Source organism: Ambystoma mexicanum, chromosome 5p (assembly GCF_040938575.1).
Source record: "Ambystoma mexicanum isolate Mex_15411 chromosome 5p, UKY_AmexF1_1, whole genome shotgun sequence".
Lineage (NCBI taxonomy): Eukaryota > Metazoa > Chordata > Amphibia > Caudata > Ambystomatidae > Ambystoma > Ambystoma mexicanum.
In genome coordinates, this window is record NC_090930.1 from 378,955,787 (window position 1) to 379,532,502 (window position 576,716).

The 576,716-nt window shown below is 47.9% G+C and overlaps 1 protein-coding gene across 1 annotated transcript; it reads left to right on the forward strand.

Annotated features, from left to right (window-relative positions):
* The first annotated feature begins 207,158 nt into the window (after nucleotides 1–207,158).
* On the forward strand, nucleotides 207,159–209,140 carry LOC138480954 (transcription factor Sox-3-B-like). The gene has a single exon (XM_069612774.1). The coding sequence runs from the start codon at nucleotides 207,256–207,258 to the stop codon at nucleotides 208,171–208,173; it is 918 nt and encodes a 305-aa protein (XP_069468875.1). The 5' UTR covers nucleotides 207,159–207,255; the 3' UTR covers nucleotides 208,174–209,140.
* The last annotated feature ends 367,576 nt before the right edge of the window (nucleotides 209,141–576,716 follow it).

Consider the following 576,716-nt stretch of genomic DNA (forward strand, 5'->3'; position numbering starts at 1 on the left):
AAAACTAGTGCTCCAACCTGTCACACAAAACTACCGAAACAATACAACCTAGAAAAGGTACCCAAAAAGCCCAGAAACATTAACCCCTAAGAAGAAAATTAAAAGCGGGCACTCCATCCCCCCAGAAGATTAAACCAGATACCTGAACCAACTAAACAAAAAAGGGGGTGGGCAGGCGGGTCAATCTAAAGTCCACAACCGTCACCTGCTTCCCGAACTTTCCCTGACCCTTAAATACCCCCTTTGAGACGCTCTGCACGCCAGCCACCTCGCTGGCCTGTGCAGCGTCAAAATAGCCCCGGGGGGGAAACACTTCGCGTTCCCCCAGGGCCTCCCTTTTGACTTATTGCACAAAAACCGAGACTCGTTTAGAGTGGAAAAGGTCGCTTTAATGTGACAGGTCAAAGCTTACAAATAACCGCTTACCTGGCTCCCTGGCCTTACAAACTAACAAACTATTTTAAACAAACCAATTAACAAATAAAACTTTCATTTCCCCAACAATTAAATAAATAAATAACTCAACTTCCTCCCTAAACATCCCTTGGTCCCTACCATCTCCTTACCACTTCTCAAGGCGTCCCGTTTTTTCCCTGGGGCCCTGGCCCTTCAGGTTCAATACTTGCTCCCCCGGGGTAGCCCGTTTGTGCAAACAGCACCACCCCCATCCTTTCCCGCGCCATTCCCCCATTGTGCTTCCCTCCCCCCACATCTAAAGGGGCTATGCCCCCGCCAACAGAAAAACCCTCCCCCAAGGTGTTCTTTCTGCCCCACGCCCCCATTCCTTCCTACTCCCAACTCTTTGACAAATCTCTAATCATCCAGATCAATTCCAACATATAATAAGTATTTCCAATCGCTGACAAATGGACACCATCCTCTCTAAATATCATGAATCCTTCATAAACTATGTCTTTATGGTCCAAAACCTGTACCGCCGCAGAGACACAACATTTTACATCTCTCTGTTTATTCCCTTCCGAGCCCGCTCTATCGCTCCTTCACTTCTGGCCCCCCTCCAAACTCTCCGAGGCAAAAACGTAGTCCAAACTACCGATGCTTGAGGCCACATTTCTCAGACCCATAACAAATCCCTTTTCATCTTACTAAGAAGAGCCACACCAGTATCTCTTACAAGGTCATTCTCCCCAGCATGAATAATCACCCCATCTGGAGACCCATAGTGTCCCTCAACCCGGCCAACATAGGGAGTAACTGATCCCAGCGAAGCCCCCCTAAACCTGACCATCTCACCAAGACAACTTTATAGCTGCAACCCAATTGCCTGCCAAAAACCCTTTTCTCAGCTTCTTTCCCTGCCCACTTAACAATCGAGTGTCCCACGATCCAAATTTGTGACATCTGCCCCGGCCTCCGAGCAGCACCTGAAAAAGAAATTACAAAATCACTCACAAATCAACAACATCTTACTAAATGCAACTCTCCTGCTAACTTCTTAAAAGTTCTTTCAAACATCCCGTTTGCCCAGGTCCCTGACATACCCTTTGTATTTCCCTGACTTCCAGCGCCCCAAACTTTTTACCTTCTCCTCTGAATAGCCCAGCCTGCTACCTTCAGATGCTGCACCCACCCTAAATGAATGAGTTCCAAACTCCTTCGCTTTTTCCCCTACTGCTACCAGGACCTTACGAATTACCCCCAAAACTTGTGGCGCTTATACTGGCTCCCCATTCTCATGCCGAAAAACCAAACCCGTCTTCCCCCCACAACGCTCCTTCCACAACAAACCCGTCTGAACCGGGCATAACTCCTTGCTCCCAAGACCCAGCAAAACCCAAGAGCCCTTTCCTTTTTGATCCGTCTTAGACCTCCTGATCTTGATGACCAAACCTAACTCGGTAAACTAGACATCCTCCCATTGCAGCTCACCTACCCCACTCCCCCCCCCACCAGCTCAGATACCCTAAAGGCCCCAAAGAAAAGCCAAGTAAAACAAGTTGCGAACAATTCTCTTTCCCAGGCCGACCAACAAATCCCCCCACCGCTTGACACAACCTAGTTAGCAATTCTGCCGATACAAGTCTCCTCTTATCTTTTTCCCTCTTAAATTCCCTTGCCCATCCTTCCAACATCCTATTTGCCATTTCTCCACCGCTCGGCTGAAAACCCCAAAACCATTTCCCATAGAGAGCAATCCCTGCCAATTTCCCCGTTATAGTTGCCTTAGACCAGCCCCTATCCATGCACCTCAAGAGGAAATTAGTGACATCGTCCCTTCTCCGTTCTTCCCCGTCCCCCCAGCCTTTCCAACTACAAGCTCCCCCCCCTGTAAAATCCTCCCAAGCTCTCCTGTAGGCTTCTCTAGATGCCAGAGCAAGAGAACCCTCCACCAATGCAAGCGCTCTCATCTTCCTATTTTCCACAGCCCCTCGGAATCTGCTGCCCCTCCTGATCCGCATCTGGAGCCAATCCACGGAATCTCTGCCATTGAAAATGAGATAATGCATCAGCGATGCCATTATCCTTCCCTGGCACATGTGTTGCTTTGAACACCACATTCCATTCCATGCAACGCAGAACAAACTCTCACCAACCTCGCCACCCTCTGATCCTTTGCTGACTGCCGATGTACTACATGAACCACACATTCATTATCAATGTTGAAATTCACTTTCTTGTTTTTCAACTCCTTCCCCCACAACTCCAGTGCAACCAACAACAGAAAAAATTCCAGGAATGCTATGCTCCTTCCCTCCCTCAACCACAGCGATGGCCACTTCTCAGCACACCATTTTCCTCCCTAAAACACTCCAAAACCACCTGCACCTGCTGCATCTGAAAAAATCTGAACTTCCCAAGACACCAGATCTCCCTGCAACCACATGGACACTCCGTTAAAGCTCTCCAAAAAACGCAGCCAGATTTTACAATCTTCCCTCACTGCACCTGATACTCTTATTGATGATTTGGGTACTTTGCTCCCGCCATAGACCTCGCCATTTTTCTGCAAAAAGTCCGCCCTGGGGCCACCACCTTGTACACAAAATTCAAATGCCCCACCAAACTCTGCATTTCCACTAGCATCAATTTCTTGGCCCCCACCGCTTTCTCCAGCAATCCTACCAATTTGCTCACCTTGTCGTGCGGCAAGCGTGAGGTCATCGCTACTGAATCCAGTTCAATCCCGAGAAATGTCAACACCACTGCAGGCCCTTCTGTTTAGTCTTCCGCTAGAGGCCCACCCAAATCCCCCATTAAATCTTGGAACAACTTTAGCATCTCTGCGCACTTTCTTTCTCCTTCCGCCCTGCTAATAAACAGAAAATCATCTAAGTAATGCAAAACACTTTGACAACCGGAATTGTATGAAAAAACCCACTGTAAGAAGGAACTGAAATGCTCAAACAAGGCACAGGAAATTGCGCACCCCTTTGGCAAAGCTTTGATGATATATATCCTGTCCTCAAATTGCAAACCCAACAGCCAAAAATCATCCGGGTGCACCAGCAACATCCTGAAAGCTGCCTTAATGTCACATCTGGCCATAAAGGCACCACACCCTGCTTTCCTCACCAGATCCACTGCCTGGTCTACACTTGCATATACAACCCGACATTCCTCAGGAGCAATGAAATCATTAACAGACATGCCCTTGGGCCATGACAAATGGAGTATCAATCTGAATTCCCCCGGGACTTTCTTAGGCACAACACCCAGCGGAGATACCACTAAGTCTCCCGGCAGATCATCAAATGGCCCTATTATCCTCCCTGCCGCTATTTCTTTGCACAATTTCTGTTTTACCACCTCCACATTTTCTTTGGCTGACTTCAAATTTTCCGCCCACCGGCGCACCCTTGGTCCCTGATAACCGAGCCTGAAACCATGACAAAAACCCTCACTCAAAATCTCAGCTCCTTCCCTGTCCGGATAAAACTCCAACCACTTCTCAAGCACATCCAACTTAACTGGCATAAAGCCTTTCCCCACAACCCCTCTGCCAGCTCCCCTCTCCTTCCCCCTGTCTCCTTGCTGGAAACACTGAGTGAGAGAGTGTTTCCCTGCACATTTGCTACATTCATGTCTGAACCTACAGAAATTCCTTGTGCAGCCGTCCTTGTTAAATGCCCAACACGCTGCTGAGGACTGCCCTCTGCCTCCTCCCTCTGCCCCCTCCTGGGCGGGGTGACCAGGAAAGAGCCTGAAAGGCACAGGCAACCCGCTTGCTGTGTACAACGTCGGGGCAGGCCATTGCAGCCATAAATCCATGTCTATTTCCCCCCAAACAGCCTGACTGTCCTCAGCCATTCTTGCTCTGAATTTCTCATCATAACGTACCCACGCAAAGCCACCGAAACTTGTAAACGCCTTCCTGATCACATCCATATATTTTAGCAAAGCCACACACTGTTCTGGAAATTTCTCACATTATATGCTGACTTCCAGTTCTCAATTGTCACCGGTACTCTTGGGCGCGAGGCCAACTCTCTCTCCTCTTCCTTAGAACCCTCCTTTGCTCTCACTTCCCATTGGAGCAGTTTAAACACGTCCACAAAATCACCTGCCTGAATCTTATCCTTAGTCGCTGCCATCAAGTGTGCCCCCATAGGTTTCGTGATGCCCATGTAAGGTAGCTTTTTCTCCCTTCCCTTCACTTCAGCTTCTTTCTCTTTTGAAACCTGTACCTCGAGCGCCAATGGCTAAACCACTTTGTCCGTTTGTACCTCCACGGAGCAATTTCCCTTGTCACTCAGCATGACTCCAAAAGCCTGTACCCCAATCTCTCTCCTTGTCCTTTGCAGACCAGACCCTTTATTTCCTGCCCCATTTCTTATATCCCCCCTCTGCCATGCAGTTGACCAGTCCCTTTCCCGCTCACCTCTTTCCGGCCTTCCATCGCCTGTCTGCGGTCTGACCTCCACTCCAATGCTCCTCATCTCCTTTCTTATTGGGCTCCTACTGCAGGGACAAAACATGTCAGCAGTCTCACCCAGCCAATTGTTCCCCCGACCTCTTGCCCCCCAAAACCCTTGCTCCTGTCTTTTCCAATCCAACCTAAAACCCCCCCTTCATTCCTCCCCTTCCTAAATACCCTAGAACCTTCATCCCCCCACTGCCCTACATATTCCTCAATCCCCTCTTCATCATCCCTGAAATACCGTTGCTGATGCGAGCCCATGCTCGGGTTGAGTAGCTCCTCCTCTTGAGAGGCCGGGGCGTCTGCCCCACCACTCCTTTGTCATCTTCTCGGCGGGGCTGCAGAAACTCCTTCCTGGTCCTCTTCTCTCGGGCGAGGTGTCCTCTCCTCCACCCTATGGTCCTCGTCGCTAGGGGCCGTGCTGCCCCCTCTAGACTGTCCTTGCGGCGACCGAGGAGGGGCCGTTCCTAAACTCTCTCCAACTTCTTCTTCAATAAAAGCGGGAGCTGCGCAGCGCCCTCCGCCTGACCTCCTTTTGGCTGGGGGGGGCGCTCCGCGCCCCTCCCTAACCTCACTAATTGATGGGGACCTCTCTCTCCTCCCACCTGCACTCTTCTGCAGGTATTTTCCCCCTTTTCCCCTCTGTCTAGATGCCCCATCTTGTACCCCGTCATCCCCACCATCCCTGCCCTCTTGTCCTAACCCTTTTTGGACACTCCTGCCATCCCCCACTTCCTCCCTTTCTGCAAACCATCCCTGTCTCCTTCCCCACCCAGAAACACTTCACCCCTAGATTCTCTCCTATCAATCTCCCTCCTCATCTTCCTGCCCCTGGATTCCCAAACCTCTCCTATGCCCGCCGCAGGGGTGCAAGCCACCACTGCCGAGAGCGCCCCATCCACCGCTGTTCTACGCTGAGGACTACCCCTAGGTACGTCCCCCTCCCCAATGACCTCCACCACTGCCCCTTCCAATTGGGCCTTAGATGCCCTGCTGATGATCTCAAGGGCCTCCCTCAAAGCCTTTGCATCTACCACAGTCTTATTACTGGCTCCCTGACCCAACATAGTGCGCTCAATGGTATGGCCGCGCAATAAAATTATATGCCCCTATCTAAACTAATGCTCCCGAGCCAGGACCTACCCGGGGGCGCTAACCCCGATAAATGTGCTGAAAGATTTAGCAGCAGCACCCACTATATAGTACTAGTCGAAGTACTATTTTACAATTAAAGTTAATAAGGCTTATAAGCACTATTGAAAAATTGATATATATATATATATATATATATATATATATATATATATATATATATATATATATATATATATATATATATATATTATATGCTACCCTACCTAAACACCACTACAGTGTGGCTTTACTAGCCCAAAATTATTATTAGCCCCAAAAAACTGCCCTAACTAAAAAGGGAGGAAATCACTGAAAACCTTGACCACAGCGCACACCGAGCGCAGAGAAAATCTGCCGTAGCTGTTGTAAGCTTACACAGGCAAAACGTGCATGTCCCTTTAATGGATCTGCATTGACTACTCTGACAGGTACCGGCTACCGCGCTGAAGCACAGCGTCGGCAGTCTGTTTATGAAAGAAACTGCCACTAATATAGCAGCTCCTGACAGGAGAGACTTAAAAGGACGCTTGGCACCCCTAACCCCAGCGAATGGGCCCGAGGCCACCCAACGGGGAGAACGAACAGGGAACATGCTGAAACCGTGGCTCTTATAACGCCCTCAAAAAATCCCCACATGGCCATAATACAATTAGAAGGAATTAAACCTTCTGAAAGATGACCCGGAGACCCACACAAAGAAACTACCGCGTCCTGACAATGCAGAGCCCACCCTGCACAAGCGTAAGTGGAGGTACCTTATTTATGGTACCTCCGAATAATGTTCTTTTTTATTATTATTTTTTTAACAAAATGACTAAACTACCCAATACTGCACTGCCCCCTCCTTACCTCAAAACCATAAACCCCCAAACAGGCCTAAGTCAGGGAGGGCTCGGGAGCAGGCGACAAGGACTGGTCAATCTAAAGTCCCCAACCGTCGCCTGCTTCCCGAAACTTCCCTGACCCTTAAATACCCCTCCTGAGACGCTCTGCACGCCGGCCACCTCGCTGGCCTGTGCAGCGTCAAAATAACTCCGGGGGAAACGCTTTGCATTCCTCCGGAACCTCCCTTATAACCACTGTCAACACTGCAAAACCACTAGCCCATGGGGCCTGATTCTCAAATAGTTGCCCTGTAAAATATCAGAGATACACATGTTCACCACAGATTTGCACCTACTACCTCGTACCTGATTCTGGAAGCCTAACACGTGAGCAGGTCAGAGATGCCTGGAGCACCTCTGAGGTGTCCTTGAGCAAATCTGTATGAATCACATTTGCATCAAGCGTCTCAAACATGCTCCAGGAATACCCAGCTTTGTTAATATCGTAGGCTTTGAGAATCAGGTATAAGGCTGCAGTTGTGAACCTGTGATGCTCGCAGCCACATCCTGTTTGCTCCAGTGCACATTTGTGAGAAACAGGGCCATAGTCACCCCCACTAACACTTGCACAAATACCGACATTGAACTCTTCATCCCTAATGAAAACACACACTGACAGTCCACAGAGTAAACCATTCCACCCATATAAGTCATAACACATTTCTGACTGTTAGTCACAAAATCAAGAAGTAAAAAATTATAATCGATCATCAGCCACTAATGCTTTGTGCAATAGCATCCAAAATGATTCCCTCAAGACACTCACATTCGAATTTTCTTTCAGGCGGATTTTGTCAGCAGTGAAATTCTCCTCAGGCACGCATACATGCTCACACTATGACGTTCACCCTGCAGCGAAGCCTTTCACATATGTGCAAGCCCACACACACACATTTAAACAGACTCCTCCTAAACAAATATAAAAGAATGGTTGGTGCAAGAGGTGGTCTGTCTATGCAGTCTTCATTGCTCTTTCAGCAGCGTTCGACAGAGTGAATAGGAGGAGACTGGTGAAAATTGGCAAGCTTGCGATGACCAGGACTTCTGCGGGGCTTCTTGATTCAGTTGCATTTGGATGCAAGAATTAAAGTGTGACTTAATGGTCTGGGTACAATGTCGGGTTCATTAAAAACCTTTAGAGGATTGCTGCAAGGCTGTGTGCTGGCGTTCACACTTTTTAACCTGTACTTAGCAGACCTTAACACCTACCTCAGTGAGACTGAAGCTTCACCCCCTGGATTGTGGACCTTACCCCAACATTATCTGGCATATGCAGCGGATTTAGCCATCCTGGACCAAACACATATTGGCCTTCAACACAGCCTGAATGTACGCAAGAGTTATACAAAGGAGAAGGACTGAAACATAAATAGTGAAAAGTCGAAGGTTATAGTTTTCACTAGGAGAAAAAGGAAACCAGATTTTAGTTGGAGTTTAGCGGGGAAGAAATTAGACATTACAGATCAATTTATGTATCTTGTTTTTGTTTTATATAACAAGTGTCGGGAGAAATAGCCCCTGGATGCCAGAAATCAAGAGGCCAGAGTCATTGGTGGGCATGCCGCTAAATAAAAGGCCTGCACTGAAATAATGTGGGACATAAGGCATATGAAACCCAATCTAAATGGAGAGAAATTGGGCCTAAAAACTTCAAGATGCTAAAAGATGCAAACTGCCTTTTATGAAGGAAGCAAAACACACATGGCAAGGATGTGTTGTTAAATCCATGAAGGGCTGTATTGATATTTCCATGAAACAGCCGTCCCCAGAACCCTAAATGAAATTGTGTGTTCAAGCAGCTGCAGTGAAACGGAGCATTCTTTTTATATACATTAAACAACATAACGGGCCTCATTACAAGTGTGCCCGTCCGATAACAACGGTGCCGGTAAGCTACCAGCACCGTTGTTACCGGACTGGCACACTCCAAGGTCTGCGAGTGGGTGCCTTTCCACCCGCCAGCCCAGCACCATTCACGACTGGTGCCGGTGCATCCGTCCTCCCCATTCCCATTGAGTACAATGGGACTCATATCGGAATGAGGAGTCATTTTTTCCTGTGCCTGGCAATAAGGAATTGGCGGGGCCGCCAGGGCTGTAATGCCCCGGTAAGCCCCCATTGCCGGGCACCAGAAAAAAATGACCCAGGCGACAGCCATGCTGGTATTTACCGGCATGGCTACTGCCGGACTCATAATGAGGCCCAAAGTCCTTCTGTTTTTCCCTTTAACTTAATAATATGCTCAGCAAAATGCCCACCTCGCTTGCAAGCTTGGGAATTGTGTTTGCATGTACAAGTACCGTTCAGAAATAATGTGCATACATTATAAATGGTGTGCCTTATATGTAATTTAAAATACTTTATGTACCAATTGACAGGCTGTTTGCTGAAGGGCCATATGCTGCGTGCTGGTGATTTCTTCATATGTGATAACTAGACTTCAGAGCTCCTCTGTTGCCCTGGTGATGTAGGCCTGGTTGTCTTCAGTGTCAGTGCCTCCTTAAATATAAATAATTCCCTGAAGCTCTGTCTGTTCTTTTGGTGTAAATAAACACATTTCCCATTTCTTTCTATGTTTTCCCATTTTGCAACTGTGTTAGGTAACTGAAAACCGATTTTCCTATTGTAAGGAACAAAACAAATTTTGCCCTTCCCTTTCTTACTGTCATATTGTTTCTGTGAGCACTATCCAAAAAAGAATGTCCCCTTGTGTTCCCACTCCCTGCCACTGTCTTCCATTCAAAAGAGTCAATCCTGGTAGATGTATTGGGGTGGTGAGGGATGCTGGGAGAAAAGTATAACTCTGTTAATTTTCCCTGTGTTCTCTGAGCTGTTATTTGTGTGTATTGGGGGTGATGTAAAAGGAAGCTATTGTCACTTCATATTCTAGTGTCATCTCTGTGTTGGTACTTGACCAAAAAGGATATTTTGTTTTTGTGTTGTCACAGCATTGGTGGCTGATGTAATCTGTTGATTCTAATTTGACTTAAATATATTAATTAATAAATATCTTATTAATACACACTGGCCTGGTTCCTAGTCCATTGGGGCACTGGGTATTCGTTGGGATTGTGTGCGAGACGGGTAGAGGCCTTACCAAAAAGGACCCGAAAGACACAAACCAAAGCATTTTTATTGTGCGCCACACTAATTGTAGGGGAAGGAGATCCCTGACTTGCGTGTGACCGGATAATATACCGTGACAAAACTCGGCCACAATGCGGGAACGATTAAAGCTAAGTGCATTACCTTTATTGCCCAGCTGAAAAAAATGCATAAGAAAAATGGTTCTTATTACTTCCAATTCTCACTTATTACAAATCTAAGGTTATGCCCTGCCTAATCTATATATCCGAGATTATAATCACAGTCGATGAAAAACTTTGGTTGAAGTTGGAGGGCATACTTTGGAGGACAGCCCTTTGTCTACCCAACTGTATCCCTGCTGGTCTGTTCAGGTATTAACTAGGATTGATTTCATTATCCACTTTAACTAAATGGAAATTGTTACCTATATATTGAAACATTTTGTATTCTTCTGGGAAATGTCTCTTTTAAGATCTAAACATTCTTAGAACTGGAGAATCATGTGAAATACTAAACCATTGGGTAAAGTACTGTGAAGAGATGTTGTCTGATATTGATACGTGCAGTAAAACCTTGGTAGCAATCCCAACATCAGTGAAGAAGGCCCTTTGAGATGTGGATTGGCGCGCTACCAGATATTCACTAAGTAATTACAATCTCTTTAACTATCTGACTTTGGTCGAGAAACCATATGACAGGGTCCCTAGTTGCAGTGTGTAAAGAAGAGTAATCTATTTTTAAGACTTTGTTTCAATCTTCTTCCTTCACAGGAAATGTTGGGAGCAAGATTGAAGATTCCTAGCTGTGACCGGGTCCGTCACTTTTGTCTAACTTCTGAGGCCATAGAGACCCATAAACATTTGATTATTGAATGTCCAATGCTGCATGAGAGGAGAATGGGGCATTTTGCAGCTTATGTAGAGGGCCTACATTTTAACTTTAATTACCATGATTTTTTTTATGTGTATCTTCGAAGGTAGACATGTATCCTTAATCCTGGCTGTTTTAAGATATTTAAATGAAAAATGTAGCTTTGTGTTTTTTTTTAATTTCTTAGTGTGGCCCTCCTTTTAATTACATTGCACTACAGAAAAGTTGAAAGTGTGCCTTATGTGTGATGACATTATTGTATTTTTATATTGATTTCCCATATATTTGTTTTAAATGTACTCATATAAAAAATGTGTTTGTGTAAGGTTTGTTACAAACTAGAATCACAATAAAGAAACACAAAAAAATCAAGCACACAAACCTAGTCACACTCTATTATGTGAGGAACCAGGAATGAGACGCAGTCACAGAGACATGTGGTGTGCATTTAAAGGCCCCAAACAGCAGTCCCTTTCACATGAATGGCAGGCATTTTAAACACTGAAACAAAAATGGCCTGGACATTGTTTTTTGTTTTTTCAGTAGAAAAAACTAAAGAGCTATCTGGAAAGGGGCATATCTGTCATTACCAATGGGCCAGCAGCATTTTCATTTACAAAAGAAGGAGGAATCCAAGATCCCTGTCACATGGAAAAGAGGATTTACACATTGAAAACAAAAATGGCCTGCACATGTGTGTACAAATAAAAACGGTTTAAAAAAAGTAAAAGTGAAAAAAATATCACTGCTCACAGAAAAATGTCAGGAAAAGCGAAATTTGAAGAGCCACTTTGTCTTCATGGAAAATGTCAGCCCAAGGCAGTCCCTTTTGCTGGCTGTGGGCAAAATTTCACAAAGACATCTCTCACTTCCAGCCTGGATGTCACATCGCCCATCTAATGATCAACCACAATAAAAATATCCTGCAAAAGGTGTCGAAATTCAGTGTTCTCCAGACCTGCTGGCTCTGAAAGCATGGACTTAAAGAAAAGTCACCCTTGGCTGGAGCACGGCTAATATGTGTGAAAATGGGGGCACCCACTTCAAAGAGCAATCTTCAAGCACAAAGGAGATTGATAAAAAAAACAGTGTGGGCCCAGGCTGACCCAGTGAAAACAAATGGCCGGAAGCAATAGCAGGACCATTTGTCCCACATGACTATTCACAATTGATTTAAACAGACTATTATAATTTAGGCCTTTTTCTCAGCCATCATAAGGCCAATGGATTTCATCTATGTACTAATTTCTATGAAATTTCCAGGCGATTTGGGGGATATACAATTCAACTTCCTGTGACTCGGGGATCTATAGTGGCCAGTTAAAATAGGTTTCTGGCTGATCTGAACATGTTCCAAATGTGAGAGTTGGTGAGCGGGTGGAAAATGAAATTAGGGATATGCTTAAAAAAAACTTAACATATTCATAGCTGTTGTGGTTTTTATGGAAATGGCAGAAACGTTACATATGGCCATGCTACCGATTTGGTTGTCAGCTTACCTAATTCCCATGATTAGCTGAAACAGAAAATATGTTTAGCCTGGCAGTTGCTAGTCAAATTATGAAGTTGTGACATATAACTAGTTTTTGGCAAAATATTGAATGTAGAACAAAGGATGATGACAAATGGGAATTGGCATATGTTGCTCCAGGCCCCTAAACCAATCTTGACTTGGAGGTTGTGCTTGGGAGGAGAAAAAAGGTTAATTGTACAATCCTAGTGGCAGGGATTATTTTAGTGTAGTTCCCCAAGATTGTAAAATTGGTGGTGCCATCTCTGCTATACAAGTGGGACTTCACTAGCACAGGGGGACAATGAAAAAGGAGAAAGACCAAAGGAGATTGCTGAAAGTGCATCTGGGTGGAGTTGTCTATTTCTAGGAAGGCCTCAAACGTCACTGGGTCCTATGATGGAGAGTGGAGGCCACCTTTGAGAGTAGAGTGACCAGACCCCTGCCCTATCTTTCCAGAGTGTCCTGATATACAGCTGGCTTTCCTGAACCTTAAACAGAGGCTTGCTGTGTAAGTAGAACTGAGCCCTGCGAAATCACAGGTGGGGAGTCTGCTTGCCTTGAATCATTACCCTTTATAGTGGGTGGGGGGCAAAACTGTGTAGATCCTTAGCTTATGTAACCAAAAATATTAATTTAATTAATTCCCCATTTGGTAGAATACTACGGGATTAATTTTGTTAAAATTTGAAATAAATGAACAAAGCTCACTTCCGAGTGTTTGCTGAAAACTATAGCCTACAATTTAATCAGGTAATTCTTGTTGTCCAGCTGACCCTGACTTCTTTAAGGAAGAGCAGTGTCAGATTCCCCAACACAGGCCTTTCAGTAAGAGGGGTCAGAAATCCAAAATCCAAAATTCCCCAAAGCATTCCAATTTTTCTGTTTGGCTTCCCAACCTATATCAAAGCAAGGGGTGGGGGGTCTGAAATCCAAAAATCCCAAAGCATTCCAATTGTTCTCTCTGACTTCCCAACCTAGACCAAAGCAAGGGGGCTGGGGTCTGAAAAACAAAACGATAAATCACCCTGTGTTTGCTTTAAACCAAAATTGTGGGCGAAATTATAATTGCCATATGCATTTTTTTATTATTCTTGAAATCCTACTGCTACCCTTTTAAGCCTGCAGGAAAATCAAAATCGCACAACATTACATAAGTGCCCTTGTTATTGATCAGTGTAATTATTTCATGAAGTTACATTTTCAGAAAGTAAGAATTGTGTTTGTGTTCTTTACTCACTTTTGTGACTGATTTATGCTGAAACAAGTTGATTGTGTTGTGCTACGGATAAAGTGGTGTTTTTACATTTTCGTGCTAATTTCGATTACTGTTAATTTAAATCAATACCCATATATTTCCCCTACACCGGACTGGTTCTTGGCTCATTATTATCTTAAGGCAGAACGATCCAAGGGGCATGATATGTGTCTAAAAAAGAATCATCTGTCAAACAGTTTGTTGCATAACCATGTGAGTGTGGAGGGAAGGAAATCCTGGTATTGAGGGTGGCTTATCAATAAACCATTACAAATTGGGGCTCAGGCCGGGATTTAGATTCCTATTTCCTTTTCCTGACCCATGACAAGTACATTATGACAGTCTATTCATTTTCATGCAATTGCATTAAGGTGAAGGGAAAGTCATCTTTGTTTTGTCAAAATGCTGCTAGGACTTGATTGAATGAGTTCCAGGGAGGTGTATAGGTAAAACATTAAGAGTGTGTAAGAATTTATTTGAGTGAGGAAATCAAGCAGGAACAGGGTGATTTTGCCCCTGAATAAAGAAAGTTTTTATTAAAGTGCAAAAAGCCAATTGTGAAAATGACTACCGTACAAATTGGGGAAGCCACGGAGCAACTCCTAATAAAATTATTTCTCAAAGGAGAATGAGTTGAGGATGATGCAGGAAATTGGCAAACCAGGATTGTGTGGGACGTTATCTCAGTAAGCAATGATGTTTGGCTTGAATCCAGAATTTTGCACAAAGCACTTGAAGAATTTTATATGACCACAACTGCTTGTGATGAACAGAAACAAATGGCTCTGCTAACTGATCAGTTATATTTTAATTAATTGGCAAAATAGTGAGGCTAGTAGGATGATTCAGCCTGGAGACCTATCACAGGCCCAGTATCTTGTTCAACAACTCAGAGCTGTGTTAAAAACACTGCAGCAAGAGAATGCAGAGCGTAAAATCCGGTTTGTTGCATGGAAAAATTCACAAAAAGAGTGTGTAAAAAATCTGAGCGCACTGCAACTCAAGCTAAATGACCAGTCTGCTCTTCAACAAGTCTTTATGGAGGACATTATCACATTCCAATCAGAAATAAAACAAATGAAAACTAAAAATAGTCAATTAATTATCAAAGGGTTTGATTCCCAAAATTACTTTGATCAGATACATCAGCAGGTAAGTACTCTGAAACAACAGAGGACACGACTGACTCAGGAAAAATACCTCTTGAATCATGATAACAGCGTCCTATTACAGAGGATAAATCAGTTGGAAACACAGGTAGAAAAGGAACAGTCAGGTTCTCAGGAATTGACCAGAATTAGAGAAGAAAGGAATGAGCTTGTAGAGCGAGTGAGGCTAATAGAAGCAAAACTATTAGAGGCAGAAAAATGTAGGGATGAACAAGAGAAAGAGATTAGTCTCCTGAAGGAAAAGTGTCTTGAATATGCACTCAGTATACAAGGCTCACATAGGGAAAATGAATAACTTCAGCAGGAGTTGCAGCAAACAAACGATCAGTTGGTAGCTCAGAGCAGGGTGCATGAGATTAATCAGGCCTTAGTGTCAGAGTTAAAAAGCCAGCTCTCTGACTACAACAACAAATAAATAAAGGGAGGCACAGGTGTGAGAGCCTCACCAAGGAAATTATAAATATGACCTGAGGCACCCTGACCAATCAGGATATGACACAAGGCCCATTGATCAAGGTGAGGCACCCTTCCGAACAGGGGCCGCATGCCAGTCATTTACAACCTCCCGTGCACAAATGGGAACCAACCTCATGCACGCCCTATCAAGAACAGGGTTACATGAGGCAGTTAGATTTACCCAGGCCTAGCCCAACTGCTCAAGAAGGCCAGTCCATGTCTGATATTGATGAGTATTCATCTCTACCACATTAAGGGAAAGTGGCCGGACCAGTGTGTTTTGGAAAATAAGGAATAATATGGTAAGTATTTCAGAAAATAAATGAAAACTCTTATGAAGAGAGAGTCAGGGAGTTAGATAGGCTGAAGATGCGACTACAAAGAGATCACCTTGCCCACTTCGCTGAAGGATAAAAGCCAGAACCTTAACCTAGGATGGGCATTCTAAAAACCTCTGTATATTCAGGGGTAGGGGGGAAATTCCCCAGGCTCCCTGGTTGGAGTGATGAGGAAACTGGGTTCTATCCGGGCCTGAACGGAACTCCAGGGATTGTGACCCTGAGAGTTCACTTTGGTCCAGGTGAGAGGAGTCCAGATCATGTGGTTCTGGGAGATATTCCCAGTCTCAAGGAGATAGGGAGTGCCTAGAAGACAGGCAAGGGATTAACAGTAGCAGTTCTGAGTCAGAAGGTGAATGGATTCAGGTGCATAGGAAGAAAAAGACAGCAAACCAGAGCAAGGGTTTGGTGAAAGAACCAATAAGTCAAATCAAAGCCATGAAGAGCTTCCTGCCCCCATACCACAAGAATGCTAAGTAGCTAAGTATTCGGTATGGGAGCACCTGTAACTTTATGAGCAGATGATGGCAGTATTACAGATCAGGAACAATGTGAATTGTGTAGCATTTGCTAAATGGACTTTCTCACCTGAGTACTCCAGTTTCTTTGTGGGACCGGAGGACCAGAATCATTATAAATGGTCCACCTATAAAGGTGGCGATACTGAAACATTTTTCCACCCCTAGGAAACCACAAGAGGCCTGTAAGGCTGCATATAACTTGCAGTGTGGGGAAGATCAGGCACCTAGGGTGTTTGTGCAGGAGTTAAAGCGGGCATTTGCTCAGACCTAGCAGCAGGTGACCACCAATAGTAGGGAGTTCATAACAACATATTTCCATGCTCTCCCCAAATACATAATGGCTCAGTTGGTGCGTGACTTTCATGAGCAAAGGACCCTGGATTGGGTGATTGAACAGGCCACCAGGATTTATGAGGTCCAAAAGTCTGCTGAGAGTAAAAATACTGTCAAAACCCCCGAACCATTTACACCCCTGCTGCTGCAAAGGCGGTGGTGGTAAAAAATACCCTTCCATTGGATCTGGAGGCGGGGGGTGGTCTAAAAGTAACCCTCCTACCAACAAGCAAAATAGAAAGCAGAAGGGACCTTGCCTCAACCTGGCCCAATCGAATGGTAGTCAGGCACGGGCCCAGAACAATGATCCCTCTTCCTCCACTTATACTAGTCCTACGTACAATGATACTAAACCAATCCTGGGGTATGTATACACTGCTCTGGCCCAAGGGGGGAACTAATCTGGTAAGTACTGATCCAGGAAACCTCCTGCCAAACTTCCCTCAGGAGAGAAGTACCACTCCACCTCCGAATCTGAACTTTTTCCCCAGACATCCCCCAATCCAGAACTTCCAAAACAATCCTTCTCGCTCTCCCATTTTCCAGGACACTAGATCCGGGAGAAGAGAGATTCAGGATGGAAAATTATGGGGGAATTTTCCAGTACCCGAGCTACTCCGGGAGAAGGGACAGTTACCCCTTTCAGGAGCAGCAGAGGTATGACTTGAGACATCCCAACCACCCAGACAATGTCTCGCAACTGGAGGGACAGGTCAAGCAACAAACCAATGATCTAGGGCGCATGCTGAGGGCATATATGCTGCCATGCCCTCTTCACCTACATGTTGTTAAACAAGTGCTAGATCATGTATGTTTACACATACTTGACAACTATTTGAAAACAACCACAGCAGACTGGAACAAAGCATCTTCTAATAGCGCATTCACTTCACACCCCAGGCTGTGCAGCTTTTACCTGTTAAATGATGCTGCACAGTTGAGCAGGAAAACGTTAATATTGTTCACTGTGCGAGGCACTCCGAAGGCCTGCTTTTGTGTGAAGAGTAGATGCAGTCTACTGCTGGTAGGTCTTGTGAAATGTGATGGTTCTGTAATTCTTCTGGCCTGCCCAAGCCACACAGTGCGCCATTAAGACTAATTATCATTGTCAATCGTAATGTATGTGTTGTCCTTTGTGTAAGGGGCTGGCACACTGTCACATCAGGCCCCTCACCCAAATTTAACAAACAATGCGTACTTCCATTTTCGATTGGTATTTTTGAAAAAATGTTTATATTGGAACCACAAAGAATAATCGTTTTAGGTTTTATAATATATTGAGTGGGTTAGTAAATGTGTTGGAACCGTAATGATTAAATTACAGTATTTGATGTGTCAATTCCAATTTGTAGAGGCGTGTGAACTGGCTATGGTGAGCCTAATAACTGTAAATAGTACACAGGTTGATGTATCCAACCCAAGTGTTATGCATGATACGGACAATGAGTGATCCTAGTTTACCTAAATCAAGCTTGTTTGTCCAACTGTTTCGACCATCCACACATTTTCAGGGCTGTGCTGCAGTGTTGACTGCTTTCCAAAACTATAGGAGATTAATGCATCTAGTGCACTGATCTGGGTGATGATGCCTTGTTAGTCATCCTGGGAACAAACCGCTACCTGAGTAGCCTGCTCATGGTGGCCATGGGGACTGGCCAGTGAGCTGCTCACATTCAATACAAAGTGATCAATCCAGGAAGCACCAGAAGTGAGGCGTAAGTTTCACTGCAGTCCGCTTTTCTGAAGATACAGAGTGGCGTGCTCAAGAGTTCAATGGGGAAGTGGTCTGATAGCCACATGTGTTGTTCTTTGTTTATGGATTAAAGCAATAATGTTGTGTGTTATTGTTTAAAAAAAGAAAATAATTATACATGCACTTTAAGTATTACTCTAGGAGGACACTGTTGAAAAATCTGTTGCACTTTCATTTAACGCACTAAAAATGGACAATATGTAGACGAGATCGTATTTTCAGGCTAATATTTATATCTGTTACATGTGTGTATTTAATAAATTGACAATTTATTAGTTATGAAAGGATGGAGTAGTAATTCATAATGTAGAGTGCACCAAATGGGTTTTGGTGTTTTTGTGCGTAGGTAAAAGCAAGGTTGACCCATTTGTCGTTTTTTCTCCCTGTAGTCTCCCCTATAAATTGGAGTAGGCCTTCTGTCATAACCCATCCCAGCACTTGCCCAGCACCAGTTGGATCGATTCTGATTTCCAAGTGCCGTAACATATATTTCTTCTGTTCAAATGATATATTTTCTGTTCAAATGATATATGGTAGATTGGATTTGTTGTGTTGTATCAATCATTTTTCGCCCTGAAGACAACCCTAGAGGGTCGAAACACGTGTTGGCGTGGCTAAATTCCAATGATCAACTGAATGACAATATCAATAGGCGTGGCCTAATTCGAACTATCAATTGAGGCGTGGCTAAATTCCAATTATCAACTGAATGACAATATCAAAAGGTGTGTCCTAACAATGCTTGGATGTACTTTATAATAACTCATAGGTGTTTGAATTTTCTATTTTATGTGTCTTATTGACATGGTGATTTTTCATTATTAATTTCACTTACAATACCAATTCACAGGTTATCACCTAACTTTGAACACACGGATTTTGAACATACTTTTTGAAGATGCTATAATCTTTTTTATTTTGACTTGGTTGTTCTTTACACTAATAAAACCAGCTCTTCAATGGTGCCTATATTTTTAAACTATTTCTTGGTCTATCGTATTCTCATGGTAGTGAGCGTGGCCATTGAGGATACCCCGCCAGAGTTCCTACTTGTGACTTAGGTGACAGTGAAAAGTCACCTAACTTTCCCCACTGCTACAGCACACTATAATATATGGTGTTTGCACACTAAATCCAGGAAGGATTGTGCACATCCAGCATAGAGCTTATTTTTACATAACCCATTACTAATATAATAGGTAGGCTGGATTCAACTTCAATTTTATATTTGCTTTGTCCAAAATAATTTTTGGGATAAAAGTAATGCATCGACCAATTATGGAGCTAAAAATATGAGAACAAAACACAATGCTATAATGGCTAGTTGTAGCCTATCAAAAGATGGAGGAATTAAACACATTTGAAAGAATGAAACATTATAGATTCAAGAACAATTGTTAAATTCAAAGACATGGAATAATTTTAATTAACTTCGCAAAAATGACTGATTAAAATGTGTTACAAGAGAAAGTTTGGCAAGCAATTTATCAGGGTCACTAATTAAATGTGTGTATTATATTTTGTCATAGATGTTTGAGATGACTGAAGAAAGGATATTTTTTATATTAATGACACAGATCCATTTTTGCTGAGAATTATAATTGTTCTTGCCCTGGTGGCCAATGTACACAGCTCAAAGATGCCTAAACACACTGTATCAACAACGTTCTTGTAAATGATACCATTTTAAATCAATAGATCAAAAGAAATGTGTTGGATGAAGTATTGGACCATGCAATAAAATGGGGTTCACTGATGAATTCCGTCATAATGTTCACTTTCGAAAATTGACATTTTCTCTGATTCTCATGCTTTGAGAGTTGTAATATATTAATTACTAAATCAAATGTTTTAACAGGCATTGCCCTCTCATGATATATTACATGGTTTATCTGTATTAATATTGTACACTGAATAAGACAGAGAATTGATTTATGTTTTCCTCTTACGACACTGACAATATTTTGCTTATATACACTGCAATAAGAAACATTGTGCCAATATTTGACAATATTTCCATGTAAGAAGACACATGTTGGCTTTACCCATAATGCGCAAATGTCACTGTGAAAAGCATGTCCATGTAGGATTCACCAGTATATGTGAGTAACCCCGGGTAATTGCACACTCATGTTGGCTTTGCCCATAATCAACTAATGCTACTGTAAGAAGAAAACGTCTTTGCTGACTGTGGCAACAGATGCAATTATTTCAATGGTAATTCAAACTATGTTGGCTTTGACTAAAATACATGTAGTGCACTGTGAAAAGACATGTCCATGTTGGCTGTGCCAATATGTGCCAGTATTCTCACCTCAGAACATGTAGAGTGGTTTTAATCATGAAGCACTAATGCCACTGTAAAAGGCAAGGTCCATGCTGTCCACGTTACACCTCCTGGTCCCCCCATAGCAATCCCCAGCTCTCCGCAAACACCCAGATGCACATTTGCACTGCAATAATGTGACATGTTGCTAGGAGGAAATATGGAATAAAATGTGTGTGAATTCAAAAGTGTAAAGAGCATACAACCATCACTTTTTTCCTTTAATATGTATAGAATTATGATTGCCCTATTAAAATGTAGGGGTGTTCTCTTGGTGTGCCTGAATATTAAGTAAACCAATGGAAACATTTGACCAATACAACTGTGTAATATCATTAATGACAAAGTGTGGACATATCACATATAGGGCCTCATTACACGGTAGGCGGTAAGGGTTAACGGTCACCGGTAATGGTACCGGTGACCGTTAACGCTTACCGCCTTACTACGAGGTCCCTTAGCGGGTTGGTACTTTAACGCCTGCTTTTAGCAGACGTTAAAAACCAACCCGCTAAGGGACCTTGGTGCTAATTACAGCACTGCATATTTGCGGTACTGTAATTAGCACCTTCCCCATTCCCATTATGCCCTATGGGGCAGAAATGGGAATGGGGAAGGGCAATGGTGGAAGGAGGAATTACCGCCCTGCCAACCTTGGAATAGGGCGGTAAATCCCCTTTCCACCAAGGCGGTGCCAGTATTTTACAGGCATGGACCAAGGTGCTGTTAGCACCTTGGTCCACCGCCTACCGTGTAATGAGGCCCATAGTCTCGGGAGGATAGCTCAATGGCAACGTGCTCGCCTTGGATGCAGGACGACACAGAGTACCACAGGTCCGATCCCCGGTCCGCGCTTAGAAACCTCTGGGTATTAAGCACGTTTTAATTAACCTATCACATCACATAATAAAAAAAGGGAAACACACAGGGACTAGGGCTTACTCTCTGGAATGAAAGCTGCATATAAGGGATAACGAATGTTCCAAATGGATGAGAGGTGGGCCTGGATGTTACCCAGAGGATTGGGCCCCACCCTGGAGGAGACTATTGCCTTTAGAAGACTTGTGTTCTGCGACGAAGGACCGGCTGATTGGGAGTTTCTTGATAACCCATGAAGATCCATTCTGGCTCATCACCTTAAAGAATTCTTTCAAAGTCAGTATGCACATTACTCCAAGTTTAATTAGAGAGATACCCTAGGATCATGCCCCTGTTAGGAGTGGGAGTTAACTGGGGAGGTGATACCAATAGGCAGTGCCCATTTCCAATAAAATACTTTATTATTATAATGGATGAATGCACTGGGTGTCTCACTGTACTTAAAGCCAAGCGAGATATAATTTCAATGAAAATCAAAAGCTTTTTCCATGTTGTATGTACTCTGTAAAACAGCTGGCACTTCCTAGCGCTGACAGTGCAGCATTTTGTAAATGATAGCTAATTGAATTCGGTAGTTTTCGCAGGTAAAGTCAAATACCTTGGCTGTGGATGGGTGGCCATACTTCATAATTCATAACCTAATTAGAGAATTGCTTGATCATTCGTGACATGGGAAAGCCATAGATATTTTAAAAAGTATATCGGGAGGTAAAAGGGAGTTTTCCCATCGTATGTAATTCCCATGGAAAATGATACCAATATAAAGACATCCTCTCTTCTCTCTTGACATTGCACAATAGTGGAATGACTCTGTACCTGTGGTACCCAATTTAGGAGGTGAAGTAGAAGGGGTATACTTCCTTGTATTAGAAAATCATAAAACCATTTTCCTATATTGCATAGGTAAATCAATATCCTTTCCATCCTAAATTGATTATGCTGTTTTCCTAATCCAAACTTGCTCAATTGGATGAAACTCATTGTAGCCTGCAATCAAATTGCATGAACAAACAGGTAAATCGCAGCACCATATTTACATGGGGAAATTGATTCCTATTGAATGAGAATAGCATTCATAGGCATATAACCTTTGTTTCTGATACAAATATTTGTTCATACTTGAGGTAATAAAATGTTCCAAACTTGATTATAAATACATTAATGTTGTTTCACTGTTAATTGAACAGCGTTTCAACAAACTGTCTGGTAAGCATTGATGTAATTATGGATTAGGATTGTGTTTTGAAGTTATATTCTCTTACTAGCATCATCAACACCATTAATAGTTGTTGTTTGACACACATATGTGTGTTACATTTAGCTACTCTGTCAATGGCAGGCCAACTTTAATCATGCAAGCAATGTGTCATCATTTGTTTATCTCATTGTAGTGATCTCCCCTGCATAAAGCAAGGGGACCACCATTGAATTCCTTTTGTTGAAATAAATTCAGGTATTAACTTGGTGAAAAAGACTAACATATCAACACATATTGCAATAAGATGTGGGTCAGTGTGCGACACTAAGTAGATGACATCACTTATGGTGATGCACCCATGCAGTTAGTAACACGAAATGTGTACACAATCACAGATGAGTCTGATGTTGAATTACTGGGTAGAATTAGAAGGTCACTGTTATATAGTCTCATTAGAGTACACAGGTTTTTACTTCGACTTCAGTTTAGAATATGTAGAATTGAAGTTTATGAGATAGTGGATTTGAGAAATATGATCCAGGAAGATAGTTTACTTGGTTACAGGAATTTTGATCTTTTTATAGATCCATAGATACTTGTGATCAGATATACAATATAGCTATGTTTCTGCTTAGGTGATTGGGTGACGGGATAAGAAATCAGCTCGGTTCTCCTCCTTGCTGGGTCTATGTACAATGCGAAATTGGTAGTCCTGTAATCGGAGACCCCATCTAGCAATTTGAGGAGGCATTTTGGCCTGTGGGTTTCCAAAGCTAAACAGGAACACGTGGTGGTCGATCACAACGGTGAATGTTTTACCATATAAGAATAAATGAAAATGGTCACAAGCCCATATTACAGCCAACCCTTCTTTTTCTGCTTGTGAGAATGCCTGTTCTGTTGGAGATAAGGTTCTTCTAGCGTATGATACAATGTTCCTTCTGTCTGGTGACTCTGGATCCACTTGAGCCAGGATGGCCCCCATTCCCACAATGCTGGCGTCAACCATGAGCTCAGTTTCCAGAGCCATGTTCAAGTAGGCCATGTTGTCTGCAGATGAAATGTGCAGCCAGATGGGAACAAATGCTTCCTGGCAGACTTTGGACCATACAAAGGGCACCTGTTTCTTGGTGAGTGTGTAGAGGGGTTCACTCACAGATATTAAGTTTTGTATATATCTAGTGCAGTTGCTAGTGAGCCCCAATAATGAGCATAAATGGGATACATTTGTGGGCAACTTTGCGTTGGTGAGTGCAGCCTCCTTTTTTGGGACTGCCATTATTCCTTGTGCAGAGAGCACATGTCCTAAGAATTGCAGACTTCCTTTTCAAAATTCACACCTCCTTATTTAATGTGATATTGGCTGCCTCTAGGGCCATACATACACTGGCCAATGTATTATTGTGCTGGTCTTGATCCTTTCCAAATACTAGTATATCATTGCTATAGTTCAAGCAGCTGGGGATGTGTTTGATGACATTGTACATTTCAGCCTGAAAGATCTCAGCAGCCGAGGACATCCCAAAGCTCAGTCGCTTGCATCTGAACAACCCTAGGAGTGTGATGAAAGTTGTTATGTCTGGACTCCTCACTCAGCTCTAGCTGTGGTCTCCCTTGTTAAGGTCTAGCTTGGAGAAGATTTGTGCTCCATTTAACAGATGGATCACATCCATGATTCTTGGGGCTTTATGTCTCTCCCTCAATATTGCTTCATTGGGCCTGCGCATGTCAACACAGATCCTGATGTCATCAGATCCTTTCTTGGGAACCAGGACTCTGGGTGAGACCCAGGGGGTGGGTCCTGTCGCCAGCTCAATAATGTCTTGCTCAAGCAGCTTGTGCAATTCTTCCCCCACCTACTCCGGGGATGCACCTGTAGTGGTGAGCTACTGGGCGCACCTCGGAGTCTATTTGGAGACTTATTTGTCTATTCCTCAGTTTTCCTAGTTCTTTAAACAGTTTGGGAAACAACAGTTACATTTCTTCTGCTTCATCAATTTAATTATGGGCCATGAGACGATCCAGGATGTGGATCAGACCCATGTCTAGAGCAGACCTGAAGCTTAGGATGCATCCACTATCTGCTGCAGCTTAGAGCACATGGATATGCAGCATCTTGGACTGCCCCTTTTATTTGCATTCAGCCATGAAATACCTGTTGCATGGTGGGTGTTCTGAATATGTAGGGAGATATGTTTACCTCAGTAGGCTTGAGTCTGCAGGGCTTTTGGAATCTTGCCATATACTTCTTTGCTAATGATGTTTACAGTAGCCCCTGTATCGACTAGGAACTCTGCCAACAGTCTTTGTATGTCTAGCAACAAAATGGGGCTATGCTTTCTGGCTGCAGGGTTTCCCAGGGCATCTAAGAATCCTTTCCTCTTTGGTTCTTCTGGGTCTGGTTGCCTAGCTCTGTGTTCTCTCCTGGCTTCTATGGCTGAGGATCAGTTGGTGCCGCTGTCAGAGGCAGATTGTTCCATTAGGCGTCTAACATAGCGTTTGTGCATTTGCTGGGGCATTGAGCTGGAAACACAAAGAGTGTGCCATTCTGGTACTTTTTGTAGACAGCCTTCCTCTGCTTGGTCTCTGTGGCATCCATTCAGAGGTTCATATGGTGCTAGTGCTCCCATCTGGAGAGTGGTCAATCTGTCTGTGGTTCAGGATGTCTCCAAAGTTGTGCCTTCGCCTCTTGCCTGGCTGCGGGACATGCGGCATACCGCTCTGAATTGGCCCTTTTGTCTGCATGCCACACATTGTTGACCCAGGGCAGGCCACACACCTTGATGCGGAAATTCATAACTGCACCTGTAGCAGAAAGGGTCACTGTCTGTTGATGTGTCAAAGCTATGGTCACCTTTTGAATTGCTTCTGATGGCAGGGAACATACTTTGATATTGCCCATGGCTTCCACCTGTAGCTCCAGGGCGGTGTCAGACTTGGCCAGCTTCAAGATCTCATTGAGCAACTGTTTTGGGAACACAGGGAATTCACATCCTGCGATGATTCGCGATCTCAGGGCTTCTTTGTTAGAATAATTGTTGAAGATGCAGTGCTTCATCCGTATCGGCAGTCACATTATAAATGCGTCCATAGACTCGCCCGTGTTTCGTTTAGTTGTGTGGAACAAGTGGCGCTCATAGTTCACGTTGGTGTGATGGGTAAAGTATTTGGTAAGTGCCACCCTGAGGCATGCCACCCATGGTGTCAGCCGGGACCTCCTCCACGATGTCCCTCACATTTGGTCCTATCACTTGTGACAGCAGGCTATGTTTCTTTTCATCATCCAACAGGCCTATGGCCATTATGTATATGTCAAAGTCTCTGACCCACCTTTTCCATTTGGGGCCCACGGTGCTGTTATCCATGATGACGAAATGGCTTGGTAAGTGCATGACCAAATTGTCCTGCAATCTAGACGGTAGGTCTTCCTGCGGTATGGGTGGAGGTGTGGCGGGTATGGCAATGTGGTTTTGATCCAGCATGGTGCATCTGCTACTTGCCCCCAATTGGCCACTCATTTCTTGATTTGCTGACCTGCCAAAAATTTCCAGGCTGTGATATTGCTGTGCCTTATTAGTTCGATGTGCTAGTGTTTTTTTTGGGGGACCACTTGCAAATAATGGTTTTGTTGGGGCTCAAACACTTCTCACTCCACCCACTCTTCCATTTCTTTTTTCTTTTGTTTGTACAGCCTATATGTCCCACCATGATGGACAAGGCAGGATTGAGCTCTCACACGCAACACTAGCGTGTGTATTTTTTTTTTCTTTTCAGCCAACGGTGCTGTTATAGTCTGTGACTTAAGGAGTCCCTCCTTGTTCAATAGGCATTCAAGGCCACCATACCTCAACACACAGTCCATACAGACTGCTCTCCTGCTACTAGGTTCATCGATTATGGTCCTTATTTTATGCTAGAGAAAGGTATTTGGGACAGAAAATTGTTTCTGTCCTTTTATAATTTTCTACAGTATACAATTGCCCATTAGCACCCTGGGCAGGGGAGCCAGCCAATCAGGTGGCTAGGAATGCGGGATTCAACCGCCAGTACAAGCCTGCGTGCCATCACGCCTGATGACTGTCTCTCCCCGCCGCCACCCCCCCACACTCTGTCCCATTTCTTTTCAGCCCCACATCTAGTAACCTTATTTTGGTGGTGGCGGGTGCCGCAGCCGCATTCTCTCCTTCTCTTTGCCTCCTGCAGGCCGCAATGGAAAGGTAAGAGGGGCTCCATATGAAGCCCTGCCTTCACCTTTCCATGTTGGCCATCTTGGAAATGGATTTTCCTTCCTATAATGGGACGCCACGCGGCTCGTGTTGTTCGAAGTAAAATCCTTTTTATAGCATGCCGGGCTACCTTTCTGGCTACTCGGGGGGCTAATGGCATTCATCCCCATTTGCAAGGGCTGGAACGGGGGTTAACAGCCCAGAACCCTTGTTATCTACCCTCACTTTGCTTGGGCCAATAACTTGAGCTGCTAGGTTGTTATCCCCCTTTCTAGCCCCTGGATTGGGGGATGAACGCCACATTATTCCCATAGGCAAACAACAAAATGCTAATGGTAAATGAGAGATGTAAAGTAGAGGAAGTCTAGAAGATTATTTTTTTTTTCAATTTTTTAACTGTGAAAGGTGGCCTCACAGACATGATGATGTGTACGCGAACGCGTCTGTGCTTTGCAGACATTTCAGAACTGCATTTCCTGGTGATCTAGGAACTTTCAAGCTCAAAATGTACCCTTGCACAGCTCCTACACCTATTCTTACTCATCCATTAACGAGCTAGCACAGAACACATACAAAGCTGCTATGTATCTTAAAAATGGCATCAGCTATTACCATCCCTCCTCCCCAAGAGACACCACCAGCACCGGCTAGAGGACTTATACAACAAAAAAAGTGCAGTACTTCCAAAGACAATGAAGAGGACCAAGAAGATGAGGTACACAAAGTGCCTACCTCAAGCCCCGAGAGAGAATCATGGGTGTGGCAGTTTTACCACTGTTGGGCATGTACCAAAGGCTAAAGCTATCAAAGTAAAATGCACTGAGTGCAACATTGAACTCAGTCGCGGACTACCTGGACAGTACTCCTATGGTACAACCTCCATTTGCCGCCACAACAAATCCAACCACCACAATTCTATCAGAAAGGTTATTCCTTTCTTAGCAAGTAGTAGGCTGTCTTCCTCCACCTCATCTTCCTCATCCAATAATGTAACCACATTGGCTACTTCTGTGGGACACAACATCCCACCAGCTACCCTGCAAGCGATAAACGAGGCTGTTGATCCATATGTTTCAAGGACAACAGTAGTGTATATACTGCAACAGACCACTCTGCAGGAGGGGGCCATTTCAAAGTGCTGTTGAAGCTGTAATCAAGGAACATGAGAAACACTGCCCATACCTTAGATGTAATACACGCACACCATCTTCCCCGGTCCACCTGCCCCTCCATATTAGTAGTTGGTGCCTCTTCCCTCATTTCTCTCCCCACCTTACTTTCGGACCTCTCCTACACAAATAAGGTTTAAGGTGAACCTTTGTAAAAACCTTAGGCGTCTATCTGTACTCAAGTCTGTCCATGACCAGACAAGAGAACGCCATTGCCTCCTCGGCTGCCTACCAGGCCAAACTCCTCAATGCAGTCAGACCCTACCTCTCCAACGACACCTGCACAAACATAGCAAGGGCTATCACTGGATCACGGTTGGACTACTGCAATGTTGTCTTCCTAGGGACCTCCACAAAAAACCTTTAGAAACTGAAAGTCATTCAAAACAATGCCTTACGCACAGCACAAGGCATTTCCAAAAGAGAGCACATCTCTACTGCCAGAAGAGCCTCCCACTTGCACCCTATAAAAGAGAGGATCATCTTCAAAACCCTGACCCTCACCCACAAATGCATTCACCTCACAGCACCAGCATACCTATCACAAAGGATCCACCCTGCCGTGTCCTCAAGACCAACTAGAACCCCCTATGCCAACCTACTCACCGTACCCATGGTAAAAAGAGCAAGAGCAGGCGGTGCCAGCTTCATCTACCTAGCTGCCCTGCACTGGAATGCTCTCCCCACTGCCCTGCGAGCTGAACCTTCACTCACCGCCTTCCGTAAAACCATGAAAACCACCTTATTCACCTGATCTCCTTTACCCCGTTCATTACGTTCATCCCCTATATGAATATTTGAACTGTTTACGTTTTTATGCATAACATGTATTACATCTCTGCGCTCAATGTTGTAACTTATGCATAATGTAACTAAGCCTGCAGCAAGTAACAGCACCACAATGCCCCTGGGCTGTCTGTGTGTTATATAAATGTAAAAAATAAAATAAAACAAAAATAAATTGGACAAAAATGTTGCTATATCTGGGTAAGTATGATTATGATACTAGTAAGTTGTAGGAAATTAAGGGTGCGCTGGTAAAAACCTATGATATTCACGTAAACAACTTTGTTAAAGGGACATTATGGTTAAGTTACACTAATAAAAACCTATAAAAAATGCTTCTGTCTTATAACACATCTTGTAATGAAAGCTAATAAAATAAAAATAAATGCAATGCACTTACTATTTAGTGAGAATGTCTTGTACGGTATGCAACTGCTGTTTCTTAATCTGTTGTACTGGGTAGATTATATGAAGTGTACAGTTATGGTTTGTGATTGGTGCATTCCATTACAATGTATGTAACCTAAAAGTGAATTAGTATTTTAAACGTATTTGTACAAAAAGCTATACTTACATGTTGTCAACATTACTTGTGATTTTAGGTACATCTGTTTGTTCGTTGATGGTTACATATTTTTTGGGTCTCCCCTATGATTTTAAGGCCTGCAAATGCTGTCCGCTGTCCGGGGACTACTGCACTGTTTGCGAACTTCATGACTGCCACATTGTGGGGTAGTAAAATATGAGGTGCACTAGCAAAAACCTATGAAATTCACTGAAAAAACTTTCTTAAAGGGACGTTATGGTTAAGTTGCACTAACAAAAACCCATGAAATTCAGTGAAAAAACGTTGTTAAACGGATGTTATGGTTAGGTTGCACTAACAAAAACCCATTAAATTCAGTGAAAAAATGTTGTTAAAGGAACGTTTTGGTTACAAGTAGACCAAAAAACCTCAGAAATGTGCCAGTTAGGGTATGCTAAGCAACCATAACTAGCACCACCACCGTGCTCTGCTAACACCCAGTAAAGATGACATCACAAATGTCATTGATGACATCACTGATGACATAACATATCTGGACCACTTGTTTTTGATTACTGGCATGATTAGGCAATTCCCTAAATATTAAAAGTGAGTCGAAAAATCAAGCTGTAAACTATTTACGCCTCACTTTTATTCCCTGGCTAATACTGCTCAATGCAGTGCGATAGACTACACTTTTTATGCAAGAAAAGAAACTGTAGTAAACATTTAATGATATAATTCAGGCAAAGTTGTTGAATAGAATAAAATACCTCAAGCAAATACACCCTGTCTTGAATGCCATTCTGCCATTTGCTGCAGCAGGTATTCGATGGGTTTATTGAGTTCACTAGGGCCAACTGTTTGTTGGGGGAGAGGTGGTCTTTTTTCTTTTTCCCTTTCTTTGATCCTCCTGCAGTTGTGTACTATGATGCTTCATATTTCTGGCCACCCCTTAAATTCTATCCTAGCTATTTTATCAAGGGCCATCAGTACCTCCTTTGGGAGGCCTAGCTTATTGATAAAATAGAATAAGGAGGTGGACTGGTCCCAGGCCGTGCCCATCTCTGCCCACCACAGCTCCTGCACCCAAAGAATGAATTGCACAGCATCTTCCTCATCTCTCATGGTACATTGCATTACAGAGTGTACATATGGGGTGTAAGTGAAGGTCCTCCACAGTGCTTCCCATACTAGCACCCTTATATTGTTGAAGGATGCACCGTCATGCATTCCATTTACCATGGTCCCTCCCGGAAACTCTGCCTTCACGCATACTGCATCTGCTTGGTCTGCCACTGCAGATGTTAAAAGGCTTTTAATGTCTCCAATTGCTAATGGAACTCCTGCTGTATTCTTCTCAAATGCATATATCCATTTTCCTGCACCCCTTGAAAGCGGTGCTAGTGCTTTGAGGGGATTGTTCTTAAACATTGGTGCCCAAGGCACATAATGGGGTCGTCCTGGTCCCTTGTGGATGAGGGGCATCTGTAATTTTGATCTCACCTTCCCCTTACTTACTTTTACTCCTTTCTTCTTTGCCAGGGCTATTCTTCCTAACCTCTTCTGAAGCCTTCTCGCCCAACCTTCTTCTCCTGCTGTTACTTGTGGAGTGGTCCACTGAATCTGCTGCACCCCTCCTACTGCCCCTTCATCAACCTTGTTGAGGGTCGGATTGGCCTCTCGGCCTTTCGGCCCATGGCTGGGCCAAATTCATCCCCGGAGAGTGGCGGCCGGTTTCTAGCCAAGCCTGGGCCGGTTTGGAAGAAAAAGAAATTCAAAAAAATATATGTTTTTCTTCAGTTTTCTTTTCAAAAAGCCTTCATCCTTCTTAGGTTGATAAATGAGTACCAACAGAGGTTGGGTGATATTGTATGCATATTTGTTCTATAAAAAGGAGCTTAAACTTAAGTGCTGTACAATAACATATTATCATTTGGCCTTGGATGTCTGCTTGGATTCACAGTTTAGTGTACTTAGGAACAATGCTATTTGATGCCACTTCCTGTTTTGTCAAGGGGTGAACGGTCGTGTTTCATCGCTTACCGGCGTGTCACTTTGGGGTGGGGTCAAATGACATCACTTCCGGTGATGTTATCAGAGGTCAAGAGTCGTGAGACGATGGGTGGGCCACTTTTTTGAGGCAAGGGGTGGGCCACTATTTTTTGGGTGACCGGGCCTATTTCTTGTCCCAGTCCGACCCTGGCCTCATCAAAGTTGTTCCAACATGTTTCCTCTCTTTCGGAAGCTGCTGTATCCCATCCCACGCTTTCCACCTCACCTTCTCATTCTACCTGCACTACTTTTATTGGGCTGCTGTCTATTCTAAAAAGAAAATCCCCAGATTTCCATTTGTCTCCTGGTAATGCAGAGGTACTCGTTAGTGGGGGTTGTAATGGTGGTTGCGCACCCCTGGACAAGGGCAGCGTTGTTTCGCACAGTGTTTGTAATTGGGACATTTCTGCCTGGCTGGATGTTAACACTATTTCTAGATCTCGAGTGGTGGGCCCTGCTGGGGCAGGAGTCCTGTTTGATGGAACATATGGAGGAGGTGTTGCAGTGACCGGTGTTACTGGTGTACTTGTCACTGGCACATACACTGGGTCCCTGCATACCCTTCTGCGGGTCTTGTAAGCAATGGGTATATTTTCTTTAGTTCCTCCCTTTCCTTTCCCTTACCTCCTCCTTCATCGTTTGGCATGGCTGTGGGCTCTATTTCCTTTTCCTGTTTATGTGTAGGGGGTGTCTCCTCAAACATCCTCCATAAGTCCAGTACTTCTCTTCTATTGTGGAGTTGTTTCCCTTTGTATTTTGCCATTATGTAAGTTGCTACATGGTCCAATATCCCTTTGTCAAATGACCCTTCTTCTGTCTCGATATGAGGTGACCCATCTCCCTTAATTTCAGTTACCCTCTGCCCATGGTATCTTTTTATTTGGTCACTGTACAAAGGGAGGTGCTTACAAATGTGTGAAAGAGGTGTGTCTAGACCCATATTTGTCCAAGGACCTTTTCTTTCTGTCCTATTTCCTCTCTACCGTGACAATTCAACCTCTAACGTATCAATCACAGTTTCAATTGTTTACTTTAAAACACTACTTATGCATTGTCAGATCAGGTACATGAAACATAAATCATTGAACATTTTCACAGGACAAACCAACAAATATATCAACATCAAACAAAGAACATCAAACACTCTAGAGGAAACCCATATGCCCCTAATCACCTTTTTACTCAACCTTGAATTACCTTCTCCCACACTCAACACTCACATCACCACCTCCCCTCCTGGGCCTACCTCCACAAGAGTTATAAAATAGTAAACCCAATACAAACTACTATTTCCCGAGCCTACTAAATATACTAGGCTCCTACTTTATTCCTTTTCCTCACTTATTTTCAGCACTGGTCGGGACGGTGCTTCACGACACTGCCTTCCACCCCATTTCGGAGCTAGGTTCCTGTATCTCCTCTTATTTTCTCACCATACTCTTTTATTCAAACTTAATGGCCATAAAATAAAAGGGAAGTGCTTTGTTTTTCAACAATCACTCCATTCAATCTCTCTCAACCCAACCCTTTTGTGTTCCCCTTAAATAATCTGCTCCATACCTTCCCCTCCTTTATTTCCCCTTGCAATCAATACTCACGTGCCTGTGGTATTCCCAAAGCCTCCACTCATGGTCTATCCACAAGTGGGGGCATCCCCGTCGTGGCCTTGCCCGACTCCTGCGAGCAGTTGGGTATTCACAAAGCCTTAACCCACAAACCCTTCTTCGATACATACCCATTTTTGTTTGAGACTGGTCAGCCATAGGTGGGGTCGGCCCTTCCGGGGAAGCCCTGGATCTCGCCGCAGTACAGGGGACGTCAAGGAATATCACGTCAGGGTCACCAAATGAGGTGCCCATTCCCCGACACAATATCCAAAACCTTGAATAATGGACACAAAAAAGGGAATCAGACCAGGGGATAGATTGCAAGTAGAACAAAGTTTGTTATAAGATAAATTGTGCACACAGAGAACTCTGCTGCCCAGAGAGCGCTCTGCCAAACATTACAGGGGCAGCACATTATAAGATATAAATGCGTCACTGATGACACCAACTATAAGTACACAATTCTACAATATAATTGGTGAAACACATTAGTACAGTATACATCCTTAGGTGCTGGCCACGTTGGATTGGCGGTTGCTTGGGTGTCACTCCCTCAGCACGTGGATCAGCTGGGCTAATCTCTGCGGGGCGAAGGCCATGTTGGCAAAGTGATACATTCCCTGACTGCTCAAGCTAAAATAACAGGATATGAGGGCATGAGACAAATGACCATCATAAACGTTTGGCCCGAATAGGGGTACTTTCAAGGCTTGAGTTCCCAGAGACATGTTTTCATTTCCTCTAACCATTTTATCAGACGCTTCTCCTTCTGTGCTTCCCTAAGTACATGAAATAGGGACCTCGTGTGACTAGAGTAGTAAAAAATCCACGACTTACAATAGTTACAGAGCCCCAGAAACTGTTGCACCTGTTTTACCGTAACTGGCTGAGGCATATTCTGGACAGCAGTGACTCTCTCAGGCATCACCTTTCTCCCTGCAGACAATATTATCTATCCCAAATATACTACCTGTCGGACAATACTGCAATTTATCTTGGTCCACTTTGTACCTCTTCTCCATGAACAGGGTGATGAGCATAATTGAGTCTCCTCGGCACTGCTCCTACAAAGCACTACAGACTAATCGGTCATCCACATACTGAATTACGGTAGTGGACACATGTAAGTTTCCCAAATCCATTTTAATGACCCTGTTAAACACATTGTGTGCTCAAATAGCTGTACACAATACATGAACGCTTCGAAGTACTTGGAATTGGGTTGGAAAGGGACAAGGGCATTTTTTACATCAATTACTGTAAAATGGGGCAACCCAGTAGGGAAGTTACAGAGAATGGTGGCAGGAATCGGTACCACCTTAAATTCTGCTTCAACAATGTTGTTCAGAGGCTGAAAATCTTGGACCATCCTCCAACTGGACCGCTTTCCTTCTTTCATGGATTAGATGGCTGTATTGCATGGGGTTGCAGATGGTTGTATAATGCTATGATTTAATAACGTCATAATGGTCTAAAATATCTGTTTGTCAGCTTCCCTAGACATGGGATATTGCCTAACTCGTAGTGCTATTGCTCTTGGTTTTAGTTTAATCTGTACTGCTGCTGCACTTTTCAACAACCCCACGTCATGAGGCTTGCTGGTTCACAAGTGGTCCAGCACTTTCTCCACATCCTCTATATGGCAATGTTTTCCTAACGACGAGCATGGTTTGTGGTACCTCCCTTTGCTGTTTCGTTACCTGGCAAGGCACCGCAATCTCAAAGACCATATCTCCTGTGTCTTCCGCATCCTCGAACAATTGCTCATTGGACATGTCTCTTAAGGACTAAGTTGGATCAATACACAACACTGTGTACCATTCGCCTCCTTCCTCATTGGTGCCTGAAAGAACCACCCTGTCCTTCTTAACAACCACTGCTTCTAACAGAATGTTAACAATAGTTCCTGGCTCTATTTCCTGCAGACCGAAATAAAAATTCATGAGGTATATGCCATGTTTATTGTTTTATTCCCGGGACCCAACTCAGCACTGTCATCACCCAATACAGAAACAATGCTGAATGCGCTGGTAGCCCCATGGTCATGCTGTCACTGTAATATGCAGGGGAAAACGCTGCTTCTCTCACTGGGTACAATCCCAGAGTCGAGCATACTATGCCGTCTTTTGGAAAAGTAATCAACATATTAAGCTTACTCAGGAAGTCCCTTCCCAAATGATATGCCAGGGTATTCTTACAGTATAACAAGGGAGTAGATGAAATGTGCTTATCTTCCTTGATACACAGATCCTCTGTGTAAGGAACCAAAAGGACAGCCCCAGAAAATCCATGCTTATCTTCCTTGATACACAGATCCTCTGTGTAAGGAACCAAAAAGACAGCCCCAGAAAATCCATGTGTGTCCATCATTTTACATGACAGGAGAAACTCTGCTTCTTTGATCATGATTTTGTGGCCCCTGTACCGCCCGTAAATGAAAACGTCTGCTCACCTACCTTTACTCCTATCTGAGGTTGCTCTTTCAGATTGGTAGTAACTTATAGAACTGGACACATCAGAGATCCCTGTGGGCAGGCCTATTCTGGGTACATATGAGCACCAGGAGGCAAAAAAGGGTTTCCGCCAAACACACTTGCTCTGGTGTAGTGGGTGATTGTCCTGTGGTGTACAGGTTTTTTTTCCAAAGCCTGTACCGGTGCCTGGGCTTGCATGGTCTGTGTGTAGGTCTGTGCCATTCCAGTTCCTGGGTTCTGATCAACCTGGACGTGCTGCGATGGCACAGAGCTTGGGGCATATGGAAAATATGTGGGATTCATTAGTGGGGGACCTGAATTGAATTATTGCAGCTGGCTTCGACAGTCCCGTGCCACATGTCCCATTCTCCCACATGCCCAACAATGCACTCCATATATTCCTCCATAGACTCCCCCCATCCGCCCATTAATCCGGGTCCCCATCCCTCCAAACCTACCAAATGACTGAGCACCATGTGAAAATCCTCCCTTCCCCATGGAAATCCTCTTATCGGGTTCGGTCGAGGTGTGTACCCATCCTTCCATTCTTGTCCCATTCGGGTTTCCATTTGTCCCTGCTGTCCTGATTGTCCCTGCGCTCCCTCCATGTAGCTGGTTCCCATTGCTCCTTCTTAGCATATATTTGCCAGCTTTTTTCAAGCACCCCCACCAAAAGATCCAACCCCATGTTGCCTATATTTTGGGAGCCAGAAATTGAGACACATGCAGTACCAGTGAGGATGTATGTACCGCAAAGAATCCTGGAAACAAGGTATCCATTGAGAAAACCCTATATGCATTCATAGAGAAATAATGGTTGTTTTTGACAAAGTCCCAAAAGAAGTGTGGAAATGAGTGAGAAAGAAGATTGGTGACGTAATTCGGAATGGACTTTACGCACCCAGAATAGATACACAAGACAAAAGAACACAGACACTCCATACAATCTGAAGAGGAGGTGTTGAAGATGAGCAACATTTCAGGCTCGAGATGGAGATGCTCATGTTACAGAAACGCTGAAGAAAATGCTAAATCACTTTACACTTGTACAGATGCAGTAACGCAAGTAGACAAACTGATCTTGAAGCTGGCCACGTAGTGAATAGATTGCGGCGATGAGCCAATGTATATACATAGGAATGTAGAAAACCTGGATATTCCACAATGGACTTTAGCAAGGCTTGAATCCCGTGACTGGAAAGCATTTTAGTGTGACACAGTTGGAAAATAACTAATGGCGAAGGAGAATTCAAGAAAGGCTTATCTGGCCCAGCCCCAAGAAGTCCATGTCACCATGAGCCTGGTTGTCCATCCATTAGTTACATGAACGTGAGAAAGAAACAAACTTCTGTTTGATGTGGAATGGAAAAACACTGAAGGCATCAAGAGTTCATCATTTAATAGTATTAAATACAGCAAACACCTCTAAAACGCAGGCTCCAGTCACATGGTCAGATCAAAATAGACATTGGGTCGAGCTACACCGAGACCATGAAGATACTCCCTTTTATTCTCAGGCACAGAAAGCTTCTGCAAGGGCAACTTCAAAGCCTTCATTGACTGGCAGACTGCAAGAGTGATGATAGATGGTGGGCTAATTGGGTGGGGAGGCATGACCACGCCGAACCTCCCTGCACCTGAAGTGGTAGCCTGCGTACTGTTAGCATGTGGAATATTTCAGAAGGGTACAAGTGTGCCAACCAATTATAGAGGGTCACGTATCAAAGAGCCCTCTAGTTTGTGTAACCAATGGATCATTGTATATTTTGTGATGATGAAGATGACTTGCACTAGAGGAGGGCTTAGTTGTCCACCTGATGTTAGAGACCTAATCACTTGCCTGGTCAGTATGGAATGTATACTTAAATGATCCCTGTAAGCCTATCAAATCCCCAAGTAGGTTTTTGTAGTTTGCCACATAGTGTGACATCACTGATGACAAGTTTGTACTATAAAAGTTGTGTCATTTATAATATGCATTGAGAGAGAAATCGAGCAAACGTCCGTTGATGTCCGTTGTAACTCCCTGTTTTATATAATTGCAAATAAAACAGTACTAAGTTTTGCCAACTTCCTGAGTCAATTTGATTATTGATGTATGAGTAAAATGTGCATTCCCATCTATCTCTAAGTACTGCTACCTTGTCTTAAAGAGCCCTAGGTCTATGGGTTCAGAAGAAGCATCTTCATTATATTATTCCAGTCTATGTGTGACCCCATGACATAAAACACCTTCCCCTGACCCTTGAGTTGCCCTTACCTTTACTGCGGATTTCCACATCTGTCCTTGGCCTCTCTCTACAGTCATGTGAGCTCCAGGGTACGTCGGAAGGCCTCATGATGTGCTTTCCCTGGTTACTACAGGAGCGAGAGGTGGAACTACTACCTCTTGTCCTCCCTGCTTGTCATCTCTTTCCTATTTATCCTCTTCCTCCTCTGTTCCTGTTACCACATTTCCTAATCTTTCTATGGGGACAGACGCGTATTTGGCACTGCCGTAGCCTGCCACTTCTCTTTCTCCTCATTCTGATTCTGTACCTGTGATGGCACGTCCTTCCTCTAGATCCATATTTATTCTGTTTAGAACTTATATGTCTAAACTAATGATGAGGATCTAACCATGCTTCCATCTTCCTTCCTCAACCTCCTTCACAAGCCTTCTCCCTTCTTCCTGTTCTTCACTACTACTATGTTGATAACGTGCTAGTTCATTCTCTGTTAACTTTACTGCTTCCTCCTGTTTCCATTGCTCTTGCCTCTATACTGCCATCTGCAGCCTATCTTCTCTTCTGGTGACAGGCACCTCCACCCTTCTTAGCTCTTCATCGCTCCTTCCTCTTATGATTCTCCCCCGCTCTTGTTCCTCCAGCTTCAATTTCGGTGCTGGCCTACCGCTGAATTAACTTTTCTCATTCCAACTTTTAATCGAGACCCGTCAATAACTTTAATAAAAAAGGCAATATCCTCCTGCTGTTTCGGTCATCCTATATTTTGAGAATCGGAGTCGAATCTGTCTTGTAACCACTGTAGTCTTTACCGGAGAATATGGAGACTCAAACTCAAGGTTGGTATATCCTTCTGAGGTTGATAAAGGATAGCACCCATGTGAGTGTGGTGCGCAAGAAATTCCTACATCCTCCTTTATCGTCCCTTCCTCAATGGTCATTATTTTATTGGCCTTCCCGCCCTTCTCATACAACCGCCATAACTCCAAGATGTTCAATCTAATCTCCCATTTTGACCCTTTATACTTGGTTACTAAGAAAGTGTGCAAGTACTCCAACATACCCCTATCGTAAGACCCTTTGCTAGACCAAGAATTAAGCATTTTGCCTTTTGCTTCCCTCAAACATTGTCAATGACATTGTAAAATATGTACCTTATATCCAAGGAGCACCTGACATAAATGATTCAATGGAGTCTCCATACTCAAAACCAATCCAACTAAAACACATTTACATAAAATCACGATAAATCCCAAGAACCAAACCCGCAGCTCAAAAAATCACTACCCAAAGAATCCCCTTTCCTTTCGCGTTTCTATAAAAAAAAATCCCGCACTCGCTCTCCTTACTCATTTTCACCTCAACCGTCAAAGTAAATATACACTCCTCAGGCATACACAAAAGACAGCATATTAACAAAACACATGCCTGCCAAATTTGCCTTCACTCGAGCATAACAAGAATGCAATGTTTTCCACGACAACAGTGCTGTATCTCTCTCTCTTCTTTACTAGTACAACCCTCTTTACTACAGTGCTGTCTTTTCCTGACTACAGGAAATTACCCTTCACTAATTCGACTAACCAAGAAAAAGCAAGGCACTGGATACATATGTACAACCAATACAAAGTAGAGGGTTCCAAGGGTATACTCCAGAAATGTATCTATGGATGGACTTACCAACCAATCAGACAAGCAAACTCTTTACAAACAAGGTGCTGGTGCAGGAAACCACATCTCTAAAGTAACAAATTAGGTCAAAAAGAATTTATGACGTAGAACAATCCATCCACTCCACCAAAACACTCACTCTTCCAACCTACATAACCTACATCTAACTCCACACACACCTATCTAACCTTATCCAAGAACTCCACCAAAAACAGTTTCTTCTCGTCTGTTACCCTATTGCTTTACCTGGCAAAGATGCACTCAAATGAAAATGAACCTGAAGTGCTCTGAAGTGGTGATACTTTAATCGGTCCTGTGCAGCTAGACCACAGTACCACACCTCTGGGCGCCAGACAGGCCTAAACCAATATGCACCAGTAGATCTCTTCTTTGTCATGCAGAAAAGACTGGTCCCCACAGAGAAGCACCGCAGATGAACTGGGCGGACCAGAGACCCCCAATGTCTCGGAGAGCCTGAGGTCCACGCAGCAACGCCAAATGTAGGAGTGTGCCTCTGATCACCTTAACCCAAAGTAGGCCCACCACTTAAAGAGCAAGTGTGTCTTTGTCCATGAAGCAAGTTTATTGTACAAATGGCTCGGGAGCGGCTAGATAACATCAAAGAGTCAAACTAACCAGAGTCTCCTCAAAACACACAAAATGCACACATTTTATACACTTTGCAACAGTTAAAATACTCCCATATGTTTTGTTATAAAGTCGACCCCCACACATGATTGGTCAATCCTATACAATGTTATCATATCCCATTAAGTTGCCACACTTTTCATTGGATACATTATTTTAAGCACTTAACCCGTAGGCCCTTTAAGCGAGGTAGCACTCTATGAGATGGATGGGGATGCAGATTTTACTCTTACACCAATAATAAGACTGCCTCAGGAAGTTGACAAAAATATAACTGTTTTAATTGCAATGTCTTAAAACAGGGAGTACAATGGACCTCAACGGATGTTCGCTCAAATCTCTCTAAAGAGTTCTCTCAAAGCATTTCATAAAGAATTACATTAATATAGCAGAAATTCGTCATTACTGATGTCATACTATGTGGCAAAATAAGGTAACCTACTTGGCGTTGTGATAGGCTTAAGGGGAACATCTAAGTGTACTTTCTATGGGGACAGGATTGTGATTGGGCCTCTAAGGTCAGGTGGACAGCTCTGCCCATCCCTAGTGCAAGTCATCTTCGCCATCATAAAATACACAACGTTTCATTGGCTTTCAAACTATAGGGCTCTTCACTATGTGTCCCTCTTTGATCGGTTGTCATGCTTGTACACTTCTGGAATATTCCACTTGCCAGCAGCATGCAATCTGGTACCCCAGGTGCTGGAGGGTTGGACTTGACCATACCTCCTCACCCAATTAGCCCATCATCCATAATCACTCCTGCTGTCTGCCATTCGAATTGTCTTTGAACTCGGCTCGCAGTCTATTCACTACGTATAGCCAGCCCTATGATTACTCAGTCTACTTGCGCATTGCAGCATCTGTACAATTATAAAACGGCTTGCATTTGTTTCAGTGCTCTCCGCACGTGCAATCTTCATTCCGTGCATGAAATGTTACTCAATTCTTCACTTTGCCATCAGATTCTATAAGGTCCATATACTCTCTTTATTGGCATCTCTTCTGGGTGTGACATTTCTGCTTCATGTGACGTTACCAGTCTTCTCTTTTATTAATCTTCACACTTCTTCCGGAACTTGTTTTAGAAGACTGTCAATTCTCCATGGGTACATCATATAGAGTTTTCTCAATGGATACCTTGTTTCGAGGATTCTTCGAGGCATAGGGACCATTACTGGTGTTGTGCATGTCGCAATTTCCGGGTTGCAACATGTAGGCAAAATGGGGGTGGAACATCAGGTAGAGACACTTGGCTCCTGCTCTACACTCCCCCCTCTTGTTGATTCATCAGCCACTCTCCCATCAGTCTTCACATCTAGACATCCTCTTCTGAAAAAGTGCTTCTTTCGAGTCCATATCTTCCTTACTCCTTTCAGAGATCCTTCTGATTTCACATGGTCATCAACACTCCAGTTCATGTGACTACCTTGTCCATTCGTGTTGCAGTAGATCCATCTTCCCACATACGTCTTGTGGTTTCTCGGATACAGGAACTTTGTTCCCTCAGGTGCTAGAATACTTGCTTCTATATACGTTCTGATTTCTTCATCTGTCAGCTCCTTGGGTCCAAACCATGACTCGACATCGATCATGATCTTCATTCCTACTGCTTTGTTTGCTGTCTTTTTACACTGTGTGATTATTATACGGATCATACAGAAACCAAACATGATCATCACCAATAATGCTCCAAGGAACTTGAAGAATTTCGCCATCCATTGTGGAACCTATGAGAAGATTGACGCAAACCAGCTGTCATCTGCAATATCTTCTAGTTCGTCTTCCATCTTGATGTGCAAGTTCAACAGCATTGTTATGGCCTCTGTCAAGGTCCCATTCTCTTCATCGTGAGAAGGTATGAATGTACAACGTGATTCTCTCTTTTGGCACAAACACCTCCATCCATGGCTGTAATCATATCTGTTATGCAGGGTCATCAGTCTTATGGCTCTCAATTTTTCTTTGATAGCATTGAATCCCTTCATGGTAGTGTTGATCGTCTGCAGGAGCTCCCATCTGGTAATCTGTAACCATTTGGCATTTGCCATCGTATCGATGCCTGGCAAGAAGATTGTCACGAATACTGTCGAAGTCTGACTGAATAACCTGTGTTCATAGAGAATAGAAAAGGGGAAGATGTTCCCAGACAAATGGATGCACATAAAACACAAGGTTAGCATACATAGCGGTAAAGATTTCTTGATTCAGCCCTTAGTTTAACCATTTATATTAAGGTAAAAACCTTAAGTCAGTATATATTGTTCACGGACTGTCAATACATTATGCCTATTCTTTATTTTTTATGTGTATATCCTTAAGACTAAATTGTCTCCTATTATGAAATAATGTGGTAAGAACGATCATGCAGTTTTGAATTATGTGCAAATTATGAAAAAACTGTGGTACACTTTGTCACTAAGTTTGTCTCAACTTCTTTTTTACTGTTGTAGAACTCGTGAAATATTTATTTTGCCCCTGATGAAGAGTGAATTCTCGAAACGCGTTGGGCCATCAATTACAATAAATCTCAAGCTCTTGTGATAAACTTGAAGATTGTCATTTATAAATATTTTGTTTTGACTAAAACCTCCTCACATATTGTATAAATAATTGACATAAATCATACTAAGTAGCAATAATTGGTGATACTGGGTAATATCTGTATTGTCTGGTAATTATACACCACTTGTCTGAACCATTGATCTGTCTATACAGATACTAGATATTGTGCAGGGGATGGGAGTTCCCCATCTTGGGAACATCCTCATCTTTTTGCATTACTTCCAACCCAGATGCCAAGGTTGATCTCCTGCGCACATCAACATCTTTAAAAATATTATTCAAAAAGTGAAATTACAATATCTCTAAATCATTACCTACACTCGTCTAACGTTAGGTGTGCTTAGTGTTTTACATTGGTTCATACAGAATAGAATCAATGGCTTCTATCAATTTAGCTGAAAAGTAGTTCTCCCTCTTTGTTTGATTTAGAAATTCAACTGATCTCCTCTTTCTCAGGTGAACATCTGCTTTTGAAAACTCTCCAATGTTCAGGTCACTCTTTAGAATCACCAATGCTGCAAAATGAATGATCATTATAGAACACAGCCCTCCCTAGTCCTTGGGCAACTTCATATATGCTCTGGATCCACAGGCCCAGTAGTGGTCCATTATCACTACTGTTCCATCCTTCATTCCTGGTAAATCGAAAATCTGATTGCACTGCTGATTCATTTCAACCTTTCTTGTGCCATTGTTTCTGAAACATAGTTCTGCACTGCTAGAGGCGGTATCTGCAGCGGGCCTCCTTTATCATCAACCCATGACAGCAACTTTGCAATTTTTGGCCAATGCTGCTTGCATTCTTTCTCTATAGTTTTTATAACTGGCTCATAGTATCCAATAAGTGCTGGCGCTTTACACACAACCATGCCCTCCTCCCATCCATCTGAATAAAGTACTGTTCCCTTGATTTGCAGCTGACCTCTTTCCTTGCATCTTTGCATTTCTTCAAAGTTCTTTCCTTGATAATTGAGTTTCTTGTTTATTTCCCATCTGATTCCTATTCCCTTCATTCCAGACTGATCATATCGTATCACATGATCTCTGGCGTGTGCTCTCGTTCTTTTCTTCAAATCTTGCACATAATCATCTTCTTCTGGAGCTGTCCATTCAGTCATCCATACCAAGGATGCTGTTCGGCCCTGGAACTGACATCTTGTATGGCAGAGTGCATGGTGTGTCACGCAGTGAGCTTTCTGAGCTTCTACTTCTGTAGCTATGAATATCTTGGAATACCCCATAGCATAAAGTAACAGAGCACAAACATAGCAATTCTCCTTGTATGTCCTTTTTCCCACCTCTTTCATGTGTTGATACCACATGTTATTCCCCAAATGTGCTGTACTGTCTAGATAATTATTTAACTCATAGGGCCTCATTACACGGATGGCGGTGAACCATGGCGCTATTAGCGCCATGGTTCATGCCGGTAAAATACCGGCACCGCCTTGTTGGAAAGGGGAATTACTGCCCTATTCCAAGGTTGGCGGGGTGGTAATTCCCCCTTCCACCATTGCCCTTGCCCATTCCCATTTTTACCCCATAGGTCTCTATGGGAATGGGGAAGGCGCTAATTACGGTACCGCAAATTGCGGTACCGTAATTAGCTCCCTGGTCCCTTTGCGGGTTGGTTTTTAACGCCTGCAAAAAGCAGGCGTTAAATTCCCCAACCCGCAAAGGGACCTCGTAGTAAGGCGGTAAGGATTTACCGGTACCGGTAAAATACCGGTACCGGTAAACCCTTACCGCCATCCGTGTAATGAGGCCCATAATCATCTTCCCTTGTGCTTCTCTTGTGTCTCCCTCTTGCAAGGAGGGTACGTGCATAATGCTCATGAAGTACATCAATAATGGTTTTTCCTAAAGGGCGAATCATAGGGACACTTGTCAGAGAAATGGGAGACCTTACGTGTGTCACTGGTGGAGCAATAATCACAAATGGCCTTGGTCTTTCTACAACAGATAATTTTGCATGATTCAGTGGAGTGGGAAGAATCAAGGGGACTTCTACCTTACTTGGGCCAATGAAGTAGACAGTATGGATTAGCAAAATCAGAAAAACAATATAAAATGTTGAGAACGCATATATTATACACCAATACATGAGACCCCACCATTTTCGATTCTCCAGACGTCATTGAGTTTGTTCATTTTCCGGAACTGTACCATTCTCAACAGTCCACATAATGCCTGTTTACTGCTTTAAGGAAGGAAAAAACCTTTTTAATCAGGCAGTCTTGTTAAGTGATCAGGTAACTGCAGGATCTGGTCAACTATCGCCACAAGTAACCTCCTAATTGCAGGGCCATTTTTAGGATCCTGCAGAAAAACACGTATATCAGTACTACACCCAACAAGAGCAGGATACACTAGAAATATGTATACACAGACAGCGGTAAGTATTCTATGGGCATCTGCATCTGATAGGACCATGGCCTTAACCAAAGAGAAACTCAGTGAGGAAATAATCTGGAAACTGCTCACGTTTCCAGTTTTCGAACTCGAATCCCAGATTTGGCATATTTATGACATCAACAATTTCTAAAATCCAATTCGAAGATTCCTGTGGCTCCAGAACTTTGCTTTTCACTCCTGCTATAATGTCTATAAAGAGTGTCTGGGGTGAGCCACAGTCCAAACGCACACTTACATTTATTTAATCAGCAATATTAGCTTCCTTATTGTCTTGCTTCCGAATCAACAGTTGGGGTGGTCGGTCTCACCAGCATAAGGTTTTACATAACTGGATCCATGTGTTTCTCACTTGGACTTTTACTGCTGAGGGAGTAATGTTCTACACAATATAGGGTTCACTAAAACGGGGCATGTGCCACTTCCTTGCAAAGTTACGCGCTAGGACTGAATCTCCCACAAATAATCTAGGTACAGGAAATAGTTCTTGAAGTCTGGTTGCTGAATGGTCTTCATCTGTGTCCTGGGACTGACACCCCTTGCGCTTCATTTGATCTAAAATGACAGAGATTCTAGCGATTATATGTGTCAAATAAGCATGTGACTCATTTCCTAACATTTCTGCAGTCTTCTGGGTATCACTTCTGCTCCTTGATGGAGGAGACATAGGCATTCTCATTCGCCTCCCTGTCACTAGCCTGTGGGGTGTAAGGTAGTGGTGCATTCCAGGCTGATTTCTTATTGCATATAATGCGAGGGCAGGCATTACAGCCATCCCCTTTTCAATGTCAATTTCAATTTGGCAATTCCCTCTTTAAGGAGGCAGTTGAGTCGCTCACATATCCCGTTCGCAAGCAGAAGAAAATGTGTGTTTTATACTAAGCAATAGGCTAATCTGTTCAAATACTTCATTAACAAAATGGGGCCCATTGTCAGATCTCAGCACCTCACATACTCCCCATCTGGGAAAGACTTCTGGGACTAAAAACTTTGCTGTGCAAGTGGCATCAGGGTGTATCCAGAACCTGCTTTGACACACCACCACTATCATATACCTGTATCCACTACATAATTGCAGCACATCAACATAGTCAATATGTAAATGCTGAAATGGACCGTTCGGTCAAGGAATCACTCCTCTGATCGTTCGCAGTGTATGCCAAGCGGTAAAACTTTGCCATACTATCCAATTTACTACATAAAATGCAACGTGTTCTAACAGGTTCGGTATGAACCAGTCCTGCGCAATAACTGTTGCGAGGCTTTCCCTAGTTACATGCGCTGGTAGTGCAGCTGTTCAAGTGCTACCTATAACAAGGCTACAGGCATCACTGACTTTCCATTGCTGTCCTGTCACCACAATGCTTCAGAGGGGGATAACAAACACCCCTTTTGCTTCCACAATTCTTGCTCTTCCTGCGGTGCACAACATTGAACCTCCATCAACTGTATTATAGATAAATGGTTAAACCCTTTATTTACAATCATAATTGTTACAACGTTTTACTTTACATCTGGAGTATCGAAACTTGAAATATCTGGTGAATATGCAACCCTTTTTGCCTCTTCACCTGCTGCTTTGTTCCTGCGAGAGATAAAGCTAGTTTGCTTAGTATGTGCTGCACATTTACATATTGCAATGGCTACTGGGAGTTGTAGTGCCTTAATAAGCCTGTCCAATAATGCTGCGTGTTGCACTGGAGTGCCGTCCGGTCAGAGGTAGCCCCTCCTTTTCCAACATGCTAGCCCTGCGTGCACGGTTAACGTCACATAGGCGGAGTCTCTGTACACTGTCACTTCCTGCCCTGCATGTTTCTCGAGCACGACAATAAGTGCCACTAATTCTGCTGCTTGTTCTGAAAAGTGAGACAGTAGTCTAGCACTTGCTACAACCTCAAATTCACCATTTGCTCTGTGCCTTACCACAGCTGAAACGGAATGCCTTTCCCCATCAGTTTGATACATATTTGAAGATCCATCAATAAAGAGAAACCCCCCTGCTAGCGCAAATTTCCTTTACACATGGGATGTCGTCCTAGAATTCCTCATAATTAGCGCAATCATGCACATGCTCACCCTATGCCACAGGCTCAGCTACAAACGTGGCAGGGTTCACTATTTTACACCTGAATATTTTGATTGCTGGATTCGATATGACTACCTGTTATGGGGATTTCTAAATATGTGCTAATTTCCCTTAACTTTTGAAACACCCAGCAACTTTGCTGGATTTCTAGGATTTGATTTTTTTTTTACCTGGGGAGAGTGTGAACCTTCTTTCCCACTCCTCCATGTATTTTGTTTGTTTTACTTTTGTGTCTTTGGTTATGGAGATTTAAAATAACTCCATTGGCATCATCGTTTTCTGTGCATCACACAGCACCTTCAGTGCAGTGACACAGGGGTGTCTTTCAGACTCTCCAAGGTTTAAATACCTTCTCTGGGACTGTCTACCATCTCCCAGAGCATGTAAAGTTAAATTGGCTTTATTAGTCTTTTTAAATGTACTGTCCCAGCACACACTATCTTCCTATAGAGCGCTGGAGGGGTGCGCTAGCTTCCCCTGAGTCAAAACCCTCATGTTACAGTAAAATGTTACACTTTCTGACTTTAAATGGCTGGTGGTAGTGGTTTAGATGAAACTACCATGATTTTTCCCGACCGCTAACAATGGTAGCTAAAAATCGGGTCAGCCATGTTTTTCAATATGGCTCCCAAGACCTATCTGTAAAAACAGACTCTGATCATCTTTTTCTGCCATTTCTTTTAGGAAAGGTCCTTCTTGTGTTTGTCTCTGCGCGACAAACCAGGTTTGGTCCCTTTCTTTGTTGGCCTTTGGGAGGCTTCAGTGCTGAAGCCCTCCTCTGGTGCCAGGGTGTCTGGGGTGATTGATTGATTAATATTTGATTGATTGATATTTTATTTCTATCGTGCTCATACGCAAGTGTTTCAGAGTGCCATTGAGGATGTACAGGATGTGAGAGAGGTGCCCAAAACTCCCGGTGCTTAGTCTCCTAGGAGACCTGAATGAACTCTGGCATGATTGGCCAGCTGGCTGTCCGGTAAGGACAGCCACCCTGCTATGTGAGTGACAGCCAGCTGGAATGAATGGAGGAAAACTGTTTAAAAGCAGTTCTCTGGGACTTGGAAAGCAGAGTCGATCACTGGAATGAAAGAACCGAAGAGGAGAAGAAGAAAGAGGACTGCTGCAAATCCTGGACGACCGGTGAAGCCATGCTGCAGGTCCTAATTGCCTGAAACTGCGACGACAGAGTAGCCCTTCAAGGATAACTTCTTCCCTGAGTTTGGTGGGAACAACCAACTTGTAAGCCACCTGGACACTGTCCCCATCTGGTCGAATTTTCATCAGAGTGCTGTTGAAAACCGGATAGCCAGAGGGAAGGAAACCAGCTTGTGGACTTTAAGGCACTCACACCTTAAACCAATGTCTTGCTACAGCTTTTGGCCTCTTCCCTGGGCATTGCAGGAACCTCCCGACGTCCTTCTTCTTGTCCCCACGACTGAAGCTCAGGAACAGCGAGATCTGCTCGAACTGCCAGGAAGAACTGCCTCAGCCACAGCTTTCTTCATTGACAAGGTACTCTGCAAACGCGGTCCGGAAATCTTTTCAGCCATCGAGAAAGTGCATGAAACTTTCCTCAACTATGAAGGCTTGTCCTTCCCTTAACATTGTCAAACCTTTCGTCTAGCCAAATCCTTTAAAAATCTGTGGCAAAGACGTAACTGTTATATACATGAACTGTGCTATCATATACAAGAGACTCTGAACCATTGACTTTGGCCCAGGCCTATTGAGAAGAATTGCTGGTTCTATTTAACTGAAACCCTTTGCCCTGCCTATGAATGTATTTGGGATGTCTTTTCTTATAACCTTGTCTTTTCCCTCCTGTATTAAGTATCTGAAGTGCCATTTTGCTCCCACTTCATTTTGGAGCTAAACTTGTTCATTTACTTACCGGTTGGATTTTTGTTGTTTATTAGTGTGTGATATTGAGCTACTTATGCTAGAGTAATGTTTTCTAACTGGCTGATTAAATAAATGTATATTTTTTTACCAAGAAACCTTGAGTAAGTGTTTACTTGGATCACTGTATTAGTTGGTCCTTTGTGTAACTTGTTCCACTCTCACTTTAAAACTCTTGAGATAAGTCTGGATGCTCAGCTATCACTACCACTTTACTGTGTAGTACAAGCTTGTACAAAAGGTGAAATTGTGCTTACACTTGTAGTCCTAATTGCCTTTAGTGGTTCCCAAGGGTACTGCAGGTGATTCTGACTAACCCTGGTGCACAGCAGTGAGGATAAAGTATACTTGTTACATTTAGAGTGCTACTTTTACTTTTGTTCAAATAATCCTCCCAAGGCAAAACAATACTAGTAAAGCAATTGTTTTATCATGACTGATACGGAAAGCTACAGACAGGAGATCCTAATGACTTTAACTGGTGATCAATTGAGAAATATGTGTAAAGCTAGGAATCTCACTGTAAAAGGCAAAAAGGTTGAATTGATAGAAAAGTGGTTAGAATACCAAAGTCCGAGGAGTGGGTTTGAAACCCCCAGACCTGCAGAAAATTTAGAAAATGTTGATGAGGATGATAATATGTCAGAGCCCAGCTCTAATATTGTGGCTGAGTTAGATGAGGCAGAAGAGTCTCAGAATGTAGACCCTGTCTTATCTCTAGTTGCTCATAGGCCTCAACCTTTGACCACAGGGACCCCATCAGATCCAAACCTGCTTCCTGAATTTGTCTTACTTGAAAATATGAGACTGGAGGTAGAATTTAAAAGAATCCAATCTCAAACTGAAACATAGCATCAAGAGCTTACACTCAGAGAAATGGAATTGAATCATGCCCTTGAAATGAAAAACTTGTCTCTTGAAACGGTATTGTAAAAAATGTCGTTCTCATTTGTGCGCCCCCGCAGTCACTGCGACTTTGGAGGCACACAAAATGAGGGTGACATCTGTCTATACAGATACTAGATAGTGTGCAGGGGATGGGAGTTCCCAATCTTGGGAACATCCTCATCTTTTTGCATTACTTCCAACCCAGATGCCAAGGTTGATCTCCTGCGCACATCAACATCTTTAAAAATATTATTCAAAAAGTGAAATTACAATATCTCTAAATCATTACCTACACTCGTCTAACGTTAGGCGTGCTTAGTGTTTTACATTGGTTCATACAGAATAGAATCAATGGCTTCTATCAATTTAGCTGAAAAGGAGTTGTCCCTCTTTGTTTGATTTAGAAATTCAACTGATCTCCTCTTTCTCAGGTGAACATCTGCTTTTGAAAACTCTCCAATGTTCAGGTCACTCTTTAGAATCACCAATGCTGCAAAATGAATGATCATTGTAGAACACAGCCCTCCCTAGTCCTTGGGCAACTTCATATATGCTCTGGATCCACAGGCCCAGTAGTGGTCCATTATCACTACTGTTCCATCCTTCATTCCTGGTAAATCGAAAATCTGATTGCACTGCTGATTCATTTCAACCTTTCTTGTGCCATTGTTTCTGAAACATAGTTCTGCACTGCTAGAAGCGGTATCTGCCGCGGGCCTCCTTTATCATCAACCCATGACAGCAACTTTGCAATTTTTGGCCAATGCTGCTTGCATTCTTTCTCTACAGTTTTTGTAACTGGCTCATAGTATCCAATAAGTGCTGGCGCTTTACACACAACCATGCCCTCCTCCCATCCATCTGAATAAAGTACTGTTCCCTTGATTTGCAGCTGACCTCTTTCCTTACATCTTTGCATTTCTTCAAAGTTCTTTCCTTGATAATTGAGTTTTTTGTTTATTTCCCATCTGATTCCTATTCCCTTCATTCCAGACTGATCATATCGTATCACATGATCTCTGGCGTGTGCTCTCTCTCTTTTCTTCAAATCTTGCACATAATCATCTTCTTCTGGAGCTGTCCATTCAGTCATCCATACCAAGGATTCTGTTCGGCCCTGGAACTGACCTCTCGTATGGCAGAGTGCATGGTGTGTCACGCAGTGAGCTTTCTGAGCTTCTACTTCTGTAGCTATGAATATCTTGGAATACCCCATAGCATAAAGTAACAGAGCACAAGCATAGCAATTCTCCTTGTATGTCCTTTTTCCCACCTCTTTCATGTGTTGATACCACATGTTATTCCCCAAATGTGCTGTACTGTCTAGATAATTATTTAACTCATAGGGCCTAATTACACGGATGGCAGTGAACCATGGCGCTATTAGCGCCATGGTTCATGCCGGTAAAATACCGGCACCGCCTTGGTGGAAAGGGGAATTACCGCCCTATTCCAAGGTTGGCGGGGTGGTAATTCCCCCTTCCACCATTGCCCTTCCCCATTCCCATTTTTGTCCCATAGGGCTCTATGGGAATGGGGAAGGCGCTAATTACGGTACCGCAAATTGTGGTACCGTAATTAGCTCCCTGGTCCCTTTGCGGGTTGGTTTTTAACGCCTGCAAAAAGCAGGCGTTAAATTCCCCAACCCGCAACTTTGCTGGATTTCTAGGATTTGATTTTTTTTTACCTGGGGAGAGTGTGAACCTTCTTTCCCACTCCTCCATGTATTTTGTGTGTTTTACTTTTGTGTCTTTGGTTATGGAGTTTTAAAACAACTCCATTGGCATCATGATTTTCTATGCATCACACAGCACCTTCAGTGCAGTGACACAGGGGTGTCTTTCAGACTCTCCAAGGTTTAAATACCTTCTCTGGGACTGACTACCATCTCCCAGAGCATGTCAAGTTAAATTGGCTTTATTAGTCTTTTTAAATGTACTGTCCCAGCACACACTATCTTCCTATAGAGTGCTGGAGGGGTTGCCTAGCTTCCCCTGAGTCAAAACCCTCATTTTACAGTAAAATGTTACACTTTCCGAATTTAAATGGCTGGTGGTAGTGGTTTAGATGAAACTACCATGATTTTTCCCGACTGCTAACAACGGTAGCTAAAAATCGGGTCAGCCATGTTTTTCAATATGGCTCCCAAGACCTATCTGTAAAAACAGACTCCGGTCATCTTTTTCTGCCATTTCTTTTAGGAAAGGTCCTTCTTGTGTTTGTCTCTACGCGACAAACCAGGTTTGGTCCCTTTCTTCGTTGGCCTTTGGGAGGCTTCAGTGCTGAAGCCCTCCTCTGGCGCCAGGGTGTGTGGGGTGATTGATTGATTGATATTTGATTGATTGATATTTTATTTCTATCGTGCTCGTACGCAAGTGTTTCAGAGTGCGATTGAGGATGTACAGGATGTGAGAGAGGTGCCCAAAACTCCCGGTGCTTAGTCTCCTAGGAGACCTGAATGAACTCTGGCGTGATTGGCCAGCTGGCTGTCCGGTAAGGACAGCCACCCTGCTAGGTGAGTGACAGCCAGCTGGAATGAATGGAGGAAAACTGTTTAAAAGCAGGTCTCTGGGACTTGGAAAGCAGAGTCGATCACTGGAATGAAAGAACCAAAGAGGAGAAGAAGAAAGAGGACTGCTGCAAATCCTGGACGACCGGTGAAGCCATGCTGCAGGTCCTAATTGTCTGAAACTGCGAAGACAGAGTAGCCCTTCAAGGATAACTTCTTCCCTGAGTTTGGTGGGAACAACCAACTTGCAAGCAACCTGGACACCGTCCCCATCTGGTCGAATTTTCATCAGAGTGCTGTTGAAAACCAGATAGCCAGAGGGAAGGAAACCAGCTTGTGGACTTTAAGGCACTCACACCTTAAACCAATGTCTTGCTACAGCTTTTGGCCTCTTCCCTGGGCATTGCAGGAACCTCCCGACGTCCTCCTTCTTGTCCCCACGACTGAAGCTCAGGAACAGCGAGATCTGCTCAAACTGCCAGGAAGAACTGCCTCAGCCACAGCTTGCTTCATTGACAAGGTACTGTGCAAACACGGTCCGGAAATCTTTTCGGCCATCGAGAAAGTGCATGAAACTTTCCTCAACTATGAAGGCTTGTCCTTCCCTTAACATTGTCAAACCTTTCGCCTAGCCAAATCCTTTAAAAATCTGTGGCAAAGACGTAACTGTTATATACAAGAACTGTGCTATCATATACAAGAGACTCTGAACCATTGACTTTGGCCCTGGCCTATTGAGAAGAATTGCTGGTTCTTTTTAACTGAAACCCTTTGCCCTGCCTATGAATGTATTTGGGATGTCTATTCTTATAACCTTGTCTTTTCCCTCCTTTATTAAGTATCTGAAGTGCCATTTTGCTCCCACATCATTTTGGAGCTAAACTTGTTCATTTACTTACCGGTTGGATTTTTGTTGTTTATTAGTGTGTGATATTGAGCTACTTATGCTAGAGTAATGTTTTCTAACTGGCTGAGTAAATAAATGTATATTCTTTTACCAAGAAACCTTGAGTAAGTGTTTACTTGGATCACTGTATTAGTTGGTCCTTTGTGTAACTTGTTCCACTCTCACTTTAAAACTCTTGAGATAAGTCTGGATGCTCAGCTATCACTACCACTTTACTGTGTAGTACAAGCTTGTACAAAAGGTGAAATTGTGCTTACACTTGTAGTCCTAATTGCCTTTAGTGGTTCCCAAGGGTACTGCAGGTGATTCTGCCTAACACTGGTGTACAGCAGTGAGGATAAAGTATACTTGTTACATTTAGAGTGCTACTTTTACTTTTGTTCAAATAATCCTCCCAAGGCAAAACAATACTAGTAAAGCAATGGTTTTATCATGACTGATACGGAAAGCTACAGACAGGAGATCCTAATGACTTTAACTGGTGTTCAATTGAGAAATATGTGTAAAGCTAGGAATCTCACTGTAAAAAGCAAAAAGGTTGAATTGATAGAAAAGTGGTTAGAATACCAAAGTCTGAGGAGTGGGTTTGAAACCCCCAGACCTGCAGCAAATTTAGAAAATGTTGATAAGGATGATAATATGTCGAGCCCAGCTCTAATATTGTGGCTGAGTTAGATGAGGCAGAAGAGTCTCAGAACGTAGACCCTGTCTTATCTCTAGTTGCTCATAGGCCTCAACCTTTGACCACAGGGACCCCATCAGATCCAAACCTACGTCCTGAATTTGTCTCACTTGAAAATATGAGACTGGAGGTAGAATTTAAAAGAATCCAAGCTCAAACTGAAACATAGCATCAAGAGCTTACACTCAGTGAAATGGAATTGAATCATGCCCTTGAAATGAAAAAGTTGTCTCTTGAAACAGTATTGTAAAAAATGTCGCCCTCATTTGTGCGCCCCCGCAGTCACTGCGACTTTGGAGGCACACAAAATGAGGGTGACATTTACTGCACCCAAGCAGAGCGGGGGTTGCTGGGGTGTCCCCCGCTCTTTCTGGGCACAGTAATGGGGGTCAAGGGTTGCGGGGGACACATAAGAAAAAAAGAAAAGAAAAAAAGGAAAACCACCTTGCAGCCTCAGCTCCAACCCACGTTAGTGGGAGGAGCTCACACCACAGGGATCGCAGAGTGCGGGCGGCACACTTCTGCATGTGCCGCCCTAAAGGTAAGTGGGGTTGGGCGGTTGGGAGGGGTAATGCAGGCCAGGGGAAGCAGGCACAGTGATCCATATGATCACTGCGCCGCGCGTAAATGCCGTATGCATTTTCGGCGTCGCAGTTGCGGCCGGAGCAGTGATCACATAGATCCCTTGAAACTGATTCTCTCCCAGAGTCCTCTAGGTCTTCCAGTCCTAAGAGGCCTTGCATGCCCAAAGATGCAATAAGTATGTATGAGGTTAAACTTGATACTTTGGATTGGTTGACTGCTTTTGAATATAACCATGGGATTCAACACATTACAGGGAATCAGATGATTCCTTGAATTTTTTCTAGGCTACCCCCTGGTGCAACTGATGTTGTAATGGGGGATATAGACAGAAAAGAGTATGAAACCGTGAAGTTAGCTTTGATAGCTAAATTTGGGGAGACCCCTTCTTAGCATCTTAAGAGGTTTAGAACCCTCAAAAGCATGATGGTACCCCTTGGGCTACCTGGGTGACAGAATGTTTGAAAAACATAGATGGATGGGATAAGGGTTACAGAGTGAACACTTATGAAGGTATGCAAAATCATTTTATGTTGGAATCTATGTATGATGCCTGTTCTCCTGAGCTGAGACAGCACTTGGCTGACTCTAACAAAATTGATACAAAGAAGTTAGCAAGGGCTGCTGACCTGTGGGTTGCCAACAGGGCTACTCACAAGGATTCTGGGGTAACTCAGAAGGATGAGGGGAAGCAGCACAAGAAAGATACCAAAGAGAATTCAAATTCTTCCACTCCAAAAGAGGGCCACAGTCATAACAAGGGTAAGCCCCAGGGGTAACCAAATCAGGCTAGTGTACCTTCTGGGGTCAAACCAGAAGGAGGTCAGTACAAACTCCCATCCATAAAAACATTTGGTAAATGTTATGCTTGTGGGTCAACTGACCATGTGAAAAGGGATCCCAGATATAAGGGTAAACCTTCAGGGGTACACACTGTCTCCTTAGCCTTCTCCCCAGTGGAGGAAATACCAATGGCAAGTGAAACTACCACTTACTGGCTGAGGAACCCATGAAAGTCTCAGCCAGTGTTTCTTTAGTATACCAGGCTGTGTGGGAACAACAGAACTTAGATGTGTATAACTCTATTCCAGACATTACTAAAGAGTATTACATAGACAGTGTTCTTGTGAATGGTCAGGAGACCCCTGCCACCAGAGACATTGGGGCCAGCATAACAGTAGTTGATTAATAATTTCTCAAGGAAGAGGATGTTGCTAAGGCACCCAACTTCTTAACTAAGCTTGCTGGAGGCACTGTCCAAATGCTTCCACAGTTATCAGCTTTCATCCACTGTAATGACAAGACTCTCAAGATACCTGTAAGTGTGCAGAGTGAAGTACCTGGGAGAGTCCTGTTGGGGAATGTCTTAAAAACTCTTGGAGTTGTATCAAGCACCCCTAGGCCTCCCAGCAAAAGGAAACATGAACAGACTAGGAAGGCCAGAGAGAGTACCTTAATAGGCTCTGCTGAGTAGATTATAGAGGAAACTATAGGGACTTACTGACTGCAATTTCTAAGAAGAAAGAGGAAAGGGGGCAACCTAAAACCTCCAGGAAGACACCAGCCAGCACTCCTGTTCTACCAACCAGGACAGCCCCGAGACAACTGGCCAAGATCACACCTGTGATCCCTCCACCAGCTGAGGCTGAGTGTGTGGAACAACCTTGCGTGGTTGAATCAGCTGCTGAGGATTCAGAGGTGGAAGAGGACCTTGCTCCTGTTGGAGATCTGGATCCTGCAGAGCATCCTGAGCTGCAGTCTTTACTGGAAGAAGGTGGACCCTGTACGGCAGACTTCAGCAAAGGTCAAAGAGAGTGTCCTACTCTTGAAGGTCTTCACCAACAGGCAGCTTCCCAGCTGGATGGTCAAGAGCGAGGGAAGCATAGGTTATACAGGGAAGATGGCCTCTTCTACAGTGAACCAACTGATTTTATCCCAGGGGACTACAGAAGACATGTAGTGCCTCTTGAAATCAGACTCCAGTTCCTACAGTTTTCCCATGAGATACCGTTGGCTGGTCACCTAAGTTTTAAGAAGACCAAGGAAAGGCTCTCTCTCTATATTTCTACTGGCCTAAATTGGGGTCTGAGGTAGATAAGTTATGTAAGAGCTGTCACACTTGCCAAACCTCTGGCAAGAGTGGAGCCAAGAATGTGGCAACCTTGGTGCCTCTCCCAGTGGTGGGAGTTCCTTTTGAGGGGGTAGGAATCGACATTGTTGTTCCCTTACACCCTCCCACCTCTTCAGGAAACAGGTTTATCCTGGTTGTAGTAGACCATGCTACTAGGTATCCCGAAGCAATACCTATGAGAACTGTTACAGCTTAGGCTGTTGCTAAGGCCCTGCTTGGTATTTGTACCAGAGTAGGTTTTCCTAATGAAGTTTTCTCTGACAGGGGATCCAATTCTATGTCCCACTACATGCAGGCCATGTGGAAAAACTGTGGAGTAACTTACAAGTTCTCAACTGCCTGCCATCCACAGACAAATGTATTGGTAGAGCGGTTCAACCGTTCAATGAAGAGCATGATAGGTGCTTTAGAGGAACCCCCTAGAAGAAAGTGGGACCTTTTACTGCCATGCCTTCTCTTTGCTTATAGAGAAGTCCCTCGGGAGGGAGTAGGATTTAGTCCCTTTGAACTTCTTTATGACCATCCAGTTAGAGGCCCCTTTGCCCTAATTAAGGAGGGGTTGCAGAGTGCTCCTTCCCCCAAACCAGTGATAGTCACTGACTATGTGATAGGTCTCTGGAGGAGGAGAATGTCGCACGTGATGGCAGAAGCATCAGACAACTTGAAAGCAGGTCAGGCTCTGGTTAAACATTGGCATGAACAGAAGGCCAACATGGTTGAGTTTCCACAAGACCAGCTAGTTCTGGTACCTGCAAGGCAGAGGGCCTTACAGGACAAATGGATAGGACCCTTCAAGGTTGTGGGTAAACCTGGAGAGGTCAACTATCTGGTGGACTTAGGCAATCCTAAGGAGGCTCCGAGAGTCTTTCACACCAACCGTTTAAAAGTGTATGGGCCTCATTACACGTTAGGCGGTAGGGATTTACCGTTACCGGTAAGGGATTACCGGTATCGGTAAATCCCCTCCCCAATTACGACCCGAACATACCGCTATTAGCGGCACCGCTAAGTACGGTGGCACTATTAGCAGCAAGTCCGTGAGCGCGCGCCCCCTCAGTCCGGAAATAGCGGCATAGCGCTAATATCACGCCATCACGAGCCATGCGGACATGGCAATACCGGCATGTAGTAGACCCAAAAACCCCTTACCGGCAAGGCGCTAATACCGGCATCGCGAACCACACGTTAAAAGAGCGCAGCAGTGTTCCTACCTGCCACAGGTTGACAAAATCAGCACAGGTGGAGGCAATGGAGACTGGCAGCACAAAAGAGCACACCACACCCCTTCCCACACCCATTCCCACACCAAGATGGATGCAATACTAGCAGCATTACATGGGCTAGAGGACATGATTGCAGTGCAGCAGCTACAACAACAGGCAGCACAGAGGAGACGCAGGAGGAGGAGGAGGAGGAGGGCAAAACTGGCGCAGCAAGCACCACCAGTGCACCTAGTGATACCACAGAGGCAGCCACCAATTCCCAGGATCAGAGCCAGTCCAGTCAACCTAACCCCTGAGCAGATACACACCCTGTACCGTCTGGACCGGGATACATCACCACCATTGTAGACATGATATACAACGACATTGTGAGTCTCATTGACATCCGTACTGCCATCCCCCCTCTACTGAAGGTGGTAACTGTGCTCCACTTCTTGGCCACAGGCACCTACCAGCATACGGTAGGTCAGATGCATGGCATATCACAACCAGTATTCTCACGCACACTGAACCAGGTGCTCGATGCCCTCCTGAAACACACAAGTCAACACATATACATGCCACGGACTGCCCAGGAGATCTCCAACACCAAAGTTGGCTTCCATTCACTGGCAGGCATCCCAAGTTGCATCGGGGCCATCGACTGTACCCATGTTGAACTGGTGGTCCCACATGCCAATGAGGTAGTGTACCGTAACAGAAAGCAATACCACTCCATCAACATCCAAATGGTATGTGACTCCAACAAGATCATCACACATTGCTGTGCCCGATATCCCGGTTCAACCCATGATGCAATGGTCCTGCGGAACTCGACAATACCACGATACATGGAGCGACATGCTGGACAACGTTTGTGGCTACTTGGTGAGTAGCAGGCCAACCACATGGCAGTGTGATGTGGATTGTGAGTGGGGGAGTAGATGCATACTCCAACTGGGCGTGATTGGGGGGGGGAGATGCATACTCCAACTGGACGTGATTGGGGGGGAGATGCATACTCCAACTGGGCATGATTGGGGGGGGGGGGAGATGCATACTCCAACTGGGTGTGATTGGGGGGGGAGATGCATACTCCAACTGGGCGTGATTGGGGGGGGAGGAGATGCATACTCCAACTGGGCGTGATTGGGGGGAGATGCATACTCCAACTGGGCGTGATTGGGGGGGAGATGCATACTCCAACTGGGTGTGATTGGGGGGGGAGATGCATACTCCAACTGGGCGTGAATGGGGGGGAGATGCATACTCCAACTGGGCGTGATTGGGGGGGAGATGCCTACTCCAACTGGGCGTGATGGGGGGGGGATGCATACTCCAACTGGGCGTGAACTGGTGTCAGGAGAAGAATGGACATACATATTTGCATCACTGTACAGTGAGGCAGCCCACAATGGACCAGACACAAAACCACATGCTAGAAGTGAGTGCCACGACAAACATATCAACCCATTACGCCAAACAAGCCATTCCAAACAACATGCACACCGCACAACACACCATTCCTCCCATTACACAAATCAGCAACATGCATATAAAAATCACATCTGAAATGTACGCTGAACAACATCAGAAATGATCCGCGCACATGAGTGCATACAAATGGATCTCCTGTAGCCATTGTAGTGAGCCACACCCGTACCCCACCACTGAATTGCCATTGAACAGCATGGGGACATCAACTAAGAAATGGCAGTGTACTAGCAGTGTGGCACTAACGTTGCCAGGGCCAAGAAACACAAATTACTTAAACTCAGGCGGGACATGGCAATCCCTGCCGTATGCATGCATGGTGCATGTCCACTTGCAAGGACCACCTCACCTTCCCACATTGCAGTTACCCTGATTGCCATGCATGCTTGGATCAGTGGATGTCGTTGAAAATGCTATGTTTGTTTGTGTGATATGTGCAGGCTCCACTTTATGTAGACACTTACACATACCCATTGTTGCACCCATGCAGGTGATGTAGGTTATCCCCTGAAGAGGTGGCTCCTTACCCCTGTGCGGAACCCACAGAACAGGCACGAAGAGGACTACAATCATGCACACACCCGTACCCGCGTGGTGATCGAGCAGACATTCGGCCTATTGAAGGAACGCTTCCGGTGCCTCAGCAGGTCGGGCGGGGCACTCCTGTAAGGGCATGAGAAGGTGGCCAAGATCACCATGGCATGTGTCATGCTGCACAATATGTGTATCAGACAGAATGTGTCAATGCCCCCTGACTGCAACCACCGTCTGAGGATGATGACGGGGATGAGGATGGAGGAGAGGGGGCTGCAGGTCATGCAGGTGGCGATGCCCATGAGGGACGTGCTCTGCGGCAGCACCTGAAAGACCATTGTTTCTGATGCACATGGATTAGGAGGGTGCAATTGATGTTGAGCTCAGGGCACGGGGTGTATGGAGGACATTAACACAGTGCACCCTTCAACAATAAAGCACACATACACAATAATCAATGTCCAGTCATGTGGATTATCCATGCCATTACGTGTGTATTGAGCAGTATGTCATTCAAACGTGCATGTACCCTCCACCCCAAACACCCTCACCCCCCTACCCCCACAACTCCACCAAACACCCTCACCCCCCTCCCCCCACAACTCCACCAAACATGGTGTGCACATCAGTGCTGCATTAGTCTCCAAGTGTCAACAGTGACAGGCTGGCCCTACTTCCCTCCTCCACTACCACCATTGGGGGGTTGTGAGTCTGACCGCCGCAAGGACCGGCTGGACCTGCGCAGGATGGTTGTTTGGTCGGAGCTAGTAGACGAGGGGGTGGCTGATTGATCTGCTCCCTGTGTGTGACGCATGCTCTCCATCGCCTCAGCAATGCACGTTAGGACCTGCCTCACAGCGGCCATCTCGTCACATAGGCGCGTCGTGTTGCTGTCCAAGGCAGCTTTCATGTCCCTTGATAACCCCCGGATCTCCTCCCTGGTCGAGGCAGCCTCGCTCACTTGCCGGGCAACCAGGGCATTGAGCTCCTCCTGGCGCTGTCGTATCAGGCTCATGCTGTCGTCTGCGTCCCTGCCCCTGTTACTCCTCAGCGCAGCTTGCTGCATGTGGCCGACATCAGGTGAGCTCGTCACAGGACTGAATGACCCATCCATTGAATCTCCGGCATGCACCTCATGGATGCTGCCATTGGATGTGTTGCATGGGCTGTGGTGTGGGGACAGCTGGGTGCTGGGTGTACGCTGCCCTTCTGGTGTCGGACATGGGTCGTCCACATCACTCATGGGTGCCGTGGCCGCTGCTTCCCCGACAGAGCTATTGGCTGCTGACGGCGTGCCTTCTGGCACTGGCTCCTGAGTGGTGGGGGTGGGTGGTGTGGGTCCTACCACAGTGTCGGATGGCATTTCGACCCTTGGTGTGGTCGGTGCGTGTGTGGCTTGTGAACGCTGGGCCACTCCAGATTTCCCAGTGCCCCTCGATGTACTGAGCCTGGTGCCTGCATCCTTTCCCTTGGCCTGCTTTTTGGGTGGTGGGGCCTGCGTTGCAGAGTCCAGCTCCTCACTGTCAGAATGTGACCCTGTGTGGGAGCAAGACAGGGATAGCATCAGTGATGGGTCAACGTGCATCATGCATATGTTGTTGTTGCTGCAGTTCTTTGGATTTGGACATCTAGTTTGGACATGCAGGTTGTTGGCCAGATCGGTGGGTCATCCGGACATGAGTCAGGGTGACACATGTGTGAGGTGCTGCATGCATGTGGTTGTGTGGGGATGTGCACGGCATATATGCAGGGTTGTGTACATGTGTGTGTGATGACCCCATCCATTAGCTAATTCCCATTTCACATTTGGGGGAGGAACTCATGCTTTGCATTGCAGTGTTTTGTGTGGACACTCACCTCCGTCTGACATTGTTGCCACACCGCACTCCATTCGGCCCACTCACTCGATGGATTCAATGCCAATGGTGCTGGCACATGTCTCCTCCCACTCCTGCATCTTCATCGGGGATCCTCCTCCGCCTCCTGTGCCCATGGCCGGATTCCTGTTGGCCGATAATATGCTGCGTACACGGAGGCGCAGATCATCCCACCGCTTGCGCACGTCCTTTACGGTGCGGGGGGTGGAGCCCACCGCACTGACTTTCTGCGCCACCTCAGCCCAGATCTCCTTTTTTCTAAGGAGTACAGGGCGCCGCATGTCGCTAGCAAACACTACGTCTGCATTTGCAACCAGGGTGTCTGCCAGCATTTTCAATTCCTCGTTTGAAAAGCGTTCTTTGCGCTGGCGCACATCGGCTTTCTTTAGGGCCTTGGGCATTGTTTGTTATTGTGGGAAGTGGTTTTGCCAGTTGTGGTGTTGCTGCAGGTCCTGAGTGCAGGGGATGGCAATGGATTGTGTTTTTAAAGATGGCCGCCGGGCTCTTTCCCGTTCCTGTGCGATGACGCTATTTCCGGTTCCGGTGTTTTACGGTGACCGCTAATAGCAGTGACCGCTAATAGCGGTGACCGCTAATAGCATGCAGCATGAGGGCGGAGGTGCTATCAGCACTTTGGTCAGAGCCAGAAAGGTGCTTTTGCGCCATGGCGGTAGGGTCATTTACCGGCATGGCCCTATGCACGTGTCCGCTTACTCGTAATGGAACGCTATTAGAGGTCTCCTGCGAGGGCGGACACGCTAATAGCGCCATGCCGGTAAATTGCATTTTTTACCGCCTACCGTGTAATGAGGCCCTATGTCTCAAGACCAGAAGTGGGAGCTTTTCTTCTAGCTTCAGCTCAAGAGGAAGAGGAGAGTGAACCTCTGCCTGACCTACTCAGAGGCCAGCCTTTAGATGAGAAGATAGAAGGAGTTAATCTCTCTTCTAATTTGACACCTGAACAACAGGAAGAATGCACGTTTCTGTTAAATCAGTTTGCCTCCCTGTTTTCACTATCACCAGGCTTGACCCCTGTTTACCAGTCAAAAACAGAGGTTACAGGATGTCAGATCATGTAAGATCCCACATAAAGGAGGAGGTCAACAAGAAGCTTGATCCCGGGTAATAAAGCCCTCTACCAGTCCATGGTCTAGTCCAGTTGTTCAAGAAGCAAAGGCAGGATCCAAGGAGTTGAGATTTTGTGTGGACTATAGAGCTCTTAATGCAGTCACCAAGACTGATGCCCACCCTTTACCAAGGACAGATGAACTGGTAGATAAACCTGATTCAGCCAAGTACCTCAGTGCATTTGATATCACTTCAGGCTTTTGGCAAATAACACTGACAGACCATGCCAAGGATAAAACTGCATTCTCAACCTCAGCAGGCCTCTACCAGTCTAAGGTAATGCCTTTTGGGAAAGCACCTGCTACATTCCAAAGGATGGTCAAGCAAGTTCTGAATGGGATGGAGGACTTCTGCATGGCATACATGGATGGCATTGTGGTGTTGAACCCTACTTGGAAAGAACATATTGACCACTTAGGATATGTTTTGCAGGCTCTTGAGCAGGTCCATCTGACCATAAAGGTTAGTAAATGTCAAAATGGTCAGAGTAAAGTGGTCTACCTTAGACATAAGATAGGAGGAGGTGAAATCCGGCCATTGCCTAGCAAAGTACAAGCTGTACAAATCTGGGCCACCCCTACTACTCAGACCCAAGTGAGAGCCTTCCTAGGTCTCACTGGGTACTATAGGAACTTCATAGTGAACTATGGGACAATAGCTTCTCCCTTGATTGTGATCTCCTCTCCCAAATTCCCTAAAAGGGTCAGGTGGAATGAGGAGTGCACTCAAGCATTTGAAGGCCTAAAGAAAGCCCTTTGTCAAGCTCCAGTCCGATGAGCTCCTGACCATAAACAAACTTTCATTGTGCAAACTGATGCTTTGAATACAGGTATAGGTGCAGTCCTTAGTCAACTGGATGAGAAAGGTAGGGAGCACCCCATTTGATTCATCAGCAGGAAGCTGAAGAAACCAGAAACAAGGTAGACAAACATTGAGCATGAATGCTTTGCTATTGTGTGGTCACTGAAGAAGTTTAGGACATACTTGTATGGATCTACATTTTTGATTCAGACTGACCACCAACCCTTGAGAAGGTTGATGCAAATGAAAGGGGAAAACCCAAAACTACTGAGATGGTCAATCAGCCTGCAAGGGTTTGATGTTACCATTGAACACAGTTCAGGGCGTTTGACCGACTGGAGTAAGGAGATTCATCCAGGAGTGGATTAAATCCTCCTGTCCCTTAGTCTGGGGGGGACGAGTGTTAGGGAGAATTTTCAATATGTGCTAATTTCCCTTACCCTTTGAGACCCCCAGCAAATTTGCTGGATTTCTAGGATTTGATTTTTTTACTTGGGAAGAGTGTGAGCCTTTTTTCCCACTCTTCCATGTATTTTGTGTGTGTTTTACTTTTGTGTTCTTTGGTTATGGAGTTTTACAACAGCATCATTGGCATCATATTTTTCTGTGTCACACAGCACCTTCAGTGCAGTGACACAGGGGTGTCTTTCACACTCCCAAAGGTTTAAATACATTCTCTGGGACTGACTATCGTCTCCCAGAGCATGTAAAGTTACATTGGCTTTTCTAGTCTTTTTAAATTTACTGACCCAGCACACACTATCTTCCGATAGAGTGCTGGAGGGGTGCCTAGGTTCCCCTGAGTCAAAACCCTCATGTAACAGTAAAATGTTACCTGTTCCTACTTTAAATGGCTGGTGGCAGTTGTTTAGATGAAACTACCATAATTTTTCCCGACCGCTAACAACGGTAGCTAAAAATCGGATCTGCCATGTTTTTCAATATGGCGCCCAAGACCTATCTGTAAAAACAGACTCCGGTCATCTTTTTTCGCCATTTCTTTTAGGAAAGGTCCTTCTTGTGTTTGTCTCTGCGTGCCAAACCAGGATTGGTCCCTTTGTTTGTTGGCCTTTGGCGGGCTTCAGTGCTGAAGCCCTCCTCTAATGCCAGGGTGTCTGGGGTGGACAGGATGTGAGGGAGGTGCCTGAAACTTCCTGTGCTTAATCTCCTAGGAGACCTGAATGCACTTTGGCATGATTGGCCGGCTGGCTGTCCGGCAAGGACAGCCACCCTGCTTTGTGAGTCACAGCCAGCCTGGAATGAATGGGGGAAAACTGTTTAAAAGCAGGTCTCTCGGACTTGGAAAGCAGAGTCGACCACTGGAACGAAAGAAGCAAAGAGGAGAGGAAGGAAGAGGACTGCTGCAACTCCTTGACAACCGGTGAAGCCCTGCTGCAGGTCCGAATTGCCTGAAACTCCGAAGACAGAGAAGCCCTTCAAGGTTAACTTCTTCCCTTGAGTTTGGTGGGAACAACCAACTCGCAAGCCACCTGGACACCGTCCCCATCTGGTCAAATTTTCATCAGAGTGCTGTTGAAAACCGGATAGCCAGAGGGAAGTAAACCAGCTTGTTGATTTTAAGGCACTCACACCTTAAACCGACATCTTGCTACAGCTTTTGGCCTCTGCCCTGGGCAGTGCAGGAACCTCACGACGTCCTCTTTCTTGTCCCCACGACTGAAGCTCAGGAACAGCGAGATCTGCTCAAACTACCAGGAACAACTGCCTCCACTACAGCTTTCTTCATTGACAAGGTACTGTGCAAATGCGGTCCAGAAATCTTTTCGGCCATCGAGAAGGTGTGTTAAAATTTCCTCCACTAAGAAGGCTTGTCCTTCTCTTAACATTCATCAAACATTTCGCCTAGCCAAATCCTTTACAAATCTGTGGCAAAGACTTAACCGTTATATACCAGAACTTTGATATCCTATATAAGAGACTCTGAACCATTGACTTTGGCCCAGGCCTATTGAGAAGAATTGCTTGTTGTATTTAACTGAAACCTTTTGCCCTGCCTATGAATGTATTTGGGTTGTCTATTCTTATAACCTTGTCTTTTCCTTCCTTTATTAAGTATCTGAAGTGCCATTTTGCTCCCATTTCATTTTGGAGCTAAACTTGTTCATTTACTTACCGGTTAGATTTTTGTGGTGTATAAGTGTGTGACATTGAGCTGCTTATGCTAGAGTAATGTTTTCAAACTGGCTGAGTAAATAAATCTATATTCTTTTACCAAGAAACCTTGAGTAAGTGTTTACTTGAATTACTGTATTAGTTGGTCCTTTGTGTAACATGTTCTACTGCTCACTTTAAAACTCTTGAGATAAGTCTGGCTGCTCAGGCATTGCTAACACTTTACTGTGTAGTACAGGCTTGTACCAAAAGTGAAATTACACTTGTAGTCCTAATTGCCTGTAGTGGTCCCCAAGGGTACTGCAGGTGATTCTGCCTAACACTACCTCATATGCATAATCCCTCTGAGATGTCAATTTACCCTTAGGTTTCTCCAAAATGGCAAACAAAGCATGCTCAACAAACAATGTCATAGAACACCCAATCACAATACTAGTAGACCACTCTATTGCGAACACGGCTGCTGCCAGCGATTGTTCGCAAGGAAAGTGCCCTCTCATAACTGAATCTACAATCCTACTGTATTATGCCAGGGGTTTTGTACCCCGATGTAGTCCTCTTTGTAAGCACTGCTGTCATAACTGTCCCATTCGCATGTGAAAACAAAAATAATTCCTCATCATAGTTGGGAATTCCTAAAACTGGAGCTGTACAAATTGCTTTCATCAATTCTTCAAACCCTCCCTCCATTTCCTCAGTCCATTCTATTTTTACCTTGCTCACTTGTGCTTTCTTCAGAACCTGCAAAAATGGTCTTGTATATGAACTATAATAAAATACCCACGCTCTAACATAGTTGCATAATCCCCAAAACTGCTGCATTTGGTTTATCATGTGCGGTTTTACTGTTTTCAAAATCGCCTCAGCTCTTTCAGATATGACTCTCTTCCCTTCATGTGAGATTAACTGAACTATGTACAACACCTCCTTTTGACAATATTGTAACTTCTCCTTGTCCACTTTATGTCCTTTGTCTGCTAGAATTGTCATTAACTGAATCGAAACGTGCCTGCATTCATCTTCTGCCGTGCTACAAACCAAAATATCATCTACGCACTGCAGCACAACACTTTGCAAATCAATGTTGCTTAGGGCCATCTGAAGGACCCTATTAAAAATCAATGGAGAGTCACAGTACCCTTGTGGCAAATGAGTGCACTTCAGCTTAGTTTGACAAAACTTAAATAATGTAAGGTATTGGGAGTCTTTATGCAACGGGATTGCAAAAATGCATTTTTCATGTCCATCACCGTGAAATATGGTGCCTCTGCTGGGATGCTACATAGTATCATCTCTGGATTCGGAACTAAAGGAAACTCTGCCTCTATAATCTGGTTAATCGGTCTCATATCTTGACTACATCTCCAACACCCTCCCTTTGATTTTTTAATAGGATACACCACGGTATTACATGGTCCCCACTATGGACAGGCAGACAATGGGACTGACGTCACTAAAATACCTTGTTCCATCAAGGCTCGTATAGTCTTAAAAATACCCTCATCTGCCACTTGAGACATTGGGTACTGTCTTGCTTGAGGTAAAATTGCTCCTGACTTCAGCTTGATCTTAGCCTCCCCTATCCCCTTCACTAGGCCTGCGTCATAGGGGCCTGTAGTCCATAAAGAGTTTGGCACTTTTTCCAAATCTTCATAAAAAAATGCTGGGCGCTGGCACACTATCACAATTCGCTGTGCGATTTCTCTTTTCTCTATTCTGATCCAATATATATCTTGAATATTACTTCATCTTCTGGATTATCGCTAAACATATCCTCGTCAGTGACGTCAGTCAATCTATACCCTTCCCCAATGGCGATCATTGTTCTCCATGGCCTGCCCTCATCATCTGTTCCTTCGAGCATGGCCAATTCTCCTCTCACTATGGCTGCATTCAACTCTAGGGGAATAGTCTGTCCCCCCTCTTCATCCATAGGTATCTGTGGCCTGAACAAAAACTCATCAGGTATTCTCAAAATCTTTCCCACTAAGCTGGATAACCATGTCAACAGAATACGTACCCCATAAACAAAGACTTCTGTCTCTAATGGCAGTACTCGCAGAGCCATTTGCCCTGTAAATGACAATATAAATTTGCCTACATTCATATAATGTTTCCCTGGAGTTGAACACAATATGCCTTCCTCGGTAAAGGAAATCATCATATTAAGCTTTGCCATAAATCTCATCCTAGAATATTAACCGGTGTCTGCCTTGAATACAATAATGTAATAGACATGTCACACTCTCCAATGGAGACTGGTAATACATCAGTAGAAATAACTCTACTTGTAGTTCCAGAGAAACCTTGTGAATTCATGGCATTTCCCGACATTGGCTATTTTCCGTCTCGTATATGTGAACGATTAGACCCAGTGTCTACTAAAAAAGAAAAAGATTTGCCTCCTATCGTCACATCAACCCTTGGTTCATCTTGAGGGTCTGGTGTCACCGATAGTACTGAACACATCAAGCTGCCCTGTGAGCTTTCCTATTGTGGGTACATGCTTATCTCTGTACCTGTAAAAGGACTTCCACCTACCACAGTAACACCCCCTAATCTAGGTGTCAACAACTGTCCCATGTTTGCATTCTGCTGTATCTGCATGTGTGCGTGCTGTGACTGCCCTTGCGGCAGATTCAATGGTGCTTACTGTGGTTTCAATGCCTGTTGCATTTGCGGCACTTGTGCTTAATACACTGTTTGATCATGGGCAAACCCATCCCTAGCTTGTGAGCTATATGCTGGAGGATGAGCTGCCCCCCCTCTTGAGAAATATGCATTCTGTACGTACCCTTGGCTTCCACATGTGCGCGCGATGTGCCCTGTCCTTCCACATGTCCAGCATACAGGAGGAGGTCTTCTGACTAGCCTCCCCTTGGTTGAATTCCCCTTGCACATTCTGATTATCATTCTGCATATTCTGAAAACTTCCTTGATTATTCTGAAAACCACCCCTTCATCTATAACCCATTCCTCAGCCTCGTGGCATAAACCTGTTCCCTCCTTGATCCATCTGGTATTGATTATTCGCCTGCAATGTACCCACTTTTTGCTGAATTCCCAATCCTTCTCCGCTTGTAAGTACCGCCCCTTCTATGGAATACTTTGACAATTTCTTCTGAACTAACTTAGCTTCCTCAAGATTTCTAGCATCTTCCTTCTTCTTATTTTTCTCTTGTAACAGCCGGCAGTGATGCACTATAGTCAACGTATCTCTGCCCATGGCTTTCCTTCCATTCCCACTAATTTCTTGAGCTGTCTATGTACCTGCTCTGGTAATCCCTGACACAGAATGTGGTAAAATACTGCCACTGATTTCCCCCATAGCTCCCTTGTCTCAAGAGTCCACAGTTCCTGAATACTTTTATTATAAGCAAGAGGATCTTCGTCATCTTTCATTTTACATGCCATAATTGCACCCATATCTGATGTATCAGGATATTGTACCCTGAGTGCTCTCCAGACATATGCTCTATAATTGTTAAATGATGCTCCATCGTACGCTGTGTTCTGTGCCGTGACACTTGAGTAACCTGCTCTCATCCAAATGTCATCAGCCCTTTCCACAAGAATGGCTTCTAGGAGGCCCTTAATGTCCCCTATTGCCAGAGTATTTCCTCCTGTCATCTTTTCTAGCTCATAAATTCATTTCCCTGCACCCGCTGTTAAACTGGGAAGTTTGCATCTTAAATGATCCTTATCAATTTGTTGCCAGGGAATATACTGTGGTCTGGCCCCTCCTTTTTCCAATAAAGGGAACTGCGTGAAACCAAATCCGCAATCTGCTCCCATTGTCTGCCTGGAGACAATGGTACCTGATCACCTTCTGCTTGGCAATGACCTCAGCCTGCTCACATATGGTGGCGACTCTCCCTTCTCATTATCCGATCGTCCTTTGGGTCGCTCTGGATATGCTATAGGATCTGGCGTCCTATCCTTAGGCTGCTCGAGATCAGACCATATCACTTCCTTGTCTGTCTGCAGACATCCCTCGGTACCACATGCACTTCCTCCTTCCTCTCCACAGAAGGTTTCTATTTCTTTGTCTGACATATCTAGTCCTCAACTAGTATGGCTTTTGTGCCCATCACCCTTATTAAAAGACAGCATCTAAGGACCAGGCTCTATGCTTGAGACTGAACAGGTCTCTTTCCTTGCTTCGTGATTGGAGGACCAGGGATTGTTCTCCCTTCCCTCGGCTTCCCAATTTGCTACTTTCCCTTGATAGGCTTTCTCGATCCTCTCCCTGATGCTCCCTATGTGAACATTCTCCTCTAGGTTTATGATGGGAGAAACTCCTCTATATTGTCCCATGGTATTACTGGACTTGGATCCATTAACTCTTTCTGAATGCGATCAATATTGTTTTCCCTTTATCTTCTTTTTCACTCCATTTCTTCGTCTAATTCCCTTCACTTTCTCACTTCCCGTCCCACCCATTCCACTTCTTGTCTTTTCTCTTCCCTACTTTCATTTGCTCTACGCTCTTCTTCTTCCCTTCATCTCTGTATCCTTTCATCTCGTAATTTCTGTGCTTCTTCCTCTTCTCTCTTCTTTTCTTGCCTATCTCATTCTTTGATGGCTCTCAACCTGTTGTCACACTACCTTTCCTCCTCTGCCCTTTCTTCCTTTCTTTGCTGTTCGTTGTGATACATCTGTTCTCATTCCTACCTATTCTTTATCTTATATACATCTTCTTTCAATCTTTTCTCTTGTTGCCTGACTTTTCTATCCTGTTCGTCTTGATCTTCCCTTTGCCTAACGTCCTCAATACTGTTCCCATTGAGCTTTAGCAATATCTGTATGAGCGTTTCTTTGTCAGCTTTATCCTTTTCTCCTTTCCATCTCTAAATCTCTCGTTCTATGTCTTCTGATATATTCAGTCATTCACTTTTCTCCGCCTTGTCCGGTAAGACCTTAAAGATCTCCTCTTCTGGACTATCGCCACTGCTGTAGGCTGGCGGTTGATATATCGGATTGCTATATCCTGTCACCGCTTTTAGTTCCTTTAACAGATACAATCCTACATCTTCTGTACTATTGCTGTTTACTTCGGGCGAGGTAAGGGGAGCAGAAGGTTCAACACCTTGCTCCCTAAACTGAGTAAGCATCCATTCCTCAAGGGCGACTCCTCATGCTCCTCCTGGAACATTTTCCAGAGCTCTAAAATCACTAGTCTCGTCTCCAATTTCTTCACCATGTATGCAGCCTGCAAGTATGTGGTCATGTGCTGCAAAACCACTTTTGACAGTGACCCCCCCTCGTGGCCAAGGCATGAACATCTTGCCTGCTGTTCCCTTTACCCACTCTGCACTACACTGTTTGAGCTAGGTGTGTGTTTTGGCAGCATCTTGCACAGATGCATCAGTGGAGTAACATCCCCCATTGCAACAAGTCTCAATTGACTGTCAATACTTACCATTAGTTACACAAATATGTTTCAGACAAACATCAAATATGAGCATGACCCACCTTGCCGCTCAAAGCCTATACTTCTCAATTATCTCAATCTATCTGTTCAGTCGGTGCTCTCTCAGTCTTCAATCTTGCAAAACCATATCCCTGGCCATTCAGAGTTTTACCTCACAGATCCAAGATTCAGTGATTCACACAAACTCCCCACAATGAGGCACACAGAATCATCTATTCACAATATACTCGATATCTCCCAACTATCCCAAAAGGCTTCTTATGTATGTATGGTCACGCATGTGTGTGTTACATACTGCTGTGTCCCCTCATCACAATCACCATTCACAACCTTCTATCTCGCATGCGCATGTTCAACTCCTCGCTTCTCACTGAGGCTGAGTGGCACTCCATGCATTTACATTGCATCTATAACAAAGTTGTCACTACATTACTATGCGCATGCAAATCTAAAAATGTATTATCTTTCACGAATAACACTAAAAGTAACATGTATCACATTAACTACATTATATTTGTGCCAATTTGCAACATTGCTTCAACATTGCCACCACCCCAGTCCCCAATATGGCATGCGCAATTCAAACTTCTCTACCCGTGGGACCTCTATCAACTACCACAATACACTTTAGGTCATGTAGAATGATGGCAACAATAAGTAACATGTAGGCAAATATTAGGCTTAACCAGACATGCACATAAAAGTAAGCAAGACCAAAGACACAAGGAGTGCTTCAAGTAGTCATATAATCATTCAGTAGAAACCCTGAAAGGTAGAAAATGTAGGGCACTATTTACACATATGTAACATCTCTTAGGTTTGTGACACATAGGCCCTCATTACGACCCTGGCGTTGGACCATGGTGCTAACAGCACCATGGTCCATGCCGGTAACTTACCGACTCCGCCATGGCGGAATGGGGAATTACCGCCCCATTCCGAGGTTGGCGGGGAGGTAATTCCCCATGCCACCATGGCCCTTCCCCATTCCCATTTTTGCCCCATAGGACTCAATGGGAATGGGGAAGGCGCTAAGTACGGTGCCGCAAATTGCGGCACCGTACTTAGCACCAAGGTCCCTTTGCGGGTTGGTTTTTAACACCTGAAAAAGCAGGCGTTAAAATCTCCAACCCGCAAAGGGGCCTCGTAATCAGGCGTTAAGGGGTTAACAGCGCCGCCACCTTTTATGGCGCTGTTAACCCCTTAACGCCAGGGTTGTAATGAGGCCCATAGAGTAGGCCTCAGAATAATTACAGTTTTATGAGCCATGTTGATGCACTAGGCCTGAGAAATCCATTGTTAATTCCACACAGTAAAATGCATTTCGTTTCAGCCCATATAAAAGAGACACACAGACAAGGTCAGTGGCCTTGATGCAGGGCGTAACCATGTGCTGAGATTTGTCAGAATTATGAGGTGAAGTTTTTCCCCAGGCACAGCATGAGAAAGCATGATTTAATCAGATGGTGCAACCATTAGCAGTCCCTGTGAGCGTAAAAGCTGCATGGGGATTGGTTATGAATAGGAAGCTGCAGCAAGGTCTAACACATCTAACAATTGAAACATAAAACCAATGAAGTTCCTGCCCATGTTCTTAGAAACTAACAAAAGCAAGGCAACAGTTTGGTGGGAATGATACAATATGCAGAAAAATGTATACGGCACAGTCACTCAGACAGAAGACACACACTGCCCCCTCTAGGAAAATATTCACTTAGGAGTCAAGCAAAAACATTAGATGATAAGAGCACTTTTTTGCCAAGAACATATAGAGATAGTTATTTATGATCGATGAAATCGAGGGATATCTGTTACGCTCAACTGGTATCCACGGGGGCGCCACACGATACTGGATGGAGGTCTAAGCGCTATCCCGGACCCCTCTCTGCTTGGTTGTGTGGCAGACGTTGGGTAGCGCCTTAGGTTTTTGTGCGTTGAACTCTCCGTCCTGCGTCTTTGTGCAGGGGCGCGTGGTTGGTGCGGGCGTTCCGTGGACCTAGTTGCTTCACTGGTCCGTGTGCTCTTATGTCGGGTCCAGACCGGCTGTGACTCTGACTCTGCTTGCTGTCTTCCAGGTGAGTTATAATGTCTTCTACGTCTTTATTCTGTCTCTTTCTTTCCCTCCATTTTCTCTGGGCCTCATTACACGGAAGGCGGTGAGCCATGGTGCTATTAGCGCCATGGCTCATGCCGGTAAAATACTGGCACCACCTTGGCGGAAAGGGGATTTACCGCCCCATTCCAAGGTTGGTGGGGCGGTAAATCATTTTCCCCCATTGCCCTTCCCCATTCCCATTTCTGCCCCATAGGGCATAATGGGAATGGGGAAGGCGCTAATTACGGCACCGCAATTTTGCGGTGCCGTAATTAGCTCCGAGGTCCCTTAGCGGGTTGGTTTTTAACGCCTGCAAAAAGCAGGCGTTAAAGCACCAACCCGCTAAGGGACCTCGTAGTAAGGCGGTAAGGGTTAACGGTCACCGTTGCCATTAACGGTGACCGTTAACCCTTACCGCCGTCCGTGTAATGAGGCCCTCTGTCTTCTCAGCGTCTTGCTCCACTAGACTGTTCCCTAACAATGTCTCTTTTTGTTTTCACAGGGAAGGTTGTGATCTCGGAATTGCCGCGCCGATGGCGAAGACTACGGTGAGTTATTGATGCGGGGAGCGCTGCATTTTTATTGGTCTTAATTGCTAACCTGTGTTCTCTTCTCTTCTTTGTACAGGTTGCAGTGATGTTCCGGAGTGATGAGCGATCGAAGCGCTGCGTGCCCAGGTAAGTGCTTTGTTAATGCTGACCTTGTTCCTTCTCCCTTGCAGGTTGCGGTAAAACCCGGAGATGGGTGAGGTAAGAGAAGTGCAGGGTGCTGCCAGGACTCGCTGCTTGCCCAGGTAAGACTTGTTATTAATGCTGTCCTTGTTTCTTTACCTTTGCAGGTTGCGGCGAACTCCAGAGATGGACGAATTAAGTGAAGCCCTGGATGGATTTAAGGCTGGTTACTTCACATGTAAGTGTTCTTGCTTGCTAATGCTGTTCTTGTTCTTCCAGGTTATTAATGGAATCCGGATCTAGGGCTTCAGGATCGGGCCGCCGGAGAAGCAGATGAGCAGGAGCTGGACACGGTGAGCGTTACGCTGCAGGAGTGCAGAATAACTCGAAGCGTGATCTGCTGTTTGGGAGGAGTTTAAATAGCCCAGGTAAAGTAGTTCCAGGCCAAGTAGTTCCAGGCCCAGCCACACCCAAAACACTAGACCGCATGACTTGGTTCTAAAGAACTGAGCTGTGTAGTAGGCCTCCATGTTGAATTAAGGTCCAAAACTGGTATTGCTTTATTCCTGATAATGAGCCTGGCGCCAAAGGCACCAGGACTGACACATGTATGCTTTTGATGGAGTTTTAAGGCCCTTGGGGCCAGTGTGAAGGGCTAATCCCCACTTCTGCCACGGGGCTGTTATACCTGAGGTGGTCAGGGGCATGGATCTTGACAGCACTCCCCCCTAAGGCCCCTCTCAAGGTATTTCCTCCGTCTGGCCCTGGTTTGGTCGGATGGTTCAGATGAAACCATCTTACCAGGCGTGGCACATGGACGTGCTCGCTAGGCTCCCATGTCCCCATGTCCTGTCCTGAGGGCTGTATCCCTTCCAGTCCACTAAGTAATATAACTTGGACCTGGTGGGTTTAGAATCTAGGATGTCCTTGACTTCAAATTTGGGTTCTCCGTTAACCAGTACCGGATTTGGTGGTATTTTGAACCGAGTTCCAGGCTGAACAGGTTTTAAGAGTGGCACATGGAATACGGGATGGATCTGCATATTTGGTGGTAAAGCTAGTTTTACTGCCACGGGATTTATAATAGCCTTGATGGTATAGGGCCCTAGATATCTGGGACGAAATGTTCGAGTTCCTCTTATGGGCACGTGCCGAGACACCAACCAGACTTCATCTCCATCTTGGTAGTCTGGGGATTTTCTTTGGTGTTGATCAGAGAATCTTTTCTGTCTTTCTTCGGCTTGGATCAAGTGTTCTGCTGCCCTTTTGAAGGCTTGAGTGATGGTCGTATGTAAAGTCTTCACCGTGGGCATTTCCAAGGCCATGGGGGTATCTAATTCAGAAGTACATGGGTGCCTTCCATATACGGCATAGAATGGACTCTGTCCGGTACTGGTGTGTAGCAAGTTGTTGTAGGCATATTCGGCTATTCACAGCACATCCTTCCAGCTTTCTTCCACTTGATGTAACATGCACCGTAGGTATTGCTCTAGTGTTTGATTCGTCCGCTCCGTTTGGCCATCAGTTTGGGGATGGTGACTAGTGGGCAGACAAATATCAATTTGGGCAATTGCACAACTCTTCCTCCAGAGGTTAGACACGATCGGACTCCCTCGGTCAGAAATCAAGACAAAGGGGAAGCCATGTAATCATACGATTTGCTCTAAAAACACCTTTTGCCAGACTGGATGCATTTGGTAGACCCTTAAGCAGAGTGAAATTGGCCATTTTAGAGAATAGGTCAACAACCACTAGGATAGTGTGGAGCCAGAGAGGCAGATCTTTGATGAAATCGAGGGAGGGTGTGTGCCAAAGTGCAGGTGGAATTTCCAGGGATGAAGAAGGCCAGCAGGTCTTTGTTTCTGGGATTTATTCTGTGCACAAATGCCACATGACAGAATAAACTGCGTAATGTCCTTTCACCAGGTCGGCCAACAATAATTTCTTTTCACCTTGGCTAGGGTATTGGCAATTCCTGGAAGTCCTTCTATCCGGGGGGTCGTGATAACCAGAAATTAATTGTTCTTGTAGTGCCTTATTCGGTAGATATAAAAGCCCCTTGAAATACGGGAGTTGGTTCTTTGTTGTGTAATGTTCACCTTGAGTGGTCCAGTCTTGTAGAGCCTCGGTGTTCATTAGGAGTCGAATTTCCTTTTGGAGTTCATCCAGTGACAACGTTGTTGTAAGTCCTCGTAGTTTGTCACCTGGAATAATGGCCACCGGGTCTGGGGTTGAATATGCATTCTCATCAATACCCATGTGGGATATGGCGTCAGCTTTTCCGTTCTGGACTCCAAGTCGGTACGTGATTATGTAATCATAATCACGCGAAGAATAAAGCCCATCAGAGTTGACGGGATGATTGCACCTTTGCTGTCTTGAGGTATTGTAGGTTGCGATGGTTGGTGATTACTGTGATGGTATGTCTGGTGCCTAGGAGGTAATGCTGCCAAGCCTTAAAGGCTGCCTTGATCGCTAGGAGTTCCTTGTCTGTTATTGCATAGTTAAGTTCAGGTGTAGTACATTTTCATGACCAAAAGGCCACGGGATGTAACTGGCCTGTTTCGGGATCCCTTTGGGAAATAACAGCCCCCATTGCATGCTGTAGGCAAATGTTTCCACTACATATGGGAGATCTGGACAGGGGTGTCGTAGCACCGGGGCTGAGGTAAATCTTTTCTTGAGTTCCTGGAAGGCCTTCTCTGCCTCTTCTGTCCATTGGAACAGTTTGTTGTTTTTTCATAATAAAGAAGTGCTCGGGTGCACAATCTGGGAGAAACCCGGGATGAATCGGCGATAAAAGTTCGCAAAGCCAAGCATACTTTGGACACCTTTGACTGAAGACTGTGATGGCCAGCTAAGTATGGCGTCTACTTTGTGCATATCCATCCGGACGCCTCTGAGAGTGAGGACAAAACCAAGGAACTCAACTTTGGTGACATGGAAGGAGCATTTTTCAAGTTTGGCATATAGCTGGTGATGTTGGAGTTTTGCAAGGATGGAGCAAACGCGGCTGACATGGTCCTGTTTAGAAGAGGAGTACACCAAGATTTTGTTGATGTAAACTAGGGCACATACGTCGATCAATTCCCGTAGTACATTGTTCATGAAGTTCTGGAATGTGGTGGGAGCATTGCAAAGCCCAAAGGGCATCACCTGATATTCGTACAGCCCATACTTAGTACGGAAGGCGGTCTTCCATTCGTCTCCTTTCTTTACACGCATGAGATGGTATGCCCCCATGAGGTCCAATTTGGTGTAAATTTGGACATCCTTGACTTGGTACAGCAGTTCTGGGATAAGGGGTAGGGGATAACAGTTTTTAACTGTTACCTGGTTTAGTGCACGGTAGTCGATGCACGTTCTCAAGTCCCCCTCCTTCTTGGGCACGAAGAATAGGGGCAAGGCTGCTGGGGATTTGGACGGTGTATAAAACCGTTTGCCAAGTATTGGTCCAAATATGATTTCAAGTGGAGATTTTGAGGTTCGGTAAGTGCATAAATTTGACTACATGCGATTTGTACACCAGGTACGAGGTCGATCTGACAGTCATATGGCCTGTGCGGGGGTAAGGTATTAGCCTGTTCATTTTGGAAAACGTCTTGGAAATTGTGGTATTCACTTGGTGGTGTACTTGTTACACCTAGTGCCAACATTTCTTTATCTTGGACAGGTGTCTCTGGGTCAGACGATGACATTTCCACTTGGTAGCATGCATGAGCACACTCATTGGAAAAGGCTCAATTCTTGGCTCGCCAGTCGATGTTAGGATTGTGAGCCACCAACCACGGCATCCCTAGAATCACCTGGAACAGAGGGGCCTTGATAAGGTCAAAGACAATGGCTTCCCGATGTCTGTCTTGGCACAGAAGGGTCAGTTCTGCTGTGCGTTGAGTTACAGGACCAGAATCTATCTCCGTGCCGTTGACAGTGATGACCTTCTCAGTTGTCGTTTTTTGACAGAGGGGAAGCCCCATCCTTGTTGCTAGGCCTTGGTCTATGTAGTTACCAATGGCTCCGCTGTCTATGTATGCCTCCACAGCATACATCCAAGACGGTTGTTGGTGACTGATCAAAATCACAGGCAGGGCAAAGTGTGAGGTCTTTGGCTCTTTTCCTTCGTTTGACAAACGGACCTCTACGCTTGCCGGGCCTGGAAGTTTTCTGACTCTTGTTCTCTCCTTCTTTCTCTGTAGCTCCAACTGTTCTCCTAGGGGGTTTTATGGGACATTCTCTGAGTAAGTGACCTGATTTCCCGCAGTACAGGCATAATTGCTGTTGTCTCCATTTTTCTCTTTCAGCCTTGGTTAACCCCCCCAATTTGCATGGGTTGCACAGGGTTTTCTGATGAACGCGGACTGTTCTCGTTTGAGCGTACATACATAGTCCGATTCTCCGTTCTGGCTCAATCTGTCCTTCGATCTTGCAGCCTGTGGTCTAGCTGCACCACTAGGTTGATGAACTCTGCAAAGTCTTTTGGCGGGTTTACCACCTGAGCTAGAACGTCTTTCAATTCCCCCATAATCCTCGATGGAATAATGTTGTTCGTTTCTCCTCAGGCCACCCAGTTTCAACGACAAGTCTGTTAAAAGTGGCGATATATGTTTACAAATCTTGGCTGCCTTGGTGGAGGCACAGAAGTTCGTTATCCAGAGCTTGGCCCTGGGTATATCGGGTGAACAGCTTCTCCATCTCCTGTTGAAACCCCCTGAAATTCCACAGGAGTGGGTCATCCTGGCTTACTAACGGTATGGACCAATCCGCGGCACTGCCACTCAGAAATGACAGAATGAAGGGAACCCGTGACTGATTATTAGGAAAGGCTCCGGGTCTACAAAGAAAATGGAGGCAGCACTGGTTCATGAAAACTGCATATTTTCTTGGGTTCCCGCAAAACGTTGCGGTGGGGCCAAAGGAACTGCCCCAGGGAGGACCACCTGCACTGGATTGACAGAAGTGGCTGGAACCGACAGAATACTTCCTGGCAACGGAGCCTGCCCAGCCTGTGTTTGGAGCAATTGTCTGGCTAATTCATCTGTGCGGTCCTTGGTGACAATGAACTCCTTCGTAAGGGCATCGGTTTCTTGCCAGGTGGAGTGCACCTCAGCCCGTCATTCTCCCAGTAACTGGGCTAGTTGGTCAGTCTCTGATATTTCCATGACACCCAGGTAGATGTTTTAATTTTGGCTTTGAGTTCTGTTACGCTCACCTGGTATCCACGGGGGCGCCACAGGATGCTAAATGGAGGTCTAAGCACTATCCCGGACCCCTCTCTGCTTGGTTATGTGCCAGACGTTGGGTAGCGCCTTAGGTTTTGTGCGTTGAACTCTCCGTCCTGCATCTCTGTGCAGGGGCGCGTGGAGTGTGCGGGCGTTCCATGGACCTAGTTGCTTCACTGGTCCGTGTGCCCTTATGTCGGGTCCAGACCAGCTGTGACTCAGACTTTGCTTGCTGTCTTCAAGGTCACTTATAATGTCTTTTCTGTCTTTATTCTGTCTCTTTCTTTCCCTCCGTTTTCTCTGTGTTCTCAGCGTCTTGCTCCACTAGGCTGTTCCCTAACAATGTCTCTTTTTGTTTTCACAGGGATGGTTGCGATCTCGGAGTTGCCACGCCGATGGAGAAGACCACAGTGAGTTGTTGATGCGCAGAGCGCTGTGCTGTTTATTGGTGTTAATTGCTAACCTGTGTTCTCTTCTCTTCTTTCTACAGGTTGCGGTGATGTTCCGGAGTGATGAGCGATCGAAGCACTGCTTGCCCAGGTAAGTGCTTTGTTAATGCTGACCTTGTTCCTTCTCCCTTGTAGGTTGCGCTGAAACCCGGAGATGGGAGAGGAAAGAGAAGCGCAGGGTGCTGCCAGGACTCACTGCTTGCCCAGGTAAGAATTGTTATTAATGCTGTCCTTGTTTCTTTACCTTTGCAGATTGCGGCTAACTCCAGAGATGGGCGAGGTAAGCAAAGTGCAGGATAGATTCAAGGCAGATTACTTCACAGGTAAGTGTTCTTGCTTGCTAATATGCTGTTCTTGTTCTTCCAGGTTTTTAATGGAATCTGGATCTAGGGCTTCAGGATTGGGCGGCCGGATGAGCAGGAGCTGGACACAGTGGGTATTACGCTGCAGGAGTGCGGAATAACTCAAAGCGTGTTCGGCTGTTTGGGTGTGGTTTAAATAGCCCAGGTAAATTAGTTCCAGGCCAAGTAGTTCCAGGCCCAGCCACACCCAAAACAATAGACCGCATGGCTTGGTTCTAAAGAACTGAGCTGTGTAATAGGCCTCCATGTTGGATTAAGGTCTAAAACTGGTATTGCTTTATTCCTGATAAAGACCCTGGTGCAAAAGGCACCAGGACTGATTCCATGTATGTTTTTGATGGAGTTTTAAGGCCCTTGGGGCCAGTGTGAAAGGCTTTAGCCCCACTGCTGCCAGAGGGCTGTTATACCTGAGGGGGTTAGGGGCATGGATTGTGACAATATATTAAGTAATAACACATAGAGTGTCCTGGCAGGTATTAAATTACACCTGTATTGAGATATACAGACTCACACACCCATTAATTGAATACACAATTTAGTTGTGCACATGTTCTCATAGCAAGAGGTCAAGAAGCATGCCCTACGAAGTCACGTAGGCACATCATAAGAAAGGAAATAGAAGGGAAACATATTTTCAATGAGAAGTCACACCATTAACTGCCGGTTGAGCAGTCACAAGGGTGAGAAAGGTAAGTTGGTGCCAACCTTTTTGATCTCATGAGATATAATGTGAAGTATTCTTTTTTATGCCTTTCTCCACCTCTGTCCGTAACTTAGGTGTGACTTTTGACTCCTCTCTCTATCTCTCGCTCTCTCTCTGTCTCTCTCTCTCTCTCTCTCTCTCTCTCTCTCTCTCTCTGCACGTATCAAATATAGCCCACCCTTGCCTTTTCTTCCTCTTTAATATGTTCTTTGCCTGCTCTTTCTTATCTTTCCATCCCACTGAGATTCTCCTCACTTCTTTAATGTGTTCTCTGATAGACTATTGTTCTGCCCTTCTCCTTGGCCTTTCTGCTTCCCAATTTACCTCTCTTTGTTCTGTTCATAATTCAGATGTATGTATATTATTCTTACTTTCCCATATACCTCTATCCCTCCTTCTTTACGCTCCACTTCTCTTCTAGCATTTGATGTTTGTATTCTTTTCCATTTTCTTACTATTATCTACAGGGGCAAATATCGTCTCATTACACTCTATCTATTCTCTCTTATTTCCCTATATTCTCCCACTTGTTCCCTTTATTCTCAAAATAAGTTCCTACTTTCTGTTCTCCAACCTCCCTGTGCCTCATGCCGTTTCCGCACTTTTTCTCTTCTCTCTCCAAATCATTGAAATGCTCTTCCTTTCCCTATTCGCTCCTCATCTTCCAAACCCTATAATCTTCTTTCCTCTATTTCTAATAACTTATGTATTTCTGTTCCTCCAATTTGATATTTTTTTTCATTCACATCTTAACATTGTACCATTCTTTTATAATGTTTACCACTTTGGAGAAAGCACTAACTAAATACAAATACACATATTTTGCTTGCATAGAAAACCTCATGGAACAATCCCATTGCTGTCTTTTTTAAGCAATCAAGTGCATTTGCAAAGTCAAAGACACATTTTGTTGAAACATATTTAGCAAATGTAATTATTCTTTTTTTTTCATTTCACAAGTTTAGCACAATGTGTAAACTGTTTTGCACATTTTCACAAATTAGGCAAACAAGAAATTGTAACATTTTGCACATACCTAAATTCAGCACACAATCCCACATTGCCTTTACACAATACACTCTGGGACTCATTTTGGAAGTGATGTACTTTACCTGGGGGAGCCTGTCACATTTATAGTTCTGCATAAACAGGTCCCCACCAGGTAAGGTTCATCTTTTGCACCACAGAGTGCAAATAGGGAGTGTAAAATGGTGGTGCACTTGCTTTTACACCTGCCTATTGCACCACACTATGCAAAATGAGCAAGCACTGCCTACCAGTAATGCATGAAAGACAGCATTACCAATTGATTCCAATAGAATCTGCCTGAATACAGGTGGTGTAAAATCTTGGTGAATTCCATAGAGATCCACAGCATTTAAGACCATTATGAAAATGTCATGCTGGCGTAAATGCTCGAGTAGGAAGGGAGGAGCAGAATCATAATTTATGATCTGTGCTTCCACTCTGCCATACAGATGTATGAACATTAGTTGTAATGTAGATTAAGTGTGTACAACACTTATATATGTGTATTACCCAATCAGGCCCATATTTGTGTCTCCCCTAAAAAGATGGCATAGGGCCCGAGAGTCTGTTGTGACATCGCGTCATCACCCGGGCCCTTCCCCAAAAACCCATCCCCAGTGCTGATTGGGTACTTAGAGTGGTATCCCTTATAAATGTACCCTATAGAGGTTATTCTACTGGTCCTTGCATGTCAGGTGGCTGGCCTGTCCCGTCCCCAAGAAACTATCTATTATATTGTTGCAGAGTAGTGGGCTTACCATTGGTCCTTGCACCTTGCCCTCCACCCCTGATTTTCTATTTTATGATTGCTAGAGCTGATCCCCCCAGGCCTGGGACTCGCTCTTGGTTATCAGCTCTCTGTGTACCTCTTCAAGGTAATGTGAAACGATTATGTTTCTGTATTGTATCTGGTTGTGTACCACCTTTGCCTTTGAGAAAGCGTCTTCACATTGCAACACTTGTTTCACTCTTTGTCTGGGTTGCTGGGATTGGCTCTCCTTTGCCACCACAGTGAATTGCCATTGTCTGGCTCTGCTGAATCACATGCTTGCAGACCACAAAATCAAGCTCTTGTGCCTGCATTATGGGGATTTATTCCATTTTGCAGCAGCTGGTCCCTTGTTGTCTAGAGTTTAGAATGTGCCCAGTTATCTCTAACCTTGAATGTGAGCTTGCTTCTTGCTCTGTGCAGCCTGAATCAGATCCTCCTGTCTCGTGCTCTGTGGCTTGAGGCCTTCTGTAATTTTCCTCTGATTTATAATGTGATTTCTATATGCTCGTGTTATACTAGGTAACCTATAGGTTTGTCACACATGGTGCTAGCTGGCTCCATATATACTCCTATAGTTCCATAGGGTTATTATTCATAAGCATCTGCAAGCTTGCTCAGGATCTCTTGTTGCCTTGTGTTTCTGTGTTACTCCATTTGGCTAGTGAAAAAATGATCAAGCTTTGACAGTATGTATGTGTATCCCTCCTCTAACTATAGAACTATGTAAGCATGTTCTTCATGTATGCAAATGTGTGTTCATGTGGTGCAGGGCTTTGAGTGTGCTTTATGACTAAAGTTGCTATGTCGTGGTGTCTCTAATGACGTCAGCAAAATGGCTTCTTGGTGCTTAATGGAGACTTTCCATTAGGGTATTCCCATCCACAATCTCCGTTGAGTCCCCTCTACCTGTAAAGATATTACTGGATTAGGTCTTTAGGGTTGTCTGAGGAGATACCTTTCTGTGTACGTGTCAGCTAGTGGTGCACTTGGGATTCGTCTGAAATAACATGGGTGACCGACCGTGAGCGTTCCTGGCTCCTCATACTGTCATGTTCATGGGGTCGAGGAGGGGCATTCCTGGACCCTCTCTTCAGTCCCCCCTCTGGTCGACCTGTTGACCACTCCATTATATGGTACTACCTTTATCCTTGGTAGCCATATTTTGGTCAGTCCTCTGAGGTGCCTGTAGAAGTTGCCATGATCATCAAAATTCCAGGTCATGGACACGCATTCTCCTTCTGGGTTGCACCATACCCATATACCTCCATAATGCTTGAGAGCATGTGGATTGTCCCACTTCATTGTCTCCTGTGGAAATAGCGGACATTCCCTTATCCTTGCTCTCAGCTTGTCTCTTTCTTCTAATATCTTGTCCTTTGCACCTCCTACATTCACATCCATCATCACCTTCATCCCTATCGATTTATATGTCGTCTTGCGACATTGAGTGATGCAGATTTGTATCATACATAGCCCCACTACTACCAATATTAGTGCCCCTAGTAATATTTAAATCCGTCTGCCAGCCATGAAGGCATCCATGACCACAGGTACGCTATCCAGCTTTGATCTTTTCCTGTCCCCTTTGCTTCTTCCTCCATTTTAGCATGCTTTTTTGACCATTGGGTCACTGCTTCTGTCAGTGTGCCATAATCTCAGTCATTGGCATCTACAATGCGCAACAGGAACTCCCAATTTTTGTACAAACCCCATCTTCCATTGCTGTGAGAAGGTCTAGAACATATCTGTTCTGGAGCACCATCAACCTTACTGCTCGTAGCTCTTTCTTTATTGCGTTGACTCCATTCACTGTAGATTTTATTGTCATTATCAACTTCCACCTGGTAATCCGCAGTCATTCCACATTTGCATATGTCTGTACGGCTGATACCACTGACGTGAAAAACATTTCCGTTCTGTTGAATAACCTATGTTCAAGTGGTACATCGTCTAGGGATGTTTCTGACTCTGATGAGAAATAGTTGTCTCTTTTCACTGTACTCACTTCCACGGACTGCTTCTTTCTTCCTTTTACTTCTACTCCCACAGACCTTTTATGTCTCGTGTTAGTGTCCATCTTTGGGAAGTCATCAAGCCTTATGTCCTTTTGGGGCACTATGAGTCTGTGAGATATAGGTCCACTCCCCTCATGTCCGTATTCAGCACTGCGCTTACCTCTCCTTACTGTGCTGTCAGTGCTTTCCTGTCCACCTGACATGGATGTTCCACCTGCTAGGGTTGGGGTAATGTTAGTAGAGGATACAGCAGTTTCACTAGACACAATCGATATTCGCCAAAAGGAAGATGCAAAGACCCGACTTGGGAATAAAAGGCACAACAAAATAGGCACATTTTTTATTATTTTACCCATTACCTGTGCTTCTGGACTCTTGTGCAGCTTGAAGATATCAGTCGCCCCCCTGAAATGCGCAAAGATTGTGCGTTATTTTGTTAGTGTTACATTAGTCTTAAGCCCTGTGGATCATGTAATCATTCATGGCAAAGCAGAATAGCTGTTCCCACACAGTTCTAATTGTAGGGTCTCGAAATACAGCAAGAACTGATGGGTTCCCTTTTTCAAGTTGTGGGTAAGCTTGTGTTAGGAGGGAACTCCCAGGCAGGCAGTGTGACGTGGTATGAGTCCACGGATGCCGAACTCATGTAAGGCCTTACTCCTTCCCAACCCAAAAGAACGTAATGGTCCAGACAAGTAGCAATTTCAACTAGGGTTTATTACAGTCAACAAACCACAGGGATAAAAAGCACAGAGGCGAGTCCAGGCACATTTCAAAGAATTCTGGCTCGTAGGCCAGTTTTGATGATGGATGGTGTCACAACATCGTCACACTTCAGGCCCATTTCCAGAAACCTAACTCCATTCTGAATAAGCTATTGAGTGGTTGTTCCCTTATAGGAGCCCATATAGAGGTTAGTTAATTGGACATAGGCGATGTCAGGTGTCAGGCCCGGACTATACCCATAAATTGCTACCTACTAATTATTACAATGTACGAACCCCGTGATTGGTCAGTGATCCCAGCTACCCACCCCTAGGGTCATTATTTGTGATTGGCTGAGCTGAGAGCCCCCAGGCCTGGGATGAAATCAATTCCTAGCTCGGGATGCAGCTGTTCATGGGGCTATGTGTCTGTGATGTGCAACTATGTGTCAGCGGCTTGACCGTGTGTGGAGTATCATTGCCATGAGAGTGCTCTGTTCCCAGTGCAGAACTGTAGCTTGAGTGCAACAAATTTGTTGCGACCATTGTCTGGTGTGTGAGATGGTTTGCTCTTCCCAGCCACCAAATCTTGGCTCCTCATCAGCTCGGCCGGATCACGTGGTTGGAGACTGCGTTTGTGAGCTTTGCAGCTCCGAATTATTATGTTTTTATGAGGGATTAGGCTCTTTTACCGCTGGTGTTACTTTAGTTCAGGGTGAAGAATGTTCCTTGCAACAATGTGACCTTGGCAGCGGCTTCGCTCTAGACACAGTAGTTGTGCTGTCACAGGACTATGTGTGGCTTCAAAATTTCTAAAACTGTAGCGCTCTACTATGAGATCCTAAGCCATGGTGTGGCGTCTACTATATGTGACTTCCACACTGTCCATAGGTTAGTGCGTTATGGTCCTGTCAGCTCCCTTGAGTACCCCTGTAAGTCCATAGGGTTATTTGCATGTAAGCATCTGCAAGTATTCACACGTGGCCTTTTTGCTTCTTGCGTTTCTGTGCTGCTGTGACAAGCTAATGGCAAAATAATAAATGTGCACACAGTATGTATATGTTACTGTCCTCTAGCTCATAGAACTGTACGCTTGGGTGTGTGAGTGTCCCTGATATGCGGATAGGTGTGCTTCATGTCTGATGCTGATAGGTCGTCATGGTGTCTCTAAAGACTTGAGGCATGGCTTCTCAGTGCTTTAGTTGATTCTGTCCATGTAGCTGTGACCGGTTCCTACTTGGGCATCTTTATTCACTTTGGGTAGAGTCTGTACTACTCCTGGGTGGTAGGGTTGGCTAAGAGGGTATTTCTCCTGGTAGTTATCCATCGTGGGAGAGTTGGGGAGCTGTGTGAGCTCATACAATCAGCTGTCATATTGTCTTTGGTGCTTCGTCCGGTTGGAGTGTCTTATTGGACGGGGGGTGTATTCCGACCTTCCCTCTTCAGTTCCCCCCTCTGGTCGACTTGTCAACCACACCACCACAATCTCTTCTATCCTCTACCAAACACCACACCTTCATTATCCCTGCCAGGTTCCATAGTATTTGACGTGATCTTCAAATGACCAGTACATGTAAACGCATCCACCTTTGGGTTTTCACCATACCCACTTTCCTACTTACTTCTTTGGGTTGCGTGGGTTTTCTACCTTCATTCCAGGTGTGAATATGTCAGATTCTGCTATCTTCTGTCTTAGTCTATCTCTTTCTTTCACAATGTCATCCATTGTTTTTCCGTTTTCCAACTCCATTAGTACTTCCATTTCCACTGCCTCTGTTGCAGTTTTCTAGCACCTGCCAGTACATGTTTTGATCCCACACAGAGATGCTGCTCGACTGCTAGTCCAGGAACAATGGACTTCGATTCATCACCCAGCCAGGAAGGCATCCATGACCAGAGATAGGAGAACCAGCTCTTGTCTTACCCTGTTACCTTCTCTCTTCTTCCATTTTTACATACATCTGAGCCAATTGGGTGACTGCGTCTGAGAGTGTTTCATTATCTTCATTGTGGCAGGTGTGAATGTGTAACAGGAACTCACTATTTTTGCGTAAACTCCTCATTCCATAGCTGTGAGGAGATCCATAACATATCTATTCTGGAGAGTCACCAGCCTTATCGTTCTGACCTCTTCTTTTATTGCATTTAACCCGTTCACCGTTGAGTTTATGGTTGCCATCAACTCCCAGAAAGTGATCTGCAGCCATTTGGCATTTGCATATGTCTGTACTCTGGGTAGTAGTGATGCAAAGAACCTTTGTGTCCTGTTGAACAATCTGTGAGATGGCGGTACTTCATCCAGTGCTGCTTCTGATCTTCCCCATAAGAAATTCCCTTCTCTCCTCACTTTGATGAGTGTTTTGTGCTGGTCGGCATTGTTGGGTTGGTCGGTTGTTGCAGCATTCAGCAATCTTTTCTTCCTGTTGTTGGGCTGCATTTTTGGGAACTCATCGAGCTTAACATCCTTTCTCAGTACCACTAAAGAGGGCATGTTGATGTGTGCTATGGAGCATACTCTCCCCAGTTTGATGGCAGCTTGTCATATGCCATGGATCCACAAACCCAATAGTGGTCCATCAGTACTGCTGTTCCTGCTCCCATTTCCGGTATTTTTGCTATTTTCTTGCATCCAATGTTTTCTCCTACTTCTTCCTTGTCATTGTGCTGATAACACAATGTTGGTGTAGTAAGGAGAATTATTGGCATAGGTCAAGCTTCGTTGTCCACCCATTTTACTAATTTTGCGCTTCTCACCCACTCTTGGAGGCACTTGTCATTTTCTTCATGCACTTTATTCACTGCTGCCTTTGCTAAGGTTAGTGCCTTACCTCCCACCACTCTGTCCTCCCAGCCATCGTTTGTGTATACTTGTCCATAGATCATTATCTGTGGCGTCTCCCAGCACCCTGGTTCACCTCCTATTTCCTTTGCTCTCCACTCACATGGCAGGTATTGCAGTGTGATCTTCTTTGTTACTCCTTTCTCTGGTCCCTCTGCTATGTACTGCAACCCCCCACTGAGTTGGCAATAATTGTTCAGCATAGGCAATGTCTTAATATAATTATATTCGTATGGAAAGGTCGCCTTGGTCATCCACCTTAATGTTGCTGTTTTCCCTTGAAATCTTCCTCGCGTTTGGAACATTGCAAGGTGCATCAAACATTGCACTGTTGCTGCAGATATTGCTTTTGCTACGAAGGTTCTGGAGGCACTCATGGCATAGGGGATTAACAAGCAGATATAGCAGCTCTCCCCGGTTGTATCCCTACCAATTTTGGACATGAGCTTGTAACACATGTTGTCTATGTGCTGTGTCTGTGAGATATGTGTCAACTCCCTTCATGTCTGTTGCAACAATGCACTTACCTGTTCTTAACTTATCAGCAATGCCTTCACTTTGACCTGACATGGTAGTCTTTGCTGCTTGGATCAGGGAAGTGTTAGTGAGGGAAACACTGATGACATGCAAAGCAAAGTACAGCTGCCAAAGGCAGTACCTTCTACCTCCGCTCAGGTCCCTATTACAGCACATGTGTTTCTGCTATTCACCTAACGCTATTCACTACTATATGTTTTACAATCAATAGTCCCCTCTTCCCACACATGTGACACCCCCCTCACACTTAGTTACTGATTTGATTGGTTTGCTCCTCGTCAACTGCTCATCTCGCCCTTCTGGTCTGATTGAACACCTCGCCGATCGCAGGCAGGATCGTTTTTCAAGATGGCTCCCTACGACCTATATCCGGTTGCGCTTGCCGGTTGTCTCACAATTCCCGCAAGGGTCCTGTAGCCTTCAGGTCCAACGGCCTTGGAGGCAGCTTCTGTCCAGGCTGATGCCTTGAACCATGGTAATAGGGACCTGAGCAGAGGTAGAAGTGCCTTTTCTATGTCTAGGGAATGTTTGGTCTTCGACGTAAAAGGTTCCGGTGAAGAACCAAGACTATAGCCTTGATGCTAGAAAAACATGGTGATATATATGAGGAGGACATGCTCGAAATCTGTTGGACCATCTAATAAAGTGGACAAATTGGCCCAAAAAGGTATCAAGTTGTAAATCATTGGGCAATATGAACAGTCACAAAATATCACAGTCGTCCTTCCTCAACTAATGTATGTAGAGAATAAAATAACAATCCGATGTGTAGGAAGTCCTTGCCCTAACTCTGCAGCCCTTGAGTGAGTAACCATTGTGTATCCTTCACTCGGCAGTGTAAGTTCCAAATTATTTTGTTGTTCCTGTTGCTGATGATCGTTGGCCATCGATCTTGTTGCCAGGTGAGGCTACAGCTTTGTAGGGCTTGATGTCTGTGAGGTGATTCCAGACTGATCTCCCCTCCAATCTCACTGCTCGTTCAGTCACAGCTTTAACAGTACAAGGGCTGGTGAATCTGGGTGTGTTCCACCGATGGATGAAATTCCGGAAGAGGACTTGGTCCCCAGGAAAAACAAGTGATTCCTTTAACAGGTTCTCTGGGCCATTGACGCTGCTATTTTTACCATTGACTTCAATGCCTCCCTGGTGTCGTTGTATCTGATGAGAGATACAAGAGGCACTAGCAATCATGGAAGTAACATAATCATACATTTCCTGGCCTAAACAACTCACACTACTCTACTAAGTTGCATGCACACCCTGCCATCACCTCGTGTGGGGTTAAATGGGGTTCAGACCCAGCTTATTGTGCAATGCAAATAATGCTAAGGGTAAGCAGTGGTGGCCAATTTTTGTTTGTACTCTTATTCGTTTTTGCAATGCTTTCCTCCAAAAGAACACAGGAAAATGTGTGTTGAATGTCCGGCAACGTTGTAATGTACTTGAGCATCTAATTGGCAAAGTGAGGGCCATTGTCAGACTGCAGACCTCGCACATGCCCCATGGTGGGAACACTTTCCAGACCAGAAATTTCACTGACCTGAGGGCATCAGGATGGGAAAAGGGGCCTGCCTCAATTCACAGAGAGAATGGGCATACAACAACTATCATGTAGCAGTATCCTTGGCAGACTTGGATCATGTTGACGTAGTTGACCTGGAAGTTTGAAATTGACCAACCTGCAGTAAACTGTTTGCAAACTAGGCAGTTGGTCTTAAATTCAGCCATTTGTTCAGCCAAATTTGGACAGAACCATGTTTCTCCAATCTGGGCAGCAAGCTCCACCTTCCATGTATGTTTTGGATAATGCAACTGTGTCAGTGCTGTGTGCAACAATGCCATTGGCATGACCACTTTCTCTATATTATTCTGCTGACATAGTGCATCTGTTGGACATACTGTACATCCCCTCCTAGTCCACAGGTGGTTCACCTCCCTGGGTGCAGCTCCCTGCAGCTCCATTATTTTTGTTGCATCCCTCTCTTAGTATCATTGTTCTTGCATAGTCACGGGCATGTGACAAAACCTCCATTTCTAGGAGCTCCCCAAAATATGTGCTGCACTTTGCTTCTGCTTCTGCTGTTTTATTTCCCCTTGAGATAGGGTCCTGCCCACACACTTCACATGTCACTATGGTTATCTGCTCAGGGTAGTGAATAACTTCTACCAGTCTGCCCAATAGAAGAGCATGCTGTACTGGTGACCTGTCAGCCCTCCTGAAGCCCCTCCTCATCCATCGTGAGAGGTCCTGAGTGTACTGTGGATGTCACATACACTAAGTCTGAGCAGATTGTCACCTCCTTTTTTCTGCTGTGCTCCAATGGCAATATTAAGGCCAGTAATTCTGCTGCCTGTGCTGAACAATGTGATTGGAATCTCGCACTGACGACTACCTCACTAGTTCCATCCTCTCTTAGCCTCACCACTGCCGCCCTTGTATGCCTGACCCGATTTGTCTGGTCAGTCATTGAAAACCCTTCAATGTAAAGCACGTCTCCCTCCTCAAGTCCGTCCTACTGTACTTTGCGGGTGTCACTGGATTCCTGTATGTTTTCTGTGCAGTCATGTGCATAGTCACCTTCCTGTAAAACGTTGGCGAGAAAAAGTCACTGGGTTAACAAGTCTGCACCTCACTACCTTAAGTGATGAGTTTGATAGTAACACCTCGTACCTTGATGCTCTCTGTGTTGTCGTGTGTTCTTTGATTTCTCCAGTATGGCGACAAGGGCATGCTCCACATAAAGAGAGGTGCTGCACCCCATGGTAATACTTGCTGATTTGTCCACATCAAATGACCCAGCAGCCAAAGCTTGTTCGCAAAGACAGTGTCCTCTCGTTACTGGGTCGAGCTTCCCACTACAGTATTCTAGTGTCTTCTGCATCAGTACTGCTGTCATCAGCACCCATTCAGAGTGTGAGAACAAAAATAATTCCTTTTTGTAGTATGGGATCCCTAACACTGGAGCTGTGCATATCCAGCGGTCGAAGTGAATGAAAAGAGGTAGTGGAGCTATGTTCCCTGCTGGTCTGCCCCACTCCCCACAAACCCCATCTCTGCGCCCCCTCCCACACACAATCCAAACACCCAAAGAAACACGCCTGCTATTTATGGGAATGTGCATGGCAGTGCACTAAAGTGCAAGCTCTAACTTCTTCCTACACTTTTATTTTACAACTAAACCATTTCAGAACAGTTTATTTTTAGAATAAAAGTATAGGAACTGTGACACTTAAAAATAAAAGGTATGGGAGCACCGCTCCTGACCACTCCCGCCCTCTTCGACCTCTGTGCATATCGCTTCCTTCAGCTCATCAAATGCCTCAGTCATTTTAGTTGACCATCGTATTATCCTGGGTCCCTTCAGTACTTCCTTCAGAGCACTCAATAGAGGTCTGGTATATGTGTTGTAGTCAAGGACCCATGCCCTGCAGTAATAGCATAACTCCAAGAATTGCTGCATTACTCACACTGTTGTGGGTTTTGCTGTCCTGCATATTGCCTCTGCCGTCTCTGGAGTCACCTGTCAGCCATTTTGGGAGACCATCTGCCCAATGTATAGCACTTCTTTCAGACAGTACTGTAATTTGGCTTTGTCCAACTTGTAACATTTGTTAGCTAACACTGTCAGCATGTGTAGTGATTCACTTATACATTGTCCTTCTGTTATGCTGCAAATCAAAATGTGATCTATGCACTGTATGACTGTGCTCTCCATCTGTACATTACCTAGGTCCATCAGGAGGACCCTATTGAATATGGAGGGTGACTCACAATACTCCCGAGGAAGTCTTGTATGTTTCCACTTATGGAAGTCAAGTCTTCTGAGTCTGGGTGTAATGGTATAGAGAAGAAGGCATTCTTCAAGTCTTTGACCGTGAAATAGGCAGCTTCCACTGGAATGCTGCACAAGATTGTCACTGGATTCAGAACTAAAGCATACTCAGCTTCTACAATATGATTAAGAGGTCGCAAGTCTTGGATAAAATGCCACAACCCCCCTTTTGCTTTCTTGACTGGGTATACTGCAGTGTTGCATGGTGATTGTGATGGTATTAGCTTGCCTTGTTTCATTAGTGCTGCAATAGTCTCATAAATGCCCGTGTCTGCCTCCCTGGAGAGTGGGTATTGTTTGTCTCTGGGTAAAATTGATCCTTGAATCAGCTTAATCTTCACCCAACCCACTCCCTTCAAATGCCCCAAATCATGGATTAGTGGTCGATAGGATGCTAGGCACCTTGGCCAGATCCTCCTCGCAGAAGGATGATATTGCTTTCAGTGCCATCGTGATCCTCTGTCGTACCTCTCTGTAATGTATCTTTATCCAATAAGTCACACTCATTTCGAACACCACCTCATGGTCTGACCTGTTGTCTCTGAATAGTTCTTTGTCTGTCACTGTGGTCAATCTATACCCTTCCGCTGCGGCAATCACTGCTCTCAATGATCATCCTGTGTTGTCCATCCCATGCACTGCTATCCACTCATCCCCCACAATCACTGCCTCGATCTCCGGTAGTATTATTGTCCCTTCTGCCTCATCCAATGGTATCTCTGGTCTGAACAAATACTCATTTGGAATTCGTCACATTTTTCCTTGAATCCCTGAGATCCATGAAATTGCAATCTCAGTTCCATATTGGAACAGCTCCTCATTCACTGGCAACCCCCTCTGTAATTTCCGTCCACAATATGCTTGAATGATTTCCCTTAAATTGAAGTTGTGTATCCCTGGTGTAGCACACACTATTCCCTTGTCCATGAATGAGACCGTCATGTTACGTCTGCTCATAATGTCTCTCCCGTGTATGTTCACAGGTGTCTGTTGAGAGTAAAGTAAAGGCAAAGATAAATCATGTTCACCTATAGAAAGGGAGATATTGTCTATGAAAGGAGCCACTTCCATAGCCCCAGAGAATCCTTGATTCACAGGGTTGTGATCGACAGGATGGAACACATCAAGTCCATCTGTGGGCTCTCCTATTGAGGGTATAAGGACATCCCATTCCCATAAAATGGATTTTCCCCACCATGGTGACCCCTGCCAGGCTTCTAATGGGGGTTGTTGATATGGATTATGTGTGCGCCCCTGTCCTGTCATTTGGTTGCATACTGTTCTGTATCTGTAGTGTCTGTTGTCCCATATACACGTGCTGTGTGTTACCCTGGGTCTGAGGCATCTTTGGTGCCTGCAAATATTGGACTATAGGAGCTTGCATCTGTGGCATCTGTGTCATTGGCTGGTGTCGCTGAGGATATGCATTCAGTGTCTGTCCTAGTTGTTGTTCTTGATTGTGTGTGTAATACTCATCTTGTTGCCCTTGATATGCTGGCTAGTACGGTGCTCCCCCATTCTGTTGTACCCCTCTGCTCATGCACACTCTAGAAATGTGCCTGTCTGCCTGCAAAATCAGCACTGTGGTGGCACCCTCCCTTTCCCTTTAAAACCCCCCACATAATTCCCTGGGCCTTGTTGCACCTGTTGCCCATATCCTCGAAACACTCCTGGAAATCCCTCTTGGTTGTGATGTATCTGTGGCCCATCCCCGCATCCCCTGGGTGGCCCCCTTCTTCTTCAAAGCCAAGGCTGCACATTTCCCCGCCCCATGAATACACCCCCCGTGGGCTGCAGTGCATAGTGTTGCTGTGGTGTCCCCTGTGCTCCTGCACTTGTCAGTACTGCCCCTTCCAAGGCATACTTCAATAATTTCTTTTGCACTAGCTTTGCTTCCTCTTGCTTCCTTTCCTCGTTCTTCTTCCTTATTTTCTCTTGTAAGAGCCTACAATAGTGTACTATCGTGAGCTGTATTTCTGGCCAAGGTTTTGCTTCCAGCCTACTATCCTCTTGAGCTGCTTCTGTGCCGGCTCTGGTAGCCTCTGGCACAATATGTGGTAAAATAAAGCTACTGTTTTGTCCCGCGGTTCTCATGTTTCAAGGCACCAAAGCTCTTGGATCTCCTGAATATAGTGTAAGGGGTCTTCGTCCTTCCCATCTTGCGGGCCATAATCGAACTGTCTGACGTGTCTGGGTATTGTTTTCTTAAAGCTTGCCATACGTAGCTCAGCGGTTTGTAAACGGCAAACCATCTTGTGCCGTGTTGCAGATAGTCACTCCTGGGAACCATGCCCTTTTCCATACATCATCACCAGTCTCTCCGAGAATCACCTCTAGTAGTCCCTTTACATCCCCCACTGCTAATCTCTGTCCCGCTGTCATTCTTTTCATTTTGGATATCCATTTCCTAGCTCTTGTGGTTAACAAAGTTAACCTACATCTCATGGTTTCGTTGTCGATGTGTTTCCATGGTATATATTGAGGCGCCCCCCCCTCCATTTTTCAGTAGGAGCAGTTGTGTGAACCCTACCTTTCCACTCGCTCCTCGAGTCAGCCTAATGTGCTTGTCTGCATCTCTGGGGTCGGTGTGTGCTCTTGCTTGCAGTTGACAGACCCCCATGTGTCCCTGTTACCAAAACATGCCAGGGCCGTCTCCCCCTTCCTTCATCCTGGGAGTTCCCTAAGTCTCTCAATGTATGGGTCCAGGTCATCAATATTAAATCGTTCAATGACCGCAGTGTTCGGTCGTTCTTGTCTCCCTTAGCTCCCCCTGTACCTGTCCCCATATCCCAGGTCACACATGTATCTACACTTTTCCCCATGGACTCGTGCTTGGGGTGCCCGCTTCCCTCGTTCCCATTGTCCATTGCTTTGTTTTCTGAGTCCAAGACCATATTACTAGAAAAGTCATCCACGAAACTCAGTCTCCTGGAAGTTGTGTCTGTGTTGGTCTTCATGGTGAAGTCGATGTCACACAGTTCGTTAAAGCCCCCTCCTCTGCAGGACCCCAGGCCTGCTCTATCTGATACCATGGTAGTCCTATCATGTGTGGTCATGCTGTCCGGCTCCACTCATCTACCCCCTCCTTCTCTGTCGGTTCCCATGCCCATTGTGCATCATGTTTTTACATCTTTGATCGAGCGCTCCTCCTCCTCCTTGCACTTGCGCTCCCTCATAATCCTCTCTATCAGCCACTTCTTCCATTCCCTATCCACTAACATTAATTTGTCCTTCTCGTCTGCTTCTCTTTGCTTGTCAACCTCTTCTTGCTCCTTCCGTCTCCTCTCCCACTACTCCTGCTATTTCTCTCCCTCCCTTTTCCTTTCTCTGCGCTCCCTCTTAAATATATCTTCTCCTTCCTTCTCCTTTCTGTCTACTTCTCTATGATTTCTGTCCAGTCGCTTGCTTTGCTACTTCTCTTAAGGCCTTCTATTCCTTTGGTTGCTCCCTCTGCCTTTCCGCTCATCTTCCCTTCCAGTTTTAGAAGAATCTGTCCCCCTACCCACTTGTTTGTGGCTATGCCCTCCTTCATGCCCTTCTGCGCCTCACTGCTCGCTCCCCCTTTGCTGATCGGCTGTCCCATTCCTTTCTGTCCCTCTTCCTTGTAATTTGGTGGTGGTTTATATAATGGGTTTGAATGTCCCTCTGCTGCTTTTAGTTCCTGTAATGTGTACATCCCTGGCTCATCGTCTATGTCCTCTGAGCTCTCGCTTGCAGGAGAGGGCTGGGGAGCAGATGGTGGGGGTGCAGGCCACAGCACCTCCTGCTGGCTCAGCATCCACTGATGCCTCGCTATGTCCCCCTCATGAAACATCCACCACAACTCGAATATTGCCATGCGGCTCGCAAGCTTCTTCCCCTTATAGGTACCCTGTAAGTGTGTCAGTAGTGATTCCTGCAAATCCTTGGAGAAACCTCTGCAAGGTGGTCATGGTTTGGTCAGTTTACCTTTGTTGCATTTAGTCCATTCTACACTATATTTGCAAACCACATCCTTTTAAGGTGGGAGGGTTTTACACAGATGCTGTAGGGGTTTGTCACTCCCACACTTCCATTGATGCATTGCTTTTGCTCTGACCTGACCTCAAATTGAGGATTTTCATATTCCGCTGTTAGGGGAAAAAACACAGTGCAATGACAATTCTTTCAATTCACTCCAAGACTCTCTGGCTTCACAACCACGTGTCAGGTGTGCTCCGGGAACTGCCCTTCTACAAATCTCTGACTCCTTAGGCACACCCACAAATCTTGCGCATGCGCCTTCTGTGCACTGCCACTGGACAACCTTGTATGTCAATCTCAAATTTTACAATGCTGATTCCTCACCACCTCGTGTTCTCCAGGTCCTGTGCACAAACCTACATGTGACATCACCAATTTACTAAACAAGGTGCAGCTAACAAAATTAAATACAGTGCGCACAATGCTAAAACCCTTTTGCCCAAAAATACACACTACCCCAACAAAAACCCCACGGCTGTCTTCCTGACTCCTAGAAGAGTATACCAATATATTCTTGTGTTCGATCTGTGCCTGTAGCATCGACTTAAACGTAACTGCCTTCTCAAGACTTAACCAGACTAAACACCTTCTGCAATCTAGGTCAGTTCCCTTTGCTAAACCTTACGGGGAGACCATCATCTACGACCCAAGCTAAAACCGAATGTGCCCTAACCACTGAAAATGTCATCTACCTATGCTCCTGTCCCTACTAAACTTTACAATACGAGACAAAACTTTCTAATACTCAACAATGCTTGATACCTGTAATGCTGGAAATGCATTTGGGGGACAGGGCCTCTTTGTCCTGTAGTCCTTTTATCATGTGTGTTCTGTGTTATTTTCTGCACAGGAGTCCATGTGGGACTCCTGGAAGTGCAGCTCTTCCTCTTTTTGGCATGGTGAACAGACCATTGGGATACCCTTATGGCACCCATGTGTGGGTGTACGACCCTTTAACCAAAGTGTATGTTTTTGGGCACCTGTGTGTGGCCCACAGAGCAGGGTGTGGGCTGGTGGCAGCTCCATGCTGAATTTGAGTATCCTCCATTTTGGGATACCCAGGCCCTGCCATTGGAATCAGTTGATTCCTGATGGGAGACAAGATGGACCCTGTGGCCTCTTGCTTTCTATCGCCTGTTAGCTTGTTTTCCCCAACTCCGGGAAAGCCCTGACTTTGTCCCTTCCCCTGACTGGCTGTTGGGTGGAAGTTCCATATATAGTATTGTGGGAGGTCCAGGCCAGACTGGCTGGAGCCTTCCCAATGATAGTATGTTGTGGGTACGCCCGTGGGGTAATAACTGGGTGAACGGAGTGTGTGACGAATACGCATTTCATGTTATTGGTGCCTCATATCTGGTGTGTGACACAATGACTGAGACAGCCTGCCCAAAGCTGGTGTGAATGCAGTGTGGAGTGCTGAATGGCTGGGTGCTTGTCCGAATCTACATTCCGTGTTGTGAGTGTCTGGATGGGGAAGAATGGCCTGAATGCACTGTGAGCCTGATTGGCTGAATGACTGTATGAATGCCCTTCTGAATGATTGGTTGCCTGAGTGTGACCCTGCAGAGTGAATGAGAGACCAAACAGTATATCTGGGGACCTCTCACTGATGGAAATCGTTCAGAAGCTGAAGTCGAAACTGATGCTTACTCTCGAAGCCGAGCCTGGAAGAACAAGGTTAGCTGCTGTTTCCCCTTCGACATAATCTGAAAGCTGCTGTGCCTTCAAGAAATGGACCCAAGACAGGACCTGGCTAGGTGACCTCTTCCCAAGCTATGAGGGACCATCGTGCACCAGCCGATCTTTGTCAAAGCTCCTTGGAAGTCAGACCCCCGAAAGACTGCCGACCGGAGAAGGGAACTGCTGCGGAATCCGAAGTGAAGCATCCAGACATCCAAGTCCATCGTCGTTGACCAGGGTTAACAGGTTTACTGTAACTGCTGGAAGTCCGTTGAAGTGTGTTTCCCAGATGTGTGGACAACTTGACGTCATGCTGCTCAATGACTGGAGCTGCTACGCTCTACCTTTGCCTTTTGATACAAGGACTCCCTTGCTCATCATCGTCGACTGCTTTGTCCGGCTGTAGAAAGTCAAGTGGCCTCATTACGACCCGTGCGGAATGGGTTAACGTGTTCCGCTAATGGTTGTGGACCCGTTAACACCATTCTGCACGATTACAAGGTCACCTTGCGGGACTCGATAAGGACGCCTAGCAAAACCAAGCATTGTTATCGGGTCCCGCGAGGGGACCAGGGAGCTAACAACGGGCCAGTCGTAATCGACCCGTTGTTAGCTCCCTCTCCCATTCCCATTGAGCCCTATGGGGGCTCAAATGGGAATGGGGAAGGTCTGGGCCCGGGTTCCCTGAGGGAGGAATTAGCGGGCCCTCACAACTCGGAATGGCCCTGTAATTCCCCATTCAGGGAACCCGGTAAGGAAGCCCGGTTTGGCAGCAGCCATGGAGCTAGTAGCTCCATGGCTGCCGCCAAACTCGTAATGAGGCCCAAGGTCATTGACGACTGAGGAGAATCCGCTGGTGGGTTTCCTGCCACCCCGAATACCTCAAAGATGCCACTGAAGATCCAACAACCAGCCGTGGTCACATCCCGATCGCCGACGCCAGACGCCAATGACCCGACGCCCTTGCTGGGCCAAAATTCTTCATTGACTCTTTGCAGCAATGAACTATCGTCGTCGAGGTATACCACACGCCTCATCTTCAAAGGACGTTAAAGAGGTTTTGTCAACGAGCATCGCCAGGATTGAATCTGCTTCCTCGACAACAGCGTTCACCTTTTGTTCATTTGTAATCTCGATGAACCGTGGCTCCTGCCTTAAAGGGAGTTCACATAAGAAGGGCCCGCTGACGACTCATCGAATAACTCTATGAAACCAGGTACATTGGGGTCATAGAACTTTTAGAAGGAATCAAAACTGTGTTAAGCATATCTGGACTGGGCTTGTCAATACACTTTATTTATTGGTTGCCCAGGTGGGGGGGGGGGATCCTCACACAGAACCGTCTCATGGTAGTGCGATAGACTGTTCAGCCATTGCTTGAATTAACTTGCTTTCGTTCTGTGGTCTATCATTGATTCATCTTGCAATCTGATTTGTATTCCATTTTTGAACAGTTAGCAGTTGATGCATTTCAAAGGAATCGATAGTTAATAGTGGTACCACGTAGACCTGTGTATATTTGACATTATAATATTGGCAGAGTACAAAGTGTATTATTGTTATTGTCTATATAACTTTTAACCTAATGTATATATAGGCTGTGTTACACTAACAAAGTGTGTGGTCTTTCCTTTGTGGGTGCTTGGGGACTACACTGTACTTAAGAACCAGCCTGCATCACCTCCTGAGAGCTTAAGCCTTGTCTGCTCATCTGTGTTTTACCAAATAGAGAATCTTGGCTGGGGTGCTCTGTGCTTTGACTCTGCCATATAGAGAGCAGGAGTACAGATGCCCCCCAGTCTTTACAATACCACCCTTGTACCCCTGTTACTCAACCACTGCGCTCAATTGCCATGTGGCTGGGTCAATACTTGCACTCTACGGTCTGTTGACGCTGCTCAGCTGCCGCGTCCCTCAAAGCTGCCACTTCACCCTTCTGGTCTGCTGGACTCCTCACAGACCACGGGCAGGATATTCCCCAGGCTGGCTCCTGTCAGCCTTTACACCGGGTGCGCTTCCCCATTCTCTCAAAACCCGCGAGGCGCCCTGCATCCTCCAGACTCTGCCGCGGAAGAGTGTCAGCTTTGTGACAGGCTAACGTAGCCCCACCATCAAATCTGCTACCAACTGTTGGAATGGTTCCCAGTATGCCAGAGATCGTCTGGGGCTTCATCCAAATCTTAAGGGCCCAACACCTTTCCCCAGAGTAAACAGAGGACTCAGCCAACGGCTAGTTAAGACTGTGGTTTATTACAAAAAACACACAGAGTTCATACAAGACAATCAATATTCTCCAGTACATCTCAACTTTACAATGTGTGCTCCCCAGTTCTGTTGTGACATTGCGTCATCACCTGGGCCTTTCCCCAAAAACCTATCACCGGTGCTGATTGGGTACTGAGAGTGGTATCCCTTATAGACGTACCCTATAGAGGTTGTCAGGTGGCTGGCCTGTCCCGTCCCCAAGAAACAATGGGCCTCATTACACGGACGGCGGTAAGGGTTAACGGTCACCGTTAATGGCAACGGTGACCGTTAACCCTTACCGCCGTACTATGAGGTCCCTTTGCGGGTTGGAGGATTTAACGCCTGCTTCTTGCAGGCGTTAATATCCAACCCGCTAAGGGACCTCAGAGCTAATTACAGCACCGCAAAATTGCGGTGCCGTAATTAGCGCCTTCCCCATTTCCATAGAGCCCTATGGGGCAGAAATGGGAATGGGGAAGGGCAATGGCGGAAAGGGGATTTACCGCCCCTCCAACCTTGGAATGGGGCGGTAAATCCCCTTTCCGCCAAGGCGGTGCCAGTATTTTACCGGCATGGACCAAGGTGCTAATAGCACCTTGGTTCACCGCCTACCGTGTAATGAGGCCCAATGTATTACATTGTTGCAGAGTAGTGGGTTTACAATTGCTTCTTTCCCTTTGCCCTCCACCCCTGATTTTCTATTTTATGATTGGCTAGAGCTGATCTCCCCAGGCCTGGGACTCTATTTGGTTCTCAGCTCTCTGTGCACCTCTTCAAGGTAATGTGAAAAGATTATGTGTCTATTTTGTATCTGGTTGTATACCACCTTTGCCTATGAGAATGTGTCCTCACGTTGCTACACTTGTTTCACTCTTAGTCTGGGTTGCTGAGATCGCTTCTCCTTTTGCATCACGGGTCAATGCCCATTGTTTGGCTCGGCTGCATCACATGCTTGCAGACCACATCATCGAGCTCTTGAACATGCATTTATAAGGATTTATTCAATTTTTCTGCAGCTGATCCTTTGTCGTCTAGAGTTTGGAATGTGACAGTTATCTCTAACCTTGACTGTGAGCTTGCTTCGTGCTCCGTGCAGCCTGAATCAACTCCTCTTGTCTCGTGCTCTCAGGCTTGAGGCCTCCTGTAATTTTCCTTAGACTTATTATGTGATTTCTACATGCTCGTGTTATACTAGGTACCCTATAAGTTAGTCACACATGGTCCTACCAGTCTACATATTTACTCCTGTAGTTCCATAGGGTTATTTGTCGTAAGTATCTGCAAGCTTGCTCAGGATCTCTTGTTCATTAAGTTTCTGTGTTACTGCATTTGGCTAGTGAAAAAATAATAAAGGTTTGACAGAATGTATATGTATCCATCCTGTAACTAGCGAACTGTGTAAGCATGTTCTTCATGCAATGCGGTGCAGGGCTGAAAGTGTGCTTCATGACTAACGCTGCTATGTAGTGGTGTCTGTTATGAAGTCCGCATAATGGCTTCTTGGTGCTTAATTGAGACAGTCCATTAGGGTATTTCCATCCACAATCTCCGTTGAGTCCCCTGTACCTGTAAAGATATGTACTGGATTAGGTCTGTAGGGCTGGCTGAGGGGATACCTTTCCATGTACGTGTCAGCCATTGACACACTTGGGATTCGTCCGAAATAGGATGGGTGACTTTGCACATTCCTGGCTCGTCGCCCTGTCATGTTCCTGGGGGTGAGGAGGGGCATTCCTGTGACTCTTTTTTCTTTCTTCAATATTATGTTTCCGCTTCGATGCACACAAGTCCCACAAACTTATTCTCATCGTTTGCATGGCTGAGTGCAAAAGGGGAGGGCAAAAAGTATGTGTACGCGCTTGTATGTCACCTTTTTGTGCTGTGCCATGCAAATAAAGTAAACGCTGCCTGCAATGTCATTGCAGCCAGTGTTTAAAGTGGATTCCTATGGAGCCTGCCTGCTTTTTGATGTTGCAAAAAGCTGTTGGACTACGTAAGAATCTCTAGCATTTGCGCTGGGACAAAAATGCATGCCATTGCAAATGTTGGAGTATTTGTATGGCAGAGAGGAAGGGATTTGCCGAAACTTAAGTTCTGGACCTTCTCTCCACCAAACAAATGAATGACAAAGAAGTGCTCCATTAATTGAATGCGTAAAAGTCCTATGCAAGGTTTTTTTACGCTTTCAATTAGAGTTGCTTCAGTAGCAAAATGAGCTCCATTGAATTTGGTTACACCTCAAGCAATATGAACTCTGCACTTTCAACTAACCCCATCAAGCATTCCATCCAGACATTGCGCCTCATTACGAGTATGGCAGTCCGGAATAAAGGGTGCCGGTAGCAAACGTACCAGCACCCTTTCCAGACCGCCATACTCCAGAATGTCGGTTTAGACCCCAGATGCCCCAGCAGGCCTGACCTGCCGGGAAATCAGGCCACTACCGGCATGTCTCCCGCTGAAGCACCAGCATGCTAGCTACAATAGTACTCCATGGGAATGAGGATTTATCGTTTCGCTGCCACTTGTGATATCAGGCAGGGGGATCTGTGTTATGGGTTTGGCGGCAACCTGCCGATAGTACTGCTAACCTCGTAATGAGGGCCATTGTGAGCAGGCAGTTCCCCTCTTAACCGACAAACATATTCCAACTGCGCCTTACACTAACCTTGACTAACAGCACTGCTGTGATTCTGTGGCCATAAGAATACTCGTACTCCTCCATACTACTTTCACTGTCAGAATTGTAAGTGATGAATGCCCTACCGCAGGGCAATCTAATTCAAAGAAAATGTGCAGCGCAATGTTCTAGGTTCGAAACAAACATGTAAACTGGGGCCTGCGCACAGCATTTGTAAAAACTAATGTGCAATATTTGTATATCCACCGCAACAAAATATAGCGACAAGGCCTAAAATTAAGATTTCAAATACCAGAAATCATTGTACAACTTTTATTAAAATGGGGACTGCTTTACCTGAGGAGACGAGGAACATACATGGTAAAAAGACAGACAAAAACAGATTTCGGCTTGCATTTTATGCTGCTGTGTGTATTTATTTCCTTTAAAGAAATCAGGTATCATAGTTTAGAAACCTACAGATTTTCAAGATGTGGCCATTAGATCGGATTTTTGATAGACCAGTGCAAAGGATACATGTCTGTGTTTTTGTTGCAAATGTAAAATCTATGGGCACTGAAAAAATTTAACTTTAAGAAGTGGCAATTGGGAGAAACCAACCTGAATCCAGTTTTAGCTATAGGTTTGAAATCTGACAGCTGGTTTTCTTTTCAATTCAGTATCCCCAGTAAAGAAACAACAGAATTGATCTGCCGTGAACTGTCAAGGAGTTAAATATCATTTGAAGTTCAGCAATGGGAGAAAGGACTGGCCTGCAACTAGGTCACTAAGAGGATTAATTTGCAATTAATACTAAGGCTGCGTTTTTATGGGCTGCATGTGTGTGTGGTGGGCTAAAGATAATTAACAACTGATTGGGGTTCAGCTTGACAAGTGGATCTGTGATGCTTAATTTGAGAGTCTTTGAAAGAATGCATCTTGATACCTGGAAAGATAAAGGGCCTCATTACACGGTAGGCGGTGAGCCATGGCGCTATTAGCGCCATGGCTCATGCCGGTAAAATACCGGCACCGCCTTGGCAGAAAGGGGATTTACCGCCCCATTCCAAGGTTGGAGGGGGGGTAAATCCCCCTTCCGCCATTGCCCTTCCCCATTCCCATTTCTGCCCCATATGGCTCTATGGGAATGGGGACGGCGCTAATTACGGCACCGCAATTTTGCGGTTCCGTAATTAGCTCCGAGGTCCCTTAGCGGGTTGGATTTTAACGCATGCAAAAAGCAGGCGTTAGATCCCCTAACCCGCAAAGGGACCTCTTAGTAAGGCGGTAGGGATTTACCGGTACCAGTATTTTACCGGTACCGGTAAATCCCTAACGCCATCCGTGTAATGAGGCGTGTTATCTGAAATTCTACTAGACCGGTGAACTGCCCAAGAGAGGCAGGACAAAAAAGTCATAAACCTCTGAGAACTTCAAACTTCAAAAGACTTTATCACTGCCAGGCCTCTGGGTCATGAATACTATACTTCCAACCCTGAACTAACAGCTAAAGAACTGAACACACCAGATGCTCTGTTATTGACTGGGTTATGTATAAAACAAAAAAAAAATGCATTTTAAATGTTACATAGGGAGTTAATATTTTTCCAATATTTCTGGAACAAATTGTTGCAGACAAATAATTATTTTTGTAAAGCACTCAGCTTGAGATGCTCTATTTGTGGATGTAAACATGATTTTTATAATGTCCCTTTTAATTATGCAAATTACACAAATGAGTATTTTTAGGTGGATATATGGTGCACCCCAGAGAATTATTTATCATAGCATTCACAATGAAGAGCAAATCACTTTGAGATGGTAAAATGATTTAAATATAAATATAGATGGAGGTTAAATGGAAAAAGCTATAATTCAATATACAGTCATGCCATTATAATGAGAATGTTGTTGTTTAATTCACGCCAGAGAGAGAAATCTGGCAAGTCTATCAGTAAAGTGGTCATATGTGTGGAAATTGCTATTTCAGAATTTTCCAATGCTTATTGCAAGAAACTGCTAAGATTACATCACATTAAATGGGAGGGGAAAAAAAGGTTTAGAAGTTACTCCCATCAGAGTGCCCTCTTCATTATTATGCCCAATGACTGTGTGTGATTGAGGATAGTATATACACCTCAAAAAGGTGGGGTTACTGTTCCATATAAGATTTAACACACACTCACTGAGAGAGACATGAAAAGACAGGAGAATTGATAACAACAAGAAGGAGAAGGAATACATTTCTCTCCTATTGGAACCACTGATGGATTATGAGCAGAGACTGTAAGTGAGGCTATGGAGGAAAGCTGATCTTATCTTGCTGATTGATGCCCACCTGTTCCTAGAGGGGGATAAATGAACCAGTCATTAAGCGGGTGCTCACCTGTCTGTTATGAAGTAAACATAAATGCATATGTTAGTATGATCTAAAGGGAAAATAATACTTAGTGGAGTGATACTATGAAGGGAATTAGATTAAATCATGGCCCCTGTTATTGGTCAGTACTGTGGGATGGTTATATATAAATTAATTGTGCATCCCGAGAAATTAGGGAACATTTCAGAAGTGTAAGCGCACCTGAAAAAATATATAGTTTATAGACTAGGGGCCTCATTACAACCTTGGTGCTAAGTGCACCAACTTTACCACCATGGTGTAAACTCTGTTTACACCATGGTGGATTGCGGAGTTACCGCCCCATTCCAAGGTGAGTGGGGCGGTAAATCCCCATTTCCCATTTTCCCTTCCCCATTTCCATTTTTGCCCCATAGGGCATAATGGGAGTGGGGAAGGCGCTAATTACGCCGCCGTAAATTACGGCGGCGTAATTAGCACCATGGCAGGTTAGCGCCATGGATTTTAACGCCTGCTAAAAGCAGGCGTTAAAATCAGAATCAGGCGTTAAGGGTTAACGGTGGCGTTAACCCTTAACGCCTGAGTTGTAATGAGGCCCTAGGTCCCATTTTGGGTTTACAGTGAGACCCCCCCACTCTGTCTCTGTCTCTGTGTGAAGACATCTAGCACTGAGGAATTCTTAGACAGTTAAATGGCAAGATGGGGAGCAGGTGCAAGTGGATCTAGGCCGCCTGGTCTAAGCACCACCCGCTTTCTTAGCCCTGCCTATTCCTTCCTGCTTGTAACTCTTAGATCAAGGGTGTCTCTCGCCCATGCGTCCGAAGCAAAGGGCAGATGAAGAAACAGGCAATTACTGTTAGGACCTGTTCGGACCAGGAGGACCCAGGACCCAAACCCCTGCCCAGACAGCAGGTAAGCATGCACCAAAATGTGTTTACTCCTTCTGTCCCCACAGGCCATCCCCACCATCATCATTCAACACCAACATCAACTTCTCCAGTGATGGGGTGTGGGCAGGGACTCCGTGACACAGTAAGTTGTGCATTTGTAAAAGTTTTATTCCTGCACTGCAGTGTGTGTGTGCCCGCTTCCCCCTCCCTCCATCCCACTAGACTCCCATTGGTTGGCAGACCCTTTAAATCGGCCAACTAAGTCACCCCCTGCCGTGACAGCACCCTCGGCCAAGGACCAGAGGCTTGCCCTTCCCTGCGTTACCCATTGCATTCCTTGATTGCATACCTATCCACGCCCAAATATCCCTGCTTGCTATGTGCGGGCCCTTGCCACCTCCATCCTCATATCGCTCATGCTTTGCCTCCCTTGCCTGCATGGCCCCTCATAATCTTGCATTGTGTTGCCTCTGCAGCCTCTCCTTCCCTGCCTCCCATGTGCCCACGACCTGCATGGTCCTTTGTAATCCCGCAATCGTATGTGCTCTAGCGCCCTCTGCATCCTCATCCAAGCACACGCCTGCATGCCTTTAGCCTGCGTGGTCCCTCACAATCCCTGATCGCGTGGTTCCTCGCACTTCCACCCCGGGTTCCCTTGCAGCAGCATCTCCCTGACTGTGTGGTCCCTCGCAACTCCCTGACCGCGTGTTCCTCGCACTATCCATCTATGGTTCTTCGCATTGTGCGTCCATGACCTCATGGTCCCTCGCAACTCCCTATCATTTGTGCCTCGCGCCTCCCCTTCTCCAGCCTCCTGAACCAATGCGCCCCCTTTGCTCTTCCTCATTGACTGCCCTATTTTGCATTGTATTGCTCTGTGTTCTGTTGTATTCTTCCCTCCTATAGGTTATCATTTGTCGACTGCTCTGCTCTATATTGTTTTGTGTTTTCTCCTCACTAACTGCCCTTTTTTGCATTGTATTGCATTGTGTTCTGCTGCATTCTTCCTTCTTCTAGGATTACACTGTTTTGTTCTTTTGTATATTGTTCTGTATTCTGCTGTGCTCCACCCTCCTCTAGGTTCTCTTTTTAATAACTGCTCTGTTCTTGATGCACTGGTAACCTTATTTGCTTACCGGACTGCCTTGTTTTCTGCCTACTCTTCCATCTGAGCTCTTGTCTACTGAGTCAATCTTCCACTATTGTCTTGTCCCTTTCTGTCTCAGCTGCTTGCACCCCTCTTTGTGTCCTCCCCTAGTGTCTACCCCCCACCTTTCTACTCTGCCATTCTTCCTCTCTCCTCTTCCCCCACCGCCTCTATGGTGCTCTCTGTTTCTCCTAGCTTTTCAAACTGCTTCTCTATCGACTATCCTGCTCTCCTCACTAAGTCTGGTAGGAAGAGGTTCAAAATGGATATCGTGGTCTCCAACCCAGGCATCCCTATCACTGACACCTACATCAGTGCTTCCTCCAGACAGAGCCTCACCAACATCCTCTTTGTCGTTCCCTTGCCAGACCAATGGACTCTCTTCATATGGTCTCTGCGCTCTCTCCTTTCTCTTCTTCTCCCATTAATGGTGGCCCCTGGTGGAAGGCCCTCCTGCCCCCTTCCACTCCTCATTAATGTTTACCTGAATGGCACCGTCTTGGTCCAAGGCCCTCAGCCAACCTTCTCCTCCTTGATAGACACTTCCCACGCCTCATCAATCTCTTTTCTTCTCCTGCTGTCCCTTTTCTCCCTTCTTCAGCTTCCTTCCCTCTCCTCCTTCCTCTTCTGCCCCCCTCGGGGTCCTTCTACACCTCTGCAAGGTGTACCTCTGATTTGTATCCCTTCCGGAAGTCTTTCAATGTTGGCAAACTTCTCCATATTGCTGTTCTCAAATCTCGTTCAGCTGTCAAACACTACTCTGACATCTGCCGCCTCCTGGAAGAACTTGATCTCAATGTCCTCGGTCTCACCGAAACATGGTTCATGGCCAGCTCTTTCACAAGCTTTGACATTCTCCTCCCTGATGGCTACAAGGTCCTCTCCGTGCCCAGATCCAACTGTTCTGGAGGAGGTGTAGCCTTAATCTTCCCGTAGTGGATTCCTGCCTCTGTCATTCCTATGCAGGCCTACTCCTCTTTCGAATGCCTTGTTTGCAGGCTCAAGCTCTCTCCTCACCACTCTCTTACCATGGCAACTATCTATCGGCCACCTCGTCAGATCACCTCCTTCCTCTCTGAGTGGGCGGACCTTTACTCCTCCCCCCTGGCCTCGACCACTCAACTCCTCCTTCTTGGAGACTTTAACATCCACTTGGATGGTTCCTGTCCCTCCTCTGGACTCTTGTGTGACCTCTGTGACTATCACTCTCTCTTTCTATTCTCCCCTCTGGCTCGACACACTCTGCTGGGCTCATTCTGGATGTTCTGATCTCCTCTGACCTTCCTCTCTCTATCCCCCTCACCACTCCTCTCTCCTGGAGTGATCACTTTCTCCTTTCCTCACATCTCTCCTTCTCTACCCCTCAGGTTAAGCCAACTCCAGCACTGCCACCTACATTCTCGGTCATCAGACCCATAAAGCGTGTGTGAGTTCAGGCTTCTGCTGCCACTTTCTCTCCTCCTCCACCTCCTCCTATGGCTGACTCACATCCTGACACAGCCCTTTCCATGCTCCACTCTTCTATCTCTAATACTCTTGATGTTCTTGCCCCTGTCATGAGGATCTGCTTGAAGTCCAAAGCCAAGGGCAACTCCTGGTATGATTCTGACCTCTTCACCCATAAGTGCAAGTGCAGGGTGGCTGAGAGGAAATGGCTAGCTTCTTGTGCATCCTCTGACAAACTGGCCTGCCACCTGCTCCAAAGGCAATACTGGCTCTCTGTCTGCATAAAGGAGAAAGCCCACATCCAAGCCCACATCTCTGCAGCATCTAACAACTCGGCCAAACTCTTTAAAATCTGCACGGAGCAGGCCAATCCTGCTGCAGTTTCTACCTCTCCTGTCCCCTCCCAGGCCCTCTGCATAGCCCTGGCTTCTCGTTTCATCTCTAAAACCCAGTACATCCTGTCCACTCTCTCGTTCTCTCCTCCTCCTCCCTCTACTCTCTCCTCTATCTTTGGCTCCCCTGTGGCCACCTCTCCTTTCTCTTTCTCGCCGACTCCTCCTGTCTGGCTAACTATAGCCTGATCTCCATCACTCCTTTCATGGGCAAACTCCTGGAATAGCTGGTCATCTCCCAGCTTCATCTTCACAATTAATCTGTTGGTTGTCTCCATGACCATCAGTCTGGCTTCAGAATAGCCAGAAGCGCAGGAACTGCTCTCCTGAACATCTGTGAAGACCTGCTCTCTAACCTTGATTCTAATCTTCCCTCTGTCCTCATCTTATTCGATCTCTCTTCTGCCTTTGACACAGTAAACAATGCCATCCTGCTAAATCCTATCCGTGGTAACCTGGGTATCACCGATCAGGCCCTGGCCTGGCTGACTTCATTCCTCTATGATCGACCCTCCAAGGTCCAACTTGGGTCGTTCCTTTCCTCCATCTCACTCTCTACATGTGGTGTTCCCCAGGGGTCTAACCTCTCTCCCTGGCTGTTCAACCAATACCTGGCAGCTCTTGCTCACTGCATTGTACTCTCTCTGCTCCAACTGTCAGTGCTATGCGGATGACACTCATCTCGTTTTCAGGCTCCCCTCTGCTACCTCTTAACATTCTCTCATCTCTGACTGTCTGTCTGCTACCCTGGAGTGGTGTGCCGCCAACGATCAATTCCTTAATGCCAGTAAGACAGAGATTCTTCTCATCGGCACACCTGCAACCTCCTTTCCTGTCACTCTCTGGCCAGCCTCCCTTGGCCCTCTTCCTGCTCCCACCACTGAGGCTAAGAACCTCAGGGTCATCTTCGACTCTACACTCTGCTTTTCTCCTCACATCTCTGACGTATCTAAGAAGTCAAATTACCAACTGTATCTCCGCAGAGGTATTCTTCCATTCCTCTCCTTCCCCCAGAAGCTCACTCTCTCTAGAGCTATGGTTCTCTCTAGGCTGTACTACTGCAACACCCTCTTTCTAAATCTGCCAGCTTCTACTCTCCGCCCTCTGCAACTCATCCAGAACAGGACTGCAAGAATTGTCCTTGGCCTCAAGCCCGGGGATCGTATTTCTCCAGCACTGAAATGTCTACATTGGATCCCAATGGCTACAAGGATTAAGTTCAAGATCTGCTGCATTGTCCACAAGGCCTTCTGGGGGCTGTGCCCACAATATCTCCAACTCTCTCTTTGTAAATACCTTCCTACTCGAGCTCTTCGCTCCTCCGCCTCCAAATCCCTCAGGGTCAGTCGCTTCTCCAAGCAACGAGTTGGTGGTAGATCTCTTTCTTCGGCTGAGGCCTCGCTCTGGAACAGCTTCCCTGCCTCTCTGAAACTTGAGGAGAACCATCTCCGGTTCTGGAAGCACCTTAAGACTTTCATCTTTGCTTCTGCCTTCTCTCGTCCTCTCCCCTGCTGATTACCTGTCTGATACTGTACTGGTCACCTGGCTACCCTCTGATTTCAGGCCCAGGTTCCTACCCACCCAGTTGCACACACGCACTGCCTCCCGGCAACCCTTGCACTTAGGTCTGTATCTGTAGCCCTACACCTGCTGTCTAAACTTACCCTTGCACCTTTCAACTGCTGGCCAAACTTCTTGTTATTGTGTTGATCCCATGTACAGCACTGCCACCCTCCCCTTTCCCCTGGCACTTTTCCCCTCGCTCCTCCCCTGCACTTGCACAATCTTAATGTCACTTGGCCTAGTAAGATCACTGTCTCTGTTCTCCCTCAGTTCCCACTTCCTTGCCTCACCGCGCCTTCAAACACTTGTGTATAGGCGTGTTACAAATGCCATATCATATCATGAACATCTCACTGCGTGCATTCCGAGAAAATGAATATAGCTGAAGTAATTCCGTCAAGCAGACTATTATTGTTAATGCTAACTTGTTGCAGACAAAAAGGAGTGGGTAATTATTCGCTGTGGGGTTAAATGACAGCCTCAAATGACATGAACTAAAAGGCCAAGTAGGCATCTGCTGCGAGAGGCATTACATCTACTGGCAAGGCACCCTAAAGTAAATGACAGACCTAAACTGTAGTACAGTGGAAGGCACTGGTGAATGAAAACATGTGTCTTGCTGAAGATGACCCAAGGAACAGAGGATTAAGGACAGTGCATGTCTTTCTGCAGTTGAAATCAAGAGAATGCTGAAAAGTATAATCAGAGTGCCGATTGGAAAGGCACATCACATTGCTGGCTGAGAGATAGAGGTAGCATTTTCACTGAAACTGCCACACATTGAAATTATGTGTACACTGAAAAACACTGAAAAAAGTAAGAGCAACTGGGCCCCGCATGTGAGAGTTAAAGCCAAATAACATTTTCATTTACAGCAAATAAGGGCCACTTTCCAATACAGAAGCACTTCACTTTCAGTTATGCCACAGTAAAATAAAATACTGGAAGTGCAATACACAGAACATACTTTAATTCAGAAATAAATTTCAGCACAACAGAAAGTTGCAAACTGCTTAAATAAGTAAGATACAGCATTGAGAAAAGAAGGCCTCAAAAAATATTTTGTTTCAGATACAATATGTGAATCTCCTAAAACACAGACACATGGCATGTACTTCTTGTTGTTGTGCAGATCCGTACATGCCTGCCTGGCTTCTTATCTGGAAGGGAAATCTCTGTGAAGATGATGTACACCATGTTTACGACAGGGCCAGATCAACACAGACTCAGCCTTGGGTGGGTGAAAATGCTTTACAATATACAGAATTAGATTAACAATTGTGGTTGACTCAAGATTATAAGGGCAGAATGCCAGATGTCAGCATGGCCTCATGGCATCACAGGGCCGGCCTGGCTCCTTATCTGGTTCGAATGAGGAAGAGGAGCTTGGATGTAGTAGGCTGTCGGCTGTGAGGGCTGCATACCACTATCTGCCTTGCCCTTGGTGAAATCCTGCATCCCCTCCCCACCATCACCTGCTTTCACCATATAGCCAAGGTAAGCCCTTCCTGGCTTAAACTTACAACAAGGGCTGCGTGGCTTTTAAAAAATGACCATCACCATTTCCATTACTTTACTGCTGGATTATGTTGCCCTGCTTCCTGCCTGCAACACAGTGATTGGTCACTTCTTCCATCTTATGGCCAACCCTGGGGAGCCGGCAGGCAAAGCTGCCGCCACAAATACCCACTTTAAGGCCTGATGCATGTCTGGCCTGTCCCTAATTAGGAAGAGGGCTGGGAGGTGGCAGACATTTGGCTGTGAGGCCTCCACACCACCATCTGCCACGCCCTTGCTGGCAGCCTGCATCCCCTCCCACCATCACTTGCTTTCACCATCTCCCCAACGTAAGCACTGCCAGGCTTAAACTTACAACAAGGGCTGCCTGGCTTTTAAAAAATATCTGCCACCATTTCCATTACTTTGCTGCTAGTTTCTGTTGCCCTTCTTCTTGCCTGCAATGTGGTGGCAATTGGCCGCTTCCTTCATATTATGGCCAATGAGGAGCTGGCAGGTGAAGCCAGACCCCATAAGGCCCACTTTAAGGCCTGATGCCTGTCTGGCCTGTCTCAAACAAAGAAGAAGAGCTGGGAGGCCCGATGCATGTCTGGCCTATATAGCCATGGCCGGTGTCCTGCCACAGCCCTTTCTTCCTGCAAATGAATCCTATGTATTCTTCGGGATTGCCTCTTACAGTACCATCCATAAGTCCCTTACTCTGGTAACCATTGCTCCATGTGTTCTGCTGAATGCATTGCCCCCTCCTCTCTCCCCACTGCAGCACCTGCACCTTATGGTTTGTCTGTCCAAACTTTGGGTCTTTGCCGCAGTGACTGCTGTTATGTGCTGGGATTCCATTCTCTTATGGCACTGTGTCCTGATGTGCATTCCACACGCCGTCGATCCCACATTCCAGTACCTTGGCCTCACTCTGTGCTTGTGCTGATGTTGACCCCTCTCTTCCACATTTGCCTCCGGCTTTGCTGCATTCCCCTCTTTTCAACCGCTATTGTGCCCGCTGCCACACAGATCACTTGACACTTATTGTACTCCTGATGGCACATGACTCTGACTGCTTCTAATGGACTATCTGGGCCATGTACCCTCCCTCATGGGCGGATCTCTGTTTCAAGACATTTCCTGCTCGTGCATTCTTGACGCAGCCCCTCTCCTTTCTTTTCCCGAATTTCCCTACTGTCTGCATCCTACCCATTGTACCTGTAAAGGTGTAGCTGTCCCCTGCACCTTAGGGAGAGGCTTTGTCGAAGCTTTGCACCCACCTCAAAGTCATTTTCTACTATTATCTGCCTATCTAATGGAGCCCCTCCCTCCTTGATGTTTGGCTTTCTGAGTTCATAGTCACTCATACCTGCCTGATACAAATACGTGTCTGACTGTGTGATGTAGCTCCTCATTCCTTGAGGCGTGGCTTTTCCATTGATAGTCACGCATACATGCCTGTGATAACTGCATGCCTGTTTTTGTTTTTCCTTAATGCAGTTTTAACTATTTGTCCTTGCACTTAACCTGTTTGTATGGTTTCCTCTATCCCTCTTCCCCCTGCACTCCCCTTCCTCCTCCTAACCTCCCTTTTTCATGTCTCAGCACTTGCACGTTCTAAATCATCTCACAACCTAGTCAGAGCATTTCTTGTTTGTTTTCTTCACTCTACCCCCTCCTCACATCCCCTCCTCCCCCTCTCCCCTGTTTTCAGGCTTTTGTATGTGCCTGTTCCGAATATTTCATGACACTTTTAAGAAAGTTTTCTGTTTTTGTTTTACTTGTTCTTCCTCTTCCCATTACCTCCCCTCTTTGTCTTAATGCACCTCTAAACACTTTTTGCTGTATATTGCGCATACCAAATGACCAATAAATAATAAATAATGGGCGATCTTTGTATGGCCGATGCATTCCAACTATTTACGACCAGCAACCCATTACATTTCTAAGACCAAAAGGTTAGAGGATGTATTGCGGAGTGTCAACATTGCTGCCCAACAGACTCTGTATCACATGCGTTCCAAGAAATGAATTCCTCAGAGCTAAAGTGAAACTAGCCCTGAAACACTTGTATATAGGCGCGTTATAAATACCATATCATATCATATTATTAATGAGAGAGAATATATATTATGTATTTTACCATTGAATAGGACCACATTTTCATGATTTTCTCATTCATCTTAAGGGCTAGAAAAGCCACTGAGGCGTCATTTGAAAGCTAATTTTGAGACATTACTGTGGGTGTAATTTGTATAAAAGTCAGAATTTCAAAATGCTGGTACCTAGCCAAAATGTGATCACAGCTAACCAGAAAGTGGGAAGAAGCTGAAACGTGTGGCAATAGTGGCTAAATGTATCACATAACTGGTGGTAAAGTTTGATAGTAATCACTGCTATTATTTACATGTAATTGAGTAATAACACCAATTGCTCAGGCGACATGGTACGAACAGGAGAGACGTCTAGCTACATTTGTCACGATGAGAGGAGCACTACAATATAAAGATTATGATGATTACTTGTAAAATAAAAATGGTTACCATGTAGGGACGTTTTTTAGATGCAATTTGTCAAAGAAGCATATAAAGAAAGTCACTCTAGGCAGTGGATTCCTCTCCTCTGTTCCTTTTTCCATCATTTAAATTTCACCACCCCCGGGACCTATCGATAGTCAGGGGGTGGAGAGAGAAGGGTAACTGTCCAAACCTGGTTTCAAAATAATGCATTGGCACCTCCTTACATTATTACATTTGTGGTTGTGATGAGTGGTATATAAATTGGATGTACTATGAGAGAGAGGGAGAGCTGCTAAAAATCGCCAACATGGAGCTGCTAAAAAATAACCAATAGACAGCTGCCAAAAATCATCAAAGGAGATCTGCTGAAATTGCGCCTGGGGATAATATTGGAAGACTGGGAAGCGATCCACTCTACACGAGGCACTCCACACAGACAGTGTGCACGCGCGCACCAATAGCAGCTTGTCTCCCCATTTTTTTACTTCACGTGAGTTCCCTTTGGTGTTTTTTTTTAGACACTGAGTCTCCCTCATCTCTGATTTTAAGCTGTTGACAACCGAAGTCTCTACTCACTAACCATACACTGTATGTGTATTCATTGGGCCAGTTCATTTGCTACCGTTACTACCCATTATTAAAATATACGTTTTCTTTCTTTCTTCAGTGTTCCTGGGCATATACGATTCCTTTCTGTAGGATTGATTTTCCTGTCTTTAACAGACTCTAGCAGCATACTGCAGTATTCATACACCATCCACTCTATAGGTAAGGCCCTTCTCCCTTAAACGTTTTGTCTCTACAGTCCAATAGTGGCTATATACAGTCCTTGTTCCCCCTTTGGAGTGGGGTTTACCACCCTCCGAGCTTCATATAATGCCTATGACCTCCCCATGGATATTCTGACTGTTTAGTAACATATTTCACGTTTTTTGATTTCTAGCTATTATGTACATTGGTCTATGGATTCTTAGTGTTTGTATTGGTTGTATTTAAACAGATTGCCATTGGCACAATGGATATATGTCTCTAGTACTCATGTGACTTAGAGTATGTAGTTGACTAGTTGGATGTGACTAGATCTAATGGAATGTTTTTTTTGTAATTTTTCTAATTCTCTTTTGTTACACTATTCTCTACATCAGTTCCACAAAGGCTTTTGAAGAAAAGGATTGACCTCGAAACGCGTCAGCCTACAACAGTGGATTTTCTGTTATTTGTGATGTTGTAAACAATGTGCTGCTTTTTGTATTGCTTTTCCTTCAATCATTTTTTACGAATATATGGGAGTTCACCTGTCGGAATTGAAACAATATTATGCCTCCTATCGCAACAATTGTATGTGTATTGGCCTACGCCAAGTTTTTAAACATCATATGCGAACAAACTCCACGGCAAGGTCTTGTCCTTAGAGAAAGTAATGTAAGTCGCCATCTTGGATTAAGCCACCATTTTAGGTTCTCTTGTTAGATGGAAGTCACCCTGAACATCAAAATGGAGGCCGAATGACATTCTGAGTAAGATTTTGGCCGTTGTAACCTCCGTACACATGAATAATTAATATGCCTGCAGGCCACTTGTCGGGGTCGCGAACTGAGACCTTGTCCTACTGTTGACCTACGTGTAAATGTACAACTATATCAGTGAAACTAATCAAAATGCATATATTATAGGATTGACCTGGCAAGGAACCCATAGGCCCGGCTCGTAGAATGGTTAACCCGCGAGAGGGTTGCCCAAGGGCTGGACAAACAGTATAAAAGAACCAAGTATTCCAACGTGCGGTCTCTCTCACTAACGCATTGAACTCTCATTGAAGTTCGTTATGTTACTCTGACAGCCGGATAGCTATCCGTTTGTCAATTGACTTTGGTAACTGTTGTAGCTTTTAAATAAAGCAATTGTATGTACTTTGTAACCTGTGTTGGTGTGTTTCTTTTTGGGCTTCCCGGCCTCATATTATTTTTATGTTTTCACAGTTGGCGCCCGAATAGGGACCCTCAAGATTGATGCCGGATCATTGAAGGTTGACGCAGACTATTGAACCGGGATCGGACGGTGTGATACTGCGGGCACGACCGAACGAGACGCGATATCTCGGCAACGCTGCACGGTCCGTGTGGTCTGACACGGCATCTTGACGAGGGTCGATTTTTGAGGCGGGCAGATTTGTGGAAACCACCAAACACAAGGTAAAATTCGTTAGGTAAGTTCTTTGGTAAACCGTACGGTCCTCCTTAGGTTTGGTCAGGTGCAGTCGTGACCCGACTCTTAATTTAACCGTGACAATTTGAATTTGGCGTATTGTATCTGCAGACACAATTATTGACCAGGTAACACCAATTTTTTGTGAAATGCCTGGGAAATTGTCTAGCTGCTTTAGGGCTCTGTTCCGCAGCGATCGACAATCTTTGGAATTTAGCCACCCGGCACCACAGGAGGGGTCGCCGGCATGTACTATGTACTGTAAGTATGGCACTGGAAGTATAGTATTTAATGATATTTGCACAGACAAACCAGACATGCCTCCGAATTTCAGTGGCCAATCAATGGTAGTTTCGAGATCCCCCGTATTGAATACCTAGAGTCGGTCTTACTAAAAAAGAAGGCCAGACATGCAGCATTTGATGTTTTGCAGAATTGGAAAAAAGAAGCGTTGCAGCAGCTTAAAGGTAGGGATAAACATGCACGCCGTCATAAAACAAATGCTGAAAAGGCGTTGTTATATGATAAGGAAAAACATTCGCAGTCAGTTAAAAATATGGATAGGGCTTTCTCACTCGGTATCCAGAAAATGTATCCCTCTAAAGATTTCCATGTTTCTGAAGAATTTATTGAAAAATTGTTAAACGAACGCAGGCCTGGTGCCTCTGCGCCACCTCCGTATGATCCTCTCCCGGGTGCTCTGCCCATTCCTGCTGTTATTCCTATTCCCCTTGTACAACCTACTGTACCTATTCCTCTAGTTGTTGTTCCTCCACCTATCGTACCACTCCTTCCTCTTACGCCGATAGTTGCACCCTCATTGAATTTGCCCACACCTCCGCTGCCGAGTGGTTCTGTATTGACTGAAGTTGATTGGGGTGCGGGGTCAAAGATTGTCACTCGAAATACTGTTTCTGCAGATAAGAAACGGGAATTATTTGCATGGGTTAAGCACTGTATGGAGTAAGGTGATCAAGTTAACGTTTTTTCCACATTATCAAATATGGACAATTTTCCCGAGAAAAATGTTTTTATCGAAGGTTTGGGGACTCATTTATGTGTAATTTGGGGTAGATTACATAATTCGGATCTCCCACAAGCGGTGAGGGATCTAAATACTTTAGCGCTTTCGAGGGACACAGAGGAGAAAGTACATGGTGATGTTGAGAGATTGTTTGAGTATAGGAGGGACTTTGAGAAATCACGAGATGAGGATGATGAAGACGACAGTATGTATGTGCAGAAACGGTTCGTTCCGTGTCGTAGATCGGCACCTGAGGAAGTACGAATTTGTACCAAAGATGCGATTCGATGACGTATAGTCAGTATACAATAGAAATGCAGAGGAAGGTGATTCAGGTAATGGTACAGTACCTGCAGGAAGAATGTGTAAGGAAGAAGGTTAGTTGTCCTATAGAGTTATTGGGTATTTGTAAAAGGGCTTTTTCGCCCGACACTTCTTCGACTGCCTTAGCACTCGACCTGGCTCTGTTGCTTAGTAAGCGGCCGGAGTTACCTATATCTCAGTTGCCTATGAGAGAGGTTCCTCCGACATTCGTCCCAAAGGTTGAGATTCCCGCTAACGCTGGGACTGGTGCACCCGCTGTGGATATCCCTGCACATTATGTATCGCAATTTGTTCACGTCCCGTTTTCACGACAGGAAGTGAACACTATTAGACAATCAATTCCTGATATGAGGAAAAACCCGACAGGATTCTACAAAGAGATAGAGTCCGTTCTGCAGTCCTCTGTGTTCACCTTAAGTGATATTGACTTGCTATTCCCTGTACTCCTGCCCGTAGATTTATGGAAGCAGGTTCGAACAATAGACGATGTGCCAGGGTTAGGAGATACGTGGGCTAACATGACTAGGATTGATGGGGCAATACCAGCTGGCGAGAAACCACCTCAGGTAATACTTACTTTGCCTGATAGAATTGTCGCAAAATTGAAAACCATAATTCCAGAGAAAATAATTATTTGGGACAAGCTTACGGCCTGTGTTCAAGGTAAAACTGAAGGTGCCACCGAATTCTTTAATAGATTTGAACAGGTATTCTCTGACTTCAGTGGACAGGACTTGGGCACAGAGTCTGGGAAAAGGTTGTTTGTGGACAAATTTGTACGTGGATTGTTGCCCGGCATCCAGTCACAGATTATGTCCTCTGAGAGCGCTTGGCAGGCGAAATCCCAATCTGAGGTTTTGCACATGGCTCAGTATTATGAGGAGCGTGTTAATAATGAAAAAGAGAAAATAGAGAAGAGGAAAGGAGATTTGAAGACTAAAGTATTGTTACAACAAATTGTTAGAAATCCCAGAGGGGGTACTTCACAGACCAGAGGTCAGTATGTCCCAAAAGGAAACGCTCCTTTGGGTCCTGTGACTGTTAATCAATGTGCCTATTGCCGCCAGGAAGGTCATTGGCGAGCACAGTGCCCTGTCCTTCGCCAAAGATCAAACAATGCATTTGGGAGTATGGGTAGACGACCTAGAGGTCGCCCCGGAGCGGGGGGCCCTGATAGAGGTCAGTTCTCGCAAGATCCTCAGCAACCTTTTTCACGGGAAGATCAGACTTCGAGTGTGGACACGAGAAACATATTTGATCACCCTTCTGCTGCCTACCTTTCTGATGAGCTTCCTTCCGATGACATTTTATTTCGTTAGGACTGCCCGAAGCAGGGTTTGGAACCTTCACCTATTCCCGTTAATCAGAAAGGTCCCTACGTTGAATTGTTAATGGGGAATAGGAAAAATCAGTTTTTGATAGACACTGGAGCACAGAAGTGCTCCATTGATCATTCCCGGGTTCCAAACATTCCACTGTCAGGGCAAACAAATGTTTCTGTAGGGTTTTCTGGTATACCAATTGCTTGCCCGGTTTCTTCGCCGGTGTCTGTTTCTCTGGGTCCCTTCACAGACCATTGTCCCTTCCTCCTGACTTCGAACTGTGGAGAGAATTTGCTGGGGTTAAATTTGTTGAAGAAACTGAATGCAGTAATTCATTGTTCCTCTGACGGAGTGCGACTGACAGTTTCACCACAGCAACTTCCCAATTCTCAGTTTTTGACTCGAGCATTGGCTCCTGAGTTTAGTGTTGTTCCGGAATGTTTGTGGGCGGTTGACGACAATGATGTCGGGGTGCTACAGATCGAACCCGTTAAAATAGTTTTGAAACACGGAGTTAAACTGCCACGAATTCCGCAATATAAAATATCAGTTGAGGGCGAGCGTGCTTTGAAGTGCATTGTCTCCGATTTTGTGCATCGAGGGGTGATTGAAGAGATTGCAGGTAGTTTATGTAACAGCCCGATTTTGCCTGTATATAAGAAAGGTGACAATGCAATCCCATACCGTTTCATAATTGATCTTCGTGCTATTAACAAAGTTGTCGCCCCACAATGATCCCTGCTACAGCTACGCACTTTAGTGTTGTGGATCTAAAGAATGCTTTCTTTAGTATTCCTATACACAAGGAGAGTAGATATTTGTTCGCGTTCACCTTGGGGGGACGTTCGTTCACATTTACTCGTGCACCTCAAGGGTATACTGAAAGTCCAAGCATTTATAGTAGAGCTTTGAAAGAGCAGCTTGATACCCTTGAATTGCCACCTACTTGTACACTGCTTCAGTATGTCGATGACTTGCTTTTAGCTGCAGATTCTGAAAGTGCTTGTAAAGAAGGCACTGTATCATTGCGTGTTCATCTGGCTAAAAACGGTCATAAAGCTTCGCTCAAAAAATTTCAATATTGTTGTCAGGAGGTCGCCTATTTAGGCTACCTCCTGTCAAAGGAGGGGAGATGATTGACACCTGAAAGACTAAAACACATTTCTGGCATGTCTGTTCCAAATACACAGAAGGAAGTCAGAGCCTTAATAGGTATGGCTTCTTACTGTAGGTTGTGGATCCCGAACTTTCCACTAGTGATAAAACCGATGTTGGCTTTGACGAAGAAGGGCATTTCTTTGTCGCTGCCATGGAAATCGGAACAACAACGATCATTTGAACTTCTCAAAACCGCGTTATGCTCTGCACCGGTTCTGGGTACTCCAAATTATGAAAAGGCCTTTGCGTTGTTTGTGCATGAATGTGATGGATGTGCTATGGCTGTGTTAACACAGAAACACGGAGGGAAGAATAGGCCGTGCGGCTACTACTCTTCCGCCCTTGATCCTGTCGCATGCGCTTTGCCAAGATGTTTGCGAGCCGTCGCTGCTGCTGCCGCGTCTGTAAAACAGAGTGAGGGAATGGTCCTAGGCCATGATTTAATTTTGATGGTACCTCACTCTGTAGATGTCCTATTGAATAAGACTCAAACGCAACACCTCACCTCTGCACGGCTGACAAGGTATGAATTAACTCTGTTTGCCCCTCACGTTCAAATTAAGAGGTGTTGTGTTCTTAATCCGGCTGAACTCCTACCTTTCCCGCAAAATACTGTTTGCGGTGACGAAGAATTACATGACTGCCTGTATACTACTGAACAGGAAACGAAGGGCAGAATAGACCTTATAGATACTCCGTTGGATAATGCGGAAGGGGAGCTGTTTTGTGACGGCTCCTGCTTCAAACTCCCAGATGGTACATCTACAGCTGCCTACGCAGTTACTACTTTGAGTACGGTTGTTGAAACTGAGAGAATTCCGCATAACTCCGCGCAGGCCGCAGAGATTATGGTGTTGACCCGAGCTTGTGAACTCTCCGAAGGGCATATAGTAAACATATATACTGATAGCCAGTATGACTTTGGGGTGGCTCACAACTTCGGGAGGCTCTGGTCGGAAAGAGGGTTCCTAACCTCACACGGGACCAAGATTCAGCATGGTACCCTGATAGTGCAATTGCTCTCGGCACTCTCACTCCCTAGGCAGTTAGCGATCATGAAATGTGCAGCACATCGTAAAGTCATAGATGAAGTGGGAAAAGGGAATGCTTTTGCTGACCAGATAGCCAGGCAAACGGTCACAGACCTTAGCGCAGACATGTATGCTCTAAGGGAAACAAAAGATGCCTATGTAATGGATGAGGGTATTGGGTCTGTGCGAGATATCCAAACTGATGCCACAATAGAAGAATCCAAAAGGTGGGCTGAGGGGATGGGGAAACTGGATGACGATGGGTGTTGGGTGGATACATCTGAAGGAAAATGGTTGCTCCCTGATTCATATGTGCTGGCAATGGTTACGATGGCACACGGTTCTACGCATGTGTGTGCTCAGCAGATCACGAAAATGTTAGAACAAGTCTGGGTGAATGATAAAATTTTGAAGATTGTACAGTGACATGTTCAGAATTGTATGATTTGCTTACAGCACAATGTGGGGAAGGGGACAGTAACTCCAAGGGGTAGTTTTGGGCCCCCTTCTTTCCCCTTCGAGGTCATCCAATTTGATTTTATTGAGATGGAACGGTGTAACAATCTAAAATATGTTCTTGTGATTATTTGTGCTTTTAGTAAATGGGTCGAGGCTTTCCCCGTTAAGGGTGCCACTGCCATGACCACTGCAAAGACTATGGTAAAATAATTCTTTCCACGATTTGGGCTTCCAAGGGTAATTTGGTCGGACAACGGTCCCCACTTTGTTGCAGCAGTAATTTTGCAGATATGCACAGCGTTACACATTGAAAAACAATTTCACTCAGCTAGGCATCCTCAAAGTGCTGGGTTGGTAGAAAGACATAACGGTATCCTAAAGAATGTTCCGGCACCAAATTGAAATGGCCAGATGCCTTACCTATCGTATTGTTAGCCATGTGTACCACAGCTCAAACTAAGACTGGGCTCTCTCCATTTGAGGTAGTGATGGGGAGACCTGCTAACATTTGGGGCCTTCCGAAGCCCAAAACCTTGAGGGAGATCGAAAATGCATTGCTTGTAGACTACTGTAACCAGTTGACTAAAGATCTGTATCTCATTTATCATCAGGTCCAATCAGCTTTACCTGTAAGGTTTAAGGGCCCAGGACACAACATACAGCCTGGAAGTTGGGTCCTAGTGAAGGCCTACGAAAGGTCTTCTTGTCTCACATCCCGCTGGCGGGGACCCTACCAGGTGCTGTTGGTCACCCAAACAACAGTGCGGGTAGCTGGAAAGAAGCATTGGATCCACGCAACGCATGTCAAGAAACTTCCTCACCCGACGCCACACGTTACAGAAGAAGCAGAACCCCTCGCTGATGCTACAATATCTGATCCTGGAGTAGCAAACAGCGCTGTGAGTGCGTCGGAGAATTCCTCTGAGCCCGTGGAGCTTGGGGAACAGTCCATTTCGTCTCCACACTCTTTTAAAAAGTCACTTCCGGAAAACACTGTTTCAAGTTCTGTGACTTCCGTCGCCTCCGATACGTTGCTTCCCTCAGGAAGTGACGTTACCTTATTTCCAGATCAAACAGTACTGGGTACCACCAGGACCTTCGACAAAGAAAATACAACTACGGCATGGGTTTTGCCTGTGCATCTGGAAAGAAAAAGTTATTGAGAGTCTCTTTTCTCTTGCAAAAGGAGGGTTTTTTTTTTAGAAAAAAGGGATTCTGCTGGCTAGGGTTGGGGAAGGACTAAGAAGTCACGCGACTGTAGTGTCGCCAGCAATGAACATTGGGGTCGTCGATTGAGAAACTACGATGCCTGCCACCTCCACTGCTGCTGCTCGCATTGGACTTGTAAATAAGGGGGTGACCAACTCGGACAACAAACAATGTACCTGGGCCCCGAAAACGTATTGCTGTGTTGTGTTAATAATAATTGGAATTGGTATAGTTACTGCTGTGGGACTTTGGTACTTCGAAGAAATGTACTCTCTAAAACCTTTACTGCCAATTGAAACTGTACCTACTGCTTTGACTCCCTCTGTGCACCTTCACACTTTGTCACCTAGAGACTCCCAGCATAGACGAAAGTACCATAATAACACTTTAATGATAATAATGAATTAAACGCATGCCATTTTTAATAAGAGTAATTGCTGGATCTGCACCCATTTACTGCAACATGGGAACAAGGGGCTAGGATGGTATATTCACCCTTTACCTTTAACAACTACTTGCTATGCCTCTCTTAGAGCACTATTCTTTGGCCGGTGGAATGATAGCATCTCAGGGAACTTTGATGGAACTAATTTGAATGATTTTGAGAAACGTGAATTGACTCCCCAGGGATGCTCGCTTTTTGCAAATAGAAGCAAACCTAATGTTGCTTCTATTAGGCCATCTGATAAACTATCTCTTCCTTTTCAAACTTTAATTTCCTTTAAAATGGCTCCGATAGGCAATAAGGACGCCGTGCCTCCTTCCTACTCTATTAATCATAGCCGTGATTCAGTCCCCTTCTGTGTACAAAGAAATGGCACTCGGTCAATGGGAGATTTTGAAGGTTGTGTGAACATTGTAAATTTGACCGGGGAGAACAGGCCTCTGTATGTAGGGGGGACTGTCTATTTCGTTTGTGGTAGTTCAGCATTTCCCTGGTTGCCCAAGGATTGGCAGGGAACCTGTTATTTAGGAATCCTGTTACCTGGGGTATTTATAGCTAGTACATTGGAAGTTTCTAAGGCTCGCCATGGCGGGACGAGAATGGAGATACCCCTGGGCAAGTATTGGGAGATATAGCAAAATCAGTTGTGCCATTTTGGGGACAGATAGCAAATTCTGAAAATATTAGGGGACTAGCAAGGGCACTGGAGAGAACCATCAATCGGACCACGGATATACTCTACAATATGACACTAGAACAAAAAGCAATAAGATTGGTAGCGCTCCAAAATCGGATGGCATTAGATGTCATCCTGGCAGAACGTGGTGGAGTATGCAAATTAGTGGGGCCCGCTTGCTGTGTTTTTGTACCTGATTCCTCACCGACAATTTTCAAAGCAATACAGAACTTGCACATCCTTAGTTCTGAAGTGCATGTTCCTGTGGAGAGATTGGAATATTAGCGCCTGGTTCTGGGATTCTTTACGATCCTGGGGTTGGAAGGTGCTTTCTGTTATACTGGTTATTTTGGGAATTCTGCTACTCCTTTGTTGCTGTTTCCAATGTCTACCTAGTATATGCGTAATGCTAGGGCAGTGGTATTCAAACTGTGGGTCGCGACCCCCTAGGGGTCCGCGGGTGCATCCCAGGGGGGCCCTGAGAGCTCAGCATGAAAAAAGATTTTTTTTTTTTTTTTTTTTTAGATTGGAAGAAATGGGCAGGGGTGGCCCACATGGGCGGGCTGAAGCATGAAACTGTCTCAGGCAACAATGAAAAAGTGGCCCACAGTTGTAAATGGATATTCATTCCTTTAGTCACAGACTGGGCCTCATTACTACTATGGCGGACCAGTAACAACGGTGCTGGTAAGCTACCGGCACCGTTGCTACCGTTCCGCCATAGTAAGAGTTGTGCTCGTGGGTGCTTGACAGCCCCCGCCAGGTCTGACCTCAGCTCGTCGGATGCACCAGCACCGTTATTAACGGTGCCGGTGCATCCGAGCTCCCCATTCCCATTTGAGCCATATGGGGCTCAAATGGGAATGGGGATCTACCGGCACCTTCGAAAGGGCAATTATGTCCGCCTAACTCGGCATGACCTAGTAATTTCCCATTCGCGGGTGCCAGACCCGGATGCAACTCCAGTGGCAGCCGTGCCGGTTTTACTGGCACAGCTACCGCCAGAGTAGTTATGAAGCCCACTGTTTCAATAGTACCCAAAGGGGTGCTTTGTGTTAAAATGTAAGTAAATTGTGATATATTCAGCAACAATGGTCAACATTACTAACTGCATAGTTAAGTAACTCATCAAAATGGTCCACATTGGCCAAAATGGTGGCCCATTTTGATTGGCCCAAACTAGCATTTTACATTTTTGGTACAGGCATTGCCCTATAGGCCTGTCCGAGCCTGGCGGCTCATCCATAATGGCAAGAGGCGCCCACCCAGTGGCCCCTCACCCATTATGGAGGAGCTAAGGAGCCAGCCCAGTGAAACAGTGAGCACTCCCTCAGCTGCTTTATCCAGCTAATGGAGTGCTCCTGGGCTGGCTGAACTGTCAAAGGGAAACACTGTTTCCCTTTGACAGTTCAGTTTAGTTCCCCAGCCGCACATGCTCACTGAGCCATGCAAGTGCTGGGGTGTTTTGCTTCGCCAGCATTGCATAGCTCATTGGAAATGCTGGCTGGGGCACTGCATGTCTGTATGTCCGAGGGGGAGCTCCTGCGCCTCCTCGCACATACGGACAGAGCAGCTGGAGCAGGCCGTTTCAGCACCCACACACAGGCCAATGCAGAAGGTACGTTTATGTTCATTGTTTTTATTTAAACATGTGTATGGATGCGTTATGAGTGAGTGTATGGTGATGGATGCTCATGTGAATGATAGAGTGATTGCTGTATGAATGTGCAGCGCCTTGCATATACACATAATCATGTTCATTGTGTTAGGACCAGTGGGGCCCAGGGGACAGGGATGGTATCTTTTTACCGGACATCTATCATTCAAAACCCTCTGCCTTGTCCACAAGGCTTTCTGGGGCCTGGGTCCAAAATACCTTCAGCTATTCCTCCGCAAATACCTCCCCTCTCGAGCTCTTCACTCCTCTACCTCCAACTCCCTCAGGGTCAGTCGTTTATCAAAGAAACGAGCTGGGGGTAGATCTCCGTCTTCGGCTGGGGCCTCCCTCTGGAACAGCGCCCTGCCACTCTAAAACTTGAGGAGAACCATCTTTCTTCCTGCACTTATCAGACCTACCCTGTCTGCTGCCTTAAACGTAGCACTTGCAAATTGCTGGCTGCACTACCACTGTTTGTTGCCTTTATTATTTATTTATTGTTATTTATCTGTTTCTCCTCTGCTTCGCACTTTCCACTTCTCCCCCCTTCCATGCACTTTTCCCCTCACACTTGCGCGTTCTCAATGTCACTGGGCCTAGTAAGATCGCTGTTTTATTCTCCTCTGTTCCCCTCCCTTGCCTTGTCACGCTCTGAAACACTTGTGTACGAGCGCGATAGAAATAAAATATCAATGCCTGCCCCCTGGACTCCCAGCAACAATTGCAAACTGTTTGGCTATTTACCTATTTTTTGTTAAAAGTATGCTCTACAATGCAACATTTTAACCTATTATTTAAAAAAAAATTCACAGGGGGAAACCCCCCCGAACCTCCCCTTAATGCCCCTCCACTTAAAAAAGATTCACCAGCCGCCACTGGCCCTCAGACTGTGTTGGGAACGGGATGGGGGAACCGAGGGACTATGGTGGGAGCACAATGGGCGGGAACCATGGGATAGTGATGGGAGCAGAGTGGGGAGAGCCCTGGGTGTGTGATGGGGTGGGGAGAGACCAGCGACTGGGTAGGAGTGGGATGAGGGAGCCCAGCGACTTTGATGGGAGCAGGTGACGGCGCGCAATATATACTGTCCATTTGGCATTTCTGGGGGGTCCCGACCTGCCCAAATTTTGCTCAGGGGGGCCCTGGCCAAAAAAGTTTGAAGACCACTGTGCTAGGGGGATGTTGGGCTCAAGTAGTGAGCACAGTAGGGCTCAAAATGTATGCCCCAGATACAGCATCTAAAGAGTTTGTGTTACAAGAGGTTTTGATGAACGACCTAATGGCTATAGATATTACGGACAATGATTCAGGATGAATGAACGACAATGCATGGAGTTATTTACAGAGATATTAGAAATGATATTAGCACTTGGCATAGGCCAAAAGGAGGGTTTGTCGGAATTGAAACAATATCATGCCTCCTATCGCAACAATTGTATGTGTATTGGCCTACGCCAAGTTGTCTAAACATCATATGCGAACAAACTCCACGGCAAGGTCTTGACCTTAGAGAAAGTAATGTAAGTCGCCATCTTGGATTAAGCCGCCATTTTAGGTTCTCTTGTTAGATGGAAGTCACCCTGAACATCAACATGGAGGCCGAATAACATTCTGAGTAAGATTTTGGCCGTTGTGACCTCCGTACACATGAATAATTAATATGCCTGCAGGCCACTTGTCGGGGTCGCGAACTGAGACCTTGTCCTACTGTTGACCTATGTGTAAATGTACAACTATATCAGTGAAACTAATCAAAATGCATATATTATAGGATTGACCTGGCAAGGAATCCATAGGCCCGGCTCGTAGAATGGTTAACCCGCGGGAGGGTTGGCCAAGGGCTGGACAAACAGTATAAAAGACCCAAGTATTCCAATGTGCGGTCTCTCTCACTAACGCATTGAACTCTCTTTGAAGTTTGTTATGTTACTCTGAGAGCCGAATAGCTATCCGTTTGTCAATTGACTTTGGTAACTGTTGTAGCTTTTAAATAAAGCACTTGTATGTACTTTGTAACATGTGTTGGTGTGTTTCTTTTTGGGCTTCCAAGCCTCATATTATTTTTATGTTTTTCACACACCCTCCATCTACTTTTTACACTGTAATTAGTTAAGTGTTTCTGGCCTAACTAGATAGAATATAGCTCTAACATACCACTCTACACACATTATGGTGAACTATTATACTTAAGAATTGTACGTCTTTGTTACGTATACCCAGAGTGTGCAGGGGACGGGAGGACTCCAATCTTGGGTCCTCTTCATTGTTCCTTTCTACTATAGGGTTTGTGTGCCAAAACCTTCCTTTCCTCCCCGCACCTCATAAAATATGAATAACAACACCCTCCTGGTGTTATCCTTAAACATGTTACCCTGAAAACGGTCCTCACTTGGGTGTGCTCCGACTTTTTCCCTTGATATTGGAAGAGACCTGGAGCTGCCTTTTGTTGGGATACTTGTTGTGATAGAGACTTTGAGACTTCTCTGGGAACCATAGAAGGAGGATTGCTGTGGAATTCAATTTGACTGAAGTGTTGGTTAGAATCCTGTTTTTTCCTAAGAGCAAAGCCCTGCTCAGTTTCCATGAGTGCAGAGCCCCAAGATTTCCAAAAGTAAGTCCAAAAAAATGTCAGCGTGGGGATATATTTAAATCACCCATTCCCTTTCATAGTGGGTTCTCTATAATTAGATGGTGGGGGTAAATTGTATAGAATCTTAGCATATTTGACTGTATATTAATTTAATTTACTCCCAAATAGATTGATGCAGTGGGGAGCTTGGAAGAATTCAAAACGTTCACCCTCTCTTCTAGCAGGGAAATACAAGAAAGTCAATTAAAGTAATTGTGGAGCCTTGCTTTTCCTGTTCACCCCTGACTTGTCTAATGAGAAGGGATGAACCTTGCTAAAACAAAACAAATTCCCAACTGAACCCCTACAAACTTGCATTTCAACAAAAGATATACTTGCCATCAAAATGAAATTGACAACTGTTACCACCTCCAAAGCGTGCCTTTCAACCCAAAAGATCCTTGTCCCTAAAATCAAAATTCCCCACTGAAACCCATTCCAAAAACTTGCTTTTAAATATAAGGCATTCTTATCTTAAAAATGAAATTCCCAATTGTCACTACTCTTTCAACATTGTATTTAACCCAGGGGGTGCCCTTGTCCCCACAAAAAGAAAATGTTAAACTGCCCAACTTCCCCAACACAGTCCATTAAGTTAAGGAGGGTCTGAAAACCAAAATTCATAATCATCCTCATTTCACTGTCCAACTTCCCCAACACATCCTTTAAGTGAACGGGGGGTCTGCAAAGAAAGTGAAATTCCAAAACTGTCCCCACTCCCTAGACCTGGCCTTTGAACAGAAGGGTGTTGATTGTCATTGATGCTTGAGTTTTTCGGGCTGGGGGAGAAGTGTTTTGCTAAAGTGAGACCTCATGTATCCAACACTGAACGTGTGATGTGTCTTGTTTTTTAAACTAGCCCTGCATCTCTTCCTAAGCTAAATTCTGTTGAAGTTCTATTTGCCATATGCATTTTACAAATCTTTGATTTAAATTGCTAGCAATTTGAGTTCACAGAGAATTCCATATAGCAAGCCTTGAAGGTGAACTAATTTCTAAAAATGAAATGTGCCCCATATTTGACCCTAACAGTAGTTTTGAAGATCATGTTCTAGCATTGTACCATATTACCATTATTGAAATTTGACATTCAACAGGATGCATCAGAAAAGAGTTTTGACTGTTTATTTAGCTTTAGTTCCTTATTTGTGAGACAGAGGTATATGTAGAAAATTGTTTTGTAATTGAAGATATGTTTTCTGCCTCAAAGAAGGTGGTGGCTGTGATTGAACAAATTATTATTCATGGATAGCAGTGCCCCTTATAGTATCACCTTGGGCGCAGACACCTTTATTGGAAAGGCTGTTGATGCCCAACATTATTCTATTGATTTAGGTAATGAAATCATGGGACCAATCACAAACCACTGTTTCAACATCTGCAACGGTATTCCTCCAGAAAAGGTTTTTACTAGGCATGTGAGAAATTTCTTGGTGTACTCTTCCTTCCCTGTGGGTAGAAGAGGTGACCTGCCACATTAGGAGGGAGGTGGTAGTGTTCAGAGTCAAGGAACACTACCTCGAAACACTGGAACCTCCTTTGCAGGTCAACACCATCAAAAGAGATCTATCCACCAGACTGGAGGATACCACTGAAATTGCCAAGCCCAAGGTCATTCCAGGTTTCAAGCAAATGGTTGAGGAAAGGAAAGGATCAGTCTTGCTGCTGTTTGTGAGACTGAGGAGCAAAGAGAAAAGCTAAAACAGGTCTTCCTGGAATTCCAAGATATCTTTTCAGTGGACTCATACAACTGCAGATGCAAATCTATACACTCACCCATCATACCCACAGCCCCCCATATGGCTCCAGTTTTTGTGAAACAATACCAGTTATCTCTAGCGTCCATGGTGTCACTAAGAGAGATGATTAAGAACTTAGAATCCCGTCAGATAATTTGTCCGATCCAAAGCACCTTCAACAACCCAGTTCTGGCGATACTCAAACCAAATGGCCAATGGAGACTTGTGCAGACCTGAGGGAGTTGAACAAACGGGTCCACATCATAGTCAAGATGTCCACTTCCCTACATCAATCAGGGGCTTGCAAAGTTCCAAGGGTCAAATGTTTACACTGCCATTTACCTGACCAACAGATACTGGACAGTACTGTGAGTATGGAAGACCAGTACAAGCTTGCCTTTACCATTGGGGGCAGCAGTAGACGTGGACCCAGACCCCCTTTGGATACATAAACTCTGGCAATGAGTTCAACATCTTTCTACATAAGGCAATGCCCAACTTGAGCAAAAAGGGAAACCTGGCCTATGTAGATGATGTTCTGATCAAAGGCTCAACTGTGGAGGAACATATAGCAGAAATCTGCTAGGTTCTAACACAGTTGTAGAAAGGCAGAGCAAAACTGTCTATTCAAGGCACAGTGGTGTAAGACCAGAGTGAAATTCTTAGGGCACAACATCACCCCTGAGGGTCTTAATCCCCATGCGAAGAAGGTGGAAGCCTTAATGAAATTTGAAGACCCTACTACTCTGAGAGAATTAAGAAGCTTTCTTTCACTCACTAGTCAATAGTTCATTGAAGACTATGCAGAGGTCCCTCAACCGTTGGTCCATTTATTAAAGTCCAGAGTCAAGTGGGAGTGGGGTCTAGAACAAGCTGAGGCAGTTAAACAACTGAAAAGAAGCCTTTCCCAGGCTCCTTGTTTGGCTTACCCCATAAAGAATAAGGGGTTATTCTTGGAGACAGGGTTCTCGGATACTTGCCTAATAGCGGTGTCGTGTCAAAATCATGAAAAGATCAACAAAGTCATCATGTACGCAAGCAAGACTTTGTCCTCTGTGGAGGAAAAATGCAATGGCTGTGAGAAGGCCCTCCTGGAAATGGTGTGGGCATTGAAAGATTACTGCCTATTCATCCATTGGAAGCAGATCATTGTCGAGACTCTTCACCAACCCTTGAAATATTTGTAAACTGACAGAATTCCAGCAGGACGTTAATAATTCCAGAATTTCTTCCTGGATTCTGTCCATGCAAGGTTTTCCTGTGGAGGTCAGATATTTCCAAAACAAGAAGAGTCCCCTAGCGCAAGGGTTGGCTGACTTGCATGATTGTGCTCAAGAAAACTGTCTCAAGGATGAACGTCTAATGACCAACATCAATATGGAGGCATACTTAATTTCCCACACAAGGTCTATGAATAAAACACATGTCAGGGGATACCCACAGTTTATGTGGATGTGTGCTCCTACCATATTGATCACAATGGAGAAAAAGAACTAAGGCTGGTATTGGGAATGCCTGGATGAACGATACCCCTGAACCCTCTGCTGGTTACAAAATAGGACCCCAAAGTAGTCAAGTTGCAGAGTTGATGGAGGATCATCAAGCCATCCTCACTGCAGTGCATCACCAACTCAATTAACTGGTCATAATCCCTGACTCTGATTATGCCAGGAATGGGTTTGTGGAGTTCCTGATTAACTGGAAGAATTGAGGCATGCTTTGTGCCAACAATAAACCCTTGAAAGATGTTAAACTGATCCAGTCAATTAACAATCTGGTGATCTCCAATAGATGACCATCCATTGGAAGAAAATGAGATGGGCCAGATAAAACGGTGAATGCCCTGGCTGACCATTTGGCTAAAACCAGAGCACTGTCAGGGGATTTCATAGAAGCGGTTTATTGGAAAATTCTATTGACACATTGAAGACCTTGTGAGTTTTACTCTAACAGAATCATATTATGCCCTTAAAGAGGATCTCGGGGTGTTGATGAAGATTTCAAAGATGTTCTGGGTCCAAAACGGTTTATTGGTATGGAGAGCCCTATCTGTATGTGACCAGTGGGTGGTACCTACCTAATTCCAAAGCATGATGTTGAACCACGCCCATGATGCAGCCACTGACGGTCATAGGGGGTTTCATAGGACTTTAGAAATCTTGTGCAAGGTTGCTTGCTGGCCACACATGGGCCACAACCTTGACACTTATCTAAAGTGGTGTATTGTGTGTGCTCAATTTCAAACTAGTTAACTCACACATAGAACTCCCCTCCAAAAAACGGGAATGAAACTGCCTCGGTCAGATTTGCTAGTTGATTTCATCGTGCCAGTGATTCGCTCCTCTAGAGGAAACAAGTACATGTTGACTGTGAAATGCTTGTTCACAATGTGGGTAGAGTGTCTTCCAGCCCTGAAATGTAAGGTGGAGACAGCAGCTGTACTAATGATCAACCACATCTTCTCTCATTTCGGCCTCCTGCAAAGGACTGAGTTGGATCGAGGAAGTAATTTTACCAGTGAGGTGATGACAAAGATGTGGGAGATTCTAAGAGTAAAAGGAAACTCCACATTGCCTACCGCCGAGCCATGAGGGGGGGAATAGAGGGATACAACAAGACAAGTGTGAGAATATTAAAGAGGTTTGTGGCAGTTTCTGAATACAGTTGGGATATTTGATTACCACTTGTCCTGATGGCCATTTGGTTTACACCATATCGGCAAAAGAAATGTCTCCATTTGAGCTCATGACTGGACAGAAAATTGTGTTACATCAGCATCTGCTCTATAGAACTCAGGAGCAGACCTGATAAATGCATCCATCACTCATGAGTACATTTATAACTTAAGGAAGCAACTCCAGCACACTTTTGCATATGCTCAGCACAATCTAGAAAAGTCAGCTGAAGGGATAAAAACATATTATGATCTCAAGACCCCAAAGAAAGAGTTTGAGGTAGGTGAGCAGGTTTTCCTGTACAATTTTCAAAGGAATCAGACCAAGGAGCAGAAATGTCTTCTGTCTTGGCATGGTGCCTTTGAAATTGTAGATAAAATATCATCTTTTGCCTATCTATTATGGATTTTGTATAGCGCAAAATCGCCCATAGGCCTCATAGCGCTCACAGAGACAAACAACAGAGAACATATTGGCTGGTCCTACAGCAGGTGTTTGGAACGCAGAGAATGTTTGCATGATTTTAGTTTTCTCCCTCATCAAACAGGTGTGTCTTGAGTTGTTTCTTGAAAACAGTAAGGGACACACTATTCTTGCGCAGAGGGGGCATAGAGTTCCTGACCATCGGTGCCCAAAAGGCAAAGTTTGTGCCACCTACTCTTTTAAGACTTTCCCATGGTTGATATAAGTCATGATTGTCGTTTGAGCAGAGGTCTCTTTTAAAAGGTGCCTTCTTTATTTTTTTAACAAGATAGCTGTGCGTGGTACCTGCTAGGCATTTACAGACCATAATGGTACACTTGAATTTGATCCTTTGTTGGACAGGAAGCCAATGAAGCTATCTCCTGGCTGATGAGATTTTTTTCACGTCGGCTCAGTCCATAAACTGCCCTAATCTCTCCATTTTGTATAGTTAGCATTTTTATAATATTGCTCTTAGCCATGCCCATCAAAAGCCTATAAGATCTGCATCCCAAAAGGAGAACAGACAGAAGAAAAATTGGTCCACATAAATCAGTTGAAAAGCTGTCATCCCAGACAAGCTTTATGACTGATGGAGGAGCCCCAGGAATGTGAACTGAGGAACCATCTGATGAATGAAAAGGAATAATGAAATAATCACATGTAAACTAAGATATATATACGGGGAGTAATTTAATTAATGCCCATTGTAAAGTGAAAGAAAATAAATAAATAAATAAGGTTTTGTTGAATGGTGTAAATATCTTGTGTTATAATCAAGGCTTCCAGTTTTATGGTATTTATTTTTCTGCCATTTCTGTCTGTATTTGTCCATATTTATTTTTTTGCCTTTTTTCTGTATTTTTCCACAAATTGTTGCTCCTGTGATTTCTGCTGCCATAAGGTATATGCTGTCAACAATTTAAAGTACTTTAATGCTATTTGTTGACAACTTTTACACTCTCAATGCTGCAAACCTGCAATGCGATTGGCCTGCAATGTATGTGACATCATAGAGAACCATACAGAAAGACCTGTTTTTCTGTTTTTGTACCATTTTTATAAATAAATACAGAGTGAAAGCAGATTGATTTCCATCTGTATTTATGTGTATGTATGTGTAAAAATCAGTAAATAGGGAAATCTGGTAGCCTTAGTTATAATTGGATGATGTTGTTTTTGTAATTTCCGTGTAGATATTCTGGGGAAATATGTTGTGTATAAAAACATAAACTCTTGTTCTTCCTATTTCCAGAATGACTAACTTCCTTCACTTCCGGCTTGGGGGCAAGAGTGGGGTCCAGGGAGGACCCAGAGAAAGAAAAGAGAGGGGGTTGGTTCCATGGCTAAACCCCAAAACCCAAAGATCCGGAAGTGAAGGTCGGAGCACCCACTCCCTATGAAAATAAAATAAGCCTGATGGGCTCCAATAAAAAAAAAAGACGTTCGAGGAAAACCCACTCTTCCATGTTCTTTCCCATGACTCAATAGGGAAAAGAGCTGGGGGAATATGTGGGGTTAGATGACAGCCTCGAATGACATGAACTGAAAGGCAAAGTAGGTCTCTGCTGCGAGAGGCATTGCATCTACTGGCAAGGCACTGTAAAGTAAATGGCAGGCCTAAAAACTGTAATACAGTGAAACGGCCTCATGAAAGAACATGAAGATGACACAAGCAAAAGGGGATAAAGTAAAGTGTGTGTCTTCCTGCAGTTGAAACCAAGAGAATGCCGAAAAGTAAAATCAGAGTGCAGATTGGAAAGGCACATCACATATCTGGCTGAGAGATAAAGGCAGCATTTTCACTGAAACTGACACACATTGAAATGCTGTGTAGGCTGGAAAGTGAGGGTAACTGGGCCTCTCATGTGAGCGTTAAAGTCACAGAACAATTTCATTTAAAGCAGATAAGGCCCACCTTTCAGTACAGAAGCCCCTCACTTTCAGTTTTGCCACAGTAAGAAAAATACTGGAAGTGCAACATACTGTGAATCAAAAACACATTTAACCATAACTGAAAGATGCAAACTCCTTAAATAAGGGAGATGCAGCATTGAAAAAAGAAGGCCTCAAGGGCTATTTTCTTTCAGATACAACATGTGAATCTCCGTAAACGCAGACAAATGCACTTCTTATTGTTGGGCAGATTCGTAGGTGCCTGCATGGCTCCTTATCTAGACCGGAAATCTCTGTGAAGCTGATGTACACCATGTTTACGACAGGGCAAGATCAACATACACTGAGCCCTGGATGGGTGACCATTCTTGGAAATATACAGATCAGAATTATGGTCGACTCAAGATTGCCGGGCAGAATGCCAGATGTCAGCGTGGCCTTATGAGATCACAGAGCAGCGTGGCTCCTTATCTGCTATGGGAGATCTCTGTCTGGCCGATGCATACCAACTATTTACAACCAGCAGCCCATTAGCTTTCAAAGTACAAAAAGCTAGAGGATTTATTGCAGACAGTGTCAACATTGCTGCCCAACAGACTCTGTATCATGTGGGTTCCAAAAAATGAACTCATCAGAGCTAAAGTGAAACTGGCTGTGTGTCATCCGCAACCGCTACCGCGGATGGCGGCTCCTTCCACGTTGGAGGCTCTCCGGCAGGTAGAGCCATTTAGTCCTTTCTTTGTATCTAGTACCTACCACCACCAATCACAGCACTGCCGGCAGTTTATCTGTCATCCAAGCCCGACAGTCGCTGCGTTTCAACCGTTGCTGGCGCTCTCTCCAGCGGCTCGTGTTTTTGCGCTCTCCAGCGTTGCCCTCTGCTAGCCTCGACTTGCAGCGGGTCTCCTTTGCTTGCTCACTCCTCATTTTTGGTATAGGAGTTCTTTTCCTCTTACCTATTTCGCTGTTTGATTACAGCGGCAGTTTTTTGCTTTTTGCAGCATTTTGTACTTGCCGATCCTTCGGCTCTTCTTCGTTTTTTCTCTTTCTAGACTCGCCGCTCCGGCGGCGGGCGTGCTATTTTTATCCTTTCGCTTTGCCGCTCTTTTTCTCTCGCGGCTCTCCAGTTTTCCTTTTTTCTCTGTCCATCAGTTTTCTTTTCTCTTTCTCTCACCGCTCCCAACTTATCCGTGGCCTGGTTCCTTCCACCATTCTTTGGAGCATTGGATATCCCTCCTGAGTTCTAACCAGTGGATCACGCATCAGCTTCCAGTTCGATTCTTCCACTCCTCTTTACCAGAACTTCCTAAGGGTTTTTTCCCACTTGTGGGTTTTTCCCTTTCTTGTCCGGTCTGTTCCCGGTCAAGGGGTCCCAGGACGGCTGTCCAGTCAGCGGTCACTGTGGCTTCTCACCGAGACAGGCAAGTGCTACCTAAAAAACAACGGGATTACCTGAGCCGGCGAAACCTACAGAACACCGGTGACTCTGAGGACTCAGGTGAGGAGAGTGTGGAGGGAAGAAAAGAGAAAGGGGAGACACAGCTTTCACAGCCACGTAAATCACAGATTGAAACGCCATCTAGGACCAAGATGTCTGCCGAAGAACAAGTCCAAGAATTATGGAAGGCTTTTCAGGCCATGTCACTGGAATTACAGGGGGTAAAGTCGGAGAATGCCCTTCTAAAGCAAATGGTAGCGGTCCGGGAACCCTCACATCCTCCGGAATTGCCTCCTATGACTCTTTCGTCAGGAAGATTTGATGGCTCACCTAAAAGGGTGAAGGAATTCCTGGAAGCCTGCAATGTATATTTTACCTTCAGACCACACACCTTCTCTACAGATCAAGCCAGAGTAGGTTTCATGATCTCCAATATGACAGGGAATGCTTTAGCCTGGGCTACTCCGCTAGTTACGAGCAGCAATGCTATTCTACAGGATTGCTCAGGTTTCCAGAACCTATTGAAACAGACTTTCGAGCGACCTGAACTATCTTTTACTGCAGGTGAGGACCTGCTGGATGCACGACAGGGTGCACTGGATGTGCTGTCATATATTTCCTCTTTTAAGACACTGGCGGCAGGAGCAGGATGGTCCGAACAAGCACAATACGCTGTATTCCGAAGAGGGTTGAGAGAGGAGATCAAAGATGAGTTAGCCAGATCTCCACGCTCTCCCACATTTCCAGACTTACTTGCTGCCGCGCTCCACATTGAATACCGTCTCCAAGAGAGAAGGACAGAACGCAGGAAACAAAGAGGACCAGGAAATCTCATGAACCCTCCTTCACACTCTCCTTCTGGACGATTCACCTCTACTCCAAGCGAAGAACCGATGCAGATCGGAGCTACCAGAGCACCTCTATCGTCAGCGGAGAGAAGGCGAAGAAGAGAAAATGGGTTGTGCGCCTATTGTGGTTCCGATCAACATGTACTGAAGGACTGCTCTGAAGTACCGGAGAAGAAGGTGGGAAACGATTACCCTCGGCGCCAATAGGGACGGGCAGCCGGGGGTATTCAGATCTTTTTCAGCGTCCCTATGTCACACTTTCGGTATCAGCGTCAGAATCCCAAGAGGATTCCAGACTGATGGTACTATCTGTTACCTTGAATTTGAATGGAAGACTGGTAGAAACATTAGCCTTATTGGATTGTGGAGCGGCCGGAAACTTCGTGGACACTCTGTGGGCAGACAAGATGGGGCTCACACGGATAGTACGGAAGGTGGGTCAGAAGGTAGAAGGAGTGGACGGTACACCTTTGTCATCCGGATTAATCACTCATACCACTGAACAACTCTCCATGGTCATCAACCAACACACAGAAAACCTGCAGTTCGACATCATTAGAGCCGCACATTTCCCCATAATCTTAGGCATTCCCTGGCTGCGCAGGCATAATCCGTATATCGACTGGACGGAAAATCGACTAAGCTTTTGCTCTACTTACTGTTCGGTACACTGTTTTCCTCCCGATACCAGGGCGGATCAACAGTCTATCAGAGTTCTCTCCAAGGATCATATAGGTATTCACGCGCTTCCTAGTTTCTGTGCAAGATATTTCGGGGTATTTCAAGAGAACCTTCACGCTCAGCTACCTCCCCATAGACCAGAAGACTGTGCAATCGATCTCGAACCTAATGCACTGGTACCATTTGGGCGCATGTTCTCTCTCTCTCAGGCCGAGAAGAAGGCATTAAGAGTCTATCTAGATACCAACTTGGAGAACGGTCTTATTAGACCTTCGAAGTCGCCTGCTGGCGCCTCCCTGTTCTTCATTAAGAAAAAAGACTCGACTGATCTTCGACCCTGTATCGATTACCGGGGCCTCAATAAGGTTACAATCCGTGACCGGTATCCCATGCCACTCATAACCGACATTATTGAGGCAGTACAAGGGGCTCGAATATTTACAAAATTGGATCTCCGAAATGCGTATCATTTGCTTCGCATCACCGAGGGGGACGAATGGAAGACGGCTTTTCGAACTCCATTCGGTTTGTTTGAGTACAGAGTAATGCCGTTCGGCCTAGTGAATGCACCGGCTATATTCCAAAGGTTCATGGACAGGCTATTCTCTGATCTGCTGTCAGTCTCAGTCATCATCTACCTCGATGACATTCTGGTTTTCTCCCCTACCCAGGAGGAACACGTTCAACATGTCACACAAGTACTGTCTCGCCTTCAGAAAAATCAGTTGCTAGTCAAGAGCGGGAAGTGTAAATTTGCAGTATCCTCAGTTCACTATCTCGGATTCATTCTTTCAGAGGAAGGGGTGGCCATGGACCAAACCAAGGTGGATGCGATTCTGGATTGGCCAGCTCCTACTTCAGTCCGAGAAGTCCAGAGATTCCTAGGACTAGCCAACTACTACCGCAGATTCATTTCAGACTTTTCAGAGGTAGTATACCCGATTACGCGCTTACTCAAGAAGGAGGCTATTCCTTTTTTTTGGTCTGAGGAAGCAGAGAAAAGCTTCAACTTTCTCAAAAGATTGTTCTGTACTGCTCCCATTCTCCAGCATCCGGATCAATCAAAACCTTTTGTTCTGGAAACGGACGCGTCTGCGGTAGCTGTAGGAGCGGTACTTCTCCAGTTTATCCAAGGAGCGGAACACCCCGTAGCCTACATGTCAAAGACCCTTTCTCCCAGCCAGCTCAACTATTCGGTACTGGAGAAAGAACTTCTGGCCATGAAACTAGCCTGCGAAGAGTGGCGCCATCTCCTGCTAGGAGCCAGACATCCTTTTCTGATTAGGACCGATCACAAGAACCTCAAGGTATTACAAGAATTGGAATGTTCAAATTCCAGACAGGCCAGGTGGGCACATCACTTCGCACAGTTTGAATTCCAAGTCTCGTATATCCCGGGATCCCAGAACAGTCTGGCGGATGCCTTATCCCGCAAAGACTCTACCAAGGAACACTTGGAAGTAAAGAGGGAATCCATGTTCAAACGCAACCAAATTCTGGCCTCGGTTGGTTCTTTCCTCAAAGAAGTGAAGACTGCCCTCACTCAGGAAAGACTTCAAATACCCCTACGTAACACCTCTCCTTTTCAACAAAGAGGTGACTGGTTATTCTACAAACAGAAATTTTACATCCCCACGGGTCCTCTTCGTTCGAGAATTCTAAAGTGGAGTCACGACTCTCGCTCGGCCGGCCATAGAGGACCTGAGAGTACTTTGGAACTTCTCTCTAGAACATTTCTTTGGCCAAATGCTAGAAAGGAGACATACGAGTATGTCAACACTTGTCCAATTTGTGCCAGAGCCAAGTACCGCCTAGGAAAACCATTGGGTCTGCTCACTCAGGTCAAACTTCCAACGCGCCCTTGGGGTCTTATATCGACCGATTTCATAGTTGATTTGCCTGTTTCGGAATCCTGTACCTGCATCATGGTCACAGTAGACGCTTTTTCAAAGTTGGCTCATTTTTCTCCCCTTCCTGGTCTGCCCACTGCTGCTAAGATGGCGGAGGTTTTCTCTCGAGATATATTCAAGCTACATGGTCTTCCCGATAAGATAATCTCGGATCGGGGAAGTCAGTATATCTCAAAGTTTTGGACCGCCTTCTGCCACCGTTTGGGCATTGAAAGAGCTCTGTCTTCAGGTTTTCACCCAGAGACCAATGGTCAGACGGAACGCCTTAATGCAACACTGGAACAATACTTAAGGTGTTATATTTCTCAACATCAGGACAACTGGGTATCGCTGCTTCCCACAGCGGAATTCTCATACAACAATACTAGACATTCCTCGACAGAACTCTCTCCTTTCTACTGCACTTACGGGGTTCACCCTCGTGCAGTATTTCCGGAGGTTCCCAGTTATACTAACTCCCCTACAGTGGAAGAGGTATTAGGAAATATCAAGGAGGCCCAAACCTCTGCTATGCGGAGTTTAGAGATTAGCAGAAGACGGACTAAATCCAGTGCCGATCAACATCGGAAAGAATGTCCTGTTTGGAAGCCAGGGGATCAGGTGTGGTTATCCACCAAGTTTCTACCTAGATGGACAAGGCCTTCTAAACTGTCTCCTCGTTTTCTGGGACCTTTCACTATTCTCTCTAAAGTGAATCCTGTAGCCTTCCGCCTTCGGCTTCCTTCCTCTCTTCACCGCATTCACCCGGTCTTTCATTCCTCTCTTCTCAAACCTTACCATCCCGATCTTCACCAGAGAACTATCCCCAGATCTATACTAGCAAAGTCCTCGGAGCCTGAGGAATATGAGGTATCTAAGATCCGTGATTCCAGGTATTATCGTGGACGTCTTGAGTACCTTCTGTCCTGGAAGGGATACCCGGAGTCGGAGGACTCATGGGAACCGGCTTCTCAGGTTCATGCACCAAGGTTATTGGCTACTTTTCACCGCCGCTATCCGGGGAAGCCTGGGGCGGTTAGGTGGGGAGGGGGTCATACTGTCATCCGCAACCGCTACCGCGGATGGCGGCTCCTTCCACGTTGGAGGCTCTCCGGCAGGTAGAGCCATTTAGTCCTTTCTTTGTATCTAGTACCTACCACCACCAATCACAGCACTGCCGGCAGTTTATCTGTCATCCAAGCCCGACAGTCGCTGCGTTTCAACCGTTGCTGGCGCTCTCTCCAGCGGCTCGTGTTTTTGCGCTCTCCAGCGTTGCCCTCTGCTAGCCTCGACTTGCAGCGGGTCTCCTTTGCTTGCTCACTCCTCATTTTTGGTATAGGAGTTCTTTTCCTCTTACCTATTTCGCTGTTTGATTACAGCGGCAGTTTTTTGCTTTTTGCAGCATTTTGTACTTGCCGATCCTTCGGCTCTTCTTCGTTTTTTCTCTTTCTAGACTCGCCGCTCCGGCGGCGGGCGTGCTATTTTTATCCTTTCGCTTTGCCGCTCTTTTTCTCTCGCGGCTCTCCAGTTTTCCTTTTTTCTCTGTCCATCAGTTTTCTTTTCTCTTTCTCTCACCGCTCCCAACTTATCCGTGGCCTGGTTCCTTCCACCATTCTTTGGAGCATTGGATATCCCTCCTGAGTTCTAACCAGTGGATCACGCATCAGCTTCCAGTTCGATTCTTCCACTCCTCTTTACCAGAACTTCCTAAGGGTTTTTTCCCACTTGTGGGTTTTTCCCTTTCTTGTCCGGTCTGTTCCCGGTCAAGGGGTCCCAGGACGGCTGTCCAGTCAGCGGTCACTGTGGCTTCTCACCGAGACAGGCAAGTGCTACCTAAAAAACAACGGGATTACCTGAGCCGGCGAAACCTACAGAACACCGGTGACTCTGAGGACTCAGGTGAGGAGAGTGTGGAGGGAAGAAAAGAGAAAGGGGAGACACAGCTTTCACAGCCACGTAAATCACACTGTGGAATTAATGAGAGAGAATATGTATCATGTATTTTGCCATTGAAAAGCTCATTGGACTACATTTTTGTGATTTTCTCCATCCTATTAAGGGAAAGAAAAGCATTGAGTCGTCATTTCAAAGCTAATTTGATGGTGGTTCTGAGGGGGTAATTCACATAAAAGTCAGAATTTGAGAACTCTGGTACCTAGCCAAAAAGTGATCATAGCTCACCAGAAAGTGGGAATAAACTGAATCTTGGGACAATAGTGGCTAATTGTATCACATAATGGATAATAAAGTTTGATCATAAGCACCAGTAATGTTTACATGTATTTCAGAAAAAACACCAATTGTGCAGGCAACAGAGTGCAACGAGGAGAGACATTTAGATAGATTTGTCATGATGAGAGGAACATACAAATATATACATTTTGATGATTATTTGCAAAATAAAAAATAGTTACCATGTAGGGACCTTTTAGGTGCAATTTTGCAAAGTTACATATCAAAAGAATGTCACTCGAGGCCTTCGATTTATATGCTCTCTTCCTTTTTTCCATAATTTAAATGTCACCACCCCCACAACCTCTCGGTAGTCAGGGGATGGAGGCAACTGTTCAATCCTGTTTGCAAGATAATAAGTCAACACCTCCTTAGATTATTAGGTTTGCGGGTGTGATGGTTGGTATACAAAATTGATGCACTAGGAGAGGCAGGGCTGCCAAAAATCACCAAAGGAGATCTGCTGAAATTGCATCTGGGGGCAATATTGCAAAAGGCTGGATCTGTCTTTTGTTGGGGATACTAGAAATTAGAGGCTGTGAGACTTCCCTGGAACCATAGAGGGAGGATTGCTTTGGAATTCCATTTGACTGAAGTGCTGGCCAATATCCTGTTTTACACTAAGAGTGAAGCCCTTCTCAGTTTCCATGAGTGCAGAGCTCTGAGATTTCCGAAAGTAAGTAAATTGTCCAACAAAATGTCAGCGTGGGCATTTATTTAATTTACCTATTCCCTTTCATAGTGGGTTCCCTTCCATTAATGGGTGGAGGGAAAGTGTGCAGGCCCTTAGCATATTTGACTGTATATCAATTTAATTAACTCCAAATAGATTGACGCAGGGGGGAGCTTGGAAGAATTTGAAACGTTCACCCTCTCTTCTAATGAGAAGATACAAGATAGTCAATTAAAGTAATTGGGGTGCCTTGATTCTCTGGTTCACCCCTGACTTCTCTAATGAGAAGGGGTAATCCTTCCTAAAATTAAAATTCACAACTGAACTCCCACCAAAACAATACACAGATACACTTGCCACCAAAACAAAATTGATAACTGTCCCCATCCCTAAACCTTGCCCTTCAAACCAAAAGATGCTTTTCCCTAAAACAAAAAATCCCTACTGAAACCTATTCCCAAAACTTGCTTTTAAATAAAAAGTATTCTTATATTAAAAACGAAATTCCCAATTGTCACCACTCTTTCAACATTGTATTTAAACAATGGGTGCCCTTGCCCTACAAAAAAAATGTTAAACTGCCCAACTTCCCCAACACAGTCTATTAAGTGAAGGGGGTCTGAAAAACCAAAATTCATAATCATCCCCATTTTACTGTCCAACTTCCATAACTCTGGCCTTTAAGTGAAGGGGAATGTGCTCTAGCACCTTGAAGCAACTTCTTTGTGCTAGATGGGATTACCAATAATAATCACAGACCAAATATTCGAACAGACCAAAGGAAGATGGTAAATATTGCTTTAATCTCAATGAAAGAAAGCAGGAAGAACTACAGCTATCAGAATAGATGCTCGATATTCACACCAAGGTTCGCTTGCACAGAGTTTATATACTTTTACAAACATCATTTGTTTCGTCATCCTTCGTGGCATTTTATAAAAACCTAAGGCTGGGCAGGATTGGATTAGGGGAACATATCTAGTTATAGTTTAATATAAGTGTTAATATCTCATTGGCTGCCCCTTATCTGTAGGAAACACCGTAAGCTAGGCAAATCACATACTAATTATAGCAGAGAATATATCAGCGGGCTAATAACTGCAACATTTTATATGAAAGTGCATGGCAGTCCTGTTGATTGGTTGGCAACCCTATCCAACCATGGACTTTCAACTCGTTTTAGCAGCACGTGAACAAAGTCAAACCTAGGTGTTCAAGCTGTGTCAACTTGTTCTTTGTTTTCCCAATTAGACCATCATATGTCATCGACCTGATCCTTAGCCAATGTCTATCATTTGTGGTTGACCTTGTAGCCTGCTCACTGTTCTGGGGCTCACTGTTCTGGAACATTTGAGGGAGTATGAGCACACCACTATCTTAACTTGAAGCTCTAATGAATAGCCTTGGTTTTGAGTACTTCATCACGTGTCAGGAGACCACAATTCTGTACATTTCTGCCTCTCAATTTCTGCTATTTGATTTAATTAACTAGGGTGCCATTACTCTCTCTGGCCTTTAGAGACTTACTCACTCCACCTCATATAGGCTTTTGCCTTCAAGATTGTTCAATACTTGGCATCAGCAAATCTCAGTGTCCTCCTAATCTAAGCAGAAATAAGTCTCATGCATGTGGTATATTCATTCACCCCTCTCTGTGCCTTGTGCCCATCTCTCGAATTAGCCTCCTTGACTTCAGGCCAATGTACTCCCATATTCTGCACATGAAAACAGCTTCTTCATCAATTCTTCAATTTTCGATCTTAAGCTTGTTTTTGAGGTGTCATCTCTGATGTCATGGGTGTTAGTCTTAGCAGTGCACAGTGGTGGCATGAGTTATGGTTGCTTAGCTTACCATAACTGGTGAATTTCTGGGGGTTTTCGGTTTTACTTGTAACCACAGTATGGATAGGTTGTTGTGAGTGCAAAGTAACTGTAACGTCCCTTTAACAAAAGTTTGTGCACTGAATTTGCGAGGTTGTTCTTAGGGCAACTGAAGCATAATGTCCCTTTACCAACGTTTTTTCACTGAATTTGATAGGTTTTTAATAATAATAATAATAATAATAATAATAATTTAGCATTTATATAGCGCTATGAACCCTCAGGTATCCGAGCGCTGCTTATTATTACCCACGGTGTGTGGTGCTCATTTATCGACCTCGAAAGGATGAGTTTGGCCCTGCCGGGATTCAAACCTGCATCAGCAGGCTCTGCACGGATGTCAAAGCGAACACTCCTACTCGCTGTGCTATCGGACCGGTTTTTTAGTAGGGCACTGTAACCAGACCTTTCCTTTAGCATATTTTTTCAGTAAAGGGGATAGGTTTTTAGTAGCACAACTTAGCCATAACGCCCCTTTAACAATGTTTTTTGTTGGTGAATTTCATAGGGTTTTTAGTAGGGCACTGTAACTGGAACGTTGCTTTAGCATAGTGTTTTCTGTAAAGGTCATAGGTTTTTGGTACCACAACTTAACCATAACGTTCCATTAACAACGTTTTGTCACTGATTCTTTGGCTTCCCTCATGAAGTACTTGTGGAAAGCCCAAATTCTCATGTGTATGTATCCATTTATGCTACCCCTTCCCTTTCCTAATAGTGTCGGTGTATCTTAGAAATTAAAGGTGTACATGTTAAGTGTTGGTGAGTGTGTGAGTGGTGTTTCTTTTTGTGTTACCATTGCATGGTGAATCTGTGCCGCACAGTAGTGTCCGAGATTACTCCAGATAAGCAATATGGAGGTTTCCTAGGGAGACTACACCTGGCCGGCGTATGTGCAATCACAATGTAGGCATCCATAGGACTCCAGTACTGTCTGCATGGCTGCATCTTCTAATGGACTTTATATTAGTTGTGGGAGAGCATGTCTATCCATTGTACAGCTATGCGCATGCTTAGGGCATCCTCTGTGTGCTGGTAACACTGCCCCTGTCGTCAGCCCTACGGATTCATATGGTAGGCTACCGCATTTCAAGTAATCCTGGTGACTACGTGGGTTGCTGTGCAAACCTACCAATTTATGGCTGCAGCGCACCTGGCTGTATGAGGCCCACTAGAAAACAAGGAACAGCAACCTCCAGTTTGTGGGGGGGGGTTAAAAGTCACAATAATTTGATTGATGTGCTGCTTGCCTTTCCATGACCCGTGAAACAGACACACCGTCTCTGCACTGAGCATTGTGCCGGAAAGTGTCAAGGGTTCGCCTGTGGGTCGTACAGTTGGAGAAAGCATTTAACTGCAGGTGTGACAGTTTGTAGTAAGTCTGCAAAATGGCAAAGCTAGTGCGGCTTGGTCACTCACATACTGGTGGATGCAAAGAGAAGTAAGTAAACAGCGCAAAGAATGTCAGTGGTGGTTAGAAAAGTACTGTAGCCGCATGGGTCTCACTGAATAATTATCTTCCTGCTCCACGTAATGAAACTGCAATTCTTGTTGCTGTAAGCATTCTTGTATTTCAGAATGTATTCATCTCCGTGAATGCTAGTCCTACGGCTAATGCCATACCATGAAGTGTTCGTACTGCATGTGATGAGAACTGAAATCAAAGCACAAGGGACTAGTGGGTAGGGTACTGTCCTTCCAACAATGCACATTGGCTGCAGACAACAACAGGGACACTCCTGTAGGTCGGCAGAGCTTTAAAACATCCTTGCAGACCATATGCTATGCTAGAGACCCTTACCTGGCAAAGGGCTTTGTATTGTGCATGTACTGCGACGTGCTACTCTACAGACGGAAGCTACTTGGACGTGCTTGGGAATGATCCGTCCGGGAGCATGGCAATGACTGGTGCCTATTTAAGTGAGGGCCACCCAACATTTCCCTCTCTCTGCATGTCCGCCTATGTTATCCCTGAAGGTGCTGCCCTTCCATGCCGGCCATTGCCTTCCGTTCCCTCTGTGGCGTGTGTTACAAGACCAAAATAAAAAGAAATCAACTGGAAAAGGAAAAAAGTTAAATAAAGAAAGCTCCTTTCAGAGTAGAACAATAGACTTGCTAATAAACGGATGCAGCGCGCCGTGCATCGTATATGCTCTACAGAATGTGCGCTAAATAAAGCTTCAAGAAGGGCAGCAAGGCAATTTGGATAGAGCGTGCAGAAATCATAATGGCAGGACTAGTTAGATGAACGATATTTGTGGGAAAAACTCTTTGTGCTGTGAAACGTCATATTTCCATTTTTGAAGTACGACATTGACAAAGGCCTAAACAGGCAGAAATAGACTTCTTCACAATGTGCCGCGCTTTCTACATTTCCGGACCAAATGAAAAATAATGTAGCCACATCTGTTTCTGTGTAATGTGATATAAAATTATGCAGGAGATCGGAAACAGACGCATGACCTGGTCAAGTGCCTCCTTCATCGCAAACAGCACTGAAACTCCTGTAACATATTGTGCAAATTTCCCTTTGCAACGTAGAACTATAACGTCAGCATGATCATACATCACCAACGTCTCACAAAGACAAGCCAAAATCAGTTATTTCATTGTAGGTACTCTATAGCAGTACAAATCCACATGATAGAATCCAAAATGAGCAGCCACTGGACAGTGTTTTCCATTCACTTTCAATCAATGTATTTAGAACTCCCCCAAAAACCGTACGCTGTGCTCATGAAACACACAGCCATAAGCGCACCCACTGCATTTCTGCCAACAAATACACTGTGTACCACAGTCTGTGCGTACAAACCACACCCAGATACCTTATTAACCAATCCTGTAGCCTCTGCAGGCCCATTTCTATGAGCGCCATCTGCAAAAGGGATGTATGAGATACGTGCAACCCTGCAACTATTGCGATGTCCGCTGACTTTTCGTACTGTGCGCAGTGGGAGTGGGGGAATAAATTACATGCCATTTGCTTTGAAAAGGTGTATATCGCAAGAACCTATGTTGTCATTCTCACAGGAGAACATCCCATCAGCACTCAAGATCGTCACACATGCTTCTGTTGATGAGACCTCTTCCGACCTCTGGCTAGCGACAACAGTCATTGGAATAGTCCCATACTATTCTCTGTGGTACACATGAGAAAAGAACCTTTGGCAGTGGGAAAAATACACTTCACTGCTTTCATCAACTTCTTCAGTTCACGGTACACACGGGAAACTTCTTCAGTTCATGGTACACATGGGAACAAGCCATGGAACCCAAATGCAACACTCCATAGTGCACGACCACACCATGTACAGTTGCGTAGGTGGCCACTCGTCGACATCCTGCAAGCACACCATCGAAACTGCACATGTCACAGCACCACAACGCATCCACTCCCTCCAAATCGAAATTGTTATGAAAGCCATTTTTGATGGCATACTGGAACAGATCTTCCACAAAGGTATCACCGGCTATCAAAATAGTGCATCTCTCCATCTCTGCTTTCCACCCTCACTACGCAGATTAATGAAAAAAAATGCTGCCGCCCTTTCCTGTGATGCACACCCTGAACACCTGATTGGATAATCCCCACAGTCCCATTTCCATTGGCCAGCATGTTGAGAAGCGCAGAATATGGAATATGCGCTTCCCCAAGTACTGCGACAGCCACGCCCCAGTAAAGCAGGAGCAGTCCTTCTTCCCTTTCCACTCTTTTGTATCAATCACTTCCTCATTGGGTACTGTTAAACAGTCACACATGCTTCCACCAATGGCATTCACGACATTAGCATCTAACACTGTCACTTCTGTACAACACTTAATTTGTACTGTTGCACATTAAGCCTCCAAGTGTCATGTCATTGGAAAGCACGTTCAGTGGAAAATTCAGTAAAAGAATGCAAGAAGTGTGCATCAACATTCATCCACATGAGCACCCATAACCACAAAGTGGAGGTATGAAAACTTTTTCTGCAGTATCTTTACAACTCCGTTATAAGTGCCTGTATGCATGGTATCTGCCAGTGAGCTTCCATTACGTTCTTAAAAAGGTTACTGTTTTTTTCTCCCATCCACTACAATCAAGTGGCACTTTAATTGTATATGGTTCCAACGTTTCCAATGGCCCATATCACCCATTGTAATATTGAAACAGGAAGTCTCTTCTTTCCTTCCTACAATACTACGAATGTGTTTCCCCACTAACGCATCTCCTACATAAATCGTAAAAATATGGCACCAAAATCAGCACTGACTGTATGTTATCATCCTAAAGGAACATCCAAAAAGCTCAGTGTCTCCGCAGCTGTGGATCTCTCTAGGCTAGACTATGGCAACAGCCTTGTTGTAAATCTGCCTGCTCTGCAACTCATCCAGAAGAAGACTGCGCGCCTTGTGCTTGGCCTGAGGTCCAGGGATCATATCTCTCCAAGACTGAAATGTCTGCATTGACTCCCAGGAGCTGCGAAGAATAAGGTCAAAACCTTCTGCATTATGCACAAAGTCTTCTGGGCCCTGGGGCCTCAATACCTGAAACTCTCACTTCCTAAATATCTCTGCGCTCGAGCTCTCCCCTCATCCGCCTCCAACTCCCTCGGGGTCACATGCTTCAGCGAGCAACCAGTCGGTATTAGATCTTTTTCTTCGGCTGGGGCCTCCCTCTGCAACAGCCTCCCTGCCTCCCTGAAACTTGAGGAGAACCACTGCCGGTTCTGGAAGCACGTCAAAACCTTTGTCTTTGCATCTGCTTTCTCTCCTCCTACTTCTTGGCTGAAACTGATTGTGCACTGATCTCGGGCCCAGGCATCCAACCCTGCCAGACGCACCCCTGCACTGCCTTTCTGGCAACCCCAGTACTCTGGGACTGTTTTCTGTATCCCTAACAGTTCCATCACCACCTGATGTCTGCACGTATCCTTGCACTTGCCATCATCGGGCAGTATTTTACTTATTGTCATTGTTTCTTCTTCCCATGTACTGCACTTTCTCCTCCCCCTCCCCATGCACTTGGGCGATCTGAGTGACACTTGGCCTAGTAGGTTAGTTGTCTGTGTCTCCCCACTATTCACGCATCCCATGCCACAGTGCACCTACAAACAATTGTGTATGTACACAGTATACATGGCATATCATACAATGTCACATCATATGATATTGTATACACATAGCATGCATAACAACAGGATGCCTGCCACTTACCTTGTACCCTTTACAAAAATACATTCTGCAACACCCCAATTACTGCAAACTTATGAAAATGTATTGCAGAGAAGCAAACTTCAAACAAGTACATAAAGTGCATGCATACATACTGGATGCCTTCCCCTTAGTGTGGACACTTCCACCATAGTCTTCTGCATTTCTCTGTACAAAGAGACCTTCTGCCATAGGTGTGCTGTACACACCACAACCACAAACCTTATTGAGCAATCCCTTTGCCTGCACAGTCCCATTTCCATGGCTACCATCCTGAAAAGGGCTGCATGTGGCACTTTTAATCCTCAAAGTACAGTGGAATCCGTGGAGTTATTGTACTAGGAAGGGGGTGTGGGAGAAGAAGTGTGAAACGGGTTATGGGATTGGGTCTGTATTGGTCCCTCGGAAAAGACGTCTTTTTTTCATTTTTTACGTGTGTACAAACAACTTTTTTTGGTTTTGCTCTTTATCTGAGTTCTGTTTTATTTGCCTCATTATATTGTTACAGGATTGCCTTCAGCACTTTCTGCACAGTGTAAAACAAGAGAAAATCCCAGAAGTGGACATAAATGTACACATCCTTCTGTTAATGAAACACCTTCTGACCTCTGGCTGGGGACAAATTACACCGGCATGGTCCCATGCTCCTCTTAGTGGTATGCTTGAGAAAACCACCTTGGCAGTGGGAAAAATCTGCAGCACTTCTTCCTTCAACTTCTTTAGGCGACAGAGCAAACATCCACATGACATGTACCCCAAATGTAGAGCTCCATAATGCAGTACGACAACATCAAAACTACCGACAAAGGCAACAAATCTGCAACGGTCAACCATTCTGCCGAAACTGCCCTCATAGACAGTGCCCCAGAAAGCCTCCACTCCTTCCAATGCAAAATTAGCAGCCATGTCTATTTGCGCAGCAAACCTGTACAGATCTTGCACAAAGGTATAACCTGCAATTAGGACTCTGCATCTCTCCATCACTGCCTTTCATCCTCACTGCACAGACTGATGGGAAAAATAGTACTGGCCCTTCCAGTGAGGCACACCCTTGACACCCGATTGGCTAATTCCCACAGTTCCATTTCCATGCCCACCATGCTTAAAAGGGCACGATGTGGCACGTGCGCTTTCCCAGTTACAGTGAGGGCCATGCCCCAGTAAAGCAGGGACAGTCCTTCTTCCCTTTCCACTCCAGCCATGCATCCAAGGCACTATGCCCTCACCACAGAGAACATACCATAGTACACCCTATGTTTAAATGCTCATATCATGTGCAATGTACTCATCTGCAATTGAGGCTGGCAGCTTTCATCCTGGCTGCATAACGTTGCATTGGTTGTGCTGAACGGTATGTAGGTGCCTATGTACATTGGCCATATTTTACATGTGTGCTGTTGAGTACTTCCTTTCATGCTGCAATATCGTGAAGCACTTCCAAAAGCAAGGGTCTTACAATGGCCTAACCATAGCAAACGCAAATGGTCACACGTGGCTCCCTATTGTGCAATAGGCGCAATGATCTACACCATATGCTAATCTAGGCATAGCAGCTCACTTCTGCTGTTCTACCAAGGCTACAATGTCCTCCACAACCATTGTGTAAAAATCACCAACTTCAAATACATGCAGAGTTACAACTGCATGCCTGCATTGTGCTGTCGTGGCTGTGGAGATGGGCTAGGCTGTTGGGTGCATGGCCTACGTTCTATGGCCTTTGCCCATGCACCCAACAGTCTAGGCCTTCCCCGCACCCACCACAACATAACAGAGCCATGCAGGCAAACATGTAGCCAGGTTTTTGAAATCACAAATGCAACATAGGCACCGGCACTTCTACCCTACCGCCGCCCCATAATACAGCGATGCATGCAACCATGTTCCAGTTATCATAATGCACAAACATACCACGCTGGTTGGCACCCCTACCCACTTCCATTCACAAAGCATTCCATTACTGCTAACCAAACAACAAAATCTTGACAACATTGGTCCTGCTCCCAACACTCTAGTAAGTGTATACAACCAATACTGCATAGTGCACAACAACACTTACTAACACACATAAGAACCAGTCAACTGGACCCTCTTCTATATTGACACTATTCCAACACTGCACTCAGTGGAGACACTGCAGCACTGCTTACTGCAGTATCTCCACCCATGCAGCGACAACTGTAAAAGGTAACTGCATATAAGCATTAGTGCACAGTGCAGTACAACGCTTACTAATCTGCTCAATGCAAACTACCCAAGCACATATTGCATCCACTTCAACCGTACCCTCTTCTATACGGACAGTATTGCAACACTGCACCCATTGGGCACGCTGCAGCACTGCTCACCGCAGCATCTCCAGCCATGCACCGACAACTGTTAGATGTTCTAACAATCACCACACCCATGGAATCAACAATGTATGCAATGCAGCCAAACCACACACACAAAGCAACAATGGCAAACCTACTTGGAGCCAGTGGACATACTTGTCGGTGCAAGGGCTCCAGCCATGCATGCAATGCTACATTTGAAGGTACTTATAAAGGGCAAACCCCAGCAAACGCAAATGGTCACACGTGACTCGATAATGTGCAACACATGCAATGACCTACACCATATGCTAATGTATGCATAGCATCTCACTTCTGCTGTTTCACCAAGTCTACAATGTGCTCCACCACCATTGTGTAAAGTTCCCCACCTTTGAAGACATGCAGTTACAACTGCACTGCTGCATTATGTTGTGGTGGCTGTGGTGAAGACCTAGGCCTAGACTGTTGGGTGCATGGCCTATGGACTAACTGTCTAGGCCTTGCCCACACCCACCACAACATAAAGGAGCCATGCAGGCGAACATGTAGCCAAGTACCAGAAATCACAAAGGCAGCATAAGGACCAGCACTTCTACCTACCACATCCTATCACGACCACCTCAGACACCACAGCTCAAGTCGATTTATACAATCACACTATTCTCAAGGCAAACAGCACACTGGCGCCCATGAAATTACATAAATCCAAATGGCACACCCACCTTCATACCTGGTACACTTCACATCTCAAGTCTCTTAGGAAAATCAAAAGATCCTCCGAGTCATTATGGAAGAACACCCCTTCATCTGCAAATACGACTAACTTTGCTGGAGCCTCCTTCAACTAAAAAATAGCCATAATCCAAGCTAAAAAAGACAACTACAATAACGGCATTTCCAAAGCTGAGTCCAATACTAAGGAACTCTTCAACATCCTGAAAGAGTAAGACTCTCCTTCCCCACCCCCGATACATGCATCAAAGACACCCAATGGTCCAACAATATCCAGAATGCACTCCAAGATAAAATGACCATGCTCCAAAACTAAACAATAATGAAGAAATCTCTTATCTCTAATGCTGACCCCATTTTAAACTCACATTGCTCGACCAGGAACACACAGCCTAAATTCAATTTCTCACCACTCTCCATCAAAGAGGTTGAAACCATCATCCTAAAACTTAAACCGTCTAATTGTCACGGAGATGCATGTCCTGCCCATCTTATCAAGGAAGCCGCAAAGGAACTTGCCCCTTTCAGTACGTCAGTTATTAACGCTTCCTTCAAATCCAGCATAGTATCCAACAAGCTGAAAGACACCAGGGTACTCCGCTTATAAAAAAAACCTCCCTAGACCCAAATAACCAAGCCAACTACAGACCTATGACGACAGTTCCATTTCTGTTAAAAATACTTGGCAGAGCTGCATATCTGCATATACAACCATACCTGGAATCCAACAACTTATTAGGTCTAGGATTTAGACCTAGATCATGGAACTGAAATCACTCCCGTCCACCTTAAGACTCAAATACAGTCTTTGAAAGACAAGGGCAAGTTGGCTCTACTTCTCTTACTCGACCTATCAGCAGAAGTTGATTTAGTGTACCATCAAATCTTATGTAAACACCTTTAATCTGCCGGGCATTTCTCAGACCAAGCCAATGCCTGAATTGAGTCTTTCCTCAACAACAGATCCATGAGGGTCTTTGTGCCCTCTGCTTCTGCTACAGCTACGCCCGTTACCTTTGGGGTGCCCCAAGGTTCTTGCGTGTCTCTTACTCTCTACAATGTACCAAGATACTTTTTGATGAGCTTGACTATCTGGGTGTTACCGACACCAACTACGCGGACGACACCCAGATACTCATCCCCATCACTGGTGATTACACTGTGGACAGTAAGACTCTCAGCAACATTTATCTCATCATACAAGCCTGGATGGCGAAGCATGGGCTCTGTCTTAATGATGACAAGACAGATCTGTTCCTCCTGGGCTCACCCGCCAACCTGAATAAATTGGACGTATTATTCACCTCTTTCAACACTGACAGCAACACAATGAAAGTCGCTAATGTGTTGAAAATACTAGGAATTTAAATTGATTCAGCACTAACACTAACCCCATGGCATCCCCATCCGCCTGTACCTGTCAACTTATTACAGCCTGCCGAACCTACCTGACCACGGCTAATTGCATCACAATAGCTAGAGCCTTGGTACTCTCTAAGCTTCATTATTTCAATGCACTCTACCTTGGCACATATCTACAAAACCTGAATAAAATGCAAGTTATGCAAAATAACGCCATTCGAGCAGCTCTAAACATCCCAAGGAATCATCATATCTCGGAAAGTAGACTAGCATACAAAACCCTGTCCATCACTCATAGGTGCCTTTCCAACCAAGCGCCCATTTACTTGTCCAATACTATCTCTCACCACACATCTGCATGGCCTACCAGAACGGCTAAGAGGCACTGTGTCAATATACCTCAATTTAGGCAACAACAAGCAGACGGGGTTAGCTTGCCGGTCCTCGCGGCCAGGAAATGGAATGCCCTCCCTCTCCCCTTAAGAGAGGAACCTTCCTACCACCTATTCCGGAAAAAGACCAAAGCATTGCTTCATGAGCTACAATCTATACCGATTGTTTAACCATGTCCTGACATACACTTCCCTGCAAACACCTTGTACTCCGTAAATCTGATGTATTACTTAAATATGTACCATTGTACGTTCACGTTATGTATATTTGTAAATGCTGTTTTTTATTGCTGTTTATATTTATAAATTGTCTGTATTTTCTGTAACATGTAAGATTAGCACCTAGTTGCCTAAGGGCTCGGTGCGCTCTATAAATAGGCAACCCAAACCAAACCAAACCAAACCCAAACGCTGCACCATAAAGCACGGATGCAAGCACACATGTTCCACTTACCGTAATTCACACACAAACCACAATGTTTTGGCACCGCTACTCACTTTCATTCACAAACCATTATATTAATGTCAACCAAACAACAAATTCTTCACAACATTGGTGCTGCTCCCAAGACTGTAGTACGTGCATACAATCAATACTGCATAGTGCACTACAGCACTTACTAATCTGCGCAATGCAGACTACCCAAGCACATATAAGAACCAGTTTAACCGTACCCTCTTCTATACGGACACTATTCCAACACTGCACCCAGTGGACAAACTGCAGGACTACTCCCTGCAGCATCTGCACCCATACACCGACAACTGTAGGATGTTCTAACAATCACCACACCCATGTAACCAACAATGTGTGCAATGCTGCCAGACCACACACACAAAGCAACAATGTGACACCTACGTGCAACCAGTGCACATACCTTTTCAACCAGTAGGCATACTTGTTAAGGAGAATTTTCCAGAATGGCTTATTTCCCTTACCTTCTGAGTCCCTCAGCAGCTTTGCTGGATTTCTAGGATTTATTTTTTTCACCTGGTAAGAGTGTGAGCCTTTTTCCCCAACTCTTACATGTGTTTAACATGTGCTTGTGTTCATAGACTGTGGAGCCTCACCTACTCCATAGGCATCATCTTTTTACTATGTGTTAAACAGCACCTTCAGTGCAGTGACACAGGGTTGTCTTTTTCAGACTTCCCAACTCCGACTCCATTTTCTGAGACTGACTACTGTCTCTCAGAACATGTAAAGTTGCCATTGACTTTATTAGTCTCTTTTAAAACTCACAGACCCAGTACAAACTATCCTAAATAGAGTTCTGGAAACGGTTAATACGTATCCCTTTTTTCTCTGTTTCTCTTGGAGCCTTGTTTCGCTCCCTTTTAATTAAGACTTGGATGGTGGCAGTGGTAACTACCCTATTTTTTCTACCGCGGTTATCTTAAATAACCTTGGTATTGTTTTAGGCTATCTTGGTAGCCTCAAACTTAAACCCACTGGTCCATCTTTTTGTAAAAGTCTTTCTCGTGTCTTTCTCTGCACGCCAATCCAGGTTTGATTAATTTGTTCGCCGTCCTTTCATGGGCTTCTGCACAGAAGCCCTCCTAAGGCGCCTGTATGTCTGGGGGGACAGGATGTAAGGGAGGGGTTTAAAACTCCCTGCACAGGGTCTCCTTGGAGACCCATGTCGCACTCTAGCATGATTGGCTGAGGTGACTGTCCTGGCGGGACAGCAACCCTGCTGTGTGATTGACAGCCAGGGTGTGTGAATGGCGGAAAACTGCATTAAAAGCAGGTCTCTGGTGCTGGAAAGGCAGAATCGCCACTGGAATGAGAGAACCGAAGAGGAGCTGACAGAAGAGGACCCCTACCTCGACTGAACCTCCCGGTGAAGCCTTGGTGCAGGTCAGAATCTTCACATTCCAACAGCAGGGAAGATCTGCAAGGAAACTTCTCCCCTTGAGCTGGTGGGAACAACCAGTTTACCAAACTGCAAGCCAGGCCTCCCTTCTCTGGTCGAATTCACTGTACAGAGCTACAGTGAACAGGATAGCCAGGAGGAACTGACCCTGCTTGGGTTTTAAGGAGCGCACCTTTTATTTGTTGCTTTGCTTTGCTGCTGGTTTCTTCCCTGGGCAGTGCCGGATCCTCCAGTCTTCCTACTTCGTGTCAGTCCAACAGTCGCTTCAGGAACCGTGAGCCTGCAGGATCTGCCAGGAACATCTGCCTCAGCTACGGCATTCTTCTTCTTTTAAGGAACTGTGCTAACCCAGTTGTTCGTTTCATTCAGCTGCGGTGAAAGTGTGTGAAACCTTTTGCCAATCTGAGGGCTTGTCCTCCACTCTTTAAAGTAACTTTTCATCTGACCAACTTCTTTCTGAACTGTTGGCAAATACTTAACTGTGAACTACCCTGAACTGTGTGATCTTGAATAAAGACATTCGTCCAGTGACTTTGGGCCAGGCCCCTTGAATTTTGATTTCCTCACTGTAGTTCCTCTTTCTAGGTTGCCCTGCTTACTTACTTGTTGGTGCTGCTCAATTCTTGTCTAAACTTTGTCTTTCCCTCCCTTTTAAATTGCTGGAGTGCCATTTTGCTCATACTTCATTTTGAGCCTAACTTGTCCAGAATCTTTTGGGTGTCTTATAGTGTATTAGTAACATGATTTTTCAACTGCTTGATAATAGTGAAATGTTTCACAACTGATGTGTAAATAAATGTATATTATTTTACTCAGAAACCTTGAGTCAGTGTTTATTTGAATCATAGTAATTGCTGTCCTTTGTGTAACTATTGATACTACTCACTTACTCTTGAGATAAGTCTGGCTTCTCAGCCATCGCTACCACTTTACTATGTAGTACAGGCTTGTACCAAAGGTAAATGTGTACTGTCACTTGTAGTCTTAATTGTGTGTGGTGTTCCCAGAGGGTACTGCATATAATTCTGCCTAACAATACTTTCCCGTGCAAGTGCTCTAGCCATGCATCGGAGGGGCTACAGACTTACCACACACAACACACCATAGTACATGCTATGTTTAAATGTTCATGTAATGTGGAATGCACTCCCCTTCTGCAATTCATCCTGCCACCACTCATCAGAGAAAGAAATTGCAGCTGGAGCTGTCATGCCATAGCAAAGGCTGCCTGCAATCACCACACAGGGTTGTTGCCTGTTGAGGTAACCGCAAATTGGCGTACTATGGACGGATACCGCTGACACACCACCGTCTTCTCTAATGAGATATGACAGAGGAAGCACTTCTCACTCCCCCACCCTTTCCATCCCTTCTTCTCACCACCAGATGCCGTAAAGTATGTTTTCCAGGCCCTTTCACCGCAGCATTGTCCACAGAAACAAAATGCCAGAGTTATCGAAAACTTATGAGACACATCACGTTACCGCACACTGCAGTGCAATGACATTTAAGACCGTTTTTTCACTGAATTTCATAGGTTTTTAGTAGCGCAACTTAACCATAACGTCCCTTTAACAAAGTTTTTTCACTGAATTTCATAGTTTTTTAGTAGCAAAACTTAACAATAATGACTTTGACTTTATATACATGTCATATGGAACTGACTAGATCTCTTCTTATGAACGTGATGTCCGCAAACATATTTAATGTTCGCGGACATGTTCGGAGAACAGTACCACTACCTAAAAACTGTGGGGGGGGGGGGTGGTGGGGTATGTTTGATTGTTATATCATAATATAGGAACATTTAACAAATTCAAAAAGCAGCACACAAACACATTATATATAGTAATATATATAGTAATACATAAGAAATGTAACCCATATATGTAACACACTAACCATTCATTTCAATACAATATGTTCTGAAATGGAATATACCACAAGAACATAAATTGGCTTCCAACATAATCACCTCACAGACACAACAGAACTGAGAACAAGACCAGACCCACTGAATACATAGGACTTATCTTACCAGAAATAGTAAGCGTACTTCATTTTACTCATATATTTATAAACTTTCTGTATTAGATTAAAAAATATATTATCTTTTTTTCTTTTTCTCACAGAAATGTCTAGTACTCTGGAATGGCTAGAGGACAATTTCCCACATGAAGAAATGTCACAAGATAGTGAAACTAATGGTAAACACTTTATAATATAAACCATTTAAATATTATAATTTTGTATACATTTAACATATATATATATTTTTTGTACAGAGCATAACAAAATAGAAACTACCTCTGAAGAAGCTGTTATGGAAAACACGCTTGACAACATAAAAGAAAAAATTGATTTACTGTTGGCCAATTTTAATAATTTGAAAACTTTTGTTGAAGATCATTTTAAAACAAAAACGTCATACCATTGCCCCCACGTGTACTTGTCCCCCTCACCATATCCCAGTCAATTATCCCCAAACCCTCTCCATAATCCAAAACGTTTTGATGAGATTTCCATCCCTTCTTCACCTAATACCAATCATGTTGAAACCCCAAATTCTCCTGTTTTTGTTTCTGTTTCTGCCTCACCTTCTCTGTCATAAATTATTAATATATGTTAAATAAAGTTTAATTTTTATATTGTATTGTGAATAGTTTCGTTTTTTTTTTTTTAAACAATAAAAGTGTCCGCAGAAAGTGCGAGTGTTCTGAAATGTTCGTACATTAACGAAAATGGAGGTGTCCTGAAGAACACCACACCTGTTCGTACTGTTCGCTAGCAAGTTGAAACTGTACTAAGAACACAATTGGTGTCCTGAAATGTTCGTAAAGAAACAAAAATTAAAGTGTTCTAAAGAACACTATATCTGTCCGTAATGTTCGCTATCAACTTAAAACTGTCCTAAGAACACAATTGGTGTCCTGAAATGTTCGTAAATAAACGAAAATGATGTGTCCTGAACAACAGTACAACTGTTCGTAGTGTTCGCTAGCAACATGAAACTGTACTAAGAACACACGCGGTGTCCTGAATTGTTCGTAAACAAATAAAAATTAAAGTGTCCTAAAGAACACTATACCTGTCCGGTACTGTTCGCTAGCAAGTTCAAACTGTTCTAAGAACGCTACTGGTGTCCTGAAATGTTCGTACATAAACTAAATTACACGTGTCCTGAAGAACACTATATCTGTCCTTACTGTTCGCTACCAAGTTTAAACTGTTCTAAGAACACACGCGGTGTCCTGAAATGTTCATTTCACATGTGACGCACTTTTAATTACTTCAGAACCCGAACAGTGTCTGTAGGACATCAATGCGCATGCGCTAACCAATCTCCGTGCACTTGGTGTCCTGCGGACAGGCGCTTCCTTCGCAGAATAGTTCGCAAACAGATCATATGACCGCGCCCACGCTCATCGTGTGTCCTGAAATGCGGACACTGTTCGTGTCCCCGAACAATTTAAAAGTACATTTTCAGTTAATCCATAATATTTTTCAATAAAATCTCACCATGCCACAAGTCCCACATAACAATCTTGAGTTTCTATATACCTTTTGAAACTTTCCGATCCTTTTTTTGTGTTCGATCTGTCCGCGCACAGTGCGCATGTCCGCGGACCGCGCACAAGCACCCCCATAAAAGACCACGCCGAAGAGCTTATTCCCATTGTGTTTCTGGATATTCTTCAGAACACAGTGATTTTTGCTGCCACCTGCAGATTACACCATCATCGACATGGCATCCTTGGCTGCTGAACTGCCACTTGGTGCTGCACCTGCTTCAGCACCACCACCACCCCCTCCACCACCACCACCTCCCCAAGGGCATGAAGAGGGGAACAGGACTGAGGATGCGGAGGAGGAAGAAGAGGATGGTGAGAATGAGGTAGAGGAAATCCCTACTACCCGCACTAGGCGTGAGTCTTGGGTGTGGCGGTTATTTACCATTCATGGGAATGGTCCTAAGGCTTGTGCGAACCATGTTGCCTGCAATGAGTGCAAAATGATACTCAGTCGCGGGAAGCACGGTAACTACAGCTTTGGGACCACTACTATGAAGCGACACCTGAGGTCATTTCACTCTGGGGCTATTCGCAGGGTTGTACCTTGCGAAGAACGTAGCAGGTTGATTTCCTCTACTTCATCCTCTGTTTCTGATCCTGTCACCACAAGGACCACCTCTGTGGGACAGCGTCTTTCTCAAGCTGCCTCACAGGCCATACAGAATGCTGATGACCCTTACCTTTCGAGGATCACAGTTGTATGTATGTACTTTGACACATTACTCTGCAGGGGGGAGCGACTTCGAAGTGCTTTTGAGACTATCGTCTCAGAGCATGAGAAGACCTGCTCACTACCCAAATAAAACCCACTCTACATCTTCCTCTCTCAGCTCGCCCTTTCTTATCCCTGTGGTTGGTGCCCCCCCCTTACCCTCCTTTACCCTTCTCTCCTAGTGTGTCGTGTCTGAAAAACCAAAAAAAAATACAAAATTACAAAAATCAAAAAAAAATAAGGCTCTTTTCAGAGCCGCCTTTCCCAGTTAAAAAATAGAAGTGAAAATAAATGAAGCAGGGCTCTTTGTATTTTTTAGAAGTCAGCAGACAGTTCGCGAACATTAAAAAAAGTGGGTTACTACTCCATCACAAACATTGTAATTTTTTCTGGAAAGAAGTGGTGGCTCTGAAAAGAGCCTTTGGGTGGTGTTTGTAAGTCAAAAATTGTAAATGCTTAACATCTACTTCAAAATCGTTGTTGTAATTCCAAAAAAGGTTGCAATGCATTTTGTACATTTCTCAGAAAAATCTGATTGCCAGCATAAGTAAGATGGACTCCATCTCTGCGAAAAATGTATGTACTACAAAACATAATATTTTCATTGTGAAAAGAAGACATGCCAAAATCTCTTAGAAAGCCACAAACAGCCTTATTAACATTGCGCCTTGCTTTTTCCATTTGTGGACCAAATGAAGAAGAACAAAGCCACATTTGTCTCTGCGCAATCTGTGAAAATATCACTTGAGAATTAGGAAACATGTCCATAACCTTCCTCAGTCCTTCTTTCATAGCAAATTGCAAAGAAATTCCAGTCACATGCCCTAAACTGTTCCATCTACAATGAATTACAATTATGTCTGGATGTTGCTCTGTCTCCAAAGTAGCACAGAGAGGTAGCAAATCCAACCACTTCATTCCACAGACTCCATACCAGTGTACTTCTACATGTGGGAATCCAAGATCTACAGCTACTCCACAGCTTTCTGCATGCACCTTCAACCAATGTATCCACGAATCTCCTAAAATCCAAACAATCTGTTTTCTGAAACACACAGCCATAGCTATCTTTTGTTCTCTCAGCAAAAAGAGTATCTCAGAAAATCTCTCCTGGCACAACACACCCACCAATCTTTCCTGACCAATCCCTTTCAGTGCTTATTCTCATTTGCATGACTTCTGAACCCAAAAATCCCCGGATGTAACTCCTGATGTCCGGGAACTACCGCCATGTCCGCGGACATATCGTAACATGAACAGCCCTTCTACCATTTCCACTACACTCTCTCTGCCATTCCCTCATTGGATGTACCTCAAAAATCACATGAACATGCACCAATCACATTCAAGACCTCTACATCTAACTGCATCATCATAGATCCGCACTGCAAATGTACTCTGAATCTCTCTGAGTACAAGTGTCATATCATTGGCAAGCAGCATCTACCAAAAATACTGTACAAGTCTTCAAGATTTCTACTTGCAGCTCCATGCATATCCATATGCATGAACACAAACTTCAGGTATGCATATTTTCTGTATAGTAGATGACATAGCTCTCAACCATTTTTGTTTTACAGGCGGGTGAAATCACCCGATTTTGTTTTTGGCGGGTGAGACGCCCATTGGAATGAATGGGCGTGCAGGAGGCTTGGCGGGTGAATCTGCCCTTTACAAGGCGTGTGACACCCGCCAAAAGCGTGTGAGTTGAGAGCTATGGTAGATGAACACATTTTCAAACAGACTTTTACCTTGTAAAATCTGCAAATTAATTTACTGTACTTTTTTCAATTTCCTAAAATCAACTATCACTTATACACCTTTATACTTTTTACTTTCTTTATACACACACACTCAAATCATGTTAAACTAACATTTTTTAAATGAAATATATAGACTACATATATTCAAACAAAATTGCATGCAAACACAATCTATGTTTAAACCTTTATAAAAATACTTATACAATTTCATATTTTTTGTTTTTATTTATTTACTTAATTACTTTAAATTAGACATGACATTGAGACGCTATTACCTAGAACAGTTTACTTACAGAAATAGTGGTATTCACTAATATATTATAAATTTCACAAGACATAGTAAAGATATTTTATTTTTGCTACAGTTAGTCATTCAATTCAATTTGTTCATTAAGAACATATCATATGTACTGAACTGATGCAATGTATCTTATGTAAATAAATTAGTTTAATGGTTTTACAGAAGGCACTGAGCATTTCAATTAAAAAATCAATATCTAAATTAAAAACAGTGCTATATACAAACAAAGTTACTAATTTGAAGCTTTTACAGTTGCAGTGAAGACCAGTCCTGAAAAGAAGCAGCCGAATTCGAAGAAGAAAGAAAAACTAAGAAGTTACCTGTTAATTTAAAAAAAAAGTAAGTAAAATATCACCATAATATTTATATTATTAATCAAATATACTATAACATTAATACCAGCTATTTTGGTTTCTTAAAATAGAGATTTTGCACCATTTTGTCCAAAGATTTCCATGTCGTAAAAAGCGATTTACAACCAGAATGGCCCACAAATTTCTATTTTTGGACACACAAATTAGCCAACTGAACCACTACAATTTTCATATTATAGAACAAACAACTGTTTTAATTGTATACATTAGATTTACTATTTGTACTTTTCCACACCACTAGCTTACTTTTATTTTGTCATCTGAACCCCAGTTTAGTGACACATAAATTCAAGAATACCTATCCCTACTAGTTTTAGTTCCCAATGCACAATCACACACAATTACATACATCTTTATCATCTTACTCAAACACTCATGCACACATCACACATACATTCCAGAACACCCCAACCCATATCTTCTTTATTTTTTTCAACAGACCCTAAAGAATGCCTACCAAAAGACAACTCCGTAGAAAGCAACGCAAAATTAGAGCAAATGAAAATAAAGGTGTCCAACATAAGCATCCATCTCTAGCAGAATTTGTAAAAAAAGTTGAAACAAAACAGCTAATACAATCATTTAGTGAAACACAAGAAGTTTCAAGTACAACAACTTCGCTTCCTCTATCAAAATGTAAAACAAACCAAAAAACAATTAACAGAAAATCAGCTATCAGTACAGATAAAAATACTTCTTCAAGTTTTAATATAGTGCAAAGTAAGCATACCAAGAAAAGTATTTTAGCCAAAATATACCGTCACAAAGTCCTTCAAAATCTTATAAAAACAGGAGAGAAATCAGGTTCAAAGCTTAAAACCTATCGTAGGAAATTAATCTTAGAAGCATTGATGGATAGTGCAATTCTTCTCAAAAGAAATGTATTTATTTTACTGTTAAACAAAATGAAACCACTAACAAAACTAATAACTAAATTACAAAAAAGACTTCTCAATAAGCGAAATGTCAACAGAAAGAACTTCTTAAGTATCTGCGGAGGTGAATGGAATCACACTACGAGCACAGAACCATACTTTAATGAAGAAGCGTACAAACAAAAGCAAACGAATACAATTGCCATAAATAGCAGTGGTTGAGGTTATGAAAAAGTGAATAATACCATAATGGAACAAGAAGTACTCCTTACAAAAATATGCCCTGAAAACTTAGAATTACCCCTCCATTCAACTGAATCAGAACGTCTAGTGTACAAATGGCCATGTACGTCAATGTGTAACATTCCCAAACAATGTTTCAAATCTTTACACCAATTCCTCAATAAATATGTAAAAAGAAAAGACAAAATCAAAATTAAATTACTGCAAAATATAGATACCTGTCCAGTGCGCAAGTACACAGGACTACAAGGACATTCATTGACCTGCATTACAGGACCTACTTGTAAAACCACTTTCCATGATATCAAAAGGATATCAACACATCATTCAACTATAAGAAATCTAGTCTATAAACTGTACTATGCTAAAAGTCCTGCTTTAGCACTAGCAAAGTTAAATAACATCCTTCTACATGGTACAGCAAAAGACCTACTTGAAGAAATTCACTATATCCAGAAAAAATAATTTGGAAGTGAAAGCCATTTACAGAATGAAATAGCTTTAAACCAATTAAGCAACAATTCTACACATGGCAACCTTTTGCTAAACACATACAAAAAAGAAATACTAAAAAAAAAGTATATCAGCTGAAGTACCAAACCATGTATGTGTATGTTGCCGTAGAATATTTTATAAAAGTAACACAAAAACTGTGGACCTATCATACAAAATAGAAGACAATGAAGATTCTAAATGGTTTGAATTAGCTCTCTACCTTCTAGCAGAAAACAAATATGAAATAACTGAGCCCTTAATACTTTGCAGTTATTGCACTACAAAACTTGACAACAACCAAACTCGTTCACGTTCTATCACAAATAATTTGGAATTATACCCTGTACCAAAACCTCTACAACAACTTAATTTATATGAGAGCATCATAATTCAAACAGTACACCCATTTCAAGCAATAATACGCCTTCAACCAAAAACAGCAAAATTACCTCCCTCTGAATTGGTAAAAGGCATTCATGGAAAAGTAGTTTATTTACCATTAAATCTAAAAGAAAATGTGCATACTCTAGGAGTGCAACGTCCAATGCAGCAATCTTTAATTATATTAGTAAATGGAGTACCTACAAAAGACAAAAAAATATGGCAACAGCTGGTAGATTTATATAAAGTTAGACAAGGCTTCCAATATCTTAAAGAGAATAATGAATATTACAAAGAAATTAATATTGAAGAAAACTTGAAAGATACAACTGAAATAATTCAAGAAACATAAGAAGCTGGTCAATTTGAGCTACTAGATCCTGCTACAATATCAAATACTTTAGACCATTATACAATTCATCCTTTGCACTGTAATGACACCGTACAAGAGGTACTAGAAACTTACCAAATGCGTCAAACAAAAGGATCGCCAATCAGTATATGGGAAAAAGGTATAGAAGCACGTGCTTTTCCTCTACTCTTTCCTACTGGCATAGGAGGAAGGTATGATGAAAGACCTATTCAAATATCAGCTTCAGAATACCGCTCATTGCGGATGTATTCTGAAGATCCCAGATTTAGACAAAATGTGGAATACATATTCCACCTACTCTTTGAAAGTGAACTAGCAACTTTATGTTACGGAGTTGCACACATATTAAAATCAGGATCACACTTTCAAAATATGACAGCTACACAATTATTAGAGAAAGTGCAACAAAAGGATGAGGTTTTACAATCAAATATTACAAATCTATTAGCAAATATGCGTGGTACTAAAGAGTACTGGTTCGACGTCATGGAGATGTACGTTGTATGATCAGAAACCTTGGCCCACCCACTTGGTTTGTTACATTAAGTTGTGCAGAATATGCATGGGAAGATTTACATGATTTCCTACGCATATCAAATAAAAACAAAACAAACATAGATATTCTAACACCTGGAGAACTTTGTTCTTTGGATCCTGTTAATGTTTCAAGATATTTTCACCATCGCTTCATTGCTATGCTACATTTTATTTGTAATAAAACTGTTCCTCCCCTTGGAGAAGTGCAACACTTCTTTTGGAGAAAAGAATACCAAGCCAGAGGAGCACCACATATCCACATGCTTTTATGGATTAAAGATGCTCCTAAATTTGGTCAAGACAGTGATGCCACTGTTTTACAGTTTATTGAAAAATATGTCACTTGTGAAATTCCATCAGAAGCCACAAATAGTGATCTTCGTGCACAAATTTTACAATTTCAAAGACACAAATGTGGAAAATATTGTTGTCGCAAATACAAAAACAAAGGCAAATACTACACCAAATGCCGATTTGGTTTCCCTAGACCAGTTACAAATACAGGTCAAGTAAACAACCTCATGTCTTCATTTAGACATACTGTTAAAGGAAAGTCACCTAAAAATACATATTACATAAAAAGAAAAGAAGAAGAAAAATATATAAATGATTATAATGCAATCATTGCCCACTTATGGAATGCAAACATAGATGTGCAGTACATTGCAGACAATTCTACTGCAGTTGCACGATATGTCACAGCATACTTAACTAAAGCAGAAACGACAGAGCTCCAAGACCTCTGGAATGACCTGTCATCAGATAAAACAGTATCTCAGAAATTATACAGCTTGGGCATAAAAATGCTCACCCATAGAGAATGTGGATCTTATGAAGCAGCTGATCATTTAACTGGTACTTCATTGTATGGTAAATCTAGTATGGCTAAGTCTTGGTCCAGCTAAATCTAGAAAAAGAGTTCTAAAATCATATGAAGATATAGAAACAATAGCCAAACATGATCCCAACAGCCAAGACATTTTAAAAAACAATTTATTGGACACATACTACCCAAACAGAAGTAATACTTTGGAAAACATGTGTCTATACCAAATAGCCCAAAACTACACATACAAAAATAATATGAAACCCGATGAAAAAAAAGGTAAATATAGAGTGACAGACTGTGAAGGCAGCTTAGTTAAACTCACTAAACCAAATTTAATTAATCATATCAAATTGTCATTGAAGACTCCTCAACATAAAGAAGTATATTGCATGTCCCTGCTACAACTCTTCAAACCATGGAGAAAAGAAAAACAATTACTAGATAACTATGACTCATATGAGGATGCTTTCAAAGCAAATGAAAGCACTATAACTGATGTAAACTTTACACAGTACAAAACAATGTTGCACAATGAACAGCAACATGAAGAAGAACTCCAAGCCCAACTAGATAAGGATACTCCTGACAGTAGTCAACCTTCTGTAATAGGAAGCCAAGAACCACTGGGAGAACCACTAATAACAAATGAGGCAGAATTAGCTATGATAGAAGTAGAAAACACCATGTGTCAGTATGAAGATAAGGAAGACTTAACTATACTACAATCAAAACTAAACAATGAGCAAAGTAGCATTTTTCAAGAAGTAACAAAACAAATTGCACATGGTGTAAAACATGAAAATAAAGAATGTTCCTGCCATAATTATAAACCTATACTACTGTACGTCAGTGGTAAAGCTGGTTCTGGCAAAACATTCCTAATCAAAATCATTAGTAAGTTCCTTCAACAATTGACAAACAACAAACCGTCAGCTGTTGTCACTGCCCCCACAGGTTTAGCTGCCTACAACATAGGTGGTGTTACATTACACCGATTACTACTATTACCAGTAGAAAACCAGAACAAATTAGACTATTACAAACTTTCTGCAGAAGCTGCAATGGAATTACGCAGAGTATTGAAACAAATGAAAATGCTACTAATAGATGAAGTGAGCATGGTCTCCAACCTGATGTTAGCTTTGATTCACCTCAGATTACAAGAAGTACTCAAAACAGACTATGAAGAGCTCTTTGCAGGAAAACACATTATTGTTTTTGGAGATCTGCTTCAATTAGCACCAGTAAAAGGTGAACCTATTTTTAAAACATTAGGGCACAAACTCTGCCGTAAAACTGTTGGCAGCATTGGAAATGTCAACCTTTGGCAACATTTCCAATACAGAGAATTAACAGAAAACATGCACCAATCTGCAGATCTAACTTATGCCAACGTTTTAAAGTTGGTATACTTTCTAAAGAAGCAGAAGCAACATTGAAAACCTGGCACATTAATGCACTTTATGGCGATAATGCATGTGCTACAGATGTTATGGAACAATTAGCCCACAAAAATGTCAATTGTATGGCCTTAATGCCAACTCTTGCAAGCTGTTTCAAATTCAATGAAATTATGCTAAGTAAAGAAATGCAACCAATAATGGAAATTAGCGCCACAGACAAACTAGATGTACATGGTATGACACTACCCATGTGTGACCAAGCCACAACAAGACTAAATAATTTAGAAAAATCAATCTCAAACACAGCAGGCTTAGAAAAGATGTTAAAATTATCCTTAAATTGCAGAGTAATGCTTAAACGTAACCTTGACGTGGACCAAGGACTAGTTAATGGAGCACTGGTTACAGTTGTTGGCTTTCAAACATACCCACGTGACAACAAAATTCAGTTTGTCAATATACTCTTTGACAAACTTTCAGAAGCAAAACAGATAGGACGCTCAACAGCTAGATTCCTTCTCTTCAAAGATATGTATGTACGCAGAGAACAATTTTCTCTAACTCTTGCATACGCAGTCACAATTCGTAAATCACAAGGTCGTACCCTATACAAAGCAATGATAGATATTGGTAACACAGTCTTTAAAGAAGGCAGGAGCTACGTAGCACTATCACACTTACGTACACTTGACGGTCTATTTCTAATCAACTTTGATGCAAGTAAAGTAAACGCTGATATTCCTTGCATTTTAGAATATAATAGACTTCGCTCACTATACACTCCCCATCTAAACACATATTCTGTTCCACAAAAACTAAAACATTGCAAAAGAAAACTAAATCAAACAGAAATGCAACAGGACGTCACTGCAAATCCTCCAAAGAGAGTAAAAGAAACTAATACTTCATCAAGTACCACAAACAAAAAAGAATCAATTAGAGAAAGTAAACCAGGTACTTCTTTAAAGAAGGAAGACAAACTCCAAAAAAAGCAGTTAGATACAGAACTACCTGGACCATTTAAATTCTCAAATATAGTTGGTGTAAGTTGCTATGCAAATGTAGCAATGAATATTCTATTTCAATTACCACCAATTGTTGACAACATTTACTCACACAGTACAGACCCATTGTGTTTGCAAATGTTAGTACTTCACAGAAATGCAGCAAACAATCCTGACAACACATAGTGTTTTTGGAATAAGACGACAATTGGACTACTGTGCTGGAATGGTGAAATTCACTATAAACTCACAGGAAGATCCACAAGAATTTCTAATGTACTTACTACAAGTACTGGAAAACAAAAACATACCTATAAATGAAATATTTCAGATTTCATACATGTGGAAACATAAATGCACTCTCTGCAACAATGTGACACAAGAGGAAATCCCCAATGAACGCTTCATATATATATCAATACCAAATTGTGAATCCATTCCATTTCAGCAACTTGTACAAAATGCAAACCATGGTAGATTATGCTCAACCTGCAATTCAGATAATCGCTCCACGTTAGTAATACAAACACATAGTAAATACGTAATACTAATGCTTCTACGTTACAATGCAGATGGTACCAAAAACAACTGCAAGCTGACTGGATTCACACATGGTCAAATATCACTTGGTAAGAAAACCTTCACAACAATAGGTATAATCTACCACGCAGGAGCCACAACCAATTCAGGGCACTACACTGCATACATAAAAAAGAAATGTGGATGGTTTGAATGTAATGATAGTACCATTACTCTAAAGCAGAGATTACCAGCAAATCTTACAAACGCTTATTTGATGTTCTTAAAACCAAAATTTGATAAATAAACTGTATTTAAACCTTTAAGTAAATTTGTGTAACAAAAATATAAACTGTTAGAATACTCCAAAAGCTATCTAACTGCTCAAAGATTCTACAACAACTAATCAGATAAATGAATACCACTAAATTAGACCAAAGCATACACAGTTAGAATACGCCAATTGGTATCTAACTGTCCCAAAATTATAAATTTGTGTTAAAATAATATAAACTGTTAGAATACTCCAAATGCTATCTAACAGCTCAAAGATTCTACAACAACTAATCAGATAAATGAATACCACTAAATTAGGCCAAAAAATACACAGTTAGAATACGCCAATTGGTATCTAACTGTCCCAAAATTTAACAATATCCAAATAGATAAATCAAAACCACTAAAATATATTAAAAAAATAGACAGTTGGAATATGCCAATTGGTATCTAACTGCTCCAAAATTTTATAATATCAAAACAAATCTGTTACTCCTCCAAAAAAAATACAACAAAGCAAAGTATAAAGCATTAGCCAGAAACAACAAGTGAACAATGAAAACAAACAAACAAATAAACTGTAGCATAACAGAACAAGTTTTTTTTTTTAATCCAGCATGGATTTTTTTTTCTCCCACAGACCCAATGATTTAGCAACAAATACAGAAACTGAGCAAATTGCACAGTACTCTGATTTGTACTCTACTAAATATGAGGGTCGAAAAAAAAATAAAAGTATATTGCTTATACAATGTAATAAGTCATTACAAAATACTAATACTAATATGCTATTTTCTTCTATCACAGAAATGAAGAAGAAAAACATGGACTCCCATTACTAGACCAAACAGTAAGTATACAATAATAAGGACAACCATAGCAGCATATCACATCCATAGTATCTAATACCTTTGTTCCTTATATATTTGTTTTTCACCCAAAGTTATAAGCAAATATGAATGTGATATGCTGGGGTGGTTGATGCCAGGGCATACAATCTTGGGTGCATGGCCAAATGGCCATGCACCCAAGACTCTATGCCCTGGCAACAACCACCGCAGCATATCACATCCATAGAGTCAAACATTTCAACTATGATCTATGGGAAACTTTTAATGTCCGCGAACAATGTGAGTGTTCTTAGAACACTTTGAACTTGCCAGCGAACAATACGGACACCGTTTTCAGGACACCCCCTACGAACATTTCAGAACAACGCGATAGTTCTTAGAACACTTTCAACTTAACAACGAACAATACGGACAGTGTCCTAAGGACACCCCCTACGAACATACCAGGACACCGGGAGTGTTCTTAGAAGCGTCTTCAGAACACCACCATCTTGTTTATTTGCGAACATTTCAGGACACCGCAAGTGTTCTTAGGACACATTCAACTTGACAAAGAATAATACGGACAGCGTCCTCAGGACACCCCCTACGAACACTCCCCGGACACCGGGAGTGTTCTTAGAAGCATCTTCAGAGCACCACCATCTTGTTTATTTGCGAACATTTCAGGACACCGCGAGTGTTCTTAGGACACATTCAACTTGACAAAGAACAATACGGACAGCGTCCTCAGGACACCCCCTACAAACACTCCCCGGACACCACGAGTGTTCTTAGAAGCGTCTTCAGAACACCCCCATTTTGTTTATTTGCGAACATTTCAGGACATCGCGAGTGTTCTTAGGACACATTCAACTTGACAGAGAACAATACGAACAGCGTCCTCAGGACACCCCCTACGACCACTCCCCGGACACCACGAGTGTTCTTAGAAGCCTCTTCAGAACACCACCATCTTGTTTATTTGCGAACATTTCAGTACACCGCCAGTGTTCTTAGGACACATTCAACTTGACAGAGAACAATACGGACAGCGTCCTCAAGACACCCCCTACGAACACTCCCCGGACACCGCGAGTGTTCTTAGAAGCGTCTTCAGAACACCCCCGTTTTGTTTATTTGCAAACATTTCAGGACACCGCAAGTGTTCTTAGGACTCATTCAACTTGACAGAGAACAATACGGACAGCGTCCTCAGGACACCCCCTACGAACACTCCCCGGACACCGCGAGTGTTCTTAGAAGCGTCTTCAGAACACCCCCATTTTGTTTATTTGCGAACATTTCAGGACACCGCAAGTGTTCTTAGAACACATTCAACTTGACAGAGAACAATATGGACAGCGTCCTCAGAACAACCCCTACAAACATTTCAGGACACCGGGAGTGTTCTCAAAAACGTCTTCAGAACACCCCCATTTTGTTTATTTGCGAACATTTCAGGACACCGCACGTGTTCTTAGAACACATTCAACTTGACAGAGAACAATACGGACAGCGTCCTCAGGACACCACCTACGAACACTCCCCGGACACCGCAAGTGTTCTTAGAACAGTTTCACTTTGCTTGCGAACAAAACGGACACATATTGACTCCTTAGAACACCCCCTAGTCAGTTTATTTAGAACATTTCAGAACACCCGTGATGGCCGCAAACAAATCGAACACAATAAGAACGTCTAACACATAAAAAACACAACTTTCATCCTATCTCATACACTCCCACCCTCCCCAAACACTCCTACACACCAACACACTCTACAAAATACACATTTTGAACAAAGTTTCACCGCACTGTCCGGGGACGTCCACGAATCAAATATGGCAGGCGCTACCGAAAAATCTGACACGCTTCACGCTCCACGCCGTCCAACCAGCGAACACATTGCATGTCCGCGAACATCAAGCAAGACGATTGGCCAATCAGGACACTTTCCACGGAGCGAACAGGGAAGTGTATTCCCAAACCGAACACAGATATCACTAATTTTTTTTTACCTACATTTTGGTCATTTTAAAAAAAACTACTGGATGGATTTTCACCAAATTTGCAAAAGCACGCTTTCGGGAACAAGCCGCTGCTCCTGGTCCAAAGTTGGTGGAAATCCGTCCAGCGGTTTGGGCTGTATACGCGAGCAAAACTTTTTTCCCATTCACTCTATGGAGAGTGAGTATAATGTATACAAATATGAGCATATAGAGGGAAGGTAGAGTAATAAAAATAAAACTATGAGAAAGTGCTGATAACCATAATGATTATCTTCATGCACAGAAAGGTTTGCTCTCTTTCAAGCCTGTATCTTCTGCTATGTACATGTTTCATATGATGTGACAGGACCCTAAGTCTACAAATATAGTACCTTTTCAATTTTTACTTCCTGACTGTTACTGAAGAAAACTACGTGGCTTCGATATGTCAGTAAAGGATAAAAAGGGGGAGCCAGCCATGTGATGTCATCAGTTATGTCATCAATGACATTTGTGATGTCATCTTTGATGTCCTGGGTGTGAGTGTTAGCAGTGCACGGTGGCGCGAGTTATGGTTGCTTATGTTACCATAACTGGCGAATTTCAGGAGTTTTTCGGTTTTACTTTGAGCTATAACGTCCCTTTAACAAAGTTTTTTCACTGAATTTCATAGGTTTTTAATAGCGCAACTTAACCATAACGTCCCTTTAACAAAGTTTTTTTAATATCATGCAAACAATATACAAACATGGGGTGCAAAAACCAACTTCTACAGATGGCTTTACACAGAATGTTGCAAAGTAAGAATTTATGCTCGTTCACAGTGAAGGTCAGCTGCTTCCACAACTTCTACAGATGGCTTTACACAGAATGTTGCAAAGTAAGAATTTATGCTTGTTCACAGTGAAGGTCAGCTGCTTCCATTTTTTTCTCGGGCCCCGGAGAGGCTCACGAAGCGAACTATAAGGTTGTATTGTGTTTTGACCTTGACAGACAGAGATTGTGATGAAAGAATTCTCTTGAAGGAGTGTTGCTAAAACGTAAGAGAAGATAAAGATGACATTTCTGAAACGAAACCACTTTTATATATTATATCACTATACGAAAGATTGTTGGCACACGCGGAGTCGTATTTTGGGACTGCACCACTCGTAGACAATGGAAATTACAATTGTACTGTAAGTAACCCTTTAGATTACTTTATACCAAATATAATTACAATAGCGTAGCATTAAAGACCGCTCAAGTTGAACTTGTTCGTTGAAAGTGGCATAATGTTTTCTACCGCGCACTATCACCGCCGAATTGATCCCCTGTCGTTTAGAGGGCTCTGAAAAAGGCAGACGACACAGGGTGGGTTAATAGAAATAATTTAACCAGTCTATAGGCGGTCAAGCGCTCTACTCGCTGTGCCACTTCACTGTAGCCTGTCAAGTGGCACAGCGAGTACAGCGCTCGCTTTGACATCCGTGCACAGCTTGCTAACGCAAGTTTGAATCCCGGCAAGGCGAAACTCAGCCTTTCATCCTTCCGTGGTCGATAAATGAGCACCACACACCGTGGTTAATAATAAGCACCGCTTACATACCTCACGGTTCTTAGCGCTATATGAATGGGAAAATAGTGATGTCATCAATGACATTTGTGATGTCATCTTTGATGTCCTGGGTGTTAGTCTTAGCAGTGCACAGTGGTGGCGCGAGTTATGGTTGCTTAGCCTCCCATAACTGGCGAATTTCAAGGGTTTTTCGGTTTTACTTGGAACCATAACGTCCCTTTAACAAAGTTTTTTCACTGAATTTCATAGGTTTTTAGTAGCGCACCTTAACCATAACGTCCCTTTAACAAAGTTTTTTTCACTGAATTTCATAGGTTTTTAGTAGCGCAACTTAACCATAACATCCATTTAACAAAGTTTTTTCACTGAATTTCATAGTTTTTTAGTAGCACAACTTAACAATAATGACTTTGACTTTATATACATGTCATATGGAACTGACTAGATCTCTTCTTAAGAGCTTGATGTCCGCGAACTTATTTAATGTTCGCGGACATGTTCGGAGAACAGTACCACCACCTAAAAACTCTGGGGAGGTATGTGTAATAGTTATATCATAACATAGGAACATTTAACAAATTCACAAAGCAGCACACATACAAAGTATATGTAGCAATACTTAAAAAATGTTACCCATATATGTAACACATTAACCATTCATGTAAATACAATATGTTTTAAAAAGGAATATACCAAAAGAAGATAAAGTGGCTTCCACCATAATTACCTCACAGACGCTCCACAACCAACAGCAAGACCAGACGTATACACTACTGATTACATATCTCACCAGACATAGTAAGTGCACTTCTGTTTACTCATATATTTATAAACTTTCTATATTAGAAAAAAAAAACATATTACTTTTTTGTTTTCTCACAGAAATGTGTACTACTCTCGACTGGCTAGAGGAGCATTTCCCACGAGAGGAAATGTTAGAAAATAGTCCACCTAATGGTACACACTTTACTATATAAACCAATTAATAAATATTATTTTGTATACATTTAACAAATACATTTTTTTTTATTACAGACCATACAAAAAATCCAAGCATCTCACAACAACAATCAGAGGATATCACTCTACAGCAGATTCATCAAAAAATGGACGACCTTATGCAAACTTTTATGGATTTGAAAACCTTTGCGGAAAATTATGTGAAACCCCCAACAGCACACCATTGTCCAACCTGCACTTGTCCCCCCTCACCCTATCCCACGCAGTTAACCCCAAACCCTGTCTATGGACCAAAGCGTTTCGATGACATTTCCTTCCCTTCTTCACATGATCCTAGTTATCTAGAAATCCCTAATTCTCCTGTTTTTGTTTCCGTTTCTGCCCCACCTTCCCAGTCATAATTGTATATATAATTGAAATAAAGTTACTTTTCTTATATTGTGTTGTAATTACTTTCAGTTCCTTGTAATAAAACCAATTTAGGTGTCCACGGGCACCGCGGTTGTTCGGAAATGTTCGTAAAGAAACGAAAATGTAACTGTCCTGAGGACACTACATCTGTCCGTAATGTTCTCATGCAAGTTCAAAATGTTCTAAGAACACTTGTAGTGTCCTGAAATGTTTGTAAAGAAACAAAAATTAAAGTGTTCTAAAGAACACTATATCTGTCCGTAATGTTGGCTATCAACTTAAAACTGTCCTAAGAACACAATTGCTGTCCTGAAATGTTCGTAAATAAACGGAAATGATGTGTCCTGAACAACAGTACAACTGTTCGTAGTGTTCGCTACCCAATTGAAAGTGTTCTAAGAACACAATTGGTGTCCTGAAATGTTCGTACATAAACTAAATTACACGTGTCCTGAAGAACAATATATTTGTCCTTACTGTTCGCTACCAAGTTTAAACTGTTCTAAGAACACACGCGGTGTCCTGAAATGTTCGTTTGACGTGTGACGCACTTTTAATTACTTCAGAACCCGAACAGTGTCCGTAGGACATCAATGCGCATGCGCTAACCAATCTCCGTGCACTTGGTGTCCTGCGGACAGGCGCTTCCTTCGCAGACTAGTTCGCAAACAGATCGTATGACCGCGCCCACGCTCATCGTGTGTCCTGAAATGCGGACACTGTTCGTGTCCCTGAACAATTTAAAAGTACATTTTCAGTTAATCCATAATATTTTTCAATAAAATCTCACCATGCCACAAGTCCCACATAGCAATCTTGAGTTTCTATATACCTTTTGATACTTTCCAATCCTTTTTTTGTGTTCGATCTGTCTGCGCATAGTGCGCACGTCCGCGGACCGCGCACAAGCACCCCTATAAAAGAGCACGCCCAAGAGCTTATTCCCATTGTGTTTCTGGCTATTCTTCAGAACACAGTGATTTTTGCTGCCACCTGCAGACTACACCATCATCGACATGGCATCCTTGGCTGCTGAACTGCCACTTGGTGCTGCACCTGCTTCAGCACCACCACCACCCCCTCCACCACCAACACCTCCCCAAGGGCCTGAAGAGGGGAACAGGACTGAGGATGCGGAGGAGGAAGAAGAGGATGATGAGAATGAGGTAGAGGAAATCCCTACTACCCGCACTAGGCGTGAGTCTTGGGTGTGGTGGTTATTTACCATTCATGGGAATGGTCCTAAGGCTCGTGCGAACCATGTTACCTGCAATGAGTGCAAAATGATACTCAGTCGCGGGAAGCACGGTAACTACAGCTTTGGGACCACTACTATGAAGCGACACCTGAGATCATTTCACTCTGGGGCTATTCGCAGGGTTGTACCTTGCGAAGAACGTAGCAGGTTGATTTCCTCTACTTCATCCTCTGTTTCTGATCCTGTCACCACAAGGACCACCTTTGTGGGACAGCGTCTTTCTCAAGCTGCCTCACAGACCATACAAAAATTCCAAGCATCTCACAACAACAATCAGAGGATATTACTCTACAGCAGATTCATCAAAAAATGGACGACCTTATGCAAAATTTTATGGATTTGAAAACCTTTGTGGAAAATTATGTGAAACCCCCAACAGCACACCATTGTCCAACCTGCACTTGTCCCCCCTCACCCTATCCCACGCAGTTAACCCCAAACCCTGTCTATGGACAAATGGGTTTCGATGACATTTCCTTCCCTTCTTCACCTGATCCTAGTTATCTAGAAATCCCTAATTCTCCTGTTTTTGTTTCCGTTTCTGCCCCACCTTCCCAGTCATAATTGTATATATATATGAAATAAAGTTACTTTTCTTATATTGTGTTGTAATTACTTTCAGTTCCTTGTAATAAAACCAATTTAGGTGTCCACGGGCACCGCGGTTGTTCGGAAATGTTCGTAAAGAAACGAAAATGTAACTGTCCTGAGGACACTACATCTGTCCGTAATGTTCTCATGCAAGTTCAAAATGTTCTAAGAACACTTGTAGTGTCCTGAAATGTTCGTAAAGAAACAAAAATTAAAGTGTTCTAAAGAACACTATATCTGTCCGTAATGTTCGCTATCAACTTAAAACTGTCCTAAGAACACAATTGCTGTCCTGAAATGTTCGTAAATAAACGAAAATGATGTGTCCTGAACAACAGTACAACTGTTCGTAGTGTTCGCTACCCAATTGAAAGTGTTCTAAGAACACAATTGGTGTCCTGAAATGTTCGTACATAAACTAAATTACACGTGTCCTGAAGAACAATATATCTGTCCTTACTGTTCACTACCAAGTTTAAACTGTTCTAAGAACACACGCGGTGTCCTGAAATGTTCGTTTCACGTGTGACGCACTTTTAATTCCTTCAGAACCCGAACAGTGTCCGTAGGACATCAATGCGCATGCGCTAACCAATCTCCGTGCACTTGGTGTCCTGCGGACAGGCGCTTCCTTCGCAGACTAGTTCGCAAACAGATCGTATGACCGCGCCCACGCTCATCGTGTGTCCTGAAATGCGGACACTGTTCGTGTCCCTGAACAATTTAAAAGTACATTTTCAGTTAATCCATAATATTTTTCAATAAAATCTCACCATGCCACAAGTCCCACATAGCAATCTTGAGTTTCTATATACCTTTTGATACTTTCCGATCCTTTTTTTGTGTTCGATCTGTCTGCGCACAGTGCGCATGTCCGCGGACCGCGCACAAGCACCCCTATAAAAGACCACGCCCAAGAGCTTATTCCCATTGTGTTTCTGGCTATTCTTCAGAACACAGTGATTTTTGCTGCCACCTGCAGACTACACCATCATCGACATGGCATCCTTGGCTGCTGAACTGCCACTTGGTGCTGCACCTGCTTCAGCACCACCACCACCCCCTCCACCACCACCACCTCCCCAAGGGCCTGAAGAGGGGAACAGGACTGAGGATGCGGAGGAGGAAGAAGAGGATGATGGGAATGAGGTAGAGGAAATCCCTACTACCCGCACTAGGCGTGAGTCTTGGGTGTGGTGGTTATTTACCATTCATGGGAATGGTCCTAAGGCTCGTGCGAACCATGTTACCTGCAATGAGTGCAAAATGATACTCAGTCGTGGGAAGCACGGTAACTACAGCTTTGGGACCACTACTATGAAGCGACACCTGAGGTCATTTCACTCTGGGGCTATTCGCAGGGTTGTACCTTGCGAAGAACGTAGCAGGTTGATTTCCTCTACTTCATCCTCTGTTTCTGATCCTGTCACCACAAGGACCACCTCTGTGGGACAGCGTCTTTCTCAAGCTGCCTCACAGGCCATACAGAATGCTGATGACCCTTACCTTTCGAGGGTCACAGTTGTATGTATGTACAGTGACACAGTACTCTGCAGGGGGGAGCGACTTCGGAGTGCTTTTGAGACTATCGTCCCAGAGCACGAGAAGACCTGCTCACTACCCAAATAAAACCCACTCTACATCTTCCTCTCTCAGCTCGCCCTTTCTTATCCCTGTGGTTGGTGTCCCCCCCTTTACCCTCCTTTACCCTCCTCTCCTACTGTGTCGTGTCTGAAAAACCAAAAAAAATACAAAATTACAAAAATCAAAAAAAATAAGACTCTTTTCAGAGCCGCCTTTCCCAGTTAAAAAATAGAAGTGTAAAGAAATGAAGCAGGGCTCTTTGTATTTTTTAGAAGTCCGCAAACAGTTCGCGAACATTAAAAAAATTGGGTTACTACTCCATCACAAACATTGTAATTTTCTCTGGAAAGAAGTGGTGGCTCTGAAAAGTGCCTTTGGGTGGTGTTTGTAAGTCAAAAATTGTAAATGCTTAACATCTACTTCAAAATCATTGTTGTAATTCCAAAAAAGGTCGCAATGCATTTTGTACATTTCTCAGAAAAATCTGATTGCCAGCATAAGTAAGATGGACTCCATCTCTGCGAAAAATGTATGTACTACAAAACATAATATTTTCATTGTGAAAAGAAGACATGCCAAAATCTCTTAGAAAGCCACAAACAGCCTTATTAACATTGCGCCTTGCTTTTTCCATTTGTGGACCAAATGAAGAAGAACGAAGCCACATTTGTCTCTGCGCAATCCGTGAAAATATCACGTGCGAATTAGGAAACATGTCCATAACCTTCCTCAGTCCTTCTTTCATAGCAAATTGCAAAGAAATTCCAGTCACATGCCCTAAACTGTTCCCTCCACAATGAATTACAATTATGTCTGGATGTTGCTCTGTCTCCAAAGTAGCACAGAGAGGTAGCAAATCCAACCACTTCATTCCACGTACTCCATGCCAGTGTACTTCCACATGTGGGAATCAAAGATCTACAGCTACTCCACAGCTTTCTGCATGCACCTTCAACCAATGTATCCACGAATCTCCTAAAATCCAAACAATCTGTTTTCTGAAACACACAGCCATAGCTATCTTTTGTTCTCTCAGCAAAAAGAGTATCTCAAAAAATCTCTCCTGGCACAATACACCCACCAAACGTTCCTGACCAATCCCTTTCAGTGCTTATACTCATTTGCATGACTTCTGAACCCAAAAATCCCCGGATGTAACTCCCGATGTCCTGGAACTAGCGCCATGTACGCGGACATATCGTAACATGAACAGCCCTTCTACCATTTCCACTACACTCTCTCTGCCATTCCCTCATTGGATGTACCTCAAAAATCACATGACCATGCACCAATCACATTCAAGACCTCTACATCTAACTGCATCATCATAGATCCACACTGCAAATGTACTCTGAATCTCTCTGAGTACAAGTGTCATATCATTGGCAAGCAGCATCTACCACAAATACTGTACAAGTCTTCAAGATTTCTACTTGCAGCTCCACGCATATCCATATGCATGAACACAAACTTCAGGTATGCATATTTTCTGTATAGTACATGACATAGCTCTCAACCATTTTTGTTTTACAGGCGGGTGAAATCACCCGATTTTGTTTTTAGCGGGTGAGACGCCCATTGGAATGAATGGGCTTGCAGGATGCTTGGCGGGTGAGTCTGCCCTTTACAAGGCATGTGACACCCGCCAAAAGCGTGTGACTTGAGAGCTATGGTAGATGAACACATTTTCAAACAGACTTTTACCTTGTAAAATCTGTTAAATGAATTTACTGTACTTTTTTCAATTTCCTAAAATCAACTACCACTTATACACCTTTATACTTTTTACTTTCTTTAAACACACACACTCAAATCATGTTAAACTAACATTTTTTAAATGAAATATATAGACTACATATATTCAAACAAAATTGCATGCAAACACAATCTATGTTTAAACCTTTATAAAAATACTTACAAAATTTCATATTTTTTGTTTTTATTTATTTATTTACTTAATTACTTGACATTGAGGCGCTATTACCTAGAACAGTTTACTTACAGAAATAGTGGTATTCACTAATATATTATAAATTTCACAAGACATAGTAAAGATATTTCATTTTTGCTACAGTTAGTCATTCAATACAATTTGTTCATTAAGAACATATCATATACACTGAACTGATGCAATGTATCTTATGTAAATAAATTAGTTTAATAGTTTTACAGAAGGCACTGAGGATTACAATTAAAAAAATCAATATCTAAATTAAAAACAGTGCTATATACAAAAAAAGTTACTAATTTGAAGCTTTCACAGTTGCAGTGAAGACCGGTTTCCTGAAAAGAAGCAGCCAAATTCGAAGAAGAAAGAAAAACTAAGAAGTTACCTGTTAATTTAAAAAAAAAGTAAGTAAAATATCACCACATTATTTATATTATTAATCAAATATACTATAACATTAATACCAGCTATTTTGGTTTCTTAAAATAGAGATTTTGTACCATTTTGTACAAAAATGTCCATGTCGTAAACAGCGATTTACAACCAGAATGGCCCACAAATTTCTATTTTTGGACACACAAATTAGCCAACTGAACCACTACAATTTTCATATTACAGAACAAACAACTGTTTTAATTGTATACATTACATTTACTATTTGTACTTTTCCACACCACTAGCTTACTTTTTTTTGTCATCTGACCCCAGTTTAGTGACACATAAATTCAAGAATACCTACCCCTACTAGTTTTAGTTCCCAATGCACAATCACACACCATTACATACATCTTTATCATCTTACTCAAACACTCATGCACACAGCACACATACATTCCAGAACACCCCAACCCATATCTTCTTTATTTTTTTCAACAGACCCTAAAGAATGCCTACCAAAAGACAACTCCGTAGAAAGCAACGCAAAATTAGAGCAAATGAAAATAAAGGTGTCCAACATAAGCATCCATCTCTAGCAGAATTTGTAAAAAAAGTTGAAACAAAACAGCTAATACAATCATTTAGTGAAACACAAGAAGTTTCAAGTACAACAACTTCGCTTCCTCTATCAAAATGTAAAACAAACCAAAAAACAATTAACAGAAAATCAGCTATCAGTACAGATAAAACTATTTCTTCAAATTTTAATATAATGCAAAGTAAGCATACCAAGAAAAGTATTTTAGCCAAAATATACCGTCACGAAGTCCTTCAAAATCTTATAAAAACAGGAGAGAAATCAGGTTCAAAGCTTAAAACCTATCGTAGGAAATTAATCTTAGAAGCATTGATGGACAGTGCAATTCTTCTCAAAAGAAATTTATTTATTTTACTGTTAAACAAAATGAAACCACTAACAAAACTAATAACTAAATTACAAAAAAGACTTCTCAATAAGCGAAATGTCAACAGAAAGAACTTCTTAAGTATCTGCGGAGGTGAATGGAATCACACTACGAGCACAGAACCATATTTTAATGAAGAAGCGTACAAACAAAAGCAAACAAATACAATTGCCATAAATAGCAGTGGTCGAGGTTATGAAAAAGTGAATAATACCATAATGGAACAAGAAGTACTCCTTACAAAAATATGCCCTGAAAACTTAGAATTACCCCTCCATTCAACTGAATCAGAACGTCTAGTGTACAAATGGCCATGCACGTCAATTTGTAACATTCCCAAATAATGTTTCAAATCTTTACACCAATTCCTCAATAAATATGTAAAAAGCAAAGACAAAATCAAAATTAAATTACTGCAAAATATAGATACCTGTCCAGTGCGCAAGTACACAGGACTACAAGGACATTCATTGGCCTGCATCACAGGACCTACTTGTAAAACCACTTTCCATTATATCAAAAGGATATCAACACATCATTCACCTATAAGAAATCTAGTCTATAAACTGTAATATGCTAAAAGTCCTGCTTTAGCACTAGCAAAGTTAAATAACATCCTTCTACATGGTACAGCAAAAGACCTACTTGAAGAAATTCACTATATCCAGAAAAAATATTTTGGAAGTGAAAGCCATTTACAGAATGAAATAGCTTTAAACCAATTAAGCAACAATTCTACACATGGCAACCTTTTGCTAAACACATACACAAAAGAAATACTAAAATTTAAAAGTACATCAGCTGAAGTACCAAACCATGTATGTGTATGTTACCGTAGAATTTTTTATAAAAGTAACACAAACACTGTGGACCTATCATACAAAATAGAAGACAATGAAGATTCTAAATGGTTTGAATTAGCTCTCTGCCTTCTAGCAGAAAACAAATATGAAATAACTGAGCCCTTAATACTTTGCAGTTATTGCACCACAAAACTTGACAACAACCAAACTCCTTCACGTTCTATCACAAATAATTTGGAATTATACCCAGTACCAAAACCTCTACAACAACTTAATTTATATGAGAGCATCATAATTCAAACAGTACACCCATTTCAAGCAATAATACGCCTTCAACCAAAAACAGCAAAATTACCTCCCTCTGAATTGGTAAAAGGCATTCGTGGAAAAGTAGTTTATTTACCATTAAATCTAAAAGAAAATGTGCATACTCTAGGAGTGCAACATCCAATGCACCAATCTTTAATTATATTAGTAAATGGAGTACCTACAAAAGACAAAAAAATATGGCAACAGCTGGTAGATTTATATAAAGTTAGACAAGGCTTCCAATATCTTAAAGAGAATAATGAATATTACAAAGAAATTAATATTGAAGACAACTTGAAAGATACAACTGAAATAATTCAAGAAACACAAGAAGCTGGTTAATTTGAGCAACTAGATCCTGCTACAATATCAAATACTTTAGACCAGTATACAATTCATCCTTTGCACTGTAATGACACCGTACAAGATGTACTGGAAACTTACCAAATGCGTCAAACAAAAGGATCGCCAATCAGTATATGGGAAAAAAGTATAGAAGCACGTGCTTTTCCTCTACTCTTTCCAACTGGCAAAGGAGGAAGATATGATGATAGACCTATTCAAATATCAGCTTCAGAATACCGCTCATTACGGATGTATTCTGAAGATCCCAGATTTAGACAAAATGTGGAATACATATTCCACCTACTCTTTGAAAGTGAACTAGCAACTTTATGTTACTGAGTGGCACACATATTAAAATCAGGATCACACTTTCAAAATATGACAGCTACACAGTTATTAGAGAAAGTGCAACAAAAGGATGAGATTTTACAATCAAATATTACAAATCTATTAGCAAATATGTGTGGTACTAAAGAGTACTGGTTTCGACGTCATGGAGATGTACGTTGTATGATCAGAAACCTTGGCCCACCCACTTGGTTTGTTACATTAAGTTGTGCAGAATATGCATGGGAAGATTTACATGATTTCCTACGCATATCAAATAAAAACAAAACAAACATAGAAATTCTAACACCTGGTGAACTTTGTTCTTTGGATCCTGTTAATGTTTCAAGATATTTTCACCATTGCTTCATTGCTATGCTACATTTTATTTGTAATAAAAATGTTCCTCCCCTTGGAGAAGTGCAACACTTCTTTTGGAGAAAGGAATACCAAGCCAGAGGAGCACCACATATCCACAAGCTTTTATGGATTAAAGATGCTCCTAAATTTGGTCAAGACAGTGATGCCACTGTTTTACAGTTTATTGAAAAATATGTCACTTGTCAAATTCCATCAGAAGCCACAAATAGTGATCTTTGTGCACAAATTTTACAATTTCAAAGACACAAATGTGGAAAATATTGTCGTCGCAAATACAAAAACAAAGGCAAATACTACACCAAATGCCGATTTGGTTTCCCTAGACCAGTTACAAATACAGGTCAAGTAAACAACCTCATGTCTTCATTTAGACATACTGTTAAAGGAAAGTCACCTAAAAATACATATTACATAAAAAGAAAAGAAGAAGAAAAATATATAAATGATTATAATGCAATCATTGCCCACTTATGGAATGCAAACATAGATGTGCAGTACATTGCAGACAATTCTACTGCAGTTGCACGATATGTCACAGCATACTTAACTAAAGCAGAAAAGACAGAGCTCGAAGAACTCTGGAATGACCTGTCATCAGATAAAACAGTATCTCAGAAATTATACAGCTTGGGCATAAAAATGCTCACCCATAGAGAATGTGGATCTTATGAAGCAGCTGATTGTTTAACTGGTACTTCATTGTATGATAAATCTGAAAATATAGTATGGCTAAGTCTTGGTCCAGCTAAATCTAGAAAAAGAGTTCTAAAATCATATGAAGATATAGAAACAATAGCCAAACAGGATCCCAACAGCCAAGACATTTTAAAAAAACAATTTATTGGACACATACTACCCAAACAGAAGTAATACTTTGGAAAACATGTGTCTATACCAACTAGCCCAAAACTACACATACAAAAATGATATGAAACCCGATGAAAAAAAAGGTAAATATAGAGTGACAAACTGTGAAGGCAGCTTAGTTAAACTCACTAAACCAAATTTAATTAATCATATCAAATTGTCATTGAAGACTCCTCAACATAAAGAAGTATATTACATGTCCCTGCTACAACTCTTCAAACCATGGAGAAAAGAAGAACAATTACTAGATAACTATGACTCATATGAGTATCCTTTCAAAGCAAATGAAAGCACTATAACTGATGTAAACTTTACACAGTACAAAACAATGTTGCACAATGAACAGCAACATGAAGACGAACTCCAAGCTCAACTAGATAAGGATACTCCTGACAGTAGTCAACCTTCTGTAACAGGATGCCAAGAACCACTGGGAGAACCACTAATAACAAATGAGGCAGAATTAGCTATGATAGAAGTAGAAAACACCATGTGTTAGTATGAAGATAAGGAAGACTTAACTATACTACAATCAAAACTAAACAATGAGCAAAGTAGCATTTTTCAAGAAGTAACAAAACAAATTGCACATGGTGTAAAACATGAAAATAAAGAATGTTCCTGCCATAATTATAAACATATACTACTGTACGTCAGTGGTGAAGCTGGTTCTGGCAAAACATTCCTAATCAAAATCATTAGTAAGTTCATTCAACAATTGACAAACAACAAACTGTCAGCTGTTGTCACTGCCCCCACAGGTTTAGCTGCCTACAACATAGGTGGTGTTACATTACACCGATTACTACTATTACCAGTAGAACACCAGAACAAATTAGACTATTACAAACTTTCTGCAGAAGCTGCAATGGAATTACGCAGAGTATTGAAACAAATGAAAATGCTACTAATAGATGATGTGAGCATGGTCTCCAACCTGATGTTAGCTTTGATTCACCTCAGATTACAAGAAGTACTCAAAACAGACTATGAAGAGCTCTTTGCAGGAAAACACATTATTGTTTTTGGAGATCTGCTTCAATTAACACCAGTAAAAGGTGAACCTATTTTTAAAACATTAGGGCACAAACTCTGCCGTAAAACTGTTGGCAGCAATGGAAATGTCAACCTTTGGCAACATTTCCAATACAGAGAATTAACAGAAAACATGCGCCAATCTGCAGATCTAACTTATGCCAACATTTTTAAAAGTTTGAGAGTTGGTATACTTTCTAAAGAAGCAGAAGCAACATTGAAAACCAGGCACATTAATGCACTTTATGGCGATAATGCATGTGCTACAGATGTTATGGAACAATTAGCCCACAAAAATGTCAATTGTATGGCCTTAATACCAACTCTTGCAAGCTGTTTCAATTTCAAGGAAATCATGCTAAGTAAAGAAATGCAACCAATAATGGAAATTAGCGCCACAGACAAACTAGATGTACATGGTATGACACTACCCATGTGTGACCAAGCCACAACAAGACTAAATAATTTAGAAAAATCAATCTCAAACACAGCAGGCTTAGAAAAGATGTTAAAATTATCCTTAAATTGCAGAGTAATGCTTAAACGTAACCTTGACGTGGACCAAGGACTAGTTAATGGAGCACTGGGTACAGATGTTGGCTTTCAAACATACCCACGTGACAACAAAATTCAGTTTGTCAATATACTCTTTGACAAACTTTCAGAAGTAAAACGGATAGGACGCTCAACAGCTAGAGTCCTTCTCTTCAAAGATATGTATGTACGCAGAGAACAATTTTCTCTAACTCTTGCATACGCAGTCACAATTCATAAATCACAAGGTCTTACCCTAGACAAAGCAATGATAGATATTGGTAACACAGTCTTTAAAGAAGGCATGAGCTACGTAGCACTATCACGCTTACGTACACTTGACGGTCTATTTCTAATCAACTTTGATGCAAGTAAAGTAAACGCTGATATTCCTTGCATTTTAGAATATAACAGACTTCGTTCACTATACACTCCCCATCTAAACACATATTCTGTTCCACAAAAACAAAAACGTTGTAAAAGTAAACTAAATCAAACCGAAATGCAACAGGACGTCACTGGAAATCCACCAAAGAGAGTAAAAGAAGCTAATACTCCATCAAGTACCACAAACAAAAAAGAATCAATTAGAGAAAGTAAACCAGGTACTTCTTTAAAGAAGGAAGACAAACTCCAAAAAAACAGTTAGATACAGAACTACCTGAACCATTTAAATTCTCAAATATAGTTGGTGTAAGTTGCTATGCAAATGTAGCAATGAATATTCTATTTCAATTACCACCAATTGTTGACAACATTTACCCCCACAGTACAAACCCATTGTGTTTGCAAATGTTAGTACTTCACAGAAATGCAGCAAACAATCCTGACAACACATATAGTGTTTTTGGAATAAGACGACAATTGGACTACTCTGCTGGAATGGTGAAATTCACTATAAACTCACAGGAAGATCCACAAGAATTTGTAATGTACTTACTACAAGTACTGGAAAACAAAAACATACCTATAAATGAAATCTTTCAGATTTCATACATGTGGAAACATACATGCACTCTCTGCAACAATGTGACACAAGAAGAAATCCCCAATGAACGCTTCATATATATCAATACCAAATTGTGAATCCATTCCATTTCAGCAACTTGTACAAAATGCAAACCATGGTAGATTATGCTCTACCTGCAATTCAGATAATCCCTCCACGTTAGTAATACAAACACATAGTAAATACGTAATACTAATGCTTCTATGTTACAATGCAGATGGTACCAAAAACAACTGCAAGCTGACTGGATTCACACATGGTCAAATATCACTTGGTAAGAAAACCTTCACAACAATAGGTATAATCTACCACGCAGGAGCCACAACCAATTCAGGGCACTACACTGCATACATAAAAAAGAAATGTGGATGGTTTGAATGTAATGATAGTACCATTACTCTAAAGCAGAGATTACCAGCAAATCTTACAAACGCTTATTTGATGTTCTTAAAACCAAAATTTGATAAATAAACTGTATTTAAACCTTTAAGTAAATTTGTGTTGCAAAAATATAAACTGTTAGAAAACTCCAAAAGCCATCTAACTGCTCAAAGATTCTACAACAACTAATCAGATAAATGAATACCACTAAATTAGACCAATAAATACACAGTTAGAATACACCAATTGGTATCTAACTGTCCCAAAATTATAAATGTGTGTTAAAATAATATAAACTGTTAGAATACTCCAAAAGCTATCTAACAGCTCAAAGATTCTACAACAACTAATCAGATAAATAAATACCACTAAATTAGGACAAAAAATACACAGTTAGAATATGCCAATTGGTATCTAACTGTCCCAAAATTTAACAATATCCAAATAGGTAAATGAAAACCACTACAATATATTACAAGAATTGACAGTTAGAATACGCCAATTGGTATCTAACTGCTCCAAAATGTTATAATATCAAAACAAATGAAGAATCTGTTACTGTTCCAAAAGAAATACAAGAAAGCAAAGTATAAAGCATTAGCCAGAAACAACAAGTGAACACTGAAAACAAACAAACAAATAAACTGTAGCATAACAGAAAAAGGGTTTTTTTTAAATCCAACATGGATTTTTTTTCTCCCACAGACCCAATGATTTTAGCAACAAATACAGAAACTGAGCAAATTGCACAGTACTCTGATTTGTACTCTACTAAATATGAGGGACGAAAAAAAATAAAAGTATATTGCTTATACAATGTAATAAGTCATTACAAAATACTAATACTAACATGCTATTTTCTTTTATCACAGAAATGAAGAAAAAAAACATGGACTCCCATTATTAGACCAAACAGTAAGTATACAATAATAAGGACAACCATAGCAGCGCATCACATCCATAGTATCTAATACCTTTGTTCCTTATACATTTGTTTTTCACCCAAAGTTATAAACAAATATGAATGTGATATGCTGCGGTGGTTGTTGTCAGGGCATAGAGTCTTGGGTGCATGGCCAAATGGCCATGCACCCAAGACTCTATGCCCTGGCAACAACCACCGCAACATATCACATCCATAGAGTCAAACATTTCAACTGTGATCTATGGGAAACTTTTAATGTCCGCGAACAATGTGAGTGTTCTTAGAACACTTTGAGCTTGCCAGCGAACAATACGGACACCGTTTTCAGGACACCCCCTACGAACATTTCAGAACAACGCGATAGTTCTTAGAACACTTTCAACTTAACAACAAACAATACGGACACCGTCCTAAGGACACCCCCTACGAACATTCCAGGACACCGGGAGTGTTCTCAAAAACGTCTTCAGAACACCCCCATCTTGTTTATTTGCGAACAATTCAGGACACCGCGAGTGTTCTTAGGACACATTCAACTTTACATAGAACAATACGGACAGCGTCCTCAGGACACCCCCTACGAACACTCCCCGGACACCGGGAGTGTTCTTAGAAGCGTCTTCAGAACACCAACATCTTGTTTATTTGCGAACATTTCAGGACACCGCGAGTGTTCTTAGGACACATTCAACTTGACAAAGAACAATACGGACAGCGTCCTCAGGACACCCCCTACGAACACTCCCCGGACACCGCGAGTGTTCTTAGAAGCGTCTTCAGAACACCCCCATTTTGTTTATTTGCGAACATTTCAGGACACCGCGAGTGTTCTTAGGACAGACTCAACTTGACAGAGAACAATACGGACAGCCTCCTCAGGACACCCCCTATGAACACTCCCCGGACACCGCGAGTGTTCTTAGAAGCGTCTTCATAACACCCCCATTTTGTTTATTTGCAAACATTTCAGGACACCGCGCGTGTTCTTAGAACACATTCAACTTGACAGAGAACAATACGGACAGCGTCCTCAGGACACCACCTATGAACACTCCCCGGACACCGCGAGTGTTCTTAGAACAGTTTCACTTTGCTTGCAAACAAAACGGACACATTTTGACTCCTTAGAACACCCCCTAGTCAGTTTATTTAGGAAATTTCAGAACACCCGTGATGTCCGCAAACAAATCGAACACAAAAAGAACGTCTAACACATAAAAAACACAACTTTCATCCCATCTCACACACTCCCACCCTCCCCAAACACTCCTACACACCAACAAACTCTACAAAATACACATTTTGAACAAAGTTTCACCGCGCTGTCTGGGACGTCCGCGAATCCAATATGGCGGGCGCTACCGAAAAATCTGACGCGCTTCACGCTCCACTCCGTCCAATCAGCGAACACTTTGCATGTCCGCGAACATCACGCAAGACGATTGGCCAATCAGGCCACTTTCCGTGGAGCGAACAGGGAAGTGTATCCGCAAACCGAACACAGATATCACTAATTTTTTTTTACCTACTTTTTGGTCATTTTAAAAAAAAACTACTGGACGAATTATCACCAAATTTGCAAAAGCACGCTTTCGGGACCAAGCCGCTGCTCCTGGTCCAAATTTGGTGGAAATCCGTCCAGCGGTTTGGGCTGTAGACGCGAGCAAAATTTTTTCCCATTCACTCTATGGAGAGTGACTATAATGTATACAAATATGAGCATATAGAGGGAAGGTAGAGTAATAAAAATAAAACTATGACAAAGTGCTGATACCATAATGATTATCTTCATACACAGAAAGGATTCCTCTCTTTCAAGTCTGTATCCTCCGCTATGTACATGTTTTATATATGATGTGACAGGAACCCAAGTCTACAAATATAGTACCTTTTCAATTTTTACTTCCTGACTGTTACTGTAGAAAACTATGTGGCTTCGATATGTCACTAAAGGATAAAAAGGGAGAGCCAGCCATGTGATGTCATCAGTTATGTCACCAATGACATTTGTGATGTCATCTTTGATGTCCTGGGTGTTAGTGTTAGCAGTGCACGGTGGCGCGAGTTATGGTTGCTTATGTTACCATAACTGGCGAATTTCAAGGGTTTTTCGGTTTTACTTGGAACCATAACGTCCCTTTAACAAAGTTTTTTCACTGAATTTCATAGGTTTTTAGTAACACAACTTAACCATAATATCCCTGACATGTAACATAGAACATACTAACCCCCTCGTAGTGATTTTCATGTCCGCGGACTACCGCCATGTCCGCGGACATATCGAAAATCTGAGCGTGGTGAATGTAAATTTAAATAGTGTTCCCCATTTCCCCTTTGAAGTTGGCTCTAAAAAGAGACGTTTTTTTTTTTTTTTTACAGATGCTTGACAGACACCTGTTATTTCATATTTTTTTCTTGTTTTTTTTTCTTACTTTACTCCTAAAATCTTCACATAACCTTCTCCAAAGCAACCCTTACATTCCAAAATAAAAAGGCATTTCCGGTAAAAGATAAAGAAATGCCATCTTCTTTAAAATTAACAGCATTACTGGCATCAATATTCTCATTGTTACAGAAGAACATACCAGCTCTAAGCATGAAGGCACACATGCCTCGGTTGATGACACACCTAGCAATGTTTTGCTGAGGACAAAAAACTGAACTATTGTCCCATATTGCCCTAGGTAGTAATCCAGAAAAAATTACTTTCGCATTTGGAAGGATCTTCACTACGGCTTGAACCAAGCGTTCCAAATCAGCCAACAAAGTAGGGGCACTGACGTTGCCCAAATGGAAAGCACCATAGTGCAAAACTACCACATGCGGACTGTTCATCGTGGCCATATCCGCACAAACTTGTACAATTCCCTGTACATTGCAATCAGGCACAGTGCTCCACACCACCTCCACTCCTTTGACATCAAAGTTCTTTGCAACATGCCTGCATTCAGCGTACTGCTGTAAACCATGCACACACATATCTCCGAGCACCAACACCCTGACTTTCTCCACTTCTGCCATCTTCACCACGCACAGTCTCTTTCAACACAAATCCACAACCTCGACATCTGATTGGCTGATCCGTACAGTCTTCTTTCCATGTTGTATTTCCTAGAAAAACCCGGATTTACCACGCCATGTCCACGAACAGCCGCGGTGTCCGCGGACGGCGTCCACTTTACTCTCTGTACCATTCCCTCATTGCATACAGCTAAGCAATCACACAATACGAATAACGTCCTCAGAACACCCCCATTTTGTGAATTTTCCAACATTTCAGGACAATTATCATTTCATTATTCTACATATTAACATTACAAATATTATACTTTTATCTTGTACTCTGCACACAATGCTATCTTTCTCCATTAGCAGCTCAGTATACTACATAGAATCCCATAATACAATGCTATTTATTGATATAAATGCATCCTTCAAAGCACTAATAACGGTATGATATTTATTGCAATATCCTTGACACTTTTTTCGGAACATTAGCATGAAAATCCCTAGTACACAAATTCCATGAAAAGTACATACACATGTGATGTCATCAGTGATTTCATCAATGACATTTGCAATGTCATCTTTGATGTCCTGGGTGTTAGTCTTAGCAGTGCATGGTGTTGGCGCGAGTTATTTTTCATAGCTTACCATAACTTGCTATTTTCAGGGGTCTTTCGGCTGTACTTAGAACCTTTAACGTCCTTTAAACAAACTTTTTTTAATATCACGCAAACAATATACAAACATGGCGTGCAAAAACCAACTTCTACAGATGGCTTTACACAGAATGTTGCAAAGTAGGAATTCATGCTCGTTCACAGTGAAGGTCAGCTGCTTCGGAGAGGCTCACGAAGCAGACTATAAGGTTGTATTGTGTTTTGACCTTGACAGACAGAGATTGTGATGAAAGACTTCTCTTGAAGGAGTGTTGCTAAAACGTAAGAGAAGATAAAGATGAAATTTCTGAAACAAAACCACTTTTACATATTATATCACTATGCGAAAGATCGTTGGCACACGCGGAGTCGTATTTTCAGACTGCACCACTCGTAGACAATGGAAATTGCAATTGTACTGTAAGTAACCCTTTACATTACTTTATACCAAATATAATTACAATAGAGTAGCATTAAAGACCGCTCAAGTTGAACTTGTTCGTTGAAAGTGGCATAATGTTTTCTACTGTGTACTATAACCGCCTAATTGATCCCCTGTCGTTTAGAGGGCTCTGAAAAAGGCAGACAACACAGAGTGGGTTAATAGAAATAATTTAACCGGTCTATAGGCGGTCAAGCGCTCTACTCGCTGTGCCACTTTACTGTAGCCTGTCAAGTGGCACAGCGAGTACAGCGCTCGCTTTGACGTCCGTGCACAGCTTGCTAACGCAAGTTCGAATCCCGGCAAGCCCAAACTCAGCCTTTCATCCTTCTGTGGTCGATAAATGAGCACCACACACCGTGGTTAATAATAAGCACCGCTTAGATACCTCACAGTTCTTAGCGCTATATGAATGGGAAAATATTATTATTTTATTATTAACATACTCTGTTGCACTATCTTCGATAGCAAATAGTTTCACGCCCTAATAAATAAAATGATGATTTTTAATGAAGATCGGCTGGTGAGACTAATTTATGTTTTTTAAAACAGGTACGTGGCCCCGTTTTGTCTATGTCACGATTTACAGACTCCAGCGGATGGGGTCTTCAACTGCCAGGTGCAAGTCCAAATATGCAACTTCATGACCCTCACCATTTTATGGGACAATCGCCAAGGACCCATATGCCCTTACGCAGTACTAGCGGCTACAAACAACATACCAACCAATACGGTGGTCTAATGGCTCGTTGTTGGAGCAACCTTCCGATTATCAGAGAGACCATTTACTGCTTTTATCATAAACCAACAGCCTATCTACCGCAAAGGAACAACGCGCGGCTCCAAATAAACTTTTGCTGATCGACAGCAGAGACAATAGCAAATCGCTGAATATTCACTAAACATTTCATGTGAAATAAATGTACTTTACCAAATGTACAATCCTGCTGTTTACTTTTAAACCACAGTTTCATATTCCGAATTGTGGCGCACTGAGTTGTAACCTGATCTAACACTCTCTGTACCGCAAAGGAACATCGCGTGTCTCAACATGAACTTTTGCGGATCGACAACAAAGACAAATGCAAATCGCTGAATATTCTCTAAACATTTGATGTCAAATAAATGTACTTTACAACATTTACAATCGTGCTCTTTGCTTTTAAATCACAGTTTCATATTCCGAATGGTGGCGCGCTGTGTTGTGACATAATGTGTGTTGTCTTCCGGGTTCTGTGTAAAGTCGCGTAGTACTGGAGACGACTGGGCGCTTTTCATTACGCACCCTGTAACGTCACGGAGAGAGGCGGGGAATATGAATGCTTTGATAATATCAGGCTTAGTGGCGGGAGACATGATTTAGTGTCGCAAAAGCAAGTCAGCCAGGTCAATAGCGCCAGTCATAGGATTATCACATAATGTCGACGCGCACAAGCCGGATTTATCGTTTCTTTAGTGGACAAAAAGTCGGTTGACGCCCCTAGGAAATTGTACTATTAGCGGACAAAAGGAGTGCTCTTAAAACACTTTCACCCTGACAACGAACAATACAAACAACGTTCTCAGAACACCCCCATTTTGTGTAATTGCAACCATTTCGGGACACTGCGAGTGTTCTTAGAACACATTCAACTAGACAGATTACAATACGGACAGCGTCCTGAGGACACCCCCAGTTTGTGTATTTACGAACAATTAAGTACACCGCGAGTGTTCATAGCTCATTTTTACCTGCCTTGCGAACAAAAATGACACATACTCCGTCCTCTAAACACCCCATCATTTAGTTTATTTACAAAATGTCAGAACAGCCGTGTTCTCCGCGGACAAATCGAACGCAACAAAAATGTCTAGCACATAAAAAAACAAAGCATTGAACCTATCTCATACTCCCCCACCCTCCCCAAACACTCTTACACACCAACACACGGCACTAAATACAATTTTTTATCCACGTTTCACTGCGCTGTACGCGGTCGACTGCGAATACAAGATGGCGGGCGCTACAGAAAATCTGACGCGCTCCACGCCCCTCGCCGTCCAATCAGCGAACACGTCGCATGTCCGCGGACATGATGCAAGCCCATGGGCCAATCGGGGTGCTGTCCACGGAGCGAACAGCGAAGTCCGTCCGCGAAGCAAACACAGATATCACTAATTTTTTTGCCTTACATTTTAGTCATTTTTAAAAAAACTACTGGACAGATTTACACCAAATTTACAAAAGCACACTTTTGGGACCAGGCCGCCGCTCCTGCCGCAAATTTGGTGTAAATCAGTCCAGCGGTTCGGGCTGTAGCCGTGCGCAAAATTTTTTCCCATTCAGTCTATGGGGAAAAAAAAAGTTTTGGGACCCCCCTATAACTTTGCCCCCCCTGGACGAATCCTCACCACACTTTGCAAAAAAATTCAGAGTGACCCAACTACTTTTTTTGCAAAGTTTGGTGAGGATCCGTCCAGGGAGAGCGAAGTTATAAGCCGCCCAAAAAGTGCTCTTCCTATGGAAACAGCAACTTAACCATAACTACATGGCCACTACCATGGCCATGTAATATATATATATATATATATATATATATATATATATATATATATTCAATTAAAAAACTTTGTTGAAGGGATGTTATGGTTAAGTTGCACTAATAAAAACCTATTAAATTTAATGGAAAAACTTTGTTAAGGGGCCATTATGGTTAAGTTGCACTAACAAAAACCTTTGAAATTCACTGAAAAAACTTTGTTAAAGGGACGTTATGGTTGTTTTGGACTAATAAAACCCTATGAAATTCAAAGAAAAAACTTTGTTAAAGGGACGTTATGGTTTCAAGCAAAATCCAAAAAAAAAGATATTCGCCAGTTATGGTAAGCTAAACAACCATAACTCGCGCCACCACCGTGCTCTGCAAAGACTAACACCGAGGACATCAAAGATGACATCACAAATGTCATTGATGACATCACATGTGAAATACACTTTGATGAAAAGTCCCTACAAGGAGATGTGTTTATATTGTTGGTAACAGGATGTCAGGGGTGATCGGGATACCTATCACGAACTACTTAATCTATTAAATAATGTACTCATCTAATATCATTGTATTGGAGTGTTGTCGTTAATACAGAAACCTAATCATATATAAACATATGCAATGACTGCAGCATGTACCATAGAAGTACACTATTTATAATCTTGTAATTTTGGATAATACAATAATGAATGCTACCGTATCAGAGTTTTGAGTAATATTAAACATGTAATAACTAGCTAACAATTCAAGACTTACAGCACTTGTGCTGGTATAAACAATACATATGAAGAACCACAATGCATACAAGTCAGAGGCACATACAGGGAAACTAATGTAAAGAAAAAAGAAAATGCATCATCAGAAAATGTTAATGACATTAAAGTTTATCTTCATGTATACAAATGAATTGTGTGTTTGAGGCCTGCTCATTTCCCCATGTATGTGCACCATGAGCTGAGACCAAACCCTAAGGAAAGTGCTGAAAAAACATATGACAAGGTTAACGTCTAGATATGTAGCACCTTTTGCAATGTTATTATTCAGACTGCCAGTAAACAAAACCACCTGGCCTATATATGTCAATAAACAAAAACAAGTGGCCCGGATATGTGATGTCATCAGTGATGTCATCAATGACATTTGTGATGTCATCTTTGATGTCCTGGGTGTTAGTCTTAGCAGTGCACTGTGGTGGCGCGAGTTATGGTTGTTTAGCTTACCATAAGTGAAGAATTTCTGGGGGTTTTCGATTTTACTTGAAACCATAACGTCCCTTAAACAAAGTTTTTTATTTGATTTTCATAGGTTTTTATTAGTCCAACATAACCATAATGTCCATTTAACAAAGTTTTTTCAGTGAATTTCAAAGGTTTTTATTAGTGCAACTTAACCATAACATCCCCTTAACAAAGTTCTTTCATTGAATTTCATAGGTTTTATTAGTGCAACTTAACCATAACATCCCCTTAACAAAGTTTTTTCATTGAATTTCATAGGTTTTTATTAGTGCAACTTAACCATAATGTCCCTTTAACAAAGTTTTTTAATAGAAGTTCATAGGTTTTTATTGGTGCAACTTAACCATAACGTCCCTTTAACAAAGTTTTTCATTTAATTTCATAGGTTTTTATTAGTCCAACTTAACCATAACTCGCCTTTAACAAAGTTTTTTCAGAGAATTTCATAGGTTTTTACCAGTTCATGCTATTTTCCTACAACTTACTAATATCATACTTACCCAATATAGCAATTTGTATGTCCATTTTACAAAGTGTCACCTTAAGACTCTGCCATTTCCCGCCTTCTGGAATCATTTTTAACACTTTCATACACTTTTTGCAACTATTTCAACTATTTTTGCATCCATAGACATCTACGAACATCTGACTTCATAGTGGACCTTCCGGACAGTGCCACATGACCATAAGCTGGCGTGTGGCATGATGACGTGCCTGAGAACCCGCCCACACTTCACGATCAGATCTCTGCTTTGCGGACAGTTCAAAACTGCATTTTCTACTGATCTAAGAACTTTCAACTTCAAAATTTCCCTTGCACAGCTCCAACACCTATTCCTACTCATTATCCATTAGAAATCTAGTACACAGTACATACTTGTAGCAAAACTGATATTTATCTTAAAATGGCATCAGCTAATGCCATCCCTCCTCCCCAAGAGCCACCATCACTGCTGTAATCAAGAAGCATGAGAAACACTGCCCCTACCTTAGAAATAACACACGCACAACATTTTCCCTTGTCCACCTACCCCTCTGTATTAGTGTTTGGTTCCTCTTCCCTTTTTTCCCTCCCCACCTTTCTTTCGTTCACAACAACAACAAAAGACATATTCCTTTAAGAACCACCATTCACAGTTAAAAAATAGAACAAAAAAAACATGTATAGACTCCATCTACTTTATATTTCTCAGTAAAGTACATAGACTCAATAAGATTTTCCATCATTTCCATTTGCATTTTGTGTTATGCTAATGGGAATATTGTGGCGTTCATCATCCGTTCCAGGGACTGGAACTGTGGATACTGGCCCATCAGCCCAAGTTATCAGCCCAAGCGAAGCGAGGGTGGATAACGAGGTCTCTGGACCATTATCCCCCCATTCCAGCCCCTGAAATGGGGGATCAAGGCCATTAGCACCCTAGATTCCCAAAGCGGGAAACCGGGGAGCTAAAAAAGAGGATTTTTCTTCCTACACCGGGACGCCTACGGCGTCCCGGTGTAGGAAGGAAAATTCTTTTCCAAGATGGCCACTATGGAAAAGGAAGGCAAGGGTTCCATACAGGGCCCCTCTTGGCTTTCCATGGCAGCCTGTAGAAGGCAAAAAGAGAACACTATGACCATATTACCACAAGCATATTTTTCTTCCCTTTCAGATCTATGCTAATTTTGAATAACTTTACCACAAAGCCAGTCCCAGGTGCACATGGCCACTTTAATCCTATGTTTTGTCCGTTGTGGTCATGGCCAGTAGCCATATTTTCCGGATCATGACCTTATTCCATGACCCGGACAATCTGGCCACTGCCCATGGCCACAGGCAACCCCTCAGTCACTAAAGGTATACCGCTATTTTTTATAGCTACATTATGACACTTGTCAAATAATAAAACACTGGCACATTTGCAAAACCATGCTTGTAGGTCCTTGCTAATGCTCCTTATGCAAGTTTGCTGGAAATACACCCATGTTTTATTTTTTCAAAAGTGTCAAATGTATGCACATACAATCGTCATATAACCTAGCCCCCACTTGACAAAATCCATTCAGACTTTACGAAAACATCTATATCTAGATCTATAATCTTTTTGCAAACCTTTGTGTAGATTTGTCAAATGGCACCACTTTATAAGCCTTTCCAATATTTTGGGACCCCCCTCTAATTTTGCTACCTCTTGACAGAATCCCACCAAACTTCGCAAAAACATGTATACCTAGATCTATTATCAGATTGCCAAATGAAGTGTAGATTCATCAAATGGCACCTCATTTATAAGCCTTGACTTTATTTTGAGACCCCCCTAATTATGCCCCCGCATGACAGAATCCCACCAACCTTTGCACACTCACTCAGAATCAGCTCAGAAATATACATGCACAATTTCATGCAGTTCCATTAAGTGGTGCAAAAGTTATAAGCCATCCAAGAACTGCATTTCACCAACCCTGTAATGCTGAGGTGTCCGCAAACTTTCACAGGACTGTTTGCGAACATTCGAACTGTTTGCGGACTTTCGTGGCAAAAAACAGCAGTTTTTTTGCTTCTTGCAGCCATATCCCATCCTCATCACCCCTCACCTCCCCAGAGAATATTTGATAAGTTTGACAAGTGCAATGTTGTGTTTTTTAATATGTTTTTACTGTGATGCCTGCAGACACCAGCCGCTGGCCGCAAATCCAAGATAGCGGCCGTTTCCAAAAATCTGACACACTTCACGCTCTTCACCATCCAGTCAGCGAACATGTTGCATGTCCGCAGACATGATGCAAGCCGATTAACCAATCAGTGTCCTGTCCGCGGAGCGAACATGGAAGTGTGTCTGTGGACCGGACATAGATATCACTAATTTTTAGTTACCTACTTTTTGGTCATTTTAAAAAAAAGTATTGGACGGATTTTCACGCTTTCGGGACCAAGCCACTGCTCCTGCCGCAAATTTGATGAAAATCCATCCAGCGGTTTGAGCTGTAGGCGTGAGCAAAGTTTTTTCCCCATTCAGTCTATGGGAAAAAAGAAATTTTGGGACCCCCACTATAACTTTGCTCCGCCTGGACCAAACCTCACCAAAACTTCAGAGTGGGCCATATACTTTTTTGCAAAGTTTGGTGTGGATTCGTCCAGGGGGAGCAAAGTTATAAGCCGCCCAAAAAAGTGCTCTTCCTATGGAAACACCAACTTAACCATAACTACATGGCCACTACCGTGGCTTTGTAATATATATCTTTTTTAGTAACTTCTATATCTATCTTGCGTTGCAGCATATTTACATTTATTGGTCAGCAGACACTATTTTATTTTCATGATAAGGTACGTGTTTCTTTTAGTGCTGTTACATTGTCAGTCTTAAATATTTTCACATTGTTTTGACTTAGGCTTATATGTCTTCTTTATGACACCATATTGCTGCCATCAGACTTTTGTTTAGCATTCATCCATGATTCTCAGAGCCGCTTCCTGGCCTTTAGCCAACTGACATCCTTCTTGGTAACTTCTCTCCATTGTCTATATGTGAGGATATTTTCTGAATGGCTGTCTGAGTGCATATTGTCTTTCGTACAATCAACGCGGTATTGACATGTCACGTAAACTTCTGCATGAATTCCCAATGGTAGCCCCTCATCTGCTACTCCAATAGGACAGTGGTGAAGAGGCGGGGACTAGAGAAGAGTCCTCCAACTGCACAGGGTCCAACAAAGCGAAACTCCTAAACTGTCCCCACTCCCTAGACCTGGCCTTTGAACAGAAGGGTGCTGCATGTAATTGATGTTTGGGTTTTGGGGGCTGGGGGAGAAGTGTTTTGCTAAAGTGAGACCTCATGTATCCAACACTGAATGTGTGATGTGTCTTGTTTTTAAATTAGCCCTGCATCTCTTCCTAAGCTAAATTCTGGTGAAGTTCTATTTGCCATATGCATTTTACAAATATTTGATTTAAACTGCTAGCATTTTGAGTTCACAGAGAATTCCATATAGCAAGCCTTGAAGGTGAACTAGTTTCCAAAAATGAAATGTGCCCCATATTTGACCTTAACAGTAGTTTTGAAGATCATGTTCTAGCATTGTACCATATTACCATTATTGAAATTTGACATCCAACAGGATGCATCAGAAAAGAGTTTTGACCGTTTATTTAGCCTATGTTCCATTTTTGTGAGACAAAAGTATATGTAGAAAAGTGTTTTGTAATTGCCACAAAGAAGGTGCTGGCTGTGATTGAACAAATGATTATTCATTGAGCTTATAATCAAAATAAATATATATATTCTTTCTATACCCCGGCCTGGATCTTGGGTCACTGTGGGCACAGGGGGGAGATGTATGCACCTCTATATGAGTCGTCAGTAAGGCCAGCACTAAAAAACAGAAGCAAGTGTTGTAGGGTGCCTGGATTTGGGGGTGGGAAGTAACTCCCCAGGTTAAGGGTGGTCTCTCAATATAACGTGACATTGCGACCCATTCTCGGGATGCTTAAGGCATCCATTGAAATTTAGAGAGGTACCGTTTTACACAATTATTAAAAAATAAACATCGCTGAAGGGAATCTGGCCTATGTACAGGTTCAATATACATTTTCTTTTCTACACGCCACCTACACCTATGAAAGTCTAATAGTTTGCTGGCATGGAGTATTTGGAATGCTGCTTCTGACATGTCTGTTGAGTAAGGGGGTGGTATCTATTTTGAATAAAGGGGAACTAGAGAGAATTGGATAGGCAGGGTTGCTTTGAGTTAATTTCCTTTTTAACACATGAAAGATTCATCTCAAACTCTCATACATTTTTTCCATGGTGCATGCACGCTCATGGTGAATTGAATGTATAGAAGCCTATGGTGTTGTTTGTGTTACTAAAGTCTATTTTTCAATAACTGTAGCACTGAAAACAGAGGTAATGAGTGTGGGTTATGTTTCATCATACATTAGCACCCGTGGATGTATGAATTGTTTATCCTTAAATTGATTTAATTACTTCTATTTTGTTAATGCATACACCTTTTGTGAAACCCTGTGTGTTTCTTGTCCCAAAAGAGGAGTGAAGCTGTACGGATGTTATTAAATTGTGGCGCCAGATGCATAAAAATAACTTCACTGAATAAAGGAAAATTGTGCGTGCCAGGTTTGGAGTGGGTGCAAAGGTCCCCTGAATTAGATACTGCCCGATTAAAACATCCTACATCACACACCTATAGAGTTCCAATTAGGCAATGTAGCCCCCACAGAACACAGTGAACCCCTTTGCCCCTCACGCAGTTCGCCAGAGCAGAAATACTAGTTGACCCAATTAAATGGTTTCTACTGCCTCATGCTTCTGACATATGGGATTTGGGCATCCGCTGAACTATTGTGTTGGAAACTCAATTGCATCTCGCCAATCAATGTTGCCTGTTATGTTTTTATGTGTCTGTACTTCTTAGTACAAAGTTCAGCATTATAGATGCAGTTGCATACGGATCCAGTAGCAGCTAGGAGTAAACGGCACCCTAGGGATTCAGCAATGCCACACCCTCACGGAACCCCCCTCCCACTGGCCCCAGCGTACTCATTCCCCTTGGGCCTACTCCACTGGGAACCTCAAATAAGCCTATCCGCGATCGCTTGCCAAAGAGCCTTCGCACAACACTGCCGCCCCGTGGGCAGCACCCCTGTCGTGTTGGCAGCCTCTCAGATGGCTTCTGATCGCCTTTTACAACGAAACACGCAGTCACACATTACTGCGAGGAGCCCCCTCCTGGAGTCCTCTCGAGTGACAATGACTGAATATTACACTGATCATTACCGATGCAAATGGCGAAGACTACTCCCTCCATTAGGAGTCCTAATGGCGGAAAATCACCTTCGTCATTATGGGCGTAAATGCTTGAATGTGAACTTCACCCCCTGCGACGTGGCCCTCGCCGTTATTCAATAACCACGAAGCTTCCAAACTGGAATGTTCGACTTACACGCCCCTAAGAGTTTAGCGCAGCTGACTTTCCGAAGGCTCCGTGAACGAAACAGGCGCACATTCCGGGTAATATTACTCCGTGGAAAAAAATGCACGTCATTTAATCCGCCCCGTCCCTCGGGCAGATGTTTGGGTGACCATCACCGGCGCTATATGGCCCGTAGGGCAAGAACGGGTTACACTGCCCGTCTGTGTGACACAACTAATGCTGAACTAGTACTTACATCCGACTGAAAACGGCGGTGTTTAGTTATCTTTCCGCCCTATCACCTATTTGTCGAGTGCTGCGATTGTTCTACGCTTTAATTGTTCGGGTGTGTTTGTGTCTCACATTCGTCTATTAGCGGCACACTTTATTTTTCAGCTGCGGCATGAGATTGTGTCTGCAATTACACGCACGGCCGATGTGAACACGATTAAACACGTGTTTAGTCCACTTCGATACTGCGACGTAACTTCTTTTATACCTCAGAGTGGCGATGCGAATATGAAAGTTTGGTGAGTTATATGTCTCCAACGTCACGCGTGGCACGGGGCCGCCTTTGTCCTCGTGTGTTCTGTGGGGGCAGTGACCCCGCCTGTGCTCTAGGGCCCCGGGCAGCCGCAGGCCTGTCTCAAGTACCCACAACATCACGTGTTGAGCTTCGTGAGGCACCGCCAGGAGCCTCCGTGAAATGTAAACATCCTCAACCCCCTGCTTATGGGGCAGCCCTGACCCTCTGTGCGCATTGTTTGCACTTTTCCTGCATAAATAGATCTGTAAAAAGGTGATATACGTGTGCCATGTGGGGAGCAGCCTTGAGGACCTGGTTGCGTCACGTCTGCCCTTATGGAAGTGGCATTGTACACAGCTCTGCCAGGCATGTGGGTACACGGCACATATGGAAATGAGGGGCAGCGGGAGAGGCGCCTCCGGTGCCTCGTCCTCCAAAGGCCGCATGTGCGGCTAGGCTGCTCCGTCCAGAGGCGGCGAGAGCGCCCGCCCGCCCGCAGAGAGGCCCGAAGCGGCAGGTGCATCTGCCGAGAGGCTGGGGAGCGTGGGGGGAGGGGAGTGACTGATGAAGCCGAGCTCACTGACGCCCCCCCACCCCCACCCATCCTAAACTTTTCTTTTCACTTGGCAAAGAGGGCTTCCCGTTGTCAGGGGAACCGGCTCTCCAGCCCTGCCTCAGGGGGCACCGGCCTGGAGCCCAGAAAAATCGGAAGGAGGGGGAGGGCGGCAGTAAAGTCGAGCTGCGACACAACAGGCCGGTTCAAGGGGACCCTCACCAACCCCGAAAAATATTATGACATGTTTGCACCACAAAATGTGTGCTGCGTTAGCACACATGGTAACATGCGTGAAATGTACAGTGATAGAGTACGTGTTTGGCGTGGCTGTTTGTTGCATAGCATCGCCACGCCGGACGTCGCAGGGGCCACGCAGTCCCCGTTTCTCAATGGATCTGTGCCATCACACGGAGAGTTACCACCTTTCCCCCCTAATTACATTTTTAGCGATTTCCTTAATTACTACGGCAGTAGGTGTTAACGAGTGCATGTGGCAATTGCGGCTGCTAAGTTAAAGCGTTTAAGCGCCTTGAAGGCCACAGACTGTCGACTCCGAAGCAACCCGGTGAAAACGTTATGTAAAAGAGGACTGAACCGCACAGATGTGTGCCGCTGGCAACTCAACGGCGAATGATAGATAGATAACATGTTACCCGTTATGAGTGCACGGATGTACCTCGGTGTTACTTCTTTCCAATCGCATGCAGAATGATAGGGGAAACGTGCTACGTGGGTTTCGGCACTTGTCGCCGGCTTCTGCGGCCGGGCCCTCTCTGGGATGCTTTTCCCTCCAAAGTTGTGTGTCGCTCCTGCAGTCGCAGAGGGTCGTGCGGGCCCCTCCCCTCCACCTGCCGCTCCGGCGGGCCCATGCTGCCCGAGTTTCTCTCGCCAGCAGCCGCTTTGTCCTCCCGCATTTGCATTCTCAGTGCCCCTCTCCCGGGAAGTTTGTTTACAAGCCTTTCCCCACGCCAGCCACAGTGCAAAGAATTGGCAGAGGTTCTATTCGACCCCCCCCCAAACCCCCGAAACTATGAAACTATTCAGGCAGTTAGCGCTTCAATCCGGCCAGCGTAGGTCAAATTTAAGGGAGCGGGTTTGGAAAATGAATATTAATTTCTGTGAGACAAGTGCCCGCCAAAAAAAGGACGGTGTCTCACGAGTCAAAACTGCAACAGGATGACTTGATCTTGAGAGCTACCGTGTAAAGATAATCAGGCAATTTATCAGTGCATAACACAACTGGTGCGTGTTATACAGAGTCCTCAAAGGGCATATTGGCGCTGATAGGTCGTTTCCTCGCCTGCCGGTTATCTTTCCGTTTCCATTTTAAGAGACATGTTGGTTATGGGGTGTAGTCATCAGCAAACAAACGCCAGCTTTTGCAGGGTCCGTTTGGGCGAGGTAAAGATCGGTGCAAAAGTACATCCACTCTCCGCCAAACGTGTTTAACACAAGACGACGAAACATAGCGTGAAAATAGTTCGTTTCATGGAAGCCAGTCCTCCCCGCGAAATGCCGGGCACGGGAGAGAGCTTGCCTTCAGCACCATCTTAAGACCTCACACGTCATCTGCATAAATGCACTAACGCGCGCTCTCCAACTGAGTCCAACGCCTCATTGAAAGTAGAAAACAAACGAGGCTTGAAAAGTAAAACCATAGAGGGAACGAAAAAAAAAAGTTTTACCTACAGAATATTTATTCCTAAAGAACACCCTCTGATGTCTCGCATAGAGGTGCATCTATGAGACTGCTTTTAAAAGCTGACCATGCTGTGTGCATGTGTTCTATTTTCTGGGGGTGGGGGCAGCCCAGACGCCCCCCCCCCCCGCTCCCCGCCGCGCGCTTGGGGGCATCCCAGAGCAGCCGAGAACCAACTTTGCCCACACGTTCTAGCCCCCTGCAGCAGCTGGGCCGGAGCAGCACGCGGATTGGCTGCGGGGCCCGCTCATTAGCAAGCTGTCAATCAGCGGCCGCCAGAGGCGCCTCTTAACCCGGCAGCCCGGGCCGAAGTTCAGCAGATCCCGAAGAGCGTCCCCCGCGCATCACCTGCACCTGCAGCTCGCACTCCGCTCGCTCGCCCGCCATGTACAGCATGCTGGAGACCGACATCAAGAGCTCCCTGTCGCAGCCCAGCCCCGGGGCCAACGGAGGCCAGGGCCCCAACAGCAAGGGCGGCGGCAACTCCGACCAGGACCGGGTCAAGCGGCCCATGAACGCCTTCATGGTCTGGTCCCGGGGCCAGAGGCGCAAGATGGCGCAGGAGAACCCCAAGATGCACAACTCGGAGATCAGCAAGCGCCTGGGGGCCGACTGGAAGCTCCTGAGCGACGCCGAGAAGCGGCCCTTCATTGACGAGGCCAAGCGGCTGCGCGCAGTGCACATGAAGGACTACCCCGACTACAAGTACCGGCCGCGGCGCAAGACCAAGACCCTGCTCAAGAAGGACAAGTACTCGCTGCCCGGCGGGCTTCTGGCCGCTGCGGGCGGCGGCAGCCCGGGCCCCGCGCAGCAGCGCCTCGACGCCGCCTACGCGCACATGAACGGCTGGAGCAGCGGCGCCTACTCGCTGATGCAGGAGCAGCTGGGCTACGGGCAGCACCCGGGCATGGGCGGCGCGCAGCTGCAGCCCCTGCACCACCGCTACGACATGGGCGGCCTGCAGTACAGCCCCATGATGAGCCAGGCGCAGAGCTACATGAGCGCGGCCGCCTCCACCTACAGCATGGCGCCCATGTACGGCCAGCAGGGCGGCTCCCCCGGCGGCCCGGCCGGCCTCAGCCTGGGCTCCATCGTCAAGAGCGAGCCCAGCTCCCCGCCACCGCCCGGCATGACCGCTCACGGCCAGCGCGCCTGCCTCGGGGACCTGCGGGACATGATCAGCATGTACCTGCCGCCAGGGGGCGACGGCGGCGAGCAGCAGGGCGGGCGGCTGCACAGCGTCCACCACCAGCACTACCAGAGCGCCGGGGTCAACGGCACGGTGCCACTGACTCATATGTGACTCCCAGCCCCCTCAGACTGTGACCCTTCCTTTCGGGGTGCCCCAGCCCCGGGTAATCCCTTTTGCTGCTGAGGTACCCTGCCACGTCAAGTACTCAGGCAGCGGACATAGAAGGGTATCTACCTGCCGGCGGAAACGAAGTCGCCGGGCGAGATGCCCTAACACGAACATGCCTTGCCCGGCTTCCCTCGCCCCGAACTTTATCCGGCATGTCAGACAGTACGAACACGCAGGGGCGCCGAGGAGGGGGCGCCTTGGCGTCTCTTTCGAAAACTTTCCAAGAGAACACAAACTTTCCCCCCCCTCCCCGAGCTCCATCCATGTCCTCTGCCACTGTGGTTATCACATGACCCGAACACTTTCTGCTAGATTAGCAGCCCCCCTCATTCCCTCATGCAATCGCAAACAGAGGACACGCTTTGTTTATAGATGTAATTTTTTTGTACAGAAAAAAAGTTTCAACAAAGTCTAGAGCACAATGTTTTATGCGATCCTGTGAAGTTTTACACACAGGGAAGCTCCTGGCTGGAGCCCTTATTGTTTTTAAATAAGGGCCGGTAACTTCAATTTTTAGAAGTGGGAAAGGAGCCATGCCATTTTACCCATTCCAATGTTTACATTGCGAGCCCCTTTCACCCCAAGCGGGTGCTTTATCCAAAACCCTAGCGTTTTATGTCTTTTTTCCTTTTTAATGTCCTGTTGTTAGACTGTTTTTGACTTGAGAACAGAAACACGAGCTGTGCGGGTCGCAAACCTTTTTCTCTTTTAATTTATAGTAAATGTATTTGTTTCCTTTTCTCGCTGTAAAAAGTTGTACATTTTTTTTCGTTTTCTTTGTGGATGTTTGTTTAACTGAAATGTTGACATATCAAGACAATGGTTTTAGTTTTTTATCTGGTCTCTAAATGGTTTTACGTTAAAACTTGAAACATGTGAGAGAAATAAATAAATTTTTTAACGCAACATATTCTACTTTCCTTGCATTTTTAAGCGTTGCCAGACCGTTGAATGTAAGGGTCGCCTTATCAATGTTGGGGGCTGGAAAGGAACATTAACTGTTTGCGCGTTTTGACATTTTCAGAGAAGGCGCAATTTGCTCAGTGACGTGTTTGTTGCGAGTAAACACGGGAAGCGGAAAGACTGGCGGTGCACTTCTCTGTTTGGTAAGAGCCAACGGGAGAGGTTTCGCCCAGGGGAAGGGCCGGGCGTACCCGGAGGGGGACCTTGTCCGCCTGCACGAGATGCGCGTGGATTTCAAACTAGATGATCTTGGAAATATTTAGAAAGTCGTGGTTAAATGTGGTACCAAATTACGAACTCAAAACTGTCCTGACAGTCTTAATTAAACTCCATTAATTATGAATGCTGTTTAGCGCACCGGAGGAAAATCAATAATTCAAGTGACTTGTAATTGGGTGCATAGTTTCCAAGTCAATTAGAGGGATGACTGATGTCCCAGCTGCAAAAAAGGGTGTTTTAACAGCCATCGACTAAGTCCAGTATTGCGCTCTACAGCGTCCTAAAAACGTGTTTGGCACTGAACGATGCGTAAATCAGGCCCGCCGTTTATATACCTCAGTTGCTCCACTTTGTATGCACGTTTTTTGCATTGGCACGGCCCGCCATTTGTTGAACTATTGAAGTGTCGATTCCTGTGTATTGCGTTTGCCCTATTTCTAAAAACACTTGCAAATAGTAGAAAAGGATTGCACCACGACAAGCGTATTTTGGCATGTTGTAAGCAGTAGGGTATTAGCACGAGGGCAAACTTTGCACCGATGGAAAAATGCATCAATAATGTATATTGTGTGCACTAGGGCAATTGTTTTCTTACTGCTTATAACATGCTAAAATGCACTTGTCATGGTGCAATGGTTTTCTAATATTTGCAAGTGTTTTTAGAAATGGGGCAAACTTTGCCCTAGTGCTAATACCGTGCAAACTTGCGCTTGCACCAGTGCAAGGTTTCTGTAATCTGGCAGCTGGTTGGGTTGATGAAGGAGCGCGTCCTAGGCGCTTGTGCGTTAATAAACGTGGCCGTGAATGCAGCACGCCACACGCTGGGGGTGACTGCCGCCTTTCTAGCAGCTGCAGGGGACCTGCCTGCATTCCCACAGGTGATTCAGGGGTAAGCCACCCACGGGCGTCTGATCGTGCCAGCCCCTCTGGAATCTGAATGCTCTCCCGGGACTGGCCCACGCGGAACTTTTGCGTGTACTACACCCTCGCCTGGATGCTTGCTCTGTTGCACCTTCAGGCGCGCTTTTACCAAAGTGATGGGCATGGTGGGCGCGAGTCACAGAGCGGTTTTCATTGTTTTCAATGGGATTGCGCCATTATAAAAGACTTCTGTGAATCAGGCCCATATAGTTCGCGGCAGCTACCTGAGGTTACAATCGCAGTGGAGGGGAGTGCAGCGGGAAAGATGGTAAGCGCGGCGCTAGATGCCATTTGAGGAGGGGGGGGGCTGGGTTCTAGGTCTGGGGCCTACCTAAAAGAGTGGACCCGACATTTCACCGAGGTGGGTAGATAGGTGGGTGCTGAGGGTACACGGAGAAATGGTCCCTCGCAATTGGCCAATTACAGCTCATCCGCCCCGCCTCACACTGCTCCCCATAATTAGCAAAATAGTTTCTTGCGACCGACCGACCTATATGGGACTGGTCGAGGGGCAAACAGTTTTGTTATTGCCCGCTCTAGGTGGCACGACATCGCACGTGCATGGTTTGCCTACAGAAGTTGTAGTAGCGGAGGCGTGTTTTGGGATTCACGCGCGATCGACATTACTAGAGTGAAGGGTTGAAGGGCCGAAACACGACTTTTGCATCCTTTAGGGACGGCTCCGCAATCTACTCTCCAGCTCTGTCTTTATTTCGGCATTTTCCACAGCCCCGTTAGGTCCAGCATTAAGAGTTATTTCCGTTCATGTGTGCTGCTGCTGCTTCTGAAGGGCGGTTCCATACACTTACCACACCTTTGTAAGAAGCTTACTTGTAATACTTACAATTTCAGTACAATGCGTTAGCGATGTACACAGCCAACCCACTAACTAACGTTTATCGGTACTTTCACCAGACCTTTTAAAAAACATTAATTTGAAACGACGTTGTTTTCTTTTTCCAATCTCGAACTACCTATTTTCAAATCCTTGTGTCTTCAAAGCGTGTATATGAAACGTGCATCTCGTGTGCTGCGGGTATGTACACCACCTTCCCAGAAGAAATGCTAATACAGGTAGTTGGTGGTCTGACATAAAGCGCGCCACACTGCTTTCTACTTGATATGCTCTTCCAGTGTTGCAACAAACACCATTCGCACTCTTTCGTTCCTTTCCTGTTTGACAACGACCAGCCATTGCTATGCTTGCGTCTGACGGAGCTACGCAGGGGTGGACTGGCCTATAGGGAACTCGGGAGGCCGCTGCACACTGTTCCTCTTGTGGGCGAACCTATGTTACTTCCCAATTTTCTCATTGGAAAAAAAATGGTCTTGCTGAAAATGTGCAATATTGGACCTCTTTTGAACATTATTTCTATGGCCTCGTTTGGTGCCCACTCCATCCCCGAAGTTACGCCCCTACTGGTATCATCCACCTTAGAGTACGTATGTGGTTACACCGCCAGCTGCACCCTGTTCACATGTGCAGAGAAAGTTCCCGAAAGATACTTCCCAATTTACCGTGTTTGTCTGGACGCAATAAAGGTCTATTTATTTATGTATTTGGTCGTTTATAACGCGCCTAATGCCGTGCCATGCCCGAGGTCGGATACGGGATTACCAACCTATGTTGCTCTGCGCGGCCGTGCTTCCAAGACCAGCGCGTTGCCCCTGTGCTTGACTATGAGGATAAAAACCACAGAAGTACTGCAGCCCACCCCAAGAGGCAGGCGCGATTGCAGTGTCCCCAAGAGGCGGGTTTGCGATTGCAGTGTCCCCTAGAGGCAGGCGCGATTGCAGTGTCCCCAAGAGGCGGGTTTGCGATTGCAGTGTCCCCTGGAGGCAGGCGCGATTGCAGTGTCCCCAAGAGGCGGGTTTGCGATTGCAGTGTCCCCTAGAGGCAGGCGCGATTGCAGTGTCCCCAAGAGGCGGGCTTGCGATTGCAGTGTCCCCTAGAGGCGGGATCATTTTTGAACCTATGTTTCTGGGCAGTTCTTCCGTGCATTCATTACTCCCCCTGCACCTCAGCCCCCCTAATTCAACCTCTAAGAATCGTGACCTCAGCATCTCTCACTAGTGGACCAACAGGTGTTTGGAAAACACCTCGTCCCCTCGCGCTCGCGTCCTCTCTCCAGGGACCACGCCTCACAAATGACCTTCAAGGGATAGTCACCGGGATTCTTTATGTCATCCGACGAGAGCCTGCACCAAAAAACTCACCTTGCCGAATGCACATTGTACTTACGGATAACACGGTTTACACAACAACCCCGTCTCTCTTAGGGTGTATTGTTATTTTTAACGTAAAACGTTTGCACAAACCACTATACTTTATAATGTAAAGAAATGCACGTCCTATTACGCGATATATGACTCGGGGTCATGCCACAAGCATAGAACACACACATACACACACACAATATGAAATACATCCCGATCACATTCCTCCATTAGCTGTTATTCATGTGCGCAAAAGGCGAGTAGCGTCTCTCCGGACAGTGGGCGCAACTTTCCCTCTGATCTAATGATTTTTCTCCAAGACGTTCAACACATCTTACTTCTCATGAGACTGTAATCCAACCCTGCCCCTCTATTCCAACCCTCCATAGGTCACACTTCTCACAGTTATTGTAACCGGGGATGCGCTCTGTGCTGAGCGGGCCACGATTAAGTGAGGCAGGGTTCCCATCGCACCCTGTGCGTGCCCAAGATCACACGTCCCCAAACAGCAATGTATTCCACACCACCACACAGAGATCGTTCCCAGCACGGGTGTCTGTCCTGATCCAAATGTCATAAAATAACTTCTGATGGGCTTGGGGTGACGTCTAGGCACGTCCGCTTCACAACACGGTTCACACATTCCTCCACGCTGCTTTACAGACTCGGCCGATTCGTGGAATATTTGCCTGGTTCAACGTGAATTTGCACGGCTGAAAAGTGACTGCACTGCCAACACAAACCATGTGCAAAGTGTATGTTTGCCGCACGTAGATATTTTTTCAGTACAAAATGACTTTGCACGGCAAAAATACACTTTGCACAGTTCTATGAATCAGGGTTTGTGTCGGCAACGGCGGAAGGGTGCACATATTGCAGGAATCGGACAGTGCGCGACGACGCCAAAACTGAAACCTGCCTTCGCGCGTTATTCCGGTGTCTCGTTGCATCCGCTCTTCTATTCCTCCGGTGTTGAATACACTGCACCGTCCTTTCCCGGAGAGTGCGCGCGTCTGCTGACGGCCTCGGACCATTCAGTGAGAATCAGTTCCAGGCGTAAGTTATGTTTTTCAACCTACGGCTCCCAAAATGTTTCGGGAAACAACTCCCATGATCCCTCGCGATCAGCTCTTCTTCCTACGGCTGATGGGAGTTGTAGTCCAACACATCTAGGGTACCAGCGGCTGCAGACCCTTACAGAATTGTAAATAGTGTTAATGGAGAAATCATGGCTAACTTGCTATTGTCAGACCGTCTGTTTAAATCACACCACATTCACAGAAGGGACCAATGTATGTACACTCTTGGTATTCTGACACAGCCTAACATGAAATCAGCGTAGACATGGGTCATGTCTGGCAGCCAAACAAAGCCACAGGTTTTTAAACCTATGGCAGGCATCCAATACCTACTGTTTCCTTCCGTTTCATAAAGCAAAGGTGCGCCTTAAGCAACAATTTACAGATGCTGTGAGTCCAGAAGAACTTGTACTTATGCCTCATACCTCCCAGACATTTCCCTCGGAGCTCCCTCTTTTGCTGTTCTCTGTTGCCCCATGCAGCATTTCCAGAAAATGCCCCGAGGGGCCTCTATAATACATCACCCCTAGTGCTGGAAATAATACCCCATATTTACATTAGGGGCGCACCGCCAGTGGCTGATGGGACGTAGCTAGTGGGGAGGGGGATTTCTTCTAGTTAATAGCCTGATTTCGTGCAGGGTGCATTACAAAAAAACACAAACTACCCACAATGTTACTGGCAACAACATGTATAAGGCAAGCTGTCGACAATGAGAGAATAGTTGTTTGCCCTTGTTAATTGTGAGTCTACAATTTAGGGACTTACGCACATTGTTTCCCACATCTGATCGTATAGCTCTGTATAATTGCGAATGTTTGGTTTTCAAGAAATTGATTAAGAAAAAATGTATAGTGCTCATTTGCAAGTACACAAACATAACAATAAATCAGCTAATGTATGGTAAAACAGTAAACACAAAGAATATGACTGAAGATGCATTTTACCCATTATAAAGGGAATGACACAAATTGATCTGTCATGGCGTTTACGGTTGTATTCACATTTCATAAAGACAACAAACCATTCTCTTTGTGATAATGTCACCTGCTAATATAACACCTTTGCATAGATCAGAAACGTTACACGTGGTGCTTCCTCTTTGTAAGAGTAAAACCCACGACACACTGATGGGACACAGACCCCAGAAGTTATCAAATAACTCCGTCTGCAACTATAGGCCTAATATACAATAGTACATAGAGTGAGAAAGAACATTGCATGGATGAAAAGAATAGCGTTTTGAGCTGATTTGTGGAGCTGCATGCGTGCAGAAACCTGCAGTGCAAAGCATATCGAGTAGCGCCTGAAACATCCCCAACATGCCCCTACTACAATCAAAACATAGCAGTGTCGAACAAACTTTGTGCCGGGCTATGGAAAAAAGTAATCAGGGATTACTTACCAGCAATCACCACTACTCCTGCTCCACTATTGCGACCGACAAGTCCTCGTCCCAAAACCGCCACTAAATGGTGCCCCGGCCCCCTAACTTAAACCAGCACCCACATACCTCCATTAAACTGCGCCGCAGCCCCACCCCCATCATTTAAGACAGCACCCATGTACCTACCTTAAACTGTCCCCGGCCCAGCAACTTAAGCCAGCACCTATATACCTCCACTAAACTGTGCCCCAACACCCTAACCTGAGGCAGCACCGCCCAATCTCGCCCCTCTCCCAGTACCCCCACTGATCTGTGCCCCAACCCGCTAACCTAAGGCTGTGCCCACAAGTCTGCCCATGTCCCAGTACCCCCATTAGTATGTGTTCCACACCCGTAACCTAAGGCAGCACCTACACGTCCACCCTAGTCCCAGTACCCACACTAATCAGTGCCCCAACTACCTAACATAAGGCAGCACTCACAAGTCCACCCTAGTCCCAGTACCCCCATTAGTCTGTGCCCCAATCCGCTTCACTCTACACCCACTCCTCACCCAGAAAGTACTTGCTCCAACAAGGTGCCACTTCACAATCACAACCCCTAACACACACCAACCCAACACTCACTCATACAGTGCAAAACACTGACACCAAGAGTTGGATGAAATTTGACATGCCTGACAGAACATCCCTTGAACCATCCTTCTTATGAATCCCCAGACCACCTAAGCAGACCACACACACGCTCATGTAATTTGGCTAAAACATTAGCTTGACAACAGCTCAACTCACTGAATGCCACCCTCACACACCGCCCGCCATGCCCCATGCATTTAAGGACACAACAATCATGCTCCCACAGATGCTCCATATATGTTCCCCACATATGTACATTGGCCATGAAGGCATCATAGTGACCCTCACACTAGTAAGAAGCATGCCCACATGTCCCCCAACAAATAGGCTAATACCAACATGACCCACATTGTGTGGCCTAAACCCACATAGCTGGCGATCATGTACAAACAAAATGTGCATACGGACAACGAGGCGGCAAACAGTCTGTGAATTACAAAAGTAAACTGCATTGATGAAACATTATGTACAAGATTGCCAACAAATAAACAGTTCTGGAAAAAATCAACATAAGAAAGGAAACATACAACTACTGAAATATATTCAGGAGTCACTGAGCTAATCCATGCTGATCTCTGACAATGTCTCAGCCAAGACTGATTCTCCCTCCACTTTCTCCTCCTGCAGGTGGGGCTCTGTTGTTTCCTGGAGGGCTTGCAGGGTCTCCATCATCGCACACCCAGTCCCCTCCGCTACCATGCAATTTTCCTGCAGGATTGCAGCCCGCACCTGCGCCATCCTCCTCACCTTCAGCCCTTGCTATTGCTGCATCATGTGCCCACTGCCTCTCTTCCTCCTGCTGCCTCACAAAGTGCGGCTGCAGGCAGCACCGTGCCTCCTGCCTCACTTGTACCATGTGTGTGCCTCCTTGCCTCCTCTTCCTGGCAATGCAATCCAGGATTTGCCTCCTCATTGTTAACATCTCCTACTGCCTGGCAATGTGTCTGCAGCGCTGGTACTCCCTGTGACTGGATAGGAGTTTGCGTCGGGTGAGTACAGCACCTGCACTACCCTGAAGTGCCTTGTGTTCCTCAACAGCCTGTTCCCCTGTATGCTCCTGGGCAGGCTCGGTGACCTCCTCATCTGCCATTGAATGGACCTCCAGCTCCACCAGAGACACAGGCACATCGAGACTAGCCAATGGCAGGAGAGGGGCACATTAGGCCATGGTGGCAGCTGGCATGAAGGTTTCAGTTGAGGGTAACTGGGGCACAGATGAGTAGGAGGAGCGGAAGTGGCCTGTCCAGACAGATCACCGGAAAGAATGGCTTAAGACAGTCGTGATAAGAGGTGGCACATCGTCATGTGATGCTCTACAAGCAGCACACAAAATGCTGGCACAACATCACACATAGAAGCCTGCCACCTCCACTGCCCACCAGCAGGGTCAGCACCCCATCCTGGTTGGCCACATTGGCTGCAAGTGCAGCTTTTATCTGGGGGGAGGCATTAGAGACGGTGGGTAGTGCTGCAGCAGATGACCCTGGGACAGGAGGTTGTGCTGACCCCACCACAGTCGATTACACGTTCTCCTGTCTCAGCGCAAGGAGTGCAGCCTGTGCACCTCCCCGGTATCCCCACCTGACACATAGGGCGGGCCTGCAATGGCCTCCCCTTCTCCTCGTCCATCAATACAGATGCCTCCAATGAAGTTTGTGGTCCCTGTGTGGCAGCCAGGGGGAAACAGGGAAGTGAGTGGGCACCACTGGTTAGAAATCTTTTACATATCCAAGTCGATGTAGAAGTAAAAAAATGTACTAATTGTTGTTCAAATGGAGCTGGCTGCGACAAGTCTGGAGACACCCGGACTTCAAAGTACAACAACAGCTAGAGACCAAGTATGAATACCAGGTCACACAGCCGCTCTCAAAAGGGCCTAGATCCGGGCATCAAGTTAAGAAGTTCAAAAAATGTAATTTTCATTAAGGTATCAAGAAGTGCTTCCAGGTTGATAAATAATAAAAAGTAGTCAGTTGATTTTCAGATTGTATTTTATCCAAAAGAGAAAGCTGTCACTAATGTTTCCTTAGTGAGGGAGCATTTGCCGCAACCCATATTTATTACAGACTAAAGCCAATGCACTCCAGAACATTTGTCCTTCTTCAGGGCCAGTCTCAATGGTGTTGCATGAGTGCTAGCAAGCGTTGTCACTGCCCACAGTGTGAATGGGGTGCAACGATGCAGAGTGCATCCGTAATGTTAACACAAGCGTGTTTAAAAGAGAAATCTTTCTGCATCTGGAGCGGAGAAAAGCTCCAGCGTATGGTCGCCGGACTGAGGTACACTGAGCTGTCTCAGTGGGCAGTGATATTAGTGACAGCTTTATCTTTTGATTAAAATACAATCTGAAAATCAACTGACTACTTGATTATTATTTATCAACCTGGAAGCACTTCTTGATACCTTAATGAAAATTACATTTTTGAACTTCATAACTTGATGCCCGGATCTGGGCCCTTTTGAGAGTGGCTGTGTGACCTGGTATTCATACTTGGTCTCTAGCTGTTGTTGTCCCTGTGTGGCAGCGTCACAACCAAGCTGTCCCACTGCTGCTGGGGTGTCCCCCACAATTTTGGAATCCTGGCACTCCCACTCAGCAACCTTCCCTGATTGATGGGATGCCCCCCCAGCCTCATTCCTCTCATAAAAGGTGGAAACAACTGGCCATGTCCGGGGTCTGCGCCACATCTGGAGGCTTGGTCCCTGGATTGCAGCTCCACAGCAGAGCTTGTAACATCTTCTTCAGCAGCAGCAACTGTGGAAAAGGGAACAAAAGAAGATATGTATCAATCATATGTGCCATTGCGTGTGTAGTGTCCTCAATAGGAACATTAGCATGCAGTCAGAACAATCAACTGCCTCACACACACAGGCCCGAAGGATACAGTCTCAGACGTGAAAGCAACATTACAAGTCACAATGACCAGATAACCACATGTGACACCAGCACATTCATGTGTAGCCACGCACACGGCAACAGCTAATTTCACATCTCAATACCAATGATGCAGGGACCCAAGTGTATCCTGCAGGCAGGGCCATGGAAAGGGCACCTGGCTACATGTGCCTGTAGCCCCACAGGCACATCTCAATCCAACCACATCTAGCAATAGACACCCCTGACAGCCCAACATGAAAGAATGCAACATGTACATGCACTGTGAGAAACCTGACGCTGTCTACCTGGCTAGTCCCCGGGGATCTGTCATCCAGGTGGCCAGGACACAGCCATCGCTATTGGACCCATTTCCTGGGGGGGGACCAGTGAGGGAGGATCACCTGGATGGGGGGGGGGTCTGTGGGGAGTGGGAGTCAGACACCAATGGGCTAGAGGTGGTATCCCCCTTCTTTTGACACATTTCCCCATCCTACCACATAGGATATTCCAAAAAACTGTCCCCCCCTTTTCCACACAAACTCTTTCTCACAACACACAAGTCAACAGGCTAACACCTGCGCCATTTACCCGGTGTGTCCCAATAATAGGTTCAGGCAATTAACCAGAAACACACACACCTGACGCCCTTTCCCTTTCCCACAGGGATGAAAGGTGGAGTACAGAATGAGCAAGGCAGAGAGTACAATGTAAGAGCTAACTCCACATGGCAGTTCAAGAGGAGGAGATAGATGGCACAGACCGAGAGAGTGACAAGGTGAGAGTCGACCATGCCCTATCTGACCAAGGCACGTGAAGCCTCCACCACAGGAACGATAAATCTGTGAACAATAGCCAACGTGTATTGTGCCAGATGCCAACGATACACAATGACATCCTCCGCTGATTGTCAAGCCGGGGAGAGGCGCTTGTCTCTGTGGTACCAACCTTGTCTCCAAGGCAAAAGAAAGTCAATCAGTTCATCACAGCCGGTGAGTCGAGGACAGTGTCGATAAGAAACCGAACTGTGTTGAATGAAAAGTAGCTGACGGTTAAGTTGAACTTTGAAAAGCAAAAGAATACTACTAACAGATGAGGGTGAAAAGCAGATACAGAGGAGACCAGCACTAGGTGGGCACTCAAGCATGAAACTTTGGGCGATTACCCAAAGGTAAAGACTACTGTAACCAGAAGGCCCTGGGAAGAGGCGAAGAATGGTGGTCACACAGGGGTCTCGCAAAATCCTCTGTACCGTTGAACGTTTTTGACCGGCAGAGATCTGTGAAATCTAAGGGATGTGAATCCTGCATGTTGAAAAAATAGCACATGGACTGCGTTTTGTGGAAATAAGCAAGAGTGAACCCGGACAAGGGATGCTAATGAAAGGGCTGGAGTCTAAAAGTCCCATAAGGAATTGTTGGTAAAGGCTGGCAAGAGTGAGGCTGGCAGAGGGAAGCCGACAATTCAAAATAATGTGTAGAACAAAGTGAACCAGACAAAGGGGTGTACATGAACAGTGTGTTACAAAAGTCAATGAGAGTGAACCCGTTAGAGGGAAGTTGACAACCAAAAGTAAGTGAGAATGAACCCGGCGGAGGCTAGCTGACAACCAGGAGCAAAAGCCGAACAGCTGTTTAAAAATAAATGTAATTAGATTTCTTCTGAGATCTGAGTCTGGAAAAGGGAGATCCGGGGGTGGACGGTTACCACTAAAAGGTTGCCGAAAAAGCAACTGTCTTGTTAAATTGTTGAATACATCTGAGGGGTCAGCACCCAGAAGAGGGGGACCCAGAGGTGAAGCCATAACCAAATAGTGTTCTGAGGGGTCAGCTCCAAGAAGAGGGGGGCCCAGGGGTGAAGCCATCACCCAAGGTGTTCTTATCGTATCCAGGACAGCAGCTTCAGTCACTTCCACTAATTCAAAAGGCCTAGAAGGGCCCGGCCGATGCCCAAATAGAGCATAGGGTGGCAAATCTTTCAATTGATCTAGTTTGGTTTCAATGTCCCCTTTGATCTTAGTGATCTTGTCAGACATGGTATTCTCAATTTGGGTGCACCAGTTGGAATCTTTTAAACAGCAATGATATTCAAACAGGGATCTTCAGCCTCTTTTAAGATCTTAAAGGTTCCTTTGTGTCCAAGGAGGCTCCCTTAATCTATTCTCATATGAATGTTTTATTGCAGCACAAATAGTGTTTTATGCTCCTTTGCTGCAGAGGAATATAGTACATATTTTCTTGTCTAAACTGAGTTTCCTTTCTGTTTTCACCACCTTATTTTTCTAAGAACGCCTCTCATTCTACATTGCATATATCCCTAGGTTAAATAGTTGGAGACCTCATTTCAACTGTGGATTATACCTAAGACCTCTAGCTACATCCCCACTCAAAATCAGTGAATTTCACCAATTTCTATTGGAACCCGTTTGGTTAATTTTAGGCGGGAAGCAACATTTTTGCAAAGTTTTACATGTGTGATTTTTATTCTGAATTATTTTCAACCTTCCATTCAAATTTGAATTGTTTACTTTTGCTTAAACTATTGCCTATGACTGCTAGTATATTTCCAATGTTGCTCCCATAGGAATGTGTTCTTATTTAAGGATTTTTGAACACTTTCAGTGTTTTATTCAGCCATTTCCGAATGTTATTTTAAACTGTGTAAATGTTTCAAATCTGTTTTTCTCTCTTGTCTGGGGAGGGAAGGTTGAAATCAAACCATGTTCCTTATTCCTGATTACCTGCTGCCTCCTTATATCTATTTAGAATTGCTTATTTGTGGGTTGAGGAATATTGCAGGGGGAAATCCTAACTTAAGTGCTATCTTTCCAAACATGCAAAAAGTGTTCTTTTCTCTGGTGTTTTCTATTTGCGCTGCTAAAGAGTGAATTTAAGTGCATTACATACCTTCTTATCTGTTATTGTCACCACATTGGTGATTGCTGCTCCCTATTAAAAAGTATATGTTTGATTTGAATTTTAAATAAATAAATACATATTACCTTTACCAACCAGCCTGATTCCTGGTCCATCGTGATCTGGGGTATTTGAAAAGGGGTGTGATATGAGTGGTGGATCACTCAAATATTGAACCTATATATATATAATAAAATAAACATTTCGGTTCTGTGATGCATACTAGGCTGAGACCAGGGTATTGTGAAAACAGAAAAAGAATATCGAGGCTGAGTACCCCAAAAGGAAATACATCTAACATGGGTTACAAAGGAACATACAAAGTACTTTATTTTATACTGAATCCAGTTACAAAAACAGAGCAAAATCAGATAGCTATCGGCCCTCAGTACAACACAACAAACTCCAGCGTGGTTCAGTGTGTTCAGTGAGAGACGCTGTACATTAGAATGCATTTGCTTTTTATACATTTAGTGGGCGCGATATCCAGCCCCACTTCGGGTTAATATTCCTTTTAATACATCACCGATGTTTGGTTCATGCTAAGTCTCAAATAGCCGCAAATACCTGGTTTGCCTTTAATACATGTATCAACAAGCATATGCAATAACTGTGTATTCTAAAGACTAATTGATGTTAATGTAATGATTGTGGATTGCACTGCGTGTTTGGTTTGTATTGTTGGTGGTATTGAAAACTAATAAAAAAAAGTTTTAAAAAAAAACTGTGTATTCTAGAGGTTTTCTATGCAGGCCTTCTTAAACATTAATACAATGTAGTTCAAACAGATGTTCTTCATTCAGTATTTGAATACACTGTCTCAACATATGCTTGTGGATTAGTTTCATTGCATGAGTAATCCTTCTACACATAGCTCAATGAAGGACAAGGTCTCAGTTCATGACCTCAACAAGTGGCCTGCAGGCAAATTACACATTAGCTATGTACAGAGGTCAAGATGGCCATGTTGTATTCTGGAATGACATCGTCCACCATTTTAGCTCACAGGGCGACTTTTACACAACGAGTCCTAAAATGGCGGTTTGACCTAAAATGGCAGCTTACATGGATTTAAGGTCAGGACCTTGCAACACAGATTTCTTTCGCAAGCGACTTTCGAGCAGTTTGGCGTAGGCCAATATTAATATATTTATTACCATAGGAGGCACGATATACTTTCTATTTCGACAAACCCTCCTTTTGGCCTATGCCAAGTGCTAAAAACTACTTCGGATCTCCTTGCAAATAACTCCATGCATCATTGTCCATGCACCCTGAATCACTATCAGAAATATCTATTGCCATTAGGTCTTTTGCTAAACTATCCTTCACTACGTATTCTTTGGAAGTCTTATCTGGGGCATACACTTTATGTCGTATCGAACCTATTGCTTGTGCGCAACATCCCCCTAGCATCGAACACAAACCAGGCAGACACTGAATACAGAAACAAAGAAACAACAGTATTCCCAAAATAATCAATAAGACCGAAAGCACCTTCCAACCCCAAGATCGCAAGAAGTCCCAGAACCAAGCGCTCAGATCCCAGTTTCCCTCAGGAACATGCTCTTCGGAACTAAGGATGTGCAGATTCTGTATTGCCTTGAAGATAGTTGGGAGGAATCTGGTACGAAAACACAGCAAGCGGACCCCACTAATTTGCATACTCCACCACGCTCAGCTAGAATGACATCTAATGCCATTTGATTTTGAAGTGCTACTAATCTTATCACCTTTTGTTCTAACATCATATTATAGAGTATGTCTGTGGTCCGGTTGATGGTTCTCTCCAGTACTCTTGCTAGTTTTCTGATATCTTCTTAATTCGCTATCTGCCCCCAAAATGGAGCAACTGTTTAGCTATATCTCCCAAGACTTGTGCTGGGGTGTCACCATTCCCATCCCGCCGTGGACGAGCCTTCGAAACTTCTTTTGTACTAGCTATAAACACCCCAGGTAACAGGATACCTAAATAACAGGTTCCCTGCCAATCCCTGGGCAACCACGGGAATGCTACATTACCGCAGACAAAGTAGACAGGTTCGCCTACATACAAATTTCTGTTCTCCCCAGTCAAATTTGCAACGTTGGCACAACCTAAAAAATTTCCCATTGACTGAGTTCCATTCCTCTGTATGAAAAAGAAACTGAATCGGAGCTATGTTTAACAGTGTAAGGAGGAGGCATGGCATCCTTATTGCCTATCAGAGCCATTTTAAAGGAAATCAAATATTGGAAAGGACGAGACAGTTTGTCAGAAGGCCTAATAGAAGCAACATTCGGTTTACTCCTATTTGCAAAAAGCGAGCATCCCAGGGGAGTCAAAACACGTTTCTCAAAACTATTCAAATTGGTGCCATCAAAGTTCCCTGAGATGCTATCATTCCATCGGCCAAAGAACAGTGCTCTAAGAGAAGCATAGCAGGCAGTTGTCAACGGTAAAGGATGAATATACCAACCTAGCCCCTTATCCCCGTGTTGCGGTAAATGTGAGCAGACCCAGCAGTTGGATTTATTAAAAATGGCATGTGTAGCATTCATGATAAGTAGTAGATTGTTATTGTGCTACCTTTGTCTGTGCTGGGAATCCCGAGGGGATAAAGTATGCAAATGTACAAAGGGAGTAGGAACAATGGATGCACTTTCAGTGGGCAACAAAAGTTCTAAAGAGTGAGTTTCCTCGAGGTACCATAATCCTAAGGCAGCGACTATTAAAAAAACAAATATCATTATAAGAATACAGCAATACGTTTTCGGGGCCCAGGCATTTTGTCCATTGTCCCGGTTGGTCACCCCCTTATTTACAAGTCCCATACGAGCGGTAACAGTGGCGGGCATCGTAGTCTTCAAACGAAAAAAAACTCTAAAGTTTGTTGCTGGCGACCTCCCGGTCGAGCAACCTCTTAGTCCTTCCACCACCCCAGCCAACAGAATCCCAGAAACAGAAAGCAAGCCCTCGATGACTCTTTTCCTTCTCCGAATGCACAGCCGAACCGTGCCGTAAGTCTATCAGATGCACAGCAAAACTGTGCCGTAAGTCTATCTTTGTGGTCGCAGGTTATATCGTACTTTTCCTGGTACTGATTGATCCAGAAACAATATGCCAACACTTCCTGCGGGAAGCAACGTGTCGGAGGCAAATGAAGGGGCTGAATTTAAAACAGCCGCTTCCGGGTGCAACATTTGTGGAGAGTGTGGAGACAAAATGGCAGCTTCCCCAAGCCTCCCGGGCTCAGAGATATTCTCCGACACACTCTCAGTGCTGCTTACTGCTTTGGGATCATTGGTTGCAGTATCAGCGAGGGGTTCTGTTTCTTCTGTAGCGTGTTGCACGGGGTGAGGAAGTTTCTTGATGTGCGACGCGTGGATCCAGTTGTTTCGTCCAGCTACCCGCACCGCTGTCTGGGTGACCAACAAGACTTGGAATGGCCCACGCCAGCGAGGCGCGAGGCAGGAGGTGCGCTCAAATGATTTGACGAGCACCCAACTCCCAGGCCGTATGCCGTATGCCATGGCCCGGGCCCTCATATCGCACAGGTAAAGCTTCTCGTACCTGGTGATGAATCAAATACAGGTTTTTAGTCAATTGGCTACAATAATCTGAAAGTAGTACATTTTCAACATTCTTTAAAGTTCGACATTTTGGAAGGTTCCAGATATTGGCAGGTCTCCCCATTACCACCTCAAATGGAGAGAGCCCAGTCTTAGTTTGATGGGTTGTACGCATGGCTAGTAACACGATCGGTAAGGCCGCCGGACATTTTAGTTTGCTGCCGGCACACGTCTTAGTGAGCTTGTTCTTGATGATACCATTGTGTCTTTCTACTAGTCCGGCGCTCTGCGCATGACTGGCCGAATGGAACTGTTTGTCAATTCGTAATGCTGTACATATCTGTAGAATTACAGCGGCAACAAAATGTGGACCATTGTCCGACCAAATAACTCTCGGCAAACCGAACCGGGGGAAGTATTCTTTTAACATGGTTTTCGCAGTGGTCATGGCTGTAGCATCTTTAACAGGGAAAGCCTCAATCCATTTACTAAAGGCACACATGACCACGAGGACATACTTTAGATTGTTGCATCATTCCATTTCAATTAAATCAAAGTGAATAACTTCAAAGGGGGCAGAAGGTGGGCCAAAACTTCCCCTTGGAGTTGATGTCCCCTTTCCCACATTGTGTTGTAGGCAAATGAAGGGGCTGAATTTAAAACAGCCGCTTCCGGGTGCAACATTTGTGGAGAGTGTGGAGACAAAATGGCAGCTTCCCCAAGCCTCCCGGGCTCAGAGATATTCTCCGACACACTCTCAGTGCTGCTTACTGCTTTGGGATCATTGGTTGCAATATCAGCGAGAGGTTCTGTTTCTTCTGTAGCGTGTTGCACGGGGTGAGGAAGTTTCTTGATGTGCGACGCGTGGATCCAGTTGTTTCGTCCAGCTACCCGCACCGCTGTCTGGACATAGCGCTGGGCAATTTTCGAAATCTTGTCATTTGCCCAAACTTTTTCTAACATTTTCGTAACTTGCTGGGCACAAACATGTGTAGGGCCGTGTGCCATGACCACCATCATCATGACATAGGCGTCAGGTAACAGCCATTTCCCTTCGACTATGTCCACCCAACACCCAAGCCTTCAGCCCACCTCTTAGACTCTTCCAGTGTGACATCAGCTTGGGTATCCCGTACAGACCCAACACCCTCATCCATTACATAGGCATCTGCAATCTCCCTTGAAACATACATCTCCATGAAGAGATCTGTGGCAGTTTTTCTAGCTATATGATCAGCGAAAGCATTCCCTTTTCCAACATCATCTACAATCTTTCGATGTGCTGCACATTTCATAACTGCTAACTGAGTATGGAGCGCAAGCGCTGAGAGTAGTTGCACTATTAGGGAGCCACGTTGAATCTTTGTGCTATGCGAAGTTAGGAACCCTCTTTCTGACCAAAGTCTCCCAAAGTTGTGAACCACCACAAAGGCATACTGACTATCAGTATATATATATTTACTGCAAGCCCATCGGAAAGTTCACAATCTCGGGTCAATGCTATAATCTCTGCGGCCTGCGCAGAATTATGTGTAATTCTCTTAGTTTCCACAACCGTGCTCAATGTAGTGATTGCATAAGCTGCTGTGGATGTGCCATCCGGAAGTTTAAAGCAGGAGCCGTCACAAAACAGCTCTCCTTGCAGATTATCCAAAGGAGTATCTTTCAAATCGATTCTACCCTTTGTTTCTTGTTCGGTCGTATACAAACAATCATGTGACCCTTCATCGCTGCAAGTAGTATCTTGCGGAAAAGGTAGGAGTTCAGCCGGATTAAGGATACAATACCTCTTAATTTGAATCTGAGGAGCAAACAAGATCAATTCATATCTTGTTAACTGTGCAGAAGTGAGGTGTTACATTTGAGCTCGGTTCAATAGGACATCTACAGAGTGAGGCACCATCAGGGTTAGCTCATGGTCTAGGACCATTCCCTTGCTCTGTTTTACAGACGCGGCAGCAGCAGTGACAGCGCGCAAACATTTTGGCAATGCGCATGCTACAGGATCAAGGGCGGAAGAATAGTAACCGCACTGCCTATTCTTCCCTCCATGTTCCTGCGTTAATACAGCCAAAGCACATCCATCACATTCATGCACACACAACACAAAGGCCTTTTCATAGTTTGGTGTGCCCAAAACTGGTGCAGAGCATAATGCAGTCTTAAGCAAGTCAAACGACTGCTGGTGTACCGCGTTCCATGGAAATGTTGAAGAAATGCCCTTCTTCGTCAAAGCCACCATCGGTTTGATCACTAGTGAGAAATTCGGGATCCACAACCTACAGTAAGAAGCCATACCTATCAAGGCCCTAACTTCCTTCAGTGTATTTGGGACAGACATGCCAGAAATGTGTTTTATTCTTTCAGGTGTCAATCTTCTTCCCTCCTTTGACAGGAGATAGCCTATATAGGCAACCTTCTGACAACAATATTGAAAATGTTTTAAGCAAAGCTTTGTGACCATGCTTAGCTAGATGAATAAGCAATAACACAGTGGCCTCCTTACAGGCACTCTCAGAGTCAGCAGCTAGAAGCAAATTGTCAAAGTACTGAAGCAAAGTACAGGTAGAGGGCAATTCAAGGGTATCAAGTTCTTCTTTCAAAGCCCTACTATAAATACTAGGACTCTCTGTGTACCCTTGAGGTGCACGAGTAAATGTAAAAGAGCGTCCCCCTAAGGTGAACGCGAACAAATATCTACTATCCTTGTGTATAGGAATACTAAAGAACGCATTCATTAAGTCCACAACACTAAAGTAAGTAGCTGTAGCTGGAATCATGGTTAGGATTGTCGTTACATCAGGCACAATTGGAAATTGTGGTGCCACAACTTTATTAATGGCACGTAAATCAATTATAAAACAGAATGGAATTACATTATCGCCTTTCTTGTACATAGGTAAAATCGGACTATTACACAAACTTCCTGAAATTTCTTCAATCACCCTGCGATGCACAAAATCGGAAACAATACATTTCAAAGCTCGCTCACCCTAAACCGAAATCTTATACTGGGGAATGCGTGGCAGCTCAATTCCATGTTTCAAAACTATTTTGACAGGCTCAATCTGTAAAACACCGACATCATTGTCATCGACAGCCCACAAGCTCCCTGGTACATCAATTAATTCTGAAGGCAAAGGTCTAGTCAAAAATTGCGAGACAGAAAATTGCTGTGGTGTAATCGTCAAGCACACTCCATCAGAAGAACCACAAATCACTGCATTTAATTCTTTTAACAAATTCAACCCCAGCAAGTTCTCTCCACAATCCGAAGTCAACAGAAATGGGCACTGGTCCGTAAAGGGACCCAAAGAAATAGGTACCGGCATAGAAACCGGACAAACAACTGGTGTACCGGAAAACCCTACAGAAACATTGGTTCGCCCTGACGGTGGAATGTTTGGAACCCACGAATGATCAATGGAACACTTCTGTGCAGTGTCAAAAACTGGTTTTCCTATTTCCCACCACCATTTCAACATAGGGACCTTTCTGATTGACGGGAATAGGTGTAGGTTCCAAACCCTGCTTCGGGCAATCCTAACGAAACAGAATATCATCAAAAGGATGCTCTTCAGATAATTATGCAGCGGAAGGATGATCAAATATATTCCTGGTGTCCACACTCGGAGTCTGATAGTCTTGCAAAAAAGGTTGCTGAGGGCCCTGTGTAAACTGACCTCTAACAGGGCCCCCTAAACCCGGGCGACCTCTGGATCGCCTACCCATATTAAGAAATGTATTATTCAACTTTTGTTGAAGGACGGGGCATTGTGCTCGGCAATGACCCTCTCGATGACAATAAGCACACTGGTTAATGTTCACAGGACCCAAGGGCACATTCCCCTGTGGGACATACTGACCTCTAACCTGAGAACTACCCCCTCTGGGGCCCCTAACAATTTGCTGCAATAGCACTTTAGTTTTTAAATCTCCTTTCCGTTTTTCAATCCTATCTTTTTCATTATTGACACGGTTCTCATAGTACTGAGCCATGTGCAGTACTTCTGATTGTGATTTCGCCTGCCAAGCGCTCTCAGAAGACATCATTTTTGACTGGATGTCAGGCAGCAATCCACGTACAAATTTGTCCACAAATAATCTTTTCTCAGACTCTGTGCCTAAGTCTTGTCCACTGAAATCTGAGAATGCCTGTTCGAACCGATTAAAGAACTCTGTAGCACCTTCTGACTTTCCTTGGACACAGGCCGTAAGCTTGTCCCAAATAATTCTCTTTTCGGGAATTATGGTTTTTAATTTAGCAATGATTCTATCAGGCAGTTAATATCACCTGTTGCAGTCTTTCGCCAGCTGGCCTTTCCCCATCAAGTCTGGTTATATTCGCCCATGTATCTCCCAACACGGGTACATCGTCAATAGTTCTAACTTGTTTCCATAAATCTACGGGCAGGAGTACAGGAAACAACAAATCAATGTCACCTAAGGTGAACACTGAGGACTGCAAAACGGATTCTATCTCTTTATAGAACCCTGTCAGATTTTTCCTAATATCGGGAATGGATTGCCTAATAGTATTCACTTCCTGTCTTGGGAGCGGGACGTGAACGAACTGTGATACATAATGTGCAGGAATGTTCACAGCGACTATATTATTTGCAGCATCGGCCGCAACCTCAACCTTCGGGACAAATGTCAGAGGAACCTCTCTCATAGGCAACTGAGAAATAGGTGACTCTTACTAAGCAACAGAGCCAAGTCGAGCGCTAAAGCAGTCGAAGAAGTGTCAAGTGAAAAAGCTCTCTTATAAATGCTCAATAACTCTGTGGGACAACTAATTTTCCTTTTTACACATTCATCCTGCAGGTATTCTACCATTACTTATATCACTTTCCTCTGCATTTCTAACGTATATTGACAATATGTGTCATATACCTCAACTGGAGTTATCGATATGTCTGAAATCCATCTAATCGCGTCTTTCTTACAAATTCGTATTTCCCCCGATATTGATTTACGACACGGAAGGAACTGTTTCTGTACATACATATTTTCCTCGTCATCATCCTCATTCTGTAACTTTTCTAACTCCTTTCTATACCCAAATAACCTCTCGACATGCTCATTTAACTTCTCCACAGTGTCTCTAGAAAGCGCTAGAGTATTTACATCCCTTAACCCTTGCGGAACATCCGCATTATTTAATCTTCCCCACATTATACATAACTGAATCCCTAAACCTTCAATAAAAACATTTTTCTCAGGAAAAGTATCTGTATTACAAAGTGTGGCAAAAACGCTAGCTTGATCATCTTTCTCCATACAATGCTTAGCCCATGCAATTAACTCACGTTTTTTCTCCGGCGGTACAGTATTGCGAGTGACAACTTTTGTTCCTGTACCTCGATCGATTACAAGCGGCTCAGGACCACTTGGAAGAGAGGGAGCAGGCAAATTCGATGCAGGTACTATAACTGGTGCGATAAAAAGAGGCGGAGGCGCAGGTGGATGGACAAATACCGGAGGAATAGGAACAACAGGTTAAGCAGGAAGAGCAGGAATAACAGCAGGAAGAGGTACAGCAGTGGGAAGAGGAACATACAGAGGTGGCGCAGAGACACCAGGCCTTCGTTCATTCAATATTTTGTCAATAAACTCATCAGAAATATGAAAATCTTTAGAAGCATAGATTTTCTGAATTCCAAGTGAGAAAGCCCTATCCATATTTTTTGTCATCTCAGACTGTTTGTCTTGGTCATATAACAACGCTTTTTCAGCGTTCGTTTTATGACGACGTGCATGTTTCTCTCTACCTTTAAGTTGTTGCAATGCTTCTTTTTTCCAATTCTGTAAAACATCAAATGCTGCAGGTCTAGCCTTTTTCTTTAACAAGACTGACTCCAAATATTCAATATGAGGGATCTCAAAACTACCATGGATTGGCCACTGAAGTTCAGAGGCATGTCTGGTTTGTCTGTGCCAAATATCATTAAATACTATACTTCCAATGCCATACTTACAGTACATAGTACATGCCGGCGACCCCCCCTGTGGTGCGGGACAGCTAAATTCCAAAGATTGTCTATCACTGCGGAATAATGCCCTAAAGCAGGTAGACAATTTCCCAGGCATATCTCAAATTCTTGGTGTTACCTGGTCAATAATTGTGTCTGCAGATACAATGCGCCAAAATTCAAATTGTCAGGGTTAAATTAAAAATCGGGTCATGACTCACCTGACCAAACCTAGGGAAGACCGATCGGTACTTCCAAGAATCTTACCTAACTAATCTTACCTCATGTATGGTGATTTCAGCAAATCTGCCTGCCTCAATAAGTGGACCCTTGTCAAGATGCCGTCTCGGACCACACGCTTATCATCCAAGGATCGGGTTGTGCAGCGCTGTTGAGGTGTCGCGTCTCGTTCAGGGGGGCCCCTTATGTCACACCGTCTGATCCCGGTGCGATAGCGTGCGTCAACCTTCAACAATCCGGCATCAATCTTGAGGGTCCCCATTCGGGCGCCAACTGTGAAAACAGAAAAAGAATATCGAGGCTGAGTACCCCAAAAGGAAATACACCGAACACGGGTTACAAAGGAACATACAAAGTACTTTATTTTTTACTGAATCCAGTTACAAAAAACAGAGCAAATTCAGATAGCTATCGGCCCTCAGTACAACACAACAAACTCCAGCGTGGTTCAGTGTGTTCAGTGAGAGACGCTGTACATTAGAATGCATTCGCTTTTTACACATTTAGTGGGCGCGATGTCCAGCCCCACTTCGGGTTAATATTCCTTTTAATACATCACCGATCTAGGGTTGGTGCCAAGTCTCAAATAGCCGCATATAACTGGTTTGCCTTTAATACATGTATCACAAGCGTATGCAATAACTGTGTATTTTAGAGTTTTTCCATGCAGGCCTTCTTAAACATTAATACAATGTAGTTCAAACAGATGTTCTTCATTCAGTATTTGAATACACTGTCTCAGCATATGCTCGTGGATTAGTTTCATTGCACGAGTAATCCTTCTACACATAGGTCAATGAAGGACAAGGTCTCAGTTCATGACCTCAACAAGTGGCCTGCAGGCAAATTACACATAAGATATGTACAGAGGTCAAGACGGCCATGTTGTATTCTGGAATGACATCGTCCACCATTTTAGCTCACAGGGTGACTTTTACACAATGAATCCTAAAATGGCAGTTTGACCTAAAATGGCGGCTTACATGGATTTAAGGTCAGGACCTTGCAATACAGATTTCTTTCGCAAGCGACTTTCGAGCAGCTTGGTGTAGGCCAATATTAATATATTTATTACAATAGGAGGCGCAATATATTTTCTATTTCGACAGTATATCGCCTGATTGAAATACTTAACAGATTTGGGGGATCGTGCCGTGAATTTGAGTTTGATTACCACCCGTGACAGTCTGGCAGCAGACTAATCTACAGGGTAGTGACATTTTGCTTGGTTGGTGTACTGTGCTACACTGTACAAGCGCCTCCAAAACAAATACTCCAAGACCAGGCTGGTGTGTAAAAGTAAAAGTAAATCAACCCCGAAATAATTATTAAAGATATTGATATTTCCAAAATGGTAATCCCAGTGGAAATCAAAATGGCTAGGGAGCACCTCATGCACAAGCTTTTTGTCAGGGGTGAGTGGCCAGCATAGAATGAACATGTTTGTCTGCAGGAGATCACTGCACAGGTCACTGCCATGGACCTGAATACATGGCAGGACAATGGCCCATTACACCAAGCTCTTAGCAGAAGATTCTGGCACAGAATCAAATTGAATCACTAGAGAGATTATCTAGGCTCTGCAGAACAAAGGCTACAGAAGAGCCAAGAATTGGAGGCAGAATCTAAACATTATGTCACAAAATTAAAAGAAGATCTGGCTCTCCTACAGAAAGAGAATGCAGAGCAAGACACGGAATTACAGGCACTAAAAGAGGAGTGTCAGGAAAGGGTTGACTCTCTGCAACAAAGTCAACAGAAATGGGCACAACAATTAAATTATAATAGAGCCTGCGCAGAACAGATAGTTACCCTACAAAACCAGATAGAAACCTTGAAAGAGCAAAATAATAAATTAATTATCAGAGACATACACTCTCAAACAGAAATGATGAGGAGTGCCAGAAATCCAATGCCATCAAAAAACAAAGGGCCTACCTGGCTGAACAGAGGGGCACCCTAAGTCAGGAGAGAGATGCCTTGGGCCAGGAAGTAAGCCAATTTAAAACACGAGTTAGAGGGAAGAAAGCTGGCCCTCCAGGAGCTCAATGAATTAAAAACAGAGTATGGGAAGCTACTGGGTCATGCCAGACGGTTGGAAGATGCTCTGTAAGAGAACACGCAGACCAAAGATGCTAAAACCCAGGAGGTGAGTCTCCTGCAGCAGAAATTGTCCCAGTATTTCCAGACCATGCAGGAAGTACAGAGGGACAATGAGGCTCTCTGTGAAAAGAATGATGAATTCCACCAACAAGTATCAATGCGAGAGCGAATCATTGAGACCAGTAAGGCCTTGATAGAGGAACAAAAGGCTCAGATGTTTGCTTATCACCAGGAAATAGGGGCTGAAAAAGAAAAGGTGGAGAGGGACAGAGCAACCCCTGATCATAACATAAGGAACCCTGTACTCAGGGACTCAAACCCCTTCAATACCATGAACACTGCCAGCTTCATGTCTACTGGCTCATATGAACCAGGGCCATGGGGATAGCAGAATTCAATAGGGTTGGTAAGATGGGACTGACAGATCAGTGCCCCCCAGAAATTGATGGACAGGCATCCCTGTACAGATCCCCAAATGTTAGGGCTGATATCTCTGACCAGGAAGATTCCTATGAGGGGAGAGTCATGGAATTGGATCCACAAAAATACCGCCTTCCAAAAGATCAGTTTGTGAAATTTGGTGGGAAATTCCCAGAAATAAAGCCAAAAAAGAGCACCCTAAAGGCCTCTACCCAGTTCGGGCAGTGGGGGGATACTCTGCCAATCCTGGGAGCAGGGGAGAGTCAGAAGACTCTTCTGAGCACCACAGGAATAGGGAAACTAGGCCCCAACATTCTGCAAGCCCTTCTCAAGCTCGCAGAACCAGGAGTGCCTAGAGGATCAAGAAGCCACCTCCAGTAGAAGTGCCTCTGAGTCTGAGGACGAGCGGACTCGGGTGACTAAAACTAAGAAGGCAAACAAAATTGAGAGAGCTTTGCAAAAAAGATCGCCTTAGGCAGATCAAGGATATTAGGAGTGTTACAACTCCATATCATAAAAATGCAACGTATTCTGCCTGGGAACGCCTAGAATTATATGAACAAATGATGGAAAATGTTCATATGAAGGACAGCCAGAATTGCATAGAGTATGTGAAATGGACATTTTCCCCTGAATACTTTTTGCAGGACTGGAGGATCAAACCACTCATGATGATCCACCTACAGGACGGACATCTTAAAACATTTCTCTGCACACAGAAACCCCCAAGAGGCCCGCAAGGAGGCCGACAATCAGCAGTGCAGGGAAGATCAGGCCCCACAAGTATTTGTGCAGGAGTTCAAACGTGCCTTTGTGCAGACCACCAGGAGGGTGCGCACAGATAGTTGGGAGTTCATCACCACCTTCTTCCATGCACTCCCTAAATACATAATGACCCAGCTGGTAAGGGACTTTCATGCAAAGTGATTACTGGACTGGGCCATAGAACAGGCAACCCTCATTTATGAGGTACAAAAACTGGCAGATAACAAAAACACAAAAACCCCCAACCAGCCAACACCCCTGCTGCAGCTATGGTGGCGGGGGTGAAGGTTGCCCCCATTTTAGATCTGGAGATGGGGGGGGCTAAAAATATACCTGTATAAAATCAAAGAACCAGAAGGCCCTCGGGCCAATCCCAGACAGGCTGTAGTTAGGGGGTAATCCACAAATGGGACCACTAACTCCCCTGATTACATCAGCCCCTGATACAAGGGTAACAAACCCATCCTGGGGTATATGTGGACTCCCCCAGCCCAAGGGGAGGGGGATCCAACCAGGTAGGTACCACCCCAGGAAACTTCCCTCCTAACTTTCCCCGGGAGGGCAGTAATCCCCCAAATGCCGGGTTGAGTTTCTTTCCCCGGTACCCTCAAAACCCCAACCTACAGAACAACCCTCCTTTCTTTCCCCACTTTCCAGAGCCCAGACATCCCAATCCGGCAGAGGAGAGGCCAAGGGTGGAGGGTTACCCAAATTATCCAAACCCATGGTACTATGGGAGAAGGGATAGATACCTCTCCCGTGATTCACCTTGGATTGACCAGAGAGCCTCGTACCAGCCGTAACGGGTGTCCCAACTGGAGCGCCAGGTCCAGAACCTGTCCCAGGATCTGGGTCTCATGTTGAGGGCTTAACAGAAGCCTCAGACGAACAGGGCGGCTCAGAACCCCACAAACCAAGGGTCTGGTACTCCAGAACAATGACGGGGAGAACACCCCGACAACTCACCAGTTCCAGAGGAGGAGGCATGGGGAAAGGGAGGTGTAAAGCCCTAGAGGAAGCTTCCTTCCTCACTCGTGAAAAGCCCCTGGAAACCCAGGAATCGGAACAGAATCTCCTGCCCCTGAAAGTCTGCAACCCAGGGAACAGAGGGTGGGTAGGAGAAATAAAGAACCAAAAAAGGCCCATTTTGTGGAGGAGATTAGTGTCCTCCAATTTGATGGGGGAGGATCCTCAGAGGATTCTGGGAAAAAAATCTTCTCCTTCAGGGACGGGGAACTCCTCCCAAAGAAAAATGGGTCCCATGAGATCCTAATGAAGACTGGGGAATGGGGGGACTGAGTCAGAATCGCCCATTATTGAACCCCAGAATGATAATCAAGGAAACCACACTGTCCAAACCTATTCTGGTGACTGCCTCCAAAAGGGGGGGGGGGGAGTGGCGGCACAGAATCAGAAAAAGGGGAGCCCAAAACTCCCAAAATATCCAACTTTGACATTTTTCTTGCAGATCCCCAAGCTCCCACACAGAATCATGCCCAAACTACCTCTGTGTCGGAGTCAAGAATCAGGAAATTGACCAACCAACTTGCCCAAAATGCACATTATATTTGCCCCCTTGAGGAGAAGGAGGGAAGATTTTATGCCCTGGTCCAAGTACAAAGGCAGTGTACAGTGTCGGCACTGGTCGACACTGGAACCATAGCAACTCTTCTGTCAAAGAGGGCCTTTGATCAGCTGAATTCAGGAAGGGGGAGAGATACCAGATCCCTCTCACCCCTCTTCCTGGACAACTTCAGAACTTCAATCAGAGTGAAATTCCTGTCGAGGGGACTGCAGATCTGGAAATTAAAATCAGGCGACCCAAGGTGAAACACCGGGTCATAGTCGTGACTCCGGAGGGCACACCCTGTCTACTGGGGAATGGCATCCTGCAACGGTTGTCCCCCCTAATAGACTGTGTGAACAAGTTTCTCTGGACCCAGACTAACCGGCCAATAAAATTAAAACATATTGTCAACCATGTTAGTTTAAATGACATATGCCACATGGTTGAACAAAAACATGATCCTATTGAGTTCCATTTTCAGAACAACCAAATACCGAACGTGACAGTAATTGCTGTAGGACAACAAACAGGTGATAGGAACTCCTCTCCATTTTGGAACATCAACCTTCCTTCCAGTTTCAAGTGGCATTCCACACTGGAAGGAAATACTCTGAAATTCTATACTAATACACAATCAGAAAATCCCAACTCCATAATCAGGTGTGATAAGAAACCAGCTCAAGGTTTAGCTGACATTCAGGAAATTAGGGAACAGTTATTCATCCGTATTCACATAAATGAGGGGAAGGAATCTGTTCTCGCCCGAGTTTGTGTGAACAACGGCAAGAGCTTCATCAGGAAAGCCATGTTCCAAAACCTCCCGAAGGATCCGGCCCTTCCCACATTTGAATTAATCGATAAATGGGAAATGGACCTGGATACTCCCAATTCCAAACTTCTCCTGCCTTGCAGGTGTATGCTCCAAATCTCTATCGGAAACAAAAGCATAGTACATAATTGTTGGATTGTGCGAGATGTCGCTGATGCAATCTATTTAGGCGGTGACATTCTCAATTGTTTTGCCATTAATTTGGACCTGATAAATGATAAAGCCTGGTCCCTACTAGGGGGTAGTCCCATGGACTTTGATGATTCGGGAAGCATTTCGGTCAGCCCAATTGCCGCTGTATACAGTTGAAGTTCAAATTGGAGAGGAGGGTACCATCCCAGGATGGACACGACTATTCCCACTGGAATAAAAATTTAAAAGAGGACAGAAACTGCAAAATCCTGACGCATATGTTCACCTCAACACCCATCTCCAACAGCAAGGGTTGGGGCTAAACCCAATACCATTAGTCAATGTAGAACACAACACCACTCCAATATTGATGGATAACAGTGACCTTAGGAGTATCACTCTGGGTGCAGGCACCATTATTGAACTGGCGGTTGATGACTGACATTTTTCCATAGGATTAGGTAACGAACTGATAGGATCAATCCCCAATGACTGTTTTGACAGTGATAGCGACAATGACATAGCACCAGACAGGATCTTCACCTGGAAAGGGGGGAATTTCCTGGTGTACTCTTCCTTCCCTTATGATGAGGAAGAGGTGACCTGTGACATCAGGGGGGATGAGGTGATCTTCCAGGTGCACAAGGACTGCCTCCTCTGCCTGGGACCCTCTGTCCAGGTCAATACTTTAACCAGGGACCTCTCCACCCAGCTGGAGGAGGCCGCTGAAATAGCCAAACCAGAAGTCTTTCTGGGCTTCAGGCAAATGGTTGAAGAGAGAGTCAACCTAGCTGATGCCTGTGAGAAACTGGAGCAAAAGCAAACGATGAAGCAGGTGTTCTTAGATTTTCAAGATCTCTTTGTGTTGGACTCATATGACTGTCGCTGCACCGAAATCCATACAACAGCAATTCCCACGGACCCTGGCATGACTCCAGTGTTTGTGAAGCAATACCGCTTGCCTCTCGCATCCATTGAGTCCCTGACGGAAATTATCAAAAACCTTGAGTCCAGTGGGATAATTCCTCCAGTCCACAGCACCGTTAATAATCCGGTGCTGGGGATTTTAAAACCAAATGGCCAGTGGAGACTCTGTGCTGACCTAAGAGAGCTAAACAAATGGGTCGACATGTCCTGATGGCCTCTCCCCTACATTGACCAGGGGTGGACCAGATCCAGGGGTCAAAGGTCTACATTGCCATTGGTTCAAAAAAGGTAGCAGGCGCTCCTCTCCAGAAAGAACATGGCATGATAAACTGTTCTGAGATGAGACTTTGCAGCACACTCTTTTTGCTCCCTGTACCTGTCACAGATGGTAAATACCCATTTGCATGTCAGTCTTTGTCCTGCCCACATGGGCAGTCCAGCACCAAAATGCTATGGTAATTCCTCTCTGAACAAGAGTACCAACAGCAGCCCCAGACACGTGTTTCAGTCTTGTTGGGCCTCATCAGTGAGGTGAAGCTGTGCCTCTCTAAGCACAGTGAGCAGGGAGTCCATGCCTGGTTGCCCCCAGGTAACTCAGGGTGACCAACCCCAAGTTCCTTGCAAATATTTCAAAAAAAGTAGCAGGTGCTCTTCTTCACTGATGAGGCCCAACAAGGCTGAAACATGTATATGGGGTTGCTGTTGGTACTCTTGTTCAGAGAGGAATTGCCATAGCATTTCAGTGCTGGACTGCCCATGCGGGTGGGACAAAGACTGATATGCAAATTGATATTTCCCATCTGTGAAAGGTACAGTGAGCAAAAAGTGTGTGCTGCAAACTCTCATCTCAGAACAGGTTATCATGTCATGTTCTTTCTGGAGAGGAGCGCAGGCTACCTTTTTTGAAATATACACTGCCATTAACCTGACCAATGGGTACTGGACCGTACCTGTCAGTAGGGAGGACCAATACAAGCTGGCCTTCACTTTCGGGGGGCAGCAGTACACATGGACCCGGACTCTCTTCGGATACATCAACTCCGGCAACGAATTTAACATCTTCTTACATAGGGCCATGCCCGACTTGGGTGAAAGGGTTAACCTGGCCAATGAAGATGATGTCCTGAACAAAAGCTCAACTGTGGAGGAACATATAGCAGTAATCCGTTATGTTCTGACACATTTGAGGGTTGCCGGAGAAAAACAATCCTTCCAAAAGGCACAGTGGAGCAGGACCCATGTCAATTTCTTGGGGCATGAGATAACTCCTGATGGTCTCTGTCCCCAGGAAAAGAGAGTAAAGAGAGTGGAAGCACTCCTGAAACTAAAAGACCCCACAACTCTGCGTGAGCTAAGGAGCCTCCTTGGACTGACTAATTACAGTAGGAAGTTCATATAGGATTACACTGAGATCACAAGAGCCCTGATCCATCGGTTGAAGGGGGGGGGGTCAAGTGGAAGTGGAGTTAGAGCAAGGCAAGCCAGTAAAGCAACTCAAAAGAAGCCTCTCACAAGCACCTTGTCTAGATTACCCTGTCCAAAACAAGCAGTTCTTGTTGGAGACAGGTTTCTTGAGTACATGCTTGACTGCAGTATTATATCAAAAGCATGACAAGGTCAATAAAGTAATCTCCAATGCAAGCAAGACTTTATCCTCCATGGAGGAAAAATTCAACGATTGTGAGAAGGCAATTCTGGCAATGGTCTGGGCATTTATAAATTACCACCCGTTCATCCAGGGGGAACACATCATAGTGGAGACTCCACACCAGCCTTTGCAATACCTCCAAAGTGAATGAGTCCAGGCCAGAAATGTGAGTAATTCCAGAATTACTTTCTGGATTAATTTAATGCAAGGCTTTCCTGTGGAGGTCAGATATGGGCAAAACAAGAAGAGTCCCCTCACACAAGATCTGGCTGACTTGCATTATTGTGCCAGAGAAAACTGTCTCGAGGACGAGAGTCTTAAAACCCAGGACAACATGGAGGCATACCTGAATTCCCCGCACAAAGTCTATGAAGAAGACAAGTGCGAAGGAATGCCCACTGTTTATGTGGATTGGTGCTCCTACCATGTTGACAACAATGGGGTAAAGGAACTAGTGGCCGGCATTGGGAATGCCTGGGTGAATGATGCCCCGCAACCCTCCGCTGGGTACAAAATTGGTCCCCATAGTAGTCAGGTGGGAGAGCTGATGGCAGTTCATCAAGCCATCCTCACTGCTGTCCAACACCAACTCCACAAACTGGTCATACTCACTGATTCAGATTATGCCCGGAATGGGTTCATGGAGCACCTGGTTAATTGGAAAACCTGAGGCATGCTATGTGCTATCAACAAACCACTCAAGCATGGCAAGCTAATGCAAAATATTGATGATCTGGTCACCTCTAGTGGAATTGACATCTACTAGAAAAAGATTAGGGGTCATTCCAGAACAGAGGGACCAGACAAAACTGGAAATGACCTAGCTGATTAGCTGGGCAAAACCAGAGCCATCCAAGGAGATCTCCTTGAGATTCAGTCCCTGTTGGGGGAAATCCAGGTCACTGGTATCCATAGGTCCCAGAAAAATGCTCACAATGAACTCTCAACTGCCCAGTTGAGTAAGGAGACCCCAGATGCTGATTTAATCACGGCACAAAAAGGGGATCCAATCATTGGTAAATTTTATCAACACATTGTGGACCCTGAGAACTTTCCCCTGACAGATACCAATTGCATTGGGAAAGAGGACCTCAGAGTGTTGATGAAATGTCAAGAAATGTTCTGAATCCAAGACGGTTTGTTGGTGAGCAGATCCATATCTGGCTGTGACCAGTGGGTGGTCCCTACCTCATTCCAAAGCCTGATGCTAAGTCATGCCCAAGATGTGGCCACATCCGGTCATCCAGGGTTTCATACTACATTAGAAATCCTGTGAGAGGTTGCATACGGGCCACACATGGGGCACAACCTCGACCAATACTTGAAGGAGTGTCTTGTGTGTGCACAATTTCAGCCGACATCACTCAGACACCGAGCTCCCCTCCAAAAGAGGGGGATGACACTGCCTTGGTCAGATTTACAAGTAGATTTCATCGGACGCATGATTTGCTCCTCTAGAGGGAACAAGTACATGTTAACCGTAACATGCTTGTTTACTAAATGCGTGGAATGTCTCCCGGCCCCAAATTGCAAGGCAGAAACAGCAGCTGCCCTGATGATCAATCACATCTTCTCGAGTTTTGGACTATCCCAAAGGATTGAGTCAGACCGAGGTAGTGACTTCACCAGCGAAGTGATGACAAAGATGTGGGAGATACTTGAGGTAAAAAGTAAAGTACACATTGCCTACCGGAAGTCCTCTAGTGGTGGAGTTGAGAGGTATAATAAAACCATAGTGAGCATACTAAAAAAGTTTGTGGCAGACTCTGGGCCAAGTTTGGACATCAGATTACCACTTGTCCCGATGGCCATCAGATCTACCCTTTCTTCTGCAACTAAGATGTCTCCATTTGAGCTGATGACTGGGTGAAGGATGGTGCTACCGCAGCATCTGCTCTATAGAACACAAGAGCAGACATTGATAAATGCCTCCACAACTCATGAGTATGTTGAGAATCAGAGAAAACACCTTCAACGTGCTTTTGCGTGTGCTCAGCGGAATTTAGAAAGATTTGCAGACAGCATGAAGACCCACTATGATCTAAAGACAACCAAAAAGGAATACCAAGTAGGAGACACGGTCTACTTGTACAATTTCCAAAGGAACCAGACCAAAAAGCGCACATTTTTGCCTAGCTAGCGGGGACCTTTTGAAATTGTGGACAAAATCTCACCAGTCGCCTACCAAATCTGCTGTAACGCTCACCTGGTTCCCTCGGAGGCGCGGGTCTTGACTGGGCGGTGAAACCGTCTTCAATGTCAGGTGTAGGATTCGTTTGGCTCCCGGATTTAGCCCCTTTCTCACCGAAAGTTTGACCTGAAGGGTGAGGTGTCTGCAAGTGGAAAATCAAGGTATTAGTGGCTGGAAGGTTGGGAGAAGTTCCAAGCCCCTCTCTCCCTCTCTCCCCGTGGTACTCGGTCGATTGTTGTGCTCACCTTAAATAGGTGAATGCTGGGCTCTCCATCCTGCGTCTCATACAGGGGCGCTGGGTCCAGTTACTTCACTGGATATGAGTTCAGCCTCTTAATTGCAGAGGGTAAGTTGAGAGCGATGCCGCCGAGTGCTGCACGAGCGTGACTTGTAAGTATTAAAGTTCCCTTTAGATTGCTCTCTTCAAATGTCTTATCTCCTTAATGTCTATGTCTTTTCCCTTTCAAATGCTGTTGGTGCCGAAGAAGATGCTCCCCCCAGGTTCGTGGCAGAGAGCGTAACAAGAAGATGGTGAATACGAAGGCACGTAAGTAGAAAGGCTGCTCTAGGGCTGTAGAATGCACCTTAATGTCTCTTTTGTCTTTACAGGTGCCGGAATGCAGCGCGAGCAGAGTTGGAGCGAGCGTAACACAGATAAGCAGTTTTGTAACTAAGCGTTACTAACCAATGTTCTTTGTCTTTGCAGGCCCGATGCCGGACGAGATATGCAGAAAAAACGCCTTGAATGCTGCCGATGGATTGGGTAAGTTGAACCGCTAACTTTGCCTTTGCCTAACCTGTGCCTTTTGTTTTGCAGGAGCTGCTGAAGACTGAGGATTGGTTCCCAGCAGGTAATTTTCGTATTCACAGGATCCGGAACTGAAGATTCGCTGGATCTGACACGGTGAGCGTCCTGCTGCAGATGCAGAATAACGCGAAGCACATTGCACCAATCGGGTGTGGTTTAAATAGTCCATAGGAGTGCTTAGGTGTCTTCTTCCACAGCCTCGCCCAGGCAAAAGAGTTCCTGCTTCCAGAAGGGGTCCAGTATCAATGATCCAGGGAGTGGTGCCTGCCCCACCCAGAAGGAAAAGTAGTCCCTGCCAGAAGAGAGTGAAACATCATCTTGCTGGTAAGTAAGCAGCATGGTCTGCTGCAGGTATGTCCACCCAAGCACTTTCACACTTGTTATGAGCCCGGCGCTTCCTGTGCCGGGACGGGTCCATGCTATGAGCCTGGCACCACCGGTGCCAGGACAAGGTCCAAAAGGTCCCTATTGGGACTTGCTGGTGCCGATAGTATATGTTATGAGCCTGCTTCCAAGGATGTTGGGTAGGTCCTGACTCCTTGGAAGCAGTGGTCATGACAGCACCCCCCCTCAAGGCCCCTCCCAAATTCGTCTTCTCCGGGGGTTTCGGTTTATCAGGAAAAGTTCGATGAAACTTCTTAACCAGACGGGGTGCATGAACATGTTCCGACGGTTCCCAAGATCGTTCCTGGGGGCCATAACCTTTCCAGTCAATCAGATAGTATAATTTTGATTTGGACATCTTGGAGTCTAAGATGTCTTGTATTTCGAATTCCAGTTCTCCGTCCACAAAAATAGGGTCTGGATATTTCGTCAAACGGGTTCCAGGTTGCAAGGGTTTCAGTAGAGAAACGTGGAAAACTGGATGTATTTTCATATGGGCAGGTAGGCCCAATTTAACTGCCACTGGATTAATTATGGCAGTGATTGGGTAAGGTCCCAGGTATCGCGGATTGAAAGTATGCGGGCCTTTTAGAGGTAAATGTTTGGTGGATAGCCAGACTTGATCTCCCACAAGATATTGAGGAGCTTCCTTTCGATGTATGTCCGCACACTTCTTGTATTGTTCCTTGGCCCGCTTAAGGTGAGACGTGGCCTCTTTAAAGGCTTGAGTGATTGTAGAATGCAGATGATCTACAGCGGGTGTCCCAAGATTTTGAGGTGGATCAAGATTTGAAGTGCGAGGGTGGAGTCCATATAAAAGAAAAAAAGGAGTTTTTCCGGTTCCAGCATGGACTGAATTATTATAAGCGTACTCCGCAATCCAGAGAATGTCTTTCCAAGTGCCCTCCGACTGTTGTAACATGCAGCGCAGATACTGTTCCAGGGTTTGGTTGGTCCTCTCGGTCTGCCCGTCGGTCTGGGGATGATGGCTGGTTGAAAGCCTTACGTCAATTTGGGCTAGGCGACAACAACTCCGCCAGAAGTGGGAAATAAATTGACTTCCTCTATCTGAGATTAAAACTGAAGGGAAGCCGTGCAACCGAACAATGTTTTCGAGGAACTCTCGGGCCAGAATTGAAGCTGTAGGTAACCCTTTCAATGGGATAAAATGAGCCATCTTCGAGAATAGGTCCACAATCACTAAGATTGTATTAAATCCGGAGCATGGTGGTAAATCCGTGATGAAGTCCATGGAGAGAGTATGCCATGGGTGTGTAGGAATGTCTATTGGATATAAGAGACCTGCTGGCTTCTCCTTCTGGCTTTTGCTTTGAGCGCACACAGGAATTTATGAAATCCTTAATGTCCTTTCTCCAAGACGGCCACCAGAAATGTCTTTTTATCTTTTCCGACGTTTTGGCAATGCCGGGATGTCCTTCCATTAAGGAGTCATGGTAACAAGAGATCACCTGTCTTTGTAAATCGGTACATGGTAGATATAATCTTCCTCGAAAGTATAGTAAGTTCTTATCCATTGTGAAATCTTTTCCCTTTAGTTGCCAGTCTTGCACTTCTGCTGGAGTCAGAAGTTCTTTAACTTTAGCTTCAATGTCTTCAATGGATTGTGCACTTATCAAACCCAGGATTCTCTGTTCCGGAATTATGGGTACTGGTTCAGGATTGGTCATGAGTTCATCTACTCCAATTCGGGAGAGAGCATCTGCTTTACCATTCTTGTTGCCTGGTCGGTAAGTTATCACAAAGTCGAATTCGGCAAAAAATAATGCCCAGCGAAGTTGTCTAGAGGATTGAGCTTTGGCTGATTTAAGGTACTGTAAATTACGATGATCCATGATGACGGTGACTGTGTGTCGGGCTCCCAGGAGATAATGCCGCCAGGCTTTAAAGGCGGACTTAATAGCCAAAAGTTCCTTATCTGTAATGGTATAGTTGATTTCTGGAGCCGAAAATTTGCGGGACCAAAATGCTACTGGGTGTAACTGGTTTGTTTCTGGGTCTCTTTGCGAGAGCACTGCTCCCATTGCGAGACTGGAAGCATCAGTCTCCACGATATAAGGAAGTTCCGGGCGAGGATGTTTTAAAACTGGAGCCGAGGTGAATTTTGTTTTTAGTTCCTGAAATGCTTGTTCAGCCTCCGTAGACCACTCAAAACGTTTATTCTTTCTGAGAAGGGCAGTAATGGGTTGGACTACTTGAGAAAAATCAGGAATAAATCTACGATAAAAGTTGGCGAAGCCCAACATGCCTTGAACTCCTTTCACAGATGTTGGTGAGGGCCACTTAATGATAGCGTCCACTTTTCTTGAGTCCATGCGGACTCCATTAGGTGACAAAATAAATCCCAAAAATTCGACCTCCGTGACATGAAAAACGCATTTCTCCAGCTTTGCAAAAAGTCTGTGTTTTCGGAGCCTCTCCAGTACTGCTGTGACGTGTTTTCGATGATCCGCCTCAGAGGACGAGTAGACCAGAATGTCATCAATATAGACAACTACACGTACTTCGATGAGCTCTCTGAGGACGTCATTCATAAAATACTGAAAAGCAGCCGGTGCGTTGCATAACCCAAAGGGCATTACTTGATACTCGAATAGTCCATATTTAGTACGAAAGGCCGTCTTCCATTCGTCGCCCTCTTTTATTCGTACTAAATGGTAAGCTCCTCTGAGGTCCAGCTTTGTGTAGATACAGGCACTTTTAACTTGGTCAAGAAGTTCAGGGATCAATGGTAACGGATATCTGTTCTTAATCGTAATCTGGTTCAGGGCACGGTAATCTATACATGTTCTCAGGTCTCCTTCTTTTTTTGGAACGAAGAACAAAGCTGAAGAGGCTGGGGACTTCGAAGGACGGATAAATCCATTAGCCAGGTACTGGTCCAAATACTGCGTCAGGTGAAGATTTTCAGGTTCTGTGAGGGCATAAATTCGACTGCACGGAGGAGTGGATCCCGGAACCAAGTCTATCTGGCAGTCGTATGATATGTGAGGAGGCAGCGAATTAGCTTGATCTTTCCGAAAGACATCCTGAAATTCCCGGTATTCAGGAGGCAGGTGATGACTCTCAGAAGTAGTTGCTACTAGCTTAGTGGTAGGCTGAGGATAACAGGTAGGAGCGCATTCTGGAAACCGGATTGTCTTTGCTCGCCAATCGATTTGGGGATTGTGTTTCTCCAACCAAGGGATTCCCAGGATAACTTGAAACTGCGGAGCCTTGATCACATCAAACACGATCTTCTCTTGATGTCTATCTTGGCTTACCAACGTCACTTCCATGGTGGTGTGAGTTACTGGTCCGGAAGCTATTTCCGTACCATCCACGGTGGTGATGACGTCTTTCACCGTCTTAGGACAAAGAGATAGATTCATCCTGGCGGCCAATTCACAGTCCACGTAATTGCTGATTGCGCCACTATCAATGTATGCTTTAATGGCATGCATACGATTGGGTTGTTCTGGACTCACGAGGACCATGGGCATGATGAAATGCGAGGTCAAAGAACTGGTTTTAACGCTCGGCAAGCGGACCTCTACACTTGTCGGGCGAAGTCGTTTTCCGACTCTGAACATTTGGCACCTTTATCGGAAGCTCCTACTATCTTCTTCCTTGGTTTCACTGGGCAATCTTGAAGGAAATGCCCTGAGTTTCCGCAATAGAGGCACAATTGCAGTTGTCTTCTCCTTTCCCTTTCCTTTTGGGTTAGAGGTCCTTTCACAACCCCAATCTGCATGGGTTCCACGGTATCATTTCCTTTAGCGGAACTCTGTGGTCTTGAAAAATTTCGAGTCTCAATTCTGGAACGATCGGCTTTTCGATTTTGTATTCTATGATCCAATTGAACCACCAGATCGATGTATTCGGAACAGTCTTGTGGAGGATTCACCACCTGAGCCAGAACGTCTTTGAGTTCTCCACGCAGGCCTCTGTAGAAAAGGGTGATCCTCTTATCCTCAGGCCATCCGGTTTCAACCACTAGTCTGTTAAATGATGCAATGTAGGCCAGAAGATCTTGATTGCCCTGTCGTAGTGAAAGAAGTTCATTGTCCAGGGCCTGTCCCTGAGAATGTCTTGCGAACAATCTTTCCATACTAGCTTGGAAGGCCTGGAAATTGTAAAGAATTGGGTTATCCTGAGTCACTAAAGGAATAGACCAATCTGCGGCACTGCCACTAAGATATGAGAGCACGAAGGCCACCTTAGCCTGGTGCGTTGGAAAAGCGGCAGGTCTACACAAAAAGTGCAAACGACACTGATTGATGAACACAGCATATCTTTTCGGATCACCTGAAAAGTGTTCGGGCGGGGCCAAAGGTACATTTCCTGGTAGATTAATTTGCACCGGATTAGAGGAAGTCGTTGGAGCATGGCTCCCCCCAGGGGTAGGCAGAGGAGTTTGTCCCGCTTGGGCTTGCAACAATTGTCTAGCCAAATCGTGTGTTCGTTCCTTAGAAACCACTAACTCCCTCCTTAGGGCATTTGTTTCCTGGCGCGCTGCGTGTACTTCTGCTCTCAACTCCCCGAGCAACTGGGCCAATTGGTCTGTGTCTGAAGTTTCCATTGCGCCTGGGCGGGAAATATGTGGTAAGGCTTTGCGTTCTGTAATGCTCACCTGGTTCCCTCGGAGGCGCGGGTCTTGACTGGGCGGTGAAACCGTCTTCAATGTCAGGCGTAGGATTCGTTTGGCTCCCGGATTTGGCCCCTTTCTCACCGAAAGTTTGACCTGAAGGGTGAGGTGTCTGCAAGTGGAAAATCAAGGTATTAGTGGCTGGAAGGTTGGGAGAAGTTCCAAGCCCCTCTCTCCCTCTCTCCCCGTGGTACTCGGTCGATTGTTGTGCTCACCTTAAATAGGTGAATGCCGGGCTCTCCATCCTGCGTCTCATGCAGGGGCACTGGGTCCAGTTACTTCACTGGATATGAGTTCAGCCTCTTAATTGCAGAGGGTAAGTTGAGAGCGATGCCGCCGAGTGCTGCACGAGCGTGACTTGTAAGTATTAAAGTTCCCTTTAGATTGCTCTCTTCAAATGTCTTATCTCCTTAATGTCTATGGGCCTCATTAGGACCCTGGCGGTAAGGGGTTTGCGCCAGCGTTAGCTGCGCCGACCCCTTACCGCCAACTACGAGTTCCCAAAGCGCCATGGTCATTTTTCCGCCCGCTTTTTGCGGGCGGAGAAATCCATGGCACTATGGGACCTTGGTGTTAATTACGCCACCGTAATTTACGGTGGCGTAATTAACTCCTTCCCCACTCCCATTATACCCTATGGGGCCGAAATGGGAATGGGGAAGGGTAAATGGGTCAATGGGGACTTACCGCCCCGCCGACCTCGGAATGGGGCGGTAAGTCCACCATCCGCCATGGCGTAAACGGACTTTACGCCATGGCCGGAAAGTCCGTCGATGGCGGAAAAAATCCGCCAGGGTCGTAATGAGGGCCTATGTCTTTTCCCTTTCAGATGCTGTCGGTGCCGAAGAAGATGCTCCCCCCAGGTTCGTGGCAGAGAGCGTAACAAGAAGATGGTGAATACGAAGGCACGTAAGTAGAAAGGCTGCTCTAGGGCTGTAGAATGCACCTTAATGTCTCTTTTGTCTTTACAGGTGCCGGAATGCAGCGTGAGCAGAGTTGGAGCGAGCGTAACACAGATAAGCAGTTTTGTAACTAAGCGTTACTAACCAATGTTCTTTGTCTTTGCAGGCCCGATGCCGGACGAGATATGCAGAAAAAACGCCTTGAATGCTGCCGATGGATCGGGTAAGTTGAACCGCTAACTTTGCCTTTGCCTAACCTGTGCCTTTTGTTTTGCAGGAGCTGCTGAAGACTGAGGATTGGTTCCCAGCAGGTAATTTTCGTATTCACAGGATCCGGAACTGAAGATTCGCTGGAGCTGACACGGTGAGCGTCCTGCTGCAGATGCAGAATAACGCGAAGCACATTGCACCAATCGGGTGTGGTTTAAATAGTCCATAGGAGTGCTTAGGTGTCTTCTTCCACAGCCTCGCCCAGGCAAAAGAGTTCCTGCTTCCAGAAGGGGTCAAGTATCAATGATCCAGGGAGTGGTGCCTGCCCCACCCAGAAGGAAAAATAGTCCCTGCCAGAAGAGAGTGAAACATCATCTTGCTGGTAAGTAAGCAGCATGGTCTGCTGCAGGTAGGTCCACCCAAGCACTTTCACACTTGTTATGAGCCCGGCGCTTCCTGTGCCGGGACGGGTCCATGCTATGAGCCTGGCACCACCGTTGCCAGGACAAGGTCCAAAAGGTCCCTATTGGGACTTGCTGGTGCCGATAGTATATGTTATGAGCCTGCTTCCAAGGATGTTGGGTAGGTCCTGACTCCTTGGAAGCAGTGGTCATGACATCTGCATCCCCAAGGGTGACTAAACAGAAGAGAAGTGGGTCCACATCAATCAGCTAAAGAGTTGCCACCCCAGGCACACTTTGCAACAGATATAGGAGTCCATAGAAACCCAGTGCGGGATACAACTGAAGCATAGGAATATTTCAATTGTTACTGAATGCATGTGTTTCCCACTGCTGTCATCCCGATTGGAGAACAGTTAGTGGGAAATTGTCATAACCGGTTTGTGTTCTCTGTTATAGATCCATACTGGTTGCACCGTCCTTACCAAGGAGGACCTCCTCGGGGACCCGGAAGGAGAAACCCAAGGAAATCCGGGGTGTCCCTCCACACCAGAAAAGAAAACCTGAGGGAAGGCTGGGGGTATCGTTCCACATTCTAACCAGAGGGAGAGAGTGTTGCATCATTCGGTGATGGAAGAAGGACTCATACCGACTGAACCTGCTTTTTCAAGAAAAGAAATCCCACTTGCCCGACGCCCCCCGGACGAAGTCAGGAGGGGGGAATCTGTGGGATATTTTGACCCACTCAGATGTGCTAGGCTACATCACTTTGCTGCATTGGGGCAAGAAACAGCAAAATGGTCACGCTGACTCCTGTGCGTGCCAATATCTCTAAACTGCGTTTTTCAACAACCAGAAAGTGGCTGCACCACCCTGCCACACACATGTCAGGTGGGGTGGAACAGAGTATTCACTGCAGGATTGTGCCAGTGTGCTCTGCAACATTTAACATGGAGTGAAGTGAAAGAGGCAGCATTACTTTACTAAAAATCCAAAATGCCCCTTTAGAATGACACCTTTTCAACCTTACAAGTGCTGCCTGGCGCTAAATTCATCAATTTACCATGAACCACTGTGGTTAAAAAGGCCCTGCAACATCCAGGATCATCCTTTGTGTCTCAGAGGAACCAGACCTCATTTGAATGACAGCTCCTGTCAAAAGTATCTTTGAAAAATCATCCAGGGGCTTTGTTTTCATTTGACACGGGAAGCACGTCTATTTTCTTCGCAAAAGTATCAAGAATCAGCTGTTCAGAGAAAGACTCTAAATAGATGCCTATTAAATGTATCCATGCTGCAAAACAACTCCAGGACTCAAGAAAAGAACTATAGCTGCAGAAAGAGTGTTTTTGCTGGAGATGAAAACCGAATTTAAAGAAGTAGTAAAAAAGTGCTTTTTCTGAATGAAGATAGAAAATCGCCTATTTAAAAGTAAATTGTTGGGTAAAGGCCTGCTTATTTAGCAATGTAAAAGGATTTGCTGCTGGTTAAAGTATGCATATGAACTGTTTTGATTCCATAGGTTTAAGTCAAGATGTTAAAACTTATAGGCTAAGTTGGAAAACTATATAAAAAAAACTTGCTCTACCAGTTGCTAGCCCTGAGAAAGGGTGACACCTCATAAACTTCGGGCACAGGAAAGCACTTACTGCTAGCTTGGAGGACTTTGAATGCACCAGGACAAAGGGACTTCCCAAGCTCATCAGACATTCATCTTTGCTCCAGGCTGGGACAATAGCAGGCTGAGACTCTCACCTGTCAATTTTGAGGGGCAATAAAACCTTCAATCAAGAGAGAGGCCCCTCATCCTGCTTCAAAGGAATTGACTGCTGCTTGCAGTTGTGGGAAAGGAAAAACAACAGATCAAGTGACATTTTGTTTTAAAGGTTATTTTGTAACTGAACTTTAAAAGACATTTAACTTTGAAGCAAGAATGGGGAAATACATGCAAAGTTTGTAGTTCTAAATCTAATTTTATGCTCTTTCTTTGAAAACATGGTAGAAATCATTAATGTATAAAGAACAGAAGTTGTGAAAATTGACAGATTAAGGGGAAAGTAGGGATGTTGCGAATATCACATTTTGTACACACATCCCAGGGGTAAACATGCATCTGTATTCAAAATTGGGAAATTTTAGGCCAAATCTTTCATAGTTAAAATTGCCAAAATGTAGCAGAAAGGCAAAACCAGGTCCCACAGACTTGGAGTTTGGATTGAAATATGATGCACAAAATATGTAACCGGTGAATCTGATTTTCTCAGAGGTTGTAACTGCATAAATATGTATTTTTGGTAAAATTAGTTTTTGGTCCCAGTAGCTAGGGGAGGTTTCTAAACCCTGTAAAAATCACCTCATAAACATGACATCCTTTTTCTGTTATCCAATCAGCTGTGGGCAAGGTGGAAACTATGCCCTGGCCCAATCCTCGCATTATGAGTGTGGGTAGTAAGCCTGCCCCTGCCAAATAATGTAGTGATGTCATCTGGCATAATAAATAAGGGCCTCTGACAGCACAAAGACACACTGATTCCTGACTTTCATGCTGTATTCCTGTGTGGCGACCTGTTCTGGATTTCTTCATCCTGTTTGATCCTGATTCCAGATTTCCATTGCAAAACCAAGGCCTATGCATTGCTGAACCCCTTTAGCTAGGCTTCAAATTCTAAAAAAAATCCAAGGGAAGCATCCTGATCCAGCCTTGCTTGCTACTACTAGATGCATGCCTGCTCAAAACTCGCCATCCCGCTCATCTGTAGTATCCAGTAACCAGAAGTGCCAGTCCAGTGCAGTCCAATGATCAGAACGGCTTAGCTGATCCTGTTCCGCTAGATTTTCCCAGCTGTCCTTGGTTAGACCCGATCCTTGTGATGACCAGAACCCTTGATGGTCCAAAATCCTAAATCAAAATGGACTTTATTAATATGAATCATAGAAAACCATAGCATACCTTGCCTTACCTTATCACATTCCAATATCTAAACCATCCTAGCCTTACCTTAATAACCTGTAAGATTGTCAGAATCCTTATTGCAATCCTGTCTTCGATTTATCTTGGTAAACGTCATTTCTTTAGTCATTTTTATCTTGTGTAAATCCTAAACTATCAATCCTATTTCGAGTGACCGGACTGGTTTCGCCGGGGCGGGCACTGGGGATCTGGGGTTGAAGTCATGAATCTACTCCAGAGCTTACTGTGTCCCTCTTTAATATACTAGCTGGAATGCTCTAGTCTAGAGGAAAACTATAGTAAATATTTAACTGAGTTTCCTTTCTGTTTTCACCACCCGATTTTTCTAAAAACGCCTCTCATTCTACATTGCATATCTCCAGCTAGAGACCTCATTTCAACTATGGATTATACCTAAGACCTATAGCTACATACCATCCCAAAAACCGCAATCAGTAAATTTCACCCATTTTTATTGAAAACCGTTTGGTCAATTTTAGGCGGGGATCAACATTTTTGCAAAGTTTTACATGTGTGATTTTTATTCTAAATTATTTTCAACCTTACATTCAAATTGTTTACCTTTGTTCAAACTATTGCTTATGACTGCTAGTATCTTTCAAATGTTGCTCTAATAGAAATGTGTACTAATTTAAGGATTTTTGCACATTTTCAGTGTTTAATTGAGCCATTTCAGAATGTCATTTTAAACAGTGTAAAGGTTTGAAATCCGTTTTTCTCTCTTGTTTGGGGAGTGAAGGTTGGAATCGAGTGCTGTTTCGTATTCCTTATTCCTGATTACCTGCTGCTTCCTTATATCTATTTAGAATTGCTTATTGGTGGGTTGGGAAATATTGCAGGGGGAAATCCTAACTGAAGTTCTGTCTTTCCAAACAAGCAAAACGTGTTCTTTTCTCTGGTGTTTTCTATTTTGTGTTGCTAAAGAGTGAATTTAATTGCATTAAATACCTTCTTATCTGTTATTGTCACCACATTGGTGATTGTTGCTCCCTATTAAAAAGCATATGTTTGATTTGAATTTTAAATAAATAAATAAATAAATAAATATTACCTTTACCAACAAGCCTGTTTCCTGGAAAAGGGGTGTGATATGAGTGGTGTATCACTCAAATATTGAATCTATATATATAATAAAATTAGCATTTTGGTTGTGCGCTGCATACTAGGCTGAGACCAGGGTATATCGCCTGATTGAAATACTTAACAATCAAATGTCCCTGCGGCACCTCTATGTGGGTCATGCATCTAGACCAGCCAAGGACTTTTGGACAGAACACAAATGAAACATGAGATGCAAAAGTTTAAAATCCTCCATGGCTAGGGCATAATTACGAGTTTGGAGGCAGCCATGGTGCTGTTAGCACCATGGCTGCCTCCAAACCCGTGTCCGGGTCCAGGTAGTCGGAATGGGGACTTACCAGGGCATTCCGACCTTGGAGGACCCGGTAAGTCCCCATTTTGAAAACCATTCCCCATTCCCATTTGAGCCCCTATAGGGCTCAATGAGAATGGGGAAGGAGCTAATAACGGGCCCGCAAATAGCGGGCCCGTTATTAGCTCCCTAGTCCCTTAGCGGGTCCCGCTAAGGGTGGCTGGTAAAACCAGGCGGCCCTAGTGGGACCCACTAAGGGACCTCGGAATGCGGCAGTAGGGGGTTAAAGAAACCGGCAACCTTACCAGTGCCGTTAACCCCCTAACGCCATAGTCATAATGAGGCCCATTGTTTAGAACATCAACACTCAGTTACATATGCTTGACACTACATATCAGAGGGGTCTCAATGAGGAATTCAGGTTGAATTGTTTTGTATAGCTATGCACTATGTGATTACTATACATGTATATTTGAGCAGGGATTGGATATAACATTTTGATTACTTCATCCATGTTGGATCATTAGGACATGGTAACTTTAAATGTTTACCTGTAGAACATTGAATGTAAAGTTTATTTCTTGTCTGATTTCAAGCTTTGTATTCATGTCTGCCTACATGCCTGCCTCTATGAGGGACAGTACCTTATTTTGTACTGTATTACTATTCTGAATGTGTTGTATGTTCATATAGAATTCATCACTGTGGTGTGATTATGTTACTACCCCTCTTATGAGGAATATGAAGAAATGATGCCTTGCAATATCTGCCATTAGAGCAGCCCATGCTTATGGTACACATGAGATACAAGCAGTGTTCTTTCCATACCTGTCCATTTGCCGAAAGCGGCCTTACTTTTGGTGACTTTGGTATATTTTTCCTAATTTGCAATAAGGTTGTTTGCATTCTCATTTGTAGTTATCTGCTTGCCACAGAAAGGCATCCATAGGATGCTTCTTTTTTTATTTATATCACACACAATAGACCCATAGGCATGATGGCGCAACAAGGCATAGAATACACAGAGTCATAAACAACAGATAAACATGAAAAGGGCACTGTTACTATCCAGAACAAGAAATACATTCCAGAGTTAGTGGGAAGAACAATAAGAAATGGCTACATCTGAAAGATCAATTCAATCCAATGTTTATTTTTGAGCTCGATGATAAATGGTTCAGTTTAGAAAGTGTATGTAAAAACTTAAGTAAGCTGCTTGTTCCACATCCCACCACGATACATTCAGTATTATCCACACTGAACCAATCATCAATATAAATTCTTGAAAGGACCCTAAAATCAGAGGGTCTGACACAATTAGGGGCCACTTTTATGTTGAGCCAGGCTTGGATTTTATTCTTTAGATTCTCACTTGTTTCATGATAAGTTGATTTCCCTACAGTGGTTATTTATAAAGTTTCTTGAGTCCAGTACAAAGCTACTGAAGGTGGGGTCAACCATTTTTGCCATTGTAGATTTTTTGAGACGTGGATCCCTATGAGTTGTATTCATCATTGGTGCCACCGGCCTGGTGATCAATGAGAAACCCTTTAGTGGGGTTTCGGGGCCGGGACTGGTAGTGGTGGCTACTCACTTCTTCTGTGCGGACAGTGTCAGGTGTTTAACAACAACAGGATCAATTTGAGTTCCTGGATGAAGTTCCATGTGGCTGGGAGGCTTTCCTGTCCTGATGGCCTCATTAGTTAGTGATTTGGGAAGCAAAGGCTCAGATAAGTTCCTCCCAACTACCTTAACCCAGGAGAGGAAGTCCTCCATGTTATGGCATGCCCCAAGATCTTGCAACAACTGGTCCTTGTAGGCAATCCAGTTGGAGGGAGCCATAGAAATACCTGTCCCACAACTGGAGTTTACTGGTGTCTTATTCCTTAATTGTTCACTCAAGGACACCTGTGAGTGGGGCAATTCGGAGAGGTAGAACAGTCCAAGAGAAGCATAAGATGGAGGAGATATATCTGTGGAACTATTGTTGATATTATTATTATTGAGCTGTTTATTATTACATAGCAGCTCAGATAGAAGACTCTGTTGCTTTTGAGCATCTGATGTCTCTTAGCGCTTAAGGCTAACAACTCCGAGAGATGTTTGCCTCTCCTCTGGTGGTCCGGCATGGAAGAGGGTGAGAGATATGAAGGATAAACTACAGCCTCCCCCGCATTCATTTGATTAGCAAACGGCTGCAGGCAGGAAACCAATTCTGTCTCTAAAGAGCAGACTGTGTCCATGTCTTTGCTTGACAATGATTGCAATCTGGTGACTGGCATAGCTAAAGCTTTAGGCAGGTCCCAGAGCAAACCCAGTGCAATCGACGGAGTGTCTCCCCGGCGTTAACCCAGAAGCGATTATAGGGCAATAGAAAGTTCTTACTCACGTTATATGACAGAGCCATCATCCGCGCTGAGCAGCTGCACTGTTGACACAGTGACCCGTGATATGTAGGCCGCCACTGCCAACGCTGCCTCAACAGTCAACACAGGCGTGGAAAAGCCACTATAAAGGGAGATAATTTGGATGGAAATCATGTTAAATTGCTATCGATATAATACTTGTTCGATATCGTATTTAGTCACTTCATCCTTTATTTTCGTTTATATTTTTATGCTGTCTATTATGTCTGAAGATTTAATTACATGATCTTTTTTCACTTTATTTGCTTTGTTTATGTTGATTAATTGACCTCTGGATTTAACATATTAGAGAGTGAAGAGCTTTGTAGCTATTACTTATGTTCATTCGAATAGGTCAGCATGCTTTGAGGACTATGGGCCTCATTACACGCTAGGCGGTAAGTTACTGCCTTTACCGGCATGGCGCTAATAACGTGTCGTGTAGGAAGTAGGCTGCTAATAACGTGGCATCACAAGTACGCGGGCACGAGCTTAGGGCCCTACCGCCATGCCGGTAAAGACCCCGTAAAGGCCCTTAGCGGCACCGAAGAAAGCGCTGATAGCACTTCTGCCCTACCACAACACAGCATTAGCGGTCACCGCTATTAGCAGTCACCGTAAATAAGCGGAACCGGAAGTAGCGGCATCGCACAGGAACGGGAAATAGCACGGTGGCCATCTTTAAAAACACAATTCATTGCCATCCTCTGCCCCCAGGACCTACATCCACACCAGAGCCTTCCAAAATCCTTCTCAGACCCACTGACAATGCCCAAGGCAATTAAAAAAGGAGCAGTGCAAGGAGCGTTTTTCAAAAGAAGAGCTTACAATGCTCACTGACACGCTTGCTGCCAACGCAGAGGTGGTGTTCGCCAATGACATGCGGCGTCCCACCCTAATAAAAAAAAAGGAGATCTGGGCAGAGGTGGCCTGGAAAGTCAGTGCGGTGGGCACCACCCCATGCACTGTGAAAGATGTCAGCAAGTGGTGGACGATCTCTGCCTCCGTGTACGCAGCATCCTGGCTGCCAACCGGAACCTGGCCATGGGCACAGGAGGCGGTGGAGGATCCCCAATAAAACTAATGGAGTGGGAGGCCACCTGTGCAAACACCATAGAGGTTGAATCAATCGAGGGAGTCGGCGAAATGGAGCGTGGTGTGCCCACATCGTCAGATGAAGTTGAGTGTCCACACAAAACACTGCACTGAGGAAGATGAGGCACTTCCCCAAATGTGAGCCCAAAATCATCTCGTGGATGTGGCCATCAAACATACATGCACACAACCCAGCCCATATGCATTTCACATCCCAACACACACACATGCATGCATCACCACAGACACGTGTCACCCAGACTCATGCATGAATGACCCACCCAACAGTCTTACGACATATATGCCCAAAAATGAAGTCTGAATGCATAGAACAGCATGAACAACAACATCTGCATGAATCACGTTGACCAATCACCAATGCCATCCCCCTCTTTGTCCCCCACAGGCTCACAAACTGACAGCAATGAGCAGGACACTGCGACGCATGCTCCCCCCGCTAAGAAACAACCCAGGGGAAAGGAATCAGGCAACATCGCCAGCTCGTCGAGGGGCACAGGGAAGAGTGCATTCCCGCAGAGGGCCAAACCCACCAAGCCACCCATGTTACCAAGACGTGAACGTACACCTGAACCAATTGAAGCACCCACTCTAGTAATCCCCCCACGCACAATCCACCCACGGAAGGCACACTGTCTGCTGCCAATAGTTCCATCGGCGAGGCAGCAGCCACAGCACCCATGTCCGATTTGGAGGACACTTGTGACTCGGCCATACAACAACATACACCCATCCCCCAGCAGTCAAAAGAACCGAGCCCATGCCCCACATCACATTCCAGCAGCCATGCCCAGTCTGGTGATGAAATAGTGGCAGGGTGCTGAAGTCCACCGGTGTCATCACCTGATGCTGGACAAATAGAACAAGGTGCGGGACCCACCCCACAAGCAAGACACAGTGGCCATGACATGGCCATCATCAGACAGCGGCAGGAGGACATCACTGTGCTGGTTGGCCAGCATGTGGATGAGGCAGCAAGTGCGAGGGAGGAGTGCAGGGAGCATGCAAGGGACATCAGACAGGCCATAGAAGCCAGCACCAACAGGCTATGTGAGGAAATGTCACTTGTGAGGCAGGTCCTCACACGCATAGCAGACGCAATGGACAGGCAGAACCCACCACCGTCACCGGAACAACCGTGCGCCTCCTCCTCTGCCAGCTCAAGGCAGACCAGCCCCTGGCACAGGTCCTTGCGGGCCATGCAGCCCACAACCTCTCAACCCCCCAACGGTGGCAGTGGGGATGGGAACTAGGGCCAGCCAGCTGTTGCTGACACATGTACAGCTATGCAGCACTGATGTACAAGCCATTCATGTGGGTGTTGTGAGGGGAGGGGGGAAAGGGTGTTTTGGGAGTGTTGTGGGGGGAGGGGGAAAGGGTGTTTTGGGAATGTTGTGGGGGGAGGGGGTGAAGGCTGTTTTGGGAGTGTTGTGGGGGAGGGGGAAAGGGTGTTTGCGTAGTTGGGTCCATGCACTTCTTTACCTAATAATGCATAAAACACACTGGTGACAAGATAAATTACAGGAGTGGACATTTTCATTGTGTATGTGTGCTTTATTGGTGGACAGGGCCCAGTGTACATTTCACCACAAAACCCAGTGGCCAAATACCCACATCCATTCAACAAAGTTCAACCATGTGTATTAGAAAATTTGATTGATCAGATGCTGGCGCACAGCACGTCCCTCCTGGGCATCACCAATGCATGACCTGCAGCCCTGTCTCCTCCCTCCTCATCCCCATCATCATCCTCAGCAGGTGGTTGCAGTTCAATGTCAGGGGGCATTGGCACATTCCGTCTGATACACATATTGTGCAGCATGACATATGTCATGGTGATCTTGGCCACCTTCTCATGGACGTACAGGAGTGCCCCGCCCGACCTGCTGAGGCACCGGAACCATGTCTTCAAGAGCCCAAATGTCTGCTCAATTACCAAGAGGGTACGGGTATGTTCCCGATTGTATTCCTCTTCGTGCCTGTTCTGTGGGTTCCGTACAGGGGTAAGGAGCCACCTCTGAGGGGATAGCCAGCATCACCTGCATGGGTGCAATAATGGGTATGTGTAAGTTTTTACATCAAGTGGAACCTGTACATATCACACAAATCAACTTTGCATTGTGAATGACATCCACAAATCCCTGCATGCATGGAGGAAATCAGAGTAACTGCAATGTGGGAAGGTGAGGTAGTCCTTGCAAGTGGCCATGCACCGTGCATGCCTACGGCAGTTATTGCCATGTACCGGGTGAGGTCAAGTAATTTGTGTCTCTTGGTCCTGGCACGTATGTACCACACTGCTAGAGTACTGCCATCCCGAAGTTGATGTCCCCATGCTGTGATGCAGCACTTCAGTAGTGGTGTACGGGTGTGGATCAGTACAATGGCTACAGGAGATCCCTTTGTATGCACTCAAGGCCGCATATCCATTGTGATGTTGTTCATCGTACATTTCCAATGTCCATTTTTGCTGCATGTTGCTGCTTTGCGTTATAGAGGGTATGGTATGATGTGCAATGTGCACGTGGATAGATAAGGCATGTTTGGCGAATTGGATTAATTTATTTGTTGTGCAGCTTACTACTTGCATGTGGTTTTGTGTCAGGTCCATTGTGGGCTGCCTCGGTAGACAGTGGTGTAAATCTGTATGTCCATTGTTTATCTCGACAACTGTTCACACCCAGTTGGAGTATGCATCCCCCCCAATCACACCCAGTTGGAGTATGCATCTGCCCCCCCCAATCACACCCATTTGGAGTATGCATCTCTCTCCACCCCAATCACATCCAGTTGGAGTATGCATCTCCCCCCCAATCACACCCAGTTGGAGTATGCATCTCTCCACCCCAATCACACCCAGTTGGAGTATGCATCTCTCCCCCCAAATCACACCCAGTTGGGGTATGCATCTCTCCCCCCCAATCACACCCAGTTGGAGTATGCATCTCTCCACCCAAATCACACCCAGTTGGAGTATGCATCTCTCCCCCCCAATCACACCCAGTTGGAGTATGCATCTCTCCCCCCCAATCACAACCAGTTGGAGAATGCATCTCTCCCCCCCAATCACAACCAGTTGGAGTATGCATCTCTCCCCCCAAATCACACCCAGTTGGAGTACGCATCTCTCCCCCCAATCACACCCAGTTGGAGTATGCATCTCCCCCCCCAATCACACCCAGTTGGAGTATGGATCTGTCCCCCCAATCACACCCAGTTGGAGTATGCATCTCTCCCCACCCCAATCACATCCAGTTGGAGTATGCATCTCCCCCCCAAATCACACCCAGTTGGAGTATGCATCTCTCCCCCGCAATCACACCAAGTTGGAGTATGCATCTCTCCCCCCACAATCACTCCCAGTTGGAGTGTGCATCTCTCCCCCCCAATAACACCCAGTTGGAGTATGCATCTCTCCACCCAAATCACACCCAGTTGGAGTAAGCATCTCTCCCCCCATATCACACCCAGTTGGAGTATGCATCTTTTCCCCCCAATCACACCCAGTTGGAGAATGCATCTCCTCCCCCAATCACACCCAGTTGGAGTATGCATCTCCCCGCCCCCAATCACACCATGTTGGAGTATGCATCCCCCCAATCACACCCAGTTGGAGTATGCATCTCTCCCCACAAATCACACCCAGTTGGAGTATGCATCTCTCCCCCCAATCACACCCAGTTGGAGTATGCATCTCGCCCTCCCAATCACACCCAGTTGGATTATGCATCTCCGCCCCCCCCAATCACTCCCAATTGGAGTATGCAGCTCTCCCACCCATCACACCCAGTTGGAGTATGCATCTCTCCCCCCCAATCACACCCAGTTGGAGTATGCATCTCTCCTCCCCCAATCACACCCAGTTGGAGTATGCATTTTCCCCCCAATCACACCCAGTTGGAGTATGCATCTCTCCCCCACAATCACACCCAGTTGGAGTACGCATCTCTCCCCCCAATCACACCCAGTTGGAGTATGCATCTCTCCCCCCCAATCACACCCAGTTGGAGTATGCATCTCTCCCCCCCAATCACACCCAGTTGGAGTATGCATCTCTCCCCCCAATCACACCCAGTTGGAGTATGCAGCTCTCCCCCCACAATCACACCCAGTTGGAGTATGCATCTCTTCCCCCAATCAGACCCAGTTGGAGTATGCACCTCTCCCCCAATCACACCCATTTGGAGTATGCATCTCTCCCCCCAATCACACCCAGTTGGAGTATGCACCCCCCAATCACACCCAGTTGGAGTATGCATCTCTACTCCCCCCCCCCAATCACACCCAGCTGGAGTATGCATCTCCCCCCAATCACACCCAGTTGGAGTATGCATCTCTCTCCATCACACCCAGTTGGAGTATGCATCTCTCCCCCCAATCATACCCAGTTGAAGTATGCATCTCCCCCCCAATCACAACCAGTTGGAGTATGCATCTCTCCCCCCAATCACAACCAGTTGGAGTATGCATCTCTCCCCCCAAACATACCCAGTTGGAGTATGCATCTCTCCCCCCAATCACACCCAGTTTGAGTATGCATCTCTCCCCCCCAATCACACCCAGTTGGCGTATGCATCTCCCCCCCAATCACACCCAGTTGGAGTATGCATCTCTCGCCCCATCACACCCAGATGGAGTATGCATCTCCTCCCCCCAATCACACCCAGTTGGAGTATGCATCTCTCCCCCCACAATCACACCCAGTTGGAGTATGCATCTCTACCCCCACAACCACAGCCAGTTGGAGTATGCATTTCTCCCCCCCAATCATACCCAGTTGGAGTATGCATCTCTCCCCCCCAATCACACCCAGTTGGAGTATGCATCTCTCCCCCCAATCACACCCAGTTGGAGTATGCAGCTCTCCCCCCACAATCACACCCAGTTGGAGTATGCATCTCTTCCCCCAATCAGACCCAGTTGGAGTATGCACCTCTCCCCCAATCACACCCATTTGGAGTATGCATCTCTCCCCCCAATCACACCCAGTTGGAGTATGCACCCCCCAATCACACCCAGTTGGAGTATGCATCTCTACCCCCCCAATCACACCCAGCTGGAGTATGCATCTCCCCCCAATCACACCCAGTTGGAGTATGCATCTCTCTCCCCCCATTACACCCAGTTGGAGTATACATCTCTCCCCCCAATCACACCAAGTTGGAGTATGCATCTCACCCCCCATCAGACCCAGTTGGAGTATGCATCTCCCCCCCCAATCACACCCATTTGGAGTATGAATCTCTCCCCCAATCACACCCAGTTGGAGTACGCATCTCTCTATCCCAATCACACCCAGTTGGATTATGCATCTCTGCCCCCCCAATCACTCCTAATTGGAGTATGCATCTCTCCCCCCCAATCACACCCAGTTGGAGTATGCATCTCTCCTCCCCCAATCACACCCAGTTGGAGTATGCATTTCCCCCCCAATCACACCCAGTTGGAGTATGCATCTCTCCCCCACAATCACACCCAGTTGGAGTACGCATCTCTCCCAACAATCACACCCAGTTGGAGTATGCACCTCTCCCCCCAATCACACCCAGTTGGAGTATGCATCTCTCCCCCCCAATCACACCCAGTTGGAGTATGCATCTCCCCTCATCACACCCAGTTGGAGTATGCATCCCTCCCCCCAATCATACCCAGTTGGAGTATGCATCTCCCCCGACCCCCAATCACAACCAGTTGGAGTATGCATCTCTCCCCCCAAACATACCCAGTTGGAGTATGCATCTCTCCCCCCAATCACACCCAGTTTGAGTATGCATCTCTCCCCCCAATGACACCCAGTTGGCGTATGCATCTCCCCCCCCAATCACACCCAGTTGGAGTATGCATCTCTCCCCCCCAATAACACCCAGTTGGAGTATGCATCTCTCCCCCCAATCACACCCAGTTGGAGTATGCATCTTCCCCCCCCAATCACACCCAGTTGGAGTATGCATCTCTCGCCCCATCACACCCAGATGGAGTATGCATCTCCTCCCCCCAATCACACCCAGTTGGAGTATGCATCTCTCCCCCCACAATCACACCCAGTTGGAGTATGCATCTCTCCCCCCACAACCACAGCCAGTTGGAGTATGCATCTCTCCCCCCCAATCATACCCAGTTGGAGTATGCATCTCTCCCCCCCAATCACACCCAGTTGGAGTATGCATCTCCCCCCCCCAATCACACCCAGTTGGAGTATGCATCGCTCCCCCCCAATCACACCCAGTTGGAGTATGCATCTCTCCCCCATTACACTCAGTTGGAGTATGCATCTCTCCCCCCCAATCACACCCAGTTGGAGTATGCAGTTCTCCACCCAATCACACCCAGTTGGAGTATGCAGCTCTCCCCCCCAATCACACCCAGTTGGAGTATGCATCTCTCCCCCCAATCAGACCCAGTTGGAGTATGCACCTCTCCCCCCAATCACACCCATTTGGAGTATGCATCTCTCCCCCCAATCACACCCAGTTGGAGTATGCACACCCCCAATCACACCCAGTTGGAGTATGCATCTCTACCCCCCCAATCACACCCAGCTGGAGTATGCATCTCCCCCCCAATCACACCCAGTTGGAGTATGCATCTCTCTCCCCCAATCACACCCAGTTGGAGTATGCATCTCTCCCCCCATTACACCCAGTTGGAGTATGCATCTCCCCCCCCAATCACACCCATTTGGAGTATGCATCTGTCCCCCCCCAATCACACCCAGTTGGAGTATGCATCTCTCCCCCCCAATCACACCCAGCTGGAGTATGCATCTCCCCCCCAATCACACCCAGTTGGAGTATACATCTCTCCCCCCAATCACACCAAGTTGGAGTATGCATCTCTCCCCCCATTACACCCAGTTGGAGTATGCATCTCCCCCCCCAATCACACCCATTTGGAGTATGCATCTGTCCCCCCCAATCACACCCAGTTGGAGTATGCATCTCTCCCCCCCAATCACACCCAGTTGGATTATGCATCTCCGCCCCCCCCCCAATCACTCCCAATTGGAGTATGCATCTCTCCCACCCATCACACCCAGTTGGAGTATGCATCTCTCCCCCCCCAATCACACCCAGTTGGAGTATGCATCTCTCCTCCCCCAATCACACCCAGTTGGAGTATGCATTTCCCCCCAATTACACCCAGTTGGAGTATGCATCTCTCCCCCACAATCACACCCAGTTGGAGTACGCATCTCTCCCCCCAATCACACCCAGTTGGAGTATGCATCTCTCCCCCCAATCACACCCAGTTGGAGTATGCATCTCTCCCCCCCAATCACACCCAGTTGGAGTATGCATCTCCCCCCATCACACCCAGTTGGAGTTTGCCTCTCTCCCCCCAATCATACCCAGTTGGAGTATGCATCTCCCCCCCTAATCACAACCAGTTGGAGTATGCATCTCTCCCCCCAATCACAACCAGTTGGAGTATGCATCTCTCCCCCCAAACATACCCAGTTGGAGTATGCATCTCTCCCCCCCAATCACACCCAGTTGGCGTATGCATCTCCCCCCCAAACACACCCAGGTGGAGTATGCATCTCTCCCCCCCAATCACACCCAGTTGGAGTATGCATCTCTCCCCCCAATCACACCCAGTTGGAGTATGCATCTTCCCCCCCAATCACACCCAGTTGGAGTATGCATCTCTCGCCCCATCACACCCAGATGGAGTATGCATCTCCTCCCCCCAATCACACCCAGTTGGAGTATGCATCTCTTCCCCCACAATCACACCCAGTTGGAGTATGCATCTCTCCCCCCACAACCACAGCCAGTTGAAGTATGCATCTCTCCCCCCCAATCATACCCAGTTGGAGTATGCATCTCTCCCCCCCAATCACACCCAGTTGGAGTATGCATCTCCCCCCAATCACACCCAGTTGGAGTATGCATCTCCCCCCCAATCACACCCAGTTGGAGTATGCATCTCCCCCCCCCAATCACGCCCAGTTGGAGTATGCATCTCTCCCCCCATTACACTCAGTTGGAGTATGCATCTCTCCCCCCCATTCACACCCAGTTGGAGTATGCATCTCTCCCCCCCAATCACACCCAGTTGGAGCATGCAGCTCTCCCCCCCAATCACACCCAGTTGGAGTATGCATCTCTCCCCCCAATCAGACCCAGTTGGAGTATGCACCTCTCCCCCCAATCACACCCATTTGGAGAATGCATCTCTCCCCCCAATCACACCCAGTTAGAGTATGCACACCCCCACTCACACCCAGTTGGAGTATGCATCTCTACCCCCCAATCACACCCAGCTGGAGTATGCATCTCCCACCAATCACACCCAGTTGGAGTATGCATCTCTCTCCCCCAATCACACCCAGTTGGAGTATACATCTCTCCCCCCAATCACACCAAGTTGGAGTATGCATCTCTCCCCCATCAGACCCAGTTGGAGTATGCATCTCCCCCCCCAATCACACCCATTTAGAGTATGCATCTGTCCCCCCAATCACACCCAGTTGGAGTATGCATCTCTCCCCCCCAATCACACCCAGTTGGATTATGCATCTCCGCCCCCCCCCAATCACTCCCAATTGGAGTATGCATCTCTCCCACCCATCACAACCAGTTGGAGTATGCATCTCTCCCCCCAATCACACCCAGTTGGAGTATACATCTCTCCCCCCAATCACACCAAGTTGGAGTATGCATCTCTCCCCCCATCAGACCCAGTTGGAGTATGCATCTCTCCCCCCCAAATCACACCCATTTGGAATATGCATCTGTCCCCCCCAATCACACCCAGCTGGAGTATGCATCTCCCCCCAATCACACCCAGTTGGAGTATGCATCTCTCTCCCCCAATCACACCCAGTTGGAGTATGCATCTCTCCCCCCATTACACCCAGTTGGAGTATACATCTCTCCCCCCAATCACACCAAGTTGGAGTATGCATCTCTCCCCCCATCAGACCCAGTTGGAGTATGCATCTCTCCCCCCCAATCACACCCATTTAGAGTATGCATCTGTCCCACCCAATCACACCCAGTTGGAGTATGCATCTCTCCCCCCAATCACACCCAGTTGGATTATGCATCTCCGCCACCCCCCCAATCACTCCCAATTGGAGTATGCATCTCTCCCACCCATCACAACCAGTTGGAGTATGCATCTCTCCCCCCCCAATCACACCCAGTTGGAGTATACATCTCTCCCCCCAATCACACCAAGTTGGAGAATGCATCTCTCCCCCATCAGACCCAGTTGGAGTATGCATCTCTCCCCCCCCAAATCACACCCATTTGGAGTATGCATCTGTCCCCCCCAATCACTCCCAATTGGAGTATGCATCTCTCCCACCCATCACACCCAGTTGGAGTATGCATCTCTCCCCCCAATCACACCCAGTTGGAGTATGCATCTCTCCTCCCCCAATCACACCCAGTTGGAGTATGCATTTCCCCCCCAATTACACCCAATTGGAGTATGCATCTCTCCCCCACAATCACACCCAGTTGGAGTACGCATCTCTCCCCCCAATCACACCCAGTTGGAGTATGCATCTCTCCCCCCAATCACACCCAGTTGGAGTATGCATCTCTCCCCCCCAATCACACCCAGTTGGAGTATGCATCTCCCCACATCACACCCAGTTGGAGTATGCATCTCTCCCCCCAATCATACCCAGTTGGAGTATGCATCTCCCCCCCCAATCACAACCAGTTGGAGTATGCATCTCTCCCCCCAATCACAACCAGTTGGAGTATGCATCTCTCCCACCAAACATACCCAGTTGGAGTATGCATCTCTCCCCCCAATCACACCCAGTTTGAGTATGCCTCTCCCCCCCCCAATCACACCCAGTTGGCGTATGCATCTCCCCCCCCAATCACACAAAGTTGGAGTATGCATCTCTCCCCCCAATCACACCCAGTTGGAGTATGCATCTCTCCCCCGCCAATCACACCCAGTTGGAGTGTGCATCTCTCCCCCCAATCACACCCAGTTGGAGTATGCATCTTCCCCCCAATCACACCCAGTTGGAGTATGCATCTCTCGCCCCATCACACCCAGATGGAGTATGCATCTCACCCCCAATCACACCCAGTTGGAGTATGCATCTCTCCCCCCACAATCACACCCAGTTGGAGTATGCATCTCTCCCCACACAACCACAGCCATTTGGAGTATGCATCTCTCCCCCCCAATCATACCCAGTTGGAGTATGCATCTCTCCCCCTCAATCACACCCAGTTGGAGTATGCATCTCCCCCCAATCACACCCAGTTGGAGTATGCATCTCCCCCCCAATCACACCCAGTTGGAGTATGCATCTCTCCCCCCCAATCACACCCAGTTGGAGTATGCATCTCTCCCCCCATTACACTCAGTTGGAGTATGCATCTCTCCCCCCCATTCACACCCAGTTGGAGTATGCATCTCCCCCCCCCAATAACACCCAGTTGGAGTATGCATCTCTCCCCCCAATCAGACCCAGTTGGAGTATGCACCTCTCCCCCCTATCACACCCATTTGGAGTATGCATCTCTCCCCCCAATCACACCCAGTTGGAGTATGCACACCCCCAATCACACCCAGTTGGAGTATGCATCTCTACCCCCCCAATCACACCCAGCTGGAGTATGCATCTCCCCCCAATCACACCCAGTTGGAGCATGCATCTCTCTCCCCCAATCACACCCAGTTGGAGTATGCATCTCTCCCCCCATTACACCCAGTTGGAGTATACATCTCTCCCCCCAATCACACCAAGTTGGAGTATGCATCTCTCCCCCCATCAGACCCAGTTGGAGTATGCATCCCCCCCCCAATCACACCCATTTGGAGTATGCATCTCTCCCCCCCCAATCACAACCAGTTGGAGTATGCATCTCTCCCCCCCCAATCACACCCAGTTGGAGTATGCATCTCCACCCATCACACCCAGTTGGAGTATGCGTCTGCCCCCCCCAATCACACCCAGTTGGAGTATGCATCTCTCCCCACCCCAATCACATCCAGTTGGAGTGTGCATCCCCCTCCCCAATCACACCTAGTTGGAGTATACATCTCTCCCCCCCAATCACACCAAGTTGGAGTATGCATCTCTCCCCCCACAATCACACCCAGTTCTATTATGCATCTCTCCTCCCAATAACACCCAGTTGGAGTATTCATCTCTCCACCCAAATCACACCCAGTTGGAGTATGCATCTCTCACCCCATATCACACCCAATTGGAGTATGCATCTCTCCCCCCAATCACACCCAGTTGGAGAATGCATCCCCCCCAATCACACCCAGTTGGAGTATGCATCTCTCCCCTCCCCCAATCACACCCAGTTGGAGTATGCATCTCCCCCAATCACACCCAGTTGGAGTATGCATCTCTCCCCCCAAATCACGCCCAGTTGGAGTATGCATCTCTCCCCCAATCACACCCAGTTGGAGTATGCATCTCGCCCCCCCCTCAATCACACCCATTTGGAGTATGCATCTCTCCCCCCCAATCACACCCAGTTGGATTATGCATCTCTGCCCCCCCAATCACTCCCAATTGGAGTATGCATCTCTCCCACATCACACCCAGTTGGCGTATGCATTTTCCCCCCAATCACACCCAGTTGGAGTATGCATCTCTCCCCCCACAATCACACCCAGTTGGAGTATGCATCTCTCCCCCCACAACCACAGTCATTTGGAGTATGCATCTCCCCCCAATCATACCCAGTTGGAGTATGCATCTCTCCCCCTCAATCACACCCAGTTGGAGTATGCATCTCCCCCCAATCACACCCATTTGGAGTATGCATCTCCCCCCCAATCACACCCAGTTGGAGTATGCATCTCTCCCCCAAAATCACACCCAGTTGGAGTATGCATCTCTCCCCCCATTACACTCAGTTGGAGTATGCATCTCTCCCCCCCATTCACACCCAGTTGGAGTATGCATCTCTCCCCCCCAATCACACCCAGCTGGAGTATGCAGCTCTCCCCCCAATCACACCCAGTTGGAGTATGCATCTCTCCCCCCAATCAGACCCAGTTGGAGTATGCACCTCTCCCCCCTATCACACCCATTTGGAGTATGCATCTCTCCCCCCAATCACACCCAGTTGGAGTATGCACACCCCCAATCACACCCAGTTGGAGTATGCATCTCTACCCCCCCAATCACACCCAGCTGGAGTATGCATCTCCCCCCAATCACACCCAGTTGGAGTATGCATCTCTCTCCCCCAGTCACACCCAGTTGGAGTATGCATCTCTCCCCCCATTACACCCAGTTGGAGTATACATCTCTCCCCCCAATCACACCAAGTTGGAGTATGCATCTCTCCCCCATCAGACCCAGTTGGAGTATGCATCTCCCCCCCCAATCATACCCATTTGGAGTATGCATATCTCCCCCCCAATCACAACCAGTTGGAGTATGCATCTCCCCCCCCCCAATCACAACCAGTTGGAGTATGCATCTCCCCCCCATCACACCCAGTTGGAGTATGCGTCTGTCCCCCCCCCAATCACACCCAGTTGGAGTATGCATCTCTCCCCACCCCAATCACATCCAGTTGGAGTATGCATCCCCCATCAAATCACACCTAGTTGGAGTATGCATCTCTCCCCCCCAATCACACCAAGTTGGAGTATTCATCTCTCCACCCAAATCACACCCAGTTGGAGTATGCATCTCTCACCCCATATCACACCCAATTGGAGTATGCATCTCTCCCCCCAATCACACCCAGTTGGACAATGCATCCCCCCCAATCACACCGAGTTGGAGTATGCATCTCTCCCCTCCCCCAATCACACCCAGTTGGAGTATGCATCTCCCCCCAATCACACCCAGTTGGAGTATGCATCTCCCCCCAATCACACCCAGTTGGAGTATGCATCTCTCCCCCCAAATCATACCCAGTTGGAGTATGCATCTCGCCCCCCCCAATCACACCCAGTTGGAGTATGCATCTCTCCCCCCCAATCACACCCAGTTGGACTATGCATCTCCACCCCCCCCCCCAATCACTCCCAATTGGAGTATGCATCTCTCCCACATCACACCCAGTTGGAGTATGCATCTCTCCCCTCCAATCACACCCAGTTGGAGTATGCATCTCTCCTCCCCCAATCACACCCAGTTGGAGTATGCATCTCTCCCCCACAATCACACCCAGTTGGAGTACGCATCTCTCCCCCCATCACACCCAGTTGGAGTACGCATCTCTCCCCCCAAATCACTCCCAGTTGGAGTATGCATCTCTCCCCCCAATCACACCCAGTTGGAGTATGCATCTCCCCCCATCACACCCAGTTGGAGTATGCATCTCTCCCCCCAATCATACCCAGTTGGAGTATGCATCTCCCCCCCCAATCACACCCAGTTGGAGTATGCATCTCTCCCCCATTACACCCAGTTGGAGTATACATCTCTCCCCCCAATCACACCAAGTTGGAGTATGCATCTCTCCCCCCATCAGACCCAGTTGGAGTATGCATCCCCCCCCCCAATCACACCCATTTGGAGTATGCATCCCCCCCCCCAATCACAACCAGTTGGAGTATGCATCTCGCCCCCCCAATCACACCCAGTTGGAGTATGCATCTCCCCCCCATCACACCCAGTTGGAGTATGCGTCTGTCCCCCCCCAATCACACCCAGTAGGAGTATGCATCTCTCCCCACCCCAATCACATCCAGTTGGAGTGTGCATCCCCCTCCCCAATCACACCTAGTTGGAGTATGCATCTCTCCCCCCCAATCACACCAAGTTGGAGTATGCATCTCTCCCCCCACAATCACACCCAGTTCTATTATGCATCTCTCCCCCCCAATAACACCCAGTTGGAGTATTCATCTCTCCACCCAAATCACACCCAGTTGGAGTATGCACACCCCCAATCACACCCAGTTGGAGTATGCATCTCTACCCCCCCAATCACACCCAGCTGGAGTATGCATCTCCCCCCAATCACACCCAGTTGGAGTATGCATCTCTCTCCCCCAGTCACACCCAGTTGGAGTATGCATCTCTCCCCCCATTACACCCAGTTGGAGTATACATCTCTCCCCCCAATCACACCAAGTTGGAGTATGCATCTCTCCCCCATCAGACCCAGTTGGAGTATGCATCTCCCCCCCCAATCATACCCATTTGGAGTATGCATATCTCCCCCCCAATCACAACCAGTTGGAGTATGCATCTCCCCCCCCCCCCAATCACAACCAGTTGGAGTATGCATCTCCCCCCCATCACACCCAGTTGGAGTATGCGTCTGTCCCCCCCCCAATCACACCCAGTTGGAGTATGCATCTCTCCCCACCCCAATCACATCCAGTTGGAGTATGCATCCCCCATCAAATCACACCTAGTTGGAGTATGCATCTCTCCCCCCCAATCACACCAAGTTGGAGTATTCATCTCTCCACCCAAATCACACCCAGTTGGAGTATGCATCTCTCACCCCATATCACACCCAATTGGAGTATGCATCTCTCCCCCCAATCACACCCAGTTGGACAATGCATCCCCCCCAATCACACCGAGTTGGAGTATGCATCTCTCCCCTCCCCCAATCACACCCAGTTGGAGTATGCATCTCCCCCCAATCACACCCAGTTGGAGTATGCATCTCCCCCCAATCACACCCAGTTGGAGTATGCATCTCTCCCCCCAAATCATACCCAGTTGGAGTATGCATCTCGCCCCCCCCAATCACACCCAGTTGGAGTATGCATCTCTCCCCCCCAATCACACCCAGTTGGACTATGCATCTCCACCCCCCCCCCCAATCACTCCCAATTGGAGTATGCATCTCTCCCACATCACACCCAGTTGGAGTATGCATCTCTCCCCTCCAATCACACCCAGTTGGAGTATGCATCTCTCCTCCCCCAATCACACCCAGTTGGAGTATGCATCTCTCCCCCACAATCACACCCAGTTGGAGTACGCATCTCTCCCCCCATCACACCCAGTTGGAGTACGCATCTCTCCCCCCAAATCACTCCCAGTTGGAGTATGCATCTCTCCCCCCAATCACACCCAGTTGGAGTATGCATCTCCCCCCATCACACCCAGTTGGAATATGCATCTCTCCCCCCAATCATACCCAGTTGGAGTATGCATCTCCCCCCCCAATCACACCCAGTTGGAGTATGCATCTCTCCCCCATTACACCCAGTTGGAGTATACATCTCTCCCCCCAATCACACCAAGTTGGAGTATGCATCTCTCCCCCCATCAGACCCAGTTGGAGTATGCATCCCCCCCCCCAATCACACCCATTTGGAGTATGCATCCCCCCCCCCAATCACAACCAGTTGGAGTATGCATCTCGCCCCCCCCAATCACACCCAGTTGGAGTATGCATCTCCCCCCCATCACACCCAGTTGGAGTATGCGTCTGTCCCCCCCCAATCACACCCAGTAGGAGTATGCATCTCTCCCCACCCCAATCACATCCAGTTGGAGTGTGCATCCCCCTCCCCAATCACACCTAGTTGGAGTATGCATCTCTCCCCCCCAATCACACCAAGTTGGAGTATGCATCTCTCCCCCCACAATCACACCCAGTTCTATTATGCATCTCTCCCCCCCAATAACACCCAGTTGGAGTATTCATCTCTCCACCCAAATCACACCCAGTTGGAGTATGCATCTCTCACCCCATATCACACCCAATTGGAGTATGCATCTCTCCCCCCAATCACACCCAGTTGGAGAATGCATCCCCCCCAATCACACCCAGTTGGAGTATGCATCTCTCCCCTCCCCCAATCACACCCAGTTGGAGTATGCATCTCCCCCCAATCACACCCAGTTGGAGTATGCATCTCTCCCCCCAAATCATGCCCAGTTGGAGTATGCATCTCTCCCCCAATCACACCCAGTTGGAGTATGCATCTCGCCCCCCCTCAATCACACCCAGTTGGAGTATGCATCTCTCCCCCCCAATCACACCCAGTTGGATTATGCATCTCTGCCCCCCCAATCACTCCCAATTGGAGTATGCATCTCTCCCACATCACACCCAGTTGGAGTATGCATCTCTCCCCCCAATCACACCCAGTTGGAGTATGCATCTCTCCTCCCCCAATCACACCCAGTTGGCGTATGCATTTTCCCCCCAATCACACCCAGTTGGAGTATGCATCTCTCCCCCCACAATCACACCCAGTTGGAGTATGCATCTCTCCCCCCACAACCACAGCCATTTGGAGTATGCATGTCCCCCCCCCAATCATACCCAGTTGGAGTATGCATCTCTCCCCCCCAATCACACCCAGTTGGAGTATGCATCTCCCCCCAATCACACCCAGTTGGAGTATGCATCTCCCCCCAATCACACCCAGTTGGAGTATGCATCTCTCCCCCCACAACCACAGCCATTTGGAGTATGCATCTCCCCCCGCAATCACACCAAGTTGGAGTATGCATCTCTCCCCCCACAATCACACCCAGTTGGAGTGTGCATCTCTCCCCCCCAATAACACCCAGTTGGAGTATGCATCTCTCCACCCAAATCACACCCAGTTGGAGTATGCATCTCTCCCCCCATATCACACCCAGTTGGAGTATGCATCTTTTCCCCCCAATCACACCCAGTTGGAGAATGCATCTCCTCCCCCAATCACACCCAGTTGGAGTATGCATCTCCCCTCCCCCAATCACACCCAGTTGGAGTATGCATCCCCCCAATCACACCCAGTTGGAGTATGCATTTCTCCCCACAAATCACACCCAGTTGGAGTATGCATCTCTCCCCCCAATCACACCCAGTTGGAGTATGCATCTCGCCCTCCCAATCACACCCAGTTGGATTATGCATCTCCGCCCCCCCAATCACTCCCAATTGGAGTATGCAGCTCTCCCACCCATCACACTCAGTTGGAGTATGCATCTCTCCCCCCCAATCACACCCAGTTGGAGTATGCATCTCTCCTCCCCCAATCACACCCAGTTGGAGTATGCATTTTCCCCCCAATCACACCCAGTTGGAGTATGCATCTCTCCCCCACAATCACACCCAGTTGGAGTCCGCATCTCTCCCCCCAATCACACCCAGTTGGAGTATGCATCTCTCCCCCCCAATCACACCCAGTTGGAGTATGCATCTCTCCCCCCCAATCACACCCAGTTGGAGTATGCATCTCTCCCCCCAATCACACCCAGTTGGAGTATGCAGCTCTCCCCTCCCCCAATCACACCCAGTTGGAGTATGCATCTCTTCCCCCAATCAGACCCAGTTGGAGTATGCACCTCTCCCCCAATCACACACATTTGGAGTATGCATCTCTCCCCCCAATCACACCCAGTTGGAGTATGCACCCCCCAATCACACCCAGTTGGAGTATGCATCTCTACCCCCCCCCCAATCACACCCAGCTGGAGTATGCATCTCCCCCCAATCACACCCAGTTGGAGTATGCATCTCTCTCCATCACACCCAGTTGGAGTATGCATCTCTCCCCCCAATCATACCCAGTTGAAGTATGCATCTCCCCCCCAATCACAACCAGTTGGAGTATGCATCTCTCCCCCCAATCACAACCAGTTGGAGTATGCATCTCTCCCCCCAAACATACCCAGTTGGAGTATGCATCTCTCCCCCCAATCACACCCAGTTTGAGTATGCATCTCTCCCCCCCAATCACACCCAGTTGGCGTATGCATCTCCCCCCCAATCACACCCAGTTGGAGTATGCATCTCTCGCCCCATCACACCCAGATGGAGTATGCATCTCCTCCCCCCAATCACACCCAGTTGGAGTATGCATCTCTCCCCCCACAATCACACCCAGTTGGAGTATGCATCTCTACCCCCACAACCACAGCCAGTTGGAGTATGCATCTCTCCCCCCCAATCATACCCAGTTGGAGTATGCATCTCTCCCCCCCAATCACACCCAGTTGGAGTATGCATCTCTCCCCCCAATCACACCCAGTTGGAGTATGCAGCTCTCCCCCCACAATCACACCCAGTTGGAGTATGCATCTCTTCCCCCAATCAGACCCAGTTGGAGTATGCACCTCTCCCCCAATCACACCAATTTGGAGTATGCATCTCTCCCCCCAATCACACCCAGTTGGAGTATGCACCCCCCAATCACACCCAGTTGGAGTATGCATCTCTACCCCCCCAATCACACCCAGCTGGAGTATGCATCTCCCCCCAATCACACCCAGTTGGAGTATGCATCTCTCTCCCCCCATTACACCCAGTTGGAGTATACATCTCTCCCCCCAATCACACCAAGTTGGAGTATGCATCTCACCCCCCATCAGACCCCGTTGGAGTATGCATCTCCCCCCCCCCCAATCACACCCATTTGGAGTATGAATTTCTCCCCCCAATCACACCCAGTTGGAGTACGCATCTCTCTATCCCAATCACACCCAGTTGGATTATGCATCTCTGCCCCCCCCCCCCAATCACTCCTAATTGGAGTATGCATCTCTCCCCCCCAATCACACCCAGTCGGAGTATGCATCTCTCCTCCCCCAATCACACCCAGTTGGAGTATGCATTTCCCCCCCAATCACACCCAGTTGGAGTATGCATCTCTCCCCCACAATCACACCCAGTTGGAGTACGCATCTCTCCCCCCAATCACACCCAGTTGGAGTATGCACCTCTCCCCCCAATCACACCCAGTTGGAGTATGAATCTCTCCCCCCCATCACACCCAGTTGGAGTATGCATCTCCCCTCATCACACCCAGTTGGAGTATGCATCTCTCCCCCCAATCATACCCAGTTGGAGTATGCATCTCCCCTGACCCCCAATCACAACCAGTTGGAGTATGCATCTCTCCCCCCAAACATACCCAGTTGGAGTATGCATCTCTCCCCCCAATCACACCCAGTTTGAGTATGCATCTCTCCCCCCAATGACACCCAGTTGGCGTATGCATCTCCCCCCCCAATCACACCCAGTTGGAGTATGCATCTCTCCCCCCCAATAACACCCAGTTGGAGTATGCATCTCTCCCCCCAATCACACCCAGTTGGAGTATGCATCTTCCCCCCCAATCACACCCAGTTGGAGTATGCATCTCTCGCCCCATCACACCCAGATGGAGTATGCATCTCCTCCCCCCCAATCACACCCAGTTGGAGTATGCATCTCTCCCCCCACAATCACACCCAGTTGGAGTATGCATCTCTCCCCCCACAACCACAGCCAGTTGGAGTATGCATCTCTCCCCCCCAATCATACCCAGTTGGAGTATGCATCTCTCCCCCCCAATCACACCCAGTTGGAGTATGCATCTCCATCCCAATCACACCCAGTTGGAGTATGCATCTCTCCCCCCCCAATCACACCCAGTTGGATTATGCATCTCTCCCCCATTACACTCAGTTGGAGTATGCATCTCTCCCCCCAATCACACCCAGTTGGAGTATGCATTTCTCCACCCAATCACACCCAGTTGGAGTATGCAGCTCTCCCCCCCAATCACACCCAGTTGGAGTATGCATCTCTCCCCCCAATCAGACCCAGTTGGAGTATGCACCTCTCCCCCCAATCACACCCATTTGGAGTATGCATCTCTCCCCCAATCACACCCAGTTGGAGTATGCACACCCCCAATCACACCCAGTTGGAGTATGCATCTCTACCCCCCCAATCACACCCAGCTGGAGTATGCATCTCCCCCCCAATCACACCCAGTTGGAGTATGCATCTCTCTCCCCCAATCACACCCAGTTGGAGTATGCATCTCTCCCCCCATTACACCCAGTTGGAGTATACATCTCTCCCCCCAATCACACCAAGTTGGAGTATGCATCTCTCCCCTCATCAGACCCAGTTGGAGTATGCATCTCCCCCCCCAATCACACCCATTTGGAGTATGCATCTGTCCCCCCAATCACACCCAGTTGGAGTATGCATCTCTCCCCCCCAATCACACCCAGTTGGATTATGCATCTCTGCCCCCCCAATCACTCCCAATTGGAGTATGCATCTCTCCCACCCATCACACCCAGTTGGAGTATGCATCTCTCCCCCCAATCACACCCAGTTGGAGTATGCATCTCTCCTCCCCCAATCACACCCAGTTGGAGTATGCATTTCCCCCCAATTACACCCAGTTGGAGTATGCATCTCTCCCCCACAATCACACCCAGTTGGAGTACGCATCTCTCCCCCCCAATCACACCCAGTTGGAGTATGCATCTCTCCCCCAATCACACCCAGTTGGAGTATGCATCTTCCCACCCAAACACACCCAGTTGGAGTATGCATCTCTCGCCCCATCACACCCAGATGGAGTATGCATCTCCTCCCCCCAATCACACCCAGTTGGAGTATGCATCTCTTCCCCCACAATCACACCCAGTTGGAGTATGCATCTCTCCCCCCACAACCACAGCCAGTTGGAGTATGCATCTCTCCCCCCCAATCATACCCAGTTGGAGTATGCATCTCTCCCCCCAATCACACCCAGTTGGAGTATGCATCTCCCCCCAATCACACCCAGTTGGAGTATGCATCTCCCCCCCAATCACACCCAGTTGGAGTATGCATCTCTCCCCCCCAATCACACCCAGTTGGTGTATGCATCTCTCCCCCCATTACACTCAGTTGGAGTATGCATCTCTCCCCCCCATTCACACCCAGTTGGAGTATGCATCTCTCCCCCCCAATCACACCCAGTTGGAGCATGCAGCTCTCCCCCCCAATCACACCCAGTTGGAGTATGCATCTCTCCCCCCAATCAGACCCAGTTGGAGTATGCACCTCTCCCCCCAATCACACCCATTTGGAGAATGCATCTCTCCCCCCAATCACACCCAGTTAGAGTATGCACACCCCCACTCACACCCAGTTGGAGTATGCATCTCTAAGCCCCCCAATCACACCCAGCTGGAGTATGCATCTCCCACCAATCACACCCAGTTGGAGTATGCATCTCTCTCCCCCAATCACACCCAGTTGGAGTATACATCTCTCCCCCCAATCACACCAAGTTGGAGTATGCATCTCTCCCCCCATCAGACCCAGTTGGAGTATGCATCTCCCCCCCCCCAATCACACCCATTTAGAGTATGCATCTGTCCCCCCAATCACACCCAGTTGGAGTATGCATCTCTCCCCCCCAATCACACCCAGTTGGATTATGCATCTCCGCCCCCCCCCCAATCACTCCCAATTGGAGTATGCATCTCTCCCACCCATCACAACCAGTTGGAGTATGCATCTCTCCCCCACAATCACACCCAGTTGGAGTACGCATTTCTCCCCCCAATCACACCCAGTTGGAGTATGCATCTCTCCCCCCAATCACACCCAGTTGGAGTATGCATCTCTCCCCCCCAATCACACCCAGTTGGAGTATGCATCTCCCCACATCACACCCAGTTGGAGTATGCATCTCTCCCCCCAATCATACCCAGTTGGAGTATGCATCTCCCCCCCCAATCACAACCAGTTGGAGTATGCATCTCTCCCCCCAATCACAACCAGTTGGAGTATGCATCTCTCCCACCAAACATACCCAGTTGGAGTATGCATCTCTCCCCCCAATCACACCCAGTTTGAGTATGCCTCTCCCCCCCCCAATCACACCCAGTTGGCGTATGCATCTCCCCCCAATCACACCCAGTTGGAGTATGCATCTCTCCCCCCAATCACACCCAGTTGGAGTATGCATCTCTCCCCCGCCAATCACACCCAGTTGGAGTGTGCATCTCTCCCCCCAATCACACCCAGTTGGAGTATGCATCTTCCCCCCAATCACACCCAGTTGGAGTATGCATCTCTCGCCCCATCACACCCAGATGGAGTATGCATCTCACCCCCAATCACACCCAGTTGGAGTATGCATCTCTCCCCCCACAATCACACCCAGTTGGAGTATGCATCTCTCCCCACACAACCACAGCCATTTGGAGTATGCATCTCTCCCCCCCAATCATACCCAGTTGGAGTATGCATCTCTCCCCCTCAATCACACCCAGTTGGAGTATGCATCTCCCCCCAATCACACCCAGTTGGAGTATGCATCTCCCCCCCAATCACACCCAGTTGGAGTATGCATCTCTCCCCCCCAATCACACCCAGTTGGAGTATGCATCTCTCCCCCCATTACACTCAGTTGGAGTATGCATCTCTCCCCCCCCATTCACACCCAGTTGGAGTATGCATCTCTCCCCCCTAATAACACCCAGTTGGAGTATGCATCTCTCCCCCCAATCAGACCCAGTTGGAGTATGCACCTCTCCCCCCTATCACACCCATTTGGAGTATGCATCTCTCCCCCCAATCACAACCAGTTGGAGTATGCACACCCCCAATCACACCCAGTTGGAGTATGCATCTCTACCCCCCCAATCACACCCAGCTGGAGTATGCATCTCCCCCCAATCACACCCAGTTGGAGCATGCATCTCTCTCCCCCAATCACACCCAGTTGGAGTATGCATCTCTCCCCCCATTACACCCAGTTGGAGTATACATCTCTCCCCCCAATCACACCAAGTTGGAGTATGCATCTCTCCCCCCATCAGACCCAGTTGGAGTATGCATCTCCCCCCCCAATCACACCCATTTGGAGTATGCATCTCTCCCCCCCAATCACAACCAGTTGGAGTATGCATCTCTCCCCCCCCAATCACACCCAGTTGGAGTATGCATCTCCCCCCATCACACCCAGTTGGAGTATGCGTCTGCCCCCCCCCAATCACACCCAGTTGGAGTATGCATCTCTCCCCACCCCAATCACATCCAGTTGGAGTGTGCATCCCCCTCCCCAATCACACCTAGTTGGAGTATACATCTCTCCCCCCCAATCACACCAAGTTGGAGTATGCATCTCTCCCCCCACAATCACACCCAGTTCTATTATGCATCTCTCCTCCCAATAACACCCAGTTGGAGTATTCATCTCTCCACCCAAATCACACCCAGTTGGAGTATGCATCTCTCACCCCATATCACACCCAATTGGAGTATGCATCTCTCCCCCCAATCACACCCAGTTGGAGAATGCATCCCCCCCAATCACACCCAGTTGGAGTATGCATCTCTCCCCTCCCCCAATCACACCCAGTTGGAGTATGCATCTCCCCCAATCACACCCAGTTGGAGTATGCATCTCTCCCCCCAAATCACGCCCAGTTGGAGTATGCATCTCTCCCTCAATCACACCCAGTTGGAGTATGCATCTCGCCCCCCCCTCAATCACACCCAGTTGGAGTATGCATCTCTCCCCCCCAATCACACCCAGTTGGATTATGCATCTCTGCCCCCCCCAATCACTCCCAATTGGAGTATGCATCTCTCCCACATCACACCCAGTTGGCGTATGCATTTTCCCCCCAATCACACCCAGTTGGAGTATGCATCTCTCCCCCCACAATCACACCCAGTTGGAGTATGCATCTCTCCCCCCACAACCACAGTCATTTGGAGTATGCATCTCCCCCCCAATCATACCCAGTTGGAGTATGCATCTCTCCCCCTCAATCACACCCAGTTGGAGTATGCATCTCCCCCCAATCACACCCAGTTGGAGTATGCATCTCCCCCCCAATCACACCCAGTTGGAGTATGCATCTCTCCCCCAAAATCACACCCAGTTGGAGTATGCATCTCTCCCCCCATTACACTCAGTTGGAGTATGCATCTCCCCCCCCCATTCACACCCAGTTGGAGTATGCATCTCTCCCCCCCAATCACACCCAGCTGGAGTATGCAGCTCTCCCCCCAATCACACCCAGTTGGAGTATGCATCTCTCCCCCCAATCAGACCCAGTTGGAGTATGCACCTCTCCCCCCTATCACACCCATTTGGAGTATGCATCTCTCCCCCCAATCACACCCAGTTGGAGTATGCACACCCCCAATCACACCCAGTTGGAGTATGCATCTCTACCCCCCCAATCACACCCAGCTGGAGTATGCATCTCCCCCCAATCACACCCAGTTGGAGTATGCATCTCTCTCCCCCAGTCACACCCAGTTGGAGTATGCATCTCTCCCCCCATTACACCCAGTTGGAGTATACATCTCTCCCCCCAATCACACCAAGTTGGAGTATGCATCTCTCCCCCATCAGACCCAGTTGGAGTATGCATCTCCCCCCCCCAATCATACCCATTTGGAGTATGCATATCTCCCCCCCAATCACAACCAGTTGGAGTATGCATCTCCCCCCCCCAATCACAACCAGTTGGAGTATGCATCTCCCCCCCATCACACCCAGTTGGAGTATGCGTCTGTCCCCCCCCAATCACACCCAGTTGGAGTATGCATCTCTCCCCACCCCAATCACATCCAGTTGGAGTATGCATCCCCCATCAAATCACACCTAGTTGGAGTATGCATCTCTCCCCCCCAATCACACCAAGTTGGAGTATGCATCTCTCCCCCCACAATCACACCCAGTTCTATTATGCATCTCTCCTCCCAATAACACCCAGTTGGAGTATTCATCTCTCCACCCAAATCACACCCAGTTGGAGTATGCATCTCTCACCCCATATCACACCCAATTGGAGTATGCATCTCTCCCCCCAATCACACCCAGTTGGAGAATGCATCCCCCCCAATCACACCCAGTTGGAGTATGCATCTCTCCCCTCCCCCAATCACACCCAGTTGGAGTATGCATCTCCCCCAATCACACCCAGTTGGAGTATGCATCTCTCCCCCCAAATCACGCCCAGTTGGAGTATGCATCTCTCCCTCAATCACACCCAGTTGGAGTATGCATCTCGCCCCCCCCTCAATCACACCCAGTTGGAGTATGCATCTCTCCCCCCCAATCACACCCAGTTGGATTATGCATCTCTGCCCCCCCCCAATCACTCCCAATTGGAGTATGCATCTCTCCCACATCACACCCAGTTGGCGTATGCATTTTCCCCCCAATCACACCCAGTTGGAGTATGCATCTCTCCCCCCACAATCACACCCAGTTGGAGTATGCATCTCTCCCCCCACAACCACAGTCATTTGGAGTATGCATCTCCCCCCCAATCATACCCAGTTGGAGTATGCATCTCTCCCCCTCAATCACACCCAGTTGGAGTATGCATCTCCCCCCAATCACACCCAGTTGGAGTATGCATCTCCCCCCCAATCACACCCAGTTGGAGTATGCATCTCTCCCCCAAAATCACACCCAGTTGGAGTATGCATCTCTCCCCCCATTACACTCAGTTGGAGTATGCATCTCCCCCCCCCATTCACACCCAGTTGGAGTATGCATCTCTCCCCCCCAATCACACCCAGCTGGAGTATGCAGCTCTCCCCCCAATCACACCCAGTTGGAGTATGCATCTCTCCCCCCAATCAGACCCAGTTGGAGTATGCACCTCTCCCCCCTATCACACCCATTTGGAGTATGCATCTCTCCCCCCAATCACACCCAGTTGGAGTATGCACACCCCCAATCACACCCAGTTGGAGTATGCATCTCTACCCCCCCAATCACACCCAGCTGGAGTATGCATCTCCCCCCAATCACACCCAGTTGGAGTATGCATCTCTCTCCCCCAGTCACACCCAGTTGGAGTATGCATCTCTCCCCCCATTACACCCAGTTGGAGTATACATCTCTCCCCCCAATCACACCAAGTTGGAGTATGCATCTCTCCCCCATCAGACCCAGTTGGAGTATGCATCTCCCCCCCCCAATCATACCCATTTGGAGTATGCATATCTCCCCCCCAATCACAACCAGTTGGAGTATGCATCTCCCCCCCCCAATCACAACCAGTTGGAGTATGCATCTCCCCCCCATCACACCCAGTTGGAGTATGCGTCTGTCCCCCCCCAATCACACCCAGTTGGAGTATGCATCTCTCCCCACCCCAATCACATCCAGTTGGAGTATGCATCCCCCATCAAATCACACCTAGTTGGAGTATGCATCTCTCCCCCCCAATCACACCAAGTTGGAGTATTCATCTCTCCACCCAAATCACACCCAGTTGGAGTATGCATCTCTCACCCCATATCACACCCAGTTGGAGAATGCATCCCCCCCAATCACACCGAGTTGGAGTATGCATCTCTCCCCTCCCCCAATCACACCCAGTTGGAGTATGCATCTCCCCCCAATCACACCCAGTTGGAGTATGCATCTCCCCCCAATCACACCCAGTTGGAGTATGCATCTCTCCCCCCAAATCACACCCAGTTGGAGTATGCATCTCGCCCCCCCCAATCACACCCAGTTGGAGTATGCATCTCTCCCCCCCAATCACACCCAGTTGGATTATGCATCTCCACCCCCCCCCCCAATCACTCCCAATTGGAGTATGCATCTCTCCCACATCACACCCAGTTGGAGTATGCATCTCTCCCCTCCAATCACACCCAGTTGGAGTATGCATCTCTCCTCCCCCAATCACACCCAGTTGGAGTATGCATCTCTCCCCCACAATCACACCCAGTTGGAGTACGCATCTCTCCCCCCATCACACCCAGTTGGAGTACGCATCTCTCCCCCCAAATCACTCCCAGTTGGAGTATGCATCTCTCCCCCCAATCACACCCAGTTGGAGTATGCATCTCCCCCCATCACACCCAGTTGGAGTATGCATCTCTCCCCCCAATCATACCCAGTTGGAGTATGCATCTCCCCCCCCAATCACACCCAGTTGGAGTATGCATCTCTCCCCCATTACACCCAGTTGGAGTATACATCTCTCCCCCCAATCACACCAAGTTGGAGTATGCATCTCTCCCCCCATCAGACCCAGTTGGAGTATGCATCCCCCCCCAATCACACCCATTTGGAGTATGCATCTCCCCCCCCCAATCACAACCAGTTGGAGTATGCATCTCGCCCCCCCAATCACACCCAGTTGGAGTATGCATCTCCCCCCCATCACACCCAGTTGGAGTATGCGTCTGTCCCCCCCCAATCACACCCAGTAGGAGTATGCATCTCTCCCCACCCCAATCACATCCAGTTGGAGTGTGCATCCCCCTCCCCAATCACACCTAGTTGGAGTATGGATCTCTCCCCCCCAATCACACCAAGTTGGAGTATGCATCTCTCCCCCCACAATCACACCCAGTTCTATTATGCATCTCTCCCCCCCAATAACACCCAGTTGGAGTATTCATCTCTCCACCCAAATCACACCCAGTTGGAGTATGCATCTCTCACCCCATATCACACCCAATTGGAGTATGCATCTCTCCCCCCAATCACACCCAGTTGGAGAATGCATCCCCCCCAATCACACCCAGTTGGAGTATGCATCTCTCCCCTCCCCCAATCACACCCAGTTGGAGTATGCATCTCCCCCCAATCACACCCAGTTGGAGTATGCATCTCTCCCCCCAAATCATGCCCAGTTGGAGTATGCATCTCTCCCCCAATCACACCCAGTTGGAGTATGCATCTCGCCCCCCTCAATCACACCCAGTTGGAGTATGCATCTCTCCCCCCCAATCACACCCAGTTGGATTATGCATCTCTGCCCCCCCAATCACTCCCAATTGGAGTATGCATCTCTCCCACATCACACCCAGTTGGAGTATGCATCTCTCCCCCCAATCACACCCAGTTGGAGTGTGCATCTCTCCTCCCCCAATCACACCCAGTTGGCGTATGCATTTTCCCCCCAATCACACCCAGTTGGAGTATGCATCTCTCCCCCCACAATCACACCCAGTTGGAGTATGCATCTCTCCCCCCACAACCACAGCCATTTGGAGTATGCATCCCCCCCCCAATCATACCCAGTTGGAGTATGCATCTCTCCCCCCCAATCACACCCAGTTGGAGTATGCATCTCCCCCCAATCACACCCAGTTGGAGTATGCATCTCCCCCCCAATCACACCCAGTTGGAGTATGCATCTCTCCCCCCACAACCACAGCCATTTGGAGTATGCATCTCCCCCCGCAATCACACCAAGTTGGAGTATGCATCTCTCCCCCCACAATCACACCCAGTTGGAGTGTGCATCTCTCCCCCCCAATAACACCCAGTTGGAGTATGCATCTCTCCACCCAAATCACACCCAGTTGGAGTATGCATCTCTCCCCCCATATCACACCCAGTTGGAGTATGCATCTTTTCCCCCCAATCACACCCAGTTGGAGAATGCATCTCCTCCCCCAATCACACCCAGTTGGAGTATGCATCTCCCCTCCCCCAATCACACCCAGTTGGAGTATGCATCCCCCCAATCACACCCAGTTGGAGTATGCATTTCTCCCCACAAATCACACCCAGTTGGAGTATGCATCTCTCCCCCCAATCACACCCAGTTGGAGTATGCATCTCGCCCTCCCAATCACACCCAGTTGGATTATGCATCTCCGCCCCCCCAATCACTCCCAATTGGAGTATGCAGCTCTCCCACCCATCACACTCAGTTGGAGTATGCATCTCTCCCCCCCAATCACACCCAGTTGGAGTATGCATCTCACCTCCCCCAATCACACCCAGTTGGAGTATGCATTTTCCCCCCAATCACACCCAGTTGGAGTATGCATCTCTCCCCCACAATCACACCCAGTTGGAGTACGCATCTCTCCCCCCAATCACACCCAGTTGGAGTATGCATCTCTCCCCCCCAATCACACCCAGTTGGAGTATGCATCTCTCCCCCCCCCAATCACACCCAGTTGGAGTATGCATCTCTCCCCCCAATCACACCCAGTTGGAGTATGCAGCTCTCCCCCCACAATCACACCCAGTTGGAGTATGCATCTCTTCCCCCAATCAGACCCAGTTGGAGTATGCACCTCTCCCCCAATCACACACATTTGGAGTATGCATCTCTCCCCCCAATCACACCCAGTTGGAGTATGCACCCCCCAATCACACCCAGTTGGAGTATGCATCTCTACCCCCCCCCAATCACACCCAGCTGGAGTATGCATCTCCCCCCAATCACACCCAGTTGGAGTATGAATCTCTCTCCATCACACCCAGTTGGAGTATGCATCTCTCCCCCCAATCATACCCAGTTGAAGTATGCATCTCCCCCCCAATCACAACCAGTTGGAGTATGCATCTCTCCCCCCAATCACAACCAGTTGGAGTATGCATCTCTCCCCCCAAACATACCCAGTTGGAGTATGCATCTCTCCCCCCAATCACACCCAGTTTGAGTATGCATCTCTCCCCCCCAATCACACCCAGTTGGCGTATGCATCTCCCCCCCAATCACACCCAGTTGGAGTATGCATCTCTCGCCCCATCACACCCAGATGGAGTATGCATCTCCTCCCCCCAATCACACCCAGTTGGAGTATGCATCTCTCCCCCCACAATCACACCCAGTTGGAGTATGCATCTCTACCCCCACAACCACAGCCAGTTGGAGTATGCATCTCTCCCCCCCAATCATACCCAGTTGGAGTATGCATCTCTCCCCCCCAATCACACCCAGTTGGAGTATGCATCTCTCCCCCCAATCACACCCAGTTGGAGTATGCAGCTCTCCCCCCACAATCACACCCAGTTGGAGTATGCATCTCTTCCCCCAATCAGACCCAGTTGGAGTATGCACCTCTCCCCCAATCACACCCATTTGGAGTATGCATCTCTCCCCCCAATCACACCCAGTTGGAGTATGCACCCCCCAATCACACCCAGTTGGAGTATGCATCTCTACCCCCCCAATCACACCCAGCTGGAGTATGCATCTCCCCCCAATCACACCCAGTTGGAGTATGCATCTCCCTCCCCCCATTACACCCAGTTGGAGTATACATCTCTCCCCGCAATCACACCAAGTTGGAGTATGCATCTCACCCCCCATCAGACCCAGTTGGAGTATGCATCTCCCCCCCCAATCACACCCATTTGGAGTATGAATCTCTCCCCCCAATCACACCCAGTTGGAGTACGCATCTCTCTATCCCAATCACACCCAGTTGGATTATGCATCTCTGCCCCCCCCCAATCACTCCTAATTGGAGTATGCATCTCTCCCCCCCAATCACACCCAGTCGGAGTATGCATCTCTCCTCCCCCAATCACACCCAGTTGGAGTATGCATTTCCCCCCCAATCACACCCAGTTGGAGTATGCATCTCTCCCCCACAATCACACCCAGTTGGAGTACGCATCTCTCCCCCCAATCACACCCAGTTGGAGTATGCACCTCTCCCCCCAATCACACCCAGTTGGAGTATGAATCTCTCCCCCCCAATCACACCCAGTTGGAGTATGCATCTCCCCTCATCACACCCAGTTGGAGTATGCATCTCTCCCCCCAATCATACCCAGTTGGAGTATGCATCTCCCCTGACCCCCAATCACAACCAGTTGGAGTATGCATCTCTCCCCCCAAACATACCCAGTTGGAGTATGCATCTCTCCCCCCAATCACACCCAGTTTGAGTATGCATCTCTCCCCCCAATGACACCCAGTTGGCGTATGCATCCCCCCCCAATCACACCCAGTTGGAGTATGCATCTCTCCCCCCCAATAACACCCAGTTGGAGTATGCATCTCTCCCCCCAATCACACCCAGTTGGAGTATGCATCTTCCCCCCCAATCACACCCAGTTGGAGTATGCATCTCTCGCCCCATCACACCCAGATGGAGTATGCATCTCCTCCCCCCCAATCACACCCAGTTGGAGTATGCATCTCTCCCCCCACAATCACACCCAGTTGGAGTATGCATCTCTCCCCCCACAACCACAGCCAGTTGGAGTATGCATCTCTCCCCCCCAATCATACCCAGTTGGAGTATGCATCTCTCCCCCCCAATCACACCCAGTTGGAGTATGCATCTCCCCCCCAATCACACCCAGTTGGAGTATGCATCTCTCCCCCCCAATCACACCCAGTTGGATTATGCATCTCTCCCCCATTACACTCAGTTGGAGTATGCATCTCTCCCCCCAATCACACCCAGTTGGAGTATGCATTTCTCCACCCAATCACACCCAGTTGGAGTATGCAGCTCTCCCCCCCAATCACACCCAGTTGGAGTATGCATCTCTCCCCCCAATCAGACCCAGTTGGAGTATGCACCTCTCCCCCCAATCACACCCATTTGGAGTATGCATCTCTCCCCCAATCACACCCAGTTGGAGTATGCACACCCCCAATCACACCCAGTTGGAGTATGCATCTCTACCCCCCCAATCACACCCAGCTGGAGTATGCATCTCCCCCCCAATCACACCCAGTTGGAGTATGCATCTCTCTCCCCCAATCACACCCAGTTGGAGTATGCATCTCTCCCCCCATTACACCCAGTTGGAGTATACATCTCTCCCCCCAATCACACCAAGTTGGAGTATGCATCTCTCCCCTCATCAGACCCAGTTGGAGTATGCATCTCCCCCCCCAATCACACCCATTTGGAGTATGCATCTGTCCCCCCAATCACACCCAGTTGGAGTATGCATCTCTCCCCCCCAATCACACCCAGTTGGATTATGCATCTCCGCCCCCCCAATCACTCCCAATTGGAGTATGCATCTCTCCCACCCATCACACCCAGTTGGAGTATGCATCTCTCCCCCCAATCACACCCAGTTGGAGTATGCATCTCTCCTCCCCCAATCACACCCAGTTGGAGTATGCATTTCCCCCCAATTACACCCAGTTGGAGTATGCATCTCTCCCCCACAATCACACCCAGTTGGAGTACGCATCTCTCCCCCCAATCACACCCAGTTGGAGTATGCATCTCTCCCCCCCAATCACACCCAGTTGGAGTATGCATCTCTCCCCCCCAATCACACCCAGTTGGAGTATGCATCTCCCGCCATCACACCCAGTTGGAGTATGCCTCTCTCCCCCCAATCATACCCAGTTGGAGTATGCATCTCCCCCCCCAATCACAACCAGTTGGAGTATGCATCTCTCCCCCCAATCACAACCAGTTGGAGTATGCATCTCTCCCCCCAAACATACCCAGTTGGAGTATGCATCTCTCCCCCCAATCACACCCAGTTTGAGTATGCATCTCTCCCCCCCAATCACACCCAGTTGGCGTATGCATCTCCCCCCCAATCACACCCAGGTGGAGTATGCATCTCTCCCCCCCAATCACACCCAGTTGGAGTATGCATCTCTCCCCCACCAATCACACCTAGTTGGAGTATGCATCTCTCCCCCCAATCACACCCAGTTGGAGTATGCATCTTCCCCCCCAATCACACCCAGTTGGAGTATTCATCTCTCGCCCCATCACACCCAGATGGAGTATGCATCTCCTCCCCCCAATCACACCCAGTTGGAGTATGCATCTCTTCCCCCACAATCACACCCAGTTGGAGTATGCATCTCTCCCCCCACAACCACAGCCAGTTGGAGTATGCATCTCTCCCCCCCAATCATACCCAGTTGGAGTATGCATCTCTCCCCCCAATCACACCCAGTTGGAGTATGCATCTCCCCCCAATCACACCCAGTTGGAGTATGCATCTCCCCCGCAATCATACCCAGTTGGAGTATGCATCTCTCCCCCCCCAATCACACCCAGTTGGTGTATGCATCTCTCCCCCCATTACACTCAGTTGGAGTATGCATCTCTCCCCCCCATTCACACCCAGTTGGAGTATGCATCTCTCCCCCCCAATCACACCCAGTTGGAGCATGCAGCTCTCCCCCCCAATCACACCCAGTTGGAGTATGCATCTCTCCCCCCAATCAGACCCAGTTGGAGTATGCACCTCTCCCCCCAATCACACCCAGTTAGAGTATGCACACCCCCACTCACACCCAGTTGGAGTATGCATCTCTACCCCCCAATCACACCCAGCTGGAGTATGCATCTCCCACCAATCACACCCAGTTGGAGTATGCATCTCTCTCCCCCAATCACACCCAGTTGGAGTATACATCTCTCCCCCCAATCACACCAAGTTGGAGTATGCATCTCTCCCCCCATCAGACCCAGTTGGAGTATGCATCTCCGCCCCCCAATCACACCCATTTAGAGTATGCATCTGTCCCCCCAATCACACCCAGTTGGAGTATGCATCTCTCCCCCCAATCACACCCAGTTGGATTATGCATCTCTCCCCCATTACACTCAGTTGGAGTATGCATCTCTCCCCCCAATCACACCCAGTTGGAGTATGCATTTCTCCACCCAATCACACCCAGTTGGAGTATGCAGCTCTCCCCCCCAATCACACCCAGTTGGAGTATGCATCTCTCCCCCCAATCAGACCCAGTTGGAGTATGCACCTCTCCCCCCAATCACACCCATTTGGAGTATGCATCTCTCCCCCAATCACACCCAGTTGGAGTATGCACACCCCCAATCACACCCAGTTGGAGTATGCATCTCTACCCCCCCAATCACACCCAGCTGGAGTATGCATCTCCCCCCCAATCACACCCAGTTGGAGTATGCATCTCTCTCCCCCAATCACACCCAGTTGGAGTATGCATCTCTCCCCCCATTACACCCAGTTGGAGTATACATCTCTCCCCCCAATCACACCAAGTTGGAGTATGCATCTCTCCCCTCATCAGACCCAGTTGGAGTATGCATCTCCCCCCCCAATCACACCCATTTGGAGTATGCATCTGTCCCCCCAATCACACCCAGTTGGAGTATGCATCTCTCCCCCCCAATCACACCCAGTTGGATTATGCATCTCCGCCCCCCCAATCACTCCCAATTGGAGTATGCATCTCTCCCACCCATCACACCCAGTTGGAGTATGCATCTCTCCCCCCAATCACACCCAGTTGGAGTATGCATCTCTCCTCCCCCAATCACACCCAGTTGGAGTATGCATTTCCCCCAATTACACCCAGTTGGAGTATGCATCTCTCCCCCACAATCACACCCAGTTGGAGTACGCATCTCTCCCCCCAATCACACCCAGTTGGAGTATGCATCTCTCCCCCCCAATCACACCCAGTTGGAGTATGCATCTCTCCCCCCCAATCACACCCAGTTGGAGTATGCATCTCCCGCCATCACACCCAGTTGGAGTATGCCTCTCTCCCCCCAATCATACCCAGTTGGAGTATGCATCTCCCCCCCCAATCACAACCAGTTGGAGTATGCATCTCTCCCCCCAATCACAACCAGTTGGAGTATGCATCTCTCCCCCCAAACATACCCAGTTGGAGTATGCATCTCTCCCCCCAATCACACCCAGTTTGAGTATGCATCTCTCCCCCCCAATCACACCCAGTTGGCGTATGCATCTCCCCCCCAATCACACCCAGGTGGAGTATGCATCTCTCCCCCCCAATCACACCCAGTTGGAGTATGCATCTCTCCCCCACCAATCACACCTAGTTGGAGTATGCATCTCTCCCCCCAATCACACCCAGTTGGAGTATGCATCTTCCCCCCCAATCACACCCAGTTGGAGTATTCATCTCTCGCCCCATCACACCCAGATGGAGTATGCATCTCCTCCCCCCAATCACACCCAGTTGGAGTATGCATCTCTTCCCCCACAATCACACCCAGTTGGAGTATGCATCTCTCCCCCCACAACCACAGCCAGTTGGAGTATGCATCTCTCCCCCCCAATCATACCCAGTTGGAGTATGCATCTCTCCCCCCAATCACACCCAGTTGGAGTATGCATCTCCCCCGCAATCACACCCAGTTGGAGTATGCATCTCTCCCCCCCCAATCACACCCAGTTGGTGTATGCATCTCTCCCCCCATTACACTCAGTTGGAGTATGCATCTCTCCCCCCCATTCACACCCAGTTGGAGTATGCATCTCTCCCCCCCAATCACACCCAGTTGGAGCATGCAGCTCTCCCCCCCAATCACACCCAGTTGGAGTATGCATCTCTCCCCCCAATCAGACCCAGTTGGAGTATGCACCTCTCCCCCCAATCACACCCAGTTAGAGTATGCACACCCCCACTCACACCCAGTTGGAGTATGCATCTCTACCCCCCAATCACACCCAGCTGGAGTATGCATCTCCCACCAATCACACCCAGTTGGAGTATGCATCTCTCTCCCCCAATCACACCCAGTTGGAGTATACATCTCTCCCCCCAATCACACCAAGTTGGAGTATGCATCTCTCCCCCCATCAGACCCAGTTGGAGTATGCATCTCCGCCCCCCAATCACACCCATTTAGAGTATGCATCTGTCCCCCCAATCACACCCAGTTGGAGTATGCATCTCTCCCCCCAATCACACCCAGTTGGATTATGCATCTCCGCCCCCCCCCCAATCACTCCCAATTGGAGTATGCATCTCTCCCACCCATCACAACCAGTTGGAGTATGCATCTCTCCCCCCAATCACACCCAGTTGGAGTATACATCTCTCCCCCCAATCACACCAAGTTGGAGTATGCATCTCTCCCCCCATCAGACCCAGTTGGAGTATGCATCTCTCCCCCCCAAATCACACTCATTTGGAATATGCATCTGTCCCCCCCAATCACACCCAGCTGGAGTATGCATCTCCCCCAATCACACCCAGTTGGAGTATGCATCTCTCTCCCCCAATCACACCCAGTTGGAGTATGCATCTCTCCCCCCATTACACCCAGTTGGAGTATACATCTCTCCCCCCAATCACACCAAGTTGGAGTATGCATCTCTCCCCCCATCAGACCCAGTTGGAGTATGCATCTCTCCCCCCCCCAATCACACCCATTTAGAGTATGCATCTGTCCCCCCCAATCACACCCAGTTGGAGTATGCATCTCTCCCCCCAATCACACCCAGTTGGATTATGCATCTCCGCCCCCCCAATCACTCCCAATTGGAGTATGCATCTCTCCCACCCATCACAACCAGTTGGAGTATGCATCTCTCCCCCCCAATCACACCCAGTTGGAGTATACATCTCTCCCCCAATCACACCAAGTTGGAGAATGCATCTCTCCCCCCATCAGACCCAGTTGGAGTATGCATCTCTCCCCCTCCAAATCACACCCATTTGGAGTATGCATCTGTCCCCCCCAATCACACCCAGTTGGAGTATGCATCTCTCCCCCCGAATCACACCCAGTTGGATTATGCATCTCCGCCCCCCCCAATCACTCCCAATTGGAGTATGCATATCTCCCACCCATCACACCCAGTTGGAGTATGCATCTCTCCCCCCAATCACACCCAGTTGGAGTATGCATCTCTCCTCCCCCAATCACACCCAGTTGGAGTATGCATTTCCCCCCCAATTACACCCAATTGGAGTATGCATCTCTCCCCCACAATCACACCCAGTTGGAGTACGCATCTCTCCCCCCAATCACACCCAGTTGGAGTATGCATCTCTCCCCCCCAATCACACCCAGTTGGAGTATGCATCTCTCCCCCCCAATCACACCCAGTTGGAGTATGCATCTCCCCACATCACACCCAGTTGGAGTATGCATCTCTCCCCCCAATCATACCCAGTTGGAGTATGCATCTCCCCCCCCAATCACAACCAGTTGGAGTATGCATCTCTCCCCCCAATCACAACCAGTTGGAGTATGCATCTCTCCCCCCAAACATACCCAGTTGGAGTATGCATCTCTCCCCCCAATCACACCCAGTTTGAGTATGCCTCTCCCCCCCCAATCACACCCAGTTGGCGTATGCATCTCCCCCCCAATCACACCCAGTTGGAGTATGCATCTCTCCCCCCAATCACACCCAGTTGGAGTATGCATCTCTCCCCCGCCAATCACACCCAGTTGGAGTGTGCATCTCTCCCCCCAATCACACCCAGTTGGAGTATGCATCTTCCCCCCAATCACACCCAGTTGGAGTATGCATCTCTCGCCCTTCACACCCAGATGGAGTATGCATCTCACCCCCAATCACACCCAGTTGGAGTATGCATCTCTCCCCCCACAATCACACCCAGTTGGAGTATGCATCTCTCCCCACACAACCACAGCCATTTGGAGTATGCATCTCTCCCCCCCAATCATACCCAGTTGGAGTATGCATCTCTCCCCCCCAATCACACCCAGTTGGAGTATGCATCTCCCCCCAATCACACCCAGTTGGAGTATGCATCTCCCCCCCAATCACACCCAGTTGGAGTATGCATCTCTCCCCCCCAATCACACCCAGTTGGAGTATGCATCTCTCCCCCCATTACACTCAGTTGGAGTATGCATCTCTCCCCCCCATTCACACCCAGTTGGAGTATGCATCTCTCCCCCCCAATCACACCCAGTTGGAGTATGCATCTCTCCCCCCAATCAGACCCAGTTGGAGTATGCACCTCTCCCCCCTATCACACCCATTTGGAGTATGCATCTCTCCCCCCAATCACACCCAGGTGGAGTATGCACACCCCCAATCACACCCAGTTGGAGTATGCATCTCTACCCCCCAATCACACCCAGCTGGAGTATGCATCTCCCCCCAATCACACCCAGTTGGAGTATGCATCTCTCTCCCCCAATCACACCCAGTTGGAGTATGCATCTCTCCCCCCATTACACCCAGTTGGAGTATACATCTCTCCCCCCAATCACACCAAGTTGGAGTATGCATCTCTCCCCCCATCAGACCCAGTTGGAGTATGCATCTCCCCCCCCCAATCACACCCATTTGGAGTATGCATCTCTCCCCCCCAATCACAACCAGTTGGAGTATGCATCTCTCCCCCCCCAATCACACCCAGTTGGAGTATGCATCTCCCCCATCACACCCAGTTGGAGTATGCGTCTGCCCCCCCCCCAATCACACCCAGTTGGAGTATGCATCTCTCCCCACCCCAATCACATCCAGTTGGAGTGTGCATCCCCCTCCCCAATCACACCTAGTTGGAGTATACATCTCTCCCCCCCAATCACACCAAGTTGGAGTATGCATCTCTCCCCCCACAATCACACCCAGTTCTATTATGCATCTCTCCTCCCAATAACACCCAGTTGGAGTATTCATCTCTCCACCCAAATCACACCCAGTTGGAGTATGCATCTCTCACCCCATATCACACCCAATTGGAGTATGCATCTCTCCCCCCAATCACACCCAGTTGGAGAATGCATCCCCTCCAATCACACCCAGTTGGAGTATGCATCTCTCCCCTCCCCCAATCACACCCAGTTGGAGTATGCATCTCCCCCAATCACACCCAGTTGGAGTATGCATCTCTCCCCCCAAATCATGCCCAGTTGGAGTATGCATCTCTCCCCCAATCACACCCAGTTGGAGTATGCATCTCGCCCCCCCTCAATCACACCCAGTTGGAGTATGCATCTCTCCCCCCCAATCACACCCAGTTGGATTATGCATCTCTGCCCCCCCAATCACTCCCAATTGGAGTATGCATCTCTCCCACATCACACCCAGTTGGAGTATGCATCTCTCCCCCCAATCACACCCAGTTGGAGTATGCATCTCTCCTCCCCCAATCACACCCAGTTGGCGTATGCATTTTCCCCCCATCACACCCAGATGGAGTATGCATCTCTCCCCCCACAATCACACCCAGTTGGAGTATGCATCTCTCCCCCCACAACCACAGCCATTTGGAGTATGCATCTCCCCCCCCAATCATACCCAGTTGGAGTATGCATCTCTCCCCCCCAATCACACCCAGTTGGAGTATGCATCTCCCCCCAATCACACCCAGTTGGAGTATGCATCTCCCCCCCAATCACACCCAGTTGGAGTATGCATCTCTCCCCCAAAATCACACCCAGTTGGAGTATTTATCTCTCTCCCCCCATTACACTCAGTTGGAGTATGCCTCTCTCCCCCCCATTCACACCCAGTTGGAGTATGCATCTCTCCCCCCCAATCACACCCAGCTGGAGTATGCAGCTCTCCCCCCAATCACACCCAGTTGGAGTATGCATCTCTCCCCCCAATCAGACCCAGTTGGAGTATGCACCTCTCCCCCCTTTCACACCCATTTGGAGTATGCATCTCTCCCCCCAATCACACCCAGTTGGAGTATGCACACCCCCAATCACACCCAGTTGGAGTATGCATCTCTACCCCCCAATCACACCCAGCTGGAGTATGCATCTCCCCCCAATCACACCCAGTTGGAGTATGCATCTCTCTCCCCCAGTCACACCCAGTTGGAGTATGCATCTCTCCCCCCATTACACCCAGTTGGAGTATACATCTCTCCCCCCAATCACACCAAGTTGGAGTATGCATCTCTCCCCCATCAGACCCAGTTGGAGTATGCATCTCCCCCCCCAATCACACCCATTTGGAGTATGCATATCTCCCCCCCAATCACAACCAGTTGGAGTATGCATCTCTCCCCCCCCCAATCACAACCAGTTGGAGTATGCATCTCCCCCCCATCACACCCAGTTGGAGTATGCGTCTGTCCCCCCCCAATCACACCCAGTTGGAGTATGGATCTCTCCCCACCCCAATCACATCCAGTTGGAGTATGCATCCCCCATTAAATCACACCTAGTTGGAGTATGCATCTCTCCCCCCCAATCACACCAAGTTGGAGTATTCATCTCTCCACCCAAATCACACCCAGTTGGAGTATGCATCTCTCACCCCATATCACACCCAATTGGAGTATGCATCTCTCCCCCCAATCACACCCAGTTGGAGAATGCATCCCCCCCAATCACACCGAGTTGGAGTATGCATCTCTCCCCTCCTCAATCACACCCAGTTGGAGTATGCATCTCCCCCCAATCACACCCAGTTGGAGTATGCATCTCCCCCCAATCACACCCAGTTGGAGTATGCATCTCTCCCCCCAAATCACACCCAGTTGGAGTATGCATCTCGCCCCCCCAATCACACCCAGTTGGAGTATGCATCTCTCCCCCCAATCACACCCAGTTGGATTATGCATCTCCACCCCCCCCAATCACTTCCAATTGGAGTATGCATCTCTCCCACATCACACCCAGTTGGAGTATGCATCTCTCCCCCCCAATCACACCCAGTTGGAGTATGCATCTCTCCTCCCCCAATCACACCCAGTTGGCGTATGCATTTTACCCCCAATCACTCTCCTCCCCCAATCACACCCAGTTGGAGTATGCATCTCTCCCCCACAATCACACCCAGTTGGAGTACGCATCTCTCCCCCCATCACACCCAGTTGGAGTACGCATCTCTCCCCCCAAATCACTCCCAGTTGGAGTATGCATCTCTCCCCCCAATCACACCCAGTTGGAGTATGCATCTCCCCCCATCACACCCAGTTGGAGTATGCATCTCTCCCCCCCAATCATACCCAGTTGGAGTATGCATCTCCCCCCCCAATCACACCCAGTTGGAGTATGCATCTCTCCCCCCATTACACCCAGTTGGAGTATACATCTCTCCCCCCAATCACACCAAGTTGGAGTATGCATCTCTCCCCCCATCAGACCCAGTTGGAGTATGCATCTCCCCCCCCCAATCACACCCATTTGGAGTATGCATCTCTCCCCCCCCAATCACAACCAGTTGGAGTATGCATCTCCCCCCCATCACACCCAGTTGGAGTATGCGTCTGTCCCCCCCAATCACACCCAGTAGGAGTATGCATCTCTCCCCACCCCAATCACATCCAGTTGGAGTGTGCATCCCCCTCCCCAATCACACCTAGTTGGAGTATGCATCTCTCCCCCCCAATCACACCCAGTTGGAGTATGCATCTCTCCCCCCAATCACACCCAGTTGGATTATGCATCTCCGCCCCCCCAATCACTCCCAATTGGAGTATGCATCTCTCCCACCCATCACAACCAGTTGGAGTATGCATCTCTCCCCCCATTACACCCAGTTGGAGTATACATCTCTCCCCCCAATCACACCAAGTTGGAGTATGCATCTCTCCCCCATCAGACCCAGTTGGAGTATGCATCTCCCCCCCCAATCATACCCATTTGGAGTATGCATATCTCCCCCCCAATCACAACCAGTTGGAGTATGCATCTCCCCCCCCCAATCACAACCAGTTGGAGTATGCATCTCCCCCCCATCACACCCAGTTGGAGTATGCGTCTGTCCCCCCCCCAATCACACCCAGTTGGAGTATGCATCTCTCCCCACCCCAATCACATCCAGTTGGAGTATGCATCCCCCATCAAATCACACCTAGTTGGAGTATGCATCTCTCCCCCCCAATCACACCAAGTTGGAGTATTCATCTCTCCACCCAAATCACACCCAGTTGGAGTATGCATCTCTCACCCCATATCACACCCAATTGGAGTATGCATCTCTCCCCCCAATCACACCCAGTTGGAGAATGCATCCCCCCCAATCACACCGAGTTGGAGTATGCATCTCTCCCCTCCCCCAATCACACCCAGTTGGAGTATGCATCTCCCCCCAATCACACCCAGTTGGAGTATGCATCTCCCCCCAATCACACCCAGTTGGAGTATGCATCTCTCCCCCCAAATCACACCCAGTTGGAGTATGCATCTCGCCCCCCCAATCACACCCAGTTGGAGTATGCATCTCTCCCCCCCAATCACACCCAGTTGGACTATGCATCTCCACCCCCCCCCCCCAATCACTCCCAATTGGAGTATGCATCTCTCCCACATCACACCCAGTTGGAGTATGCATCTCTCCCCTCCAATCACACCCAGTTGGAGTATGCATCTCTCCTCCCCCAATCACACCCAGTTGGAGTATGCATCTCTCCCCCACAATCACACCCAGTTGGAGTACGCATCTCTCCCCCCATCACACCCAGTTGGAGTACGCATCTCTCCCCCCAAATCACTCCCAGTTGGAGTATGCATCTCTCCCCCCAATCATACCCAGTTGGAGTATGCATCTCCCCCCATCACACCCAGTTGGAGTATGCATCTCTCCCCCCAATCATACCCAGTTGGAGTATGCATCTCCCCCCCCAATCACACCCAGTTGGAGTATGCATCTCTCCCCCATTACACCCAGTTGGAGTATACATCTCTCCCCCCAATCACACCAAGTTGGAGTATGCATCTCTCCCCCCATCAGACCCAGTTGGAGTATGCATCCCCCCCCAATCACACCCATTTGGAGTATGCATCCCCCCCCAATCACAACCAGTTGGAGTATGCATCTCGCCCCCCCCAATCACACCCAGTTGGAGTATGCATCTCCCCCCCATCACACCCAGTTGGAGTATGCGTCTGTCCCCCCCCAATCACACCCAGTAGGAGTATGCATCTCTCCCCACCCCAATCACATCCAGTTGGAGTGTGCATCCCCCTCCCCAATCACACCTAGTTGGAGTATGCATCTCTCCCCCCCAATCACACCAAGTTGGAGTATGCATCTCTCCCCCCACAATCACACCCAGTTCTATTATGCATCTCTCCCCCCCAATAACACCCAGTTGGAGTATTCATCTCTCCACCCAAATCACACCCAGTTGGAGTATGCATCTCTCACCCCATATCACACCCAATTGGAGTATGCATCTCTCCCCCAATCACACCCAGTTGGAGAATGCATCCCCCCCAATCACACCCAGTTGGAGTATGCATCTCTCCCCTCCCCCAATCACACCCAGTTGGAGTATGCATCTCCCCCCAATCACACCCAGTTGGAGTATGCATCTCTCCCCCCAAATCATGCCCAGTTGGAGTATGCATCTATCCCCCAATCACACCCAGTTGGAGTATGCATCTCGCCCCCCCTCAATCACACCCAGTTGGAGTATGCATCTCTCCCCCCCAATCACACCCAGTTGGATTATGCATCTCTGCCCCCCCAATCACTCCCAATTGGAGTATGCATCTCTCCCACATCACACCCAGTTGGAGTATGCATCTCTCCCCCCAATCACACCCAGTTGGAGTATGCATCTCTCCTCCCCCAATCACACCCAGTTGGCGTATGCATTTCCCCCCCAATCACACCCAGTTGGAGTATGCATCTCTCCCCCCACAATCACACCCAGTTGGAGTATGCATCTCTCCCCCCACAACCACAGCCATTTGGAGTATGCATCTCCCCCCCCCAATCATACCCAGTTGGAGTATGCATCTCTCCCCCCCAATCACACCCAGTTGGAGTATGCATCTCCCCCCAATCACACCCAGTTGGAGTATGCATCTCCCCCCCAATCACACCCAGTTGGAGTATGCATCTCTCCCCCCACAACCACAGCCATTTGGAGTATGCATCTCCCCCCGCAATCACACCAAGTTGGAGTATGCATCTCTCCCCCCACAATCACACCCAGTTGGAGTGTGCATCTCTCCCCCCAATAACACCCAGTTGGAGTATGCATCTCTCCACCCAAATCACACCCAGTTGGAGTATGCATCTCTCCCCCCATATCACACCCAGTTGGAGTATGCATCTTTTCCCCCCAATCACACCCAGTTGGAGAATGCATCTCCTCCCCCAATCACACCCAGTTGGAGTATGCATCTCCCCTCCCCCAATCACACCCAGTTGGAGTATGCATCCCCCCAATCACACCCAGTTGGAGTATGCATTTCTCCCCACAAATCACACCCAGTTGGAGTATGCATCTCTCCCCCCAATCACACCCAGTTGGAGTATGCATCTCGCCCTCCCAATCACACCCAGTTGGATTATGCATCTCCGCCCCCCCAATCACTCCCAATTGGAGTATGCAGCTCTCCCACCCATCACACTCAGTTGGAGTATGCATCTCTCCCCCCCAATCACACCCAGTTGGAGTATGCATCTCTCCTCCCCCAATCACACCCAGTTGGAGTATGCATTTTCCCCCCAATCACACCCAGTTGGAGTATGCATCTCTCCCCCACAATCACACCCAGTTGGAGTCCGCATCTCTCCCCCCAATCACACCCAGTTGGAGTATGCATCTCTCCCCCCCAATCACACCCAGTTGGAGTATGCATCTCTCCCCCCAATCACACCCAGTTGGAGTATGCAGCTCTCCCCCCACAATCACACCCAGTTGGAGTATGCATCTCTTCCCCCAATCAGACCCAGTTGGAGTATGCACCTCTCCCCCAATCACACACATTTGGAGTATGCATCTCTCCCCCCAATCACACCCAGTTGGAGTATGCACCCCCCAATCACACCCAGTTGGAGTATGCATCTCTACCCCCCCCCAATCACACCCAGCTGGAGTATGCATCTCCCCCCAATCACACCCAGTTGGAGTATGCATCTCTCTCCATCACACCCAGTTGGAGTATGCATCTCTCCCCCCAATCATACCCAGTTGAAGTATGCATCTCCCCCCCAATCACAACCAGTTGGAGTATGCATCTCTCCCCCCAATCACAACCAGTTGGAGTATGCATCTCTCCCCCCAAACATACCCAGTTGGAGTATGCATCTCTCCCCCCAATCACACCCAGTTTGAGTATGCATCTCTCCCCCCCAATCACACCCAGTTGGCGTATGCATCTCCCCCCCAATCACACCCAGTTGGAGTATGCATCTCTCGCCCCATCACACCCAGATGGAGTATGCATCTCCTCCCCCCAATCACACCCAGTTGGAGTATGCATCTCTCCCCCCACAATCACACCCAGTTGGAGTATGCATCTCTACCCCCACAACCACAGCCAGTTGGAGTATGCATCTCTCCCCCCCAATCATACCCAGTTGGAGTATGCATCTCTCCCCCCCAATCACACCCAGTTGGAGTATGCATCTCTCCCCCCAATCACACCCAGTTGGAGTATGCAGCTCTCCCCCCACAATCACACCCAGTTGGAGTATGCATCTCTTCCCCCAATCAGACCCAGTTGGAGTATGCACCTCTCCCCCAATCACACCCATTTGGAGTATGCATCTCTCCCCCCAATCACACCCAGTTGGAGTATGCACCCCCCAATCACACCCAGTTGGAGTATGCATCTCTACCCTCCAATCACACCCAGCTGGAGTATGCATCTCCCCCCAATCACACCCAGTTGGAGTATGCATCTCTCTCCCCCATTACACCCAGTTGGAGTATACATCTCTCCCCCCAATCACACCAAGTTGGAGTATGCATCTCACCCCCCATCAGACCCCGTTGGAGTATGCATCTCCCCCCCCCCCAATCACACCCATTTGGAGTATGAATCTCTCCCCCCAATCACACCCAGTTGGAGTACGCATCTCTCTATCCCAATCACACCCAGTTGGATTATGCATCTCTGCCCCCCCCATCACTCCTAATTGGAGTATGCATCTCTCCCCCCCAATCACACCCAGTCGGAGTATGCATCTCTCCTCCCCCAATCACACCCAGTTGGAGTATGCATTTCCCCCCCAATCACACCCAGTTGGAGTATGCATCTCTCCCCCACAATCACACCCAGTTGGAGTACGCATCTCTCCCCCCAATCACACCCAGTTGGAGTATGCACCTCTCCCCCAATCACACCCAGTTGGAGTATGAATCTCTCCCCCCCAATCACACCCAGTTGGAGTATGCATCTCCCCTCATCACACCCAGTTGGAGTATGCATCTCTCCCCCCAATCATACCCAGTTGGAGTATGCATCTCCCCGACCCCCAATCACAACCAGTTGGAGTATGCATCTCTCCCCCCAAACATACCCAGTTGGAGTATGCATCTCTCCCCCCAATCACACCCAGTTGGAGTATGCAGCTCTCCCCCCACAATCACACCCAGTTGGAGTATGCATCTCTTCCCCCAATCAGACCCAGTTGGAGTATGCACCTCTCCCCCAATCACACCCATTTGGAGTATGCATCTCTCCCCCCAATCACACCCAGTTGGAGTATGCACCCCCCAATCACACCCAGTTGGAGTATGCATCTCTACCCCCCAATCACACCCAGCTGGAGTATGCATCTCCCCCCAATCACACCCAGTTGGAGTATGCATCTCTCTCCCCCCATTACACCCAGTTGGAGTATACATCTCTCCCCCCAATCACACCAAGTTGGAGTATGCATCTCACCCCCCATCAGACCCCGTTGGAGTATGCATCTCCCCCCCCCCAATCACACCCATTTGGAGTATGAATCTCTCCCCCCAATCACACCCAGTTGGAGTACGCATCTCTCTATCCCAATCACACCCAGTTGGATTATGCATCTCTGCCCCCCCCCCATCACTCCTAATTGGAGTATGCATCTCTCCCCCCCAATCACACCCAGTCGGAGTATGCATCTCTCCTCCCCCAATCACACCCAGTTGGAGTATGCATTTCCCCCCCAATCACACCCAGTTGGAGTATGCATCTCTCCCCCACAATCACACCCAGTTGGAGTACGCATCTCTCCCCCCAATCACACCCAGTTGGAGTATGCACCTCTCCCCCCAATCACACCCAGTTGGAGTATGAATCTCTCCCCCCCAATCACACCCAGTTGGAGTATGCATCTCCCCTCATCACACCCAGTTGGAGTATGCATCTCTCCCCCCAATCATACCCAGTTGGAGTATGCATCTCCCCTGACCCCCAATCACAACCAGTTGGAGTATGCATCTCTCCCCCCAAACATACCCAGTTGGAGTATGCATCTCTCCCCCCAATCACACCCAGTTTGAGTATGCATCTCTCCCCCCAATGACACCCAGTTGGCGTATGCATCTCCCCCCCCAATCACACCCAGTTGGAGTATGCATCTCTCCCCCCCAATAACACCCAGTTGGAGTATGCATCTCTCCCCCCAATCACACCCAGTTGGAGTATGCATCTTCCCCCCCAATCACACCCAGTTGGAGTATGCATCTCTCGCCCCATCACACCCAGATGGAGTATGCATCTCCTCTCCCCCAATCACACCCAGTTGGAGTATGCATCTCTCCCCCCACAATCACACCCAGTTGGAGTATGCATCTCTCCCCCCACAACCACAGCCAGTTGGAGTATGCATCTCTCCCCCCCAATCATACCCAGTTGGAGTACGCATCTCTCCCCCCCAATCACACCCAGTTGGAGTATGCATCTCCCCCCCAATCACACCCAGTTGGAGTATGCATCTCTCCCCCCCAATCACACCCAGTTGGATTATGCATCTCTCCCCCATTACACTCAGTTGGAGTATGCATCTCTCCCCCCAATCACACCCAGTTGGAGTATGCATTTCTCCACCCAATCACACCCAGTTGGAGTATGCAGCTCTCCCCCCCAATCACACCCAGTTGGAGTATGCATCTCTCCCCCCAATCAGACCCAGTTGGAGTATGCACCTCTCCCCCCAATCACACCCATTTGGAGTATGCATCTCTCCCCCAATCACACCCAGTTGGAGTATGCACACCCCCAATCACACCCAGTTGGAGTATGCATCTCTACCCCCCCAATCACACCCAGCTGGAGTATGCATCTCCCCCCCAATCACACCCAGTTGGAGTATGCATCTCTCTCCCCCAATCACACCCAGTTGGAGTATGCATCTCTCCCCCCATTACACCCAGTTGGAGTATACATCTCTCCCCCCAATCACACCAAGTTGGAGTATGCATCTCTCCCCTCATCAGACCCAGTTGGAGTATGCATCTCCCCCCCCAATCACACCCATTTGGAGTATGCATCTGTCCCCCCAATCACACCCAGTTGGAGTATGCATCTCTCCCCCCCAATCACACCCAGTTGGATTATGCATCTCTGCCCCCCCAATCACTCCCAATTGGAGTATGCATCTCTCCCACCCATCACACCCAGTTGGAGTATGCATCTCTCCCCCCAATCACACCCAGTTGGAGTATGCATCTCTCCTCCCCCAATCACACCCAGTTGGAGTATGCATTTCCCCCCAATTACACCCAGTTGGAGTATGCATCTCTCCCCCACAATCACACCCAGTTGGAGTACGCATCTCTCCCCCCCAATCACACCCAGTTGGAGTATGCATCTCTCCCCCAATCACACCCAGTTGGAGTATGCATCTTCCCCCCAATCACACCCAGTTGGAGTATGCATCTCTCGCCCCATCACACCCAGATGGAGTATGCATCTCCTCCCCCCAATCACACCCAGTTGGAGTATGCATCTCTTCCCCCACAATCACACCCAGTTGGAGTATGCATCTCTCCCCCCACAACCACAGCCAGTTGGAGTATGCATCTCTCCCCCCCAATCATACCCAGTTGGAGTATGCATCTCTCCCCCCAATCACACCCAGTTGGAGTATGCATCTCCCCCCAATCACACCCAGTTGGAGTATGCATCTCCCCCCCAATCACACCCAGTTGGAGTATGCATCTCTCCCCCCCAATCACACCCAGTTGGTGTATGCATCTCTCCCCCCATTACACTCAGTTGGAGTATGCATCTCTCCCCCCCATTCACACCCAGTTGGAGTATGCATCTCTCCCCCCCAATCACACCCAGTTGGAGCACGCAGCTCTCCCCCCCAATCACACCCAGTTGGAGTATGCATCTCTCCCCCCAATCAGACCCAGTTGGAGTATGCACCTCTCCCCCCAATCACACCCATTTGGAGAATGCATCTCTCCCCCCAATCACACCCAGTTAGAGTATGCACACCCCCACTCACACCCAGTTGGAGTATGCATCTCTACCCCCCCAATCACACCCAGCTGGAGTATGCATCTCCCACCAATCACACCCAGTTGGAGTATGCATCTCTCTCCCCCAATCACACCCAGTTGGAGTATACATCTCTCCCCCCAATCACACCAAGTTGGAGTATGCATCTCTCCCCCCATCAGACCCAGTTGGAGTATGCATCTCCCCCCCCCCCAATCACACCCATTTAGAGTATGCATCTGTCCCCCCAATCACACCCAGTTGGAGTATGCATCTCTCCCCCCCAATCACACCCAGTTGGATTATGCATCTCCGCCCCCCCCCCAATCACTCCCAATTGGAGTATGCATCTCTCCCACCCATCACAACCAGTTGGAGTATGCATCTCTCCCCCACAATCACACCCAGTTGGAGTACGCATCTCTCCCCCCAATCACACCCAGTTGGAGTATGCATCTCTCCCCCCAATCACACCCAGTTGGAGTATGCATCTCTCCCCCCCAATCACACCCAGTTGGAGTATGCATCTCCCCACATCACACCCAGTTGGAGTATGCATCTCTCCCCCCAATCATACCCAGTTGGAGTATGCATCTCCCCCCCCAATCACAACCAGTTGGAGTATGCATCTCTCCCCCCAATCACAACCAGTTGGAGTATGCATCTCTCCCACCAAACATACCCAGTTGGAGTATGCATCTCTCCCCCCAATCACACCCAGTTTGAGTATGCCTCTCCCCCCCCCCCAATCACACCCAGTTGGCGTATGCATCTCCCCCCAATCACACCCAGTTGGAGTATGCATCTCTCCCCCCAATCACACCCAGTTGGAGTATGCATCTCTCCCCCGCCAATCACACCCAGTTGGAGTGTGCATCTCTCCCCCCAATCACACCCAGTTGGAGTATGCATCTTCCCCCCAATCACACCCAGTTGGAGTATGCATCTCTCGCCCCATCACACCCAGATGGAGTATGCATCTCACCCCCAATCACACCCAGTTGGAGTATGCATCTCTCCCCCCACAATCACACCCAGTTGGAGTATGCATCTCTCCCCACACAACCACAGCCATTTGGAGTATGCATCTCTCCCCCCCAATCATACCCAGTTGGAGTATGCATCTCTCCCCCTCAATCACACCCAGTTGGAGTATGCATCTCCCCCCAATCACACCCAGTTGGAGTATGCATCTCCCCCCCAATCACACCCAGTTGGAGTATGCATCTCTCCCCCCCAATCACACCCAGTTGGAGTATGCATCTCTCCCCCATTACACTCAGTTGGAGTATGCATCTCTCCCCCCCATTCACACCCAGTTGGAGTATGCATCTCTCCCCCCCCAATAACACCCAGTTGGAGTATGCATCTCTCCCCCCAATCAGACCCAGTTGGAGTATGCACCTCTCCCCCCTATCACACCCATTTGGAGTATGCATCTCTCCCCCCAATCACAACCAGTTGGAGTATGCACACCCCCAATCACACCCAGTTGGAGTATGCATCTCTACCCCCCCAATCACACCCAGCTGGAGTATGCATCTCCCCCAATCACACCCAGTTGGAGCATGCATCTCTCTCCCCCAATCACACCCAGTTGGAGTATGCATCTCTCCCCCCATTACACCCAGTTGGAGTATACATCTCTCCCCCCAATCACACCAAGTTGGAGTATGCATCTCTCCCCCCATCAGACCCAGTTGGAGTATGCATCTCCCCCCCCCAATCACACCCATTTGGAGTATGCATCTCTCCCCCCCCAATCACAACCAGTTGGAGTATGCATCTCTCCCCCCCCAATCACACCCAGTTGGAGTATGCATCTCCCCCCATCACACCCAGTTGGAGTATGCGTCTGCCCCCCCCCAATCACACCCAGTTGGAGTATGCATCTCTCCCCACCCCAATCACATCCAGTTGGAGTGTGCATCCCCCTCCCCAATCACACCTAGTTGGAGTATACATCTCTCCCCCCAATCACACCAAGTTGGAGTATGCATCTCTCCCCCCACAATCACACCCAGTTCTATTATGCATCTCTCCTCCCAATAACACCCAGTTGGAGTATTCATCTCTCCACCCAAATCACACCCAGTTGGAGTATGCATCTCTCACCCCATATCACACCCAATTGGAGTATGCATCTCTCCCCCCAATCACACCCAGTTGGAGAATGCATCCCCCCCAATCACACCCAGTTGGAGTATGCATCTCTCCCCTCCCCCAATCACACCCAGTTGGAGTATGCATCTCCCCCAATCACACCCAGTTGGAGTATGCATCTCTCCCCCCAAATCACGCCCAGTTGGAGTATGCATCTCTCCCTCAATCACACCCAGTTGGAGTATGCATCTCGCCCCCCCTCAATCACACCCAGTTGGAGTATGCATCTCTCCCCCCCAATCACACCCAGTTGGATTATGCATCTCTGCCCCCCCCCAATCACTCCCAATTGGAGTATGCATCTCTCCCACATCACACCCAGTTGGCGTATGCATTTTCCCCCCAATCACACCCAGTTGGAGTATGCATCTCTCCCCCCACAATCACACCCAGTTGGAGTATGCATCTCTCCCCCCACAACCACAGTCATTTGGAGTATGCATCTCCCCCCCAATCATACCCAGTTGGAGTATGCATCTCTCCCCCTCAATCACACCCAGTTGGAGTATGCATCTCCCCCCAATCACACCCAGTTGGAGTATGCATCTCCCCCCCAATCACACCCAGTTGGAGTATGCATCTCTCCCCCAAAATCACACCCAGTTGGAGTATGCATCTCTCCCCCCATTACACTCAGTTGGAGTATGCATCTCCCCCCCCATTCACACCCAGTTGGAGTATGCATCTCTCCCCCCCAATCACACCCAGCTGGAGTATGCAGCTCTCCCCCCAATCACACCCAGTTGGAGTATGCATCTCTCCCCCCAATCAGACCCAGTTGGAGTATGCACCTCTCCCCCCTATCACACCCATTTGGAGTATGCATCTCTCCCCCCAATCACACCCAGTTGGAGTATGCACACCCCCAATCACACCCAGTTGGAGTATGCATCTCTACCCCCCCAATCACACCCAGCTGGAGTATGCATCTCCCCCCAATCACACCCAGTTGGAGTATGCATCTCTCTCCCCCAGTCACACCCAGTTGGATTATGCATCTCTCCCCCCATTACACCCAGTTGGAGTATACATCTCTCCCCCCAATCACACCAAGTTGGAGTATGCATCTCTCCCCCATCAGACCCAGTTGGAGTATGCATCTCCCCCCCCAATCATACCCATTTGGAGTATGCATATCTCCCCCCAATCACAACCAGTTGGAGTATGCATCTCCCCCCCCCAATCACAACCAGTTGGAGTATGCATCTCCCCCCCATCACACCCAGTTGGAGTATGCGTCTGTCCCCCCCAATCACACCCAGTTGGAGTATGCATCTCTCCCCACCCCAATCACATCCAGTTGGAGTATGCATCCCCCATCAAATCACACCTAGTTGGAGTATGCATCTCTCCCCCCCAATCACACCAAGTTGGAGTATTCATCTCTCCACCCAAATCACACCCAGTTGGAGTATGCATCTCTCACCCCATATCACACCCAATTGGAGTATGCATCTCTCCCCCCAATCACACCCAGTTGGAGAATGCATCCCCCCCAATCACACCGAGTTGGAGTATGCATCTCTCCCCTCCCCCAATCACACCCAGTTAGAGTATGCATCTCCCCCCAATCACACCCAGTTGGAGTATGCATCTCCCCCCAATCACACCCAGTTGGAGTATGCATCTCTCCCCCCAAATCACACCCAGTTGGAGTATGCATCTCGCCCCCCCCAATCACACCCAGTTGGAGTATGCATCTCTCCCCCCCAATCACACCCAGTTGGATTATGCATCTCCACCCCCCCCCAATCACTCCCAATTGGAGTATGCATCTCTCCCACATCACACCCAGTTGGAGTATGCATCTCTCCCCTCCAATCACACCCAGTTGGAGTATGCATCTCTCCTCCCCCAATCACACCCAGTTGGAGTATGCATCTCTCCCCCACAATCACACCCAGTTGGAGTACGCATCTCTCCCCCCATCACACCCAGTTGGAGTACGCATCTCTCCCCCCAAATCACTCCCAGTTGGAGTATGCATCTCTCCCCCCAATCACACCCAGTTGGAGTATGCATCTCCCCCCATCACACCCAGTTGGAGTATGCATCTCTCCCCCCAATCATACCCAGTTGGAGTATGCATCTCCCCCCCCAATCACACCCAGTTGGAGTATGCATCTCTCCCCCATTACACCCAGTTGGAGTATACATCTCTCCCCCCAATCACACCAAGTTGGAGTATGCATCTCTCCCCCCATCAGACCCAGTTGGAGTATGTATCCCCCCCCCCCAATCACACCCATTTGGAGTATGCATCTCCCCCCCCCAATCACAACCAGTTGGAGTATGCATCTCGCCCCCCCAATCACACCCAGTTGGAGTATGCATCTCCCCCCCATCACACCCAGTTGGAGTATGCGTCTGTCCCCCCCCAATCACACCCAGTAGGAGTATGCATCTCTCCCCACCCCAATCACATCCAGTTGGAGTGTGCATCCCCCTCCCGAATCACACCTAGTTGGAGTATGGATCTCTCCCCCCCAATCACACCAAGTTGGAGTATGCATCTCTCCCCCCACAATCACACCCAGTTCTATTATGCATCTCTCCCCCCCAATAACACCCAGTTGGAGTATTCATCTCTCCACCCAAATCACACCCAGTTGGAGTATGCATCTCTCACCCCATATCACACCCAATTGGAGTATGCATCTCTCCCCCCAATCACACCCAGTTGGAGAATGCATCCCCCCCAATCACACCCAGTTGGAGTATGCATCTCTCCCCTCCCCCAATCACACCCAGTTGGAGTATGCATCTCCCCCCAATCACACCCAGTTGGAGTATGCATCTCTCCCCCCAAATCATGCCCAGTTGGAGTATGCATCTCTCCCCCAATCACACCCAGTTGGAGTATGCATCTCGCCCCCCCCTCAATCACACCCAGTTGGAGTATGCATCTCTCCCCCCCAATCACACCCAGTTGGATTATGCATCTCTGCCCCCCCAATCACTCCCAATTGGAGTATGCATCTCTCCCACATCACACCCAGTTGGAGTATGCATCTCTCCCCCCAATCACACCCAGTTGGAGTATGCATCTCTCCTCCCCCAATCACACCCAGTTGGCGTATGCATTTTCCCCCCAATCACACCCAGTTGGAGTATGCATCTCTCCCCCCACAATCACACCCAGTTGGAGTATGCATCTCTCCCCCCACAACCACAGCCATTTGGAGTATGCATCTCCCCCCCCCAATCATACCCAGTTGGAGTATGCATCTCTCCCCCCCAATCACACCCAGTTGGAGTATGCATCTCCCCCCAATCACACCCAGTTGGAGTATGCATCTCCCCCCCAATCACACCCAGTTGGAGTATGCATCTCTCCCCCCACAACCACAGCCATTTGGAGTATGCATCTCCCCCCGCAATCACACCAAGTTGGAGTATGCATCTCTCCCCCCACAATCACACCCAGTTGGAGTGTGCATCTCTCCCCCCCAATAACACCCAGTTGGAGTATGCATCTCTCCACCCAAATCACACCCAGTTGGAGTATGCATCTCTCCCCCATATCACACCCAGTTGGAGTATGCATCTTTTCCCCCCAATCACACCCAGTTGGAGAATGCATCTCCTCCCCCAATCACACCCAGTTGGAGTATGCATCTCCCCTCCCCCAATCACACCCAGTTGGAGTATGCATCCCCCCAATCACACCCAGTTGGAGTATGCATTTCTCCCCACAAATCACACCCAGTTGGAGTATGCATCTCTCCCCCCAATCACACCCAGTTGGAGTATGCATCTCGCCCTCCCAATCACACCCAGTTGGATTATGCATCTCCGCCCCCCCAATCACTCCCAATTGGAGTATGCAGCTCTCCCACCCATCACACTCAGTTGGAGTATGCATCTCTCCCCCCCAATCACACCCAGTTGGAGTATGCATCTCTCCTCCCCCAATCACACCCAGTTGGAGTATGCATTTTCCCCCCAATCACACCCAGTTGGAGTATGCATCTCTCCCCCACAATCACACCCAGTTGGAGTACGCATCTCTCCCCCCAATCACACCCAGTTGGAGTATGCATCTCTCCCCCCCAATCACACCCAGTTGGAGTATGCATCTCTCCCCCCCCAATCACACCCAGTTGGAGTATGCATCTCTCCCCCCAATCACACCCAGTTGGAGTATGCAGCTCTCCCCCCACAATCACACCCAGTTGGAGTATGCATCTCTTCCCCCAATCAGACCCAGTTGGAGTATGCACCTCTCCCCCAATCACACACATTTGGAGTATGCATCTCTCCCCCCAATCACACCCAGTTGGAGTATGCACCCCCCAATCACACCCAGTTGGAGTATGCATCTCTAACCCCCCCAATCACACCCAGCTGGAGTATGCATCTCCCCCCAATCACACCCAGTTGGAGTATGAATCTCTCTCCATCACACCCAGTTGGAGTATGCATCTCTCCCCCCAATCATACCCAGTTGAAGTATGCATCTCCCCCCCAATCACAACCAGTTGGAGTATGCATCTCTCCCCCCAATCACAACCAGTTGGAGTATGCATCTCTCCCCCCAAACATAACCAGTTGGAGTATGCATCTCTCCCCCCAATCACACCCAGTTTGAGTATGCATCTCTCCCCCCCAATCACACCCAGTTGGCGTATGCATCTCCCCCCCAATCACACCCAGTTGGAGTATGCATCTCTCGCCCCATCACACCCAGATGGAGTATGCATCTCCTCCCCCCAATCACACCCAGTTGGAGTATGCATCTCTCCCCCCACAATCACACCCAGTTGGAGTAGGCATCTCTACCCCCACAACCACAGCCAGTTGGAGTATGCATCTCTCCCCCCCAATCATACCCAGTTGGAGTATGCATCTCTCCCCCCCAATCACACCCAGTTGGAGTATGCATCTCTCCCCCCAATCACACCCAGTTGGAGTATGCAGCTCTCCCCCCCAATCACACCCAGTTGGAGTATGCATCTCTTCCCCCAATCAGACCCAGTTGGAGTATGCACCTCTCCCCCAATCACACCCATTTGGAGTATGCATCTCTCCCCCCAATCACACCCAGTTGGAGTATGCACCCCCCAATCACACCCAGTTGGAGTATGCATCTCTACCCCCCCCAATCACACCCAGCTGGAGTATGCATCTCCCCCCAATCACACCCAGTTGGAGTATGCATCTCTCTCCCCCCATTACACCCAGTTGGAGTATACATCTCTCCCCGCAATCACACCAAGTTGGAGTATGCATCTCACCCCCCATCAGACCCAGTTGGAGTATGCATCTCCCCCCCCCAATCACACCCATTTGGAGTATGAATCTCTCTCCCCAATCACACCCAGTTGGAGTACGCATCTCTCTATCCCAATCACACCCAGTTGGATTATGCATCTCTGCCCCCCCCAATCACTCCTAATTGGAGTATGCATCTCTCCCCCCCAATCACACCCAGTCGGAGTATGCATCTCTCCTCCCCCAATCACACCCAGTTGGAGTATGCATTTCCCCCCCAATCACACCCAGTTGGAGTATGCATCTCTCCCCCACAATCACACCCAGTTGGAGTACGCATCTCTCCCCCCAATCACACCCAGTTGGAGTATGCACCTCTCCCCCCAATCACACCCAGTTGGAGTATGAATCTCTCCCCCCCAATCACACCCAGTTGGAGTATGCATCTCCCCTCATCACACCCAGTTGGAGTATGCATCTCTCCCCCCAATCATACCCAGTTGGAGTATGCATCTCCCCTGACCCCCAATCACAACCAGTTGGAGTATGCATCTCTCCCCCCAAACATACCCAGTTGGAGTATGCATCTCTCGCCCCAATCACACCCAGTTTGAGTATGCATCTCTCCCCCCAATGACACCCAGTTGGCGTATGCATCCCCCCCCAATCACACCCAGTTGGAGTATGCATCTCTCCCCCCAATAACACCCAGTTGGAGTATGCATCTCTCCCCCCAATCACACCCAGTTGGAGTATGCATCTTCCCCCCCAATCACACCCAGTTGGAGTATGCATCTCTCGCCCCATCACACCCAGATGGAGTATGCATCTCCTCCCCCCCAATCACACCCAGTTGGAGTATGCATCTCTCCCCCCACAATCACACCCAGTTGGAGTATGCATCTCTCCCCCCACAACCACAGCCAGTTGGAGTATGCATCTCTCCCCCCCAATCATACCCAGTTGGAGTATGCATCTCTCCCCCCCAATCACACCCAGTTGGAGTATGCATCTCCCCCCCAATCACACCCAGTTGGAGTATGCATCTCTCCCCCCCAATCACACCCAGTTGGATTATGCATCTCTCCCCCATTACACTCAGTTGGAGTATGCATCTCTCCCCCCAATCACACCCAGTTGGAGTATGCATTTCTCCACCCAATCACACCCAGTTGGAGTATGCAGCTCTCCCCCCCAATCACACCCAGTTGGAGTATGCATCTCTCCCCCCAATCAGACCCAGATGGAGTATGCACCTCTCCCCCCAATCACACCCATTTGGAGTATGCATCTCTCCCCCAATCACACCCAGTTGGAGTATGCACACCCCCAATCACACCCAGTTGGAGTATGCATCTCTACCCCCCCAATCACACCCAGCTGGAGTATGCATCTCCCCCCCAATCACACCCAGTTGGAGTATGCATCTCTCTCCCCCAATCACACCCAGTTGGAGTATGCATCTCTCCCCCCATTACACCCAGTTGGAGTATACATCTCTCCCCCCAATCACACCAAGTTGGAGTATGCATCTCTCCCCTCATCAGACCCAGTTGGAGTATGCATCTCCCCCCCCAATCACACCCATTTGGAGTATGCATCTGTCCCCCCAATCACACCCAGTTGGAGTATGCATCTCTCCCCCCCAATCACACCCAGTTGGATTATGCATCTCCGCCCCCCCAATCACTCCCAATTGGAGTATGCATCTCTCCCACCCATCACACCCAGTTGGAGTATGCATCTCTCCCCCCAATCACACCCAGTTGGAGTATGCATCTCTCCTCCCCCAATCACACCCAGTTGGAGTATGCATTTCCCCCCAATTACACCCAGTTGGAGTATGCATCTCTCCCCCACAATCACACCCAGTTGGAGTACGCATCTCTCCCCCCAATCACACCCAGTTGGAGTATGCATCTCTCCCCCCCAATCACACCCAGTTGGAGTATGCATCTCTCCCCCCCAATCACACCCAGTTGGAGTATGCATCTCCCGCCATCACACCCAGTTGGAGTATGCCTCTCTCCCCCCAATCATACCCAGTTGGAGTATGCATCTCCCCCCCCAATCACAACCAGTTGGAGTATGCATCTCTCCCCCCAATCACAACCAGTTGGAGTATGCATCTCTCCCCCCAAACATACCCAGTTGGAGTATGCATCTCTCCCCCCAATCACACCCAGTTTGAGTATGCATCTCTCCCCCCCAATCACACCCAGTTGGCGTATGCATCTCCCCCCCAATCACACCCAGGTGGAGTATGCATCTCTCCCCCCCAATCACACCCAGTTGGAGTATGCATCTCTCCCCCACCAATCACACCCAGTTGGAGTATGCATCTCTCCCCCCAATCACACCCAGTTGGAGTATGCATCTTCCCCCCCAATCACACCCAGTTGGAGTATTCATCTCTCGCCCCATCACACCCAGATGGAGTATGCATCTCCTCCCCCCAATCACACCCAGTTGGAGTATGCATCTCTTCCCCCACAATCACACCCAGTTGGAGTATGCATCTCTCCCCCCACAACCACAGCCAGTTGGAGTATGCATCTCTCCCCCCCAATCATACCCAGTTGGAGTATGCATCTCTCCCCCCAATCACACCCAGTTGGAGTATGCATCTTCCCCCCCAATCACACCCAGTTGGAGTATGCATCTCTCGCCCCATCACACCCAGATGGAGTATGCATCTCCTCCCCCCCAATCACACCCAGTTGGAGTATGCATCTCTCCCCCCACAATCACACCCAGTTGGAGTATGCATCTCTCCCCCCACAACCACAGCCAGTTGGAGTATGCATCTCTCCCCCCCAATCATACCCAGTTGGAGTATGCATCTCTCCCCCCCAATCACACCCAGTTGGAGTATGCATCTCCCCCCCAATCACACCCAGTTGGAGTATGCATCTCTCCCCCCCAATCACACCCAGTTGGATTATGCATCTCTCCCCCATTACACTCAGTTGGAGTATGCATCTCTCCCCCCAATCACACCCAGTTGGAGTATGCATTTCTCCACCCAATCACACCCAGTTGGAGTATGCAGCTCTCCCCCCCAATCACACCCAGTTGGAGTATGCATCTCTCCCCCCAATCAGACCCAGTTGGAGTATGCACCTCTCCCCCCAATAACACCCATTTGGAGTATGCATCTCTCCCCCAATCACACCCAGTTGGAGTATGCACACCCCCAATCACACCCAGTTGGAGTATGCATCTCTACCCCCCCAATCACACCCAGCTGGAGTATGCATCTCCCCCCCAATCACACCCAGTTGGAGTATGCATCTCTCTCCCCCAATCACACCCAGTTGGAGTATGCATCTCTCCCCCCATTACACCCAGTTGGAGTATACATCTCTCCCCCCAATCACACCAAGTTGGAGTATGCATCTCTCCCCTCATCAGACCCAGTTGGAGTATGCATCTCCCCCCCCAATCACACCCATTTGGAGTATGCATCTGTCCCCCCAATCACACCCAGTTGGAGTATGCATCTCTCCCCCCCAATCACACCCAGTTGGATTATGCATCTCCGCCCCCCCAATCACTCCCAATTGGAGTATGCATCTCTCCCACCCATCACACCCAGTTGGAGTATGCATCTCTCCCCCCAATCACACCCAGTTGGAGTATGCATCTCTCCTCCCCCAATCACACCCAGTTGGAGTATGCATTTCCCCCCAATTACACCCAGTTGGAGTATGCATCTCTCCCCCACAATCACACCCAGTTGGAGTACGCATCTCTCCCCCCAATCACACCCAGTTGGAGTATGCATCTCTCCCCCCCAATCACACCCAGTTGGAGTATGCATCTCTCCCCCCCAATCACACCCAGTTGGAGTATGCATCTCCCGCCATCACACCCAGTTGGAGTATGCCTCTCTCCCCCCAATCATACCCAGTTGGAGTATGCATCTCCCCCCCCAATCACAACCAGTTGGAGTATGCATCTCTCCCCCCAATCACAACCAGTTGGAGTATGCATCTCTCCCCCCAAACATACCCAGTTGGAGTATGCATCTCTCCCCCCAATCACACCCAGTTTGAGTATGCATCTCTCCCCCCCAATCACACCCAGTTGGCGTATGCATCTCCCCCCCAATCACACCCAGGTGGAGTATGCATCTCTCCCCCCCAATCACACCCAGTTGGAGTATGCATCTCTCCCCCACCAATCACACCCAGTTGGAGTATGCATCTCTCCCCCCAATCACACCCAGTTGGAGTATGCATCTTCCCCCCCAATCACACCCAGTTGGAGTATTCATCTCTCGCCCCATCACACCCAGATGGAGTATGCATCTCCTCCCCCCAATCACACCCAGTTGGAGTATGCATCTCTTCCCCCACAATCACACCCAGTTGGAGTATGCATCTCTCCCCCCACAACCACAGCCAGTTGGAGTATGCATCTCTCCCCCCCAATCACACCCAGTTGGAGTATGCATCTCTCCCCCCAATCACACCCAGTTGGAGTATGCATCTCCCCCCAATCACACCCAGTTGGAGTATGCATCTCCCCCCAATCACACCCAGTTGGAGTATGCATCTCTCCCCCCCCCAATCACACCCAGTTGGTGTATGCATCTCTCCCCCCATTACACTCAGTTGGAGTATGCATCTCTCCCCCCCATTCACACCCAGTTGGAGTATGCATCTCTCCCCCCAATCACACCCAGTTGGAGCATGCAGCTCTCCCCCCCAATCACACCCAGTTGGAGTATGCATCTCTCCCCCCAATCAGACCCAGTTGGAGTATGCACCTCTCCCCCCAATCACACCCAGTTAGAGTATGCACACCCCCACTCACACCCAGTTGGAGTATGCATCTCTACCCCCCAATCACACCCAGCTGGAGTATGCATCTCCCACCAATCACACCCAGTTGGAGTATGCATCTCTCTCCCCCAATCACACCCAGTTGGAGTATACATCTCTCCCCCCAATCACACCAAGTTGGAGTATGCATCTCTCCCCCCATCAGACCCAGTTGGAGTATGCATCTCCGCCCCCCAATCACACCCATTTAGAGTATGCATCTGTCCCCCCAATCACACCCAGTTGGAGTATGCATCTCTCCCCCCCAATCACACCCAGTTGGATTATGCATCTCCGCCCCCCCCCCCAATCACTCCCAATTGGAGTATGCATCTCTCCCACCCATCACAACCAGTTGGAGTATGCATCTCTCCCCCCAATCACACCCAGTTGGAGTATACATCTCTCCCCCCAATCACACCAAGTTGGAGTATGCATCTCTCCCCCCATCAGACCCAGTTGGAGTATGCATCTCTCCCCCCCAAATCACACCCATTTGGAATATGCATCTGTCCCCCCCAATCACACCCAGCTGGAGTATGCATCTCCCCCAATCACACCCAGTTGGAGTATGCATCTCTCTCCCCCAATCACACCCAGTTGGAGTATGCATCTCTCCCCCCATTACACCCAGTTGGAGTATACATCTCTCCCCCCAATCACACCAAGTTGGAGTATGCATCTCTCCCCCCATCAGACCCAGTTGGAGTATGCATCTCTCCCCCCCCCCAATCACACCCATTTAGAGTATGCATCTGTCCCCCCCAATCACACCCAGTTGGAGTATGCATCTCTCCCCCCAATCACACCCAGTTGGATTATGCATCTCCGCCCCCCCAATCACTCCCAATTGGAGTATGCATCTCTCCCACCCATCACAACCAGTTGGAGTATGCATCTCTCCCCCCCAATCACACCCAGTTGGAGTATACATCTCTCCCCCCAATCACACCAAGTTGGAGAATGCATCTCTCCCCCCATCAGACCCAGTTGGAGTATGCATCTCTCCCCCTCCAAATCACACCCATTTGGAGTATGCATCTGTCCCCCCCAATCACACCCAGTTGGAGTATGCATCTCTCCCCCCGAATCACACCCAGTTGGATTATGCATCTCCGCCCCCCCCCAATCACTCCCAATTGGAGTATGCATATCTCCCACCCATCACACCCAGTTGGAGTATGCATCTCTCCCCCCAATCACACCCAGTTGGAGTATGCATCTCTCCTCCCCCAATCACACCCAGTTGGAGTATGCATTTCCCCCCCAATTACACCCAATTGGAGTATGCATCTCTCCCCCACAATCACACCCAGTTGGAGTACGCATCTCTCCCCCCAATCACACCCAGTTGGAGTATGCATCTCTCCCCCCCAATCACGCCCAGTTGGAGTATGCATCTCTCCCCCCCAATCACACCCAGTTGGAGTATGCATCTCCCCACATCACACCCAGTTGGAGTATGCATTTCTCCCCCCAATCATACCCAGTTGGAGTATGCATCTCCCCCCCCAATCACAACCAGTTGGAGTATGCATCTCTCCCCCCAATCACAACCAGTTGGAGTATGCATCTCTCCCCCCAAACATACCCAGTTGGAGTATGCATCTCTCCCCCAATCACACCCAGTTTGAGTATGCCTCTCCCCCCCCAATCACACCCAGTTGGCGTATGCATCTCCCCCCCAATCACACCCAGTTGGAGTATGCATCTCTCCCCCCAATCACACCCAGTTGGAGTATGCATCTCTCCCCCGCCAATCACACCCAGTTGGAGTGTGCATCTCTCCCCCCAATCACACCCAGTTGGAGTATGCATCTTCCCCCAATCACACCCAGTTGGAGTATGCATCTCTCGCCCTTCACACCCAGATGGAGTATGCATCTCACCCCCAATCACACCCAGTTGGAGTATGCATCTCTCCCCCCACAATCACACCCAGTTGGAGTATGCATCTCTCCCCACACAACCACAGCCATTTGGAGTATGCATCTCTCCCCCCCAATCATACCCAGTTGGAGTATGCATCTCTCCCCCCCAATCACACCCAGTTGGAGTATGCATCTCCCCCAATCACACCCAGTTGGAGTATGCATCTCCCCCCCAATCACACCCAGTTGGAGTATGCATCTCTCCCCCCCAATCACACCCAGTTGGAGTATGCATCTCTCCCCCCATTACACTCAGTTGGAGTATGTATCTCTCCCCCCCATTCACACCCAGTTGGAGTATGCATCTCTCCCCCCCAATCACACCCAGTTGGAGTATGCATCTCTCCCCCCAATCAGACCCAGTTGGAGTATGCACCTCTCCCCCCTATAACACCCATTTGGAGTATGCATCCCTCCCCCCAATCACACCCAGGTGGAGTATGCACACCCCCAATCACACCCAGTTGGAGTATGCATCTCTACCCCCCAATCACACCCAGCTGGAGTATGCATCTCCCCCCAATCACACCCAGTTGGAGTATGCATCTCTCTCCCCCAATCACACCCAGTTGGAGTATGCATCTCTCCCCCCATTACACCCAGTTGGAGTATACATCTCTCCCCCCAATCACACCAAGTTGGAGTATGCATCTCTCCCCCCATCAGACCCAGTTGGAGTATGCATCTCCCCCCCCAATCACACCCATTTGGAGTATGCATCTCTCCCCCCAATCACAACCAGTTGGAGTATGCATCTCTCCCCCCCCAATCACACCCAGTTGGAGTATGCATCTCCCCCATCACACCCAGTTGGAGTATGCGTCTGCCCCCCCCCAATCACACCCAGTTGGAGTATGCATCTCTCCCCACCCCAATCACATCCAGTTGGAGTGTGCATCCCCCTCCCCAATCACACCTAGTTGGAGTATACATCTCTCCCCCCCAATCACACCAAGTTGGAGTATGCATCTCTCCCCCCACAATCACACCCAGTTCTATTATGCATCTCTCCTCCCAATAACACCCAGTTGGAGTATTCATCTCTCCACCCAAATCACACCCAGTTGGAGTATGCATCTCTCACCCCATATCACACCCAATTGGAGTATGCATCTCTCCCCCCAATCACACCCAGTTGGAGAATGCATCCCCTCCAATCACACCCAGTTGGAGTATGCATCTCTCCCCTCCCCCAATCACACCCAGTTGGAGTATGCATCTCCCCCAATCACACCCAGTTGGAGTATGCATCTCTCCCCCCAAATCATGCCCAGTTGGAGTATGCATCTCTCCCCCAATCACACCCAGTTGGAGTATGCATCTCGCCCCCCCTCAATCACACCCAGTTGGAGTATGCATCTCTCCCCCCCAATCACACCCAGTTGGATTATGCATCTCTGCCCCCCCCAATCACTCCCAATTGGAGTATGCATCTCTCCCACATCACACCCAGTTGGAGTATGCATCTCTCCCCCCAATCACACCCAGTTGGAGTATGCATCTCTCCTCCCCCAATCACACCCAGTTGGCGTATGCATTTTCCCCCCAATCACACCCAGATGGAGTATGCATCTCTCCCCCCACAATCACACCCAGTTGGAGTATGCATCTCTCCCCCCACAACCACAGCCATTTGGAGTATGCATCTCCCCCCCCAATCATACCCATTTGGAGTATGCATCTCTCCCCCCCAATCACACCCAGTTGGAGTATGCATCTCCCCCCAATCACACCCAGTTGGAGTATGCATCTCCCCCCCAATCACACCCAGTTGGAGTATGCATCTCTCCCCCAAAATCACACCCAGTTGGAGTATTTATCTCTCTCCCCCCCATTCACACCCAGTTGGAGTATGCATCTCTCCCCCCCAATCACACCCAGCTGGAGTATGCAGCTCTCCCCCCAATCACACCCAGTTGGAGTATGCATCTCTCCCCCCAATCAGACCCAGTTGGAGTATGCACCTCTCCCCCCTATCACACCCATTTGGAGTATGCATCTCTCCCCCCAATCACACCCAGTTGGAGTATGCACACCCCCAATCACACCCAGTTGGAGTATGCATCTCTACCCCCCCAATCACACCCAGCTGGAGTATGCATCTCCCCCCAATCACACCCAGTTGGAGTATGCATCTCTCTCCCCCAGTCACACCCAGTTGGAGTATGCATCTCTCCCCCCATTACACCCAGTTGGAGTATACATCTCTCCCCCCAATCACACCAAGTTGGAGTATGCATCTCTCCCCCATCAGACCCAGTTGGAGTATGCATCTCCCCCCCCAATCACACCCATTTGGAGTATGCATATCTCCCCCCCAATCACAACCAGTTGGAGTATGCATCTCTCCCCCCCCCAATCACAACCAGTTGGAGTATGCATCTCCCCCCCATCACACCCAGTTGGAGTATGCGTCTGTCCCCCCCCAATCACACCCAGTTGGAGTATGGATCTCTCCCCACCCCAATCACATCCAGTTGGAGTATGCATCCCCCATCAAATCACACCTAGTTGGAGTATGCATCTCTCCCCCCCAATCACACCAAGTTGGAGTATTCATCTCTCCACCCAAATCACACCCAGTTGGAGTATGCATCTCTCACCCCATATCACACCCAATTGGAGTATGCATCTCTCCCCCCAATCACACCCAGTTGGAGAATGCATCCCCCCCAATCACACCGAGTTGGAGTATGCATCTCTCCCCTCCTCAATCACACCCAGTTGGAGTATGCATCTCCCCCCAATCACACCCAGTTGGAGTATGCATCTCCCCCCAATCACACCCAGTTGGAGTATGCATCTCTCCCCCCAAATCACACCCAGTTGGAGTATGCATCTCGCCCCCCCCAATCACACCCAGTTGGAGTATGCATCTCTCCCCCCCAATCACACCCAGTTGGATTATGCATCTCCACCCCCCCCAATCACTCCCAATTGGAGTATGCATCTCTCCCACATCACACCCAGTTGGAGTATGCATCTCTCCCCCCCAATCACACCCAGTTGGAGTATGCATCTCTCCTCCCCCAATCACACCCAGTTGGCGTATGCATTTTACCCCCAATCACTCTCCTCCCCCAATCACACCCAGTTGGAGTATGCATCTCTCCCCCACAATCACACCCAGTTGGAGTACGCATCTCTCCCCCCATCACACCCAGTTGGAGTACGCATCTCTCCCCCCAAATCACTCCCAGTTGGAGTATGCATCTCTCCCCCCAATCACACCCAGTTGGAGTATGCATCTCCCCCCATCACACCCAGTTGGAGTATGCATCTCTCCCCCCCAATCATACCCAGTTGGAGTATGCATCTCCCCCCCCAATCACACCCAGTTGGAGTATGCATCTCTCCCCCCATTACACCCAGTTGGAGTATACATCTCTCCCCCCAATCACACCAAGTTGGAGTATGCATCTCTCCCCCCATCAGACCCAGTTGGAGTATGCATCTCCCCCCCCAATCACACCCATTTGGAGTATGCATCTCTCCCCCCCCAATCACAACCAGTTGGAGTATGCATCTCCCCCCCATCACACCCAGTTGGAGTATGCGTCTGTCCCCCCCAATCACACCCAGTAGGAGTATGCATCTCTCCCCACCCCAATCACATCCAGTTGGAGTGTGCATCCCCCTCCCCAATCACACCTAGTTGGAGTATGCATCTCTCCCCCCCAATCACACCAAGTTGGAGTATGCATCTCTCCCCCCACAATCACACCCAGTTCTATTATGCATCTCTCCCCCCAATAACACCCAGTTGGAGTATTCATCTCTCCACCCAAATCACACCCAGTTGGAGTATGCATCTCTCACCCCATATCACACCCAATTGGAGTATGCATCTCTCCCCCCAATCACACCCAGTTGGAGAATGCATCCCCCCCAATCACACCCAGTTGGAGTATGCATCTCTCCCCTCCCCCAATCACACCCAGTTGGAGTATGCATCTCCCCCCAATCACACCCAGTTGGAGTATGCATCTCTCCCCCCAAATCATGCCCAGTTGGAGTATGCATCTCTCCCACATCACACCCAGTTGGAGTATGCATCTCTCCCCCCAATCACACCCAGTTGGAGTATGCATCTCTCCTCCCCCAATCACACCCAGTTGGAGTATGCATCTCTCCCCCCAATCACACCCAGTTGGAGTATGCATCTCTCCCCCCCAATCACACCCAGTTGGAGTATGCATCTCCCCACATCACACCCAGTTGGAGTATGCATCTCTCCCCCCAATCATACCCAGTTGGAGTATGCATCTCCCCCCCCAATCACAACCAGTTGGAGTATGCATCTCTCCCCCCAATCACAACCAGTTGGAGTATGCATCTCTCCCACCAAACATACCCAGTTGGAGTATGCATCTCTCCCCCCAATCACACCCAGTTTGAGTATGCCTCTCCCCCCCCCAATCACACCCAGTTGGCGTATGCATCTCCCCCCAATCACACCCAGTTGGAGTATGCATCTCTCCCCCCAATCACACCCAGTTGGAGTATGCATCTCTCCCCCGCCAATCACACCCAGTTGGAGTGTGCATCTCTCCCCCCAATCACACCCAGTTGGAGTATGCATCTTCCCCCCAATCACACCCAGTTGGAGTATGCATCTCTCGCCCCATCACACCCAGATGGAGTATGCATCTCACCCCCAATCACACCCAGTTGGAGTATGCATCTCTCCCCCCACAATCACACCCAGTTGGAGTATGCATCTCTCCCCACACAACCACAGCCATTTGGAGTATGCATCTCTCCCCCCCAATCATACCCAGTTGGAGTATGCATCTCTCCCCCTCAATCACACCCAGTTGGAGTATGCATCTCCCCCCAATCACACCCAGTTGGAGTATGCATCTCCCCCCCAATCACACCCAGTTGGAGTATGCATCTCTCCCCCCCAATCACACCCAGTTGGAGTATGCATCTCTCCCCCCATTACACTCAGTTGGAGTATGCATCTCTCCCCCCCATTCACACCCAGTTGGAGTATGCATCTCTCCCCCCCAATAACACCCAGTTGGAGTATGCATCTCTCCCCCCAATCAGACCCAGTTGGAGTATGCACCTCTCCCCCCTATCACACCCATTTGGAGTATGCATCTCTCCCCCCAATCACAACCAGTTGGAGTATGCACACCCCCAATCACACCCAGTTGGAGTATGCATCTCTACCCCCCCAATCACACCCAGCTGGAGTATGCATCTCCCCCCAATCACACCCAGTTGGAGCATGTATCTCTCTCCCCCAATCACACCCAGTTGGAGTATGCATCTCTCCCCCCATTACACCCAGTTGGAGTATACATCTCTCCCCCCAATCACACCAAGTTGGAGTATGCATCTCTCCCCCCATCAGACCCAGTTGGAGTATGCATTTTCCCCCCAATCACACCCAGTTGGAGTATGCATCTCTCCCCCACAATCACACCCAGTTGGAGTCCGCATCTCTCCCCCCAATCACACCCAGTTGGAGTATGCATCTCTCCCCCCCAATCACACCCAGTTGGAGTATGCATCTCTCCCCCCAATCACACCCAGTTGGAGTATGCAGCTCTCCCCCCACAATCACACCCAGTTGGAGTATGCATCTCTTCCCCCAATCAGACCCAGTTGGAGTATGCACCTCTCCCCCAATCACACACATTTGGAGTATGCATCTCTACCCCCCCCCAATCACACCCAGCTGGAGTATGCATCTCCCCCCAATCACACCCAGTTGGAGTATGCATCTCTCTCCATCACACCCAGTTGGAGTATGCATCTCTCCCCCCAATCATACCCAGTTGAAGTATGCATCTCCCCCCCAATCACAACCAGTTGGAGTATGCATCTCTCCCCCCAATCACAACCAGTTGGAGTATGCATCTCTCCCCCCAAACATACCCAGTTGGAGTATGCATCTCTCCCCCCAATCACACCCAGTTTGAGTATGCATCTCTCCCCCCCAATCACACCCAGTTGGCGTATGCATCTCCCCCCCAATCACACCCAGTTGGAGTATGCATCTCTCGCCCCATCACACCCAGATGGAGTATGCATCTCCTCCCCCCAATCACACCCAGTTGGAGTATGCATCTCTCCCCCCACAATCACACCCAGTTGGAGTATGCATCTCTACCCCCACAACCACAGCCAGTTGGAGTATGCATCTCTCCCCCCCAATCATACCCAGTTGGAGTATGCATCTCTCCCCCCCAATCACACCCAGTTGGAGTATGCATCTCTCCCCCCAATCACACCCAGTTGGAGTATGCAGCTCTCCCCCCACAATCACACCCAGTTGGAGTATGCATCTCTTCCCCCAATCAGACCCAGTTGGAGTATGCACCTCTCCCCCAATCACACCCATTTGGAGTATGCATCTCTCCCCCCAATCACACCCAGTTGGAGTATGCACCCCCCAATCACACCCAGTTGGAGTATGCATCTCTACCCTCCAATCACACCCAGCTGGAGTATGCATCTCCCCCCAATCACACCCAGTTGGAGTATGCATCTCTCTCCCCCCATTACACCCAGTTGGAGTATACATCTCTCCCCCCAATCACACCAAGTTGGAGTATGCATCTCACCCCCCATCAGACCCCGTTGGAGTATGCATCTCCCCCCCCCCAATCACACCCATTTGGAGTATGAATCTCTCCCCCCAATCACACCCAGTTGGAGTACGCATCTCTCTATCCCAATCACACCCAGTTGGATTATGCATCTCTGCCCCCCCCCATCACTCCTAATTGGAGTATGCATCTCTCCCCCCCAATCACACCCAGTCGGAGTATGCATCTCTCCTCCCCCAATCACACCCAGTTGGAGTATGCATTTCCCCCCCAATCACACCCAGTTGGAGTATGCATCTCTCCCCCACAATCACACCCAGTTGGAGTACGCATCTCTCCCCCCAATCACACCCAGTTGGAGTATGCACCTCTCCCCCCAATCACACCCAGTTGGAGTATGAATCTCTCCCCCCCAATCACACCCAGTTGGAGTATGCATCTCCTCTCATCACACCCAGTTGGAGTATGCATCTCTCCCCCCAATCATACCCAGTTGGAGTATGCATCTCCCCGACCCCCAATCACAACCAGTTGGAGTATGCATCTCTCCCCCCAAACATACCCAGTTGGAGTATGCATCTCTCCCCCCAATCACACCCAGTTGGAGTATGCAGCTCTCCCCCCACAATCACACCCAGTTGGAGTATGCATCTCTTCCCCCAATCAGACCCAGTTGGAGTATGCACCTCTCCCCCAATCACACCCATTTGGAGTATGCATCTCTCCCCCCAATCACACCCAGTTGGAGTATGCACCCCCCAATCACACCCAGTTGGAGTATGCATCTCTACCCCCCCAATCACACCCAGCTGGAGTATGCATCTCCCCCCAATCACACCCAGTTGGAGTATGCATCTCTCTCCCCCCATTACACCCAGTTGGAGTATACATCTCTCCCCCCAATCACACCAAGTTGGAGTATGCATCTCACCCCCCATCAGACCCCGTTGGAGTATGCATCTCCCCCCCCCCAATCACACCCATTTGGAGTATGAATCTCTCCCCCCAATCACACCCAGTTGGAGTACGCATCTCTCTATCCCAATCACACCCAGTTGGATTATGCATCTCTGCCCCCCCCCCCATCACTCCTAATTGGAGTATGCATCTCTCCCCCCCAATCACACCCAGTCGGAGTATGCATCTCTCCTCCCCCAATCACACCCAGTTGGAGTATGCATTTCCCCCCCAATCACACCCAGTTGGAGTATGCATCTCTCCCCCACAATCACACCCAGTTGGAGTACGCATCTCTCCCCCCAATCACACCCAGTTGGAGTATGCACCTCTCCCCCCAATCACACCCAGTTGGAGTATGAATCTCTCCCCCCCAATCACACCCAGTTGGAGTATGCATCTCCCCTCATCACACCCAGTTGGAGTATGCATCTCTCCCCCCAATCATACCCAGTTGGAGTATGCATCTCCCCTGACCCCCAATCACAACCAGTTGGAGTATGCATCTCTCCCCCCAAACATACCCAGTTGGAGTATGCATCTCTCCCCCCAATCACACCCAGTTTGAGAATGCATCTCTCCCCCCAATGACACCCAGTTGGCGTATGCATCTCCCCCCCCAATCACACCCAGTTGGAGTATGCATCTCTCCCCCCCAATAACACCCAGTTGGAGTATGCATCTCTCCCCCCAATCACACCCAGTTGGAGTATGCATCTTCCCCCCCAATCACACCCAGTTGGAGTATGCATCTCTCGCCCCATCACACCCAGATGGAGTATGCATCTCCTCCCCCCCAATCACACCCAGTTGGAGTATGCATCTCTCCCCCCACAATCACACCCAGTTGGAGTATGCATCTCTCCCCCCACAACCACAGCCAGTTGGAGTATGCATCTCTCCCCCCCAATCATACCCAGTTGGAGTACGCATCTCTCCCCCCCAATCACACCCAGTTGGAGTATGCATCTCCCCCCCAATCACACCCAGTTGGAGTATGCATCTCTCCCCCCCAATCACACCCAGTTGGATTATGCATCTCTCCCCCATTACACTCAGTTGGAGTATGCATCTCTCCCCCAATCACACCCAGTTGGAGTATGCATTTCTCCACCCAATCACACCCAGTTGGAGTATGCAGCTCTCCCCCCCAATCACACCCAGTTGGAGTATGCATCTCTCCCCCCAATCAGACCCAGTTGGAGTATGCACCTCTCCCCCCAATCACACCCATTTGGAGTATGCATCTCTCCCCCAATCACACCCAGTTGGAGTATGCACACCCCCAATCACACCCAGTTGGAGTATGCATCTCTACCCCCCCAATCACACCCAGCTGGAGTATGCATCTCCCCCCCAATCACACCCAGTTGGAGTATGCATCTCTCTCCCCCAATCACACCCAGTTGGAGTATGCATCTCTCCCCCCATTACACCCAGTTGGAGTATACATCTCTCCCCCCAATCACACCAAGTTGGAGTATGCATCTCTCCCCTCATCAGACCCAGTTGGAGTATGCATCTCCCCCCCCAATCACACCCATTTGGAGTATGCATCTGTCCCCCCAATCACACCCAGTTGGAGTATGCATCTCTCCCCCCCAATCACACCCAGTTGGATTATGCATCTCTGCCCCCCCAATCACTCCCAATTGGAGTATGCATCTCTCCCACCCATCACACCCAGTTGGAGTATGCATCTCTCCCCCCAATCACACCCAGTTGGAGTATGCATCTCTCCTCCCCCAATCACACCCAGTTGGAGTATGCATTTCCCCCCAATTACACCCAGTTGGAGTATGCATCTCTCCCCCACAATCACACCCAGTTGGAGTACGCATCTCTCCCCCCCAATCACACCCAGTTGGAGTATGCATCTCTCCCCCAATCACACCCAGTTGGAGTATGCATCTTCCCCCCCAATCACACCCAGTTGGAGTATGCATCTCTCGCCCCATCACACCCAGATGGAGTATGCATCTCCTCCCCCCAATCACACCCAGTTGGAGTATGCATCTCTTCCCCCACAATCACACCCAGTTGGAGTATGCATCTCTCCCCCCACAACCACAGCCAGTTGGAGTATGCATCTCTCCCCCCCAATCATACCCAGTTGGAGTATGCATCTCTCCCCCCAATCACACCCAGTTGGAGTATGCATCTCCCCCCAATCACACCCAGTTGGAGTATGCATCTCCCCCCCAATCACACCCAGTTGGAGTATGCATCTCTCCCCCCCAATCACACCCAGTTGGTGTATGCATCTCTCCCCCCATTACACTCAGTTGGAGTATGCATCTCTCCCCCCCATTCACACCCAGTTGGAGTATGCATCTCTCCCCCCCAATCACACCCAGTTGGAGCACGCAGCTCTCCCCCCCAATCACACCCAGTTGGAGTATGCATCTCTCCCCCCAATCAGACCCAGTTGGAGTATGCACCTCTCCCCCCAATCACACCCATTTGGAGAATGCATCTCTCCCCCCAATCACACCCAGTTAGAGTATGCACACCCCCACTCACACCCAGTTGGAGTATGCATCTCTACCCCCCCAATCACACCCAGCTGGAGTATGCATCTCCCACCAATCACACCCAGTTGGAGTATGCATCTCTCTCCCCCAATCACACCCAGTTGGAGTATACATCTCTCCCCCCAATCACACCAAGTTGGAGTATGCATCTCTCCCCCCATCAGACCCAGTTGGAGTATGCATCTCCCCCCCCCCCAATCACACCCATTTAGAGTATGCATCTGTCCCCCCAATCACACCCAGTTGGAGTATGCATCTCTCCCCCCCAATCACACCCAGTTGGATTATGCATCTCCGCCCCCCCCAATCACTCCCAATTGGAGTATGCATCTCTCCCACCCATCACAACCAGTTGGAGTATGCATCTCTCCCCCACAATCACACCCAGTTGGAGTACGCATCTCTCCCCCCAATCACACCCAGTTGGAGTATGCATCTCTCCCCCCAATCACACCCAGTTGGAGTATGCATCTCTCCCCCCCAATCACACCCAGTTGGAGTATGCATCTCCCCACATCACACCCAGTTGGAGTATGCATCTCTCCCCCCAATCATACCCAGTTGGAGTATGCATCTCCCCCCCCAATCACAACCAGTTGGAGTATGCATCTCTCCCCCCAATCACAACCAGTTGGAGTATGCATCTCTCCCACCAAACATACCCAGTTGGAGTATGCATCTCTCCCCCCAATCACACCCAGTTTGAGTATGCCTCTCCCCCCCCCCAATCACACCCAGTTGGCGTATGCATCTCCCCCCAATCACACCCAGTTGGAGTATGCATCTCTCCCCCCAATCACACCCAGTTGGAGTATGCATCTCTCCCCCGCCAATCACACCCAGTTGGAGTGTGCATCTCTCCCCCCAATCACACCCAGTTGGAGTATGCATCTTCCCCCCAATCACACCCAGTTGGAGTATGCATCTCTCGCCCCATCACACCCAGATGGAGTATGCATCTCACCCCCAATCACACCCAGTTGGAGTATGCATCTCTCCCCCCACAATCACACCCAGTTGGAGTATGCATCTCTCCCCACACAACCACAGCCATTTGGAGTATGCATCTCTCCCCCCCAATCATACCCAGTTGGAGTATGCATCTCTCCCCCTCAATCACACCCAGTTGGAGTATGCATCTCCCCCCAATCACACCCAGTTGGAGTATGCATCTCCCCCCCAATCACACCCAGTTGGAGTATGCATCTCTCCCCCCCAATCACACCCAGTTGGAGTATGCATCTCTCCCCCCATTACACTCAGTTGGAGTATGCATCTCTCCCCCCCATTCACACCCAGTTGGAGTATGCATCTCTCCCCCCCAATAACACCCAGTTGGAGTATGCATCTCTCCCCCCAATCAGACCCAGTTGGAGTATGCACCTCTCCCCCCTATCACACCCATTTGGAGTATGCATCTCTCCCCCCAATCACAACCAGTTGGAGTATGCACACCCCCAATCACACCCAGTTGGAGTATGCATCTCTACCCCCCCAATCACACCCAGCTGGAGTATGCATCTCCCCCCAATCACACCCAGTTGGAGCATGCATCTCTCTCCCCCAATCACACCCAGTTGGAGTATGCATCTCTCCCCCCATTACACCCAGTTGGAGTATACATCTCTCCCCCCAATCACACCAAGTTGGAGTATGCATCTCTCCCCCCATCAGACCCAGTTGGAGTATGCATCCCCCCCCCCAATCACACCCATTTGGAGTATGCATCTCTCCCCCCCCAATCACAACCAGTTGGAGTATGCATCTCTCCCCCCCCAATCACACCCAGTTGGAGTATGCATCTCCCCCCATCACACCCAGTTGGAGTATGCGTCTGCCCCCCCCCAATCACACCCAGTTGGAGTATGCATCTCTCACCACCCCAATCACATCCAGTTGGAGTGTGCATCCCCCTCCCCAATCACACCTAGTTGGAGTATACATCTCTCCCCCCCAATCACACCAAGTTGGAGTATGCATCTCTCCCCCCACAATCACACCCAGTTCTATTATGCATCTCTCCTCCCAATAACACCCAGTTGGAGTATTCATCTCTCCACCCAAATCACACCCAGTTGGAGTATGCATCTCTCACCCCATATCACACCCAATTGGAGTATGCATCTCTCCCCCCAATCACACCCAGTTGGAGAATGCATCCCCCCCAATCACACCCAGTTGGAGTATGCATCTCTCCCCTCCCCCAATCACACCCAGTTGGAGTATGCATCTCCCCCAATCACACCCAGTTGGAGTATGCATCTCTCCCCCCAAATCACGCCCAGTTGGAGTATGCATCTCTCCCTCAATCACACCCAGTTGGAGTATGCATCTCGCCCCCCCTCAATCACACCCAGTTGGAGTATGCATCTCTCCCCCCCAATCACACCCAGTTGGATTATGCATCTCTGCCCCCCCCCAATCACTCCCAATTGGAGTATGCATCTCTCCCACATCACACCCAGTTGGCGTATGCATTTTCCCCCCAATCACACCCAGTTGGAGTATGCATCTCTCCCCCCACAATCACACCCAGTTGGAGTATGCATCTCTCCCCCCACAACCACAGTCATTTGGAGTATGCATCTCCCCCCCAATCATACCCAGTTGGAGTATGCATCTCTCCCCCTCAATCACACCCAGTTGGAGTATGCATCTCCCCCCAATCACACCCAGTTGGAGTATGCATCTCCCCCCCAATCACACCCAGTTGGAGTATGCATCTCTCCCCCAAAATCACACCCAGTTGGAGTATGCATCTCTCCCCCCATTACACTCAGTTGGAGTATGCATCTCCCCCCCCCATTCACACCCAGTTGGAGTATGCATCTCTCCCCCCCAATCACACCCAGCTGGAGTATGCAGCTCTCCCCCCAATCACACCCAGTTGGAGTATGCATCTCTCCCCCCAATCAGACCCAGTTGGAGTATGCACCTCTCCCCCCTATCACACCCATTTGGAGTATGCATCTCTCCCCCCAATCACACCCAGTTGGAGTATGCACACCCCCAATCACACCCAGTTGGAGTATGCATCTCTACCCCCCCAATCACACCCAGCTGGAGTATGCATCTCCCCCCAATCACACCCAGTTGGAGTATGCATCTCTCTCCCCTAGTCACACCCAGTTGGATTATGCATCTCTCCCCCCATTACACCCAGTTGGAGTATACATCTCTCCCCCCAATCACACCAAGTTGGAGTATGCATCTCTCCCCCATCAGACCCAGTTGGAGTATGCATCTCCCCCCCCCAATCATACCCATTTGGAGTATGCATATCTCCCCCCCAATCACAACCAGTTGGAGTATGCATCTCCCCCCCCCAATCACAACCAGTTGGAGTATGCATCTCCCCCCCATCACACCCAGTTGGAGTATGCGTCTGTCCCCCCCAATCACACCCAGTTGGAGTATGCATCTCTCCCCACCCCAATCACATCCAGTTGGAGTATGCATCCCCCATCAAATCACACCTAGTTGGAGTATGCATCTCTCCCCCCCAATCACACCAAGTTGGAGTATTCATCTCTCCACCCAAATCACACCCAGTTGGAGTATGCATCTCTCACCCCATATCACACCCAATTGGAGTATGCATCTCTCCCCCCAATCACACCCAGTTGGAGAATGCATCCCCCCCAATCACACCGAGTTGGAGTATGCATCTCTCCCCTCCCCCAATCACACCCAGTTAGAGTATGCATCTCCCCCCAATCACACCCAGTTGGAGTATGCATCTCCCCCCAATCACACCCAGTTGGAGTATGCATCTCTCCCCCCAAATCACACCCAGTTGGAGTATGCATCTCGCCCCCCCCAATCACACCCAGTTGGAGTATGCATCTCTCCCCCCCAATCACACCCAGTTGGATTATGCATCTCCACCCCCCCCCAATCACTCCCAATTGGAGTATGCATCTCTCCCACATCACACCCAGTTGGAGTATGCATCTCTCCCCTCCAATCACACCCAGTTGGAGTATGCATCTCTCCTCCCCCAATCACACCCAGTTGGAGTATGCATCTCTCCCCCACAATCACACCCAGTTGGAGTACGCATCTCTCCCCCCATCACACCCAGTTGGAGTACGCATCTCTCCCCCCAAATCACTCCCAGTTGGAGTATGCATCTCTCCCCCCAATCACACCCAGTTGGAGTATGCATCTCCCCCCATCACACCCAGTTGGAGTATGCATCTCTCCCCCCAATCATACCCAGTTGGAGTATGCATCTCCCCCCCCAATCACACCCAGTTGGAGTATGCATCTCTCCCCCATTACACCCAGTTGGAGTATACATCTCTCCCCCCAATCACACCAAGTTGGAGTATGCATCTCTCCCCCCATCAGACCCAGTTGGAGTATGTATCCCCCCCCCCAATCACACCCATTTGGAGTATGCATCTCCCCCCCCAATCACAACCAGTTGGAGTATGCATCTCGCCCCCCCAATCACACCCAGTTGGAGTATGCATCTCCCCCCCATCACACCCAGTTGGAGTATGCGTCTGTCCCCCCCCAATCACACCCAGTAGGAGTATGCATCTCTCCCCACCCCAATCACATCCAGTTGGAGTGTGCATCCCCCTCCCGAATCACACCTAGTTGGAGTATGGATCTCTCCCCCCCAATCACACCAAGTTGGAGTATGCATCTCTCCCCCCACAATCACACCCAGTTCTATTATGCATCTCTCCCCCCCAATAACACCCAGTTGGAGTATTCATCTCTCCACCCAAATCACACCCAGTTGGAGTATGCATCTCTCACCCCATATCACACCCAATTGGAGTATGCATCTCTCCCCCCAATCACACCCAGTTGGAGAATGCATCCCCCCAATCACACCCAGTTGGAGTATGCATCTCTCCCCTCCCCCAATCACACCCAGTTGGAGTATGCATCTCCCCCCAATCACACCCAGTTGGAGTATGCATCTCTCCCCCCAAATCATGCCCAGTTGGAGTATGCATCTCTCCCCCAATCACACCCAGTTGGAGTATGCATCTCGCCCCCCCTCAATCACACCCAGTTGGAGTATGCATCTCTCCCCCCCAATCACACCCAGTTGGATTATGCATCTCTGCCCCCCCAATCACTCCCAATTGGAGTATGCATCTCTCCCACATCACACCCAGTTGGAGTATGCATCTCTCCCCCCAATCACACCCAGTTGGAGTATGCATCTCTCCTCCCCCAATCACACCCAGTTGGCGTATGCATTTTCCCCCCAATCACACCCAGTTGGAGTATGCATCTCTCCCCCCACAATCACACCCAGTTGGAGTATGCATCTCTCCCCCCACAACCACAGCCATTTGGAGTATGCATCTCCCCCCCCCCAATCATACCCAGTTGGAGTATGCATCTCTCCCCCCCAATCACACCCAGTTGGAGTATGCATCTCCCCCCAATCACACCCAGTTGGAGTATGCATCTCCCCCCCAATCACACCCAGTTGGAGTATGCATCTCTCCCCCCACAACCACAGCCATTTGGAGTATGCATCTCCCCCCGCAATCACACCAAGTTGGAGTATGCATCTCTCCCCCCACAATCACACCCAGTTGGAGTGTGCATCTCTCCCCCCCAATAACACCCAGTTGGAGTATGCATCTCTCCACCCAAATCACACCCAGTTGGAGTATGCATCTCTCCCCCCATATCACACCCAGTTGGAGTATGCATCTTTTCCCCCCAATCACACCCAGTTGGAGAATGCATCTCCTCCCCCAATCACACCCAGTTGGAGTATGCATCTCCCCTCCCCCAATCACACCCAGTTGGAGTATGCATCCCCCCAATCACACCCAGTTGGAGTATGCATTTCTCCCCACAAATCACACCCAGTTGGAGTATGCATCTCTCCCCCCAATCACACCCAGTTGGAGTATGCATCTCGCCCTCCCAATCACACCCAGTTGGATTATGCATCTCCGCCCCCCCAATCACTCCCAATTGGAGTATGCAGCTCTCCCACCCATCACACTCAGTTGGAGTATGCATCTCTCCCCCCCAATCACACCCATTTGGAGTATGCATCTCTCCTCCCCCAATCACACCCAGTTGGAGTATGCATTTTCCCCCCAATCACACCCAGTTGGAGTATGCATCTCTCCCCCACAATCACACCCAGTTGGAGTACGCATCTCTCCCCCCAATCACACCCAGTTGGAGTATGCATCTCTCCCCCCCAATCACACCCAGTTGGAGTATGCATCTCTCCCCCCCCAATCACACCCAGTTGGAGTATGCATCTCTCCCCCCAATCACACCCAGTTGGAGTATGCAGCTCTCCCCCCACAATCACACCCAGTTGGAGTATGCATCTCTTCCCCCAATCAGACCCAGTTGGAGTATGCACCTCTCCCCCAATCACACACATTTGGAGTATGCATCTCTCCCCCCAATCACACCCAGTTGGAGTATGCACCCCCCAATCACACCCAGTTGGAGTATGCATCTCTAACCCCCCCCAATCACACCCAGCTGGAGTATGCATCTCCCCCCAATCACACCCAGTTGGAGTATGAATCTCTCTCCATCACACCCAGTTGGAGTATGCATCTCTCCCCCCAATCATACCCAGTTGAAGTATGCATCTCCCCCCCAATCACAACCAGTTGGAGTATGCATCTCTCCCCCCAATCACAACCAGTTGGAGTATCCATCTCTCCCCCCAAACATACCCAGTTGGAGTATGCATCTCTCCCCCCAATCACACCCAGTTTGAGTATGCATCTCTCCCCCCCAATCACACCCAGTTGGCGTATGCATCTCCCCCCCAATCACACCCAGTTGGAGTATGCATCTCTCGCCCCATCACACCCAGATGGAGTATGCATCTCCTCCCCCCAATCACACCCAGTTGGAGTATGCATCTCTCACCCCACAATCACACCCAGTTGGAGTATGCATCTCTACCCCCACAACCACAGCCAGTTGGAGTATGCATCTCTCCCCCCCAATCATACCCAGTTGGAGTATGCATCTCTCCCCCCCAATCACACCCAGTTGGAGTATGCATCTCTCCCCCCAATCACACCCAGTTGGAGTATGCAGCTCTCCCCCCACAATCACACCCAGTTGGACTATGCATCTCTTCCCCCAATCAGACCCAGTTGGAGTATGCACCTCTCCCCCAATCACACCCATTTGGAGTATGCATCTCTCCCCCCAATCACACCCAGTTGGAGTATGCACCCCCCAATCACACCCAGTTGGAGTATGCATCTCTACCCCCCCAATCACACCCAGCTGGAGTATGCATCTCCCCCCAATCACACCCAGTTGGAGTATGCATCTCTCTCCCCCCATTACACCCAGTTGGAGTATACATCTCTCCCCGCAATCACACCAAGTTGGAGTATGCATCTCACCCCCCATCAGACCCAGTTGGAGTATGCATCTCCCCCCCCCAATCACACCCATTTGGAGTATGAATCTCTCCCCCCAATCACACCCAGTTGGAGTACGCATCTCTCTATCCCAATCACACCCAGTTGGATTATGCATCTCTGCCCCCCCAATCACTCCTAATTGGAGTATGCATCTCTCCCCCCCAATCACACCCAGTCGGAGTATGCATCTCTCCTCCCCCAATCACACCCAGTTGGAGTATGCATTTCCCCCCCAATCACACCCAGTTGGAGTATGCATCTCTCCCCCACAATCACACCCAGTTGGAGTACGCATCTCTCCCCCCAATCACACCCAGTTGGAGTATGCACCTCTCCCCCCAATCACACCCAGTTGGAGTATGAATCTCTCCCCCCCAATCACACCCAGTTGGAGTATGCATCTCCCCTCATCACACCCAGTTGGAGTATGCATCTCTCCCCCCAATCATACCCAGTTGGAGTATGCATCTCCCCTGACCCCCAATCACAACCAGTTGGAGTATGCATCTCTCCCCCCAAACATACCCAGTTGGAGTATGCATCTCTCGCCCCAATCACACCCAGTTTGAGTATGCATCTCTCCCCCCAATGACACCCAGTTGGCGTATGCATCCCCCCCCCAATCACACCCAGTTGGAGTATGCATCTCTCCCCCCCAATAACACCCAGTTGGAGTATGCATCTCTCCCCCCAATCACACCCAGTTGGAGTATGCATCTTCCCCCCCAATCACACCCAGTTGGAGTATGCATCTCTCGCCCCATCACACCCAGATGGAGTATGCATCTCCTCCCCCCCAATCACACCCAGTTGGAGTATGCATCTCTCCCCCCACAATCACACCCAGTTGGAGTATGCATCTCTCCCCCCACAACCACAGCCAGTTGGAGTATGCATCTCTCCCCCCCAATCATACCCAGTTGGAGTATGCATCTCTCCCCCCCAATCACACCCAGTTGGAGTATGCATCTCCCCCCCAATCACACCCAGTTGGAGTATGCATCTCTCCCCCCCAATCACACCCAGTTGGATTATGCATCTCTCCCCCATTACACTCAGTTGGAGTATGCATCTCTCCCCCCAATCACACCCAGTTGGAGTATGCATTTCTCCACCCAATCACACCCAGTTGGAGTATGCAGCTCTCCCCCCCCAATCACACCCAGTTGGAGTATGCATCTCTCCCCCCAATCAGACCCAGTTGGAGTATGCACCTCTCCCCCCAATCACACCCATTTGGAGTATGCATCTCTCCCCCAATCACACCCAGTTGGAGTATGCACACCCCCAATCACACCCAGTTGGAGTATGCATCTCTACCCCCCCAATCACACCCAGCTGGAGTATGCATCTCCCCCCCAATCACACCCAGTTGGAGTATGCATCTCTCTCCCCCAATCACACCCAGTTGGAGTATGCATCTCTCCCCCCATTACACCCAGTTGGAGTATACATCTCTCCCCCCAATCACACCAAGTTGGAGTATGCATCTCTCCCCTCATCAGACCCAGTTGGAGTATGCATCTCCCCCCCCAATCACACCCATTTGGAGTATGCATCTGTCCCCCCAATCACACCCAGTTGGAGTATGCATCTCTCCCCCCCAATCACACCCAGTTGGATTATGCATCTCCGCCCCCCCAATCACTCCCAATTGGAGTATGCATCTCTCCCACCCATCACACCCAGTTGGAGTATGCATCTCTCCCCCCAATCACACCCAGTTGGAGTATGCATCTCTCCTCCCCCAATCACACCCAGTTGGAGTATGCATTTCCCCCCAATTACACCCAGTTGGAGTATGCATCTCTCCCCCACAATCACACCCAGTTGGAGTACGCATCTCTCCCCCCAATCACACCCAGTTGGAGTATGCATCTCTCCCCCCCAATCACACCCAGTTGGAGTATGCATCTCTCCCCCCCAATCACACCCAGTTGGAGTATGCATCTCCCGCCATCACACCCAGTGGGAGTATGCCTCTCTCCCCCCAATCATACCCAGTTGGAGTATGCATCTCCCCCCCCAATCACAACCAGTTGGAGTATGCATCTCTCCCCCCAATCACAACCAGTTGGAGTATGCATCTCTCCCCCCAAACATACCCAGTTGGAGTATGCATCTCTCCCCCCAATCACACCCAGTTTGAGTATGCATCTCTCCCCCCCAATCACACCCAGTTGGCGTATGCATCTCCCCCCCAATCACACCCAGGTGGAGTATGCATCTCTCCCCCCCAATCACACCCAGTTGGAGTATGCATCTCTCCCCCACCAATCACACCCAGTTGGAGTATGCATCTCTCCCCCCAATCACACCCAGTTGGAGTATGCATCTTCCCCCCCAATCACACCCAGTTGGAGTATGCATCTCTCCCCCACCAATCACACCCAGTTGGAGTATGCATCTCTCCCCCCAATCACACCCAGTTGGAGTATGCATCTTCCCCCCCAATCACACCCAGTTGGAGTATGCATCTCTCCCCCCACAACCACAGCCAGTTGGAGTATGCATCTCTCCCCCCCAATCATACCCAGTTGGAGTATGCATCTCTCCCCCCAATCACACCCAGTTGGAGTATGCATCTTCCCCCCCAATCACACCCAGTTGGAGTATGCATCTCTCGCCCCATCACACCCAGATGGAGTATGCATCTCCTCCCCCCCAATCACACCCAGTTGGAGTATGCATCTCTCCCCCCACAATCACACCCAGTTGGAGTATGCATCTCTCCCCCCACAACCACAGCCAGTTGGAGTATGCATCTCTCCCCCCCAATCATACCCAGTTGGAGTATGCATCTCTCCCCCCCAATCACACCCAGTTGGAGTATGCATCTCCCCCCCAATCACACCCAGTTGGAGTATGCATCTCTCCCCCCCAATCACACCCAGTTGGATTATGCATCTCTCCCCCATTACACTCAGTTGGAGTATGCATCTCTCCCCCCAATCACACCCAGTTGGAGTATGCATTTCTCCACCCAATCACACCCAGTTGGAGTATGCAGCTCTCCCCCCCAATCACACCCAGTTGGAGTATGCATCTCTCCCCCCAATCAGACCCAGTTGGAGTATGCACCTCTCCCCCCAATAACACCCATTTGGAGTATGCATCTCTCCCCCAATCACACCCAGTTGGAGTATGCACACCCCCAATCACACCCAGTTGGAGTATGCATCTCTACCCCCCCAATCACACCCAGCTGGAGTATGCATCTCCCCCCCAATCACACCCAGTTGGAGTATGCATCTCTCTCCCCCAATCACACCCAGTTGGAGTATGCATCTCTCCCCCCATTACACCCAGTTGGAGTATACATCTCTCCCCCCAATCACACCAAGTTGGAGTATGCATCTCTCCCCTCATCAGACCCAGTTGGAGTATGCATCTCCCCCCCCAATCACACCCATTTGGAGTATGCATCTGTCCCCCCAATCACACCCAGTTGGAGTATGCATCTCTCCCCCCCAATCACACCCAGTTGGATTATGCATCTCCGCCCCCCCAATCACTCCCAATTGGAGTATGCATCTCTCCCACCCATCACACCCAGTTGGAGTATGCATCTCTCCCCCCAATCACACCCAGTTGGAGTATGCATCTCTCCTCCCCCAATCACACCCAGTTGGAGTATGCATTTCCCCCCAATTACACCCAGTTGGAGTATGCATCTCTCCCCCACAATCACACCCAGTTGGAGTACGCATCTCTCCCCCCAATCACACCCAGTTGGAGTATGCATCTCTCCCCCCCAATCACACCCAGTTGGAGTATGCATCTATCCCCCCAATCACACCCAGTTGGAGTATGCATCTCCCGCCATCACACCCAGTTGGAGTATGCCTCTCTCCCCCCAATCATACCCAGTTGGAGTATGCATCTCCCCCCCCAATCACAACCAGTTGGAGTATGCATCTCTCCCCCCAATCACAACCAGTTGGAGTATGCATCTCTCCCCCCAAACATACCCAGTTGGAGTATGCATCTCTCCCCCCAATCACACCCAGTTTGAGTATGCATCTCTCCCCCCCAATCACACCCAGTTGGCGTATGCATCTCCCCCCCAATCACACCCAGGTGGAGTATGCATCTCTCCCCCCCAATCACACCCAGTTGGAGTATGCATCTCTCCCCCACCAATCACACCCAGTTGGAGTATGCATCTCTCCCCCCAATCACACCCAGTTGGAGTATGCATCTTCCCCCCAATCACACCCAGTTGGAGTATTCATCTCTCGCCCCATCACACCCAGATGGAGTAAGCATCTCCTCCCCCAATCACACCCAGTTGGAGTATGCATCTCTTCCCCCACAATCACACCCAGTTGGAGTATGCATCTCTCCCCCCACAACCACAGCCAGTTGGAGTATGCATCTCTCCCCCCCAATCATACCCAGTTGGAGTATGCATCTCTCCCCCCAATCACACCCAGTTGGAGTATGCATCTCCCCCCAATCACACCCAGTTGGAGTATGCATCTCCCCCCAATCACACCCAGTTGGAGTATGCATCTCTCCCCCCCCAATCACACCCAGTTGGTGTATGCATCTCTCCCCCCATTACACTCAGTTGGAGTATGCATCTCTCCCCCCCATTCACACCCAGTTGGAGTATGCATCTCTCCCCCCAATCACACCCAGTTGGAGCATGCAGCTCTCCCCCCCAATCACACCCAGTTGGAGTATGCATCTCTCCCCCCAATCAGACCCAGTTGGAGTATGCACCTCTCCCCCCAATCACACCCAGTTAGAGTATGCACACCCCCACTCACACCCAGTTGGAGTATGCATCTCTACCCCCCAATCACACCCAGCTGGAGTATGCATCTCCCACCAATCACACCCAGTTGGAGTATGCATCTCTCTCCCCCAATCACACCCAGTTGGAGTATACATCTCTCCCCCCAATCACACCAAGTTGGAGTATGCATCTCTCCCCCCATCAGACCCAGTTGGAGTATGCATCTCCGCCCCCCAATCACACCCATTTAGAGTATGCATCTGTCCCCCCAATCACACCCAGTTGGAGTATGCATCTCTCCCCCCCAATCACACCCAGTTGGATTATGCATCTCCGCCCCCCCCCCAATCACTCCCAATTGGAGTATGCATCTCTCCCACCCATCACAACCAGTTGGAGTATGCATCTCTCCCCCCAATCACACCCAGTTGGAGTATACATCTCTCCCCCCAATCACACCAAGTTGGAGTATGCATCTCTCCCCCCATCAGACCCAGTTGGAGTATGCATCTCTCCCCCCCAAATCACACCCATTTGGAATATGCATCTGTCCCCCCCAATCACACCCAGCTGGAGTATGCATCTCCCCCAATCACACCCAGTTGGAGTATGCATCTCTCTCCCCCAATCACACCCAGTTGGAGTATGCATCTCTCCCCCCATTACACCCAGTTGGAGTATACATCTCTCCCCCCAATCACACCAAGTTGGAGTATGCATCTCTCCCCCCATCAGACCCAGTTGGAGTATGCATCTCTCCCCCCCCCAATCACACCCATTTAGAGTATGCATCTGTCCCCCCCAATCACACCCAGTTGGAGTATGCATCTCTCCCCCAATCACACCCAGTTGGATTATGCATCTCCGCCCCCCCAATCACTCCCAATTGGAGTATGCATCTCTCCCACCCATCACAACCAGTTGGAGTATGCATCTCTCCCCCCCAATCACACCCAGTTGGAGTATACATCTCTCCCCCCAATCACACCAAGTTGGAGAATGCATCTCTCCCCCCATCAGACCCAGTTGGAGTATGCATCTCTCCCCCTCCAAATCACACCCATTTGGAGTATGCATCTGTCCCCCCCAATCACACCCAGTTGGAGTATGCATCTCTCCCCCCGAATCACACCCAGTTGGATTATGCATCTCCGCCCCCCCCAATCACTCCCAATTGGAGTATGCATATCTCCCACCCATCACACCCAGTTGGAGTATGCATCTCTCCCCCCAATCACACCCAGTTGGAGTATGCATCTCTCCTCCCCCAATCACACCCAGTTGGAGTATGCATTTCCCCCCCAATTACACCCAATTGGAGTATGCATCTCTCCCCCACAATCACACCCAGTTGGAGTACGCATCTCTCCCCCCAATCACACCCAGTTGGAGTATGCATCTCTCCCCCCCAATCACGCCCAGTTGGAGTATGCATCTCTCCCCCCCAATCACACCCAGTTGGAGTATGCATCTCCCCACATCACACCCAGTTGGAGTATGCATTTCTCCCCCCAATCATACCCAGTTGGAGTATGCATCTCCCCCCCCAATCACAACCAGTTGGAGTATGCATCTCTCCCCCCAATCACAACCAGTTGGAGTATGCATCTCTCCCCCCAAACATACCCAGTTGGAGTATGCATCTCTCCCCCAATCACACCCAGTTTGAGTATGCCTCTCCCCCCCCAATCACACCCAGTTGGCGTATGCATCTCCCCCCCAATCACACCCAGTTGGAGTATGCATCTCTCCCCCCAATCACACCCAGTTGGAGTATGCATCTCTCCCCCGCCAATCACACCCAGTTGGAGTGTGCATCTCTCCCCCCAATCACACCCAGTTGGAGTATGCATCTTCCCCCAATCACACCCAGTTGGAGTATGCATCTCTCGCCCTTCACACCCAGATGGAGTATGCATCTCACCCCCAATCACACCCAGTTGGAGTATGCATCTCTCCCCCCACAATCACACCCAGTTGGAGTATGCATCTCTCCCCACACAACCACAGCCATTTGGAGTATGCATCTCTCCCCCCCAATCATACCCAGTTGGAGTATGCATCTCTCCCCCCCAATCACACCCAGTTGGAGTATGCATCTCCCCCAATCACACCCAGTTGGAGTATGCATCTCCCCCCCAATCACACCCAGTTGGAGTATGCATCTCTCCCCCCCAATCACACCCAGTTGGAGTATGCATCTCTCCCCCCATTACACTCAGTTGGAGTATGTATCTCTCCCCCCCATTCACACCCAGTTGGAGTATGCATCTCTCCCCCCCAATCACACCCAGTTGGAGTATGCATCTCTCCCCCCAATCAGACCCAGTTGGAGTATGCACCTCTCCCCCCTATAACACCCATTTGGAGTATGCATCTCTCCCCCCAATCACACCCAGGTGGAGTATGCACACCCCCAATCACACCCAGTTGGAGTATGCATCTCTACCCCCCAATCACACCCAGCTGGAGTATGCATCTCCCCCCAATCACACCCAGTTGGAGTATGCATCTCTCTCCCCCAATCACACCCAGTTGGAGTATGCATCTCTCCCCCCATTACACCCAGTTGGAGTATACATCTCTCCCCCCAATCACACCAAGTTGGAGTATGCATCTCTCCCCCCATCAGACCCAGTTGGAGTATGCATCTCCCCCCCCAATCACACCCATTTGGAGTATGCATCTCTCCCCCCCAATCACAACCAGTTGGAGTATGCATCTCTCCCCCCCCAATCACACCCAGTTGGAGTATGCATCTCCCCCATCACACCCAGTTGGAGTATGCGTCTGCCCCCCCCCCCAATCACACCCAGTTGGAGTATGCATCTCTCCCCACCCCAATCACATCCAGTTGGAGTGTGCATCCCCCTCCCCAATCACACCTAGTTGGAGTATACATCTCTCCCCCACAATCACACCAAGTTGGAGTATGCATATCTCCCCCCACAATCACACCCAGTTCTATTATGCATCTCTCCTCCCAATAACACCCAGTTGGAGTATTCATCTCTCCACCCAAATCACACCCAGTTGGAGTATGCATCTCTCACCCCATATCACACCCAATTGGAGTATGCATCTCTCCCCCCAATCACACCCAGTTGGAGAATGCATCCCCTCCAATCACACCCAGTTGGAGTATGCATCTCTCCCCTCCCCCAATCACACCCAGTTGGAGTATGCATCTCCCCCAATCACACCCAGTTGGAGTATGCATCTCTCCCCCCAAATCATGCCCAGTTGGAGTATGCATCTCTCCCCCAATCACACCCAGTTGGAGTATGCATCTCGCCCCCCCTCAATCACACCCAGTTGGAGTATGCATCTCTCCCCCCCAATCACACCCAGTTGGATTATGCATCTCTGCCCCCCCCAATCACTCCCAATTGGAGTATGCATCTCTCCCACATCACACCCAGTTGGAGTATGCATCTCTCCCCCCAATCACACCCAGTTGGAGTATGCATCTCTCCTCCCCCAATCACACCCAGTTGGCGTATGCATTTTCCCCCCAATCACACCCAGATGGAGTATGCATCTCTCCCCCCACAATCACACCCAGTTGGAGTATGCATCTCTCCCCCCACAACCACAGCCATTTGGAGTATGCATCTCCCCCCCCAATCATACCCATTTGGAGTATGCATCTCTCCCCCCCAATCACACCCAGTTGGAGTATGCATCTCCCCCCAATCACACCCAGTTGGAGTATGCATCTCCCCCCCAATCACACCCAGTTGGAGTATGCATCTCTCCCCCAAAATCACACCCAGTTGGAGTATTTATCTCTCTCCCCCCATTACACTCAGTTGGAGTATGCCTCTCTCCCCCCCATTCACACCCAGTTGGAGTATGCATCTCTCCCCCCCAATCACACCCAGCTGGAGTATGCAGCTCTCCCCCCAATCACACCCAGTTGGAGTATGCATCTCTCCCCCCAATCAGACCCAGTTGGAGTATGCACCTCTCCCCCCTATCACACCCATTTGGAGTATGCATCTCTCCCCCCAATCACACCCAGTTGGAGTATGCACACCCCCAATCACACCCAGTTGGAGTATGCATCTCTACCCCCCCAATCACACCCAGCTGGAGTATGCATCTCCCCCCAATCACACCCAGTTGGAGTATGCATCTCTCTCCCCCAGTCACACCCAGTTGGAGTATGCATCTCTCCCCCCATTACACCCAGTTGGAGTATACATCTCTCCCCCCAATCACACCAAGTTGGAGTATGCATCTCTCCCCCATCAGACCCAGTTGGAGTATGCATCTCCCCCCCCAATCACACCCATTTGGAGTATGCATATCTCCCCCCCAATCACAACCAGTTGGAGTATGCATCTCTCCCCCCCCCCAATCACAACCAGTTGGAGTATGCATCTCCCCCCCATCACACCCAGTTGGAGTATGCGTCTGTCCCCCCCCAATCACACCCAGTTGGAGTATGGATCTCTCCCCACCCCAATCACATCCAGTTGGAGTATGCATCCCCCATCAAATCACACCTAGTTGGAGTATGCATCTCTCCCCCCCAATCACACCAAGTTGGAGTATTCATCTCTCCACCCAAATCACACCCAGTTGGAGTATGCATCTCTCACCCCATATCACACCCAATTGGAGTATGCATCTCTCCCCCCAATCACACCCAGTTGGAGAATGCATCCCCCCCAATCACACCGAGTTGGAGTATGCATCTCTCCCCTCCTCAATCACACCCAGTTGGAGTATGCATCTGCCCCCAATCACACCCAGTTGGAGTATGCATCTCCCCCCAATCACACCCAGTTGGAGTATGCATCTCTCCCCCCAAATCACACCCAGTTGGAGTATGCATCTCGCCCCCCCAATCACACCCAGTTGGAGTATGCATCTCTCCCCCCCAATCACACCCAGTTGGATTATGCATCTCCACCCCCCCCAATCACTCCCAATTGGAGTATGCATCTCTCCCACATCACACCCAGTTGGAGTATGCATCTCTCCCCCCCAATCACACCCAGTTGGAGTATGCATCTCTCCTCCCCCAATCACACCCAGTTGGCGTATGCATTTTACCCCCAATCACTCTCCTCCCCCAATCACACCCAGTTGGAGTATGCATCTCTCCCCCACAATCACACCCAGTTGGAGTACGCATCTCTCCCCCCATCACACCCAGTTGGAGTACGCATCTCTCCCCCCAAATCACTCCCAGTTGGAGTATGCATCTCTCCCCCCAATCACACCCAGTTGGAGTATGCATCTCCCCCCATCACACCCAGTTGGAGTATGCATCTCTCCCCCCCAATCATACCCAGTTGGAGTATGCATCTCCCCCCCCAATCACACCCAGTTGGAGTATGCATCTCTCCCCCCATTACACCCAGTTGGAGTATACATCTCTCCCCCCAATCACACCAAGTTGGAGTATGCATCTCTCCCCCCATCAGACCCAGTTGGAGTATGCATCTCCCCCCCCAATCACACCCATTTGGAGTATGCATCTCTCCCCCCCCAATCACAACCAGTTGGAGTATGCATCTCCCCCCCATCACACCCAGTTGGAGTATGCGTCTGTCCCCCCCAATCACACCCAGTAGGAGTATGCATCTCTCCCCACCCCAATCACATCCAGTTGGAGTGTGCATCCCCCTCCCCAATCACACCTAGTTGGAGTATGCATCTCTCCCCCCCAATCACACCAAGTTGGAGTATGCATCTCTCCCCCCACAATCACACCCAGTTCTATTATGCATCTCTCCCCCCAATAACACCCAGTTGGAGTATTCATCTCTCCACCCAAATCACACCCAGTTGGAGTATGCATCTCTCACCCCATATCACACCCAATTGGAGTATGCATCTCTCCCCCCAATCACACCCAGTTGGAGAATGCATCCCCCCCAATCACACCCAGTTGGAGTATGCATCTCTCCCCTCCCCCAATCACACCCAGTTGGAGTATGCATCTCCCCCCAATCACACCCAGTTGGAGTATGCATCTCTCCCCCCAAATCATGCCCAGTTGGAGTATGCATCTCTCCCACATCACACCCAGTTGGAGTATGCATCTCTCCCCCCAATCACACCCAGTTGGAGTATGCATCTCTCCTCCCCCAATCACACCCAGTTGGAGTATGCATCTCTCCCCCCAATCACACCCAGTTGGAGTATGCATCTCTCCCCCCCAATCACACCCAGTTGGAGTATGCATCTCCCCACATCACACCCAGTTGGAGTATGCATCTCTCCCCCCAATCATACCCAGTTGGAGTATGCATCTCCCCCCCCAATCACAACCAGTTGGAGTATGCATCTCTCCCCCCAATCACAACCAGTTGGAGTATGCATCTCTCCCACCAAACATACCCAGTTGGAGTATGCATCTCTCCCCCCAATCACACCCAGTTTGAGTATGCCTCTCCCCCCCCCAATCACACCCAGTTGGCGTATGCATCTCCCCCCAATCACACCCAGTTGGAGTATGCATCTCTCCCCCCAATCACACCCAGTTGGAGTATGCATCTCTCCCCCGCCAATCACACCCAGTTGGAGTGTGCATCTCTCCCCCCAATCACACCCAGTTGGAGTATGCATCTTCCCCCCAATCACACCCAGTTGGAGTATGCATCTCTCGCCCCATCACACCCAGATGGAGTATGCATCTCACCCCCAATCACACCCAGTTGGAGTATGCATCTCTCCCCCCATAATCACACCCAGTTGGAGTATGCATCTCTCCCCACACAACCACAGCCATTTGGAGTATGCATCTCTCCCCCCCAATCATACCCAGTTGGAGTATGCATCTCTCCCCCTCAATCACACCCAGTTGGAGTATGCATCTCCCCCCAATCACACCCAGTTGGAGTATGCATCTCCCCCCCAATCACACCCAGTTGGAGTATGCATCTCTCCCCCCCAATCACACCCAGTTGGAGTATGCATCTCTCCCCCCATTACACTCAGTTGGAGTATGCATCTCTCCCCCCCATTCACACCCAGTTGGAGTATGCATCTCTCCCCCCCAATAACACCCAGTTGGAGTATGCATCTCTCCCCCCAATCAGACCCAGTTGGAGTATGCACCTCTCCCCCCTATCACACCCATTTGGAGTATGCATCTCTCCCCCCAATCACAACCAGTTGGAGTATGCACACCCCCAATCACACCCAGTTGGAGTATGCATCTCTACCCCCCCAATCACACCCAGCTGGAGTATGCATCTCCCCCCAATCACACCCAGTTGGAGCATGCATCTCTCTCACCCAATCACACCCAGTTGGAGTATGCATCTCTCCCCCCATTACACCCAGTTGGAGTATACATCTCTCCCCCCAATCACACCAAGTTGGAGTATGCATCTCTCCCCCCATCAGACCCAGTTGGAGTATGCATCTCCCCCCCCCAATCACACCCATTTGGAGTATGCATCTCTCCCCCCCCAATCACAACCAGTTGGAGTATGCATCTCTCCCCCCCCAATCACACCCAGTTGGAGTATGCATCTCCCCCCATCACACCCAGTTGGAGTATGCGTCTGCCCCCCCCAATCACACCCAGTTGGAGTATGCATCTCTCCCCACCCCAATCACATCCAGTTGGAGTGTGCATCCCCCTCCCCAATCACACCTAGTTGGAGTATACATCTCTCCCCCCCAATCACACCAAGTTGGAGTATGCATCTCTCCCCCCACAATCACACCCAGTTCTATTATGCATCTCTCCTCCCAATAACACCCAGTTGGAGTATTCATCTCTCCACCCAAATCACACCCAGTTGGAGTATGCATCTCTCACCCCATATCACACCCAATTGGAGTATGCATCTCTCCCCCCAATCACACCCAGTTGGAGAATGCATCCCCCCAATCACACCCAGTTGGAGTATGCATCTCTCCCCTCCCCCAATCACACCCAGTTGGAGTATGCATCTCCCCCAATCACACCCAGTTGGAGTATGCATCTCTCCCCCCAAATCACGCCCAGTTGGAGTATGCATCTCTCCCTCAATCACACCCAGTTGGAGTATGCATCTCGCCCCCCCTCAATCACACCCAGTTGGAGTATGCATCTCTCCCCCCCAATCACACCCAGTTGGATTATGCATCTCTGCCCCCCCCAATCACTCCCAATTGGAGTATGCATCTCTCCCACATCACACCCAGTTGGCGTATGCATTTTCCCCCCAATCACACCCAGTTGGAGTATGCATCTCTCCCCCCACAATCACACCCAGTTGGAGTATGCATCTCTCCCCCCACAACCACAGTCATTTGGAGTATGCATCTCCCCCCCAATCATACCCAGTTGGAGTATGCATCTCTCCCCCTCAATCACACCCAGTTGGAGTATGCATCTCCCCCCAATCACACCCAGTTGGAGTATGCATCTCCCCCCCAATCACACCCAGTTGGAGTATGCATCTCTCCCCCAAAATCACACCCAGTTGGAGTATGCATCTCTCCCCCCATTACACTCAGTTGGAGTATGCATCTCCCCCCCCCATTCACACCCAGTTGGAGTATGCATCTCTCCCCCCCAATCACACCCAGCTGGAGTATGCAGCTCTCCCCCCAATCACACCCAGTTGGAGTATGCATCTCTCCCCCCAATCAGACCCAGTTGGAGTATGCACCTCTCCCCCCTATCACACCCATTTGGAGTATGCATCTCTCCCCCCAATCACACCCAGTTGGAGTATGCACACCCCCAATCACACCCAGTTGGAGTATGCATCTCTACCCCCCCAATCACACCCAGCTGGAGTATGCATCTCCCCCCAATCACACCCAGTTGGAGTATGCATCTCTCTCCCCCAGTCACACCCAGTTGGATTATGCATCTCTCCCCCCATTACACCCAGTTGGAGTATACATCTCTCCCCCCAATCACACCAAGTTGGAGTATGCATCTCTCCCCCATCAGACCCAGTTGGAGTATGCATCTCCCCCCCCCAATCATACCCATTTGGAGTATGCATATCTCCCCCCCAATCACAACCAGTTGGAGTATGCATCTCCCCCCCCCAATCACAACCAGTTGGAGTATGCATCTCCCCCCCATCACACCCAGTTGGAGTATGCGTCTGTCCCCCCCCAATCACACCCAGTTGGAGTATGCATCTCTCCCCACCCCAATCACATCCAGTTGGAGTATGCATCCCCCATCAAATCACACCTAGTTGGAGTATGCATCTCTCCCCCCCAATCACACCAAGTTGGAGTATTCATCTCTCCACCCAAATCACACCCAGTTGGAGTATGCATCTCTCACCCCATATCACACCCAATTGGAGTATGCATCTCTCCCCCCAATCACACCCAGTTGGAGAATGCATCCCCCCCAATCACACCGAGTTGGAGTATGCATCTCTCCCCTCCCCCAATCACACCCAGTTAGAGTATGCATCTCCCCCCAATCACACCCAGTTGGAGTATGCATCTCCCCCCAATCACACCCAGTTGGAGTATGCATCTCTCCCCCCAAATCACACCCAGTTGGAGTATGCATCTCGCCCCCCCCAATCACACCCAGTTGGAGTATGCATCTCTCCCCCCCAATCACACCCAGTTGGATTATGCATCTCCACCCCCCCAATCACTCCCAATTGGAGTATGCATCTCTCCCACATCACACCCAGTTGGAGTATGCATCTCTCCCCTCCAATCACACCCAGTTGGAGTATGCATCTCTCCTCCCCCAATCACACCCAGTTGGAGTATGCATCTCTCCCCCACAATCACACCCAGTTGGAGTACGCATCTCTCCCCCCATCACACCCAGTTGGAGTACGCATCTCTCCCCCCAAATCACTCCCAGTTGGAGTATGCATCTCTCCCCCCAATCACACCCAGTTGGAGTATGCATCTCCCCCCATCACACCCAGTTGGAGTATGCATCTCTCCCCCCAATCATACCCAGTTGGAGTATGCATCTCCCCCCCCAATCACACCCAGTTGGAGTATGCATCTCTCCCCCATTACACCCAGTTGGAGTATACATCTCTCCCCCCAATCACACCAAGTTGGAGTATGCATCTCTCCCCCCATCAGACCCAGTTGGAGTATGCATCCCCCCCCCCCCAATCACACCCATTTGGAGTATGCATCTCCCCCCCCAATCACAACCAGTTGGAGTATGCATCTCGCCCCCCCAATCACACCCAGTTGGAGTATGCATCTCCCCCCCATCACACCCAGTTGGAGTATGCGTCTGTCCCCCCCCAATCACACCCAGTAGGAGTATGCATCTCTCCCCACCCCAATCACATCCAGTTGGAGTGTGCATCCCCCTCCCGAATCACACCTAGTTGGAGTATGGATCTCTCCCCCCCAATCACACCAAGTTGGAGTATGCATCTCGCCCCCCCCAATCACACCAAGTTGGAGTATGCATCTCTCCCCCCACAATCACACCCAGTTCTATTATGCATCTCTCCTCCCAATAACACCCAGTTGGAGTATTCATCTCTCCACCCAAATCACACCCAGTTGGAGTATGCATCTCTCACCCCATATCACACCCAATTGGAGTATGCATCTCTCCCCCCAATCACACCCAGTTGGAGAATGCATCCCCCCAATCACACCCAGTTGGAGTATGCATCTCCCCCCAATCACACCCAGTTGGAGTATGCATCTCTCCCCCCAAATCATGCCCAGTTGGAGTATGCATCTCTCCCCCAATCACACCCAGTTGGAGTATGCATCTCGCCCCCCCTCAATCACACCCAGTTGGAGTATGCATCTCTCCCCCCCAATCACACCCAGTTGGATTATGCATCTCTGCCCCCCCAATCACTCCCAATTGGAGTATGCATCTCTCCCACATCACACCCAGTTGGAGTATGCATCTCTCCCCCCAATCACACCCAGTTGGAGTATGCATCTCTCCTCCCCCAATCACACCCAGTTGGCGTATGCATTTTCCCCCCAATCACACCCAGTTGGAGTATGCATCTCTCCCCCCACAATCACACCCAGTTGGAGTATGCATCTCTCCCCCCACAACCACAGCCATTTGGAGTATGCATCTCCCCCCCCCAATCATACCCAGTTGGAGTATGCATCTCTCCCCCCCAATCACACCCAGTTGGAGTATGCATCTCCCCCCAATCACACCCAGTTGGAGTATGCATCTCCCCCCCAATCACACCCAGTTGGAGTATGCATCTCTCCCCCCACAACCACAGCCATTTGGAGTATGCATCTCCCCCCGCAATCACACCAAGTTGGAGTATGCATCTCTCCCCCCACAATCACACCCAGTTGGAGTGTGCATCTCTCCCCCCCAATAACACCCAGTTGGAGTATGCATCTCTCCACCCAAATCACACCCAGTTGGAGTATGCATCTCTCCCCCCATATCACACCCAGTTGGAGTATGCATCTTTTCCCCCCAATCACACCCAGTTGGAGAATGCATCTCCTCCCCCAATCACACCCAGTTGGAGTATGCATCTCCCCTCCCCCAATCACACCCAGTTGGAGTATGCATCCCCCCAATCACACCCAGTTGGAGTATGCATTTCTCCCCACAAATCACACCCAGTTGGAGTATGCATCTCTCCCCCCAATCACACCCAGTTGGAGTATGCATCTCGCCCTCCCAATCACACCCAGTTGGATTATGCATCTCCGCCCCCCCAATCACTCCCAATTGGAGTATGCAGCTCTCCCACCCATCACACTCAGTTGGAGTATGCATCTCTCCCCCCCAATCACACCCAGTTGGAGTATGCATCTCTCCTCCCCCAATCACACCCAGTTGGAGTATGCATTTTCCCCCCAATCACACCCAGTTGGAGTATGCATCTCTCCCCCACAATCACACCCAGTTGGAGTACGCATCTCTCCCCCCAATCACACCCAGTTGGAGTATGCATCTCTCCCCCCCAATCACACCCAGTTGGAGTATGCATCTCTCCCCCCCCAATCACACCCAGTTGGAGTATGCATCTCTCCCCCCAATCACACCCAGTTGGAGTATGCAGCTCTCCCCCCACAATCACACCCAGTTGGAGTATGCATCTCTTCCCCCAATCAGACCCAGTTGGAGTATGCACCTCTCCCCCAATCACACACATTTGGAGTATGCATCTCTCCCCCCAATCACACCCAGTTGGAGTATGCACCCCCCAATCACACCCAGTTGGAGTATGCATCTCTAACCCCCCCAATCACACCCAGCTGGAGTATGCATCTCCCCCCAATCACACCCAGTTGGAGTATGAATCTCTCTCCATCACACCCAGTTGGAGTATGCATCTCTCCCCCCAATCATACCCAGTTGAAGTATGCATCTCCCCCCCAATCACAACCAGTTGGAGTATGCATCTCTCCCCCCAATCACAACCAGTTGGAGTATGCATCTCTCCCCCCAAACATACCCAGTTGGAGTATGCATCTCTCCCCCCAATCACACCCAGTTTGAGTATGCATCTCTCCCCCCCAATCACACCCAGTTGGCGTATGCATCTCCCCCCCAATCACACCCAGTTGGAGTATGCATCTCTCGCCCCATCACACCCAGATGGAGTATGCATCTCCTCCCCCCAATCACACCCAGTTGGAGTATGCATCTCTCCCCCCACAATCACACCCAGTTGGAGTATGCATCTCTACCCCCACAACCACAGCCAGTTGGAGTATGCATCTCTCCCCCCCAATCATACCCAGTTGGAGTATGCATCTCTCCCCCCCAATCACACCCAGTTGGAGTATGCATCTCTCCCCCCAATCACACCCAGTTGGAGTATGCAGCTCTCCCCCCACAATCACACCCAGTTGGAGTATGCATCGTTTCCCCCAATCAGACCCAGTTGGAGTATGCACCTCTCCCCCAATCACACCCATTTGGAGTATGCATCTCTCCCCCCAATCACACCCAGTTGGAGTATGCACCCCCCAATCACACCCAGTTGGAGTATGCATCTCTACCCCCCCCCAATCACACCCAGCTGGAGTATGCATCTCCCCCCAATCACACCCAGTTGGAGTATGCATCTCTCTCCCCCCATTACACCCAGTTGGAGTATACATCTCTCCCCGCAATCACACCAAGTTGGAGTATGCATCTCACCCCCCATCAGACCCAGTTGGAGTATGCATCTCCCCCCCCCAATCACACCCATTTGGAGTATGAATCTCTCCCCCCAATCACACCCAGTTGGAGTACGCATCTCTCTATCCCAATCACACCCAGTTGGATTATGCATCTCTGCCCCCCCCCAATCACTCCTAATTGGAGTATGCATCTCTCCCCCCCAATCACACCCAGTCGGAGTATGCATCTCTCCTCCCCCAATCACACCCAGTTGGAGTATGCATTTCCCCCCCAATCACACCCAGTTGGAGTATGCATCTCTCCCCCACAATCACACCCAGTTGGAGTACGCATCTCTCCCCCCAATCACACCCAGTTGGAGTATGCACCTCTCCCCCCAATCACACCCAGTTGGAGTATGAATCTCTCCCCCCCAATCACACCCAGTTGGAGTATGCATCTCCCCTCATCACACCCAGTTGGAGTATGCATCTCTCCCCCCAATCATACCCAGTTGGAGTATGCATCTCCCCTGACCCCCAATCACAACCAGTTGGAGTATGCATCTCTCCCCCCAAACATACCCAGTTGGAGTATGCATCTCTCGCCCCAATCACACCCAGTTTGAGTATGCATCTCTCCCCCCAATGACACCCAGTTGGCGTATGCATCCCCCCCCAATCACACCCAGTTGGAGTATGCATCTCTCCCCCCCAATAACACCCAGTTGGAGTATGCATCTCTCCCCCCAATCACACCCAGTTGGAGTATGCATCTTCCCCCCCAATCACACCCAGTTGGAGTATGCATCTCTCGCCCCATCACACCCAGATGGAGTATGCATCTCCTCCCCGCCAATCACACCCAGTTGGAGTATGCATCTCTCCCCCCACAATCACACCCAGTTGGAGTATGCATCTCTCCCCCCACAACCACAGCCAGTTGGAGTATGCATCTCTCCCCCCCAATCATACCCAGTTGGAGTATGCATCTCTCCCCCCCAATCACACCCAGTTGGAGTATGCATCTCCCCCCCAATCACACCCAGTTGGAGTATGCATCTCTCCCCCCCAATCACACCCAGTTGGATTATGCATCTCTCCCCCATTACACTCAGTTGGAGTATGCATCTCTCCCCCCAATCACACCCAGTTGGAGTATGCATTTCTCCACCCAATCACACCCAGTTGGAGTATGCAGCTCTCCCCCCCAATCACACCCAGTTGGAGTATGCATCTCTCCCCCCAATCAGACCCAGTTGGAGTATGCACCTCTCCCCCCAATCACACCCATTTGGAGTATGCATCTCTCCCCCAATCACACCCAGTTGGAGTATGCACACCCCCAATCACACCCAGTTGGAGTATGCATCTCTACCCCCCCAATCACACCCAGCTGGAGTATGCATCTCCCCCCCAATCACACCCAGTTGGAGTATGCATCTCTCTCCCCCAATCACACCCAGTTGGAGTATGCATCTCTCCCCCCATTACACCCAGTTGGAGTATACATCTCTCCCCCCAATCACACCAAGTTGGAGTATGCATCTCTCCCCTCATCAGACCCAGTTGGAGTATGCATCTCCCCCCCCAATCACACCCATTTGGAGTATGCATCTGTCCCCCCAATCACACCCAGTTGGAGTATGCATCTCTCCCCCCCAATCACACCCAGTTGGATTATGCATCTCCGCCCCCCCAATCACTCCCAATTGGAGTATGCATCTCTCCCACCCATCACACCCAGTTGGAGTATGCATCTCTCCCCCCAATCACACCCAGTTGGAGTATGCATCTCTCCTCCCCCAATCACACCCAGTTGGAGTATGCATTTCCCCCCAATTACACCCAGTTGGAGTATGCATCTCTCCCCCACAATCACACCCAGTTGGAGTACGCATCTCTCCCCCCAATCACACCCAGTTGGAGTTTGCATCTCTCCCCCCCAATCACACCCAGTTGGAGTATGCATCTCTCCCCCCCAATCACACCCAGTTGGAGTATGCATCTCCCGCCATCACACCCAGTTGGAGTATGCCTCTCTCCCCCCAATCATACCCAGTTGGAGTATGCATCTCCCCCCCCAATCACAACCAGTTGGAGTATGCATCTCTCCCCCCAATCACAACCAGTTGGAGTATGCATCTCTCCCCCCAAACATACCCAGTTGGAGTATGCATCTCTCCCCCCAATCACACCCAGTTTGAGTATGCATCTCTCCCCCCCAATCACACCCAGTTGGCGTATGCATCTCCCCCCCAATCACACCCAGGTGGAGTATGCATCTCTCCCCCCCAATCACACCCAGTTGGAGTATGCATCTCTCCCCCACCAATCACACCCAGTTGGAGTATGCATCTCTCCCCCCAATCACACCCAGTTGGAGTATGCATCTTCCCCCCCAATCACACCCAGTTGGAGTATTCATCTCTCGCCCCATCACACCCAGATGGAGTATGCATCTCCTCCCCCCAATCACACCCAGTTGGAGTATGCATCTCTTCCCCCACAATCACACCCAGTTGGAGTATGCATCTCTCCCCCCACAACCACAGCCAGTTGGAGTATGCATCTCTCCCCCCCAATCATACCCAGTTGGAGTATGCATCTCTCCCCCCAATCACACCCAGTTGGAGTATGCATCTTCCCCCCCAATCACACCCAGTTGGAGTATGCATCTCTCGCCCCATCACACCCAGATGGAGTATGCATCTCCTCCCCCCCAATCACACCCAGTTGGAGTATGCATCTCTCCCCCCACAATCACACCCAGTTGGAGTATGCATCTCTCCCCCCACAACCACAGCCAGTTGGAGTATGCATCTCTCCCCCCCAATCATACCCAGTTGGAGTATGCATCTCTCCCCCCCAATCACACCCAGTTGGAGTATGCATCTCCCCCCCAATCACACCCAGTTGGAGTATGCATCTCTCCCCCCCAATCACACCCAGTTGGATTATGCATCTCTCCCCCATTACACTCAGTTGGAGTATGCATCTCTCCCCCCAATCACACCCAGTTGGAGTATGCATTTCTCCACCCAATCACACCCAGTTGGAGTATGCAGCTCTCCCCCCCAATCACACCCAGTTGGAGTATGCATCTCTCCCCCCAATCAGACCCAGTTGGAGTATGCACCTCTCCCCCCAATAACACCCATTTGGAGTATGCATCTCTCCCCCAATCACACCCAGTTGGAGTATGCACACCCCCAATCACACCCAGTTGGAGTATGCATCTCTACCCCCCCAATCACACCCAGCTGGAGTATGCATCTCCCCCCCAATCACACCCAGTTGGAGTATGCATCTCTCTCCCCCAATCACACCCAGTTGGAGTATGCATCTCTCCCCCCATTACACCCAGTTGGAGTATACATCTCTCCCCCCAATCACACCAAGTTGGAGTATGCATCTCTCCCCTCATCAGACCCAGTTGGAGTATGCATCTCCCCCCCCAATCACACCCATTTGGAGTATGCATCTGTCCCCCCAATCACACCCAGTTGGAGTATGCATCTCTCCCCCCCAATCACACCCAGTTGGATTATGCATCTCCGCCCCCCCAATCACTCCCAATTGGAGTATGCATCTCTCCCACCCATCACACCCAGTTGGAGTATGCATCTCTCCCCCCAATCACACCCAGTTGGAGTATGCATCTCTCCTCCCCCAATCACACCCAGTTGGAGTATGCATTTCCCCCCAATTACACCCAGTTGGAGTATGCATCTCTCCCCCACAATCACACCCAGTTGGAGTACGCATCTCTCCCCCCAATCATACCCAGTTGGAGTATGCATCTCTCCCCCCAATCACAACCAGTTGGAGTATGCATCTCTCCCCCCAAACATACCCAGTTGGAGTATGCATCTCTCCCCCCAATCACACCCAGTTTGAGTATGCATCTCTCCCCCCAATCACACCCAGTTGGCGTATGCATCTCCCCCCCAATCACACCCAGTTGGAGTATGCATCTCTCCTCCCCCAATCACACCCAGTTGGAGTATGCATTTCCCCCCAATTACACCCAGTTGGAGTATGCATCTCTCCCCCACAATCACACCCAGTTGGAGTATGCCTCTCTCCCCCCAATCATACCCAGTTGGAGTATGCATCTCTCCCCCCAATCACAACCAGTTGGAGTATGCATCTCTCCCCCCAAACATACCCAGTTGGAGTATGCATCTCTCCCCCCAATCACACCCAGTTTGAGTATGCATCTCTCCCCCCCAATCACACCCAGTTGGCGTATGCATCTCCCCCCCAATCACACCCAGGTGGAGTATGCATCTCTCCCCCCCAATCACACCCAGTTGGAGTATGCATCTCTCCCCCACCAATCACACCCAGTTGGAGTATGCATCTCTCCCCCCAATCACACCCAGTTGGAGTATGCATCTTCCCCCCCAATCACACCCAGTTGGAGTATTCATCTCTCGCCCCATCACACCCAGATGGAGTATGCATCTCCTCCCCCCAATCACACCCAGTTGGAGTATGCATCTCTTCCCCCACAATCACACCCAGTTGGAGTATGCATCTCTCCCCCCACAACCACAGCCAGTTGGAGTATGCATCTCTCCCCCCCAATCATACCCAGTTGGAGTATGCATCTCTCCCCCCAATCACACCCAGTTGGAGTATGCATCTCCCCCCAATCACACCCAGTTGGAGTATGCATCTCCCCCCAATCACACCCAGTTGGAGTATGCATCTCTCCCCCCCCAATCACACCCAGTTGGTGTATGCATCTCTCCCCCCATTACACTCAGTTGGAGTATGCATCTCTCCCCCCCATTCACACCCAGTTGGAGTATGCATCTCTCCCCCCAATCACACCCAGTTGGAGCATGCAGCTCTCCCCCCCAATCACACCCAGTTGGAGTATGCATCTCTCCCCCCAATCAGACCCAGTTGGAGTATGCACCTCTCCCCCCAATCACACCCAGTTAGAGTATGCACACCCCCACTCACACCCAGTTGGAGTATGCATCTCTACCCCCCAATCACACCCAGCTGGAGTATGCATCTCCCACCAATCACACCCAGTTGGAGTATGCATCTCTCTCCCCCAATCACACCCAGTTGGAGTATACATCTCTCCCCCCAATCACACCAAGTTGGAGTATGCATCTCTCCCCCCATCAGACCCAGTTGGAGTATGCATCTCCGCCCCCCAATCACACCCATTTAGAGTATGCATCTGTCCCCCCAATCACACCCAGTTGGAGTATGCATCTCTCCCCCCCAATCACACCCAGTTGGATTATGCATCTCCGCCCCCCCCCCCAATCACTCCCAATTGGAGTATGCATCTCTCCCACCCATCACAACCAGTTGGAGTATGCATCTCTCCCCCCAATCACACCCAGTTGGAGTATACATCTCTCCCCCCAATCACACCAAGTTGGAGTATGCATCTCTCCCCCCATCAGACCCAGTTGGAGTATGCATCTCTCCCCCCCAAATCACACCCATTTGGAATATGCATCTGTCCCCCCCAATCACACCCAGCTGGAGTATGCATCTCCCCCAATCACACCCAGTTGGAGTATGCATCTCTCTCCCCCAATCACACCCAGTTGGAGTATGCATCTCTCCCCCCATTACACCCAGTTGGAGTATACATCTCTCCCCCCAATCACACCAAGTTGGAGTATGCATCTCTCCCCCCATCAGACCCAGTTGGAGTATGCATCTCTCCCCCCCCCCAATCACACCCATTTAGAGTATGCATCTGTCCCCCCCAATCACACCCAGTTGGAGTATGCATCTCTCCCCCCAATCACACCCAGTTGGATTATGCATCTCCGCCCCCCCAATCACTCCCAATTGGAGTATGCATCTCTCCCACCCATCACAACCAGTTGGAGTATGCATCTCTCCCCCCAATCACACCCAGTTGGAGTATACATCTCTCCCCCCAATCACACCAAGTTGGAGAATGCATCTCTCCCCCCATCAGACCCAGTTGGAGTATGCATCTCTCCCCCTCCAAATCACACCCATTTGGAGTATGCATCTGTCCCCCCCAATCACACCCAGTTGGAGTATGCATCTCTCCCCCCGAATCACACCCAGTTGGATTATGCATCTCCGCATCCCCCCAATCACTCCCAATTGGAGTATGCATATCTCCCACCCATCACACCCAGTTGGAGTATGCATCTCTCCCCCCAATCACACCCAGTTGGAGTATGCATCTCTCCTCCCCCAATCACACCCAGTTGGAGTATGCATTTCCCCCCCAATTACACCCAATTGGAGTATGCATCTCTCCCCCACAATCACACCCAGTTGGAGTACGCATCTCTCCCCCCAATCACACCCAGTTGGAGTATGCATCTCTCCCCCCCAATCACGCCCAGTTGGAGTATGCATCTCTCCCCCCCAATCACACCCAGTTGGAGTATGCATCTCCCCACATCACACCCAGTTGGAGTATGCATTTCTCCCCCCAATCATACCCAGTTGGAGTATGCATCTCCCCCCCCAATCACAACCAGTTGGAGTATGCATCTCTCCCCCCAATCACAAACAGTTGGTGTATGCATCTCTCCCCCCAAACATACCCAGTTGGAGTATGCATCTCTCCCCCAATCACACCCAGTTTGAGTATGCCTCTCCCCCCCCAATCACACCCAGTTGGCGTATGCATCTCCCCCCCAATCACACCCAGTTGGAGTATGCATCTCTCCCCCCAATCACACCCAGTTGGAGTATGCATCTCTCCCCCGCCAATCACACCCAGTTGGAGTGTGCATCTCTCCCCCCAATCACACCCAGTTGGAGTATGCATCTCTCCCCCATCAGACCCAGTTGGAGTATGCATCTCCCCCCCCAATCACACCCATTTGGAGTATGCATATCTCCCCCCAATCACAACCAGTTGGAGTATGCATCTCTCCCCCCCCCAATCACAACCAGTTGGAGTATGCATCTCCCCCCCATCACACCCAGTTGGAGTATGCGTCTGTCCCCCCCCAATCACACCCAGTTGGAGTATGGATCTCTCCCCACCCCAATCACATCCAGTTGGAGTATGCATCCCCCATCAAATCACACCTAGTTGGAGTATGCATCTCTCCCCCCCAATCACACCAAGTTGGAGTATTCATCTCTCCACCCAAATCACACCCAGTTGGAGTATGCATCTCTCACCCCATATCACACCCAATTGGAGTATGCATCTCTCCCCCCAATCACACCCAGTTGGAGAATGCATCCCCCCCAATCACACCGAGTTGGAGTATGCATCTCTCCCCTCCTCAATCACACCCAGTTGGAGTATGCATCTCCCCCCAATCACACCCAGTTGGAGTATGCATCTCCCCCCAATCACACCCAGTTGGAGTATGCATCTCTCCCCCCAAATCACACCCAGTTGGAGTATGCATCTCGCCCCCCCAATCACACCCAGTTGGAGTATGCATCTCTCCCCCCCAATCACACCCAGTTGGAGTATGCATCTCTCCTCCCCCAATCACACCCAGTTGGCGTATGCATTTTACCCCCAATCACTCTCCTCCCCCAATCACACCCAGTTGGAGTATGCATCTCTCCCCCACAATCACACCCAGTTGGAGTACGCATCTCTCCCCCCATCACACCCAGTTGGAGTACGCATCTCTCCCCCCAAATCACTCCCAGTTGGAGTATGCATCTCTCCCCCCAATCACACCCAGTTGGAGTATGCATCTCCCCCCATCACACCCAGTTGGAGTATGCATCTCTCCCCCCCAATCATACCCAGTTGGAGTATGCATCTCCCCCCCCCAATCACACCCAGTTGGAGTATGCATCTCTCCCCCCATTACACCCAGTTGGAGTATACATCTCTCCCCCCAATCACACCAAGTTGGAGTATGCATCTCTCCCCCCATCAGACCCAGTTGGAGTATGCATCTCCCCCCCCAATCACACCCATTTGGAGTATGCATCTCTCCCCCCCCAATCACAACCAGTTGGAGTATGCATCTCCCCCCCATCACACCCAGTTGGAGTATGCGTCTGTCCCCCCCAATCACACCCAGTAGGAGTATGCATCTCTCCCCACCCCAATCACATCCAGTTGGAGTGTGCATCCCCCTCCCCAATCACACCTAGTTGGAGTATGCATCTCTCCCCCCCAATCACACCAAGTTGGAGTTTGCATCTCTCCCCCCACAATCACACCCAGTTCTATTATGCATCTCTCCCCCCAATAACACCCAGTTGGAGTATTCATCTCTCCACCCAAATCACACCCAGTTGGAGTGTGCATCTCTCACCCCATATCACACCCAATTGGAGTATGCATCTCTCCCCCCAATCACACCCAGTTGGAGAATGCATCCCCCCCAATCACACCCAGTTGGAGTATGCATCTCTCCCCTCCCCCAATCACACCCAGTTGGAGTATGCATCTCCCCCCAATCACACCCAGTTGGAGTATGCATCTCTCCCCCCAAATCATGCCCAGTTGGAGTATGCATCTCTCCCACATCACACCCAGTTGGAGTATGCATCTCTCCCCCCAATCACACCCAGTTGGAGTATGCATCTCTCCTCCCCCAATCACACCCAGTTGGAGTATGCATCTCTCCCCCCAATCACACCCAGTTGGAGTATGCATCTCTCCCCCCCAATCACACCCAGTTGGAGTATGCATCTCCCCACATCACACCCAGTTGGAGTATGCATCTCTCCCCCAATCATACCCAGTTGGAGTATGCATCTCCCCCCCCAATCACAACCAGTTGGAGTATGCATCTCTCCCCCCAATCACAACCAGTTGGAGTATGCATCTCTCCCACCAAACATACCCAGTTGGAGTATGCATCTCTCCCCCCAATCACACCCAGTTTGAGTATGCCTCTCCCCCCCCCAATCACACCCAGTTGGCGTATGCATCTCCCCCCAATCACACCCAGTTGGAGTATGCATCTCTCCCCCCAATCACACCCAGTTGGAGTATGCATCTCTCCCCCGCCAATCACACCCAGTTGGAGTGTGCATCTCTCCCCCCAATCACACCCAGTTGGAGTATGCATCTTCCCCCCAATCACACCCAGTTGGAGTATGCATCTCTCGCCCCATCACACCCAGATGGAGTATGCATCTCACCCCCAATCACACCCAGTTGGAGTATGCATCTCTCCCCCCACAATCACACCCAGTTGGAGTATGCATCTCTCCCCACACAACCACAGCCATTTGGAGTATGCATCTCTCCCCCCCAATCATACCCAGTTGGAGTATGCATCTCTCCCCCTCAATCACACCCAGTTGGAGTATGCATCTCCCCCCAATCACACCCAGTTGGAGTATGCATCTCCCCCCCAATCACACCCAGTTGGAGTATGCATCTCTCCCCCCCAATCACACCCAGTTGGAGTATGCATCTCTCCCCCCATTACACTCAGTTGGAGTATGCATCTCTCCCCCCCATTCACACCCAGTTGGAGTATGCATCTCTCCCCCCCAATAACACCCAGTTGGAGTATGCATCTCTCCCCCCAATCAGACCCAGTTGGAGTATGCACCTCTCCCCCCTATCACACCCATTTGGAGTATGCATCTCTCCCCCCAATCACAACCAGTTGGAGTATGCACACCCCCAATCACACCCAGTTGGAGTATGCATCTCTACCCCCCCAATCACACCCAGCTGGAGTATGCATCTCCCCCCAATCACACCCAGTTGGAGCATGCATCTCTCTCCCCCAATCACACCCAGTTGGAGTATGCATCTCTCCCCCCATTACACCCAGTTGGAGTATACATCTCTCCCCCCAATCACACCAAGTTGGAGTATGCATCTCTCCCCCCATCAGACCCAGTTGGAGTATGCATCTCCCCCCCCCAATCACACCCATTTGGAGTATGCATCTCTCCCCCCCCAATCACAACCAGTTGGAGTATGCATCTCTCCCCCCCCAATCACACCCAGTTGGAGTATGCATCTCCCCCCATCACACCCAGTTGGAGTATGCGTCTGCCCCCCCCCCCAATCACACCCAGTTGGAGTATGCATCTCTCCCCACCCCAATCACATCCAGTTGGAGTGTGCATCCCCCTCCCCAATCACACCTAGTTGGAGTATACATCTCTCCCCCCCAATCACACCAAGTTGGAGTATGCATCTCTCCCCCCACAATCACACCCAGTTCTATTATGCATCTCTCCTCCCAATAACACCCAGTTGGAGTATTCATCTCTCCACCCAAATCACACCCAGTTGGAGTATGCATCTCTCACCCCATATCACACCCAATTGGAGTATGCATCTCTCCCCCCAATCACACCCAGTTGGAGAATGCATCCCCCCCAATCACACCCAGTTGGAGTATGCATCTCTCCCCTCCCCCAATCACACCCAGTTGGAGTATGCATCTCCCCCAATCACACCCAGTTGGAGTATGCATCTCTCCCCCCAAATCACGCCCAGTTGGAGTATGCATCTCTCCCTCAATCACACCCAGTTGGAGTATGCATCTCGCCCCCCCTCAATCACACCCAGTTGGAGTATGCATCTCTCCCCCCCAATCACACCCAGTTGGATTATGCATCTCTGCCCCCCCCAATCACTCCCAATTGGAGTATGCATCTCTCCCACATCACACCCAGTTGGCGTATGCATTTTCCCCCCAATCACACCCAGTTGGAGTATGCATCTCTCCCCCCACAATCACACCCAGTTGGAGTATGCATCTCTCCCCCCACAACCACAGTCATTTGGAGTATGCATCTCCCCCCCAATCATACCCAGTTGGAGTATGCATCTCTCCCCCTCAATCACACCCAGTTGGAGTATGCATCTCCCCCCAATCACACCCAGTTGGAGTATGCATCTCCCCCCCAATCACACCCAGTTGGAGTATGCATCTCTCCCCCAAAATCACACCCAGTTGGAGTATGCATCTCTCCCCCCATTACACTCAGTTGGAGTATGCATCTCCCCCCCCCATTCACACCCAGTTGGAGTATGCATCTCTCCCCCCCAATCACACCCAGCTGGAGTATGCAGCTCTCCCCCCAATCACACCCAGTTGGAGTATGCATCTCTCCCCCCAATCAGACCCAGTTGGAGTATGCACCTCTCCCCCCTATCACACCCATTTGGAGTATGCATCTCTCCCCCCAATCACACCCAGTTGGAGTATGCACACCCCCAATCACACCCAGTTGGAGTATGCATCTCTACCCCCCCAATCACACCCAGCTGGAGTATGCATCTCCCCCCAATCACACCCAGTTGGAGTATGCATCTCTCTCCCCCAGTCACACCCAGTTGGATTATGCATCTCTCCCCCCATTACACCCAGTTGGAGTATACATCTCTCCCCCCAATCACACCAAGTTGGAGTATGCATCTCTCCCCTCATCAGACCCAGTTGGAGTATGCATCTCCCCCCCCAATCACACCCATTTGGAGTATGCATCTGTCCCCCCAATCACACCCAGTTGGAGTATGCATCTCTCCCCCCCAATCACACCCAGTTGGATTATGCATCTCCGCCCCCCCAATCACTCCCAATTGGAGTATGCATCTCTCCCACCCATCACACCCAGTTGGAGTATGCATCTCTCCCCCCAATCACACCCAGTTGGAGTATGCATCTCTCCTCCCCCAATCACACCCAGTTGGAGTATGCATTTCCCCCCAATTACACCCAGTTGGAGTATGCATCTCTCCCCCACAATCACACCCAGTTGGAGTACGCATCTCTCCCCCCAATCACACCCAGTTGGAGTTTGCATCTCTCCCCCCCAATCACACCCAGTTGGAGTATGCATCTCTCCCCCCCAATCACACCCAGTTGGAGTATGCATCTCCCGCCATCACACCCAGTTGGAGTATGCCTCTCTCCCCCCAATCATACCCAGTTGGAGTATGCATCTCCCCCCCCAATCACAACCAGTTGGAGTATGCATCTCTCCCCCCAATCACAACCAGTTGGAGTATGCATCTCTCCCCCCAAACATACCCAGTTGGAGTATGCATCTCTCCCCCCAATCACACCCAGTTTGAGTATGCATCTCTCCCCCCCAATCACACCCAGTTGGCGTATGCATCTCCCCCCCAATCACACCCAGGTGGAGTATGCATCTCTCCCCCCCAATCACACCCAGTTGGAGTATGCATCTCTCCCCCACCAATCACACCCAGTTGGAGTATGCATCTCTCCCCCCAATCACACCCAGTTGGAGTATGCATCTTCCCCCCCAATCACACCCAGTTGGAGTATTCATCTCTCGCCCCATCACACCCAGATGGAGTATGCATCTCCTCCCCCCAATCACACCCAGTTGGAGTATGCATCTCTTCCCCCACAATCACACCCAGTTGGAGTATGCATCTCTCCCCCCACAACCACAGCCAGTTGGAGTATGCATCTCTCCCCCCCAATCATACCCAGTTGGAGTATGCATCTCTCCCCCCAATCACACCCAGTTGGAGTATGCATCTTCCCCCCCAATCACACCCAGTTGGAGTATGCATCTCTCGCCCCATCACACCCAGATGGAGTATGCATCTCCTCCCCCCCAATCACACCCAGTTGGAGTATGCATCTCTCCCCCCACAATCACACCCAGTTGGAGTATGCATCTCTCCCCCCACAACCACAGCCAGTTGGAGTATGCATCTCTCCCCCCCAATCATACCCAGTTGGAGTATGCATCTCTCCCCCCCAATCACACCCAGTTGGAGTATGCATCTCCCCCCCAATCACACCCAGTTGGAGTATGCATCTCTCCCCCCCAATCACACCCAGTTGGATTATGCATCTCTCCCCCATTACACTCAGTTGGAGTATGCATCTCTCCCCCCAATCACACCCAGTTGGAGTATGCATTTCTCCACCCAATCACACCCAGTTGGAGTATGCAGCTCTCCCCCCCAATCACACCCAGTTGGAGTATGCATCTCTCCCCCCAATCAGACCCAGTTGGAGTATGCACCTCTCCCCCCAATAACACCCATTTGGAGTATGCATCTCTCCCCCAATCACACCCAGTTGGAGTATGCACACCCCCAATCACACCCAGTTGGAGTATGCATCTCTACCCCCCCAATCACACCCAGCTGGAGTATGCATCTCCCCCCCAATCACACCCAGTTGGAGTATGCATCTCTCTCCCCCAATCACACCCAGTTGGAGTATGCATCTCTCCCCCCATTACACCCAGTTGGAGTATACATCTCTCCCCCCAATCACACCAAGTTGGAGTATGCATCTCTCCCCTCATCAGACCCAGTTGGAGTATGCATCTCCCCCCCCAATCACACCCATTTGGAGTATGCATCTGTCCCCCCAATCACACCCAGTTGGAGTATGCATCTCTCCCCCCCAATCACACCCAGTTGGATTATGCATCTCCGCCCCCCCAATCACTCCCAATTGGAGTATGCATCTCTCCCACCCATCACACCCAGTTGGAGTATGCATCTCTCCCCCCAATCACACCCAGTTGGAGTATGCATCTCTCCTCCCCCAATCACACCCAGTTGGAGTATGCATTTCCCCCCAATTACACCCAGTTGGAGTATGCATCTCTCCCCCACAATCACAACCAGTTGGAGTACGCATCTCTCCCCCCAATCATACCCAGTTGGAGTATGCATCTCTCCCCCCAATCACAACCAGTTGGAGTATGCATCTCTCCCCCCAAACATACCCAGTTGGAGTATGCATCTCTCCCCCCAATCACACCCAGTTTGAGTATGCATCTCTCCCCCCAATCACACCCAGTTGGCGTATGCATCTCCCCCCCAATCACACCCAGTTGGAGTATGCATCTCTCCTCCCCCAATCACACCCAGTTGGAGTATGCATTTCCCCCCAATTACACCCAGTTGGAGTATGCATCTCTCCCCCACAATCACACCCAGTTGGAGTATGCCTCTCTCCCCCCAATCATACCCAGTTGGAGTATGCATCTCTCCCCCCAATCACAACCAGTTGGAGTATGCATCTCTCCCCCCAAACATACCCAGTTGGAGTATGCATCTCTCCCCCCAATCACACCCAGTTTGAGTATGCATCTCTCCCCCCCAATCACACCCAGTTGGCGTATGCATCTCCCCCCCAATCACACCCAGGTGGAGTATGCATCTCTCCCCCCCAATCACACCCAGTTGGAGTATGCATCTCTCCCCCACCAATCACACCCAGTTGGAGTATGCATCTCTCCCCCCAATCACACCCAGTTGGAGTATGCATCTTCCCCCCCAATCACACCCAGTTGGAGTATTCATCTCTCGCCCCATCACACCCAGATGGAGTATGCATCTCCTCCCCCCAATCACACCCAGTTGGAGTATGCATCTCTTCCCCCACAATCACACCCAGTTGGAGTATGCATCTCTCCCCCCACAACCACAGCCAGTTGGAGTATGCATCTCTCCCCCCCAATCATACCCAGTTGGAGTATGCATCTCTCCCCCCAATCACACCCAGTTGGAGTATGCATCTCCCCCCAATCACACCCAGTTGGAGTATGCATCTCCCCCCAATCACACCCAGTTGGAGTATGCATCTCTCCCCCCCCAATCACACCCAGTTGGTGTATGCATCTCTCCCCCCATTACACTCAGTTGGAGTATGCATCTCTCCCCCCCATTCACACCCAGTTGGAGTATGCATCTCTCCCCCCAATCACACCCAGTTGGAGCATGCAGCTCTCCCCCCCAATCACACCCAGTTGGAGTATGCATCTCTCCCCCCAATCAGACCCAGTTGGAGTATGCACCTCTCCCCCCAATCACACCCAGTTAGAGTATGCACACCCCCACTCACACCCAGTTGGAGTATGCATCTCTACCCCCCAATCACACCCAGCTGGAGTATGCATCTCCCACCAATCACACCCAGTTGGAGTATGCATCTCTCTCCCCCAATCACACCCAGTTGGAGTATACATCTCTCCCCCCAATCACACCAAGTTGGAGTATGCATCTCTCCCCCCATCAGACCCAGTTGGAGTATGCATCTCCGCCCCCCAATCACACCCATTTAGAGTATGCATCTGTCCCCCCAATCACACCCAGTTGGAGTATGCATCTCTCCCCCCCAATCACACCCAGTTGGATTATGCATCTCCGCCCCCCCCCCCAATCACTCCCAATTGGAGTATGCATCTCTCCCACCCATCACAACCAGTTGGAGTATGCATCTCTCCCCCCAATCACACCCAGTTGGAGTATACATCTCTCCCCCCAATCACACCAAGTTGGAGTATGCATCTCTCCCCCCATCAGACCCAGTTGGAGTATGCATCTCTCCCCCCCAAATCACACCCATTTGGAATATGCATCTGTCCCCCCCAATCACACCCAGCTGGAGTATGCATCTCCCCCAATCACACCCAGTTGGAGTATGCATCTCTCTCCCCCAATCACACCCAGTTGGAGTATGCATCTCTCCCCCCATTACACCCAGTTGGAGTATACATCTCTCCCCCCAATCACACCAAGTTGGAGTATGCATCTCTCCCCCCATCAGACCCAGTTGGAGTATGCATCTCCCCCCCCCCCAATCACACCCATTTAGAGTATGCATCTGTCCCCCCCAATCACACCCAGTTGGAGTATGCATCTCTCCCCCCAATCACACCCAGTTGGATTATGCATCTCCGCCCCCCCAATCACTCCCAATTGGAGTATGCATCTCTCCCACCCATCACAACCAGTTGGAGTATGCATCTCTCCCCCCCAATCACACCCAGTTGGAGTATACATCTCTCCCCCCAATCACACCAAGTTGGAGAATGCATCTCTCCCCCCATCAGACCCAGTTGGAGTATGCATCTCTCCCCCTCCAAATCACACCCATTTGGAGTATGCATCTGTCCCCCCCAATCACACCCAGTTGGAGTATGCATCTCTCCCCCCGAATCACACCCAGTTGGATTATGCATCTCCGCCCCCCCCCAATCACTCCCAATTGGAGTATGCATATCTCCCACCCATCACACCCAGTTGGAGTATGCATCTCTCCCCCCAATCACACCCAGTTGGAGTATGCATCTCTCCTCCCCCAATCACACCCAGTTGGAGTATGCATTTCCCCCCCAATTACACCCAATTGGAGTATGCATCTCTCCCCCACAATCACACCCAGTTGGAGTACGCATCTCTCCCCCCAATCACACCCAGTTGGAGTATGCATCTCTCCCCCCCAATCACGCCCAGTTGGAGTATGCATCTCTCCCCCCCAATCACACCCAGTTGGAGTATGCATCTCCCCACATCACACCCAGTTGGAGTATGCATTTCTCCCCCCAATCATACCCAGTTGGAGTATGCATCTCCCCCCCCAATCACAACCAGTTGGAGTATGCATCTCTCCCCCCAATCACAACCAGTTGGTGTATGCATCTCTCCCCCCAAACATACCCAGTTGGAGTATGCATCTCTCCCCCAATCACACCCAGTTTGAGTATGCCTCTCCCCCCCCAATCACACCCAGTTGGCGTATGCATCTCCCCCCCAATCACACCCAGTTGGAGTATGCATCTCTCCCCCCAATCACACCCAGTTGGAGTATGCATCTCTCCCCCGCCAATCACACCCAGTTGGAGTGTGCATCTCTCCCCCCAATCACACCCAGTTGGAGTATGCATCTCTCCCCCATCAGACCCAGTTGGAGTATGCATCTCCCCCCCCAATCACACCCATTTGGAGTATGCATATCTCCCCCCCAATCACAACCAGTTGGAGTATGCATCTCTCCCCCCCCCAATCACAACCAGTTGGAGTATGCATCTCCCCCCCATCACACCCAGTTGGAGTATGCGTCTGTCCCCCCCCAATCACACCCAGTTGGAGTATGGATCTCTCCCCACCCCAATCACATCCAGTTGGAGTATGCATCCCCCATCAAATCACACCTAGTTGGAGTATGCATCTCTCCCCCCCAATCACACCAAGTTGGAGTATTCATCTCTCCACCCAAATCACACCCAGTTGGAGTATGCATCTCTCACCCCATATCACACCCAATTGGAGTATGCATCTCTCCCCCCAATCACACCCAGTTGGAGAATGCATCCCCCCCAATCACACCGAGTTGGAGTATGCATCTCTCCCCTCCTCAATCACACCCAGTTGGAGTATGCATCTCCCCCCAATCACACCCAGTTGGAGTATGCATCTCCCCCCAATCACACCCAGTTGGAGTATGCATCTCTCCCCCCAAATCACACCCAGTTGGAGTATGCATCTCGCCCCCCCAATCACACCCAGTTGGAGTATGCATCTCTCCCCCCCAATCACACCCAGTTGGAGTATGCATCTCTCCTCCCCCAATCACACCCAGTTGGCGTATGCATTTTACCCCCAATCACTCTCCTCCCCCAATCACACCCAGTTGGAGTATGCATCTCTCCCCCACAATCACACCCAGTTGGAGTACGCATCTCTCCCCCCATCACACCCAGTTGGAGTACGCATCTCTCCCCCCAAATCACTCCCAGTTGGAGTATGCATCTCTCCCCCCAATCACACCCAGTTGGAGTATGCATCTCCCCCCATCACACCCAGTTGGAGTATGCATCTCTCCCCCCCAATCATACCCAGTTGGAGTATGCATCTCCCCCCCCCAATCACACCCAGTTGGAGTATGCATCTCTCCCCCCATTACACCCAGTTGGAGTATACATCTCTCCCCCCAATCACACCAAGTTGGAGTATGCATCTCTCCCCCCATCAGACCCAGTTGGAGTATGCATCTCCCCCCCCAATCACACCCATTTGGAGTATGCATCTCTCCCCCCCCAATCACAACCAGTTGGAGTATGCATCTCCCCCCCATCACACCCAGTTGGAGTATGCGTCTGTCCCCCCCAATCACACCCAGTAGGAGTATGCATCTCTCCCCACCCCAATCACATCCAGTTGGAGTGTGCATCCCCCTCCCCAATCACACCTAGTTGGAGTATGCATCTCTCCCCCCCAATCACACCAAGTTGGAGTATGCATCTCTCCCCCCACAATCACACCCAGTTCTATTATGCATCTCTCCCCCCAATAACACCCAGTTGGAGTATTCATCTCTCCACCCAAATCACACCCAGTTGGAGTGTGCATCTCTCACCCCATATCACACCCAATTGGAGTATGCATCTCTCCCCCCAATCACACCCAGTTGGAGAATGCATCCCCCCCAATCACACCCAGTTGGAGTATGCATCTCTCCCCTCCCCCAATCACACCCAGTTGGAGTATGCATCTCCCCCCAATCACACCCAGTTGGAGTATGCATCTCTCCCCCCAAATCATGCCCAGTTGGAGTATGCATCTCTCCCACATCACACCCAGTTGGAGTATGCATCTCTCCCCCCAATCACACCCAGTTGGAGTATGCATCTCTCCTCCCCCAATCACACCCAGTTGGAGTATGCATCTCTCCCCCCAATCACACCCAGTTGGAGTATGCATCTCTCCCCCCCAATCACACCCAGTTGGAGTATGCATCTCCCCACATCACACCCAGTTGGAGTATGCATCTCTCCCCCAATCATACCCAGTTGGAGTATGCATCTCCCCCCCCAATCACAACCAGTTGGAGTATGCATCTCTCCCCCCAATCACAACCAGTTGGAGTATGCATCTCTCCCACCAAACATACCCAGTTGGAGTATGCATCTCTCCCCCCAATCACACCCAGTTTGAGTATGCCTCTCCCCCCCCCAATCACACCCAGTTGGCGTATGCATCTCCCCCCAATCACACCCAGTTGGAGTATGCATCTCTCCCCCCAATCACACCCAGTTGGAGTATGCATCTCTCCCCCGCCAATCACACCCAGTTGGAGTGTGCATCTCTCCCCCCAATCACACCCAGTTGGAGTATGCATCTTCCCCCCAATCACACCCAGTTGGAGTATGCATCTCTCGCCCCATCACACCCAGATGGAGTATGCATCTCACCCCCAATCACACCCAGTTGGAGTATGCATCTCTCCCCCCACAATCACACCCAGTTGGAGTATGCATCTCTCCCCACACAACCACAGCCATTTGGAGTATGCATCTCTCCCCCCCAATCATACCCAGTTGGAGTATGCATCTCTCCCCCTCAATCACACCCAGTTGGAGTATGCATCTCCCCCCAATCACACCCAGTTGGAGTATGCATCTCCCCCCCAATCACACCCAGTTGGAGTATGCATCTCTCCCCCCCAATCACACCCAGTTGGAGTATGCATCTCTCCCCCCATTACACTCAGTTGGAGTATGCATCTCTCCCCCCCATTCACACCCAGTTGGAGTATGCATCTCTCCCCCCCAATAACACCCAGTTGGAGTATGCATCTCTCCCCCCAATCAGACCCAGTTGGAGTATGCACCTCTCCCCCCTATCACACCCATTTGGAGTATGCATCTCTCCCCCCAATCACAACCAGTTGGAGTATGCACACCCCCAATCACACCCAGTTGGAGTATGCATCTCTACCCCCCCAATCACACCCAGCTGGAGTATGCATCTCCCCCCAATCACACCCAGTTGGAGCATGCATCTCTCTCCCCCAATCACACCCAGTTGGAGTATGCATCTCTCCCCCCATTACACCCAGTTGGAGTATACATCTCTCCCCCCAATCACACCAAGTTGGAGTATGCATCTCTCCCCCCATCAGACCCAGTTGGAGTATGCATCTCCCCCCCCCAATCACACCCATTTGGAGTATGCATCTCTCCCCCCCCAATCACAACCAGTTGGAGTATGCATCTCTCCCCCCCCAATCACACCCAGTTGGAGTATGCATCTCCCCCCATCACACCCAGTTGGAGTATGCGTCTGCCCCCCCCCAATCACACCCAGTTGGAGTATGCATCTCTCCCCACCCCAATCACATCCAGTTGGAGTGTGCATCCCCCTCCCCAATCACACCTAGTTGGAGTATACATCTCTCCCCCCCAATCACACCAAGTTGGAGTATGCATCTCTCCCCCCACAATCACACCCAGTTCTATTATGCATCTCTCCTCCCAATAACACCCAGTTGGAGTATTCATCTCTCCACCCAAATCACACCCAGTTGGAGTATGCATCTCTCACCCCATATCACACCCAATTGGAGTATGCATCTCTCCCCCCAATCACACCCAGTTGGAGAATGCATCCCCCCCAATCACACCCAGTTGGAGTATGCATCTCTCCCCTCCCCCAATCACACCCAGTTGGAGTATGCATCTCCCCCAATCACACCCAGTTGGAGTATGCATCTCTCCCCCCAAATCACGCCCAGTTGGAGTATGCATCTCTCCCTCAATCACACCCAGTTGGAGTATGCATCTCGCCCCCCCTCAATCACACCCAGTTGGAGTATGCATCTCTCCCCCCCAATCACACCCAGTTGGATTATGCATCTCTGCCCCCCCCAATCACTCCCAATTGGAGTATGCATCTCTCCCACATCACACCCAGTTGGCGTATGCATTTTCCCCCCAATCACACCCAGTTGGAGTATGCATCTCTCCCCCCACAATCACACCCAGTTGGAGTATGCATCTCTCCCCCCACAACCACAGTCATTTGGAGTATGCATCTCCCCCCCAATCATACCCAGTTGGAGTATGCATCTCTCCCCCTCAATCACACCCAGTTGGAGTATGCATCTCCCCCCAATCACACCCAGTTGGAGTATGCATCTCCCCCCCAATCACACCCAGTTGGAGTATGCATCTCTCCCCCAAAATCACACCCAGTTGGAGTATGCATCTCTCCCCCCATTACACTCAGTTGGAGTATGCATCTCCCCCCCCCATTCACACCCAGTTGGAGTATGCATCTCTCCCCCCCAATCACACCCAGCTGGAGTATGCAGCTCTCCCCCCAATCACACCCAGTTGGAGTATGCATCTCTCCCCCCAATCAGACCCAGTTGGAGTATGCACCTCTCCCCCCTATCACACCCATTTGGAGTATGCATCTCTCCCCCCAATCACACCCAGTTGGAGTATGCACACCCCCAATCACACCCAGTTGGAGTATGCATCTCTACCCCCCCAATCACACCCAGCTGGAGTATGCATCTCCCCCCAATCACACCCAGTTGGAGTATGCATCTCTCTCCCCCAGTCACACCCAGTTGGATTATGCATCTCTCCCCCCATTACACCCAGTTGGAGTATACATCTCTCCCCCCAATCACACCAAGTTGGAGTATGCATCTCTCCCCCATCAGACCCAGTTGGAGTATGCATCTCCCCCCCCCAATCATACCCATTTGGAGTATGCATATCTCCCCCCCAATCACAACCAGTTGGAGTATGCATCTCCCCCCCCCAATCACAACCAGTTGGAGTATGCATCTCCCCCCCATCACACCCAGTTGGAGTATGCGTCTGTCCCCCCCCAATCACACCCAGTTGGAGTATGCATCTCTCCCCACCCCAATCACATCCAGTTGGAGTATGCATCCCCCATCAAATCGCACCTAGTTGGAGTATGCATCTCTCCCCCCCAATCACACCAAGTTGGAGTATTCATCTCTCCACCCAAATCACACCCAGTTGGAGTATGCATCTCTCACCCCATATCACACCCAATTGGAGTATGCATCTCTCCCCCCAATCACACCCAGTTGGAGAATGCATCCCCCCCAATCACACCGAGTTGGAGTATGCATCTCTCCCCTCCCCCAATCACACCCAGTTAGAGTATGCATCTCCCCCCAATCACACCCAGTTGGAGTATGCATCTCCCCCCAATCACACCCAGTTGGAGTATGCATCTCTCCCCCCAAATCACACCCAGTTGGAGTATGCATCTCGCCCCCCCCAATCACACCCAGTTGGAGTATGCATCTCTCCCCCCCAATCACACCCAGTTGGATTATGCATCTCCACCCCCCCCAATCACTCCCAATTGGAGTATGCATCTCTCCCACATCACACCCAGTTGGAGTATGCATCTCTCCCCTCCAATCACACCCAGTTGGAGTATGCATCTCTCCTCCCCCAATCACACCCAGTTGGAGTATGCATCTCTCCCCCACAATCACACCCAGTTGGAGTACGCATCTCTCCCCCCATCACACCCAGTTGGAGTACGCATCTCTCCCCCCAAATCACTCCCAGTTGGAGTATGCATCTCTCCCCCCAATCACACCCAGTTGGAGTATGCATCTCCCCCCATCACACCCAGTTGGAGTATGCATCTCTCCCCCCAATCATACCCAGTTGGAGTATGCATCTCCCCCCCCAATCACACCCAGTTGGAGTATGCATCTCTCCCCCATTACACCCAGTTGGAGTATACATCTCTCCCCCCAATCACACCAAGTTGGAGTATGCATCTCTCCCCCCATCAGACCCAGTTGGAGTATGCATCCCCCCCCCAATCACACCCATTTGGAGTATGCATCTCCCCCCCCCAATCACAACCAGTTGGAGTATGCATCTCGCCCCCCCAATCACACCCAGTTGGAGTATGCATCTCCCCCCCATCACACCCAGTTGGAGTATGCGTCTGTCCCCCCCCAATCACACCCAGTAGGAGTATGCATCTCTCCCCACCCCAATCACATCCAGTTGGAGTGTGCATCCCCCTCCCGAATCACACCTAGTTGGAGTATGGATCTCTCCCCCCCAATCACACCAAGTTGGAGTATGCATCTCTCCCCCCACAATCACACCCAGTTCTATTATGCATCTCTCCCCCCCAATAACACCCAGTTGGAGTATTCATCTCTCCACCCAAATCACACCCAGTTGGAGTATGCATCTCTCACCCCATATCACACCCAATTGGAGTATGCATCTCTCCCCCCAATCACACCCAGTTGGAGAATGCATCCCCCCCAATCACACCCAGTTGGAGTATGCATCTCTCCCCTCCCCCAATCACACCCAGTTGGAGTATGCATCTCCCCCCAATCACACCCAGTTGGAGTATGCATCTCTCCCCCCAAATCATGCCCAGTTGGAGTATGCATCTCTCCCCCAATCACACCCAGTTGGAGTATGCATCTCGCCCCCCCTCAATCACACCCAGTTGGAGTATGCATCTCTCCCCCCCAATCACACCCAGTTGGATTATGCATCTCTGCCCCCCCAATCACTCCCAATTGGAGTATGCATCTCTCCCACATCACACCCAGTTGGAGTATGCATCTCTCCCCCCAATCACACCCAGTTGGAGTATGCATCTCTCCTCCCCCAATCACACCCAGTTGGCGTATGCATTTTCCCCCCAATCACACCCAGTTGGAGTATGCATCTCTAACCCCACAATCACACCCAGTTGGAGTATGCATCTCTCCCCCCACAACCACAGCCATTTGGAGTATGCATCTCCCCCCCCCCAATCATACCCAGTTGGAGTATGCATCTCTCCCCCCCAATCACACCCAGTTGGAGTATGCATCTCCCCCCAATCACACCCAGTTGGAGTATGCATCTCTAACCCCCCCCAATCACACCCAGCTGGAGTATGCATCTCCCCCCAATCACACCCAGTTGGAGTATGAATCTCTCTCCATCACACCCAGTTGGAGTATGCATCTCTCCCCCCAATCATACCCAGTTGAAGTATGCATCTCCCCCCCAATCACAACCAGTTGGAGTATGCATCTCTCCCCCCAATCACAACCAGTTGGAGTATGCATCTCTCCCCCCAAACATACCCAGTTGGAGTATGCATCTCTCCCCCCAATCACACCCAGTTTGAGTATGCATCTCTCCCCCCCAATCACACCCAGTTGGCGTATGCATCTCCCCCCCAATCACACCCAGTTGGAGTATGCATCTCTCGCCCCATCACACCCAGATGGAGTATGCATCTCCTCCCCCCAATCACACCCAGTTGGAGTATGCATCTCTCCCCCCACAATCACACCCAGTTGGAGTATGCATCTCTACCCCCACAACCACAGCCAGTTGGAGTATGCATCTCTCCCCCCCAATCATACCCAGTTGGAGTATGCATCTCTCCCCCCCAATCACACCCAGTTGGAGTATGCATCTCTCCCCCCAATCACACCCAGTTGGAGTATGCAGCTCTCCCCCCACAATCACACCCAGTTGGAGTATGCATCTCTTCCCCCAATCAGACCCAGTTGGAGTATGCACCTCTCCCCCAATCACACCCATTTGGAGTATGCATCTCTCCCCCCAATCACACCCAGTTGGAGTATGCACCCCCCAATCACACCCAGTTGGAGTATGCATCTCTACCCCCCCCCCAATCACACCCAGCTGGAGTATGCATCTCCCCCCAATCACACCCAGTTGGAGTATGCATCTCTCTCCCCCCATTACACCCAGTTGGAGTATACATCTCTCCCCGCAATCACACCAAGTTGGAGTATGCATCTCACCCCCCATCAGACCCAGTTGGAGTATGCATCTCCCCCCCCCAATCACACCCATTTGGAGTATGAATCTCTCCCCCCAATCACACCCAGTTGGAGTACGCATCTCTCTATCCCAATCACACCCAGTTGGATTATGCATCTCTGCCCCCCCCCAATCACTCCTAATTGGAGTATGCATCTCTCCCCCCCAATCACACCCAGTCGGAGTATGCATCTCTCCTCCCCCAATCACACCCAGTTGGAGTATGCATTTCCCCCCCAATCACACCCAGTTGGAGTATGCATCTCTCCCCCACAATCACACCCAGTTGGAGTACGCATCTCTCCCCCCAATCACACCCAGTTGGAGTATGCACCTCTCCCCCCAATCACACCCAGTTGGAGTATGAATCTCTCCCCCCCAATCACACCCAGTTGGAGTATGCATCTCCCCTCATCACACCCAGTTGGAGTATGCATCTCTCCCCCCAATCATACCCAGTTGGAGTATGCATCTCCCCTGACCCCCAATCACAACCAGTTGGAGTATGCATCTCTCCCCCCAAACATACCCAGTTGGAGTATGCATCTCTCGCCCCAATCACACCCAGTTTGAGTATGCATCTCTCCCCCCAATGACACCCAGTTGGCGTATGCATCCCCCCCCCAATCACACCCAGTTGGAGTATGCATCTCTCCCCCCCAATAACACCCAGTTGGAGTATGCATCTCTCGCCCCATCACACCCAGATGGAGTATGCATCTCCTCCCCCCCAATCACACCCAGTTGGAGTATGCATCTCTCCCCCCACAATCACACCCAGTTGGAGTATGCATCTCTCCCCCCACAACCACAGCCAGTTGGAGTATGCATCTCTCCCCCCCAATCATACCCAGTTGGAGTATGCATCTCTCCCCCCCAATCACACCCAGTTGGAGTATGCATCTCCCCCCCAATCACACCCAGTTGGAGTATGCATCTCTCCCCCCCAATCACACCCAGTTGGATTATGCATCTCTCCCCCATTACACTCAGTTGGAGTATGCATCTCTCCCCCCAATCACACCCAGTTGGAGTATGCATTTCTCCACCCAATCACACCCAGTTGGAGTATGCAGCTCTCCCCCCCAATCACACCCAGTTGGAGTATGCATCTCTCCCCCCAATCAGACCCAGTTGGAGTATGCACCTCTCCCCCCAATCACACCCATTTGGAGTATGCATCTCTCCCCCAATCACACCCAGTTGGAGTATGCACACCCCCAATCACACCCAGTTGGAGTATGCATCTCTACCCCCCCAATCACACCCAGCTGGAGTATGCATCTCCCCCCCAATCACACCCAGTTGGAGTATGCATCTCTCTCCCCCAATCACACCCAGTTGGAGTATGCATCTCTCCCCCCATTACACCCAGTTGGAGTATACATCTCTCCCCCCAATCACACCAAGTTGGAGTATGCATCTCTCCCCTCATCAGACCCAGTTGGAGTATGCATCTCCCCCCCCAATCACACCCATTTGGAGTATGCATCTGTCCCCCCAATCACACCCAGTTGGAGTATGCATCTCTCCCCCCCAATCACACCCAGTTGGATTATGCATCTCCGCCCCCCCAATCACTCCCAATTGGAGTATGCATCTCTCCCACCCATCACACCCAGTTGGAGTATGCATCTCTCCCCCCAATCACACCCAGTTGGAGTATGCATCTCTCCTCCCCCTATCACACCCAGTTGGAGTATGCATTTCCCCCCAATTACACCCAGTTGGAGTATGCATCTCTCCCCCACAATCACACCCAGTTGGAGTACGCATCTCTCCCCCCAATCACACCCAGTTGGAGTTTGCATCTCTCCCCCCCAATCACACCCAGTTGGAGTATGCATCTCTCCCCCCCAATCACACCCAGTTGGAGTATGCATCTCCCGCCATCACACCCAGTTGGAGTATGCCTCTCTCCCCCCAATCATACCCAGTTGGAGTATGCATCTCCCCCCCCAATCACAACCAGTTGGAGTATGCATCTCTCCCCCCAATCACAACCAGTTGGAGTATGCATCTCTCCCCCCAAACATACCCAGTTGGAGTATGCATCTCTCCCCCCAATCACACCCAGTTTGAGTATGCATCTCTCCCCCCCAATCACACCCAGTTGGCGTATGCATCTCCCCCCCAATCACACCCAGGTGGAGTATGCATCTCTCCCCCCCAATCACACCCAGTTGGAGTATGCATCTCTCCCCCACCAATCACACCCAGTTGGAGTATGCATCTCTCCCCCCAATCACACCCAGTTGGAGTATGCATCTTCCCCCCCAATCACACCCAGTTGGAGTATTCATCTCTCGCCCCATCACACCCAGATGGAGTATGCATCTCCTCCCCCCAATCACACCCAGTTGGAGTATGCATCTCTTCCCCCACAATCACACCCAGTTGGAGTATGCATCTCTCCCCCCACAACCACAGCCAGTTGGAGTATGCATCTCTCCCCCCCAATCATACCCAGTTGGAGTATGCATCTCTCCCCCCAATCACACCCAGTTGGAGTATGCATCTTCCCCCCCAATCACACCCAGTTGGAGTATGCATCTCTCGCCCCATCACACCCAGATGGAGTATGCATCTCCTCCCCCCCAATCACACCCAGTTGGAGTATGCATCTCTCCCCCCACAATCACACCCAGTTGGAGTATGCATCTCTCCCCCCACAACCACAGCCAGTTGGAGTATGCATCTCTCCCCCCCAATCATACCCAGTTGGAGTATGCATCTCTCCCCCCCAATCACACCCAGTTGGAGTATGCATCTCCCCCCCAATCACACCCAGTTGGAGTATGCATCTCTCCCCCCCAATCACACCCAGTTGGATTATGCATCTCTCCCCCATTACACTCAGTTGGAGTATGCATCTCTCCCCCCAATCACACCCAGTTGGAGTATGCATTTCTCCACCCAATCACACCCAGTTGGAGTATGCAGCTCTCCCCCCCAATCACACCCAGTTGGAGTATGCATCTCTCCCCCCAATCAGACCCAGTTGGAGTATGCACCTCTCCCCCCAATAACACCCATTTGGAGTATGCATCTCTCCCCCAATCACACCCAGTTGGAGTATGCACACCCCCAATCACACCCAGTTGGAGTATGCATCTCTACCCCCCCAATCACACCCAGCTGGAGTATGCATCTCCCCCCAATCACACCCAGTTGGAGTATGCATCTCTCTCCCCCAATCACACCCAGTTGGAGTATGCATCTCTCCCCCCATTACACCCAGTTGGAGTATACATCTCTCCCCCCAATCACACCAAGTTGGAGTATGCATCTCTCCCCTCATCAGACCCAGTTGGAGTATGCATCTCCCCCCCCAATCACACCCATTTGGAGTATGCATCTGTCCCCCCAATCACACCCAGTTGGAGTATGCATCTCTCCCCCCCAATCACACCCAGTTGGATTATGCATCTCCGCCCCCCCAATCACTCCCAATTGGAGTATGCATCTCTCCCACCCATCACACCCAGTTGGAGTATGCATCTCTCCCCCCAATCACACCCAGTTGGAGTATGCATCTCTCCTCCCCCAATCACACCCAGTTGGAGTATGCATTTCCCCCCAATTACACCCAGTTGGAGTATGCATCTCTCCCCCACAATCACACCCAGTTGGAGTACGCATCTCTCCCCCCAATCACACCCAGTTGGAGTATGCATCTCTCCCCCCCAATCACACCCAGTTGGAGTATGCATCTCTCCCCCCCAATCACACCCAGTTGGAGTATGCATCTCCCGCCATCACACCCAGTTGGAGTATGCCTCTCTCCCCCCAATCATACCCAGTTGGAGTATGCATCTCCCCCCCCAATCACAACCAGTTGGAGTATGCATCTCTCCCCCCAATCACAACCAGTTGGAGTATGCATCTCTCCCCCCAAACATACCCAGTTGGAGTATGCATCTCTCCCCCCAATCACACCCAGTTTGAGTATGCATCTCTCCCCCCCAATCACACCCAGTTGGCGTATGCATCTCCCCCCCAATCACACCCAGGTGGAGTATGCATCTCTCCCCCCCAATCACACCCAGTTGGAGTATGCATCTCTCCCCCACCAATCACACCCAGTTGGAGTATGCATCTCTCCCCCCAATCACACCCAGTTGGAGTATGCATCTTCCCCCCCAATCACACCCAGTTGGAGTATTCATCTCTCGCCCCATCACACCCAGATGGAGTATGCATCTCCTCCCCCCAATCACACCCAGTTGGAGTATGCATCTCTTCCCCCACAATCACACCCAGTTGGAGTATGCATCTCTCCCCCCACAACCACAGCCAGTTGGAGTATGCATCTCTCCCCCCCAATCATACCCAGTTGGAGTATGCATCTCTCCCCCCAATCACACCCAGTTGGAGTATGCATCTCCCCCCAATCACACCCAGTTGGAGTATGCATCTCCCCCCAATCACACCCAGTTGGAGTATGCATCTCTCCCCCCCCAATCACACCCAGTTGGTGTATGCATCTCTCCCCCCATTACACTCAGTTGGAGTATGCATCTCTCCCCCCCATTCACACCCAGTTGGAGTATGCATCTCTCCCCCCAATCACACCCAGTTGGAGCATGCAGCTCTCCCCCCCAATCACACCCAGTTGGAGTATGCATCTCTCCCCCCAATCAGACCCAGTTGGAGTATGCACCTCTCCCCCCAATCACACCCAGTTAGAGTATGCACACCCCCACTCACACCCAGTTGGAGTATGCATCTCTACCCCCCAATCACACCCAGCTGGAGTATGCATCTCCCACCAATCACACCCAGTTGGAGTATGCATCTCTCTCCCCCAATCACACCCAGTAGGAGTATACATCTCTCCCCCCAATCACACCAAGTTGGAGTATGCATCTCTTCCCCCATCAGACCCAGTTGGAGTATGCATCTCCGCCCCCCAATCACACCCATTTAGAGTATGCATCTGTCCCCCCAATCACACCCAGTTGGAGTATGCATCTCTCCCCCCCAATCACACCCAGTTGGATTATGCATCTCCGCCCCCCCCCCCAATCACTCCCAATTGGAGTATGCATCTCTCCCACCCATCACAACCAGTTGGAGTATGCATCTCTCCCCCCAATCACACCCAGTTGGAGTATACATCTCTCCCCCCAATCACACCAAGTTGGAGTATGCATCTCTCCCCCCATCAGACCCAGTTGGAGTATGCATCTCTCCCCCCCAAATCACACCCATTTGGAATATGCATCTGTCCCCCCCAATCACACCCAGCTGGAGTATGCATCTCCCCCAATCAAACCCAGTTGGAGTATGCATCTCTCTCCCCCAATCACACCCAGTTGGAGTATGCATCTCTCCCCCCATTACACCCAGTTGGAGTATACATCTCTCCCCCCAATCACACCAAGTTGGAGTATGCATCTCTCCCCCCATCAGACCCAGTTGGAGTATGCATCTCTCCCCCCCCCCAATCACACCCATTTAGAGTATGCATCTGTCCCCCCCAATCACACCCAGTTGGAGTATGCATCTCTCCCCCCAATCACACCCAGTTGGATTATGCATCTCCGCCCCCCAATCACTCCCAATTGGAGTATGCATCTCTCCCACCCATCACAACCAGTTGGAGTATGCATCTCTCCCCCCCAATCACACCCAGTTGGAGTATACATCTCTCCCCCCAATCACACCAAGTTGGAGAATGCATCTCTCCCCCCATCAGACCCAGTTGGAGTATGCATCTCTCCCCCTCCAAATCACACCCATTTGGAGTATGCATCTGTCCCCCCCAATCACACCCAGTTGGAGTATGCATCTCTCCCCCCGAATCACACCCAGTTGGATTATGCATCTCCGCCCCCCCCCAATCACTCCCAATTGGAGTATGCATATCTCCCACCCATCACACCCAGTTGGAGTATGCATCTCTCCCCCCAATCACACCCAGTTGGAGTATGCATCTCTCCTCCCCCAATCACACCCAGTTGGAGTATGCATTTCCCCCCCAATTACACCCAATTGGAGTATGCATCTCTCCCCCACAATCACACCCAGGTGGAGTACGCATCTCTCCCCCCAATCACAACCAGTTGGAGTATGCATCTCTCCCCCCCAATCACGCCCAGTTGGAGTATGCATCTCTCCCCCCCAATCACACCCAGTTGGAGTATGCATCTCCCCACATCACACAAAGTTGGAGTATGCATTTCTCCCCCCAATCATACCCAGTTGGAGTATGCATCTCCCCCCCCAATCACAACCAGTTGGAGTATGCATCTCTCCCCCCAATCACAACCAGTTGGAGTATGCATCTCTCCCCCCAAACATACCCAGTTGGAGTATGCATCTCTCCCCCAATCACACCCAGTTTGAGTATGCCTCTCCCCCCCCAATCACACCCAGTTGGCGTATGCATCTCCCCCCCAATCACACCCAGTTGGAGTATGCATCTCTCCCCCCAATCACACCCAGTTGGAGTATGCATCTCTCCCCCGCCAATCACACCCAGTTGGAGTGTGCATCTCTCCCCCCAATCACACCCAGTTGGAGTATGCATCTTCCCCCAATCACACCCAGTTGGAGTATGCATCTCTCGCCCTTCACACCCAGATGGAGTATGCATCTCACCCCCAATCACACCCAGTTGGAGTATGCATCTCTCCCCCCACAATCACACCCAGTTGGAGTATGCATCTCTCCCCACACAACCACAGCCATTTGGAGTATGCATCTCTCCCCCCCAATCATACCCAGTTGGAGTATGCATCTCTCCCCCCCAATCACACCCAGTTGGAGTATGCATCTCCCCCAATCACACCCAGTTGGAGTATGCATCTCCCCCCCAATCACACCCAGTTGGAGTATGCATCTCTCCCCCCCAATCACACCCAGTTGGAGTATGCATCTCTCCCCCCATTACACTCAGTTGGAGTATGTATCTCTCCCCCCCATTCACACCCAGTTGGAGTATGCATCTCTCCCCCCCAATCACACCCAGTTGGAGTATGCATCTCTCCCCCCAATCAGACCCAGTTGGAGTATGCACCTCTCCCCCCTATAACACCCATTTGGAGTATGCATCTCTCCCCCCAATCACACCCAGGTGGAGTATGCACACCCCCAATCACACCCAGTTGGAGTATGCATCTCTACCCCCCAATCACACCCAGCTGGAGTATGCATCTCCCCCCAATCACACCCAGTTGGAGTATGCATCTCTCTCCCCCAATCACACCCAGTTGGAGTATGCATCTCTCCCCCCATTACACCCAGTTGGAGTATACATCTCTCCCCCCAATCACACCAAGTTGGAGTATGCATCTCTCCCCCCATCAGACCCAGTTGGAGTATGCATCTCCCCCCCCCAATCACACCCATTTGGAGTATGCATCTCTCCCCCCCAATCACAACCAGTTGGAGTATGCATCTCTCCCCCCCCAATCACACCCAGTTGGAGTATGCATCTCCCCCATCACACCCAGTTGGAGTATGCGTCTGCCCCCCCCCCAATCACACCCAGTTGGAGTATGCATCTCTCCCCACCCCAATCACATCCAGTTGGAGTGTGCATCCCCCTCCCCAATCACACCTAGTTGGAGTATACATCTCTCCCCCCCAATCACACCAAGTTGGAGTATGCATCTCTCCCCCCACAATCACACCCAGTTCTATTATGCATCTCTCCTCCCAATAACACCCAGTTGGAGTATTCATCTCTCCACCCAAATCACACCCAGTTGGAGTATGCATCTCTCACCCCATATCACACCCAATTGGAGTATGCATCTCTCCCCCCAATCACACCCAGTTGGAGAATGCATCCCCTCCAATCACACCCAGTTGGAGTATGCATCTCTCCCCTCCCCCAATCACACCCAGTTGGAGTATGCATCTCCCCCAATCACACCCAGTTGGAGTATGCATCTCTCCCCCCAAATCATGCCCAGTTGGAGTATGCATCTCTCCCCCAATCACACCCAGTTGGAGTATGCATCTCGCCCCCCCTCAATCACACCCAGTTGGAGTATGCATCTCTCCCCCCCAATCACACCCAGTTGGATTATGCATCTCTGCCCCCCCAATCACTCCCAATTGGAGTATGCATCTCTCCCACATCACACCCAGTTGGAGTATGCATCTCTCCCCCCAATCACACCCAGTTGGAGTATGCATCTCTCCTCCCCCAATCACACCCAGTTGGCGTATGCATTTTCCCCCCAATCACACCCAGATGGAGTATGCATCTCTCCCCCCACAATCACACCCAGTTGGAGTATGCATCTCTCCCCCCACAACCACAGCCATTTGGAGTATGCATCTCCCCCCCCAATCATACCCATTTGGAGTATGCATCTCTCCCCCCCAATCACACCCAGTTGGAGTATGCATCTCCCCCCAATCACACCCAGTTGGAGTATGCATCTCCCCCCCAATCACACCCAGTTGGAGTATGCATCTCTCCCCCAAAATCACACCCAGTTGGAGTATTTATCTCTCTCCCCCCATTACACTCAGTTGGAGTATGCCTCTCTCCCCCCCATTCACACCCAGTTGGAGTATGCATCTCTCCCCCCCAATCACACCCAGCTGGAGTATGCAGCTCTCCCCCCAATCACACCCAGTTGGAGTATGCATCTCTCCCCCCAATCAGACCCAGTTGGAGTATGCACCTCTCCCCCCTATCACACCCATTTGGAGTATGCATCTCTCCCCCCAATCACACCCAGTTGGAGTATGCACACCCCCAATCACACCCAGTTGGAGTATGCATCTCTACCCCCCCAATCACACCCAGCTGGAGTATGCATCTCCCCCCAATCACACCCAGTTGGAGTATGCATCTCTCTCCCCCAGTCACACCCAGTTGGAGTATGCATCTCTCCCCCCATTACACCCAGTTGGAGTATACATCTCTCCCCCCAATCACACCAAGTTGGAGTATGCATCTCTCCCCCATCAGACCCAGTTGGAGTATGCATCTCCCCCCCCAATCACACCCATTTGGAGTATGCATATCTCCCCCCCAATCACAACCAGTTGGAGTATGCATCTCTCCCCCCCCAATCACAACCAGTTGGAGTATGCATCTCCCCCCCATCACACCCAGTTGGAGTATGCGTCTGTCCCCCCCAATCACACCCAGTTGGAGTATGGATCTCTCCCCACCCCAATCACATCCAGTTGGAGTATGCATCCCCCATCAAATCACACCTAGTTGGAGTATGCATCTCTCCCCCCCAATCACACCAAGTTGGAGTATTCATCTCTCCACCCAAATCACACCCAGTTGGAGTATGCATCTCTCACCCCATATCACACCCAATTGGAGTATGCATCTCTCCCCCCAATCACACCCAGTTGGAGAATGCATCCCCCCCAATCACACCGAGTTGGAGTATGCATCTCTCCCCTCCTCAATCACACCCAGTTGGAGTATGCATCTCCCCCCAATCACACCCAGTTGGAGTATGCATCTCCCCCCAATCACACCCAGTTGGAGTATGCATCTCTCCCCCCAAATCACACCCAGTTGGAGTATGCATCTCGCCCCCCCAATCACACCCAGTTGGAGTATGCATCTCTCCCCCCAATCACACCCAGTTGGATTATGCATCTCCACCCCCCCCAATCACTCCCAATTGGAGTATGCATCTCTCCCACATCACACCCAGTTGGAGTATGCATCTCTCCCCCCCAATCACACCCAGTTGGAGTATGCATCTCTCCTCCCCCAATCACACCCAGTTGGCGTATGCATTTTACCCCCAATCACTCTCCTCCCCCAATCACACCCAGTTGGAGTATGCATCTCTCCCCCACAATCACACCCAGTTGGAGTACGCATCTCTCCCCCCATCACACCCAGTTGGAGTACGCATCTCTCCCCCCAAATCACTCCCAGTTGGAGTATGCATCTCTCCCCCCAATCACACCCAGTTGGAGTATGCATCTCCCCACATCACACCCAGTTGGAGTATGCATCTCTCCCCCCCAATCATACCCAGTTGGAGTATGCATCTCCCCCCCCAATCACACCCAGTTGGAGTATGCATCTCTCCCCCCATTACACCCAGTTGGAGTATACATCTCTCCCCCCAATCACACCAAGTTGGAGTATGCATCTCTCCCCCCATCAGACCCAGTTGGAGTATGCATCTCCCCCCCCCAATCACACCCATTTGGAGTATGCATCTCTCCCCCCCCAATCACAACCAGTTGGAGTATGCATCTCCCCCCCATCACACCCAGTTGGAGTATGCGTCTGTCCCCCCCAATCACACCCAGTAGGAGTATGCATCTCTCCCCACCCCAATCACATCCAGTTGGAGTGTGCATCCCCCTCCCCAATCACACCTAGTTGGAGTATGCATCTCTCCCCCCCAATCACACCAAGTTGGAGTATGCATCTCTCCCCACCACAATCACACCCAGTTCTATTATGCATCTCTCCCCCCAATAACACCCAGTTGGAGTATTCATCTCTCCACCCAAATCACACCCAGTTGGAGTATGCATCTCTCACCCCATATCACACCCAATTGGAGTATGCATCTCTCCCCCCAATCACACCCAGTTGGAGAATGCATCCCCCCCAATCACACCCCGTTGGAGTATGCATCTCTCCCCTCCCCCAATCACACCCAGTTGGAGTATGCATCTCCCCCCAATCACACCCAGTTGGAGTATGCATCTCTCCCCCCAAATCATGCCCAGTTGGAGTATGCATCTCTCCCCCAATCACACCCAGTTGGAGTATGCATCTCGCCCCCCCTCAATCACACCCAGTTGGAGTATGCATCTCTCCCCCCCAATCACACCCAGTTGGATTATGCATCTCTGCCCCCCCAATCACTCCCAATTGGAGTATGCATCTCTCCCACATCACACCCAGTTGGAGTATGCATCTCTCCCCCCCAATCACACCCAGTTGGAGTATGCATCTCTCCTCCCCCAATCACACCCAGTTGGCGTATGCATTTTCCCCCCAATCACACCCAGTTGGAGTATGCATCTCTCCCCCCACAATCACACCCAGTTGGAGTATGCATCTCTCCCCCCACAACCACAGCCATTTGGAGTATGCATCTCCCCCCCCCCAATCATACCCAGTTGGAGTATGCATCTCTCCCCCCAATCACACCCAGTTGGAGTATGCATCTCCCCCCAATCACACCCAGTTGGAGTATGCATCTCCCCCCCAATCACACCCAGTTGGAGTATGCATCTCTCCCCCCACAACCACAGCCATTTGGAGTATGCATCTCCCCCCCAATCATACCCAGTTGGAGTATGCATCTCTCCCCCCCCCAATCACACCCAGTTGGAGTATGCATCTCTCCCCCCGTTACACTCAGTTGGAGTATGCATCTCTCCCCCCCATTCACACCCAGTTGGAGTATGCATCTCTCCCCCCCAATCACACCCAGTTGGAGTATGCAGCTCTCCCCCCCAATCACACCCAGTTGGAGTATGCATCTCTCCCCCCAATCAGACCCAGTTGGAGTATGCACCTCTCCCCCCTATCACACCCATTTGGAGTATGCATCTCTCCCCCCAATCACACCCAGTTGGAGTATGCACACCCCCAATCACACCCAGTTGGAGTATGCATCTCTACCCCCCCAATCACACCCAGCTGGAGTATGCATCTCCCCCCAATCACACCCAGTTGGAGTATGCATCTCTCTCCCCCAATCACACCCAGTTGGAGTATGCATCTCTCCCCCCATTACACCCAGTTGGAGTATACATCTCTCCCCCCAATCACACCAAGTTGGAGTATGCATCTCTCCCCCCATCAGACCCAGTTGGAGTATGCATCTCCCCCCCAATCACACCCTTTTGGAGTATGCATATCTCCCCCCCAATCACAACCAGTTGGAGTATGCATCTCTCCCCCCCAATTACACCCAGTTGGAGTATGCATCTCCCCCATCACACCCAGTTGAAGTACGCGTCTGTCCCCCCCCCAATCACACCCAGTTGGAGTATGCATCTCTCCCCACCCCAATCACATCCAGTTGGAGTATGCATCCCCCCCAATCACACCTAGTTGGAGTATGCATCTCTCCCCCCCAATCACACCAAGTTGGAGTATTCATCTCTCCACCCAAATCACACCCAGTTGGAGTATGCATCTCTCACCCCATATCACACCCAATTGGAGTATGCATCTCTCCCCCCAATCACACCCAGTTGGAGAATGCATCCCCCCCAATCACACCCAGTTGGAGTATGCATCTCTCCCCTCCCCCAATCACACCCAGTTGGAGTATGCATCTCCCCCCAATCACACCCAGTTGGAGTATGCATCTCTCCCCCCAAATCACGCCCAGTTGGAGTATGCATCTCTCCCCCAATCACACCCAGTTGGAGTATGCATCTCGCCCCCCCCAATCACACCCAGTTGGAGTATGCATCTCTCCCCCCCAATCACACCCAGTTGGATTATGCATCTCCGCCCCCCCAATCACTCCCAATTGGAGTATGCATCTCTCCCACATCACACAAGGTTGGAGTATGCATCTCTCCCCCCCAATCACACCCAGTTGGAGTATGCATCTCTCCTCCCCCAATCACACCCAGTTGGCGTATGCATTTTCCCCCCAATCACACCCAGTTGGAGTATGCATCTCTCCCCCACAATCACACCCAGTTGGAGTACGCATCTCTCCCCCCATCACACCCAGTTGGAGTACGCATCTCTCCCCCCAAATCACTCCCAGTTGGAGTATGCATCTCTCCCCCCAATCACACCCAGTTGGAGTATGCATCTCCCCCATCACACCCAGTTGGAGTATGCATCTCTCCCCCCAATCATAACCAGTTGGAGTATGCAACTCCCCCCCAATCACAACCAGTTGGAGTATGCATCTAGCCCCCCAATCACACCCAGTTGGAGTATGCATCTCTCCCCCCCCAAACATACCCAGTTGGAGTATGCATCTCTCCCCCCCATCACACCCAGTTGGAGTATGCATCTCTCCCCCCCAATCACTCCCAGTTGGAGTATGCATCTCTCCCCTGCCAATCACACCCAGTTGGAGTATGCATCTCTCCCCCCCAAACATACCCAGTTGGCATGTGCATCTCCCCCACAATCACACCCAGTTGGAGTATGCATCTCTCCCCCCCAATCACACCCAGTTGGAGTATGCATCTCTCCCCCGCCAATCACACCCAGTTGGAGTATGCATCTCTCCCCCCAATCACACTCAGTTGGAGTATGCATCTTCCTCCCCAATCACACCCAGTTGGAGTATGCATCTCTCGCAACATCACACCCAGTTGGAGTATGCATCTCCTCCCCCCAATCACACCCAGTTGGAGTATGCATCTCTCCCCCGACAATCACACCCAGTTGGAGTATGCATCTCTCCCCCCACAACCACAGCCAGTTGGAGTATGCATCTCTACCCCCCCCAATCATACCCAGTTGGAGTATGCATCTCTCCCCCCCAATCACACCCAGTTGGAGTATGCATCTCCCCCCCAATCACACCCAGTTGGAGTATGCATCTCTTCCCCCAATCACACCCAGTTGGAGTATGCATCTCTCCCCCCAAAAACACCCAGTTGGAGTATGCATCTCTCCCCCTCCAATCACACCCAGTTGGAGTATGCATCTCTCCCCCATAATCACACCCTTTTGGAGAATGCATCTCTCCCCCCACAATCACACCCAGTTGGAGTATGCATCTCTCCCCCTCCCCCAATCACACCCAGTTGGAGTATGCATCTCTCCCCCCAATCACACCCAGTTGGAGTATGCATCTCCCCCCACAAACACACCCAGTTGGAGTATGCATCTCTCCCCCCCAATCACACCTATTTGGAGTATGCATCTCTCCCCCCGCCCCAATAACACCCAGTTGTAGTATGCATCTTTCCCCCCAATCACACCCAGTTGGAGTATGCACCTCTCCCCCCAATCACACCCAGTTGGAGTATGCATCGCTCCCCCCAATCACACCCAGGTGGAGTATGCATCTCTCCCCCCCATCACACCCAGTTGGAGTATGCCTCTCTTCCACCCAATCAAACCCAGTTGGAATATGCATCTCCGCCATCACACCCAGTTGGAGTATGCATCTCTCGCTCCCCAATCACACCCAGTTGGAGTATGCATCTCTCTGCCCCAATCACACCCAGTTGGAGTATGCACCTCTCCACCCCCGATCACACCCAGTTGGAGTATGCATCTCCCCCCCAATCACACCCAGTTGGAGTATGCATCTCTCCCCGCCAATCACACCCAGTTGGAGTATACATCTCTCCCCCCCAATCACACCCAGTTGGAGTATGCATCCCCCCCAATCTCACCCAGTTGGAGTATGCATCCCCCCCAATCACACCCAGTTGGAGTATGCATCTCTCCCCCAATCACACCCAGTTGGAGTTGGCATCTCTCTCCCCCAATCACACCCAGTTGGAGTATGCATCTCTCCCCCCAATCACACCCAGTTGGAGTATGCATCTCTCCCCCCATCAGATCCAGTTCGAGTATGCATCTCTCCCCCCCCAATCACACCCATTTGGAGTATGCATGTCTCCACCCTAATCACAACCAGTTGAAGTATGCATCTCTCCCCCCAATCACACCCAGTTGGAGTATGCATCTCTCCCCCGCCAATCACACCCAGTTGGAGTGTGCATCTCTCCCCCCAATCACACCCAGTTGGAGTATGCATCTTCCCCCCAATCACACCCAGTTGGAGTATGCATCTCTCGCCCCATCACACCCAGATGGAGTATGCATCTCACCCCCAATCACACCCAGTTGTAGTATGCATCTCTCCCCCCACAATCACACCCAGTTGGAGTATGCATCTCTCCCCACACAACCACAGCCATTTGGAGTATGCATCTCTCCCCCCCAATCATACCCAGTTGGAGTATGCATCTCTCCCCCCCAATCACACCCAGTTGGAGTATGCATCTTCCCCCAATCACACCCAGTTGGAGTATGCATCTCCCCCCCAATCACACCCAGTTGGAGTATGCATCTCTCCCCCCCAATCACACCCAGTTGGAGTATGCATCTCTCCCCCCATTACACTCAGTTGGAGTATGCATCTCTCCCCCCCATTCACACCCAGTTGGAGTATGCATCTCTCCCCCCCAATCACACCCAGTTGGAGTATGCATCTCTCCCCCCAATCAGACCCAGTTGGAGTATGCACCTCTCCCCCTATCACACCCATTTGGAGTATGCATCTCTCCCCCCAATCACACCCAGGTGGAGTATGCACACCCCCAATCACACCCAGTTGGAGTATGCATCTCTACCCCCCCAATCACACCCAGCTGGAGTATGCATCTCCCCCCAATCACACCCAGTTGGAGTATGCATCTCTCTCCCCCAATCACACCCAGTTGGAGTATGCATCTCTCCCCCCATTACACCCAGTTGGAGTATACATCTCTCCCCCCAATCACACCAAGTTGGAGTATGCATCTCTCCCCCCATCAGACCCAGTTGGAGTATGCATCTCCCCCCCCAATCACACCCATTTGGAGTATGCATCTCTACCCCCCCCAATCACAACCAGTTGGAGTATGCATCTCTCCCCCCCCAATCACACCCAGTTGGAGTATGCATCTCCCCCATCACACCCAGTTGGAGTATGCGTCTGCCCCCCCCCAATCACACCCAGTTGGAGTATGCATCTCTCCCCAGCCCAATCACATCCAGTTGGAGTGTGCATCCCCCTCCCCAATCACACCTAGTTGGAGTATACATCTCTCCCCCCCCAATCACACCAAGTTGGAGTATGCATCTCTCCCCCCACAATCACACCCAGTTCTATTATGCATCTCTCCTCCCAATAACACCCAGTTGGAGTATTCATCTCTCCACCCAAATCACACCCAGTTGGAGTATGCATCTCTCACCCCATATCACACCCAATTGGAGTATGCATCTCTCCCCCCAATCACACCCAGTTGGAGTATGCATCTCTCCCCTCCCCCAATCACACCCAGTTGGAGTATGCATCTCCCCCAACCACACCCAGTTGGAGTATGCATCTCTCCCCCCAAATCACGCCCAGTTGGAGTATGCATCTCTCCCCCAATCACACCCAGTTGGAGTATGCATCTCGCCCCCCCTCAATCACACCCAGTTGGAGTATGCATCTCTCCCCCCCAATCACACCCAGTTGGATTATGCATCTCTGCCCCCCCCCAATCACTCCCAATTGGAGTATGCATCTCTCCCACATCACACCCAGTTGGAGTATGCATCTCTCCCCCCAATCACACCCAGTGGAGTATGCATCTCTCCTCCCCCAATCACACCCAGTTGGCGTATGCATTTTCCCCCCAATCACACCCAGATGGAGTATGCATCTCTCCCCCCACAATCACACCCAGTTGGAGTATGCATCTCTCACCCCACAACCACAGCCATTTGGAGTATGCATCTCCCCCCCCAATCATACCCAGTTGGAGTATGCATCTCTCCCCCCCAATCACACCCAGTTGGAGTATGCATCTCCCCCCAATCACACCCAGTTGGAGTATGCATCTCCCCCCCAATCACACCCAGTTGGAGTATGCATCTCTCCCCCAAAATCACACTCAGTTGGAGTATGCATCTCTCTCCCCCCATTACACTCAGTTGGAGTATGCATCTCTCCCCCCCATTCACACCCAGTTGGAGTATGCATCTCTCCCCCCCAATCACACCCAGCTGGAGTATGCAGCTCTCCCCCCAATCACACCCAGTTGGAGTATGCATCTCTCCCTCCAATCAGACCCAGTTGGAGTATGCACCTCTCCCCCCTATCACACCCATTTGGAGTATGCATCTCTCCCCCCAATCACACCCAGTTGGAGTATGCACACCCCCAATCACACCCAGTTGGAGAATGCATCTCTACCCCCCCAATCACACCCAGCTGGAGTATGCATCTCCCCCCAATCACACCCAGTTGGAGTATGCATCTCTCTCCCCCAGTCACACCCAGTTGGAGTATGCATCTCTCCCCCCATTACACCCAGTTGGAGTATACATCTCTCCCCCCAATCACACCAAGTTGGAGTATGCATCTCTCCCCCATCAGACCCAGTTGGAGTATGCATCTCCCCCCAATCACACCCATTTGGAGTATGCATATCTCCCCCCCAATCACAACCAGTTGGAGTATGCATCTCTCCCCCCCCAATCACAACCAGTTGGAGTATGCATCTCCCCCCCATCACACCCAGTTGGAGTATGCGTCTGTCCCCCCCCAATCACACCCAGTTGGAGTATGGATCTCTCCCCACCCCAATCACATCCAGTTGGAGTATGCATCCCCCATCAAATCACACCTAGTTGGAGTATGCATCTCTCCCCCCCAATCACACCAAGTTGGAGTATTCATCTATCCACCCAAATCACACCCAGTTGGAGTATGCATCTCTCACCCCATATCACACCCAATTAGAGTATGCATCTCTCCCCCCAATCACACCCAGTTGGAGAATGCATCCCCCCCAATCACACCGAGTTGGAGTATGCATCTCTCCCCTCCCCCAATCACACCCAGTTGGAGTATGCATCTCCCCCCAATCACACCCAGTTGGAGTATGCATCTCACCCCAATCACACCCAGTTGGAGTATGCATCTCTCCCCCCAAATCACACCCAGTTGGAGTATGCATCTCGCCCCCCCCAATCACACCCAGTTGGAGTATGCATCTCTCCCCCCCAATCACACCCAGTTGGATTATGCATCTCCACCCCCCCCAATCACTCCCAATTGGAGTATGCATCTCTCCCACATCACACCCAGTTGGAGTATGCATCTCTCCCCCCAATCACACCCAGTTGGAGTATGCATCTCTCCTCCCCCAATCACACCCAGTTGGCGTATGCATTTTACCCCCAATCACTCTCCTCCCCCAATCACACCCAGTTGGAGTATGCATCTCTCCCCCACAATCACACCCAGTTGGAGTACGCATCTCTCCCCCCATCACACCCAGTTGGAGTACGCATCTCTCCCCCCAAATCACTCCCAGTTGGAGTATGCATCTCTCCCCCCAATCACACCCAGTTGGAGTATGCATCTCCCCCCATCACACCCAGTTGGAGTATGCATCTCTCCCCCCAATCATACCCAGTTGGAGTATGCATCTCCCCCCCCAATCACACCCAGTTGGAGTATGCATCTCTCCCCCCATTACACCCAGTTGGAGTATACATCTCTCCCCCCAATCACACCAAGTTGGAGTATGCATCTCTCCCCCCATCAGACCCAGTTGGAGTATGCATCTCCCCCCCCCAATCACACCCATTTGGAGTATGCATCTCTCCCCCCCCAATCACAACCAGTTGGAGTATGCATCTCGCCCCCCCCAATCACACCCAGTTGGAGTATGCATCTCCCCCCCATCACACCCAGTTGGAGTATGCATCTCGCCCCCCCCAATCACACCCAGTTGGAGTATGCATCTCCCACCCATCACACCCAGTTGGAGTATGCATCTCTCCCCACCCCAATCACATCCAGTTGGAGTGTGCATCCCCCTCCCCAATCACACCTAGTTGGAGTATGCATCTCTCCCCCCCAATCACACCAAGTTGGAGTATGCATCTCTCCCCCCACAATCACACCCAGTTCTATTATGCATCTCTCCCCCCAATAACACCCAGTTGGAGTATTCATCTCTCCACCCAAATCACACCCAGTTGGAGTATGCATCTCTCACCCCATATCACACCCAATTGGAGTATGCATCTCTCCCCCCAATCACACCCAGTTGGAGAATGCATCCCCCCCAATCACACCCAGTTGGAGTATGCATCTCTCCCCTCCCCCAATCACACCCAGTTGGAGTATGCATCTCCCCCCAATCACACCCAGTTGGAGTATGCATCTCTCCCCCCAAATCATGCCCAGTTGGAGTATGCATCTCTCCCCCAATCACACCCAGTTGGAGTATGCATCTCGCCCCCCCTCAATCACACCCAGTTGGAGTATGCATCTCTCCCCCCCAATCACACCCAGTTGGATTATGCATCTCTGCCCCCCCCAATCACTCCCAATTGGAGTATGCATCTCTCCCACATCACACCCAGTTGGAGTATGCATCTCTCCCCCCCAATCACACCCAGTTGGAGTATGCATCTCTCCTCCCCCAATCACACCCAGTTGGCGTATGCATTTTCCCCCCAATCACACCCAGTTGGAGTATGCATCTCTCCCCCCACAATCACACCCAGTTGGAGTATGCATCTCTCCCCCCACAACCACAGCCATTTGGAGTATGCATCTCCCCCCCCAATCATACCCAGTTGGAGTATGCATCTCTCCCCCCCAATCACACCCAGTTGGAGTATGCATCTCCCCCCAATCACACCCAGTTGGAGTATGCATCTCCCCCCCAATCACACCCAGTTGGAGTATGCATCTCTCCCCCCACAACCACAGCCATTTGGAGTATGCATCTCCCCCCCCAATCATACCCAGTTGGAGTATGCATCTCTCCCCCCCAATCACACCCAGTTGGAGTATGCATCTCTCCCCCCGTTACACTCAGTTGGAGTATGCATCTCTCCCCCCCATTCACACCCAGTTGGAGTATGCATCTCCCCCCCCCAATCACACCCAGTTGGAGTATGCAGCTCTCCCCCCCAATCACACCCAGTTGGAGTATGCATCTCTCCCCCCAATCAGACCCAGTTGGAGTATGCACCTCTCCCCCCTATCACACCCATTTGGAGTATGCATCTCTCCCCCCAATCACACCCAGTTGGAGTATGCACACCCCCAATCACACCCAGTTGGAGTATGCATCTCTACCCCCCCCAATCACACCCAGCTGGAGTATGCATCTCCCCCCAATCACACCCAGTTGGAGTATGCATCTCTCTCCCCCAATCACACCCAGTTGGAGTATGCATCTCTCCCCCCATTACACCCAGTTGGAGTATACATCTCTCCCCCCAATCACACCAAGTTGGAGTATGCATCTCTCCCCCCATCAGACCCAGTTGGAGTATGCATCCCCCCCCCAATCACACCCATTTGGAGTATGCATATCTCCCCCCCAATCACAACCAGTTGGAGTATGCATCTCTCCCCCCCAATCACACCCAGTTGGAGTATGCATCTCCCCCATCACACCCAGTTGGAGTATGCGTCTGTCCCCCCCCAATCACACCCAGTTGGAGTATGCATCTCTCCCCACCCCAATCACATCCAGTTGGAGTATGCATCCCCCCAATCACACCTAGTTGGAGTATGCATCTCTCCCCCCCAATCACACCAAGTTGGAGTATTCATCTCTCCACCCAAATCACACCCAGTTGGAGTATGCATCTCTCACCCCATATCACACCCAATTGGAGTATGCATCTCTCCCCCCAATCACACCCAGTTGGAGAATGCATCCCCCCCAATCACACCCAGTTGGAGTATGCATCTCTCCCCTCCCCCAATCACACCCAGTTGGAGTATGCATCTCCCCCCAATCACACCCAGTTGGAGTATGCATCTCTCCCCCCAAATCACGCCCAGTTGGAGTATGCATCTCTCCCCCAATCACACCCAGTTGGAGTATGCATCTCGCCCCCCCAATCACACCCAGTTGGAGTATGCATCTCTCCCCCCAATCACACCCAGTTGGATTATGCATCTCCGCCCCCCCAATCACTCCCAATTGGAGTATGCATCTCTCCCACATCACACCCAGTTGGAGTATGCATCTCTCCCCCCCAATCACACCCAGTTGGAGTATGCATCTCTCCTCCCCCAATCACACCCAGTTGGCGTATGCATTTTCCCCCCAATCACACCCAGTTGGAGTATGCATCTCTCCCCCACAATCACACCCAGTTGGAGTACGCATCTCTCCCCCCATCACACCCAGTTGGAGTACGCATCTCTCCCCCCAAATCACTCCCAGTTGGAGTATGCATCTCTCCCCCCAATCACACCCAGTTGGAGTATGCATCTCCCCCCATCACACCCAGTTGGAGTATGCATCTCTCCCCCCAATCATACCCAGTTGGAGTATGCATCTCCCCCCCAATCACAACCAGTTGGAGTATGCATCTAGCCCCCCAATCACACCCAGTTGGAGTATGCATCTCTCCCCCCCCCAAACATACCCAGTTGGAGTATGCATCTCTCCCCCCCATCACACCCAGTTGGAGTATGCATCTCTCCCCCCAATCACACCCAGTTGGAGTATGCATCTCTCCCCTGCCAATCACACCCAGTTGGAGTATGCATCTCTCCCCCCCAAACATACCCAGTTGGCGTGTGCATCTCCCCCACAATCACACCCAGTTGGAGTATGCATCTCTCCCCCCCAATCACACCCAGTTGGAGTATGCATCTCTCCCCCGCCAATCACACCCAGTTGGAGTATGCATCTCTCCCCCCAATCACACTCAGTTGGAGTATGCATCTTCCCCCCCAATCACACCCAGTTGGAGTATGCATCTCTCGCAAAATCACACCCAGTTGGAGTATGCATCTCCTCCCCCCAATCACACCCAGTTGGAGTATGCATCTCTCCCCCCACAATCACACCCAGTTGGAGTATGCATCTCTCCCCCCACAACCACAGCCAGTTGGAGTATGCATCTCTACCCCCCCAATCACACCCAGCTGGAGTATGCATCTCCCCCCAATCACACCCAGTTGGAGTATGCATCTCTCTCCCCCAGTCACACCCAGTTGGAGTATGCATCTCTCCCCCCATTACACCCAGTTGGAGTATACATCTCTCCCCCCAATCACACCAAGTTGGAGTATGCATCTCTCCCCCATCAGACCCAGTTGGAGTATGCATCTCCTCCCCAATCACACCCATTTGGAGTATGCATATCTCCCCCCCAATCACAACCAGTTGGAGTATGCATCTCTCCCCCCCCAATCACAACCAGTTGGAGTATGCATCTCCCCCCCATCACACCCAGTTGGAGTATGCGTCTGTCCCTCCCCCCAATCACACCCAGTTGGAGTATGGATCTCTCCCCACCCCAATCACATCCAGTTGGAGTATGCATCCCCCATCAAATCACACCTAGTTGGAGTATGCATCTCTCCCCCCCAATCACACCAAGTTGGAGTATTCATCTCTCCACCCAAATCACACCCAGTTGGAGTATGCATCTCTCACCCCATATCACACCCAATTGGAGTATGCATCTCTCCCCCCAATCACACCCAGTTGGAGAATGCATCCCCCCCAATCACACCGAGTTGGAGTATGCATCTCTCCCCTCCCCCAATCACACCCATTTGGAGTATGCATCTCCCCCCAATCACACCCAGTTGGAGTATGCATCTCCCCCCAATCACACCCAGTTGGAGTATGCATCTCTCCCCCCAAATCACACCCAGTTGGAGTATGCATCTCGCCCCCCCCAATCACACCCAGTTGGAGTATGCATCTCTCCCCCCCAATCACACCCAGTTGGATTATGCATCTCCACCCCCCCAATCACTCCCAATTGGAGTATGCATCTCTCCCACATCACACCCAGTTGGAGTATGCATCTCTCCCCCCCAATCACACCCAGTTGGAGTATGCATCTCTCCTCCCCCAATCACACCCAGTTGGCGTATGCATTTTACCCCCAATCACTCTCCTCCCCCAATCACACCCAGTTGGAGTATGCATCTCTCCCCCACAATCACACCCAGTTGGAGTACGCATCTCTCCCCCCATCACACCCAGTTGGAGTACGCATCTCTCCCCCCAAATCACTCCCAGTTGGAGTATGCATCTCTCCCCCCAATCACACCCAGTTGGAGTATGCATCTCCCCCCATCACACCCAGTTGGAGTATGCATCTCTCCCCCCAATCATACCCAGTTGGAGTATGCATCTCCCCCCCCAATCACACCCAGTTGGAGTATGCATCTCTCCCCCCATTACACCCAGTTGGAGTATACATCTCTCCCCCCAATCACACCAAGTTGGAGTATGCATCTCTCCCCCCATCAGACCCAGTTGGAGTATGCATCTCCCCCCCAATCACACCCATTTGGAGTATGCATCTCTCCCCCCCCAATCACAACCAGTTGGAGTATGCATCTCGCCCCCCCCAATCACACCCAGTTGGAGTATGCATCTCCCCCCCATCACACCCAGTTGGAGTATGCGTCTGCCCCCCCCCCAATCACACCCAGTAGGAGTATGCATCTCTCCCCACCCCAATCACATCCAGTTGGAGTGTGCATCCCCCTCCCCAATCACACCTAGTTGGAGTATGCATCTCTCCCCCCCAATCACACCAAGTTGGAGTATGCATCTCTCCCCCCACAATCACACCCAGTTCTATTATGCATCTCTCCCCCCAATAACACCCAGTTGGAGTATTCATCTCTCCACCCAAATCACACCCAGTTGGAGTATGCATCTCTCACCCCATATCACACCCAATTGGAGTATGCATCTCTCCCCCCAATCACACCCAGTTGGAGAATGCATCCCCCCCAATCACACCCAGTTGGAGTATGCATCTCTCCCCTCCCCCAATCACACCCAGTTGGATTATGCATCTCTGCCCCCCCAATCACTCCCAATTGGAGTATGCATCTCTCCCACATCACACCCAGTTGGAGTATGCATCTCTCCCCCCCAATCACACCCAGTTGGAGTATGCATCTCTCCTCCCCCAATCACACCCAGTTGGCGTATGCATTTTCCCCCCAATCACACCCAGTTGGAGTATGCATCTCTCCCCCCAAATCATGCCCAGTTGGAGTATGCATCTCTCCCCCAATCACACCCAGTTGGAGTATGCATCTCGCCCCCCCTCAATCAAACCCAGTTGGAGTATGCATCTCTCCCCCCCAATCACACCCAGTTGGATTATGCATCTCTGCCCCCCCAATCACTCCCAATTGGAGTATGCATCTCTCCCACATCACACCCAGTTGGAGTATGCATCTCTCCCCCCCAATCACACCCAGTTGGAGTATGCATCTCTCCTCCCCCAATCACACCCAGTTGGCGTATGCATTTTCCCCCCAATCACACCCAGTTGGAGTATGCATCTCTCCCCCCACAATCACACCCAGTTGGAGTATGCATCTCTCCCCCCACAACCACAGCCATTTGGAGTATGCATCTCCCCCCCCAATCATACCCAGTTGGAGTATGCATCTCTCCCCACCAATCACACCCAGTTGGAGTATGCATCTCCCCCCAATCACACCCAGTTGGAGTATGCATCTCCCCCCCAATCACACCCAGTTGGAGTATGCATCTCTCCCCCCACAACCACAGCCATTTGGAGTATGCATCTCCCCCCCCAATCATACCCAGTTGGAGTATGCATCTCTCCCCCCCAATCACACCCAGTTGGAGTATGCATCTCTCCCCCCGTTACACTCAGTTGGAGTATGCATCTCTCCCCCCCATTCACACCCAGTTGGAGTATGCATCTCTCCCCCAATCACACCCAGTTGGAGTATGCAGCTCTCCCCCCCAATCACACCCAGTTGGAGTATGCATCTCTCCCCCCAATCAGACCCAGTTGGAGTATGCACCTCTCCCCCCTATCACACCCATTTGGAGTATGCATCTCTCCCCCCAATCACACCCAGTTGGAGTATGCACACCCCCAATCACACCCAGTTGGAGTATGCATCTCTACCCCCCCAATCACACCCAGCTGGAGTATGCATCTCCCCCCAATCACACCCAGTTGGAGTATGCATCTCTCTCCCCCAATCACACCCAGTTGGAGTATGCATCTCTCCCCCCATTACACCCAGTTGGAGTATACATCTCTCCCCCCAATCACACCAAGTTGGAGTATGCATCTCTCCCCCCATCAGACCCAGTTGGAGTATGCATCTCCCCCCCCAATCACACCCATTTGGAGTATGCAAATCTCCCCCCCAATCACAACCAGTTGGAGTATGCATCTCTCCCCCCCAATCACACCCAGTTGGAGTATGCATCTCCCCCCATCACACCCAGTTGGAGTATGAGTCTGTCCCCCCCCAATCACACCCAGTTGGAGTATGCATCTCTCCCCACCCCAATCACATCCAGTTGGAGTATGCATCCCCCCAATCACACCTAGTTGGAGTATGCATCTCTCCCCCCCAATCACACCAAGTTGGAGTATTCATCTCTCCACCCAAATCACACCCAGTTGGAGTATGCATCTCTCACCCCATATCACACCCAATTGGAGTATGCATCTCTCCCCCCAATCACACCCAGTTGGAGAATGCATCCCCCCCAATCACACCCAGTTGGAGTATGCATCTCTCCCCTCCCCCAATCACACCCAGTTGGAGTATGCATCTCCCCCCAATCACACCCAGTTGGAGTATGCATCTCTCCCCCCAAATCACGCCCAGTTGGAGTATGCATCTCTCCCCCAATCACACCCAGTTGGAGTATGCATCTCGCCCCCCCCAATCACACCCAGTTGGAGTATGCATCTCTCCCCCCAATCACACCCAGTTGGATTATGCATCTCCGCCCCCCCAATCACTCCCAATTGGAGTATGCATCTCTCCCACATCACACCCAGTTGGAGTATGCATCTCTCCCCCCCAATCACACCCAGTTGGAGTATGCATCTCTCCTCCCCCAATCACACCCAGTTGGCGTATGCATTTTCCCCCCAATCACACCTAGTTGGAGTATGCATCTCTCCCCCACAATCACACCCAGTTGGAGTACGCATCTCTCCCCCCATCACACCCAGTTGGAGTACGCATCTCTCCCCCCAAATCACTCCCAGTTGGAGTATGCATCTCTCCCCCCAATCACACCCAGTTGGAGTATGCATCTCCCCCCATCACACCCAGTTGGAGTATGCATCTCTCCCCCCAATCATACCCAGTTGGAGTATGCATCTCCCCCCCAATCACAACCAGTTGGAGTATGCATCTAGCCCCCCAATCACACCCAGTTGGAGTATGCATCTCTCCCCCCCATCACACCCAGTTGGAGTATGCATCTCTCCCCCCCCCAAACATACCCAGTTGGAGTATGCATCTCTCCCCCCATCACACCCAGTTGGAGTATGCATCTCTCCCCCCCAATCACACCCAGTTGGAGTATGCATCTCTCCCCTGCCAATCACACCCAGTTGGAGTATGCATCTCTCCCCCCCAAACATACCCAGTTGGCGTGTGCATCTCCCCCACAATCACACCCAGTTGGAGTATGCATCTCTCCCCCCCAATCACACCCAGTTGGAGTATGCATCTCTCCCCCGCCAATCACACCCAGTTGGAGTATGCATCTCTCCCCCCAATCACACTCAGTTGGAGTATGCATCTTCCCCCCCAATCACACCCAGTTGGAGTATGCATCTCTCGCAACATCACACCCAGTTGGAGTATGCATCTCCTCCCCCCAATCACACCCAGTTGGAGTATGCATCTCTCCCCCCACAATCACACCCAGTTGGAGTATGCATCTCTCCCCCCACAACCACAGCCAGTTGGAGTATGCATCTCTACCCCCCCAATCATACCCAGTTGGAGTATGCATCTCTCCCCCCCAATCACACCCAGTTGGAGTATGCATCTCCCCCCCAATCACACCCAGTTGGAGTATGCATCTCTTCCCCCAATCACACCCAGTTGGAGTATGCATCTCTCCCCCCAATAACACCCAGTTGGAGTATGCATCTCTCCCCCTCCAATCACACCCAGTTGGAGTATGCATCTCTCCCCCATAATCACACCCTTTTGGAGAATGCATCTCTCCCCCCACAATCACACCCAGTTGGAGTATGCATCTCTCCCCCTCCCCCAATCACACCCAGTTGGAATATGCATCTCTCCCCCCAATCACACCCAGTTGGAGTATGCATCTCCCCCCACAAACACACCCAGTTGGAGTATGCATCTCTCCCCCCCAATCACACCTATTTGGAGTATGCATCTCTCCCCCCGCCCCAATCACACCCAGTTGTAGTATGCATCTTTCCCCCCAATCACACCCAGTTGGAGTATGCACCTCTCCCCCCAATCACACCCAGTTGGAGTATGCATCGCTCCCCCCAATCACACTCAGGTGGAGTATGCATCTCTCCCCCCCATCACACCCAGTTGGAGTATGCCTCTCTTCCACCCAATCAAACCCAGTTGGAATATGCATCTCCGCCATCACACCCAGTTGGAGTATGCATCTCTCGCTCCCCAATCACACCCAGTTGGAGTATGCATCTCTCTGCCCCAATCACACCCAGTTGGAGTATGCACCTCTCCACCCCCGATCACACCCAGTTGGAGTATGCATCTCCCCCCCAATCACACCCAGTTGGAGTATGCATCTCTCCCCGCAAATCACACCCAGTTGGAGTATACATCTCTCCCCCCCCAATCACACCCAGTTGGAGTATGCATCCCCCCCAATCTCACCCAGTTGGAGTATGCATCCCCCCCAATCACACCCAGTTGGAGTATGCATCTCTCCCCCAATCACACCCAGTTGGAGTTGGCATCTCTCTCCCCCAATCACACCCAGTTGGAGTATGCATCTCTCCCCCCAATCACACCCAGTTGGAGTATGCATCTCTCCCCCCATCAGATCCAGTTCGAGTATGCATCTCTCCCCCCCAATCACACCCATTTGGAGTATGCATGTCTCCACCCTAATCACAACCAGTTGAAGTATGCATCTCCCCCCCCCCAATCACACCCAGTTGGAGTATGCATCTCTCCCCCCACAATCATATCCAGTTGGAGTATGCATTTCTCCCCCTCCCCCAATCACACCCAGTTGGCGTATGCATCTCTCCCCCCCAATCACACCCAGGTGAAGTATGCATCTCTCCCCCCATCACACCCAGTTGGAGTATGCCTCTCTTCCACCCAATCACACCCAGTTGGAATATGCATCTCCCCCATCACACCCAGTTGGAGTATGCATCTTTCGCCCCCCAATCACACCCAGTTGGAGTATGCATCTCCCCCCCCCCAATCACACCCAGTTGGAGTATGCACCTCTCCCCCCCAATCACACCCAGTTGCAGTATGCATCTCTCCCCCCCAATCACACCCAGTTGGAGTATGCACCTCTCCCCCCCGATCACACCCAGTTGGAGTATGCATCTCTCCCCCCAATCACACCCAGTTGGAGTATGCACCTCTACCCCCCAATCACACCCAGCTGGAGTATGCATCCCCCCCCCAATCACACCCAGTTGGAGTATGCATCTCTCCCCCCCAATCAGACCCAGTTGGAGTATGCACCTCTCCCCCCCAATCACACCCAGTTGGAGTATGCATCTCTCCCTCCTCCCCAATAACACCCAGTTGGAGTATGCATCTCTCCCCCCCAATCACACCCATTTGGAGTATGCATCTCTCCCCCCCAATCACACCCAGTTGGAGTATGCATCTCCCCCCCCCAATCACACCCAGTTGGAGTATGCACCTCTCCTCCCCAATCACACCCAGTTAGAGTATGCATCTCTACCCCCAATCACACCCAGTTGGAGTCTGCATCTCTCCCCCCCAATCACACCCAGTTGGAGTATGCATCTCTCCCCCCCAATCACACTCACTTGGAGTATTCACCCCCCCCCCCAATCACACCAGGTTGGAGTATGCATCTCCCCCCATAACACCCAGTCGGATTATGCATCTCACCCCCCCCAATCATACCCAGTTGGAGTATGCACCCCCCCAATCACACCCAGTTGGAGTATGCATCTCGCCCCCCATCAAACCCAGTTGGAATATGCACCTCTCCCCCCAATCACACCCAGTTGGAGTATGCATCTCTCACCCCCAATCACACCCAGCTGGAGATTGCATCTCCCCCCCCAATCACACCCAGTTGGAGTATGCATCTCTCCCCTCCCCCAATCACACCCAGTTGGAGTATGCATCTCTCCCCCCCAATCACACCCAGTTTGAGTATGCATCTCTCCCCCCCCTATCACACCCAGTTGGATTATGCATCTCTCCCCCCAATCATACCCTGTTGGAGTATGCATCTCTCCCCCCCAATCACACCCAGTTGGAGTATGCATCTCTCCACCCCCCAATCACACCCAGATGGAGTATGCAGCTCCCCCCAATCACACCCAGTTGGAGTATGCATCTCTCCCCCCCCCCAATCACACCCAGTTGAAGTATGCATCCCCCCCAATCACACCCAGTTGGAGAGTTGGAGTATGCATCTCTCCCCCCCAATCACACCCAGTTGGAATATGCATCTCTCCCCCCCAATCACACCCAGTTGGAGTATGCATCTCTCCCCCATCACACACCACATCACACTGCCATGTGTTTGCCCTGCTACTCACCAATTAGCCACGAACGTTGTCCAGCATGTCGCTCCATGTAGCGTGGTATCGTTGAGTTCCGCAGGACCATTGAATCATGGGTTGATCCGGGATATCCGGCACAACAATGTGTGATTATCTTGTTTGAGTCACATACCATTTCGACGTTGATGGAGTGGTATTGTTTTCTGTTTCAGTACACTGCCTCATTGGCATGTGGGACCACCAATTCCACATGGGTACAGTCGATGGCCCCAATGAAACTTGGGATGCCTGCCAGTGAATAGAAGCCAACTTTGGTGGTGGAGATCTCCTGGGCAGTCCGTGGCAGTGATATGTGTTCACTTGTGTGCTTCAGAAGGGCATTGAGCACCTGGTTCAGCGTGCGTGAGAATACTGGTTGTGATATGTCATGCATCTGCCCTACCGTATGCTGGTAGGTGCATGTGGCCAGGAAGTGGAGCACAGTTACTACCTTCAGTAGAGGGGGTATGGCAGTACGGATGTCTATGAGGCTCACAATGTCGTTGTGTATCATGTCCACTATGGTGGTGATGGTATCCCGGTCCAGGGGTACAAGGTGTGTATCTGCTCAGGGGTTAGGTTGAATGGACTGGCTCTAATCCTGTGGATTGGTGGCTGCCTCTGTGGTATGACTAGGTGCACTGGTGGGGCTTGCTGGGCCTGCCTTGCCCTCCTCCTCCTCCTCCTCCTCCTGCGTGTCCTCTGTGCTGCCTGTTGTTGTTGGTGCTGCAATGCAATCGTGTCCTCCAGCCCAGGAAATGCTGCTAGTATTGGAATCATCTTGGTGTGTGAATGGGTGTGGGAAGGGGTGTGGTGTGCTCCTTTTGTGCTGGCCCAGTCTCCATTGCCTCCACCTGTGCTGAATGTGGCCACCTGTGGCAGTTGGGAACACTGCACATGTCCCTTAACGGGTGGTTCGCGATGCCAGTATTTCCGCCATGCCAGTATGGGCTTTTTGGGCCTACTCCATGCCGCTATTTGCATGTCTGCATGCCTTGTGATGGTCTCCTATTTCCGCCATGCTGCTATTGCTGACATGAGGAGTCCCGCGTCCGCGACCTTGCCGCTATTAGAGACACCGTTCTCAGCGGTGCCGCTAATAGCGGTTAGACTGGTCGTAATTGGCAGGGGTGGTTAGCGATACCGGTAATCCTTTACCGGCATCGTTTTTCCCTTACCGCCTACCGTGTAATGCGGCCCTATGTGTCTAGTCCGCTTTCTACCTCTATTGGAGATTAAGTGATGTTTTTATTATGCGTTGGCGGTTGATCGGCGCACGACACTAGGCAGGACTTGCAGAGTGCATTTTGTCTTCTCTTCGTGTAGCAATTCAGTCTTGTTCCACACATTGGAGGGTAAGATTTCATCTGATGGTTACCCGGCATAATGGTGCTGTTTATGTGGAGGTTAGCTAAGGATTGGTATATTGTTTGTTTTCTTTTTTCTGAAGCATTTACATGGGAGATAAAGGGATTCATCAACCCTGGGGACTTATAACCCTTTTGGATATATTTCATTAAATGCTGTTGGAACATGCAGTTTATGGGGCTCTATCTACATCCTTTTTTTTTCGGGTAACCCGGATTATTGCATTTGTTATTTTTCTTTGGATTAGGGAGTTAATTTGCACATTTCTGTAAATCTACATGACCTGATGGGTTGCTTTCTTGGTCTTTACAGGAAAGCACGAATCACACTGCTGTGTGTTGTTTCTATGTTCAACTTTTGAATTGCCTCTGGGAAATTATGTTCTATTTTTTGGAATAACATTATGTGTTCAATAAGAGCAAACACGCTCAGTACTTTTCTTGTTCTGAGAATTGCTGAGTTGAAGCTTAACTATATTAGTGTATATGCTATTTAAACTTTTAAATTCATTCACCTTCAGGTGTTCGCCTTCGGGACATTGATTTGGAACTAAGATCAATGTATTTTGTTTGTCATTTGGCAAGGTAGGCATTGCATTAGTTATCAGTTTCCTTTCACTTTGGTTGGAGCATGCTCTGCCTGTTTACAGTAGGCTACACATAGGTCTTCCTTTCTTTTACCTTGGTTTATTTTTGGTTTTTGATCACATCCAGTTGGCTCTATGGACTATCTGGTGATGGCTTGCTCTAGTCTTCACTGTATAAATATATTTTTATGCCACAATATAGTTATAGACATGATTTCTAAAGTGACATCATTTCTAAAGTTATACAATCATTTTGTCACTTTGATTATTATGATTATATGCAATTGATAAGTCGATTTATTACATCTTTATTAGTTATGTATTGCTCTTGAAGAAGAGGGACTAACCCCGAAACACTTCAGCTAATTACAGACTGCCTGACTGTTTGAAGATATGGTAGACATTAAATCACAACATCACATCATAGCGTTTTGATTTATCTTTATTCATTGGGCCTCATTACATGGTAGGCGTTAAGGGTTTACCGGTACCGGTAAGGGCACCGGTACCGGTAAACCCTTACCGCCTTACTACGAGGTCCCTTTGTGGGACCCGACCTTAACGGCTGGTGTAGACCAGCCGTTAAATTTGGGACCCGCAAAGGGACCTTGGTGCTAATTATGGTACTGCAATTTGTGGTACCGTAATTAGCTCCTTCCCCATTCCCATTATGCCCTATGGGGCAAAAATGGGAATGGGGAAGGGCCATGGAGGAAGGGGGAATTACTGCCCCGCCAACCTTGGAATGTGGTGCTAATTCCCCTTTCCTCAATGGTGGTACCGGTATGGTACCAGCGGCAACCATGGTGCTAATAGCACCATGGTTCACCGCCTTCCGTGTAATGAGGCCCATTGTCTATGTTTTCTGTACATCATTGAGCGTTTCCAATCTAAATTGTTGGCTGTTTTATTCACCATCACATAGTGTGTAGGGGACGGGAGGGTCCCAACATTGGATCATCTTCTTTGTTTTCACTTCAATCTTATCCACCCCCATTCAATGTGAGGGCACCCAATCAAGAATTCTGCCACCTGAAAGAGTTGGTTGGACAATATATTGAGTAAAGTCAAGATTTTCTAATGCTAACTGAATTGTTTTTGCTAGTGGAGCTGCTGCGTCATGGAAGCCCAAATTGAAATCCCTGATAATGTTCACTTTGGATTGCGGTTTATGGGTGGAAGAAATCACTGAAAAAGGTCATTAGAAAATCTGGCATAACGAGGTTGGAGGTAACCATGGCGCTATTAGCGCCATGGCTGCCTCCAAAACCTTACCGACTCTGCCCTGGTGAATGGAACTATTACCGGCCCATTCCAAGGTTGGCGGGACCGGTAATTCCCCATTCACCAGGGCCCTTCCCCATTTCCATTTGAGCCCCCATAGGGCTGGGTGGGGCTTAGGCCAGGTGGCCTATATCCACTTGCATCTGCTCTCCACCTGCAAAGGAAAAGCGTCTGGAGGGCTCCTTAAGTACGGAAAAAGTGCGGCAACCAGGAAGGCACCTGGCGGGCGGGGCTTATGCCAGGTGACTTAGATTCACTTGCACTCGCTCCCCTTCTGCAAGGAAAAGAGGCTGAAGGGCTCCCTAAGTAGGGTAAAAGGGCGGCAACCAAAAAGGCACCAGGTGGGTGAGGCTTTGCTAGGTGGGGGAAAAGAGTGGCAGCCAGGAAGGCACCAGGTGGGTGGGGCTTAGGTCATGTGACCTAGATCCACTTGCACCTGCTCCCCATCTGTAAAGGAAAAGAGGCTGGAGGGCTCCTTAAGTAGGGAAAAATAGCGGGAACCAGGAAGGCACCAGGTGGACGGGACTTGCTATGTGGGGAAAAAGAGCAGCAACCAGGAAGGCACCAGGTGGGTGGGGCTTGCCAAGTGGGAAAAAAGAGTGGCAGCCAGGGAGGCACCAGGTGGGTGAGGCTTTGGCCAGGTGACCTAGATCCACTTGCACCTGCTCCACATCGGCAAAGGAAAAGAGGCTGGAGGGCTCCTTGAGTAGGGAAAAAGAGCGGCAACCAGTAAGGCACCAGGTGGGCGGGGCTTGCAAGGTGGGGAAAAAGAGCAGCAGCCAGGAAGGCACCTAGTGGGTGGGGCTTAGGCCAGGTGACCTAGATCCACTTGCGCTTACTCCCCATCTGCAAAGGAAAAAAGGTTGGAGGGCTCCTTAAGTAGGGAAAAAGAGCGGCAACCAGGAAGGCACCAGGTATACAAGGCTTGCTAAGTAGAGAAAAAGCGCGGCAACCAGGAAGGCACCAGGTGTACAGGGCTTAGGACAGGTGACCATGATCCATCTGCACCTGCTCCCCATCTGCAATTGAAAAGAGGCTGGAAGGCTCCTTAAGTAGGGAAAAAGAACAACAACCAGGAAGACACCAGGTGGGCAGGGCTTGCTAAGTAAGGAAAAAGAGTGGCAACCAGGAAGGCACCAGGGGGGCAGGGCTTGCTAAGCAGGGAAAAAGAGCGGCAACCAGGAAGGCATCAGGTGGGCAGGGCTCAGCCCAGGTGACTTAGATCCACTTGCACCTGCTCCCTTTCCGCAAAGGAAAAGAGACTGGTGGCTCCTTAAGTGGGGAAAAATAGCGGCAACCAGGAAGGCACCAGGTGGGTGGGGCTTGCTAAGTGGGGGAAAGAGTTGCAGCCAGGAAGGCACCAGGTGGGCCGGGGGTTAGGCCAGGTGACCTAGATCCACTTGGACCAGCTCCCCATCTGCAAAGGAAAAGAGGCTGCAGTGCTCCTTAAGTAGGGGAACAGAGCGGCAGCCAGGAAGGCACCAGGTGGGTGGGGCTTAGGCCAGGTGACCTAGATTCACGTGCACCTGCTCCGCATCTGCAAAGGAAAAGAGGCTGGAAAGCTCCTTAAGTAGGGAAAAAGAGCGACAACCAGGAAGGCATCAGGTGTGCTGGGCTTGCTAAGTAGGGAAAAAAGAGCGGCAACCAGGAAGGCATCAGTTGGGCAGGGCTTGCTAAGAGGGGAAAAGGAGCAAAAGCCAGGGAAGCACCAGGTGGGTGGGGCTTAGGCCTGGTGACCTTGGTCCACTTGCACCTGCTCCCCATCTGCAAAGAAAAATAGTTTAGAGGGCTCCTTAAGTAGGGAAAAGAGCAGCAACCAGGAAAGGCACCAGGTGGGTAGGGGCTTAGGCCAGGTGACCTAGATACACTTGCACCTGCTCCACATCGGCAAAGGAAAAGAGGCTGGAGGGCTCCTTGAGTAGGGAAAAAGAGCGGCAACCAGTAAGGCACCAGGTGGGCGGGGCTTGCAAGGTGGGGAAAAAGAGCAGCAGCCAGGAAGGCACCAAGTGGGTGGGGCTTAGGCCAGGTGACCTAGATCCACTTGCGCTTACTCCCCATCTGCAAAGGAAAAAAGGTTGGAGGGCTCCTTAAGTAGGGAAAAAGAGCGGCAACCAGGAAGGCACCAGGTATACAAGGCTTGCTAAGTAGAGAAAAAGCGCGGCAACCAGGAAGGCACCAGGTGCACGGGGCTTAGGACAGGTGACCTAGATCCATCTGCACCTGCTCCCCATCTGCAATTGAAAAGAGGCTGGAAGGCTCCTTAAGTAGGGAAAAAGAACAACAACCAGGAAGACACCAGGTGGGCAGGGCTTGCTAAGTAAGGAAAAAGAGTGGCAACCAGGAAGGCACCAGGGGGGCAGGGCTTGCTAAGTAGGGAAAAAGAGCGGCAACCAGGAAGGCATCAGGTGGGCAGGGCTCAGCCCAGGTGACTTAGATCCACTTGCACCTGCTCCCTTTCCGCAAAGGAAAAGAGACTGGTGGCTCCTTAAGTGGGGAAAAATAGCGGCAACCAGGAAGGCACCAGGTGGGTGGGGCTTGCTAAGTGGGGGAAAGAGTTGCAGCCAGGAAGGCACCAGGTGGGCCGGGGGTTAGGCCAGGTGACCTAGATCCACTTGGACCAGCTCCCCATCTGCAAAGGAAAAGAGGCTGCAGTGCTCCTTAAGTAGGGGAACAGAGCGGCAGCCAGGAAGGCACCAGGTGGGTGGGGCTTAGGCCAGGTGACCTAGATTCACGTGCACCTGCTCCGCATCTGCAAAGGAAAAGAGGCTGGAAAGCTCCTTAAGTAGGGAAAAAGAGCGACAACCAGGAAGGCATCAGGTGTGCTGGGCTTGCTAAATAGGGAAAAAAGAGCGGCAACCAGGAAGGCATCAGTTGGGCAGGGCTTGCTAAGAGGGGAAAAGGAGCAAAAGCCAGGGAAGCACCAGGTGGGTGGGGCTTAGGCCTGGTGACCTTGGTCCACTTGCACCTGCTCCCCATCTGCAAAGAAAAAGAGTTTAGAGGGCTCCATAAGTAGGGAAAAGAGCAGCAACCAGGAAAGGCACCAGGTGGGTAGGGGCTTAGGCCAGGTGACCTAGATACACTTGCACCTGCTACCCATCTGCAAAGTAAAAGATGCTGGAGGGCTCCTTAAGTAGGGAAAAATAGGAACAACCATTAAGGCACCAGGTGGGTGGGGCTTGCAAAGTTGGGAAAAGAGCGGCAGCCAGGAAGGCACCAGGTGGGAGGGGCGTAGGCCAGGTGACGTAGATCCACTTGCATCTGCTCCCCATCTGTAAAGGAAAAGAGGCTGGAGTGCTCCTTAAGTAGGGAAAAAGAGTGGCAACCAGTAAGGCACCAGGTGGGTGGGGTTTGCTATGTGGGGAAAACAGCGGCAGCCAGGAAGACACCAGGTGGGTGGGACTTAGGTCATGTGACCTAGATCCACTTGCACCTACTCCCCATCTGTAAAGGAAAAGAGGCTGAAGGGCTCCTTAAGTAGGGAAAAATAGTGGCAACCAGGAAGGCACTAGGCAGGCTGGGCTTGCTATGTGGGGAAAAAGAGCAGCAACCTGGAAGGCACCAGGTGGGTGTGGCTTAGGCAATGTGACCTAGATCCACTTGCACCTGCTCCACATCTGTAAAGGAAAAGAAGCTGGAGGGCTCCTTAATTAGGGAAAGATAGCGGGAACCAGGAAGGCACCAGGTGGACGGGACTTGCTATGTGGGGAAAAAGAGCAGCAACCAGGAAGGCACCAGGTGGGTGGGACTTGCCAAGTGGGGAAAAAGATTGGCAGCCAGGAAGGCACCAGGTGGGTGAGGCTTTGGCCAAGTGACCTAGATCCACTTGCACCTGCTCCACATCGACAAAGGAAAAGAGGCTGGAGGGCTCCTTAAGTAGGGAAAAAGAGCGGCAACCAGTCAGGCACCAGGTGGGTGGGGTTTGCTAAATGGGGAAAACAGCGGCAGCCAGAAAGGCACCAGGTGGGTGGGGCTTAGATCATGTGACCTACATCCACTTGCACCTGGTCCCCATCTGTAAAGGAAAAGAGGCTGAAGGGCTTCTTAAGTAGGGAAAAATAGAGGCAACCAGGAAGGCACTATGCAGGCTGGGCTTGCTATATGGGGAAAAAGAGCAGCAACCAGGAAGGCACCAGGTGGGTGGGGCTTGCTAAGTGGGGAAAAAGAGCGGCAACCAGGAAGGCACCAGGTGTGTGTGGCTTAGGCCATGTGACCTAGATCCACTTGCACCTGCTCCCCATCTGTAAAGCAAAAGAGGCTGGAGGGCTCCTTAAGTAGGGAAAAAGAGCGGCAACCAGGAAGGCACCAGGTATACAAGGCTTGCTAAGTAGAGAAAAAGCACGGCAACCAGGAAGGCACCAGGTGCACGGGGCTTAGGACAGGTGACCTAGATCCACCTGCACCTACTTCCCATCTGCAATTGAAAAGAGGCTGGAAGGATCCTTAAGTAGGGAAAAAGAACAACAACCAGGAAGGCACCAGGTGGGCAGGGCTTGCAAAGTAAGGAAAAAGAGTGGCAACCAGGAAGGCACCAGGGGGGCAGGGCTTGCTAAGTAGGGAAAAAGAGCGGCAACCAGGAAGGCATCAAGTGGGCAGGGCTCAGGCCAGGTGACCTAGATCCACTTGCACCTGCTCCCTTTCCGCAAAGGAAAAGAGACTGGTGGCTCCTTAAGTGGGGAAAAATAGTGGCAACTAGGAAGGCGCCAGTTGGGTGGGGCTTGCTAAGTGGGGGAAAAGAGTTGCAGCCAGGAAGGCACCAGGTGGGCCGGGGGTTCGGCCAGGTGACCTAGATCCACTTGCACCAGCTCCCCATCTGCAAAGGAAAAGAGGCTGGAAAGCTCCGTAAGTAGGGAAAAAGAGCGGCAACCAGGAAGGCATCAGGTGGGCTGGGCTAACTAAGTAGGGAAAAAGAGCAGCAACCAGGAAGGCATCAGTTGGGCAGGGCTTGCTAAGTGGGGAAAAGGAGCAAAAGCCAGGGAAGCACCAGGTGGGTGGGGCTTAGGCCTGGTGACCTTGGTCCACTTGCACCTGCACCCCATCTGCACAAAAAAAGAGTCTGGAGTGCTCCTTAAGTAGAGAAAAAGAGTGGCAACTAGTAAGGCACCAGGTGGGTGGGGTTTGCTATGTGGGGAAAACAGCGGCAGCCAGGAAGACACCAGGTGGGTGGGGCTTAGGTCATGTGACCTAGATCCACTTGCACCTGCTCCCCATCTGTAAAGGAAAAGAGGCTGAAGGGCTCCTTAAGTTTGGAAAAATAGAGGCAACCAGGAAGGCACTAGGCAGGCTGGGCTTGCTATATGGGGAAAAAGAGCAGCAACCAGGAAGGCACCAGGTGGGTGTGGCTTAGGCCATATGACCTAGATCCACTTGCACCTGCTCCCCATCTGTAAAGGAAAAGAAGCTGGAGGGCTCCTTAAGTAGGAAAAAATAGTGGGAACCAGGAAGGCACCAGGTGGACGGGATTTGCTATGTGGGGAAAAAGAGTGGCAGCCAGGAAGGCATCAGGTGGGTGAGGCTTTGGCCAGGTGACCTAGATCCACTTGCACCTGCTCCATATCGGCAAAGGAAAAGAGGCTGGATGGCTCCTTGAGTAGGGAAAAAGAGCGGCAAACAGTAAGGCACCAGGTGGGCGGGGCTTGCAAGGTGGGGTAAAAGAGCGGCAGCCAGGAAGGCACCAGGTGGGTGGGGCTTAGGCCAGGTGACCTAGATCCACTTGCGCTTACTCCCCATCTGCAAAGGAAAAAAGGTTGGAGGGCTCCCTAAGTAGGGAAAAAGAGTGGCAACCTGGAATCCACCAGGTATACGAGGCTTGCTAAGTAGAGAAAGAGAGCAGCAAACAGGAAGGCACCAGGTGCACGGGGCTTAGGACAGGTGACCTAGATCCACCTGAACCTGCTCCCCATCTGCAATTGAAAAGAGGATGGAAGGCTCCTTAAGTAGGGAAAAAGAACAACAACCAGGAAGGCACCAGGTGGGCAGGGCTTGCTAAGTAGGGAAAAAGAGCGGCGACCAGGAAGGCACCTGGTGGGCGGGGCTTATGCCAGGTGACTTAGATCCACTTGCACTTGCTCCCCTTCTGCAAGGAAAAGAGGCTGAAGGTCTCCTTAAGTAGGGAAAAAGAACAACAACCAAAAAGGCGCAAGGTGGGTGAGGCTTTGCTAAGTGCGAAAAAAGAGTGGCAGCCAGGAAGGTACCAGGTGGGTAGGGCTTGGGCCTGGTGACCTAGATCCACTTGCACCTGCTCCCCATCTGCAAAGGAAAAGAGGCAGGAGGGCTCCTTATGTAGGGAAACAGAGCAGCAACCAGGAAGGCACCAGGTGGGCGGGCTTGCAAAGTAGGGAAAAAGAGTGGCAACCAGGAAGGCACCAGGGGGGCAGGGCTTGCTAAGTAGGGAAAAAGAGCGGCAACCAGGAAGGCATCAGGTGGGCAGGGCTCAGGCCAGGTGACCTAGATCCACTTGCACCTGCTCCCTTTCCGCAAAGGAAAAGAGACTGGTGGCTCCTTAAGTGGGGAAAAATAGCGGCAACCAGGAAGGCGCCAGGTGGGTGGGGTTTGTTAAGTGGGGGAAAAGAGTTGCAGCCAGGAAGGCACCAGGTGGGCCGGGGGTTTGGCCAGGTTACCTATATCCACTTGCACCAGCTCCCCATCTGCAAAGGAAAAGAGGCTGCAGTGATCCTTATGTAGGGGAACAGAGGGGCAGCCAGGAAGGCACCAGGAGGGTGGGGCTTAGGCCAGGTGACCTAGATTCACTTGCACCTGCTCCGCATCTGCAAAGGAAAAGAGGCTGGAAAGCTCTGTAAGTAGGGAAAAAGAGCAGCAACCAGGAAGGCATCAGGTGGGCTGGGCTTGCTAAGTAGGGAAAAAGAGCGGCAACCAGGAAGGCATCAGTTGTGCAGGGCTTGCTAAGTGGGGAAAAGGAGCAAAAGCCAGGGAAGCACCAGGTGGGTGGGGCTTAGGCCTGGTGACCTTGGTCCACTTGCATCTGCACCCCATCTGCAAAAAAAAAAAGAGTCTAGAGGGCTCCTTAAGTAGCGAAAAGAGCAGCAACCAGGAAGGCACCAGGTGGTTAGGGGCTTAGGCCAGGTGACCTAGATTCACTTGTACTTGCTCCCCATCTGTAAAGGAAAAGAGGCTGGAGTGCTCCTTAAGTAGAGAAAAAGAGTGGCAACTAGTAAGGCACCAGGTGGGTGGGGTTTGCTATGTGGGGAAAACAGAGGCAGCCAGGAAGACACCAGGTGGGTGGGACTTAGGTCATGTGACCTAGATCCACTTGCACCTGCTCCCCATCTGTAAAGGAAAAGAGGCTGAACGGCTCCTTAAGTAGGGAAAAATAGAGGCAACCAGGAAGGCACTAGGCAGGCTGGGCTTGCTATATGGGGAAAAAGAGCAGCAACCAGGAAGGCACCAGGTGGGTGTGGCTTAGGCCATGTGACCTAGATCCACTTGCACCTGCTCCCCATCTGTAAAGGAAAAGTGGCTGGAGGGCTCCTTAAGTAGTGAAAAATAGTGGGAACCAGGAAGGCACCAGGTGGACGGGTTTTGTTTTGTGGGGAAAAAGAGCAGCAACAGGAAGGCACCAGGTGGGTGGGACTTGCCAAGTGGGGAAAAAGAGTGGCAGCCAGGAAGGCACCAGGTGGGTGAGGCTTTGGCCAGGTGACCTAGATCCACTTGCACCTGCTCCACATCGGCAAAGGAAAAGAGGCTGGGGGGCTCCTTGAGTAGGGTAAGAGAGCAGCAAACAGTAAGGCACCAGGTGGGCGGGGCTTGCAAGGTGGGGTAAAAGAGCGGCAGTCAGGAAGGCACCAGGTGGGTGGGGCTTAGGCCAGGTGACCTAGATCCACTTGCGCTTACTCCCCATCTGCAAAGGAAAAAAGGTTGGAGGGCTCCTTAAGTAGGGAAAAAGAGTGGCAACCAGGAATCCACCAGGTATATGAGGCTTGCTAAGTAGAGGAAAAGAGCAGAAACAGGAAGGCACCAGGTTCACGGGGCTTAGGACAGGTGACCTAGATCCACCTGCACCTGCTCCCCAGGTGGGTGAGACTTTGCTAAGTGGGGAAAATGAGTGGCAGCCAGGAAGGCACCAGGTGGGTGGGGCTTGCAAAGTGGGCAAAAGAGCGGCAGCCAGGAAGGCACCAGTTGGGTAGGGGCATAGGCCAGGGGACCTATATCCACTTGCACCTGCTACCCATCTGTAAAGGAAAAGAGGCTGGAGGGCTTCTTAAGTAGGGAAACTAGAGGCAACCAGGAAAGCACCAGGTGGGCGGGGCTTGCTATGTGATATGAAAAAGAGCAGTAACCATGAAGGCACCAGGTGAGTGGGGCTTAGGCCAGGTGACCTATATCCACTGGCATCTGCTCTCAATCTGCAAAGGAAAAGAGTATGGAGGGCTCCTTAAGTAGGGAAAAAGAGCGGCAACCAGGAAGGCAACTGGTGGGCGAGGCTTACGCCAGGTGACTTAGATTCACTTGCATTTGCTTCCCTTCTGCAAGAAAAAGAGGCTGAAGGGCTCCTTAAGTAGGGTAAAAGAGCGGCAACCAAAAAGGCACCAGGTGGGTGAGGCTTTGCTAAGTGGGGAAAATGAGTGGCAGCCAGGAAGGCACCAGGTGGGTGGGGCTTAGGCCAGGTGACCTAGATCCACTTGCACCTGCTCCCCATCTGCAAAGAAAAAGAGGCAGGAGGGCTTCTTAAGTAGGGAAACTAGCGGCAACCAGGAAGGCACCAGGTGGGCGGGCTTGCAAAGTGGGGAAAAGAGCGGCAGCCAGGAAGGCACCAGTTGGGTAGGGGCATAGGCCAGGGGACCTATATCCACTTGCACCTGCTACCCATCTGTAAAGGAAAAGAGGCTGGAGGGCTTCTTAAGTAGGGAAACTAGCAGCAACCGGGAAGGCACCAGGTGGGCGGGGCTTGCTATGTGGGGAAAAATAGCAGCAACCATGAAGGCACCAGGTGAGTGGGGCTTAGGCCAGGTGACCTATATCCACTTGCATCTGCTCTCCATCTGCAAAGGAAAAGAGTCTGAAGGGCTCCTTAAGTAGGGAAAAAGAGCGGCAACAAGGAAGGCACCAGGCAGGCGGGGCTTATGCGAGGTGACTTAGATCCACTTGCACTTGCTCCCCTTCTGCAAGGAAAAGAGGCTGAAGGGCTCCTTAAGTAGGGTAAAAGAGCGGCAACCAAAAAATGTGCCAGGTGGGTGAGGATTTGCTAAGTGGGGAAAAAGAGTGGCAGCCAGGAAGGCACCAGGTGGGTAGGGCTTAGGCCAGGTGACGTAGATCCACTTGCACCTGCTCCCCATCTGCAAAGGAAAAGAGGCAGGAGGGCTCCTTATGTAGGGAAACAGAGTGGCAACCAGGAAGGCACCAGGTGGGCGGGCTTGCAAAGTGGGGAAAAAGAGCGGCAGCCAGGAAGGAACCAGATGGGAGAGGCTCAGGCCAGGTGACCTAGATCCACTTGCGCTTACTCCCCATCTGCAAAGGAAAAAAGGTTGGAGGGCTCCTTAAGTAGGGAAAAAGAGCGGCAACCAGGAAGGCACCAAATAGAGGAGGCTTGCTAAGTAGAGAAAAAGAGCAGCAAGCAGGAAGGCACCAGGTGCACAGGGCTTAGGACAGGTGACCTAGATCCACCTGCACCTGCTCCCCATCTTCAAAGGAAAAGAGGCTGGAAGGCTCCTTAAGTAGGGAAAAAGAGCAGCAACCAGGAAGGCACCAGCTGGTCAGGGCTTGCTAAGTAGGGAAAAAGAGCGGCAACCGGGAAAGCACCAGGGGGGTAGGGCTTGCTAAGTGGGGAAAAATAGAAGAAGCCAGGAAGGCACCAGGTGGGCAGCGCTTAGGCCAGGTGACCTAGATCCACTTGCACCTGCTCCCCTTTCTGCAAAGGAAAAGATGCTGGAGGGCTCCTCAATTGGGGAAAAAGAGCGGCACCAGGAAGGCACAAGGTGGGCGGGGCTTAGGAAAGGTGACCTAGATCCATTTGCACCTGCTCCCTATCTGTAAAGGAAAAGAGGCTGTAGGGCTCCTTAAGTGGGGAAAAAGAGCGGCAAGCAGGAAGGCACCAGGTGGGCGAGGCTTGCTAAGTGGGGAACAAGAGCGGAAACCAGGAAGGCACCAGGTGGGCAGGGATCACTAAGTGCGGAAAAAGAGTGGCAGCCAGGAAGGCACCAGGTGGGTGGGGCTTAGACCAGGTGACCTAGATCCACTTGCACCTGCTCCCCATCTGCAAAGGAAAATAGGCTGGAGGGCTCCTTAAGTAGGGGAAAGGAGGGGCAACCAGGAGGTCACCAGGTGGGTCGGGCTTGCTAAGTGGGGAAAAAGAACAGCAGCAAGGAAGGCACCAGGTGGGCAGGGCTTCAGCCAGGTGACCTAGATCCACTTGCACCTGCTCCGCATCTGCAAAGGAAAAGAGGCTGGAAGGCTCCTTAAGTAGGGAAAAAGAGTGGCAACCAGGAAGGCATCAGGTGGGCGGGGCTTACTAAGTAGTGAAAAAGAGCGGCAACCAGGAAGGCATCAGCTGGGCAGGGCTTGCTAAGTGGGGAAAAATAGCAACAGCCAGGAAAGCACCAGGTGGGTGGGGCTTAGGCCTCGTGACCTTGATCCACTTGCACCTGCTCCCCATCTGCAAAGGAAAAGAGGCAGGAGGGCTCCTTATGTAGGGAAACAGAGTGGCAACCAGGAAGGCACCAGGTGGGCGGGCTTGCAAAGTTGGGAAAAAGAGCGGCAGCCAGGAAGGAACCAGATGGGAGGGGCTTAGGCCAGGTGACCTAGATCCACTTGCGCTTACTCCCCATCTGCAAAGGAAAAAAGGTTGGAGGGCTCCTTAAGTAGGGAAAAAGAGCGGCAAACAAGAAGGCACCAACTAGACGAGGCTTGCTAAGTAGAGAAAAAGAGCAGCAACCAGGAAGGCACCAGGTGCACAGGGCTTAGGACAGGTGACCTAGATCCACTTGCACCTGCTCCCCTTTCTGTGAAGGAAAAGATGCTGGAGGGCTCCTTAAGAGGGGAAAAAGAGCGGCACCAGGAAGGCACCAGGTGGGCGGGGCTTAGGAAAGGTGACCTAGATCCATTTGCACCTGCTCTCCATCTGTAAAGGAAAAGAGGCTGTAGGGCTCCTTAAGGGGGGAAAAAGAGCGGCAAGCAGGAAGGCACCAGGTGGGCGGGGCTTGCTAAGTGGGGAACAAGAGCGGAAACCAGGAAGGCACCAGGTGGGCAGGGCTCGCTAAGTGCGGAAAAAGAGTGGCAGCCAGTAAGGCACCAGGTGGGTGGGGCTTAGACCAGGTGACCTAGATCCACTTGCACCTGCTCCCCATCTGCAAAGGAAAATAGGCTGGAAGGCTCCTTAAGTAGGGAAAAGGAGGGGCAACCAGGAAGTCACCAGGTGGGTGGGGCTTGCTAAGTGGGGAAAAAGAACAGCAGCAAGAAAGGCACCAGGTGGGCAGGGCTTGGGACAGGTGACCTAGACCCACTTCCACCTGCTCCGCATCTGCAAGGGAAAAGAGGCTCGAACGCTCGTTAAGTAGGGAAAAAGAGTGGCAACCAGGAAGGCATCAGGTGGGCGGGGCTTCCTAAGTAGGAAAAAAGAGCGGCAACCAGGAGGGCATCAGCTGTGCAGGGCTTGCTAAGTGGGGAAAAATAGCAACAGCCAGGAAAGCACCAGGTGGGTGGGGCTTAGGCCTCGTGACCTTGATCCACTTGTCCCTGCTCCCCATCTGCAAAGAAAAAGAGGCAAGAGGGCTCCTTAAGAAGGGAAAAGAGCAGCAACCAGGAAGTCACCAGGTGAGTAGGGGCTTAAACCAGGTGATCTAGATCCACTTGCACCTGCTACCCATATGCAAAGAAAAAGAGGTTGGAGGGCTCCTTAAGTAGGGAAAAAAGGAACAACCAGTAAAGCACCAGGTGGGTGGGGCTTGAAAAGTAGGGAAAAGAGCAGCAGCCAGGAAGGCATCAAGTGGGTAGGGGCTTAGGCCAGATGACCTAGATCCACTTGTACCTGCTACCCACCTGCAAAGGAAAAGAGGCTGGAGGGCTCCTTAAGTAGGGAAATAGAGGAACAACCAGTAAGGCACCAGGTGGGTGGGGCTTGCTAAGTGGGGAAAAAGAGCAGCAACCAGGAAGGTACCAGGTGGGTGGGGCTAAGGCTAGGTGACCTAGAACCACTTGCAGCTGCTCCCCATCTGTAAACGAAAAGACGCTGGAGGGCTACTTGAGTTGGGAAAAATAGAGGCAACCAGGAAGGCACCAGGTGGGCTGGGCTTGCTATGTGGGGAAAAAGAGCAGCAACCAGGAAGGCACCAGGTGGGTGGTGCTTGCTAAGTGGGGAACAAGAGCGGCAGCCAGGAAGGTACCAGGTGGGTGGGGCTTAGGCCAAGTGACCTAGATCCACTTGCACCTGCTCCACATCGGCAAAGGAAAAGAGGCTGGAGGGCTCCTTAAGTAGGGAAAAAGACTGGCAACCAGTAAGGCACCAGGTGGGTGGGGTTTGCTATGTGGGGAAAACAGCGGCAGCTAGGAAGGCACCAGGTGGGTGGGGCTTAGGTCATGTGACCTAGATCCACTTGCACCTGCTCCCCATCTGTAAAGGAAAAGAGGCTGAAGGGCTCCTTAAGTAGGGAAAAATAGAGGCAGCCAGGAAGGCACTAGGCAGGTTGGGCTTGCTATAGGGGGAAAAGAGCAGCAACCAGGAAGGCACCAGGTGTGTGGGCCTTGCCAAGTGGGGGAAAAGAGTGGCAGCCAGGAAGGCACCAGGTGGGTGAGGCTTTTGCCAGGTGACCTAGATCCACTTGCACCTGCTCCACATCCTCAAAGGAAAAGAGGCTGGAGGGCTCCTTGAGTAGGGAAAAAGAGCGGCAACCAGTAAGGCACCAGGTGGGCGGGGCTTGCAAGTTGGGGAAAAAGAGCGGCAGCAGGGAAAGCACCAGGTGGGTGGGGCTTTGGCCAGGTGACCTAGATCCACTTGCGCTTACTCCCCATCTGCAAAGGAAAAATGGTTGGAGGGCTCCTTAAGTAGGGAAAAAGAGCGGCAACCAGGACGGCACCAGGAATACGAGGCTTGCTAAGTAGAGAAAAAGAGCGGCAACCAGAAGGCACCAGGTGCAAGGGGCTTAGGACAGGTGACCTAGACCGACCTGCACCTACTCCCAATCTGCAATTGAAAAGAGGTTGGAAGGCTCCTTAAGTAGGGAAAAAGAACAACAACCAGGAAGGCACCAGGTGGGCAGGGCTTGCTAAGTAGGGAAAAAGAGCGGCAACCAGGAAGGCACCAGCGGGGCAGGGCTTGCTAAGTAGGGAAAAAGAGTGGCAACAAGGAAGGCACCAGGTGGACAGGGCTTAGGCCAGGTGACCTAGTTCCACTTGCACCTGCTCCCCATCTGCAAAGGAAAATAGGCTGGAAGGCTCCTTAAGTAGGGAAAAGGAGGGGCAACCAGGAAGTCACCAGGTGGGTGGGGCTTGCTAAGTGGGGAAAAAGAACAGCAGCAGGAAAGGCACCAGGTGGGCAGGGCTTGGGACAGGTGACCTAGACCCACTTCCACCTGCTCCGCATCTGCAAGGGAAAAGAGGCTCGAAGGCTCGTTAAGTAGGGAAAAAGAGTGGCAACCAGGAAGGCATCAGGTGGGCGGGGCTTCCTAAGTAGGAAAAAAGAGCGGCAACCAGGAGGGCATCAGCTGTGCAGGGCTTGCTAAGTGGGGAAAAATAGCAACAGCCAGGAAAGCACCAGGTGGGTGGGGCTTAGGCCTCGTGACCTTGATCCACTTGCCCCTGCTCCCCATCTGCAAAGAAAAAGAGGCAAGAGGGCTCCTTAAGAAGGGAAAAGAGCAGCAACCAGGAAGTCACCAGGTGAGTAGGGGCTTAAACCAGGTGATCTAGATCCACTTGCACCTGCTGCCCATATGCAATGGAAAAGAGGTTGGAGGGCTCCTTAAGTAGGGAAAAAAGGAACAACCAGTAAAGCACCAGGTGGGTGGGGCTTGAAAAGTAGGGAAAAGAGCAGCAGCCAGGAAGGCACCAAGTGGGTAGGGGCTTAGGCCAGATGACCTAGATCCACTTGTACCTGCTACCCACCTGCAAAGGAAAAGAGGCAGGAGGGCTCCTTAAGTAGGGAAATAGAGGAACAACCAGTAAGGCACCAGGTGGGTGGGGCTTGCTAAGTGGGGAAAAAGAGCAGCAACCAGGAAGGTACCAGGTGGGTGGGGCTAAGGCTAGGTGACCTAGAACCACTTGCAGCTGCTCCCCATCTGTAAAGGAAAAGACGCTGGAGGGCTACTTGACTTGGGAAAAATAGAGGCAACCAGGAAGGCACCAGGTGGGCTGGGCTTGCTATGTGGGGAAAAAGAGCAGCAACCAGGAAGGCACCAGGTGGGTGGTGCTTGCTAAGTGGGGAACAAGAGCGGCAGCCAGGAAGGTACCAGGTGGGTGGGGCTTAGGCCAAGTGACCTAGATCCACTTGCACCTGCTCCACATCGGCAAAGGAAAAGAGGCTGGAGGGCTCCTTAAGTAGGGAAAAAGACTGGCAACCAGTAAGGCACCAGGTGGGTGGGGTTTGCTATGTGGGGAAAACAGCGGCAGCTAGGAAGGCACCAGGTGGGTGGGGCTTAGGTCATGTGACCTAGATCCACTTGCACCTGCTCCCCATCTGTAAAGGAAAAGAGGCTGAAGGGCTCCTTAAGTAGGGAAAAATAGAGGCAACCAGGAAGGCACTAGGCAGGTTGGGCTTGCTATAGGGGGAAAAGAGCAGCAACCAGGAAGGCACCAGGTGTGTGGGGCTTGCTAAGTTGGGAAAAAGAGCGGCAACCAGGAAGGCACCAGGTGCGTGTGGCTTAGGCCATGTGACCTAGATCCACTTGCACCTGCTCCCCATCTGTAAAAGAAAAGAGGCTGGAGGGCTCCTTAAGTAGGGAAAAATAGCGGTAACCAGGAAGGCACCAGGTGGTCGGGACTTGCTATGTGGGGAAAAAGAGCAGCAACCAGAAAGGCACCAGGTGGGTGGGCCTTGCCAAGTGGGGGAAAAGAGTGGCAGCCAGGAAGGCACCAGGTGGGTGAGGCTTTTGCCAGGTGACCTAGATCCACTTGCACCTGCTCCACATCCTCAAAGGAAAAGAGGCTGGAGGGCTCCTTGAGTAGGGAAAAAGAGCGGCAACCAGTAAGGCACCAGGTGGGCGGGGCTTGCAAGTTGGGGAAAAAGAGCGGCAGCAGGGAAAGCACCAGGTGGGTGGGGCTTTGGCCAGGTGACCTAGATCCACTTGCGCTTACTCCCCATCTGCAAAGGAAAAATGGTTGGAGGGCTCCTTAAGTAGGGAAAAAGAGCGGCAACCAGGACGGCACTAGGAATACGAGGCTTGCTAAGTAGAGAAAAAGAGCGGCAACCAGAAGGCACCAGGTGCAAGGGGCTTAGGACAGGTGACCTAGACCGACCTGCACCTACTCCCAATCTGCAATTGAAAAGAGGTTGGAAGGCTCCTTAAGTAGGGAAAAAGAACAACAACCAGGAAGGCACCAGGTGGGCAGGGTTTGCTAAGTAGGGAAAAAGAGCGGCAACCAGGAAGGCACCAGCGGGGCAGGGCTTGCTAAGTAGGGAAAAAGAGTGGCAACAAGGAAGGCACCAGGTGGGCAGGGCTTAGGCCAGGTGACCTAGATCCACTTGCACCTGCTCCCTTTCCGCAAAGGAAAAGAGACTGGTGGCTCCTTAAGTGGGGAAAAATATCAGCAACCAGGTGGGTGGGGCTTGCTAATTGGGGGAAAAGAGTGGCAGCCAGGAAGGCACCAGGTAGGCAGGGGGTTAGGCCAGGTAACCTAGATCCACTTGCACCAGCTCCCTATCTGGAAAGGAAAAGAGGCTGGAGGGCTCCTTAAGTAGGGAAAAGGAGGGGCAACCAGGAAGTCACCAGGTGGGCGGGGCTTGCTAAGGGGGAAAAGAGCGGCAGCAAGGAAGGCACCAGGTGGGTGGGGGTTGGGCCAGTTGACCTAGATCCACTTGCACCTGCTCCGCATCTGCAAAGGAAAATAGGCTGGAAGGCTCCTTAAGTAGGGAAAAAGAGCGACAACCAGGAAGGCATCAGGTGGGCAGGGCTTATTAAGTAGGGAAAAAGAGCGGCAACCAGGAAGCCATCAGCTGGGCAGGGCTTGCTATGTGGGGAAAAATAGCAACAGCCAGGAAAGCACCAGCTGGGTGGGGCTTAGGCCTCATGACCTTGATCCACTTGCACCTGCTCCCCATCTGCGAAGAAAAAGAGGCTGGAGGGCTCCTTAAGTTGGGAAAAGGGCAGCAGCCAGGAAGGCACCCGGTGGGTAGGGGCTTAGGCCAGGTGACCCAGATCCACTTGCACCCGCTACCCATTTGCAAAGGAAAAGAGTCTGGAGGCTCCTTAAGTAGGGAAAAAAAGGAACAACCAGTAAGGCACCAGGTGGGTGGGGCTTGCAAAGTGGGGAAAAGAGGAGCAGCCAGGAAGGCACAAGTTGGGTAGGGGCATAGGCCAGGTGACCTAGATCCACTTGCACCTGCCACCCATCTGTAAAAGAAAAGAGGCTGGAGGGCTCCTTAAGTAGGGAAAAAGAGCAGCAACCAGGAAGGCACCAGGCGGGCGGGGCTTATGCGAGGTGACTTAGATCCACTTGCACTTGCTCCCCTTCTGCAAGGAAAAGAGGCTGAAAGGCTCCTTAATTAGGGTAAAAGAGCGGCAACCAAAAAATGCACCAGGTGGGTGAGGCTTTGCTAAGTGGGGAAAAAGAGTGGCAGCCAGGAAGGCACCAGGTGGGTAGGGCTTAGGCCAGGTGACCTAGATCCACTTGCACCTGCTCCCCATCTGCAAAGGAAAAGAGGCAGGAGGGCTCCTTATGTAGGGAAACAGAGCGGCAACCAGGAAGGCACCGGGTGGGCGGGCTTGCAAAGTGGGGAAAAAGAGCGGCAGCCAGGAAGGAACCAGATGGGAGTGGCTTAGGCCAGGTGACCTAGATCCACTTGCGCTTACTCCCCATCCGCAAAGGAAAAGATGCTGGAGGGCTCCTTAAGTGGGGAAAAAGAGCGGCACCAGTGAGGTAGCAGGTGGGCAGGGCTTAGGAAAGGTGACCTAGATCCACTTGCACCTGCTCCCCATCTTCAAAGGAAAAGAGGCTGGAAGGCTCCTTAAGTAGGGAAAAACAGCAGCAACCAGGAAGGCACCAGGTGGGCAGGGCTTGCTAAGTAGCGAAAAAGAGCGGCAACTGGGAAGGCACCAGGGGGGAGGGCTTGCTAAGTGGGGAAAAATAGAAGAAGCCAGGAAGGCACAAGGTGGGCAGCGCTTAGGCCAGGTGAACTAGAACCACCTGCTCCCCTTTCTGCAAAGGAAAAGATGCTGGAGGGCTCCTTAAGTGGGGAAGAAGAGCGGCACCAGGAAGGCACCAGGTGGCCGGGGCTTAGGAAAGGTGACCTAGATCCATTTGCACCTGCTCCCGATCTGCAAAGAAAAAGAGGCTGGAGGGCTCCTTAAGTAGGGAAAAGAGCAGCGACCAGGAAGGCACAGGGTGGGTAGGGGCTTAGGCCAGGTGACCTAGATCCACTTACACCTGCTACCCACCTGCAAAGGAAAAGAGGCTGGAGGGCTCCTTAAGTAAGGAAAAAAAGGAACAACCAGTAAGGCACCAGGTGGGTGGGGCTTGAAAAGTGGGGAAAAGAGCAGCAGCCAGGAAGGCACCAAGTGGGTAGGGGCTTAGGCCAGATGACCTAGATCCACTTGTACCTGCTCCTCACCTGCAAAGGAAAAGAGGCTGGAGGGCTCCTTAAGTAGGGAAAAAGAGGAACAACCAGTAAGGCACCAGGTGGGTGGGGCTTGCTAAGTGGGGAAAAAGATCAGCAACCAGGAAGGTACCAGGTGGGTGGGGCTAATGCTAGGTGATCTAGAACCACTTGCAGCTGCTCCCCATCTGTAAAGGAAAAGAGGCTGGAGGGCTACTTAAGTTGGGAAAAATAGAGGCAACCAGGAAGGCACCAGGTGGGCCGGGCTTGCTATGTGGGGAAAAAGAGCATCAACCAGGAAGGCACCAGGTGGGTGGGGATTGCCAAGTGGGGAAAAAGAGCGGCAGCCAGGAAGGTACCAGGTGGGCGGGGCTTAGGCCAAGTGACCTAGATCCACTTGCACCTGCTCCACATCGGCAAAGGAAAAGAGGCTGGAGGGCTCCTTAAGTAGGGAAAAAGAGTGGCAACCAGTAAGACATCAGGTTGGTGGGGTTTGCTACGTGGGGAAAACAGCGGCAGCCAGGAAGGCACCAGGTGGGTGGGGCTTAGATCATGTGACCTAGATCCACTTGCACCTGCTCCCCATCTGTAAAGGAAAAGAGGCTGAAGGGCTCCCTTAAGTAGGGAAAATAGAGGCAACCAGGAAGGCACTAGGCAGGCTGGGCTTGCTACATGGGGAAAAAAAACAGCAACCAGGAAGGCACCAGGTGGGTGGGGCTTGCTAAGTGGGGAAAAAGAGCGGCAACCAGGAAGGCACCAGGTGGGTGTGGCTTAGGCCATGTGACCTAGATCCACTTGCACCTGCTCCCCATCTGTAAAGGAAAAGAGGCTGGAGGGCTCCTTAAGCAGGGAAAAATAGCTGGAACCAGGAAGGCACCAGGTGGACGGGACTTGCTATGTGGGGAAAAAGAGCAGCAACCAGGAAGGCACCAGGTGGGTGGGGCTTGCCAAGTGGGGAAAAAGAGTGGCAGCCAGGAAGGCACCAGGTGGGTGAGGCTTTGGCAAGGTGAGCTAGATCCACTTGCACCTGCTCCACATCAGCAAAGGAAAAGAGGCTGGAGGGCTCCTTGAGTAGGGAAAAAGAGCTGCCACCAGTAAGGCACCAGGTGGGCGGGGCTTGCAAGGTGGGGAAAAAGAGCGGCAGCCAGGAAGGCACCAGGTGTGTGGGGCTTAGGCCAGGTGACCTAGATCCACTTGCGCTTACTCCCCATCTGCAAAGGAAAAAAGGTTGGAGGGCCTCTTAAGTAGGGAAAACGAGAGGCAACTAGGAAGGCACCAGGTATACGAGGCTTGCTAAGTAGAGAAAAAGAGCGGCAACCAGTAAAGCACCAGGTGCACGGGGCTTAGGACAGGTGACCTACATCCACCTGCACCTGATCCCCATCTGCAATTGAAAAGAGGCTGGAAGGCTCCTTAAGTAGGGAAAAAGAACAACAACCAGGAAGGCACCATGTGGGCAGGGCTTGCTAAGTAGGGAAAAAGAGTGGCAACCAGGAAGGCACCAGGGGGACAGGGCTTGCTAAGTAGGGAAAAAGAGCGGCATCCAGGAAGGCACCAGGTGGGCACGTCTTAGGACAGGTGACCTAGATCCACTTGCACCTGCTCCCTTTCCGCAAAGGAAAAGAGACTGGTGGCTCCTTAAGTGGGGAAAAATAGCGGCAACCAGGAAGGCACCAGGTAGGTGGGGCCTGCTAAGTGGGGAAAAAGAGCGGCAACCAGGAAGGCACCAGGTGGTTGGGGCTTAGGCCTGGTGACCTTGATCCACTTGCACCTGCTCCCCATCTGCAAAGAAAAAGAGTCTAGAGGGCTCCTTAAGCAGGGAAAAGAGCAGCAACCAGGAACGCACCAGGTGGGTAGGGGTTTAGGCCAGGTGACCTAGATCCACTTGCACCTGCTACCCATCTGCAACGTAAAAAGAGGCTGGAGGGCTCCTTAAGTAGGGAAAAAGAGGAACAACCAGTAAGGCACCATGTGGGTGGGGCTTGCAAAGTGGAGAAAAGAGCGGCAGCCAGGAAGGTACCAGGTGGGCAGGGGCTTAGTCCAGGTGACCTAGATCCACTTGCACCTGCTACCCATCTGCAAAGGAAAAGAGGCTGGAGGGTTCCTTAAGTAGGGAAAAAGAGGAACAACCAGTAAGGCACCAGGTGGGTGGGGCTTGCTAAGTGGAGAAAAAGAGCGGCAACGAGGAAGGTACCAGGTGGGTGGGGCTAAGGCCAGGTGACCTAGATCCACTTGCACCTACTCCCCATCTGTAAAGTAAAAGAGGCTGGAGTGCTCCTTAAGTAGGGAAAAAGAGTGGCAACCAGTAAGGCACCGGGGGGTGGGGGTGGGGTTTGCTATGTGGGGAAAACAGCGGCAGTCAGGAAGGCACCAGGTGGGTGGGGCTTAGTTCATGTGACCTAGATCCACTTGCACCTGCTCCCCATCTGTAAAGGAAAAGAGGCTGAAGGGCTCCTTAAGTAGGGAAAAATAGAGGCAACCAGGAAGACACTAGGCAGGCTGGGCTTGCTATATGGGGAAAAAGAGCAGTAACCAGGAAGACACCAGGTGGGTGGGGCTTGCTAAGTGGGGAAAAAGAGCGGCAACCAGGAAGGCACCAGGTGGGTGTGGCTTAGGCCATGTGACCTAGATCCACTTGCACCTGCTCCCCATCTGTAAAGGAAAAGAAGCTGGAGGGCTCCTTAAGTAGGGAAAAATAGCGGGAACCAGGAAGGCACCAGGTGGACGGGACTTGCTATGTGGGGAAAAAGACCAGCAACCAGGAAGGCACCAGGTGGGTGGGGCTTGCCAAGTGGGGAAAAAGAGTGGCAGCCAGGAAGGCACCAGGTGGATGAGGCTTTGGCCAGGTGACCTAGATCCACTTGCACCTGCTCCACATCGGCAAAGGAAAAGAGGCTAGAGGGCTCCTTGAGTAGGGAAAAAGGGCGGCAACCAGTAAGGCACCAGGTGGGCAGGGCTTGCAAGGTGGGGAAAAAGAGCTGCAGCCATGAAGGCACCAGGAGGGTGGGGCTTAGGCCAGGTGACCTAGATCCACTTGCGCTTACTCCCCATCTGCAAAGGAAAAAAGGTTGGAGGGCTCCTTAAGTAGGGAAAAAGAACAACAACCAGGAAGGCACCAGGTGGGCAGGGCTTAGACCAGGTGACCTAGATCCACTTGCACCTGCTCCCTTTAAGCAAAGGAAAAGAGACTGGTGGCTCCTTAAGTGGGGAAAAATAGCGTCAACCAGGAAGGCACCAGGTGGGTGGGGCTTGCTAAGTGGGGAAAAGAGTGGCAGCCAGGAAGGCACCAGGTGGGCAGGGGGTTAGGCCAGGTGACCTAGATCCACTTACACCAGCTCCCCATCTGCAAAGGAAAAGAGGCTGCAGTGCTCCTTAAGTAGGGGAACAGAGCGGCAGCTAGCAAGGCACCAGGTGGATGGGGCTTAGGCCAGGTGACCTAGATTCACTTGCACCTGCTCCGCATCTGCAAAGGAAAAGAGGCGTGAAGGCTCCCTATGTAGGGAAAAAGAGCAGCAACCAGGAAGGCATCAGGTGGGGTGGGCTTGCTATGTAGGGAAAAAAGGCAGCAACCAGGAAGGCATCAGTTGGGCAGGGCTTGCTAAGTGGGGAAAAGGATCATAAGCCAGGGAAGCACCAGGTGGGTGGGGCATAGGCCTGGTGGCCTTGATCCACTTGCACCTGCTCCCCATCTGGAAAGAAAAAGAGTCTGGAGGGCTCCTTGAGTAGGGAAAAAGAGGAACAACCAGTAAGGCACCAGGTGGGTGGGGCTTTCAAAGTGGGGAAAAGAGCGGCAGCAAGGAAGACACCAGGTGGGCAGGGGATTAGGCCAGGTGACCTAGATCCACTTGCACCTGCTACCCATCTGCAAAGGAAAAAATGCTGGAGGGTTCCTTAAGTAGGGAAAAAGAGGAACAACCAGTAAGGCACCAGGTGGGTGGGGCTTGCTAAGTGTAGAAAAAGAGCTTCAATGAGGAAGGTACCAGGTGGGTCAGGCTAAGGTCAGGTGACCTAGATCCACTTGCACTTGCTCCACATCTGTAAAGGAAAAGAGGCTGGAGTGCTCCTTAAGTAGGGAAAAATAGAGGCAACCAGGAAGGCACCAGGTGGGCTGGGCTTGCTATGTGGGGAAAAAGAGCAGCAAGCAGGAAGGCACCAGGTGGGTGGGGCTTGCTAAGTGGGGAAAAAGAGAGGCAGCCAGGAAGTCATCAGGTGGGCAGAGCTTAGGCCACGTGACCTAGATCCACTTGCACCTGCTCCACATCTGCAAAGGAAAAGAGGCTGGAGGGCTCCTTAAGTAGGGAAAAAGAGTGGCAATCAGTAAGGCACCAGGTGAGCGTGGTTTGCTATATGGGGAAAAAGAGCAGCAACCAGGAAGGTACCAGGTGGGTGGGGCTTGCTAATTGGGGAAAAAGAGCAGCAACCAGGAAGGCACCAGGTGTGCGGGGCTTAGGTCTGGTGACCTTGATCCACTAGCACCTGCTCCCCATTAGCAAAGAAAAAGAGGCTGGAGGGCTCCTTAAGTAGGGAAAAGAGCAGCAACCAGGAAGGCCCAATGTGGGCAGGGCTTGCAAAGTGGGGAAAAGAGTGGCAGCCAGGAAGCCACCAGGTGGGTAAGGGCTTAGGCCAGGTGACCTAGACCCACTTGCACCTGCTATCCATCTCTAAAGGAACAGAGGCTGGAGGGCTCCTTAAGTAGGGAAAAAGAAGAACAACCAGTAAGGCACCAGGTGGGTGGGGCCTGCTAAGTGGGGAAAAAGAGCGGCAACCAGGAAGGCACCAGGTGGGTGGGGCTTAGGCCTGGTGACCTAGATCCACTTGCAACTGCTCCCCATCTGTAAAGGAAAGGAGGCTGGAGGGCTCCTTAAGTAGGGAAAAATTGCGGCAACCAGTAAGGCACCGGGTGGGCGGTGCTTGCAAGGTGGGGAAAAAGAGCGGCAGCCAGGAAGGCACCAGGAGGACGGGGCTTGCTATGTTGGGAAAAAGAGCAGCAACCAGGAAGGCACCAGGTGGGTGGGGCTTGCTATGTGGGGAAAAAGAGCAGCAACCATGAAGGCACCAGGTGAATGGGGCTTAGGCCAGGTGACCTTTATCCACTTGCATTTGCTCTCCATCTGCAAAGGAAAAGAGTCTGGAGGGCTCATTAAGTAGGGAAAAAGAGGGGCAATCAGGAAGGCACCTGGCAGGCGGGGCTTATGCCAGGTGACTTAGATCCACTTGCACTTGCTCCCCTTCTGCAAGGTAAAGAGGCTGAAGGGCTCCTTAAGTAGGGTAAAAGAGCAGCAACCAAAAAGGCACCAGGTGGGTGAGGCTTTGCTAAGTGGGGAAAAAGAGTGGCAGCCAGGAAGGCAACAGGTGGCTAGGGCTTAAGCCAGGTGACCTAGATCCACTTGCACCTGCGCCCCATCTGCAAAGGAAAAGAGGCAGGAGGGCTCCTTATGTTGGGAAACAGAGCGGCAACCAGGAAGGCACCAGGTGGGCGGGCTTGCTATGTGGGGAATAAGAGCAGCAACGAGGAAGGCACCAGGTGGGTGTGGCTTGCCAAGTGGAGAAAAAGAGTGGCAGCCAGGAAGGCACCAGGTGGGTGAGCCTTTGGCCAGGTGACCTAGGTCCACTTGCACCTGCTCCACATCAGCAAAGGAAAAGAGGCTGGAGGGTTCCTTAAGTAGGGAAAAAGAGGAACAACCAGTAAGGCACCAGGTGGGTGGGACTTGCTAAGTGGAGAAAAAGAGCAGCAGCCAGGAAGGAACCAGGAGGGAGGGGCTTGGGCCAGGTGACCTAGATCCACTTGCGCTTACTCCCGATCTTCAAAGGAAAAAGGGTTGGAGGGCTCCTTAAGTAGAGAAAAAGAGCAGCAACCAGGAAGGCACCAGGTGCACGGTGCTTAGGACAGGTGACCTAGATCCACCAGCACCTGCTCCATATCTGCAAAGGAAAGGAGGCTGGGAGGCTCCTTGAGTAGGGAAAAGAGCAGCAACCAGGAAGGCACCAAGTGGTTAGGGGCTTAGGCCAGATGACCTAGATCCACTTGTACCTGCTCCCCACCTGCAAAGGAAAAGAGGCTGGAGGGCTCCTTAAGTAGGGAAAAAGAGGAACAACCAGTAAGGCACCAGGTGGGTGGGGCTTGCTAAGTGGGGAAAAAAAGCAGCAACCAGGAAGTTGCCAGGTGGGTGGGGCTAAGGCTATGTGACCTAGAACCACTTGCAGCTGCTCCCCATCTGTAAAGGAAAAGAGGCTGGAGGGCTACTTAAGTTGGGAAAAATAGAGGCAACCAGGAAGGCACCAGGTGGGCTGGGCTTGCTATGTGGAGAAAAAGAGTGGCAACCAGTAAGGCACCAGGTGCACGGGGCTTAGGACCGGTGACCTACATCCACCTGCACCTGCTCCCCATTTGCAATTGAAAAGAGGCTGGAAGGCTCCTTAAATAGGGAAAAAGAGCAGCAACCAGGAAAGCACCAGGTGGGCAGGGCTTGCTAAGTAGGGAAAAAGAGTGGCAACCAGGAAAGCACAAGGGGGGCAGGGCTTGCTAAATGGGGAAAAATAGAAGAAGCCAGGAAGGCACCAGGTGGGCAGCGCTTAGGCCAGGTGACCTAGATCCACTTGCACCTGCTCCCCATCCGCAAAGGAAAAGATGCTGGAGGGCTCCTTAAGTGGGGAAAAAGAGAGGCACAAGGAAGGCACCAGGTGGGTGGGGCTTAGGAAAGGTGACCTAAATCCACTTGCACCTGCTCCACACCTTTAAAGGAAAAGAGGCTGTAGGGCTCCTTAAGTGGGGAAAAAGAGCGGCAAGCAGGAAGGCACCAGGTGGGCGGGGCTTGCTAAGTGGGGAACAAGAGCGGAAACCAGGAAGGCTCCAGGTGGGCAGGGCTTGGGCCAGGTGACCTAGATCCACTTACACCAGCTCCCCATCTGCAAAGGAAAAGAGGCTGCAGTGCTCCTTAAGTAGGGGAACAGAGCGGCAGCTAGCAAGGCACCAGGTGGATGGGGCTTAGGCCAGGTGACCTAGATTCACTTGCACCTGCTCCGCATCTGCAAAGGAAAAGAGGCTGGAAGGCTCCCTATGTAGGGAAAAAGAGCAGCAACCAGGAAGGCATCAGGTGGGGTGGGCTTGCTATGTAGGGAAAAAGGGCAGCAACCAGGAAGGCATCAGTTGGGCAGGGCTTGCTAAGTGGGGAAAAGGATCATAAGCCATGGAAGCACCAGGTGGGTGGGGCTTAGGCCTGGTGGCCTTGATCCACTTGCACCTGCTCCCCATCTGCAAAGAAAAAGAGTCTGGAGGGTTCCTTGAGTAGGGAAAAAGAGGAACAACCAGTAAGGCACCAGGTGGGGGGGGCTTTCAAAGTGGGGAAAAGAGTGGCAGCAAGGAAGACACCAGGTGGGCAGGGGATTAGGCCAGGTGACCTAGATCCACTTGCACCTGCTACCCATCTGCAAAGGAAAAAATGCTGGAGGGTTCCTTAAGTAGGGGAAAAGAGGAACAACCAGTAAGGCACCAGGTGGGTGGGGCTTGCTAAGTGTAGAAAAAGAGCTTCAATGAGGAAGGTACCAGGTGGGTCGGGCTAAGGTCAGGTGACCTAGATCCACTTGCAACTGCTCCCCATCTGTAAAGGAAAGGAGGCTGGAGGGCTCCTTAAGTAGGGAAAAATTGCGGCAACCAGTAAGGCACCGGGTGGGCGGTGCTTGCAAGGTGGGGAAAAAGAGCGGCAGCCAGGAAGGCACCAGGAGGACGGGGCTTGCTATGTGGGGAAAAAGAGCAGCAACCAGGAAGGCACCAGGTGGGTGGGGCTTGCTATGTGGGGAAAAAGAGCAGCAACCATGAAGGCACCAGGTGAATGGGGCTTAGGCCAGGTGACCTTTATCCACTTACATTTGCTCTCCATCTGCAAAGGAAAAGAGTCTGGAGGGCTCATTAAGTAGGGAAAAAGAGGGGCAACCAGGAAGGCACCTGGCAGGCGGGGCTTATGCCAGGTGACTTAGATCCACTTGCACTTGCTCCCCTTCTGCAAGGTAAAGAGGCTGAAGGGCTCCTTAAGTAGGGTAAAAGAGCAGCAACCAAAAAGGCACCAGGTGGGTGAGGCTTTGCTAAGTGGGGAAAAAGAGTGGCAGCCAGGAAGGCAACAGGTGGCTAGGGCTTAAGCCAGGTGACCTAGATCCACTTGCACCTGCGCCCCATCTGCAAAGGAAAAGAGGCAGGAGGGCTCCTTATGGTGGGAAACAGAGCGGCAACCAGGAAGGCACCAGGTGGGCGGGCTTGCTATGTGGGGAATAAGAGCAGCAACAAGGAAGGCACCAGGTGGGTGTGGCTTGCCAAGTGGAGAAAAAGAGTGGCAGCCAGGAAGGCACCAGGTGGGTGAGGCTTTGGCCAGGTGACCTAGGTCCACTTGCACCTGCTCCACATCAGCAAAGGAAAAGAGGCTGGAGGGTTCCTTAAGTAGGGAAAAAGAGGAACAACCAGTAAGGCACCAGGTGGGTGGGACTTGCTAAGTGGAGAAAAAGAGCAGCAGCCAGGAAGGAACTAGGTGGGAGGGGCTTGGGCCAGGTGACCTAGATCCACTTGCGCTTACTCCCGATCTTCAAAGGAAAAAGGGTTGGAGGGCTCCTTAAGAAGAGAAAAAGAGCAGCAACCAGGAAGGCACCAGGTGCACGGTGCTTAGGACAGGTGACCTAGATCCACCAGCACCTGCTCCCTATCTGCAAAGGAAAGGAGGCTGGAAGGCTCCTTGAGTAGGGAAAAGAGCAGCAACCAGGAAGGCACCAAGTGGTTAGGGGCTTAGGCCAGATGACCTAGATCCACTTGTACCTGCTCCCCACCTGCAAAGGAAAAGAGGCTGGAGGGCTCCTTAAGTAGGGAAAAAGAGGAACAACCAGTAAGGCACCAGGTGGGTGGGGCTTGCTAAGTGGGGAAAAAAAGCAGCAACCAGGAAGGTGCCAGGTGGGTGGGGCTAAGGCTATGTGACCTAGAACCACTTGCAGCTGCTCCCATCTGTAAAGGAAAAGAGGCTGGAGGGCTACTTAAGTTGGGAAAAATAGAGGCAACCAGGAAGGCACCAGGTGGGCTGGGCTTGCTATGTGGAGAAAAAGAGTGGCAACCAGTAAGGCACCAGGTGCACGGGGCTTAGGACAGGTGACCTACATCCGCCTGCACCTGCTCCCCATTTGCAATTGAAAAGAGGCTGGAAGGCTCCTTAAATAGGGAAAAAGAGCAGCAACCAGGAAGGCACCAGGTGGGCAGGGCTTGCTAAGTAGGGAAAAAGTGTGGCAACCAGGAAAGCACCAGGGGGGCAGGGCTTGCTAAGTGGGGAAAAATAGAAGAAGCCAGGAAGGCACCAGGTGGGCAGCGCTTAGGCCAGGTGACCTAGATCCACTTGCACCTGCTCCCCATCCGCAAAGGAAAAGAGGCTGCAGTGCTCCTTAAGTAGGGGAACAGAGCGGCAGCTAGCAAGGCACCAGGTGGATGGGGCTTAGGCCAGGTGACCTAGATTCACTTGCACCTGCTCCGCATCTGCAAAGGAAAAGAGGCTGGAAGGCTCCCTATGTAGGGAAAAAGAGCAGCAACCAGGAAGGCATCAGGTGGGGTGGGCTTGCTATGTAGGGAAAAAGGGCAGCAACCAGGAAGGCATCAGTTGGGCAGGGCTTGCTAAGTGGGGAAAACGATCATAAGCCATGGAAGCACCAGGTGGGTGGGGCTTAGGCCTGGTGGCCTTGATCCACTTGCACCTGCTCCCCATCTGCAAAGAAAAAGAGTCTGGAGGGCTCCTTGAGTAGGGAAAAAGAGGAACAACCAGTAAGGCACCAGGTGGGGGGGCTTTCAAAGTGGGGAAAAGAGCGGCAGCAAGGAAGACACCAGGTGGGCAGGGGATTAGGCCAGGTGACCTAGATCCACTTGCACCTGCTACCCATCTGCAAAGGAAAAAATGCTGGAGGGTTCCTTAAGTAGGGAAAAAGAGGAACAACCAGTAAGGCACCAGGTGGGTGGGGCTTGCTAAGTGTAGAAAAAGAGCTTCAATGAGGAAGGTACCAGGTGGGTCGGGCTAAGGTCAGGTGACCTAGATCCACTTGCACTTGCTCCCCATCTGTAAAGGAAAAGAGGCTGGAGTGCTCCTTAAGTAGGGAAAAATTGAGGCAACCAGGAAGGCACCAGGTGGGCTGGGCTTGCTATGTGGGGAAAAAGAGCAGCAACCAGGAAGGCACCAGGTGGGTGTGGCTTGCTAAGTGGGGAAAAAGAGAGGCAGCCAGGAAGGCATCAGGTGGGCAGAGCTTAGGCCACGTGACCTAGATCCACTTGCACCTGCTCCACATCTGCAAAGGAAAAGAGGCTGGAGGGCTCCTTAAGTAGGGAAAAAGAGTGGCAATCAGTAAGGCACCAGGTGAGCGTGGTTTGCTATATGGGGAAAAAGAGCAGCAACCAGGAAGGCACCAGGTGGGCGGGGCTTGCTAATTGGGGAAAAAGAGCAGCAACCAGGAAGGCACCAGGTGTGCGGGGCTTAGGTCTGGTGACCTTGATCCACTAGCACCTGCTCCCCATTAGCAAAGAAAAAGAGGCTGGAGGGCTCCTTAAGTAGGGAAAAGAGCAGCAACCAGGAAGGCCCAATGTGGGCAGGGCTTGCAAAGTGGGGAAAAGAGTGGCAGCCAGGAAGCCACCAGGTGGGTAAGGGCTTAGGCCAGGTGACCTAGACCCACTTGCACCTGCTATCCATCTCTAAAGGAACAGAGGCTGGAGGGCTCCTTAAGTAGGGAAAAAGAAGAACAACCAGTAAGGCACCAGGTGGGTGGGGCCTGCTAAGTGGGGAAAAAGAGCGGCAACCAGGAAGGCACCAGGTGGGTGGGGCTTAGGCCTGGTGACCTAGATCCACTTGCAACTGCTCCTCATCTGTAAAGGAAAGGAGGCTGGAGGGCTCCTTAAGTAGGGAAAAATTGCGGCAACCAGTAAGGCACCGGGTGGGCGGTGCTTGCAAGGTGGGGAAAAAGAGCGGCAGCCAGGAAGGCACCAGGAGGACAGGGCTTGCTGTGTGGGGAAAAAGAGCAGCAACCAGGAAGGCACCAGGTGGGTGGGGCTTGCTATGTGGGGAAAAAGAGCAGCAACCATGAAGGCACCAGGTGAATGGGGCTTAGGCCAGGTGACCTTTATCCACTTGCATTTGCTCTCCATCTGCAAAGGAAAAGAGTCTGGAGGGCTCATTAAGTAGGGAAAAAGAGGGGCAACCAGGAAGGCACCTGGCAGGCGGGGCTTATGCCAGGTGACTTAGATCCACTTGCACTTGCTCCCCTTCTGCAAGGTAAAGGGGTGAAGGGCTCCTTAAGTAGGGTAAAAGAGCAGCAACCAAAAAGGCACCAGGTGGGTGAGGCTTTGCTAAGTAGGGAAAAAGAGTGGCAGCCAGGAAGGCACCAGGTGGCTAGGGCTTAAGCCAGGTGACCTAGATCCACTTGCACCTGCGCCCCATCTGCAAAGGAAAAGAGGCAGGAGGGCTCCTTATGTTGGGAAACAGAGCGGCAACCAGGAAGGCACCAGGTGGGCGGGCTTGCTATGTGGGGAATAAGAGCAGCAACGAGGAAGGCACCAGGTGGGTGTGGCTTGCCAAGTGGAGAAAAAGAGTGGCAGCCAGGAAGGCACCAGGTGGGTGAGGCTTTGGCCAGGTGACCTAGGTCCACTTGCACCTGCTCCACATCAGCAAAGGAAAAGAGGCTGGAGGGTTCCTTAAGTAGGGAAAAAGAGGAACAACCAGTAAGGCACCAGGTGGGTGGGACTTGCTAAGTGGAGAAAAAGAGCAGCAGCCAGGAAGGAACCAGGTGGGAGGGGCTTGGGCCAGGTGACCTAGATCCACTTGCGCTTACTTCCGATCTTCAAAGGAAAAAGGGTCGGAGGGCTCCTTAAGTAGAGAAAAAGAGCAGCAACCAGGAAGGCACCAGGTGCACGGTGCTTAGGACAGGTGACCTAGATCCACCAGCATCTGCTCCCTATCTGCAAAGGAAAGGAGGCTGGAAGGCTCCTTGAGTAGGGAAAAGAGCAGCAACCAGGAAGGCACCAAGTGGTTAGGGGCTTAGGCCAGATGACCTAGATCCACTTGTACCTGCTCTCCACCTGCAAAGGAAAAGAGGCTGGAGGGCTCCTTAAGTAGGGAAAAAGAGGAACAACCAGTAAGGCACCAGGTGGGTGGGGCTTGCTAAGTGGGGAAAAAAAGCAGCAACCAGGAAGGTACCAGGTGGGTGGGGCTAAGGCTATGTGACCTAGAACCACTTGCAGCTGCTCCCCATCTGTAAAGGAAAAGAGGCTGGAGGGCTACTTAAGTTGGGAAAAATAGAGGCAACCAGGAAGGCACCAGGTGGGCTGGGCTTGCTATGTGGAGAAAAAGAGCGGCAACCAGTAAGACACCAGGTGCACGGGGCTTAGGACAGGTGACCTACATCCACCTGCACCTGCTCCCCATCTGCAATTGAAAAGAGGCTGGAAGGCTCCTTAAATAGGGAAAAAGAGCAGCAACCAGGAAGGCACCAGGTGGGCAGCGCTTGCTAAGTAGGGAAAAAGAGTGGCAACCAGGAAAGCACCAGGGGGGCAGGGCTTGCTAAGTGGGGAAAAATAGAAGAAGCCAGGAAGGCACCAGGTGGGCAGCGCTTAGGCCAGGTGACCTAGATCCACTTGCACCTGCTCCCCATCCGCAAAGGAAAAGATGCTGGAGGGCTCCTTAAGTGGGGAAAAAGAGAGGCACCAGGAAGGCACCAGGTGGGCGGGGCTTAGGAAAGGTGACCTAAATCCACTTGCACCTGCTCCACACCTTTAAAGGAAAAGAGGCTGTAGGGCTCCTTAAGTGGGGAAAAAGAGCGGCAAGCAGGAAGGCACCAGGTGGGCGGGGTTTGCTAAGTGGGGAACAAGAGCAGAAACCAGGAAGGCTCCAGGTGGGCAGGGCTTGGGCCAGGTGACCTAGATCCACTTGCACCTGCTCCGCATCTGCAAAGGAAAAGAGGCTGGAAGGCGCCTTAAGTAGGGAAAAAGAGAGGCAACCAGCAAGGCATCAGGTGCGCAGGGCTTGCTAAGTAGGGAAAAAGAGCGGCAACCAGGAAAGCATCAACTGGCCAGGGCTTGCTAAGTGGGGAAAAATAGCAACAGCCAGGAAAGCACCAGTTGGGTGGGGCTTAGGCCTCCTGACCTTGATCCACTTGCCCCTTCTCCCCATCTGCAAAGAAAAAGAGGCTGGAGGGCTCCTTAAGTAGGGAAAAGAGCAGCAACCAGGAAAGCACCAGGTGGGTAGGGGCTTAGGCCAGGTGACCTAGATCCACTTGCACCTGCTACCCATCTGCAAAGGAAAAGAGGCTGAAAGGCTCCTTAAATAGGGAAAAAAAGGAACAACCAGTAAGGCACCAGGTGGGTGGGGCTTGCTAAGTGGGGAAAAACAGCAGCGACCAGGAAGGTACCAGGTGGGTGGGGCTAAGGCTAGGTGACCTAGAACCACTTGCACCTGTTCCCCATCTGTAAAGGAAAAGAGGCTGGAGGGCTACTTAAGTCGGGAAAAATAGAGGCAACCAGAAAGGAACCAGGTGGGTTGGGCTTGCTATGTGGGGAAAAAGAGCAGCAACCAGGAAGGCACCAGGTGGGTGGGGCTTGCTAAGTGGGGAAAAAGAGCAGCAGCCAGGAAGGCACCAGGTGGGTGGGGCTTAGGCCAGGTGACCTAGATCCACTTGCACCTGCTCCACATTGGCAAAGGAAAAGAGGCTGGAGGGCTCCTTAAGTAGGGAAAAAGAGTGGCAATCAGTAATGCACCAGGTGGGTGGGGCTTGCTATGTGGGGAAAACAGCGGCAGCCAGGAAGGCACCAGGTGGGTGGGACTTAGATCATGTGACCTAGATCCACTTGCACCTGCTCCCCATCTGTAAAGGAAAAGAGGCTGAAGGGCTCCTCAAGTAGGGAAAAATAGAGGCAACCAGGAAAGCACTAGGCAGGCTGGGCTTGCTATATGGAGAAAAAGAGCAGCAACCAGGAAGGCACCAGGTGGGTGTGGCTTGCTAAGTGGGGAAAAAGAGCGGCAACCAGGAAGGCACCAGGTGGGTGTGGCTTAGGCCATGTGACCTAGATCCACTTGCACCTGCTCCCCATCTGTAAAGGAAAAAAGGCTGGAGGGCTCCTTAAGTAGGGAAAAATAGCGGGAAACCGGAAGGCACCAGGTGGACTGGACTTGCTATGTGGGGAAAAAGAGCAGCAACCAGGAAGGCACCAGGTGGGTGGGGCTTGCCAAGTGGGGAAAAAGAGTGGCAGCCATGAAGGCACCAGGTGGGTGAGGCTTTGGCCAGGTGACCTAGATCCACTTGCACCTTCTCCACATCTGCAAAGGAAAAGAGGCTGGAGGGCTCCTTGAGTAGGGAAAAAGAGCGGCAACCAGTAAGGCACCAGGTGGGCGGGGTTTGCAAGGTGGGGAAAAAGAGCGGCAGCCAGGAAGGCACCAGGTGAGTGGGGATTAGGCCAGGTGACCTAGATCCACTTGTGCTTACTCCCCATCTGCAAAAGAAAAAAGGTTGGAGGGCTCCTTAAGTATGGAAAAAGAGCGGCAACCAGGAAGACATCAGGTATACGAGGCTTGCTAAGTAGAGAAAAAGAGCGGCAACCAGGAAGGCACCAGGTGCACGGGGCTTAGGGCAGGTCACCTAGATCCACCTGCACCTGCTTCCCATCTGCAATTGAAAAGAGGCTGGAAGGCTCCTTAAGTAGGGAAAAAGAACAGCAACCAGGAAGGCACCAGGTGGGCAGGGCTTGCTAAGTAGGGAAAAAGAGCTGCAACCAGGAAGGCACCAGGGGGGCAGGGCTTACTAAGTAGGGAAAAAGAGCGGCAACCAGGAAGGCAGCAGATGGGCAGGGCTTAGGCCAGGTGACCTAGATCCACTTGCACCTGCTCCCTTTCCGCAAAGGAAAAGAGACTGGTGGCTCCTTAAGTAGGGAAACATAGCGGCAACCAGGAAGGCACCAGGTGGGTGGGGCTTGCTAAGTAGGGAAAAAGAGTGGCAACCAGGAAAGCACCAGGGGGGCAGGGCTTGCTAAGTGGGGAAAAATAGAAGAAGCCAGGAAGGCACCAGGTGGGCAGCGCTTAGGCCAGGTGACCTAGATCCACTTGCACCTGCTCCCCATCCGCAAAGGAAAAGATGCTGGAGGGCTCCTTAAGTGGGGAAAAAGAGAGGCACCAGGAAGGCACCAGGTGGGCGGGGCTTAGGAAAGGTGACCTAAATCCACTTGCACCTGCTCCACACCTTTAAAGGAAAAGAGGCTGTAGGGCTCCTTAAGTGGGGAAAAAGAGCGGCAAGCAGGAAGGCACCAGGTGGGCGGGGTTTGCTAAGTGGGGAACAAGAGCAGAAACCAGGAAGGCTCCAGGTGGGCAGGGCTTGGGCCAGGTGACCTAGATCCACTTGCACCTGCTCCGCATCTGCAAAGGAAAAGAGGCTGGAAGGCGCCTTAAGTAGGGAAAAAGAGAGGCAACCAGCAAGGCATCAGGTGCGCAGGGCTTGCTAAGTAGGGAAAAAGAGCGGCAACCAGGAAAGCATCAACTGGCCAGGGCTTGCTAAGTGGGGAAAAATAGCAACAGCCAGGAAAGCACCAGTTGGGTGGGGCTTAGGCCTCCTGACCTTGATCCACTTGCCCCTTCTCCCCATCTGCAAAGAAAAAGAGGCTGGAGGGCTCCTTAAGTAGGGAAAAGAGCAGCAACCAGGAAAGCACCAGGTGGGTAGGGGCTTAGGCCAGGTGACCTAGATCCACTTGCACCTGCTACCCATCTGCAAAGGAAAAGAGGCTGAAAGGCTCCTTAAATAGGGAAAAAAAGGAACAACCAGTAAGGCACCAGGTGGGTGGGGCTTGCTAAGTGGGGAAAAACAGCAGCGACCAGGAAGGTACCAGGTGGGTGGGGCTAAGGCTAGGTGACCTAGAACCACTTGCACCTGTTCCCCATCTGTAAAGGAAAAGAGGCTGGAGGGCTACTTAAGTCGGGAAAAATAGAGGCAACCAGAAAGGAACCAGGTGGGTTGGGCTTGCTATGTGGGGAAAAAGAGCAGCAACCAGGAAGGCACCAGGTGGGTGGGGCTTGCTAAGTGGGGAAAAAGAGCAGCAGTCAGGAAGGCACCAGGTGGGTGGGGCTTAGGCCAGGTGACCTAGATCCACTTGCACCTGCTCCACATTGGCAAAGGAAAAGAGGCTGGAGGGCTCCTTAAGTAGGGAAAAAGAGTGGCAATCAGTAATGCACCAGGTGGGTAGGGCTTGCTATGTGGGGAAAACAGCGGCAGCCAGGAAGGCACCAGGTGGGTGGGACTTAGATCATGTGACCTAGATCCACTTGCACCTGCTCCCCATCTGTAAAGGAAAAGAGGCTGAAGGGCTCCTCAAGTAGGGAAAAATAGAGGCAACCAGGAAAGCACTAGGCAGGCTGGGCTTCCTATATGGAGAAAAAGAGCAGCAACCAGGAAGGCACCAGGTGGGTGTGGCTTGCTAAGTGGGGAAAAAGAGCGGCAACCAGGAAGGCACCAGGTGGGTGTGGCTTAGGCCATGTGACCTAGATTCACTTGCACCTGCTCCCCATCTGTAAAGGAAAAAAGGCTGGAGGGCTCCTTAAGTAGGGAAAAATAGCGGGAAACCGGAAGGCACCAGGTGGACTGGACTTGCTATGTGGGGAAAAAGAGCAGCAACCAGGAAGGCACCAGGTGGGTGGGGCTTGCCAAGTGGGGAAAAAGAGTGGCAGCCATGAAGGCACCAGGTGGGTGAGGCTTTGGCCAGGTGACCTAGATCCACTTGCACCTTCTCCACATCTGCAAAGGAAAAGAGGCTGGAGGGCTCCTTGAGTAGGGAAAAAGAGCGGCAACCAGTAAGGCACCAGGTGGGCGGGGTTTGCAAGGTGGGGAAAAAGAGCGGCAGCCAGGAAGGCACCAGGTGAGTGGGGATTAGGCCAGGTGACCTAGATCCACTTGTGCTTACTCCCCATCTGCAAAGGAAAAAAGTTTGGAGGGCTCCTTAAGTATGGAAAAAGAGCGGCAACCAGGAAGGCACCAGGTGCACGGGGCTTAGGGCAGGTCACCTAGATCCACCTGCACCTGCTTCCCATCTGCAATTGAAAAGAGGCTGGAAGGCTCCTTAAGTAGGGGAAAAGAACAGCAACCAGGAAGGCACCAGGTGGGCAGGGCTTGCTAAGTAGGGAAAAAGAGCTGCAACCAGGAAGGCACCAGGGGGGCAGGGCTTACTAAGTAGGGAAAAAGAGCGGCAACCAGGAAGGCAGCAGATGGGCAGGGCTTAGGCCAGGTGACCTAGATCCACTTGCACCTGCTCCCTTTCCGCAAAGGAAAAGAGACTGGTGGCTCCTTAAGTAGGGAAACATAGCGGCAACCAGGAAGGCACCAGGTGGGTGGGGCTTGCTAAGTGGGGGAAAAGAGTGGCAGCCAGAAAGGCACCAGGGGGCAGGGGGTTAGGCCAGGTGACCTAGGTCCACTTGCACCAGCTCCCGATCTGCAAAGGAAAAGAGACTGCAGTGCTCCTTAAGTAGGGGAACAGAGAGGCAGCCAGGAAGGCACCAGGTGGGTGGGACGTAGGCCAGGTGACCTAGATTCACTTGCACCTGCTCTGCATCTGCAAAGGAAAAGAGGCTGGAAGACGCCTTAAGTAGGGAAAAAGAGCAGTAACCAGGAAGGCATCAGGTGGGCTGGGCTTGCTAAGTAGGGAACAAGAGCGGCAACCAGGAAGGCATCAGTTGGGCAGGGCTTGCTAAGTGGGGAAAAGGAGCAAAAGCCAGGGAAGCACCAGGTGGGTGGGGCTTAGGCCTGGTGACCTTGATCCACTTGCACCTGCTCCCCATCTGCAAAGAAAAAGAGTCTGGAGGGCTCCTTAAGTAGGGAAAAGAGCAGCAACCCGGAAGGCACCAGGTGGGTAGGGGTTTAGGACAGGTGACCTAGATCCACTTGCACCTGCTACCCATCTGCAAAGGAAAAGAGGCTGGATGGCTCATTAAGTAGGGAAAAAGAGGAACAACCAGTAAGGCACCAGGTGGGTGGGGCTTGCAAAGTGGGGAAAAGAACAGCAGCCAGGAAGGCACCAGGTGGGCAGGGTTTTAGGCCAGGTGACATAGATCCACTTGCACCTGCTACTCATCTGCAAAGGAAAAGAGGCTGGAGGGTTCCTTAAGTAGGGAAAAAGAGGAACAACCAGTAAGGCACCAGGTGGGTGGGGCTTGCTAAGTGGAGAAAAAGAGCAGCAACGAGGAAGGTACCAGGTGTATGGGGCTAAGGCCAGGTGACCTAGATCCACTTGCACCTTCTCCCCATCTGTAAAGGAAAAGAGGCTGGAGGGCTCCTTAAGTAGGGAAAAATAGAGGCAACCAGGAAGGCACCAGTGGGCTGGGCTTGCTATGTGGGGAACAAGAGCAGCAACCAGGAAGGCACCAGGTTAGTGGGGCTTGCTAAGTGGGGAAAAAGAGAGGCAGACAGGAAGGCATCAGGTGGGCGGGGCTTAGCCCACGTGACCTAGATCCACTTGCACCTGCTCCACATCTGAAAGGAAAAGAGGCTGGAGGGCTCCTGAAGTAGGGAAAAAGAGTGCCAGTCAGTAAGGCACCAGGTGAGCGTGGTTTGCTTTGTGGGGAAAAGGAGCAGCAACCAGGAAGGCACCAGGTGGGCGGGGCTTGCTAAGTGGGGAAAATGAGCAGCAACCAGGAAGGCACCAGGTGTGCGGGGCTTAGGCCTGGTGACCTTGATCCACTTGCACCTGCTTCCCATCTGCAAAGAAAAAGAGGCTGTAGGGCTCCTTAAGAAGGGAAAAGAGCAGCAACTAGGAAGGCACAATGTGGGCTGGGCTTGCAAAGTGGGGAAAAGAGTGGCAGCCATGAAGCCACCAGGTGGGTTGGGGCTTAGGCCAGGTGACCTAGATCCACTTGCACCTGCTATCCATCTCTAAAGGAACAGAGGCTGGAGGGCTCCTTAAGTAGGGAAAAAAAAGAACAACCAGTAAGGCACCAGATGGGTGGAGCCTGCTAATTGGGGAAAAAGAGCGGCAAACAGGAAGGCATCAGGTGGGTGGGGCTTAGGCCAGGTGACCTAGATCGCCTTACACCTGCTCCCCATCTGTAAAGGAAAAGAGACTGGAGGGCTCCTTAAGTACGGAAAAATAGCGGCAACCAAGAAGGCACGAGGTGGACGGGGCTTGCTATGTGGGTAAAAAGAGCAGCAACCAGGACGGCACCAGGTGGGCGGGGCTTAGGCCACGTAACCTAGATCCACTTGCACCTGCTCCACATCTGGAAAGGAAAAGAGGCTCAAGGGCTCCTTAAGGTGGGAAAAAGAGCGGCAACCAGTAAGGCACCAGGTGGGCGGGGTTTGCTATGTGGGGAAAAGGAGCAGCATCCAGGAAGGCACCAGTTGGGTGGGGCTTGCTAAGTGGGGAAAAAGAGCGGTAGCCAGGAAGGCACCAGGTGGGCGGGGATTTGGCTTGGTGACCTAGATCCACTTGCACCTGCTCCCCATCTGCAAAGAAAAAGAAGCTGGAGTGCTCCTTAAGTAGGGAAAAGAGCAGCAACCAGGAAGGCACCATGTGGGCTGGGCTTGCAAAGTGGGGAAAAGAGTGGCAGCCAGGAAGGCACCAAGTGGGTAGGGGCTTAGGTTTGGTGACCTAGATCCACTTGCACCAGCTCCCCATCTGCAAAGGAAAAGAGGCTGCAGTGCCCCTAAAGTAGGGGAACAGAGCGGCAGCCAGGAAGGCACCAGGTGGGTGGGGCGTAGGCCAGGTGACCTAGATTCACTTGCACCTGCTCTGCATCTGCAAAGGAAAAGAGGCTGGAAGACTCCTTAAGTAGGGAACAAGAGCGGCAGCCAGGAAGGCACCAGGTGGGTAGGGGCTTAGGCCAGGTGACCTAGATCCACTTGCACCTGCTACCCATCTGCAAAGGAAAAGCGGCTGGAGGGCTCCTTAAGTAGGGAAAAAGAGGAACAACCAGTAAGGCACCAGGTGGGTGGGGCTTGCAAAGTGGGAAAAAGAGCGGCAGCCAGGAAGGCACCAGGTGGGCAGGGGCTTAGGCAAGCTGACCTAGAACCACTTGCACCTGCTCCCCATCTGTAAAGGAAAAGAGGCTGGAGTGCTCCTTAAGTATAGAAAAATAGAGGCAACCAGGAAGGCACCAAGTGGGCTGGGCTTGCTATGTGGGGAACATGAGCAGCAACCAGGAAGGCACCAGGTGGGTGGGGCTTACCCACGTGACCTAGATCCACCTGCTCCACATCTGAAAGGAAAAGAGGCTGGAGGGCTCCTTAAGTAGGGAAAAAGAGTGCCAATCAGTAAGGCACCAGGTGAGCGTGGTTTGCTTTGTGGGGAAAAAGAGCAGCAACCAGGAAGGCACCAGGTGGGCGGGGCTTGCTAAGTGGGGAAAAAGAGCAGCAACCAGGAAGGCACCAGGTGTGTGGGGCTTAGGCCTGGTGACCTTGATCCACTTGCACCTGCTCCCCATCTGCAAAGAAAAAGAGGCTGTAGGGCTCCTTAAGAAGGGAAAAGAGCAGCAACCAGGAAGGCACAATGTGGGCTGGGCATGCAAAGTGGGGAAAAGAGTGGCAGCCAGGAAGCCACCAGGTGGGTAGGAGCTTAGGCCAGGTGACCTAGATCCACTTGCACCTGCTATCCATCTCTAAAGGATCAGAGGCTGGAGGGCTCCTTAAGTAGGGAAAAAGAAGAACAACCAGTAAGGCACCAGATGGGTGTGCCCTGCTAAGTGGGGAAAAAGAGTGGCAAACAGGAAGGCACCAGGTGGGTGGGGCTTAGGCCAGGTGACCTAGATCCACCTGCACCTGCTCCCCATCTGTAAAGGAAAAGAGACTGGAGGGCTCCTTAAGTATGGAAAAATAGCGGCAACCAAGAAAGCACCAGGTGGGCGGGGCTTGCTATGTGGGTAAAAAGAGCAGCAACCAGGAAGGCACCAGGTGGGCGGGGCTTAGGCCACGTAACCTAGATCCACTTGCACCTGCTCCACATCTGGAAAGGAAAAGAGGCTCAAGGTATCCTTAAGGTGGGAAAAAGAGCGGCAACCAGTAAGGCACCAGGTGGGTGGGTTTGCTATGTGGGGAAAATGAGCAGCAACCAGGAAGGCACCAGGTGGGTGGGGCTTGCTAAGTGGGGAAAAAGAGCGGTAGCCAGAAAGGCACCAGGTGGGTGGGGCTTTGGCTTGTTGACCTTGATCCACTGCACCTGCTCCCCATCTGCAAAGAAAAAGAAGCTGGAGTGCTCCTTAAGTAGGGAAAAGAGCAGCAACCAGGAAGGCACCATGTGGGCTGGGTTTGCAAAGTGGGGAAAAGAGTGGCAGCCAGGAAGGCACCAGGTGGGTAGGGGCTTAGGCCAGGTGACCTAGATCCACTTGCACCTGCTACCCATCTGTAAAGGAAAAAAGGCTTGAGGACTCCTTAGGTAGGGAAAAAGAAGAACAACCAGTAAGGCACCAGGTGGGTGGGGCTTGCTAAGTGGGGAAAAAGAGCGGCAACCAGGAATGCACCAGGTGGGTGGGGCTTAGGCTAGGTGACCTAGATCCACTTGCACCTGTTCCCCATCTGTAAAGGAAAAGAGGCTGGAGGGATCCTTAGGTGGGGAAAAATAGCGGCAACCAAGAAGGCACAAGGTGGACGGGGCTTGCTATGTGAGGAAAAAGAGCAGCAACCAGGAAGGCACCAGGTGGGTGGGGTTTATTAAGTAGGTAAAAAGAGCGCCAGCCAGGAAGGCACCAGGTGGGTGGGGCTTAGGCCAGGTAACCTAGATCCACTTGCACCTGCTCCACATCTGCAAAGGAAAAGAGGCTGGAGGGCTCCTTAAGTAGGGAAAGAGAGCGGCAACCATTAAGGGACCAGGTGGGCTGGGTTTGCTATGTGGGGAAAAAGAGCAGCAACCAGGAAGGCACCAGGTGGGCGGGGCTTGCTAAGTGGGGAAAAAGAGCAGCAACCAGGAAGGCACCAGGTGTGCGGGGCTTAGGCCTGTTGACCTTGATCCACTTGCACCTGCTCCCCATCTGCAATGAAAAAGAGGCTGTAGGGCTCCTTAAGTAGGGAAAAGAGCAGCAACCAGTAAGGCACCAGTTGGGCTGGACTTGCAAAGTGGGGAAAAGAGCGTCAGCCAGCAAGGCACTAGGTGGGTAGGGACTTAGGCCAGGTGACATAGATCCACTTGCACGTGCTACCCATCTGCAAAGGAAAAGAGGCTGGAGGGCTCCTTAAGTGGGGAAAAAGACGAACAACCAGTAAGGAACCAGGAGGGTGGGGCTTGCTAAGTGGGGAAAAAGAGCAGCAACCAGGAAGGCACCAGATGGGTGGGGTTTAGGGCATGTGACCTAGATCCACTAACACCTGCTCCCCATGTGTAAAGGAAAAGAGGCTGGAGGGCTCCTTAAGTGGGGAAAAATAGCGGCAACCAGAAAGGCACCAGGTGGGCGGGGCTTGCTATGTGGGGAATAAGAGCAGCAACCAGGAAGGCACCGGGTGGGTGGGGATTGCCAAGTGGGGAAAAAGAGCGGCAGCCAGGAAGGCACCAGGTGGGTGAGGCTTTGGTCAGGTAACCTAGATCCACTTGCACCTGCTCCACATGTATAAAGGAGAATAGGCTGGAGGGCTCCTTAAGTAGGGAAAAAGAGCGGCAACCAGTAAGGCACCAGGTCGGTGGGGCTTTCAAGGTGGGGAAAAAGAGTGGCCGCCAGGAAGGCACCAGGTGGGCGGGGCTTAGCTCACGTGACCTAGATACACTTGCATCTGCTCCACATCTGCAAAGGAAAAGCCATTGGAGGGCTCCTTAAGTGGGCTCCATAAGTAGGGAATAAGAGCGGCAACCAAGAAGGTATCAGGTGGGCGGGGCTTGCTAAGTAGGGGAAAAGAGCGGCAACCAGAAAGGCACCAGGTGGGCTGGGCTTGCTAAGTGGGAAAAGAGCGGCAGCCAGGAAGGCACCAGGTGGGCGGGGGTTAGGCCAGGTGTCCTAGATCCACTTGCACCTGCTCCCCATCTGCAAAGGAAAAGAGGCTGGAAAGCTCCTTAAGTAGGGAAAAAGAGCAACAACCAGGAAGGCACCTGGTAACACGTAACTCTGCAGGTTCTGGAAAACGTTTGTGCTTGCCATTCTATGCTAGGGTCATGAGACTCTAGCCATGGTATCCCTAGGATAACTTGTACCTGCAGGGCACTGATGAGGTCAAAGTCTCCCGATGTCCATCCTGACAGAGTAGCACCCTTTCCTCCGTACACTGGGTTACAAGACCCAAAGCCAAATATTTTTCATCCAAGGGGACTACATGGTCTGTTGTAGTCTTCTGTTGTAGTGAAACTCCAATCTGGCGGGCCATTGCATTAGTCCATGTAATTGCCCACAGCTCCACAATCTATGCAAGCTTCCAGAGCATGCATGCCTTGGGACTTAAGGGGGCTAATTAAGATGACAGGGATAGCTAGATGCGATGCAACAGTAACCTTTTCTGTGCTCGACAACTGAGCCTCTATTCCTGTCGGGCCAAAGTAGTTTGCTGAAGACTGTTAATTAGAAATTGTATCCACCGCCCCTATGGTTTTCTTGTCCGATTTTACCGGACACTCCCGCAGGAAGTGGGTGGACTTGCCGCTATACAGGCATAACTGTTGTTGTCTACACCTTTCTCTCTCCTCCTTGGTCAAAGGGCCACAAACTTCACCCAACTGCATGGGCACTGGTGCTCCCTCCTTGTGTCGTGCCTCTGTGTGGTGAACTGGACTCTCCTTCGGGTGGTTATACAGGTGGTGTGCTTCTGAATGAGAGCGATCGGTCTCACGATCCTATAGACAATGATTCATCTGGGGGACTAGGTCTATGAATTCTGAGCAACCCGCAGGCGGGTTCACTACTTGAGCTAGCACATCCTTGGGTACTCCCCGAGTCCTCTGTTGAAGAGCATGGTTAATTTGTCTTCATGCCAGTTGGTCTTCACCACTAACCTGTTGCAGGTGGCAACATAGATTAAATGTTTTTTTTTAATCCTTGTTGCAGGGACAATAGTTCGTTGTCGAGGTACTGTCCTTGGGTCTTGTGAGCAAAAAGCTTCTCCAACTCCCGTTGAAACCTGGGAAAGTTGCGTAGGAGAGGGTCATCTTGATTTACCAGTGGAATCAATCAATTGCCCGCATATCCCCTAAGTCCGACAGGATGATAGCCACATTAGTTTGGCCGTTTGTGAAGGCTCCTGGTTTACAAAGTCTGCATTGAGTCATAAAGGCAGAAAATGTATGTGCTTCTCCCAAAAAGCATTCTGGTGGGGCAAAAGGCACTGTGGCAGGAGCTGCTGGCGGCATTGGGCCTGGCAGTAATGGGATTTGCCCTACCTGTGTCTGGAGAAACTGTCTGGCCAGCTTGTCAGTGCGATCCCTATTAACCACTAGTTTCTCAGTGGGCAGCCTTGATGGTTTGGGACGAAGAGAGAAGAACCTATTTTGACAAGACTTTCATAGATCGGACTTGTCTGGAAATCCTGTCTGGGGAGAAAGGAAGAGAGAGTTGGAGGAGAGGCGTCAGCAGGGGGGCCTGAGGTAGTGGAGAGAGAAGAGACAGAAAGAGGAGAGGACAAGAGGGTGGACAGGATATCCTAGGTTTTAGAGATGAAATGAGAGGCCAGGGCCATGCAGAGGGCCTGGGAGGGGACATGAGAGGTAGAGACTGCAGCAGGATTGGCCAAGCTCCTTGCAGATTTTAAAAAGTTCGGCCAAGTTGTTAGATGCCGCAGAGACACAGGCTTGGATGTGGGCTCTCTTCTTATCGTGGACAGAGAGCCAGTATTGCCTTTTGAGCAGGCAGCAGGCCAGTTTTCAGAGGATGCACAAGAAGCCCACCATTTCCTCTCAGCCACCCTACACTTGCGTTTAAGGGTAACTAGGTCAGAGTCGTACCAAGAGTTGCACTTAGGTTTGGGCTTCAAGTGTTTCCTCATGACAGGGGCAAGAACATCGAGGGTATCCGAGATGGCAGAGTGGTGCTTGGAAAGGTCAGTGTCAGTATAAGAGTCAGTCAAAGTTGGAGGAGTGGTTGCGAAAGTGGCAGCGAAAGCCCCAACTGACATACGCTTCATGGGCTGGATGACCGAGAAGGTAGGTGGCAGTGCTGGAGTAGGCTTAGGCTTGGCCTGAGGGGTAGAGAGGGAGAGATGGGAGGAAAATAGAAGGCGATTGCCCCAAGGTGGGGCAGAGGAGGAAGGAGGAGAGGGTGAGGTAGCCAAGGAGGAGGCAGAGGTGAGAGGCAAGGAAGCCAGTGAGAAGGGAGATGGCACAGCTGGAGAAGGAAGGAAGTTGATGAAACAACTTGTGTATAGGCGCGTTATAAAGGCCATATCATATCATATTATATCATGAGGCGCGGGAAGAATATATCAATGAGGAGAAGGTTGGCCATAAGGCCTTGGACCAGGACGGTGCCATTCAGGTGACATTAATGATTACCTTAGAGGAGTTGGAGGGGTCCAGGAGGGCCTCCCAACGGGTGCCACCATTAATGGGAGAAGAAGAGAAAGGAGAGAGCACAGAGACCAAATGAGGGAACGACAAAGAAAATGTTGGCGTGGGTCTGTCTGGAGAATGCGCTAGTATAGGTGTTAGTGATAGGGAGACCAGGGTTTGAGACCAAGATATCCTTTTTGAAATTCTTCCTACCAGACCTAGTGAGAAGGGAAGGATAGTCAATGGAAAAACAGTTACAGAAGATTGGGGAAACAGAGAGTACCATAGGTGATGTGGAGGAGGGTGAAGAGGAGAGAGAAGGGGGAGTGAGAGAAGAGCAGAGGGGGTAAGCAGGAGGGGTGGAGCAGTACAGGAACAGCAGGACAGAGTAACACAACGAAGTCACTGGGCGCAGCCAAAGTAAAAAACACAGTACAGCCAAAGGAGCACAGCTAAATTCGAATTGGCAGCAAAGGTGAAATAAAGTACAGCCACAAGGGCACAGCTAAATTTGAATTGGCAGCAAAGGTGAAATACAGTATGGCCACAAGGGCACAGCTAAATTCGAATTGTCAGCAAAGGTGAAATACAGAACAGCCGCAAGGGCACAGCTAAATTCGAATTGGCAGCAAAGGTGAAATACAGTACATTAAAAGGCAGAAAGAGTGAGAGTCCGGGAGAGGTGAGTGATGTTGGGAAATTCCAGGGGGAGGAGCATGTTAGGGAGAATTCTCATAAATGTGCTAATGCAATTCACGTTAGAGACCCCCAGCAACTTTCCTGGATTTTTGAGGACTTGATTTTCTTACCTGGAAAGAGTGTGAGCCTTTTTTCCGCTCTCTTTCATGTATTTTGATGTGTGTTTTTACACTTGTGTTCTTTGATTATGGAGTTTTAGATAGCTCCATATGCATCATCTTTTCTTGGGTGTTACATAGCACCCCCAGTGAGTGACACAGGGATGTCTTTTAGACTTCCCAAAGGTTTAGATACCTTCTCTGGGATAAACTACGGTTTCCCAGAGAATGTAAACTGAAATTGACTTTACTAGTCCTTCCAAATTCCTAGACCCAGTACACACCATCTTACATTGGAATGCTGGAGGGGTTACATAGTATCCCCTGTGTCTAAATACTCATGCAGCAGTCAAATGCTACCCTTTCCTACGGTGGCAGTTGTTTTACAATGAACTACCATGGTTTTTCCCGACCGCGAACACCGGTAGCAATAAATCATGGGAGCCATGTTTTTGAAGATGGCTCCTTAAGCCCCTTTATTTAAACAGGTCCTGGTCTTCTTTTTTCACCATTTCAAACCAGGTTTGGTCCCTTTGTTTGTATGCCTTTGGAAGGCTTCAGGACTGAAGACTGCCTCTGGCGTCTGAGTGTCTGGGGTGGGCAGGAAGTGAGAGAGCTGCCCGAAACTACCTTGCTTAGACTCCTAGGAGACCTGAATGCCCTCTGGCGTGATTGGCTGGCTGACTGTCCAGCAAGGACAGCCACCCTGCTGGGTGAGTGACAGCTAGGCTGGAATGAAAGGGAGAGAACTATTTAAAAGGCGAGTCTCTTGGACTGGAAAGCAGAGTCGACCACTGGAACGAAAGAACCGAAGACGAGCTGGAAGAGAACGGCTGCTGCAACTCCTGGACCGTTGGTTTGCCCAGTGAAGCCCTGCTGCAGGTCCGAATTGCCAAGTTCATCTCAACAGAGAAGCCCCTTCAAAGATGACTTCTTCCTTTAAATTGGTGGGACCAATCAACTTGTAAGCCATTTCGATACCATTCTCGAAGCTGGTTAGGATTAACCAGGGGGAAGGACACCAGCTTGTGTGCTTGAAGAACAGCTACTCACAATGAAGCGACTCCATTTTGTTTGCATTTTCCGATGATCCTGTGCATTGCAGGAGTCCCCCGACAACCTCCCTCTTGTCCGCACGACTGAGGCTCAGGAACAGTGAGATCTGCAGGAACTGCCAGGAACCAACAACTTCAGCTGCATTTGTTTCTTCATACTAAGTTACTGAGCCAACCCGATTGAGAAAATGCCACTCTCGCAGTGAAAGTTTGTGAAACTTTCCCAACTTGCAGGCCGAATCAGCTTGTGAACCAACAAATGATTCTTTTTTGCCTAAACTACTTCTGAGAACTTTTGCAAAGACTTTACCGTTTGATACCAGAACTGCTCTTTCCTGTCCAGAACACTAGTCCATTGACTTTGGCCTAGGCCTATTGACTTTAATTGAACACTTCTGGTGAACTGAAACTATTTGCACTGTCTAATATAGCAAAGTCACCGCCAAAGAGCCGGAGCAGGAGCTCCCCTCTAATTGCTGCGCTGCAACCCAAGCAGCATTCATCTACATATTTGCCTGCCAGCCCAAAGGTAAGACTTGTGGCTTTTTGCAACCTGCGCCATTTAACACGGCGGCTGCAAAACTTATTATCCATATATTGAAGTGGTCAGTCTAACACCACCTACAACAAGACCTGAGTTCTCGCATGCCTGATTGCACATACTGCAACGTGATTCCGAATTCCCTGCTTGAACCTGCACAACGCTCAAAGATGGCCGACGCTGGAATCCCCTCACCTTTTTTCTCTGTTGCTCTGGCCGAGTAGCCCATTGGCCATCCTTCGCTTATTGCAGCCTATCAGAGTGCGCCGGCAAGGCACACACTAAGGCTCCTGACTTGAGCCTGACCAGAGGCTGCCAGAGACCAGGTGCTACATCTCTGCTCGAGTGCCTCCTGCTCTAGGCACCCGCTGCTATCTCTGACACCCAAACGCCCAGTGTTTCACACGCCGCCCACCAATATGAACTGTGAGTAATAGAAAAAACTTGCTTCACTCATAAGACCTGCGACGCCACGATCGGCATTCCGGATGGATTCTTAATGCACCCTCATCAGACTCCGTCGCAATTCACGCACTGTAAACCTATATATTAATGATCATTGCACATGTGCACCTATACTTTCTCAACCCTGCCCAAAGCCCTAGCACAACGCCAGGCCACCTACATTTTATTACCACTTTCTACTGCACATGCCTGGGCCCCTGTCTAGTACCCTGCCGGATACATCTCCATAGCACACCAGTTAGCTGTGTCATATTTACACTGCTCGCTGGCAATCTTTCTCATCCTGTCCCTTCTGCATCATTATGCCTCAAAAGATAGAAATGTTAATGTCTTCGCATGGTGTTGCCCCACTGCATTCTAGCCACATGTATTATTTTGAATCAAGATGTTGCCCCACTGCATTCTAGCCAAATGTATTATTTTGAATCAAGGTTTTGCCCCACTGCATTTTAGCCAAATGTATTATTTTGAATCTAGGTGTTGCCCCACTGTATTTTAGCTTAAGTGTATTACTTTGAATCTAGGTGTTGGCCCACTGCATTTTAGCTTACGTGTATTACTTTGAATCTAGGTGTTGCTCCACTGCCTTTTAGTTTAAGTGTATTACTTTGAATCCAGGTGTTACCCCACTGCATTTTAGCTTAAGTGTATTACTTTGAATCCAGGTTTTGCCACACTGCATTTTATCTTAAGTGTTTTACTTTGAATCTAGGAGTTGCCCCACTGCATTCTAGCTTAAGTGTATTATTTTGAATCTAGGTGTTGCCCTATACACCTGCCCCCTACCCAGGTCAAATTAGCTATCTGCAAGCCCCAGCCTGTGTTGCTCATTCAACTAGCTCTACAACTCAGGCCACCAGCACTGCGTAACTTTGTAGCCAGACCATGATCATCTTGTTCTCTCTTATCATGTTCCCCTTCTGTGTCACGCTGGACAACGTACCTTGCAGCGTAATAACTACATAGCCTTCAAGGACGGCCCAGCCAAACTTGGATGTCCAAGACACTACGCTATCCCTTACCCCATGCCCTTCCTACCACCCCTGCCCCCTTCCCACCTACTTACCACTCGCCTTCTACCTCCCCCAAAAACACCAGCCTCCCAGCCAACGCTGACAAAACCCTCAGCTACCTTAGACCCAGTGTTCCAGGCAGCGGCTCACCCATTACTAAGCCTAACCACACCAAACTGAACACCAAGCCCTCCGCCCCACCCAAGCCTCCAGGACCTACCCCCACTATCACTCCTAACCTCACAGCCCACAACAATAGACTAGGCACTAGGCTCCCCATTACAACTAGCAGGCATACTGCCAAATCCAACACCAAAACCAACAAGAAGCACAAGGCACCTAATAAGCCTAAACTACTCCCACTAAAAGGAGCCTTACTTAATGTCAGATCCCTTGCTGCCCACCCGACAGAAATCGCCAACATCATTCTAACTAATGATCTTGACTTCCTAGCCTTAACTGAAACCTGGCTTCATGAAGCATCCGGACCATACTTATCGCTAGCCATCCCTGACAAATACTCTATCCTCAGAGCTGATAGACCCAACACCAGGGGAGGAGGCGTAGTGATCATCTCTAAATCTTCCTTAGATTTTAGATCAGTCTCCTCAGTGTCACCCAAATCCTGCGAGCTACTCACAGTCAAGTTACAAACCTCCCCCACATGCACGATCACCTTTCACCTCATAAATAGACCCCCAGTCCCCCTGGGGTCTTTGAAGAAGACATCACCTCTCTAATTGCTGAAAACTCACTCCAAGCCATTAGCACAAATTATTATCCTCGGAGACTTCAACCTTGGTTACCATGACCCCAATGATGCCCCTGCTGCATCCGTAGCCAATGCCCTAACAGAACATGGCTTTGCATAACTTAATGTCCTCCCCACCCACCAGAAAGGTAGAATTATCGACTGGGTAGCGACTTACAATTGTAACACAATCTGTAAGGACCCCCAACCTCTTGCATGGACGGATCACTATCTCATCCTTCTTGAAGTTAACATTAATCATGTAGCACCCAAAAAGTGCCCCATGGCACCAGCCTGTCCTACCAGAAACAAACACAACATTACTGCCGAGGCCCTACTACCCCTGGTCCTACCCACCCTTAACGCACTTCCAGCCAATGCTGATCTAAACCTGCTGATTGACACCTTCAATGTCCCCATGGCCAATGCGATTGATTCCATTGCCCCTGTGAAATTGTGCAAAGATGAACGAAGAGCTCATCTGAACTTGTGGTACACCCCCGAACTCAAGCTAATCAAAAAAAAGAAAGCTAAGGCCCAACTCCTATAGAAAACCAATCCCTCTGCGGAAAATAAATCAAATATAAAAGTGAAATAATTCGCACCAAAAAAAGATGCATACAACGTCAGGATTGATCAGGCAGGGTCCTGCACTAAAGAATTATTTAAAATTCTAAAAAAACTGGAAAATCCCATTCCACCAATAGACACCTGCTTGAAAGAGAAACCTTGGTGCACCAGCATCCAAAATGCCCTTAACAACAAAATCGCAGGACTCCAAACTAAAATTGAGGACAAATCTCAACAACTTTCCAATAACAAGTTTACCAACCCCAGCTCACCAATGCCCATCGATACCAAATCGGTCTTCACATTCAAGAAAGTAACTACGGTAGAAGTTCAAAAAATCATCACCTCCTTAAAACCCTCGAACTGCAAAGGGGACAGCTGTCCCGCCCAGATCGTAAAAGACACATCTAGAGATCTATCCCCCTTCATCAGTAAATTTACCAACCTATCATTCATCAATAACTCAGTCCCCAGCAACCTAAAACACTCATGGGTTCTCCCACTCTTAAAAAAAACAATCTCTAGACTCAGCCATAACCACCAACTACAGACCCATCACCACAGTCCCATTCCTATTAAAAATCCTGAACAGAGTCGCCGAATTCAGGAATATCTGGAATCCAACCAACTGCTAAGAATACGTCAATCTGGCTTCAGACCTCAACATGGAACAGAAACTGCCCTTGATTACCTCAAAAGTCAGATTGATGAAATCAAAGACAAAGGTAATGCCGCTATCCTACTCCTCTTAGACCTTTCAGCGGCCTTCGACCTGGTCGATCACAAAATCCTCTGCAGCCACCTAAACACCGCTGCTCACTTCTCCTCCTCTGCCATCACATGGATACAGTCCTTTTTGGCGAACAGAACCATGCGGGTTTTCTCTACAACAGCTGCAGCAGACCCCATCCCTATCACATGCGGGGTCCCACAAGGCTCCTGTGTCTCCCCCACTTTGTATAACATATTTACAAAGCCACTATTTGAACAACTGGACCGTCTGGGTGTCACCTACACAAATTATGCAGATGACACCCAGATACTCCTCACCATCACAGGCAACTACCATGCGGACGTCACCCGGATTAATGAAATCGTCTCCATCATTCAGGCGTGGATGGCCTCTCATGGCCTTTGCCTGAATGATGAGAAGATGGAGCATCTTGGCCTCGACAATATTTAACCTATTCTTATTGGATATAGGCACTAAGTTTGAAGAGACTATTTCAGATGCCCCCAAACTAGGTCCTCAGAAAATCATCTGGCTCATATATGCTGATGACCTGGTGTTACTCTCCTGCTTGTTGGCTCTCCCAGTAACCTGTCTAACCGTAATCCTAATTACAACAACATCATTATCGATGGTCACACCATCCCTATTGCTAAAAGTGTGAAAACTCTGGGCTTTTACCTTGATGCCAACTCTAAACTCACCAAACAAACTAACATGATCGCCTCAGTCTCCGGCTACACCGGCACACTAATTAGGGCCAGTAGACCCTTCCTATCATCTAATAGCTGCCTCACCCTTGCTAGAGCCCTCATACAGTCCAAACTGGACTATTCCAATAGCCTGTACCTAGGTGCTAACCAATCTATAATTAACAAATTATAGGCGAGAGTACATCTCCACTGCTAGGAAATTGTGCAAATGGCTCTCCATACGACAGCAAATTGACTTGAAAACCATTTGCCTCACATACAAGGCATTAAAATACCTAGCCCCACCATATCTCACTAATAGTTTTACCATGAAACCCGCCACCAGAACCACTAGCTCCTCCAACACTTTATACTTGACAGTGCCTAGATTCTCCTTAAGAAGAGCTGGAGGTGCCACTTTCACAGTACTTGCCTCCCAACTCCGGAATACCTTACCACTCAACATTAAAACTATTGAGTCCTTCCAGATCTTCAGGAAATATGTCATTGGTTGGCTCCTGAACAAAGAGTAGCACGTACCTCCACCCCAGATATGTGTGTACAACTCCATCTGCTTAACTATGTTTGTGAAATCTGTAAATTGTTGTATATTGGAATTGTATATATCACACTATGTAACCCTCTTCTTTAAGCGCCCTTCTACCTCTGAGTTTGGAGTGCTATACAAATAAATAAAACAAACAAACAAACAATAAGTATATGTGATCTATTCTACTTACCTTGTGCCTTTTTGCTCACTTCTAAGAAACTGAACTACCATTTGGCTCCTATTTCAGGGGAGCTCAAACTGTCTTAAAACCTTAGAGGTGTGTATTGGTATATAATATTAAGTCGCCTCCTTCTAGTGAAATGTTTTCTAAATGATTGTGCAATAAATTAATAAGTGTTTTACCAAGAAACCTTGAGTATATGTGTCTACTTGAACCACTGTGATTGAAAGTCCTCTGTGTAATGACTTGTACTGCTCACATTCACTCTTGAGATAAGCCTGGCTGCTCAGCTTGCTACCAGAAACTGTGCTGTACAGACTTATACCAAAGGTTGGTTTGGCTTACACCTGCAGTCCTAATTGTGTGTGGTGGTCCCAGAGGATACTTCATGCAATTCTGCCTAACACTGGTGGCAAACGGTGAGGATAAAATATAGTTGTTGCATTTGGAGTGCTGCTCTTACTTTTGATAAAATAATCTTGACAAGGCTATGCACCACTAGAAAAGCAATTGTGTTATAATGCCAGATATGGATAACTTCAAACAGGAAGCCCTGATCATTCTACCAGTAGACCAACAGAAAGATATATGTAAAGTCAGGCCTCTCTCTGTTAAAGACAAGAACAATGAATTGATTGAGAAATTGTTGAATCATCAAAGATTGGGAGGAAGAGCTATAACAAGGCAGATGTGGATAATGTTGATGTGGATGATAATGATTCAGAGTAAAGCTCTAATGTTATTGATGAGTTAGAAGAGTCAGAGGAGTCTCAGAATGTGAGCCACACTGCACCTTTACTAGCTTTAGGTCCTCAAGCTATAACCACAGGGACCCTACCAGGTCCAGTACTGAGCCCAAAATTTGTCTCTCTTGAAAAGATGAGACTTGAGCTAGAATTTAAATGCTCCAAATGCTAACTGAAAGCAAACATCAAGAACTCAGGCTCAGAGAAATGGAATTGATTCATGAACTTGAAATGAAGAAATTGTCTCTTGAAAATGGTTCTCTCCCAGAGTCTTCTAGGTCTTTCAGTCCTAAGAGGCCCTGCATGCCTAAAGAAGCTGTGAGTATGTATGTGGTGAGACTTGATATTTTAGATTAGTTGGCTGCTTTTGAATATTGAATATAACTACGGGATTCAGGGTTTCACAGGGAATCAGTTGATTCCTTGTCTTTTGTCTAGGCTCCCCCAGGTTGCAAATGATGTTGTAATGGAGGTGGGGGAACTCGAAAGATTGGAGTATGAAAATGTGAATCTAGCTTTGATAGCTATATTTGGGAAAACTCTTTCCCAGTACCTTAAGAGGTTTAGGGCCCTCAAAAAGCATGATGGTACCCCTTGAGCTACCTGGGTGTGTGAATTTTTGAAACACTTAGATTGTTGGGTAAAGGGTTACAGAGTTAACACTTTTGAAGGAATGAGAAATCTATTTTTGTTAGAATCTATTCTTGATGCCTGCTCTCCTGAGCTGAGACAGCACTTGGCTGACTCTAAGGAAATTGATTCAAAGAAGTTAGCAAAGGCTGCAAACTTGTGTGTTGCCAACAGGGCCACTCACGAGGATTCTGGGGCAAATCAGAAGAAGGGTGATGGGAAACAGCACAAGAAAGATGGCAAAGAGAATTCGAATACCTCAATCCAAAAGAAGGCCCCAAACATAAGAAGGGTAAGCCACAACGAAAACCGATTCAGGCTAGTGAAACCTCTGGTGCCAAATTTGTGAAAACATTTCGAAAATGTCATGCTTGTGGGTCTACTGACCATGTGAAAGGGGATCCCAGATGTAAGGGTAAACCTTCAGCGATCCACACTATCTCCTTAGCCTTCTCCCCAGAGGAAGAAGTACATATGGCAAGTGGAAATGTTCGAGTACTGGCTAAAGACCCTCTTGGAGTCTCTGCTAGTGTTTCTTTAGTCTCCCTGGGTCTGTGGGAACAGAAGATTTTAGATGTCTATACTTCAATTCCAGATAACACAAATGTATATTACAAGGAAAGTGTACTTGTAAATGGTCAGAAAACCCTTGCCAGTAGAGACACTGGGGCCAGCATTACAGTAGTGGATGCATCTTTTTTCAAGGCTGAGGATGTTGCTAAGGCACACAAAAGCCTCACTAAACTTGCTGGAGGCCCTCTCCAAATGCTCCCTAAAGTACCAGCTCTCATCCAGTGCAACAACATGACTGTCAAGATACCTATTAGTGTACAGACTAGACTGAGGTGCCTGGAAGAGTCCTGTTGGGGAATGACTTAAAAACTCTTGTAGTTGTATCAAGCACCCCCAGGCCTCCCAGCAAAAGGGAACATGAGCAGACAAGGAGGGCCAGGGAGCGTACCTTAGATAGCTCTCCAGAGGATGTTATAGAAGAATCTATAACACCTACCCCACATGAATTACTAACTGCTATTTCAAGAAAGAATGAGACAAAGGGGAAACCCAGGATCTCAAGGAAAAAGTCAGAAAGCACTCCTGTGCTACCAACAAGGACATCCCCGAGAGGACTGTCCAAGCTCACACCTGTGACTGCTCCACCAGCTGAGGCTGAGTGTGAGGAACAACCAGGAAAGGTTGAATCAGTTGCAGAAGTTTCAGAGCTTGAAGAAGACCTTACCCCTGTTGGAGTGTTGGAGATCTCGATCCTAAAGACCATCATGAGCTGCAATCTTTCCTGGAAGAAGGTGGCCCCTGCAGAGCAGACTTCAGCAGGGGCCAAAGGGAGTGTCCTACTCTTTAAGGTCTTCGCCAACAGGCAGCTTCCCAGCTGGACGGAAAAGAGCCGGGGAAGCATAGGTTGTACTGAGGAGATGGCCTCTTCTACAGTGAACCAACTGGGTCTATCCCAGGGGACTACAGAAGTAGTGTAGTGCCTCTAGAGTCAAGATGACAGTTCCTACAGTTAGCCCACAAGATTCCTTTAGCTGGTCACTTGAGCTTCAAGAAGACCAAGGAAAGGTGTTCTCTATATTTCTACTGGCTAAATTGGGATCTGATGTGGATAAATTCTGTAGGAGCTGTCACACTTGTCAGATCTCTGGCAAGAGTGGAGCCAAGACTGTAGCACCTTTAGTGCCTCTCCCAGTGGTGGGAGTCCCTTTTAAGAGGGTAGGAATCAACATTGTTGGTCCCTTAGACTCTCCAACCTCTTCAGGCAATCAATTTATATTGGTTGTAGTAGACCATGCTACTAGGTACCCTGAAGCTATACATATGAGGTCTGTTACAGCTCAGGCTGTTGCTAAGGCCCTGCTTGGTATTTTTACCAGAGTAGGTTTTCTTAAGGAAGTCATCTCTGACAGGGGATCCAATTTTATGTCCCACTAGATGCAGGCCACGTGGAAAAACTGTGGGGTGACTTACAAGTTCTCAACTGCCTACTATCCCCAGACAATTGGGTTGGTAGAGAGGTTTAACTGTACCATGAAGGGCATGATGGGTGCCAAGAACCCCTTAGAGGAAAGTGTGATCTTCTATTGCAATGCCCTCTCTTTGCTTATAGAGAAGTCCCTCAGGAGGGAGTTTGATTTACTCCCTTTGAGCATCTCCATGGTCATCCAGTTAGAGGTCCATTGGCCCTAATTAAGGAAGGGTTGGAGAGTGCTCTTTCCCCCAAGCCAGTGACAGTCACTGACTATGTGTTAGGTCTCCGGAGAATGACACACATGATGACAGAAGCATCTGATACCTTAAAAGCAGTTCAGGCTCTGGTGAAACATTGGCATGACCAGAAGGCCAACATGGTTGAGTTTACTCAAGAACAGCAAGTTTTAGTTATCGTTCCTACAAGGCAGAGGGCCTTACAGGACAAATGGATAGGACCCTTCAAGGTTGTGGGAAAACTCGGAGAGGTCAACTATCTGGTGGACTTAGGCAATCCAAAGCAGGCCCCCAGGGTCTTTCACACCAACCATCTAAAAGCTTATGTCACCAGACCAGAAGTGGGAGCTTTGCTTCTAGCTTCAGCTTAAGAGGAGGAAGAGAGTGAACCTCTACCTGATCTCCTCAGGGGACAACCTTTAGATGAGAAAATAGAAGGAGTTAATCTCTCTTCTAATCTGACACTGGAACAATGGGAGGAGTCCAAGTTTCTGTTAAATCAGTTTGCCTCCCTGTTTTCACTATCACCAGGCTTAACTCCTTGAGGTCAGCATGATATTCTCAGTGGTGACTGTTTACCTGTCTAAAGCAGAGGTTACATGATATCAGATAATGTCTGAACCCACATAAAGGAAGAGGTCATCTCGGGGTAATAAAATCCTCTACCAGTCCATGGTCTAGTCCAGTTGTGCAAGTGCCAAAGGCAGGATCCAAGGAGTTGAGATTCTGTGTGGACTATAGAGCTATAAATGCAGTCACTAAGACTGATGCCCACCCTTTCCCTAGGAGAGATGATCTGGTGGACAAACTTGGTTCAGCTAAGTACCTCAGTACATTTGACCGAATGTCAGGCTATTGGCAAATAGCCCTGGCAGACCATGCCAAGGAGAAAACTGCATTTTCAACCCCAACAGGCCTCTACCAATTTAAGGAAATGCCTTTTGGACTAAAGAATGCATCTGCAAAATTCCAAAGGATGGTTAATCAAGTTCTGAATTGGATGGAGTACCTCTGCATTGCATATGTGGATGCAATTGCAGTGTCCAGTCCTACTTGGAAAGAACATGTTGATCACTTAGGATATGTTTTGCAGGCTCTTGAGCAGGCCTATCTGACCATAAAGGCAAGTACATTTTTTTTATTTATTTTTTATTTACTTGGTTTAATTGTGTAAAACAATGTTTACAAGACAAACTTCCCACATTAGTTAGGATAAGTCCTTTATAAGTTTCCATCATGTTACAATAAGATCTTGCATCAAAAGTGTCCAACATGAAGAAGGAAGGCAGAGTTTCCTTTTCTTTTCAGACTGGGCCATCAAGTGAGTAGGCCGATACTTCGAAAGAAGCCCACCACTGCAATGACCCAGGAAGTCTTTTCCCCACTCATAAAGCGGCACCACCATTCGTCCCTAGATGCAGGGAACGAGGGCCTATTATCCCTGAACAATTTAACAGTAGGTGTTTAATTGTTTCCGTCTTTTCCGGCAGTTTACAGAATCTGCATGATTTTTCCTCAGACAGATTTCTTCTTGCTAGAATTTCCCTTGTATGTAAGATATTCAGGCGTATTCTTAGGAAATTCTCCCAGAGATTTTTATCCGGACATTTTGTCAGGTATGGTTTTAAATCATTTACTTTAGACATATACGGAGGTAGATCTTGCGTCAGTTTAGTGGCTGATGATTTTTCCAATGTCTCTATCCAGTCTCTCTCCATGATGCGCTGTTTGACCTTTTCTGGGTTATGGAAAAAGTTCCTCTTGGGAACTACCAGCCCAGAGAAGGACACAATGGATGCTCGCTGCCCATTCCGAAAGCATTTTACTGGACCCTGATTTAATTTTCTGGTGTATTTCTTTCAGGATCAATGGAGGTGAAGGGAGTAAAGTCTTTCGGTATAGCATAGTCTCATTTCGGGCCACTATTGATCCCAACGATTGCAATGAGAGTTCTCTCCTTATTAGGGCAATTGGAAGTGATTGTGGGAGATTGAGGACTTTTCTCCAGTAAAACCCCTCAAGTCTCGGCCAGAGGTTTGCTGGAAAGTTAGGTAGCGCTTCTACCCCATAAGTCAAGCTTGGAATGACTTTTGTCTTGTAGAAAATCAACGTTGGTGACATTGTGAAACGTCCGAACTTATTTGCTACCGCTCGAGACTGCGAGATGAGGAGCCGAGCTTTTGACATGATGCTCTCCTGCATCGTTTTTTCTTTGTTGCTTTTATTTAAAATGACCCCCAAATATTTGAAATTGTTCACGATTTCAATTTTGGTATTGTCCACAGTCCATGAAAATTTATTGTGAAACGTCCGAACTTATTTGTTACCGCTCGAGACTGAGAGATGAGGAGCCAAGCTTTTGACATGATGCTCTCCTGCCTCGATGTTTCTTTGTTGCTTTTATTTAAAATGACCCCCAAATATTTGAAATTGTTCACAATTTCAATTTTGGTATCGTCCACAGTCCATGAAAATGTATCCACTTTCCTAGACGTACCTCCAAGTGTCAGGATTTTAGTTTTGTCAAGGTTCATCAAAAGATGGTTCTCTCTAAGGTAGACATTTAGATTGTTGATCTGCCTCTGGAGACAAATTGGGGTTAAGTCCATGAGGATGATATCGTCTGCGTATAACAATCTTGATATTTTACTCTTTCCCAATGTCGGGGGGAATAGACGAGCTCTATCCTCACAGTTTTTATAGTCCGCCGTATAGGCGTTATAAAGCGCGGGTGCCAGGGGGCAGCCTTGTTTCACCCCTCTTCCCGTCTTAATCCATGCTGATAAGAGGCCTCGGTTGTTCAGACAGACGCACATTGAGGGTTTGGAGTAAAGGGCCTTGATAGGGTCCAAATCCCTAAGGGACAAGCATGTTGGTGTAGTTTGGACCACAGTAGTGGCCTATCTACCCGGTCAAAGGCCTGCACCAAATCAATGAATGCCATATAGACTTTTGGCCTGCCCTCGAAAACTTTTGCTTTTAATGTGCTCACAGCCAGAATGTTTACTGTGGTCCCAACATTTTTCACAAAACCAGCCTGCAAAGGATTAGACAGTCCGGTAGTGGAGATCCATGATTGGAATTTGTCTAGGATTAATGCGCCAAAGAGTTTTCCTATAGAATCTAATAAAGCTATCGGGCGGTAGTGTGATGGATTCTCTTTTGATCCCTTTTTAAAAATTGGCACCATTATCGCCTTTTTCCAAGACAATGGGATCGTAGAAGACCGGACACAATTTGTGAAGACCTCCATTATGAAGATGGACCAGGATTCAATGTTTTTCTTGATGTCAAAATTAGTTATGCCACATGGACCGGCCGCCCTGGACCTATTGAGATGTTTTATTTTCCATTTGATTGATTCCAGGTCCAACGGAATTGACCAATCCACCTTCGCGTTAGCTGAACAGGAGTCGTTTGTGGTTTCCGAGACACCATAGAGGACCTCAAAATGGGATATCCATGTTTGCTCACATATTGAATTTTGCAATGCCTGGTTGATAGTTTTTGAATTGCCCTTTATTAATGACCAGAACTCTTGTGCATTATGACCACAGATAGCACGAAGCATGCTTTCTGCGTCATCTTGGAGGCATTAGATTTTAGATGACTTCAGGCAGGATTTGTAGTTTCTAACTGCCACGTACGTTTCTTCCTTTTTTTAATAGAAATTGAATTTGCTGCATCCCATTTTAGTTTTCTTACCCACTTTCTTCTGTTTACAAGTTGTTCGTTGAATGTGTGTTGGAATGCATTATTTTCTATTGCACTCTTTCCTTTTTTACGTTTCAATACCGTTAAAAGAGGTGTATAGTCGACCGAAATTGTTGAGGTGGTTAAATCACTGGGTTTTAATTTCACATATAGCTGAGTGAGTTTTGTGATTGCAGTTTCTGACAGTCTTAACCTAGTACCACTCTGATTGGTATCTAGGTTAGAGTTAGTAAAACAAACTTCTCTCCTCCGCGAGTGCCAGGTAAAAGTTAGCATGTTATGGTCACTGTGTTTAGTCCTAGTGACTATGAAGGATTCCATTAAGGGCAATAGGCTACGAGAAATCTAAATATAGTCAATCGTGGCCATTTGGTCCATTCCCTCCCAGGTAGGGATAATTTCATTCAAAGAAACAAACCGCTGCTGGAGATTATGCATCTCTCTAGAGTTTAATAAATTGGTCCATAGGCTGGATCTTCCTTGAGGACAGTTGAGTCGATGGGTTAAGTCAATATTCAGGTCTCCAGCGATAATGACGTGACTTGACTTGGGCGTGATCAAAAATCTGTCTAGTAGATTCTCCATTTGAACAATGAAATTATCATTAGTTATTCACTTAGGGTTGCAATTGATGTTGATCAACAAGATCTCTGCCCGTTGGGTGGTTTCAGAGGGGCTTCCAGGCAATACCCAATCCAACGTTGTGGCCAGGATGAATTCCGATGCTAATAGCACCTTAAGCATTGACAAACCACTGCCTGATGATCTGATGGCGGTGATAAGGCTAGATCTTGGTCTGCCCTCCTCTACATTATAAGCCGGGGAGTGTGCCAGTTCGAAGCCATCCAAAATGGGTTTCTCAACCAACCAAGTTTCTTGCAGACACAAGGCATCAAAGTTTGCAAAATTGACATCGTATTTGATGGTCAGGTGTGAGAAGCCCCTGGTGTTCAAGGATCCCAACTTCAAGTCAACATCTATAAGATCTGGTATGGGCTCCTCCTGGATCAAAGTGCCTCAATAAAGACCATCTGGTGGCTATTTCTTTCTCGGTTGTTCCCTTAGGAAGGCCACACTATCTCTTCTTCGATCAACACAGAGAGCTGTTTCTCTTTCATTTTTCCTGCCATCTATGTTCACTTCACCCAAAAGGTCCACTTGCTGGAAGTTACGATGAGAAGATAAGTTGTTTAGATGGTCATTGTGCATGTGACGCTTTTCAGGGCTCGCTTTCCTGTATGCTTACTAAAGAGTGTTGAATTTATGTAAAGTTCTTGAGTCACGATTTTTGGTATGAGTGTGTGAAGCATCCCCTGTTAATCTCCTCATATGATGAGGTCTTCGACAGTCACAGTCTTGAGCCTTGAACAAAAAAATGTTCAGGCATTGGGTTGTCATTTCAGGATAGGGTGTAGGAGAAGATACTTCTCCTGGTACGTTGGTCAAGTTAAAGCCCATATTATATAATTTTCCTCTTGCTCTCCATATTTGTTGTTGAATGTCGTTGGAACCTATATGGAGGTAAGAGCTGTCTTTTCTTCCATTAGGGTTAGGTTCAAGGATTTTAATGTCTTTCGTGATGTCAATTTGAGAAAGACGGATCTCATGGAACAGTTTTGCTAGAGCCCTTCGATTTAATATCCAGTTGTCTTGCTTTTCATACGATCTTTGGCGTTTGAAAGTTCTTGTCAAGGTTTCTTTTTGCCTATGTAAAATGGAATGATTGCCAGAATTACCCCTCGCTGGTGGGTTAGGTTTTACCCCCCTAAGGTCATGCGCCCTGGATCTGTAATGAACTCTTGTGCTGACAGGAGAGGGCCTTTGATCCTTTACTCTATCTTGCTGATCGCGAGCTGTTGATAAGGCAGTGGGTCGGTGACCTTGATGTAATTGATCTCAAAGGCCACTGCCATGCTTTTTCTCATGTTGTTCCTTTTCACTCGCCGCCCCTCCTTGACACTTTCTCTTCTCGGGGGAAGTTTCCTCTTTTTCAATGGCACAGGCGTAGTCGAAGGGGAATCAAGAAGCAAGGCCTTTGTTTTAGGCTCTTCCATTTCTCTGTTTTCCCGGGTTTCTGTTTTTTTCCTTTTTTGCTGATTGGTAAGCAGAATTTCAGATTCGGATTCTTCCACTGCATAGATGCTCATGTTCATTAGATCAATTGAACTACAGGAAGCATCTTGCGCCCCCTCCGGACTCGTAAAAACAGTCAGAGACTTTTCTGTAGGCTTCAACTTAAACACTCTTCTATTTTGGACAGGAGCGGAGTCCTTGTCTGAGTCCCGTTGGGCTCTTGAGTTGGAGTTGTTTGTCGAAGCCGGGGTCGCTTCCACTCAAGGAGCAGGAGACTCAGCTTTCAAGACTTTCTTTCGTCTCTGAACTGGTTCACTGGGTCCTTTATGTTGAAAAATTTGGAAAGTAGATGGAATCTTGATTGTGGAAAAGTCAATTGCTTTTGAGGCTGTTTGAATAGAAGCACTCTCCGGGAGCTTAAAGGCCACCAAACCGGTTTTCTTGGATGCATTGCTGGTCTGAGCGTGAGGAGGTTGCCCCACCTTTACTTGCGTCTTCGTCAGTGGAGTGGTCTTTGTAGGTGGAGGGAGCCCTCTCAGAGGTCATCGGGAATGCTCATTCACTGTGGAGCTGTGCTCTACACAGTCTGAGATGTTATTTTCCTTTGTTAAGAAGCATTCAGTGGTTTGAGTACCTTGCGAGAGTGGGGAGTTAGTCACCGTGCAGGCTTGGGGGCTGGCCAACCGCGCTGCGGAGTGGTCAGATCTTTCATTACCAATATACCCTTTACCATTGCGCCAGTAATGTTGCTGAGAGCACACAACCCCCTCCAGAAAGTTAAGCTTGGTGTGCATGTACGCAATCAGAGTGTTTTGGTCCTTCAGAGTGTCATTGATTGCTTCATAAAGCTTACCAAAAGGAGCCAAAGCGATGGTAACTGTGGACAAAATAGCCATTGGATCCAGTTTTTTAGGAGGGGTATCATTCGGTGTCCTAGATGTAATTTCACTCACACGTCTTGGTGGCAAAGGGGAACCAGTGCTTTGATTGAGTCCAATACTTATGTCATGTGACTTGCCACCCTCCGTGGTTGGAAGGTCCCAGAAAGGATTAGGGGGCCGAGGAGGAGGGAGGTAGACCCCTTTATGAGGGGGCATAATATCGTTCTCAGGTGCTGGAGGTGGCAAAACCACCCCCCTGGAATCACAAGGTGGTGCAGGGCCTCCATTTCGCTTCTCGCCATCAAAAGGGACTTTTGCCTGGGCACCCTCCCCGAGAATTGTCCCACCATGGTCCACATGAGGGAATAGGCCTCATTTTTGCAAATCGCTTGGTTCGCATGAACCATTTATCACCACTTCTCTCCTCCCTTATAAAACATCCAGTATTGGCCGAGTTGTTTCAATTTGTTGGTTCACCATCCCAGCCTGGGAGATAGGTTGCGGCGTCTTGTTGGTACTTCTTTCCAAAAGAAGGGGCATCTTTAGTGGTAGGTTTAAATTCGGAAGGTGTGTGGCAGTATCTTCCACAATGGCCAACAACTCTGTGTCTGATAAGTCTTGAAGGCCTTCTTTTTCAAAACGTGTTTTTTTACCAAAGAACTCTTTCAATGTGGACATGGACATTGGAATATAAGGGTTCAAATATCTTTTACCCCAGGCAAGTAAATGTCAAATTGCTCAGAGTAAAGTGGTCTACCTTGGACATGAGGTAGGAGGAGATGAAATGACGCCATTGCCTAGCAAAGTACATGCTGTACAAGAATGGGCCACCCCTACTACGCAAATCCAAGTGAGAGCCTTCTTGGGTCTCACTGGTTATTATAGGAACTTCATAGAGAACTATGGGTCCATAGCTTCTCCCTTGAATGTGGTCTCCCCACCCAAATTTACCAAAAAGGTCAGATGGAATGAGGAGTGCAACAAGACATTTTTGTGGGATGTATTGATCCACTCTGCTATACTATGCGGCCTCACTCTGCTATCTATGGTGCGAGAAACAGTAAAATGGTGGCAAAACCCTTGTGCACGCAAAAACGTCCAAAACCGCATTTTCTTCAACACACAAAAAGATGGCTGCACAACCTGCCACCCATGGTGCATGTGCGGTGGAACAGAGCACACGCTGCAGAAAAAGTACCAGTGGACTCCATGACAAGTAAACATAGAGTGCAGAGGGAGAAGCAGCGCTTTGCAAGTGAAACTCCAAAATTTACACGTGAATGACATTTACTTTGCTGCTGAGACAAAATACCTGTACATAACAATTTCCAATGCTCAAAATCTTGCGTGGCGCTAACATTCATTTAATCTAATGAAGCACTGTGAAATTACAAGGTCCTGAAATGTTAAGAGCAAAACACCTTCTCAGCAAAACTGTATTGCCTGTCAATGACAACTTGTTTTATGCTGGATTTCAGGTCAAAAAATTAAGAAGTAACCAAGGCTGGCTGGGCCTGCAAGGGGTTCAAACACAGGTTTCCACCCACAGGGAGGGCATATCTCTCAGCAGATGCTCACTGACACATGATAATTGTGAGGTATGCCAGACTTGTGTCTGCTGCCAGGGACTGAACAATGGCAGATTCTCCAGGCCAGGAAATGGATGTGTGAAGAGATCATAAACTAGGCTTGCAGAAGGAAATCCTAAAGGTGGGGGCAGCTCCTTGCCTCCAGAGACAGACAAAAGGCTAACCATTTGATGTTAAAGAATATGTAATTAACAGTTTTTAGAGATTTATAACTCGCTATAAGAAGTGGTGAAAAATATAAAACAGGCAGATTTGTTAATCTCATTTTTGGCCCTACATTTAAAAACTTGGTGGAACTGTGTAGCATATTCTGAACAGGAATGGCAATATATGTGGTTTTATGGGAACTGTGATTATGCTAGAATTGTTAAACTTTGCACACACATTCCGATGTTAAATGTGCATATTTGTGGAAATTTGGAGAAATTTTGAAAAATGTTTTCATGGCGAAATGGACAAAATGCTGCAGAAAGGCAAAACAAGATCTCACAGCGGTGGGATTTTGATGAACAGATACTCCATAAAATATGTAATCCTTGTATGTGATTTTCATAGAGGTTACAAATGTATAAATATGTATTTAGGACAAAATTCGATTTTGATACTAGTGGCTAGGGGGGTTTTCTAAGTATTGTAAAAATCAAGCCATAAACCTGACATCATCTGTCTTTGATCCAATCACCCGGATGCAAGACGGAGATGAGGCTCTGATCCAATCCCATTTCACAGGGGCAAGTTTAGTTTGGTGATGTCATTTGACAGGATAAATAGGGACATCTGACAACACATAGGGACACACTCTCTTCTGATTCCAGCGAAGCACTTTGATCCAGGATTCAACATCCAGCATTCAACATCCTTCTAGATTCAGATGCCAACCACTAGGCCAAGCAGTAGCTCAACTATTTTCAGCTAGGCCTCAATCCTCATCTAATCCTCACAACCCAGTGAAGCGCTGTGGTGGGGGGAAGCATCCTGAAACTATCTGGCTTGCTACCATAAATGCTTGCCTGCTGAACTCGCCATCCAGCTGATCTGAAATATCCAGAGACAAGAAGGGCAGATCCCGTGCAGTTCTGGCCAATGGCCTAACTGATGTGCTGTCCTTCCCTGATAGACCTGATCCAATTGACCAGAACTTTGATGGGCCAAAAATGTGAAATCCCATTGGATTGTGAGTATTAACAGGATGCTAGAGAACTATTGTATACCTTGCCTTATCTTGTTCCACCCTAATCTCCGGACTATCCTTACTTTCATAACCAGTAATGGTGTCAAAATCTTTAGTGTTATCCTTTCCTGTCAATTTGCTAAGTGTAATTTTCATAGTCATTTTTATTTGGGTGACTCTTATCCATAAATCCCATTTCGAGTGTTTGGACTGGTTCCGCCGGGGAAGGCGCTGGGGATCAGTTATTGAAGTCATGAATCAGTCTCAGAGTTTACTTCATCCCAACCTGGTTGTCTAGTCTGAATGCTATAGTCTTTAGTAAAAGCATAATCCATATTTTCATATTTTCTGGTTTTAAAATGAAGTTTGTGTCCAAATTCACGTATTTATTTTCGAAAAACACCTCTCACTAAAACCTCTATAACCCCCCCAGTTTTAAAGATAGAAACCGATTTTCAACTCTCACTGATACCTAACATCCTTATCTATCTCCACTACTAAACTATCGGGGAGCAGTGTATTTGATCCGTTTTTCTTCAATATCGGATAGTAAATGTTTGCTGTGAATTTGCAATTTCAGCCAAAGTACACGTGTCTTTTGCCCATTTCAAAGTGCTTTTTCCATACCATCATGATCTGAAGTGTATATTGTGGTTCATATTATAGCCCATGTATATTAGGACCTGATTAGTGTTGCTTTCTTTAGAATTTGTCTCCATTCTAGCATTTTTGACCATTTTGCGGTATTTCACCAAGCCATTTTCACCTGTCATTTCAAAGTGTCATTTGCCAAAATAAGGTTTTCTCTCTTGTGTGGGAGGGAGGATTGGCTATAACTCTAGACATTGTATTTTATTCCCGAAAACCTGCTGATTACTCCCATTGGGGAGCAGTGTATTTGACCCGTTTTTCTTCAATATTGCATAGTAAATGTTTGCTGCAAATTTGCAATTTCAGCCAAAGTACACGTGTCTTTTGCCCATTATAAAGTTCTTTTTCCATCCCATCATGATCTGAAGTGTATATTGTGGTTCATATTATAGCCCATGTATGTTAGGACCTGATTAGTGTTGCTTTCTTTAGAATTTGTCTACATTCTAGCATTTTTGACCATTTTGCAGTATTTCACCAGGCAATTTTCACCTGTCATTTCAAAATTTCATTTGCCAAAATAAGGTTTTCTCTCTTGTGTGGGAGGGAGGATTGCCTAAAACTCTAGACATTGTATTTCATTCCCGAAACACCTGCTGATTACTCACATTGGTGTAGGATTGTTCATTTTATTTAACCAAAACTTTGCAGGGGGAACATTAACCTAAAGTATATCTGTGTGCAACACCAAACTTTCTTTTTTCCGGTGTTTCTATTTTTCCTCATTATAAGTGAATTCAATTTCTTTGCTTATTTCTGAATTGTATTGTCACCCTTTGGGTGATTGCTGCCCCAGACACATATCTATAGTAAACTTATGTGTGATTTGAATATTAAAATAAATAAATCATATTTACCTTTGCAAACTAGCCTGTTTCCTGGTTCAGTGTGATCTGGGGGGTATTTTGAGAAGGGTGTGATATGAGTAGTATATCATTCAGAATATTGATGTTATAGACAAAAATAAATAAGGGTTTCATTTGCACACTACATGCTACGCGAGACTTGGGTGTGTGCCTGATTGAAATTCCTTACAGCTTGAAGGACTTAAGAAAGTCCTTTGTCAAGCTCCAATCCTAAGAGTTCCTGACCACAGCCAAACCTTTATTGTGCAAACAGATGCTTCCAATACAGGCATAGGTGCAGTTCTGAGTCAGCTGGATGAGAAAGGTAGGGAGCACCCATCTGCATCATCAGCAGAAAGCTGAAGGAACCAGAAACAAGGTGGGCAACCATTGAACGAGAATGTTTTGCTATTGTGTGGTCCCGGAAGTAGTTTAGACCATACTTGTATGGATCTACTTTTGTGATTCAGACTGACCACCAACCCTTGAGATGGTTAATGCAGATGAAGGGGGAAAATCCTAAATTGTTAAGATGGTCAATCGGTATACAGGGGTTTGAGTTTACCATTGAGCACAGGTCAGGGTGTAATCACCAAATGCTGATGGTCTCTCCAGAATGTTTGACCGACTGGAGTAAGGAGATTCATCCAGGGGTGGATTAATTCCTCCTGTCCCTTAGTCTGGGGGGACGAGTGTTAGGGAGAATTCTCATAAATGTGCCAATTCCCTTCACCTTAGAGACCCCCAGCAACTTTGCTGGATTTTAAAGGACTTGATTTTATTTCCTGCAAAGAGTGTGAGCCTTTTTTCCCACTCTTTCATGTATTTTGATGTGTGTTTTTACACTTGTGTTCTTTGATTACAGAGTTTTAGATAACTCCATAGGCATCAACTTTTCATGGGTGTTACACGGTTCCCTCAGTGCAGTGACACAGGGATGTCTTTTAGACTTCCCAAATGTTTAAATACCTTCTCTGGTATAAACTCTTGTTTCGCAGAGAATGTAAAGTGAAATTGACCTTACTAGTCTTTCCAAATTCCTAGACCCAGTACACACCATCTTACAATTGATTGCTGGAAGGGTTACATTGTATCCCCTGTGTCTAAATACTAATGTAGCAGTTAAATGCAACCCTTTCCTATTGAAAAGGCTGGAAAGGCTGGTGGCAGTGGTTTTACAATGAACTACCATGATTTTTCCTGACCGCGAACACCGGTAGCTAAAAATCACGAGAGCCATGTTTTTCAAGATGGCGCCTTAAGCACTTTTGTTTAAACATGCCCTGTTCTTCTTTTTTTCGCCATTTCTTTTTGGAAAGGTCCTTTTAGTGTTTGACCCTGCGCGCCAAACCAGGTTTGGTCCCTTTGTTCATATGCCTTTGGCGGGCTTCAGGACTGAAGACCGCCTCTGGGGTCTGAGTGTCTGGGGTGGGCGGGAAGTGATGGAGGTGACCGAAACACACTGTGCTTAGTCTCATAGGAGACCCGACTGCACTCTGGTGTGATTGGCTGGCTGACTGTCCGGCAAGGACAGCCACCCTGCTGGTGAGTGACAGCTAGGCTGGAATGAAAGGGAGAGAACCATTTAAAAGGCGGGTCTCTTGGACTGGAAAGCAGAGTTGACCACTGGAATGAAAGAACCGAAGATGAGCTGGAAGAGGATGGCTGCTGCAACTCCTGGACTGTTGGTTTGCCGGTGAAGCCCTGCTGCAGGTCCAACTTGCCAAGTTCATCTCAACAGAGAAGTTCCTTCAAGGACCAATTCTTCCTTTGAGTTGGTGGGACCAATCAACTCGCAAGCCACCTGGATGCCATTTTCAAAGCTGGTTAGGATTAATCAGGGAGAAGGACACCAGCTTGTGTGCTGGAAGAACAGCTACTCAAACTGAAGTGACTCCATTTTGTTTGTGTCTTCCTGATGATCCCGTGCAGTGCAGGAGTCTCCCGACGTCCTCCCTCTTGTCCCCATGACTGCGGCTCAGAAACGTTGAGATCTGCAGGAACTGCCAGGAACCAACAACGTCAGCTGCATTTGATTCTTCATACTAAGGTACTGTGCCAACCCGATTGAGAGGATGTCACTCTCGCAGTGAATGTTTGTGAAACGTTCCCAACTTGCAGGCCTAATCTGCTTGTGACCCAACAAATTATTCTTTTTCGCCTAAACTACTTCTGAGAACTTTTGCAAAGACTTTACCGTTTGATACCAGAACTGCTCTTTCCTATCCAGAACACTAGCCCATTGACTTTGGCCTAGGCCTATTGACTTGAATTGAACTCTTCTGGTGAACAGAAACTATTTGCACTGTCTAATAAGTATATGTGATCTATGCTATTTACCTTGTGCCTTTTTGCTCACTTCTAAGAAACTGAACTGCCATTTGGCTCCTATTTCAGGGGAACGCAAACTGTCTTAAAACCTTAGAGTTGTGTACTGAAGTGTATTGGTATATAATATTAAGTTGCCTCCTTCTTTGTGAAATGTTTTCTAAATGATTGTGTAATAAATTAATAGGTGTTTTACCAAGAAATCTTGAGTATAAGTGTCTACTTGAACCACTGTGATTTAAAGTCCTCTATGTAATGACTTGTACTGCTCACAATCACTCTTGAGATAAGCCTGGCTGCTCAGCTTGCTACCAAAAACTGTGTGGTACAGACTTATACCAAAGGTTGGTTTGGCTTACACTTGTAGTCCTAATTGTGTCTGGTGGTCCCGGAGGGTACTGCATGCAATTCTGCCTAACAGAGCAATTGATGGAGAGGCAACTGACCCATGGTCGTTGAGGTGTAAGTCTACAATAGTTCTGGCTCCACCAGGGAGTGCAGGTGCGCCAGACACATTGAGCTGGTGAGGAGTGTAGGACAACCAGGCCTTATTTTGAAACAGGCCGCTCCCACCTCCCGAATTGCTGCAATTGTTTTAAGAAAACCAAGCCAACTAATGGGAGGGGGAGCAGGCTCAAGCAGCAGTAACCATGGAAGTGTCAAAATAGGCAGCCATCTTAGCAGGACCTTGAGGAAAGATGGATGGGTGCAACAGTCTTGATGCAGAAAGGGTCAGGAGCACGTGGGTGCTTGCACGCATGTATGATAAAGAAAAAAGATGCACTCTTCAGAGCGGAAGTACCTTCAATGTAAAGTACACTTTAGGAATAAAGTATGTGTGCCGATGTGCGTGTTCCCCAATTTCACCCCCAGGGTTTACTGTATGCAGAGGAGCCAAATGTTGCACTGGGCAGCCCGAGTGTCCAGAAGGATGGCGGTATGCAGCAGTCATCAGTTCCAAGGAGGGAGGAGTGGAATGAGGTCCACCTCTTGTCTTTCTTGCCTTTTTATTTGTCTTGTATTTCTCTTATATTGTCTCTTGCTGTTGCTATTTTTCTTGTCTCTTTACTTGTCTTGTTTTCTCTTATATTATCTCTTGCTGTTGCTGTCTTTTTCATCTCTACAATTGTCTTGACTTTCTCTTATATTGTCCCTCACTTTCTTCCTTGCAGGTGTCATGGAGTGACGGATGCAGTGAGGAGGGAGAGGCTCCTATGGCATTCAGCATTGAGGAGAGTTCTAGTGGACCCTGGGTGCAGGAATCAGGTAAGGACGCTCTAACTAGCTTTGGGCAGGGGCGCCGGTGGCTAGATGACTACTAACTCCATCCTTCTCTTCCAGGACAAGGCAGATTGAATGGAATGTAGAGCTCGTGGTAAGCATTACACTGTGTTAAACAGTAAAACTCAAAGCAGCAGGGAAAGCCTGGGGCGCTGTGTAAGTAGCACGGATTAATTCCCATATCTAGCACGAGGCTCCTGCTCAAGTTCCATGGATCTCCCAGTGGCCATATTGGAATCCTAACTATTTGCAAACACAGTGGCCATCTTGGAAGTCCTTTTAAGTAACTGAATCATAGACATAATTTCGAATACAAAATATTCGAAAGTCAAAAAGTCGAAAAAAAAACATCGAAAAAAAAATGTCGAATTTTTTTTTAAAGACGTTTTTTTTTCGAAATGGGGGGGTTCCCCCCCAACCCCCCTATTTTTTATTTTTACCTATTTTTTTCACAGAAACTAGAGCCCAAAAAAAAATATCGAAAAAAAAACAATTTGACATTTTTTTTTTTCGATATTTTTGATTCGACTTTTTTGACTTTCGAAATTATGTTTTCGAAATTATGACTGGACACCGCATAAAGCATAGCCGCGCCCGCGGCACATGATGGTGGTCCAGCCACCCCTTAATTTGTGGGTTTTATGGGAGTGTCCTTGTGTAGACCCAGAGTGCTTTGGGTACTGTATAGGCCCGGTGCAGGTGTAGTGATGTGGGCACTAGTATGGCTGACCTTTGATCATGACAGGTGGTGAAGGAGGGACACAGCAATGACAATACATGTCAAGGGCCCCTCACATGGGAAAGGAACAGCTAAAAAGTGCCTTAAGGGCAAACACAAGGGTCCGTAGCCTTATCAGCTTGATAAGATGGAGCAATTACTATGGCACTTCCCAGCAGTTTGAAGGGCCAATCAGGAGCAGGGGGGGCAGGAGCACGGCCAGGTGGAGAAGGGAGGACGCGGAAAGGGTAATAAGCAGCATGGGCCACTCACAGGGGCAAGGAGGAACTAAAATGTGCCTCAGGGGCAAGCACAAGAGTCGTTAGGCCTTCACAGCTGGATTGGGTCCCTACTCAATCTGCCAGCTAAATTGAGTAAGCGATGTACTGAGCAGTGAGTCAGCGATGTACTGAGCAGTGAGTATGGCGCTTCCCAGATGTTCCAAGGGCCAATCAGGAGCGGAGAGGCAGGAGCATGGGTGGGTGGAGAGTGAGGGATACAGCAAGCAAAATACATGGCAAAGGCCGGTCAGAGGGGCTAGGAGCAACTAAAAGTGCCTTATGCACAAATACAATGGTTACTAGGCCGTACCTGCTGGACTGGGTCCACAGACGATTCACCAGCTAATTGGGACTGATGGATGGCGCATTAACTATGGTGCTTCCCATGAGTTCCAAGGGACAATCAGGAGGAAGAGGGGTGCAGGTCAGGGCCGTGTGGAGAAAGAGGGATGCAGCAAGGGAAATACATGTCAATGGCTGCTCACATGGGCAAGGAGCAGCTAGAAAGTGCCTTATGGGCAAACCGAATGTAGCTGGGACTTTCCAGCTGGATTGGGTCCACACTCGATCTGCCAGCTAAATTGAGACAGTGCAGGACGGCACGGTACCCACAATTCGTACTGTCACATTTAAAGAAACGCCAGGCGCTTCAGTGCTGGCGGGCACTTCTGTGACTTGCCAGTCTTTGCTGGCTATTTAAACTGAAACTCTTCCATTGCCCTTCAGGTATCTTTAATAGTGTATTGTTGTTGATGGGTCCTGACACGCTATTGTCTCATCCATTGCATTCTTCTTCTGAAGCAAGTCCTCGCGTGCGGCAGCTACCCTTCCGTGTGTGCAGTGTGCCTGATTAGGTACTTACAGCAGTGTGCTACAAGCATGTGTGCTATAGCAAGTGTAATCTGTTGTGAATTATAACGTGTGTTTAGTGCAGAGAGAAAAAGCAATCTCAGAGGTATTCACGGAGCAAAGATCCTTGTGGGAACTACATTTTCCCCAGTTTGCCCTGTCATATTTAAAGAAACATCAGGCACTTCAGTGCCGGCGCTTCGGTGACAAGCAGGTCTTCGCCAGCTATTTAAACTGAAACTCTTCCATTGCCCTTCTGGTATTTTTATTATTGTATTGTTGTTGATTCGTCCTGACACGCAACTGTCTCATCCATGGCATTCTTCTTCTTCTGAAGCAAGTACTTGCGCGTGGCAGCTAATTTTCCATGTGTGCTGAGTGCCTGATTAGGTAGTTACACCAGTGTGCTACAAGCAAATGTACTATAACAAGTCTAATCTGTTATGAATTATAACTTTTCTTTTGCAGAGAGAAAAATCACTCTCAGAGGTATTCACGGAGCAAAGATCCTTGTGGGAACTACATTACACACAATTCACACTGCCACATTTAAAGAAACGTCAGGCGCTTTAGCACAGGCGCTTCTGTGACAAGCTGGTCATCAGCGTTCTCAGCGTATCAGCACCCTGACTCTTCAATCCTCAGTTAAAACGAATCTTTTACTCTGACTACTAGCTGCTTCGTTCAGACCCGTACCTACCCCAAAATGGAATACTGTGAGGGCGAATCACTGACTCTGTCTGCAATATGAGCAAATCGCATCGTTTTAAAGTTTTAAATCAGAAAGACAAGCATGCCTCAAGTGACGAATATCTCCTTTTCAATACATCTCTTCCAACCTCCCACCTGCTCCCCGACAAACGGACGTCAATTAACACGGAAAGACAAACCAACTATAGCTCCGATTTCCCAAAGCAACAGCAAAAAGCAAATATAGCACCAGGAGGCGTCGCAAGTACAAAAACGCTTATGCCCAATACTCTGACCAGTCTGGACCACCCCTTGTTTAGACACATGTCAGGAATGCCTCTAAAAATGGCGCTCTTAAATACTAGATCTTTGAACAACCATGCAACCAACATACATGACATGATTGTTGAGAAACAATTGGACATTTTATGCTTAACTGAAACCTCGATACAAAGCACAATGGGACAGCTATCAATCTAGCAGTCCCCTTAGGATATTCCATGCTTTGCAAAAATACGGAATCTGGAATGGGGGCGGGCGTGGCAATAATAACAAAAACCGAGCTAGGCTTGTTTTCCTCTCCCATTGCCTGTCAAGACTGTGAAATTGTGTTAGCCAAAATGACTCCAAACCCCAATAGCTGTATTAACATGGTCTTAATCTACAGGCCACCTACCATAATGCCCAAATTCATTGAGGAACGAATTCACATCCTGAATCCAGTAGAATGCGTGAATTGCGCCACACTCATCCTCAGCTACTTCAGTCGCTGGAAAGGCGACACAACCGACAAATAAGCCATACAACTGGAAAGGTACTTAAATAACACCCAATTTAAAGTTATTAACAACACACTTAGCAATGACAAAAATCCCATTCTAGATTGGGTGTGCAACAGAAATCTTACTGCCCAGATTGACCATACTCTACCATGTATTTGGTCGTACCACCATTCCATAGAATGGCATATCAAACTGCCTAATGAACACCCTAAGTATCGTAACCCAGCTAAATCTGTTCATGGTACAAATTATAAAAACATAGATCCCACGGAGCTCTCATCCTGTCTCAATACCATCATGAGGGAAACATCGAATGAAAACTCGGCCGAACAGCTTCTCAAAGAATGTCAAGGACGACTCACCACTCTGGTTGATAAGGTAGCACCCCTGAAAAACAGACTGGTTCGAGAAACCCTGTTCACCAAATATGGTTTAGTCATGAACTAGTTCTGAAAAAAAAGAAGCGCATGCTAGAATCAATCTGGATTAAACATCAATCTGAGGAAAACAAAAACGCTTGGAAACAAGCTGATAAAAGCTATAAAAACAAAGTGACAGAGGGCAAGAGAAATTTCTATAATGCAGAAATTGAACAAGCTACAAATAGCTTTAGAAAGCTTTTTGAAATAGTAAAATCACTAGAGAAACGGAATCCCCTTCAAGTCCATTTTGTGCCCACCATCCAAGACACCTTGACAGTACAGGCCTCACTTGAGGAGAAAATTATCAAGGCGCGAAAGAAAATTAAAGAAAAAATACAGTCCGGTGTCCCCCCACTCAATTCCGCCTTGTACAAAAACTGTCAAGCCTTAAACCAGCCGCACTCCATATTCTCATTCTCTAAAATAGAGATATGTGATATTGAAAAAATACTTTAAATCAATGAGACCCACAGCATGTTCTGAAAACATTATCCCTTCCAAAATTCTTCTGAAACATCAGGAAATATTTTCACCATTTCTTACTAGGTTTGTAAATGCCTCCCTTAGGGAACAAAGGGTACCCAATGATATCAAGATTGTAGAAATGAATTCTCTTAAAAAATAAACAACCTTGACGCCAAAGACTTGAACAACCTCAGACATATCACTAACTGCAATGTACTTCTTAAAGTACTAGACAAAGCAGCCTACATGCAGTTCCAATGTTACATTGAAGCAAAAAACATTTCACACTTCAAGCGGTCGGGCTTTCAACCGAACTATAGTAGTGAGACTGCCCTCAAAGATTTCCAGTCACACATGCTGTAAATCACTGAAGAAGGCAAAGTGGGCATCCTGTCTCCTTTGGTTTTATCCTTGGCCTTTGACCTGGTGGACCATGAAATTCTTAAACAAATGCTGGGTCACTTGGGTCACTGCTCAGAAAAATCGGTGGACTGGCTCCTCTCATTCCTGTCTGATACGTGGACAAGAATTCAATGGGGCAAAGCACAATCTCCTGTAGCCCCATCTGGTATGGTGTTCCGCAGAGGGCAAGTCTTTCATCATTACTTACCCCCTCGGCTCGCTCTTGGATGATCTGGGTGTGTTCTTTACCAATTACGCTGACGACTCCCAGCGAGTCATTGAAATAACAGGAATGTATGCCAACGATGCCACAACTATGATATATCATCTTGTGGAGGACTGGATGTCAACAAACTGGCTATGCATAAATGGCAAAAAGACAGAGCTAATGGTTTTTGGCTCAACAGCCACACCTGCCAAACTGGACACTGAGTACACAAAATTAAAAATAGGCACAAGCTGCATCCCGGTTCTTGACAAGGTGAAGACATTGGATATACAATTGTAGGCCTCTCTTAACTCTGACGTATATGTAAACCAGATGATAAAAAGCTGCAACTACTCCCTTCACCTGCAGAAAAACATCCGTCCATACATCACAAAAGACAGTGCAGCAACAATCGTCCGAGCCACTGTTTTGACCAAATTGGACTACTGTAACTCTCTAATGATCGGTGCTTCAAGCAAAAATGTAGGGAAGTGTCAGGTGTTACAAAATAATGTGGTTCACATTGTTAATAAACGTGCTAAACAGGGACACATCACCCACCATAGGAGGAACCTACCCTGGTCATCCATTCAAGAAAGAATCAATTTCAAAATAGGTCAATTTTCCACAAACGTGTACATGGAGCCGCACCAACATACCTGAAAACTCTTATACCACAGTACCGTCCTGCTAGAGTATTGGGGTCAGTCGATAAAAAAACAGATCAAATTCCCCAGGTACAAGTAAGTAAAAAGGCAGAGGAAAATCTTTTGCTGTTAAAGCAGCCAAATTCTGGAACTCCCTTCCCACTGCCATTACAGGTGATGACAATTTGAGAACCTTTAAGACAGCTCTGAAAATTCATTTATTCAGGTAGTTCCTTTGCATCCCCTGATTAACGTTTCCTGCTCCTATCTTGTCATTGATGGATCCGTCCTTGTGTATGTGTTTTACTGCCCCGATGCCTGCAGGCTTTCACACGCTCTATAAATAAACAAATACAATAAAAAATAAATAAAATGGGTCTACAATCGATCCGCCAGCTAAATTTGGACAGTGCTGAACAGCACAGTGACTATGGCACATCCCAGAAGTTCCAAGGGCCAACCAGGAGAGTACGACGTGGAAGCAGGGCCGGGTGGAGAGTGAGGGATACAGCAAGGGAAATATGCGGCAATGGCTGCTCACATGTGTATGGAGAAGCTAAAACGTGCCCTATGGGCAAACACAATGGTCATTAGGCATACCCGCTAGATTAAGTACAAACTCGACCCACCAGCTAAATTGGGACAGTGGTGGACGTTGGAGGGACTATGGAACTTCCCAGGAGTTCCAAGTGCAAATCAGGAGCGGGGGAAAGCAGGAGCAGGGCCGGCTGGAGACTGAGGGACACAGCAAGGGAAAAACATGTTATGGGTCGCTCACAGGGGCAAGGAGCAGCTAAAAGGTGCCTTACGGGCAAACACAGGGTTCGCTTGGCCTTACCAGCTGGATTGGAACCGCACTCAATCTGCCATGCTAAATAGGGACAGTGGTAGGCGGTGCAGTGATTATGGCACTTCCCAGGAGTTGCAAGGGTCAATCAGGAGCGAGTGAGGCAGGAGCAGTGCTGGGTGGAGAGGAATGAATTCAGCAAGGAAATACGTGGCAAGGTTCGCTCACAGGGGCAAGGAGCATCTAAAAATTGCCTTATGGGCAAAGACAAGGGTTGCTAGGCCTTACCAGTTGGATTGGGTCCACACTCGGTCCGCCATCTAAATTGGAATAGTGGTGGACCACACAGTAACCACGGAGCTTCCCAGGAGTTCCAAGGACCAATCAAGAGCGGTGGAGGCGGTAGCAGGGCTATGTGGCGAGGGAGGGATGCAGTAAGGGAATTATGAGGCAAGGGCCGCTCACAGGTTCAGGGAGCAGCTAAAAAGTACTTTATGGGCAAACACAAGCGTCGTCAGACATTACCAGCTGGATTGGATCCACACTCGATGTGCCAACTAAACTGTGATAGTTGTGGATGGATCAGTGACTATGGCACTTCCCAGGAGTTCCAAGTGCCAATAAGGAGCAGGGGTTGGCAGGAGCAGGGGCGGCTGGAGAGGGAGTGATGCAGCAAGGGAAATACGCGGCAACTGACACTCACAGGTGCAAGGAGCAGCTAAAAAGTACCTTATGCGAAAACACAAGGTTCGCTTGGCCTTACTAGCTAGATTGGTTCCACACTCCATCCACCAGCTAAATTGGGACAGTGGTGGACAGCGCAGTCACTATGGTGCTTCCCAGGAATTCCAAGGGCCAATCAGGAGCAGTAGTGGTGCAGGGACAGAACCCGGTGGAGAAGGGGGGATGCAGCAAGGGGAACACTTGGCAAGGGCAACTCACAGGTGCAAGAAGCAGCTAAAAAGTGCATTATGGGCAAACAGAATGGTCACTAGGCCTTTCCAGCTGGATTGGGTCCACACTCTATCCACAAGCTAAATTGGGACAGTGCTGGATGGCACAGTGACTATGGCACTTCCCAGGAGCTCGAGGGCCAATCAGGAGAGTGGTAGGCGGGAGCACGGCTGGGTGGAGAGTGAGGGAAGCAGTAAAGGCTGCTCACAGGGGCAAGAAGCAGCTAAAAAGTGCCTTATGGACAAACACAATGGTCGCTAGGACTTACCAGCTGGATTGGGAACAAACTCGATCCACCAGATAAATTGGGACAGTGGTGGATGGTGGAGTGACTATGGCACTTCCCAGGAGTTCCAATGGCCAATCAGGAGTGGGAGAAGGTGTGAGCAGGGGCAGGTGGAGAGGGAGGGACACGGCAAGGGAAATACGTGTCAAGGGCTGCTCACAGGGGTAAGGAGCAGCTAAAAAGTGCCTTATGGACAGAAACAATGGTCGCTAGGCCATACCACCTGGATTGGGTCCACACTTGATACACCAGATAAATTGGGACAGTGATGGACGGCAAACGGACTATGGCACTTCCCAGGAGTTCAAAGGCCCATCCAGAGCGGTGGGAGGCAGGGCCAGGTGGAAAGGGAGTGAAGCAGCAAGGGAAATATGCATCAAGGGCCGCTCACAGGTGCAAGGAGCAGCTAAAAAGTACCATGTGGGCAAACACAAGGTTCGCCACACCTTACTAGCTAGACTGGTCCACACTCCATCCACCATCTAAATATGGACATTGTTGGACGGCACAGTGACTATGGTGCCTCCCTGGTGTTCCAAAGGCCAATCATGAGCAGGATTGGTGCAGGGGCTGGGTCGGGTGGAAAAGCAGGGATTCAGAAAGGGAATTACGTATCAAGAGCCACTCATAGGGGCAAGGAAAAAAAAAAAAAGAAAAAAAAAAAGTGCCTTATGGACAAGCACAAGGGTCGCTAGGCCTTCTCAGCTGGATTGGGTTACCACTCAATCTCCCAGCTATATTGGGACAGTTGTGGATGGAGCGGTGACTATGGTGCTTCCCGAAGATCCAAGGGCCAAACAGGAGAGGGGAGATGCAGCAGCAGAGCTGGGTGGAGAAAGAGGGATGCAGCAAGAGAAATTAGCAATTATTAGGGGCAAGGATCAGCTAAAAATTACCTTATTGGCAAAGAAAAGGCAAGCTAGGCCTTACAAGCTGGAATGGGTCCACACTCGATCCGGCAGCTGAATTGGGACAATGGTAGATGGCACAGTGACTATGACATTCCTAGGAGTTTCACAGGCCAATCAGGAGCGGAGGAGGCAGGAGCAGGGCTGGTGGAGAGGGTTGGGACAGAGCAAGGGAAATATGCATCAAGGGCCACACACAGGTGCAATGAGAAGCAAAAAAGTACCTTATGGGCAAACACAAGGTTCACTAGGCCTTACCAGCTGGATTAGGTCCACACTCGATCTACTAGCTCAATTGGGACAATGGTGGATAGCTCAGTGACTATGGCACTTCACAGGAGTTCCAAGTGCCAAACAGGAGAGGGGGCAGGCAGCAGCAGAGCTGGGTGGAGAAGGGGGGATGCAGCAAGAGAAATATGCGGCAAGAGCCACTCACATGGACAAGGAGCAGCTAAAAAGTGCCTTATGGGCAAGCACAGGGGTCGCTTGGCCTTCCCAGCTGGATTGGGTCACCACTCAATCTGCCAGCTATATTGGGACAGTGATGGATGGAGCAGTGACTATGGCGCTTCCCCGAAGTTCGAAGGGCCAAACAGGAGAGGGGGGAAGCAGCAGAAGAGCTGGGTGGAGAAGGAGGGATGCAGCAAGAGAAATACGTGGCAAGGGCCACTCACAGGGGCAAAGAGCAGCTAAAAATTGCCTTATGGGCAAAGACATGGGTAGCTAGGCCTTTTAAGCTGGAATGGGTCCACACTCAATCCGGCAGCTACATTGGGACAGTGGTGGATGGCGCAATAACTATGGCACATCCCAGGAGTTTCAAAGGCCAATCAGGAGACGGGAGGCAGGGCCGGGTGGAGAGGGAGGGACACAGCAAGGGAAATACACGTCAAGGGCAACCCACAGGGGCAAGGAGCAGCTAAAAAGTGCCTTATTGGCACCCTAAGGGTCGCCAGGCCTTAACACCTGGATTGGGTCCACACTCCAACCGGCAGCTAAATTGGGGCAGTGGTGGATGGTGCAGTGACTATGGCGCTTCCCAGGAGTTACAAGGAGAGGGGGGAGGCAGGGCTGGGTGTAGAGGTAGGGATGCAGCAAGGGAAACAATTGGCAAGTGCTGCTCACAGGGGTAAGGAGCAGGTAAAACGTGCCTTATGGACAAACACAAGGGTCACTAGGCCTTACCAGCTGGATTGAGTGCACACTCGATCCGCCAGCTAAATAGGGACAGTGGTGGAAGCTACAGTGGCTATGTCGCTTTCCAGGAGTTCCAAGGGCCAATCAGTAGCAGGGCTAGGTGGAGAGGGAGGGACCAGCAAGTGAAATACACAGCAAGGGCCGCTCACAGGGGCAATTTGCAGCAAAAATGCACCTTGTGGGCAAACACAGGTTTTGCTTGGCCTTACCAACTGTTTTGGATCTACACTCAATCCCCCAGCTAAATTGGGACAGTGCTGGATGGCACGGTAGCAATAGCGTTTCCCAGGAGTTCCAAGGCCGAATCAGGAGCGGCGAGAGGCCAGAGCTGTTCCGGGTGGTGAAGGAGGGTCTCAGCAATGGAAATACGAAGCAAGGATCACTCGGAGGGGCAAGGAGCAGCTAAAAAGTGCCTTGTGGACAAACACAAGTATTGCTTGGACTCACCAGCTGGATTGGTTCCACACTTGATCCACCAGCTAAATTTGGACAGTGGTGGACAGCGCAGTGACCTGGACACTTCCCAAGAGTTCCAAGGGGTAATCAGGAGCAGGGGGAGGTGGGAGCAGGGGTGGGTGTTGAGGAAGGGATGCAGCAAGGGAAATATACACCAAGGGCTGCTCAAAGAGCAAGGAGCAGCTAAACATTATCTCATAGGCAAATCCAAGGGTCTCTAGACCTTACCAGCTGGATTGGGTCCACACTCAATACGCGAGTTGATTTGTGACAGTGGTGGAGAGTGCAGTGCCTATGGTGCTTCCCAGGAGTTGCAAAGGCCAATCAGGAGCAGGGGGAAGTAGGAGCAGGGCTGGGTGGAGAGGGAGGGATGCAGGAAGGAAAATATGCAGCAACTGCTGCTCACAGATGCAAGGAGCAGCTAGAAAGTTCATTATAGGCAAACACAAGGGTCGCTCGGTCTTACCAGCCTGATGGGGTCCACACTCGATCCGCCACTTAAATTTGGACAGTGATGGACATCGCATTGACTACGGTGCTTCCAAGGAGTACCACGGGCCAATCAGGAGCGGGGGAGGAGTGATCTGGGCCGGGTGGAGAGTGAAGGATACAGCAAGAGAAATATGTGGTAAGGGCAGCTCACAGGGGAAAGGAGCAGATAAAAAGTGCATTCTGCGCGAAACACAAGGGGTTACCGAAGCAAGCGCTGACAGTCATTTCTTTTAGCAAGGTTCCCTCTTTGCGAGTCTTGGTGTGGAGCTCGCTTATTAAACAGACTAACACAACGCTAATGAGTGGCAATGAGGACGTTAATCCGGATACTACACCTGGTGCAAACAGTCTTCTACCTGTGTCTAATTGCCCTTGTGCTCCCGCTTCTACAGTGCTTTTGATAATCGGGGCGTTTTGCTGCTGGTTCGTCTCTCAGCTGCTGATGCTAGCGCGGCTGTGGACAACGTGTTTTGTCACCCACATGACGATACGGCCCTGAACTCGAAGAAAGAAGACAAAGGCAAAATCAGCTCACCTCCGAGCACATTGGCGCAAACGACTCACACACCGGCGACAAATTTGCTGGAAGTAGTCAATAAATTGCTAAACGACCTCACCCGACTTAACAAGGAAAGAACCAGCAAAAGTACAGCTAATGCTGTTCCTGTGATCTTGGAGCCAGTTACAGAGCTAGCTGCTGTAGACGGTTCTTCAGCAACGAAGCAGCAACAGCACCAGCTGAAAGCTACTTGGACAAAGAGCCTCTCCAAATGCAGGAGAATAGACTCAAGCATTTCACCCAGTATTAATTGTTCACAGAGGAAAAGGGCTAGAATTGCTAATATCTCTCCAAAAAGCCCTCCAAACCCCCCAAATGATGAAACATTGATGGGTAGATGTGCACACACATTTGCCCTCCAGTAACAGACTCTTCTTCGGACCTTTCCTCTTCCGATTCTTCACTGATGGAACGTCCCTTCCCAAAAATCAGTCACCCGAATAACCATTCGAGGAGTGGCACTCGGCGTCTGGCCAAAGACGATGATGTATTAGAAAATGCACAGCGAGTTAAAGACTTACAGGCGACTTTAATGTCTTCTATGTCAATAAAAATTGCTCCATTCATCAAAATGTACGAGCACCTCAATGACAATACTAAAGACCTATCAACCATGGTCTCCATAATGAACACAAAATTCTTGACTTTTGAAAATGAGAATACTCACTATAAAGAGGTGCTGCAATCAATAAATAAGAAGACAGAGTGGGCACTTAGCACAATGGCCGAGCACACCAAAAATGCCAACTTAGATAAAAAAAACTCTTAGCAGAAGTAGCACAAGAAGCACTGAGCCTCTTTAAACACAAAGATGACGTATCTTGCTTTGCTGCTAAAATCAACTGTGTAACGTGCCACCCTATCCCGTCTACTAATAGAGCTCTGAGGCATGACAACCCCCCGCTGCTGGGCACACCTGATTCAGAATATACTACAATGCAGCCAAAGCGTGCTGAGACAGCAGCGTCCAAAGGTAATGGCTTGCAGAGATGCGGCGAAAACACCTGAGTGCACAGAAACACCCCCTCATGACTTGTCGACCGCCCACCTGGACCAAACACGTACAGTGGTGAGCAATCTGCTGGAAGCTGAGGCGGGTGCTACTAGCCCTGAAAATGAAGATCGGGCTTCTTTACAACTTCTACTGAATGACACTAATTCACAAAACAACCAGTCGAATAGTTCATTCATAGTTGTACTAAAGGGAAGCCAATCCATAGGAAACTTGGCGTTACAGAATCCCCACAAGGCATCAACATCTAGCGAGATCATCAATCAATGGCCTGAGATTCAAGCTAAACTTCTGCCTAAATCGGATGTCCGCAACAATCAATCTGAGCTGTTTGACATATTCAAAGGACAGTCGAACAGCAAAGGGCCGAAATTACCAATGCCTCAAACTGTGGGTCCAATTAAAAAAAAAACTAAAAATCAACGATCAAAGAAAATTAGACAAGGAAACGATTACGGACGTTCTTACGAAATATAAAAACAGTCAATGTAACTGTAAACAGAACTATTGTAACGGACAAAAACCATGAAATAAAGTCTAATCTGGAAGTTCCAAAGCCAATGCAAGTAGAAGTAGCGGCCGATCAAATCTGCATTAGTGATATATCGGCTGATCTGATGAATGTTTCAGTATACGAAGATGAAGTAGGCCCTGATGTGTGTGAGCCTGCAACGCCAATCCAGGTGGAGCTTATGGCGACAAACTTAGAGCCCCCAGTGTGTTTCCGGACGACACTACAGGGGTGATTCCCCCTAATAAAGCCTTAAGATCCTACCAGCTGATTCAACCTCTTCCTACGGCTTAAAAAGAACAAGTACAATCAGGGGCAAGTTTTATGACCCTTGATGAAAAACGAGCCATGCTGGTCGCTAAACATCAGTTGGCTTGCATACCCACAACTGGAAAGGATGCTAGGCTGAGATCCTTAACTTGCAAGTCGGCTCAAGGCGACTTGAGTCCTCCATGCAATGTGCACCATGCCGAACCTTATGTTTACAATTCAACCTCAAAGATGGACTCTGTGAAATGCATCTCCTCAAATAATCACTCTCGTATGCAAGAAACAGGACAAATCCACCCTCAAACAAAAAATGGCAAAGGAAAAAATACTATCACGCAAAAAATGCAAGTGCCACATCGACTTATATTGGAACGCATAGAGTCTTCTGATGACTTAATTTTAAATCGCCATGATGTTCTATGGCTTTGTCATCTTGTTCCAAGTCTTAGAGCTATGCAATCGGAGGATCTGCAAACTGTCAAATCTTTCAAAGAAAGAAAAAACAATGCAGTGATCCTTCATATACAATCTAAACTAATAGCTAACACTCTGCTAGATGCTGGGCTGGTATTGATGTCACTTGGGTTTGACATTGCAAAAGTTGCAGAAAACAATGTGCCCAAGCCACTCAAAAAAGGTGCATCTGGCCTCTTAGAATCTGGACCAAAAATGAAGCAAGTTTATCCAATTAAAAACATAATCACAGCACCATCTACACTGGCTTCGTCAAACTCAAGTTCTGAAAATCTCGCATCTCTGGCTAGTTTTCGGCCGGAGGAACTTATAAGGATAACCATTGAAGGCACTGAAGGCCAATTGACAACTGCAAATGCCACTGAGCCAACAATGAACTTCGTAGCCAAGAGTAATGACTGGTCATGGCTTGCTGGCACGCTCAACATGGAACCTGATAAGTATGCCAGGATCAGGAGGGTGCTGCTGTCTGTAGCTTAGGCACTTGGAACACAAGAGGGTTTATCCACCTTTTTACGACAGCCTGGGCAGAAGATCTCAACCTCTTGTGTTTACAGGAAACCTGGCTAACCGAATGCCCCTTACTTGAAGGATTCGAAATAGCATTAAATCCAGCAATAAAGCACTCCAAAGGTAGACTGATAGCAGGTCTTCTTACTGCCATAAAAAAAGACTCTGGCTTTAGGATTGAGAAATCAACTAACATCTCTCCTTTCATTCAGGTGACCACTGTGACGTTACAGTGGAAAGACATGCACCATGCTTTGCCTATACACATCATTAATCTCTATTGGAACCACTTGGCTGTTGGATCATTGGCCTTTATTGATCAAGTAACAGCTACCACTGATGATCTACTTGAAAAATCAAATCCAACAGATCTGATTATTTGTGGCGACTTGAACATTGACTGTATTGCAAATAAGGAGACATCTTGTCGCAAGAAGAATAGCAATCGACAAGATCTTGCAGCATGCCAAATGGTGCCTCGAAATGGACCTTCGAATGCCGGCCATGCTAAACGGTAACACAGCTGGAGACATTCCTGCCCAACCTACCTGGAGAAGACTTGGGCAAAGCTTGGTTCTTGACTACATATTCGTGTCCAAATCAATTCATACTAGAACTATGCACTTAGAGGTCACTAAAAAGATCCATAGCGACCATGATCTGGTTAAGGTAAGTTTGACTTGCTCCGTTCAACAAGCAAAAGCAATATGGCCACAGGCACTGCATACTGGAGCCAGCAGGACCCGTCTAAACCTCAAAGAAGACGAAGTAGTTTCTATTACATCTGATTTTCAGCATAGACTGGACTCCCTTGAATATCAACACCTCTTGATGCAATTTAAAGAGCAGAAACGTAGTATGAAACATGCTGAGTTTGCTCCAAAGCAGAAATTTTATCTTGAGGTGTTGCAGCGAAAAAGAGTAATGCGGCGTGAACTAAGAAGATTAGTAGGAGCCGATATTCCCACTGTTCGCGATCGCAAAAGAATGATTAAACAGAAGTGCAAGAATTGGACCAAAGCGCACATGTCAGTTATGCTACAAAATGACTCTGAGCTTATGTTGTCGAAAATGGAAAACAAAAATTCCTCAGAGTATTGAAGACTGATAAACAACAAATTGGCACCTCGACACGCCTTGCAGGCCAATGTGGTCCCAGAAGTAGCGTGGGCTTTGTTCTACACAAATTTGTTTCATAAAGAATCAGCGATAGAGGAATGGAAATCGCAAGTCGTGAATCACCGGGACTTAGTGTTCGCAAGAGATCACATCTTACACGCAATTAACAACGTGCGTGACTCAAGAGTTCCTGGTCCAGATGGATTGACAAACTACACCATCAAACACAACCCAGACCTTTGGGCAGACTTCTGTGTAATCCTCTTTGAAAGAATTGTCAAGAGACGTGCCATCCTGAAATTGTGGAAGAGTGCTGTGGTTGTTCCAATTTTAAAAAAGGGAGATAGAACTGACCTGTAAAACTACAGCCCTATAGCGCTTCTTGATGTGCTGTGGAAAATCTATGCCACCCTTCTTCAACAGAAACTCTTAAAATGGTCCAGAGAAACCAACCATGTGGATTCGAGACAAGCGGGGTTCGTAAAGAGAGTTGGGTGAGGCCTAAACCTGCTACTGTTGAACTTAACAAAGATGGAAGCAATAAGATCTAACACCAAGGTTTACTTGGCCCTAATAGTTTTTTCCCATGCCTTTGATAGCATCAATCGAGACCTGATGTGGAAAAAATTAAGCATGTGGAATTGTCCCCCTAGCTTGCTGGATGTAATCAAGGAGTTACACTTTGACACTTCAATCAAGATCAGACTGGACTCTAAAGGTACACTATCAGCTCCAATTTGTCCATTTAAAGGTGTCAAACAAGGCTACCCTCTGGCAGTGATTACCTTCAATCTGTTTCTATCCGATGTCAATGACGTTTTTAATGGAGCTGCTACGTTTCCACCAAAAATCCATGGGTCTTACATTGACTACCTTATATACGCAGATGATCTTATCTTATTAGATTTGACGCCTATAGGGCTTCAGTGTAAACTTGGCATCCTCAAAACCTATGTAACAACCAACGGTCTCTGTATCAACAAACAAAATGACAGGAACTGGTGGGAGAGGTAAAAAATTCACTTGGCATCTTGATACGGAACTGTTGAAGATCGTAAAAAGTGCTACTTACTTAGATATGAGGATTAGTGCAAATAGAAATTATGCTCCATTGTCACGACCCTCGCCCAAAACACCCTCTGGCAAACCCATTGGCCAGGTGGAGTCAGGACTCGGGCCTCTAGAGCCTGGCATCCTCTTCAAAATCCCTCATGGGGCCAGTCCTGGCACCTATGGCCCAGGCTCATACACCATGAAAAACAATGTGCTTGGCAACTACTGTATTGTATTGTCAGCCAACATGGAGGCATCCACATAGCTTGGTTCCTAAGAACCAAACTATGCGGTCTAGTGTTTTGGGTGTGGCAGCTTAGGGACTACTTTACCTGGACTATTTTGTTGGGGGTATTTAAACCACATCCGAGCAAGACAACACGCTTTGTGTTACTTTGCAGCTTGCAACGTGACGCTCACCGTGTCCAGCTATTCCCTCGAACCTCGGAGAAGCAGAACCTGCAAGGAGACAAAAGGAACATTATTAGCAGCAGAATCTTACCTGCAGTCTTCATCTTTAAACACTCGCAGCTACTGAGAACAGCTTCCTCGAACCTGCACGCCTCTCGGACAGAACGACCTGAAAGAGGAAGATAGAGGCAACATTAAAGAAAGCAGTAGAGACATTTAACAAATTACGAACTGCTTAAAAGGCTTACCTAGCTGGTCGCCTCTCGGCTGGCACCACTCCGGACATTCCACTCGTGTTGAAGAACACTGCGACCTACAAGGAAGGAAAACACAGGTTAGCAAAGGCAAGACTTTGCAGCGCTGCGCATAGCGCTTACTTACCGCATCATAGCGCTCTTAATGCGCCATCATTTACCAGCAGGGCTCAACCATAGCCAGTTCACTGTGGTGAAGCTCTGCATACCTAAGGGACAAAAAAGAGACATTTAAACAAACAAAGGCATGCAGGATAGCAACAAAACTAAAGAACAGCAATATGACCTACCTGAACAATATCAAACGGGTCGCGTCAGTGAAGTAACTGGACCGCACTCGCCCATGAAAGACAACGCGCCCCTGCAAAGAAGGCAGGACGGAGAGCACACCTAATTCTACCACAAGGTGAGGAGAGGGCGCCAGAGGGACTGAAATGATACGGGAGTGGAGGGAGGACACTTACCCCAGTCGGTCAGTCTTGAACACAGTCCTCCTGTATTTTTAGGCAGAACCTTCCCTGCAGACCACATCAAGGCAAAGCTGAGAAGAATACCAGCGAGTAACCCGGCTGGGTGGCGTTCCTGTGGACACCAGGTGAGCGTAACAGAACGCAAAGCCTACCATAACAAATCCACCTGGGCGCCATGGAGACATCAGAAATGGACCAATTGGCCCAATTACTAGGAGAGCTTCGTGCTGAGGTTCATTCTGCCCGAAAAGAAACTAATGCCCTCCGGAGAGACCTAATAGTGACCAAAGAATGCACTGAAGAGATTAGCAGGCAATACTTGCAATCACAGGCAGGACAGATGCCTGTACCTGGAAGCAATCCAACGATGCAAAACCCCACCATACCACCCACTCCGGTACAGATCACGTTACCTGGAACAGTGCCTCTGGCACCGCCAGAAAGGTTCTCAGGAACAAGATGACAAAGCCATAGAACATCATGGCGATTTAAAATTAATTCATCAGAAGACTCTATGCGTTCCAATATAAGTCGATGTGGCACTTGCATTTTTTGCGTGATAGTATTTTTTCTTTTGCCATTTTTTGTTTGAGCGTGGATTTGTCCTGTTTCTTGCATACGAGAGTGATTATTTGAGGAGATGCATTTAACAGAGTCCATCATTGAGGTTGAATTGTAAACATAAGGTTCGGCATGGTGCACATTGCATGGAGGACTCAAGTCATCTTGAGCCGACTTGCAAGTTAAGGATCTCAGCCTAGCATCCATGGAGGTATGCGGCATTCATCAATCAGTGCCGCCTTTGTTTTCTTTGTAGGCCTGGAGCATTTCCAAACGACCAAGCTCGGGTAGCTTTTGTCTTATCATACCTGAGTGGTAGTGCAGCAGATTGGTCGGTGCCATTGGTAACCCATGACGATCCTCTATTACGTGACTTTGGGGGGTTCCAGAGGGAAATGGAAAAATGTTTTGCTCGCCATACCCAGGAACTAGCAGTAGACAATGAACTCTTGTCCCTCCGACAGGGGAATCAGGACTTGTTAACGTACATTGCTACCTTCAACAGACTGGTTGCCGAAGCTAGGTGGCCAGAAAACAAAAGAACCATACTATTCCATCGAGGCTTACGAGGCAAATTAAAAGACGTCTTATCCCAGGTGGTTGATTCACCCAGAGACTGTGCAGAATTCATAAATCTGGTCATGCAGCTAGACCACTGGTTGCAGGACTGAAAGGCAGACCGGTCTAAGGCGGACCTTCGGACCGTGTATGTTCGACCAAGGGAAAACACACCCTGTGTATCTGAAAATGCTGTAGAACCCATGCAGATTGGAGGGATACGGCCTCCATTAACAAAACAAAAGCGGGACAAAAGAAGACAACAGCAGCTTTGTTTGTATTGTGGGAAATCAGGACATTTCCTGAAGGACTGTCCAGTAAAAGCCCCAAGAAGAACAGTCGGGCCACAGAGAAGGATGAAGCTAAGGAATCCGAAAAGTACCAAGCTCGACAAACGTAGAGGTCAGTTTTTCGAGTGAGAAGAAAGAGTTGCTGACCTCGCACTTTGCAATACCAGTGATCTTAATTAACCACCAACAGTCGTCAAGAATGCATGCCGTTGAAGCATACATCGATAGCGAAGCAGTTGGAAATTACATTGATCAAGAACTGGCAGCAGAGATGGGGCTTCCTTTGTGTTCTAAGCCAACTATGGACAAGGTAACCACCGTGGATGGGACAGAAATCGCTTCCGGACCACTAACCCAGTGCACAGCCAGGGTAACCTTGCTGTGCCAGGACGGACATTGGGAGTCTTTCATTCGATCTCATCAAGGCACCTCAGTTCAGGCTAATACTAGGGATGCCATGGTTGGTTGCTCACAACCCTTTGATAGACTGGCGGGCAGGAAAATTAACCTTCCCTGGTGACTGCTCCCCTGCCTGCTATTACCAAGAGGAGAAACGCGACGTCTGTATCCCATGACTCCCAGAGCAACAGTATCAACCCTGGGAGCAACTAATACCTTGCCAAGTGAATACCATGATTTCCAGGATGTTTTACGAAAGGACCAAGCCAATACATTGCCGCCGCACAGGCCCTATGACTGTCAGATCAACCATGTTCCTGGTGCACAAATCCCTTGCGGCAGGATCTACGCTCTCACAGAACCAGAAAACCTTCATTTGAAATCCTATTTAGATTAGTACCTTGCAAACGGATTTATCCGTCCTTCGAAGTCCCCCGGAGCCAGTCTTTTGTTCTTCATACCGAAAAAGGAAGGAGACTTGAGAACCTGTATTGACTACCGTGCATTGAACCAGATCACCGTGAAGAACCGCTACCCCTTGCCACTTATCCCTGAGATGCTAGACCAAGTTAAAGATGCCCAGATTTATACCAAATTGGACCTTCGAGGAGCGTACAACCTGGTCCGAGTCAGAAAAGGAGATGAATGGAAAACTGCCTTCTGTACTAAGTACGGGTTGTTTGAATATCAAGTCATGCCCTTCGGGTTATGAAACGCTCCTGCGGCATTCCAGTATTTCATGAATGACGTCTTAAGGGAGTTAATTGATGTGTGCGCCTTTAGTGTACATAAACAACATCTTAGTATACTCAGCCTCAGAACAAGATCATGTCAGACACGTTTGTTCAGTTGTCACCAAGCTCCGTCAACATCGCTTGTTTGCAAAGCTTGAAAATGTGTTTTTCATGTCACCGAAGTAGAATTTCTTGGTTTTATCCTTACTCCAGGAGGCATCAGAATGGACGTGCACAAGGTAGATGCCATTCTGAAATGGCCTTCACCGACGTCTCTGAAAGGGGTACAAAGCATGCTGGGCTTTGAGAACTTCTACCGCCGGTTCATCCTAGACTTCTCTTAGGTTGTGCACCCAATCACAGTACTATTACAAAAAAACAATAAAAAGTTTGCTTGGACCGAATAAAGCAGAAGAAGCCTTTCAGGAACTTAAACAAAGGTTTACCTCCGCTCCAATCCTGCGACATCCTCGTCCAAACCTCCCTTATGTCATTGAAACTGATGCGTCCAGTCTCGCAATGGGGGCTGTCCTTTCACAGAGAGACCCGGAAACCGGCCAGCTACATCCTGTGGCCTTCTGGTCGAAAAAGTTCTCACCTCCAGAGATGAATTATGCCATCATGGACAGGGAACTCCTGGCTATCAAAACCGCCTTTAAAGCCTGGAGGCACTACCTTCTGGGGGCCAGACACACCATTACAGTGATCACAGACCACCGAAACCTGCAATATCTCAAAACAGCCAAGGCCCAGTCCTCGCGCCAATTGCGGTGGGCCCTATTCTTCGCCGAATATGATTATGTAATCACATTTTGACCAGGAGTCAGAAACTGAAAGGCGGATGCCTTATCTCGCATGGGCATAGATGAAATAGTATATACAACTCCAGACCCAGTACCTATTATACCTGAAGACAAACTCTTGGGTATCACGACAGCCTTAACACAAGCAGAACTATGAAAAGAAATCCAACAAACAATGAATCCTGATGCCTACCTCGCATGGCAAACTCAGGGAGAACAATATACCATCAAGGACCATCTACCCTTTTTTAGGGATCGCCTATACGTACCCAAGAAGGAATTACAACAGCATATTATTTCAAACTATCATGATTCACTGATCGAAGGGCATCCTGGGATCGCCAAAGCCCTAGCTAAGGTGAAAGAGAACTTTTGGCGGCCTACCTGGCGTGAGGACATCATTCAGTATATTCAGTCCTGCGGTGTCTGTGCACAAAATAAATCACAGAAACAAAAACCATCTGGTCTCCTACAACCATTGGACATTCCTCCAGTTCCATGGCACACTCTTTCCCTTGACTTCATCACTGATCTACCTCCAAGCCAAGGGTTCAACACCATCCTTGTAGTTGTGGACTTATTCTCAAAGATGGCCCATTTTATTCCTCTCAAAGGCCTCCCAGACGCAGCCACTTTAGCAAAAGTGTTTGTGGAGGGCGTGGTTAAGCTACATGGCTTCCCTTCGGTTCTGGTATCTGATCGAGGCAGCCAGTTTGTTTCAACCTTCCAGAAATAAATGTGTGCAATGGCGCAGATTGACGTTCGGCTATCTACCAGTCACCATCCCCAAAAGGACGGCCAAACCTAGAGAAGCAATCAGACACTCGAGCAATATTTACGGTGCATACTGCACCACGAACAAAGGAATTGGAAAGACCTACTATGGATAGCCGAATATGCATATAACAATTATTTGCATTCAAGCACGGGACAAATGCCCTTCTATACCATTTATGGCAGACATCCACGTACCTTTGAACTAGACCTTCCAGCCAGCTTGAAAATGCCAGAGGTAAAGACTCTACACACAACCATTCATTACTCAGGCTTTCAAAAGGGCAAAGGAACACCTTATTATGCCAAAGAAAAACAAAAGAGATTCGCCGACCAACACAGCAAAAAGGCCCCTGATAATCAAGTAGGAGACAAAGTTTGGTTAGCCGTTAAATTCGTACCCATCACGGGAACCCAGATCTTTCATCCCAGATTCTTAGAACTCTATACCATTAAGGCAATTATCAACCCAACAGCGGTGAAACTGGATTTACCACCTAATCTACACATCCACCCGGTATTCCAGTTGTCCCTCCTGAAACCAATGCAACCCGGCACACGGATTAGGACACCACCTAAGCCCATACTTGTTGACGGAGAACCAGAATTCGAAGTCAAATATATCTTGGACTCTAAATACTCTAGGACCAAGCTATATTATCTCGTAGATTGGAAAGGATTTGGACCTCAAGATAGATCCTGGGAGCACAGTGAGAATATCCATGCACCACGTCTAATCAGGAAATTCCATCGGAACTTCCCAACCAAACCTGGGCCAGACAGAAGGAACACCATGGGAGGGGCCTTAGGGGGGAGTGCTGTCACGACCCTCGCCCAAAACACCCTCTGGCAAACCCATCGGCCAGGTGGAGTCAGGACTCGGGCCTCTAGAGACTGGCATCCTCTTCAAAAGCCCTCATGGGGCCAGTCCTGGCACCTATGGCGCCAGGCTCATACACCATGAAAAACAATGTGCTTGGGAACTACTTTATTGTATTGTCAGCCAACATGGAGGCATCCACATAGCTTGGTTCTGAAGAACCAAACTATGCGGTCAAGTGTTTTGGTGTGGCAGCCTAGGGACTACTTTACCTGGACTATTTTGTTGGGGCTATTTAAACCACACCCGAGCAAGACAACGCGCTTCGCGTTACTTTGCAGCTTGCAACGTGACTCTCACCGTGTCCAGCTAGTCCCTCGAACCTCGGAGAATCAGAACCTGCAAGGAGACAAAAGGAACATCATTAGCAGCAGCATCTTACCTGCAGTCTTCATCTTTAAAAACTTACAGCTACTGAGAACAGCTTCCTCGAATCTGCACGCCTCCCGGACCAAACGACCTGAAAGAGGAAGATAGAGGCAACATTAAAGAAAGCAGTAGAGACATTTGCAAATTACAAACTGCTTAAAAGGCTTACCTGGCTGGTCGTCTCTCGGCTGGAACCACTCCGGACATTCCACTCGCGCTGAAGAACACTGCGACCAACAAGGAAGGAAAACACAGGTTAGCAAAGGCAAGACTTCGCAGCGCTGCGCATAGCGCTTACTTGCTGCATCATAGCGCTCTTAATGCTCCATCATTTACCAGTGGGGCTCAACCATAGCCAGTTCGCTGCGCCGAAGCTCCGCATACCTAAGGGAGACATTTTAAACAAAGAAAGGTATGCAGGAAAGCAACAAAATTAAAGAACAGCAATAAGACCTACCTGAGCAATATCAAACTGGTCGGCATCAGTGAAGTAACTGGACCGCACTCGCCCATGAAAGACAACGTGCCCCTGCAAAAAAGGCAGGACGGAGAACACGCCTAATTCTACCACAGGGTGAGGAGAGGGCGCCAGAGGGACTAAAATCATACAGGGTGGAGGGAGGATACTTACCCAAGTCGGTCAGTCTTGAACACAGTCCTCCTGAATTTTCAGGCAGAACCTTCCCAGCAGACCACATCAGGGCAAAGCTGAGAAGAATACCAGCGAGTAACCCGGCTGGGTGGCGTCCCTGTGGATACCAGGTGAGTGTAACATCCATGGGCCGAAGTTACAAAGAGCAAGTGTCGGCAGCTGGCATGCCAAGCTTCCATGATCAAAAAGCAATACTGGAAATTTTCACTGAAGCCAACTGTTACCTTTTTCATACAAAATGTTGTGCCGGCACTGATTTATGGTGCAGAAAATGCCTTTGGCTGCTCATATGCTCTTTGGAATTCACTTGAGAACATCTTTTGGGTCAGAGTGCTACATTTGCCTAAGGGAACCTCAATGGTATGTATACGTTATGAACTGGGCCTCATTTCTATTCAAGCAAGAGTATGCTGGAACCTGTTAACTCTATTTAGGAAAACAATGCTGAAGGTGCCAGTGGCACAAGTAAAAATACGGCATAAGCCAGACACTGATAAAGCATGTACCATCCTTTATAAGTGGAACGACCAATGTCTGGAAGTGTTGAAAGATCATGATATCCCGATACAAACACTTATCGAAAATCCAGACTTGGCAAAGAGAAAATTATGGAGATCTGATTGGATCAACACATGTGACTTAAGATCCAAATCAAAATTGATGAAGAATGTTTCTGGTGAATAGAACACAGCGATACTATGACACCATTCGGTATAGCTGTTCTCATACCAACATCTGCCTCACACTCTCCATCACTCGAACTAAACACTGTGGTTACACACCCCCCAGCCAGGCGTTCTCCTCAGGCCTAACGCAGCCACAATCGGCCTGGATAAATCCTGCCAGAACAAACACATACTACTGACCTCTCAACCACCACACCTACTGCTAAGAAGCAGCTATTACATGAATACCACACCAGCTGCACACATATCCGGTTCTCACACGCACCTTTGATTCTCTCTACTCTCTCTACTGACTTGAACTTTGATTCCCAAGGGCGTTCAACCTACCAGCGCCTTCAGACCATACCAATGGTACATAAGGCGCTATATAAATGCAAAGTAACATAACATAACATATGGTAGCTACAAGCTGATTTGGCCCGCTTCCCCGATGATAAAGTGAGAACTTTATACATGCAATTTAGACTCAACGTGCTGGCAACTAAAGAACGACTAAGCACCTGGACCCAATTCGCTGATCTATATATCACATGTCGCTTCTGCAGAGAAAACAAAGAGACATTAAAACACTTAACTTTGTATTGCCCGGCGTTTCGGAATCATAGAACAACAATGTTTGGACCGATAATTACCAGACATCGAACACTGAATGCAGATGATTGGTGGAAAGCAATGTTTGACAGATCAAACAGATCAGCGCTCCTTGCTTTAACTACTTTCTTGGGAGTCTTAAAAGAATGTCTGGATGCTGAGCAAGTAAATTCAGAGCTCGGTCATTAATGTGAAAATTCTACTTTTGAGAACTCAGAAAGGCCACATATCCGTGTTGAATTACAGAAGAGGGTAAGATGTGGGATGTAAAAGAGTGTTTTTTTTCTTTATCTTTTTGTTTGAATAAACCAAATAAAAATTAAAAAAAATAGAAGAAGTCATTGACTTCAAAAGAAACAATTTCTCATTGAAGTCATAGGGGCTGCCCCCACCGCATGAGATGGAGGCCTCCAGATCCTCTGCACATAACAGGAACAAGTGTTGCTGTCCGCTGCAGGCAGTGGCGTAACACAAAATGTGGGAGCCCCCCTGAGAGCCATGCTGAGGGCCCCCCCCCCAACTCGGCAACAAATCATAGGTCGTGCCATATTCTGTTCTGGGTCGGCCTAGATTATCACGCTTGCACAATATGCACAAACGTGCTGCTGAAGGGGTAAGCCGCGCACTGTAATAAAAGAAAGATATAAATAAGTATTTTCATGCAATATACAGCACAATTTCTGAGAATAATTGGCTAAAAAGTCAGAGTGTTTGCAATAGTTTTGTAGGGTAACAGCAATCCAGTACATGCAAATCACCAACACTGCACAGGAACATTAATACTTTGCTATTAAAAATGCCATGCCATATTGAAAACATGTCCCACTGGCTGCACAATGTAAACCAGTGTAGACACATAATAACATTACAGTAAAGGATGCCAGGTCACATTTGGACATACCTAGACTGGATGCACCAAAATGCCAGTCAAAGCAATAACACTCATCAAGATGCGCACACACATTCAAGACCAGGTCTCTGCAGCCTCTAACAACACGGCCAAACTCTTTAAAATCTGCAAGGAACTGGTCAATCCTGTGGCAGTCTCTATCTCTCCTGTGCCCTCCAAGGCCCTCTGTATGGCTCTGCCACACACTTCTCTGCTAAAACTCAGAACATCCTGTCCTCTATCGCCTCTTCCTCTCCCTCTTCCTCTCTCTGCCCCCCTGTGGCCATCTCTATCCCTCCTCCTTTCTCCTCTTTCTCTCTGACAACACCTGACAAGGTTTCTAGACAAGTCCGATCTATGAAAGTGTCATCCAAACAGGTGCTCCCCTGCTCCTCCAGAACCATCAAGGACCATATTGACACCCTCGCTCCAGCCTTAGCCGATTTCTGTAATCACTCTTTCACCATTCGAATGTTCCCCTCTCCTTAAGCACTCTCTTGTGCATCCACTCTTCAAGAAGCCATCTGCCGATCCTACCTGCCCAGCAAACTATCGCCCACTCTCCATCACCCTTTTCCTGGGCAAACTCTGGAAAAGCTGGCCATCTCCCAGCTTAATCTCCACACTGAATCTGTTGTCTACATTACCATCAATCTGGCTCCAGAGCTGCCAGAGGCACGTAAACTGCCCTCCTGAACACCCATGAAGATCTGCTCTCTAACCTTGATTCCAGCATTCCTTTTGGCCTCCCTGCCCTTCTCAAACTTGAGCGGACCACCAGAAGTACCATAAGCAGCTTAAACGTTCCTCTTCTCCTCTGCTTTCTCTCTCTCCCTCCCCTGCTGACCTACCTGTCTGCTGTACTGACTGGTTGCTTGGCTACCCTCAGAGTCTCAATGAATCCAGGCTCTTTCTTGATCAGTCACCCTTGCACTGCCTCTGGGCCTACCATGCACTTAGGGGCTGTATCTGTAACTCTACAGTCCCTTGTTCTCCTTGCACTACCCAGAGCCGCACGCCCTGGATGCACTTACTCAGAGCATTACAGCCCTGTTTTCCCCTCCCCTCTTCCTTGCACGTCCCCCTCCCTTTTCCCCTTGCATTTCTCGCTCTCACACTTGCACAATCTAAATGACACAAGGCGTAGTAAGATCATTTGCCTTGTCCTCTCTCTATCTTCCATCCCTTGTTTTGTCGAGCCTAGAAAAACATGTGTACAGGAATTTTATAAATGACTTTTATCATATCATTTTATCACAGATGCCCAGAAAAATATACAATGGAGCAGTAGGAAACGGCTAGACTGGCAGCATCCAAATGCCAGTCGAGGCGAATTTGGAGCTTCACCACAGCAGCAGGGCTTCACCAGGCAAAGCAAGAGTGCAGAAGGCTTCTTGCCTCATAGGTAAGTACTGGGATGAGGAAGAGTAATGAAGATTACAGGTAGCTAAGTCAGGCATTCCTCCTCGGCCCTGGACTTGTGTATGAGGCAGTACTTGTGTATGAGGCAACCTGCCTCATATACAAATGCTGGGATGAGGTAGAGGTACATGGAGGTAATGCCTGACTTAGCTACCTGTAATCTTCATTACTCTTCCTCGTCCCAGTACTTGTGTATGAGGCAGGTTGCCTCATACACAAGTACTGCCTCATACACAAGTACAGGGCCGAGGAGGAATAGGGCTAGGAGTAATGACGATAACCGTTAAACAATCAAGGCATTAAACACAAGTAGTGGCATAACACCATTGATTTGACAGGGCTTCAGCACTCCCCCCAGCAGACCCCCCTGAAATGTTGGGCTATGTTGACTCAAATGGCTGACCTTCAGAGAATTTCCCGGACAGAACAGGACACAGATGTTAAACGACACCTGGGTTTCACTGTTAACAAGGCCCCGGCCATTACTAACTTAAAGCTTTTCACTGTTAGTACCTGCATTCAAATGCCAAATTTTTTAGGCAATTTAATTTGTGATGTGGGTTTAGTACTTGCATGCCAGTGATTGGAAGGGTAGAGAGTGAACAGGAGACTGCTCATTCTCACAGCAGTACATAAGTGGGTGAGAGAGTTAACTGCTTGTAACATTGAAGCTGCACTAGATTAGTCTCACTAAAATGCGTAAAGAAGTTCGATGCACCCACAAAAATCAGTTTGCCCCTCCCCCACCACCCATGAAGTTAGCGCCTCTCCCAACATTTGAAGGATTAGCCCCCAGAAATGTAGGTTTAGTTGCACCCCTGAACACAAACACACACCATTCACCATATACACACATGCACACCCAGCCAGCCATACATTTAAGTGTGTACTCTTTCACCATACTGGCAAACCCATGCAGCCATCCATACATTTAGGTGTGGGTATCCTTTTTTCCATACACGCAATCCCAAGCAGCCATCTGTAAATTTATGTGTGGACCCCTTTAACGTACACGCACACCCAGCCAACCATATATTTTTGTGCACCCTTTCACCATACACTCACACAGGCAGCCACCTACACATTTAAGTGTACATCCTTTAAAAATACACTCCCACATGCACACGCCATGAGGTTGAGGGGAGCCCTATTACGTCAAAAAGATATTGGGCCTCATACCGGGACTGGTGGTAACCCTGCTGGTGCTCTCGGCGGGTTGCCTCCGGACTTGGAATGATTTACCGGCGCCTGACTTCACGGTGCCCCGGCGGCCCGGAAAGTCAGGCGCTGGTAACTTATAGTTGCCCATTCCCATAGAATCCCATAGGACTTTATGGGAATGGGGAACACAGAAGCACTGGCACCGTTGTTAACAGTGCCGGTGCTTCTGTAACGGTCTGCTTACCGTGGCCGCTGTGCCAGGCAGGGTCCGACCTGTCAGGCACAGCGGCTCCGGCAGGCAGACCTGTAGTATGCCGGTCTGGAAACAATGATGCCTGTAAGCTTACTGGCACCGTTCTTTCCGGAACACCATACTTATAATGAAGCCCATGTTTCTTTTTGAAGTCACTCTGACTTCATAAAGAAATTATTTCCGTTAAGGACCGAACCATAACAGAAATAATTCCTTTATGAATGCACAGTGACTTGAAAAATAAACTATTTTTGAAGTCATAGGGCTCCCCCAACCCATGACATGGAGGCATCCAGCCTGGGGTCTTCCATCTCATGCGGTAAGATGAGCCCTCGGACTTCAAAAAGATAGTTTCTGTTACAGAAAAAAAAATGTATGAGGCAGAGTGAATTAAAAATGAATATATTTTTAAATAAAAAAAAAATCCTTTCTTTTTAACAAGGTGGGGCCCCCTCCAGGACATGCGCTAGCGGGGCTCCCTGCACCATGCAGGCTGCGGGGGCCCCTGTTACGCCAGTGGCAGCACAGAGCTGAAGGCCTCGTTCCCTGGTACCGGTAAAACCTTACCGCCTTACTACGAGGTCCCTTTGCGGGTCCTCCCTTAACGCCTGGTTTTTCCAGTCGTTAAGGACGGGACCCGCAAAGGGACCTCAGAGCTAATTACGGTACCGCAATTAGGGGTACCGTAATTAGCACCTACATCATTCCCATGGAGCCCATGGGGCTGACTGGCTATGATGTAGGGGTAATGGAGGATGGCGGAATTAGCGCCATCACCCACCTTGGAATATGGCGCTAATTAGCGCCATGGCTTACCGCCTTCCGTGTAATGAGGCTCAATGTATTTTGTTTAGTGTGTGTGTGTGTGTGTGTGTGTGTGTGTGTGTGTGTGAATGTACAGTGAATAGTGTGTGTGCTTGTGTTTAACACATATATGATTTATTGGTAATCTTCATTACTCATAGCCCTACTCTTCCTCGTCCCAGTACTTGTGTCTGAGAAACATTGGGCCTCATTACACGGTAGGCGGTAAGGGTTTACCGGTACCAGTATTTTACCGGTACCGGTAAACCCTTACTGCCTTACTACGAGGTCCTTTTGCGGGTTGGGGAATTTAACGCCTGCTTTTTGCAGGCGTTAAAAACCAACCCGCAAAGGGACCAGGGAGCTAATTACGGTACCGCATTGGGAATGGGGAAGGGCAATGGGGGAAGGGGGAATTACTGCCCCACCAACCTTGGAATAGGGCGGTAATTCCCCTTTCCACCAAGGCGGTGCCGGTATTTTACCGGCATGGACCAAGGTGCTAATAGCACCTTGGTCCACCGCCATCCGTGTAATGAGGCCCATTGCCTAGCTGCAATTACCTGGCTAGATTGGCATTTGGGTACTTCCTGTCTAGCCATTTCTTGCTGTATAAGCGCCTTACAAATGGCCAATAAATAAATAAATAAATAACGTTTATAAGGGATCTAGACTGGTCTACATTGTGCAGACAGTTCGACATGTTTTCATTGTGGCATGGCATTTTTAATAGCAAAGCATTACATTAATTAAAACATTAATGTTCCTGTGCACGTGTTGACTTGCATGCATTGCATTTTTGGATTGTACCACATGATTTTTTTAAACCTGCATCGCACCTCACATGAACAGCTTTTTTTTGGCCGAGTACTAACTAAACGATAATGCGATCTTGATTTACATATATCCATTGCCTTTTTTATGTAGGCACTTGTTTTTAATCATGTTGATCAAATCCGTTTATTTGCTCAAATACGTTGTATGATTTAACAGAGCGTTTAGTTAGGGTGGTCTTCAATTTGTTTGAAAGATTCAGTTCCCAGGAACCAGTTAATTGCCCTTAGCAGCTTTGAAAGATTCGCAGGGCCTTTTGTTGCCCACCTGCAGCAGTAATTGAAATGCTAATTGGTCCTTATTTACTACTTAAACGCTCACACCCAAGAGCGGGTCACTTATAATTGAATGTCAAAAGAAATGAAGTAAAAATGCAGGGTTCATCCTGCGAGATCCAGTGCTTGCACAGCAAGGCGCATTAGGCTTGAAATCCTTCTATAGCCACGGCGCCCAACGTGAATACAGTGCCCATTAGCGGTGCCCCAATACCAGGAAAGTTTGTCATGGGATGAAACTGCTTGATTATATCAGCATGAGGGCATTAGCCGCAGCTTACCTTTCATGAACACGTGGAACGTTCCCAGTATTTCACGCAGTTCAACTGTAGAGTGATAAAGCTGATCTTTGCTACATGGAAAAATCGTTGGTTTCTGGAATGAGAGCCACCTGCACTTTATAAATTAGAATGCACGTAGTGCGCGCTGCCGTCTGGTAGACAACTACAGTGTTAATCCACGTACATCAGCGCAGCAAAACAAGGGAAGCGCTTTACTTTCACACGTGTCCTGCTTGGAGGGAACCTTGAGGATTAAGGCCAACCCCAAACAAAGCAATCCGACCTTCAATTTCAGAATACATGCTAGTATTGGAAATTGGGTTTGGCTGTGGTGTTTTTTAGTTTTGGGTAGGGATTGGGTTGGCACGTTATCATCATTTGTATCTAGTGCCTGCAAGGCAGATGTTACTGCATTATGTTCTTGGTCTATTTCATTAACAATTCGACCAGTCACTTGCAGTGAGCCTGGCCCTGGTATTTTATTTATACTAAACAGCATACCTCTTTGCCAGGTCCACATGTTCCACATCCTGGGTGGGTTCAATGATTGATTGACCTCACTTATCTGCCACTTCATTCCCAACTCGTTTGCTGCTATCTGTTTGATTGGGATATGTTCTGTAGATAGCCTACAACTCCATTCCCCCAATTTTACACCACTGCTTCTACTTAGCTACTCTTCTTCTAAGCTGTCTCCGCTTTCCTTGATGGAAGTGGCAACCCACATTACTGGAATATGAAATGGAGAGAGAAACCTTCTAGTGGATCAGGCAAATGTTTTAGTCACCACCAAGAGCTGTTTACGTGACTCGATTTATGGTTAGTCATAAAGATTAAAAAAATACCACCCTCAACTTTCTAATCAACGGTTACACATTGGACTTCTTCTGTTTCTTCATGGCTTTCAGCACATTCAGTGTCTTCCGGTACTCACACTACTTTGCACTGATCATCAAAGGGCTATTTCGTCAGAGAAATGACCCATTTGCTGAACAGTCTTCAGAAACTGATTTACCTCTAAAATATCTCAATGTGCACAGTGCTTATGATTATCTTGACAATCTCCTTGGCTTTTTCATTCATGTTTGTGGAGATGCTTGATGCGGATCATCGAGATCACAACATTTTTGACAAATGCATTATTAATATGGATTTCTGACATTTATTTGGGATAATCTATAGACATTATAGCCTTCTGTTTCACTAGTTTGTCAATGATAGGTTCCTGAGCTCGACACTGGTGTCAGCTGACCTGCAGTTTTAAGAAAGATATCGTATAAAGTAGTTAGCTATTTACGTTTCTTGTAGTGCACCCATGTAACTTGATTATCGTTTCAGGTAATTCTGTAGCTACTGACATTTTTGCTGGCCCTCTTGGTTTGCAACCATCTTGTATTCAAAGGAATCAGGAAGGATCATTGCATACTAGGAGAGAATATTCAAATAAATGCATTCAGTCATAAACAAGTTACAAATAAAGTCACACATAGCTTCCAGAATCTTACCTAGCAACTTGATGATTAACGGGATGAAGAGCTAATTAATGGTGTTTTGAATCCCTCATCAGAACCCTCTTATCTCCTCCAATAATTTCAGACTTTATTTTTATAATTTCTGTCACTTTTTTGCTTAAGTGAAGGTAATTTCCTTTATTATTATGACTATGAAAAAGAAAACATGAACACAAATTAAACTACATGAGTTGCAATGATGAATCCCTCAGACCTCCATAACATACCAGAAATGCATGTCTTAATGAGTGATGGGCCTCTTTCAGGACATCCAGCCCCCTATTTGGAACTTGCTCCAGGAAGGCAGACCAGAAGACAAAGAACAGCAGAGTTCTGTACTCCTCCCCCATTTCCTTGCCTCACAGACACGCTGGAGCCTTGTGGGGCTTCACAAAGGATTCCCACCAAAGTCTAAAGTTAAACCAGGACCTCACCCACCCAGCATGGAAGACGAAAGAACCAAGAAGGGCCAAGTAAAAGAGATATGGCAAAAAAGAATACAGCAATTATTTTCGGTCAATGGTGACCCTTCTGTGCATTGCTGTTGCTGTGAGTAGAGCTTGGGAGTAAAATATTTACAAAAGTAGGTAGGATTAAACCAACACCACCAGCCACTCATATTTGCCTGTCACTGTAACCAAAAAGCTACAGGAGTAGTGAGAAAGGGGATACAGTGTAACCCTTCGGAACTCCGCATAATGACAAATGCCATAGAAGATGCAGAAAAGTATTTCTCCAAGAGAGAGCTCCAAAAAGAAATTCAAAGTATCCAAAAAGATAGGGTAAAAGAATGAGTGAGTGTGGAAAAAGGTTCCCACTCAATCAGGGGAACAGACCAATAATCTATAGGTCAAACAAAAAGTGCTTGGGGTCTCACATGTGGATAGGATATGCATACAAATGAAAATATACACTAACACACTGTCCAGATCTCCACACAACTCAGAGCCTGGCTGATGCACCTGATGTTAGTTAGTTAAATAGGCACTCAGGAACAAGGAAACATTGGAAGTGTAGTACCAAATAGAAGGCAATTAAAATACACTTAAAAGTAAGTCAGGATTCTAGAACTGTCAGCTGAAGGAGATGGCTGCTTGAGAGCTCTACTCTGCCCTAGCCCTGAGATCCTAAACATGTCAGATTCAGCTTCCATTGAGATGGCGGACCCATCTTCCTTTAGAACATACAGACAGGGGGCATATCTCCTGAGCCTCACGAAATAGCACCCAACATTCAAAGAGACTTAAGGAAGACTGCCCGATTGCCTGTGGAGCTGAGGGACAGTCTGCAGAAGATTACTTGACAGAGATTATGGATTTCATAGTTTTTTCTATTGGAGAGATTAAACAGACTGTCTTGGAGATGAAGAATGATCAAGTCCTGGTTAAAAAGGGAACAGAAGTCTTGGAAACTAGAGTCTCTGAATCTGATGATCGCCTTCATGCTCTGGAGGAAAAGGTCTCTCAACTGACCGAATGCCTGGAGAATGCGCAGAAAAAGATCTCTGAACAAAAAAACGACTCTAGACGTTCAAACATGAGAATAACTGGCTTTCCTGAAGGTATTTAAAATGGGCGCCCAGTTGAATTTTTACCAAAAACTTTGCCTAAATGACTGACACTGCAACCTGGAGAAACGCTGGAAATTGAGAGGGCACACTGTACCTTGGCTCCTAAACCTGCACTGGGCTAACCCTCCAGGGCTTTTCTCATGAAATTCCTCACGTTCCCCACTAAAAAACCTCTGCTTAAAAAAGCAAGAGATCTGGGTGATCTGAAGTGGAATGACCATAAGATAATGTTTTTTCATGACTATACTTCAGAGAAAGCTTTTATCAGACTCAAGCGACTGGCATGGGAGAAACATCTTGTCCATTACATGATTTACCCAGAAATCTTCAAGGTTGTTGCGGATGGGATAACCCACATCTTTACTGACCATCAGAAGGCAATGAGCTTTTTAGGTGCTCCTAATGTAGGGAAAAAAGGAAAAACTTCCTCTCGCAAATCGAAAAAACTGATACCTGTTTGCTGAGACTTTAACTTACATCCACTCTGAAAAGTTTAGTATTTTACATAATTTTTGTTTTAGTTCAAAAAGTCTTTTTTTCTTCCTTTTTTAAAATGTAATTATACGTTGCATCATTTGTTTTTCAAAGACGGTTGCTGTTAAGGAAATACAGTTTCCAGGGACACGAGCTTATGATGATTCATCATATGGCCTTTCCTCTAGTGATTCACCTCAGTGCTTCCTCCCGGATGTTTACATACTGCCTAAAGGAATTGTGGGCTGTCTTTACGTTCTGCCTAAAGGAATTGTGGGCTATATTTCGGTAGAGTGTTGGACCTGCTGATTGTGTGCCAGTGTATGGCTGGATGATGTATAGCCACGTGAGAACCGCGTGATCCATGCCGGCAACACAATCAGTATGTTGATGAGTGTTTGGGTGCTGCTCTGGCGGGGCTCTGAACTGCAGATCTGCAGTAAAGGAACACATACCGGTGAGTGTTTGGGAGTACTGTGTATGCGCGAATGAGCTCTTCACCATCCCATACTATTAATACTGCTATATAGTCAGCCAAATTTCCAATGGTGATACCAACGCGGAACGAACTACAAGGATGCCCGCATTAGACTAATAGGAACGCAATGCTATGAGAAAATAGGAGAACACTTTAGTCTCCGGGTGGAGTGGTGGTCGGGCCATCAGGGTCACCATTGGGCAACACATACTTCTGAATTGAGCAGTGAGGCGGAGGGAGTTGGCATCTCTAGTGGTGGCTGTAGCCTGACATCTTAGGTCAGCGACAGGCTGCTACCCCCTCTCCACCGTCAGTCATGTGCTGTAACCGTTCTTGTCTTTTTTGTTAGATAATTGGGAGTTTCCAGCAACACTACATGTGATAAATGCTGCTTCCTTACAGGTGCTTGGAGGGCAACATTTATGGAAATGGGGCGGAGAAGGAAAGGCACTCTATTCATTCCTCCATGGTCTTATGCCCACCCTGTCATCATGGCTGCAGCGAACTGTCAAACCATGGTCTAATGAACTTTGATTTCTGGGTTATCCATTGTTTTTAGATTTTATTTTTTTTTCTTCTTTTTTTTGTTAGGCAGGGGTTTGCTTCTGATGAGCCGTATACACAATGATGCTCTAAAGAGGTGGCTCTGCGGCTCCAGGGTTGACGGAACACAGGGAAAGTGTAAAGAGACATTGTCCAACTCCTTGAATCTGAAAAATGTGTCCCCACCTCTTGCATTCTTAGACTGTGTCCACCATGACCCTCAAACCCATGGCAAAAAGGTCCACTTCTCGTTGACAGAGTACTAGCGAGCCAATAGTCAGAGATTCACTGTTGCATGAGTTTCATTGGAAACGTGGCGTGGGCTCTCAAGCTTTGGACATCACAACCAGATATAAAGAGCAGTCAATGGGTTATGGATTTAGAGGAGTGTAACCTTTGTCAACATTGTCACAATTTGCACCATAAGAGATGATATGTGACTCTGGATGGCCAGTCTTTAATGTGGCTTTAGAAATCAATCATATGGCATTGTACTGTTCACAGGGTGATTCTAGATACAAGGAAAGCCCAGCGGTTCATCACAGCTGGTGTGTCGAATGGAAAGTCGATAAGAACCGAACTGTGTTGAATGAAAGTCACAAAATGGCCATTTGAAGAATGTTCAAAGAACTGTACATTGTAAACAGGAAAGCCAGCTCCAGAGGGAACCAGTACCATGTGGGTGCTAACTTGAGAGATTCTGGTCAATCCCATGTTAAGTAAAACTGTAGACACCAGAAGGCCGTAGGAGAGACATGATAGGTCAAAGTGGTCATACAGGAGGTCAAGCAAAATCCCTGTACAGTCGAAAGCCTTTTGACCAAAGAACTTTAGTGAAAGCTAAGGGAAGTGAATCCCGCATGTGGAAAAATAGCACATGAACTGTGTTTCGTGGGGATTAGCAAGAGTGAACCCAGCCCAGGGATGCTAATGGAAAGGGGCGAAGTCTAAAAGACCAATGTGGAATTGTTGGTGAAGAGTTGTGTGAGCAAGATGCATTACATTTGGCGTCCAAGCCCGACCGAGGGATTTCCAGGGGTGGAAAGTCACCACCCGAAGCTCATTGAGAAAATAACTGTTTTGGATGAAGTTGTTGTACATGACTTGCTAGGGGTCTGCCCACAGAAGAGGGGGATCCTGGGGAGAAGACATCACCTAATGTACATTTGGAACAAACTTTTATTTTGTTTTACTAAGACATCAGGCCCTCGAAGGCAAGAGATTTTTGAGAGTAAAGAGACTTGGCCCTTAAGAAACTGATAGCTGAAACGGAACTGTTGACTTGTGCTGAAAATGCTCCACTGTGTGCTGTGTGTCCCATATTGTCCCGTGCTAAAAACACGGGGAAGGGAGACCTTGAGGCAATCACATCCTGAATTATTATTTGTGAACACTTTTCTTCTTTATTTTGAATACCCTATCCCACACTCTTTTGCGTTTAGCTCAAGGAATTGCCAATAGGTTTTTCTTAGTATAGGCCATTTTATTTTGACACAACACCACTGGGATTGCCTTATTTTCATTTGATGGTTCATGCTAGCTCTCACCTTAGATTTAGGTTTAGTTTAGGTGTTTTTCCACCCTGCATTAACAGTTTAATAAACACCTTTAAACTGTGATCACTTGTGTCTGTTTTTACTATTGCCACCATGAGTTCCTTATAGAGCCCAAAGTGATACTTTGAGGTTCGCTGTTATCCAACAATATTCGAATGGTGTCATGTTCTAGGTCAACTAGGGGTGTCAGATGTAAATACAAACCTTTCTGTTTAGGATGATAATTCAGATTTATATAGACGTCCTTGTTTTTGAGGTTCTGTCCTCGCTTAATTTTGGGAATTGTATATTTTTTAACCTGTCCTGGGATGGTGATCTGTTCTCTCACTTTAACTTCAACCACACACGGCAGCAATTAAGATGACCAAAATCTTTCTCAGTGTTGTCAAAGCCCATGGGTTTACCCCCAGTCGGGACCGGGCTTTGGTATTAATTAGGTCCACATTAATTGCTAATCGATTGAGAATGTCACTGCCTAAGTAAAATGAGGATGGGACATCTCTCACAATCCAACAATTATGTTCTATGCTTTTGTCACCAATGGAAATGTTTACCATGCACCTGCTAGGCAAAAGATGTTTGGAATTTGGAGTTTCCTGGCCTATTCCCCACTTACTAATCAATTTACATGTGGGAATGGTTTGCTCTTTTGGGAGTTTCCTGAATAATGCTTCGCTGATGAAGCTTCTTCTGTTATTCAGGCATACTCTGGTGAGAACAGGCTCCTCCCCCTCATTTACCTGAATGGGGAAAAACAGCTGTTGACCCCTTTATCTGGATGTCGGTCAAATTTTGAGATGGTTTTTCATCATATGTTGTCATGGGATTTGTGTTTTCTTCTAATTGTGGTTCGGTATACAATTTCAGAGTATTTCATGCCAGTGTGGAATTCCACTTAAAACTGGGAGGGAGGTTGATTTTCAAAAATGGAGAAGGTTTCCCATCACCAGTTTGTTCTCCTACAAAGATTATGGTGATGTTTGGGACTTGATTGTTCCCAAAATGGAATTCTATGTTGTCTGACCGCTGTTCAATCATGTGGCATGTGCCATTCAAACTCACATAATTTGTGCTTTGTTTTAGTTTGATTGGCAGGGTTAGTCTGAGTCCAGAGGACCTTGTTCACACAGTTAATCCGGGGTGATAACCTCTGAAGGAGGTCATTCCCCAGTAGACAAGGTGTGCCCTCTGGAGTGACAACTATCACTGGTTGTTTTACCCTATGTTGCCCAATTTTGATCTTGTGGGATATATTTACCCGCTCAGCAGTACTTCCCCACATCAACAAGCTGCACTTCAGCAGAAACAGCAAAATGGCTGTGCTGGCTCCTGTGAGCACCATTGCACCCAAACTGCGTTTGCAGCGACAAAATGGTGGCTGCACTGTTTTGCCATAGCACCATTGGGCAAGATGGAACAGGGAGAACCCCGAGGAAGGTTACTAGGGTGTGTTCTTGTCTGTCTTAAAGAAATGGAGTAAAAAGTAGCGCTGTTTTGCTGCAAGCCCAAAATTCCCATTGCCAAAGGGAATATTTCACCTTTCAAATGATGCTATTTTTCCCTGTTTTCTTCAAACTGCTTTTATCAAAAAAGACCCTGTCATGCCCAGCCATATTCACATTGTGCTCCGCCAGAAAAGAGCCTTATTCCTGAATGACAGGCTGTGCCAGCCAAACCTGAGAAAATCAACAAAAGCTTTCCTTCAGCTAAATGGGAAACACTTACATGTTGCTACAAAATGTCAAAAAATCACTGATTGAAAAGAAAATCATAGCTTTTTGTGCACATGTCAATTTTGTGAAGACGTTTGCCTTGCACAGACTGTTGTGTAAAACAAGCTGACTACAGCTACCAAACCATGTGGGAATCCAGATGGAAGAGCAAAACCGAATTTGAAAGGAATATGCCAGCTTTCACCACATGGGTCTGAATGGGCTTGTACAAACCAGAGGAAAAAAAATGCCTGTTTTAAAAAGTACAATGTTGAATGAAAGCTTGTGAGTGCATAACAATGTAAATGGTTTTGTTGCTGGGGAGACACATATAGGCTGTTTTATTCAACTCGTTGCTTTGATTCAAGACAAAATAAAATAAAATAAAATTGTCAAACTGGCTGGATTGTGCAGTTCCCAAAACAGGTCATTCCAGTTGGTCAGAGCTAAGGCTTCCCCAAAAGGGAACCACCATAAACTTCCAGGGCACAAAAGTGATAATTGCTAGGTTGGAAAACGTTGACTGACCAGGACAAATAAACGTCACATACTAATCACACTTGTGTCTGGGCTGAGCCATCTTGCAATGGAACTTCTAGGACACGGATGTGCGAAGTGAAAATCACACCTCCCGGTGACTTCTACAAGAAGCTTCAAAGAAAAACTCCATGACAAATCCTGAATTTAGGGGGATGGCCTGGAAGCTGTGCCCATATATGGGGAACAATACTGAACATTTGTTTCCAAAGACTATTTTATAAATAAAACGTGTAAGACCTTTATCTTTGCCACAGGACTTTGCAAAAATGTGAAAAGTTAACAGTTTAAATGTGATTTTATGGGCTTTCATTTAAGACGCCATAGACTTCACTGACACCTGGGAAATAGAAATGGCAGAGAATTGGGTATTATAAGAAAAGTATCCATGATGCCATTGCACATTTTAATACTTACATGCCTAATGATAATCCACACCCATGTATAAGTTATAGAATTTTAAGTAATATAATTCTCACTGAAAAGCACAAAAAACTGGTAGAAGGGCGAAACAAGGTCCCACAACCATGAGGATTGGACGGCTATGCTCTACATACAATATGTAATCTGCCCATGTGATTTGTTAAAGTGTCACAAATGTATAAATGTGTAAATTAGGTTATGACTGATTTTTGGCAAAAAGGACTGTTGGATGGCTTTTTACTTTTTCAAAATGTAACCTCATAAACTGGGACTCCTCCTCGAGGAGGCAACCAATATTGATTGTCCTATCCGCTTCTTGGAGGTAGGCCTAGCTCAGTTCTGCCCGCCAATACTTCTGTGATATCACCATGCCCTATAAATAAGAGTGGTTGACAGAGCTTCGACACACTCTCCTGAATTTCCTGTGGCTGCGTTCCTGATCTGCTCCATTCGTCTGGCTGATTCCAGATTTCACTATAAAGCCAAAGCATTGCTGATCCTGTCTCAGCAAGGCCATTGATCCAGAAAAAACCCACTAAAATCCCATTAAAAAAGGGAAAAGCTGTGGTACCTTTTGCATCCTGAAATCAGACCAGCTTGCTGCCCACTACCTTTATACCCACTGCAACCATGCCATCCAGCTGTCCTTGCCATCCGGTGACCGGAATTGCCCAGCTGTTTGCTGTAAGGCGCGCCTGCCGTGTGATGACCAGACCCAGTTGGCTGTTACCCTTAAACCCTTAGTTATATTTTGAGTAATCAAACTAATTTCCAGTTAAAGTTGAGCACTGGGGTGATAAGGTTGACCTTATGAATCGCCCTTGGAGCTTACCGTGTTCCTCTTTAACAATATAGTCTAGATAGTTTAGTTCAAGTAACATTTGCCTTTCTTTCAAAACCAAAGTTTTCATTTTAACTGCTCTATTCTTCCTAAAACTGAACCCCATTCCACCCCGAAAATAACATCCAAATCATCAGCTACCACTATTCTTTCACTTTGATATTGTCCCTGTAATATACATCTGTCCCCCAGACCAAAAACCGCATTGCGATTTTCAGTATTTCACCCGTTTTTATAAAAAAACGTTTGTGTCATTTTAAATGGAATTGTGAAAATTGCAACTTTCCAACGTGTCATTCGGCTGCAGCATGTTCTAACTTTCCACTCCTTTTCGAATTGTATGCTTCTTGTTGATCCATTGCATTGTGATTGCTAGTGTTTCTGCATTCCTGTTGTTGGGAGAAATCATATTTGCCTCACACATTTAACCGCACATTAATTATTTATGTGTCCATTTCCGAGTGTCATTTTATGCCTTTGCAAAGGGTTTTTGCCTCTCATTCTGCGAGGGAAGGTCAGATATTGATTCTTTTTGCTGCCTCTTATTCCAGACTACCTGCTTTTGATTAATTGTGGGTTGAGGGCACATTGCAGGGGGAAATCCTAACGTGGGTGCTATCTATCCTATTTCAAAAAGTACTCCTATTCACTTGTGCTCTGTATATGTTCTAGGAGAAGGTTAACCAAGTGCATTGCTTCCATTTTCATTGTTATTATCACCCCATTGGTGATTGCTGCCCCATATTAAAATTGTATTATTTCTTTTGAATTTTAAAAATAAATAAATATTGCAATTTCACCAACCAGCCTGGTTCATGGTCCATTGTGACCCGGGGTATTTGAAAAAGGGGGTGTGAGACGAGTTGTGTACCATCTCAAATTGGATCTGTATAAAATAAAGAGAAAGGCATCTCATTTGTGCGCTACATACTAGGCTGAGACCAAGGTGTGTGTCGTCCGATTGAAATCCTTAACAATCTCCAGATCCGCAGTCCCTTCAACAGAAATATCATTCCCATTGAAGTTTTGGAGTTGTCCAGGAAGAGGTTTGAGGGGAATTTGTTGTCTCTCCCTCCTTCCTGAATTTAATTTGTCGAAGGCTTTTTGGACAGAAGGTTGGCTTCAGATCCAGTGTCCACCAGCTCTGATAATCTGCACTATCCTTGTGCCATGACGGAAGCATAAAATCTTCCTTGTCTCTCCTCAAGGAGGCAAAGGAAATGTGCATTCTGTGGCAGCTTGGCAGTTAATTATTTTATATTGAACTCCTACACTGTGTGATCTTGGACAGTTTTTTGAGTCGGAATCTGGGAATCTTAAAAAAGCTTTTGCACCCAGAGACAAGTGGGATTGGGAAGTCCGCATTTTCCCCCGATTCTTTGCCTTTCCTCTTTTCCTGGAGACAGTTACTCGAACCTGTGTGATTGATTTGGGTGACCCTGTTGGGGTTTACGAATGTGTTCCTCTGGTTCAGACTCCATACTCACCAAGTCTAAATCAGGCTCTTTTGGGACCCATTTGTCCTTGGAAGAGTTCCCTCCATCCATGAAAGAGAAGATGTTATTCCTTGAATCCTCCAGGGATTATTCTCCTTTGAAAGGTATGATGCACACTTTCTCCACAAAGTGGGTTATCTTTTGTTTTTGAGTTCTCCTACTTACCCTCTGCTCCCAAGGTTCCAGCTTTTTGGGGGTAGGAGATTTATGTTCAGGTTCAGAGGTTTCCAGGGGTTTGTTTCCGGTGGGAAAGGAAGCGTCCTCTAGGGCTTCACATCTCCCTTCCACACTGGTCCCCTCCTCTGGAACCTGTTGGTTGTCAGAGGTTTCTTCCCATCATTGCTCGAGGGCACCAGACCAGGGTGGCGAGTTATTCTGGGCAGCAGTTTCCAGTGGAGGGTTCTGCAGAGCCCTCAACCTGCAACCCAGGTCTTGGGTTAATTGTTGGACCTGTCTTTCCAGTTGTGACATTTTTTATGGTTGGTAGGGAGGTCTGGATTCATACCTTTGCTGTATTGTATTTTATTGTATTGTTTATTTATATAGCACCTATACACATGAAAGTATTTCAAAGCACTCAAGGAGGGTAGAAACAAGGGGAAAAACAATAGTCGCTCAGAGCCCTTCAAATTCTGAGACGATGATAGTTTGCACAGGCAAAGTAAGTGTGTAAACTACATTTAAAAATTTAGACACAGCAAATAGGTCTAGTGGCAATTCTGCAGTTTTACCACTGCAATAAAGGGGGAAGAAAAGGGAAAACAGACAATCATCAGGCATGTAGCCTTTGGGTCATGCAAATGCATAGAGAGTGAAAGGGTGGTGGAGTTCCAAGTGCACCTGGTTGGCGGAGACTGGGGTAAGTGCAGAGAGAGACAATCTCTTGGGTTATTCTAAATGCAGTGGAGGTGGGTGGGAGTAGGTGGGAGTAGGACCATAAGGCAAGTGCAAGAGAGGACTGGCTGGGGGGTACCTGGGACCAGATGGCCAGTCAGCAAGCTGTAGGAAAGCGGAGGGATAGATGGAGAGAGCAGAGGGCTAGGGTAGCAGAGTAGAGGGAGAGCGAAGGAAGACAGAGGGTGGCAAGGAGGCTATTCCAGAGGGAGGCACCTGCTGAGGATAAGAATCTCCCTACCAAATCTCTGCTTGGAGAAGCGGCTCACTCGCAGAAGGTTGGAGATAGATGAGCATAGGGATCATGAGAGACAGTATTTAGGTAGGCTGCTTTGCACATAGGTAAGTCCCAGGCCCCAGAAAGAATTGTGGACAATGCAGAGGGTCTTGAACTTGATCCTTGCAGCCACGGGAGCCAGTGCAGAGATTTCAGCACCGGACAGATGCAGTCCCTGGGCTTGAGGCCAAGGATAAGTCTTGCGGTTCTGTTCTGAATGAGTTGCAGAGGGCGCAGGGCAGAAGAAGGGAGGTTGAGGAAAAGGCTGTTGCAATAGTGCAGCCTAGAGAGAACCAAGACTCTGAAGACAGTGAGATGCTGTGGGAAAGCTAGAAAGGGAAGAATCACTCTGAGTAGGTGTAGCTGATAGAAGGATAGAGTGGATTCGAAGATGACCCTGAGGTTTTTTGCCTCGCAGGTGGGTGTGGGCAAAGGGCCAAAGGAGGCCAGCCGGAGTGAAAGTGGGAAGGTGGGAGCAGGGGTCCCAATGAAAACAATCTCAGTCTTACTGGCATTGAGGCATAGGTCGTTTGCAGCACACCATGACTGAATAGTGGACAGACAGTCAGATCTGAGCAAGGAGAAGGACGTGGCTGAGGGTAGCCTCAAAGATAGTTGTGTGTCATCTGCGTAACACTGGAAGTTAGAGGTGAAAGTGGCAATCTCTCCAGGAGTTGCGCCCGGAAAGGATAGCTGTCCCTTCTCCCAGGGTAGCTTGGGTATTGGGAGTTTCCCTGATAACTTTCCATCCTAGGTCTCCCTTCTCCCTGATTTGGGAATCTATTGTCCTGAAAGTGGGGAGAAAGAGAAGGATTGTTCTGGAAAATGGGGGTTTGTAGGGTATCTGGGAAAGAAATTTAGGTTGGGGGTGGAGTATTCCTTCCCTCCTGAGAGGCGTTTGGAGAGAAGTTTTGCGGAAGGTTTCCTGGGGCAGTACTTACCTTATTGTACCCCCCTTCTGTGCCAGGAGAGTTCACACATACCCCAGTATGGGTCTGTTACCCTTGTAACTTGGACTAATATATGTGGCATGGTCAGATGGAGCATTGGTGTGGTACCCTGCCTGGCCACCACCCAATTGGGTGGATCTGAGGGTCCCCTCTGCCTCTTATTCTGCTTGTTGGTGAGAGGAGTATTTTTAACCCCCCCCCCATTTCCAAGTCCAATGTGGGAGTATTTGACACCTCTGCTACCTTTGCTGCGGCAGGTGTGTTTGATGGTTTGAGGTTTTTAGGGTTTTTATTGTTATAAGAGGGCTTTTGGACCTCATAAATCCATGTGGCCTGTTCTATCACCCAATCTAGGGTCTTACGCTCATGGAAAGTCCTTACTATTTGGGTCATAATACATTTTGGGAGTGCATGGAAGTATGTGTCGCTGAACTCCCAGCTATTGGTGTTCACCCACCTAGAGGTCTGAGCAAATGCTCACTTCATCTCCTGCACAAACTCTCTAGGCACATGGTCTTCCCCACACTGCAGGGTGTGGGCCTCCTGAGAGTTCCAGTGAATGGAGAAGTATTTTAAGATGGCTGCTTTGTAGGTGGACCATTCTTGGTGATCTTGGTCCTCCAGCCCTGCAAAGAAGCTGGAGTATACATGGGAAAATGTACAGTTGATAAACTCCATGGAATTACTATCACTCTTAATACCAATGGAAGTCATCATCTGGTCATAAAGCTCTCGATGCTTGCATACTGAATATTTGGCGTTTTTATAGTAGGAAGTCATAAAGCTCTTTACGGCCTTTATTTGCCAAATTGGGTCTTCACAAGACCTCTCTTTTGTTTTGCAGACTTTCATTTCTGCTGCACCTGATTCCACTCATCCGCTGACCCAGAGCTGCTGCTATTGGTGGTCCACTCCCTGTCCTCTAGGTGATCCCTAACTCTCTGAGACTGGGAATCCCTCCCAAAATGACGGCGTCTGGTTTCTTCTCCCCTGTAGTGCTGTGGGATCTCAGGGTCATTTCCTTTGTACTGCCCTTTTTCGCACAGGGATATACTCATCTTCCTCATCCCTCTTTCCGGGTATGGTGGGGAATTCCCCCCACCTCCCTGAATGTGTGGATGTTTTTATGATGCTCATTTGAGGCCTTGACTCTGGTTCTTCTCTGTCTGCAAAGCTGACCAGGTGGTCCTTTTGTAACTTCATTTTCTGCCAGTCCAACTCACTGATCTTTTCATCTTTTGGAGACCTCCTGGTCAGAAGTACATGCTAGGATATATTTTAATTCCGAGAACCCACTTGTCCGGCTACCTTCACCTGAATATTCATCAATATCTGATAAGGACTGGCCTTCTTGCTCAGTTGGACTAGGCCTGGTTGAGTCCAGCTGCCTCATGATTCCATGTTCTTAAAAATGTATAGGTATGAAGTCAACTGCACCCTGTATATATGATGTGGGGTGTTGGCTTGAGGTCCCTGGTAGAGAGGTTATCACTCCGTGACAGAGGGTGCTTTTCCATACCCTGGGTGGTTGTGGTGCCTCAAAGACTGTTTGTATTTGGCTATTGCATTTTACAACCGCACACATTTGTTTTTCTCAGTCCCTATCTCTTGGTGGTTTGCAGAGACCTGAGTTCTTTAATTCTGACACCAGTCCTGAGTGGCTTCTAGCACTTTAATTTGTGCCATTAATCAGTTTCTGAGTCCCTTGTTCTCTTCACAATAGGACTAATTTTCCTTCTGTGAGGCTCATATTGTCTGTGCATATTCAGACTGCTTCTTTTTCAGGAGACTAATCTCCTCCCCTTGTGCAATTTTGGCTTTTGTTGCCGGCTCTATGTCAACCTCTGCTTGCATCACATGTTCCATTATCTTTGCATTTTCTAACCTCATGTCAGTCAGTTCCTGAGAGTATTCCTCACTTTTCTCCCTTAACGGACACACTTCCTGAAATAGGGCACTATTCTCTTGACTCAATTTGTAATTTTCTTCCCTCAACTGTTCTTTCTGCTGTTTCAAGGCATTCAGATCTTGGTGCATCTGATCAAATTCACCCTTAGAATTTACCTCCTTAATGACTAACTGGCAGTTTTCATCTTTCAGTTGTTTAACATGTGCTTGAAATGTGAAAATGTCCTCTAAGCGGACTCTATTGTGAACAACCTGCTCATTCAATCTGTGTTGACTTGCACCCTGATTTTTAACACATTCTTTATACTCCCCTTGCAGTGCAGAAACTTGAGCCTCTTGCTCTGCATTCGCTTGGTGTTGTGTTGCTAACTCATCTTTTAGCTTTAAAAGTTTTTTTAGAATAAGCACGGTTTCTAAATGTCAACTTCTAGAGCCCTGCAACTACATTCACTGTCCGTTATTATGTGTTGCTTGTGCGTGACAGGGATCGGAGGACAAGTTCCCCACCTCTGTTTTAAGCATAAATGAGTTGACTTTCACACAATAACTGTGCCACACGTATAACCCAATACTTGTCTGGTTGTTTCATTTCTCAGTCATTCATCTCCCGTAGGAGAGCCCTTAGTGATAACACATGTTACGGCACATCCTGTGCCTTTTCCAAATCTGGCCAATTAGTGTTACAGAATCACACATAACTTTCAAACATAAATGGCAACAGAAAAGGTTAATGTATAAAACATAATCATGCATAGTTCATGTCAAAATCAAATAGAACAAAGTAAGTACTCATATTTGTATCACGGACATGAGGGAGTGGTGAAGGGGAGGAAGGTTAAAGTCAGGCAAAAAGACACATTTTACAACCAAAGCATGATAAGGATAGGAAAAAACAAACAAAGGAAAAAGATAAAGAAAAAAACATAAGATTAGATCACTTCCTATGTGGCTTGTTCATTTATCAAAATCTTACCATCATATGTCATGGTCTATTTAGCCATTGTTACTCTGTAATTAGGAACCTTCCTAAAAATGTTGATTTATTTTACACAGTCGCACCACCATTATTCATTGGCTACTTAGGCCCTTGCATCCCTATATAGGCATGATTGTATTGCCCTTCCCATATTGATGTCTATATTGTAGTCCCATATTAGTCTACAGTTTAATGATTGTCAAATACAGGAGTAATTTTCCTTTCTTCTGGAAGAATGACATGAGTAAATATTGTTGTCTTACCTTAAGTCTATCAGTTCTTATATACAGTTCTTACTACAATATAGACATCAATGTGCTTAATCATTGGCACTGCATAATAGGGGCTCCAAGTTTCAAATGGCCCCAGTTTCTATTTCTCCTCATGCATGAGACCAGCCACCTGGTTGAGCCAATGTTTATCCTACCTTCTCCTCCTGAGCTTCAAAGGGTCAGAACGAGTGCACCATTAATGGGGAACCTGACCTTCAAGGTCATTTCTGTATGTTGTGTTATCTGTAAATCCCATCAAATCAATCTACTTTTTTTGCATATCTTAGCATTTAAATTGACAACCAGATCTTCTTCTGCTGTAGTCCACAGCCAAAAGTCTTGAGTTCAAATTTACAAAGGCACAGAGTTTTCAGTTTAGTGGGAAAAACACCAACTAAATGGTTTGCTGTGTTATGGGTCATATTTCTAGTGGGTAAACAATGTACATTCAATGATTTCCAGCTTTGCAGAGTTTGAGAAAGTTGTGTATCAACTTCAAGGATAATCTGACCAAACACATTACTGAGAACAACTTTCCTGAATTTAAGACACAATATCAAGTACTGGAACCTTATTGTCATATTCAAACAATTCTCTGGGAATTTATATTGGAACAAGCAAGCACTCACCATTAACTTCCATGAGGTCCAATCTTCCACAACAGTATAACCCTGACAAATTAGGGTGTATGGATGGTCCAGAATGACAAAAATCCCAACATCCAGAATGATGGCCCCATGCACATGTGCCCCCAGTCACGTTAAAAAGATTTGGCACCATGTCATGTCATCCATGTCACAAATCAAAGAAAGAGAACATAAGATAGCTTTGAGATTCATATGGTATGGAAAATCATTCCATACTTAGAAATATCCTGAATAATCAAACTAACGAGAGCCCTGGTAACTTCAAATGCAAACTATTGTAACAGTCTTTATATGGAATTGAAAACGTAATCAATGTGCCAACTGCAACGTTTTCAGAATAGAACTGTGAGAATCATAATGGGCTTACAAACTTGTAACTCCATCATCCAGGCATTAAGACACTGGCTCCTAGGTGTTGATAGCATTTGTTTTAAGACATTGGGCCTCATTGCAAGCTTGCCGGTCCGGAAACAACAGTACCCGTAAGCTTGCCGGTACTGTTTTTCCCAGACCGGCAAACTACAAGTTCTGCGGGCAGATGCCGTCCCACCTGCCAGGTCCGACCTGGCGGGTGGAATGGCACCCGCCCGCAGACCTTGACGGCAGCACTGGCACCATTCTGAATGGTGCCTGTGCTACCGCCCTCCCTATTCCCATTGAGTCCAATGGGACTGAAATGGGAATGGGGAGTCATTTTTTCCAGCGCCTGGCAATGGCCAGTTACTGGGTCTGCCGGGGCTGTTATACCCCGGTAATTGCCAATAGCCGGGCGCCGGAAAGAAAATGACTCCGGTGGCAGCCATGACATTTTCTTACTGGCACAGCTACCGCCAGGGTCGAAATGACCCCCATTTTGTCATTACTTATCACATTACTCATCTTACCCACCCAGCTTTACTGTTCCTTTGAGAGCCTGGTATGCAGGTTGGTCACCTCTCCCTCCTCCATCCTGACCATTGCTACCATTTACCAGCCTCCAGGCGCTACATATCTGTTCCTCTCTGAATGGGCTGATTTCTGTTCCTGCTTACTTTCTACCTCCTCGAACCTGCTCCTCTTGGGTGACTTTAACATCCAATTGGACTCCCCTGGCACAGCATCCTCTCTTTTTACTCACCTCTGCCCTTCGCTATCCCTCTCCATTCTCCCTTCTGGTCCAACTCACTCTGCTGGACACACTCTGGACGCCCTCATCCACTACAACCTCCCTCTGTCATCTCCTCTGGTCACCCCTCTCTCTTGGTCAGACCACTCTCTTCTCTCCTCTGACCTGGCTCCCTATGGCCCTCTAACTGCACCCCCAAAAGCCCTGCCAACCTCGTTCACAGACATCTGCTAGATGAAATGAGTGTCAGATGCTGCCTTCACTTCCAACTTTACCCCCCTGATCCCTAACTCAGACGCTACCACTGAAACTGCTCTCAGCAACTTCCACCTGTCCATCACCTGTCCATCACCAACACCTTTGACATTCTTGCCCCAGTCATGAGGATCTGCCTGAAACCCATCTCTAAGTGTAACACTTGGTATGACTGTGAATGTCAGCCCAGAAACGAAAGTACAGAGCAGCGGAATGGTAGTGGCAAACTTCAAGCTCACCCTCTGACACACTGGCCTGCCGGCTACTCCAAGGGCAATACAGACTCTCTATCTGTGCCAGGAAAAGGGCTCACATTCAGGCACGGGTATCTGGCGCATCCAACAACACAGCTGAACTTTTGAAAATCTGCAGGGATCTAGCCAACCCTTCTGCATTCACCTCCTCCCCTATTCCTTCTCAGGCCCTCTGCAACACACTGGCCAGTCACTTTACCACCAAAACTCAGGGCATCCTGAACAGCGCCTTGTTACGCACCCTCCCAACTCACCCCTAACCCCCTTACCTCCCTTGGCCACTCACCCCCTTCCTCCTTCTCCTCAATCCCCCTTGTCACACCTGATGAAGTCACCAGAGTTGTCTGCTCCATTAATGTCTCTTCAAAACAGGTTTCCCCTTGCTCATCCAGAACCATCAAGGACAACATTGGCTCTTTTGCCCCTGCTCTCGCTGATCTCTGCAATCACTCCTTTGCCACTGGTTCCCTACCCTCCTCCCTCAAGCACACCCTTGTACGGTCCCCCTTAAAAAACCACCAGCAGACCCTACCTGTCCAGCCAACTACCACCCCATCTCCATCACCCCCTTTCTGGGGAAACTGCTGGAGAAGTTGGCCTTGCCCCAACTCAACTCTCACATTGAACTTGTGGGTGGTATCTACAACCTTCAATCTGGATTCCGAGCATCTAGAGATACGGAAACTGCTCTTCTGAACATCTGTGATGATCTGCTTGTATCTCTGGATTAAAACTCCCCAGCTGTCCTCATTCTACTTGATCTCTCCTCTGCCATTGTCACAGTAAACCGCTCCATCCTCATACAAAGGCTCCACAACACCCTTGGTATCTCGGAGTGGGCACTGGACTGGCTGACCTACTTCCTAACTGACTGCTCCTCCCAAGTCATCCTGGGCACCTTCTCCTCTGCTACTTCCTTCTCCACCTTTGGTGTCCCCCAGTACTCTATCCTCTTGCCTTAGCTCTTTAACATCAACCTTACTCACCTGGCACTCCTCATCTCCTCCTTTTGCCCCAATTTCCAGTGTTATGGAGATGATACACATCTCTTCTTCAAACTCTTTTTCAAACCCATGCACCTTTTATCATCTCTGACTGCCTATCTGCTATCCAGGCCTTGTGTACTTCCAATGATCTCTGCCTCAATGCCAGTAAAACGGAGATCAATTGCATTTGGACCCCTGTTCCCGATTCTTCCCTTCATTGCCAAGAAGTCCCACTTTCAGTTCTTCCTTCTCAAAGGAATTTTACCTTTTCTCACTTTCCCAGAAGCTCAATGTTACCTGAGCCCTGGTTCTCTCTAGGCTTGACTATTGCAATAGTCTCATCCAGAATCTACCTTCTTCCACTCTGCAACCCCTCCAGCTATCCCAGAATTGGGCAGCAAGACTTCTCCTTGACCTCAAGCCCAGGGACCACATCTCTCTTGCCCTAAAAAGACTCTACTGGCTCCCGGTTGCTTCACAGATGAAATTAAAATCCCCCTGTACCATTCACAAGGCGGTCTTGGGCTGGGGACCACACTATCTGCGACTCTCTCTCACTAAATATTCCCCCACGAGACCTCTGCGCTCCTCTGGCACCAACTCTTTGTGTGTAAAGTGTTTAGCTAAACAGAGGACAGGAGGTTGATCCCTTTCCTTAGCTGGCTCCCTTCTTTGGGACAGCCTCTGTCTCCCTCTTCATCTTGAGCAGGACTTTCTTACATTCTGGAAGCTCTTCAAGACTTTACTCTTTACCTCCTCCTTCTCCCCTTCTCTCCTCTGCTAATCTCACAGTTGTGTCTAGGGCCCTTATGCATCTTGGGGGCCCTGACCTCCCACACTGAATCACCCCCACCTTCTGTCTACCCTCAGCACTTGCCTCGGCACACCCTACATCCTGGAGGCTCACACTAGCCAGACATTGCACTTCACCTGTTGCTCACCCACGAGCACCGCAGCACCTACCCCCATTCCCCCTCCTTTCTGCACTTGCACGTTCTAAACACTCACAAGGCATAGTAGGTCCACCCCCACTGTATTTAATATCTTTATGTATTTTAATGTTTCTCATCTCCATATCCCCTCCATGTTGCCCTGTGGGTGCTTTGAAACAGAATTTACTTTTTTATAAGCGCCTAACAAGCGAACAATAAATACAATAAATAAATTAAATACATTCACTCCCATGTTTTCTGAAATAACCAGCATACATAACATATCTCCCTGAAAAGAATCCTCATCTCTGGGTGAGAACCAAACTCCTATCTGCTATTTTACCAGTGATGCTGACATAGAGAAAGAGGTTTCTGCGTCTAAAACTCCTCACAGTCACTTAACCACTGTGCTTATGTGGCTATTGACTTTGAACTGCTTTTAACGATTGCCACTTGGCCTCACCTCTGTGGAGAGGATGTGAAATATACCAGTGTTAAGGCAGAATTCAATTTTGTTTTGGTTTCTATTTCTGGATTTTTCATTACTTATGCTGCCAGAGAGACTCCTGCCAATGTCCATCTGACACTGAAATCCCTTTCCGGATGTGCTACCCCATTAACACATAGGGCTATCCCCACTGAGGTGCATTTCAAGCAAGCTCGTTTAGTGCCAGGGTGATTCTAAAACTGTACACGTGTGTTGAGGAGTAGGCTGGTGGAAGTTGCACTTTAATTTTGACTTCGTCAGTGGTGCAGCACGTTTACCACATTAGTTTCCCAATTAAGCATTATAGTAACTATTGCAGTACTAGTTCTTTTTTTTCCTTTATTGTCTTTTAGCCTACAAAAGTAAGCTTTTCACAAAGAATCAGTAGAAATGGAAAATGTGAACATAAAAGCATACATTACACAAAAGAAAACGTTACTAATTGATTAGGTACATCTCATTCGAATATAAACAAATAACAAAAAAGGAACACATGAATTAATATCATTTAATTTAAAGTGTGACCAGAAAACTAAAGCCCAGCTAATTTCCCTAAGAACACACAAAAAAACCATACAAAGCTAAAATTAATCTTACCACATTACCCCACATCAGCCTAACCCAAAACATCTTGGACAATGACACTGCACCTAAGTATCGCAGCTGCGTTTCCAAAAAGGCTGGACAGGCCAAGACAACGTGTTTAGGTGTTTCCTCCACTTTGGCCTTGCAGAACCTGCAATCAGTATTAGTTACTAGCTTGTCCCACTTGGACCTCCGTTCAAGGGTAGAGAATTGGTTCAGGTGGAAACGTAAGTGAAGACCACAGATTTTCGAGCACGAAAAAGAGACATACATCAAAGAGTCAGTTGGCTTCCTTATACATTTTGCATATTCCCTGTAAAGAGACACATTTCCATGCAAATCCATGGTTTCAGCTCAGTCAGCTGGAAACACTTTCCGCTTAGCCGCCCCAGGAGCAGCCTTCAGCTCCTCAGGTGAAGACTCTATTAGGAGCAAAACCTTGCACCTGGTGGCCTTGTACGGACCCAATGTAGATGCGGATTGAAGGGAAGACAACTCACCCAACTATTGGTACTGGGAATTATTGGGGGATTTATAATATTGGCATATTCTGCCAACTTCTTCCACAACGCTCTTGCTGCCAGGGAAGTAAGGCCCAACTCGTGTCTCACTACTGCGTTGGGAACAGAGTTGTTCAAGCCCTAAGTACTTTTCAGAGCTGCCCCTGACATAAATTAAGAGACCCCCCCATGTCAAAGGCGACAATATCAAGTCCATAAAGGACTGTAGGTTAAACTTTTTGAAGATAAAACCTAATTAGGGGTAAGAGAGTAACAGCATAGTTGTGAATGTATTCTCTTCATTTTGGTCAAGAGAGTTGTGAATCCCCCTTTCAAAAGAGCCTTCGAAGCACCTCTGGACTGGTTGTTTGAAAAGTTGCATTCTAGGAATCTCATCGAGAAGAGACCCTTACTAGGGGTGGTTTCCACCTTCCAGATGAAGGCTTTTGGCTGTCTTTTGGTGGAAAAAATAACAACCTTGGATTTTTGCCCGTTAATTTTTAGATTGTTTTGAACCGCATAATGATGGAATAGGGCCAGTTTTCTGTGAAGACCAATTGGAGTCTTATCAAAAATGATGACATCATCCACAAAAGCAAGCCAGTCTAGGATTAGCGTTCCCAGTTTTACTGGGTTTGTGACTCCCGACTCCTACAAAGCAGCTATGTCCAAGACGTAGATGTTGAAGAGGGTGGGAGCCACTCCTCAACCTTGTCTAAGCCCCACAAAAGTGAGAACTGGTGCCGAGTTGCCCCCTTACCCCGCTCAGCCTAATCCTCAAGGACGAGTCGCTATGCAGCAGTGCCAAGATATGAACTGTCTTCAATGGCACATTCCACTGCAAGTTTGCGCTCCACAGGGCCATTCGACTTACTGTGTTGAAAGCATTTGACAAATCTATGGAGGCCATGTAGACGGGGCCCACCACCTTCTTCTTTACCGCTGCAGACAGAGTCGTTGCTAGGGGGGGCTGACGGGGCTATAGCCCCGGGTCTTTTGGTTGTAGCCCCGGATAGAAGCTCAGGGGTTACAACCAAAAAGGCTAGCTAGCCCCCAGTCCTGACAGTCCCAAAATTAGCATAGCCCCAGATCTTTTCCAGACCTTGCAACACCTCTGGCTGCAGATAAGTGTGAAACTATGGTGCCATTAAGGGAGGTCCAAAGCCTTTATCTGTTGGGAGAGATCTCTCAGCAGTAAGGAGGCAAACATTTTACTGGACACATCTAGTAGGGTAATTGGTCTAAAGATTTTGGTGTCTGTTTTGTCATCCTGTTTGTAGAGAGGTATTACGATCCATTGATGGTAGGTGATGGGGATCGTACCTGTTTGATATATGCTCTCTATAGTGTCAGCAGACGACCCACCCATGCCTCTGGATCCTGCTTAAAAAACATTGGTGGAATACCATCAGGCCCAGGGGCTGCAGAAGCTTTCACCCTCCCTATAGCCCACAGAATGCCCTCTTCCTCCTATGGGCGGATCCCCCAGTCCTTCTGATTCATGTTAAGGAGAGAACACTCAACTTCCTGCCTGGGCCGAGCAAATTCCTTGTGCAGGTAAGCCACCCAAATGTGTTCTAGTATCTCACAACCCATCTTAATAGATAGACCATTAGTAGTTTGCTAAACCGTGGACCAAACGTTGGCATGTTTTTGCCCAAAAGAGTTTGCAGTATCGCCTGATTTGCGGTGATATTGTCATGATTCATGCCCCTGGTCATCATGGCCAAACCAGGTTACAGGCTTCCATTGTGGCCTCAAAGGCCACAAAACACCATCAGGGACTCTCTTGAAGCCAGGCTCATACTGTTATGTGAAGGACAACATTTGGATTGGGACTTCAGTTAACATGGAGGCACTCACATAGCTCAGTTCCAAAGAACTGAGCTATGCGGTCTAGTGTTTCGGGTGTGGCCGGGCCTGGGACTACTTTACCTGGAACTACTTTACCTGGGCTATATAAGCCACACCCAAACAGCAGCACACGCTACGCATTATTCTGCAGTTAGCAGTGTAACGCTCACCGTGTCCGTTCTGATTTCCAGTGTTACTTGCATCCTGCCACATGGTGAATCCTGTATCTGGAAGAAGAAGAACACCATTATTCAGCGCTTACCTGTAAGTATCAGCCTGGCTTTGGTCTTGAATCATCCACCTTCAAACTACCACCAGCTGCTCACCTGAATACATGCGATCCACGGATTATTCATCACGATGCCGTATCCATCTTCAGAACGCTTCAGCAACATGAAAAAGACAAAGGCCCTCATTACAAGTCCAGCGGTGGACCATGGTGCTACTAGCACCATGGTCCATGCCGGATTCCGCCATGGTGGATGGCGGAATTACCGCCCCATTCCAAGGTGAGTGGGGCGGTAATTCCCCATTCACCATTTGCCCTTCCCCATTCCCATGTTTGCCCCATAGGGCATAATGGGGATGGGGAAGGCGCTAATTACGGCACCGTAAATTACGGTGCCGTAATTAGCACCAAGGTCGCTTAGCACCTTGGACTTTAACGCCTGCAAAAAGCAGGCGTTAAAGTGTGAATCAGGTGTTAAGGGTTAACGGCGCCGACGGCGCTGTTAAACCCTTAACGCCTGACTTGTAATGAGGGCCAAAGAGAGACATTATCAGTGAGCCCTCGCTCACGGCCACGCAAGTACACCGAAAACCACTTACCAGGTGCAGTCTCTCCTTGATCTCGGAACATCACATCAGCCCGGAACATCATAACGACCTGCAAAGGAAGCAGCGCAGGCACAGCTTAGAAAAAAGAAAAGGCAAGAAAGTGCTGCGCACCGCGCATTCACTTACCTTGCTGGGATTCTCATCCTATACAGCACGGCAACGCCAAAACTCTCAAACTCATCTGAGGGAAAGAAACTAGAGACATTAATAACAACAAAAAGGAAAAAGAGGAAGAGGGCAAGATAAAAGACTGTAAAACAGTAGTACCTACCTCATCAAGCAAATCGGAGTCACAGCAGGCCTGGATCCAAACACAGAGCAACGCACCTGTGAAGCAACTAGGTCGCAGAACGCCCTCGCCACCAACGTGCCCCTGCACAGAGACACAGGATGGACAGCAATCCATACCTAATTTTAGGGTGACGAGAGAGACTAGACTTAAGGGAGGAATTCGAGGCTGAGGGAGGTGGGAATCAATCCAAGAGAGATATTTAAGCCTTATATCCAGTTCTCCTGTATTGCAGGCGCTATCCACGTCCAACACACTATCAAGGGAGAGGGTTTGAGAGTGCTAATCTTCCAGCCAGGGCTGAGTGGCGTCCCCATGGATATCAGGTGAGCGTTACAGATATGGACCTGTCGCCTACGTTGCCCAACCAGTGTATTATAGTGGGCTTGTATTTTAGTCTTGGCTACTGGATATTCTAAGGGCAAAAGAGAAGCAAGACGTAAGCGTCTCAAGTCCTGCATTTTGTGTTTTTTAACCATCATACCGACCTCTGTGCCCTTTGTCACTATTATATTTACCCTTCATTATCACTCGGAACAAACAGGTGTGCAGTGCAGAGTTGAAGGACTCCACTAAAAAGCTATTGGTCAGACATCCCCCCGACTTTATGAAGTAGTCAAGAATGTTCAAGAAGTTTTTATAATTTGCTGCATTCCATCTGCCCCTCAAACCACCTCTGTCCAGCAAGATAAATGCTGTGGCCAAGTCAATCGTATAAGGCTCAAGGTGAAGACGCAGTGTAAGTCGTAAATGGAGGTGGTCAATGCCTACTGGCAAGCCCCTAGTTAGGGGTTCGCAATGAGGTAAGAGGGGCGAGGATACAAAAAAAACATCTATCCACGATCTCTTGGTTCCCCTGGACTAGGTGTAAAAATCTCCCATTGAGTGCTCTGGAGGCAAACAAATTCTCATGCCCCAATTATACAAATAATTTGACCATACACTAGGTGGGGCTTCATCCCCCAGTATGGGGTTCAAGGTCCACACATCTTGTTCTTGTGCCGCAAGACCATCCACACAACAGGCATTAAGATCCCCTCCCAAGATGACCATACCAGTGTTAGCCCTGTCCAACCACCCCTCCAACAATCCATCCAGACCCTCCAAAAAAACCTTCAATGCATACTTTGCAGGGTTCCAATATGCATTGACCAAAATCAGATCTTCAGAACTATCTTCAAATGATAGACTCATTGCCAAGAGGCCCACGACAGGAGTTATAACCTCATAGTGTGGAAATTTCACCCCCGGAGTCTATTGCAATGGCCAAGCCCCCTTGTGGGCGGCCTCTGCTACCCCTGGTTGTCACCTTGCAGTAAGTGTTAAAACCCTACAACGCAAAGGTGCTCAAAGCCATTATCTCTTGGAGTAGAATGAAGGTAGTGTCTCCCACACATCATTGTAGAAGCTTAGTTAGATTTGTGAACCCACACACATTCCAGGGCACAGGTTTGTACTCCCCATCCTAGAGTGCATTTTTTGGCAGCCTAACCATTTGGACAGCAGCTTTCAGCCAAGACCATTTTTCCAGAGCCACAGTGTAAGGTCCTGGCAACACATTAAAGTTTGAGGACTGCACGTCCAGTTGGGGATGGGGGGTTTTGGAGACAGAAAATCGGCCAATACCGTTGAGTCATGAAGATCAGAGATCACAGCCCACCACGCTCAAAAAGTCACGTTCCTTCCACACTAATAGTATGATTCACAGAAGAGTTTTATAATGGCGCAATCCGATTAGGAAAAAATCTGTGAATCCAGCCCTATTTGTGCAATTAGGTTTGATTTGACATGGCAGACAAATATATGGGCCCCTGACTTTGGGAAGATCACTGAAAATATATCCTCAGATCACAAGGCACGTAATGCTGGAATTTCCTAAAAAAACCCTCAACATTTGTGTTTTGTTCATAGACTGTTGGACATCTCCCTGTGACACAAAGTCCCATCCCATAATTTCCCCTGGAATTTGTCTGCCTTAATTGGATCGGGCAACTGATTTGATCAGGGAGTTGGTGGCAATGGCTCCTTTGCTGCAATCAGGGGCACCGTTCAAGATGGCAGTGCCTGTAGTGCCCTCGAAGTTGGAGCCAGAGTGTCTTTGGAGGAGTCATGCAATATAACAGGAGCCATTGATACCACAATAGAGTTGCCCAGAAATGTTGTTGTCTTGCTTTGTTTGGTGGCTACCTTCTTCTTGGGTCTCGGTGCTTGAAGTGTAGAGTCATCAGGTGATGCCAGATAGTTGAAGGAAGAGGCAACTGAGACTCCAGTACTAAATCCTTAACAGTATCACTGCCCGATAAAGTACTCATGAATTTTTGTTACCTTTTTTTGCTTGTGAAGATTAGGAGCCGGAAGACTTTTACTTTTTTTCCTCTGCTGCTCCTTCTTTTTTGCATTGTTTCCTTGTCTTTGGATGTTGAAAATCCTCATTGGAATTAGAGGGAGAAATATCGGCCATAGCCCAGAGCTCCCCCTTCTCCATGTCAACTTCTTAGATGTCACATTCTGCTTGGACTGAAAACCTCCTCCCTATGTAGAAAGTCTACTCGGACCATCGGGGTGTCCAGAGTGTCACTTGGTTCCAGATGGGAAGTTGGAAATTGTTCCACAGCGTGCCCTTCTGGCACGTCCCAAATATCCTCACCAACCCAAACACACTCAGAAGCAAGACATCCCAAATGTATCTTTTGTGATGAGGGAGCGTAGTGTAAGGGTTTAGATCCTTCCAATAACAGAGCAATGTTGGAGACAAGCTAACCATACTTCCTAGCGTTATCCTGTTCAATGTCCTTTATGTTATCATACAACCTGTGCAGAGACTCTACCACTATGTGCAAGGTGAAAATCGTTGCTGGACCAAGGAATCTATTTGTGGCATCACCATAGAATTACTTCTAATTTCCGTGTTGCTGGTTCTAAAGAAGTTGCTGTTCATAGGTTGTTTAAGAATAGGTTTGGGATGTCCTATGGTGGGGATTCACAGGTTTTCAGTTGAAGGGCTTGGATACAGGCCCGTTGAGTAGCCAGAAGGTCCTTTCCCCAAAGTATTATACCTGTAGCCTCTGTTAATTAAACCCTCTACATTTTCACATAGCATTTCAAATGAATCATCCTATGTCATGGACTCATTAAAGGCTATTGTGGGGGTTGTCTGCGGCCCTGGGTTAACTGTAGACTCCACTGTCGTGGACACTTCAACCAAGGCCCTCCCTCCATTCACGAGGGGCCCTGTTGATTTTTCAAGCTCTACCATCAGAGATGAACAATGCTTGGTCCCGGTGGTTGTTAGATTAGCTGGACACAAGTTTTTTGTAACATTACAGACCTGTTCAATAATCAAGATTTGTTTTTCAGGGTTTGGGGGTGGTCTACCCACCACTTGCGAGAAAAGGGGAGGGGGAGATTTAGTAGTTGTTGTAGGTGACGAGCCTCCCATAACTTCAGAGGGTTTTTTTTAGTAACAAAGATTTCACTTGCCTCCAAAGCATCACATAATTTGCCCACATCCCTTTCTTTAAGAACCGCCAATCCCTTCTCTGTTATCAGGAATCTCCCACTCATGATTTTGGGTATAGGCATGTTGCTAGTATTGCAAGATTGTGCACACAATACCATGGCAATGAAATGTGCCACACCCTGCTAACCGTTTAAATGCTGAATGGATGTTAGTCATGGCAGTCCCCACCGTGCCAACTTCTCTGCACCACTCGAGCCACAGGACCAAAAAAAAACAGTTAGTGATCCACTTCACGATCCGTTAAGTACTAATGTAAATCCATAACCTCTACACCATGTAGTTTTGTTTTGGGCCATCTCATTTTCTCTGTTTGCCTGAGGCAGTTAAAAGGTGGTGGTTGTGATGGTGTGGGTTGAAACATGGCTATTGTCATCAAACATGCCCAATACACATTGCGTGTAGGTGGACCTCTCTGTATGGTGTTTATTTGGGCCAGACTAATAAGCTGTCTACCAAAACCTCTGTGTGTATACCAGATGGGTAGGCTAGCCCTTGAGGGAAGGTGTTACCTACACAATACAATGGTGGCATTGGCAGCTTCGCCAAGTGACTCTCTGCCCTCCAGACAGAATTCTTCCAGATCCTGGGTCTCACCGAGCAGACTGCTTTCAGAAGACTCAATACAAAGTGCTGCCTAGTCTTCTGAAAACAGTCTGCTCGTTGAAGCGGTTGCTCTCTACTAGCCTTCAAAACACTGAAATTGGAGACTACATACAGAAACGGCCTAAGCCTCCCAGTTTTGCAGCTGTCTAAAATGGTATATATGTCCTGTAATTGACAGACATTGTTGGGGTAATTTCCCGGGGTTGGCAGGACCGTCCGCTGACCACTGGGGTTGGAGAGGCCCCAGCTCCTCCCGCGTCCCAAAGTAGTATGAGGCACACACAAGAGCAAAAGAGTTACTGCTGTTTATTGCATAAAACAGACAGGGACAGGTTCTCGGATCACAGGTACCCAGGAAACGTCTAATTCGTGGTGGGCTTGCAGGCCCTTTTTCTAGCCGGATGACGCGGCTATGTGTGTCACCTGGGAAAACTAGCCCCTAAACCTAATGCTATCTCGGGTTGGCTCCCCGAGAGGCAGGGTCAGTATGGACCTGTATAGAAGAAAAGGTTATTGGTAGAGAAAGGGTCAGGTGGTACGCTTGGGTCGTCCCTAATAGTTGCTAAATGAGAATTGTTACAAGGGAAAAATGAGTGATTAGCTAAACTATATTGGCGTCAGTGGTTAGCCCCTCGTATTTTGATTGGTTCACCCATGAGCCCCCAAGTCTGGACCATCGCTGTTCCCAGATTGCGGTGTACCTGGTGCTGGCAACAATGTATGACTATGTGTCAGTTGCGGACAATGGATAGGTTTGACTATTGGCTGTTGGGTGTCCCTTTCCCATCGCTGTCGGTGTCTAACTTGTCACTTCATTGTTGCAGTCTGTGTCCCAGACGTGGGACCCCAGAGCTTCTCTGGTTCTTGGGGCTTGGCATCGTATCAGGTCAGCCTGGTCACGTGTTATGAGTATTTAATTTGTATTTCGGCTCTGAAGAGCGTTTAGCAGTAGCAGGTGTAACCTTGGTGCGGAAGCGCGGCATGTAGATTACAACTTCATGGCCTTGGGTGTAGGGCTCTCGTCAGGGTTTGTTCTGTATGATCAGCATCTTGCAGTTTCTTCTGAGCTGCTCTGGCCTGGGGACTCTGGTTTGCGGCCTACTTTGGCCTAGCTCATGGGTGGCGGAATACAGTCCATAATAAGGGAGTCGCGTGGGGCGACATGGGTTCTTATGCACTAGTCCATGTACAGGGCTACATCTTCATAGTTTTAGTAGCGGAAAAGCGTATGCAAGCATGTACACAAGCTCTTCTGGCATCTTGCATTTCTGCTGCGCTTTAGTTGGCCTATGTGAAAAATAACAACGATGTATATGTGGGTGTGAGTCGTCCTCTACGTCATAGCACTGAGTATGTTCTTCGTGTGGGTTGGTGTGTGCCTGATCCATATGCTTGGTGGCACATGTGTTCTTGTCCGCTGGCTATGTCATCATGGCATCTCTAACGATGGCGATGTTGGTGGCTAATGTCTAATCAAGTTGGTCCATATGGTCGGTGTCAGCTCCGCCTGAGGTCCCAGCCCGATGGTGGGGTGGCGCGCAGCTTGCCTGGGTGTGTGGAGTGTGGTCATGGCGGATCTTGACGTCTGGGGTGGCAGTGAGCTGGTCGAACTCCTCCCGTGGCGGGTGCTTAGGTCGTGACGTCATAGGCCAAGGTCTAGATGAGAATCAGGGGAAGGGATCATCCCGTTTTCCCTCTTCAGTTCCCCTTCTGGTCTTCCAATTTTTGCACAAACATCTCCTTCTATTGCTGTTAGAAGGTCCAGCACATATCTGTTTTTTAGGGCCACCATTCTGATCGCTCTTAATTCTTCCTTTATCGCATTAAATCAGTTAACTGTCGAGTTAATCGTCATCATTAGCTCCCATCTTGTTATTTGTAGCCATTTTGCATTTGCATACGCCTGTACACCTGGATGTATAATGGAGGAAAAGAACATAGCCGCTCTGGTAAATAGCCTGTGTGCTGGTGGAATGTCACTCAGGGCTGTTTCTGACTTTCCCCACAGGTAGTTTCCTGTCAGTGGTTCTCCTTGTCTTTTAACTCTTGATATGTATGCAGTGTCTCTCTGTGCCTTGCTTCCTATCACCTTCAGGGATCGCTTCTTTCTTTTGTTCCCTTCATCCACCTTAGGGAAGTTCTCCATGTTGATGTGCTTTTGTGATACTACTAGTGATGGCACGTTGATGTGTACCATAGTGCACACTCCATTCCACAACGGTGGCAAGTTGTTGTATGCCTTGGCTCAGCAGGCCCAATAGTGATCCATCAATACTGCTGTTCCTGCACCCCCCTCAGGAAGCTTGATCGTTCTCCTGCATCCTTCATTTGTTCCAATATCTATTTCTCCATCATGCTAGCAACACAGTGTGGGTGCTGTAAGGGGAATTATTGTTATGGGTTCTTCTTCATCTAACTATGTTACCAATGCTGCACTCTTTGTCCATTCCTTGCAGCATTTGTCGTTTTCTTCTTGCACCATCACCAGTGATGATTTTGCCAACGTCAAGGGTTTACTTCCCACAACTCCATCCACCCATCCGTTCTTCATTTATACTTTGCCATATATTAGTATCGGTGGCCTTTCCCAACACCCTGGCTCACCCCCAACCTCTCTTGCGCTCCACTGGCATGGTAGATAGATCAGTGTAACCTCTTTCGTTTCTCCTTTGTTGGGTCCATCTGTCATGTACCAAAGTCCCTCTGTCAGCTGCCAGGAATTGTCAAACATTGGTAGTGTTTTGATGAAGTTGTCTTCATAGGGATATGTCGACCTTGATTTCCATCTTAGTGTGGCTCTTTTCCCTTGAAATTGTCCTTGTGTTTGAAACAACACTAAATATAACAGGCATTCTGTAGTTGTTGCAGGTATTTCAGTTGCCACACATGTTCTTGAGGCGCTCATGGTGTATGCGATCAACAAGCACTCATAGCAGTTGTCCTTTGTCGTGTTCTTACCAATTTTAGACATGTGCTTACACCACATGCTGTTGGAGATGTGTGTGGATTCTCTGAGATATGTGTCCACCCCATGTATATCAATAGAAACAATACGTTTATCCCTCCTTATTTTGGACCCCCTGCTACTGGTACCACCTGACACCATGCTCCTAGCAGCCATGGTAGGGGAAATGCTAGTAGTGGGAGATGCCATCACATAAAAAGTATAGTAGGCCTGCCAGATAGCGGCAGTAATCAGACCAGTGGTGACAAATATCCCTATCATCTTTATTACAGTAGCTATTACCACTGGCATTTTCCTCTTACCTTTGCTGTGGTCCTGCAGCTACTTTACTTTAGATGATATAGGTGCCGCCTGAAAAACGCTTTCCTTACCGTCCTATCTCTTAAGGCAGGTAGTGCTGCGTGGAGGTGTGGAAACAAGCGTACAATTAGCAGGAGAAATGCATTATATTAGATGCGTATCCTCTGTGGTTTTAAGTATTTTGGCCTTTTTATAATATATAGAAATTGGTGTGACAGAGATTCTGGTATATCGTCTATGGGCAGCATTTGCCCCTGGGCAGTGGCATATATTCTTTGTTATCAACTAAGATATACAGTAACAATGCGCAATACCTGCATGTGCGAGACAGAAAGAGAAGAGAGCATGCACATATTTACACAGCGTGGTGTATATTGCAGAATCCTTTGACAATGTTTTTCATTACCTGTTGGCTGGTGAGTGTCAATTTTAGCTAAACGTATGTATTTTGTCTGGGATCTCGTGATCATGGGGTGGGGTATGGGTGGTTGATCGTTCGTGTCTTTTGGGGTATTTGGCTCTTGCGCTGTGTCATTGTTGTCAGTTGTTGTTGCTGAAGCGTTGGCCCCTTCGTTGAGGTGAGGGCAGGTCTGTGCTTTGTAGGGCTTGATGTCATGATGTGTGTCCACACATCTTTGTCTTGCAATTTAACAGCTCAAGGGGCTACTTTCTGCATTATATGGGGACCTGTGAACCCAGGGGCGTGCCACTTTCTGTGATAGTTCTTTAGGAGAACTTGATCTCCTTCTTTCGCTGTCCACTGTGCAGTCAGTTCCTGTTCCTCATTGGTTGCTTCTAGAAGCGCAGTTACGTGTTGGAACAATTCATTATCAAAGTGAGGACCTTTGTCTGACCTCAGTACTTCACATACTCCCCACCTCGGGAATACCTCCCTTACCAAGAATTTAGCTGCTCTGAATGCATCTGCATGAGAACACAGACCAGCCTCGATCCACCTTGAAAATGGGCACACTACCACAATCATGTATCTGTAGACTTGACATATGTTGATCATGTCAACATAATCAATGTGTAAGTGCAAAAAGGGTCCTTCCGGCCGGGGTATTGTACCCTTGGTCACTTGCAGCATGTGACCGGCCATGTATTGCTGACATGTGAGGCAGTTGCTAATGAAATTTGCAACGTGTGAGTTTAGCTCAGGGCACAACCATGATTCTTTTATTTGTGCTGCAATTACTTCTTTCCCTGTGTGCGTGGGATGGTGTAGTTGGGTGAGAGCTGTTTTCAGTAGGGCCAGGGGCATCGCAACTTTCCCTGTACTGTTCTGTCGCCATAGTACATCTGTGGGGGACATGGCACATCCTCTTTTGACCCATAGTTCCTTTGCTGCCATTGGTGCTGCTGCCTGCAGCTCCATAATCTGTGTCTCTGGGAGGTGTGTGTACCCATCCTTCATTAAAATCTGTTTTACCCCCCTTATATTTTTGTTTTTCTGGGAGGTTATGTCTCGCCAAAGTATGCAGCATATTTTGCATGTGTGTCTGCTGTTTCGGGAACTCTTGATATTGGATCGTCACCATTAGTGTGTGCCTGACACTTCACCAGTGCTACCTCTGCTGGGTACTTTATCACTTCAATTAGTTCACCCAGTAGGAGAGCATGTTGTACAGGAGTACCATCTGCCCTTCTGAATCCTCTTTTTTGCCACTTTTCTAATCCTGAATATACTGTTGACGTAACATATGCACTGTCAGTGTATATAGTTACTCGTTTCTCATTGCTTTCTTCTAAGGCCAGAATAAGCGCTACTAGTTCTGCTGCTTGCGCTGAATAGTGCTGGGGTAATTTGACACAGTTTACTGGAATGTAAGTCCAGTCTTCCCTCAATCGCACTACTGCTGCTCCTGTCCTTCTTATTCCATCACTTTGATCAATTGTTGATGACCCATCGAGGTACATTATCTCCCCCCACCCAGGGCATTCTCTTCCACTTTTCTGGTACTTGAGTAAAATTCAATCGCATGTGCACAGTCATGTGCATACTCTCCATTTTTCTACTTCCTCTGCTATAAACCGTGCTGGATTGACATTACTACACCTTACTATTTTTAGCTCAGGTCTGAACAGGATAATCTCATACGCTGTTGCTCTTTGGGTAGTCAGTGTGAATTTTGGCTTGTTTAAGATTGCAAAGATTGTGTGTTCCATGTACAGTGTAGTGGAACATCCCATGGTGATTAAGGATGATTTCTCTACTGCAAAAGCTGTTGCAGCTAGGCTTTTTCCACATGGGAAGTGTGCCATCATTGCAGGATCCAAATGGCCATGTTACGCTATCCACGGGGAGGCCACCTAGCCGTAGGGACTCTGGTATCCTTCTCTGCGGTTCCCAGGTGTGACCAGTGGGGAGGTTCTGCCTGGAATACAGGTGGGCAATGTTCAAGACTGGGCAACTGGGGTAAGTAACCCCCCACCACCCTGTATGCCGCACCCCCTCTGGACCTCTCCTCACCTTGTTGTTAATTCAGGTGTGCTCTCCGTCCTGCCTTCTTGGCAGGGGCGCGTTGTCCTTTGTGTGCGAATGCGATCTAGTTACTTCACTGATGCCGGCCCGTTTTGAGTCTTTCTGGTAGGTCTTATTGCTGTTGTATATTGTTTTTATTCTTGCATGCCTTTCTTGGTTTAAATAATGTCTTTTTCTCTTCCTTAGGTGCGCGGAAGTCCAATGTGATGCATTGGCTGAATTGGGTCTAGCCGGTAAATGATGGCGTATTAAGAGTGCCTTGATGCGGTAAGTAAGCGCTACGCGCAGCGCTATGATGCCTTGCCTTTGCTAACCTGTTGTCTTTTCTTTCCCATAGATCGCGGTGCTCACCCGGTGTATAAAATCCCAAAGCGATGTTGGTCGAGGGGCGACTTGTGAGGTAAGCTTTTCGGCACACTTCGTTATGTTGTAAAAGTGTCTAATGTCTTCTTTTTTCCTTTTTTGCAGATCCGCCGGTCCGGGAGACACGCTGATCCTAGGATGCTGTCCGCAGGAGCTGTGGGCAGCTACCGATGAAATTACAGGTAAGCTGCTGCTGTTAACAATGTCCTTTTATCTCTTTACAGATGCTGTTCTTCCGAGGTTCACGGGTACAGCTGAACACGATGAGCGTCACGTTGCAGGATAGCTTCAAGAAAGTAGTCCAGGTAAAGTAGTTACTAGGCTACTACACCCAAAACACTATACCGCATAGCTTGGTTCCAAGGAGCCAAGCTATGTGGATGCCTCCATGTTGGCTGTAGTTCCCTAAACACAAGTCTTTATCAAGTATGAGCCTGGTGCCAAAGGCACCAGGACTGTCCCCAAGAGGGCCTAGGCAAAGGATGACTAAGTTTGTTGGAGACCCGAGCCAAGACCCCTCCTGGCCCATGGGCTTGCCAGGGGGGTTTCTGGATGTGGGTCGTGACAGGCCACTGTAAAATGCCACTGGTTTGTGTCCCATGCTTGTCTTTTGTGTTAGTACTGTTTTCATTACTGCACTATCACAATGAGAGAAGATGTAGAATTCCTCTTCATAATTAGGAGTGCCTAGTACTGGTGCTGTTGAAATGGCATGTTTGAGCTCATTGAATGCATCTGTCATTTCTCTTGTCCATCCCAACTTCCTTGCCCCCCTCTGTGCCTCCCTGAGGGCCTCTAGCAATGGTCCTGTGTATGAGCTGTAATCAAAGACCCATGCTCTACAGTAGTTGCATAGACCAAGAAATTGCTGCAATTCTCTTACTGTTTGCGGCTGTGGGATTTTCTGTATTGCTTGTGCCCTTTGCGGTGCAATGTTCCTTCCCTTTTGTGAAATGATCTGCCTGATGTAAGGTACTTGTTCTTGGCAGTATTGAAGTTTCCCCTTGTCAACCTTGTATCCCTTCTCAAACGGTACTGTAAGCATCTTTACAGAGTCCCTCCTGCACTTCTCCTGAGTGGTGCTGCAGATGATGAAATCATTTACATACTGCAGCACCGTGCTTTCCATCTCTATGTTTCGTAGGTCCATTTGAATTACTCTGTTAAAGATGGATGGTGACTCACAGTTCCCCTGGGGTAGTCTAGTGTGTTACCACTTTGTGTTGCGGTATGTGAAACTTGTTAAATCTTGTGAATCAGGGTGTAGTGGTATTGAGAAAAATGCATTTTTGAGGTCCCTCACAGTGAATCGTGACACCTCTGCTGGTATTCCACACAGTATGGTGGTTGGGTTAGCTGCTATTGGGTACTCTGCCTCCACAATGTGGTTGAGAGGTCTCAAATCTTGTATGAAATGCCAAGAACCTCCCTTTGCCTTGGGCACAGGATACACCGCAGTGTTGCATGGTGACTCTGATGGTACCAATATTCCTCTATCCACTAGGGCAGTTATTGTCTCGTAGATCCCCTCATTAGCTTCCTTAGATAGTGGGTACTGCTTCACCCTGGGCAGCATTGCACCTTTCTTTAGCTTTATTTGTACTCCTCCAATGCATTTTATGCAACCCACGTCATAGGGACTAGTAGTCCATAGAGAGGTGGGTACAGCTGCTAAGTCTTCCTTGTAGAATGGTACTTGGGTAGGGGTGGGTGCTTCTAGTGCCATTGACAATTTCTGTGCTACTTCCTTGTATGTCACTCTCAACCAAACATAGACACTCATCTGGAATACCATCTCCCCATCTCCTGCATCATCTGAGAACAGCTCCTCATCTGACACCTGCGTCAGCCAGCATCCTTCTGCTAATGCTATCACTGCTCTCCATGCTTTCCCTTCCTCACCCTGGGCTTGAACTGCAATGTAGTGTGTGGTTGCCACAATATTCTTGATGTCCACGGATATTATTGCCCCTTCCTCCTCACTAGTGGGCGTTTCTGGCCTGAAAAGGTATGCTGTTGGTCTCCTCCAAACCTTGCCCTCAATTCCTGGTAGCCATGCTATTGCCATGTGTCTTCCATATTGGAAGAGGTGTACGTCCACTGGTTCTACCCATGCCATAGTTTTGCCACAGTAAGCCTGGAGTATGTGTCGTGCTGTGAGCATGTGTATACCTGGTGTGGAGCACAATATTCCCTTGTCAGTGAAGGATATAGTCATGTTCAGTCTGCTCATGATGTCTCTCCCAAGTATATTTACTGGTGATTGCTTTGAATACAATAGTGGCAGAGATAGGTTGTGATCTCCAACAGATAAGGAGATGTTATCAGTAAAAGGAACCAGCCCTCGAGCCCCAGAAAATCCTTGAGTGTGCATGGCCTCGCCTGACATGTTGAACTTCCCGTCCCTAATACAGCATCTAGTGGTTCCTGTATCAACTAAGAAAGAAAATGCTTTGTCACCTATTGCCACCTTTATGCATGGTTCCTCCGCAGGGTTAGGTGTTACCGATAGAATGGGACACAACAAGAACGTCTGTGGGCTGTCCTATTGGGGGTATAGTGATTGTTCATTCCCTGTGTATGGGTTGTGACCCAATATCGACACCTTTGCCAATTGCATCTGTTGTATTGGTGTATCTGCCAATAGTTGTTTACTGTTCTGTATTTGTGTGAGCTGTTGCACTGTCTGGACGTGTTGTTGTTGTGCCGTTGCCATTTGCTGTTGTGCTTGTTGCTGTGCTGGTTGGTACTGCACTTGTGGTGTAGGGGATGTCGTGTATGTTTGCTGTTGCGGCTGAGGTGGCACTTGTTGTTGGGCTTGTGTTTCTGTCACCTGTTGTGGCTGTTGTTATTGATAGTATTATTGTTCCCCATTGTAACCTTGTTGTCCTTGTTCTCCCCATCCTGCTTGTTTCGGTCTTGCCCTGCATGTGCGTGATACGTGTCCTACTAGTCCGCATGTCCAGCACGTTGGCTGCTCTCAGGCTTGCCACGGATATCCTCCAGTTTTGTCTGAGTATCCCTGCTGTCCATATTGGTTGTACCCTCGGAACCCTCCCCCTTGCTGTGGTGCTGCTGGTCCAAAACCCATCCCACCCCTTCCCCTGTATTTGTTTGTGTAGCCATTTCCCATTTGCGTGTATCCGCCCCCCACCGGAGGAGCATATGTGTGTTGTGAGGTGTATGGAGGTGGTGATGGTAGTTGCTGTGTCGTAATCTGTGCTTGCTGTTGTGGTGCTGCTAGTTGTTGTGGTTGCTGTGTAGTGGCTGGTAGTTGTGTGGCTGGTACTGCTGTCACCTGGGCGGGGCTCATTATTAGCACACCTTCCATGGCATATTTGGACAATTTCTTCTGGACCAGTTTTGCCTCATTTGCCTTCCTGTCTTCCTCTTTCTGTTTCATCTTTTCTTGCCATAACCTACAATGGTGTACTATTGTTAGCTGTATCTCTGGCCATGCTTTTGCTTCCATTCCTACTAACTTTTATAACTGCCTTGTACTGGTTCTGGGAATCCCTGTATCAGTATATGGTAAAATATTGCTAGTGTTTTGTCCCACAGTTACTGCATTTCCAGGCGCCACTTCTCCTGAATTTCCTGGATGTAATCAACAGGATCCTCATTCTTACGCATCTTGGGTGACGTTATTGCCCCTATGTCTGTAGTGTCTGGATATTGTACCCTCAGTGCCTGCCATAGTGAGTGTCTACAATTTGTCTACCATCATGCAACGTGTCATTGATTGTCACCCCTGGGAATCCCGCTCTCTTCCAAATGTCATCTGCTGTGTCACCCAGTATGGAAATTAACAATCCCTTGACATCGCCCACTGCTAGCTTTTGTCCTGCAGTTTGCTTTTCCATTTCATATGTCCATTTCCTTGCCACTCCGCTCAAAGATGGAAGTCTGCATTTAATGTTTTCCTTGTCTGCATGTTTCCATGGGACATATTGTGGCCTTGCCCCCCCTCTCTCTAGTAATGGCATGAGCGTGTATTCTTTTACCTCTCCTGGCGTGCGTCTGTGCGGTGATGTGTGCATGTATTCGCTCTCCTCTTACATGTCAGAAAGTTCTTCATGAAAGTCAATAATGTGTTGTGTAAGTCTATTATCTCATATGCTCTTATGTCCTCTCTGTTAACCGATCTGTTCCTTCTTGTGTTGTGTAGCTTATCCCCCCCCATTCTGCATCCTGGGAGGTCTCTAAGTCTATTAACATATGTCGTGTGTTGTACTGGTGGTGTCAGTGGTTGTTGTGTTCTTTCCTTTCGTTGTCTTTTGCCCTTGCTTCCTGTCACTCCTTCTTGTGTCTTACATTCCCTTGATGACCCGCAGTCTGTGCGTGTTATGTATAATTTCTTTAGCCCTTCCCCACTTCCATCACTCCGTTCTCTGCAAGATCCCTCTTCTTCCTCACTGAAAAATCCGTCAGAGAATGTCAATTTTCGGTTTAGGTGTTTTCCGCCCACTGTTACTGTTTCTAACTCTATGGGCCTCATTACGAGGTCGGCGGTAAGGGGTTAACGGCAACGGTAAGGGTGCCATTGCCGTTAACCCCTTACCACCACCTTACGAGGTCCCTTAGCGGGAGCTGCTAAGGGACCAGGGAGCTAATAACGGGCCTGCTAATAGCGGGCCCGTTATTAGCTCCATCCCCATTCCCATTGAGCCCTATGGGGCTCGATGGGGAATGGTTCAAAGAATGGGGACTTACTGGGTCCTCCAAGGTTGGAATGACCCGGTAAATCCCTATTCCGAGAACCTGGACCCGGAATTCAGTAAGTCTGTGTACTCACCTGTCTTCTCTGTGTCTTCCTGTTTGTGTTTCATCGTTACCACCTTGTTGTCACAAGCATGTGTTTTAGCCCCAGGTGCTTGGCTAGTTCCTCTTAGCCCTGTATTACTTTGTTTGTTTCCTTCATCCTCTAACTCCGTTCTTGCCCTGCAATGTTCATTCATTATCGCAACGCTTACCTGTTCTAATACCTTTGTGTCTCTATCCTTGTTGTTCCATATCCGCCCTCCTTTGCCAGTATACTCTCTATTAGTCTCCTTTCCTCGTATTTTTGTGCGCTTTCTGCTATAATCTTCCTCTTCCATAGCGTCATCTCCCTGTTGTTCTCTTCTCATTCCTCTTCTTTCCTCCTGATCTCCCGCTGCTCCATTCGTGCTACGCTTTCTTCAATCACCCTTATGCGGTCCTCTTCCTGTTTCCTTCTTTCTTCCTTTTTCTGGTTTAATCCAGCTCGATCCTCTTTACCTTCCTTCCTCTTCACCTTTCTCTCCCATTCCTCCTGCTCCAGCTGTCTAATGAACATGCTCCACGCTTCCCTCAGTTCTGCTAATTTTGCTGCCAGCACTGCCTCTTCTTCCCTTCTCATGTTTCCCCCTTCGCTTGTACTTACCTTGCACCCTCTCTGTGTGTGTCCTATCTCCTCCTTACCTACCCTCTTTACCGCTTCTTCTTCTTCTGTTAACGTCTCTTCTCCTGTTAACGTCCCTCGAAGTTTCAGTAACACCTGTGCTGCTATCCATTCGTCTGGCTCTATACTTGCCAAATCTATCTGTGCCTTTTTTATGTTCCCGGAGCTTACCTGTGCCGATTTTGTGCCTGCTGCACTCCTCGCACCCACCCCTTTTTGATAGTTGTCTGCTGGCACGTATGGTAGTGGGCTGTATGTAGGGTTCGAGTATCATTCAGCGGCTGTTAACTGTGATTGTGTTGCTTCTCTCAATTCTCTTATTGGATACAGCCCTTCTGTTTCTTTCTTTACCTCTTTAGTTATGGGTATCTCTCCCTCACTTTCCTTTTTTATCTCTGCAACTGGGTATGATTCCTCTGCCTCTTCCTCACTCTCTTCAGCGCTGGGACGAGCTTGGGGTGCGCTGCTCCCGGCCCCCTCGCTCACTTTCTCCTCCTTTACCCCCTGCATGAACACCCCTGGTACACCTGGTACAAATCCTTGACACATCTTCCAAAGATCGAAAACGTCTAGGTGGCTCGCTAACTTTTTCCCCTTATATGTGTTAGGTAAATATGCTAGCAATGAATGTTGAGTGGACATGTCAAAGCTGCCGTTGGGCGGCCATGCTATCCTAATTCTGTTATCCGTCTCTTGAGTCCATTCTACACTGTACTTTACTATTTTATCTCTGTGCGGTTTTAATGTTGCACAAATATGCTGGAGTGGTGTATTAAGGTGCTGGCTCTGTACCCTGCCTCTGCCCCGTAATACATAGATATTTTGAAATTTGCACTTTTTCGATACCACCATTACCTGGCCCCATAGGTTGGGGACTTTCAACTTTCTGCTGCAAAGAAAAGCACATTTTTACTACAATACTTTCGTGCTTGGCGCCACCGCCCTCTTTGTCTTTACAACACTGTCACCTTCCTTTACACTCCTCCTTTTGGAGCTAGGGCAACTCATTCGACCCTGGCGTGCGTAGCCCTCTGCGGCTTTGTGCCCCGTGCGGCATGCTTTTCCTGCACTGCTGCTACTCACGCACCTGCAACGTACTTCCAACTCCTCCTCCTTCCTCTCCGACCTCACCGCCTGCGCAGTTTATGCCCTTCTCTTCCCCTTCCCACTGGTCGCACCACCTCTCAGTGCGACCCCTGTCATCGAGGACGTGCCGGCATTCTACGTGCGCGGCCACCTCTCCTCCTTCACCCCTCCTTTACCGCGTGTCTCTGCCCCAATCATGCTTGAAAAAGACTGCAGTGTCCTATTCAAACTCAATGGGTGACATCACCAACTACTACAATGGGTTACCGGTACGTACAATTATAACAGAAAATGAAATGTGCGCTATTTTTGACAATGTTATTCCCCACAATCCCCACAGCTGTCTTCCCACCACGCCTGGAGTGGAGTATTCATTAATCACTTTGTTATTACAATTGGACTGCACACGCCGCGTCACCTCGTGTGTGAAACGTTCCCTCACTAGGGGAACTTAACCAGCCAACTATCTTCCGCACCGAGAAACAATCTAGCCACCTTCTGCGAGAATGTCATCTATTCACCGAGCTAAAACACTCAATCAATAGGAATCGTCACCTATTCATTGATCTATAACGCCAACTCATAGGAATGCCACACCCCCTTATACAGGTGTCCGCGATCAAGACCAAACAGCGCGATTCACCAGTCACACATGGGTGCTTCAAGCCCCACCCAGCTTGCTCTGTAATACTAGAGGGGCCGGCCCTCGTGCCGGTCCACACTACACCTTACACATCGATTGCCGCTCAATGACCCAAATCTTATCTTAACACACTGCAAAAACAACCCGCCACCCTAGTTACAATGCCTCCTGCCACCCACACAACATTACACTGCTGTTTGTGTGTGCCATACTCACATCGGGTTCTCGCCTGCTGGTGCCGCTCGACTTTGGTCACCCCTCCCAATCAGCTTGCCACCTCCCCTCTTCTGGACCATGTCAGGACACTCGCCAACCACGGGCGGAATACTTCTGAAGTCGGCTCCCGATGGCCAATCTCTGGATTGTGCTGTCCGGTCATCTCGCAGTTCTGCGATGGTCCTGCAGTCCTCCAAAGGGGGCAATGGCAGAGGGGGCCACGTTGCCGGGCCACCTTGACGCAAGCAGCCTCACTGTGGTCTATCCCACCATCTCAGCAGAGCCTCTAACTTGTCGGGGTAAATTCCTGGGGGTCGGCAGGACCGTCTGCGGACCTCCGGGGTTGGGGAGGCCACAACTCCTCCCGCATCCCAAAGGAGTACGAGGCACACACAAGAGCAAAAGAGTTACTGCTGTTTATTGCATAAAACAGACAGGGACAGGTTTTCGGATCACTGGTACCCAGGAAACGTCTCATTCATGGTTGGCTTTCTGCAGGCCCTTTTTCTAGCTGGATGACACGGCTATGTGTGTCACCTGGGAAAACTAGCCCCTAAACTTAACGCTATCTCGCGTTGGCTCCCCGAGTGGTAGGGTCAGTATGGACCCGTATAGAAGAAAAGTTTATTGGTAGAGAAAGGGTCAGGTGGTACGCTTGGGTCAACCCTAATAGTTGCTACATGAGAATTGTTACAAGGGGAAAATTAGTGATTGGCTAAACTATAGTGGCATCAGTGGTTAGCCCCTCGTATTCTGATTGGTTCTCCCGTGAGCCCCCAAGCCTGGGACCATCGCTGTTCCCAGCTCGCGTGGTGCTGGCAACAATGTATGACTGTGTCAGTGGTCGACAATGGACAGGTCTGACTATTGGCTGTTGGGTGTCCCTTTCCCATCGCTGTCGGTGTCCAACTTGTCACTTCATTGTTGCAATCTGTGTCCCAGACGTGGGACCCCAGAGCCTCTCTGGTTCTTGGGGCTTGGCATCGTATCAGGTCGGCCTGGTCACGTGTTGTGAGACTGTGGCTGGAGCAGAATTACGGGTATTTGATTTGTTTTTCGGCTCTGAGGAGCCTTTAGCAGTAGCAGGTGTAACCTTGGCGCGGGAAGCACGGCGTGTAGATTGCAACTTTGTTGCCTTGGCTGTGGGGCTCTCGTCAGGGTTTGTTCTGCATGATCAGCATCTTGCAGCTTCTTCTGAGCTGCTCCGGCCTGGGGACTCTGGTTTGAGGCCTACTTTGGCCTAGCTCATGGGTGGCGTTATACAGTCCATAATACGGCGGCCGCGGGGGGCAACATGGGTTCTTATGCACTAGTCCATGTACAGGGCTACATCTTCATAGTTTTAGTAGCAGAAATGCGTCTGCAAGCATGTACACAAACTCTTCTGGCGTCTTGCGTTTCTGCAGCGCTGTAGTTGGCCTATGTGAAAAATAACAACGATGTATATGTGGGTGTGAGTGGTCTTCTACATCATATCACTGAATATGTTCTTCATATGGGTTGGTGTGTGTCTGATCCATGTGCTTGGTGGCATGTGTGTTCTTGTCCGCTGGCTATGTCGTCATGGCATCTCTAACGATGGCGATGTTGGTGGGTAATGTCTAATCGAGTTGGTCCATATGGTCGGTGACAGCTCCGCCTGAAGTCCCAGCCTGAGGTTGGGGTGGCGCGCAGCTTGCCTGGGTGTGTGGAGTGTGGCCACGGTGGATCTTGACGTCTGGGGAGGCAGGGAGCTGATCGAACTCCTCCCGCGGCAGGTGCTTAGGTCGGGACGTCATAGGCCAAGGTCTGGACGAGAATCGGGGGAAGGGCTTGTCCCATTTTCCCACTTCAACATGTCTTTGTTAGGGTGAATATTGTGACCAATCAAAATAGAAGCGTCCACTATTCAATTAAAAGGTTTTGTTACTGAATCACTAAAAGACATTTTTAACATTTAAAATTGTGGACATTATGATGTTCCCATAATGATCTTTGCTTTTATGCAAATCTCCACGATTTGGGCTCTATATAGTGACACTGTGTTGCGCAACCTGGCCAGGTTCCACGGCCATTGGTCCTGCCCCCTACTTCCCAAAGCCTCGCCCCTCCTAAGAAGTGATGTTTCCCACACAACTGGACTTCTGACAATCCCTCTTGAGTGGGGGAAAATTAGTGTGTGTAGGTTGCCCAATTATGGCTGTTTTGGCATGCTTTTCACAATAAAGGGAATCATTTGAAGAATAACACAAAAGCAATTATTTTTCTTTTATGTACTGCTTTTATCCATGTTTGAAGAAAAAAAAACAGATATAAATAATTAAACCAACAGCATTTTCATGACAAAATATTGTCTGGAGAGACAAAATAGGGCTTGGAACATATGTTCTATGAGTTGAGATTACAGTCAAATGTGTGGGGTGAGATGAGAGGTGTAAAGGATAAGAAGTAATGAGGTGGCGAAGAAGCAGGGCTACCCACTTTAGTTTTTTTTTGTTGTATAAACAGTTTTTATTGAGTTATTGTACCATTTAACTCTGTAACATAATACACAATTCACATCATGTGTAGCATCTGGTGTCTTCAGTCACATGTCACTTTATTTCCCTTTTCCCCCCAACTTCCACCTCCCTTCGGCCTACTATTCACCTCGCTTTACAGTTACTTCCTATACCGAGAGTCTGTGACATTGACGCTCTTGTCATGGCTCGTTCTCCCGCTTGCAGCATCCATTATTGCTATTGTGGCCACTAGTTGTCTCCAGGCCGCCAGTACCCCAGTTTCTGCCTCCCTGGTTCCCCCGCCACCTCTTGCCATGCTTCCGTTTCCGCCCCTGACCATTTTTGCAAATCAAGCCGCCACATACGCGCTGACAGTCTTACGCTCGCTTTCCAGCACATTGCTATTCTTCGTTTTGCCAATATATTTGCCAGGTGTTTAAGGAAATCCTCCCAAAAGACAACCCCAAGAGTTACTTACATCCAGGCTAATAGCCCATCCCGCCATGCATCCGGCCACCTCCTTCCAGAATCTCTTTATTTCAAGGCATGACCAAAACATATGTGCATTCCAGCATTCACCTCCCCACATATTCAGGCAAGTCTGTAGACCGTCCTGGTGGAATTTTGCTATCTTCTGCAGCGTCATGTATGCTCTGTGGGTCACGTATAACTGAATCTGTTGAAACCTAGTATCTCTTGATACTCTTCAGTGTGCTTCCCCTTTATCCTTGCATCCGGTGTACCATGTAGTCTCTCTGCGTTGCTTCACAGGGCTCGATTGGCAATTGCGTGAGCATTCTGAGCTTGATTGTCAATTGGTCTTGGCCTTTGTTATGCCTTGTTGCTTCCCGGGCTTGTAACACCGTGGTTGTCACACAATTAACTCTCTTTCCTGCCTTTCTTAGGATAGTGAGCTACAGCTCCTATAGGCCGCTAGCCCCTGTTGTTTCTGCACGCCCCACTTCAGTTGTCTCTTCGCAACAATCCCCCCCTGTTTGTCTCTGTACCTAGTAGGGGGGGCCCCTTGGGGGTGTCCTCCTCTGCGTTAATGTTTTATCCCCCTGGTGGCTGTGTGACTTTACTACTGCCCTCCGTTTTGCCTTGCTTCTGCGTGGTCCATGCGGGCTGTCCTGTTGTATTGTGTAGGCTGGTCCCCATATGCCTTCTTATGTGGTGTCTCTTGTCTAGTCCTGATCACGCCGCAAACCCAAAAGCGTTGCTCCTCGTTTCCATGGGAGTGTGCCTCGTGGTGCTTTTATGTCCTGTGTGTCCGACTGGGGTTAGTCTACAGCTATCCTGTCTATTTTGCAACAGTTCACACCTATGTACCAGCGTCCGACCCCAAGTCTATTGATAGCACAATATTTATGGTGTGTTCTGGTTGAGCTACATGTTCCTTGGTCCTTCACATGGTCGTCTGGTACGGCTTCTTGTTCACAGTGCCCACAGCTATTCGGTGTGTGTGATGTTGATCATTGATCCTTTGTGCATTCACTACTTATATATAAGTGTTGCTTCTTCTCAATATCTGCCGGGCTCCTCACTTGTCGCGGCTCCCATGTGACCATGAGTCTTAGTCAGCTTGTGTGCACCGTGATCTTTTCATGACCTGTGTTTATTTCTGGGTCTGGGGTATATTCCCCAACTCAGTGGACGTCTCTTAGCTCAAGTCCTTTGTCCCGTTAATGGCCGGGCGCCATAAGTTGCCATGTGTCGGGCTTCGGGCAGCGCGTTTATTGTTCCTGCGTTGCAGCTGTGAGCTTAAGCCAGGTATATGTTTTTTTTTCAGTCCTCCTACATTGTGCTCCTCTATCCTTCCATTCTGTGCTTTCTTCCGCCCGCCTGCACACCTTCATTCCACGCTGGTTTCTATTGCAGTGTGCGTTCCATACGATACAATGTATCTCAGTTCGGTGCTTCTAATCCTTTGTTGCGCAAACGTCAGTGTTGTTGCTACATAATTGCTCGATGCGATTGATCCACATATATCGCTTCTGTCTACCAGTCAGTTCCGCGCTTGCACTTTCTGGAGCCTTCCCGCAACTCAGAGCCTGTGTCTTATCTGTGCACCAGCGCCATCTTCGAAATTCTTTGCAGATTTCGTCTGCACTTCACTGTTGCTGTGTCACTTCCAGAGGGCTTTATTTTCTTCCAGCTCACATTCTCTGCCTGCTTTGATGGTTCACAGTGCCATGGCTTCGAAATTTCTTGTTACAGCATGCTTTTTAATCCTATGTCTATACCATGGGTGCACACCATACGGCCCGCGGGCCAGTTGCGGCCCGCCATGCCCTTTTGACCAGCCCGCGAGGCACAAAGACTTTCCTAATGGAGGGCGGCCCGCACGGCCGCCCTCCATTAGGAAAGTCTTTGTTGACTTCCGGGCCGGTGAAAACACTGGCCCTCATTGGCTCAGCACACACACGCATCACGTCGCTCCTATGAGCCACGTAATGCGTGTGTGCTGCACCAATGGAGGGCCAGCACTACGGCTGGCGTGGTCCATAAGGCTTGATGCCGGAAGGCATTTCAGTCTTGGACCACGCCAGCCGTAGTAAGATTCCAGCTTACCTGCCGCTTACCTGCCTGCCTTCCAGCACGTCTCCGGTAAGTGGTCTGTTTGTGTGTCGGGTTTGTTTTGCTTTATGTTTGTGTGTGTGGGGGGGGGGGTGTGTATAAATGTTTGTGTTTGAATGTATTTTGTGTGTATGTTGAGATGCGGGGGTGGGGGGGTGTGTCGGATGTGTATAAATGTTTGTGTTTGAATGTATTTTGAGTGTATGTTGAGATGCGGGGGTGGGGGGTGTGTCGGATGTGTATGAATGTTTGTGTTTGAATGTATTTTGTGTGTATTTTGAGATGCGGGGGTGTGGGGGTGTGTCGGATGTGTATGAATGTTTGTATTTGAATGTATTTTGTGTGTATGTTCAGGTGTGGGGGGGTGTGAATGTTTGTATTTGAATGTATTTTGTGTGTATGTTGAGATGCGGGGTTGGGGGGGTGTCAGATGTGTGTCGGATGTGTATGAATGTTTTGATTTGAATGTTTTTTGTGTGCTGAGTCGGGGGGGTGGGGGTTCGGGTCTGTATGGGTGCTTGTTTGAGAGTTTGCTGATTTGGGGGGGTGGGGGGTTCGGGTCTGTATGGGTGCATGTTTTTTGTGTGCTGAGTTGGGGGGGTGGGGGGTTCGGGTCTGTATGGGTGCATGCTTGAGTTTGTGTGTGCTGAGTTGGGAGGGGGGGTTCGGGTCTGTATGGGTGCATGTTTGTGTGTGTGCTGAGTTGGGGGGGTGGGGGGTTCAGCTCTGTATGGGTGCATGCTTGAGTGTGTGTGTGCTGAGTTGGGGGGTTGGGGGGTTCGGGTCTGTATGGGTGCATGTTTGTGTGTGTGCTGAGTTGGGGGGTGGGGGGTTCGGGTCTGTATGGGTGCATGTTTGTGTGTGTGCTGAGTTGGGGGGTGGGAGGTTCGGGTCTGTATGGATGCATGTTTGAGATTGTGTGTGCTGAGTTGGGGGGTTCAGGTCTGTATGGGTGCATGTTTGAGATTGTGTGTGCTGAGTTGGGGGTTGGGGGGTTCAGGTCTGTATGGGTGCATGCTTGAGTGTGTTTGGGGCATAGTGTTTGGTTGGCGGTGAGAGACAGTGGGCATAGTGTTTGCTTGAGGGGTGAGGGACAGGGGGCATAGTGTTTGGTTGGAGGTGGGAGCCATGGGGCATAGTGTTTGGTTGAGGGTTAGGGGGGTGAGGGGGCCATGGGGCATAGTGTTTGGTTGGGGGTGAGGGACAGGGGGCATAGTGTTTGCTTGGGGGTGAGGGCCATGGGGCATAGTGTTTGGTTGGGGTGGGAGCCATGGGGCATAGTGTTTGGTTGGGGGTTAGGGGGCCAGGGGGCATAGTGTTTGCTTGGGGGTGGGAGCCATGGGGCATAGTGTTTGGTTGGGGGTGAGGGGGCCATGGGGCATAGTGTTTGGTTGGCGGTGAGAGACAGGGGGCATAGTGTTTGCTTGGGGGGTGAGGGACAGGGGGCATAGTGTTTGGTTGGAGGTGGGAGCCATGGGGCATAGTGTTTGGTTGGGGGTGAGGGCGCCATGGGGCATAGTGTTTGGTTGGGGGTGAGGGGGCCATGGGGCATAGTGTTTGGTTGGGGGTGAGGGACAGGGGGCATAGTGTTTGCTTGGGGGGGTGAGGGCCATGGGGCATAGTGTTTGGTTGGGGTGGGAGCCATGGGGCATAGTGTTTGGCTGGGGGTGAGGGGCCCCTGGGGCATAGTGTTTGGTTGGGGGTGAGGGGGCCATGGGGCATAGTGTTTGGTTGGGGGTGAGGGGGCCATGGGGCATAGTGTTTGGTTGGGGATGGGAGCCATGGGGCATAGTGTTTGGTTGGGGGTGAGGGCGCCATGGGGCATAGTGTTTGGTTGGGGATGGGAGCCATGGGGCATAGTGTTGCACTCCAAGAGTGAACTCAATAATAAAGCTAAAACAGGCACAGTTAGGAGATGTACATCCTTTGCTTTTTTGAGGAAACCTGACTCAACGAAGGCCATACTCCTCTTGGGTAACCCAAACAGCAAACTATAGCAGTCCAAAATAACGAAATGTCCAATCATGTTCAATAAAATATATATAATTTAATTAAACAGACGATATACAATAACTAAATCGAAATAAATGATAGCAATGGAAAATGTGTAGTACAAAATGTAAGTTTGAAATGCAATAAAAATCGTTACCCCTCAAAAACATATCTTTTTCCATGTGTTGAATACAAATTGGGGGTTGAAAAAGCCTCCTGACATGTCCCGCCTACCGCCCCGCCCACTTTTACTTTTCGGCCCACTATAGCCCTCATGTAAGGTACTTTCGGCCCTCTGTCAAAATCAGTTGTGCACCCCTGGTCTATACGGATCATCGTCGGATCTCGGGAGCTCACGGGATCTGCGACCTAGCTCATCACCCTGTAGCCACGCCCCCTTGCCACCCACTTTAGTTAAGTAGTAAAGCTCAGATTCAAGATCAATCTGCAACCGCCGTTACAAGATATTAAGTCTAGTAAGTAGAAATATGTCAAGGTTTAGCATTCAATATTGATTGTTTCTTCATAATCACCATCTTGAATAGAATACTACCAGTACCACAATGTGACATAATGTAAGCATAAGATATGTCTTCTTGGGTTTTTCGATGTATTTTCAGTACATCAAGACACACAATGCAAGATATTGTGTGAGTAGAACTGTGCTGTTTAGAAACATTGGCAAGCAAGTGATCTCCGACATTCTATCCAATATGGGAACTCTGCACCCCTGACAGTGCCCATGGAAGATGTGGGGAGGAATAGCAGACTGGCATAGAGAGCCACGAGTATAGTGATGACCAAGGATGCAAGGAAGCAGAAGTAGTGGACAAGTCACTGCAATGTAGACCCATAAAACAGCAGGACGAATGAAGGATTAATGCCACTGTATGGGCAATGCAGGAGACTTCAGGAAATATGATGACAGTGCCAGCTCTGTAGTTCTTGCCCAGCCAAGAAGGTAGACCAACAGTAAAATGAAAGAGTATAGAGGGAGGTCCATGTGAACTCTCAGAATGAAAATTCTCATGAGCATGCTAAGGCGCATTCAGAAAAAAATTAATTATTCAAGAAATTATCACAGATAGGCTGTTGTTAATCAGTACTGCTAAGTCTTCTGTTATTGCAAACTTCACTTACAAGACCATATGCAGTCTGGGCCTGCAGCTTCGACAACACATGTCTGTCTTCAGCTAATATACTCTCACATTTTACCGATCTTCATCCTACCAACCAAATACAGGATGCTTTGTCAGTTTTATCAGCTAAAGCGTTTGCCTCAGTGATCATAAAATCAAGCACTGTGTCATTAATAAATCATTAGTAGAGGGTATGGTTATTTAGGCATTTAAGCTGTCTTTTATCTCCCAACTCATATAAAGTATCTTTGGTCCCGTCTATTTTGAGGAATTATCGCCCAGTGGCAGGCCTTCCATGACTACTTGTGACCTGACTGTATCAACCGCATGTCTAATTCAATGATATGCTTCATAATTGTCAATCTTAGTTTTGACCTAGACATGGAACAGAGACGGCTCACCACTTTCAGCCTGTGAGGATACTCAATCTGCTGATGCTGGCCACTCAACAATGTTAGTCATTCTTGACTTGTCAGAGGCTTTTGATGCAGTTAACCTCGATTTGCTATCGGCCTGTCTAAGAGTTTCCTTATCTCAGATCACGCTTGGAAGTGATTCAATTCATTCCTCGCAGCCCGGTGTCAAGTAAGTGAACCTAAGGCCATTTTGCTCACTCCGGTGGAAGTACCTGTACTGTCCCTCAGGGGTTTTCCTCTCTCTCTACTCTACATTTGGCATTTATTTGACATATTCATAAGATATGGATTGACGTTACACTCATATACTGATAACAAACAAGTGCATATTTCTGTTGATAATGTTGGGAGAGAGGTGGTCTTTCACGCCCCTCTTACCATACCCGCATGGCCGGATCTCGCTTATGCCAAAGGGGGGAAGACGTCCCCCCTCTCTCCAATGCATAGTCTGTACTAATTGAACTCTAATTACTACAAAAACACATAACCAAGCCTTGTTGAAGGCTCCATCTTGTGACACACCAAATGCCATCTTTCACTAGGCCAGAAAATGATCTCTAGAAACCTGTCTGTTCCCTGCCCAGCACCCCATACGAACAGCCCAGGCCATCCCCGCCTCCTGCCAGCTCTGCACAAGTCCTGTTCTCATGGAAGTCCAGCCATTCATTGTTGCAACAGTTAATGGGCCTCACTATAAGGTTGGCGGAATGGTTTTACCGGCACCGGTAAAGGTGCCGGTGCCGGTAAACCCGGTCCGCCCTATTACAAAGTCTCCTCGCGGGACCCGCAATGGGCGCCTGGAAAAACCAGGCGTCCTTGCCGGGTCCCGCGAGGGGACCAGGGAGCTAACAACGGGGCCGTCATTAACAGGCCCGTTGTTAGCTCCATCCCCATTCCCATTGAGCCCTATGGGGGCTCGAATGGGAATAGGGATGGACCGGGTCCGGGTTCATCGGACGGGGAATTACCGGGTCCGCCAAGGTTGCGATGGCCCGGTAATTCCTCATTCGAGGAACCCGGGCTCGGATTGCGGTATGGAAGCAATCATGCCGCTAAAAGCAGCATGGTTACCTCCAACCTTCTAATGAGGCCCAATGTCTCACATAGGAAGATGAGCTCACTGTACTGTGTGAGACCAGAGCAGGCCCCAGCCTGAGATCCCATCCATCTGCACTAACCTGCCTGTGCCCCCTCGACCCCTACCCATTCACCTAGCCCGTGCCCCTCTGCTGTTTGATCCAGATACACATGTGACCCCTTGCAGCGACCAACTGAAGACACCCACCATAGCTCTAATCGCATATACCAATATAGTCTCGTAAACATAGCACATGTCTACTCGCATCATGAGGCATTAGGTAAGATCAAAAACCCCCAAAGTGAGCACCTGGGTCGTGGGCACTGGGTTTTTGGGTATCTGGGTGCAGAGGGTGGAATGCATATATTACTTGTCAGTGAACTCTGAGAAGCACCCACATTAATGTCAAGAGTTTATGCTTGCCATTTGTCTCATGCCCTCATATCCTGTTATTGTAGCTTAGACAGCTAGCAATATAACGCTTTACCAACATGACCTTCACCCCACGGAGATGAGCCCAGCTCACCCACTGCGGGATTGACACCCAAGCAACAAGCAATCCAGCATGGTCACCTCCTATGAATGTATAATGTAGCATTATGCCTTACCAATTGTATTGCAGAGCTGTGTACCTATAGTATGGCATCCCTATTGATGCTGTTTCTCTTATAATGTGCTACCCGTGTAATGTTTGGCAGAGTGCTCTCTGGGCAGCAGAGTTCTCTGCGTGCACAACCTACATTATATAAAACTTTGTTCCACTTGCAATCCATCTCCTGGTCTCTTTCCCTAGCGGGGTGTATCCATTATTTGGGTTTTTGGATATCGTGCCAGGGAATGGGCGCCTTCATTTGGTTACCCGTCTGACTTGATATTCCTCGATGTCCCCGTACTGTGACGACGAGATCCAGGGCTTCCCCGGAAGGGCCGACCCCACCTACGGCTGACCATTCCCAAACAAAAAACACATACTCAGCGAAGAAGGTTCTGTGGGTCCCGGCTTTGTGAATACCCAAATGCTCGCCGGAGCCGTGTGGGGCCACGACGGGGAGGCCCCCACTTGTGAATAGACTGCGAACAGAGGCTCTTGGAAGACCACGGGCACGTGAGTATTGATTTCAAGGGGAAATAAAGGAGGAAAAGGGGGAAGTTATGGAGCAGATTAATTAAAGGGAACACACAAGGGTTGGGTTGAATGTGACTGAATAGAGTGATTGCTGAAAACAAAGCGCTTTTCTTTTCTTTTTCATGGCCATTAGGTTTTTTACATTTTAAAAAAAGAGTAAGGTGAGAAAATAGGAGGAGATACAGGAACCTAGCTCCGAAAGGGGGCAGAAGGCAGTGCCGCGGAGCACTGTCTCGAACAGTGCTGGAAATAAATGAGGAAAAGGAACAAAGTAGGAGCCGCATATATTTAGTAGGCTCGGGAAATAGTAGTATTTATTCTCTTTAGCATTCTATGGGCCTCATTACGAGGCTTGCGCTCCCGTAATGAAGGGTGCCGGTACGGGATGCCTGATTACGAGGTCCCCTAGCGGGACCCGGAACAGACGTCTGGTAAAACCATGGGGTTCAAATGGGAATGGGGAATGGTTTTGTGCATGAGGAATTACCGGGTCCTCCAAGGTCGAAATGACCCGGTAATTCCTCATTCACAGAACCCGGTACTGGAACCAGGTATGGAGGCAGCCATGTCCTTGTTAAGGGCATGGCTGCCTCCATACTCGTAATGAGGCCCTAGAACTTTGTGGAGGTAGGCCCAGGAGGGACAGAGGTGATGTGAGTGCTGAGTGTGGAAGAAAGGAAACCAGAGTTAAACGAAAAGGGGTTTAAGTGCAAATGGGAATATTTTAAGGTTTTATGTTCTATGTTTGGTGTTGTCAGTATATTTGTTGGTTTGTTCTGTTGAAATGTTCAATGATTTATGTTTCATGTGCCTGTCATGACAATGCATAAGTAATGTTTTGAAGTAAATAATTGAAAACTGTGCTTGATACACCAGAGGTTGAAGTTTGATGGTAAAGAGGAGATAAGGTGGAAAGAAAAGGTCCTTTGACAAATATGGGATTAGACACACCACTCTCACATATTTGTAAGCACCTCCCCTTGTACAGTGACCGAATAAGGAAATACCATGGGCAACAGGTAACAAAAATAAAAGGGAAGGGGTCAACCCATAACTGGCCAGAAGAGGGGTCTTTTGACAAAGTGATATTGGACCATGTAGCCATTTACTTAATGGAAAAATACAAGGGGAATCAGCTCCAAAATAGACAAGGAGTGGTAGATTTGTGGTGGATGTTTGAAGAAACACCCCCTACAAATAATAAGGAAAAGGAGGCAGAGCCCCTGGTAGTGCCGAATGAGGAAGTGGGAGGTAAGGAGAAAGAGAGTGAAGAACCAAAGAAAATCTGCCTGTTGCTTACAAGACCTGCAGAGGGGCATGCTGACCCAGTGTATGTGCAAGGGGGTAGTGCCCCAGCTACGCCAGTCACCGCACCGCCCCTCCATACATTTCAACAAACATAACCGCTGTCGCCACAGGGCCCACCACCCAAGATCTAGAAATTGTATAAACATCCACTCAAGCAGAATTGTCCCGATTGCTAACACTTTGCGAAACAACACTACCTCTACCCGGGGGAGGGCATCCGCTGTTTCAACCCCCAGTAAAGAGTACCTCCGCATTGCCAGAAGATCAATGGAAATCCAGAGATTTCCTTTTTCAAATAGATAGCTCCCCAATTAAAAGAGTGCGGGTAAAACGAGAAGGTGAGATAGAAAGCATGGGATACAATACAGTAGCTTCAGAGAGGGAGTAGGAATGTTGGAGCGACTTTGAGGAGTCTGATAAAGGGGCAGTAGGAGGGATACAGCAGATCCAGTGGGTAACTCCACAAGTAACAGAAGTAGAAGAAGGATGGGAGGGAAGGCTTCGAAACAGGTTAGGGAGAATAGCATTGGCAAAGAAGAAAGGAGTAAAATTAAGTAAGGGCAAGGTGAGATAAAAACTACAGATGTCCCTCATCCACAAAGGAGCGGAACAACCCCATTATGTGCCGTGGCACTGATGGACAAGAACAATCTCCTCAAAGCACTTCCACCGCTTTCAGGAGGTGTAAGGAAATGGATATATGCATTCGAAAAGAATACAGAGGGAGTCCTATAAGCGATTGGAGACATTAAAAGCCTTTTGATATCAGCAGTAGGAGATCAAGCAGGCACAGTGTGAGTAAAGGCTGGGTTTTCCAGGAGTGACCATGGAGAATGACATGCATGATGGGGCATCCTTCAAAAATGTAAGGGCACAAGTATGGGATGCACTGCGGAAGACCTTCCCTGACACCCCAGATTCACTCTCTGTAATGCAATGCACCATGGGGGACGAGGAAGATGCTGCACAGTTTATTCTTCAGGTGCAGGAGATGTGGCGCGTGGAGACAGGCACAGCCTTGGACCAATCCACCTCCATATTCTACTTCATCATTAAGAGAGGCCTCCTGAAGGAGGTACAGAAGGCTCTTGATAAAATAGCTGCGATAGAAACCAAAGGGTGGCCAGAGATACAAATCCTCATAGTACACCACTGCAGGAGGATCAAAGAAAGAGAAAAAGAAATAGCTCAGAGGAGATTAGCAGATGAAGCAAAGCTTGTGCAGAGTAAGTTGGTGAAGGTCGAGGCAGTAACTGCAGTTCCGCCCCCAGAGCAACAAGGGAAGGAAAGGGAGGTGTTGGTGGCTGTACAGGCTAGAATGACTGCAGCAGGGGCAGATAATGGCCAGGAATAGTGGGGTGGAGAAGAAACGTATGTTGGACCCCTATGGCAAGGAAGACCTGCAAGAGGCAGAGATGGGTACCAAGGGCAACGAGGAGGAGGAGGAGGAGGATATGGATATGGAGGACAAGGACCAAAAGAGGGGCGGACCTGGACCATGTTGGTCGTGCGGGAGGTGGGGGCGCTTTGCAAGGGAATGTCATTTCCGACATGTGGCCAACTATCAAAAGTACAGCAACAAACAACAATATGGCCACCCACACCCGGGTAGCCAGTATGGCATACCCATAGGAAATTACAAACTAGTTGGGCAACCAGATAGTAGACCTATACCAGGGTACAACACACTTTGGCACCTCCCGCGCTGCCTGCAATCCCGCCCTACTGGTCAGAACCAAATGGCACATACACATGCAAACCCATTCATAACTTCTGCCAATGGCGCACCAGCCCCTTGCCAGGGAACATGTATTTTCTGAAATGTGGTAAACTAGGGCCTTTTTCTCCCCTCGCAGGATTCTCAAACTTAGGTGGCCTCTCCACTGGGTACCTAATACACATTTACTGTGTTACTGTTGTTTTCTGAAATGTGGTAAACTAGGGCCTTTTTCTCCCCTCGCAGGATTCTCAAACTTAGGTGGCCTCTCCACTGGGTACCTAATACGCATTTACTGTTTTACTGTTGTTTTCTAAAATGTGGTCAACTAGGGCCTTTTTCTCCCCTCGCAGGATTCTCAAACTTAGGTGGCCTCTCCACTGGGTACCTAATACGCATTTACTGTGTTACTGTTGTTTTCTGAAATGTGGTAAACTAGGGCCTTTTTCTCCCCGCGCAGGATTCTCAAACTTAGGTGGCCTCTCCTCTGGGTACCTAATACGCATTTACTGTGTTACTGTTGTTTCTGAAATTTGGTAAACTAGGTCTCACCGCTCACTTCCTGTCTGCTTGCTCTCGTCTGTCTCCCCCCCCCCACTGCCTCCTATTCCATGGAGCTCTCAAATCGCCTATCTTCTCTAACTGCTTTTCCATTGACTATCCTGCTCTGCTCACTAAATCAGGTAGGAAAAATTTTAAAAAGGACATCCTGGTCTCCAACCCAGGCATCCCTATCGCTGACACCTACTCCAGTGCCTCCTCCAAGGAAACTCTCACTGACATCCTCTTTTTTTCGTGCCTTCGCCTGACCTATGGACCCTTCATATGGTCTCTGTGCTCTCTCCTTTCTCCTCTTCTCCCATTAATGGTGGCACCAATTGGGATGTCCTCCTGGCCCCCTTCCACTCCTCTAAGGCCATCATTAATGTCTACGCTAATGGGATCTTGGTCCAAGGCCCTCAGGCCAACCTTCACCTCTTTGAAAGACGCTTCCTACGCCTCATCAACTTCCTTTCCTCTCCTGCTGTCCCCCCTCCTCTGTCCTCGGCTACCTTGCCTCTACCCTCCCTCCCTGCCCCCTCTCTTGCTCCTTCCTCACCTCCGCAGGGCGTACCTCAGATTTGTACCCCTCCCTGGAAGTCCTTCAAGGTTGGCAACCTTCTCCACATTGCCACTCTTAACTCTCGCTCTGCCATCAAACATTCCTCTGATATCTGTCGCCTTCTTGAGGAACTGGACCTCGTCATCCTCGGTCTCACTGAGACATGGTTCACCGCCAGCTCTGTCACCAGCTTTGACACACTCCTACCTAATGGCTACAAGATCCTCTCCGTGCCCAGGCCCAAACGTGCTGGGGGGTGTGGCCCTTATCTTCCCTGAGTGGATTCCTGCCACTGCCACTCCTATGCAGACCTACTCCTCTTTTGAATGCCTTGTCTGCCGACTCTCTCTCTCTCCTAGCTATTCCCTTACCGTGGCTACTCTCTATCGGCCACCTGGCCAAATTTCCTCCTTCCTCTCCGAGTGGGCAGACCTCTCCTCCTCACTCATGTCCTCAACCACTCAACTCCTCTTTCTTGGAGACTTCAACATCCACCTGGCTGCCTCCTGTCCCACCTCTGGACTCTTTCGCGACCTCTTCGACTCTCTCTCACTCTATATTCTCCCGTCTGGGCCGACTCATTCGGCAGGGCACACCCTTGATGCTCTGATCTCTTCTGACCTTCCCCTCTCCGTCCCTCTCTCCACTCCTCCCTCTTGGAGTGATCACTTTCTCCTATCCTCCCACCTCACCTTCCCTACCCCACAGGCAAAGCCACCCTCATCACTGCCACCCTCCTTCTCGGTCATCTGACCCATGAAGCGCATGTCAGTTGAGATTTTGCTGCCACCTTCTCGCCCCCCTGCCCTCCTGCGGCTGACTCCCACCCTGACGCAGCCCTCTCTACGCTCCACTCTGCTATAGCTGATACTCTTGGTATCCTTGCCCCTGTCATGAGAATCCACCTGAAGCCCAAATCCAAATGTAACTCCTGGTATGACTCGGATCTCGTCACCCTAAAACGCAAGTGCAGGGTGGCAGAGAGGAAATGGCGTGCTTCATGTTCATCCTCTGACAAACTGGCCTGCCGCCTGCTCCAAAGGTAATACCGGCTCTCTGTTCTCACCAAGAAGAGAGCCCTTATCCGAGCCCGCATCTCTGCGGCATCTAACAATGCGGCCGAACTCTTTAAAATCTGCAAGGAGCTGGCCAACCCTGCTGCAGTCTCTACCTGTCCTGTCCCCTCCCAGGCCCTCTGCACGGCACTGGCCTCTCAGTTCATCTCTAAAACTCAGGACATCCTGTCCTCACTCTCCTCCCACCGCCTCCCTCCCTCTATTCCCTGCTCTTCCTCTGGCCCCTCTGCAGCCACCCCTCCTCCCTCTTTCTCTGCCTTTCCCCTTCTCTCGGCTGACGAGGTTTCCAGACAAGTCTGATCTATGAATGTCTCGTCAAAACAGGATCATCCCTGTTCCTCCAAAACTATCAAGGACCACATCGACTCCCTGGCTCCTGCCCTGGCTGACTTTTGCAAACACTCCTTCACCTCTGGAGTCTTCCCATCCCCCCTTAAGCACTCCTGTGTGCACCCTCTTCTTAAGAAACCCTCTTCCGACCCCTCCTGCCCGGCCAACTATCGCTCAATCTCCATCACTCCCTTCCTGGGCAAGCTCCTGGAGAAACTGGCCTTCTCCCAGCTTAACCTTCATGCTGAATCTGTTGGTAGTTTTCATGACCATCAGTCTGGCTTCAGAGCTGCCAGAAGCATGGAAACTGCTCTCCTGAACATCCGTGTGTTCTCATTTTGCTCGATCTCTCGTCTCCCTTTGATACTTTCAACCATGCCATCCTGCTCAACCGTCTCGTGATAACCTGGGTATCACTAGTCAGGCTCTGGCGTGGCTGACCTCTTTCCTCTCCAATGGACCCTCCCAGGTCCAACTGGGGTCCTTCCTTTCTGACATGTTTTTCTCTGCCTGTGGTGTCCCCCAAGGATCTAACCTCTCTCCCTGGCTGTTCAACCAATATCTGGCACTCCTTGCCCACCACATCGCCGCTCTCTGCCCCAACTTTCGGTGCTATGCGGATGATACCCAGCTCATTTTCAGGCTACCCTCGGCCTCCTCCCCTCCTTCCCTCATTTCTGACTGTCTGTCTGCTATCCAGGAATGGTGTGCCGCCAATGACCCCTGCCTTAATGCCAGTAAGACTGAGATTCTACTCATCGGCACACCCACTCCCTCCTTCCCTGCTACTCTCTGGCCGGCCTCTCTTGGCCCTCCTCCTGCTCCTACCTGCAAGGCAAAAAATCTCTGGGTCATCTTCGACTCCACACTCTCATTCTCCCCTCACATATCTGACATCTCTAAGAAGTCACACTACCTGCTGCACCTCCTCAGAGGTATTCTTCCTTTCCTCTCCTTCCCCCAGAAGCTCACTGTCTTCTGAGCCCTGGTTCTCTCGAAGCTGGACTACTGTAACAGCCTCTGCCTGCCTCTACTCTCCGCCCTCTGCAACTTTTCCAGAACAGGACTGCGAGACTTGTCCTTGGCCTCAAGCCCAGGGATCGTATCTCTCCAGGACTGAAAACTCTACACTGGCACCCAGTGGCTGCAAGGATTAAGTTCAACACCCTCTGCATTGTCCACAAGGCCCTCTGGGGGCTGGGGCCTAAATGCCTTCAACTCTCTCTTTCTAAATATCTCCCTTCTCGAGCTCTTCGCTCATCCGTCTCCAACTCCCTCAGGGTCAGCCTGTCTCTGCCTGTCTCTGCGAAGGTGACTTCCCGTTATCTGGCAAAACTCTTGCCGTACAAGGATTCTCTGGGGTGGTGGTCACGGTTCCTTACACAGAAGATCTGGATGTTAAAACTGGAGGAAGAACAGTACAAGCACCCCTACTTTATCATGAGAATTCACCTGTGAATTTACTGGGATGACATTTACTCAGTAAGCTTAACATGACCATAGCATTTACAAACACAGGGATAATGTGCTCCACCCCAGGTATGTGTTCCATATGAGCGATGCTACTCATACAAACATTAGCAAATGAAACAGCCATTTGAGGGGTACAACCAATGCAGACATGATCATTTATGGAATAGAGGTACTAGCAAGAGTGGTGCCAGAGATCACACATAAAGAGTGGAGAGTGCCCTCTGATTTTCTTTTCCACCCAGAAGCCACCCCAGAGATATTGCCTGGCACTGTCTTGTCTCTCGATCTGCAAGGGGTACAGATTTCAGCGAAATGTATTGTGGTGATTGGCCTGGACACGCATGGTTGCGAATGGCAGACAGTACTGTGTATTGACCCAAACATACCACTGCACAAATTAGCTGATGAAGAACTGTTTACTGACAATGGGCCTCATTCCGAGTATGGCGGTAAGGGATACCGGTCACCGTTAACGAGACCGGTGCCGGTAATCCCTTACTGCCACATTCCGAGTTCCCTTTGCGCCCTCGTCCTTAACGCCTGCTTTTAGCAGGCGTTAGGAACGAGGGCGCAAAGGGGCTTTTAAGCCAATAACGGTGACCGTAAAGTACGGTCACCGTTATTTGCAATTTCCCCATTCCCATTGAGCCCTATGGGGGCTCATTTGGGAATGGGGAAGAGCCCTGGGGAATGGGAAATTACCGCCCTGGTCAACTCAGAATAGGGCGGTAATTTCCCATTCCACCAGGGTGGTGCCGGTACGGGTCCAGCGCCGACCAAGGCGCTAATAGCGCCATTGGTTAGCGCCAGACTCAGAATGAGGCCCAATGACATTTACGCGGAAATAATAATGGAAATATGCATGCCTTGTGACATAATGATACAAAACAGATGAGAGACAAACCCCCCCATGGCCATTGTCAGTGCACCACCATCTTTTTGTGATATGGATATGCATCTAGTACCACCAGATCTATGGATGACAAACCCCCATGATGTAGGGTTATTGAAGGAAGTAACCACAATAAGAATAAAAGTGAAACCAGGGGTAGTATTGCCCAGGGTCAGACAGTACCCCCTTTCAAGAGAAGCAGAGGAGGGAATAAAAGACACAATATGCGCACTACTACAATAGAGCATTATTTTACCCTCTAACTCCCCATGCAATACTGCGATTTAGCAGATCAAAAAAGTGAAAGGGGGCCTTGGCGTATGGTGCAAGACCTTTGCCCACTTAACGACATTGTACAAAAGGAGTTCCCAATTGTTCCAAACTCGGCATCCATTTTGTGCATTATTCCAAAGCATGTCGCAAACTTCACAGTGGTAGACCTGAATAATTCCTTTTTCTCAGTACTTCTTGACCCAAAGTGCCATTACCTAACAGCTTTCACTCTAGGGGGAAAAAGGTACGAACACTGCCAACTTCCCTAGAGGTACTGTGAAAGCCCAAATATTTTCAACAGAATATTGCATGAACACCTCAGCAATGTTGGTGTTTAAAGCACCGTTATTCAATACGTGGATGACCTCCTAATATGTAGTGAGGGGAAGAACCATACAGGAGGGACTCTGTCACTTTCCTTACCTTATTGGCCCACAAGGTGTACAAGGTAGATAAGAATAAACTTCAATATTGCCTGGCAGAGGTGCTGTACCTGGGCCAACTGATATAAAAAAAATAATACCTGACAGAGCAGCAACGGTGCGAGCAACACCCAGACCGCACACATTAAAAGACATGCAAAGGTTCCTCGGCATATGTAGCTATTGCAGGGTGTGGATTTTAGACTATGACACCTACACCCGACCCCTAGTACAAGGATTAAAAAAGCACAGAAAGCCAACACAGCAATAACATGGACACCTGAAATGCACACTGCTTTCACAACACTAAAACAACTTGTATGCACGACTCCCAATCTAGCCGCACCTGATTATGAACGAGAATTTCTCCAGTTCTCACATTCAAATGGCACATTAATGACCAATGTACTGACACAAAAAACATCCTTCGGTCACAAGCCACTAGCCTACTTCAGCGGTACTATTGACTCAGTAATGCAGGGCTATTTTGCTTGCGAACAAGCTCTTGCAGCTGCTGCCTTCACCATTGAAAAAAGCTCCTAAATTGTGATGGGATGCTTCGTCACACTGTTTGTGGAACATTCCTTCTTTGCCATACTTGAACGGTCCAAATCAACGCTCACAACACAAAGGGCTACAGCCTATGAAATCATCAACTCAAGCACAAACATCCATGTGATACGGTGCAAAACGGTAAACCCATCCACATTCCTCACAGAGCCATACACGGTAGAGGACATGCAGAACCATGATTGTGCCACTTATGAGGGAGAAGGAGACGACATTCCCAAGGCATAATGAAAATGCATTGAGCGAGGGGGAAGTGTACTTTGTAGACGGGTCAGCATCTATTTGGCCACAAACCAGTGAAAAACACATTGGTGTGGCAGCAGTAAGGTTGGAAGAAGGACAATATGAAATCCTGATACAGAAACATTTACCCTTGCACTATTCAGCCCAAGCAACAGAATTGGTAGCACTAATTGAAGCCCTCCATGCAGCAAAAGGGTGTACAGTAACCACATATTCTGATTCAGCATATGTAACCACCACAGTACATGCTGGGATTATCTAGATGGAGAAGAAGGGAATTCAGAAGGGCGGATAGGTTTCCAGTACAACATGCTTAATTATTGAATGAATTGATCAAAGCACTTGCAGAGCCATCAGTAGTAGCACTCTTGAAATGCCAAGCCCATACGAACAAAAGTGACAAAATCTCACTAGGGAACGCAGCGGCAGATGCCGCAGCAAAGGAAGCAGCGTACTTCCAAAAACAACCAACCACAGAAGGTGTGCTAAAAGGCAGAGTAGAAGAGTCTAAAGAAGAGGGATACAATGCACTTCCAATAGCACAAACAGTAGCGCTCCAGAAGAAAGCACCATTGCTAGAACAAGAACTATGGACAAAATGGGGATGCACACAGTCACCCACAGATCTCCTATGGAGACAGGACATGACGGAAAAAGTAGTAATGCCAGTAGAGTTGTTGCAAATAGCATGCCCATGATTACACTTTCCTGCCCACACCTCAAAACAGCACATAGATTCAGACATCCAGGAGGATTGGTTTATCCCAAACCTCCAAGAATACCTTACTAAATTTACTATTGAATGTGTCACATGCCAAACATTTATTTCGGGGATGACTCTCAGGACACTGCGAGGACTATTCACATTACAAATCAGCAGCTTCTACTGGCCTTATTCCAGAAGCGCACGCAAACTAGTAAGGATGCCCATGTACTGCTCTTGTGAGCTGTGTGAGGTATTCTTTGAATTCCTCACCTAACACTGTTGCAGTTCTATATGCATCGGACATCCTTTTTACTGGTGATAATGGTGTTTGCATATGTCTACCAGTTACTATCTCATGAAATAGTAACTGGTAGACGTATGCAAACACCATTATCCCCAGTAAGAAGGACGTCTGATGCACATAGAACTGCAACAGTGTTCGGTGAGGAATTCAAAGAGTACCTCACACAGCTCACAAGAGCAGTATGAACAAATGCTAAACAAACAGTCCCACCATTCACCAGAGAGAATAAACCGATACGTCAACTGCCTCAGTAGACAGCCCAACAAAACCTCTAATGCCTGGGTAACTGGTTTCCATTTAGACCTTTGTGAGGAGGTGGAATTCTCCAAGATTTCATAGCCCTTATGAAGTAGTATGTTGCACACTTTCAACAGTAAAGGTGAAGGCCCTGAAATATTGGATCCACCTGTCAGACATCAGACAGGCTCATGATAGTGTAACTGCAGAAAGAGCACAAGAAAATGAACACGATATAGCAGTGCCTTAAGAAGAGGTACTGGGAGAGGAGGCACAATACCAGGCAAATATAAGCACAAAAGCAAAGCAGTATTTCAGAGAAATATGTCTATAAATGAGTAATATATATATGTATGTATAATGTAAAAGATAATCTCTCTCTCTCTCTCTCGCTCTCTCTCTATATATGTACACTTTATTTCTATGATGTTACATCTGTCTCTTTACTCCTCTCATCTTTTAATAAACAAAGTATGTTTAACCCATTTTATCCCACTTAGTAGGTGCTACAATGGCAGAGACAAGGCCACTGTCTACTACTAGAGCTCAGTTAGATAGCAGTAGGAATAACATAAGCATCACTAGGGCATAGTCGTATGACTGTGGACTTTATTTCACAGCCATAGTATTTTCAATAATATTGCTATGCTTGAGAATGTATTGGAGCGTATCTTTTATTGCTGATGACATAAAAGAAGAGGGGAGGGGGAAAACTAATATGGGATGGTGTAAAACTAATATGGGAGCATAACACATTGTCAAACCTCACTACTTTAAACAAAAATCACACAAAGGCAGCACCACAACCTGGGCTAGTAGTGATTAATGACAGCGAAAAAGTAATCCTTGTACAAAATGATTTAGTCTAAATGAAATTAAATGAAATGATATTTTATTTATATCGCGCTCGTACACAAGTGCTTCAGAGCACAACCAGGCAGAAAGGGAGGGGAACAAGGGAGAAAAAAAAAACAGCGATCTTACTAGGCCCAGTGATATTTAAGAAAGCGCAAGTGCAAGGGAAAGGAAAATAGGGGAAAAGTGCAGGGTGGGGGGAGTGGAAAGTGCGAAGCAGAGGAGAATAAAACATAAATAAATATTAAATAGAATAAATAATAAACAAGGGCTTTAAACCATGCTAGTGCGGCCATCAAGTGGCAGGTGAAAGTTAGTCAGAAAGGTATATCTGATAAGTGCAGAAGAAACGTGAGAGGGGGACTGTATGGGTAAAGATACAGAAACCCTAGTGCAGATGGTGGCCTGGAGGCAGTGCAGGAGGGTGGCAGGGTGAGCAGATACCTGGGCCCGAAAGAACAGAGGGTGGCCAGGTGCACAATGCCATGAGAAGAAACAGATCAACAGGGGAGAAGGGGGGCAAAGGCAGAGGCGAAGAGGAAGGTCTTGAGAAGTTTCCGGAACCGAAGATGTTTTTCCTCAAGTTTCAAGGTGGCCGGGAGGCTGTTCCAAAGGGAAGCACCAGCCGAAGTCAGGGATCTACCCCCAGATCGTTTTATTGCAAAACAAATAACCCTGAGGGCGTTTGAAGTAGAGGAGCGAAGGGCTCGAGAGGGGAGGTATTTACGGAGGGATAGTTGAAGGTATTTTGGACCCAGGCCCCAGAAAGCCTTGTGGACAATGCAGAGGGTTTTAAATGTAATCCTTGCATCCACTCGGAGCCAATGAAGGGATTTCAAGGCTGGAGAGATACGATCCCAGGGCTTGAGGCCAAGGACAAGTCTCACAGTCCTGTTCTGGATTAGTTGTAGAGGGCGGAGAGTGGAGGCAAGTAGATTTAGGAAGAGGCTGTTACAGTAATCCAGTCTTGAAAGAACCAGAGCTTGGGAGACAGTGAGCTTTTGAGGGAAGGAGAGGAAAGGTAGAGTACCTTTAAGGAGGTGGAGTAAAAAGTTAGATTTTTTGGAGACATCCGATATGTGTGCTGAGAAGGAAAGTGTAGAGTCAAAGATAACCCCAAGGTTCTTAGCCGCGCAAGTGGGGGTGGGAGGAGGGCCAAGGGAGGCTGGCCAGAGAGTGAGAGGAAAGGATGGAGATGGTGTACCAATAAGGAGGATCTCAGTCTTGTTGGCATTTAGACATAGATCATTGGCGGCACACCAATATTGAATGGCGATTAGACAATCGTAGATG

Excerpts from the sequence above, each read along its gene's own strand:
- LOC138480954 (XM_069612774.1), top strand. The coding sequence starts at position 207,256 with ATGTACAGCATGCTGGAGACCGACATCAAGAGCTCCCTGTCGCAGCCC.